The sequence below is a fragment of the Nomascus leucogenys genome, chromosome 4, assembly GCF_006542625.1.
Source record: "Nomascus leucogenys isolate Asia chromosome 4, Asia_NLE_v1, whole genome shotgun sequence".
NCBI classification, from domain to species: Eukaryota; Metazoa; Chordata; class Mammalia; order Primates; family Hylobatidae; genus Nomascus; species Nomascus leucogenys.
In genome coordinates, this window is record NC_044384.1 from 42,122,989 (window position 1) to 42,612,870 (window position 489,882).

Sequence of the window (489,882 nt, forward strand, 5' to 3'; positions counted from 1 at the left end):
CCTAGACAGCACTGCCTGGGAGTCTAAGCAACACTGCCACCCTATTAAAGTCCTTGGTATTTGGGCTGTTTCCCCTGCACAGAGGACGGGTCCCCCAGTGCAGGTGTGCAGTCTCTACTCCCTCAGCTGACCCCCAGGAAAGAGGGTGTCCTGGGCTCACCATGAACTCTGAAACTTCTGGTTGACCTGACTTGAATCACAGCTGCAATTCACTTCCCACAGGCTTCTTCAAGGGGCCATTTCCAAAACCTGAGAGCTATGGCCCTTGGCCCTCAGTGACCACAGACCCTCCCTCAACAAGGAACCAAAAGCGACTGAAGAAGTCATTCCTGTGCAGCTGAACTCCTCTTTATGCCAGAATTCTGTTTGGATTTCTGTCTATAAAAGGGAGCGCCCTTCTGAAGGCAGTATAAGTTGGTTTGATTTAGAAAACCCTTCACTTGCTGGGCTCCTCTATAGACAGCCACAAGCCCCGAGAGAGCCGCACACAAAGCTACCCGGTGTAGATGTTCGATCCATGTCAATTGCTTATTGCCTTCACTCACCCATCTTCTTCTCAAGGAGTTCTTCTTCCTGGAAGAATGCAATCCAGCTTCATCACTCCAGCCTCCTAAGTGGGTTTTCTAAATCAAACCAACCTATACTGCCTTCAGAAGGGTGCTCCCTATTATAGACAGAAATCCAAATTCCTGGTCACACTCAAGGTTTTGTGTGTCACTAAAGCCTGATGGCCCTTCACTCCCCCCGCCCCCACCTCCCATCTGTTCCCAGATGTCCCCACCCTTTCACTGGCTCAGCTCTCTTCTGGGGACAAAACATGCCCTCAAAGGTCATGTGCTCTTTCTGTTCTGGCCTCGGCAAGTTCTGACTCACTCTCAAACCTCCCAAACCCCTGAAATCTCCCTCCATTCCCCCAGCAGAGTTTGTCTCTATCTGCCCTGTTGTAAAACTACACGCTATGCCACATTTTCCCATACAATCATTCATGCAGGTGTGGAAAATAAATGGACTCTAACTGCAGCAATGAAGACCTCTGCCTAAAGCAATCCTGCAGGGAATTGACAAGGAAACCACCTCTCCCTCTGACATAAACCCACATCGCTCAGGGTAGGCAATGCTGAAGACTGCCCACAAGAGACAGGGAGAAGTTGGCTCTTGGCCACCTGCACCTGCCACTGAGCCAGGCTGTCCTGGGGAGACTCTCGCTCACTACCACATTCACAGCCAGGCTGGGCACACACACATCTTACCTGCATTCTGCCCAAACTGGAACATAACCAGACTCAGGTAAAATAAGCAAAATAAGCTAAGAGGTTGGGCACCATCGGGATAGCCTGACAAAATAGGATGTTGGTGTGAGGCAACAGAGCCCACCACATGGGGCCTAATTCAAGTTCACTGGGACCCTTACAAGCTCCACGGCCAAGGGAGCAAGGCAAGAGAGGCCCAGCCCACTCGAGGTTCCCCTTTCCCGCAGAGAATCCACTTCTCTGCAGTCAACACTGGAAATTACGGCACCCTACAAAGGGCATCCACGTGTGTTCTTGCCTAATGACCTCAAGAAACCAACATGTATAATCCAATAATCAATAAGCCTGACATTTATCTAAGGGGAAGACACCTTCACTGAAGGCAGGTGGAGGAAGGGAAATTATGTTTTAATCTTTTTAAATGCAGTAGTTTTTAGTAAAGGAATTGTTGCTTGTCTCCCACTAATCCACCAATAGAGATGTCTGCTAATCCAAATTGCATGGGGACAAGCTCTATCATGTGAATTTGGGTTCGAGAAAGGAAAGCTGGGGGCTCTGGGTAGGAAACTGCCCACCACGAGGTGACAGAGCCAACAGAATACACGAGTTAGTCTGATTAACTGATATAGGCTGATATGCTGACAGCCTGGGCCCAGTGAGCCTCCTCATCCCTTCCAAGCAGCATCTGTGCTTGAGTAGGGGCGTCTGGAGGGCGTCACCCACCTGATGATGATGATATTGGGTATGAAGAGCAGAGGGCAGGACTGGCTGGTCTGGAGCACAAGCCTGCTGAGCTGCCATGCACAGCCTCTTCATGGCTGGGACACACAAGGTCAGCTCTAGGGCCAAGGGGGAGACTCGGGAAGCCCCACAGAAAGGGCCACTTCTTCTTTTTCCTCCCATTATGTAGAATACGACATGCAGTTAAAATGAACATATCAAGGGCAGCTTGAGCAACACAACTGAGAGTCTAAACATCAGCTCAGACAGAGAAGAAAGGGGATAATGGCCTGAATAAAGGCTTAGATAGGGGAATGACTGCATTCTGTTCTGAGCAGAGAGAAGAAAGCAGCTGATTTGGAGAAAAAGTCTATTAGGAAAAAGAAGATTGAATTTTTTCCTTGTACCTTTTTAAAAAGAAATTAAATAGAATTTACTGATCTCCCACAAAGAAGGCCAGTCCTTCCCTTAAGGAGCTTAATGTCTATTAGTGGGAAGAAGATAATAAACACGTATAATCAGAGCAGAACATAAAAAAACCACAGGACATGAGGGCGGGCATGGAGTGCACGGCTTCAGGGGAAAATAGTTCTAAGGGAGGTCAGAAAATGCCAGCATTTAAGAGGGTCTTGATGTCAGGATCATACCAAAAACACTTTTCCAGGACTAGAGAACGCTGCCCCAGGGAATAGCTTCTCTGTGTTTGGCCCCCAAACCCCAGTGGGCTGTGGAGGAAGCAGGAAAACCATTTTCAGGTAACATATGCCCAGAGTAGCTGCTTCAGTGATTCTGCAGGTGGGGACTCATATCTCTCCTGTCTCCGTGATTTATAGTAAATGCTGAGGGTGCCTGGAGCCACTGCTCTGCATTGCTAAGTGTGTGTTTCATGGCCCTTTGGGGAAAGATGGAACAATTGGGCCAGGCTTCTAGCCCATACAGGTGAGTGGGGAGGGGGGCGCTGTGCGATGGGCAGGGTAATAGCAGAAAGAGATTTTCCCCTCAGCTGGCTGGCTTTTCCCTTCATCCTCCTCCTTCTGTTGACGCTTGGAACACCCCCACCCCATACTTAGCCTCCCCAGTCAGGGGCCCAGCAGAAATGGGTAATGAAGGAGAGCTTGTTCTCACAGCCTCCTGGCCCCCTGCTGCTGTAAAGAGAGAAGAGCCAAGCCTGGACCGGTGTTCTACTCAGTGAGGTGCAGGACCTGTCTGGGTTGGATGCCCCCAAAGAAGCTTTCATAGCCTAGAGTTGCAGTGCCCAAAGCTGATACATGTGAATCGTGGTGCTGAGACTGTGGGATTCTTTGTCCTTTTCAGAGGTCAGCTGCCTGCTTTAGAGCTTGTCTCCCTGGTCTTCAGAGATGCTCAGTAATTTCCGCTCCTACATGAGAGAGGATCTTCCCTACTTAGTCCAAATTCCTCCTCTTGTTGTGATCAGTCCATGTTCAACCTGCAGGGAACTCCAGAAGAGGCATTTGGGCACACACAGACCTGGGTCATCTCAGCCGTGGATGTCATTTCAGATGACCGCTCTATGTTGACCTTTGGGACCTTGAGGCAAATGACTGCATCTCTCTCAGTTTGTTTCCTCATCCGGAAGATGGATGTGAGTGTGCCAAACTTTTCGGATAGTGTAAGTGACTGAGATCACGCACATAAAGCTCTTAGCTCAATGACTAGTGCATAAAATTAGATCTTACTTTACATCATTTACTAAAATAAGGCCCAGATGGATGAAAGACTTAATACTTTTTAAAAATAGAAGAGAATATTGAAAAATGTGTTTATGATGTTGAAGATAAGGAGAGTTTTCTTATAAATAGGATATAAAAGCAAAAGTCATCAAGGAACAGGGTAATATAAATGGGCTAAATCAAAATTAAGCACATGTATAGGACAAAAAACAAACAATGGATGGAAGAAATTAATGCCACCAAATATAACACAGATTACTGTCCAAATTATATATTTTTAAAACTCCAAAAAATAAGTGAGAAAAAGAAAGTTAACTCAATAAAACAACAGGCAGCAAACCAAACAGGTCATTCACAAAGGAAAAAATACCAGTAGGCAATAAATATACACAGGCTTAACTTTATTAGGATTAAGGAATAAGGAAAATTCAAATTAAAACATCAATAAAATTGCATATTCTTTGACACTGCTTAGATTGGCAAAATTAAATTTGGTAGTATAAATGGATGGGGAAGCTGTGTTGTACAACCACTTTAAAAAATGAGCAAAATGAAAATCCTTGAGAAACCTTTAAGATATAGTCATATATTAAGACATCTACAAGGATATTTATGGCAGCATTGGTGAAATTTTAAACAATGGCTAAATTAAATGTGGTATCCTTATAATATGGAATAGCATAAAGCTGTTAAAATGAATATAGCATATCTCTATGTTCTAAAATAAAATAATCTCTAAGACACAATGTTGAGTAAAAATGCATACATGTGTGATATCATTTATAATAGACATTTATATATTGTATGATTTTGGTTTTTTTTTTTTTTTGAGACGGAGTCTCGCTCTGTCGCCCTGGCTGGAGTGCAGTGGCGCCATCTCCACTCACTGCAAGCTCCGCCTCCCGGGTTCACGCCATTCTCCTGCCTCAGCCTCCCGTGTAGCTGGGACTACAGGCGCCCGCCACCACGCCCGGCTAATTTTTTTGTCTTTTTAGTAAAGACGGGGTTTCACCGTGTTAGCCAGAATGGTCTCGATCTCCTGACCTCGTGATCCACCTGCCTCGGCCTCCCAAAGTGCTGGGATTACAGGCATGAGCCACCGCGCCCAGCCATATTGTATGATTTTTACAAGTACGTAGCTCAGAGAAGAATGTATGTATATATATGTATATCATATATGTATATCATATATATGTCTTTTTAAAAATTGTAGAAAGCTGCATACCAAACTGAAAATGGATAACTGCTAGGGAGCTTGGCAATGGGGGTAGTCAAATGATATTTAGTTTCCACTGTAATGTTTTAATTTTTTACAAGGAGAATGTATTCATGAATTCCTTATGTAATTAAAATTAATTTTTAATTGAACAAATAAAATACAATAAAACCTATACCTCATTATAAACTTCAAATTCTGATCTAAGGGATGCATAATAATAACCATTAATGTTAATTGAGAGATTATCAAATGTCAGACAGACCCTGTTCTAAGTGGTTTCTATTTATGTTTTCAATGTTGCTATGTTTCTGTATTTCCTGTGTTTTCACCTTTATCCTCAGGACAGCACTATGAGAAGAGCTTGTTCTCAATCCTCCTATATGGATCAGGATGCTGAAGCAATAGAGAAATGAAGTTATTGGCTAAGGTCACCACCTGCAAGGAGTTGTAGAGCCAGAATTTGAGCACAGGTAGGCAGACTGGCCAGAGGAGCCTGCTCTGCATTGTCCCTTAGCTCCTTCTGGGCCCACAGCAGAACATATGTGGCAGCAGTCTCCTCACCCAGGGCAGCCCTCCCAGCTCCAGACCCTGCACTTCCCAAAGAAGATCCAGTCTGCCTTCCCATGGCCTAGGCTCCCTATCTCTGCAGGTGTGGGAGGATGGCTTGCTAAGGGTTCTGTAGAAGGCGGCAGGAGTGGGTCTTAAAGAGTAAGAAAAATTGGAGAGCCAGTACAGGCAAGTGAGACAACAGGGAAAAATAGGCCAGCAGGCCTTGAGTCGAACAGTTCTCAGCAATGAAGAGAGGCTGAATCCGGGAGGGTTCCCAGCAGCCTGGCCTCTGCAGTCTGAGAAACCAGATTTTCACCTCCAGCTCTTGCTGGAGTGGGAGAACACACCATATTTAATCCTTCTAAATTGGACATGAATTATTCAAAGACATTTAAAAAGAAGAAGGAGAAAACCTCTCTCCTGGTAAATGTGACTCTTATGGATGCTAATATCTGATGATTAACAAGGGACAAAATGAGGCATTTGGCACAGGGCAAGAGCAATAAGTGAAACGTTTCCACTGAGACAGATCCTGCCTGACTCAGCCTCAGGGCACCAAGAACCAGGCACCTCTCTGGATTGCTGCCCATCTGACAGCCAGAGATGGCTCCCAAATGAAGTTTGCTCATGGAGGTCTTCTACCAGGGACAAACCTTTGCATGGGTGAGCAGAAGCCTGCAGCATACATATGATTTAAAAGTCACCTTGATGTACTGCTGGTCTCAACTATGCCTCCACAATCAAAGCTTCCATGATTGGAATTCCCCTGTAGGCACCACAAGGGTTGAGGCCATTGTCTCAAGAAGCCCCATAAAAGGGTACTCACTTAGGACACCAGAGAAAAGGGTTGTCCTGGGCCATTCCTTAAGGAAGTTCCCAGACTCACGGTTTTTAGAAATCCTGCATCAGAATACTAATGGGTAGCACTTACTAAGTGTCTGCTAAGTGCATGTCTTTTGGCCATATTACCTAACTTAATCTTCACTGTAATATAAGACAACCGGTAATGTTACCCCCATCTCACAGATGAAGAAACCGAGGCACAGGGAGGTTAGATAACTTCCCCAAGATCGTGTAATTCATTTGTAGGTGTCAGAGGAGGGATTTGAACCCAGGGAGCCTTGTGCCAAAGCCCACTCTGCTCTACTTCCTCTAATCATACAGGATAGTATTAAAGTGGAAACTCTAGGGTGGGACCAAGGAGTCTGCATTTGAATAAGCTACACAAGTGACTCTTATGCATTCAAAGTTTAGAAAATCAGAATATTGTGTGCCTTAAAAAAAACAGCTGCTTCTTTGGAACTAACTCTGTTATTTAGCTTATCTCACTATGTAGACTTTGCACTCCTTGGAGAAGAAATGTTTTCATTCTTAACACTTGCCCCCCCGACCCTCCAGCTTCCTTAGCACAGTTCCAGGTGTGGAACTCAGGCAATACTTATTAGTCCAGGGAGAAAGCTCTGGACACAAAGTCTGAAAATCAAAACTTGTATTCCGGCTCTGTTATTTAATTTGCCTAGGCAGGTCCCCGCAACAGATTTAGGCTCAGCATTCCCATATGTTCAATGGAAACATTGTCAAAAAGAGATTTTAAAATACTAATTTTTGGCCGGGTGCGGTGGCTCACGCTAGTAATCCCAGCACTTTGGGAGGCTGAGGCGGGTGAATCACTGGAGGTCAAGAGTTAGAGACCAGCCTGGCCAACATGGTGAAACCCCGTTTCTACTAAAAATACAAAAGTTACAAAAATTAGTCAGGCGTGATGGCACACGCCTGTAGTCCCAGCTACTCAGGAGGCTGAGGCCAGGAAATTGCTTGAACCTACGAGGCAGAGGATGCAGTGAGCCGAGATGGCGCCACTGCACTCCAGCCTGAGTGACAGAGTGATAATTAAAATAAAACAAAAATAATAAATAAAATGCTAATTTTTAAAAAAACAACTATCTCGTATTAGTTGCTTATTCTGTGATGGGTTCTACACCAGGACCTTTGGCACACATTGACTCTGATCCACAGGGATCTTCAAGGTAAGTTTTATTATTCTCATGTTACAGATAAAGAAACAGGATTTCAGAGAGATTGGGTTGTTTGGATAAGCCTGCACAGCCAGCAATGATGGGAAAAGCCTTCTTACCCAGGTCCCTTTGATTCCACATCACACGCCCTTTCCCCAACACCACCCAGTGTGATCAGTCTTTTCTCTATCCCATGGACATAATGAGAGTCAAATGAGATCACAGACATATCAGTCAGGATGGGTTGGGCTATGCTGTGATTTAAAAACAGCTCCAAATCTCAGTGGCTTAAAACAGCAAACATTTATTTCTTGCTCTCACTACATATCTATCAGGAGTCAGCAGGGTGTTTCTGTGCAGCGTAATCACTCAGGGACCTAGATGGAGCAGCCTCCATTCTGAGTGTTGCTCAAGAGAAGTAGGGCCAAATACTGCAGGCACATTGAAAGCTTCTGTGTAGTACAATGAGCTGTACATCACATATACTCATATTCCATTGACCAAAAGAAGTCTTGGCCAAGCCCAGAGTCAATGGGATGGGAAAGCATGGCAAAGGCAGAAAGGAAATAATAATTGTGAGCAAATATTTAATCTACATAGAAGACCATGGATGTACAGAAGGCTTTGGAAGGTACTCAAGTGAAACAGCCTGAAGTATGCTTTCTCCCATGGAGGCATGGTGGTGGGCCCCATGGCTCCAAGCTGAGCCTCCACATGCTGCAAATCTATGGATATCTCCCCTGTTATCAGGAATCTAATTATTACTCTGCTTTCTGCTCAATTATTAAAGACAAGGCAGTGAAGAGCCATGGAAGAGGAGAAAAGTCTGTTTTGCAGCAATGACAAACCATATTTCATATGCATAAAGGGGAGAAATAAAAGAGCATTGCTTTTACTCTTATAATTGCAATTTCCTGCTCGTTTCCTTTTCAAATTAGTGGATGTAATTGTTTGGTAATAAAATATCAGCATAATATATTAGAGGCAGAGAACAGACGGGCTTAAGGGACAGTTGCCAAGAACAGGAGGGAGAGAAAAGATTGAACAGAATCAGAGTGTTCAAAGCTTGTGGGTTTTTCGTAAAATGTATACCAGGTTATTCCTGCCACTCTCCCTGCCTGACTCTTAATGGAAGCAAATGAATGGTCCAGACAAATCAGTAATCTTGGCCTAGCTTAAAATTCAGGTCGGTACCAGGTTCAGAACAGAAAAGGAGACAGAAAGTGCAAGAGAGAGAGTGCACAAGAGAGAGAGTTCAGTAGGAAAAAATGGCTGTGGTGGAGAACAACAATTTTGAGATCATGCTTGGATTTAATACCAGCTCCACCACCCATTGGCTGTGCCACCTTGAGAAGATCATTAACCTGCCTGAGCCTCCATTCATTCATTTGTGAAGTAGGAATAAAAAGATACTCCATCTCAAGAGGTGGTGCTCCATAAAGAGTAGCTATTCATATTATTAGAAAATTTTAGACTAGGTGGTTGAAGCCCTGCAGAGGGGATGTGATGGACTGCAGGGGTCACCTTTGGCAAAATATCAAAACTGGGGAAAATGTTCTTTGTTGCCTTCAGTTCAACCATTACCTGCCCTTTCCTCCATCTTGGTGCCCTGCTCCCCTACCTGCCCCATTTTTTCAAGGCCTAGCCCACTGTCCTCAGGTCAATGTTGTCTGATGTTTACCATGCTATTAATGACTACCAAGGTGCTACCTGATAAAGAAATCCTGAAGGCAGCCATTGTGGAGGAATGAACGGCTCCTGGACTGGGGATGTGCTGCCACCTCCTGCAACACACTGTAGAAGCAGCCACTGTCATTAATGTCTGCCCTAATTGAGTGGTTGGACCCCATAGGTGAGCCCTAAATTGGGAGCCATGGGAGGTTAGAAATTAAACAGTAGATTCAGTCTGTAACCTCAGAAGCCTCTCAGACTGGTGGCAGGAGAGGCAGCTAAGTCTAGCGTGGAGGTTCTGAGCTCCCTGGGAAGTCACCCTACTTGGCAGTGTGAGTTCAGGGACTTGGGGATCCTCCACTCCAAGGGAGAGCCCCTCCAGCTGCTCACAGGGGCTCCCAACCTTGATATAAGAAGTGATTTCCTTATTCAGAGAATGGTGAATCAGATGCCCCATGGAAAGTATCCTCCATGCACCCTGGAATTTCACTGGCTGATTCTAAGGGGAGGGAGACCACCAGCACCATTGTAAGGAAGGTCACAGTGAGGGGAAGCAGAAGTCAGAATGCTGGGGAAGAACTTCTGGGTTCATCCCTGAATGCACCCCAGGGAAGGTGAGCCATACCAGAAAAGAGGTCGTGGGAAGTTGTTCCACAAAACCAGGAATGGAGAAATTGACCCTCAGTTCCAACAAGAGAAACTTAGGATGCATATAAAGAAGAACCTTCTGTCAAGGTACTTCTCAGTCACTATCCCCAAAGCCACCTGAATGCAAAATGCCCCTTGTGGAGGATTGGTGAGAGTTTTAAAACAGAAATAGCAATTTGCCTCCAGAGGGAGAGAGGCTGTAAAACAAATTCCCCAAGTGAGACATCAAGCCAATATGTGCAAAATGGATAGGAAGGTGGGAAGAAAAGCCCAGAAAACAAAAGTCCTCAAGGGGCATCTCTGTCTTGTTAGGACCACCCTCACAGGCTTGGCCTTGTCTTCCCCAACAAAGCCTCCTGGACCCCATCTTTGTCAGAGTCAAAGCCAGAGGTACCTTGCATCAGCATGACCCCAGAAGTTCCTTCTCAAGCTCCCACTCAATCAACCCACAAATCCCTAGGGAAGACTTACTATGTGCCAGGAAGTGTGCTAGATAATTACCAAGCATACCATAAAAATTCTCAGAGTGCTGGACTCCTCCAATGTAGGGGATGATGACTCAGAGGCCCTGTCAGACTTGCCAGCACTCAATACAATCAGTACCTGCGCACTGTGAGAGCCCAGAGGCCATGACTGAGCCTAGAAGAGAAACCAGCACTTGGAGAGGTGGTGAAGTCCAGGTGAGACACAGTTGGTTGCAATCCTCTTGGAAAATTTTCCTGGATAATGACAGGAAGAAGGCATCTCTTCTTTTGCTGAGTTGAACCAGGTACTCTCTGTTCTCACATTCAGATATACCGTCTTCAGCAGCGAGTATAGCTATTTGCTGTGTGTCTCTCATCTCTTGAGCTACCTGGGAGACTTTAACTGTCTCTCACAATGCCTGGAATAGTCTTGAGCAAAGTGGTGCATGATGTGTGTGTGAGGGAGGGGACGGGGGAGAGAGAATATATGTATATATTCAATGAACAATGATCAATGGGACGTCTAAGTGCTTCTGCAAAATGAGTATTGTTGATCTAAGTTTGCCTCTCCTCCCATGTACTGAGTATCTAAGGAGGCTTCTGGAATTGGCCAAAAATGCACGTAGGCCGATAAGACAAGGTTCACATGCACATGGTGCTTAATATAAGTGCTGTATTTCATCATCTTCAGCTCCTCACTCTAGGAGTTGCCTGGACCCTGGATGCATTTTCTCAGCCAGTCATTTCCAGCCAGAAGAATCCTTGAAGCTTGGCTCATCATCTCAGAGTGTTTGAATCTTGAATTTCAAGTAGGAAAGCAGTAGACTGCAACAAGACTAAAACTGAAAGCTTTGAACACACACTTCTGACTCCATCTCATTTCCCCCTTTCTACCACCCGCCCAAACCCTAACCTGAACCACAGAACTCATTGTCTGTATAACTGGGACTTAGGGCTACTTGACTTGTAACATCTTCTTTATAGCTTTTAAATCTTTTCCTGTTTTTTTAAGCCCCTCCTGTAGACTGTAAGGCCCTTGTAAGAGAGAAACATGTGCAGCAAGACAGAATGAGACACATCCTGCTTCATTTCAACATCACTCCTTTATGCAGAATTTACAAAGGAAAACAAATGAACATAGTTTCTTAATTTTTGAACCTCCTCAGCTCAGTCAGGTATTTAGGGAGAGTCGAAATACAGCATATAGATTTCCCCAGGCCTAAGGAGGAATTTTCCAATGGGACCACTTGCAGAAATTGGAAATGTATTTCTATACTTCAAAGACACAGAGGAATGCCCCCTGACACATCTGTGAAGGTCAAGGAGACTGGAACCCGATCTGACCCCTTCCTGAAAATCTACAGGGTGAAGGTGGAATTGACCAACTGCCCCACTAGTGACAGCTGCTTCACCAGGATTGGCTTTCACTTCTAGAATAGAGGAAGGGATGCATGAGTGTTTCTCATGAACTGGATTTGGGTCAGATTGGGAGAAGCTGCCTGGGGCCTTCTTGGGTCCTAACTAATTGAGCTGCCTGGAGGAAGGCAGGACATCAGCAGAAAGAAGCTGGAGTTATACCATTAGATGCCCATGGCAAAGGAAGATGTCACAAGTGTCTACCTGAATTAGATGGATTAGGGAATCACACACTGGTCACAAAAACTTTAGGTCACAAGATCCAGCAGGAAACCTCTTAAGATCCCATGAAAGTGCTTTCAAGAGAATGAAATCAACTCTATCCCTTGGCCACTACCAGAGTCCATGATGCCCTTAGCAAAGCAGATACTATCTCATCTGCTCACTTCTCCTCCCTCCCATGCCTCCACCCTTGTGAGATTCACTACAGCAGCTGATGACCAAGTCAAGGAGAAGGTGAGCCAAGAATCAGGGAACAGGAGAGAGCCAAAGAACCATCCCCCATCTCCCACCCCAGGCTTCCAGCCTGAAGCAGTCCAAGCCAGGGCAGGAAAGAAAATGTAATGTTAATTCCAATTCAGAGTTTTGATCATCACATGAGACTAGATATACTATGTATTAGTTCTAGCCTGTGTTTGTGGGCTATGATAATGGCCATAGGTCTCTCTAGTGTCTATAAATGAGCTGAAAAGCCCGGAGACCTGCCAAGTTTCTTGTTGAGCATAGGGAAAATTATTCCCACTAAACAAGTTTAAACAAATGTCAGGAAACAAAAATAAAGTTGCATTTTGATGTTGTCTAAATCACTCACATTCAAAATTCCATGGAACAATGCCATGTTTCAAAGTTCTGGACAAAAGTCCAGCTTTTTAAAATAAAATAAAAAATCATAGTCCTAATAGTAGGAAAAATTAGGCACCAAAGAACAAATTTAACAGGGAAAACTCAGGAAATGGTCACCAAGGCCCATTCCAAACCTCCAATCCACCCAAGAGACCACAACACCCATCTCATGCACAGTCAGAGAGGAGTGGCATGGACAGAGACCAAAATTTGCTGTATCATTTAAAGAGATGAACAAACAATCCAAGATGTGTGTTGACTAGGAAAGTTTACAAAAGGCAAACAAACAAATACACAAACAAAAAAATCCTCTACTTTAAATACATAAAAAATGTAAAATCTCTCCATGTTCCTTAATCCAACTGAATCCTTTTGGTGCCAGCAACTCATTGGAGGCTTCAAAAGGCTGCTTAAGAGTTACAAACATGGTATTTCTAAGTACCAGAGTCTCCTTGGAAGGTTATCTGAATGCAAGGCTCCACTGAATGACATGGTCCTTCTGAAAAGTCAGGAAAGACTATGCCAAACTAATAAGAATTATAAAGTGTCCAGGAAGAATATGGTATTCAGATATTTGTACCTGCTGATCACCATTCAAATCACTCCAAAGTTCCTCTGCCCCAGCAATGGGGTTCATAATTTTCAAACCCTGAGGCTGGATGGCAACAGAAAAGAATGCTCATGGTCTGTGGTGGGAAACTTCTTATCCAGCAGGCTCTGGAAAAGTGGGAAAGTGAATTACAATGAGAAGTATGTTGATGGAAGCAGGAAGTTAGAGCCTGGGAGTTGCCTGAATGCTGGCTCCCCAAGCCTGCAGCTGTGAGTGCCACAGAGCTGCTCCCTCACGCTAGACTGTTCTTGGAGACACTGCCCCTCCGTCAGCCACAGGGTCTCTCCAGGACCACTGCTTTCAAAGCCCCAGGCAGTCCTCTCAGCTTTCCTATTTGCATCTTAGTTTACCATTCCAAGGATCTCAGCTTGCTTAAGTTTATCTAAAAGGCTTGTATATTTGTTTGAGTTCATTGTAGATTGTGGATATTAGACCTTTGTCAGATGAGTAGGTTACAAAAATTTTCTCCCATTCTGTAGGCTGCCTGTTCACTCTGATGGTAGTTTCTTTTGCTGTGCAGAAGCTCTTTAGTTTAATTAGATCCCATTTGTCAATTTTGGCTTTTGTTGCCATTGCTTTTGGTGTTTTAGACATGAAGTCCTTGCCCATGCCTATGTCCTGAATGGTATTGCCTAGGTTTTCTTCTAGGGTTTTTATGGTTTTAGGTCTAACATGTAAGTCTTTAATCCATCTTGAATTAATTTTTGTATAAGGGGTAAGGAAGGGATCCAGTTTCAGCTTTCTACATATGGCTAGCCAGTTTTCCCAGCACCATTTATTAAATAGGGAATCCTTTCCCCATTGCTTGTTTTCATCAGGTTTGTCAAAGATCAGATAGTTGTAGATATGCGGCATTATTTCTGACAAGAATAAAAAAAAAGACAACCCCATCAAAAAGTGGGCAAAGGATAGGAACACACACTTCTCAAAAGAAGACATTTATGCAGCCAAAAAACACATGAAAAAATGCTCATCATCACTGGCCATCAGAGAAATGCAAATCAAAACCACAATGAGATACCATCTCACACCAGTTAGAATGGCGATCATTTAAAAGTCAGGAAACAACAGGTGCTGGAGAGGATGTGGAGAAATAGGAACACTTTTACACTGTTGGTGGGACTGTAAACTAGTTAACCATTGTGGAAGTCAGTGTGGTGATTCCTCAGGGATCTAGAACTAGAAATACCATTTGACCCAGCCATCCCATTACTGGGTACATACCCAAAGGACTATAAATCATGCTGCTATAAAGACACATGCACACATATGTTTATTGTGGCACTATTCACAATAGCAAAGACTTGGAACCAACCCAAATGTCCAACAACGATAGACTGGATTAAGAAAATGTGGCACATATACACCATGGAATACTATGCAGCCATAAAAAATGATGAGTTCATGTCCTTTGTAGGGACATGGATGAAACCGGAAACCATCATTCTCAGCAAACTATCGCAAGGACAAAAAACCAAACACCACATGTTCTCACTCATAGGTGGGAATTGAACAATGAGAACACATGGACACAGGAAGGGGAACATCACACTCCGGGGACTGTTTTGGGGGGAGGGATAGCATTAGGAGATATACCTAATGCTAAATGATGAGTTAATGGGTGCAGGACACCAACATGGCACATGTATACATATGTAACAAACCTGCACATTGTGCACATGTACCCTAAAACTTAAAGTATAATAATAATAAAATTTTAAAAAGGCTTGTATAAAGAATATTTTCTGGGCCAGGTGAGGTGGCTCACGCCTGTAATCCCAGCATGTCGGGAGGATGAAGCAGGCAGATCACCTGAGGTCAGGAGTTTGAGACCAGCCTGGCCAACATGGTGAAACTACATCTCTACTAAAAATACAAAAATTAGCCAGGCGTGGTGGCAGGTGCCTATAATCCCAGCTACTAGGGAGGCTAAGGCAGAAGAATTGCTTGAATTGGGGAGGCGGAGGTTGCAGTGAGCCGAGATCATGCGTGCATAATCATACACTTCAGTCGGGGCCACAAGAGCAAAACTCCTTCTCAAAAACAAAACAAAACGAAACAAAACAAAAAATACATACACACACACACATACACATATATATATGAAAGAAAGAAAATACATATTTTATATATTTTTTCTTTCTCTCTCTCTCTCTCTCTCTCTCTCTATATATATATATATACATATTTTTTTTCCCTGATAAAAACCATTCTGCCTCAGTTTGCAAAAGGGGAAGGAAATCTTCAAAGACCAAACCAAGAAACCAACCTAAGAAGGAGGCTGGCTTGCCAGCATTGTCTGTCAATCTGTCTGCTTTAATACCACCACCAATAGCAAAGCAGGCCATCATTAAATAATTATTTTTAAGTTTTCTTTTTACCCTTTTTGACATGAAGTCAGTTAATACAGTAGTCTCTCCTTATTCTTAGCATTAATTTCAAATAATCCTTCCTCAGATGCCAAATCCTCCTCACCACCCCACACAACATTTCCTTTACACACAAGAAAATGTCATTCACACACACAAGGGATTTGTGGAGTAAGTCACTATAACTCAATTTCCTTGATAATCATGTGGGAGAAAAAGGGGGAAAAAAGAAAAGGAAAATGAACAGGAGAAAAAATGAAAGTCTAGCTAACCTGGCAACTTGAAAGAGAAATGCAATCAATTGGCTCAGAATTTGAGGGAATCAGGGGCTCTATAACTAAAGGCAAATAGACCCTGAGTAGAAAAATCGTGTGGGAGGCGATAGAGAAGCGGAGAGAGGAAGGAAGAGATTTCTTTGGTACTTACCTGTATGGCATCGACTTCAAGTCGTCTTTAAGTGGAACTGACGGTATTACAAACACAATAAGCACTTCTAGACAAACTGGAATAGCAATCACTTCGGGAGCTGGGAAGCATTCACAATTTTGCTGTTGTCAACGCTTTCGGTGACTTTAATTTTCAATGGTAAGCACAACTTCTATATAGTGTTGTCAAACCCGCAATGAAGTTATGTCATTGAATATTAAAGGCCCAGCCCGCGGAATGCCAACACACAGATTTGAATTTCATGCTCGCTCCTAAACATCAAGACAAATATGTCTAATTTCATAAAAACCTGGCCAGCCCCAGGGAGGCTGACAATCATATCTATTGTTACCCAAGTTTACTAGAATAAAACCTGGCCCTGCTCAGTGTGTGAGGCCAAAAGGAAGCAGGGAGAAGAGGAGAGAGAGAACCAAGGACTATCATCATAGTGAAAACTGGCTGACTTTGTACAGCACTTGTCAGACATGCAGGTTCCTGGGGCACTCAGTGCCAGTGAGTCTCATCCAGCAGGAATGGATCCATGTTTAATGATCAGCTTTAGAAAATTGTATGGCTAGGTCATGGAATGGATGTTGGGAAGCTTGCAGGAGATGGGAAGTATGACTGGAAGGGAGAAGGAAGCATATGGGCCCTCCATTACATTCCAAGGCATTTGGACTCCATCCTGAAGGCAGTAGCAATCTCAGTAGGATTTTAAACATGGGTGAGGTCATACTTGTTTCTCAGAAAGATTACTTCAGCTTCAAAGTAAAAATTGGATCAAGGCAAGGAAAGCTGAAAACAAATAGAACAGTTAAGACTCAAACCCCACATGAGGCTCTGAGATAGGCAGATCTGAAGAAAACCAAAACTAGGCAGCTCTGAGAGGCAATCAGAAGATCGGGATCCTTGATGCTGGATTAGAGGTGGGATGAGGAGGAAGGAGCAGTCTGGGGTGACATCTAGGTTTCTTGCTTGGACAATTGAATGGATAACAGTTGATGTTTATCAAGTGCTAGCTGTGTGCTAGGTTCTGTCCCAATGTGGAGGCACAGCAAGGTATGATAAGTTGCCCAATTAAGAAGTGGCAAATGGAAGATTCAAAAGCTCAAACCCAGGTCAACAGATCTAGAGCTCACACTTCTACCACTGCATCATGTTAATGGCAGAGCTTGCTCCATGATGGGGAATGACAGCCAGACTGAGATTAGGAGTTGAGATAGGAAAGGAGAAGAACAGAGAGAGAAAGAAGGATGTGGTGAGTGGGCAGAGAGAAAGAAGGAGACTACAGAGAAAGTGGTGTCTTGGAGATCACAAGAGGAAAGATGTTTACTAAGATCCTATGGGAGGAGTTTTATGCCCATTTATTGCAGAAAGCAAGACAAGAACTGAAAAAGTCCTATGAGTTCAACCTGGAAGCCATGGAGCATTCACCTGTATTTCCAAGAATTGGTAAGGAAGGCTGCAAGGACTTAGGTGAATAGAAAGTGATGAGAGGGGTGATAATTCTCAGCATTAAAGGCAATGTAAAGAAAGACAGGGTGAGTCACAAGGCCTGGGAAGCCACTTCCTCAGTTCCTTAAGTCAGAGAGTCATTACTTCTGGACAGAACACTGGCATTTGTGCCCTCATCGCTCTTCTCTTTCTCCACATGTCCTCATTTCTTTCCTTCAAGGTGCAGATCAAATCTTGCTGTCTAATGAAATCTCCCATGTCCCACATTGCTCTTCCTGGGTATGACCTTCTATTGCACACACAGTTTGAGCTGCAACCCACTGGCACCCTGCTTCACATACATTAACCTGTATATTTTCTATGTCATGAGTAGATATGATATAGCTGCAAGAATAATCATGGTTTAGAGGCCAAAAAGCTTGGTTTTAAATCCAGCTCCAGTAGTATCTGGTAAGTCACTTGGTGCCCTCGGTATCAGGCTTCTTTGTAAAATAGAGATCATAATAGTAACATTGCAAGGTATTGTGAGAATTAGGAACAATTTACATACAGTCTACTACATGCCGCTGTGCCTAACACATATTATATGCTCAATAAATATGTTTTTTAAAATAAATAAATTTTTTCATGATCATTAGTTATATTTTTTGATGGTATGTAATGTCTTATATCCCCAGCCAGTCTGTGGGTTCCCCAAGGCACTGTTCACACATTCTCATTTCAGCCCCCCACTCCCATTGCCTCAAGCCCACACCAGTGTGCCCTCATTGGCAGATGACCTTCATTCCCATCCCTGGAAGTGATGTGGTAAAGTCCCCTAATCAAACTGTACACCAGAAAAGGGTAAGGATAGAAACCTTGGGTGACATAATAGGAAGAGTCCCCCATACCTATGGCCAAATCTCACCCCTACCTTCAGAGAGAACTTCTCATTGATGAGTCTCCAGCAGGAAATGAAAGGCAACCAAGCTGGGGTTTTGAAAAGAATTTAATGATGGGATTAAATGCAGATTTAAGGAATCCAACAAGAGATGTCAAGGCACCCAAATATTTGTATAGCAGGGGCTGTTGCCACCCTTAGCCTGAAAGGGCAAGGGTGGGAGGAAAGATTTTACCAGAACCCAGTGAGAGCCAGAACCCTAGAAGAGGGCCCAGCTGTTAGGAGCTGCAGGTATAGAGAAATGGTCACACCAGAACTGCTGTCCAAAGCAGGAGAGCCGGGAAGAAACACCTTGACCTCACTCTCCTTCCTGCAGCTCCAGCATCCTGCTGGTGTCTCGCTATGGTTGAAGCCAACAGGGAGTTAGACAGAGGACTGTAAGGGAGCCTGGGGGGATGTAGGATGCAAGGGTCAGCAACCCAGGGCAGACAGCAGGATAGTAAAGAGCAGAATAGGACAGTGGTGGAGCAGCAGATGTAGTGTCATCAGCACAATTAGCAAAGACAAACTGCCAACTGCAGGGGTGTTTGCAACATGCTCGTCAAAGAGAGAATATGCTCAGAAAGGGCTGGACACCTAATTGGCAGGAGGTAATTGGTATCATTAAGTATTTGCTCAGTAGTTGTTGGGGACACACTAGGAAAACCAAACACAGCCCACTCAGGCAGATTCAGATCAGTGCCAGCAAGATGTGGGGATGTCTTGACCCAGCATCTAACAACAAATTAAGGGAAGATTGTGAAACGCTCTTAGCCAGTCTTGGTCTCATATCCAGCAATCACCATCACATGGCAATAAAACAGAAGTAAACTGAGGCCTGGTGCAGAGAAGGGAAGCAGCCCTCACTGTGGCAGGCCTGAGACATGAAACATGAGCAAGCAGGTATTAGTTAAAAGGAATGCTGGTGAAGGTGGTCCACCCTGGGGTCACTGGAAGCACGACACAGGCAGCAGTCAGAGGCTCTATGGCATTTGGAGAGACTTTCTGATGTAGCTCACAGACCAGCGGTTATTTTCTTTTTGGAAGAGAAAGTAGTCTGGGAAATAAGCTATGATGCTCAGGGGATTAACGGTGCAGCCCCTGCCAGGAGCAGGTGGTAGCTCAGCGGGCTGAAGAGGCTGTAGCCCCATATCCCTTCCCCACAACAACTGTGAGTTTTATTAAGAGATGCTCAGATTCAATGAGACTGGGGATTATGTGGAACTCATCTTACCACCCATTCGACTCTGTTGATTAAGTTTCTTTCTCTAAGACCTTGTGATGTGAGTGCTTGGGAAGCCAGGCCCTAAAAACCCCATCCCTGTGGTGGCAGGGCCACAAGGACTCTAAGCACAATTTCCACTTAGGCCCTGTCCCCATAAAGTTCTCCATAAAGTTGACACATAGGAGGAGGATGATAATGGTACCAGCCCCTTCTCTCTTTTTAGCTGTTTTGCGTCATAATACATGAAAAAGTTCTCTGAAAAGGCAAAAATAAGGGCCAAGAAATATATCTATGTATGCAAATGAGATATAAACCTAAAGCTTTCTCTTTAGATTATATGTATTCATAACACATATAGGTATGTATTACACACATATGTCACCACAAAAGTATACATATACATGTATGTAGCTAAAAACACCTCCCCTATTGATACCCTGTTCTAAGCACTATTATCTCTCTCATGAACTATTATTCTCACTCCTGATTTTCCAGCTTACACCTTTGCTTCCTATAATCAATTTCAAACAGAGGTCATGTCTTACACATGTCCATAACCCTTAAATGGCTTCCCATTTTACTCACAGGAACAACCAAAGTCCTCCAATGGCCTACAAGCCCTCCTGATGTGGCCCCCATCACCCCTCCGAACTCATCATCCCTGGCTCACTCTATCTCACTCCAGCCATAATGGACTCCTTGTTAGTCTTCAAACATGCCACGCCTTAGGATTTAGCAGAAGTTATTCCCACTTCCTGGATACTCTTCCTACAAATACCTGCATGGTTAACTGTCTCCTCTACTTCTTTTTCAATGTCATTTCAATGAAGCCTGCCTTGACCACCCACTTTAAAATTCTTGCACCCCAATCCTCACAGTCACTATGTACTTTACCCTGCTCTATTTTTATGTTCACAATGCACAACATTCTATCACACTATTTAGTTTCTTTGTTATATTTGTTGTTTGCTATCTTCTCCTTCTCTAGAATGTAAGCTCCACAAGGAAAATGACCCACGCATCATTCACAAGTGCTCAGCACAGTGCCTAGAATAATAAGGCACTCGATAGGTATTTGTTGAATGAATAAACAAATGAATGAATGAATGATCCAGTGCATACCAGGCTTTTCATTGCAGATCTTTATTCCTGCAATATGCCTAGCATAGATCTTGTCACAAATTAACGCTTCTTAAGGGCTAATGATGTTATTTATTCAACAGACACTACTGAGAGCCTGTTTTACCCAAAATATCATGGGAGACACTAAGAAATATAAGAAACCCAAGCTGCTTTCATAACATTATTATCTAATTAGGGATGTGTTCCCCAATATCTGGTTCTTTTCTCCTTCCAGATACCTGGAAATTTTTCAACTGCTGGTAAGTGGGTAGGGTTGTGTGATTAATTGGCCAATGAAAGGTGAGCAGGAATGGTAAGTGTCACATCCAGGATGGGTGAGTGAAACACACAATCTATCCAGTGATGGTGATCAAAGAGGCCCTGTGCTCCAAGGTACAGTTCCTTGACGGAGGAGACTATTTGGCTTAGATCCTTGAGTCACCACATGGAAGTCAATTGCTTGGAAAATTATCTAGACCTGCAACTGACTTCGTGTGTACAGAGTACAAAGCTTTGTGGTGTTGGGCCACTGACATTTGGGAATCTTTTGTTCCTTCATAAAGCAGCCTATCCTGGTGAGCACAGAGGCCAGGGGTGGCAGGGAATGGGGAGAGGTGGCAGCAGGGAGCAGGGGCACTATGAAACTGATAAGAATGTTGAGAACTGAATGAACAGCTTTCATGAAGCTGGATGTAAAAGGTGGCTAGTAAGAGATATAATCATTGAGGTATTCATTAAAAGGCAGGAATGTTAAAGAACTGTTGGGTAGACTGGATATAAAAACCGAGGGTGTTATAAGAATGAGCAGGATTTAGATATGCAGAAAAAAAGGGAACACTGTAGTTTAAACAAATGGCTTCAAGGAAAGCATAATGATGATGATCATGAGGAGGTGGAGGAGGAGGAGCTATTGAAGGGAATGCTCAGTCATAATTGAAGCCACCTGAGATTGTAGGGACAGGCTGATCAATTCACCCATCAGGGAGGCCTGACTTACAGAAGCATCAGCATTGGGACAGGCCCCAAACAAGGAGAAGGACATTTTGCAGGAGCAAATGTTACTTAAAATTCGATTTACTCTTTTTTGTTGATTTAGGGTGGCTATTTAATTAGTTTTTAGCATTGCACATTGTTTATGGTCATTGTTTCAATAGAAGTTAAAAGTAAGAAACTTTACCATGTCCTTGATTTGTGGACAAAATAACTGTTCCAGATTTCTCTCTTGTCCCCTTGCCACATTTCTGATTTAACAGTGTCTCTGACCTGGTGAATTGCTTCTAAATCATATCACCAGGTTTCCTGAGCTTCTGCTGTGTGGAACTTCTCCCATAAGACAACTTCACTAGAGCTGAGAAAACACATCTTCTCTCGTGTCTCAAGTGATAGGTTGTCTGATAACAAATGCGACAGGCCAAACGAACATTTGTGTTCTGGAAATGGCATTCCTCAAGGTGGAAAATTCCACAAAATTTGTAGCTTAAGCTGAGAAGTTCACTTTGAAGTCCACCAAGACTGACCCCGGAGCAAGCCTAGGACTTGCCCATGAACCAAACCAGGCTTGGAAAAGGCTCCAGAAAAGGCCACTTCTTCTCAGTTGTGGATCTCTAATTAACAAATACAAGGTAATCAAATTTGAACCAGGTACAAAACTCTATGCTAAGAGCTATGGGGGTATAAGAGCAGACCAGGTTCTTGCCCATACCCCTCCCAGCTCTATTTGAGTACACATAATTAGTTCTCGAGGAAAGGAGGCTAACAGCGTGTAACAGCAGCCATGGCGTTCAGGCTCCCTTCCTGTCTGCCACCAGCCTCACAGCCTGCTTGCCCAAGCATGTTTTGTGAGCCAAAAAGAGGAACAACCTCAGGAAGAACTTCCTGAGAGAATTCAAAGCACAGACAACTGACAGAAAGTCAAGATTACCTAAAGTTCTAAAAATGAGACAAGGATGAGCTTGATACAAACTTAGCATATGAAGGAATGGTCTATTTCAGGAATATTCCTATTTGTGGGAATTGCTATAAGTTGTTAGAGGATGTGCTCTTTGAAAAAGAGGCTTTCCTCAAAGCCCACCAGGATTTCTCCCTTTCAGAGCTCCTATCCTTCCAATCATTCCTAACTTCTTCTCCTATACTAATGTGGACTCTCTGCCCTTCCAGGTCAGTCTCTCATTACGTCAAATCTGTATACACACACATATACACACGAAGAGAGAGAGTGTGTGTGTGTGTGTGTGGAAACATGATGCAGTGGTTAAGAGCTTGGATAGGGATGGGTGTGGTATTCATGCCTGTAATCCCAGTGCTGGGAGACCAAGACAGGAGGATCACTTGAGCCTAGGAGTTTGAGGTTACGGTGAGCTGTGATCACACCACTGCACTCCATCCAGAGTGCAAGACCCTGTCTCTGAAAAGAGAGAGAGAGCTTGGATGGTGAAGCCAGACTGCCTGGCTCAAACCTCAGCTTTATCACTCTTCAGATATGTGACCCTAACACCAACTTACTCAATCTCCCTTTACCTTGGTGTTCTCATCTATAAAATGGGGTTAATGATGGTACTTACCTCCTAGGGCTCTTCTGGGAATTACATGGAGTGATACGTGTGACATACTTGCAACAGTGCCTGACCTGTGCCTATGTCATCTGTTGTTATTGTTGTTGTTGTTCTGTGTGCATTTCAATTTAATAGGCAGATGGGAGAGCCTTTGCCACATGCTAGGATATGGACTATAAGATAACTATTGTGCATTTCCCTCTCCCACTCTTTTGACTCAAAGACTGAGGCTTCCCACTGTGACCTGTGGTTCCTGCAATGTAGAAAACAGGGGTTGACAGGTGCTCTCCTTTGTTCTCTGAGATACTATTTCTTAAACAGTCAAGAAACACCTCTCAAAATGGCTCAACTTGTTACAGCAGCTTTGGGCTTCCAATTTGCCACCGCTCATGTCTAGAGGAAGGGCAACAAGCAGCACAATGGGTCCTCAGCTGTGCTCAGGGTAGAAGGGGGAAGTGCCACCTGCCATTCTGTCTGGCATCCTTTATGAGAAACCCATGCACTGCCCTCTTCATCTTAGCCCACCATGAAACCTTTAGTCTCTGTCCTCTTTCCCTACACACTTTCCTACCCCAGGACACTGTGGGGCATTGTATAAAAATACAATAGTTCTTAAATGGTTCAATAACACCATCCCATCTGTGTTTACATTTAAAACAATTTGCAATTCCAGCCCATAGCTAGACTCTAGCAGCAGGTAGGGCTGGGGAGGGAGACTTCCTGAGTCATTCTCCCCCATCACAGGGCTCACAATTCAAAGAACAGCAGTATTAGTGGTAGCTGGGCAGTCAAGAAATGCTTCTCAAAGGCCAAAGGACTTTAGCAGATGCTGGAGCAATGGTTCATAACAATACGTAAGGCTTGGTCAGAAACAGTCAAAGTGTGCCAGATGTGGAAATTGGCAAAGACAAAGGTGCAACAGAAATTGATGTGCACCTGCACAGGATAGTGCTACAATTATGACAACATGCAAATGAGTGTGCAGGGGCATAAATATACACAGATGTATTTATTTATATTAGAGGACATTTCACACTACACAATACATCAGCTTATGTTACCTCATTGGATTTTCACAATTGATCTGTTGGATTGGCAAGGTATAATATGATTCTTCATGTCACAGGGAGGAAATTCAAGCTCAGAGAGAGGAGCAACTTGTCTAGTTCTTAAAATCAGCAAGTACGGAACTTGGATGTCAACCCACAAGTTCTAATTCTAGGTTCAGTGCTTTTTTCCAGATGCCCTCTCTCCTTTCCCTCTCCCCTCTCCCCTCCACCCCTCTCCTCTTTTGTCCTTCTGTCCCTCCCATTTGTTTCTCTCTTTCTCCTCCCTGCCTCTTAGCAGTCCTGTGCTTGGACAAAGGTTTTGCAGGTAAGTCAGGCTCCTAGAATAAGGCTCCTTTGTGCCAGATGAGCTCATATCTCCTTGCAAGTCTCTCTTATAAGGAATGAGTCCCAATGGTTAGAGTGCTAGCCTGTCCATGTGTGCCATCTCCAGCCTGCTGCAGGGCTGGATCTCCCATTGGTATGTTCTCTTACCACTGGGGAGTCGAGTGTACCTGAGGCAGAGGGGAGTCCTTCTCAAGAGACTCATCTGCTCAATCATGCCACACCAGGGACATAATATCCAAGTGTGAGAATAAGAAAAAGGACAAGAGAAAAGGGGCCTGGGGAAATAACCGGCCTTAAGAGAAAAAAAATGCCAGTATGGCTGGCTGGATTGCTTATATTGATGGAGCTAAATGCTATAACAATAAACAAAAATAAATAGAAAAAGAATTGAATCGCCAAGGAGGAAAATGTCATGCTGCATATGTAAATTCACTATCAGATAGTCATTCCTTGCCATCCAATTGGACCAGCAATTGATCACATCTTAGCCCAAGAGACTTGAGAATATGAAGAAAGATACAACCTGGTCTCTGAGATTGCCCTTCTTCAAGTGATTTCTAGAATCTTCTTTGGTTTGGGGACCCCATAGGAATCCTGGATGCAGGTGCAGGTGTCCCACCCCACCACACATACACACACACACACACACACATATATCACAGATCCCATCTAGACTTGCACTCACCAAGATCCTGTGCCAAAAACTTCTCTTCACATCAGACCCTAGTCTCCTCCAAGATGCTCCACCTGGAAAGACTTTGATCATCTCATCCCAACACAAGTGGCTTCCAAGAAAGGAGCTTCCAATGCTTTGTCCTGGGTAACATATGTATGCCCATGCCTTAAGCCAAGGAATGAGACTGCAGGCAAAGCAGTCTTGCAGAGCACACCCCTCATTTTCCCCCAGTGTCCCAGCACAGGGAAGTAGAGAAGTATTAGAAGCTCTATCCTTGGCTCAACCTTCAACTGCAGTGCTAGGGACAGGGACAGAGGGGTCCTGGACTCCCCAGTTCCCACTCCAATTTGCACTTCAGGAAGCTTAGGGCCAGATGTGATCTCCAGAGTTAGCAGGCAGTAGGGCCATCTGCTAGCAAATAAGAGTCCCAGGAGGCCTTGCTCACCCACACCTCCTTCTACTCCTGGACTCCTGACCCTGGCTCCTGAGAGGCCCCACATCTGGAGAGAGCTAGGCTTGCCCTTTCTGACTCACGTGTTCTCTTTCACCCTTGCCAGTTCTTACAGGTGAGATCCTTCAGAGTCCCTCTGGGAGTCATCAAAACCCTTTGAATTGGTTTTTACTTCTCACCTTAGGAAAACAGTACCATGCAGTCATTCCTCTGTGATGCAAATTGATTTGTGGTTTCACCCTGAACCTCTCTCAGCATCCAGAAATACCCCAGTCTAGGTGTTTAAACGACATTCTTCCTCTCACACTCCTGCCCCATTCTCAACTCAAGCTTTTCCACATTTTCTTCTTACCCCTAAACTTCCCCTCCAAGCTTTCTGGACTTTTTCCCTCTGTACTCTGGGGGAGCTGGTACACAGCAGCAGAAAACATATTTAGAACAGTGGCACTGGGGCCTCTCTGGAAAATGGAATGAGGTTTACCCTGGTGGAAAGAGGAAAAAGGCCTTCTCTCCAAAGGGAACAAGGAACCAAGGTAAGTAAAGCCATTAATGGCAGAAATGACTTTATTGTGAGAAGGACCTAGGGCCACTGGCCTTGCTTAAACCAAAGGGTTTGGGTGGGAAGGTGGAAACATGAGATCAGAGAATAAGAATTTTCTAAACACACTGATCCTCAATGATATGGACATTATCTGGTCCTATGTGCTTCGTCTTGGAGCCCTCACCCCATCATGCAATATTCCATAGGGACAAACATAATGGCTGGAGGCACTTATAGTCAGAAGAACCCCAACACCTAACCAAACACTGCTTTCAAGAGCGCCATTCCAGGACACACTCTGCCTTAAGAGTTGTGTGCAAAGAAACTATTAGCTTTTCTAGGACAAAGACCAGATCTCCTTCAGCATTGCTTTTCCTCCTCGCCACCATTCTCAACCCCAGTGCAAGGTTGGATGCACGGTAAGGAAGTTGCATGGGAACCATGGGAAAAGCTGCACTTCTGTACATGAGATCCAGGCTTTAGCCTTGGACCTGTCTAATTATCTTGTGACTTTGGGAAATTCACTAAAATCCTCTGAGCCTTTGCTTGCTCACCTGTAAAACAGGGCTAACTAGACATTTGGGCCACCTTACTTCTTTAATGGAAAACCAGCTTAAAAATACCTTAAACTAATATGTGCTACTCAAATTGTATATACTGAAGACCCTGGCATTCACAGATTCTCTTACGCCATCTTTGACTGTTTTCATGAAACCACAAATCATATGACTTAACAGTAGGTTACCCTTTTGCTGGAGTCTGATTTCCATTTAGGGGCTGATATAGTAGGCTGAGGCAGGAGCCTGGAGAGCAAGCCTGGCTGACTGCCCCACACTCATCGACCCCCCAGTGTAGCAGTTCTCCCCTTTGGGCAGACACTGCACCTCTCACTAGAGATCTGAAGGTGCCGTGTCAGTTCTTACTTGTGCCTCTGTACCTTCATAACATATCTAGAATACCTCCAGTTGCCACTTATGCCCACCCTGGACTATCTCATTTTCCTTGGGCTGTTACAGCATCCTTATAACTCAGCAGCTTATGTCTGCTTTGTCCCTGATGGACTGCTTTGAACACAGCAGCTAATATGATCCTTGAAAATCATAAGACACATCCTGTTGTTCCTTCATTCAAACTCTCCCATGTCTTCCCAGCCTCCCCATCACACCCAGGACCCTCTGAGGGCAGAGACTACTGTGTTGAGTACACGGAGGGCATTGAGTAAATATTTGTAGAATGAGTGAGTGATCATTGTTCTGCATTTATAGAGAGAGGGAACTACACATGACTGTATTTTTCATGCGTTTGAGATTCACAGAGTCCTCAGGATATAATCTCACAGATGTCAAGACTCTCCCACATTACAATAGTAAATAATCCATACATATTTAATTGTATATGGAAGTGAATTGAACGACACCTAAATCCACATTTCCAGACAATGCCCAGAATCGGTGTACAAATAAATCCATGATTGGGCACTGAAGCATGAGGTTGGCCCAAGTGCAACCTAAGAGAGGGTGGGGTCAGATGACAGGGTGAAAGGGAGAAGGACACCGACAGGTACAGAGAGGCCCCTGAAGCTGCCCAGGGCAGGGCAGTTATCGCTACCCGTAGGGGAGGGGTGCAGCACCTGGGTGACTTGCTGAGAAAATTCTGTGGAGTATGTTAATTTCTTTGGGACTTCAGAGGCCTCATAACTCTTGGAGATTAATAAGAATCTGGGAAGTATCTGTCTTTGCCGGCTGCTTTCATTTGCGCAGTAATAAAGCTCGCCTTTCTTGTTTAATAAAAACAATGTGGAAACAAATGGTTCTGTGCACAGTGGAACTTTAGAGAAATGAATTCGGTGGCACGGAGGGAAGTGTTTCATCACACTGCCGGCTCCCCAAGTCTAAAACGTAAGCCATGTTTTCTTTCCCCTCCGCCCCCACTGCACTCATGCACCTCTCCCTATGTTGCGGTGGTGCCTCTGGACTCAGTCCTGGTGCACCAGCCACATGGGCAGAATGGAAAGGGACAGGAAGTCCGCTGCGTCTGAAGGCCCACACTTGTTCTGTAAACAGGAAGCCGGGGTTTAGGTCCTGAGACTCCAGTAGCTAGAAGTACATGAGTTGAGGCCCAGTCCTAGACTGGAAATAAATATAATGAGGAGGAACTAGCTTTCGTGTAAAGAACTCTGTCTGAGAAAAGAGACTGTGGAACAATTTAGTAGTCTCACTGAGACATGAATCGTTAATGTGTCCCAAGAAGAAACCGGGATTCCATTGCTCGCTGGTTCATTTATTATGCTTAGGTGGATGGACAAGGGCAGGCAGACAGTTGCCACCTGACTGCCTCAGCCACTGAGTCCAATGACCAGCTAACCAAGCCAACATTCTGGCTCAAACAGTGTTCCTGATGCCACCCTCCTTCTTTTCTCAATTGGGAACCGTTGAATTTCTAACATAGATAGGGCATAAAAGCAACAGCCTTTGCTGGAAAGTTGTATTTCCTCTTTGGGGTCCTGTATGACTACCTGGGAAATGGCATTAGGGCTGGTGAAGATCTAAACGACGTTTATGATGGGGAGAAGGACTAGTGGAGCACCTCCCCACTGCCGGAAAACTCAGAAAACACAGGATTTATTAACTGCCTACTATGTGCCCTGCCCTGCTGGCCATCATCCCCAGGGGGACACATGAATCACAGTAATGAATTAGAACCTCATTAAATTAGACAAGTAGGGGGTCTGGCCTATCTGCATTAATGAAGATCTGATTTATTAACTATCTTTAAAGAAATGCAGTTTTATTACTTTCAAGTGTACGCATTGATTCATATCAAGTGCCAGCAAGCATTGCCAAGTGGAGGTCCTGATGGCCTTGCCTTAACGAAAAGATAAGATTAATTTGTAATTAACGGCATCCATTTGCATGGAAACAATTAATGGGCTAAAGCCCTCATAAAAACAGTGCAATCTATTAACTAGATTAATAATGCCCACCATACAATCTAGGATAACTTATTAGTTTTTTCCAGAAAAGGCAAAGGTCAGATCTACAGGAGTTTGGGTGCCATGCTGAGCCCAAAGAAAATTATAAAGGTGTCCAGCCTTGTTTGCATGGTCCCCAGCTCTCTCATCTCTTTTTCCTTCTGTTTCTTTCAGCAGGCATTTCTTTTGGACAACTGAAATAAATTTAAAGAGAGAAGTATAGGATAATTATTGACCTCAAAGAGCTTTCAGCATGGCAGGGAAGATAAGATATGTACACATTAAATACTAGGAGAAATCCAAGTGTGGGATGAAGGTAATGTATAACTAACAAGTGCCAACTGTGGTTGAACCCTGACATAGTTTGGCTATGTTCTCACCCAAAATCTCATCTTAAATTGTAATCCAAATTGTAATCCCCACATGTTGGGAGAGGGACCTCATGGGGGGTGATTAGTTCATGAGGGCGGTTCCACTATCCTGTTTTCATGGTAGTGAGTAACGTCTCACAAGAGCTGATGGTTTTATAAGGGGCTTTTCCCCCCTTCACTCTGCACTTCTCTCTCCTTCTGCCATGTGAAGAATGACGTGTTTACTTCCCCTTCAACGATGATTGTACGTTTCCTGAGGCCTCCCCAGCCATGCAGAACTGTGAGTCAATTAAACCTCTTTTCTTTATAAATTACCCAGTATTGAGTACTTCTCCATAGCAGCATGAGAATGGACTAATACAGACCCCTAGCTGTGCTAGTCCTTGTGGGAAATCCTTGACATGTATATGTTAATAAGTAAACTACACTCAGAAACAGCCCTTGTAACTTCCTTTCCCATTCTGCACATGAAGAAATGGAGGCACTGAGTGCTCTAGGCCTTGTCTACATTCACACAGCTGACACAATGTGAGGTAGCCTCACAATGAACCATACATACCTCCTAGTATTTACACCACTATGTGGACATTGCCTCTTAAATCGCCTCTTAAATCTCCTCTTAAATCTCCTCTTAAATGTGGGCTGATCCTATGGCTTGCTTTTAACCAATAGGAGTACTGCAGAAGTGGGCCAGGCATGGTGGCTCACACCTGTAATCCCAGCAGTTTGGGAAGCCGAGGCGGGTGGATCACTTGAGGTCAGGAGTTTGAGACCAGCCTGGACAACATGGTGAAACCCTGTCTCTACTAAAAATACAAAAATTGGCTGGGCATAGTGGTACGTGCCTGTAGTCCCAGCTACTTAGGAGGCTGAGGCCAGAGAATCGCTTGAACCCAGGAAGCAGAGGTTGCAGTGAGCTAAGATTGTGCCACTGCATTCCAGCCTGCTGGGCGACAGAGTAAGACTTTGTCTCAAAAAAAAAAAAAAAAAGAGAGAGAGAGAGAGAGTACTGCAGAAGGGGTGCTGTGTGACTTTTGTGGCTAGATCCTAAGAAGCCTTACAGCTCTGCCTATACGTCTTAGAATACTTGTTCTGAGGGCAGGCAACCTACAGGATGGGAGAAAATTTTTGCAATCTACCCATATGACAAAGGGCTAATATCCAGAATCTACAAAGAACTTAAAAAAATTTACAAGAAAAAAACAACCCCATCAAAAAGTGGGCAAAGGACATGAACAGACACTTCTCAAAAGAAGACATTTATGCAGCCAACAGACACATGAAAAAATGCTCATCATCACTGGTCATCAGAGAAATGCAAATCAAAACCACAATGAGATACCATCTCACACCAGTTAGAATGGCAATCATTAAAAAATCAGGAAACAACAGATGCTGGAGAGGTTGTGGAGAAATAGGAACGCTTTTACACTGTTGGTGGGACTGTAAACTAGTTCAACCATTGTGGAAGACAGTGTGGCGATTCCTCAAGGATCTAGAACTAGAAATACCATTTGACCCAGTGATCCCATTACTGGGCATATACCCAAAGGATTATAAATCATGCTACTATAAAGACACATGCACCCGTATGTTTATTGCGGCACTATTCACAATAGCAAAGACTTGGAACCAACCCAAATGTCCATCAATGATAGACTGAATTAAGAAAATGTGGCACATATACACCATAGAATACTATGCAGCCATAAAAAAAGATGAGTTCATGTCCTTTGCAGGGACATGAATGAAGCTGGAAACCATCATTCTGAGCAAATTATCACAAGGACAGAAAACCAAACACCACATGTTCTCCCTCATAGGTGGGAATTGAACAATGAGACACTTGGACACAGAGTGGGGAACATCACACACCAGGGCCTGTCACAGGGTGGGGGGCAGGGGGAGGGACAGCATTAGGAGAAATACCTAATATAAATGATGAGTTAATGGGTGCAGCAAACCAACATGGCACATGTATACCTATGTAACAAACCTGCACATTGTGCACATGTACCCTAGAACTTAAAGCATAATAAAAAGATAGATATATAGATATAGATATAGATATAGAGATATAGATATGTGAATATTTGTTCTCAGGGAATCCAGCTACTATATAAGCCAAGCTATGGTGAGACTGACATTCTGTGAGGAAGCCCAAGCTAGCCCCATGCAGAGGCTGTGTGGGAAAAGATGCCTGAACAGTCCTAGCTATTCTAGCCATCCTCACTGAGATGCCAGACATGTGAATAAAAGACTCCATACTGGACACAAGCCCAGTAGAGCTTTCAGTTGACTCCAACATCAGTCAATTACAGTCACCATAACGGAAGGAAAGACCCCACTCAGGAACCATCCGGCTAAGCCTAGCTGATCTACAGAACCATCATTTCTCATGGTTCTGTGCAACAGACAACCAGAACTAACTGGTAAGATTTTAATGTGAGTGTTCTAATGACAGAATTAAAAGCTTGGTCACTGTGCCACACCAGCAGTTGGATAGTGTGGACCACTGTGTGATGTTCATGAGTTTGCCCACCTTATCCTTTCTTCTTCCTTCTTGGAGAATCCCAAATAGGTTTGCTCCTTCATTCTGATTTTCTGGCCTGTGAGAACGGGGTTCAGTTTGTGAGCATGTCTCAGAGTAGCTGTGACCCTGCCCAGCTCCTGTGTGTCAGCATCCATGAGACAGGTCTAAAACACTGGGGAGAGGGCAGGGCAGTGTAGATGGTGCCTGTCCTGAAGACAGTTTGCCATACTGTTGTGAGACTCTGTCCTGAGTACCCTATTTAGACTTCCATCTCTCTAGTGTGAGTCTTGGACCCTGGTCTCCACTTTTAAGCTCATACTTACCTCTCCCTGCTTCCCCTCTGAATCCATGGAGGTTGGCAATTGAGCTCTGCTGGTACCTGATTTTGCTTGGGACCTAGGAAGGTGTCACTCTGAGCTCAGATAAATTTGTCCAGAGTCTGACCAATCCCTGGACCTTTGATCTACAACGGCCAACTTACCAACAACAAATTCTTGCCTAAATAAAGTTTTGCCTTGTGGTCTATTCTGGCTTTGGGATTTCCTGGCCTCAATAGTGCCAACCAAAGATGCTGGGACCCATGACCATTAAGGTGAACAAATGATGACAATAGCTCAAAACATTAGGCTGTTGTAGCCTGCCCCCAACAAATGCATTTTGTCAGAGTCAAAATCTGTTACTAATAAATGAAACTCTTGTTATAAAATTTCTGACATCCTCACCATGTGGGCTAAGTGCTTTGATGAGCCTCTTTTCAAAATCCCTAACCTTCTACCAAGTTGGATGGTCACTTCCACATGTATGTATATCACTGGCTTGATCTTCCCCTCGCTGTCTCCACCACCAAGATTTTACTGAAGTTTTTTTGCATGGCTTGAAACAACACCAAAATTTCAGTTGGAGGAATGAGGCTGTAACAAAGGAAAAAAATATTTCTCCCTCTTCCTCTCAGCTGTTCACACCTCTTAGCCCTGAGAGCTCTGAAAGAAATTCCCAGTTGGGAAACCTCTCTCCCAGAGATAACACAGGATAAGCAAGTATGCATAACCCAGGGGAGGTGTCTTCCTAGAGACATCCTGGCTCTGACTGTGCCCCACTGAGGAAATCACATGGCCAGGGGCAGGAGCACCAATCTAGAGCCCACACCCTGAGTGTCACTTCTGGACTCTGTGAATTCCAGCAATTTCCTTAACCTTTAAGACTAATTTCTTCCTCTGTAAAAGAGGGTTATTGGTGTCTATTGTAAAATTAAATGAGAAAACACTTTCAAAACTTTTATACATAATACTCAGTAAATGACATCTATTAGCACTAGTAGGATATACAGTAGTGTGTCAATGACAGGAATATGTTCTGAGAAATGTCTCCTTAGATGATTTTGTCATTGTGCAAGCACCATAGGGTATATTTACACAAACCTAGATGGTACAGTTTACTACACTCCTAGGCTATATGGGGTAGCCCATTGCTCCTAGGCTACAGACCTATGCAGCATGTTACTATACTGAATACTGTAGGCAACTGTAGCACAATGTTAAGTATTTGTGCATCTAAACATGGGAACTGTGCAGTAAAAATATAGTATAAAAGATTTTTTAAAGGTACATATGTATAGGGCACTTAGCATGAATGAAGCTTGGAGGACTGGAAGTTACCCTGGGTGAGTCAGTGAGTGAGTGGTGAATTAATGTGAGGGCCTAGGCCATTACTGGACTCTACTAGTAGATTTTATATATTCAGTACACTTAGGCTACACTAAATTTTTTTTTAATTTTCTTCAGTAATATATTAACCATAGCTTACTGTGACTTTTTTCTTGATAAACTTTTAACTTTTTACTCTTATAATAACACTTAGCTCAAAACACAAGCACATTATACACCTGTAAAAAAATTTTCTTTCTTTATATCCCTATTTCATAGACTCTTTTCTATTATAAAATTTTTTTCTTTTACTTTTTAAACTTTTTTGTTAAAAACTAAGACACAAACACATACATTTGCCTAGGCCTACACAGGGTCAGGATCACTGTCTTCCCCTCCACATCTTGTCCTACTGGGAGGTCTTCAGGGGCAGTAACACACACATAGAGCTATCATCTCCTATGACAACAATGCCTTCTTCTCAAATACCTCCTGAAGGACCTGCCTGAGACTGTTTTCCAGTTAACTTTTTTTAATAAGTAGAAGGAGCACACTCTAAGACAACAATAAAAAGCATAGTGTAGTGAATATATGAACCGGTAATATAGTCATTTATTGTTATCAAGTATTACGTTCTGTACAAAACTGCATGTGCTAGACTTTTATACAATTGGCAGCACAGTGGGTTTCTTTACACCAGCATCACCACAAATACCTGAGTAATGCATGACCCTCTGACAAGATAAAAAAAAAAAATCATCCAAACCTTTTCAAGAGGTCATGACCTAGCAGGAGAAGCAAGAGAAATATAAGTATTAAAATTATTTTTATATGAAATTTTCAGCTCCATTATACTCTTATAGGACCACCATCACATATGCGGTCCGTCATTGACTGAAACGTCTTATAAGGCACAAAACTGTACTCATTTTTAGATTTTTAATTGACTTATAAATTTTCAATATTGGACCTCAAATTGTATCTTCAGATTCAATATATATAAAATAGAGTAAGCTTTCTTAAATCAGATTTTATTAAGGCCTCACAAAACCACTATCACAACCACACTTTTTACAAAATTAAAATGAAATATGGAGCCATGCAGTAGCTTATATTATGCAAATTTTGAGAGAAAGAATTTGAGATTTAGAAAGAGCAATGATTTTGTTAAGGTGGCACAGTCCCCTGAAAAAGAAGGCCACGTTTGAACCCTATCATTTGAACTTGAACTCCAGGCCCATGCCCCTCCGCCCTGACCTTGCTAATGTAACGGTTCATCTGTCCATAAACAGGTACTTGTTTGAGCACCTACTTTCTATCAAGTTCTAGAAGAGATACAAGATAGGAAAAAATTATCCAGGCCTTCTGCTGAAGAGGTCATAATCTAGCAGGAGAGGCAGGGGATATATAAGCATTAAAATTATTTTTTAAATTAATTCAGAAAACATTACTAGATTGTGTGCCAAAGTTAACATTTACATAAGTTCCAAAACAAAATGGGGGATAGATATGGGGAGCCATATGTCAGGGACTCTCCAGGAAAGAATAAAACATTCAAATTAGGAGAGCTTCTTTACAGAGAGTTTATTACCATGGGGCAGGCAGGGTGAAGAGGAAGCAGAAGAGCTAGTGCAGGAACACAGGGACAGTAGCAGTGGAGTTGTGGCCAGCCTCAGGCTGAAGGGAGAAGGAGAGGGAGAAGCTACTGACTCAGAAAGGGAGAGGGCCTCATGTAGGGCAGACCACAGAGGAGGCAGGGACCTTACAGTGGCAGATGGAGTGAAGAGCAGGGAATGAAGAGGGGAAATACTTTATCCCCACTCAAGTCCCTCCTTATTGGCCCAAGCAGCCAGAAGCCAAGGGGCTCACATGCCCATTGACATAATTCATACAGGACATCCTGCAGGTTAGAGGGCAGAGGGCAGATGGGGAGTGGATCTGGAGAGCCATGGGAGATATGAGGCATGGGGGACTCTGAATTGTAGATGGGATCTGAGTAGACAGGGATGGAAAGCATCACGTCAGGAGCCAGTGTTTGAAGGCAGGATAAAGGTGTGAGTGAGACCAGTGGAAGATGATGGTTGGTGAGAAACCTGGCTGTGGTAGACTGGGCTTGGTAGAAGAAGAGTGGGATTTGAAGTTGGGCCAAACATTCATTTCTTGAATTACAGGTTAAATTTTCAGCACTTAGTAGAATCTCAGTGAATCATTTTTAAAGAAATACATCAATCCCACCATTAAATACATGGGCATGAGAATCAGGGATGCCAAAAAGGAAAGCCTCTCTAGATCTACATGCAGAGAGGAGTGTTGTAGGTGAACCGGGAGAACATGTTTGGTGTCTTTCACACGTTTTCTTCTTCCTGGCCTTTAGTTTTGAAATCTGTCCCATTCTTCAGTTATAGCCCAGTGAGGTCCAGGAGGTACATATTTCCTTCAAAGAGAGTCTAATTCCAGGCTTTTCTCCCTGCCCTTACCTCAAGCACCAGTCCAAGACATTTCTATTAGATTACTTAGAGGGAGGGCCTCTGGATGTGGAGAGTGCAGCAGGGCAGAAAAGAGCAAGGGAGGAGCTAAGTAAAAAAGCAAGATCTCCAAACCCTAGCAGAGGCTGGCCAAGCTGATGGGCTGCTGCCATATCCCAGATCCAAATGCTTCCTCTTCCCAAACCCCACATTAACACTCAGGGCTGGTGCTCTCTACTAGCAATGTAACAACATGAACATGTTGGTCACCATGGGACCTTAGGCTGATACCATTAAATACTCATGGAATGAACAAAGAATGAATTGGAAAAAAAAGTAGGAAAGGAGAGGTGGAAGTGGGGAAGAAAGAATTCTCAAATGCCTACTCATCAGCGGGGATGTCCTTACTGACCACCTGTGTTTCTCCAGAACAATACAGGGTATTGCTGAAAGACACGAGAAGAGGACATATTCCAGCTGAGGGACAGGACTGTGTCAAAAGGCAGTCACCAAGGAGAACCATCAAAGAGCAGACTAAACAACACAGAACTGGTCATAAGTGGAGAATGAATGTATGGAGAGCAGAGGTCAGGGGAATGGTGAATCTGAGTGGCTCAAAGGGTAGGCTATGTGGCTATGTTTCAATAGGATGAGTGGATGGAGAAAGGTTCCCAAGTGAAGGGAACAGCATGAATGAAGACAGGATGTCAGAATAAGCAAGGCTGGTGTCCAGAACATTGAGGAGACAGCATTGCTAACTCTCCCAATTCACATCACAAATATCAACACCTCCTGCCCCAGTACTGCACAAGGCACAGGGGATCTGGAGATTAGGGAGAGTCCTTGCTCTCCAGAAGCTGTAGGGTTACTTCCAGCTCTGAAAATCTAAAAGTGATGATAAACTAGCCAGACTTCTTACCCCACACAAAGATTCCTTCCAGAGAATTCTGGAATTATGGTAGGCTGGCTTCCACTCCAACATCCCCAGATAAGGTCATCTTCATCCACTCTTGGACAATTTTAATTGATAGAATTTCTGGCCAGACGCAATGGCTCAGGCCTGTAATCCCAGCACTTTGGGAGGCCAAGGCAGGTGGATCACCTGAGGTCAGGAGTTCGAGACCAGCCTGGCCAATGTGGTCAAACTCTGTCTCTACTAAAAGTACAAAAATTAGCTGGGCTTGGTGTCACATGCTTGTAATCCCAGCTACTCGGGAGGCTGAGGCAGGAGAATCGCTTGAACCCAGGAGGTGGAAGTTGCAGTGAACCAAAGTCATGCCATTGCACTCCAGCCTAGGTGACAAGAGCGAAACTCTGTCTCAAAAAAAAAAAAATAATTTCTATTATACAACAACTGAAATTATTCCCACACACAGTTTTTTTTGTGATGAAAACCATCATGATTATGATCATGCCTGTCAATCTCTCCACACCCATTCCTCTCTGTGGATTCTCTCCTGGGTCTCCACAAGGATGCTGGGACCGCTGCCCTCCTGGGAGGATCTGTGATGACAGCCTCTACTCTTTCTCAGAACAAGACCCCACGTCTGCTCCAGCCTTAGATTCTCCCAGCACTCTGGGCCTCTGTGTTTCAGTCATGGCACAAAGTCCACCTAAGGGTCCAGTCTGGTGGTACAGCACACATTAAATGGCCAGAACCATTCTGGAATTAAATGGCCAGAAGCATAAGAAATGTCCAGGTGAATATCACAAGAACTCCCGCCCACAACTGCTCTCTTTTTCTCCCTATTGACACAAGCCTCTGAAAGCTGTGGGGAGTAGAAAATTGCTTCCTTTCTGTTAATCAAGGATACTCTTTAAGATGCTTAAGTACAATACTGTTTAAAAATGGGCAGTTTTATATAAAGGGAAGGAAAAAAAGTACAGCAGGAATGTACAGTATATCAGATTGAATTAGTTTTTCATGCCACAACATGTAAACAAATCTGTTTAATTAGAACACCTTGTTTTTATTGCATTCTGAGCAATTTTTCAATGATGAGAAAGCAAGACAATGGAGAAGAGATTCTAAAATTTCCCAGAGACACCCAGAGATCTTCTCTACTTCCTCTGATGAGCCCAGCTCCTGGGGGGTTCCCTTGTATTCTCCAGAAGTGCCCCTGGCACCCCCTCTTCCCACTTGTCCCCACCCCCACCACCTTCAAAATAACAACCTCCAATTATAGAGATTTCAACAAATTTTATGCACAGAGGGGAGATGAGACGTGGTCACTGACATGATGTAAGCTTGGAACCCCAAGAAATGAAGAGCAGGAAATCCTCAAAGCCCCCAAGGCTCCAAGAGAGAGGAGTGAGCCCTGGACTGGAGACAGATATCTGGTTCCAAATCTGGTGCCAAGGAGGGCTCCAGGTTCACTTCCCCAGCTCAGGCTTCTGTCTCCTCAAGAGGCAAGCCCACTCTATGTAGGAAAGAGCTTGACTGAGTACCCTGGCAGCCCCCACATTAGGGATTCTGTGCTTCAGACCTACACACACGCCTAATACATGGCCAGAATGTCATAAGCAACATCCAGGTGAATATCATGAGAACTCCCACCCACAGCTGCTGTGTGGGAGTTCGCATGATATTCACGTGGATGTTGCTCATGACATGGCATGTTGTGGCATGATATTCATGGGGATATTCTCCCATACTTCAGACCTACACAAACACTTGATACATAAAGGCCTAAATCAAGGGATCTGAGAAGAATTAAGGAAGCAGCTGGTTGCCCCTCACCCCACTCAAAGCCCAGAGGATGCCTTGGCCTCTCCACATTCTCTGCTGTGGTTCTCTCCTCCCCAAAGTGAACACTCTTGGGTCCTTACATACACCCACACTTCTCTCCTCACCCCCACCATTGCACTCACACCTGCAGGGGTGTATGTGTTTGTATTTTTGGTTTCTGGTTGGTTTCCTAACAAGCAGAAGATTTAAGCTTTTAATCCATCTGTTGGGTGCAAAGCATAATATATTCTGGGAGTGGATTAGGGGACTAAATTTGGGAAATGTGTTGTCAAAATGTGGATTTGCAATGCAAGCTTATTGATGAGGGTGTCATTTGGAGTCTGAAGGCCTTTTTGGAGTCTCTGTGTGACAAGGGTTGAAGAGTAGTAGAGCAACAGGTGCACAGAACTCACCCTCCACAGGATGGTAGAGATGAAAACATCTCTTTGCAGGGTACCCCAATCACTACTTTCTGGCTTCTTATTTTTCTCTTGTTTCTTCTCTCATATAGTGGGACCATACACATTTCAGGATCCCTCCCCTCCATAGTACCACCCTCACGATACTGACTTATATTTAGTCTCGCTCAGGAGGGATATCTAATAATAAAACAGAAATCTCAATTTCTTTCTTGGGTATGCACATTTTAAGGATGATCAAAGTCTTATGTTCTTATGGTGGTGGGAATGTGGGCACCAATCAGCATTTAAGGATGATGCTGGGAGAGACAGAGAGAACAGGGGACTCATCTCAGGGACCCAGAAACAAGCACCCCCTGGTGGCATCTCATTCATGTGGCACCTAGGATCATTAGAACAGATATCTTCCTCTGCATGGAAGTGGCCAAAAATAGCCTCAGTTTGTTTTGTGACTGATGCTATTCCCTGTAACCCTCAACTGTGTCACGGGCCTGAACTGAGGCAATGGGTGAACGTAGCCTGGAATTCAGGAATCAGCTGCAGACTCGGGATAGGTAAGCAGCAGTGTAACAGGCTAAGAGTGTGGGTGGGACTAAGGGATGAGGAGGTGGGGATGTGTAAGCGTAGGAAGTCGTCACTCTCTCATCCAGGCAGGGCTGCTGCACCACAGAAAACCAACATGGTCCTCAGAGAAAACTGACAGCAATGTAGGAGGCCCATCCGCAGCATCCCTGACTAGTAACTACCAGCCTCTAGTAGACTGTCTGCAGCAAGGGAGAGCTCAACACCTCCCAGGGAGGTACAGCACCCAGCTCCAGGCATGGAATGAGTAGGCAGAGAGAAGACTGGCCGAAACTCACTTTTTATAAATCTAAATGCATCAGTAGACTAGGGTGAATGGACTCCAGCCTCCATACTACATATTTGATACAGAAGGTTGGGATTAAATCTCCCCATCAGACCCACTTTGGCCTTGTCCCAGCTGACTTAAAGATGGGGCTGAAATGTCTTTCTGTTTGTAGGCTTTGCTCCTAGCTGACCCCATCATCCCCCATCTGTGTACTGCCAAGTGTTAACCCACCTGCTGCTCTGCTCTAGACAAGTGCTTAGTGCACTAAAGCATAGGAGAAGCCCAGTCCTTGGCCTCAGAAATGTCACAATCCACATGGGGGAGAGGCAGAAAATGCATTCAGCATTCAGAACATAGAGAGCAGGGGAAGGCCATAGGAAGGGATTTGGATGCCAGTTCAGTAAAGATTTTTTAAAAAGATCCTTGAGTGGGAAGCCACAGATGCTTGAGACCCCCACTCCTCCCTGCACCACTGCACCTAACGTGCTTCTGAGCAGCGTATTTCTCACCTACCCATTTCTCATTAAAATCCCTTAAGCTGTCGACCTCATTTAGCCCCTTCTCCCATGGTTGGTCCCAGTTTGTCTCAAAGTGACCTTGGTGTTTTAAAATAGAATTTGTCTTACTGCCTCAAAGACTAAGGTCAGGGAGCCCAATCCTGCTTCCTTGTGGTCCCATCTGTGCAAAAAAAAAAAAAGAAAAAAGAAAGAGAAGAGAAGAAGAGCACAGCACAGAAAATGGTTCAGGGTTCCATAGTTAGAAAACAAAACATGTCCTGGTACTCCCATCCTCTGAGTGGAGAGCTGACAGATGACAACAGAGGAAACACTAAAGCTAGTGATGGAACTGAGAATGCAGTGGGGCTTGATGCAATTGTTGGATAAGAGAGAATCATAATGTAATGGATACCCCTATCTGGGCAAGGAACACCAGGAGTAAAAGCAGGAAAATATTGGCCAGTTCCTTTGGTTGTTTCCATATCACTGTTCTTTATCCTTTTCTCTGCTGCATTATCAATTTTTCACTCTTACTGGATTATTACCATCAGCACATGAACATGCCATTATGTCTGCTATTAAAAGAAACTCACCTCACTGTACTTCTTTCTCTATATTGGCCCATTTCTTTGTTCCCCTTTGCAACAGACCTCCTCAGAGGGCCATCTACACCCTCTCAAATTCCTCTCCTCCTTTTCTCTCTTAAACCCACTCCCATCCACTTTCACCCAAACCTCTCAACCAGAGCTGTTCTTACCATAACCCCTAGTGACCTCCACATTACTGTATCCACCTGCCATTTCCCAATCCTCATGGCACTCGACCTACCAGCAGCATTTGACAACACTGGCCAACTCCCAGGGCTCCACACTCTCTAAATGTCCAGTGCTCTGGACCGTTCCTCGGTCCTATTTTCTATCAACACTTACCTCCTTGCTGATATGACTAGTATGATACACTTTGAATGCTGTTGCAGGATCATGAATGCTGAATTCATCTCTCCGGCCTGGACTTTGCCCCTGAATCAGAGATGTGTATGTCCAAGTGCCTATATGATGATCTCCACTTGAGTGTCTAAGAGCCCTCTCAAACTCCACATGTCCAAAATTGAGCCCCTCATTTTTCCCCACCCCAATCCTACTCCACTCATAACCTTTCTCATCTCAGCCACTCAGACAAAAACCCTGGAGTCATCCATGACTCCTCTTTTTCTGTCATACTCCATAGCTAATCTGCCAGTAGATTCTATTGGCTCTGTCTTCAAAACACTCAAATCTGTGACACTTACCACCTTTGCTATCACCCCTGCAAGTCTAGTCAACACTTACGTCCTTCCTGGATTACTCTTGCAATCTCCCTTCCCTCCTTGGAGGTGTTTTTAATGCAGATGCCACAGGGATGTTTTGAAATGTAAGTTTCTTGTCCTTTGATTTAAGAATCATGTCATGTGTCAGTTTAAAACCTTCCAGTGGCTCCCCTTCCACCCAGAGCAAACTGAAGCCCTCACAACAGCTTGTAAGACCCTCCCTCCCCATGACCTCTTTGACCTCAACTCCTATTACTCTCCACCTCACTCATCACCTTCAGTGACACTATCCTCCCTTCTGTGCCTCAAACACATTCTGCACCCCTAACTTAGGGCCTTTGTTCTGGAGTTCTCCTGGTTAAAATGTTCTTTCCCCCAGTGCCTTCTTGGCTCACCTCATCACCTCCTTTCATGCCTCTACTCTCACTTTCTAAGGAGGCCCACCTGACAATTCAATGTAATCCTGTGCCTGCATGCCCCATAGCCAGTATGCCCAATCCCCTTACTTTCCTCTGCATTTCTTTCCTAGCATACATCGGCATACATCGGCATACTCTATCATTTACTTATTTCCATGGTTTTTGTTTTTGTTTTGAGACAGAGTCTTGCTCTGTCGCCCAGGCTGGAGTGCAGTGGCATGATCTCGGCTCACTGTAACCTCCGCCTCCCAGGTTCAAGCAATTCTCCTGGCTCAGCCTCCCGAGTAGTTAGGACTACAGGTACGTGCCACCACACTCGGCTAATTTTTTGTACTTTTAGTAGAGACGGGGTTTCACCGTGTTAGCCAGAATGGTCTCAATCTCCTGACCTCGTGATTTGCCCACCTCGGCCTCTCAAAGTGCTGGGATTACAGGCGTGAGCCACCGTGCCCGGCCCTATGTTTTTTAATGTGTATCTTCCCTTGCCGAAATATAGGCTCCAAACAAACAAGAATCTTTGTTTTATTCTCAAATATATGCCAAATACCTAGGGTGGTGCTTGGCACATGGGTGCTCAATAAATACACACTATACCCAAACGTAGCCCATTTCACCCACTCCTCCCGGCTAACAACTCTGTGAGTCCTGCTCTTTGGGATAACAAGTGTCAACATTTCTGACAATAGTAGTTATAACAACAGCTACGGTAGCTGTAATTTATGGATTGCTTACAAGGTGTGCAATTTACCAACCAGAGAAAGTGCTCATGATATACTAGATGCCATGCTAAACTTTCAACAAGAACTATGTCTCTTATTTTTTCTAATAGTTCAGTAAGGCAATGTGGTAAAATGCATTAATCAATCCAATATTTTACCCCTATCCCACCTGCAGCATCCATACCCTTGAAGTGTGCTTATGGTGAGCAGGCTAGACTTCCTCTCCCCTTGACTTTGAGTGTGGCCATGTGACTTGTTGTGGCCGATGATAAATGAGTAGAAATGATAGCTTCCAGTTCCAAATCCAGGACTTAAGAGGCTTTGCATGTTTTCCTCCTGCCTTCTTGCACTTCTGCCACTCCCTTGAGAAGAACAAACCCTAACTGGGCTGCTGCTGTTGAAGAAAGATGAACGACCCATGAAGCAAAGCCACCCCAGCAAACCCCAGCCCAGATCAGATGCCCTCACCAATCCCCAGCCATAAAAGCAGTAAAAATAGTGGTTGTTTTAAGCCATTGAGCTTTGGTGTGGTTTGTTGCACAGCAATAGTTAAGTAATAGAGATATTCCCCTATCTCCAATTTTAAAGGAAAGGAAAATGAGGCTTCTCAAAAGGAAGTAATCTACCCAGGATATCACATCTGACAAGCAGTGAAATCAGGGTGTAGCTCGGGCCTGACCCCAGAGCCTGAGCACTAACCATTAGGTAACACCACCAACCCCCTTTCTGCCTTCTTTGCTCTTCTGTAGCACAGGTTGCTTAGACAGCTTCTGAATTCCTCTCCAGATACACTTATTTATTCATTCATACTTTCAAAAAATTAAAACTAAAAAGTTGAGTACCCCATTGTGCCTGTAACTTGATAGTTGCTGGAAATGCTGAAATAAGATCTGAACTATGTAAATAGAAATGTAGCAGAAAAGGAGAAAACACAGAGTGTAGCTGGAGAGACGTGCCTGAAGGAAGCTGAGAACAATCACAAAGAAAGTGCTGGTGACAACTGTCATCAAGGTCCCAAGAAAGTAGACCCTGATGTGGCTTGGGGCATCCAGCTTCAGGCAAGGTTCTTGGGATGATTGGACAATTTCTATACTGGGTGCTGTCAGAGTGCCACCCTCCCTTTTTTCCTTACAGATACTCTTTAACCCTCATGACCTTTTACTTCTCTCTGCTCTCAGAGTAGGACAAGAGAACCTAATATTATTAGTTACTGCCACTCAACATTAAAAATAGACAAGCCATTTTAAGGCTTCATCAAAACAGTATCATGATGAGTCACTTATTTTTCAGGATTGTGAATATCCAGAAAATATTAAAACATTCCCAAGACAGTGAGACAGTTCTCAATGTAACGTGATTCTTCATAATGCAATGCAAACGTGATTCTTCATAAGAGTTTGTAGCTTGTCTGGTGTCACACGGTTAAAAAGTGCCATAAACCAAATGAGAGTTGGAGTATTTAAGGATGAAAGGACACAATGAATGGAGAAAAAGAGCAGGGAATTCATTCACCTTGGATAAGTTGGTTAAACTTTCTAAATCTCTGTTCTATATTAATAAATTGGAAATGAGAAGACCTAATTCATCAGGTTGTGGTGATGTTTAGGTATGTTAAAAAAAGAGAGAGAGAGAGAGCCCAAGAAGGTGTTTGGCACCAATCCATGGGCAGAGTTCAATCATCATACCATCCATTCGACAAATATTCAGCCAATGTCTACCATGGCCAGGTTCTATGCTATGTCCTGGAAATGCAGTGGTACATAAAATGGACCCATTTCCTCCTCATGGAGCTCACAGTCTAGTAAGGGATACAGACAAGTAAAACTGGCAGAAACAATGCAGTGAGCCATGTGCTCTATTGGTCTACATACAGGTAAAAGGGGGAACGTTCACCAGTCTGCACAGTTTCAGACTTACAGTTCCCAAACCTGAGGCACTTTTCAAAACCTCAGAGGAGACATCAAATGATAATGCAAAGGACATATTCATCAGGATCTACTCATCCTGTAACAAGATGGGAAAGACCATTCCTAACATTCTGATGAAACAACCGTGGAATTGTGACTTCTAACCCAAAGGGAAATGGTCCTGCACTGGTAAAGCTTAATGAAATTCACTGGTCGCATCCAACCAGGGCTTATGAACCTGTCTCATTACATAGGATTCTTATCCGTCCCTTGTCCTCATTCTGCATTAATCCCACTTATATATTAAATGCTTGCTCCACAACCCCATGTAATCCTCATAGCATCCCTGGTAAGTGAGTGCTATTTTTTATCCCCTTTTCACAGATTAATGAACTGGCACTTAGAAAAATTCAGTAACTTCTCCAAAGGTCACACAGCTTGGAATTGACAAGTAGGAACTCACAGGGCTGTGACCCAAACCCAGGAGGTCCTAAGCATCCGGGGCCCTGCTATCCCTCTTAATGGGCCTGTCTGGTGGGGCAAAAGGGTCTCAAAGACATTTTGTAGGGTGCTCTTGCAGACCAACGCCTATTTATAACTGTTCAGCTACCACAAACCACAAGACCAAATTGGGGTTATAAACATGAGGGCTGTGGACGAACTGTGCAACTTGAGTTATTAGGCAAGACTGTGAAATAGAGTTAGGACTTCAGTTCGTGCCTGGGTGAAGAATAAAAGCACCATCCATTCCGTAATTCTTTTGATAAAGATGCATGTTCTGTGCACTGAGCTGCAGTTTATTTCTTATTCGTCTGCTTTTGTCCTCTTTCTTAGAACATCTTAGATGCATAAAGAAAGAAAACAACCAAGCTTGCTCTATTACTGTAATTACAGCAAGACACGGTTGTGATTGAAGAGAAAACCACCTCAGGAGCTGGGGAAAGGAGGGACAAATGCCAAGGGAGTCACCCGTGCCTGTAGGAGGGCAGGTCGCAGGGCTTGCAAACAAAGAATGAAAGTTCTCATTACACAGGATTCTTATCTGTTCCTTACAGCAAGCCCAGCACGATCCTGACTTAGAAACTAGTTATTAGTTCATGATTCCATCTGTGCCTGGCCCTCCCAACAAGAACAGTTCTCTCTTCTCTGACCTCCCCTAACCTATTAACTATGCCTCTTTGGGGGGATTTGACATTTTCCATTTTTTATAATATTTATGCATCTGCAGGTTATTTCCTTGCTCAACTTTCATCTCTGTGTGGGAAGGGCTCTGTTTCGATGTGTCTTTGGGTCCTTCATAGCCCATGGTGCAACACATATGCCCACCATACACCATACAATGTTTATTGATAAATGAAGATACAGCTCCATCCCCTGACAAAAAATTGCCTTACTCACAGTGTCTTCCTTCAAGGATCTGGATAGATGAGGGGAAAACTATTGTTCTCAATTCACACACAAGGTCTGGCTCTTGGAAAATCCTGTTTATCCAAAGATCAGCTGCTAAGATCAGCTGATGAAAACCCCAAGCAAGACCTGAGAGGGACATCAAACATTTAGAATGAGAGACAATAATGAAGGAACACTGAGCTGGGTAAGCACCCCTCACCTTCCCAGCCATTGCCTGCTCCTTGCCTCTCCCAGTCCTTTCTCCTCATCATTGTTCACTCCCGACCATCACCTTAGTTCAACCCTCACCAGCATTTAAGAAACTCCAGCATTTAAGAAACTCCCTGACCACAGGCACTCCCCTTCTTCTTCTAACCTGTACAATGTTTCTGGATTAACTTTCTCAAACTCTTGTTTGATCATATTGAGAAACGAATATGCATAGTGGTTGAATGCAGAGCTTTGAACATGGCCAGATCTGGACTCAGTTCCAGCCATACTGTGTACTAAGCCTCAATCATCTCAGCTATAAAATGAGGATAATAGCAGCTGCCTTGTAGGCACAGGTGAGAATTAAATGAAATATTATGTATATTTACAGAGTACCTGGCTCCTGGCAAGCCCTACAGAGATGTCAAGGAGAAGGAAAAATCATTTTCCTACTCTCAGTCCTAAAATGGTCCTCAGTGCCAATGAGGCACCTTGCTCTGCCTGGCAAGCCAGGCCCTCCAAAATTCGAATGTAGTTGTCCTGCAGCCCTGACACTTCCAGCCCCAACAAGTGACCCTTTACTTCAGCCAGGTTCTCCTCACGCTGAATGTGTGTGCAGGTTGCAGGATGCTCACCTCTCCCCCTACCAACCTAAATCCTATCTGGGTAGATACTTGGAAAATAGCCTTTAGGAGATCCTACTCAGAACACATTTTAAGCTACAGTCCAGATTGATTCAAGAATTGCATGGTGTATGTGTATGTGTGTGTTTGTGTGTGTGTGTGCACACATGCATGCACGTAAACACAAATGAAAAACAAAGTAAAATTATCTTATTATTATGGCTAAGACCTTTCATGAATACGAGCAAAAGAAAAATATACAAATAAAAAGGATTACTAGATTTGACTAGACAAATGCTAAAAAAAAGTCTCTACATTTGAAAACACACTATAAACAAAGCTGAAAAATAAAAGACCAAATCAAGGGGAAAAATATTTGAGCCATATATGCTAAATAAAAGATTAATATTTATAAAGCACTGTTATTAATCAATAGGAGAAAAATAACTAATAGGAAAAATAAGCATTGGACTTAAACTAGCAAATCACAGAAAAAGAAGCCTAGATGATAAAGAAACATACAGGAAAATGCTACCCTTCTAATAATTAGACAAAATCACAGTAAAGCCCAAAGTCTCACTTTGGTCTCTCAAATAGAAAAGCTTCTTTTGTGGCTAGTAAAAATTGGTATCGTCAACTCTGCAAATAAACATGGATTCACCCTGGCAGGGAGAGCAGTGAGCACAACCTGCCCCTACAAGCCGCAATGACAAGATACATACAAGGTTTTTAAAATGTATATAGCTTTTTACCAGTAATTCTAACTGTAAAAATTAATCTTAAGAGACTGTTCATCAATAAGCACCAAGATTTCTGCATAAAGACTTTCATCACAGTGTCTTTGCAATAGAATAAAAAGGAGCATCTTAAATTTCCAGTAGTAAGATATTGAAACGTAAATATTAATGGTATATTCACATGATAGAATGCTGTGCAACCATTCAATATTATATTTTAGAAGACTATTTAGGAGTTAAGGGAACTATTTGCAAAATATTATAAATAAAATGTTAGGTAGTATTCAAAATTGGCAATTTTCTATATATTTCCAGAAGGGAAAAACTGGGGTAGGATATGCATGACAATGTTAAGTAGCTGCCTCAGTATGAAAGAATTACCAAATATTATAATTTTGTTTATTACCACTTATTTTCTTAGAAGAGATGAATATAAATTACACATAACCAAATGGACTTTACACAGGCTTCAAAATCAGACTTCCTCCGTCAAGTCTGCCCTGGCTACCACAGACCTCACTGAACTACTCATCCTTCACACTCTCTTAGCCATTATTATCGATGTTATACAATCACCCATTTGCCTCTTTGTACTGCTGTCTAATTATTCTGGGTTTGAAAGTATTAATTCCTCCCACTAATATCTGGATCTACCTCACCCATGGCAGGTTGTATTTTCCAAGACAGCTGCAACAAGTTCTCCCATCCCACATACTCTTCTTACTGCTAACATGGACACTCCTCCTGTAAATAGGCAGGGCTTATGGTCCCTATCCTTGCATCTGAGTGGGCCAGTGCCTGTGGCAAAAGTGATGCTACGTAAATTCTGAGGCCAGGTTGTAAAAAAAGGATAGTGCTTCCATCCAGTTCTCTAGGAGGTGCTCTTTTTTGGAACCCAGCTGCCACATTGTGAGGAAACCCAGACCACATGGAGAGTTCACTTGTAGGTGTTCTGGCTAAGACCCCAGCTGAAGTCCCAATAAACAGCCAGCAAAAAACACCAATATGCAAGTGAGAAAGGTGTTAAGCTGACTCCAAACCCACCATCTGCCTGCACACATAATAGACCCTGCTTAAGAACTGCCTAGCTGAGCTTATTCAAGTGCCTGACTTTTGACAGATAATAACAATAAAAGAATTGCTGTACCTTAAGTCAATAAATTTTGAGGTGATTTGTTACATGACAATTAATAACTGGAACTTATTCAGTTCTTTGCTGCCTCAAAGATCCCCTCTCTGGATCACCTTCAGTCCTCAATCCCTTAGCTTTACAAAAACTAATCCATGTCTATTTATTATACAAATGAATGAATGAGAGTTCTAACCTTCGCTTCATTCCTTAGATCCAAACTTTTACATGTCAAAAAGTCTTCTTGGTAACTTCCTCACCTAAGAGAACCAGAAAAAAATTTCTTATACATCTATGAACTTTATATTTCCTTCTGTGTAATTCCTTTCAATTATACCCCTAACTACTCAGCATGCAGAAAAATTTTACTTACTAACAAAGAAGACTGCATAAAACAAAAGGACAAGTGAAGAAACTGACTTCTCTGGTTTGTCCTCTTCTCAGGAAGAAACCACTCCCTAGGAAAAGGTGGGCCTGCTTTGGTAACCAATATGGTAATAGTATACTGACACCTTCCTACCCTTGGTAAATAAGGATGCCAACTACAGAACTGCAGCCCCAAAGAGCAAATAGGCCTCTCAGTAAGCCACTATTACTATAGCCCTAATACATGGTGCCAACTATGTGGTGTGGTTTGAAGAGCAAAGGTCTTTTCTATACTAACCCACCATGCCAGATCCAGTCATGGGTTAAGCATTTTCCTCTCCAGGTTTTTTTGTTAAGAAAATACCCTGGGGAGGGAGCACACATTAATGGTGCAACAGAATCAGCAGCAGTACTCTTGTTATTTTGCCTGACAACAACATTGCATGAATGTGTTCATGGGAGTTTGTCCCTGGACTGGAGGCGGTAATTGTGCACAACCGAGGCAGGGGGTCATGGGTGAGGATGCCCACAGAAAAGAGAAAATTAAAAGAAGGGAAATGCAGAAATTCCAAAATCAAGCTTCTTATGTTTTACAAGCTTCCATGTTTTACAATTGAACCAAAATTTTACTTGATGGGAACTGATTAAATTTGGTTCATCTTTTATTTTTTATTTTTTACTGACTTTGGTAATTAGCAAAATTGAGATTACCAGGAACTAGTGTTGCTCCCCTCATTTATGAGGCCTCAGAGACCCTCAACTTATCCTGGGCCATTGGGAGGCCATCAATGTCATGCACAAGAGTCATCTAGACATCAAAGTTCCTTTGCCTTAATGCTGTCTTCTCACCAGTTGGACCCAGTGACTCAGAAAGGCAAGGATGTCATGACTCACGGGAGGAAATAGGGAAGTAGAAGGACCTATTCCAAGCACAGCCTTACATGAATGCTCTTCAAAGACAGCGGGATTGTCTCAGATCCTGAAAAAGAGTTTGATGATTGACTTTCTCATTCCTCCTCTCCAGACACTGTTCAAAGCACGGAAATGAGGAACATTGGCACCTTTTTGTATTAATCTGACATTTTAGAGGTTGCTAATTTGTTTTGTGGCCACTCATATCAGCTTGAGTTTATATCTCCATGTAACTTCTCTAGGATCACTAGATGTCCCCCTAGAAAGCCAGTGATATGGTGCTTGATATATTTTATTTGCTTTGACAGGACTGACCACAAGCAAAAGGTATTTTTGCTTTCCTCTTTTCCAAAGGTAGATATTTTTTCTACCAAGAATTTATTTTGCCAGACAAAAAAGTGAAGTTTATGTTAAGATTAGTTCCCTGGGTTTCTCAACAAATTTCTAAGATTGAGCTACCTGCTACTGCCATCACCATCACTATCCCCACCCTGACCATGTGCCCACCTACTTCATCTTTCCCAACACCTAAACAGGTGGGCCTCATTACTTTCACCATCTCCATGATTACTGCCAATTTATCATCACCATGAACATCATCAGAATGGCCTTCACAAACCCCAACTGGGAAAGGCCTGTTCCCACAGCTACAGGAATCTACATATTAAGACTTTCAAGCTCTTCAAGCTCGAGAGCTCTGGAATATACTAATGGAGAGAAACCATGTTGGAAAAGACCCCTGGGAGAGGTAGGGAGGTAAAGGGTGCCCAAGTCGCCTCTCAAAATATCCAGCAAGCAGCCATCGGGGAGCATGTGCCCGTTCTTTGAACTCCCTCAAAGTACCTTTCATCTGTTCTAAATCCAGGATCATCTTTTGTACAAGGCTTGCTGTTTCTGGATAAATCCTTGGCCCTTGTTCAAGCCCTGGACTGTGTCAGGATGTTCCACAGACCCCAGCAGGAAAGCATTGCTAAACAAGCATTTCCAGCGGGACCCCTTTCTTGTGACAGGGATTCCAAATCCCAGCCCAGAGCATCTGCATTCAGGGTATCAATGACAACACAATACCGTTGCATTCTCATTTCAACCCCAATTTTCCTGGAGGAGGCCCCCACACATCCACCAGGAGATAGTCATCGATTGGTAGTTTCTTTCCTGAGGCACTCTATTTTCAGCTTCATATCATATCACGGACTCTTTCCCTGCGGAGCAAGCTGGTAAAACATTTTTCCTTGCCTAAGCATTTGCCTCATCTCTGACTCAAATCTCCAACCTGGAAATGAGGGGGAGGGCAAGCCAACATGGCTCCAAGGGGAAGGCCTCCTGCTCTGCCAGCAGACAGCACCTCAGTCCTGAGAATTGCTGTGTGAGGCTAAGCTGATATCCTCTCCTCTCTGAGTCCCCAGCCCACCTCCCATTGTCAGAGAAAGAGTTTGGCACCATCTGCTTCCTTGGGTGTGGCAGAAGACTAATACTGTTTTCCCAAGTGCATTTCCAAAATTAGACACTTTCTCCTGATATTTTTCTTTCTTGGTTGTCAAATGATCCTTTATGGAAACATTTTCCTTTATAGGTCTAAACTAGCTGGGCATTCCACTGCATCATTGTTGACGTCATCTATGATATCATGAAGGTGGTGGCCATCAACATTACAGCCCACAAACTGTGCAGTACTCCAAAGCTATTTTATGGTTCCAGAGTTCTCTAATTAAAGACTGGTGCTACATCTGTTAGGGCAATCTTGACAATGTCATCAAAAGTGATACTGTCACTGTGCTTAATGTTTTTCTGCTTCATTCTGTCTCTGACTGGTTCCTTGGGGACTTTGATGATCAGGACAGAGGGAAAAAGTACCATCTCAATTTCGCCTGTCTGTTCTGAATGGTCAGTTCCACTGTAATACTAAGACCATTCTAGTCACTGGTTGCTTTGGATGATATTATCACCAACCGTTTTTGAAAACAGATAGATCCAGGAGGTCAAGGTCAGACGTGGCACCAACTTCCCCACTGGTGCACCTCAGGTACAGGCCTATAATCTTGTTGGGGTCAAACGTGGGCAGAATGGTGGATGTGGCCAGTGTCACATGAACCTGGATATGGGATGACTGAAAAAAGTTACACCTTGGCATCCTCCAAACCAAAAGCAGAAAGCTCCCCTCACATTTTTAAACAGTCTATCTCTTCACTGCATTTTCATTTAGTGTGTTTTCTAAGTCACAACCAAATTTGTGAGCAAAGAAAAGTGATTTCATTCCCATTTTACAGGTGAGAAAACAGATCCAGAGTAGTATATAGCATCTCTTTCAAGGTCTTAGCTATCTGCAAAATGGCCACTTTGGGGCTGGAATCCAGATGTTCTAACTGTTGGAGCTCAACTCCTCACACTTCCCACCCACTGGCCTGTGTGTAATAAATGTAAGTCACTAAACAAGCCTGAAACCAGTCAAAGGGAGCATGAACATTATGAATAGATTGTGAAATGTGAGTGGACTATAAAAAGTAGCCATTCAAATGTGCCTCACACTCTCCCATGAGGACACTTTCACCCTAAAACACACAAGGCCCACAGGTTACTCAGAGACACAGATACCCCACCCAGGACATCTGTGCTGGAAGAGGACTGAGGAGTCAGCTCATCAAACACCTCCATTTTATAAATGAGAAGAGTGAGGCCCTGCAAGATCACTGACTAGTCAAGGCCACTCCAGGACTCAGGCTTAATGGATGCCCATTTCCAAAAGCTGTCCTTTCAGAGACTTTGTCTGCCTTCTATGAGAAGGACATGACCTCTGGTAGAGGCCCAGGCATTTCACTGTGAGCCAGGAGAGTTGGCCCACAGCCATGGACACAGGCAGAGTAACTGAACACCCAGCCAACCAACTTCAGAGGGACTAGGAGGAGGAGCACCTATAAAACCATCCCTTCAGCAGCCTGCCTCAGTGCATGAACTTCTGAAACCGGAGTTCCCTTATCCCCCTCACAGGACATGAGACAGGGGTGTGGCTCACTTCACCCCTAGGGTGAGCAAGCAGAAGGCAGATCGTGGGGAGCGTTTTTGGGCTCTGACCCCATGGCAGCATCTAGGGTTGAGTGTTTACAGCTCCTGAAGCCCCAGTGGGTGTGTTACAGTGTGCTTTTTCAGTTTTGCCATCTGCAGGCGATTTGTGTTAATCAGCTCAATTAGACCCTCTGCCTTATCGTGAGGATAGAGGGCTTTCTATATCCCAGGTTCTTGCCTTAGTGTACTGGAAAAATCAGATCACACATGGGCTTGGAGAATGAATGCAAGGTTTTATAGAGTGGAGGTAGCTCTCAGAGAGGTGGATGGGGAGGCCAGAAGGGGGATGGAGTGGGAAGATGGTCTTCCCCCCGAGTCAGGCCGCCCAGAGGCCGGTCTCTCCTCCTACCGAGTTCCCCTTGCCATCCGCATCGTTCCGCAGTCCATGGCCTGCCAATGTCTCCTGGTGTGTTCTTTTGCTGGTGTGTTCCTCTCGACGTTCAGCTACTTGTGTGCGTGCCCGCTAGGGTCTCGGGGTTTTTACAGCCACAGGATAGGGGGCATGGCGGGCCAGAGTGGTCTTGGAAAATGCAACATTTGGGCGAAAAAAACCCAGGAGTTCCTATCCTCACTTAGGTCCATGGGCACAAGCTCGAGGGTGGCACCCTCGCCAGAGACCCCGCCCATCTCTACCCAGCACTTCCCTGCCCCCACCTGCATCACTTCCACTATTAGGTATCCAGTTCCATGGATTATGGCATGAAGGACTATGGTCCAAGTGTAAAAAGACCACACAGGATCACTGATACCTGGAGCAGTTCGTAGCCATCAATACCCTGATGTAACTTAATCCAGTGATTACTGGCAGAGGGGAGGGCGCTAAAGAGACAGAACACAGGACAGGTGTGTTTTAACAAAAAGAAAAGGGAAGGAGGTGGCCCCTGGCCTGAAACAGTGCTCCGACTAAGGAATGCTTAGTCTAAGCTCTGACTCCTCACTCTGGAGGCTAGCCTTGGAAACCTGGGACCCAGAGGAAGTTAAAAGTGATGAAGATATATGGATAGAGAAACATACTGCACCAAGTAGTGAAAACTCTTGCAAGCTAGCTTACTATTACATTTTTTAAATTTTTAAAGAATGTATTGGCTTGTGAAACCCAAAGGTCGGAAGGCGCTCTGGCCTCAGGCCCAGCCATCTCTCTTACCTGCCTGGCTCTGATTTGCCCTGGGCTAGCTGCATTCTCCTCAAGGACAGCAAGCACAATCCGAGCTGCCCCAGGCTCACGGGCCAGCGGCTTGGCCCCTCCCAGCCTAAGGAGAGCTCCTTCTTTCCAAAGTGCAAGGCTGGCCTCTGATTGGCCATCCTAAGATCATGTGCCCTGCTTTAACTAATCCTTGTCCTCTGATTGGCCAGGTCTAGATCACGAGCTTTCTGGAGCACCATTAGACTGACAACCACAACTTTCAATAAGGAGGCTGGTTTCGTCAGATCAGAGCCAATCACACTCCTACCTCCGAAGCTGCCGCACAGTGGGGGTTCCGGGAGGCCAGCCACTCTCTCAGGTGCTCCAGGGCCTTGGCTCTCGCGGAAGGGTGGGGACTGCTGGAGGGAACCCAGGCTCTCCAACGCTGAACAATACAGTTTCCTCTGGAAGGGAGCTGTCAAAAACGCCATCTCAACTCGCGTCATTCTCTAGTTGTCTGTTATGTGCCGACCGCCTCCTCCCGTGTGAATTTTAGCTCTGTGAAGTCAGAGACTCCGAATGTTTTCCTGCTTGCGGAATCCCCAGCACTTGGCACACGGTACAGGCTCAGTAAATGTGTACGTGTGCACGACTGAAGCCTAGAGTGCGCCTGGGGATGCCCTGTGAGTCTCACCTCTGCTCAGGGTGGCATTCCCACTGCCCTTCCGGGGCCCAGAGACAAGCTCGGGGCAACGGCGAGCAGTCACCCCTTCCCCTGGGCCACCTGCGCACAAGGGAAACGTGCCAGGGATAGCGCCTGCCTCTCTGGCTCCAGGTACTGCGGGGTCCTGCATTCCCTACCCCTGCAAAGGCCTGCTGACACTTCGCTGAGGTTAAGCCATGGAGGTGTGATGCCCCTAAACCGGAGAGCAGCTAAGGGCAGCTGCACGTGAGGGGTTAAGGGCCTGTGTGGGTGTGCGTGGGGGCAGTAGAAGGCCAGAGCAAGGATTCCGGGAGCTGCATGGAAGGAGGTTCTGCTGGTGCGAGGAGAGAGCAGAACAGGAAGGGGAAATGGCAAATGGCCTAAGCAACGCTCTGCTCCCAGATCGTTCACTCCCTCTGTCTCTGGGAGGTAACAAGGGGATGAGGAAAGGTTGCTGCCGTTGTCTTCTTTTCTGCACAGACACCTGTAATCAAGGGCTCCATCAGACTTCCTGTCCCTGCGTGGTAGCTGCTTGCCACAGTGAGAACCTCAGCTCCAGACTGGAGTTGCCTAGCAACTCGGAATCCTGAAAAGAAAGCAAGAAAATAGAGGAGCCAGACAGAAAGGGCAGAGGGAAGTGGGCCTGGCAGAGGAAGGAATTAATCAGGAACAAACAGCCTTATGCACAGGCTCAAAGCACAGGGCAGCTTCACAAGTCCTTAGGACCTCTCCACCCCAGCCTCTTGCTGGCTTCTCACCCTCTATTAGGTGCCTGCCAGTCTCCACTGGGGATACTTCTTTTCAAACTGCTTACCTCCCTTTAAATGCAAATCCTCTGGAGAGGGTTGTCCCATTTCGATGTGGGAAGAGCTTATCAGACCCTTTGGGCAGGAGAGAAGAGGAAATGGGAAATGCTTCTAATCCCATTCTAATCCATCCTGTGTGTTTTACTCTATTCTATAGCAATTTGGTCCATTTCATTCTTCTCCATTCTAAGTCTGTCCACTGGTGCAGGGCAAAGGTGTCAGACTTGGGTGTTTGGCAGCCACCTGTGTGGCACTCAGTGAGCTGCTTACTTTAGGGAGCCTCTCAGTTCTGTCCAAAATAATCCCAAGTCATGGATTGTTGTGAAACCCATTAAGCAAAATCCTGCAATTGAGAATATCTGGCACAATATTTGACAGGTAAACAGCACACAGTACATGCTAGTTTCCCCTACTGAAGAGTGGAGTCATAATGTCATAGTCATTGGGACCCCTGGGGTCTGTGTAGCCCTCCCACTTTGGTGCAAATTAACCAGACTCTAAATTTTGGAGGTGAAATTTAGTCTTGGAACCCAAAAGGGACTTCAGTCCTTGCTCTTAAGGAACACTCTGTGGGCAAGGCAGAACCCCAGCTGCCAGGAGAGTCAGAGAATAGGCAATGGCACAATGTTCTGCTCCTGAATTAATCAGTTGTTCCATTGTCTTTATTTTTCCAGCACCACTGGGACTATTCTTGCATCGGTTGCCTTTGATGGGTCCTTTTGGTGAACCTATGGTGGTGCTTCTGGTGCATCTCCCTGTCATCACGGCTGCAGGAGTCAGGGCTCGGGTTAAGAATTTGTCTGGAATTGGGTTTGCCATTTTCCAGGTTGGGGGTCAGGCCTCTGGACAAAACCAGGGCTTAAAATTTCACTCGCAAATGGAATTAATGTACAAACTAACAACGTTGTGTTTATCCATCCATCTATCCTGTACTTACTGAGTTGGGCCTAGCACTGCACTAAATGGAGAGATCACATGGAAAATCGGATACAGCCAGAAACAGCCTGAGTTTTCTGCCCAATAAGAGAACACCGGAGAATAGCACATTATTCAAATCCAAACAGAACAATTCCTTTTGTCAGGGCAGGAATAGTTCAGAGGAAATGGAGATGGCCTGGTCAAGACAGAGGTCTCCTGAGGCAGAGGGAACTTTTTGAAGCTCCTCTTCCTTACCCAAACTGATGAAAACTGTTTGGTTTGCAAAAGGTAATATGATCTTTTCTAACTTCCACATTTCTGGACCCAGCTGAACCCTGGAAAACAAGCATACCTAAGAATAGAAAGAAAAGGTACAGACAAGCAAGGACCCCCAAAGCTTGAAGGATAATTAGAGCTGATGGAGAATTAACAGGAGAGGAAAGAAGAGGGAACACGAATGCCCCAGTGTCATTTCTACAACTACCTGTGTGGGTGTTTGATGAACAGTGTCATACAGCATCTTGGCCTTGAGTCTTCATTTATTCACTGCTCTCAAGTTAGAGCAGTTCTGTCCTCTATGTTGCCAAGGCATGTGTGATTTTTGAGTGTTCATGTGTGCCTGCATGTATGATGTGTTGGGGTGGACGTCTGTGTGCTTGTTAAGGGAATGAAAGGACATCTACAGTGCAGGCAGGTAGAGTCTGAATTGTGTGGATATGTAATACTGTGTGGATTCATGATGAAAAACACCCTGATATTAAAACAAGAACTGGCTTGAAAGCCAGAAATTTCTGGGACCTTTAGAAATGTCCAACAGTTTTGTTTCTTTTGGTGCCTCTGTCCAACTGTATTCCTGAGACAAGTCTTTAAGCAGAGAGATGGTCTGAGATAAGAGCTTCTCTGAGTTGCCCAGAGTCGTCCTGGTGATTATCAGAGCTACCCACACCATGGTTGTGGTTAGATTTCATATTTACCTCAAGTGGGATGGTCTCATCTATCCATGAGTGACCTACTTTCAGGGCAAGGCAGAAAACAAGGGCATCAGAAGGTGGCTCTCTGTCTGATGGTTAATTCCTAAGGAAAGATGCTGCCAAGGGGAGGAACCCCATGGGCCATCCCTCCCTGCCCTTTATTTCTGTCCTACTCAGGAAGTTTCTTAATACCCCCAGTGTATGGCTTTTCATGTCCATTCTTGGCCTTTGTCTGTGCTATGCCCTGCACCAGGAATGTTCTCCTCTGTCCTTCTCTGTCTGTCCAAACCTCTGCATCCTGCAAGGCTCACACTGCACACTCTCTCCACTTCTGCTCCTGGACTGTCTGTGTGAACCACTCCTCCAGAATTCTATTCTGTCTCTAATTGTTTTCCATCTGAGTTTTGCCTTTCCAATTGAGGCACCTCCTCCCCCGCCACACTCCCTGACTTAGGCCGAGCTTTTAATAAAACCTGCTTCCCTTGAATTAACTCTGTAGCAGTGCTGTAGTGTTTACAAGAAGCCACTTGCCATGAATTACATAACTCAAGCTTCACAATACTCTTTTCAGGAAAGCAAGAAAGAGCTTATTATCCCCATGTTACAGATAAGAATGGTGAGGTTCAGAGAGATTAGTGATTTATTCTAAAGTCATGTAGCCAGGCTAGCAAATCCAGCCAGCCAATCCCAATGCTACTCTTCTCACTATAGCAGTAGTGAGACAGCCAGGCATTTCCTAGATACCACTTACCTCCTAATCTCAACTATTTGTTCTCCTCATAGCTCAGGGCCGTCTAGGTAATGCGTCTTTCCAGCTGCCTCCTGTCTTGAGTATCTGAAACCCCATCCACAATGCTAAATCCTTGGCTTGTATCTACCCCAGCCAGAAGGGAAAGAGGTTTGGAAATTCAATCACTGTTGCTGAAGTTTGATGAGGGATTAAAACAGAAGCACTTAAAAGTTGACTTAGAATGGGTAACAATCCCTTTATCTACTCCCTGTCCACCACAATAGCAGAACATCTGAGGAGAATGATCCTTTGGACCTGTGTTGTTTGGTATGGTGGCCACTAGCCACGTGCAACCACTGAGCATTTGAAACAAAGCTCATCCCAATTACAATATGCTTTAAGTATAAATAAACATGGTATTTCAAAGATTTAGCATGAAGAAAAAGATGTAAAATTTCTCAATAATTTTTATAACATTTTGTTAAAATTTGGAGATTTTACATATATTAAATTAAAAGTATATTAATAAAATTAATTTCACCTGCTGCTTTTTACTTTTTAATGTGGCTATTAATACATTTAAATTATGTATGTGGCTCACATTACATTTCTTTCGGAGTCTTAGTGTGGACAATAGGGCTTTTCTAGTACTTCAAATAACTCCACATGCAGGTTATTTGAAGGTATGCTCAGATTATGCTTGAGGTTCCATTATCTGCAGCAATAAGAATTCAGGACAGAATTCTTCTAGAAGATGGTGCTTGATTACTCCCAAAAGGAGCCAGCTGTCAGCTTCTTGGGCCCCCCAGGGTTGATGGTCTGCCCCACCACAGAAAGACCCAGCATCCCCAGCTGAGCCCAGACTGAATTCCCTGAGTCAGGCTCCCCACCTGGGCTGGGAGTCTCTCTAATGCTTCTGCCTTCCTGGCTCCCGAGGGAGGACCTTTAGTTAAAGTCATGCCTAAAACTCCCAAATCTGCCATGGAACACTGAGAGGCTATGCTCTCTATGGAATCTTCTGAGAGATTGCTGACTTTGACCAAAATAAAAGATATCAGAATTAAAGGCTGTTTAAATCAAGGTTAATATCATTTAATTGGAGTGGAATCTGGGGCCTGCATTGATTGAGTCCTTGCAGGGAAAAGCCACCTCCCTTAAATAGCATAATCCAAACTTCCTAAGCTGACACTGGAAAGAGAATCTATTTATAAAAGGCAACTTCTGCCTAGGGTCTTAAGTATGCCTCCAAACTTTTTCTTCACTTTAAGGATCTGACATTATTATCAGCATGCTGGCCTAAAGTGAATGCTACTTCCCCTTTGGACAGCATGCTGCTAGACTCAGGGTCAGTTCAGGGAACCAGAACCATTGAGCTGAAATCAGTGGTCAAGTCCAGGACAAGAAAAACCCAGTCACCTTTTATTCGTAGACCACCTTCAATGGGACTACTTACATCTCATGTCCTTGTCACCCCTTGATGGGATGGGGAAAGCCCCTAGAACTACAGTTTGTTTCCAAAGATTCCACATAAACCAAAAGAGGCCACTGCTGGCCTCAGCTGTGCCATGAAGCTCTGAATGAAGCAAAAACAGAAACACACAATCAGCCATTTTCCGACAGAGGAAAGCCTGAAGCCCCCTGGAACGTGAAGCCACAAAGCCAGGAGAGTCTGAAGATCTCAGGCGGCCCCTCAGTCCAAGGTGGGGATAAGGGACACATAATGATGTCATTTCATATGATTAAAAATATATTGCATAAATAAGGCCAAGGAAAATAGAATAAAATATAAACTAAAAATAAATGTTTGAGTCAACTCATCTTTAATGCTTTTCTGTGTAACATCTATTTTGTATAATGGAATATGACTTTCATACTCCGACTGCAAATTTAACCTTGGCCACAAGTTATGATGTACATTACAATACACTTTTATTATGTTACACAGTATTGTGGTGGTTTTTTTAATCTATTGCTAAGCCCCTAACAGTATGTCTGCGTCAGTGAAGCCCATCTGTCACAACCACAGTGGAGACATTATTATGTAAATAGTTCTAGGGCCTCCTTTTGGGGGAATTTAATATACTATCCTAATATCCCAGCCGGAAAAAAAATGTTTATGAAAAAAATATATATTTTTTTGGTTTGTTTCATTTGTAGAGAAAGGCAGGTTGAGTTGCTCAGGGTTTTTTTGTTTTTGTTTTTTTAATAGTCCACATCTCTTTTCTTCTCTCGCTCACAATGTCTTTAAAAGCTAATGATATGGCTCCTAATAAAATAAAATAAAATACATGAGAGACTTCTTTTAAACACACCAGCTGAAGTATAGGGCATTAATATCGCACAGCCTAGTGCATTAGCCATCTTTCCTATATTACAGTCATATTTCAATAAACTAAGTTTTCTTAGCAGGTGCCATCTTGGATTATTTCTTTATTAGACTGAGTTATAAAATATGCAGAAGGGTATGCTGAATTTTTTGTTATTTCTTGCCAGTTTTAAGCCTTTGCCAAAATCCATACATCTAAATTTTCCCTCTTAGAGGTGGAGAGCAACACTGGGAAGGGACGGACAGACATTTGTGCTTGCAGGGCTGAGGGAGCAAGGGCAGGACCGAATGAAGTGTGGCTTGCAAACAGAAGATGCCAGTGTCCCAGACTTCTTATTGCATCTTAATGAACCAAGCCAGGATTTTAGGGCAGCACAAAGAAAGGAGCTAATCATTGGTGGGAGCTGGGCCACCTGGACCTCCCAGCCCGCCATCAGCCAAATCCTGGCTTTTAATCAGGCCTCAAACATTCACTGAGCACTGGCCAAGCAGTGAGTTCTTTGAGAGAAGCAAGAGAAGTGAATTACATACTCAAGGGCATCCACTGTGGATGAAGAAAGAACAATATGAGGATAAAGCGGTCACATGATGGTAAGGGTGGTTTGGACTAAGGGCAGTAAGAGTTGAACAGAGGAAACTACAGTGCAGAACTGAATAATCAGGGGAAGCTTCCTGAGGCAGTGAGGATTCCACTAGGCCTTGAAGAAGTAGAATTTAGGTGGTTGGAGTGGAGGAAAAGTGCCCCCAGACATCACAACTCAGGCATGCATTTCCACCTGCTCCAGGCAAGAGAGAAGACACAATGAAGGCCCAGAGGCAGAAGGAACACAGAGGACTTAATAGTCCACAGTGGTATCACCCTGAATACACCTGATCTCATCAGAGGGCTTGATAAAGAGGCAATGGGATTAGAGAAGCAGGCTCTCCATCTTAGCTTGCTGGGATCGAGACAGGTCTGGCAACAAGATGGGGTAATTCCGCTGGGTGCCTATTTAAGGGAATCCTCTTACAATAAGCAGAAGTCAGGAAACCAAGCTTGATCCAGGACAGAGCAAGAGTGGTCAGTGAAGGAAGGTCATTTTGAGGGCAGCATGACACTTGTCCCTCATACATGTCTCTCATTCCAGCCATGTCTCAGGTCGAAGGGGGAAAGGGGGCTATAAGGAAAATCAAGAAAATGCCACTTCACCAAAAATGCTGCCAGACGTTCCTACTTATGACCTCACCAACAGCATGTCACACACAGGGTAGTGAAGCATTCTCTGACACCCTTCTCACTGCTTACAGGAAAGTGCCTACAAAACACCACCTGAGAAGCCAAGTGTCTTAGCAGAGGTTGTTTGTGTGCATCGGCAAGTGGTCATAGTGAATGTGACTCCATTCACCCACACACGCCATGTCCTCAGTATATATAGATCCAGGTAAAGGAAGGAACGGTTGACAAGTTCCCTGGGGCCCAGGTGGGAGACAGAGTTCTTGCGCTAAGAGCAGCAACTTGCACCTGTCTGTGGCACGTGAGGACCATGTGGGTGAACGGCCATTCCTCTGCCCTCTGTTGTCCTCAGTAAGGATCCAGCTAGACAAAGCTGGTTTATTTTGGAGCCAGGCAAATAGGAGCCCAGAAAAAGTCCCTGTGGCTTGACTACACTAGTTACTCTGTTACTCTCTCCACAAGGACCGTGGCAAGAGTGTCAGGGAGGGAGAGCAGAAAAGGCCCCATCTAGGTGAGCCAGGAGCCTCAGTCCAGGCAGAGGAAAGAGTCCCACGTGGAGAATTAACTTACTCAATTCTTCCTGCGCACGTGTAGTAACTCCAGATGACCAGTGGAGAAAAAAGGGTGCAAGAAGGAGGTATGTGTGACTTTCCTAGAAGACTGAGCCTGGCGCTAGCTTTGAAGAGTCCTAAGAACTGGACTTGGGAGGAAGTGGGGAGCCCATGAGGAGCAGAGGATGGTCAGTGCCCAGGTGCCCCCTCATCCCACTCCCCAGAGCAGTCAAGAGCCAAGCATGCCTGGTCCCCCTTAACCAGGTTCAAGTCTCAGCTCTGCTGGTTGTGCTACATGCGATCTTAGGCTAATTTCACTGTCTTTCTGAGCCCCTGTGTCATCTTTAAGGAGGAGCAATGATGCTTACCTATTATGATTGTTGTGAGGGGTAGATGAATATCAAATGGCATATAGTAGGTGTTCAACAAATGGTAATCTCATTCCTGCCTTGAAGGTCCACTTTGGTGGTTGGGATTTATAGTCCATGGACTCATAAATATATCTGTGGCATCTAGTTACATTTCAACCTGTGCTGCCTGGGGGTAGCAAATCTCACACAATGACCCCCACTCCAGGATCTCCTGCTAGAGCTTCCTCAGTGCTAGACATACCTTCCCAGGTCTCCCGTGCTCACCTGAGGACACATTAACTCCATGAGTCAGCGGGGAGCTTTTAGGAGGCCAAGTCAGGGCCTAAAAATGGTTGATTTCAAGAGGCCATATGAACTTAAGCCTGGTGCCACCACAGATGTAGGCCCAAAATTCCAGAAAGGGACCTTCGTCTCCTTAGTTTAGATCCCCAAAAACCTGCAAGGCTGCAAGGGAGGAGCACAGTGTTCCTACCCAGTCACTGGCCCCTTGGGGAGAATCTTAGCAGCGTGGGTGGGAGTGGAGAGCCTAGGTGGGAGGGGGTGCTTCTACAAGAGGACAGCTTCACTAGCACTGTGGCTAGCCCCAGAAGATGAATGACAGGAGCTGCCCTAGGCCACATCCAACAACAGGAGCTGAGGACTGTCTGCGTCCTCCCAGGCATCTCCCACTGGCCAAGCCTTCATTTCTGCCTCCTATTCTCAGCAGGGGGCCGAGTGGGTCCCCTGCAACCCTCCTTCATGCCCACAGAAGTAAGGCCATGAGAGGTGGCCCAGCCCCACCTGGCTGCCCAGGATTCTGTCCCCAAGGCTATTGTCCTCAGGCACCATGGGAGTCAGGGAAAAGAAGGTGGTAAGGGAAGGAAAGGAAGAACCAGGAGATGGGCCATCTGGGGAAAGGACAGTGACCTTCCAAGAGAGATTTGCAAAAGATTTCTTTTCTGCACAAGAACCTCTTTTCATCTAATAGCAGTTAGAACCTTCTAGGTCATGGGGCAGCTTCACAGTGATTAATTATCTGTCAGCTGAGAGGCAGTGGTGCAGTTGCCTGAGGGTGACACCCGGGGATGGGACCCCAGAAGAAACTAAGAGGACACCATAGTGGCTAGGGAAGCCTAGAGGACACGTTTTCCCTCTTGTTCAGGGCTGGAGTTAGGCTCTGACACCTGAAACCATCTGGTAGACCCTCTCCAGGATAGACATAATTTCAGGGACCCCTCCAGTCAGACCCTACCACAAATCTGAGATGCTGCAGAAAGAGGAAAGTCAGTGAGGAGGGAATAACAGCTTCCAACTTCCATCTAAACTCTCTCTATCCAAGCTCAGAAATCAGATAACCAAGAATACTACAGTAAGATTGCATGACCTACCATCTCTCCCAAAATCATTAAGAAGGGTCTTCAGTGTCTTATCCTACAGATGATGGGATTGACACTCAGAGAAGACTCACAGCTTGCCAAGACCACACAGGACTCTGTCCCCCTGACCCTGACTCCTATTTCTGTGTTCATTTAATAACCCCAGAGTTACTCAAAAAGAGGTCAGGGGAGCAATAGTACAGCTGTCCGCTCCTCCTGAGCCTGGAGTTGTGATGCCCAATAGCAACACTTCTTCTCCTGGCTGAACCCGGGATTGACCATGTCCAGAGCTGAGTTAGCTGTTTGGGCACAAGTGGCTGATTAGTAAGGGGAAAGCAAGCACTTTGGGAAAGGCCTAACTGGCCAGGCACACAGATGCGTATGGAAGAAGTCAGAGGAAGAGGCAGCTCCATTTGGAAACACCCCCACCAGGATGCAGATGTTCCAGCAGCTTTCTGGGCAGCAGGCCTGGCAGGAAGCTGCTCTGGCTCTGACCCCAAAACCCCCTTCTCACCCTTTCACTCTTTTCACTCTGCCCTCCTCCCTCCCTCCCCTACTGCCTTCCTCTCTCCAGGCTCTTTCACCCCACCCCCACCTTCTCTTCCCTTTGCGGCACTTCTCACCCCCTCTGTCCCTCATACTCTATCTTGTCCCCTTCTCTCCCTGACATTTGTGAGGACAATCTCCCTCCCTCTTTTCCTCTCTGTCTCTTCCACTTCCTCCATATCTAGCCATTCTGGTACTGAGTAGTTCATCTGGAAAGAATAGCCAGTGTGGCAATGTCTTAGTGTCTTGGGCTTTTTCTTCTGGCCAAAACGAGAGAGTGCAGACACAAGCAAAATATGCCCAAGAGGAGAGGAGGAAGAGAAGAATCTTATCTAAGGACACGTTCCATTTTTATATTCCCTCCATATGACAGATGGATTGAAAAAGAGAAAGATTGTCAGTCGGTTAAGCATCCAGAACTCACAGGGCACAGACCTGAAATGATTTGCTTTTTCTCCAATCCCTGTTTTCAAACAGGTCCTGTTCAATTCCCTTTTCCATCCTTAATGATGACCTAAGCACATCTCATTGCTGTCTAATCACTTCCAAAGATTAAAAAGTACAAATGAATGGAGGCTTACTTAGAACTCCATGGTATATCCAATATAAGTATCATTTCCTCCCCTCCCCAGCATTGGCCAGGCCATGGCTCAAAGGACAAAGAGATGAGAGAGGGAGCTCTGTTACTCTTAGGATACCTCCTACTCCCCCACTCTTTAGTACGTTATGACAAAAAAGGATAGATACCAAGATGGAAAGTGACAAATATCTTTTACAGATATGGTGCTGGGGTGGTTCTTCCTCGAATTCACTTACCATTACTCTCTGCTGGCTTCTAAACCTCAGCTTACTCACTCTCCCATGGTGGGCATTGTGGAGTCTTGGAAGACTACCCACAGGGGCTACCCCTGCACATTGCCCTAAGGTGGAAGATTCAGCTCCACTTCCACCTCTCAAAGCCTCTCATCACCCTCTCTACCTCTGCAGTGGAGGTTTCTTCTCCAGGCAGCTAACTTGTTGGTGGACCAGACAGTGGCAGGTTCTGTAGACAAAAGGGTATGCGTGCTGCAGGTACAACCCAATGTCTACATCTTGGAATATTTCCTGGCTGGGACATCCAGGACTCTGTGTTCTAGTCCCTCACTAGCTAGCTCTGTATGTCAGTTGATCTTTGAAGTATGGCAGAGCTGAATTCAAATTCTAGTTCACAACATGCTCATTGAGTGACTTTGGGCCAGCTATCACCCTCTCTTGCACCCCAGTTGCTTCATCTGCAAAATGAGGGTAATAATATCATCCATCCAGGGCTGCTAAATATGATCACACTTAGGCATAGGGCTGGCACAAAATCAATATTCAGTAAGTGATAAGCACATTATCTTACCTCTCGCAGTCTAATTTTCCCCATATTTAAAATAAAAATGAGATGATGAGTTCCCAAGTTCCTTCTCAGCTTTGGATTTTATGGAGAGTATACACACTTTTCTCCTCTATTGAGGTATTAGCTATGTCCATGCAGGAAGGGACACAAATCTCCTTCCATGCCTGCCCAAATGAGCATCCTGAGCTGAGAGGCTAGGGGACTCAGCTATGAAACACTCATTCCCTTTATGGATCAGTTAGCATCACTCAGGGCTTGGGCTACACACCCAAGCTGGACCTCTCACTAAGCCTAAAAAGTAAGGTCAGTTCAGTATTGTCCACACGCAGAGCTAGAGATGGGATACCCAGAAGACACATCACCAAAAGGATCAGGACTGCCATCTGTGTATCTGGAAAACAGTAATTTCTTACTGTGATATTTTTGTTTCTTAAAGTCACAAACCACAGATTAACCACACAAGCCATATCTAGGAGATGGATCAAGAATTGCAGTATCATTCTCCTACCACATTTTGGGGAATTGAAGAATTAAAAAAAAGAACTGCTTTTGCTCAAGGTCACACTGTCTGTAATCGAAACTCTCTTTGTCCTGAACTTAGTCTCCTGGCCAAATTGCCTCTGAAACACTTTCTCCCTCTCCTGGGCCATCCCTCAGGCTCTGCTAGGAACAAGGACAGGAGATCTAATCGAAGGTGCCTTTAACTTTGTTTTTTTTACAAGATTTTCAGACTCTGGGAGCCACTGAGACTCCTGGAGGGAAGAGCAGGGCTTTGCAAGTTTGGAATGACTTTAGTTCAAAGCATTCTCCACTCTCCCTGTGTTCCCAGTGAAGACAAAACCCAAGAACCCTGGGATACCAAAAAGACCTCAAGATTATGCTGGTATTTCCTGAAAACTCACAGAGAACAGGGCCATGCAAAGGACATGTCAACAGCTTTTTTGATGACTTCAATATAAGTGAACCAGAAAAAGATGGATTAAGTTTCCCTTCAAATACACATGTGCTGGAGAGTTGCAGCTGAGAAAATGCTTAGACCCATGCATTTCCAAGGGCTGGTCAACTCCAAACGGAGTGGGATGTTTTGCTGAGTCCCAAACACTGACTTCTCTTCCTGTCCCTAAAAATAACTGAGCTGTCCAGCTGTTGGATAGATATTTTCTCCTTTGGTTTTTGTTTCATTTGATTTTCTCACAAAGTATCAGGGTGATAAATGACTTCAAAACCTAGTAGAATGTTCTGGGGGAATTAGGCATTCAGAAAAGTAAAAAGTAAAAATAAAAATCTGCCACAATCTCACATCATTGCCCTCACCAGGCATTCTGTCCTTCGAACATTACCTGTCATTACCTACCCATCCGTCAATGTCAACCCCAAGATCTGTTTCCTCTGGGAACACTTTGGGATTATTTTGGTCCTCATGAATATAGAAATCAATCACTGAAACAAGTTTTTGAGCACCTAGCATGTACCCACAGTGACTGTCTAAGACAAGGCCCTTGACCACAGTGGGTTTATGACATAATTAAGAAGCTCCTCCAAACTCATGAAGGAATTAAGAGGTAATAACAGATGGTACAGGTAGGTAAAAAGGTATGATACAAGAATAGGGGCTTTAGGCCTTCCGAGAATAGAGAAGGCACTGTGTGTATCAAAGAAGGTTGGAAATCATAATAACCAACATCCACTAACTGTTGTGTTTTGGGGACTTTCACAGATGTTTTCTCTGGACCTCTACAAAAGCCCTTTAACACAGACAGGGTATTGGTCATACAGATGGGAAATAGAGACTTGGAAATATTAAGTGTCTTATACAAGGTCATTAGTAAGTGGTGGAGCAGGTGTAGAGACAGACTAAAGGCTTATAACCCAGGCACCTGTGCCTTAATGCCACACCAGTTTTTGAAACAGTTTGTTAAAATTTGATAGGTAGATAACTATGGCCTTATACTGCAGATGATTGGAATCTCTGTGACATTTCTGAATATATCCAAAGTTGACTTGCACACCCCCACTTCTCCATTTTGCTAATGAATTACACCCATCTGGAATTTTCTCATCCTTTCTCCCATTCCTAAAGATGCAGCACAACTTGTACCTTGGATTTCCCCAGCCTAAAATGTTTTCTCCTTCTTTGGAATAAATAGGACTTAATGACTGTATCTCTCACATGTCAACTAATTATGTACTGGGAGTCACATCACTTCTGTTTTCTTGTACTTTTACTTAAAGAATCTTAGGTTATTATTTAGCACATCTATGTCTCATCTTCTGCAGAGATTAGCTGCTCTCTGAGAAGAGTTTTTATGCCTGATACATGGTCCCAACTGTTTTGAGAGTGGTCCAATGCATGCTTAGTGAATATGTGTTGATAGGAGTGAAAATCTCCACCCTATGCTGAGTCCTGTATCGGCAGGCCCCGCTCCCATCTTGGTGTAGAACTCTCCATCTGCAAGTTCTACATAGTTCTCAAGCTCCTTGTGTTGAAAATGTTACCATCTTCCTCTAAAACTAGCTTCTCTTCCAGAGGTTTCTCTTGCTGCCAGAAGCAATGTAATTCTCCCAGTCAGGCTCCAAAGGTGATCATCAGTTTTGATCTTGATGCCCTAGGGTACTGTTGATTGTTCATTGAAGTTTCTTATAAATAAAAGGTGCCCTACCTTGTACTGGATGATCCAGCAGAGATCAAAGAAAAAGCAAATTCCTAGGAGAGCTCCCAAGCAAAGAAAGGACAAGATACACAGGGAACAAATTAGACAACAATGCAGGCTTTTGTGTGATCAGTTCACACTGCCAATGCCATACTTCAGAAGTGGGGAAGATGAGTTTGTGTTGAATTAGCCCACAGATGCTTCCTGGGAAAGTATTTGAGTAATCCCTGGAGGCAGGGAGGACTGAGTTGAGAGAAGGAGAAGGGGAAGCCTCTGGGGGCAGCCCTGTGGGGAGAAATGAGAAGATAAATGCTGGTCCCTACTCTCGGGCATCAGAAGTTGTCCAGTTGAAGACAAAGGGAAACCGGTATAGGGAAGTACTTGAAATCCAGATGGAGAATCAGTCATGTCCACTGGGGCAATTTTAGGGAGCTAAGAGAAAGATACCAGAACTAACATTCAGAACCTCAACTTGTTCTTCCTCCTCTTCCAGAACAGAGCCTGGTGTAGTCAGAATCCCCATGGCAGGATTCTGGGGTTATTCTCACCTTGCCATGGTGCATGTGCAGGCACATGTCAGAAAGAAATAGTACTCAGGGCAGGTCCCCCACACGATGCCTTTGAGAACCTCTTCTCCTTCCCCCAGAGCTTGACTCCCAGCTTGGCTTGGGGTGCCCCAAAATCAGGAACTGCAGGTCAGCCTCCTGGAGGCTGGAAGGATAGGGGCAGCTGAGATCACTGGGTTTCAACTTTAGTGATGGGTTATTATCATTGCCCCTAAATGATTTTTCAAAGGCACAGGAAGAAGTCAGTCAACATTCTAAGTTCCCACCTGGAGGAGGCATTAGGAACTGTCCTGACAATCCCACTTCTCCTTTCTTTCCTTGCTACCACAGCCATGAAAAAATACTTCCAGGCCGGGAGCAGTGTCTCAAACCTGTAATCCCAGCACTTTGGATGCCAAGGCAGGTAGATCACTTGAGGGAGTTTGAGACCAGCCTGACCAACATAGTGAAACCCTGTCTCTATAAAAATACAAAAATTAGCCAGGCGTGGTGGCAGGCGCCTGTAAACCCAGCTACTTAGGCAGGCTGAGGCATGGGAATCACTTGAATCCTGGAGGCAGAGATTCAGTGACCTGAGATCACACCACAACACTCCAGCTGGGGAGACAGTGTGAGACCCTGAAAAAAAAAAAAGAGAGAGAAAGAAAAGAAGAAAATGAAAAGAAAAGAAAGAAGGAAGGAAAGAGGAAGGAAGGAAGGAAGGAAGGAAGGAAGGAAGGAAGGAAGGAAGGAAGGAAGGAAAAACAAAAACAAAAACAAAAACAAAAAAAATAAAACCTTCCATACCAAGAAAAGAGACTCACAGGGAGCATAAATGACTGAGGGTTCCAACTCCTAACGTTTTATTTATTTATTTTATTTTATTTATTTATTTGTTTATTTTACTGAGGGGCATAAGGCAGAAAACAGAGACCAAGGCATGTTTCATAGCAGGAGTGGAAGTGTATTTCAAAAGGCTTTAAAATAGGAAAAAAAGCAAAGTACACTTGGAAGGAACCCAAGCAGGCGACTTGAACAAGTGCCCCCAACTCCTAAGACTTGAAATTCATCTCAGCATTCACACTGAGTTGACAGCTCCCCAAGGCTGCTCCTCACAGTGACTAAATGTGGCAGGGATTCTAAGGAAGACCTGCTCCTGGGAAAGAAAGGACTCTCTTGTTGATGGACTTTGGCTCATCGACACCCTGCAGCTTTGTAGAACCTTCCTTAGATTAATCCAGAACATTTCCACCTATCTTCTTCTCTCCACTAAGTCAGACATGCAACAAACCAGTTCTGACAATTCTCCACCTTCCCTGGTTTCTTCTCTTTTTCCTATCACAGAGGAAATTCCCTACTTCACCTCTCCCTGGGCTCAGAGAGGACAGGGAAGAGACTGCCAATGAATTTATCCTTGCAGAGGTGCCAGGCAACATCCACCAGATCTGTCTATGTCTACAAGCAGGTAGGTAATATTCCTTAATCCAAAAAGAATTCAAATTATTTATGTCACTGTGAATAAGGGGCACTTAAAAAATCTCAGCCAGAGTTTATGCACTGCCATCACAGCTCCAAATCCCCAGAGTATTGCTCCTCCTGCCCCCACAGTTGCAGAGGCTAATGGAATGGGTAACATAACTGCAGACAAACCCTGAGGTGACTAATGATTTCAGTCTGTTCTTTCTTTTTAACACGTCATCCAAAATGCTTTGCTTTGCAGAACAAAATAGTAAAAACAGGAAAAAAATTGGGGGGAAAATATTTATTTTGCTTTTACATAAAATAGTTCTAAAATGTGTAGACCTAGATGGTCAGGGGAAAAAAAAAAGGAAGAGGAGATGGGGACAAGAGGGAAGAAGAGAAAAAAGAGATAGAAGACAAGTGTTGTTTACCTCTCAACTCTGACCCACCTCTTTTGTATTGCAAAATTATATCACATGTACAGAAAATAACCTAAAATATAAACGTCTACTTTAATAAGTAGGTACAAAATGAGCACTCGTGTAACTACTACCCAGGTCAACGTAAAAACATGTCTAAGCATTCCCGTTTGATTTGGTTTTCTTTATAACCTTATCAACAAATTTGTATTCCTGAACACTATAGTTTAATTTTGTCTGTTCCTTATGTACAAGGAATCACACATGTATTCTTCTGTGTTTGGATTCATTGGCTTAATGTTTGGTTTGTAAAATTCATCTATGTTTTGCATGTTGCAGTAATTTGCCCATTTTCATTGTTGTATAGTATGCCTGTATCTGAAGAGACCACATTTTATATATCCATTCTATCAATAATGGATATTTGAGTTTTTACCAGCTTGAGCTATTGCAAATAATCTCTTGGCATATGTGTGTATGAATTTGTGCTGACAGTATACTTAGGAATAAAATTGGTAAGTCATAGGGCGTGTATATCTTCAGCTTTGGGAAGTGTAATTTTCCAACATTGTTGTGTCAGTTTATACTCTCACCAGTGGTGTATAAAAATTCTGATTGCTCTGCAGTCTTATGAAAACTTGTCATTAACAGGTTTTTAAAATTCCTATCCTATTGTTATGTAGTGTTATCTCGCTGTGGTTTTAATGTTCATATTTCTCATTATTTCTGATTACTAATGAAGGTCGACACATTGCCATGTGAACACATTGTTTTTGTGTGGGATCCCTGTTTAAGTCTCTTGCCCATTTTTCTATTGCACTGTCTTCTTTTATTGATCTGTAGGAGTACTTTATTCTAGAAACAATATTTTTTGTTACTTATATGTGTTATATATATGTGTCCCTCCCAGGGTTGCATCTTCACTCTCTGGAGGATTTATTTTGATGATAGAAATTCTACAGTTGAATATAGATAAATTGACAAACTTTTTCTTTATGACTGATGTTGTTTGTTTCCTGTTTAAAAATCTTCCCCTCTTCTGCAATTATGAAGATACTCTCTATCATGCCTTTCATAAGATTTACTGTTTTGCCTTTTACAATTGTATACTATTAATATTTAATATATTAATTTTATACACAATTTTTACAATTTATAAGTTGTAAATTTATAATTTACAATTATATACACAATCTATATGGTTTTTTGGAATAGTGTTAAGTAGGGGTGAAAATGTTTTTAATTATATGGAGATCTATTTTGTTCCCAAAGCACTTATTCAAAACACCATCCTTTGCCCACTGCAATAGGTGCCATATTTGTCATAAATCAAATAATACATGCATGGGTCTGCATCTATTCACGTATTATTACTATAATACTATACTATCTTAATTTTTATAGCCTTAAAATAAATCTTAATATTCAACAGAATAAATCTTCTTCAAGTGTGTCTTGTCTATTCTTAGCATAATTTATATCTTACTTTTTTTTAGATTTATTCTTAGTATTTAATGTTATATTTTGATGCTACAATAAGTACTATATTTTAAATTTTATTTTGTAATTACTTATACCTGGTATTTAAAAATCAATTGGTTTTTGAATACCGTTTATTTAAAAAAGTGCTAAACTCACTTGTAAATGCTAGTAACTTATCTGTAAATTTGTTGAGATATTTTTACATACAAAATAATATAACCAATATATAAATACAATTTTATCTCTTGCTTTCCAATTCAAATAATATTTATTTTTCAACTTTTCTTGATGCATTGCCTAGGACATGCAATATAATGTTCAATAGAAATGATAATAGTGAGTACCTTGGTCTTAGTCATAATCTCAGAAACAAAATCTGTCAACATTTCTACGAAAGAATTATTAAAGATGTGGTTCTTGTACATATTCTTTATCAGAAAGATTACCCTTTATTACAACGAAGTTTATACTTATTCCTAGTTTGCTAAAGACTTTTTATCATAAATTTTATCAGACATTTTTCCTGTACCTATAAAAATAATTTTTTTCTAGTGTATTCTACTAATGTGAAATATATTAATTTATTTTCAGATATTGAATCAATTCTGTATTCACAGAATAAATTCACATGAGAGATGACAAATTATTTTTTCTACATATTGTTGGATTTTGGTTTGCTATTATCTTATTATTATTTTTGTCCAAATGTTTAGGAGAGGCACTGACTTGTAATATTTCTTTCTTTTTTTTACACATTTTAGTGTCACATTTATGATGGCCTCATAAACAAGTTAGAAAATGTTTCTCTTATCTTGTCCCTCTAAGAAGAGTTTGGTTAAAATCACTACTATTTCTTTCTTATTATACATATTTGGGAAAATTTACTAGTGAAATAATGTTTCAGAAGTTTTCCTTTTGGGGAAATTACAAATTAAATTTATTTATTAACTAATGTATTTATTAGCAATTCAAATTTTCAATTTTTTTATATTTAGTAGATGGCTTTTTCTAAATATTTGTCATTTCAAATAAACTTTCAAATTTATAATATACTCCTTTTTTTCTTTTTTATGTTAATTGGATCCATGATAATAGTTCCTTTTTTGTTGTTTGTGATCTTTCTCTTCTTTCATGATTAATCCCATCAGGAGTTTATCAGTTATTATATCCTTTTCAAAGACTGATTTTTTTTATTTCCAATGATCCACTATTTTGTGTGATTATTTTTAGTTTTATGTTTTCTGTTTTATCTTTATTATTTTATTCCTTTTACATTCTTTGCGTTCATTTTGAAATTGTGTTTCTAACTTTTAAAATGGATGCTTATATTATTTTCAGCCTTTCTTTTTTTTTCTAATATGCACATTTACGGGCATAAGGTTTCCCCAGTAAGTACTTCTTTTGCCACACTCTACAACTGTCGATGTATTTTATATTTATTATACTCCAGTTTCAAGTATTTGCTATTGTGCTTTGTGACTTCTTCCTTGAACAGTGGGTTAACTAGAAGTACATTTCTTTCTTTCTTTTTTTAACCTTTAAGCTCAGAGACACATTTGCAGGTTTGTAACATAGGTAGACTTGTGTCATGGTGGTTTGTTGTACAGATTATTTCGTCACCCAGGTATTAAGCCTAGTACTTACTCATTAGTTATTTTTCCTGATCCTCTCCCTCCTCTAATCCCCCACCCTGCAATAGGACCCAGTGTGTGTTGTTCCCCTCTATATATCCACGTGTTCTCATCATTTAGCTCCCACTAATAAGTGAGAACACGTGGTATTTGGTTTAAAAGTACATTTCTTAATGTCCAATCAAATGAAGATTTTTCTAGTTATCATTTTATTTGTCTTGATTATTTGTGTTTTTATCAGAGAACATAGTCTATATGATTTCAATGCTTTGAAATGTTGGGATTTGTTTGATGACTCAGAATGTAGTCAAACTTTATCAATGCTCTTGTGTGCTTGAAAAGAATGTACATTCTATAGTTAGCTGCAGTGTGCCATACACATATACACAAACACACACGTTTATATATTTTTATGTAAACATTAATATTTTAAAAAATCTTTAATATCCCCACTTATTTTCTTTTCTGTTTGTTCTCTCAGTTAACGAGAGAAGTAAGCTAAAATACATATTATGAGAGTACATTTGCTCATTTCTCCTTTTAGATTTGTCCATTTTTACTCTAGTTTAAGGTCATATTTTAGCTGTATTTAAAGATAGAATTGTTATTTTTCCCAGTAAGTTGAATCTTTTATCACTAAGAAATTCTTACTGTCTCTAATAACATTTTTGCCTTTAAGCCTACTTTTTCTAATCTTAATATAATACATAGTTCCATCCTTTTAACTTTTTGATATCATTATGTTTTAGTTGCACATCTCAAAAAACAAATATAATTGAGTTTTTTAACTCTGTCTGACAATCTTTGTCTTTCATTTGGAATATTTAGTCCATTTACATTTAATGCAATTATGATATATGTGTGTTTAAATCCACCACTTTACCATGTGTTTATGCTTTGTCTCTCTTATTCCATGTTTCATTTTTCTCTCTTTCATTTCTCTCATGGTTTGACTTTTTAAACTTTCTTTTTAGGGGATGGTTATGTATTCGTTGGCTAATTAGACATTTATTTTTCTATTCTCTTAGTGGTTAAACTAAAAACTAAATTTACATCTTTAGCTTATCAAAGTCTAATGTTAATTGGAAGCTTGTTCTGGAAAAGAAAAAGACGTTAGAGAATTATAATTGTATTTCTTCCTCTCCTAATACATATACCAGTTTTTATTTATTTTGCTTCTATTTTAATTTTAAACCCCAGAAGGCAATATTATCATTGCTTTATAAAATCAATAGTCATACAAAAAACCCTTCAAAAAATCAATGAATCCAGGGGCTGGTTTTTTGAAAAGATCAACAAAGTTGATAGACCACTAGCAAGACTAATAAAGAAGAAAAGAGAGAAGAATCAAATAGATGCAATAAAAAAATGATAAAGGGGATATCACCACCAATCCCACAGAAATACAAACTACCATTAGAGAATACTATGCAAATAAACTAGAAAATCTAGAAGGAATGGATAAATTCCTGGACACATATACTCTCCCAAGACTAAACCAGGAAGAAGTTGAATCCCTGAATAGACCAATAACAGGCTCTGAAATTGAGGCAATAATTAATAGCCTATCAACCAAAAAAAGTCCAAGACCAGACAGATTCACAGCTGAATTCTACCAGAAGTACAAGGAGGAGCTGACATCATTCCTTCTGAAACTATTCCAATCAATAGAAAAACAGGGAATCTTCCCTAACTCATTTTATGAGGCCAGTATCATCCTGATACCAAAGCCTCGCAGAGACACAACAAAAAAAGTGAATTTTAGACCAATATCCCTGATGAACATCGATGCCCAAGGCTGGTTCAACATACACAAATCAATAAATGTAATCCAGCATATAAACAGAACCAAAGACAAAAAGCACATGATTATCTCAATAGATGCAAAAAAGGCCTTTGACAAAATTCAACAGCCCTTCATGCTAAAGACTCTCAATAAATTAGGTATTGATGGGACATATCTCAAAATAATAAGAGTTATTTATGACAAACCCACAGCCAATATCATACTGAATAGGCAAAAACTGGAAGCATTCCCTTTGAAAACTGGCACAAGACAGGGATGCCCTCTCTCACCACTCCTGTTCAACATAGTGTTGGAAGTTCTGGCCAGGGCAATCAGGCAGGAGAAAGAAATAAAGGGTATTCAATTAGGAAAAGAGGAAGTCAAATTGTCCCTGTTTGCAGATGACATGATTGTATATTTAGAAAACCCCATCGTCTCAGCCCAAAATCTCCTTAAGCTGATAAGCAACTTCAGCAAAGTCTCAGGACACAAAATCAATGTGCAAAAATCACAAGCATCCTTATGCACCAATAACAGACAAACAGAGAGTCAAATCATGAGTGAACTCCCATTCACAATTGCTAGGAATAAAATACCTAAAATACCTAGGAATCCAACTTACAAGGGATGTGAAGAACCTCTTCAAGGAGAACTACAAACCACTGCTCAACGAAATAAAAGAGGACACAAACAAATGGAAGAACATTCCATGCTCATGGATAGGAAGAATCAATATCATGAAAATGGTCATACTGCCCAAGGTAATTTATAGATTTAATGCCATCCCCATCAAGCTACCAATGACTTCACAGAATTGGAAAAAACTACTTTCAAGTTCATATGGAACCAAAAAAGAGCCTGCATTGCCAAGACAATCTTAAGCCAAAAGAACAAAGCTGGAGGCTTCATGCTACCTGACTTCAAACTATACTACATGGCTACAGTAACCAAAACAGCATGGTACTGGTACCAAAACAGAGATATAGACCAATGGTACAGAACAGAGCCCTCAGAAATAACACCAGACATCTACAACCATCTGATCTTTGACAAACCTGACAAAAACAAGAAATGGAGAAAGAATTCCCTATTTAATAAATGGTGCTGGGAAAACTGGCTAGCCATATGTAGAAAGCTGAAACTAGATCCCTTCCTTACCCCTTATACAAAAATTAATTCAAGATGGATTAAAGACTTAAATATTATACCTAAAACCATAAAAACCCTAGAAGAAAACCTAGGCAATACCATTCAGGACATAGGCATGGGCAAGGACTTCATGTCTAAAACACCAAAAGCAATGGCAACGAAAGCCAAAATTAACAAATGGGATCTAACTAAACTAAAGAGCTTCTGTACAGCAAAAGAAACTACCATCAGAGTGAACAGGCAACCTACAGAATGGGAGAAATTTTTTTCAATCTACTCATCTGACAAAGGGCTAATATCCAGAATCTACAAAGAACTTAAACAAATTTACAAGAAAAAAACAAACAACCCTATCACAAAGTGGGCAAAGGATATGAACAGACGCTTCTCAAAAGAAGACATTTATGCAGCCAACAGACACATGAAAAAATGCTCATCATCACTGGCCATCAGAGAAATGCAAATCAAAACCACAATGAGATACCATCTCACACCAGTTAGAATGGCCATCATTAAAAAGTCATGAAACCAGGTGCTGGAGAGGATATGGAGAAATAGGAAGACTTTTACACTGTTGGCAGGACTGTAAACTAGTTCAACCATTGTGGAAAACAGTGTAGCAATTCCTCAAGGATCTAGAACTAGAAATACCATTTGACCCAGCCATCACATTACTGGGTATATACCAAAGGATTAGAAATCATGCTGCTATAAAGACACATACACACGTATGTTTATTGCAGCTCTATTCACAATAGCAAAGACTTGGAACCAACCCAGATGTCCATCAATGATAGACTGGATTAAGAAAATGTGGCACATATACACCATGGAATACTATGCAGCCATAAAAAAGGATGAGTTCATGTCCTTTGCAGGGACATGGATGAAGCTGGAAACCATCATTCTCAGCAAACTATCGCAAGGACAATAAACCAAATGCCACGTGTTCTCACTCATAGGTGGGAATTGAACAATGAGAACACTTGGACACAGGAAGTGGAACATCACACACCAGGGCCTATTGTGGGGTGGGAGGAGTGGGGAGGGATAGCATTAGGCGATATACCTAATGTGAATGACGAGTTAATGGGTGCAGCACACCAACATGGCACATGTATACATATGTAACAAATCTGCACGTTGTGCGCATGTACCCTAGAACTTAAAGTATAATTTAAAAAAAAAAACTCGTTAGCAATGTAAAGCAAACTTTAAAGTAGCTGCATCTAGCTCCCTAAGGAGGGAATATAACAATGACTTTACTTGTGACTTTGCTGCCATCAGTGAGGATAGGTCCATTGAACACCAATTTAAAGAGTAGGGTTAATGTAGTTACAGGAAAACTCATCAAGGAAAATGCTGATCTTTAATTCTAATTGCTCAATTAAATAGAACAACTGGAAAAGACCCATCCTATTTGGTGTCCAGGTAAAAATAAATGTAGGCCATAGAAAATTAAAAAAAAAAACAATGGTCATTTAGGTTTAATTGTATATTTCTTATTTTTTTATTCTTTAATCCTTCCTACACCTCATTTTTCTCATGTGAGTTCATTTTTCTTCTGCCTGAAGAATGCCCTTAGCTTTTTATTTAGTATAAGATCACTGATGACAGATTTCCTTTTGTTTGTCCAAAAGTGTCTTTATTTTACCCTCATTTCTAAATGATACTTTTTCAGGAGATAAAATTCTAGATTGGCAGTTATTTTTTCAACACATTAAAAATATCATTGTATTGTCTTTCAGCATTTTTTTTTGCTACTGAAAAGGGTTACTTATCAGTCTAAATGTTTCACTTTAAAAGCAACCTATCTTTCATTCATGACTTCTTTTACAGGTTTCTTTTCTTTGATTTTATGCAATTTTAAAATGGTGGACTAGGTGGGGTTTTAATTTTTGCTTATGTGTCATAGCAGTTTTAAGTCTTGGCTTAATATTTTAACATTGTTAGAAATGTCTCAGATATTATTTCTTCAATAGTTCTTCCGCTCCATTCTCTCTCTTCCTTTTCTGGGACTTGAATTAAACTTATGATAGAACTTATCACTGTTTTCTCTGTTTTTTACCCTCTTTGCCATTTTTTTCCCCACCTTTCATATGATTTGGCTTCATCTGAGATATTTTCTTCTGACCTATATTCCAGTTAACTAACTCCCTTTTCAGATATGTCGAATCTTTAAATAAACCATTCCATGTTTTTATTCATATGCTTTTTATGGAACTAGTTTTTGAAATCTGATATAAAAATTTTATGGTTTCTTGATTTCTGCCAAAACTTCCATCTTGTTTTTCGTTGCTTGAAAATAGTATATATTATTTTCGAATCTATAGTATATATTGTCATTTTAAAATGGCTAACATTTCCAATACCTGGAGACTCTGTGGGTCTTTCTTTAGGCAAATTCTTGTTCATTTGGGTTTTTTTCCTTATATGTCTGGTTATCTTTGACTGTGTGCCAAACAATATATTTGGAAAAAAAAATTATAGAACTAATTTGAGACATAGAATGGAATTATCTTCTGCCAGAGGCTATTTCCACTTACTTTTGTCATACTTCTGAGGACAATAACAACCTTGGATTACCTTAATTCACTTTCAGATATTGGAAATTTCTGCCCCACCTAGTGATTCGAGCTAGGATAGAGTCTTGAGAGGGTGTGTTTACTTCTGATTCACCTGTATTACTGGGGTATAGCCTTTCAGAGTCCCAATCCAAGTTGAGGGTGATTTGCTAGTATTTACATCTCTATATTTTGATCTCCTGAGAAATGCTTTACTACTTTGTTAGATTTCCAATGCCTTCAGGCAACTTGTTTTTGTTATTGTTGTTGTTTTTATCTTTTCTAATCCTCAGCAGAAGAGTTGGTCTCAAATTATCTAGTCCACCTATTTTGGTAGTGTCCTACATCTGACACTCAGGAATCCTATACTATCCTCTGACTCCAGAGAGACCTCTGCCCACACTCACACCCACAACCACCCTTTCTCTAAAGACATATTACTAGCAAAGGGAATTGAAAGACTTATAGATTGATACCCAGAGGATCCACTTTCAAGTTGCCTCTGCCCCCATCTGGCTGTGGCTTCATGTCTCAGCACTAGTAACTGGGCTACTGTCTCATTCCTGTGACCAAATAATACCCACTTCAATTCTTAGAAACTCATCCATCCTTTTCTTTGTACCTAAAGACATGTTCTGTTTTCTAAACCCTCTAGGACTGGGGCTCCATATTGCTCCTTTTCACCTACCCTTTAACTGCAGCATCTCTGTGTGTATAAGGCAAGGACCACAGGATCTAACAATGTTCCTGGGATGCCACTTACTGGCCAGATCCAAGTTGCCAACACTTGATATCCTCCTCTTTTTGAGACACTCTGTGCCCCTTCTAGGACTTTTCTGAGGATGACCACTTGCCAGGGCACCATCAGTGAGTGCTCCTCAGCACTCACCATAAAAGTTTCTCCTACAAAGCTGAGCTTTCCCCTCCCCCTGACCTTAGGTTTGCTCATTCAGAGCTGTCCTTCCACCTAGCTGGGTTCCAGCTGTAGCCAGGCCTGTGCAGCCCACCAAATTCTATCACAGCTTCCATCTCTGCACCCAGTCCCACCAGGAGGCAACCTGGTCACAATATGAGGAGAAGAACCTGAATCACAGTGAGAATAGCGGTACAACATTCATTCAATCATTCATTCATTTATTTACTCATTCATTTTGTTCTTTACAACCTGTGATCCCAGAGTGAGGAAGTGAGTAAATAAATGAATGAATGAGTGAATAAATGCCTAATTACCAATAAATTAACTACCAAAATCAATTGTCTTTAATCTTCTTATGAAGTTGCCTTTTCAGCCTTTACTCTACAGTGGTAATACTAGGTCTGGAAGAACAATTTGTTCAGGACTTGGCTAAAATCTATAAAACCTTATTCCTAGGATAATATGTGTTTGTAATAAACATAGTAATCATTTTTATGTAAAGACTGTTTCTGTGGAAGCTTTGCTTTATTTATTCATTGGACAAATATTTATTTATGCAGGTTTTGAGCTGGGGATACAGAGAAAAGGGACTGGGGGCATCATCTTCAAGGGGTTCCCATCTGTTGTAGGATTATTTACAATGCATTGTGCTAAGGGTTATGATGGAGGGCCACATGCACAAAAGGCACCCTGGGTCTCAACAAGGATAACAAGCAGATCAGGGAGGGTTTCCTGAGCACTTGTACTGGACCTATGATTGGTGATCAATAACCAGCTGAGTCCCTCACCCCTGTTTCCCTTCTGACACTGCTCACTGACTTTACAGATACACTTTTCAAAGTGCAACAGTAAAATTCAGCTCTGTGGGTCTGAGTGATTGCTAACTCTAAATTAGTAGAGTTTGAGTTAATGAGGTTTAAGAAGATCATTCTTTTTTCCCTATGGTGAAGTGAGTCTGTGCTCTGCTCATGAAGCTCCTAGAATAATACTTTATTCAGTTTCTTATCACATATACCCAGTTTCCTCACTCCACGGCCTAATTATAAATATATACCATTAATACCAGACAAGGTGGCCCAAAGTCCTCCAAAAGTCCCCAGCTGGGATGGCTGGTAGGCCATACCCTCTAATATCTTTTTTATGCTTTTCTGTTTATTTACCAAGCAGTAAATCAGTAAGCATTTAATAACCTCCAACTGTGTGCCTGGTCCTTAAGTATTGTAGATTTTTTCACATAGGGTTCCTATGCTAAATTTGCTTATAATCTAGGTGAGTGAAAAGGAGATGTTTTCATGCTAATCTAGGCAGCATACTCTTACTTATTCCACAAATCATTATTGGATATTGAGGATGTACTGAGCATTGCTCTAGATATCAGAAGCCTCAGCCAATACGACAGATGGACAGGCCAGAAGAAGACTGCAGTGTTAGATACAGGGAACCATCTAAGTCTCCTCAGCACAGTAAGTAGATGATCACTGACTCTGACTACTACAGAAGTTGCTGTCACTTTAGCCAGCCAGGCATATGGATCAGACTGTTTGGGATGCCTCCCATGCCTACCACTCCTTCCAAGAGATCTTCCCACATAGGTCCCCCCACCCTCTGCCACAGCTGATTACATCGGATCCAAAGTAGCATTTAACTAAGGAAACCAGCCTCTATCTTAGCCACCAGACTTTGAAGAAATAGGCATTTGCATTGTGACCAAATAGAGACAATGGTGCCCAGCTGGAAACATTTTATTTTCTTTGTTGGAAATTTTTTAATGGGGAGAAAGTAAACCAGTTGGTAGTGGAACCACAGAAATCACACCAAAAGTAGCAATCTGCAAAGGCTTGTAGTCTTAGATTTGACCAAATGAGCAGAAGCTACAAGTAAACAGAAATTCTTAAGTCAGGTAAGAATAGTAGAGGAGGCAGCTTGTCATTAATGGAAAGAATAGGAGACTGTGAGCTTCTGCTTCTAAGAGGGCACCAAGATATCCTGGGCACTAGAGTTGGGCTGGATTCTGAAAGCCTCTCAGGCCCCAACTCCATCACAGCCCTGGCATGGCCCTGTCCTCCTGATTTCCTGTTCCTAGGAGGTCCTGCCTGTGCCACTCGGTATAAACCCAAACTCTTGATGTCAATTGAGCATCCACACTTTCACCTTAAAGAGTGAACAATGTACAGGAAAGGCCCATTCCTTACAGCTCTGGCCTCCTGGCAAAGGTTCAGGGAGGCCAGGCCTCTGCATGTCCCTAGGTACACGTCTCTTTGATACATCCTGTAGAGCTGAGTCATGTACACAGGCTGTGCCCAATGCAGGCTGCTGAAGGAGATGTCAGAAGCAAATTACTTAGGGTGAAAAGGAAGGTGTTACTTAGGAATACATGGCTATATGCAAGGACTGATAGAGCCTGGAAAGAAGAAGAGGAAGGCCTCTCTTAGGAAGGCAGGATGCAGACCCACCTTGGTAGCCCAGAAGACAGGGCCACTCATCCCCACCCTTCAACCTCCTTTCATGCTCCAGTCTCCCAGATCTAGGTCAGGACAAGTGGGTGGATGTGAAGGAAAAGAGGTACAAAGTGACAAACCTCAGGTGACAAACAGGGAATAGGCCACAGGACATATTGCTCCTCCAGGGGACACTGCAAACTGTGCCTACACTTTATGCAAATACAGCCCATATTTATGCAAATACCCACAAGGGCTTTATTAATTGCCAGAGGCAAAAAGACCACATAGCAGGCTGAGAAAGAAAGTGGTTGACTTCCATTCTCAATCAGGTACCATCTCATTGCTCAAGTTCTCTAAATGCAAAAGCGATTGTGACCTCACTACCTTTCTCTCTTTGACGAAAACGGTTGAGGCACAAGGCCTCAAATGCTGGGTCCTTAGGAAGCTCAGCCCAAATTACAAACAGACATGCCTTTCTTTAGCAGGACTAGTGCTCCCTTTTGGGGGTAGCCATCCTCACCTCTGCCTTTTAGACACCAAACCCAGATACCCCATGAGTTCTCTCTGTCTCTCACTGGCTCCACCCTTGTCTCTCTTCCACTTGCAGTGCCCCATGCTACGAGTTTTTCTGCCTCCCTTGCTGTCTACCTAACTGATCTTCCACCTCTGGGCCCTGAGAGGCAATTAATGCTAATGATGCCTAGTTCATGCTAAGACCACCAAACTTCATACACATTTGAAGAGGTAACCCCAATATCTTGACCTAAAATAAAAGCATATCATGATAAAACTTCAAGCAGATACTTATTCTGAATGGTGGGAGGCTGAGGTCTCCCTTGGGCTCCCAAAGTCAGTTGCACAAGCAACTCCCTGCTCTCACCCCATCACTGAGCAATTAAGACCCTACCTCATGCTGACTCTTCCCTTTCTGGGAATTCTCAAATCTGCATGTTAGTTTCTCCTTCACAAATGGCCACACCTTATAAGGCAACTCTCCTGAAGGAAAGAAAAGGGCTGAAACAAATTCCCTGGAGTCATGACCAGGGCTGGTTTCTGGAATTCATTTTCCAGCTAAGCACTTTAGAACTGTGTTTCTTGTGGTTATTAGCACGAGTGACAACAGCCTTTTCCTCCCTAAGCCACGCAGATTAAGGAAACCTAAGACTACATTTCTAAAATTGTTTCCATTTCAACCCACAGAGAATCAATACAAGAGAAGAGCATCGCCTTAAACACTATGTTATCCAAACTCAAATTCATTTTTGATGGATTGGTGGCTGTGTTTTCTTAAGGCCAGGCTAGGATAAATATACACATTTCCTGATATTTTTTCTCTCTCTCCCCACCCCCATCCCCTACATATGAAAAATGCAGTGAATGATACACTCACAGTCAGTTGTCCCTTCAGGACACCATCTGTATGGCAAAATTGTGAAACCATTTCCAGGAAAGAGATCCCAGGGCTTTGCTAAGGCCATTGGCCAGCATTGACTATATGACTCAGGAGTTCCCAGTCTGAAGGGACAGTCATGGCACAAGCTGCAGAGGGCCTGGGTGTAGGGTGCGACACAGACATCGGGACTGTCTGCAGCCACTGCTAGACCCAGTCCCATCTCTTCTCATCCCTATTGCTGGGGTCCCTGGATTCTGATTGCCACTGCCACTATGTGTTCAAGCCCAGCCCTGACCCCACAACTGGCTCAGAGCCAATTGTGGCTTGTAGCAAGAGAGGTTGACAACTCTAATCTCACATTTTTGAGCCTGACATCCAATTGTTGCTGACCTCAGGTGGCTCCCTTGCTCAACTTCTGCTCCTAGAATGCTCCTTCCTCACCATCTTATTTTTCAGGATTCAGCTCAAGCATCACTTCCTCCGGGACATTTTTTCTCTGACTTCTTTGTTGAGTCAGTCACCGTCTTCTGTCTCCATCATTACATCTTGCACACACGTTGGCTGTTGGCCACCCAGAACTGCAAATGGCTCTGTTTGTATCTCCCCCGCTATAATGTGAACTATCTGAGAGCAAGGTATGAGTCTTTCTCAGCAGCAGGTCTGAGACAATGCCTGACACATAATAGATAATTTTTAGAAGGAGGAGGAGGAGAAGGAGGAAGAGGAGGAAGGAAGGGAGGGAGGGAGGGAGGGAGGGAGGAAGGAAGGAAGGAAGGAAGGAAGGAAGGAAGGAAGGAAGGAAGGAAAGGGAAGGAAGGAAACTGAATGAACCCCCAGCTTGAAGCAAGTACCCAATTAATAAACAGAGCTTCTGTTTTCATTCCTGAGATTATATTGAAAAATGGGGCATTAATATTATTAGATGCTGCCATCAAGAGGTAGATTTTTCTGGACTTCACTTCAGGACTTGGCCATGTGACTTGCTTTGGCCAATGGAACATTAGCCAATGTAACACAAACAGGCTTGAAACACTCTTACTCAATGGAGTTTGCCTTCTCTTGCTGCTGGGAATCCTCCAACCATCATCTAAACAAGCCTGAGTTTTCTATAGAATGACAAGAGACCCCAAGAGAGGCCCAGCCATTCCCACCATGCTTACCATTTTAGCTGAGGCCCTAGACGTGTAAGTGAGATCATTATAATCATCCAGCCTTATCCAAGCAAGACCAGACCAGAAGAAACCCACAGAATCATGAGATATAATAAATCACTATTGTTTTAAGCACTAAGTTTTGGGGTTGTTTGTTTTGCAGGAAAAGCTAACTAATACAGTTCCCACAATAATCCCCTCTTCTGTAACTTGTTTCCACCTTGCCCATTCTCCAACCATACAGATGCCTTTATTTCCTTCAATAAGCCAACACTTTTCAGACTCAGGACCTTCATACATGCTGTGCTTTGCTCTCTGTTATGCGTTGCTCTCTGCTATGTTCTGAACCTGGCTGGCTCCATCTCATTCTTCGAGTCTTGGCTTTCTTGACCATTCATTCTAAACTGTGTTCTCCAACACTTCCCAGTTCTTTGTTAGCACTCTTTATTTCCTTCATAGTTATTTTAACAATTGGTGATCATTTATGTATTTGTTTATCAGTTTTAATATATTCCTTTCCAAGCTCCAAGAAAGTATCTTGTCTGTTTACCAGATTGTCCCAAGATCCAGTAGAGCTACTGAAGCATTCATTAGTTATTTGATGAAGTAAAGAGGAAGATAAAGAGAAATAAAGTCAGCTCAGTCCCTCCTAGGATGGGGTGCATCTTAGCTCTACTGCAAGACAGAAAAAGTACATTATCCCCATTTCACTCCTCACCCTCAACTGTCATGAGAAATTTGGGGGAGGTGAGGGATGAGTATGATGGGAAGGAAAGGACAGAGGACATACCATGGCCCAGCCCTGTGATCTCCTTCTGAAAAAATACAAAAGGAGCCAAATACCAGCAAAATGAGGAAATCAGAGTCACCCACAGAACAATCAGCAACTAATCTAAGCTTCCTGTGATGCTGTCCTGCATTGTGGGGGCTTCAGGGAGAATCACACAGAGGCAATGAGGCAGGGCTGCAGCAGGTGGGTGGGGCTCACTGTAAGAGAGGCAAATGGGGCAGCTGGGTGGACAGTGAATGCACAGAGCTGTGGTGGGGCCTGACCCTGGACAGGAAGCAGTCTGGTATGGTATACACAAGGGAAGAGTGGTGGTCGAGCAGAACCAGCCCTGGCCCCAAACCTTAGGTGCTAGAGAAAGCTGGAATCTAGCTCAAAAGAGAGCTACTGTACCCCAACAAATGGAACTTAAGACCAAATCTATGTTGTTCCCACATTTTATCAGCACCATAGCATGACTAGGAAAGGCTCACCTGGCAAGTTTCCATCCACGAAGATAATGTCCAACTGCCCTCTTTCCTCCAACTCTCCTGGTTTGGACTCCACACACAGTTCTAGTCCTGGAAGTTGTCTCACTCACTCTGGGCATCTTCTACTCAACACTGGTGAGATCAACACTAGTGAGACCCTGCCCTCATCCACTGGGCTGGGTCTGACTTTGTCCATTGCTTCTTCAATACCCATATGGGCCCTGCTGCCTCCAATGTTGTGGGTGTTTACTGGAATATAAAACCATCACAAAGTTCAGCACTATCTTCTTTACCCTCTTACAATCATCCAATTAGAGCAGACTGCTGGATTGCCACAGTCGTTTTCATCACCATAGTGTATTTCCTGGGCTCTCCAGGCACAGTGGAAACAGTCAGTCTAGGCCACTGGCATTTGATGGGCGGGATACAACCTGAGGAATGACATTGCACATTGGAAAGTCAGCTTCTTGGGAGTTTGACAGAAGTTTAAATATTCTGTTTTCCTGGTTGGGTGGAGACAGGAAAGATAGTGGAGAGAAGAACAGATTAGAAAAGCATCATAGTGTTGGTCCCCAGTCCCAGATTCCTCTTACATGGCTGGGAACTGAGCTGTGAAACAGGACTCCTGATCCAGGATATGGCTGGACCCCAAGGGGATCTCCAGAATGAGAAACTGACCTCTGGAGCCTATGGACCCACTGATCAGGCCTTTTATAAGCTGTGGACTGCACATTCAGTCACCTGCCAGGGCTTTGGGAGATGATAAGTTTGGGCCCATTGCATCCCTAACACAGAGATTGTGGTATCTGTGTTATAGTGATGAGCACATCCTCTGCCTGATCTTTGGCAGATAGAGGGGCCCATGGCCACAGAGAGTATTAAGAGCAGGTCAGGAATATCTAGTCCTCTTTCTCAGCTGATTCACCCCCCAGAGAATATAATCTAATGAGGAGCCCCAGCATTGACACGTATAAAGAAATCAGAGTTGAATGCCTGTTGGGTGACTAATTTTATTATAGGCTAGACCTAAATTCCTCTTTTCCTGAGGAAATTCCTCACTTTTCATAATATAAAATTAACTACTAATTTTATGTTCTTAGAGGGCAAGGGTGGCATCTTTTTGGCTTGGTTGTCTCATAGCATCTAGCTATGTAAATGGAAGAATCATTGCTGCAGCTGACTGAGTTTGAATGAGGCCATGTGAACGCTCACAAGAGATAGACAGAGAATGGGAAGATTGACCAGTGATCAAAATGTAGCATTTGCTATTAGGATATCCTTTCCTTTCCAGCTTCAGATTTGGGATAAAGCAACTTTAGTCCAGCAAAATCAAATTCAAGCTCCTTAAGTAGCTCAACCTGGCAGATGTGTTCAATACTATTTATGATTCATTTGTTAATTTATTCAATACATCTATTAAGCACCTGCTATGTGTAGGCAGAGCATTATACCTCCCCGAAAAGTTAGTGGGGAAATTGGGCAGGAGCTAGAATATTCAAATGAGCAATGGACATGGCTAATAAAGAATAAAGTCAGACAGCTAGGTAGGGGAAGAAAAGTGAGGACTTTCTCTTTGCATCACTGTCACAGAATCCACCAGTTTCCTTCTATTTCACACAAGCCTTTTGTCTTCTCCAGTTCCTGCAGTGCACCCATTTTCTCCTTTTGCAATATTTATTCTGTACTATTCATTCTGATATTTAATCATATCAGCCTCATCTGGGCAATTTCAAGAGTGAAAATCCAGGGCAGATATTGGGTCCTCCACGGAGCTAACCTTAGCCTCATCTGTACCTGCTTCATTCAACATCATTGTGCAGCTACTTCTGTAGCTATAATTTATCTCTGGCATGCTGTATTGTTTCCTATGGAGAAGGCTAGGTCCTCAAGGAACCAGGTTCTTCTTCTTCTCTTGGGCTTCCTATACAGAACAGAGTACATAGTTGTACAAAAAAAATTCCAAATGAGTAAATTAAAGGCTCAATAAGAAAACTATCTATTTGGGCCAATTAAATAGTTCTTCTGAATATGGGGAGACCTATGCACTTGGTAACTGAGTGTTCTAAAAGGTAACTTATACTAAAATATAAATGACTATAATTAAAAACAGTCGTTTCTGCCAGAAAATATTTGTGTTTATTCAGAAATCCAGAGTCTTAACCCAAAGAAATATGTTACAGTTAGTCATTAAATTAGATAGTTGTGACCCAAACTCATGGTGCTGTCACTCATTTAACCCACTGTCAATCCCTGGCTCCCCTTCACAATATCATCACTGTCCCCAATTGAGTCCATAGTGGTGGCTCTGTGTGTTTAATGAGGCTTAAAACTAGGGGTCACATAAGTAGCCCCAGCCCGTGTTAGCAAGCTCTGACCTCCCTAAGGTAAATGGTAAGCGAGAAAGCAACTGTCACCAACCTCCCTACTGCCTACACACACGTACATACAACCATCCCTGGAAGTCTCACAGTTCCCCATAGAACTGCTTCTCTCAGGAGAGAGTGGGTTTTTAAGATAAACTCCTCTAAAGGTTGTGTGCCTGCCAGCCACTGATGCAAGGAGCATAATTAAGATGGAAAACAACCAAATCCTGCAAAGAGCAGAGACAGAACAAGACTGGGCCAACTCAGTGAAAAGGCCTCTCTCCCCTGTGGCTCTGTGCTCAAGAGCTCTCCACGAGCAAAGAAATAAGGGAAAGTGGAAAGGAACACATGAATAAAACAAATGTATATTTATGGAGCACTGCTGGGCAACCCCTACAGCACCTCCTTCTGGTTGGAGCCCTGGGGTTACCTTCCAGTCCAGGGCTGGATCTCCATGTCCCACTCCATTCTTTCCCACAGGCCCCAGATGTGGCAAGTCAGCTGAACTCAGGTGGAAATCATGCTGAGTGCACAGGAGTAGGGGAGGTGGAGGAGGACAGAAGCCCAGAGGAGAGCTAGGGAAATTGTGAGAACTATAGGGCCAACCTCAAATCAGTGACCAAGGGCCCCAAAGGGTGGTGATGAAGTCAGCCCTAGCTCCAGCAAGCCCTTAGATCCCTAGAACTACAGCTTGGAGGATGAGGAGTGACAGCAGGGTGAGCCAGATGGGAAGTGTTGTCAAATTTGGTTGGGGGACAGCATCATGATGTGGGTGTTTGGTTCATTAAGAGCCAGACACAAGCCACAAGTTTGGGAGGCAAGGAACAGAATCTAGGCTCAGAGAGTCTACACAGAAACTTGCCGAAGAGTCAAGGCCAAACCCAGGGGCCTGGACTTCAAGCCAGCATTCTGTCCCTTCCAAAGAACTGGGTGGCAAGGTAGAGAAGAACAACAGAAAACCAGTTATAATGATTGCATCAATTGGACTTAAGGGATTAAGGGAATGAGTTTTGGAATCAGGTCAATATGGCTTGTACATCCAGTCTGTTCCTCATTTGAAAAATATGGGAGAGACCTTCCCATGGAACTGTTAGGAAGACTAAATGAGATAGTGAATGAAAAGCACAGAGCCTGGCACATACACTATTATGTTGGTACTGATGGCAGAGATAGGGCTGCTGGTGTTGAAGGAAAAATTATAATAGTGGCATCTAGGGTCACAACCATACTATCTATTTTAGTCTCCACTGGTTCATGGGGCTGAGGTGCCTAAAGGCTCACCTGCTGGGTCAGGGTTGATGCAGAAACTGAAGTGCTGTGGGCTGAAGGCTGCACCAGCTTCAGGTGTCCATTGCTGGAGCTGGCAGGAGCTGGACCCAGGGACATAGTCAGCTTATCCCTGCCCCAATATACACCACCATAGGCTCAGACTGTAGGGTCAAAAGATGTGTTTGCAATCAACTAGCCCACTCGCCAGATCACAAAGCAAGTGATCTGCACAAGGTCACCCAGATGGTTTGTGACAGAGCTGGAAACAGAACTGAGGTCTCCTAACTCAGACCAGAGTTCTTGCCATTCTACTGGGGCTCCTTCATCCCCATGAAACATCCTTACCTAACGCCCTCCTAGCCTCACTACCCCTACTATCAGCAGACAGATCTATCCCTCTAGAGTTGGGTAGCTATCTCCATGGGAAATAGGCATGTGCTAATGAAAATGTAAGGCATAGAGAAGCTACACACTCTGCATGAGTCTCCTCTTCCTGGATGTGGAAGCCACCTGCTCACTGTGGCATGGGGAATGGAGGCCAGATTCCATGGTGAGCCAACCATGAGGAAGGGTCAGTTTTCTTCAGGAATTCAGGTACTGGTCCTGTCCTCTTTTCCTCCGTATCTTTCCTAGTATCTTGAGACACCAGCTACTCTATTCCAAACATGAGGCATGAATCAGAACTAAAATTCTGTTTCCTAAATTCACAATTGAAAAACAACAGCATTTACATTAGTTATTTTTATCTAGAATACCAGGGTAGTCTATGAATAAAATACACACAGTTGGAGAGGAGGAGAATATTCATCCCACAGCTCTCTGCCAACCCAAAGGCCAGTTGAACCATCTTCATTACTTTTCATAATTAAGAACATAGTAACAGCCAACTAGGGTTGTTTAATCAGTGTTTGGGGTTTTGAATTCAATTCTCACCTGAGCTGACTTGAGTTGTCAGGTTGATTTAAAGTAGTTAAATAAAAATTAATTAATGTAATTCCATAAATTACTGGGTTGAAATGAGTTATTTGAAGTAAAGCAAAATGAAGTAAATCTAGGTTGGTTCATTTTTAGTCTCAGTACTCATTACTGAGTTGCTGGCCAATGGATATGGGTGTTGGCCTTAAGTAACTGAGAATTCTAGAAAACTGGCTTCAAGACATGGCCCGGAGCAAAACCACTGGTGGGTCCTGCAGAGTAGGTCCATTTGGGGCAAGGAAATCCAGATCTGACAGCAGGGAGTTCATGTATCATGCTGGAAGCCCACAGATTGAGGGGATACAGGGACCGGAGGTGCTACATTGCTCGGGCAGATCCTATAAAATGCAGGCCTTGGTCATACTCTGACCTCTTAATTTAATGCAATCTTGTCTGTTACTGTAGTATTCAACTATTTGTCTCAAAATTAAGAACTATATGCATATGAAGTGGCTTAAAGAAAGGTCCTGTGGGGTGGACCACACAAACCTAGAGAATATTTTAGGCATTCTCTCTGTGTCCTCTACTCTCCTTCCAAATAAAAATGAATGTATTCTGTACAGCAAATGTTCACATCTTCCCCCTCTTCCCCATCGAGCACATGATTCTACTTCTATCAATTCTTTCTTCCAATTCCCATTGTTACGTAAGCTGAATATCTTGGAAATAGGCATATGTCTTAAAAATAGGCCTATGTATATAATTTAGCTGTGAATGTGGTATTCAAGCAGTCTCCAACTTAAGAGCAGGCTCTGTTCCAAAAGTTTGAGTGTATGTCAGTTTTCTAGTACTCAAAATGCATTTTCCCATAGAAACCATGTTGTGCGTGGTAGTTAGGTCCCCCAGGCAGCCCACAGAAGCCTGTTGAAGCCCATGAAACTGGAGTGCAATACGGTACTAATAGAACCCTAGACCCCAATATGTTTCTGTGGGAGAGCACATATGGAGCTCTAACCCAGGACTCTTCCTCCTCTTCAAATCCTACCCTTGCTGGTTGTGGGAGTGGTCACATGGTCTCACCATGTTCTCAGAGAAATGGACCCTGCATCTCAAGTTCCAAACACGCCCTCTGTAATTCATCAGTTTTTCCCTTTTTTTCCACAGCTTTTCTGTTAACAGTCAAATTATGCTCTTCTCCAAAACACATCGGTGCAAAGCAGGGAAGCAGACAGACTCGAACCAGGTTGTCCTGCCTTCAGGGAGGGAGAGCCCTGGGGAAAGCCTTCCCTGAGAGACAAGTAAGGTCAACCTTCACGTGCTCTGCAGGCCCTTGGTGGCTGACGGAGAGGAAGAGAGAGGCCCCAGGAAGGCCACCAGGAGAGTGCTGAAGATGACTTCATTGTCTTACGGAGCACCCTTAGTGCCAAGAACTGTGTCAAACACATCCAAGAAGGAAGAAACTATATAGAGAGATTCAAATTCAAAACAGAAAACAAAAAGACCTTATATAAGTCCCCTTTAAAATGACCATTATCCCTAGGTATATTATTAGGTGAAAAACACAACAAACAAAACAAGACAGGATGAGAAAAGTGGAAGGAGAAGGTGCCCCATCTGAGTGAACTGAGTGCTCTCTCAGAGTACCCGATAGCAGCCAGCCAGCCCAGCACCCCAAGGGGTCCTGAGCCCGCTGGCAGTTCGGGCACCCTTGTACCAGAAATCGAGTCGAAATCCCCTTGAGCTCTCTAGAGAAATGATTTTGCAATTGCTCCTGACCACAGTTTTTTAATTTCAGGTTTTGTTTTTTGGTTTTAGCATTTAGCCTGAAGTCACCTATCCAATGAAGAATTGATATAAATAGTGTTTGGAAACATAGAGTCCATTTTTTCATTATTTATGAAGCATAAAGTAGATAACTCACCCTCATAGTTTCCACTAAATTATTTCTACTTCTAACTTCCACTGTAGTACTTGGAGAAGGAAAAATAATTTCATACCCAAATTTTTGGACTTCCTGTAATCGTCCAGTTTTCTCTCTTTTAGCAAGTGGTCACCACAAATCTGTGGGAGAGAAAACTTGGTGGCTCTTATCCATCAGGAGGGACGTGACAGGTGGTTGAGTCCACCTGCCATCCAATACACTAATGTTTTGAGCCTTCCACCATCAACATGGCCTTCCACCATCAACAAATGAATGGATAATATAATGTGATATTACATACAGTGGAAATTCTGACCCATACTATAACATGGATGAACCTTGAAAACATTATGCTAAGGGAAATAAGCCAGACACAAAGGACAAATAGTGGATGACTCCACTTACACGAAGTACCTGGAGTAGTCATATTCATAGACACAGAATGTAGACCAGTGATTGCCAGGAGCTGGAGGAAAGGGGGGATGAAGGGTTATTGTTAATGGGTTGAGAGTTTTGGTCTGGAATGATGAGAAAGCCCTAGAAATGGACAGTGGTGATGGTTGTACAACAATATGAATGTACTTAATGCCACTGAACTTTACACTTAAAAATGGTTAAAATGGCAAATTGTGTGTTATATATATTTTAACACAATTTGAAAAATATAGGGGCTTCCAGCCTCTGCTCAAACATTTCACCTCATTCCAAAAGCATAATGTATCCAAGGAAACTATGTGCCAAACATTGCTCATGCCATTTGTTTGGAGGAGGGTTGCAATTTTAATAGCATGACCAGAAGAGAACCTATTATGAAGATGAAGTCTGAGCAACAACTTGAAGTGAAGGAGTGAGTCAGCCATACCAATATATGGGGAGAGCATTCCTGGAGGAGGGAAGAGCCAGTGCAAAGGCCCTGAGGGACTTTCTGCCTGGAGGTCTGGGGAGCAAAATGATGCTGATGGGACTTGCGTGGGATTGCATGATTGTGAGTGCTGTAATGCTGGAATTTCCCAGTGGAGATGTCCTGCACTCAGGTAATGCTGGATCAGTGAGCATTCAGTGATGTAGATGACCGATTCAGATCTCATCCACGTGGGAGCAACATGAGCCATGAGTTTAATCACTATTTGTACTAAGACACCACCCGCCCCCAACACCCCCGTTATGGCCAATGATGCAGAATTTGAACCTCTGTAGTTCAATTTATCCAGAGACTAAACTTCCCTCTTCCTATCACAGTGTGGAGCTGGATACTGGGGGGGGTTCTGAGGAACTAACAACTCAAGCAGACTTTCAACAAATCCTCTTTTTAGCCCACTCCCTTGCTCTCAGTTTCAGAATGCCTGGGACCCACATTTCCTCGCTGTTGAATAGAGAAATGAATGGATAAATGAACACTATACTTGAAACAAAAGAGAATCTGGCACTGAAATATGTAGTTCCTCTTCCATGGCCTGTCTAGGGTCAGATGTGAGGGAGAAATTACAGGAATCTTTAGAAGCATTAGGAATCATCTGTAAGGACAGAGACTGCTGCAGATGGAGTACATTAAGGGACGAAGGCCCAGTGTCTGGAAAAGTGGGGTTTACTGGGGGGCCCCTATTAAAAGCATGTTCAAAGTGCCAAAGTGCATCTCATGCATACCTGAGATTGTACTCAAGGACTTCTTCAAGTTCTAAACCTTCTGTCCTTCTTCAACTCATTCTTGTTGAAGCTCTCACTGCGATAGGGGAAATGAGGAGTCCCTAAAAGTTTCCAGGAATTTTTGCTACTCTGGTGAGAAATTTTATTTATGTGGTTGCATTTGGTATCTGGGCTCCCAAAACATTTTGAGGACATTTCAAAACATTGAACACATTGTGTTTCACTGTTTCCAAACCATATGTGACTCTCCTCATAAAGACCATGGCCTTTTCAAAGGATTTATCTTTGTTGCTCACGTTGGTAACACAGCATCTGACCATAACTGGTGCTCAGTAAGTATTTATGAAATAAATCAATGACTGACCATTATTGATGCCACCACAATAAGGTTTCAGTATTCAAATACAGCTTAACATCCCCATGTTTCCTGCTATACTTAGGAAGACTGGTGGGAATAATTCCATTTTACAGATTGGAGCCACAAAGGGTATGTTAGTTTATTGCTACATAACAAATTGCCCCAAAAAATATCATCTTAAAGCAACACATATTTATGATTTATTATTGTTTCCAAGTTTCTGTGGGTTGGGAATCTGGACACAGCTTAGCTGGGTCTTCTCCTCCAGGGTCTCTCACTTGCCGTATCCAGGTATCCACAGGAGCCAGTCATCTCATGGTTCAAATGAGGAAGGGTCTGCTTCCAAGCTCGCACAGTAGATGTTGGCAGGATTTGGTTCTTTACTGGGCTGTTGGATTGAGGGCCTCAGTTCCCCACTGGCTATCAGCTAGAGGTTACCCTCAGTTTCTTGCCATGTAGATCTCTCCACCATGACAGCTTGATTCATTAAAGCCCCCAAGCCAAGACGGCAAGAGAAAGTGCTGCATAATGAACATCAGAGTCCTTTATAACTGTGATGGTTAATACTGAGTGTCAACTTGATTGGATTGAAGGATGCAAAGTATTGTTCCTGGATGTGTCTGTGAGGGTATTGCCAAAGGAGATTAACAGTTGAGTCAGTGAACTGGGAAACCAGACCCACCCTCAATCTGGGTGTACACAATCTAATCAGCTGTCAGCACAGCCAGAATAAAAGCAGGCAGAAGAACGTGGAAAGGCACACACCCAGGAACAATACTTTGTAGCCTTCAATCAAGTTGATAATATTAACCATCATGATAACCTAACCTCAGAAGTGACAACCCACCACCTTTGTGGTATTCCATTCACTAGAAGCATATCTCTAGGTCCAGCCCATACAGCGCATGAACACTGGGAGGCAGGGACAACTGGAAGCTGTGAGCTGTGTGCAAAGCAACCAAACACAGGGGCACTGAACATACCCAAATCCTTCAAGATCACACAGTGGATTTGGGGTCAGAGCCAAGCAGCTCTCCACTGTCCTCCCTCTTCCCTCCTCCCTCCATCTTGAGCATTGCTGTGGGGCAGGGCTGGTGGCATGGGCACCGGTAGGTTGGTAAGGAGGGAAGAGGCATAGTGAAGGAAGGAGGGCACCAATCCATTTACCCAAATTTATTCTGGAACAGAATTTGTTTTTCAAGTTATCAAACGGGCAAAAATAAGAAGTGACTGCTGGTATGGATTTATTACCACTAATGCAAAAGCTGTTCCTAATAATGTTTTAAAGTATTTCCATATAATACATCTGTTCAGTTCAAATTTATAAATGGGGTCTAGAAAGAAGCACAGCACCCATCAGGGAGCGCTGAAGAGCCGTGTTTGTCTGGCACTTTGTGTGTAGGTTTTTCCAGTAGGGAAGGATGTTGTTTGGGCTGATTCTGGTCCAGAAATCATTGCTGGTAGATTCAGCAGCTGACCAATACCCCCACTCCACTCCCCACTCTGTGGTGCTGCTCACCTGCTCAGCATTCTTATGGTAGAAGAGGAAGAGCTTAGGACACAGCACAGCAGTACTGGGCCAGGGTAATGGAATGGGGCTCTCAAATCAGAAAGTTGTGTGGGTGGTTAATTCAAATGATCCCAAATACTTCCCCTCCTACAGCCATAATGCTCAAGCCTTCCTGCTGTGTGCTCAGTTCCTTCTTCTTGTGGGTTTAGCTCCTCTCCATGCACAAACCAGGCTTGACTCAGGGAGGACAAGGCATCGCCACACCATCTCCACATCTCTATCCAGTGTGTGTGCATGTGTGTTTGTGTGTATGTGTATATGTATATGTATATGTGTCAGGATGGGGGAAAGGGGTGCTGAAAATAGCAACATGTTATTTCTAGGCTCTTTGGAAAGAAATGAAGCAGAATGAGAACAATGAGAGAGAAGTGTGGAAAACTGAGTTAGAAGGGAGGGGAGAGGCAAGTGGTGCAGGGAGGAGTAGGGAGCTACACACCTGTTATCTTTTCCTCACTTTTCAAATTAGCCTTTCCCATTTGGGGAACAACAAAACTGAAGCTCAAGGAGCTGCCGTAGCTTGGTCAAGGTGGCAGAGGGGTGGATCACAGGGGTGGATCCAGAATGCAGCCCTATAGGAGCCTGCTGTGCAGAGCATGGGATTGGTGACATGGCACTCAGAGCAGTGCCCATCACCTTGTGATAGGTGGTTGGCAAACTTCTCCTTCTTCCATCTTACAAATTACACACACACACACACACACACACACACACACACACACGGATTCTTGTTTCCATTGTTCAAACTATTTTAGATGGCCATTCCCAAGAGTGGAATCCTAGAGAGTGTCATAAAATCCCTGTGGGGTGGGTGCAGAGTGCACCCAGCAGCAGGATTCTTTGTGGTGTCTAGGCATATCAGCCTCTTGGCCGCAGCACTGTGCCATGAACAGAGGCTCCCTCAGACCAGAAATATGATCTAAGAGTGAGGTCTTCAAAGGACAGAGGGTCCTTGAAGAGGCTTCTGGTTACTGGGGGAGGGAGCTTCCTGGAAAGCTGGCATCTGCTGGTTCTTTATGAGAAACTTAGGCCAGTGTCTGTCCATGTAGGAACTGCAGGTGACAGGGGAGAAGGCCAGCTTTACCTGGAGTTGGAAGCTGTCTTTCCAGCTGATATTTCTTATATTAGGAGGAAGGGACAAATTTCAAGGAGCAGAAGTCAATTGTAACCAGTTATGATAGAAAGAAAACTGCCTCCCCTAAAAGATGTCCATGTCCTAATCCCCCAAAGCTGTGAATATGTTCCCTACATAGTAAGGGGGGATTAAGTTTGTTGATGGAAATAATGTTGCTAATCGACTGACCTTAAAATAGAGTGTCCTGGATTATTCAGGTGGGCCCAGCATACTCACACGGGTCTTTAGAAGATAGATGAGTGTGTGTGTAAAGGACATGTGATCTGGGAAAGACTCCACGAGCCTTGGATGGCTTTAAAGACAAAGGGGGCTATGATCCAAGAAATGTGGGCTGCCTCCAGGAGCTGAGGAAGGCAAAAGAGAAGAATTTACCCCAAGACTCTCTGGAGAGAAGGCCACCCTGCCAACACCTCGATTGTAGCCCAGTGAGACCTAGGTCACATTTCTGACCTCCAGAATTGTAAGATAAAAAAATTTTGTTGTCTTATGCCGCTGGGCTTGCAGACATTTGTGACAGCAGCCATAAGAAACTAACAGGAGGCCGGGCACAGTGGCTCACGCCTGTAATCTCAGCACTTTGGGAGACTGAAGCAGGTAGATCATTTGAGGTCAGGAATTCAAGACCAGCCTGGCCAACGTGGTGAAACCCCATCTTAAAATACAAAAATTAGCCAGGCTTGGTGGTGGGTGCCCATGATCCCAGCTACTCAGGAGGCTGAGGCAGCAGAATCGCATGAACCAGGGAGGCGGAGGTTGCAGTGAGCTGAGATCGCACCACTGCACTCCAGCCTGGGCAACTCCATTTCAATAAAAGGAAAGAAACTAGAAACTAACAGGAAACAGTGTAGGGTTGTCTAAGTCCAGGGGGATAATCTGTGGGGCCCAGAGAAGCGGCCTAATTCCTCACCTGATACGGGCTGGGGGGAGTTGAGAATACATCCAGCCCCTGCAGGACTTGGCAGCCAGGGTCACAGGTGAGAGTCTGAGCAGACTCGTTTCACTTCTAAGTGGTCAAGGGCTGTCAGTGAGACCCCAGACATGGCTAGAGAAGCTCTCAGTCCCCTTCTTGGGAACCTTTGAAGTCATCATTTGAAAAAGAATACAGGAACCACCAGCCAGTGACAGCCACGAAGAGAGCTCTGTTTCTTTGACCTCTTCACAGTCTTTGCTGTCTTGTTTATTTTCCCCATAGTGATTGACAGCTGAACCCTTTAAGGAAAAGGCCTTGTAAATTGTTTCATGAACAGAAAAGGAAATAAAAAACAGAACAAAATAAAAAAGCACACTTCCCATTTCCCAGTCAGCCAGGACTGCCAGAAACCTAGGTTGGAGAAACAGGTGTTGGCAACAGAGAGAAGCAAAATCCTCATGGATCCCTGAGGCAGACAGGGAGACAGAAAGGCTTCAGAGGCCGTGAGAAGGTCGTCCACACAGAGCCAGGACCCACATGAGGAAGCAGTGGCTGTGCTCCCAGGGAGGAATACTTGGCTTAGCATGGAGTTGGCACTCAGCAAACATAAGCTGCTCCTATTATTATCACATAATAAGAAGGAATGTCAGATTACCCATTCGTTAAAAAGAATGCATTACATTGCATTCCTTCATACTCATTAGTTACCTAACTTTTCCATAACCACGTTGACATGGTAAAACCGTTGGCATTTTCCCCCACGACTTTATAAATGTAAAAATGTCAAAGTGAGACACATTCTCATTTTGAATAAACAGGATGAGGAACTCAATGGTCAACAAGAGACTCCAGGCCAGAGGAGACTCAGCAGGGTATGAAGGCAATGGGCTCAGAGCTTCTGGGAGACACCCTCTGTGACCTCCAGGACTAGCTGGGGAAACCAAGAGGCCAGAAAGACTGATCCACTGTCTCCAGACCTCAGAGCTGGCCACTGACTTGAATCCAGCTCCCAACTCTCTGCTTAGGCTCAGAACCACCCTGCTCTGAGACTTCCTAACTGCCTTGTCTCCAACTGATTGGGAACAGAGCGGAAAAGGGGATGAACCGCTTGGCAGAGCTGTCACCCTCCCAAGGCTCATAGCTGCATCCTGGCAAGTCTTCCAACCACTTCTGCCTTCTAGTTACCAAAGAAAAAAATACTGATTGTAAACATCACTTTAAAAGCATGCCATCCGACAGCCGGCTCAGCTGCAATACATCAGCCTGAATTGTACTCATTTATGGTGAAGCATTTTATATTAATGTTTTCATTGCTTATCACAGACACTGGCTTTAAAGTGCTTAAGCCAGCTGTACTGAGTTATTTATTAGGCTTTTCTTTTTTCCAAGTTGCCTTTTCCTTAAATAAAGTGTTTGTTTTACTTTCATACATTTAAGAATCCCTCTTGTCTCCTGCCCATCAGTTCTGATGGCTTGTGTGCACACACTCTTTGTTTCTCTAGAATTTACTCAGTGCCTCTGAAACTCAGGTGAACTGGAGCCAGCAATGCCCACGGAAGGAAAAGGTATAGTGAGGCAGAGAGTTCAGTCTCTGCAGGACCGTCTAGCTTCCCTTCCTCTGTCTTCCTTCATCCTACAAGTTAGATTCCACCTCCACTATAATATTGAAGATCTTCAATGATTGCCCAAAGTCAACTGATTTGACAATTGGGATATAGTCAATGCTGCTAATCATCTCCCCTTCCATGGCTCTCCTCTTGCCATTATGACTACTCCTGCGTTCCCATCATTAACTCTACCTTCTTCTTCATTCCTAAGTGTGGGTGGCCTAAGGGTCAGGCCTCAGGCCTGTCTCCTTCAGAACTAGCACCCTACATAAAGTGAAGTCCTCTAAATAGCGAGATACCCCCTTTCCTTTACCCACAGGGCTCCCAGAAAGCTGACAGCAAGACAGAAACCTGGACGGTTGGTTTCTAGAGAGTCAAACTTTCTAATCTTGTGACTTTAGAGTTGGCTAACAAAATTCCAGGACCCAATCACTCCACACTGAAGCCCATCAGTCAGCAAAGTCTAACAGTAACCATAGAATTCCAGTCAGCAACGTGGTTCTTCATTCTGAAATACAAACAGATAGCCAAGCACCAGCCAACACTTAAGAAGAACTCTAACAAAAAAAAACAAAAAAAAACAAAAATTGGAAATAGGACCTTGTAAGAAACAAAAGTAAAGCAAGAAGAAAAGAAATTCTTAAAAAAAAAAAAAAACTGTAAATATCTTCAGAAAAAAAAAAGATAGGTATCCATGCAACAAGAACAGAAAGTTATTATAAAATAATAATTAGAAAAATTTAAAAAAGAATATGTGGGAATTAAATATGGAATACCCATAATACAAAAATAAATAGATTCTAGATGATAAATATAAGCAATCTCTAGAAGATAATATAATCAATAAATATTATTGGAAGTAGACAAAGGATAACATGATGGAATGCAGGAAAGAAAAATTACAGCATCTATCAAACAGGTTCAATAGTGTCTTAAAAGAAATTTTAATGAGGGATCTGAGAGAAAACAAGGGAGGCAATTACAAAGAAAAAATTCCAAAAAGATTTCCAGAACTGAAGGGCATGAAGTTCCAGATTTAAAGAGTCCATCAAAAGATCAAATATAATGAATGAATAAAAGAGGCAAACCTAGATATATCACTGTGAAATTTCAACACACCAGGGATAAAGAGTAGAAATAAATACTTTCAGAGAAAGGTGAAAAAGAGATCATGTAATAAGAGTAGAAGTCAAGGAGGCATGAGACTTCTGAGTAGGAACGCTGGAAGCTAGAACACAATGGAGCAATGCCTTTAGAATCCTGTGGAGAAATCACCTTCATCTTCAAGTTCTATATCTAGCCAAATGGTAAATTAAAAGTGAAGAGCACATATTCAGATACGCAGGGGTTTTAAAATTTTACCCTCATGCATGTTTTTATGAGAACTGGAAAAGGCTCTTTACCAAAGCAAGAGAGCAAAGCAAAGAGGATATGACATCCAGGAATGAGGTGATCCGAGGAGCTCGGGGAGACCAAGGCAGCAGGCCCAGAGACAGACAGTCCAAATCAAACAGACAGGAGGTTGGGGCCCAAGGAAAAGTGGTTCCAAGAAAAAAACAAACAAACAAACAAACAAAAAAACACTGTTCAGTCACCCAGTGGGTTTGACTCTGTTAGGAGATCTTGGTACCTCTGACACAGATTTTGGGAAAGAATCAGTGATAGGTACACGGAAAACTAGGCAAATTATTAAATTGGACAATTATTAGCTCATGGAAAAACCAACAATTGTTTAAAAAGGAAAATCATATTTGTATTCCTTTGTGAATATTTTTATAGATATAAATATGAAAATCCTAAAAATTCGCTAAGCAGAAAATAGCAATATAACTGTGTTAGGAGGATGAAGGAAAGAAAAGGAATGGTATGTTAGCTAAAAAAGAGAAAGCCTAAATTCCTGTGGATAGAAGGTAAAAAATATAGCCTATAGATATAATAATATCATATTATTTAGAAGTATGAAGTTAAATGCCAGCAAGAATTGTTCAAAATTTGAAAATGGTGTTTCTAAGGAGTAAGACCCAGGAGTAAGGAAGGATGAGCCAGAAAACTGCTAGGTTTTTTTTTTCCTAAGTCTTGTCAAAAATTTCAATTTTGTAATTATGTACATATGCTAGTTTGACAAGTAAAAGTTTAAATCAGGTACACAAACTATAAAATATATGTATAGCTATATATTACAGAAAGGGCAAGGGTCCACGATGAGCAGATGTTTAATGAGGAGCAAGAGATGCAGCCCCTGCCCTCTGGGAACTTCTCTCTAAACATGGCATGCCATCTCTTACCTCCGCATCCTGCACATACCTTTAGCTGACTACTTGTCTGCCTGGAATATGCTAACTCATCTATTAAGTCTCCTTTCCCACCCTCCTTACTCTCCCAGGCAATCAGGCCTTTCCTGGGTCCTACTGCCCTTTGTGCAAACAACCAATGCAGCAATTGCATCATTGTATTTGCAGGACATGTTTATTTGCAGGACTCTCAGCTAGCTCATAAGTTCCTAAAATTCAAGGACTTCATTTTACCCTGAGTGTGTCCCTAGTAATGAACACAGTGTCTGATTCTATGTCAATACCCAGTAAGTGTTTGTCAAATGAATACATGCATGGATACACGCATGGGTGAATATCTGGATGGATGAAAGGATGGATACATGGACGGAGAATGGAAGATCAGGCTGTTACCACCCAAAAAAGAAAAATACTGGTTGATTAAATGAACAAAGAACACTGAGAGAGCTGGAAATATCCAGGAAATTGATTGTACCATCCTCCCTAGGCCAGGCATACATAGGCCTATATAGTGCTTTTGGTTCACTGCCTCATTGAAGCTTCAGTGAACCACTAGTTCACTGAATTGAACGGTTTGCTGCCTCACTGAAGCCTCAGTGAACCACTGGCACCTCACTATTGCTACCAACTACATTATTGCTTCCAACATACTTGGGCCCCAAGGTGGCCCAAAACAATGTGCATGACACAAAAAGAAGGCAGGAAGGAAGGAAGTGTCACGGAAACGGGAGGCAGGGGGTCCTAATGACACGCCTTGATGGCAATGCCACCTGTCTCTACTTGTGACTTTCAGCAGAAAGATCAAATGCCTCTTGGGTGCTGCCAGATATTGCTCTCAGCTAAAATTGCCCATGAAGGAAGAAGCCAGGGCACCTCCAGTAATGACAGCCACGTCTAGTACTAGGGGCTCTCTGAGCTGGTGGAGCTCTTCTCAGGCCCATCCTGTGGGTGCTATCAACATTGCTTATGCTAATAATTTGAATATTTCCACAAAGACCCCCAAGCAAGTGGATGACAAGATGTAGAGGATCATGTGTGCAATGCCCCTTCCAGCCCCTGCCCCATCCAGCACACCCATTTCCTAAATTGGAGGGTAGGGGGAGGAGAAGACTTGATCATCTGAGTCTGAAGAGGAAAGGTCATTACCAAAGACTCAGAGAGAGCTTCTAATGCCTGACTGATGCCACTTCATCCCCACCAAAAAAAATCTTCAGCAATTGAAAGTTAAAGCGAATTTCTCACCCATCCATCCAATCTAGAATGGTAGCTGGTCAGTGCTGTAGCATGATTTAAGGGCTCTGAAAAAAAACCACACTGCCCCCAAAATATCTCCCTGTCCTGAAATTCATTTCACTTCATAACCATGCCTGAAACTCCACCAATTAGAAATTCATTTACAAGCCCCTCTTGTAAAATGTGCAACAGTGATTAGCTTTATTTGATTCTGCTCCAGAATCTAAAATTAGGACCAATGGCTGGGCCTAATAAAGAAAAATTGATGGGCTTTAATTTGACTGAAAAAGCCTCTTTTGTCAGTTCTTGCTCTTCAGCAATGGGATGGACAACTCCCATGAATGACACATAAACAATTACTTAAGACAAAATCTTCTCCTTCTGGACAGGTCAAAAGGCTTAGAAAAGTTCTTTGAAGTAGATTAAAATGGGCTTCCTGACGCTCTCAGCAGTTTGCCCTAGTTCCGCCCTTAGCAACACAAAGACAGTCTAATCACTTGCCTCTTGTCAAATATTCTAAGCCAGGCTTCCTCTCCCTTGGAGTTTCTGTGGCCCTTTCTCCGTTTCTAACAGCTGGGCAATATGTGTGCATTGATTTGATTAAATAAGACATGGCTTCAAGGCTCTGCTCCCCAACCAGCAAATGGCCTTTCATAGGGTAGAAGTTTTACGGTGTGTGTGATATGCAATAATAACCTTGTTTTCTCTGCTTCTCACTGACTAAGCACTCTGGAACCTACAAGAGCATGTACGGCTGGAAGCATCACGTGGGTGTTTTAGGCATCAAGCTTTGGGCAAGGAAGTCAAATCAGAGAGAAAGGCTCAAGAAGATACCAACACCTGGGCTGGTTGGCTTTGATAAGACTTTCACCAGAGTTCAGGAGACCCTGAGGGTGCACCCTGATGTGATGCCAGAGGCTGTTTGTTCTGTATTTCTCCATGAAATTTCCGCTCCTGCAGGCTCACGAACTGGCCTTCTGTCCTAAATCAATCCATCATTAATTGACACTTTGAGCAAGTTTCTTAATTCCCATGATTCTGTTTCTTTATCCACTACATGAAGACTTTTCTATCTAGTTGTCTGGTGGAGTTTTATGAGAATTCCATGAGATGATGAATGTGAGAATGCTTTAAGGTCTATATATAGCAAAGTGCTGGCAATGGCCAATGGTAGAGATCATGGTTGACTTCTGGCTTGTGGGGATGGCCCAGGTCCACAGCTGGGAATTATGGCCAGAAGGAGCACCAGCATGCTGCAATGAAGCACATTTCTAGTTCAGGCAGAATCCAAAGGCCAAGTATTTAGAAGCATTACCATCAAATTTATGGCCTTTTATACATTTCTGCAGCCACACAACATCCGATAAAATTTTCTGCATGGTTGTATCTTTTTTCTAGATTTGCTGAGGTATAATTGACATATAAAGTTGTATATATATATATTAATATATCTATGTGTATTATATATAGTATATGTATATATATAAATTACATATATATACACTGTATATATACAAATTACATATAAATACACTGTATATAAATTACATATATATACAGTGTATATATATACAAATTACATATATACACTGTATATATACAATTTTGTCTCTCTATATATAATTTTTTTTCATCTCTCTAGATATACAATTTTTATCTGTCTATATATATTTCAGGTGTACAATGTATTGATTTGATACATTGTGAGATGATTGCCACCATCAAGCGAGTTAACATATCCATCACCTCACAGAGTTACCACATATAAGTGAGATCATATAGTGTTTGTCTTTGTGTATTTGGTTTATTTCACTTGGTGTAATGTCCTTCAGGTTATTTTTTCTGACATGTTGCATGTAGCATGGATGATGTGGGTTGGTCAACCTACAGCATGTCTGGTTGCATAGAGGTACCTCATTGGCCAAAGGAGTATACAGGAACACATTGAGCTACGAGTGGAGACATCTGTTTGGGTTATTCACCAGTTCAATCCTAGAACAAATCTTCACTTGTACAGATATATAGAAGTCGAGGATGGAAGGGAATGTGGAGCTTCTCATAAGGGAGGTAGAATCAGAAAACTCAAGATAAAACATGATTAGATCTGTGAGTAGACTTTCCAAGGTAGCCTTAACTTAGACGTATCTATTTGATCACCTAATTCCTGGTGCAAACCAAGACCAGATGGTCAGAAGGCCTAGGTTCCTGCTCTTCTGTTAAATGCCGGTACAATTGGGAGGGTCTCCAGGCTTCACTGTAATTAAGGGAGCAGTACTGGGTGATCTTTTTCTATACCTTCCATTTTATCCTTGCACTCATTCCCCTCAACTCCCAAACATGGGTAACTTCTGCACGTCCTTCAAGACTTAACCTTAACTTTGCTTTCTCAGGGAGGTCTTCCTATTTTCTTTAAAGCCCCTTCCAGACAGACACAGCACTTCTACCCTCTTTTCCATATTCTCCCTGAATACTCTGTGACCACCATATCTTTTTGTGTGCCTGGCACAGAGTGGGTATGTAATAAATTAATTTTTTTTAAAAGAGAGAGAACTCTTAGTAAAGGAGAAATCACCAGCCCTCTAAGAATGCAAATGGAAACTAAGAAAGTGCCCAGTGCCATAAGGAAAAGTTTTAACTGCAGTATAAATTGCAAATAACCACAAAATCTTAGCAGCAAAGCATCTTCCATCAGGCAGTGCATATGATCAATAGAATGCACAAGTTCCAAGCCTAGACCTCAAAGACCTTGTAACTTCCTGTTTTGGCACCTTTACAACCCTGAGACAACCATGTGAATAAGCCCAAGCTGGCCTGCTAGAAATTGAGAGCCCCTGTGGAGAAGAAACAAGGCACCCCAGCTGACAGTCAGCCAATTCCTGCCCAAAAGCCTGTCAACTTCCAGACACATTAGCGAGGCCACACTAGATCATCAAACCACCAGCCAACTCACCAGCTTCCCAGACACACTTTCAAAAGCCCTGCAAGTGACCTCCTGAACCAGTCCAGAAGAGATAAGCTGCCCATTGAAACCACCGAACTAGATAAATAGTTGTTGTTTTAAGCCACAACATTTTGTGGCCATTTGTTATACAGCAAACGCTAACTGACACAACCTTCCCTCCTCCCCTTTTTGTTTAACTTAGAAGATCCAACTCTTGCTAAGTGGCACTGGAAGCAAAGGGCAGAAGGCTCCTGGAGCCCTAATGTAATGTAATGAATACAGCTGCCTTTGGAGTGGGGGATAACCCATGTCCTAATCCCCATAGTAAAAGCATCCATTTGAACCACAGGGACCACGATCAGTCATTCAGTCAGAGTAGAGAACAGCTAATAGCACCTTTAGTGCTTAATCTGTGCCAGACACTCTTCTAAGAGGAATCTTTATATCTATTATCTCGTGTAATTTTACAACACCCCATGAGATGAGACCATTTTTATTTCCACTTTCCAGATGAGAAAGCTGAGGCACAGAGATCCTAAGTAATTCTCTCTAGGAAGTGGTGAAGCTGGAATTTGAACGGAGACAGGCCAACTCTAGAGTCATTTCTCCTACTCAGAATGCTAATCGGCCGAGTAAGGATAACTGGGGCCCCAAAGGGGACCTCCAAAGAGTGAAAAGGGGATGTGAACTTGTGACTAGGCCTGGGGCCCATGAGATTTTATAGGGACAAAGTGATTCTGACACAGGACATGGTGGAAATGGGAAATGCTTCAGGACCCAGTCACTCTGGTGAAGCTTTAGGGAAACAGTGGCCTAGCACATGAGTGTGTGAGTGAGGACCCAAGCGTAGGAAACACAGCAATAGCTGCTGGTACAGGGACTTGCACCCACAAGGGCATGATCAGGTGCCAGGCAGGAGCCCACAGACAACACAGGCCCTGTGGACCAGAATGCAGCAAAGACACCCCTCCCCCACCACCAAGTAGTAGTGTCATAAACAGAGGGGGCTTTCAGTTTCTTCTCCCTCTGCTTTTGGGGGAATGCAAATGGGGGAAACAAAATGAGAAACTGGACTTCCTGACAATAAAAGCAGTTGAGGTCTTAAGTGATTGATCAGGAAAATAAAGTCGAAATGGTCATATTTACACCCAAAGCAGGTGAAGTGGTCTTAGTGGCTTCATAAGTATTTCTTGAATAGAATTGCACAGTTTATAAAGTGCTTTCAAATACTTTATTTCCTTCTCACAACAACCCTGGAAGGTGAGTGGAACATGTGTCATTGTCTCTGCTTCTCAGTTGGTGGAACTGCAGCTTGGGAGAAGTGCCTTGCCCAGGGTGACAGAACCAGTGGGAGCAGAGCCAGGATGCCAATGCGGGGCTTCAGCCTCCAGATCTGCAATTCCCATCCTTGGGCCATGGCTTCTCTCCATGCACATGGTAATTCATCTAACAATCAAAGAGAAATCATAACTCAGGACAGGAATCCAAGGGAATGGACATTGGCGACTCATTATCAAAAGAGGGGTCCCAGACTCTTAGAGGAGCTCAGAGAAAGTCACTGTATCCCAAGGTAATGGACAATGGCTTCAAGGAAGAAGTGGGGGCTTGGGCTTGATTTAATTCATTCAAGCAACTCTTTGTTCCCCAAACTGTTCTTTGAAAAGTTGCTGATGAATTCAATCCAGTCATTTTTTAGCAACAAGTTGCTTGCGGCTGATCTGCAAAATAGTTGGCTACCTGATGTAATCAATTTTTACCGAAACTGTTTTATGTGTTAAACAAATCATGGTGATTATTCTTGTGTTTGCTTTTTTGTTAGCTTAAAAGCAGAGGCTGTTTCTCAGGCAGCAGCCCTAGCTCTCAACCCTCAACACCTGCCCACTCTGGGCCAAGTCCCAGCTGCTCCTGCAGCAGCATTGACGGCAAATGCAACTTTTCGTTGCTTCCTTTTGAGCAACTGGAAAAAGAAGCAAGAAGAGGACCCTGGCATCAGATGTCAGCACTCTGGAAATGGGTTTTTACTGGGGACGGAAAGAGAGAAATTACTGAAATGGAAGGAATTATCATTTCTAGAGTCATCTCTGGATAACAAATTGCAGAGGCCTAAATATCCACAGATTATTCTGAGTGTATCTTGTTGCGACAGATCTGCATGCTGTAATCAGTCACACTGCGTATCCATAAAACAGCTTGATAGTACACATGTATTCTCCTCAAAATAAAGTTGTAACATTTACACATAATAACTTATTGGGCTGCAGGCTTTGCCTGACGTATGCTCAATATCATCTGATGTTTTATTGGATCCCACACAAACTTTTGCCTAATACAGTCATTTCTACACAGAAAAGTTCATTGAAAGTCTTGATTATAATAAAGAAAAATTTTTTAAAAGACAAGAAATTGCGACAACTACTCTGGGGGCTGCAGAGAGGCCAAGGTGGGTGGAACATTGTGGGAGAAGGACAAGGGTGGATTCAAAGACCCCCACTTGCTGGCTGTTGGCTCTGGAACAGGATAGTTCAGCTGTCCAGATCTCAGCTGCCTCACCTGTGAAATATTTGGCATTACCAAATGCTAAGGTGTAAATCATACAGAGAAAGTGAGACAGGTGGAAGAGGATGGAGCGATCACGGGAAGGGGTTCCTGGGCGGGAAATAGGCATAATTAGCCAGTGTGACACACACACACAGAAGACCACTTTGTCTGATTCAATGTGGGTTTGGGTAGTGGTAAAAGAGTTCGAAGAGGAGCTTAGAGCTATTTCTGAGGACTGTCATTATCGGTCACAGCTGTACTCTGTTCATTTCTCTCACCACACTAAAATCTGTATAAAAGTTATTTATTTGTTGACTTATTTATTATCTGTATCTCCCCATCTCAGACTCTCAGATCCATGAGGCAGAGACGTGGCTATCTTGTGCACTGTGGTGTCTGCAGTCCTTAGCATGTACTAGGTACTCACCAAATAATTGACAAAGGAATGAAAAATAAACGAGTGAATGACAAAATCAGGCCAGGAATGCACCAGCTCCAATTCTTGCAGAGAGCTGCCACAGAGGTGTACACTGACAGCCCCTCTGGCTAACGTCCTGTGCTCTCCCTTTCCGACACCTCCATCTAAACTCCCCATCCGGAGCCATGCTCCCAGCAATATAACCAACCTAAAAGCAAGGACCAGTGGGCATGCTGCCCTTTGTGGACAACAAAGGGTCCCTCTGCTCTCTACCCCAATCTGAGGACACATGAGATGTGGAAGCTGATTTGGGGACACCCTTTAAGAAACCACAGAAACTAGCAAGTGCTATATAAATAAGTAACTCTCTTTTTTTTTTTTTTTTTTTTTTTTTGAGAAGGAGTCTCGCTCTTTCACCCAGGCTGGAGTGCAGTGGCGCGATCTCGGCTCACTGCAGACTCCGCCCCCCGGGGTTCACGCCATTCTCCTGCCTCAGCCTCCCGCGTAGCTGGGACTACAGGTGCCCGCCACCTCGCCCGGCTATTTTTTTGTATTTTTAGTAGAGACAGGGTTTCACCGTGTTAGCCAGGATGGTCTCGATCTCCTGACCTCGTGATCTGCCCGCCTCGGCCTCCCAAAGTGCTGGGATTACAGGCGTGAGCCACTGCGCCTGGCCTAAGTAACTGTCTTTATGTTGTACAAGTTCCAGTGGATCGGGTGACATGCAGGACTATGCATCAGGATCATTCTCAGAACATGAATATCACCTACGGAGCTTTGTCACCTTTCCACCCTGGCTCTGCTCTTGGAAGTCCTGGTTGAGTAGGCTTGCGCTGGGGCCTGGACACCTATCATTCCTAAATTTTCTAAAGTTTCACAGACGATTTTGATATGCTGTAAAGATTGACAACAGCAGGACCGGACAATGGCTTAGGTCCTTTCTTTCCTGCTTCCAATGTAAGTGTAGTTTTATCCAAGACTGATTGAGTCTTCTTTGAGGGAAAGAAAAAGGATGAATGAATATTCATTGAAATCAATGAACATCTGAGGGAGGAGAAAGAGGAGGAGTGAATATTCATACGATTTTCTTAAAACTCAATCCAGTCACAGATAAAACAAGTGATGCAATTAGAGAAAGTTTAATATCTGGCCTTCTAGTTTAATAAAAATTAAGGTAGAGTTTTCATTGTCCAGTGACCATGCCATGATCATTTCACACTCCTGTCTTTGGTTTGTAGAATTCTTCAATGACCACCATTGTCCTTTCCTTCCTCCACAACCTATCCAAATCACACCCACTTATTTGGGGAAATGATGAGCTATGGCTAATCATGTGAAAATCAGCTAACAATTGGGCAAAGAACTTACCTCCACCTTGTCTTGCTGAGAGCTTTGAAACTTGCGTTGGGATAGCTCACTCCTATTCACTCATTGAACGGACATGTTGACTCAGCTCTATCAGTTCTGTCATGTTTGACACAGCTCTATCAGGAGATGTGCTAGGTGCTGGGCTCAGAGCAGGGAAAGCACTGATATGGGAACATGATTCTTGCTTCATGCTTCAGCATCATTGCTTAAGAGCAATCTGCTGTTTGCAGCTTGGTGCTTTGGGAAATCTGTAGTGTTGACAGCTTCCAAGGGTTTAAGAAGACATAACTCTCATGAAGAATCACAGATGTTATCCTGAGGATAATCCGTTCAATCATCAAAGGTTTTATTCTTATACTCTGTGACAAGTAAAAGGCTAAGATTTCATGTGACTCCCTTTAGGTGGGGCTACTCTGCCCCAGCAAAATCCACAAATAAGCAAGTTGAGTTTAACTATAAACTTGGGGACTTGTGCCTTGAAAATGGATCTGGTACCTTGGCTCTTCTGTCCAGGCTAGCTAGACCTTGCTGAAGTTGGGCTGCTGGTCTTCACAAGCCCGTGCGTTTGGTTGCCATGGCTGTGAGGTGGGGAAGGAGACCCAGGAACATGCTGGATGCAGGAAGAAGCAGCAAATCAGGCTGGTGAATCCATGCTGCTGAGATAATCAGGAATATTAGGGGCAGAATTCTTCCCTTCTTCTCAAGCCAGTCCTTATTCCTTACACAAAGCAGCTGGAAATGGTTTGCATTGTGCTGAGACAGGCTGGGTGACTGAGTTACAAACGCAGACTCAGGGATGAGGACTTTTCCCATGACAGCCTGCACTTATTCTCAGCCACGAGGACCCTGGGTTTGCTCCCAACCCTTCTCAGCTCAGGCCATCCTGTCTCTCTAGAATGGTTTGAGCAGCTCCAGGATGGCCCCTAGAGCTGGAAAACATCCCAGATCGGAAAGGATTAATCACCGTGTGACGTTCAGCATCTTCACTCCCCAATTCCTGTTGCCAGCAAGTCTCTGCTCTCCCTGCCAGGACCTCTGCTATACTCAGGGTACATAAAACCCCCAATCTACCACACTGCACACACCCTTTCCTTTTAGTTAACCCAAAGTCAGGCTAGGACTTTCAAAAAGAGCTCTTATTAGGAAACCCTGGTAGCACAAAGAAGAGAAATAGATGAGTGCAATAATGCTTCACATTTGTATAGCACTTTGCAGTTTGCAAAGCACTTGCACATTCATTACCTCATTTACCCAGCATGGATTCCTTCCCATAACTTAAGTGAAGCCTAGCTAGAGACTGGCAAGGGCTCTTCTAGGAGTTTCCTCCATCCCTGCCTGACTACCATTTCCCCAATCCAACCTTGACATCTGGCAACACCAACAGCCTGAGTAAAGAGTCCTGGTGACCCCTAAAAGTCTGATTCCTGATCCCAGGTCTGACTCAGACATTCTCCTGGCCTACCCAGCCCACCCCTCTCCCAGACATTGTGTTCTGGAAGCATTTTCACTAACTAGTTGCTAATGGTGATGCTAACAACAGAGGAAAGCACTTTCACTTACTTGTTTCCAGAACGGTACTGGGATGGGCCACTATCAACTGATTTGTGCAGAATAATAGCTAACATTCATTGAGCACTCTTGGAGTGCCAGGCACTGCTTTTTATGTGTATTAGCTCATTTCCCCTCACAAGGAGCATCAGGTGGACTATATGATCTCCACTTTACAAGTGAGAGAAGCTTGGTAAATGCAAGTCGTATTTTATGTTGTAGAGGTAATCAATGGATTGGGTGGGCTGCGGGACAATGAAACTGACCCCATTTCCTTCACTGAGTCATCACGTTATGAATGCATGAGTTCAAGATGCGTTTACCAACCTCCTCCCATGTGTCTGGCCTCATGGATGCTACAGTGAATCAGGCATGGCTCTGCCCTGAGGAGCCCATGGGCTGGCTGGTCATACCAGCCTCTCCTGCTATTAATGCATAACATAATAAGTGTTATCACAGAGGCTCAAACCCAGTCTAGGGCCTGGGAAACTGCCCAGAGGATATGACTTGGGATGAGGAGGGGCAGAGGGGGCCCCAAGTGGAGGTAAGAGAGCAAGAGAGCATAACATATCTGGAAAATGCAAAAATCTCAGTACTACTGGTCAAGTAGGGTGTGATGAGTTATATACTAAGTTATGAGATTTGAGCTTTATCCTGAAATTGCTAAGACACCATTGATGGGTTTTAAGCAGAGAAGTGACAGGAAGGCGACTTTCCCCCAAAGTTATTTTTTAAATTAAGTCTCTGCTTCTCATCTTGTTTTCTTGTGGTTGCCTCTTTCCAATAAAAGTGAATTCAGATGGGGGAACTCATTAAGTAATACTATCTGGCAACTGGTTGCTAATTAGCTAAAGTTTTACTACCCTCTATTTGATGAGAGGTGAGATGATTCTTCCTCTGCCTCCCGTGCTCACTCTCTCCCCAACCATGGTGGGCTTAGGGGTGCTGAGGCCGATTTGGTCCAACAGGCTCACAGGGCAAGTCCAGGTGTGAGGCTCTTGTAGCTTCTGTTTCTACTCGATGTCTCTTTACATTTTGATGTCCATCTAAAAGAGTCACCTGCTGTCCACATGATGCTGTCAGAATTCACACATTGCCACCAATGACCAATACCCCATTTGTCAGGCATTGAAGAGTTTGTATCACACTGACCTGCTGACTGGCTGTGCTGATGTCCCCCCACCTGCCGCCCCAGTGGGGAACTACTGGGGCTAGGACCAGGGCCAGGCTTGAAAAAACCCAGACACTGGCACCCCCTTGCCTTCAGGGAGCATTCTTTATTCAGTTCAGGATGCAATTTCAGCAGGCATCAACATACAGAAGAGAGGGAGGAAGAGGCCATGGCTTGCTGGCCAGTCCCACCATGTCAATTCTGATGATTGACAGGGCTGCAGGTGGCACAGCCAGCACCTTCTCACAGCTGGGAATGTGTCTTATATAGGTTCAAAATGTCCAAAACCCCCAGGTCACAGCACATATGTGAACTGGCCTTTGGCTGATTTCCTCTTCGGAACCAAAGTTCTGTTTTATTTCCACAGATGGGAGAGACCTCAGAAATTGGGCTCTGACCAATCTGTGCTATGATCTGACCATGGGACACCAAGACAATGGGTAGGGACCTTTACCTGTGGATCATGAGAGGGTAAAAGACTCAGAGAGTCTGCTGAGATTCATAAGCAATTGTACAGGGCGGCTGTGCACACTGCTTTCATCAAACCCCCATAGGGGTCTGCAGTCCCCCGAAAGGTTAATAAGCCCAGAATTGGAAGGTGCTTGCTGATCTGTACACATCAACCATATCGCACACCTCCAAGCCCAAGACCAGCCTTCCCCACGGCAAGTCTGCCCAATCACATCCAGTTGACCCAACTAATGCAAACACGGCAATAATTTATTTCAGTTCAAAGAAATGCAAATTGGGTTAATATTCCTTTCTCTGAACCACCACATATTCAATGTAAACTAATTCATTTCCATAGCAGTGAATTTTTCTAGAAACAAATGATACTCTGTTCTGCACAATTCAAACTAGCACATTTTTTAATGCAACAAACATTTATAAACCACTCATCCCTCCCCCCTTCCCTCCTTCCTAAAAATACCCATTGCAGCACCATCTTCGAGCCTACAGCCTGTCATCCCAAACTGCTGTATTGTATTTATATAATGGGACTGTTTCCATCCCAGTCATCAAATAACCCTGTTTATTATTATCCCCATTTTACAGATAAAGGAACTAGGACATAGGGAGGTCAGCTGACCCTACCAGCCCCAAGCCCCACAGCAGGGCTATAGTGGGGAAGTGTTTCCAGGCCACGGCAGCCTTGGGAGAGCAGAGGCCAGCAGTCTGGCTGGGCTATGCTTCTAGAGAAAGCAGGCACTTCAGGGAGGATGATGCCAGTTGTCCCTCACCACAGGCCCAATGCAGAGATGACCATGCCCAGAAATGTGGTGAGAGGCCCCCTCAGCCACTCCTGCCTGCACCCCAGTCATGCTGGACAAATTTGTGTGACTACCTGTAAAAGCAGGAGTTCCAAGACAGGTGAGAGGGAAGCTTCTTGGAGATGCCACTCAGGATCTGGAGCCTGAAGGCCATTCAGGCATGTCAAAGGAGACCTCTCCCTAGCCAGTGACTTCACACTTGGGCTTCTCCCATCAGGAAGTGCCCCAGGCCTCCAGCTGCAGCCTGTGAGGCCTGCGACAGGGCAGCAGGCTCAGCTGGTCATCACTAGAGGCAGATCACAGGTTGGCATCAACCTTTCTATAGACACAAGACTTCATAAACACATATATATAATTTATCCTGAGGATACAGCTCTTAATTTAAAGAACTAACCCCCCAGGGTTAGGATTACTTCTAGTCCCCTTCCAGTACCATCAGGGAGGAATGTGGGGACTTCATCCCGGTGACCATCAAAGTACCAGGTCCATATTCCCTACCCAAGAGCTGTCTGTGAACCAGCCAGCTATAGGGACCAAGGGCAAAAGTAACTATTCCATTTGCCTTGGACCCCACACTTGCACCCAAGCGTACCCCTGCGCAGGCCCAGCCTGAGGTCCCCAACACTCCAGGCCTCGGTAGGGTCGGGGCAGAGGCGGTAGGACCCACAGCATCAGCACTCTCCTGCAGCAGGACTCGTTATTAATAAACACGCTGCTTCGAGCATTTGCTCACGATTGTTTGATATTTCAGTTTTCAGTAATTTTCTCAGTTAATAATTTATTAAATGGATTATTTGTCATTTCAATTTATTAAAAATTGATAAAGGGCTCATTTCTTTTTTCCCAAGCTAGGACACACGGAGAGATACACAGGCCAGAGTACAAATTAAAGACTCCCTACTCCTTTCCCTTCCCCTGTCCCTGTGAAGTCACCTGCAACCAGTGAGCACCCTCAGGTCCCTTTCCTGGTGTCTTTGCACACAGAGCCCTGCTCCCTGGTCAAATGATGAAGCAAGAGAGGCTCGCCCTTACCTCCGCCCAGCCACCTTCACCACCCCGCCCTGAATCACGGCTTTTTATCACAGCCAGACCTCCAACCATGCCAAAAGCAGTGCACATCCCTTGCACTGCCCTGCTCAGCAAAGAGAATACCCTCCCAGCTCCCTCAGGAGATGAAGACTGCACAGTCCCCATCTGAGGTGGAGCTGTATTTTAAAGAACGAGCTTGGAATCGTGGTGGGATTTCAGGCACTGTGATAAAAGTAGGAGGGAGGTGTTTACAGCAGCAAAAGAACTTGCAGGGGCGCTCGTAATGGCTACCTGCTCTCTCTATGGGCAACACCAGCCCTGTCAGCCAGCTCTCTTGTCTCTGGTGCTCTCAACGATTTCACTGTTTCTATATTCTGATCCTGGCTCTGCCTGTGTTTACAGAACAAGCATATGAAGACACTTGAGGAAAAAAAAAAAAAAAAAAAACGTATAAGCAGGCTGTCTCCTGATCCTTCTCCTGTTCTTCTTCCTCCCCACCCTCCTCCCTGTCCCTCCACCATCCTCCAGCTCTGATTTGCTCCTTCTCTCTCACTCTGGACTCTCTTACCATCTTCACCACCCTTCCTGCTTCTCTCCCCTCTCCCTCTTTCCTTGGTACTTGCTCTATCCTCTTTCTGCCTGACTTTCTTCCCTTTGGGCCCTTCCTCTCCCAAAGACTTGAGGTCCACAGGCTGGTAAATACCTAGATTCTCCTAGCCGTGGGTGTGGCCTGTGAGGGCCTCCTTAGAACCACGATGGAGCTTCATCCCCAGGGCCCTGGAGCCACAGCTGTTCTGTGGTTGTTTCTAGGCTGAGAGTGAAATCCCAAGACCATCCCATGTGCCCAGGTTCCAACCTCAGGTCTCAGAGTGCCCACCCAATTGCAACAAAAATAAAAAAAGACAGTGCTTTCTGGATCCAAGATGGTGCCAGGGAAAGTCACCCCCTCCAACTCCAAGCACTGCTAAGGGTAGGGAAAAGAGAATAAACCAGATGGACAGGTGGGAGCCTGGAGAAGCAGCAGCCCCTCAGAGTCACTTTAGCCAAGAGCATCGGTCACCACTTTGCCGTTTGTGTCTGCCTTCGCAGGCTCCTTGAGACCTCATGTATCACTGTTTTCCAGAGCACTTTTCCCCAAGATGAGTTTAATGGCCTTATAAAAGTCACATTGTGCACAAATTGGGAAGTTTCTGAAGCACCGCGCCGGCTCTCATGCATATACGCTTGCGAAGTTCCCGCAGCTGGGCTGGAAAGGCAATTCAAGGCACAAAAACATCCTTGGGTAAATTACTTCCTATTAGTATGTCACATATTTCTTAGATACGACTGTAGTTCCAGGAGGTGACAGCAGCAGTTGACAATAAAACTTTGCACTCTTTTTTATTTATATTTCCTCTGCCTTTCTATTTGTTTTATTTTTTCTTTCCCCTCAAAGTTACATAACATCGCAAGGAGCTCGTCATCTCATTGCTCCTAAGGAAACAATGCCCCCTGAGGCTTTTCTTGACACTCTCTATGTGGAGTTGTCCAAGAAGACATCTAACTTCAAGTACCACAGAGGAACCTCAAAATAGGCATCACAGCATTGTTTAGACAGGAGGCCTGTGAGTGGGGCTCCCTTAGTCCCCAGTAGTATTCTTCCCCAATTTCTCCCCTGACCACAGCATTCTGCCTAGTGAGGAATAATACAGAATTCTCCACTGAAGGCTGGGCATGGTAGCTCATGCCTGTAATCCCAGCACTTTGGGAGGCTGAAGTGGGTGGATCACTTGAGGTCAGGAGTTTGAGACCAGCCTGGCCAACATGGCAAAACCCAGCCTCTACTAAAAAAAAAAATACAAAAAAATTAGCCACGCATGGTGGTGCACACCTGTAATCCCAGCTACTTGGGAGGCTGAGGCAGGAGAATAGCTTGAACCCAAGAGGCGGAGGTTGCAGTCAGCAGAGATCATGCCACTGCATGTCAGCCTGAGTGACGGAGTAAGACTCCGTCTCAAAGAGAAAAAAAAAAAAAAAAAGAAATATCCACTGAACAGCCACTATATGCCTAGGCCAGAGCTAGATGATCTGGAAGAGGCAGGAGAAGATGGGAGTTCATGGTCTAGTTCCTAAGTCCGACACAGTGAGACAGCCTACTCAACAGAAAAGAAAATATATGACAAGTGACAAAATGAGCAGACTAACCTGAACATGCTAAAGGAGCTGGGCTGGAAGGGACCAAGGTCAGGCTAAAGAAGGCTGTGACCCACAGCTAGGCTTCCACGGACAGGTAGAGGACAGAGCCATTGGGACCTTTATTCCATCTTTGGAAAAATGAGGTTTCCCTTAGGCTGTTCTTTGTAAACACAATGGCACCTTGGCATTTAAAGGCACATGTGGATGAGAAGGGAGTTGCATTAATTCGTTTTCATGCTGCTGATAAAGACATACCTGAAACTGGGCAATTTACAAAAGAAAGAGGTTTAATTGGACTCACAGTTCCATGTGGCTGGGGAGGCCCACAATCGCGGTGGAAGGCAAGGAGGAGCAAGTCACATCTTACGTGGATGGTGGTAGACAAAAAGAGCTTGTACAGGAGAACTCCCCCTTATAGCAGCATCAGATCTCATGAGACTTATTCACTATCACGAGAACAGCATGGGAAAGACTTGCCCCCAGGAATCAGTTATGTCCCACCTGGTCCCTCCCATAACACATGGGAATTCAAGATGAGATTTGAGTGGGGACACAGCCAAACCATATCAGGAATGCTCTAGTGAGTCTCCAGCATGGAATTGATACTCCTCATCAAGAAACTTCTCTTCATTGTCCCAAGACCTTAAAAATTCCTATAAATGGCTGGGTGGGGTGGCTCACGCCTGTAATCCCAGCACTTCGGGAGGCCGAGGTGGGCACATCACGAGGTCAGGAGATCAAGACCATCCTGGCTAACACGGTGAAACCCCGTCTCTAGTAAAAATACAAAAAATTTAGCCGGACGTGGTGGTGGGCGCCTGTAGTCCCAGCTACAGGTGCTGAGGCAGGAGAATGGCGTCAACCCAGGAGGCGGAGCTTGCAGTGAGCCGAGATCACACCACTGCACTCCAGTCTGGGGGACAGAGTGAGACTCCATCACAAAAAAAAAAAAAAGAATTCCTTCAACCACAAAGAGGACCCAATCTGCCAGCCTTTGGCCTGAGGGTGGATGAAGCTCACCTCAGCTTCAGCTTTCTGGCTTCTTAATCCCTTTCCTTCTGTCTCCAACACTCCCTCAGGAGCCTGATTCCTGTGGTCCACTGCCAAGCTCAGAACCATGGAGAAATAAATGTCAGTCCCTTTACTTGCTCCCTCCTAAAAGCACCCAGCTCATTTTTATTCTCAGAATATCAGGTCTAGAAAGTCACCCAGCTTAAGTTTACAGCTGAAGAAAGGGTTCGGTTGTTCTGTCTGGAGTGTTTTAATCCTGTCTCTGTAGAAAGATGAGATTCCAGACCTTTAAAAAAACATGGGGACCACAAAATTTGAGCAGTGCCCACCCCAGGATGTTATTTAGTGTAAATCCCATAACATGGTGAATTTAATTTAATTATTTTTAACTTTTCAGCTAAAAGTTTTGATACTGCCTTCAGTGTCATTGAAACAATGGGAAAACTATCACTAAAAAATAAAAGATCAATCCCTTAATTGCAAATTGTCCTGTGCCTTTTTTTTTTCTTTTTTTTTTTTTTTGGTCAGTGCAGATACATCCTGAATATTTTAGGACTCTTTGGACCTCAATCATCTACCACTTATAATTCAAAATTGTGTCTCCCCCTGCCTTTTCCCAGGACTCTTAATTTCTCTTCTCTCTCCACCATTATTTATTTAAGCCTCCTAACTGTATTATTTATTTTAACACCATATCTGTATTATTTATTTTACTGTAGCTCCATAATGATATTATTTAAGTCTATAAAATAAAGCCTTTTCCCTTGAACTCTCTGTGCAAAGTAAAATTGTATTGTACTGAAACATTCTTTGAAATGCCCTTCTTTTCTACCACTGGATAATAATAATAATACTTTGCATATATATAGTACCTTTCATCCTGGGATTATTTAAGTCTGCAAAAGCAGTCTGTCTGAATTCTCTATGCAAAAATCATGTTATATGATAATATTCTTTGAAATGTCCTTTATTTTTCACCACTTGCTGGTATAGAAATACTCTGTCTTTATGCACAACTTTTCACCTAGAAATTCCCAAGTGGTTCTCTCATTAATGCTCATCTACTTAGAAGTGGCTGGGTTAATATTGCTCCCACTTCCTGATGGTGAAAAGGAAGCAGCAAGAAGACCTCCGTAGATAGGAAATGTGTGTGACTCAGAGGACATCAGGAGGAAGGGTGTTCACCATCCCACGAGGTTCCTCTCTGCCATGGAAACAGCTTCTCACAGCCTATCTCCTCCTGCCCATCATCTGCATTTATCAAAGAAACACAGACCGAGCCTGGAGCCAGATTTCCTGGGTTTAGATGCACTTACTCCCAAGTGGCACATCCTGGGCAAGTCCCGTGGCCTCTTGAAGCCTCAGCTGGCTCACCTCTACTCAGCATCCTCCCACACTCACACCCTGTGCTTTGCTCAGGCCTCTCTCACATCCAAAATTATCCTTTCTACTCTTAGCCGCCTATCCATCCGTTAATGTCCAACTCCAGGTCCATCTCTAGGAAGAGTGTCTTAGTCCATTCATGCTGCTATAACCAAGTACTATAGACTGTGTAGCTTATAAACAACAAAAATTTATTTCTCACTGTTCTGGAAGCTCGGAAGTCCAAGATCAAGGTGCCAGTAGATTTGGTGTCTGGTGAGGGCCCATTTCCCGGTTCATAGATGGTACCTTGCTGTGTCCTCACATAGTGGAAGAGGCAAACTCCCTCAAGCCTATTTTATGAGGCCACTAATCCCATTCATGAGGGCTCCACCCTCAAGACCTAATGACCTCACAAAAGGTCCTACCTTTTAATGCCTTTACTTTGAGAGTTAGGATTTTGATAAATAAATTTTCAGGCCACACAAGCATGCAGACCACAGCAAAAAGCAAATGGAAGCCCATTATATTCTCCAATAATAGCATCCAGTACCTGTCATTTTCTTTCTGAATGGCCCTTGGATCTTAAGTTCTAGGCAAAATATCCTGGAGCTACATTTTGTTATTTTGCACAAGTTTAACTGTCTCTTGTGATTAAACTTACATTTATTAGTGGACTCATTCGACAAATATTTACTGAGTATTTCCTATGTAGTGGGCACTCTTTTTGGCTCTAGGAATACAGTTGTGAGCAAAACAGTCAAAAACCCCAGCAATCTCAGAGTTTAAAATCTTGTGGAAAAATATATCTACTACCAGATCTGTAGAGCTAAGCCACAGCAAAACCCACACCTTCTCTCATGGCTTTCTAAGGGCTGAACAGAGTATGGTGTACACTGCTGGGGAGCAGAAGGTACTTTTTATCTGATTTTTAAATTTTTAATAAGAAAATACAAGACTTTGAAATAATTGTAATCATTTTCTCTAGTTTCAAAAAAAAATTTTAGAAAGTTGTCTTCAGCCTCAAACTGGTTACTAAGTTCATGACTATCTTTATAAAGTTTTACATAGTCAATATAACTCTTCCCAGAGTTACCCATCACTGTGAAGAGGATCAAGTCCAAAACCTCTAACCCTTAAGTTATTCATCTGTTGAGTGGGCTGGTGACTTCCGGTCTTAGTGAGAGGAAGAAATCAAACAGTCATCCAAAGGGCCGGTACCATGCCCGGCCAGTAAGAGCAGCTAAATAAACCACAGTACCACATCGTCTCCCCTCCTAAGACTCCAGTACTAACTCCATGTGGTGTCTGAAGGGGTGAAATACTTGAGCTGATGAAAAGGGCTGTCTGATCTCACCAGCAAGTTCCCTCCTTAAGAAGACATGGCAGCACAGAATCGGTCTCCTATCTCTTGCAAATTATATATCTGATAAGAAGTTAATAACCAGAATATATAAAGAATTCCTACAACTAAAAAACACAACAAACAAACAAACAAATACTTAATTAGAATGGACAAAGGACTTGAATAGAGATTTTTTCAAAGACGACATATAGTCAACAAGCACATGAAAAGATGCTCACATTACTAAACATTAAGGAAATGCAAATCAAAACCACAAATGAGATATTACCTCATACCTATTAGGATAATCACATTCAAAAACAACAGAAAATAACAAGCATTAGCAAGGATGCGGAGAAATTGGAGCCCTTATGCATTGTTGCTGGGAATGCAAAATGGTGCAGCTGCTATGGAAAAGAATTTTGTAGTTCCTCAAAAAATTAAAATAGAATATTGTCCATATGATCCAGCAATTTCACTTAGGGGTACATACCCATAAGATTTAAAACAGGGTCTCAAAGAAATATTCATACACTCATGTTCATAGCAGCATTATTCATTATGAACTGATGTTCATAGCAGGGGTATTCATGTTCACAGCAGCACTATAATAGCAAAAAGGTGGAAGCAACACAAGTATCTACTGATGGATAAATGAATAAACAGGTGGATTTAAAATGAAATATTATTCAGCCTTAAAAATTCTGAAATGTTTAAGAATGGAAGTGTGACACATGCTATAACATGGCTGAACCTTAAGGACATTATGCCAAATGAAATAAGCCAGTCATAAAAAGACAGATATTATATGATTCCACTTATATGAGGGACCTAGAGTAGTCAAATATATAGAGACACAAGGTAGAATGGGGTTACCAGAGCTTAAGGGTGGAGGGAATAGACAGCTGTTGTTTAATGGGTATAGAATTTCATTATTGCTGCTGCTATAAAGACACATGCACACGTATGTTTATTGCAGCACTGTTCACAATAGCAAAGACTTGGAACCAACCCAAATGTCCATCAGTGATACACTGGATAAAGAAAATATGGCACATATACACCATGGAATACTATGCAGCCATAAAAAAGGATGAGTTCATGTCCTTTGTAGGGACATGGATGAAACTGGAAACCATCATTCTGAGCAAACTATCACAAGGACAGAAAACCAAACACCACATGTGCTCACTCATAGGTGAGAATTGAACGAGAACACTTGGACACAGGGTGGGGAACATTGGGGCCTGTTGTGGGGTGGGGGGAGGGGAGAGGGATATCATTAGGAGAAATACCTAATGTAAATGATGAGTTAATGGGTGCAGCACAGCAATATGGCACATGTATACATATGTAACAAACCTGCACATCATGCACATGTACCCTAGAACTTCAAGTATAATTTTAAAAAATTAAAAGAAAAGAAGAATTTCATTCTTGCAAGATTAAAAGAGTTCTGAAGATGAGTTGCAAAGCAATGGAAATGTACTTAATACTACCAAACCGTATACTTAAAAATGATTAAGATGGTAAATTTTATGTTATGTGTATTTTACCACAATTTAAAAAGAATTAATGCAATTGAGAAGAAAAACTTTCTAAAAGAATTATCCTGCTGTTCAGCTTTGCTCCCAAATTTCAATTTTGGATCATTTTCTTCTCTAGTACAATGTTAGGCATGTCAGCAACAGGCCTTCCCCTCTAGTCCTCTCAAAGACAGTTGAGAGATAGACATGAGAATCCAATAAAAGAACAAAATATCAGCTCCAAGGCAGCTAAGAACTGATTGGAAAGCAGAGCTTCAGCCCTGTGGCCAAGTGGACTAGCCAGTCCTTCCCCCTAAATTCAAGGCCCTGAAGCTTCCCTTCTCCTGCTCTGTATGCCATGGTGGAGTCCAGACAGGGGTCAGAACCCTGCAGACAGATTCTGATCAGAGGGAGAGCAAGAGGCTAAGCTCAGCATCTTCTGTCCCCGCCCCCCAGAGCCTCATCTCCATCCCCTAACCTGGGAAAGAGAGACTGGGGAGAAACCAGGGATACAGACATCCCTCCACTTGGAGAGAGAGGAGCATGTGTTCTCCCCAACTAACTACTAGGCAAATTAGGGATTGGTCTAACCTGATGTTTTGAAAGTTTTATGTTGAATTGCCTAAAGAGTAAGAGAAAGTAAAGGGACTTCCTCATTACTCCCCCAATATTCTCACCTTTCTCCATAGGATCTGGGAATGAGCCCAAAACCTTGGCACATGGCAAGCAGCACATTTCCTAGAAGTCTTATTTGAAAAAAAATTTCTCCTCCAAAGTATTAATCCTCATGCTGACATCACTGTTGATGGGGTATGGGGTTTGCTGGTGGTGAGGATTTCTTAATCCTAATGGGATATCTGTTAAGAAAGGACTTAAGTTGAAGGACTCCAATAAGCTGAAGGACTTGTGCATGACGGAAGTCTCAGTGCTTTGCTCTGGGTGGGTGGGGGGAAGTGTGTGAAGGAATCTTTTGCCTGAATGGTGGCCCTCTTCGGCAGTGAGCCCGCTAGAGCTGGGTCTCCTTACCACCCCCGCCCTGCCACCGCAATTCCCCTCTCTTTTGTATTTGGAGCTGGAGGGTGAGGATGAGGGTCTGAGTACATTTGTATCAGCACATCAGGGCCTTGGGAGGAAAGAGATGGAAAACCCCAACTCCTCTTTGAAGCCTGAAGTTACTGAAACACCCTAGAACACACTAGATGGACTAGAGCAGGCCATACCTAGGCCAAATGGCAGAAAAGGAGAACAAAGTCCTTGGAAAAAAAAAAACAAAAAAAAAAACAAAGGGCTCCATCAGGAGAGAGCCTGGGTTCCAGAGTGGTTGCGGAGGGTCTCTTCCTGATGATAGGCCCTCCTGCCAACTCATTCTCCCTGATGCAGGCCTGTGGGATGAAAGCTTCTCCGCAGTGAGATGGACAGGCTGTGATGGCCGGAGCTGGGGTTTCTGTGAGGCGCCGGGGTCTTCCTGATGAAGAGGCACCCTCTCTCACACATCATCTGGGCAGCTCACAGCTTGGGCAAGCTCAAGAGGCACACTGCAGTGGACTTAGGGAAACACCTAACACCTTACTCCTCCCAGCCAGGGCTCCAAGGAAAGGCTGCACACTTTAACAATAAGCATAACTGAACATTGCTATCGAAGTCAGTCGGGCTTTTCCTACAACCCTTCAGATACTTCAGAGAGACGTGCCGTCTTCTCACGAGGCCTGGCATCCCTCACGCCTCAGGGCCTCCGCTGGTAACAGGTGGGCCTTGGTTGCAGCAGGGAGGTCTAGCACGTGGGTCTTGAGATCAGCATATCAGTGGACTTCTCCCTGTGGTGCAGCCTCCACCCAGCCCCAGGCCACAGAAGCAGTTTGTGGACTTTTTACCAATGGGAAATCTTTTCAGCGAAAATCTTTTCAGCGCAGGGCAACACGCTTCAACATATTCCCAACTTCCACTCCAGAAATCTAGTCGAATTCCTCTTACAGCAAATAAAGTATTCCCCCTCTGGAGCTGTAGGAGTGGAAGAGGGAAACATAAGACACGTGCCAAAGAGCAAAGATACTGAGATCCTTGGTGTGATCGCAGGGCTTTAGGACCAGGAAGGCTCATGTGTGCAGAGCTAGTTTCTGAAACTGAAACAGCAGACACTGGGCTGGCTGCCAGCATGGGTCACAGGCCGAGGAGTGGCTTTCTGAAGAGCTGGGTTCAGAATCGATTAAGCAGCAGGGCTATTTATTGACCACTTTAGATTCCATAGGAAAGGAGAAAAAAATAATCCACCACGAAAATGAAATCCTGCCAGTAACCCCAATAGGCTTGCCCACCAACTAACGAGAACAAGGTAAATCTGAGCTCAATTTACTCAGATGGATAATAAAACTTTCAATTATAGTTGCATTATTTGTTGCTATATGGTTGAAAGATTAGGTGACAATATGCAAAAAATAGTTTCTTCATATTATAATATTTAGTAATGTCATTTTATTTTTTATATGTTTCATTAAATTGTTTTGTGGCTTTATTATCTACCCAGATGCACAGCCCAGAAATACAATTATTCAGATTTAGAAGCAATAAAATTTGGCATGCATTTTCTCGTATTCAGAATTCCTGCATGTTAAAAAGAAATTATAGCATTCTTCCCACATTGCACTGCTCTGAGGCCCTCATAGACCCATTCATTAACTGAAGACATTACAGAAAGCACACCATTTAGGTTAAAGGGCCCTTCGGATAACAGATATGCATGCACGAAGCAAATATTTCACTGTAGCCCCGCCTTTTGATTATGACAATAATAGCGGCAAACTGATATGCGTTTGCTATAATGTGCTGCTCAATGATGGATCTATTGAGTGGTGAAAACTCTGATTGCAAAGCAGCACACAGAGAAAGCATTATGACAACAAAACCTATCTTTGTAACTATCTGGAAGTGGGAGTTTTACTACTTGGAGAAAAATGAAAGCTTCCTGGGGAATTGTATTTTAGAAGAGTTCTCTAGGATGTGAATCCTGAACATGTTTCATGGCCCATGGAGTGGTGAGTGTAGACAAGTATGAGTTGAGGGATGGCGGCTCCTCTGCCCAGAAATATTCTTCTACTGACAAGTCACAGCCCAAGGCCTCAGAACCTCCCGATCAAAGTGCAAATAAATACTGTGGGTATATGTATCCACCTCTGGGACCCTAACATGCCTTTAATAGATAACTACTTGAAATCATGGAAACCAAAATGCAGATTCATTAAGGAATTTAACACAAGACTATCAAGAGTCAGTTTTGTTTCGGGAACAGCTGATGGTGTTAAGTGGAAGGGGTGCCAAAAGACGGGTAAGAGGTGTCAAATGTGATCTTAGACCACTCAATATAGGAAAGGATAACTTAAAAATTGGAAAAATATATTTGCAGCACATACCACCAAAAACAGATGACTATTGAAAATATACAAAGAACTACTGTAAGTCCATAAAAAAGGAGCAAACAAAATGATAGAAAAAAAGGAGTAGAAGACATGAACAACAATCTCACAGAATAGAAAACACATATGGCCAATAAACATTTGAGGAAATAACAGAGAAATGCACAATGCTGTCTTTGATAACAACTTGATTGACAAAATTAAGAAAGAATACATCATAAAATATCAGAGATGATATGGAGACAGAGGATCTCCAGGGGAAGAGGAAACTGGTGAAACCTCATTGGAAAAGAATTTGGCATGATCTTATAAATAGTCCTAAACTCTACAATCCCCAGATTCTAGTTCTGGGTATATACTCAGAAAAACTCCTACATGTGTGCATCAGGAAGGATGTACAAAAGTATTCATAGCAGCACTATTCTTGGGAGCAAAAATCTGGAAATATCCCAAATGAATAAGTAAATTCTGGTGTACTCCACAATGAAAAGATTGTGAGGTACTCAACACTAACGAACTGCAGCTACACACAACAATATGGCTGACTTTTGGCGATACAATATTGTTGAAAATAGTTGGCTCCAGGAGACTATAGGCAACATGATTTCTTTTTCTAAAAAATTAAAAATAACCAACCAAGCAATAAAATCTTAGGAACGAACATATATAGTAAAACTGTTATAAAGCAGATGATGAGTGCAAGATTCAGGAAAGTGACCAGCTGTCATCAGGGAAGCCAGAGATGGGCTAGAAAAGCTGATGGAGGAGTAGGCAAATTGTGCCAGTGTCTAGTTTCCTGTGGCAGATGTGAGCTCTTGAGTGCTTATGACATCATAAGTACACTCACAAGGTAAAAGGGGGATATGCACAGACAGTGAGGGGAGTATGGCAGGGACCAAAGAGTAACCCAATTCTAAGCACTGAAAATCCTAGGTGATTATCTGGTGTTCAGGCACCTTTGGTGTATATGCATGTATGTATGTGTGTATGTACATACATTTCATCCACGCACTCACTGAGAAAAACGTTGTTTTTAAATCGGAAATTAAAAGTAATCTATTTTTCCTAAAATGATCAAGAAGCAATAAAACAGGGTGCAGTGAGTCACATCTGTAATCCCACCACTTTGAGGCAGAGGTGGAAGGATCACTTGAGCCCAGGAGTTTGAGACCAGCCTGGGCAACATAGCAAGACCCCATCTCTACAAAAAAAAATTAATAGAAAATTTTTAAAAGAAGCAATAAAACACATTATGTGCTGAAAATGCTAATCATGCAAAAGATGAGGGGTGGAGATTAGAGGAATAGGACAAGAACAGAGAAAGTGATAAAGACCCAACTCAGGGAATTTACTTGTGGGGTAAGGTTCCCCTTGGGAAAAAAAGCCACAGAGAGTAAAGGGAGGCTTGAGCAAGACAGGGGACATCATCCAGTGTGGTGGTCCTCAATTCCTATCGGGCCTCAGAAAATACCTGAGCTTTGAAAAAATACAGACAACTGGACTCCACCATCTGAAATTCTAAATTCATTCATCTGATTCAGGCCTGAGTATCAGTAAGTTTCAAACAACTCCAGGTGTTACCAAAGCTGAGAACCACTATCTTCTGGGAAAAGGATTAGATTTGAAATCATACCTAGGTGTTCTGAACCTATGCCCACCATTAGCTCGAGAAATTTTGGTCCAAAAATTTTATCTCCCTGAACCTCCATTTCCTTGTCTCTAAAGTGGGCAGTCAGGGACAAGGAGGGGGCACTAAAGACCCTCACAGACTGATTTCAGAACCTCCTGTTTTATTCATGTTGTAGGCAGGAAGGAGGGGAATCGCAGCAAAAGAGACTACATTGTCTTCAACCCAGGGAGAAGAGAACAGGCCATCAGTCCCCTGGCTAGATGATTAGATAGTGCCTCAAGGCATGATTAATTGAAGAGGTAGTGTAGTCTGGTGGTTAAAAGCAGGGTGCTGGGGAATTTCCAAGCATGATGACTCAATGAATTCTTTGTCTAACAACCCAAGAATTGTTAGCAATTGTTAGTAGTTGGGTCTAACAACCCAAGAGTTTTTAGCAGTTCTAATAACTGCTACAAGCACTTAAAATTTTTAAGGAGAAAAAACAAACAAACAAACAAACAAAAAACCATATATAAGCTCAAAAACAAGGTAGTGATTGCTGTAGACCAGAAAAAGAGCAGAATACCAAGGGATTAAGTGGATTCATGGGTCTCCTGGGCTCCAGAGCTGGAAGCATGAGTTGTAGTCCTGGAGTTTGGCTTCTGCACATCAACAGAGACCATGGGAACCCCAAGTTAGCAGAAGACCAGGTAGGATCACCGAGTGAAGCCAGGGCTGGAGTGCGGCTCCCGTTTGGGAAAGGGAGGCCTGGGAAAACAGTGGCCTGCTGCAAGGCTACTGTGATAGACTTTGGATAGTGAAATTGGAGAGAGGGGAAAAAAGGCATAGACTAGCAGCTAAGAAGTGAAACCAGGCAATCACAGGTTCTCTGAACAGATATGAGATACCCCACTATCACCCCAAAACAAGAGCCCCGAAACACACATCCAGCTAGAGACAACCATAAAATTTATATAAAATGTAAAGTTTTCTAGAAAACTATGAATTACCAAAGTTGACTCAGAAAAATAGAAAGCCTGCCTAAGCTGGTAACGGCTGAAAAAATGGAATCGGTTATCAAAATCTTCTCCCCAAAAAGCACCAGATGCTGGCAGTTTTAAAGATAACTTAGTGAATCTATGAGAAATTGATAATTCCTACTTTATAAAATATTTGAGAGAAAAGAAAATAATGGAAAGTTACCCATCTCATTTTATTGATACCAAAATACGACAAGGACAGTACAAGTAATAAAATTATAAACCATTCTTGTGAATACAGATATAAAAATCCTAAATAAAATACAAGCAAATAAACTTCAGGAATATATTTTTTGAAGTGTGACCAGGTAGTTTTATCCAACGAATATAAAGAAAGATGCTCAAATATAAAAATAAGAGAGAAATATCACATGACTTTTTCAATAGGTACACAAAAAGCACCTGTACTAGATGTTCTAGCCAAGTAATATTATCTAGATTAAAAGAACTGGAAATGAAGACTCGAAATAGCCTTATTTGCAGTAATATATTTGTATATGTAGAAAATCTAAAAGCATCTATCAACTATTAGAATAAATTAAAAAGTTAAGCAAGCCTTATGTACAGAAGATAATCTTTTAAAAACCAATAATGTGCCTATATGCCAATTTGAAGAAATAATATTAAAAAAGGATTCTATTTACAATAGCAAGAAAAACTATGAGGTTTCTAAGAGTACAACTTTAAAAATCTAGATTAAATTTTACAGAGAAAATTTTCAAAATGTTACCAAGAATTATAAAATAAATAAATAAAAGATATACCATTTTCATGGTTGGGAAGACTCGACTACATAAAAGTGTAATTCCACTCCCAAATTAATATATAAATGCATCGCAATTACAATCAAAATTTTGACAGGGTTTTTTATGGAGTTACACAAGATGATCCTAAAAATGCGTGTGAAAGAAGAGTAAGAGGCCAAAATTACCTAAGGACAAAATTGAAGAACAACATGAAGAGATGTGACCTGCCTGTATCAAATGTTATACTAAAGCGACAATGTGGTACTGGCACGACAATCAACAACAGAACAACGGGACAGAACACAGAGCTCAGGAAGAGCAGATTTCACATGGCACAAGAATGGATTCTAAACAAGGGTGGAGATTGGACTAATGAGTGAAGTGTGCTGGGATAAGTCATTTTCCATTTGGGAAAAATGAAAATAGATCTCTACCTTTTTCCATACACAAACATTAAAATCCAGACATATGTGAAAGCTAACTGGGAGGAAACTCTCTAGAAATTGAAATTAAAAGAGAATATCTTGAAGATAACAAAGGAAAATATCTCAAAAATAGGACAAATTAGTATAGACATTAGGAAAAACAGTATGCAGTTTCCCCAAAAAATTATAAATATGATCTAGCAAGCCCGCTATCAGGTATATATACAAAGGAAATGAAGTTAGTACAACAAAGAGGTATCTGGATTCCCATGTTCACAACAGGATTATTCACAATAGCCAAACTATGGATCAACCTAGTGTCCATCAATGAATGCATAAAGAAAATGTGGTATATACTGATGCTTCTCAACTTCTGACGGGGTTAGGTCCTGATGAACCAATCATAAATCAAAAATGCATTTAATACTGGCAACACAGCATATGGTCCCTAACTTAAAATCATCCAACTTATGATTTTTCAACTTTATGATAGTGTGAAAGTGATATTCATTCAGTAGAAACTATTAACTCCATCACAAGTTGTAAGGAGCTCCTTGACATACAAAGGGGATGCCTCCCAATAAACCTATCAAAAAGTCCAAAATCGTAAGTCAAACTATTTTAAGTTGGAGACTGTATGTATATATGACAGAATACCATTCAGCCTTTACACAGAAGGAAATCCTGTCATTTTTGACAACATGGATGACTCTGGAAGACATTATCCCAAATGAAATAAGCCAGCTACAGAAAGACAAATACTGTATGATCTCACTCATACGTGGAATCTAAAATAATTGAACTCATAAAAGTAGACAGCATGGTGGTTACCAGGGTGAAGTATGGCAGGGAGGGGATTGGGGAAATGTTGGTCAAAGGAAACAAAATGTTAATTAAACAGGAGGAATAAATTCAACAGATTGATTGTACAATATGGTGATTGTAGTTAACAACAATGTATTGTATACTTGAAAATTGCCTTAAGTAGATTATAAGTGTTATAACCACAGGCAAAAAAAAGATAACTAAGTGAGGTAATGCACATGTTGATTAGCTTAATTTAGCCATTCCACAATGTATATGTATTTCAAAACATGTTGTATACCATAAATGTATATTTTTTAAAATTTTAAAACAATTTGCATGTAATAAATATTTGTCGAATAAGAGAATGATTCAAATGACTAAATGCAATAATGAATTAAAAACGAAAAAACACCCAAATAGCTCACTACAAAAAATTTCCTAAAAAGCTCCACAACAAACATTTGTTTGTAAATTGTTAAATTTAAATAAATGAAAATTTCTGCTTGTTAAATACCACCATAAGTAAAGTGAAGACAATGCAATCCACAGAATTTATATTCAGACTCCACCCAAGAAATTCTATACATATATTTTTAGAAGACAGATATCCCAACTTAAAAAAAGGGGGAGACCATGGAATGTAAAGCAGGTGTAGCAGAATATTAAGATCTAGTAAAATTGGAAGATGGGTACATGGATGCTAGCTGTTGTTCTCTGAAGTTTTCTGTGTAGTTGAAATGTTTCATAACAAACTTAAATAAAAATAAAAGCTGTGTTTTCACATCACCCAGGCCTGCTGTGCTCACGTTTTAGTTCTGATGCTTACCAGCAGCCATGGGCAACACACCTGAACTTTGCAATTAAGAATCTCAGTTTCCTTATCTGGAATATCGGAGGAGTAATAATACATATCTGTGGGTGGCAGCTTGCTAGAGGGCTTGACAATAGCTAGTACTTAATAAAAGCTTGTTTCTTTTGTATTAATAATAATAATATTAATCCCATTCACTCCTATCTTTTTCCTTTCTCACACATAATGTCCTTAAGTCTACCCAAAAAACCTAAGTCATATTAAGCCTTTGACCTAATTGATGTAGCACATTCTTTTGAGCAGTGTGTGAGATGCATTCATTTCTAAGAAGACTGGGCAGGTCCAGACCTGGATAAACTCGAAAGTATGAAATGTAATAAGTACTTGGTACCCACATATCCATTAGAATCCCCTAACAGCTCTAAAGCATTTACCCTCTGCCTTAACTCTGTTATTTCTATTTAGATGTTAACCGATAACAAAGGTGTTCACTAGTATTCCCGTGTTTTAAGAAGGACTCAGAAATCAAATATCTTTCAGATCCAAAGTACATATTAACGGCAGATTAATTCTGTTCTAAACCCCCTCAATCACACCAAGTAGGAATTTCTTGTAAAGTAGGACAGGAGCTGGAGCTGCAAAAGTCATATACCCTCACTTCTGAGCCAATATTCTTGCATTTACACATACACAGACAGAGAGAATTTCTTCACACACCCTCTGCTTCTGTATACTAATAAGTGGAGCAATCTAGAATAGGCTAATCATTACATCCTAATATCCTGCTGTGGTCTATAGGGTAAAGGTCTTGGCCCTGGAAGTACTTGCAGTCTCCCTTGAGAGGGACAATCATCCCTAGAGTCAATTATCCAAAGAGGTGGCAGTTTCCCGAAAGGCAGTCCTCAGGCAGCAAAGAGAATCTTATTTCTCTCAGAGTCTCATTTTATAGGAGCTGTTCTTCAAGGAGTCAAGATGCCTGAGGTGAGCTCCTAGGCAATAGAGGCTAAAGAGATGCCCACCCCATGGAGACAGGCTAGGAGCTGGGATGAAATGAATACTATCACTTTCAGAGGCCAAGCCACAGCTTCTACAGCAGATTATGTAGTATAACATCCTCCCTGGGTTTGCTGCTTTATGACTTTTCTCCCAGGTCCTCAGTATTGTTGGAGCATGCCAGCACTCTCATCCTGGGTTCTTACTTACCTTGCTAATTAGCATTTCTGTGTGAGAATTAATGATAGGTCCTCCAATAAACACTATTTTTTATGTCTTTAAACTTATAAGGTGAGTCCAGGATTATAAAGCATGTTTAAACATGGAATTACATGTCTTCTTACAATTTATGCCCACCACACACCACTTTCTCCAATAAAGAGATTTTTCCTTGTATTACCACCTAGAGTAGTTAATTAGCTCTGTTTGTATGACAAACCACTCCAAAATTTAGTGATTTGGAACAACAATTAATTATTATTAACTCATGATTATATAGGTTAGCAAGCTGGGTTAAGCTCAGCAGAGTGGTTCTTCTGCTGGGCTCCCTGGGGCTCACACCTGTGGTTGCACAGAACTCACAGGTGAGATGGAGGCTGCTAGGTCTAGAATGACCTCATTCACATGTCTGGCAGTTTGTCATGGCAGTTAGCTGGAGCAACAGGTGTGACTGGGCCATATATTCCCAGCAGGTTAGCCCAGGATCATCAACATTGTAGTGGTTGAGGGTTCCTAAGAACAGCAGAGGAAGATGACTTTAATGTGCAGTTCTTTTTCAGATGTCTCACATTACCTCAAGTCATCACCTCCCAATTGGTAATGTGTCACTAACTAAAGAAAAGCCCAGAGTTGGCCAGGCGTGGTAGTTCAAGCCTGTGATCCCAGCACTTTGGGAGACTGAGGTGGGCAGATCACGAGGTCAAGGTTCTCACTTTTAAATGTTGGCAACTATCACCTGGCCAACGTGGTGAAACCCCATCTCTACTAAAAATACAGAAATTATTAGCTGGGTGTGGTGGTGCACGCCTGTAGTCCCAGCTACTCTGGAGACTGAGGCAGGAGAATCACTTGAACCTGGGAGGTTGCAGTGAGCCGAGATTGCACCACTGCACTCCAGCCTGGTGACAGAGCGAGACTCCGTGTCAAAAAAAAAAAAAGCAAAGCCAAGAGTCTGTTTAGGAGGGCATTAATACAAGAGTATAAATACAAGGAAGGGGATTATTGCAGCCTTTTTTTTTTTTTTTCAAACAATCTATGCTAGGCTTGAATAACCTGGATCTTATTTTATGATACAGGAAGAATTTTCCTAAGACATACAACATAGACCCACAAACATTCACACACTCACATCCATATATGCACATACTTACTACATATTCTCACACAAAAGCACATGTACACACACATCAGTCACACTTGTACTCACACACACACACATACCCACAAGGACAGAGTTACATAAAACCAGTTGCATGTATAGGCACAAAAGTCAATTTACAAGGCAAGGTTTTTGCTATACACACTGTTTCATTTTAACTCCCAGCTTTTCCTTGACAAATCCTGCCATAGCAAATTCTAAAGAAGTAATCTGCTGCTACAACCTATCCTTTGATATGAAGGGTTAAGCGATTAAGGATGACCCAGCCCTGTGGTCTGATTTCTCAAGATGATACAGCTTACTTCCCAGTGGTGATTGCAAGATTTAAATCTAAGTCAGGAGTGAGAAAAATGCATTTCTTAGTACAATGTTAGTTAGAGCACAGATAGAGACAGCATAACCGATGAACAGACGGAGTTTTACAGAATTGTTTCACCATTTGACTAGATGGAAAATAAGGAGACGCATTTCCATACGGCCTCCGAGCTCCAGGGCCTTAGGAGGTCCCCTAGTCTAGTTCCCTGAGTATCTAAAATGAATGTGTTATGTTCTAAAACAGATCTGGCTTTTAAAATAAAGATTTCTTCATTTACCACTGAAAGCATATGACTTTGTTCTATATTTTCACATCTCTATGCATTATCAACATATATATTATCAAAAATTTATAATTAATAAGTATTTACATTCATAAATTTTTAAGTGACAATATATTAAAATGTGTTAAAAATAGATTGCATATATTTCCACTTCTCCCAAGTTTCTTATGCCTTTGGGAAAAAAAAATTTTCTTTCCTACAGGGGCAAAATTTCTGGAGAAGCTATATCAGAACAGCAAAGTCATCTGCATGACTCTGACCACCATCAACTCTACCCTCTGAAACACCTTTTAAAGCTGACTACTCCCACCCCTGCTTAAAGCTTCTCTGATCCCAGCCAAGTACAGCCCCACCCAAGTTCATCGGCTTCAGATCACATCCATACTTGGAAATACAGAGGAGAAGCTGTGGAGCTCAAAACAGGTGAGAAATGACTGCTTTGGTTTCAGAAAACTGGTTGTGATTGGCAAGGACAATAGTCTGAGGTACATGAGGTGCTCTATCCTATCAATGTAAGAGTACTCACAGAGACCCACCAGTGCAGCTGACCACTCCAGGGCTGCAAACTCAAGTGCTTCAAGACCCAAACAGGTGACCTGAGCTGCAAAGGCAGCTAGACAGCTTGTGTCTTGAGAGAGTGCAGGGCGCCCTCTCTGCTCAGCCCCAGGAATCGGGGCCCAACTTGTCCAGACCTTCTGAAGGTTCTCACTTTTAAATGTTGGCAACTAATTCAAATTACATCAGTCTACAGGCCAGAGCACTCAATTAATCAATCAATCAATCAATCAAACCAGGAAAACAAAAAGTCTAGATTCCAAAGTGTATACTCTGATCTTTAGAATTCCAGTGAAACAAGAAAGAGTAAGAATGAGCCTCAGATCCCATTATCCTAAGACATTTTTGTTCTGATTCCAAAGGGACTCAATTCCAAAAGCGCACCCATTAGTAAGGTCCCTTCCTCCCCTCCAGCTCCAGGCTGAAGCCTGCAGACAGCCTTTTGTTCTACAGCTGGGGAAAGAGGCCAGACCTGAGCACAACGAGTGTCTAAGAAAACACACCTACTTCCCCGATTAAACCTTGTCCTGGGTTAAATTTCCAAGTCCTCTAGAGCACCTCCCTTTAAGTTCTGCCTTAAATTGCTTTTAAAAGTGATCGGATAGGGAGAAACAAACCTACTGATTGATGAGATTGATGAACCTCAACCATTTCCAGGTTTCTTTTTCAGCTAGAAGTCTCCATGGTGCAATTCTCCAACACACACACACACACACACACACACACACACTCTCTCTCTCACTCTCTCTCTCAAGGAAGGGGTCCTGCTATGATAAATTGGCACTGCTGCATGTTATAACAATACATTAACCATACCATTACGCCATGGTAAAAAAAAAAAAAAAAAACTTTAAAGAATACAACCCACCCCGCCCCCCAAATGAGCTATGAAAAGAGATGGTGAAGTTTACATTCACTGAGGCAGTCCTGGCATCACCCCTCATTCAGACACTGCCCTCATCCTCAGAAAGGCATTTCCCCATTTCCCCTCATGCTACCCCAAGTCATTGTCCCGCAACCCTGTGAGCCAGCAAGCAGTTGATTATACCCATTTGACAGAGGAGAAAATAGAGGTTCAGAGAGGAGAGGTCACAGAGGAGTTGTACCAGAGGCAAGACCCAAAACAGGCCTGACTTACCCAGGGTACCTCTCCCCCACCTAGAAGGGCTTTCCCAGGCCTCCCTGTCTGTCCAAACCTCCCCAGCCCCTGAGACCCAGCACTGCCCTTGAGACAGTATCCCAAGCTTCCAAAGGCAGAGACTTCTGCTTCTCCCATCCACCCATAGAACCTAGGACGGAGCAGGCTGCACACTAGGCCCTCAGGGATAAAACCTAAGACAGTTTCTCCAGTTCTGCCAAATACAGTCCAGAGAGGGGCAGCCCACAGAGGAAGGGGTGGGTGACGGTCTGCCCAGAGGGCTGGACACACCCCTGCCTGCAGGTTGGAATGTAGCAAATGCCTATCTAGGGCCCCTTAAACTCAAATGCTGGCATTTCACACTTGATCCTCTACCAAAGAGAATGTTATTGTGAAGAAAATAAAGTCAGCAGAACAAAAAGACACTCTACTGATAAGCTGTTCTAGCTGGCAACCATTCCTGTGGACTGTCCTGTGCGGGGCATCTCAGGGAAGACAGGAAGTGAGAAGTCCCCACCTTTTGGAAGCTGATAGGGCAGTGAGGGAAGTCACTGTGCTCGTGGACATGAATTAACAGTGACGTACCCATCTGTGTTCTCAGACCCTTAGATGCTCTTGGGGCTCCCAGTTCTGATCTCTGCAATATGTGAGGCCACAGATAGAAAGAAAGGCCGTCACCAGGGGATTGATCCTGGGCCTGGGCCTCTAAGAATGAGCAAGCCAGGCTGGGGTGCAGGGTGGGGTGTGTGGGAGCAGTGGGGCATCACAGGCAGAGGCAACCAAGAACTGCAGGCACAAAGGAGTCCTGTTGGAAATGAGACAGAAGAGATGGCCTGACCAGGGCAAAGGGTTTGAAATAGGAAAGAGAGAACTGCCACTGGAGGGTCACATCACGTGGGCCCTTGAGTGCCATGAGGAAGAAGCTGGCCTGTTCAGTCCTCAGCAGTAAACATAATGTCAGTGATTTCCCCCATAGTCCTTTGGTATTAAGTGCAAATGAAAAGGAACAGAAGCCAGATGGGGAATGAAACAAAAAAGTGAAAAACAAAGACCTACCCCTAGTCCCAGATGACAGCTAAAGTCGTGTGTTGGACCAAGGGCCCTTGCAAATGGTCCCAGGGCAGGTGCAGTCTGCCCTACAGTTGCTATGCAGTTCTGGAAGCTGGCAGCGCTCTGATGCCTGAAAGGTGCCTCCACATTCATTTCTTCAAGCCCTTCTCAGATGGCCACGCTGAAGCCAGCTCCTACCGTCACACTGGAGTAGCGCCAGTGCTGGGGGCACCTGTCAGAAGCACTGGCCTCTAAAGAGCCTCAGGTGGGTGGAGGATGTGGGAATGGACTGTTCAGGTCACCTCGGGCAGCTGTTTAACAGCTGTCCTGCTGCCCTCTGCCAAGGGTAGGAGATGGGGCACAGGTGATACCCTGAGCTGATGAAGCCAGATACTCTTTGACACTGAATACCCCTCTCCAAAAAAGAAAAAAAAAAAGATACAAGAAGATTAAGATATTGATTAGAAATCTAGTAAAATAAGTTATTCATTTTTCATCTTAGTGTCACACCAGGAAATACAATGCAGAGCTTGTGTGTAAAGACCAATCACAGAAGAAAGTGGTGATGATCTGGGAGTGATTTGAGGAACACAGGGATGGCCCATTAAAACATGTCCCCAGTCCACCTGCTCCAGTGCCTTTTTCCCACTTTTTCCACCATTAGACTCCTTGCTGATACACAAATGCCCCATTAGAAACTCCACAGTCTGGTTTTACTGAGCCACTTGCAGTTTCCCCAACACACTGTATGCCAGTCGCCCCTTTGGTCAGAACACCTCCTTCCCTCATGTGCCAGGTGCTCTTGCTCCTTCCCAACTCATCTCAAACCTTGCCCGCTTAAAGCTGGTCTGCTCCCACAGCAGGGCACCCAGCCCTCTGATGGCCTGTCTCATTGTTCTGTGATTATCTATGTAAATGCCTGTACCTCCCCTCCCTTCATAGGAATTCTCCGAGGACAGATGCCATGTTTTATTTTGCCTCCTAGGTCTTTATAGAGTGCATCTAATGAATTAGTCCTAATAGAAATGTGAGCACCTTCATCTACGGGTATTCCCTCCGTGGCAGTTGTTAAAATGGGCAGGATTTGATGCAAGAGAACATCAGGAACAGGACAGGAATGCATGCTTTGGGAGAATATATGTGCTTCTTTATCACATTAGCGAGGCAGGTGGCCAGGCACAGGATGCAGTAGCAAGGGCTTAGGAAAGGTAAGGTAGGATACCCACATTAAGAAACCCTCCCACCCTGCCCTTGCACACCTGAAGAAGTAACAAGAATGATAAGAGTTAAAGAGTCTATCTGATATTGACTGTCCACCTGGGTGCTTCCTGTGCCTCAGGTGCTACACTAAACATGTGGCATGTATGATCTCAGTTAATTCATAAACAAAGCCAGGAGGTCGATTATACTCACCCCAGCTCCACAAGTATGAACCCGGAGGCTCAGAGCAGACAGATAACTTGCTGAAGTTCATGTAGCTGGCAGGTGGAAGAGCTGGGATTCAAACCCCTTCCTCTCAACTCTGGTGCTGTGGAATAAGAAATCGGGCTGAAAGTGTGGGCCCCATTTGGTGGAAAAACACATTTATATACATTCACACTATCTCCCTCAAATCCTTTTAGACCACAGGAAGGCATTCAATAACAACCGATAAATAAATAAGGATCTTAATAAATTCATATCCACGCACACCTGCCTAAAGTAAATCCTCCCCCTGAGCTAGAGTCTCCCTGTGGGGTAGGAGATGCAGGAGCCAGACTCCCCAAGTTGTTGACATTATGTAAGAGAAGGTGATGGGAGAGGGAGAAGGGAAGGAGAGGCTCTCAAGACAAACCACCTGTGAAGGCATCTCCCAGTCTTGCATGATCTGAGACTCTCTCTTCACATAGCCCCTCTGCCACCCGCCATTACTGTTGAGGTTCATGACCCTGCTACCCACCCCCCACCCACCCACCCAATTACCTGTGATTCCATCCCAAAGATTGCCTCTACCCCAGCCCTTCCATCCCAATATGGCCTTCTTACCAATGTCAGCCTGACCTTCCTGAAGCACAGCTCAGAGCATGTCCCGTCCCTGTTCCCATGTGTTCAGGGAGTTCCTTTGCCTTCTGATTGAAATCTAAAATCCTCAGCTTAATTCAAGGACTTTCACATTCAGCCTCCAACCAACCAACCAGATTTGTCCCCAACTACTGGCTCAGATACCTCAGGCTTCAGCTTCAGGTTGACAACACGACTCACTGCATCCTAAATGAGCCTTGCCCTCCCTGCTCTCCTGTTTCTTGCTCTTTCCCTCTGCCCAGAATGCCACTGTCCTCTTTCAGACTGCCAGCAAACATTTGTGGAGCACCTCCTAGGTATTAGGCACAGTCCTGGCTTGTAAGATCAACTTCTCCTTCAACACTTTATCCAGATGCTGACTCCTGCAGGAGGTCTTCATCAGTCTCCTAATGAGAAGCAACTTCATCCTTCTCTATGTGCCCAAATATGTATTTCCATGTTTGGCCTTAAATCACACTGGCAGCTCCTTGGGGCAGGGAGGATGGCACAGAGGCTGGTAGCCCATCACGGACCATAGTGAGCTCCAATCAAGTCTGTACTAGACTGATGGACAGTTATGAAGTTCCTGGATTATCATTTCCTGCTGACATGTAAACCACAACAAAGAATGTGTGTTATCAAAACAATTATCAAAATACCAAGGAATGAATTCTCTGAAGCATCTAATTATTGCAAAGACTAAATCACCCAGTCTCCTAAATAATTTTGATTTACCTAATATTTTCATACTGCATACCTACACAATTAGATAAACTATATAAATCCATAACACTTTGTGCTGTCAGACAAGGATGATATAAGTCATGAGAAAGAGGATTCATTCCCTCCTGAGTTTAAATTCTAACCTATAATGTTAAAAATAAAAGTTGATGTCAGGCTTAAGACCCATTCACTCAGTCAGCAAGTTGGAAGTGTTTCTTAAATTCCAGCTGCATGAAGTCTTGTAGTTGGGCTATAAAGTAAATGGACTCAGTTTCTCCCTCCCAGTATTTCTACTCTCGTTGGGAATACAAGACTTACTCACATGAAAGAGCAAAGCTAAGCAATACCTAAGCAGCAGACAGGTAATGTAAATTATTGACATGAATGTTGAAAAAACATAAAAGTAAAAGAAAAATCCAAACAAGTTGCGGATCATCAGAAAAGATGCATTTGAACAACCTTTCTTTCTCCATAGAGTATACTTTTCAAGCTTCAGAACAGTCCTGCATTAGCCGTCTTAGAGTGTCAAGTCCAGGTGGTTCTCAGGGAGGGAGGAGATTGAGCATTAGGGCACCCAATCCTTTAGGTCTTTCATTTCCTCGTGTATTCCCCAATTCATCAAATATTTATTGAGTGCTTACCAGATGCCAGGCCCCTGTGCAAGTGCCCAGACACAGTGGTAAGTGAGAGTGACATGGTCCTTATGAACTAGCAGGGTCTAGAATCTACTATATGAAAGGGTCTCTTTTACATTCAAGGAAGGTTGATATTCAAGTGACTTGAATGACTAGACACAGAATGGATGATGATGGGGATGGAGGGAACGTGGTGCAGAGGCAGGATGAAAGACAGGAGGAAACCTTACTGAGAAAAAATACCAGTCATCATTTACAGCATTCCAAGGTTGAAAAGTCTAAGATGAGGGTGGTGTAGTGGGGACCGCGTATGACAGTCATGGGCAAGAAGAAAGGAAGGAGCTCTTGTCCAAGAAAGGGAGGCACACAGGGTTCTGCATCAGGGTCAGCCCTCTCCCCCACCCTCAAGCTGAGACTTGGTATTGCTGCCATGGAAAGCAGAGCCAAGAAGTGAAAAAACAATGAAATGGGCCTGCCATCAATGAGGAAGCATCGTGCAATGCCAGCACTTGATTTGGAAAGTATTCATAAGGCTTTCTTGGCTAGGATATTTAAGACAAAAATAGAAATATTCTCATCAATGATTTATAAGATTGCTTTAGAAAGATGGGGCAGAACCCAGTATAACAAAGAGCAAAAAAACACACTCCCACTTGTCACTGTGCTGGAGAGCATGGGTCAGGGGAGACAGAGCCATAAGAGGGTGCTTTTTGTTCCTGTCACAGAAATTAGAGCTGGGAAAAGCTACCAATTTTGCCAGTCTGAGCCTCAGAACCACAGCCACTTTTTGGACTCTTCCAACTGCAATTTTATTCTTCCCTGGGGTGGAAGCCTCCAGATAAGATATCTGAAAGTTGCATCTGTATTGTAGAAACTAGCAATAATACTAACAAATTAGCAGACAATTAGATAGGAACATTAGAAAGCATCCTGTTCTGGGTATAGCCCTTGAAGGAGAAGAAGATGAGGACCAAGAAATGAAATAAGAACAGATTTAGAAAAAACAGAAAATGGGGAGAAAAAAAAACCCTTCTCACAATAAGGTAAGGTCATATCACAGCTATGGGCTGAGTTTATTATAAGCCCATTCCTGGACTCGGTTCATTTTCATTTATGCACACATTGACTGCATCACCTAGACTCTCCACTGGAAGCAGATGGGATAGGAATGGAAAAGGTATCTCACACCTGTACTGTTGCCAGCACCCCAGTTCCCAATACCACCTGCCTCCATCCAAACCTACATGAAGCTCCCTAGCCAATCTTCCTAAACCCCAAATTTGATCAAGTCATCATCATACTGGGGACAACCTTCAGCACTCTATTGCTCACAGGATCAAGATCCTACTCAGGCTGACATTTGAGGCTCTCCAGCCACCCAGACAGACAATGAGTATTTCTTGTACACACAGGGAGCCAAGCCTGAAGATACAGAACTGAACAAGAAAGCCATAGTTGTGCCCTCATGGGCCTTACAATCTACTGGGGTGGGAAGAGGTCAGCAAGTAATTAATTAAACAATTGCTATTAGGCAGATGACTATAAAAAGTACCACATACCTTAAGAGTGCACAATGCGTTATCTGTCTTAGTCTGGGCAGTCAGGCAAGTAAGGCCTCCCGAAGCAGTGATGTTCAAGCAGAGAAGTGAAAACTGACAGGGATTAGTGAGCAAAAGAAAGAGGAAGAGGGTTCCAGGAAGAGAAACAGGGTGAGAAATATTGTGGATGGCTGTCAAACTGGATGGAAGCACAGGGGGTGAGGATGAGAGCAGTAGGAGCCAGGTCCAGGAACCCAGGATAAGGGGAGGAAAGAGGTCACAGGAGAAGGGTCCACAAGGGGTGGCAGATGGGACAGGGTGAGCGGTGAGGATCCGGGAAGACCACGTCAATGAGCTGGGCTCTATCCTGCAGGTAATGGGGAGACACAGAAGGCTTTTAAGGAGGAAACTGGCAAGACCAGATCTGTGTTTTAGAAAGGTCATTCTGTGCACAGACTGAAGTGTATTTGGGTCAGAAAAGGCAGGGTCAATACAAAGAAACCAGTTGGCTGACTTTGGCAACAGTGTAAGAGAGAATGAGAAAGGTGAAAATGTAGGATAACCAATGGGATTTGCTGACCAAGGGCATCTCCAGGATGAGGGAGAGGATATGGTCAAAGGTGATGCATGTCCAGGCTGAGATGACTGGGTAAAGGATGGGGTCACTAGCCAAGGCAGGGACTTCAAGTGGGGGAGATTCTTTTTCTCATGAGAAGAGAGTCACCCCGAATCTAGCATTCTTCTCTTGGAGCCCTCTAGAGGCTGGGAATGAGGAGCTGAAGCTCAGTAAGAAAGATTAGACTAGACATCTTGCCATGTATGGATAACTGCTACCCTGTGCAAGCAGGTCGTGGCCCTAAGAGATTGTGAAACCTTCAAAGAAGAAAAGTTCAAGGATGGGACAAAGGTAACCCAGCATTTAAGGACTGCACAGAGAAAGAGGACCCAGTCGAGGGGACCGACGGAAAGCAGTAAGTGAACAAAGAAAGAATAATGTGTGTCCTGAGAGAAAAGAAAGAGATTTCCAAGATAAAGTGACTAACAGCACTAAGATGAAGACTTTAAAAATAGCTTCTGGATTTGGCCAATAGGAAGCTACTGAGGATTTTTGTAAAAATAATTCTGGTAAAGTGTGGGGAGCAAAGGCCAGCTCTGAGTGTTACAGAACAACGAGAAACAAAGAGGAAAAAGCAAGGGTAGCTATCGATTTCAAGAACGGGTGTTTTGGGAGAAACACATGAGAGCTGGAGTTTGTAAAAGTATTGGCTGTCATGTGAAGGAGTGAGCTCTCCTTTGATGGCAGTGCTTAAGCAGACCAGAGAAACAGGAATGCTGGAAGATGGGTTCCTCCAATGACCATAGGAGTAACAGAGAGGCCTTCGAAGGGCCATTCCAAATCTGAGAATGGAAAACAAGATCTGTCCAAAACGTCATTTCCACAGAGCTGGTTTAGGATACCAGGATTAGAGGGGGTTAGAGCAGGCAGCATTTCCCTGGGCTTTTAGACATGAAGCAAATAGCACTGCATCTTCCCTAAAGGGGTAGTTGAACTGGAAGCTATGTGGCTTGGGCTAGAGAAAAGGATTCAGGTAGGAGCAGTGTCAAGGAGGAAACCCTATTTCCTCCCCTAGGAGAAAGTCAGCTCCACTTGGAGAGAGCCAGGGAAGGGGGATCCGGCTGCAAACAGACAGCATAACAATGGAGGCATCCGTCCTTCCTCTTTACTCTTCCCCAGGACCGAGGTAGTGCTCCCTTAGGTTCCTGACTAATAGGGAAGCTAATAGGGAAGTGCCTCCGTTTAGTGCCTGACTAATAGGGAAGTGCCTCCGTTTCCCAACTCAGGGAGGAGGGGGGAGTTGGGGCACAGCCAGCTGCTGGGGCAGCCTTCCTGGGAGCTAGCCTCTGCACAGCCTGTGTCATCCTCAGCTGCTAGCCAGGACCACAGAGCAGAAGGAGAGGAGGAAAGAGAGACAGACTGATGGAGGAAAGGAGGCACAAGGAGAGGGGGAGAAAAAGAGAGGAAACAGCCATCCATTACCATTACCAGACAGTGAGTGTGGATGTGCGTGTGTGCGCATGAGAAAGACAGAGAGAGATCTACGTTCTCTATCTAACCCTGAACAAGTCACCTCATCTCTCTGGACATTGCCAAAGGCGTAAAATGAGAAAAGTAGATTAGAAAATACCTACGGTTCCCTTCAGGTTGAAAATCCTGTGTTTCACAAATTCCGTATCTGTATATATATAGCACCCCCAGAGGCCAAAAGCATTAGCAGCACAAAGAAAATAAACCCCAATGAAGAAGACGTGCTCTCACACGTGTGTCCCTGACAAACACGTGCACGCTGCACGCACATACACACATACACACACACACACATACAGGAAGGAGGGTGCTGTGTTGAAGGATGTGCCTATACGTGATGACAGTGGTTAGAACATCTGCACATAAAACTTGTCTGATCAGTTTACAATCACCTCTCTTCTACGCACTAGTAAATGCTTAATCTTGACCAACCTAAATATTTGACAAATGAATCCTTTTGGATTGTCAAGCTCTCTAGGTAGCTAAGAATTTACTCTTCACATGATCAAAACTAGTTTAAAAAGCCACCCTAGAAGGAAATATTTAATTTGGGTTTTGGTTTGGGGGTTTGGAGTTTTGGGGTTTTTTGTATTACAAATGTCTTAAGCAAATTCAGCACTCGGTGGCACTGGTTGTTTTCTGCTCTTTTAGCCACGGTGCCAAGCACGGTGCTGGGCTGGCTCACAGAGTGAATGAGCTATAAGACTGTCCTCCAGTGTCCATGTGCCCGCAGGAAGGGACATAACGGGGAACAGAGTCCAGAGGCTGCCTCGATCAGGGGAGGATGAGGGCAGAGCAAGACTCCCGCGGCACCCCAGCCAGCCAATCCACCCATCTCAGAGCTGAACCTTAAGTAGTGAAGGGGGAGGGAGGAGAAAACAGGCCCATTTCAAACAAAGCTGAAAGCTGTGAAGACTGGGCTCCACCTCCTGTTTGGGTGGCTCTGGACCACCTGGGGCCACTACCTAGAGGAGTAAAAGGAGAGTGGGTCTAGGCAGAAAGATAAGTTTAAATAGATTCATCCCCCTCCTCTCTCTGTCCATCCTAGCTGCCTGTGGTGCAGGAGAGTTCCAGAAGTGATCTACATGGGATGCACAGGAAGAAAGCTGGAAGCCAGGGTGTGCCCCAGGCCCCCTCCCTGAAGGGGTTGTAGGAAGGTATAGGGGGACCCAGAGGATACCTGCAAGCACAGTGGCCACCTGGGGCCTGGTGGGCTGGGCTCTGGGGCTCCCACGACCCAGACAGTGGCAGCCACACCCCATAAGGCCCACCAAGGCCCCAGAGGACACAGTTTGAGGACAATCCAAGGCCCCCTCTCCCACACAGGATGTGTATGTTTCCCCTACCTCAAATGCCATCTCAGCTAGTGGGGAGAGGAGGAAAACCTCTAAAGATGGGAGATTTGCCCATACAAAACTAGTTTACCCTGAAAAGAGGGTGAGTTACCTTTAACTAGCAGGTCTGAAGTCTTCCTCTACCCTTGGCGTGGGTGTGACAGGGGCCAGGGGAGTAAATGGCAGTTAGAGAAAGTGAAGACCACTGCGTAGTTTGGCTCTTCACGGTGTAAAGCCCTGGAACTGGATGCTGCTGCAGGGGGCAGCTGGCGTGGTGGGTTCTGGCCCCTTTCCTCGTCTGCACTGCCCCCAGCTGAGGACCCCTGCCCAGGCTCTTCCTGAGAGGCCCCACCCCAGGGCTAAAGGCCAGGGTTCTGACCGACAGGGGCATTTCCAGTCCAAGAAACAGCGTAGAGCAGGCAGAGCTGCTAAAGCATTCCCACCCACTGGGGGAGCAGCGAGGGTGTGGAGCAGAAGACATAGGCCCTCTGCCTTCCTCAGCTCCAGTCAGGGAGGGCTCCCAAACCTCCCCGATGGCACAGAAGAAGGAAGGAGGCCCCAGACAGCCCCATGGCAGTTTACCTTCAGGCCAGCCTCAGACTTCACCTGTAAGACCTGAAGGGCCAGAGAAGGCCCCAGGCTGCCCCAACACTGATTCCCAACAAAGGTTCCTTGCTGAGAATCTGTTTGCAAGACAAAGGAAGAAAAATGCAAGCAGCAGTGAGGAACATTCAAGCAGAGTGAGCCCAGAAGGGAAAGGGTGTGTCCTGTGAGCAGAGCTGGGGAAGGACTGGCCTGGGGCCCAGACAAGAGGGTGGACCCACCAGACTCTGGATCTTGGCTCCACTCCCTCTCTGCTGATAGCCCAGAGCCCAGTGTGATGGCCAATGGAGGACCTTCCAGATACAGTGTCCTTCAGAGCCTCCCTCAGCCCACAGCCCCATGGTTGTTCAGGCCTGTCAGTCCAGCAGACTCGGGGCTCCATTTATCACAGGCCCTGGCAGTCCCCAGGCCCCAGGGTCCATCCTAGCCACTGCACTCTGGACCATGTGCACACACACACTCACTGACCAAGACAACCAGCCTCAGGGTCTGGACACCCTCTTTTGTCCCTGATCATTTAATTATTAGATTCAGAGTGACATGAAAATACTCCCACCCTCAGATTTCGCCATCTCCCAATGACAGCACAGAACCTGCATGTGTTTTCACAGCCTAGAAATCTACTTTTATCATCACCATCATCATCACCCTCATCACCATCAGGGCCAGGTGGTACCACAGAGATAATTTAAATGTTTACCAAACAGATGGGCGAGGTCCCTTGTCAGGAGCAGTGAGGATCAGGCTCTAGGAGAGATGTTCATGAGAATGCGAGTTGAAGCTAAGAAGGGGAGAACGTGGACAACTGCAAAGGCTCAGCTTTATCCAATTTGCATAGTGATAGTTTAGGAACTAAATGACAGGGGAGAGCTAAGCAGGGGAACTCATCCACTGCCCACACAGGACCAAGGGAATCTCAGGCATGCTCAAGGGCTGTATACCCTCAGAGCCAGAGAGGCCAGGGTTGCTGCAGTGCTGAAGCTGGCTTTCCAAGAAAGGTGGCACCCAACAGAGCCACCAAGGTGGGTAGGACTTGATAGAAGACAGGAAACAGCATAGCATAAGCATTAAATATGTGAGCCATGGAAACAGCCAATTGGATTTTGAATTTTCACTGTCACTTCCTGGCTATGTGACCCTAAGAAAGAAAACTAACCTCTCTGATCTTTAGTAGCCTGGTATGTAAAAAGCCAATGCCTCCCTTATAAGGATGCAGAGAAGAACAACTTAGCCGGGAAAGGGACTGGCCTGTAGCAATCAGTAAAGTGGACACACAAGGTAAAGGGTAAATAAAGGCAGAGGCTGAAATGAGAGTAGTATATAGAGGCAGGGCATACAGGAACAGCCCAGAGGGCCAGGCCCCAGCAAGGCAGGCTCCCAGGCTGCATGTGGCTGTGGCTGGAGGAGGCTGCCTCTGAGGCCCCGTCTCCTAGGAAGTCGCAGCCTGGGAGGTGGTGGCCCTGCCAAAGCATTGTCAGTCTAGCCCTGTCAAGGGCTTTCTTCCCATTGGCCATGACTCTGACAGGGAAATCAGCAGGCCGGCGGTGTGGGCCTGGGCAGCGCAACAGACAAGGCTCTGGGGACAGCTTAAGTGGACAATAATTGCAGGTTATTATATACCGGGCTGCAGCCAAAAGCCAGGCAGCTATTAAGTGTGATTGGGAGAAATAATCCGGAGGAAGAGGATGGATGGGAGAGCCAGGCCACTTTCTCTGTCCCAGGGCTGCTCTGAGGCTGGGGGCTGTGCAGAGACAGGGACAGGGTGGGTGAGGAGAGGAGCTTATTCACAGCATAAGCACCTTGCACTCTGAGTAGCAAGTCCATCCTCATTCCTCCCCACAAGGTATGCAGAGCAAGGATATGGTCCCCATCTCACGAATCAGGGAATGAGGTCCAGAAAGGGGAAGCAGTGACCCAGGATACAGGGCAAGTCTTGGCTGAGTCCCTCCAGAACCCAGATGGAGCTCCTTTTGTTGTTTGACGACCAAATACAGAATCCACTCTCCCGAGGCAGGAAATGCCTCAGTGGGGCAGCCTTGATGTGGAGCAGGGACTGGAAACGGAGATCAAGACCCAAAGCGGGCACAGATCCCATCACATTGCTGCCTGCCCAGCAGACAAGATGATGGGAGAAGACTAAAAATCAGAGGAGAGGCAGGGTTATGATAATAGGGTTACTTGTCAGAGCTTTATCTATTCATTAGATGCTTCTCTAAGGAGAATTTTCTGCCCATTTTATAGATGAGGATACGGAAACCAAGAGCAATGGCATGGCTTGTCCATGGCAGGGCGGTGATGTTGTAGCTCTTGCTGGTCTAGGAACCTGCACATCCCACCCCAGATCTGCCTATTAAGAGAAGCCCTTAGCAGAGGTGACCTTTACCCTGCCCTTTGCCACCAGCCTGGGAGGATTTGTGGTTTTATCCTTGTTAGCCAGGGTTTCCCATTTCTTCAGGAAGAGAGCTGGTTCTTTTTTGGGAGTAAGGATGGCCTGGATTGACGCCCAGGGGGTAACGCTGCCCTTTAATGATGTGTGGATCACACATGCCTAACTTCCTACTCTCACACCCTCAGATCTTTTAAGCCCACAACTCATTTTGGAAACAAGGATGAGGCACCCTAGTCCTAAACACACAAAGACCATGGGCGTCTTCAAGGAGATTCCCAAAGACCAAACCATCCCCTTCATTATTTAACCAAGGCAGCTTCTGTGGAGATAGCCCCACAGTGATGGGAACATCAGTGGAGGGGATATGTATCATGGGTGGGTGGTGGACAACCCTGACTCCTCCAAACACAACACCTCAGCAGACATCCAGGAGTGTCATGTAAAAGGCTCAGAGCCATCGCACGTTCTGACAGCCTGTCCCTCCCTCCTGGGATCAACTCTCCCACCCAGCAGTCTCAGAGCCCCAGCCTAGATTCAGCCTGGCCCAATGACCCTGCTTTGGGTCACATGAGAGTAGAAACCTGGCGCAGGGAGGGATCAATTACACTGTGACTCAGCGAGAGGGCACAGGGCCAGGGAGTGAGTCACAGCAGCGTGCCCACCCTCCCTGGCGGGGAGGTGGGGGGATGCAGGCCTGCGTGGGAGCCTCCCTGTGTCGGGGTGTGCAGGTGTGTGGGTGCAGGCTCCCCTGACAATGGAGGCAGGGGGTACTGGGTGTTTACCACAGGGCGAGCACCTCTCTGAGCCTGAAGGCAGGTGTGCATCAGGAAGCTGCGGCACTGAAAGAAACTCGTGGGGGCTCCTACCTGACATGGGCTTCTCTCCCTCACACCCTCACACAACTTTGCACCCAACTGGAGATGTCATCCACTTGCTGTAATGTGGAAGGGGCCAAACTAGTTTCCCATTATGGATCTTTCATTTCCCTAACACCACTGGGAGGGCCACTCAGGAGAAACCCCAAACATCATCTTTCTTAGAACATCTCCGTGTGCTATTACACATATTCCAAAGTTATTTTCTGCAATGGCTTATACCTGGAAATGAGTTTGTTCGTTTAACAAATACACTCATAATCATAGCTACCATTTATTGGGCACTCACGATGTAGCAGGCTCTATGTACGTATTACCTCTTTTAGTCATCATGACAATCATATGCACTGTTATACCCATGTTTCTGATGAGGAAATTGAGGCTCTGAGAGCATGGCTTACATGGCTGGTAAGTTAAAGATCTGTCTGGTTTCAAAGTCCAAACTCTTTCTTAAAACAATGCATGCACCTAGGCACATACCTATATAAAAAGTACAGTAACAAGTCTGATATATACATTTTTTAAGCAATAAATGTCCAACTGTATTTACAGAATATTTCTTTAAACTGTACTTTTAACAAAATTTATATTAATGTATCTGTTTAATAAGACGCCAAAATGTACACATACAACTTTCCATGTACACTTTGGAAGACTTTAAACTTACTAAAAGAAGAATGCCATCTAGAAATTATTGTGGGGGATGTGGCAAGTTTCTTGAAAACCTCTGACATCTCTTAAACATTCCTAATGGCAGCAAATTCTCATCCTTTGAGAGCAGAAATGATTTATGGAAAATGGGCCCAATATAGTGACCCTCCCCCTCAGCATATGTGTGTTGGGGGTCAGAGGAGTGATTTCTCCCTTTGTATCCTTCCTAAATACCCAGGCATCTTCTTTGTCCTGGTCTTGTACTGTTGATTACCCTCTTCTCTGTTATTATCAGCCAGTCAGCATATGGTCATTGAGTCCCCACCTTGAGCCTTTCCTAAGAGCTGGCCCTTCTGCAAACCCCCCACCCATGGCCACCTTCCACCCTTGGAACACAAGCCTATATCCTTCCATAGCCGCAGCCCCCTACTTGACTGTGCCTGTGTCCCCTCCATCCTCAGCCTCTCCCTCCCTCTCCCCAGTCCATGAAGTCAAGCACCCAGCTCCTGGGTGAGTGACCAGGAGGGTCCACACAGCTGGGGGAGTCCGAGGTCTCTAGACAACCACCCTTTAAAGGTGTAGCATCGTGCAAAGGTCCTACAGTCTCACCTTCCTGAGACTGTGTCCAATTGGTGTCCCCCTGGCCCCACCCAGCCAGCTCACTCATTCATGTCACCTGCACAGCCTGGAGGCATTGCATTATCTGAAGGATTGTGTAGGAGCCTGGAGGCAGTGGGGAATGTTAGGATTAGAGAGCCCAGGTAGAAACTGTGGATCTAATGGCATTATCGGAGAAGTCGTGGCCCTGCTGAAGTGACATTTACCCATAGCATTGTGTGTGTAATAAATACAACTTCCTATTCCAGTTTCCAAAGTGAGTCCAGTGCCTGAAAACCTCAGGGCTCATGTACAATAAATTAACATAATTAAAAACTAATTAGTAAAACATCACAATTAAAAGGACTTGCTGAGGCAACACCTCTCAGGTAAGAAGAAGGGACCACCAGAGTGCTGGCGGCTAGTACACAGAGCAGGTCCTGAGAAGAGGCTGTGATGCAGGACTTACTCTCCCGGAAGGCCTCCTTCCCCAAGGAGCACCTTGAGAACAGTTGAGCAGCTTGTAAGGACACCCACAGCATGTCCATCTCAAGCCTGGACACCAAGCCCAGCCCCACCCAGAGGGGGAGGCCCCTACTCCTCTGTAGGAGGTGGGAGGGGGCTTCAGCAGGACCCCAGCCCCCAGTGGCCTGTTAGTGACACTCTGATAATATTGGCTGGCCAGACATTGATCTAAGCACTTTACCTGCATTTACTCATTTAATCTTCACAACACCTCTATGAGGTAGGTTTTATTTCTCTTTTTATTTTACAAATGAGGAAACTGAGCCACAAACAACTTAAACAACCTGCCCAAGGTCATAGAGCTAAAAAGTGGGAGAGGCAGGACTTGAAGCCAAGGAGTCTGGCTCCAGAGCACAGGCTCTGCCAGCTTCACCTAAAAGCAGCTAAAACCACATGCTTGTGCTGGATGGAGCACTGCCCTTTAAAAAAAAAAAAAAAAAAAAGTCAATTCTTTGGGGAAGATAAGGAGTAAACTCCTAACCCCTCCGTGCAATTAAGTTCATCAAATTTATCTACATTCTTTTATAGCCCATTTAGACCCTCAATCCCCACCGTCACCTTAATAATTTTTACATGAAAACTGATTAGTCAACCTCACAGACGTGCCACTGTCTCATCTTTTTTGGATGTGATATGAGGAAGGAAAGGAAGGTGGAAGAAAGGGAACCCAGTCTCCACTTGACAGAAGAGAAAGCTGAGGCCCAGGAGAGTGATGAGTCAGGTCCCCACTGCCGAGTTCTGGCTCTCCTGGCCTCATCACACAGGATGCCCCTGTCTGAGACTCTGGGGTCCCTTCATTCCGCCTCTCACGCTGCCTCTACATTTCCTACCTGTCCTCAGCACAAGTGAGGTGAACCCCCGGGGTTAGCATGGAAGCCTGGAACAGGAGCTGACAACGGACTCCCAAAACCATTCCCTGCCAGAGCCAGGGCTCCCCTCACAAGACCAAGGCAGTATGGCCTGAGGCTCAGCCAGCAAGAAAAACAGCTCTGAGACCCCTCTTCTGCCAGCCCTGGCACCCGTCTGAGACCTGGAGACAGCTCAGTCCTTCTAGGGAGCCCCTGGGTTTCCCAAACACACAGCATTCTCCCTCCAATGGGTTTCCTTCATGCCCAGACCTGCTGTGGGCTCAGAACAGGATAGGAGGTCCTTCAATTGTCTACTTGGGTAGCAGGAGGCTGCCAATTTTAGCTAAAAGGCATTAGGGATTGTTTTTCCCTTCCTTTCTTGCCCCAATTATTGTTCTTTATATCACTGAACTTTCCTGAAGTATTCCAGGTCAGAGACGCACTGGGTTTGTGGAGAAGACCATACTGCTGCAAAGCCTGCAAAGCCCCATCTTGTCTACCAAACTGATAACCACACGGGAGCCTCCTTCTGTCTGTCATGCAAGAATTCAGAGCCCATTGCTCACTCCAGGCCTGGCAACTCCAAACACCACTTCAACCTGAAAGGCCACCTCTCTCTCTTCCTGAGCCGAAATACCCCTTCCTACAGGGCCAGCAGGGCCTGCTCCTCCAGAAGGCCTTCCCTGAGTGCCACTGCCCAAACAAGCTCCACCTTCTCCGGGGATCCGTAGCACACAGAGCCTGCTCCTTTCACTCTGTCCTTCAGTTGGATCATACCTTTTGGGCCACTTGGCTCTTTGAGTCCGTTTCTTTGCCTGAACAGCACATGAGCCCTATACAGAGTATAGGGGAGTCTCCGTTCCTCCAGCCTGCCCTCACTGCCCTCTGCAGGTCTGGGCAAAGCAGTCGCTCCATAGAGATATTTAATTGGAGGTCTGGTCTGTTAGGGAGCCCAGTGTAGATCTCAGCTCTGTTTTCAGCGTGGTCTCAACATAAACTTGGAGTAATTCCTATTTTTTTCCTTCTAGTTTTAAATCCCCAGCATCACCCAGCTTACTATCAATCTGGCCCCCTCTGCATCCTGCCTTCTGCACTGCCTCTTTCCTTAAGGCTACTACCCCCATCACGGATCATCACAGGCAACTTGGATTGTTTTCTATTTTCTCCCATGTGGAACTCCTCAGGCCTGGAAGACATTTAACCATCTGTTGCCATTTGCTGTTCTGGGGCTTTTCACTGGGTATGACTTTGGTCTAACTAGACAGTGAGATCTTTGCAGCCTTGTCTTTTCTTGGCTGCTTCCAGAGGGAGGTCAGAAAGACTGGATGAATGCAAGAATGACTGAGTGGTGATGCCTCCAAGTAAAGCAGTGCAGACCCGGGATGCTGAACTGCTGGGGGTCTTCTAAATTACCTGTTCAAAAGTGTCCGCCTGGGGCCCTGCAGCTCCCCTTCCTTAGAGCCCATATGAATATAGTGTTGACACCACTCCCCAAGTCAGATTAGCCATTGGTATCTATAAACTACATCTTAAGCACCTACTGTGCAACCAGAAGGGGTTGCAGAGGAGGAGGAGAGACCAGATTACTGGGTCCTTGCCCTCCATGAGTTCACAATTGAGGTGGAAAGAGAAGATTCACAGGCAGGAGAGCCAAAGCAGGCCTGAGGTTGTGCGGCCATGGCCAGGGCTGCCAGTTCAGTGGGTGTCAGAGAGAAGAGAGTGACCAGTGACTAGTGGCTCAGCTGGAGGGAAGCTGAGCCCAAAGAGGGCTCCCTCCCCTCCTTAAGGAACGAGAGAAGCAAAGGGAAGCGAAGGAACGGGAGGTATTGGCAAGGGCTGAGTAGCTAGCCCACCTGAACCTAATCCCCCACAGGACTTTCTAACACCCCTAAAGATGAATCAGCAACAAAATATAAACACCAAGCCCAGAGAGAAAATGAGAAGCAATTGTTCCCAGCCCTACTTCCATTTGCCAGCCTTCTCCCTCTCTCTCAGTGGATGAAATAATTGTGGCCATGAAGTGGCACTTGGAGGGAAAGTTTTAAATCTACTTAAATGTCACAGTGAGTAATACTTTGCCCCATTTTTCTCTAATTACATTTCTCTTTGATGATCTAAGGTTAAAAAATTTTAACTCAAGTCTTCCTAGAATATCAAGGGTGAGGATACCAAAGAGCCAACCTAATCATGTTTCATACTATTTTCTCAGGGGTCCTGCTCTTTTATTGCATTAGTCTGAGACACCTGTCTGTGTTATTTTATCCCCAACACTCTGCTATGGAGGAGAGGTAGGAGCCTAAGAGATCCAGATCTGCACCTTTAAGAGATCGATGCCTAAACAGAAGCTGCTTCTGCTGCTGTTTACGCTGGGTAGCTCAGTTAGACAGGACTTAGTGTCCTGGGGCAGGAGCTGGGAGGGAGGACATTTCGCCATATATCTGCCAGAAAGATGAGAGGTAAGGGTTGTGCCACCTGCTAAGGGGAGATAACCCAAATTCAAAATAAGCCACCATCAGGTGGGAGAAAGGGGAGGGTGGGGATCTCTAAGGAAGAAGGAGCTCTCCACAGCTTTGAGTCCACGGATGAAGAGACACCAGGAGGGGCCATGGTGCACAGGGCAGGGGAGCAGTCCTGGAGGGAACTGGCACTGCACAGAATGCAGGAGTCTTCATAGCATCTGAAATAGCCAGTGCCCCCTTTCATTAACAAGCCCACTCCCCGGCTCACTCCTGCCCAATGATTGCTTTTATTTATGTATTGGTTATTATTAATAATAACATGAATAATTAACCCCCTGTGACTAATTTACTTGGACCTAGGGGTGCCTTGGGTGGTGGCAGGAAAAGGAGGGTGAACTTCAGTGACTCTCCCCTGAGCAGTTCCCTTCTTTTCCAGCTGCCCTTATCTGGCCCCTTTCCCTTTCCGATGTCCAGGCTTTGCTTTCAGGGGTTGAGGGGCAAGGAGAGAAAAACAGACCTCGAGCAGGAATTTACTCTCCTAAACTCCCCTGTGATAGCAGAAAATACATGCCACTCAGCTGTAGGACCCTGGGTGCCATGCACCAGCACCACAGGATGATGTTGGAAGAGATATCTTGGACAGAGTTAATAGCCTCTGCTGATGTGTCCCAGGGGACCGAAGGAGGAGGTCTCAACCTGGTAGGGACACACACATATATGCAGTGTGGATACACGCAGGGTCCGTGCACAGACCCACGCTGCATCCACACAAGCAGGCACACACGGCCAAACCACACACACAAACTCTCCAAGTGCTTAGCAGGGACTTGCCCCCCTTATGAGGGCACTTCAAAGGCACACCAAATACACAACCACCACATGGCAAAGGCTCTATATGTGAGTTTCTGTTGAGTCCATCTACTTGGTCGATTCTTAGACCAGCATATAACACTGGATAACGTAAGCCCGGGAAACCAAGTGACGAATTAACTATACTTACACCCGATTCCAGCAAGCAAAGGCAGGAGAAGCTAAAATGAAAGGATGAAGTTCCACAGTTCTAAAAATCATACTTGCTCTTTGGTTTGGGCCCGGGATCCTCAGAGAGAGGCGTCCCGAGCGGACTCGGGGCCTGGGGCTGCGAACCTCGGGCCTCCGGGCCTCCTCCGGCGCTGGAGAGCTCCGTATTGTGCTTGTACCAAATGGGGTTGGCCTGGGTTTTCAGGCAGCTGGGGTCTCATTTCTTTAATTAAAATTGCAGACATATCCTCTAGTAACGTAATGTAATCCGAGGGCAAGAAAAGAGAAACCCTGAAACCCGAAAGTGGCCAGCCGAGGTTCCAGCGGGGGTTAGGCCAGCCGCTCCGCCCCGCCGCCCCAGCGCCCCAGCTCCCCAGCCCCGCAGCCCCGCAGCCCCGCAGCCCGCGGCGGAGCAGGCGCGTTATTTTAATTTGCCAGGCTTCTGAAGCGAAGAGGCTGTCCTGAAAAAGCAAACATGAGAGAGGACGGGGTGCAGGTAAATATCATTAACGTGAAAATCTGCTACCCCAGCCAAGTTCGCCACCAGTATTCACCCCCACAGGCGGGGCTGCTCGGACCTTGCTCCTGGCTCCGCGCCTGCCACTCCCTTTCCCGCGCAGCCGAGGTGCCAGCCCCAGTGGGCCTGGCGGGGAGTCCGGCGGGGTCCGGACCGGGCGGCTGGAACCCCGGTCCCCACGGCAGGAGCGACTCAGCCTCGCACCTCGGGAGCTGCAGGTGCCGAAAACGAAACCCGCGGGGGCAGCGCACGCCGCGCAAGTCTCGGTACGGCGGCAACCCAGATAGCGATTCAGGGGCTTTATTCTTTTGATGGTGATTTAAAAAAATTATTCTATTTGAACCCGCAAAGCAGACGAGGGCAACATTCAAGCCATCCCCCGCGCTGGCTCACCGGCCACCGCGCCCAGCGCCTTCCCCCCGCTCCGGCGGGCGAGCGGACAGGGGCGCCCGACTCCTACCTTCCTCCCGCCAGCCACCGGCGGACCAGCCGCGCTCTCCGGGGCGGGGGAGGCCGCCCGGGACGGGGACTCCCACCTTCCGCCTTCGGAGGCGGGCTGGGGCGGGGGTTGGACCCCGAGTCTCTACTCCCCGTCCCTCTGCCCCCCGCGCGGCCCGACAGCTCCCAGCCCCATCCTGGCAGGTGGCTTGGGTGGCGGTAGATGCCGGGCGGGAGGAAGATGTGGGGCTGCTCTGGCAGGTTGGGGGTGCGAGGAGGAAAAAAAACAGAGAAAGAGACACACAGAGAGACAGGGAGAGAGCGCGCGCGAGAGAGCTCTTGTCTATAGATTTATCCACATAATATATATTTATGTAGCTTTTTTTCTCTCGACACTGATGAATGCGCGCTCGGATTCCCAGGCGGACTCCCTCCAAGCCGGCTCGCTTTTCTAGTCTAAATAAATAAATAAATGAAGCCAGATGGAAGAAAAAAGCGCCCATTCCACCTCCGCCGCCGCCCCGCCCGCCATCCCTGCCTTTGCCTCGCCCGCCTGGCGCCCTAATAGAGCATAGCTTGGTGGATAAAGCCCCCCTACATACCCACACGAAAATAAAAATCACTATTTTTAAAATACAAAAAGTTGCACCTGCTGCTATTACAAAAAGAACCCCCAAAAGGCAAAGAGAGGAAGCCGGCTGCCCGGCTCCTCACGGACACCCGCTACCAGCGGCCGCCGGGCCCGGAATCTCAGCGCCTCCCGAAGAGCCATGCGCCTGGCGCTATTTATAGCCGGGGGCCGTCTCGGACTGTACCACCGCCACGGCGCGGGGCCGCCGACGGGGGAGGTGCAGTGGGGCCGGCGCCGCCCCCCGCCGCCCTGCCCCCGGCCGCCGCCCGCCGTGGCGCGGGCCCCCACAGCGCGCCCATTCCCGGACCCCCGCGCCCTCCTCCGCGCGCGCACACTCGCCGCCCCCACCCCTGGTCTGGCTGGGAACTTGAACCGGTCCAGCCTGTTTAAACGGAAAGGACAGAGATCCTGTCTGTTCAATGTAAAAAAAAAAAAAAAAAAAAAAAAGAAAAGAAAAAGAAAAAAGAAAAAAAATTCAGATCAGACCAGAGAGAGAGAGAGGAGAGAGAGAGGGAGAGAGAGAGGGAGAGAGAGGGGAGAGAGAGAGGAGAGGGAGGGAGGGAGAGAGAGAGGGGGGAGAGCAGAGAGAGAGCGCGAGCGCGAGAGAGCGAGAGGAGAAAGAGAGAGAGCAGAGAGCGAGCGGAGAGCGAGGTGTAGAGAAACCGAGGGGGAGAGAACCCGAGTGTGTGTATGCGTGTGCGTGTGTGAGCGCGAGCGAGCGAGCGAGAGAGAGGAGCGAGAGAGTGCGAGCGAGAAAGAATAAAAGGAAAGAAGATTTTCTCTATGTATATAAAGATGGCCACGTTAGCAAACGGACAGGCTGACAACGCGAGCCTCAGTACCAACGGGCTCGGCAGCAGCCCGGGCAGTGCCGGGCACATGAACGGATTAAGCCACAGCCCGGGGAACCCGTCGACCATTCCTATGAAGGACCACGATGCCATCAAGCTATTCATTGGGCAGATCCCCCGCAACCTGGATGAGAAGGACCTCAAGCCCCTCTTCGAGGAGTTTGGCAAAATCTACGAGCTTACGGTTCTGAAGGACAGGTTCACAGGCATGCACAAAGGTGAGTACACCTTTCCCTCCCAACTTTGCTGGGGAGCAGGAGCGGGCGGGCGGGCCGACCGGCCGGCCGGCGACTGACGAGCGGCGGACTAAGCGAGAGGAAGCCTCGGGCGGGCGCCGTGGAGGGAGGCGCTCGGGCAGCGGAGACCAGAGCTGGGGTGCGTGGGGAGCTGTTCGCTGGGGCAAGACTGGGTTTTGGGCGAGGTGCTGATAGGAACGATGCCATGGAGAGAGCAGCGGGCGCCGATGAAGAGAAACAGAGAGGGGATCGAGGAGACGGGGCTTGGATTTTTGGGTACAGCGACCTGAAAGATTGGGATGGGGAAGGCTGCACCGGTCGAGCCCAGGACGCTGAGCGGACGGACTCGCGGGCGCCTGGCCGGCCGGGGACCGCGGGTGCTGTCCATCGCCGTGGTGCTGAAAATACTAAAGGAGATGGTCTCCTCATCCTTTGCTCCGGGCTAGAGTAGCAGGAGCGCAGCCGTCTAAAAGGGAGAGAGGTGACAAATTCAAAGAGATATTTTTATTTAAATGTAACAGCAAACTCTCCCTGTCGAGCTGTGTGCCTCAATAATCTGATTGTGGTGTGAGTGGTGGTGTGTTTTGGGGGTGGGGGATGGATGTTTGAAGGAACCAGTGATAAAACCTAAGGCAAGAATTAGCAAGGAACCAGCCATCCCCTGGGTGGAGTGGGGGGTCTGGCAAACCTGGATAGTCCCCTTCCCAGGAAAGCGGGGCTTTGGGAAAAAAATATGTGTGTGCGAGATTTGCATTTTGAAAGGTGTACCCTAATTTATCCCAAACTCACCATGCAGAGAGCTTTATAGTACATTATTTCTCCCTTGAAGCGATCATTGCCAGTGAGTGCTTGGGGGAGGGGGACACAGAATAATCAAAGAATTAAAACCCAGCAACTTTTTAGGAAAGTGGTCATGGGAATTGTCTGCAGCCTGCCTGTTTTCTCCTTGTTTTATTATCTTTAAAGCAGAGCCCCAAACGTGTTCAGTTGTAGAATGTGTGTGGGTGGCTGGTGGGTGACGAAATTAGCCCAGTGCTCCGCTTCCTAACAGTAATATATAGGATGTGCAGCGGGGATGAATCGGTGCTGGAGCTATGTGGGCAAGTTAAACGCTGAGAGAGATTGATCGCCAGGCAGGGAACGAGCACGGGGCTAAGGAAGTTGTAGGGGATGTGTATGGATGTTCCGTTTTTAATAAACAGTAGTGTGGAGAGCCGCCGAAGATGCTGTTACAGCTGGTGGTTTTAAAGATGAAAACACACGCACACCCACCCCCACATAGAGAGCAGCCTCATCCTTGGCCACAAATGGGCTATGGACACAGCTGATCCTCCAGCACATTAGGTGCAGAGCGCGGAGCTGTCTGGCTCTCTAAGCAGCAGCGATTTTCACTATCACAACCACCCTCTTTCTCCAGCCCTCCCTTCGTTCGAATACTAAACAGAGCTCCAAACTCTTCATAGTTGGAGTCCCAGAGAGCAGTTTTTATTGGCTTTAGCGTCTTCCAGCTTGCCTGCTGAGGAGTAAATCTTAAAGTTAATGGCATGTTGAGTAACACAAAAACACAGCAGAATGGAAATATACTGGGTTTGTTGGGGTGGGGTGAGGGTGGGGGCTGTAATGGAGAGAGAAACCAACCTTTATCCAATATGGAGAAAATGTCTGTCTGTTCAAAAGAGAGATTGGAAAGGTGGAACGGGGAGGCAGGCTTCAAAATAATATTCGAAGAAAAAAAGAAAACACTTTCTTTTCCCCCCCTCCCTCTCAAGTCAACCATATCTTTGTAGTTTTTCCCCTTCCAATCAAGCTTCCTAGAAGCTAATCAAGGTTTGTATCAAACCTTTGTTATTCTGAATGTCCTTATTTTAAAAAATAGTAATAATAAAAATTTTGAAAGCATAGGTAGGGAAGTCTTCTGCCCATCTTAACGATCAGTTTTGTGGTGATTTAAGATTTTAAAGTTAAAAAATCAGAACCCACTAGAGGCAAAAGACAGTTGTGAGGAGCTGGGCTTCATATGGCATCTGGATTAAAGCACTTTACTTGCTTCTTCATTTCAAACGAAGATAAACTTTAACAATATTCCTTGGTTTCTTTTCTACAATCCCTGATATCATCACTTTGTTTCTGATGTAATTTGGACTCTCTCATATAATAGCAAAGATGTAGAATTTTCATCATTTGCATTAGGGAGGTAGAGAAGGTTATGATTATATATATAATATATACATAATACATATATTACATATATAATCTATATATATGTGTGTGTGTATATATATATATATATCTGACCAGAATTCCTAGGACAAACAAAACTTCATTTTCTAAATAATTTCTCCCCTAAACTGTCTCAGTCAATGGCAAGCAGGCCCACTGGCTCCGGCATACTGGGTTCCTCACTGTCGCAGCTCACCCTTCAAAGCCTGAGCATATATTTTTCCCAGTGAAACTTCCTACCTCTCCATCCTTCTGATTTTTATAACTGAGGTTGAGCCACAATGTCCCTAACAGTGCTTGCAAGCTCTCAGAGAGCTGAATAAATGAGACCATTTCCGAGGTCTGGTTTATTCAGTCCTAGAAGAGTTTAAACTCCTTCTTCAGTGATGCAGCCTGATTTATTAGCTAATCCTGATAAAATAAGCCTCCGGCCACCTTAAAAAATTACTGGCTTGCCATTGGTGATTAATTACCATTAAGTGAGAAAGCATGATGAGGCTTGAGGAATGAGGGTTGCATTTGGTTTCTAGATTTCCCCATCTTTAAATTGACAACATAAGGTTAGGGATAGAATCATGCCTTTGTTAAGCCTGGTTTCAGGGCATATTTGTGCCTCTTGCTCTCCCCTTCTTTAATTTCTAACTTCTAATGAATCATACAGGATCAAATTGAGAGACACAGGACACTGGCCTCCAGTTTGGATGTCATGTTTATGTTATTGGCAAAAAAAAAAAAAAAGAAGGAAAAGGAAAAGAAGTAAAAACTAAATTAAACACACGAGGTTTCAGGTGGGTCTCCATTTGTTGGCCACCTGCCATTTCAGATATCTAAAGAAGGAAGGAGTTCTAAGGGTTAATGGAATACCTGCCATGCGTAGAGTGCACCTTAAAAGGCAATTACTCCAGTCAAATTGGGAGTCTGTGGAGGAGGGAGTGGGTGGGTGTTGTGGAGCAAACCCAGCCATATCAGAGAAAGGCTGTTGGGCTGGGGAGGCAGCAAAGAGCAGCTGTGGACTGGGGTGATTACCGTAAAGGTAAATTTACCCCCCAGAGGCCAGAAAGCAATTGGGGAGAGGGGTATCTGGGTGCTAGGCAGAGAGAGAAAGGAAGAAAAAAGCCCAGACTTAAAATTCAAAGAAACAACACCCAAGGAAGAAAACCGAGTTTAATGCAAACTCTCCCGACCAACTCAGAGTCTTCTTTTCTCCCCCATTAGAGCACTTTGGGAAAGATTGTTTTTCCAGGCTCCAAAGAGAAAGACATTGTACTATTGATTAAAGAGAAAAGAGATGAATTCCTCGGGTAGCAGCAGAAGTGAGCTGAGGGCCAATTTTACCCCTTTTTGTAGAATTTTTCTATCCTGGAGAAGGGAACAGGTCACCCAGTAGTCCAATTCTTCTTTTCTCTCATTTTTAATTTATTTCTCTTTTCTTCTTTTCGTTCCCTGTAGAACAAAAAGAGGCAGTGGCTGAAGACACATATATGCACACATACCCATGCTTGTTAACACTCACATACACAGTGGATCACACGTGAAGAAATCAGCAATCCATTCATAACTTTGGTCCTGTCTAGCTAGATGGAAGGCAGCAAAGACTGAGTTACTGGGAGATATAAAGACTAGTGCTCTTTGGATAGCCATATTATAATGCGTTATCTTTGAAGTCATTTAAGTCCAATTTAAGTGGTATTTAGTATAATATTTATGAATTAATGTAATCTAAACATAGGGCTGTCCCCAAAGGTTTAAACAGCCTTTACTACTGATGTATGCTTGTTCCCAGAGCCCACGATGCATTTTAATCTAAACAGCCAAGTCCACATCATAGTCCCTCTTGTTATCCAGTCAGAACAGATCTGTGCCTGGGTAACCACTCTGCTTTGAGATTTTCTCCGCTGCATGCAGGAAAACCTACTCTACTGGCAGCCTGGGGGGCTCTCAGCCCAGGAGCCACAGCTGCAGGGATTTCAGCCCCTCATACTTCCACACTACATCCAGAAGAAGGGTGGGGACAGAGCAATAGAATCTTCTATGGATTTAGCTCCAGAGAGTGTATCATTTTAAAATATACTCACCACCACATGCACAATCTTCTATTTCAACTATACCTGAATAGGAAATGCCTAAAGCCCCTTGATTTGGGGTTTAGCTGTGAGAAAGAGGAAGGACGGGGATATGAACATGTTTTGGTGTTCATCTTCATAAAATTATGTCCTGTATTTGTGTTTAAGATATAATAATTCTCAGAACACTGAATTTCCACCGCTTGCCTTTACCCAAGATGGTTCGTTATTTTGTGGGGTTTTGGGTGTTTTTTTCCTGCTGTAGACAGGTGATTTAAACTGTGAGGCTTTATGTGATTTCCATTTTCAAATGAGTCTAAGAGACAGTGCAGCTGAAGTATTAGCATAGGCATGAGCTCAATTAAGATGAACTTTTTTAAAATTACTTTGAAAAATAAAAATTCAGTTCTGTCCAGGGGAAAAGACTGGCAGAATGGCTGGGTACACACCTATAGCTTTTAAAAGAAAGATTTGCCTTGTCAGAGACAGGGAAAACTGAATAGCCATAATCAGAAGACAAGAAGAGCATTTTTTAAAAAACAAGTTTCACCAAAGAAAATGATCAATAGCAATCATTACAAACCTAAAGCATATCAAAGCAACAATCACCATTAAAACAAACTCCAAATTCCAGATGTTGATAAGTGTCCTACTTAAGAGCAAAGAAAAAATATTGGGAAATGATTAGCTTATTTAAGAGAGTGATGGTTATTTGCTGCTTATGCATAATTTCATTTGTCTTTTAAACAGACTTCCTTGGAATCAGCAAACACAGAGACAAATTAACATGCACATATGCACGTATATGTTTCCATGTACAAGCATGACTAAGCACATCCCACACATATGGAAACCAGGGCTGGCCTAGATTTCAGTGCAATTCAACAGGGAGATGTTAACAACCTCCCTCCCATCCCCAAGCACACACAGTTTTAATGGGAATTCTAGATTGGGTTGAAACAACCCCCTTGGTATACTTTCACTCCCTTCATCACCTGCTCCAATTGGCTGGATGTTTGTGGCCTCTCAAACACAACAAAATGAAATCTTTTCTTGAATGAAATCACAGCCATAAAACAACGCAAAGGAAAACAATGACAAAACTGTCTGCCATTACTACGCCCCCTACACACTCATGTAGTAAAGTTCTGAGCTCTACCAGGGAGCTCGTGTCCCAGGGCATTCCCACTGCCCAGTGATCTTGCCACACTCCAGCAACTTGATCATGGCCATTATCATCACTAATAATAGCATCTTCCTCCTCATTATTACAGCAGCTATATCAGGAGGGAAGAGGGGCTTCTGAGCGAGGCCTTGGAAGATATCCAAGACACCACCTTTTTGCTTGAGAAAAGAGCTGGTCTCAACTTTGCCTCTGTCCAGGGCTCACACCTTCCATGTCATCAGGAGAGAGTCAGTTTCCAAATTGACCCAGGAGGGATCTCACCTAAAGAGAATCTGGGATAAGTAGGCTCTAGAGGACAGAAATGCAACAGAGAATAAGGCCCAAGGTTGCAGGTAGAGAATAAAAAAAGTGAAAGTTGTAGGGTCAAAATGCCAGCTAGAAGCTGGGAGTGCCCGTTTACAGTGGCTGAAACCGCAGCAGCTCTTGAACTTGGAAGGGAAATCCCATGTGACATGCAGAGAGAAGAGCTAAAGGGTGTGAAAACCTATGTGTCTGTGGGTGGGAGGAGGGAAGATGCTGCAGCCTGTGTGGGTGTTGGAGTGAGCATGTGTGTGTGCATACACACACACAGGGAAGAGATGACAGATGCAAGTGGCGTGGAGATGATGTTAGGGACAGTTTAATCTTGCAAGGCTATATGCAGGATCAGGGAGAAGGGTGATGGAGAAAGGGAGAAAATCTGGAAAGAATGATGCTGTCCTCATCATTACATACATGATCCACCTCAGAACTCCTGGCTTGGATTTGTCAATGATCCAAGTCCCGGTGTGGAGGTGTGCTTTTTGTTTTATCTGCCTGATATCCCCATCCAGAAGTCCTGGTTTGGAGGAGGGTTCCATCCTCATTCCCCACCCATCACCCTTTTAAGGCTGGCCTGCTTCTGCTCACCCACTGACTCATTTTAGCAATGACCTTCCATCTGGAATCTGAGTGGCCAGCTGCAGCTAATTCCCTTCACCCATTGCATTTCCCACCTTACTCACCGCCCCTTGGTATTCCAGGCTACTTTCCTTTTATAGTGTTCACACACACACACACACACAGACACATACACACACACATGACCTGACAGCTCAGTCAAGTCAGGCCCTCCAAGCAGAATACTGCATTTTACCTAAATCCAAGCAGGGCGTGGCAGGGAGCCGGTTGCCCTCCTTTTGGGCTCTCTGTAACAAGAGCAGAAAATCCACTCCTTTCACCTCTTCTTTTCCTGCAGGCCTTTAGATACACAGCCTCTCCAAGAATCGCAGAAAGCATCCAGTCCTACCCAAACAGCCTAGGGGAGTAGAACAGAGCCCCCCCACCGCCTCCCCGCCCCCCGCAATTTCACTGAAGCCCTTTCATCATCCTTCCTCTCCTTTTCTGTCTTCTCTGACATTTAAGATATCCACCCAAACCCCAAAGTGGGGCCTGAAGAAGGAGATAAGTGTTCCATTCGGCAACATAAGAGAAGTTAAAGGTACCCGGACAGAAAAAAAACAAAACTGTTACAAGGGTAGTAAAAGCTGCAGAGGAATTTCCAGTGTTGATGTGCTTGCCCTAACAGCTTCCTCCATCACCCATCAAGTTCCCCATAGCCCTAGGTGGATATAAAGCCCAAGCCACAGCCCTACCCACAAGAACCAAGAAGGAAGCCAGGTAGGAAGCCCAAGGTGATTGCCTTGATTTTTGAGTCCTCAAAAGTAGAAGGGGAATTAGTGGGGCATGGCGGTGCAAGCCTGTAGTCCCAGCTACTCGGGAGGCTGAGGCAGTAGGATCGCTTGAGCCTGGGTGGTGGAGGTTGCAGTGAGTGGAGATTGCACCACTGCACTCCAGCCTGAGCAACAGAGTGAGACCCGGTCTCAAAAAAAAAAAAGAGTAAAAGGGGATGTTTTCAGGACCATCCATTTACAGGGTTTCTCCCCTTCTACTTGTTCCACATTTGGTTTCTCTTATCCTTCCTTGTATCTCTTCTCTAGCATGAGCTGATTGAGGATTTCAAACAGAGTGATTCCCCACAGCTCAGCTCAGGAACAAATCCTATGTGGCCATCTGCAAGATGGAAATAAATGGGTGCCCTCATGGAGACAGACATAGTCCTGCTTCTGTGGGGACAGAGCAGCCAAAAATATTGATCAAACTCAGGAAAAAAATTGATAATGAATTGGCCTCCTACAAGAGCTTAATTGACAGAGACTTCCGAAGGCTGGCTCTGGACAACGCATAAACTGACCGCGATGTTACTTTATTGCAATGCACTCTGCTTTAATTAATTATCACCTTTGTTAAGAGTGGCTACAGATCAAAGGTTTCTAGATAGTTAACACATCTTTTGAACAAAGCACTGATGTATTAGGCTATTCCACAGCTGGCCAGCAAGGCAAGCTAGCTTCCCATTTTCTTCCCTCTTAGCTGTTGGCTTCTTCCTCTTTGTTAAAGACAAACAATCCTTTCTGCACAGCCACTGTGTCCAAGGACCGGGATTGTGAGAACTGTTGTCCACCAAGGGCAGGGTGCTGCAGTTCAGCAGCTGTTCCTAAAATTACACAACTTGGTTCACCCTTGAATCGATCTGACTGAAATGGGGAGTATCAGCAGAAGAAAAAGGAGTTCATAGAAACACAAAAGGGGGGTGTGTGTGCATGCACATATGCACGTGCACAAGCCACTATGTGCACAGCCACATAAATATTATGGGATCAATACATTTCACATCCGCTGCCCACACCTCTTAACTTCTCCCTCCCATCTCTTGAGCACCTGTGCTACTATCGTATTTCACACTGAGAAATGCTCGCAGCTGAAGCATGCATAGAAAATGCTGTATTGAACCAAGTCATTGTTTGGATTCAGTTGTGGAGTCTTGGTGTCCACTGAAGGATGGTCCTCGCCTGGGGTACATAGTGCCTAAAGAAGCCACTAAGATGTGACAGGAACCTCACTCTCTAGAGTCCTCAAAACCTACAAACTGACAGGTGACTTACTTGAAAGCAACCCTTGGAGTCATTCTAGGCAGATTTGAATGCCATACATGGCTGTTTGTTCATTATTCTAATTTAATGATGTAGTCACACCTAATTAATCCATGTCTGGTTTATTCATACACTATGTCTGAGGATCCAAAAGATCTCTCCAGCTAGCCAGTTTCCCTTTACAGGGACAAGCAAGGGGGCATCCCTGACAAGTGAGACTGTCTGAGTTCAAACAGGATGGGATCACTGTAGACCGAGCTGATAGAGGCTACTGACCCTGACACCACCTTCCATGCAGGTAGGCATGACAGCAGCCACAGAGATGCACAGCAATGAGGTCTGTGTGACCATGCATGAACACACACAAGCACAAAAAGCATGCCTTCTACTATAAACCTACACAAACCCATTCCCCTCTAAAAGTTAAAGGGCTACATCTCACCATGTAATCAATCAGGCCTGCTGGCATGCCAGGCTTTCACATGATTGGAAGTTTTGGGGCAGAAGATTGAGAGCCCGAGCTCAGTAAACTTCCCCTCTCTGGTCTTTAGAAAGCAGAGCTGAATTAACTGTTGCCACTGCACAGATAAAGAGACTGAGGCTGAGAGTAGCGTATGCCCAAAGTCAAGCCTGCAGCATGGTCTTCAGCGCACCTCCCAGTGGCTGGTTCTGGCCAGACTGCTCCCAGTGAGTGGTGTCTCTTGCCTGGCAGGTAAATTGAGAGAATGAGGCATCAACCTAATAATATCCTTATAAAGCCAAGCCTCCCTGCGCAAGTCCTCAGAGACAAGAGGCATCTAAAGATCAAACGCTACATCACAGTGTATTTGTAGGAACTCTGATTCTGCTACCTCCCTATAATGCTGTAATTGACTATTTGATCAGCTCTAAAAGGGACGGTGTTCAAAACAGACTCACATACACACACTCATACACACACTCACATGCACACTTACATACACGTGAACACGCTCACACACACACACACACATACATTCACCACACAAGCATATGCGCACACATTCTTTTGCATACCACATGCCACAGTACCCACACCAGTTCATGCAACAAAGGTCAGTTTTCACAGGAGATGCTTGAAGGTGAGTGAAAAGCATACACCTAAGATTGTATGTGCCCTTCCAGTAATGGGCTTATCAATACCTCTTAAAGCAATGTGACAGCCAGCCCAGAGTGATTCAGTTGTGTGGACAAAGGTCAGCATATAGATATCCATTATTAATAATATCAATATCTTGGTTGACCAATATAACCAGAAACTGTATCATGTCGCTGTTGATGGGTGAGGCTGGGAGGACTCCACAGCAATGGCTGGAAATTATGCCCATGTAAAATTAATCATATTGACTGGTTCTAAGAATAGACAGCGAGGCGAAGATCTTGGGAGAGCTTGTCATGGTGGGAGAGGGGGTCCTTGTTCCCAGAGGCTTTATGGTTTTGAACTCCTGCAAGGAGACCAGGGAAACAGAGGCGTCCCTGAGTGACCGGTGAGAACACTCTCCCTCATCCGGCCTTTGCTTTTCAACAGGGTGGGTTGGAGGAGAGGTGTACTCTGAACAGGAAAAGAAGGAAATAGGATCCCCTAACCATTATGCATCCAGCATATCCATATCTTTCTGTCAAATCAATACTTGGCTTGGCTTGGTCTCACCGGATGAGGCACGGAAAGCATGCTTGCCCCCGCTGTGTGAAGAGGTCTCTCTCCAAAGGGGTGGCATAAGCCTGAAGCCACATCCCATTCCAGGGGTGGGATATACTGGCTCCAGGAGATGCCAGTGTGCACTCTGCAGCCTGGGTATCCCGGGAGGAAAGGAAAGGCCCCCAGTCATATCAATCACTGTGATTAAATTCTTGGGATCAGCAAAGCCAGGGACTCAGGGTGCTGCCCTGTCAGCATTGCTGGTAGGGTGGGAATATCTTGGACTTCAGAAAGCCATTTCTCACTGAGGCTTACTTTCAGCCCCAGTGAGTGAGAAGGAAAGCCTTTGCATCCTTCCAAGGGAAGGCTTAGAATTCTCTTGAGGCAGTCCTGGACCCCTCACTCTCTTCCTTATAAGAACCCTGTCTCAGGACGTCTCTGGCCCTTCTTGGCAGCCATAGATAACACCTGGAAGGATGTCCTGGGGAAGAAGTGAAAAGGAGCGAACTCCCGTGTCTGGGCGCTCCTCAGAATGGAAAGAGGACAGTCAGGAAGTGTCTCTGGTGACAGCCAAAGGCCCAACTGGCTTTTTGATCATTCTCTGCTTCCAGAGTCGTCAAGGCAACTGAAAGGGAGCCTGACTTAGAGTCCAGGCCCCATGGTGGGCGTGATGATGAATAAGAAAGGGGCTGCTAAGATAGGGGGCGGCGGATGCCTTCGATTGTAAAGGAGGGCAAGTAAATGGGGCCTGTCGCTGGGATGGGCGATGGGGCTGCTTGAGGTACAGTGCTCCCCTTCTCATAAGAAACAGCTCAGGCCCCAGTTGACCAGCCACATCCCACCCTCCTTTGATTTGCTTTCCCACTCACCCAGGGTCATCAAGAGGCAAGAAGGTCCCCTGGCCTCTGCACAGTCAAGGTCCCACCCAGGTGCTCACACCCAGCCTGCGGGACAAAGAGCCCTGCAGGTCACTGCCGCTCCCTCCCCAGTGCACACAACCCAGCCTTCCTTGCAGAGCCCCAGCCCCCGAGGCTGCCCCAGACGGTTCCCAGGCCCCCTGACTGGCTCCCATCCCTGCCCAGGCTGGGCACAGCCTCAGAGGGTATATGAGGAGTGTGGGTTCTGGCACCAGCATTCAGTCCTCTGCCCAAAGTGCCCTCTCCCCTCCTCGGCCACAAGGCCTGGCTCCAGGTAGCTGTAGGGAGAACAGCAGAGAGCCCAGAAGCTAGACCACTTCTTTACACCTTTTTCATACCTGGGGAGGAAGCCCCTAAATTGTGTGTGAGGGGAGGGTTCCTCTTTCCTCCAGCTGTCGCCTGCCCTCTGACGGTGAGACGAAGAACTTCTTACACACACACTGCGGGCCCCAGTCTGAATTGCCCAGCTCCTGTAGCAGCCCAGGCCCCGCCTCACCCCAGGAGCTCCAACCCAAACCTCTCCTGCACCCTACCCCTTACCCCGGCCAGTGTTGGCTGCTCCTTCTGCACAGCAGCTCCCTGCGCGGGTGGGGGACTCTCCAGGTCATTTCCCTCACTTGACAAGCCAGGCCTGACCCTGGGACACCAGCAAAACAGGGACCACAAAGCCAGAGAGGAGGATCAGAAAACCCAAAAAGTATTGTCATTTCTGTATCCATGTGAGTTTTGTTTCATTTCAAAAATTAATAACTACAATCTATGATTTAGTATGATTTTTATTCTTAATTCCATATGTTGGGGACTTGTTAGCAAAGCAACAGAATATTTTGCATACTTAGGGCCTGACATGGGTCCAGCTCCAAACTGCTGTGTCCCAGAACTTCTGCAAAGGAATCTCCAAATGCCCCCCACAAGACGCACACGTGGCACACTCACATGCTACGTGTGATGAAATGGATGGGCCTGGGTGGAGAACCCAAGATTAGTGATCAATTGGTACACTCACCACCCAGGTCCAGCTGAGGCCCCAGAAGAGCACCTTAAGCCCAGTTTATCATCAGAGTGACAAAGACACAGAGTAGGACTGGCTTATTTTCAGGCTCATTTTCTTATCCAATTTTAAAAAAAATCTTTTTATTGAAAAACAGGACCTTCATCTGTACTGTCATCTTGACTATTTCAATAAGCAAATGATTACATTTGTTTTAGAGTAAATTCGTTGCCATTCTCTTGGGCAAGTTCAGAAATCTGGAATGAGGAAGAAACGGTGAAGCCTGGGACCCGGCAGCTGAGTTGGGTCCCCAGGGAAAAGAGAGGAACAGCAAGTTAAAGGGTGACATCTCAGTGCGGGAAAAGCACGTTGTTGAGCTATGGTGTATGACTACTGGGCATATCAGGTGGCAACAGCAGCTCAGGCCTTAGAGCAAGAGATCACACTCCTGAAGGGCTGACCAGCCACACACCAGCTACAGAGGACACGCTTCCTCCAGCAGACCCCAGCTGAGATACGTGGGAAGCCAGGCAGGAAGGGCCAAACATGCAGGCTGAACCATCCAGGTGGAGCCAGCAGAAAGCCAGGCTCCTGTACCCTTTGTGTTCAAGTTCAAGACCCCCATCTGCCCCTTATGCCATCACCAGGGCTTTGGTTTATTTCTCCCTTAGTTTCTCAAGTTTCTCAGCAAAACATTAACTTGGAATGTTCTGACCTTGTCTTGGCTGAGCCAGTGATTAAGAGGGCTAGTCCGCAGCAGAGGCCACACAGCCAGGAGGAGAGCATCCCTGCAGACCAGCCAAGGCTGGAGGAGGGGCCTGCTGGGGCGGGAGTTGGGGAGTCACTGAACCAACTGCCGTTGACTTCTGGGATGCCCCCCACCCCTCTCGACACTCACCCTCATCATGCAGAGGCAGGTTTCTGCAGAGCAGGGAGTGGGTAGGAAATTATAGGCTGTGGCAGGACATACCACGGCCCCCTTCAGGAAAGCCCCTGGGTCTGACAGGGGAGACATAGGCCTCCGTCATGCAGGTGCAGATTCATGTCCAATTCAGGTGCCCTGAGTGTCAGGCTCTGTTCCGACAAGGTGGGGGACCCGCTTTCACTGCCACAAGATAACTTGAGATGTGATAGAAGACAGCAACCCCATAAACCTAAAACTATCCCGTGTAAATGCCCTATTGGGGGGAGATGTGGGAACCCCTGAAAGATGAGTAATCAGGTAGGGGCACTGGCTCTGAGCCAGATTCCCACATAGAGAAGGACGGCATAAGCCCAGCCTGGCAGATGGGAACAGGACAGAGCAGGAGGGCTGGAGAGCTGACAAGTCGGGGAGTTGTGTTTTGTTTCTTTCCATTGTGTTTGTTTTTGTCCCTCTGCAATGAAGTCTCATTCTCAGAATGGTGGACAAAGGAATTTCTCATTTTGAATAAATCTGGACCTGCCGCCAGCCTGGCTGAGGGAGAATCAGTCAGGGGTGGGTGGGTGTGTTGCTGTTACTCCGAAGAAGTCAGTGACACACGCTGAACCTGCCAGGGCTGTCCTCACCTGCTTTGGGTCTGCAGTGTCCTTCAGCTGTCCCAATTGCAGCCCACTTGGGCTGAGAAATTACTCATGGAATATTTAAACCCATGGTCATGTTTGCTGTCACCAAGGCAGGCGTCCAGATTGTCCCCACAGACTCACTCAGCTGAACGTCCCAAGCAATACACTATAGGGTTCCAGGGGCTGAAATCTTCCCACAGCCTCGCCCTTCCTCTGTTCCTGCCCCCAGCACAGGAGTGGCTGGATGGCAGCCAGGCCATGGGGATGAAGCTGAGGACAGTTTCCTGGGGTGACACTGGTCTTGCAGCTGGAAAAATATTGCCAGGTCCCAGGAAGAACTGCCCCCATTGTAGACAGCACACCTGGGCAACGTCCTGAGCAGACATTTTTTACTGCAGGATAACAGTGGAATGGGCATACTTCTCCCATCTCTGGAAGAGAAACTCAGCCCAGGGGGGCAGTCATGGCTGAGGTGGCCTTTGGAGCTGGCTCCTTAGGGGAGGGAGATTCCCCTCTTATAGGCCTTCCACAGACCACAATCCTGGCATCCTCCTGACCCCAGGGATTTCTCAGGGGAGAACAGAACTGGGCTCAGTCATAGAGCTGGAGTGACTAAAAAACTCAGTTCCCTGAAGGGATATGGACGTCACTAGTGTTGGTCTTCCAGTACCCTCCGAGTTCCCAGTCATCCAGCCTCTACACTCCCCACCCCAAGTCCCGAACCCCAACCCCCAGGCCACCAAACCAGGACTGAGGGCTCTCAAGCAATGGTACCCAACCAAAAGTGACCTCCTTTTCCTATCATTTCAATGCCTTGCCCCTTGCTGGTCTGACAAATCAAACTGGGCAGATGTGTCCCTGGTGGCTAATGGACATTAATGTGTTACCATCTCTGTTGCCACGTGCCTTTTAACAGGGACCTTTTAGAGCCCAGTCCTTAACCCAAAGAAACGTCTCTAATCGGGGGGAATTTTCTGGCACAGACCAGGGGGAGCCAGCATGAGGCAGGGATGCCTCTGTCTACTGGGAGGCAGCAGAGGTCTGCCCGGCCTCGAGCTCTGTTGCCCAGGCAGAACTCCACCTCCCCTGCTGCAGCAGAGAGGGACCCAGGCAGCCAGCGGAAGGGCTGATCTCTTTGCTGGGCTCCCAGTGGGGCCTGCGGATCACAGAGGCTGCCATGCCAAAGGTTTAATCAAATATTAAACATGGTCCGTAAACTTAAACCAACGTCATATCTGGAACACCACGTCCCTCCTTAAGAGCGCCTAGCTCTGGGGAAGTTTCAGCTTAGCTTGGCCTGGGTGCAGGGCAGGGGCTTCTTGGTTCATGCTCCCTTGGGGGCAGGAAAAAGGAGAGGCAGGCAGGGACCATGGCAGGGGTGGGACGTGTGGCTTTCCTCCTCCATTCTATTATTCATTTCCCCTGATTTTTATCTAATCTCTCCCTGATTGTCCTGGTGAAACTTAATAGACAAAGTGAATTTTTATTACATCATCAATATAATCTCCAGCTAATCAGCAGACACAGGGGCCACTGCAAGCCCTATAGCTCCTCATCTGGCTTCATAAATAGTAGGAACAATCACTGCCAAGCCCAACTCTTCCAGCTCCTCCTGAGACGCCCCTCTCCCTGCTGAGCCCCTTCCCCAGACCTATTCTTGGGGTTTCTTTCTTCCCACGGATCCCCAACCCCCACCCATTGGACCACATTGCCAGTTGATGGAGATATCTTCCCCATTAGTATTTTTAGTTTTCTTCCTCCCAGCTTCAGCTGTTAAAATCACAAATCTGGGGCTTGTGTTTCGAATGCCAAAATAGCCTAATGTCGACTGATTTTGATTCTACTTTTCTCTGAGCTGGGAATATGATATGTCATAAGATATTATATAATTGTATGGATCACAGGACATACTATCAACCACATTATATACCAGATTAAGTGATATGTTATACTGCATATATATAACCTATATATAAAAGTGATTTGGTCATTTAAAGTTGAACCATGCATCTTGTGCACTGTATCATAGAAGTTAAATTATGTATTTTATTTATATTATAGTGTATCTTCTATTTATATAGCATTTTAATCTGTGAAATACTTTCTTATATAGTACCTCTTTTTATCCCTATTGCAACCAGGTACAGTTGATACCTTTTTTATAAAGAAAAATGAAAAAGGGATCATGAAGGAAAATTACAACCTGGTCAAATCCTGCCAGGATACGGCAGAATGGCTCTGCTCAGGATGTGTGCCAGCAAGGCAGGGAAGGGGTCACCAGTGAATCAGGGATCAGGGGCAAAGGTGTACCTGCTGACCAGGCAGGCAAATTGGTGGGGCCTGGCCTGCGAGGCAGCCCCTGGCCAAAGGGCGACCTTCGTTCAAGGAGTAGGATTTTTTTTCCCTGTCTCAAACCTGCCCAAAGTTAAATATAAAAATGAGTGCACCCCTTCCAAGACCTCTTGCTGTGAGACTAGGCCCATACAGTAACAGGAGGCTGCCTTCTCCTCTGTTCTCCAGGGTCCTTGTCATACTGCTCTAGGATGGTTTGGATTTCAGAAAAATAGCAACTGCCACTTACAGTCAAATCCTTTAAATAAAGTGAGTAATGAGGCTAATAAATCTGGCTTTGGGCACCCACAACAGCATAGACTGTTTGGGAGAAGGGTAGTCTGCTTCTTGCAGACAATCAGGACCAGCTCTGGGAGTGACTGGCCCCGCTTCACCAGTCACCCCTCTGATTCCTGAGGGGAGGGCTGTTTCCACGCATCTGTTCAGCAGATGGTCCGCATGTGTCTGGGGCTCATGCACAGGCCCCTCCAGCTTGGCCCTGATCATTCAGGGGAGGCCTGGGTGTTGCAGGGCTCCTGGGGGTGGGCAGTGTTTAGTGCCTTGGACACTACCTGCTACAGAGGTAGCTGGCACACCAAGGATGTACTCCACATAGGAGCCACATGCCTGGGTCCTTGCCCCACCCTGGCTCTGGCTCCCCCACGGACCAGTGTCCTCACCTCCTTGCTCAGAGCCTGGGCCTTCTGCTCTCACATCACTGCAGCAACACCTGCTCAACCCATTGCTTAGGGTCCTTGTGAGGATCACATGAGAAGGGAAAACACGGTGTAAAAGTTAAAATGTCCAGGGTCACTGTCATGCATTAAGGGCCAGCACCCCTATCAGCACCCTCATCAGCTCTGAGGGTCCGGCTCACTCTCGGAAACAGCACATAAGGGGCGGCACAAAGGCCCAAGCATGGGTGGGAACGGATATTGGCAATGCACCTACTATGTGACAGTGACACACAGCCTCTCACTTGTTTTATCTCATCACATCCTCGTGACAAAGCTTCGACAGAGATGTCACTGTGCCCCTTTGAATGCCAAAGAAATGGAAACTCGGAGATAAGTAACTCGACTGAGGTTAGATACACCCAGATTGGTCATAGGCTCAAGCCGGCCACACTTCCTTGACTGCATGCTCCCTTTATGGAAGTAAATAAAAAGATCATCTCTTACATCTCCCTTAATTTGCAGATGGGAAAACTGAAGCCCTGGGACATTACTGGCTAATGTTTTCTTAAATTATCACACACTGTCTTGTATGGAGGATCTGAAAACACACACACACACACACAGAGATGTGTACACATTTACGGAAACAAAGAGATAACTCACACAGACACACCCTCATACAGATACACACATACATAGAGATTCAAAAATCAGTACACACAGACACACATAGGAACACACTCAGAAATAGGAATTCATATAGATACTCATATATGCAAGCACACACACACACTCAGAAATGCAGATACATTCCCAAGCACATTCATAGACATACACATATAGAAACATTCTGGCACCCATAAAGAAGTGCACATAGAGATACACACACGGACCCAGATACACACCCTCACACAGACACACATACTCACATACCACTCCTTAAAGACAAAGCTTAATTAACCACAAGGCCAGAAACACAATTTATCCACCTAACTTTTTAGCAAGAAGAAGTAAAAGCAGCTGGTTTGGAGACAGAGACGACAGGGGCCCAGCTTGGAAGGGAGGTGGGAACACAGGGACCCCATAAAGGCTGTGGCCAAATCCTCATTAGAAGTCAACAAATAAACAGAAGGCATTTGCTGAGAGCACTCCCCCTGCAATCTCCCTTCTGCGTCAACCCGCAGGATCTTGGCCAAATTTCTGGTCATCTAACTAAGACTAAAGGCAGGACCTGGAGAAATTTTGGGCAGGCCTTCCAAGAGCCACCCAGCCCCAGGCACTGGCTATAGACAGCCTCATGTAGGTAAGGGGAAGCCTGTGAGCAGAAGAGGCAGCATCCAGGGGGTGGCAACTGGGAAGGAAGGAGAGGAGCAGGGTAGGTCTACAGCCACAGCCTCTCCTGGAGACCAGCATTCAGGCTACCTCCGGCTGTGGCTGAGTGAGAAAGGTTTTTGTACACCCAGCCCTCAGCCGTCCACCCAAGCCTGCTCCAGCCTGGGGGGGCTCCTGTTGGCTCATGGGAACATGTTTGGAAGAGAAGGTGGCCGTGCTCAGCTGTATTAAGAGAATACACACCCACCCACCACACACACACACACAACACACACACACACACACACACACACACTAAGCAAAGGGTTAAGTAGTGGTAAGGAGTTCGCCAGGGAACAGGAAACCTATGGTTTTCTTTTCTTTAAAATAAAATCCTGAGGATCCAGGAATGACTTCTCTGTTTCCTCCATCTGCTGGATAAGCTGACCATTTGGAAACTGAGTGTGTCCCGGGATGATGGGGCAGTCTGCTTTTGCAGTACTGACTTGAGCTACATGTGCTGGACAGGAGAGATGAGGGGTTGTCACTGGAGGTACTACTGCATGTGTTGCCCTGTCCTGTGTAGACAAACTGTGCCAGCCGGCTGCAAAGGGTGAGGCTTGGTGGACACCTCTGGGGACTATGGCACAGAGCAGGCTGTGGTGTGTCTGCTAGAGGTGCGCCATGTAGATTCACGTTGTAGACATGGGTTTTGTATTTACACTGCATCCTGTGGTTCTGCTGGAGCGTGCATGTGTGTGTTGGTGCTGTGTGGGTCAGTGTGTGTCACGTGTGGGAGAGCTGTGTTTTCTACGCTGTTCTGGAAAGAGAGGGAAGGATGCCCAGAGGGCTGTCTTCATTCCTCCCAGGCTGCAAAGCTCTCTTATCCTGGGACTTGCTATCTGGCAGAGCCCCACCCTTTCCCTCCCAGCTCAGGGTCCAGGGGTATCTCACACCAGGACCACGTCTGTCCACAGCCTGAAAGAAGTGCTGAGTCTGATCAGGATTCTGGAATCAGGAGCCTTTTACTGCAGCTGCAGTGAGAAGTGCATATTTCTCACTGTGTGTGTGTATGTGTGTGCATACATGTGCGTGGGTGCAAGTATGTAGTGTGTGTGTGTGCACCTGCCCACACACCACTTCCAAGTGAGTACACTCCAATCCCGGCCTGTGAGACCTGGGCGAGGAGATGAGGAGATGTGCGGACGTGTATGCTCATACGTGCTGAGTGTATGCAAGTGTGTGTGGGCTGTGACGGGCTTGGGTGGGCCAATTTTTAGTGACAGATTGTGTGTACGTCTATGACTACAGTTTCTACCAAGTGCATGTAAAAAACAGAAGAGATGAGTCCAACTCCCTGGGTGGGCACGCCTGCAGTTCTCCGCAAATGTGTGTGAGCGTGGGTGTCTTTTTGAGGGGCCTCTGGCCAGTTGTAGGGGAGGAGTGTGGGAAAAGTATGTGGGGAGAAAGGGCTCCGCACACGTGTGGTTGTGGGCAACCTAGTTGGGTGGGACGCTAAGTCAGACAGTGTCCTCCAGAGACCTCGCCACTTTCTTGGATGCACGGCTGGGCCATCTGTGGCATCTTCTCACATTCTGCCCACAGATTCCCTGGGAGACCGGAAGAAGAGGGGGTCAGCTCCCCAGAAGGTAGCCCTGAGGTCTCTTCTTGGAGACAGCCGCAAGTGCAGGGCCGTGTGTGTGTGTGTGTGTGTGTGTGTATGCACACACACATGCATATGAGAGTGAGAGAGAGAGAGAGATGGGGCAGCCACAGGAAAAGAGAGGCCCCTGCCCCACTGCCTCCATCCAGGCTTGAGCAGATAGTGCTCAGACCCAACCAGCGAGGCCAGAGGCAGCACTTGGAAGCAACGTGTCCTGAGGGAAGGGCCAGAGTGGGGCCCGGGGAGATGCTGTCTGGCTAAATGCATCTCTGCTCTCCTGGGCCTGTCCTTCTGTCCAGAAACACAGAGCTCCTGAGCCTAGCCCACGTGTCCAGCTACAGATATTTTTTTTTCTCTTTGCCTCATCTCTGGGCCCCCTGGAGGCTGAATTCAGCTACTTGGGGTACAGGCACAAAAGCCAGGCCATCCCCAAGCCTGGCCCCAGCCCACCTCTGGCTCCAGCATGAGTCCTTTTGCTACTAGGCAGCAGGAGGAAGGCCAGTCCTACCTGCCCAGGAGTCCTGGGATCTCAGGGACAGATCTGGTGGTTACCCATTCGCTCATCTGGAGGCCCCGCCACTCTTGCCCCTGAGGACACTACCCCCTCCTCACACCCAGGGTTTGGCTGTGTGCTTTGCCCAGTGCATCTGCAGCAAGCTGCTGTTGGGCACTGGTGCCCTTATTATGCCCGGTCTTCCTGCAGCTGAGGCCAGACCCTGACCCTTCCCAGCCTCTCCCAGAACACATGTATCAGAATCTTCTGGGATTCCAGTGGGAAACGAAGCTCCTGACCTCATCCCCACACTTTTGAATTCCCTGACGATGAGGCAAAGGAATCTGCAAGTTGGAAAGCAGCTTTAGGGGTCTCCATGCATGTCACGTTGCCTGTCCCCGGAGCCCTAGGATCAGCTCCCTGTCCAAGTTGTCAACAATGCTGCGGCTTCCTCAGGCCTCAACCAGACACCCTCCTGAGTATCCCCTAACTTTCTGTGGCTTGCCTCATGGCCCCTGGGGCTCAGCTTTCTTCCTCGGGGGAATGACAGCCTACATTTTTGGAACCATCTGCTTATGCCATAAAACCGATTCCTTAGGCTGGTGTTATAATTGTCATAACAGACATGTCTTCCCCACTTGTAGGAAGTGGATCCCAATCTCACTCTTAAATTCTCATCCTCACGTAGTTACACATGCACAGATACACTTACACACATACACACGTACAAGCACACACGTACCCATATATAGGCCAGCCAACTCCTCTGGTGACACATTACATGCAAGTTCTTTGTTTTCAGTGGTGAAGCTATTCTGTGCCCAGCTGTGAAGTCGTTCCCCTGCTCAGCACCTCACACAGCTTCCCAGCCCCTCCCAGAGTCCATTCAGTGGGGAGTGGAGGCTTTGAAAGCAGCACAAGGGCCATGCAATGCGCAGCACTGAGGTCCAGCCCCGCAGCTCTGCTGACAAGCTGTGTGAGTTGGACAAATCCCTTTACCTACTGGTCGGCCTCAGTCTCCCTGTCTAGCAAACGGGAATTTACACCCTGCCTGGATGAGCTGCTTGTGAACATGACACACAGTGATTTCGGTGGAGCATCTGACAGTTCCTGGAACATGGTGAGCCCGAGATAATTGTAGCTGTTGAACAAATGAAAAAAAAAAAAGAAGTAAAAGAGTTCACGACCTAGGACATCCCTGGCCTTGCTGCCCTTGCCCTTACCTCAGCCCTCCCTTCCTGGGAGGTGAGTTGCATCTCTGCACTTCTGCTCAGGCTGTTCCCCCACCTGGGGTACCCTCTTCACTCCTGCTTCCCCCAAGCCAAGGCCTGCTTCTCTGCACAGACCGTGCCGAGCCTCCTCCAGGAAGCCTCTAACTGCTGCAGCCCCATCAGTCTCTCAGAGTCCCCCAAGCTTCAGCCTCCCTGGAGCTTCAGCCTCCCTGCCCAGCGGCAGAGACCATGTAGTAGCCTCTCTCATTCATCTAGAGGGAATGGAGGGGCCATCAACTGGTCCCCAGAAAAGACCAGTTGCTTTTTCAATACTAAGTGTATTGTAAATGTTTTCATTGTCAACAGTATTTGTCACAGAAAAAATAAACAAGATGAAAATGTAGCAAGAAGAGGACACCCATATTCCCACTCCCCAAAGATAATGACTGTGAAGGTTTTGGTCATTGTCCTTAGGTCTGGCTGGTGGTTCCAGCCAGGAGCCTTATGCAACCTAGGCTGGGCTTTTGCTCACCCACACCGTGCCCAGTGCTGGGCTGCACATCATGTGAGGAACAGGAGGCAGAGCCACAGCCACTGCCCAGGAGGCTCACAGACCCATGGGGAGGTAACACACAAAAAAAGCCATGCCCATTCATAAGTAAATTCAGCCCCTGCCACCCACCACCAACAGCCCAACTTGAGATGCCCTGTGTCCCTCACCTGCTTCTCTAGTGACTGGGGAGATGGCCGGGAAGATGCCCAGCTTAGGGGAGGTAGGTCAGGGTACGGCCTGGGTTTGGAGGAGGGAGGAAGCCTTTCATTCTAGTCCAGGAACTCCTTTGAGTATGTCACTGGGCACCTGTGGAGCTCCATTTCTTCCTCTGGGGATGGGAATGAAATGGGTCACCTCGAAGAACGCTTCCTGTTTCACAGCCTCTAACCCTATGATGTAAACTTCATATTGGATTTAGAGTTCAGATTCCAGGGTGGTGCAACCCTTGGGGAGCTCTTAGAGTCTTGGAATGAGAAGACATGGGAAGATTTGAGGGGTTGCTCAGAGACCACAGTCAGAGGTGCTGAGTCCATGCAGGGATTGAAGAGTTAAAATGGAGATGGGTGTGATGGGGAGTCCCCATCAGTATTGGGCTCTAACCAAGTTCAAGGGAGGCAGTAGTGATGCCATAGGAAGAGCACTGGATCTAGAGTCCAGAGACTTGGGTTTTCATGTCTGAGAGCCAGGCAATGACCAGGGGCAAGGCATTTCATATCTGGAGCTCAGAGCATCTCCTAACCTGTAAGTCAAGAATAACAATACCGGCTTCATGAGTTATTATGGCAATTAAGTGCAAAAATGTAGAAACATCTAGAATAGTCTTGTATAATGATAATAATCATAATCATAATAATAAGAGAGGAATTGTTAACATGTATTTATCATTCACCGTATCCCCAGCATGATGCCAAGTGCTCTAATGTGCTATCTCATTTAATGTTCCCAGGTTTTCCTAGGAGAACATTTCAATTTCTATTTTACAGACAAAGAAACAGAGGCACAGAGTTTAATTGCCCTAACTTCCCAGGGCACAGAGCAAATAAGTGGCACAGCCAAGGTGTCCAGCCATGCTCCCAAGAGTCATACGCTTGGGGAAGAGTGCCTGTGACTATTGTGGTTAAGTACCCACATCCAGGGAGTAGAGGTCTTCATGACTGGGCCTCAGCCTTCCTAAGTGTAGTTGCCACCATGGAAGATCAGAGCAGCCAGCTTGTGAAGTTCAGTGGGTGCACAGCGAGCACTCAATAACGAGTGTTTATTTATTGCTTCTGTTTACAGCTCTATTCCCAAAGTGAATTGTTTGTTTAAGTAAGGAGCATTTACCTTTATTACAGTCATTGGTAAATAGAATTATATTTGCATTTCCACAAATATGTATGAGTTTAATTAGTCTTGCAATTCGTACACAAGAGCCAGTCCAGGAAACACATTTATGAGCTCCCACTTCTACCCACAAACACCATCAGGATTGAATAATTCACTCATTCACAAATAATTCACTCATTCACAAACAGTTACTGATCACCCACTCTGTGCCACTGCTGGAGTCACAACGATGACCAGGGCACAGAAACCTCTGGATCTCCTGGAGCTCACATTTTCATGAGGAGAGTCAGACGATAAATTAAAAATTAAAATTAAAAACCTGATCATAAGTGTTGTGCTGGGAATTAAAACATATGGATGAGGGATGACTGGGGCCACTGTATACGTGTGAGTGGGGAGGGCTCCTCTGAGGAACTGACAGTGAAGCCAAGATCCAAACAACAAGCAGACATGGCGGGAGAAAGCACCTCCAGCAGCGAGAATAGCAGGTGCAAAGGCCCGGAGGCAGGAATGGGCTTTGTGTGTTCAAGGGACAGGAGGAAGAGCAGTGTGACAGGCACGTCCTGGGGTAATGGGGAGAATTAGGTGGGAGGGGCTGGTGGGGGCAGGTTGTGTCAGGCCTGGCAGGGGTGTCTGAATTGTTTTGTAAGGTTAGCAAGAAATGTTGGAAGAGCCATGTTCTGATGTATGTTTCACAGAGATCTTTCGGCTACTGTGTGGAGCCAGCTGCTACAGGAGAGCAGACATGGAGGGGGGCAGCTAGAGGAGCAATGAAGGGGCATGGATTAAGAAGGGCACTGAAGGTGGTGCGAGACACAGATGGGGTCAGGATGTGTTTGGGAGATAGGGGTCGCAGGACTTGTTGATGGATTGGGTGTGATGTGGGGAGAGAGAGAGGAGCCCAGGACGATTTGAGGCACTCAGTGCTGAGTGGGGCCATTTACTGGGAAGGAACATGTTTTAGGGATGGATGATCAAAATTCTGATTTGGCCTTGCTAAGAGCGGGAGACCTGTTAGATGTCCAAGGAGAGGCATTAGGAAGGCAGGTGGAATATGATCCTGGAGCTCAGAGTGATGATCTGGGCTGGAGGTATAAATTTGAGAGGTATCAGTATGTCATGGTATTTAAAGTCATTTATAATAGAACAAATTAAAGAAGACTTCCTAGATGTGATTATTGTTCCTCCTCAGTGTGGACTGAGCATCAATTAGGTCACAGACTGTGTGATGCACACTATGAGGTCATGCATGCGTGAAGCCTGGAACAGAGGATGCTGGGAGTCCTCCTTCCCCATGCCCCCACCCCACCTCTAGGCAGGTGCTCACCCACACTGACACTGCCAGCCCTCACTTTGTCATTAATGAATGAGATAAAGGAAACCGTTCCTCCTGCCTCAAATTGTCCTGCACCATCTCACAGAACTTAGCCCAGGTCTGTCCCTCCCATGCTCCCACCTAAATCCCTCATGCTGTAGCTTCATTCCCTCCAGCCCTTGCCAGGGCCACTGCTGCTGCCCTTTCTTGGAGCATCTTTCCCAGGATGCCAAGGTTGCATTCCACGCAGCAGGGAGAGCGGGAACTGCTGTCCAGGGGTGAGTCAGCCAGATTCACAGTGGTGATGTAGGTCGCAGAGCTCCCTCCTCCCTGCCCCGCTGCTGCGGCTGGAGCCTTCCCACCCAGCCTGCCCCACGATCCATGTCCTTGTGGCCCACATATCCCGACCCAGCCACCCCTGCCAGCCTGACGGTGCTGGCTTGTTTCTCTGAACACCTAGAAGGGAAGAGCCCCTTGGGAACTTCTCTTTGGCCCCCAGAGCCACGACCAAATGCCTGAGGCAGACCGCTGGCCCGTTTTCCCTGTTTTAAAGTAAAAAAAAAAAAAAAAAAAAAACAATAAAAGCGACACACAAAGAGAGACCCTGTTTTACTTACAAATGAGAGATGTAATCATTCACCCAGGTACCTGGGTGGCTCTGGGCTGGGGCCAGGGAGCCAGTGGGCGGGAGGACCCTAGCGCCACAGGCACCCTCTCCACATCCTGCTGGGTGCCAGCAAGTGAGAGAGGCACTTGGGTCCCCACCCCAAACTTCTCTCACAGGCACCGCAGAGCCAAGCCCTCTTTCCTTGTCACCTTGAGAAATACTCTGGAGTCTGAGCCCACCGTCAGGAGGGTGGTATTCAACTGCCCTGGTAAAGAATGATGGGGTGTCTGGCTGCAAGGCTAGGTGGAGACAGGGAGAGCTGCACACATCAATGCATATGCACGGTTATAATTGGGTAGTTATTAATAAAGCTATGTCTACTGTCCAGCTCTCTAACATGCCAGGCCTGTGCTGCCCATGAGACCTGATCATCACCTCTCTCCATCCTCACAGCAAGCCCATGACAGCATTACCAATTCGGTAGCTAACAGCAGCGTGTGACTATTTACATTTACATTTAAATTAACTTTATTCCAATGTAATTTAAAAATCCGTTCTTCAGTTTTACTAGCCACATGCCCAGGGTTCAACAGCCACAAGTAAAGATGGGGCTATAGTGGTAGACAGTCTGTGCTGTCTACATAGCACATTTTCTGCATGCCAGAAAGTTCTATCAAACAGTGCGGAGAGCATTGTGCATGCACGGACTAACAAGAGTGCATGAGTGAAGACACACATGGGTGTGTGTGACTGCCACTGGAATGTTCACACATGCACAGCACAAGGGACACAGCTGTGCATGTGTTTAGGCTGTGTGTCTGTGTGTGCACGTGCACGCGTGTGTGCGTGTGTGTGTGTGTGTGTGTGTGTCTTAGAGGTGCCCAGCCATTGTCCACCACCCCAGGCATCCTGCTGCCTGAAGGAATGTCAGGAACATGAGCTCTGGAATCAAACTGTCTGGGTTGGAATGTGGGCTCTCCCACTCTCTAACTGTGTGACCTTAGGCAAGTGGCTTAACTTCTCTGTGCTTCAGCTTTCTCTTTATAAAATAAAGATAATAACAGAGCCATTGTTGAGGGTTATTAGAAGCATTACATGAGATAATATGTGCAAAGCTCTCGGAGAGTCTCCCAGCACACTGTGAGCTATTAATAAACATTAGCTGTTACTGTCGTTTCCAAGAGGCAGTGTGTTTGCTGCGCAGGAGCAGCCTTGGAGAAGTGTCTGTCATGTCGGGGAGGGAGTTGAGAACCCTGATGAGACCGAGGATTGCTTCATTCTAAAGCCTGCCACCGCTTCCTGAGAGCAGCAGGGTGGGGCCGGGAGGGAGCTGCTGGGAGCAGCAGGCGTCCCCACTGGCCAGGGAAGGAAACTCTGCAGAGAGGGGTGCTGGGGTGAGGAGGTGCCAGGAGGGGAGGCACACCGGAGGCGGCGGGAGGGACGGAGCAGGAGTCCCGCCTTAGCATGTTGTTTACAGCCTGGATCTTCCAGTCGGGCTCTGGGAAATGTGCTGCTGAGTGAGGGGGAGAGAACCCCGTGCGTAACTGCTTCACAATGTCAGAATTGCTTTCTATATTCGCTAAAGCACCAGGCCAGCTATTCCCTCACACTGCCCTCTAGGATCTAAAGTCTCACCTGGGAATGAGACCAACCCACAAGCGACAATTGGAATGAAAAAGAATCAGAGCAGAGGAGGCACCTGAGGGAATCACTAGTCCCAGGCAGCCATTTTAACACAAATCAATTCAACAGGTATTTGCTGAGTGAGTGCCTGCTCTGGGTAAAGACAGCGTTGTGGGTGCTTGAGGGATTTAGAAAAGCAAAAAGGCAGGAAGGAGCCTCTGCCCTGAAGGAGTCGAGAGCCAGAGAGAGAGGCTCCAGGCCTCAGCAGCCAAAGGTGAGACGGCTCGGGAGAGGATTACACACAGGAACTGGCATTTGTAATGGACTTTGAAGATGGGTGATACCTTTCAGAGAGCAAAACAAGGTCCAGAGAGGTTGGACAGCTTGCCCAGGGCTACACAGCCAGTGAAGAATCGAGCCAGGTGTGAGGTCTTTCTACCATGGAGAGACAAGGAAAAAGGAATGCATCCCTAGGCACAGTACAGAGAGCAGGGCCTCAGAGGTGCACACAGGACAGACCAGGGCCATCCCCTGGGATGAGGAGGCCGCCCTCCCACCTCGCCATCCCTCTGGCCTCCCGGAAGGTCCGCCCGATGCGGCGAGAGGCCGCCTGTGTTTTCAGACGTGGCCAGCAGAGGGCACCAGGACTACTGCACAACCCGGACCAAGGAGTTGGCCGCCTCCAGCGCTGGATTCAGCGCCTGGGACTCTCCGGGGCACAGGGCACAAATGTCTGCCCAATCACACAGCCCCGTGGGGTGAGCCCATGATGGGACACCAGGTCGGGGAGTCACGTCCGCGGCTTCCCTGTGGAGGGTAGGGCTCCAAGGAGGCAGGCCTGGTTGGAGGAGAGAAATCCCAAGACCCTCCCAGATCAGGTGGCACCTCAGGTTGAATAAAAAAGTTTTCTCCCAGGAGGAGCTTGTGTCTGGTGGACATAAGATGAGTGTATTTTCCTTAGCTTCTTCTCAGAGAAAGCAAAGGGAGGGGTCTCTCCATCTGTCACCACCTCCGGGGCTCATCCCTGAACCCCTACTGCCAAGCAAGGAAATAATATAAACAGCCCCTGTCAGGCTCACGTGTGGAGTTGGGGTGGAGACAGCAGCCTGAAACGGTCCCCAAAGACCTGTAATTTTCACGTCCTTTTGCAGAGGCATGACAGAGGAACCATGTCCTTTTACAGAGACCCGACCGGGAACTGGCCTCCCTGCCTTAATCATAAAGGCTATTTGAAGTTAGCACTCAGGTTGCCCTTTTGCAGAAAGACACCCCCAAGGACTTGCTGGGAACTCTTTCTCTTGGATAGAGAGCACCATTCTCCTCCGAGAATGCCAGGCCCTCAGTGTGTACACAGGGCCCCTTCAGTCCAGCCTGGGTGCGATTTCCCAAACTCCAAAGGAATTGGGTCCAAATTCGGTTTTTCTTCTTCCTGCTCTGAGAACCAGCCTATGTTTGGTTTGGGCAGTGACAGTTTGGAGATTCAAATGAAAGTCATGATTAAGGTGGTGATAACTGAGTGCAAAGCAGAAAATGTAAGGGGAGAAGACAAATACAAGAAGGGGAGGCAAATGCCAGGGACAAAGAGGCGAGAGCACAGAAGAAAGCCCAGGCAAGGGCTGAGTGGCCAGAAGGGTCGGGAAAGCCAGGCTGAGGATGGGTGACCTATGACACCCGCCAGTCCTGCTGTGGGACAGTCGCAGGGGATGTGCTACATCATATCACATCTGTCCTTGGCTTTATGTGTAGGAATCTTGTGAAGTGAGTCAGCCAGCACCCCCTGGCAAGGTGGGGCATCTCGTCTCTCCCTTCGCAGAGCACAGCTCACACCATTGGGAGGTGTTGTCCAAGCCTCCCTGCAGGCCTGGGAGCTTTGTGTGAGCATGTGAAAGCCTGGGCCGCCTGCACACGAGCCTGTGGCTTTGGGAGGTGGGGGTGATGGTGATGGCAGAGGGTGGGAGGGAGCAAGTGCAAGAGGTGCGGGGACTTGCTGCCTGGGGACCGGGGCCCAAGGCTCCTCCTGTCTCACAGTGCCATCTCAGGTGGGCCACCACCTCCCCTACTCCCTATCTGCATCTGTAAAATGCAAATAGCAATCTCTGCCTCACCCATCCCACACAAATGTTGTGATGCTCAGATTAGGCAAAAACGTGGAGAAAAGGCGCTAGCGAGCAGCACACAGGTGCCCTGCATAGACGTGTAGCTGGGGACCCCTTGCCCAGGGCTGAGAAGATGGCTGTTGCTCAGGAAGTTCCCTTTTAGGAGTGAGTAGGGGAGACAGGGAAGTACATAGAAGAAAGTCAGACCCTAGAGAAGAAAGAGCTTCCAGTCCTTCAGGTTCCAATGCACCATTTGCCCTAACACCTGTCCCTTGGGACTCTGAAGACCATAAGCCTTACCCCACAAACATTCTGGCCTGTGCAGTGCTCAGCTTTGCCTGGGGAAGCCTGTTTGCCACCCCACCCCTCCCATCACCCCTCCAGGGAGTATCCTCCCACCTCCCCCCATTGCTCCAAACAGCTGTGATTCAGAGACAGTCATTTCCAAGGAAACCAACAACAACAAAAAAATGTCCAGGCGTCAGGGGAAATTTCAACCACAATGCAAGTGGTTCCAGAGGAGCATTGATGGCACCCAGGATGCAGCTTGGGCTCCCAGCACTGTCAGCACCATTCTCAGAGGAAGAGACGTAAACAGGACATATGTGCAGGGGCGTGGGGAGGGAGATGGATGTTCCCCAAAAGCAGGAATTAAAGTTTTCAATAACATTTATTGTTCAGCCACAAGGCCCTCGAGACTAGAGGAATCCAAAAAGAGGCCAGGAAAGGTTAGCAAGGTCCTTTCTACCAGGAAGTGAATCATGTTCTCTCTCGCTGCGTAGCCAATGTGGATCCAAGTAGGGATCGCCACACTCTGTGATGGCAGGGCTCACCTGAGCAGACTCCTCTGTGGCCTGGTCTGGTGGCCGCCCCTCTCCCTAGCGGTGCTCAGGGCTGGCTCGAATCCCACATTCCGAACATGGCTGCTTACTATCCCTTCGGAGCTCACAGTACATATAAACACTCTTAAGTAATACACTTGTATAAATTACCTAACGGCCCACGTGTGCACACAGGGGAGCATGCACCATGTCAAGTGATGGGTTGCGTGAACTCTTCCTGCTACTCTCATGATCACTGTATGCTAATATGATAAAGGTGGCTCCTGAATTTTGCCATATAGATCTCAGAGTTGTGTGAGGACTGGGAGCTGCTTGGAAAGTCTGCAACCTTGGATCCCTGGGCCACTGCTCTTTGGAACAGGAGCAATTGTCTTCCGAATTTGTTCCGTAGGATGAATTCAGTCTTATTTTAACATTTTGAAAAGACTGACTAGGAAAAACAACAAAAAGACAATAAATAACGCCAATAAGGTATGTACTGTCATGTTGATTTTAATCTAAAGAGTCAGATTCCACCTGGTCCAAATCATATGCGACATTATTTTTAATTCCAGAATCACCAATTAGCTAATCCTCCATAGTCAGGGAGGATTTCCAGCATGGTGTTCTATTGTTGGAGAAGACCTGGGTGTAGGGAGGCCCACCTCCCATCCGAGGCCACACGGCAGCCAGGTGCCTAGGACTAGCCATGCCTTCAGACAGCTTCAAGGGTGAGGAAATGAGTGCAGAGGACAGCTTTCCATCAGCCTGCCATGTAGACATCGCAAGCCTTCGGGACATGGCACCTCAGTTTCTCTTGCTTCTACTGGCAGCATCAGGGTTCCATGACCTGGAACAGTGCTATGCAGCCCCAGCCCCTGCTCGCTTTCAGAAGGGGTTCTGTAAACACCCGGCTCTGTGAGGCATGTCACCTATTTTCTAAGGCTGAAACCGAGCAGACAATAGGCCAGAGCAGGAAGTGTCTGCATTCATACCCAGTCCTCTGCCTTCCCTCCCTTCTCTTCCCCTCCCTCTCTTCCCCTCTGGCCCTGGGGATGTATTTTGCATCCTTTAAATGATCTTGTTTATTCTATGTGTCGGAATATAGTTATCTGAATATTAATTATGGCTTTAGTGAAGTTCGTCGGTTGAATGCAGGAATTGAGAATTCCTCCTTCACTTTTAGCCACCTGCTTTGATTTCTCTGTTTATCTGCTTGACTGAGCTGAAATCAGTTTCTGTAAGTGAAAGTCGGCTGCTTGGAGCAGATGTTAATGCTCAGAAATAGTGTACGGTCTGCTATTAGCATAAGTAGCATGATGCTAATAAATAGAGGTGTGCAGGGCTAGTGGCAGTGGTGCTGGTGGGGACCGAGGGACAGCGGCCTGCCCAGTGACAGAGCCCATGCCCTACCCAGAGGAAGAGGGAGAGCCCCAGCCTGGGTGCTGGACACCTTCTGCCCAAGCCAGCCCTGCCCTTCCCCCTCCCCAGCACCCCAGTATGCAGCCAGCTAGGGGCCGATGATTAATGACGGCGAGGACTGTAACCAAATTGTAGTGCCATTAGCACCAAGTCACAACTGACAACTAGATACATCATCTCTGAGGTTTCTATCCAGCTAACTAATTTAACTATGTGAATACGGGAAACGCCGCTCTGATGCCATAAGGCAAATATTGCCAATACCCAGGAGCCTGTCAGTAAGGAATGAGAGACGGGGAATCCATCGGGGCCCAGTGGCCAGGTCCACAGTCCTGGTTGGGTCAGCAGATCTGTCTTCGTGGCATTTGCGCTTCAAGGCCCTGGAACAACTCCGCCATGCACCCCACGGAGCCAGGATCCAGTAATCCTCCAAACCAAGCCCCCGACTCCAGGACCACCCCACTGCTTTCCCCTGACGTGGAGATGACAAGGTTTCCTTCCAAGTCAGAGAAGGACAGATTTGGTCACGGCAATGCCTTTCTCCCCATCCCCCGAATTTCTCCCCATCTCTGCAGCTCCCCACTTTCTCCAGGAGAGGGACGTGCAGGAGCTCTGATGAGATACAGGTGGGCCTCCGTTCTCACAGGAGCTGCTCCCGAAATAGTGAATGCAAATTGTTATTATCTTCTTTTTTGTCATTTTACGATGAATCTTATTTGAAATGTGCTGTGTTTGCTCATCAGAAGAGCCTTATAAGGAATCCTTTTAGAAATAAAAGAATCCTTCTGCCATGTGAATAGTTGCCCTTTAATTCATCTGCTTTATGAGCTTGGGGGCTCCACATAGCCATGTTCTTAAGCCAGCCCCTGAATTACCAGGTGATTTATTCTCTGAATCAGAAGGGCCCCCACTCAAATCACCCCCCTGCTGTATGGGCCGATGGCTGGGGAGGTTGGGGGGCCAAGACATTGACTCCGTGTTAGAAACTCCGGATTCCCAAATTTCTCACCTGCCGTAGTGGAGGCAAAAGAGAGTCTAATAGGTTCTGTGTGGCTCAGCAAATCCAGTCTCCTCTCTGGGGTTCCCTACTCACACTCAGGGAAATGAGGACAAGCTCGTGGGATAAATGTCTGTGAACCAAGAGAGGAAAACTCAAAGCTCTCCAGCAATGGAAGGAGACATTCGTGCGTAAGCAGCCGTGTACCCGCAGCCGCGTGCCTGGCTGAAGCTCAAGGGCATGGTATCTGGAGTGGCTGGGCCAGCTTGCTGGAAGGCTGCGTTCTGGAAGTGGCCGCCCACGCCAGTAAGCTCAGAAGACAGTAATGGCAACAACCCAGATAATTCTGGGAAATTTAGCTTCCATGAGCAATATCCAGATAATGAAGATGGGAAGAAAGACTTTGGTGCCTGAATAATTGTCCAGCACCCCTCTTTCCAGGGCAGCCACTTAGACAAGAACTTTAGGTCACTGACAGTTACCTAAATAGATAATCCATACCTCATGTAAAGAGCACTTTCTCCTTGGAGAGGTTCTCTCTTCTCTTTTGTGTAAAATTTGCAACTGCCTTATGAGTGCAGGAATTATTATCCCATTTGGCGGATGAGAAAACTGAGTTTGCATATATGTTGAATACGGGACTGTTACTTCTATAGACAACATGCTAGGTTTATTTTTGTCAGGAAATTAACACCATGTCGCCTGACCTTTTTTTAATTTTCTACTTTATCTTCCAGAGGATAAAAAGTCAAATCCCTGGCCCAAGTGTTCTAATCTGTTTCTCTCAGGTGCCTGAAAGCGTATATTTCCTGTTTCCTTCAAAGAGGCTATCATCATTTCTCTTAAATGTCTGGTCTTTCATCTGAATGCTGTTGCAGATGTTAATGGGGTACAGTCTCCCCAAAAGATAACATCCATCCCTCCATCTGTTATTCCACAAACCCTGGGTGAGGGTTACAAAGGTGACTGAGATGCAGTCCCTGCCCTCCAAATGCCTACAAAGAAATAAAGTACAAAGCCGCATTTCCCCAAACTGCCACAGGAACACACATTCAAAGTGCCGGGAAGTTCAGAAGAAGAAAGGCTGTCTCCTGAGGGGCTGACTTGGGGAGCTGCTGCACGGGGTGTCTTCGATCTTGGCCTTGATGAATGGATATGATTGTGAAATGCAAAGATCAGCAGAAGTGCCCTCTGCAAGGAGAAAGCGATTTGAGTAACAGCAGAGAGGTGCTAGGGAAACAGTGCAGGGCCAGGTAGGCCAGCGGCGGACCCCCAGTGGACATGGTGGAAGGGGAGCTAGCATAAATCATCAAGGGTCTGGACCCAAGGCCAAGTAATGTGCGCCATAGGCGATGGCCAGGGACACACACTCGTGCCCTTCCTTGAGAAGATTTCTCAGCGTTAACAGACCAGAGATTGAGACCAGAGTTAACAGGAAGATCCTGTTGGAGGGGCAGGGAAGGGCCACAATGACCAAAGCAGACCAGTGCCCTGCCCTCTCACTGTCCTGCACCCAAGGACCCTAACTGCACCCAGATCTCAGGGTGCTAGAGGTCTGGTCCCCTCACGCTCAGCTACATCCTACATCCTGAAAACCACGATGGAACGGCCCCTCTATCCTAGCACAGGAGAGTGCCACTTCCATGATGGAAATCCTCCATTCCCAAACTTCTCACCTCCAAAGACACTATTGGTTCCACCCACCCCACCCCACTCTCAAGTCCTTTACTTTCTTAAAGGTTTTGCCTTTAAAACAAACTGCTGTTATTAAATAAATAATTGATTTCCTTCCCCATTTTTTATTAATCAAAGGCTAATCAGAGCTGCAGATCGGCATGCGGCAACCAGTGTTAGCCACACGGAGTGGATATAATTCTTGCTAAAAGCAGCGAGGTGCTATTTTTGTTTTCCCCGTGCAGCCTCATCAAGGGGACATGTGCAATTTCCATTAGGCTTTGTGAAGCATCGAGAAAGAGCTGGGACTCTGGGACTCCAGGGCGGCAAACTCAGCTAAACTGTCCACACCCTCAAGGGACCTTGGAGGGCTGCAAAGAGGCAGTATGAGGACCAGTTTCCTGCTCAGTGAGGAGTAGCTAGAGGGGGACCCCAGCTGAGGCTGGAACCTGGGATAGAAGGGTCTCCCAGTACCTGCAGAGGTTGTCAGGACAGGCAGCCCTGGCCTCAGAGGGCTGCTCTGGGCAACGATTCAAGCTGAACCTTGTCCTGGCCTGAGGCTGAGGATCTCCAGAGTCACCGACAAGCCTGTGACCTCACCCCATCTTGCTCTCCCACGGGTGACCCCCACCCCAGCTCCTGCCTCAGCAGATAAGACACCTGCTTACCCCACCCCTCCCTCACCTGTGCCATCCCCTAGCTTAAAGATACTACTGGCAGCATCAGGGTTCCACGACCTGGACCAGATTCTTATCAGTCCTTTTTTTTTTTTTTAATCCTGCTGACTTTTTTCCTTCCTTTCTCTCTCCGTCTTTCTCTCTCTCTCTGTACTTATTGATCCCAAACGAGGAAAAAGTCTATTAATCCTAAACCCAGAGAAGATTAGAGATAGGGCCGAAAGGGCTTGTCAGGACAGAGCCGCGCGGGCATTATCTCCTAGGAAGGTGACCACGTCACCACCAGGAGGAGGAAGGGGAACAAAGGAAAGGAACAGAAAGTGAAACAGAGTGGCCACCCCAGGAAGCAAATGTGACCCCTACTCCACTGGACTGAGGGGAGCTATCCAATCCCAGCTTTGTACACACCTCCTGATTTGGGAGATGGAAGCTGGGGTGGCAGGGGGTAGGGGGAGTGGGGAAATACAACGATGATTATAACCGACCCCCCACTCTCAAAGTGTCTTGCTGGGCAGGCAGGAGCTGGTGGATTTTCTTCTCCCCTAGGGCCACAGATACTTTGGCTCTTGCTTGGAGTCACTCACAGTCAAGAATAGCATGGGGTGATGGCATGGCCCTATACAATGTGGAGCAGCCTACTCTGACTGCTGAAGCCAGATGACCCACCAGAGACCTTAGGCAAGTTCCTTAGCCTCTCTCTGCCTCAGTTTCCTCCCCCGTAAAATGGACACAATCATTGCAAAAGCCTGATAGGGTTGTGGTGAGAATTAAATGAAATCACCTGTATGAAGAACCTGTGTACATGTCAGTCTTATTATGAATAAATACTTTTTATTATACTTTCACCCGAAGTGCAGGAAGGCTGGACTGTGGCTGGAAGAGAGTCTGACCGGCTCTCATCTCCGCAGGATGGCGTGGGTAGTGCGGTCTCTAAGGACAATACAAAAGTTCAGCAGTGCTCCAACGCTGATGTAACCAAAGTGTTTGGTTCTGTGCAGTGGCCATTGTCCATTCTGTGAGTGGATGTGGTTTTGTGTGCAAAACACCCCAAGGACCATTCACAGTAGCCCCTCGGGACCAAGCTTGCAGGTCTCAGCCCTTCTGGGTCTTGCTCTGCATAGAATCAGAATCTCTGTGGGTGAAGTCCAGGCACCTACATTTTTCAAGGAGAGATACCGAGGCCAAGGAAAGTCAGATCCCAGTCCGAGCTCCAGTGGCTGTTGAGTGGTAGCTGGTTGCTGATACCCCTTGGGAATAGAACCCAGGTTCCTGCCCCCCTACCAGCACCACATCACACTTTCCCTCAAAAAATTCCTCCCTGGCTTGTCCAGAAGTCTGCCAGTTGCTTGCAAAGCAAATCCAAAACTGTTGGCTCCCCTTGGCTGTAGGAAGGCCAGGCAGCCGACTCTCTCCCCTATTGGAGCTTCCTTTCCTACTGCCAGTCCCCAGCCTCTGTTCCACTCACCAGTTTCCTCCATTTGGGAGCTGGTGCTGAGCTACTGGATGTGCCCTGGTTTGCCTGCTCCTCCGTGAGCTCCCTCATGCAGTGGGTGTGGTATGCTACATCCCGCCAGACCTGAGCTCCTTGAGGTCAGAGACAGTATCATAAGCAGCTGTGCCCATGCAGTCTGGGTCAGAGCACTGGACAGATAGTGTGCCTCTGTGTCCTGCTCACCAGGCTCACCTCTCACCTCTCAGGCCCTGAGCAGAGGCCCATTGGATCAGAGGAAGAAGTCCAGGTTACCCATCCAAGCACTTCCTGAGGACCAGATACATGTATGAGCTCATCATTCTCCCACAGATGTAATGAGGCTGGTACTATCATCATCCTCATTTTACAGATGAGGACACCGAGGCACAGAGCACCTGAGCAGCTTGCCCAGTAAATCCCCAATTTGAGACCCTGTTCTTAATCCTTTAGTACCCACCTCCACCTGGGTCATCCTACCCTAGAGTCTCCATCCTCTGGGAAAGTAGCAATTTGGGGTAAAAAAAAAATAATAAAGGAATGAGCTAAGAGTAGATGGTTTGTTTGCTGCTTATTACCTACTCGAAAGTATGACAATTAGCCTCCAAGTTACCAATTTACAGAAGAATAACAGCAAAAAAGGATACTGCTGGTACCTCCACCTGGTATAGTGGAGGAAAATGCTGCTGAACTAGGAGACTGTGGTGTTGAGGTTTTTCAATTATTAGTATTGTTATTACAAAAATAATACATGCAGTCAGTAACACGTGCAAAGGGGTATACAATGAAGTGTGATTCTCCCTCCCACTCGAGACCCCATCCCAGTCTCCAGAAGGTGCAGTTTCCTGTGTATTCTTCTAGAAATATCTCACATACAGACACACACAAACACACCCACACACACTTTCTGTTGTGGAAACTGGAATGTGCTCCCCACACTGCCATGCACCTTGATTCCTGGCTTTGCAACATATCTTGGATCTTTCCAAATTAGCATGTATATAAATCTACTCCATTCCATTTAGTAGCTGCATAGTATTGCATTGTCCAGAAATTCACTAATTGCCATAGCCAGACCCCCCACTGATAAGACATTTAGGTTGCTCCTGGTTTTGTGTCTTCTTTTATTACAAACCACACACAGTCAATATCTCCGTGAGCACCCACTGCATACATATCTAATTCTACCTATAGAATACACTCTTGTGAGGAAAATTACTTCAATAGACATAAGCATTCTACATTTTGATTGATATTTGGCTCCAGAGAGACTGCACCAATTTAAGCTCCCATTAAATTTTCTTTGTTGGATTTTCTGTTTCCTCAAACTCCTTACTCACATTATGTGTTATCAGAAAATGCTTAATATTTGCCAGGACATGAGTTTCCAGTTTTCCCCTGATATTAGCTAGCTGTAAGGCCTTGAACAAGTCACTTTGATCTCAGGGCCTCAGTTTCTTCGCCTGCAAACTGAAGGTCAGGAACCTTTTTAGCTCTACTGTCTGTGATTTTAAGTATCTACCAAGTGTCTGCAGGTGTTAAAACTCTGCTAGGAACCATGAGTTCTCCTAGCCTAAAAGAACTTAAAATCTGGTTGGAGAGCAAGAACATACCCAGAGAAAATTTAAGGAGCAACTTGGGACAGCCTGAAATCAAATGCAGTGCAGCTTAGTCTGTGGGCCTATAGAAGCTCAGGGGAAAGTGATCAAAGGCCCAGTGGCCAGGGCTGCCATTGGAGGAGGTAAAGCATGTGTGGAAAAAGGAGGAAAATGCACAGAGGGGGTTGACTGTAAATGAAAAGAGGAAACATCTTATCCCACCCCGCAGCCAGAGCCTGGAAAGCCAGCCTGCATTCTCTCCCCAAATCACCCCACACTCTGCTTGTTTTCTCACCACTGACTGAAACCAAGTGAAACATCAGGTTTGTCTCAGAGCATGGTTTGATGTTCTGGTTCAATGAGGATCAGCTCTTGTCCCAGCAGCTTCACTAAGTACAGAGTTCTTTGTGGAAACATCAGTTCAGTTTACTATTCTGGAGGGGGTGGGGAGTTTACTATACATAAACCTTGATTACCCCAACTTCTTGGAAAATGGAGGGTTCTAATTAGTTTTCTGAGTAATGGAGGGTAAAAAGGGTTTGGGGGTTCAGCTTATTCCAAGAATAACTTTAGAGGCTCGAGCTCCTCTCCTGCTTGGGTCCGTCTGGGCTGGTGACCCTTCTCCAGTGCTGGATCCAAACTCACGGCCAGCACTTCTCAGGTCAGTTCTATGGTGGCTAAGTTGATATCAGGGAGTGCAGCTGGCGTTTTTGGCTTCTGGTGGGCTCTACAAAGCACAGGACTTGCTGTTTTCTTCTTGATCATTGTGCTCATTTGCAGGCGATTTAGCTTATATTCTTGCAAAGGGGATGGGGGCAATGGGAAAACCACTGCATAGGTTGAGGGTTCTGCTAAATTGATGTTATGTTATTTGGGGCTTACATAAATAAATGGCATTAGCCATGGTTTGTTACAGCTGCAGAGGCTCCTGGTCTACTGCCCATTTTATAGATAAGGCAACTGAGGCCCGGACATATGGGGTGGCTTGTTTCAGAGCTCTCAGAGAATCGGTGTGGTGACCACACCTTGCAAATCCAGGCTTTCATAATGGACAGGTTACGTGAGTTACCCAAGGTCCCACAGCCCACGAAGGGCAGAGTTGGGATTCAAACTAGGCCCAGTTGACACCAAAGCTTCTCCCAAGAAGTTCCCAGAAGTTCCCAGAAAGTGCAGGGACCCCTTTCTCCCTGCCCTTTGGAATCCCTTTGTCAAGAAGGATGCCCAGAGTTTGCATTTTAAACCTAACATGATCCTGAGGCAGGTTGTGGTATGACAGGAGCTTCTCTGCAACAAGCTGCCTTCAACTGTTCCATTAAAACATCATTCTTATAGCATTATCCTACTTTCATGCAGGTGGCTCTACCCCAGGTCACCCACCTCCCAAGCGCTGAGTAGTACTCACTAGGGGAAACTTGAAAATCTAATACCTTTCTGGCCCCTATGGGACAGAAATAGGAAGTCACTAGGAAAGAAGGGGAAGAAGAGGAAGTCACTAGGGAAATCGGAAAATACCTTGAGACAAATGAAAATGAAAACACAACATACCAAACCTTATGGGATGCAGCAAAAGAAGTACTGAATAATTTCATAGCAGTTAGCATTGACATGCTCACTCACAGCCACGCAAATGCAGGTCACCTCTCCAAACACAATTTTTGTCTCCTTTAAGGGTTGCTTGTGGGTTGAAAGAAAATGCATCCTCTAACACCCTTATGGGATGCCTCACACTGAGACCAGGAAATCATCCCAGCCTTGGCCCTGCTACCTATCTGGCCATGTGACATTTCTTTGCTGCTGTTCCTCCAGAGGTAAAAAGATACAATAATTTCCACCCCACCTACCTTCCTGAACTGCAGGGATAATTGAGGTCAGTGGTGCTCAAACTTCAGTGCGCCTCAGAATGCCCTGAAGTTCTCGTTAAACACAGTTGGCTGAACCCCACCCCAGAGTTTCTGATTCCAAAGGGAGGTAAGGAATGTTTAAGAATGTGCATTTCTAATAGATGCCTAGGTGATGCCCACAGGGTCCTCCTACAGGTCGCGGCCACACTTTTGAGAATCATTCCTCTATAAGACTGTGAACAAGAGATCTTGTGAAAGGGGTTTTTAATAATTATTTTCGATTTTGTAAAATGCAGGATCCTTCTTTAAAGGGAGAAAGTACCATTTCCTCCCTTCAGCATAATGTCTGATCAATGTAAATGTTCATGAATCCCGTTCTCTTGTCATGGAAGTTTGAGGAAATACTGTAGACCCATCAGCCAGTCACCAAGGAACCCTAACAGTCTTTTCCTTCCCGCCCCTCCCCTCCCCTCCCTCCCCTAAGAAAGGTCAGCTCTAGAAACCAGAAGATTCTCCGCAACAAATGTGAAAGCACTTGCTCAAGTTCACAACGTGCTTGCCCTACAGCCTACACCTGCGCAAACCTAGCCACAGACACAGAACCCAAACCTATGCAGACATGCCGGGCAGCTTCCACTCCCCTCCCCACAACCCAGAAGACCACCCCCAAGGGCGCCAGGAGCACCGCTGGCTCCCAGTCTAGGAGTGGCCATGCCTCCTCTAACACGGGGCTATTGTCTGGAGTTAGAAGGCAACACATTAAAGATGGAAAGGATTCCCAGAAGTCATTAACCCCAAATAAGAAGGGCCTGTTGTTGGTTCCTGCTGGTGAAGACAGATGTGAAAGGGCAGGGCCTCTGAAGAGAGCGACAGGCCACCGTCCCTCCAGCCGGGCCAGCGCAGTGCCATCCTCAGAGGGCATCCAGGGGATAGGGAACCGGAGCCACTCTGTGGCCAGCTTAAGAGGAAGGGAAGAAAGGGGGAGGCAGAAAAAGGGATGCCAGAAGGGTGGTCGGCCGGCCAAGCAAGAGGCCCCTAGGAAAGAGAGAGGTGGTTAACAAAGGAGAAAGGAGGAGGGCAGGCGGAGAGAGGAGAAAGGGAGGGCCGAGGGCGAGACGCTTCAGGGAGAGGAAGCGGGGCTCAAAGAGCGAAGCGGGAAACCAAGCTCGGGACTGGCGCAGCCGCCGCGATCCCCCACCCCCGCCCCGGCCCAGCCCGACAGCGCCCCATTCTCCAGCTGGGCGTTGCCGTCGCTGCCGGGGAGCCGCGGCCGGGGCGCGGAGGGCGTAGAGCGCAGCTGCGCACCCCAGCGGCCTGCGGCTCGGGGGATGCTCGGCGGGGGAGCAGGGGCTGTGGCCGCTCCCTCCGCGTCCCCGCCCTTAATGGCTCGGTAATTGATTGGCCCCGCGTCCTATTTTCACCGCGGGCGGCCGGCGCCAGAGGTCGGCTAATATCAATATTTCCTACGGCTGCTCCGCGGTGTGGATCCTCCCGCTCCGGGGCTGCCCCGCCGGCCGAAAATTTACCTTTGGTTTAACAAGAAGTGGGAGCTGAGTCAGGGTTTAGGGCGCGTCAAGTCAACACAAATAAAAAAAAGCGGGGAGGTGGGAACAGGGGAGAATATTCGTCACTGTGGGGCCATCAAGATAGCCTGGAGTTAATTGTGGGAAAGAGAAGGAGAGAGGAGGAGGCAAACAGAGACAGGGATTTTAAAAGACTCTGGACTCCTTAGTCCTCGGGTTGGCATTCGAAGCAATCTGAAGTCGGCCTTTTCCTTCTTCCACCTTGTCACCCTCATCCTACCACCCACCCGCCAGCACCAAGACCACAGGCCCCTTACAGCCTGACTGGCTTCTCTGCCTGCCCTCCCCGAGATGGGTATCTGGTCCTATTTTATTTAAGTGGCCTTTTCTCTCCAACCAGATATGACTCATTCAAGGCAGGGAGAAGAACTAACATTTATGGAGGTATCGCTGTATGCCAGGCACTGTGCCTGGTGACAGTCAAATATTATCTCATCTAACCTCCTCGGAGGCTCCATGGGTGCGGGGCACAGTGTCTCTCTGGGATATCCACGGCACCCAGGCACCCCATGAGGCTCATACACAGAGCCATCTGCTGGGAGGCAGAAAGCATGGACAAATGAGTGGTAGCGACATGCAAAGGGCAGGCGTTTTGGGGGCTCAGTGAGCCTGAGTTGCAAGAAGCCACACGCTCGTTTCTCCACCACCCTCCTCCCACCTTCACCTCTGTTGACTGATTAACTGTAAATTGATAGATCAGCAGCTGTTTATTAAAGACAATGTAGAGACTCAAGTTTCACAGAAAGGAAGGACCAGAAGGGACTGGTGGCATGAGAATTTGTGAGATAAAGGGCTGGGAAGCCTAGAAAGCTCCATAAGTGGGGCTCCTCTTAGCAGGTCATGAGGTCTCAAGCCCTCCCCAAGACCCATTCCACTGGCAGCCTGAGCTGCAGGATTTGCTGATGGGCATCCTACGATGGGCCTGAATTTCCCAGAGCCAAGTATGGGCCCGAGTTTTGCCGCCTGTTCTCCCAGCAGTGATACTCCCCCAGCAAGCCTGTCTCCCCAGCCGGGGTCACCAAACTTCTTACCCTTGGTCAGGATTACAGGCATGTGGCTCAGGGTCCCAGGGTTAGGGACACATGGCAGGTACCAGGTGCTGAAAGATGGAACTTCTTCCTTGGACCTGTCTACCCCTGGAGGGGTGGTAAGGGATGTGAAGGAATTTCCTGATATCCCAAAAGAACATCTGGGGCCCGTCCAAGCCCCTCTCCTGGCCCCAAGAGAGACCTGGGAGAGCATGAGAACGGATCCATGTCAACTGTCACTTTGCAAGAAATGCCCAACAACCAAGCCTCTGAAGACTTCTGGATCCATGTGGTCCCACTGTCTGTTCCTCATCAGATATAGACTATTGGATGGTCCCAACCAAGCCCACGTGAATGTGTGCCCAGCCAGGTGCCCAGCCAGGTGGTGAGCCCCTCAGGGAAACAGAAAGGGGGAGCATAGCCATGCCTACCCCATCCTTCTGAATCTGGTTGTGGGCAACAAACTTCTCCACTGCCAAATGATCACAGAACAATGCAAGGAGGCATGACAAAGAATATGGCCCTGTGGCTCTCCACACTGGAAATGCGCAGAGTTCAGAGACAGAAGCACTCCGAGTCAGGGGACTAATGAGGGATGGTTTCATGGGGGAGGGTGGATGGGTGGGGAAGGGGACAATGCAATGCCCAACTCTCTTGAGGCAGGCCAAACAGATGCGGAAGCCTGGGAGATTGAGTGCCACCCCACAGGGTGGGCTCAGAGAAGAGAGAAGGAAGCCAGGGAGAAGAGCCGTGGCCCAGGGCCTCCAGTGGGCTCTGCTGCCCTGTTAGGAGGTGTGAAGGGGTGATGGGACCACTGGAGCTCATCTCAAACAAACAACCCTGCACCCATGGAAAATTCCCCTCATTGTCTCCTCAGCTCCCCCTCAACATGTCTATTAATGTGACGAGGATATTGCATTTCACAGGCTCAGTTCATTGCCCCCATCTGACATGCACACGTGTGTGTGTGTGTGTGTGTGCGCTCACACACACAGAGCTATCCAGTCAGACCTGGCAGGGTCTCAATGGAGAGTTGACAACATTTTCCCCTTAGGGACAGTTCCTTAGTCCTAATTTCAATCCCTCTTCCATCTCAGCTCCAGCTGGGTCCTGGGCTGGGGCCGGGCTGCAGGGAGATGCATGGTCCCTGTCATCTGGAGCTCACGTCTGGCACTGGTCAGAGGCAGAGAAGAATTCACCATGGTCACTATGCCAACTCTTAGATTCTGTATAACAAGATAGGGAGAGAGAGGGACAGGAAGGAGCATTGCGTATTGCACCAGTCAGGAGGAGGTGGGACTCATTTAGAAAATAATTTAAGAGCTGTCCTTTACTGAGGCATTACTGTGTGTGCTGGGCATCTGGCTTCTGTTATCTCATTCAACCTTCACATGTCCACCAGAAGAAAGGCACCATTTCTCCTCTCCTCTTAGACAGATGCAGAAACTGAGGCTATGGAAGGTTATGAGCAGAGGTTAGCAGGCGTTCCCCACTCTTAAACTCACCAGGTGCTGAGTGACGGTAACCTGCTATAACCAGGCGCGGTGGAGGTGGAGGAGACAGCAAAAGTTCCTTTGAGACTTAAGAGAAATGAAGAGGGAAGCTGGATTTTTCTGTGCCTACTCAGAAGATGCATGAGATGGTGTCCCCTGCTCTCTGTGACTGTCACTCCTCAAGCCCTCCTGCCTGCATGGCAGGATGAAGGACAGGCTTTCACAGGCAGACAGGAGAGGCCAGGGTCACCGCTGCCAAAGGCTCACCTAGTGCTGCTCCTGCAGCCCAGACGGCTGCTCTGATCCTCCGCTGAAAATGTCACGCGGGAGACAGGCACGCTCTGATCTTCAGAGGGCCGTGGTGCATCTGTGATGACATGTGGGCATCAAGATTTGCATATTTATTATAGATAAGCTGTCAAAATGTATGTTGTCAATTTCACCTTATACTCCAGATTTAATGGTGCGCGTAGAGGACAGAAAATCTTTAATATTAATATTAATATGATTTTAGATTATAAGACCGCATTGTAGATATCAATCAGCCAACCCTTAAGGACATGTCACTCAAGTTGATATAGTTTATAGAAAATTAATGTAATCCATCCTGTATGATCTATTGCAGGGGGCATGAGGAGAGAATAGAGATTGTGGGGGCTTGGGGCGGAGGGCTGGGGGACCATTATTACTTGCCACAGTTCTCCATACGTGCTAATTTGTGTTCGTGCCTGAAACATCAGAGAAGGGAATCTGCCGATCTTAGACTTGCCACAGACCTCAGAGATCAGCAGCACCAACTCTTCCACTTTGCTGTGAGGAAACGAAGGCCCAGAGAGAGAGTGATAGGGCCACAGTCACTTGGCTAGTTGGTGGCAGGTGTGGTTGAAGGAGGCTCCAGGCCCCCCTGATACATGTCTGTCCCCCAACCCCCGATACCTTCCCCTCTCCCACATCCCATCCCCTAGGCTGCCTGGGCAGATTGCTTCTTCATCTGTTTGAAAGGATCCTGAGGGACCCCTCCCCATGCCAAGGGGTCTGGAGGGCCTTGGCAATGTGCACCGGGGCTTTCCTGATGATTGCAGAAGTGCCAGGAAAACCCCAAAGTCCCCACTGTCCATCAATCTGCATTCCAAAGCCTGAGGCCCTGGCATTGACACTACTGAAATCACGGACTGAACACCTACTGTGAGCATAGCAGTGTGCTAGGAACAGAGGGACAGCCCAGAAATATATGACATCATAAGACTGTCCCCTCTGGATAAGAAGGGATAATCCCCTAAATGTCTTGGGATCTGAGTGCTCTGCCCTAGTCTTCATAGGCCTCAGGGGCTTTCAAAATGGGCTTTTTGGTTACGGGAACCAGCCAGCTAGACAGACAGCACCAGTGGCTTCCAGGCTCCCGGCTCTGCTCTCAGGCCCTGTTATCCCCCTACCCACCCACCCACAATCAGGAAAAACACCTTTTTTCCAGAGAGCAACCCAAAGCCTGTTACCCTCTGCCAGCTGAGTCAAGCAGTAACCCAGAGACACAGCTCCAAAACCTGCTCTTTGAATGGAGCAGCTATAGTGCAAAGCTTGGTCAAACAGTGCCTCTCTGGGCCTTCATTTCTACATTAATGAAATGGGAAGGAGAAGACATGCCCTATTTAACTCACGCCTTCCTGGGACCGTGCTCTGGGAAGTGCCAAGTGCACACAGCACTCTGGCCTGGTTTCTATGCCTCTGGCCTGGACCCCTGCTCTCCTGGCCAGGCCCAGGGCCCAGCACATGAGCAGAGAGGAGACACTGTTCCCTAGAGCTGGGGCCAGGGGAAGGAGCAGCCTATTCTTCAGGAGTCAGGCTCAGCCAATTTAGAAGCCCCGAGCTTGGGGTGAGAGAATGCAGCCCTGGCAGCATGGGATGGCCTCCCTCATCTCTAGGCCTCCCCACCTTGCTTGGGTAATGCAAGCTCTCAGGAAGCCCCAGTCTCCCCCAAGGAGAGGGTGGTGATGTCTTGGTGCCTGAGTGACAACAGCTACCTTCTCCCTCCAGTTTTCCCAGGTCTTAACAAGGAACCCCTTGTCTCCCACCAGTCTGCCAGTTAGGAATCTGCCTCTGTCATTCCGGTCCCTTTTCCCGGCTCAGGCCCCCTGCCTCACTGCCTCCCAGAGGACAGGAATCAGGAAAGTGCTGGCTGGAGCAGTTCATGACCACTGGAGTTTATGCACATCCACACTGCTTATCTGAAGTAAGACAGTGCCCAGCAAGCTCCATAAATCACAGAGCTGCAGAGCATATGCGAGCCAAGGCCCAGGCCACTAGTGGGGGATTCTTGCGGCAGGGGCCCCTCAGCGACTCCTAATGGGCCCAGCCAGCCAGATGTACTCCTTACTGCCCACAGATCTCGGCATCTTATTTACATACTGCTGCAGACTGACGAACACCTGAAGCATTTTTCATCCTGTTCAAACTACAAAAGCCTCCTCGGGTACTTCTGTGTTAGTGCTTCCAAACAACAGCAAAATGCTGATAGGAGGAATTTTTTTTTTCTTTTTTAATCTTCCACTGAAGCCTTTAAGAAAGATGACCTGCAGAAGGGGGAGGAAGGCACAAACAAAGCCAGACAGAGTGAGGAGGGCATGCCATCCTTGAGCTCACTTCTTTCTCCTGGGAGATGCAGCAAGTCGGGCAAGGGTTTCAGTCCGGGAAAGCATGACCACCACCCACCTGGCTGGCTCAGGACCCCCCAGCTCACCCCCACACCTCTCTAGGGACAGCTTCTTCCCAGCTGCTGTTCTGGGTCATGGCTGTTAGAAATTTAAAGCTGATGAACGCAAACCAGAGTGTCCAGGAAGAAATGAAAAGCAGGTGGGGTTGGAGGGGCATTCCAAGCTGTGGCCAGGACCTTGGAGGCTGCCCATCTGTCTGTGGGCTCTCAAGACCTCCAGGTGGAAGCTCCTGGGAGACGGATCTTGCTCGGTTCAATTCAAACTCAAGAATTCTTAATCTTATGCTTTCAGTCCCCTGGAGGAGGGGGCAGAATGCATGATCAGTTTTCAGAGCTTGGACAACCCCCTGTACCTATAGGCAAAATTACTTGTGCGTGCCTGTGTACATAATGCATGTGCATGTATGGGGACATTTTTCTAGAATCAATGCATGTTAATGTCCATCAGATTCTTAAAGGGCAAAGAAGACATCTAAAACTGTAACGAACCACACTGGGCCACCCCTGGAGCTGCTGAGTTATAGAGCTGAGGGCCCCAGGAGGTAGCAGACTGCCCAGTGTGGGGCACGCTGGACTCTGCACTTAGTAAATCACACTCCAACCCCAGCCAGATTGCCTGAGTTAGGGCGTGGGGATGGGAGGGTGCTCTTCAGGCCCCAGCAGGCTTCAGGAGTCTAGGGGGCTTTGTGCCCTGGGAGGGAGGCCAGAAGGACATCCAAGCTCACGGTGGCTCTGAGCACATGGATTCTTAGAATCTCTGATTCTCTGTTCCCCCTTGCCTGTCCAGAGATTGTTTTCTTTCCCTGACTCCTGTCTGTTTATCTCTGTGTCACCAATATCTGTTTTTATGTATTTTCAAGTCCCTTTCCTTTGTTTCCTCCATTAATACTTCTCATTCGGAGGAGGATAAACAGGGTCATAATCACGCTATAAAGCAAGCCACGGGCTGTGTGTCACTTATTGCCCAGGGGTCTGCTAATTGGAATTTATAAAGTTCAATAAAAACTATAATCCAATAAGGGCTGAAACGCTTCTTCATTTATCTTAGGGGTAATATTGCTCTTGCCCACCCACTAGCCTGCCTGCAAGCCATGTCAGAAGCCAGGGAGCAGCCACCCAAGGGGTGTCCCCTGGGGCCACAGCATTCCCTAGAGTGACCAGCACTGTATCTCAGGCTGGGTGGCCTGGACAGAGGAAAGAGGGAGCCTTGCTGGTCAGGTCTCCCCACGGCCCAGTGCCACCCACCAGCTCTGGTGGTTGTGCTTTTGAGGCCTGAGAGGGAGGGGGACCCCCACTGTTCTAATATCATCTGTTGCACCATTACAGACTCACCCCAGTTATAGGTGCCCCCCAACCATGCAACTGCCTCACACACACACTGAACTACACAGCCCCTGGAACACAGGTGATCTGCCACGGGGAATCCTGTGTAAGTGCAATGAATCCTAAACCTAGGATGGAAGGTGCCTCCTTCCCTGACCTTCGGAGGTCCCACAGAGGGAGGTGTCACCATGAGGTGCACGCCCCAACCAGAGCTAGAGCCATCTTTGTCACCCAGCTGTGCCTCATCGGACACCCACCGGGAGCCCTTTCCTAGACTTGACAGTGAGGGAGACAAAAGAAGGCAGGGAGAGGGTGCCACAGCCACGGTGACGAGCCATGCCCTGGAGATAGTTAGACAGGTGTGTTAGACACGGGGCAACCAACTGTTCTGGTTGGCCTGGGACTGTGAGGCTTCCCACACATATGACTTTCAGTGCTAAAACCTGGACAGTGTAAGATGAGAGTGACAGAGGGAACCATCCAAGCAGTGGGCTGAGTGGTAGGGAAGCGGATGGAGCTCAGCACCAACAGACAGCTCCTGGAGGACCCCACCCTGCCCCTGCCCAAAAGCCACCCTGGGAACCACATCACCATGTGCCAAACACCTGCTTGCAAGACACCTTGCAGTTTCCCATTACCTTCCAAGAAGCCCGCACTTGAAAGGTAAAATAAATGCTCTCCAACGGGACTCTGCCCATACCCCAGCCCCAAATGCAAAAGCTGGCCCTTTGCTCAGACTTAGCTCTGGACATTCTCTGAGTGGGGAGAGGGGATGGGACACTCAGCCAGCCCTGTCTTCCAAGCAGGGCATGGGGAGGGAGTGACTGACCCCACAGCATTCCTGGCTTTCTCAGTGCTAAGTAGAAGGCAGAAGCCTGCAGAGCCCGTTGCCTCACCCATCCCTCTGCTGGGATGGGACATGCATGTGCACGTGCACATATGTGAGGGCTGTGTGATACCCAGAGTTGAAGGCACGGTCCCGCAGCCTCTCAGGGCTTCCCAGTCTGCAGAGAGAGAGAACACAGGCCGTGTTATTGTGCTAATGTAGCTTTCTGGGGAAGGAAGTTGTGTCAAGTATTAAAATGGGGAGGAGATCCCAGCCATGTGCCCCCAGAGCTGAGCTACACAGCTAAGGAGCCCAGCTGTTGGGAGCCAGCGCCCAATGCCAGCTGTGGGGGTGAGCCACCCTCTCTGAGCCCAAGGCCCTCAGAGCCAGCAACACAAGGGAAATAGCTAAAGCCTCGGAGCCAGACCTGCCTGGGTTCTGAATTGGCTTTCTGCCACACATATGTGTTCAGCCTTGAGTAAGTCATTCATGGTCTCCACATCTCAGCTTGAGGAATAATGCCATAAATTATATAAAATGCTGACCACAGTGCCTGGTCCACAGTAGTTAATTCCTGATCCTGGTAGTTAATTCTAGCTACTGTTAGGAGTAATTTATATTTTGTGTGAAAGACCCAAATGGAGATAAGGGTCAGTCTGTGGCCGGGGTGAGGGCTCTGTCTTCTCCAAGCTCCCTTTGCTGGCCAGGAGCCAGGCTAGTGTTGGCATGGGGACAGAAGAGTTAGTGAGGACTAGAGCTAGCAGGGACCCTGACTTGAATTTTGGAGTCAAGAAGGAATTCCAGGAGGAAGAGATGCTTAACAGTGGTGGGATGGGTGGTCCAGGTGGACGGGAAGAGGAGCCTCCCAGCAGAGGAAACGGTGTGTGCACATGCCTACCCCAGGGCCAAGAAGGGAGCAGGGAGGAGGCCTGGTCTACCAGGGGGCAGGAAGGGATGTTGGGCTCTATGATTAGGATGATGGGAAGCCAGTAAATAATACTTTTTTGCCAGAAAAAAGCAGTTTGCTATCTGAGACTGAAAAGGTCTAATACCCTAAACTCTCTGAATCCATCTATAGCCTCTCCACACCCTCATCAGACCCTCATCATCCACATTCATTCATTCATTCATTCACTCACTCACTCACTCCACCAAAGTGCATCAAGTGCCTCCATGCACCCAGCCCAGTCTAAATGCTGGGATGCCACAATGAAGAAGGCAAGTCCTGCTTTCACTGGGATGAATTACTGTCATCCAACTTGGTCTCCTGCCTTTGCCCTCCACCCACTCCAGCTTTTCAGGATCTGGCCAATGTCCCCCAGCCCCTCTGCGAAGCCCCATCTGTCCTTCCCTGTCAGCACTTACTGGCTCTTCTTGGTGGAGAAATAAAAGAAGCAGGACACCATGCCCACACCCCCAGAGCTCCCCATGCCCCGGCTAGAGGGCAGCACCCTTCAGTTCACTTCTGAGGCACTGGATCCACCGCCACCCTTGATACCATCCCTTGGGTGGGTCTATTCAGTGTCGCAGTCAGGCTGTGAGCTTCGCGAGTAGGGAGGCCTGTCTCCCTCCAGCGTTATGGTCTTGATGCAACCTCCACTAGTTAAGAAAGCAGAGTGTGACCATTGCTTTAGGCCTCTACTGGAGGATGGGCCAAGAAATGCCAGTTCCTACCACTTGTGTTCAGGAAGCCTAGGCCTGCCAAAGATAGAAGGGAGAAAGACCCTTGATAGGATGGGATCCTCAAGGAAAGCACTGGCAGAGGGTAGCCAGGCTGGGGAGAAGCTCAGGGGCAGTCACTGCAGAGCAGCAAAGAGGGGAAAACTTGTTGCACCAGGGAGGGATGAAAAGCAAAAACAGAAAAGGGAATAAGGAAAGGCATTTGGGGAGGCAAGATGCAGCGTAATCTGAACTGCAAATCCCCCTCCTCCAGGCTTCTTAAGGCTTTTACTGTACTATAAAAACCACTGCCGAACAGCAAGCCTGCTTGATGACAAAGAGAGATAATTGGCTCTCATGCAGATTTAAGCCCAGAGTTATCAAATAATAATAGCACTCAGAAAGAGACACAGGCAAATGGGCCTGGAGAGCCCGCTTCTTCCAAAGGATGAGGATTTGTTAAAAGTATCTAAATTATGTCCCTGCAATGGAACAGGGAAATGGGGCATTTTTTTAAAAAAAGATTTTCTTTTAATGCTTGGATACATTTTTAAAAGTTCCTTTATAATTAGGGCTGTAATTTATATAATTTATTTTTAAAATATCCTTTTTTTAATTTCCACCCGGTCCAGTTAAAGTTGAACTGAAAAGCCCACAGTAAATGATTTTTTTAATAAACCCATTTAAAGGAGCCCCAACCTGAAGCAGAATAGATATGTGGATTTTTCAAAAGAGAGGGGGAAAAATCATATATTGAAAAAATAAATTTCCTAAACCATTTTATACCCCAGATTTTATTATCACCGGAGGTTTTTAAAATTCTAATTCCCTTTGCTTTTCTGAAGTTGTTTGTTTGCCACCCAGGGCTCCTTGGGCTTGGGACCGGGAGCTCAATTGGTTGGTTTCACTCTCCTCCAATTCCTCGTGTGATTGTCTGTTCGTGTGTCTGCTTTGCTCTTCAAGGGGACTCTGAGCTCCCTGAGGTCAGATACCAGGCTTTTGGAAGAAACTTTTCCTTCTCATCAGCATCCAGCACAAAGCCATGCATGCAATAAGTGTTCAATAAGTGTTTGCTGGTGATGTGCCATACTGTGAAGAAGTCCTAACCCATGAACTCCATGAAAGCCCTGGGCCAGAAAACAGTGCTCCTTTTGCAGGAAGCTTTGGTTCCTGTTGTAATGCCCTCGTCCTAGGAGAGAGAGGGGAAGAGAGCCATACTTTCAGCTGTTAGTCAAGGACCCCTCAGATGATGGGAGAAGTGGAGCAGATTACCTTGAACACCAGAGCCAGAGAGCATCAGAGCCTCTGGTTGTTTGAGATGGGTCAGGGTAGGGGAAATGCAGAAAGAGGTACCAGGGACCCAGTGCTCTGCTGACCAGTAGACCAGAGAGATCTGTGTCTCCACATTTCTAGGGACTTGCCCTGAGCATCTGTGTTTGCTGGACTTGGTAGGGCCATCACCTCAGAAGTTGCCATCCCACACCTCTGTCAGAAGGTATACACACACACACACACACACACACACACACACACACATGCTACCACACAGAAGGGAAGAGGGACAAAATTAGGGCCTCATGGACCAATCAGAGGACAACACAAGAGAGGTAGTTAGGACTGTAACTGCTGGAGCAAGACAAGGGATGCAGAAGTTCATGAACACTTCAGGGAGTCTCCATAGAGGAGGGAGCATTGGGGATTGGCCTGAAAGTACAGGTTGGATAAAGATAAGCAGAAAGTGCTAGGGAGGGTATTCCAGGAGCTGGAACCAGTATGAGCATGGAAAATCTGGTAGGAATGAGCAGGCATGTCTCAGGAAGAGTAAGAAGATGTTCTTGACAGAAGCTTAGTAGGTAGAGCTGGAAAGAGAAGATTGGTGCAGACTAAAGAGGCCCTGGAGTGAGTGAAAGAATGGAGACATCAAATCCATTCCATAAGAATGGTCCACGCCCCTGCCCAGTGGCTCTCCATGCCTTTCTCTTTGGAAAGCAAAGCTCAGACCACAGGAAATCCATATTGCTTCCCATCCATGGACACACATTTGCTGAACACCTGCTGGACACAGAAAAGCCTATAAGAATGAGGCTTTCTCCAACTTTCAGTTTGCTCACACCGTGCCTGGGAGTCCATCCCACCTCTCAGAGGAGAGACATGGATTGAAAGAGAAGGTCCTGCATGTGGCAGAGTAGGGATGGACCATTAGAGTTGGCAGAACTGGGAGACGCTTTCTAGAATGGGGGATAGCACAGAGTTTTCCTTGGAAGACAAAGCAATCCATATTGAGGCAGGGAACAAAGGGCTGTTGTTCCATTCTCAGTTCCCGCAGCAACACCACACATGACTGGACCAGGTGGTTGGTGGATGCTAGGGAAGGTCATGGGTTTCAACTCTTCTCCCAAATCTCTAGAGAAGGCACTTTTCTCACTTTCGCCTGGGTCTCCTGTGCCCCTGAGATCCACCATGCATCTCCCAGCCTCTGAGACCCCACACTCCTCAAAATTCCCATTCTCCAGCTCTCTGCTCTCATCCGTGGGCCTTGAAGGCCAACGACACCTGCAGAACTCCCAGGAGAAGGGTGTTTGTACAAAGACAAGGGCAGAGAGGAGAAGGAGGAGGAGGAGAGAGAAGAAAGAAGAGGAACAGGAAGAGGAGGAAGAAGAACAAGAGGAGAAAGGATAGAAGGACTAAAGGGAAGGAGAGAAAGAGAAAGCAGGAGGGGAGGAGGAGGAAGAAAGAGAGGAGTCAAAGATAAAGAATAGAAGAAAGAAGAGGAGGAGAAGAAAGAGATGGAGAAGGAGGAGGAAGAAGAGGACAAAGAGAAAGAGGAGAAGGAGGAGAAAGACGAGAAGGAGGAAGACGAGAAAGGTGTCAAGATAAAGGATGGAAAAAGGAAGGACAGGAGATGGAGGAGGAAGAAAAGGAAGAGAAGAAAGAGAAAGAGGAAGAAGAGGAGGAAAATGAAGCATGAGGAGAAAGGGAAGAGAAAGGAAAAGAAGGAAAAAGGGGGAGGAGGGAGAAAGGAAAGAGAAAAGAAGGGAACAGGAGGAAGAGAAAGAGGAGGAGGAAAGAAGACAATGCCTTAAATGGTGCCTGGGCTTTCAGAGAGGCCACAGCTCCATGGAACTCATCTGGAGGGTGGGTGGCTGACAGGGCCCCATCACACTCAGCACATGGATATTGGCCTGGATATTATGAACTGCAGCCAAGAGACCAACAGAAAACAAGAAAGGTGGCTGAAGAGTGACTTGACGACAGATTCTCTTCCAAGGGCCACAGGAGGAGGGAAACACTCTCACCCCCCGCCCCCCAACTGTCCCTGGCCCTCCCAGCCCAGCGAAGGACAGCAGAGCACTGGGCCCCAGACTGCTGCTTTGTTGCCAAGGAAACAGCAATTACTGTGTGAGTTGTGTAGGGTTTTTTCTGTCTTTCTTTCTTTCTTTTTTTAAATTCTGGGCCTGATGAACTGCAGTCGTGGCTGCCCCCTCCTCTACCCCCACCCCCAGCCCCAGCCGCTGACTCTGCATTAAAGGTCGGGGGGGCTATAACAGTTGCTTTCGGAAATGACAGATGCCCCTGCTTGGGGTAAGCATGGCAGGAGAGAAACCATTTGTCAAAGTATTTATAAAGTGGGTGGAGATGCTGAAGTTGTATTCCCTCCAGCTTTATAAAAAAGAAGAAAGAATGAAAGAAAAAGAGCAGAGAGCGTGAGGGAAAGGATAACCAGCAACTTATCCCACCTACCTCCTGCCTTACCACCTGGAGATGTTGACTGAGCGCTAAGTGCTGCCATGGATGCACAGATGAAAAAGCCCATGCTCCCACTGTTTGGCGCTCACAGCAGGAGGAGATTCACACCTGGGTAGTCAATGGCAGTGTGAGGAGTATGTCAAATGGATATGTTAGACCAACAGTGTCAAAGGCTGAGTTTGGGGAAAGGAGAGTGAAACGTGGGTAAGCGAGATTAGGATTCAAGTCCTGAGGGAGGCCCAGGCTGAGCTGGGCCTAAGAGGAGAGCCTAGGGAATGCCAAGGCCTTTGGGGCTGACCTTGATGGGCTAGAGCCTTGTGCAGGGGACCTGGACGCGGGGAGACCCAACCGTGCCCCAGGAAGCTTGGTTTGCCGGAAGCATCAAGGTTCACGTGCTCATGAGGGCAGCACACAGTGGGCACCTGGCCGAACAAAGAGCCTGCCTGTGGAGGGCAGCTGATGCATACGTGTGGCAGGATGGGTGAGTGAGTAACTAAGGACATGCGAGGTTGCGGCTTCCAACACGCGAGGATTTTAAGGAAGGGAGAGGTTGGTGAAAGGTCCTGAGAGAGACCATCCTCCCCTTTATTTGTTCATCATTCAATCTTTTAACAAATCATTACAGAGCACCGCTGGGGGATGGGGGACACAGGAAGGCACCTTCTGGTGGGGATGGTGATGACCAGGAGGTGGGGTGATGGGTGACAAACAGTGCCCCTGAGTAATGGCCTAGAGGCTGCACAAGTTACTCTATGGAACAGAAAACAGACCATCCAGGAAGGCAGAGCTGCCTCCAGAAGGCCACCTCCAATGTCATTCTCAGGCAAAGCCCCTGGGTCAGCACTGACTGTTGATACAGCTTCCTGGATGTTTCTGTTATGTGGTGGAAGGGGGAGCATGTGCACGGCCAAGTGGGAGCACCTGGAGAAGGAAGGGAAGATGTTTCCAAAGGAAGCCCTAAAAGCCAAGGAGAAAACAGAAGCCCAGGGCAGAGAAGTTACCGCTGGACCATTCTACAGGGAGAAACTTTGGCACCATGAAGTCCACCCCCTCAGACCACCAGGCATGTAGAAAGCCAGGGCAAGGGCCAAGGGCAAGTCGAGTTTCATTCTGTAAGTGGGGAGGTCACAGTGGGGCTTCAGACCATCCTGGTGGGGTAGAGAGCAGAGATGGATTGCACAGGGCTGCCTCTAGAAGTGAGGAAAACCTCTGTGGCTGATGGAAGCCTGCTGGGGTCACTAAGGAAGCCTAGAGGAGCAGGAGAGCTGAGGCACCCAAGTGCCAAGGAGACAAATCTCCACAGTGGATCAATGCCAGCTTCTGGGGAAAAAGACAAGGGTCCCTGCAGCAGATTGGCCAAGTGGGTCCAAGTAACATTCGGCCAGGTTGAGCAAGGAAAGCCTGGCATGCACTGAGGAACTGTGCACTGAGGATCCTGGGCTGGAATATTGCAACTCATAGGGCAAGAGGAGGGTAAAGTTTTTGTGCTTTAGTGTATTCATTTCCCCCATGCTTTCTTTTCTTTACTCTTCTTTTCTCTTAAACATTAACCACGTTACAGTGTACAATTCAGTGGTATTTAGTACCATCTCTGCGTTGCAGAACTATCATGCTCAAGTTCTGAGACATATTCATCACCCTAGAAAGAAACCTCCATATGCATTAGGCAGTTATACCCCATTCCTACCTCCTCCCAATCCCTGGTAACCACTAATCTTCTTTCTATCTCCATGGATTTACTTATTCTGGATGTTTCCTATAAATGGAATCAATAATATGTGACCTCTTGTGTCTGGCTTCTTTCACTGAGCATATTTTCAAGGTTCATCCACATTGTAGTGTATGTCAGAATTATCTTCCTTTTGATGGCTGAATAATATTTCATTGAATGGATATACCATATTTTGTTTATCCATTCATAAGTTGATGAAAATGTAGGCTATTCCTACTTTAGGCTTTTGTGAATACTGTTGCTGAGAACATGCATGTACAAGTATTTGTTTGAATACCCATCTTTAATTCCTTGGGGGCATATACCTAGGAGTAGAATTGCTAGATCACATGGCTTATGCCTTCTTATTGTTTGTCAATGTCCAAACTGACTTGTCTGTCTCAAGGTCCCCATCTTGATTCAGATGAACTCAATACTCATTGAGTGTCTGCTGTGTCATGCAATGCCTGCTCTCACTAATCCTAGGAGCAACCCTGTCTGATCAGTTTTATTCTCATTACTGATGACAACGCTGAGGTTCAGACAGATCAAGTCTTGGGTCAACCAAATGAAAGATGCCAGAAACTCAGATGCCAATTCATGGATTTTTTCACCACACACACATGGCTTTCCCACATGGGTAGGATACCCAGTGCCTGGATGTCCTAGCTTCGTGGTGCTTTTCTGCAGAACTCAAAATACCTACATATTCTAAATTTAGATTAATTCCATGTGAAAATGGTATTCTCTAGATTCTACTATAGATAAGTGGTTGCAGGTGCTAATCTTTGTTTTCTTTTCATTAGAGGAGGGGGATATAAAGTTGATAACATTCTTCCATTAAATTAATTTTTGTACAAGTGAGTTGGAGAAAGAAAAGCTGAAGTCCATTTTGATGGCTGAACCCTTGAGCCCTGCCTGTGGGAGGGAGACTGATGACATCCCAGAACAATCGAGATGGGGCTTTGAGGTGGGAAGACCACATTAGGGCAGGAGTGGTGTATGCAGACGTCCCAGGAGGCAGAAGAACAGGTTGAGGCAGAAGAGAGGTGACGCTAGTGACAGCTGAGCTGCCACAGCAGAGATCACCCTTCTCTCTCTAAGCATACAGATGCTAGATCTCAGGGTTTGTGTCAGCACGTGCACAGTTAAACTGGCTTGGCTCAGAGGGAAGAGGCCTCCCTCCTGCTTCCACCACCCCTCCTGCTTCCCCAGCTAGAAAGGGATGGTTAGCTAAGGAGACCAACCAATGGCCACAAGGGGGGCTTCAGGCCCCCAGTCCACCAGACCACTTGAGCTCACAGCATGACCTTGAGCAGCACACACAGAGATGTGATGGGAGCAGCTGGCTCATGTCCCCTGCAGCTGCACCTGTGGCATTTGTCAGCCTGGAGAACAGGCATGCCCTACCTATGCATGCTTAGTGCCATCCATCAACCCAGCAGGAGGTGAGGGGGGTGCCTCTCCACGCTTATCTCAGTAGCTCTCCACCCAACCCCCACTCTGCAAAAGACCTCAGCTGCTGAGTGTGTGATGAGACCACAGCCCAAGACCTGGATACCTGCCCTGTAATTCTGTCAGGCAATTAGCACAGCAAATGGGTCCAGAGGGGCCTGCCTCTGGAGAGTCACCCTCCTGCCTCCACACACTCTCCCCTGGCTCATCCCATGTCCTGATTCCAGACTGATGATGACACAGACATGCCACTGCCTTGCTGGCACTTACCAACCCCAATCTCCACTGGCACCCACAGCTTCCAATGTCTTAGTCTGGCCTTAGAGATGCGGCGATCAAGCCCAGCCTGTCTCATATGCCATAGCAACTCAGCACCAGACTTCAGCCAAGCCAGGGAAAAGAAGTGGGAGAAAGGAGAGGCCCAGAGGAGCCTGGCAGGGAAAAGTGGAGAGGAGGTAACAGCTCCCAGGAACTGCAGGAAACACAAACTTGGCGAGTGATGGTGAGGTCTGGACCTGGGCAGGGGCAGGGGCTGGTGGAGAGGAGGAATCCACTTTGGAGATGGCTGTGGGGTAGGTGAGGATGAAGGGGGAGGAATGTAGAACTGTTGGGTTTCTGGCTCAGGGGTGCTGATCACCAGTGTGGCAGAACCCAGGAGGATGGGCAGGTGTGGGCACATAACAGAGGCCTCTTTGCACAAGTTAAATGTGCGGGGCCCTGAGCCCTCAGGCATGGTGTTCAGCAGGTAGCTATTTGTCTGAGAGATGAGAACCAGCCATGCCACGGTGGGAGCCGCTGTGATTCCTGTGAAAATAGTGAAGTAGGGGACAAGCAGCCCAGTATAAACCCAGGTCTGCTCTCTCACAGCTGCCTTCTCTAGGAGGAGACAGATTTAAAGTGATCCCTTGAACACTGGGACTTGACTAAGGAGGATGGCAGAGAGTGATATCACACAGCAGGCAATCCTGAGAAGTGTGCACTGATTTTAGAGGAAATGGAAAGTCATGGAGGATTTCAAAGCAAGGAAGTGACAGATCAGAACCTGGCCTTAGGACAATCACTGTGCTGGCCTGAAACAGAGATGCTGGAGGCCAGGGGATGAATTAGGAGGTTATCAGACCAGAGAAGATGAGTGAGGAGATAGCAGAGAAGAGCTTGCACTGAGAGAGGTGAGATTTCTGTCCCGAATAACAACCTAGTAAATCAGTTCTAGACAAATACAAATGCACCCATCTAAGGTGAGGGGCAGCAGGGAAGGGGAGTGGCCTCCTCCCCACCCTGTGCCTAGCACTCACTCAGATGACCGTCGGGGTCTCTGGGCCTTGAGCAGTGACTGAGGGGAGCATATGAGACCATGGTGCTCAGCTGGGATCATGGTGAACGCCTTGAATGGGCAAGACAGTTCTCCAGCAGGGTAGGGAAGGCAAGAAGCAGCAGGGGACAGAGAGAGAGCCCTGGGTCACACCCTGAGCCACCCTCCTGGCAACTGTGACTTTAGGCCAACAATTCCATCTCTCTGGCCCTAGTTTCCCTTACCTGAAACCATCCATTCAAGAACGTGCAGTCTTCCTCACTCCTTTCATCTGGTCCAAGGAAACGAGGGTGCCTGACCCCCTCCCAGCTCCCGGAAAGCGAGGAGCAGATGAGGTGGAGGATGGAAGGGAGCTTAGGAGGCGGAAAAGTGCCCAAGGAGGAAACAAACTTTTCAAAGTTAGAAGAGCCATAAAATGCAAGGCGCGATGTTTCCCCCCATTTCCCAGGGAAGCGCCACATTGCGTTTAATGGCACTGCTGCCGTTGGGCTGATGTGCAGTGGGTGTCTGTTGGGGCTGGAGAGTTGAATGGCAAAGGCAGGCAGGCAGGAACATTCCAGGCCTGCTGGATGTGGGGGCCATGTGGGCGACTGCAGCTCAAGTTCAGAGAGGATGCCAGGCCCATGTGACCGCAGGAGACCCTTCCAGGTTGCCCAACCTCCCTCTCCATCTGCCTTCCTGGGATGGCATAGATGGGGTGTAAATGTGTCTTGAGAAGTCATCTCTGTGCCCATGAGGGCACTTGTCCTGGCAACAGCACAAGCCAGCCCCCTCTTGGAGGGGCAGCTGTAGAGTTAGCAAGTCCTGTGGTAGCCCATGGGCTTGACCTACAGGGAGCTGGCTGGTCTGTCCACATCTCCCTACACTGTGGGATTTTTTGGTCGGCTGTGTTTTCCCCAAACAAGCCTATACAATTAGTTTCTTCTTGTTTCCTAAATTATTTTTGCCACTGCTAATTATTTCACACTCCATATACAAGAGTTATTGGGGTGGGTAATGGGACGCAAGGGATGGCTTTGCAGGAGCATCTCGGGCTTCAAGACACGAAGGCAACTTTGATTTGTTTTTCTGCTCAGCCGCCCGCCTGAGAGAAGGAGCAGAGAATGCCGAAAGAACAGGGGGGCGGTGTTGGGGGCGGGAGGGGAGCGGGGAGAAACAAACCAGGGCTGAGGCTTTGAATGGCAGCTCCTACCCACTACTCTCCCTGGGCCTGGGAGGGGCACCTGCCCGCAGATCAAGGCCACCACCCTCCTGTCCCATGGAAAAGACGTGCCCCATGGAAAAGACGTGCCCCAGTATGGTTCTGGGAGGACTAGGCAATCCAGAGGACACTTCTGCTTAATGGCATCACAACAGGGACACATGTGGGGCCTGGCAGTGTACTGGGAGCTTCACATGTGTCACAACAGGCCTGGGGCACAGTTCACACTATCGATCCCCCTGTAGGGTCTGGGCAGTGGGGCTAGAGAGGTTAAGGAACTCCCCCAACATCACATAGCCAGGAAGTGGTAGAGCCCAGATGGGATTCCAGGTCTGTCTGATGCCAAAGTCCATGTCTCTAACCACCCTGCTCCCCTGCCAGCCACTGAGGTCCTCTGTTCACAAAAAGGCTGGGGAAGATTCCCCTGGGAGAAGGGCACTCACCTTAGGCAGGAAGGACTTGGCCCCCACAATCACCCCACCTGGCCCTGGACCCACCGAGGTTTCGGCTCCCAAAAGCCCACTGTGCCTGAACTCCAGTCAGGATAGTTATGCCCATTCCCATGTTCCCCTCTAGGCAGACCCCATGGTGGATGTGACCCTTTCAGCTTAGCTCTGCTGAAGTGTTTGGAGCTTTTCCAAAGGAGATTAACCAGGAATCTAAGCAGAGAAGCAAAACTAGAAAGTAGAAAAGTTGCTGAAAGAAAGGGAGTGTGGAGCCGAGACTGCTTCTTGGAAGCCACAGGTCGGCCTGGCTGGCCCCAGTCACCAGGCCCATGGGTCACGCAGATGTAAGTTGGTCATCAATTTGACCTCAGCCATGAGAGGCACCAGTTATATAAGGACTTCACTTCCCTCTGGGACAGTTGCCCTCTGCCCCTGCTTCTCCTAATAGGACACTTGCCCCCTGCCCCTGCTTCTCCTAACCAGAGAACCCCAAGGCACTTCTGCCTTTCTCAGGCTCAGCCTTGGTGTCCTGCAGTGGCTGGGGGAGGATGGGCTCTGGCCAGCCCTAGGACTCCTCTTGGCCTTCCCATGCTCTGGCCCAGGCCTGGGGGTCACCATCCTCACTGGCCCTCAAATTGTCCGTGGCTCAGGCCCTTTTCTTTTGTAAAAAAGCCTCTTGCCCCAGCCAGATGCTGAGACTTACTCTGTAGATGCCAAATTAGATCCATAATTCCAGGTAGCGCTCTGACCTCACCCCTCAGGGATCTCCATATTTCTCACAGACACACCAAAAAATGAAAACAGAGCCAGTGGACTAAGTGTGAAAATGTGTGCTTAGTGCTAAGCACCGCCCCTGGCCCGAGGCAGTGCTTCATTGTGCTGGTGGTGACTGGTACTCTCTGATTACTGAGAGCTAGCCCTGCCTGTATACCAGGCATGTGTGTTCTCACTTAACCCTCAGCAAGCCAGGGAGGTAAGTAAGTGCTGCTAGACTCCTATTTTACAGACCAGGAAAGCAGCTAAGAAACCTGCCCCAAATCATATGCTAAAAGGAAATTGAGCCAAGCAATGTGCAAGCCCCATCCTTTTTTTTTTTTTTTTTTTTTTTTTTTTTGAGACGGAGTCTCGCTCTGTCACCCATGCTGGAGTCAAGTGGAGTGATCTCGGCTCACTGCAACCTCTCTCGAGTAGCTCGGATTACAGGCACATACCACCATGCCTGGATAATTTTGTATTTTTAGTAGAGACAGGGTTTCACCATGTTGGCCAGGCTGATCTTGAACTCCTGACCTCAGAAGATCCACCTGCCTTGGCCTCCCAAGGTGCTGGGATTACAGGCGTGAGCCACTGCGCCCGGCCGCAAGCCCCATTCTTAACCATACCATCTGAATGGAAGGGGCCAGGCTGCACAGATCAGCTCATCCAACTCCATTCCTCCCTATACATAAGGCCACAGGCATCCAAAGAAGAAAAGTTGCTTAGCTGTGAGCATACAACCCATGTTCATGATTTCCAGCCCAGGTCTCTTCTAAGAGAAAGCTCTTCCAGGAACTCCCATCCTCTCCTGGCCCCAGGAGGGGCTCTCTGGAAGCCACTCTCTTGGCCCTGAATCTGGTTGCTTCTTACTGGAGAGGACAACTGAGCCCCGGCCTTACTTGCCCACTCCAGATGGGGTCAGGGAAGGAAAAGGAGAGTCTTGGGAGAGCATGAAGCAGAGTAAATGGAACAGGGACCTTGAAGGAGACTGCCTGACATTCAAGCGGCTCTCAGTACTCCCTGCTGCCATCTCATTTGAAGCCAGCACCATCCACCCACGTAAGGCAACTAGGGCAGGACTCAGCATGCCCATTTGATGGAAGGGAAAACTGAGACCCAGAGAAGTGAAGAGATTCATCAAGCCTTGGTGGCAGAAGTGGTGCTAGCACCCCTTTTAGTGACTTTTCTGAGAATGTCTTGTCCTCCACACATGAGTCTCAGAAAACAGATGCTAAGCGTTCTGGGGAGGTGACTTGTGAGCTGGGGCCTTGGCTGGGAGTGTCCCTGGGCACACAGCTAAGCACAGGATGTGGAAGAGGCTCTTCCAAGGGAGGGAGTAGCTCTTCTGCTGACTGGACAAGGTTGGGACAGCACTCGTGACTCGATAGCAGGCTCTGGGCGCCACTGGGCTTTGTTGGCTGGAGTGCCAGCCACGGGCCAGGGATCATAAGAGCTCGCCGAGCCTGCCCTCAACCTTGATAAACCTCATGGGAAAATATATTCTCCTATCCTCTGGCTGCAAGTGCTCCTGGAACAGGGGCTGAGCGCAGAGCCCTGGGCTGAGAGGTGGGAAAGAAGCAGGCACTGCCCCAGAACCATCCCAGGGGAGGCCAGGGGAGAGAAAGGGCAGTATCTGGCCTTTAGACACAGACACATGCATTAAGTCCAAGCCCTGCCTCCCCCTAGATAGTGAGTGACCATGAGCATCCCATCCGACCCCTCTGTGCCTCATGGGTATCCTCTGCACCATGGAGGAAATGTCATCTGCTCACAGATGTGTGATGATGCACCCACCTGACCTGGTACTGTGAGGCTCCATCCCTCTAGTGACCACCCTTCTTTGGGCAGCTAATGCAAAGGCTCAATTAGGAAGCAAGAAAGCAGATCCGACCCCAGCACTGGGTGCCTGGGACAGGCCTCTAGAGTTGAGAATGGAGGGAATCAGTGCTACCTAGAGGGCTTGGGAGGGCTGCCTGGATGAGGTGAGATGTTACTGAGGCCTTGGCTGATTGGTGGGAATTCACCAGGCAGAGAGAGGGATGGGGCCCATCCTTAGTGAGGTGAGACAGGGAGCTGGGCACGGGCCAGGCGTGCAGAGGCTTGAGGGAGATCAGGGAGGGAAAGGAGGGAAGAAACCCTGCAGCTGGCAGGGGGCTGCCTTTGCTCCCCAATGGTGCCCAGCAGTGCAGTGGGGCCCGGGCCACACTCAGGCCACCAAAAGCAGATACTAGCCTTGCTGGAGGCCTGAGCCTTTCTCCTGGGCCACTGTCCTGTCTCATGAGACACCCTGTACCACCTTCCCGGTGAGAGATGATTACATCCTTTCTGAAAAATAAAGAACAGGAGGAAGAAAAGAAGCAGAGCCCTCCCTCTCCTTTCTCCCTCCCACTCTCCCTGCCCCCCCCCCTTCCTCCCTCCCGCTCTTGCTCTCTGTTGCTAAGTAGATGGTAGGTTTATTTGCGGCTGTCGGTTCCCAGTAGAAAAATTTCGTCTTGGAGAGCCGCCCGGATGGAAATGGCTTCAGCACCGATTTCATGGAGAAGGTCTGTGCGGTAATTAGTGTTCATGAGGGAGGAATTGGACTGGCAGGCTCCCAAGAAAACTACTCCCCAAAAGTTAGCTCGAGTCCAGAGGGCCACATCAAATCCAATTCCAGAGTGCACATCTCAACCTCTATATTTAGACCCACAGACGAAGTGGGCAGCTCAGTGGCTGGAGGTTCACGGGGGGCCTGGTCGTGGGAGGCAGAGGCAGCCCATGCTGCTGAGACCACGAGTGATGCACAAACATGATTCAGCTGAGGGCTACTGGTTCTCACTTAGCCCGAAGCATGTCTTCCCCCTTCATGCCCCAGCTTCCCCAGAAGAGAACCTTGGTGAGAGAGGGGGGAAAATGGAGAGAGAAAAAGAGGAATGGAAGGAGAGAGGAAAGCAGGAGGCAGCCCGTGCTGGTCAACGCTGGAGTGCATTTCTACAGAGCACACCGGCTGACTGCAAATGCCCACTGCCCCTCTGAGTCCGACACATAACTTGTTCACTCCAACCACTGCAAGGCCCTCCCCTCCTCCTTCTTCCTACCTACCTCCACTGAGGCCCAGGCAGCCTGCCCGGCCTCCAGGAAGGTTCCCCAGATGACCTGTTTCTGTCCATGGCTTCCTCAGGCCTCTACAGTCTGAAGCTTGGTTACTGGGCCACACACCACCTTACCTGGCTTCCTCCATATCCCTCTGTCCCAGGCCCATCCCCAAGGTGGATGCCCCTGAGGTCAGGTGGTCTTTCTTCTTCTCTTTCCCTGCCTTCTCTCCCCAGGCCAGGACTGAGCAATTAACAGATACCTCAGACACTTAATGATGGAATGGAGACCCTCAGGCCCCAGAGGGCTGCCAGGGGCTGGAGCTCCACCTTGTCCCACCTGAGCCCTCAGCTGAAGGAAGAACAAGTAGAAGCAAGATTAAAAGCCATAGCTCTGACTCATCCTTCCCACTTTCATTCTCTGGAACTTTCCCACATCAACCTGCACTTAAGCAGAGATTTTATAGATAAGGTGGCTAGGGTCCCTGGAAGTCCAGGGACTTGACAGAAGGACCCTCTCCTGGCATCTGAGCTAACCTGCAGCTTCCAACCCAGTGTCTTGTCACAATGCCATGCTGTGGGGGCCTTTGTGCCCAGGGTCTCCCTATGGTTCTGCATCCCAGCCACCCCCAACTTCTCTCACTCCAGTCCCAGACCTCTGCTCTCAGCTGGCCTGACTCCTTGGCCATGGCCCACATTTCTGGCACAACTAAGGCCTCTGCAATCAGCCCCACACCTCACAGGAAGGGTAGAGCTGGGGGTGAGCCTCTGCTCAGCCTCAGATTCCAGGCAGGAGAGGCCTCAGCTGGACCTTCTATCCACCCCACCCTTCTTGCCTCAGCCTCCCCAGTGGGGCTGGAGTACATTCAGCTTAGCTGAGACACAGAAAGGCTCTAAAGAAAATGGCCGGGTGCAGTGGCTCACGCCTGTAATCCCAGCACTTTGGGAGCCCAAGGCAGGCAGATCACAAGGTCAGGAGATCGAGACCTTCCTGGCTAACACGGTGAAACCCCATCTCTACTAAAAATACAAAAAATTAGCCGGGCGTGGTGGCGGGCGCCTGTAGTCCCAGCTACTCGGGAGGCTGAGGCAGGAGAATGGCGTGAACCCAGGAGGCAGAGCTTGCAGTGAGCTCAGATTGCACCACTGCACTCCAGCATGGGCGACAGAGCGAGACTCTGCCTCAAAAAAAAAAAAAAAAAAAAAAAAGAAAAAGAAAAGAAAATGAGCTAGAAGGCAAAGAGAAGGGGTAAACTGAGGGCACAAAGACAAGATGTACTCAGCTGCAGGAGTCGGAAGAGGTGCTAAGGTCAGGCTGCAGGCTGGCTCTGCCTGGCACAGCTCACTAAGCCTGGACCTGGGTCTCCACAACACCCCTCGTTGGCCTTACTCCTTCCCATCCCTGGATCCTCTCAAGGTGAAGTGAAGACAGAGAATAGAGCCCTACGCAGCTGTCGAACTTGTAAGCATCGCACCTGTGCCTCCCTCTCTCCCCAGCCCTGGCTGCCGCCTGCCGTCCACCCAGGCAGGGGCAGGGGCACTGGCTGCACTCGGCCCACACCTCCTCGCATGAATCTGTTCTCCCGATTCCCTTCCGTTTGGTGCACAGCCTTGGAGACACACCTCCATCTGTTGACTCACAGTCAGCTTCCTACACAGTTTGTCTGGCTTGCTCTCCCCTTGCCAGGGTGGCACCGGGCTCCCCAGCCTTACTCAACCCAGGGGGCGGGTGGTGCACCTGAGTTCTAGCTACCTTACTGACCAGATGTGTGGTCTCGTGATGATTGACTTGTGCTCCTTTCCCTGGTGTGTAAAAGAGGGACATGTACTTCCCATGCCCCACTCTTCCACTCATTCATTCATTGATGAGTCTGTGCCAAGGACCCACTTGGTGCCAGGACTGTGCTGGATGCTGAGGACACAGACTCATGGCTAGGGATCATCAAACCTACTTTACAAAAAAGGAAACTGAAGCCCAGAGAGACCTATTGACCTGCTGGAGCCCTCCAGTCAGAACTGTCATGCAAACCATTGACCATCCCTCACCCCATGCTTCCAGTCCCCATGCCAGGCCCTGTGCCAGGAGTAGGGCAGACGAGAGGCATGCAGAGGGGGCCGGCCCTGCCATTGCAGAGCTCACAGGGTCTGCTTGAGAAGTCAACAGATAACACAGTTGAGAGTGCTCAATCCACATTCCTTCCCTTCCCACGAGGGACCTGCCACCCTCTTGGGGCTCCCCGTCCCTCCCAGGCTGTCCCATCTCAGTGCTGTCAGGACCCTGTTCTGCTCCTGTGTGGAGATCTGCCTCTTGTAAACCTTGTCTGCAACGCCCCAGCTTTCCTCTTTCCAGCCCTCCCCAGCCCACATTCCCAGGTCTTGACAATTCCTCTCACAAAAGAAACAATTGGCACTGAGGTGCCTCTTTGGGGATGCATGAAGCCAGCTCTTTGTCACCTAGGCCCCTGCCAGCTCATTACCACTTCCTGTCATTAGCATCTTAGACACACACACACAAGGGAAACAAAACACACCAGCATCCTAGACTCTCCAAGCAAACCATCCGTTGCTCTGAGCCCCCACACGCGCTGGCCTGTGCTGTACAGGAAGTGCAATGAGGTCCCTGTCCCCTATGAGTGTGTATGTGTGTAGTTATAACCAAGGAACACACACGGGTCCTACAAAAGGAAGCAGACAATAGACAGTACGAAGGCCAAAGCCATTTTTCACACCATAGGGAATTTAAGCATCACATCACAACTATTACTACGGACAACAACAAGAAGAGTAATACCCCCCATTAATTATAGCCCAGGTGCTCTGCTGGGCACTCAGGACCCCAGCGGGTGAGTGTTATTATCCCCATTTTGCAGATTCTGGAAGAGACTCTGTAAACTACCTCAGGGCTCCCAGAAGAAAGCAGAGGCTACTGTCACAGCCAGACCCTCCTCCCTCCCAGGCCAGGTGCAACCCTCTCCCGGAACTCCAGACACCCTGCGGATGGCAGCAATCAGGCCATAGGGGTTGGATGGCTTTCTCAGAGTCACCAGCTGGCTGGTGACAGGAACCTCAAGGTCCCATGTTACCACTATGTAGGGATGGGAAAAATGCTGCAGCCTGGGATGGTCAGGGGGAAAATTAAATAGGTGGACAGGAGATAATATAGGTGCTAGTCATGAGACAAAACAGAATGACAGGAAGGGAGGGAGGGAGAAGGGAAAGGAAGAGGGGAGGAGTCAGGCAATGGAAAGGACATAAAGAGGAAAGAGAAAAGGAAGGGAAGAGGAGGGGAGGGGAAGAAAGGGCAAGGAATGGGAGGGGAGAAGAGGGAAGAGGAGGGAAGAGAAGGGAAGAGGATGGAAAGGAGGGAAAGGAAAGGGAGGGGAGGGAAGGGAAGGGAAGAAGAGGGAAGGAGAGGGGAGGGGGAAGGAGGGAAGGGAAGGGGAAGAGAGGAGAAGAAGAACAGAAAGTGAGAAAGCCAAAGAAAGATGTTTAGGAAGGCACCTGGGGGAGCTTTGAGGAGATGATGCTTTTAGAGGCTCCAGCCCTTCTAAACCACTCCGGGACCCCCAAACCCACTCTGTTCAGTCTTTGCACATGCAAAGCTTTGCCCTAGCACACCCTTCGCTTAAGGCCACTCTGGGTTGGAGATTCACTCAGGTGTCCCTGCACTGAGTTCTCCCCCAGGCAGAGTTGAGTAACCTCCTTCTCAAGGCTGCAGAGTCCAGGGTTCAGGACATGGGTTCTGCAGGCAGCCTACCCATCTCACACACTGGCTCTATCAGGGACCTGGTCACAAGATCTCGGGCAAGTCTTTAATCTTTGAGTGACTCCATTTCCTCACCTGTGAAATGGGGATGATAAGTCTATTTTATAGACTTACATTAAATGAGTCGAAATCTATAAAGCCCTTAGAACAATGCCCAAAATACAACCAAAAATCAGTGAGTGTTTGCTGCTATCATTTGTGCCACCAATAGGCCCTGCACAAACTTTGGCTTGATAGGTGTGTTGGTTGCACACTCACCATCTGCCCTTCCAAGCATGCTTACCGATTGTCTTTCTTTCTTTTTTTTTTTTTGAGACAGAGTCTCGTTCTGTCGTCCAGGCTGGAGCGCAGTGGTGTGATCTCAGCTCACTGCAACCTCTGCCTCCTGAGTTCAAGCAATTCTCCTGTCTCAGCCTCCTGAATAGCTAGGACTACAGGCACATGCCACCACGCCCAACTAGTTTTTGTATTTTTAGTAGAGATGGGGTTTCACCATATTGGTCAGGCTGGTCTTGAACTCCTGACCTCGTGATCTGCCTGCCTCGGCCTCCCAAAGTGCTGGGATTACAGGCATGAGCCACTGCACCCAGCACCGATTGTCTCTTTTAAAGCAGGGGGTATGTCTTTCATGGCAAATTGTGGACCATCGATAAATTGTTGTGAAATGAATGAATGAATGAAGCATCCTTTCACTCCATCCACAGATGACAGCACCTCCAACCCCAGTCACATGGTTTGTTGGGTCTTGTGTACCAGTCAGCTGATAAGTTGGCTTCATCTCTCTCTTGATGGGCTCTGTGGGCATGTGGGTGGTTCTCTGGGAAAAGGAACTCTAGAGCCAAATGCTGGTCTCTGTCTTACCCCATAGGCCAGTCTCCCCATTTACCAACTCCTCTCACCCACCTTGGGCACTCCTCGAGAGTCAGCAATGATTGCAGGATGACTTGGAATAGCTCTAGCCCTTCCCAGGACCGGGGCCGGCTGGCCCTAGAGCAAAACCCAGAGCCCCTACCCCTCTGAAAAATGAGAATGCTGCTTCCTTAGGGCCCCCCTGGATTTAAGGGATTGACTCATTGAGGCTGGCGTCCCGGTCACAGTTGCTGACTCCTTCTTCGCCGCAGCCCTCAGGTTAAATATTGCTAAATGCCTGTGATTGAACTTACCATATTGATGTTGGGTGCAGCCAAAAGCCGGGCCAGAACAGTGGCTTAAATGGCCAAGATCACGAGAGAAAGACACCCTCTATCGAGAGCTGGACTGTGGCCTGCCAGGACAGTGTGAGATTGTTTTTCTTCTTTTAAAAAGAAAATCGTATTTTCCAAACATTGATCCTGTCATATGGGACTCCTGGCTATTGGTCTTTTCAAAATAGCCCGTCTTGGATGCTGAGGTTGGAATTTCTTGGTTGGTGTGCTTCTTTTTTTAAAAAATTTGTTGTTGCTGTTGTTGTTGTTGTGTTGTTGTTCTTTAAGTGAATTAGAGCCTGTTAGGAAGAAGCCAGAGGAGAGAGGCGAGATTATTTCACCTTATCAGGCAGGTCCTGAGTGCCACCATGTGACCAGACCTTGCAATCAAAGAGGGGTGGACACACCCTCCCCTCCTGAATTTTGTTCAGCTCAACCCAACTACTCTTATGAAACCCCATCCTGGGGCTTGGTAAGGGGGCTCCAGAGAAGAGGTCCAGCCCTGGGAGCTGTGGTCTAGTTGAGGGACAGGATTCTCACAGATGAGAACAGCAGAAAGCTGCTCAACCAAGCACTCGTTTGAGGGCATCAGACATGTTCGAAGGAGACCCAGCAAGGGCTGAGAAGCTGGGAGGGTTACACTGAGGAGCTGCAGCTTGAACACGGTTCAAAGGGTTGAAGGATCTGATGGAGGGCCCAAGAGTGGAGAAGGCACTCCAGACATGAGGAGAGAACAAGCAAAAGCCCACAGTGATATGGTCACACACTGCTGAGGGAGGGAGGCATGGCTTAGCTGTGTGACCCAAAGGGAGGGTCTGTCCTAAGAAGCCACAAAGGGACTCAAAGGTCCACTGCCTTGCTGGTATGATCTATTTTCCTTTCATGGGAGATAAGAGTCAGAGAAGCCCATCGCACCCCCCAAACACACACACACACACACACACAAGCACACACACACACAAATCATGAGGGCAGAGAGCTGTCCCTGTGGATATATCAGGGAGCGCTTCAGCCCTGGGGATAGGGATGGGGACTTCAGAGGCAGCCCAAGGACAGAGTCCTCTGAGCTTCCCTCTGCATGGGGAAGGCGCTCCCCCTGTGAAAAATGACCCCCACCTCCACTTTACCAGTCCCATGGCCACGGAGAGCTCCAGCAAGGGGAATTCTCTGCCACTCACTCGGCAGGTATTTGCTGAGCTCGCTGTGCAGGTATAAGACACACACACAACCCAGCAAATGACACTAGCCACTGGAGCGTCAGATGGGGCATGGTGTGATTCTTATGCGCTGAGGAGGTCAGGGTGTCAGGCCAGGGCAGAGCCATGTGGCTGAGGTCAGCTAGTGAGGCTCTGAAGTTCTGAACAAACAGGCCAAGAGGGAGAGGGAATCCGGGCAGGGGTGGAAGTAGTGAGGCAGAGGCTCAGAAGCTGTTGGAGAGGAGGGAGGTGGTTTCCTTCTCAAACCAGTGAAGATGCCTAGCTTCATCAGGGACCCTGTCTGTCGCCCATATCATGCAATTTAGCGATGGTTTTGATCTTGCCAAGGAGGCCTCTGAGAGCCCCTTCCACTGTTGGCCATCCCCACTGAATTGAGCCTGGCTTCTCACCCTGGTCTAAGAGAATTCAAACAGGAAGATCTAAACTCCCCTACTAGGTTCATTAGAAAGGAACATAGTTCAGTTTCTAGGTTCTAGCAAAGAATTTATCCTGGCACTCATGTGAGTAGCAAATGCGCCAAATGCATTTGAAATCCACCCTTGATGCTCAGCTAGAGACCTCTGCAGAGGAGCCCATGGCGTGCCTGCCTTTGACATTTGAGAGGGCACCTGTGATAGAGGAAGGCCAGGCACCACCTCAGCTGACTCTACTTGGGTGTCTGCAGGAAGAAGATGAGGTCACCCTTGAGCCCCTTATCCCAAGAGAAGGCCACAGGATGGGGGGTGGGGAGGGAGGACCTCTCCCCTCCAAGGACCCTCATGTCTCCCTGAGCATGGCCCATCCTCACACTGTCCTCAGACACTATCTAGGGCTCCTGGAGGGGGAAACAGGAGCTGAGCCCAAAAATAGCCATCAGGAGACCAGGGTCTCTGCTCGCCCACTGTGGCCACATCTCAGGGCCTCTCCCAGTCTCAAGCTTCTGAGCTGTCAGACGCTGATGATACCCACCCCATGCCGAGTCTATGCTGAGGTGTAAGAATGGTGAGATCATGCACATGACAGCACTCTGGCAAATCAAGGCCCTCTGCCAAAAAAACACACACAAGGGAGCACCCTCATGCTCTCCTGGGGACCAGTAGGAGCTGCTGGCCAGAGAAGAGGTACAGAAGCAGGCCCCTGGCTGCAGGAACAAAGCCCAACAAATGTGGTCAGCTGAGCAGACTTCACTTCTGCAAGCCCATGTTGGAAAGGCTGACACCCACCCTGGGCCAGTCCCTACTTTCCTGAACCTCATGGGCCAATCAGCCCTGGCCACAGATGGAGGAGCTCTTTGCTGAAAAGGGGGACGGCCATCAATATGTCACGTCCACTTTGTCTTTTTTCACAGTGCTATAAAGATGGAGCAATCGACACCAGACATGTAATTCTCAAGCTTTTAGGGCATAAACAAGGGCAACTGGCAGGGAGGGACACTTGGCAAAGGACCCACTGGCTGGTTCTTTAACCCTCTGAGGTCTGCACCTCCTTGTCCAGAGCCAGTTAGGTCCCTCGGTCTGAACATGCTGCCCTGAGCTGAGCAAGAAGAGAAAGAGAAGGTTGGTCCCTCTCCTGGGAGATTCAAATCTAGCTTGAGGAAAATCTGGACCACCCCAGGTCTGTGCACATCTCTGTCTTGTGGGTATAAAGGGCAGAAAGAGTCACAGTGAGCCATTTATTTTCCCATACCACACAGAGGAGTTTAACTCAGCAAAACTCATTCGCACTCTAGAATGGGCCATGTTCTTCTCTGGAGTTTCTGATTTAAAGAGAGGAGACTCTGGAGGGCAGTACGGAGCCTGAAAGACGAATGCATGGCCAAGGGGGAGATTTCAGCACTTGGAGAGCCCCTAAAGAGGAGAGCAGGCTGCAGCCTCTGATGCACTGGCTTAGGGGACCATTCATCTTCCCCCTCCCCTACCTCTGCAGTCCCCATCACCCCCACCCCCCAGGCTGCCTCCTCTGAGGAAGATGGATGGCTCCCGCCACCAGGGGCCTGAGCAATGTGTTGACTTCCCCAGACCTCATGGCCCACCTCCCATACACCCGCATCCCTGCAGCAGCCCCTTCCTGCTGCCACTCCGCTCGCTCTCACCCAGCCAGAGGCAGAATGGAGCTCAGCAATCTCTGCATTCTACGCTGTCTGCCACTGGGGGAAAGGGGACCCTGGGGTGAGCTACTCCTGTAATAGAGTATTTATATTCTGGGTGAACACACACAAAGGCAAGGCAGACAAAGACGTGTATGATTCGAACTGAAAAATGAGAAAGACCATTGCCAAGGGCTATGAGAGAGGTTGGAGTTGAAGTAGTCAGGGAAGGCTTCCCGGAGGAAGGAAAACTTAGACACTCCTAGAAAGTTATGTGGGCTCTAAAGGAGTGAGGCATGGGGGAAGGCAGCAGAGGAAAGGATGATGTTCTTAGGCTTGGGTTTACCCCATGGGGGTGGAGAAGCAAGAGGAAGTCAGAAATCTATTATGTGGGTGGGGAATCACTGTGTCACATGGAGAGAAGACAACTGCAGGAATTGTTGGAATACCAGCAGGGAGTACTTGGAGGAGTGGGAAGAGAGAAGGAAGAAGATCCAGGTGGAAAGAATTAGGGAAATAAGAATGGCCAGGAAAGGTCCTGGGAAGATGGCAGGAGGGTCAACCTTGGCTGGACACACAGAGAAGAGCCCAGAGAGAGGCACAGACCCATGGGGTCTTTTTCCCGCCTGTTACTCAGTCCTGCTGAGCCCCAAGGACCCAGCCTCAAGTTGTTCACGGTTGAGGTAAGAAAATGAGGCTCATCCCTGAGGCAGGCCATGGGCAGAGGCCACATGCGAATCCATAGAAGGTGAGAACACAGTGGCCGACGTAGATGCTCAAGGCTTCAGCTTGGAGTAGGACCTAAGAAGTGGGTCTTAAAGGCTGTGTAGACTCCAGCCGGGCATTCGAAGTGGGAGGATGTTTGCAGAGGAAGAACATGTACATAATGAGCTGCTCTGTAGCTGCCTCTCTCTCACGTGGCGGCAGAACACCTGCTTCAAAAGGTACCAGGAAGACTGCCTTTGCCCACCCAGAGCACGAAAGACAGAGCCTGGATGGGGGAACAGATGTGACCTCAGAACACCAGTAACCCTCTTCCCAGGGAAGCTGGTGGACTTTCCCTCCCTCCCTCTTGCGATCCACTCCCAGAGATGCTACTATAACTTCTCTGCAGTGGCCTGCATGTTTTTTAAATCTTCCAGGTGATTCTCAGGTGCAGCCGGGGGTGAGGCCCACTAAGGAGTGATGCTCCCAGGCTGTGATTTCAGGCACCATGGCAGGTGGATTAGTGGAGATTTGGGGCAGAGGGGGGGAGCCCCTTCCTTGGCCCCTAGGTCTGGCTAGTGGGCCTCCTGCTCCCTTCCCATTCCCCACTGCCCAGCTTTCTCCCACTTCCTCCAGGCCAGCCAAGTCCAAGGCCTAAAGGATCTGATGTTTTATTAAAATCCAGACCTTCCTATTCTAGGGCCACCTTCCTCTGGCTAATTCTGTAATTCAATTAGTAGGAAGGCAAGGCCCAGCTGGGGTGGGAGGAGGGAGAGCATCACATCGGGAACCTTCCCTTCTGCGATGATTACACCCCAGGCTTCGGCCCTGTTCAGAGTTGGGCAGGAAATTGTACTTCCTTCACTTCACAATGACAAGGGCCTTTTATCCCGGCACATGGGGGCTTTGTAAATTACTGCAGTCTCCGTGCAATTAATTCTGCTGCACTGTGTTTTCCCCCCACCTGGGAGAGGGCACCGCCCACCTTCTTGGCCACAGCAGTACCCCTTGCACCATGGTCTGCTCGCTGCCTATGTCGGAGAGGGGCATCTGCCACCCCTGCGTGCACCCTAGCCCTACAGCACCCTCCCGCTGCCCACGCTGCCTGCCTTTCCCTGGCCCAGTGCTCACCTCTCCTGCCACACACTCCTTCTCCCTTCCCTCTTCACTCTGCCAACTTTTCCCAATCTCCCTTCAGTGCCCCAATCTTGGATCTCTTTCCCCCACCCCCATAGTCCCTCTTGGTCACCAGCTTGCAGAACCCTGAACAAGGAGCTGGGCCCTCCACTTAGCCATATAGACATAGAAGAGCCTGTCTCCACCCTCACCGAATTGAAAGTCTATTCAGAGACAAGGCATCAAGCTGGTAAATGGAAGGGATAAGTAAATAAGAATGGTAAGTGGGAGAAGGTGACATGGCTGAATAAGGAAACATGCGTGCTGGCCAAAGCGTTCAGTGTATGTGATAGAATCTCAAGTATTAGAGGACAGGCAGGTCTGTGCTGGCCAGAGGAGGTGGGCACGGGGTCCCTCTCAGGTGAGGAGAGGAGGTAGCCACAGGGTCTCTCTTGGGTGAGGAGAGGAGGTGGGCACGGCGTCCCTCTCGGGTGAGGAGAGGAGGTGGGCACGGGGTCCCTCTCGGGTGAGGAGAGGAAGTGGGCATGGGGTCCCTCTTGGATGAGGAGAGGGTGCCATAGGGAGCCTAGGTGTCAGCTGCTGAGGGCAGCACTGTGGTGTGACTTCTCACCCCACAGTTCTGTCACCTCTCTGTCCCCACCCCACCTTGGATGATTTCCAAAGCTGTCTCTGCTCCAGAACAGGCTGCGCTTCTATCCTACTTGATCCCGTGACTCAGGAAGAGGTGGGACAGAAAGTGCTGACCCCTAAACGGTGGTAGACTCCATAATGAGCTGGTGCTGGGAGAACCATCCCAGACACTGGGACAGGATGAGGTCCTAACCCGCCCAGAGAGCCCCTGGATCACTTGGGTGGCTCTACCTCAGGTCCCATCAGAGTCGCACAGCTGGGAGGGCCCTCCAAAAATGGGAGGGTGAAGATGGGGAGGTGTTTGCACCATCATGGTTTCCATCTCCCAAACACCAACCCCCAGAACTCAGGGCCAAAGAACCAGAACCATTTACATTTCCAGCTTGCTGAGTCGAGAGCACCTGTGTCAACTCCCAGCACCGCAGCAGCCAGCCCCGGCTCAGATGAAGCTTTCAGGCAGGGCCACGGCCACCCCACCAAGGATAATTTCCCTCATGAAGTATATTTGCCAGGCGGCAGATGTGCAATGATCTTTGTCTCCTCAATAGAGGCCATGGGCCCTGCATCCTGTTGGGATCACCTATTCTCACCCACCTCCTTTTCATTTCATCCTACTCTTTTAGCAAATATTTTTTTTTCCCTTTCAAGTTAATTATGCAAGTGATACATGAATACATTCTGGGTCTAAATGTGTCAAACAAAACAAAAAAAGTGAAAGTCATAGGAAACATACCCCCCTACTCCCCACCCCGTACTCCCTGTTTTCAGTTTGGTGTGACTTCCAGACTTTGTCTTTCACGTGTAAATACAGGTCTGAGTATATAATGGGCGAGTTGACTGTGTCTCCACTGTACATACATGGCGTCTATTATTTCACAACTTGCTTTTCCCGTCTGACAATGTGGCTTTCCATGCTGGTACATTGAGGGTCTTTTCATCTTTTTAACTGCTGTCGAGTATTCACAGTTTAAAAATGAAAGCATTCCTGTCCTAAGGGACATTTAGGTGGTTTTTAATATTTTTTGCTATTCCAAGCAGCCACACTGGATCTTTGCCGACTCCTCTGTGAGCACGAGTGTATGTGGATCATAGGATCAGGACTTGGGAGGGATTTCTGGGTCTGAAGATGGGGAGAGATTTCTGTGGCACTGGCCACATCCCCAGGAAGGATGAGGCATCCTCCGCAGACCTTCTCAAGCCAAGCCTCAGCGTTCAGAGACCAGTGCTAGCCTCTCTCCCACACTGTCTTGTGTTGTTAGACAGCTGCTCCCTGAGAGAATCCTGTTTCCCACCTCAACTATGAGTTCCCAAAGGGCCCCGCCAGGGATGTCTCTGGGGACACCTCAGTACAACATAGGAGAGTGAGTTTGGCAGATTAGTGGCTGCTGGGCTGAGGCTGATGCTCCCCACCTTCCCCCCTTTCAGCTGGACACCCTCACAGCCCACAGCCCCCTCCTCAACCCATGTGAGATGTGGAAATGAGCCACAGGAAGTCAAGGCCAGCTGTTCTAGCTGGGGGTTCTATGTGTCCCACCCCCATTCCCTCCCCAGGAGAGAGCAGTGAGTGTCCAGTGGCTGAGGCTTGGGCACCCTTTCTTCCCCGGCCCCCCAGCTTCCACCCCAGGCCTCTCACCATCCACAGCACCCTGTGATGGCAAATTCTCCTCCTGCAGCCCCCTCCCCACAGTCACCATGCCCCCAGGGCTCTGCCCTCAGCCAGGGAGCAGACTGGTCCCTTCTTTTGAACCCCGGAGTCAGCGTTAATAACTGCTTATCTGCATTTGCCTTTCTCAAAGAGCCTTAAGATAGCCAACTAATCTGCCATGCTGGTGTGTCAGCGGCTGCATCGGACGGGCTGGAGATGGACTGGGAAGGGCCCGGGGTGGGACTGCCCCAGTTAGCCTCTGTGTCCAGCTGCTCCTGCCTCACAGAGGTGCAGAGGGAGAGAAGGAAGGGGCTTCAGCACCTCTCTAGCCCCTGCTTCACAACAGTGAACTGATATTGACACTGCAGCCTGCACTTAGTGAAGTCTGTAGAGGCTGTTCATACCCACCGGCAAGTAGGTCTCCCCACAAGCTTCTGAGGGCCATTACTCTTCCCATTTTACAGATGAGGAAGCTGGGCTGGGCCATGCCTGGGGAAGGGCTCTCCTGGGCTTCTCTCACTGCTTCCTTCTTTCATCTCCGTTCCTTTCACAAATACATTCCCTTTCCACCTCCTCTCTGAACCCGAAAAAGGAAGGGAGGCAGGAGGAATTTCTACATTGGAAGGGGAGGAAAGGGGTTTTCATTGGGTGCAGGCTGGATGGTGGAGGAGTCAGGAGCTGCAGTTGTTTATCAGTCTTTTCTGGGATCAACTTGGGGGTGAAGGGAGAAGCATGGTGAGAGTGCACTGTCAGGTTCAACAGGCTCCTAGGAGCTCTTGGGGCAAAACCCCCCCCATCAGGAACCTGCCTATCAACTCTGGGGCAACCTCTGGCCCTGCCACCACTATGGAAGTCCAGTGTGCCTCAGTGCCCACAGATCTTGGACAGCTCTCAATAGCCTCTGAGCACCACTTCTGTGCCTATTGGCCCCACCAAATGAGCTGAGGTGTTCTGGCATTCAGTACTTTCAAGGAATACATATTAGCCTCCACTCATATGCTGGACACTGAGAACCAAGCAGACACAGAACAAAACCAGGCTCCTAACCTCATCTGAGCATGGGGAGCCTGCCCTTCAATGAGCAAATATATGTGACTCTGTCAGGGAGTGATGGGTGCCAAACAGAAAGGGAAATGGGAAAAGGGGTCAGGGTCTGTGTGGGTGCAGGGCTATGTCAAATGGGGTGGTCAAGGGAAGTGTCTCTGAGGAGGTCTCATTTGAGCAGAAACCAGAGTGAAGGGAAGGAGCACACCATGCTGATAGCAGGGGTGGGGTGGGGGGGCTGTTCTGGGAAGAGGAAAGACCGGTGCAAAGACCCTAAGACAGAGTGCGCCTGGCTGGCTAAGATGTAGTGACGGGACCGGTAAGTGGGGCCAGGGGAAGACTGGAAGGAGATAAATTCAGGGGGTGGAGACGGCAGGGGGAGGTCACCCAAGGTCTGGAGGATCCTGAAAGATTTTGGTTCACAATAAAGTTGTGAGCTCTCTCAAAAACTGTGGCAGAAATTCCTGGAAGCTAGACAAAAGCAACAGATTCTTTTTCCTCTGGAATCCTTTTCTTGTTATCTTGGGCCATGGAAACAATATGGTCATTTCCTCCTCCTACTCCTCCTCCTCTTCCTACTCCTCCTCCTCTTCCTCCCTCCCCTCATCCTCCTCCCTCCAAACCTGCCCCTGACCTTGTCCCAAGCTGGCTTGCCTGCATGCAGCAGAGGCAGTGGCCACCTCCTGGTTGCAGGCAGAGGACAAGGCCAACAAGGGGACGGGAGGAAAGACACCCCCGGGAGAAGCAGGCGGCAGCACGAGGGACGACGTCACGGGGGCCTCTGACCGCTATTCATTTCAGTCCCCGGGTGTCTCCATCAATAACCGTCTGCCAGTGACCAGGAGGGAGGAGGACGGGAGAGGGAGGAGGGGTGATCTGGGGTCTGGAGGAAGGGAGAGATGAGAAGGAGTGGGAGAGAGGCTTCTCTGAAGCTCCTCCAAGCCTGGGGCAGGAGTTGGAGGCGGGGAAGGCAGAGGGGGCACTGGGAGCTGAGAGTTTCTGTCTCCCAGGCTTTTCTCCCTGTTTCCTTCTTTCATCTCCGCTCCTTTCACAAATACATTCCCTTTCCACCTCCTCTCTGAAGCCAGAAAGGGAAGGGAGGCAGGAGGAATTTCTACATTGGAAGGGGAGGAAAGGGGTTTTCACTGGGTGCAGGCTGGATGGTGGAGGACTCAGGAGCTGCAGAGGACACCGGGAGCATTCTGTGCCCGGCAACCAGAGTCTAAAGCAAGCCTGGTGACAAGGGCTGACATAGGTACCAGACTGGCACCAGCGGCCTGTGGGCCTCATGAGAGGAGGGCCTGGGCCACGAGGTCTGGCACAGAGCCTGGCACAGAGCGAGCACTCAGGAAATAAATGGCCATGGCAATGACCAAATGGCTGGCTGTGGAGATTGGCTGGGGATGGACTAGACCAGCCAAGGAGGGCTGCCTGGAGTAGGTAGAACTTGATCAGATTCTTGAAAGATCAATGGGTTTCGGAGAAGTGAACATGGGGAAAAAGGGCATACCAGGTGAGGAGGTGGTGAGAGCAGAGGAATCGGGGGCAGAAGGGAATACAGGTTGTTGGGGATGTGGCCTTGGATAAGATCACGTGAGAGAGAGAGAGGAACAAGAGAGGCAGCCATTCCACACGGTGCCTTCTCTGGGGCCATGGGTGGCTTGAAAAGGTCTGAGGTGACTGTTCACCAGAACATTCAAGCCTGCTTTCGCCATAGTGAGCTTTTGGGCTTTCCCCATGGTTTTGAGCCTTGCAGGCCTCCCAAGCCACCTTCAGCCACATCAACAGGCAGAGAAACAAGGCACGCTGGGCAGCTTATGGGAACTCCCAGAAAGACTCCCCCATCCCCACTATCTTGGCCTTGTCACCACACCTAAAGAACAGCACTGAAAAGTCACCCCTTGAGTATATTCCTCTGTCAAATCCAGATTCCCTGGCGAGGGGGTGGGGTGTGGCCCAGTTAGAATTAATCAGTGGCAGAGCTAGACTGAGCCTTCTCAGTTCGCAGGTGGGGAGACTGAGGCCAGAAAGAGGATGTGATTTGTTAAGGTCACCCAGGGAAGTAAAGGCAGAGCAAGGGTGGTCTAGTGCTGTAAGTCGGTGGCCTGGATATGCCCTAGAAGCCCTCTGACTTGGAGGGGTGTGGAGACCATCTGTCACTGCAAATCAAACAACAGGGGTTGGGAAAGGGGACACAGGGTACATTTATTTTATTAGGAGGGACTGGCTTGGGGTCCTCCTTACAGACTGAGCCTTTATTTGGAAGGCTTAGAGGAGCCCGCCACCATCCCTGAGGGAGCAGCGCCCAGCACTCCTACCGGCCAGAAACAGAGCCCATGGTCAAGTGTGGCTAGAGGTGCTGGGGGTGAGGGGTGGAAGCTGCCCCTTCTAGGAGGCGTAGGGGCTGGCGCTGAAACAGGCAGAAAGGTCTGAGGCACCAGGGTACGGGGTAACGAGAGAACCGTAGGGAGAGGGGGGTGTGGTGGGGGGAAGATGCAGGGTGGGGAGACTCCGCGGAGGGAGCAAAATAGAAAAGCAAAGGGAGGTACGAGAGGCAGACAGCCGGGAACACCGAGAGGCAGAGAAGCTCCGAGAAGAGTGCACGGGAGAGAAAGAGAGGTGGGGACAGGGACTGAGCGGCAGGGAGGGGCGGGAGCCTGGAGGGCGGGCGGCAGGGCGCGTCGGCGGGCCCGGGGGTGCCCCACTGACCCTTCTTGGCGCTTGCTTTCTTCCCCAGGCTGCGCCTTCCTCACCTACTGCGAGCGTGAGTCAGCGCTGAAGGCCCAGAGCGCGCTGCACGAGCAGAAGACTCTGCCCGGGGTAAGTGGCGCCCGCCGCGGCGCAAGCGGCCGACGCGCCGACAGGGGGCGACTTCGGGAGGCCGGGCGGCGGCGCGGCGCGCTGGGAGAGGGCGGCAGGGCGCCCGCTGCCCGCTGCCCGCTGCCCGCCTGCGCTCGGGAGCCCGCGCGCCCCCCAAATCCCCGGGGTCCCGGCCGTCCGGGCCCGACGGGATCCGGGGCGGGGGCCCCACTTGGCCGTGGCCGTGAAGGTGGAGCCCGGACGCAGTTCCTGCGCGGGCAGCCTGGGGCGGGGGAGCGGCGCGTCCCGGGTCCCCGGAGCGGGAGCTGCCTCCGCCGGGCCCGCGGGCCGCGTGCGCGATCGAGTCCGCCCATCGAGTCGACGCGGGCCGCTCTAGTGGGGGAGGAGGGGGCCGGCGTGGGAGGGGGCGCCGCGAGTGAGATCACCGCGGTTTATTTAAGGAGCCAGCCCTCGTCTTTGATAAACTATCGCGCCTCGGCCCTGGTTTATAGCTTCTGTGCGGGGGAGAAGAGAATTATTTATGGCCCCCCTAACTGGGTGTGATATCAGCCATGGCTATTATCGAGGCTAGTTCATCACCATAAAATAAGAAGTGTTCTTCGGGTCAAGGGTCTGCGCGGTCTCTCCTGTGGGTTCAGATGGGGCGGTGGTGAGGGGGGAGAGATATACGGCTGCTGAGTATCTAAAGATAAATGGAAAGATGTGTGTTTGTGGGCATAATTTAAAGATTTTCTAAATAGAGTGTTGACGCTTATACAATGGACACTGCAGGGAAGCACGTGTGTTCTATAAGTATGCACACCCATGCTTACACATGCATGTTTACATTCTTACCAAGCCAACCGTATGTAAACACACGTTTCCATTTCTACCCCACAGCGGGAAAGGTTAACCAGGTAGACGGAGAGAAAATGCAACCCCGGGCGGGGGCAGCCTTCCTTTGCATCAGAGATCTTTCTTTACTCGTTTAGGGGTGGGGAGAGCTGAATTACACAGGGCCTTCCTTCCATTAAGACTGCCTTTGTATTGTATTTTGGTATTTGTGATTGCAAAGCACGGGGCTGAGTCATCTTAATAACATACCCACAGATGCAAATATATGGAAATCGAGCACCGCACAGATTTTGTGTGAAGCCCAGCTCTGGCAGGGTGGCCATTCCCCAGTTGTTTTTTCAGTTGCGCGGCTACATGCACATATATTATAGTAATTACTTTCTGGGTGCCCTCTGTAAGATGGCAGAAATATGCTCCACATCGCCCCATGTTATGTGTGAAGCATAAAGCCATATTGTAGGATAATCAAAGGCTTCTGAGAAAGGTTTGTGCTGATTAATAAAGTGTTTATGGTACTTTGTTTTGGGGGAGATTGTGACAGATATTTTAGAGCCACCCAAATGGAATAGAAAATACCACACTGTTATGGGAGGCCCTTCATCAGCTTGAGAGAGATTGCTGGGGAGTTTCATGGTGGCTAAAAGCCAGAATCAGATGGGGAAACAGAAAGAGAGAAGGTGGGAGGGGGAGGTTTAGGATTTTGAAAGGGGAGAGGCTGGGAACTGGGAGTATTTCAGTAGCAAGTGTGGATTGTTGAGGATCTAACATTAACTTGTGGTTGTTTATTTTACATATAATAGAATAACTAAATGATGGAGTGTATTAGTTCTTTAATAATTTATAGAAATACTTTGATGTTGCAGTAATTACATTAAAGGTCACATATCAAAGGTAATTTGGTTGAGCAGCTGTGATGGTTTCTCAGAAGCAATCAATATCACTGTCCGTGGTGCTGATTTCACCAAGGAGCCTGCCAGATTAAAGAAGGCTTATTACCAGGCAGAAAGGCCCAAGGGAAATCAGGAGCATATTGGAGCGATGCGCCAGCCCCCCTTCCACCGATAATTAACACTGTTCCCCATAATCTGTGCTAATCCTTCATACTGGGAGATCCAGTGGCATTTTTCTGAAATCACAAAGACAAGTTGAGTAAGTTTGAGGGAAAGGGCAAAAAGAAATGTGAATGTATGTTGGGACGGGGAGGGGGGAAGACAGATAGAGGCCAACAGCAGAGCTGAAACATAGCCTAGAGTCCCCTCGAACCCGTCCCTTCTTCAAAGGCTTCACAGGGAGACTCATGGCCTCAAAAACCTCATCAAACAATTCTCGGGGCAGGCACGGCCCACTGGAGGGAGGGGCAGGAATGAAAGACCGGATTGCAGCTCGAAGTTCCGAGGGCACATTGTCTCCACACAAACCTGCATGCAGACGAATGAAACATAAAATGACCAAGTAAAATTATTCTTTAAAGTGGAGTTGTTTTGATTCCAGAAAGCAGACCTGGTGTTATTGCTGTTGGTTGGTTCTCTCCTTTGAGATCAGAGAAAGTGTGCCACTAGCAAATGCAGGGACGGGATCAAGCCAAATGCTCTCACCCAACCAAATAATAAGCACTCCTGGCAGCTGAGGCTGTGTTCATGGCTACCTGTTTCGGTGAGAGGCAGAGGGGGACTTCTTCTTGTCTGGGGTGACCACGCTAGGTGCTCCAGCAAGCACACTCTATGTCTGACTAAAGAGAATGAAATTGAAAAAAAAAGAACCTGGAAAACTGGTAACCTCAGCAATTTAGGCACTTTTCCAGACTTCAAAATCCATTAAAATCAATCCATTAAAATCAGCCCTCCACTTTCTCGCTGAGGAGAGAAAGAGGAGAAAAGATAGTACAGGCAGCCTATGCTGTTTCTAGCGAGTTACGGAGCTCGCATCCTGTTGCCAGCAAGAAAAATAATCCCATTGCTGTCATACACACACACCACCACCATCACCATGAGCAACAATAACAAAATGACAGAGACAGAACTAGAGGCACCCCTAGCACATGTCTTCACAGGGGGCCTGAAAAGGGAAGCTGACATTTCTCTTGGGATCAGTGGAAGCTCAGAAACCAGACCACAGTGGCTGTTCTTACAAATCAGTGATATGTGATTCCCAGTATCCCTGGAAACTAGCCTGAGCAGGGCCCTCTGATGGCTGATGGAGTCATCCCTGGACCAGTGGCACAAATGGATTATTATTTTTGAGTTTGGCATGTTTTTGGTAGAATTAGATTATTAAACTATGAAGCTTCTTCTGGGTCTTTTTGAGCACTGCCTTCTGCCAGAATCCAGGCAGAGTGACTCCCTTTCTCTAATCTCTCTGCCTCTCTCGCCCTCATACTCTTGATCTCACTCTTTCCTGGCTTCCTGTTCTTTTCCTGCCCATGCTCCTCTATTCACAAAATTTGTTTCACTACTCACAGGGGACAGTCAACATGGGGTAGTTTCCCAATCCATCAACAAGTATTTCCTGTGTGCCAGACGTTCTGTAAAATACAGAGATAAGAAAAACACATCCACCTCCCCGCTTGGAGTTGCCCACCAAGTTGGGAATGGAAACCACACACACACACAAATATCTACATAGTCAACAATACAAGACAGCACATGTTATTATAAAATGGGTAGTGTGGACAATTGTTCAATAATCACAATATTTTTAAGCACTTACTATATGACAGGCATGATGCCAAGCACTTTACCTACATTGCCTCATTTTATCTTCACAACTACCCTATGAAGAAGATGTCATGATTGTCCCTCACAGAGGAGGAGACCGAGGTTTGCCCAAGGTCACAAAATTGATAGGTGGCCAAGCCAGGACCAGCACAGAGTATGCTACCAAAGCTCAGGATACCTGCCTCTGCCAGTGCCACCGGTTGCTTTAGGAATTTAGAGAGAACCAGGATGACCATGGAGTGCAGGAGTGACTCAAGTTTTCATTCAGGATATGGGTGGGGTGGGAGTAAAATGAGTCAGATGGGAGCACCGGTCCAAGAAACGGCCCAGAGTCGAGGCACACACAACAGGCCAGAAGCCAGGTGACTCACACAGGGTAGGAGAGGCCCACTCTGAGAACCACCTGGGGCCTGAGTGTGCAAAGGAAGCCTCTTGAAAGAAGTCTGTTCCTTAAAATCTACCCCTGAAGCTTTGTTGCAGCTCCTCCAGCCATTGGGACTTTGTGGGGAATTGTCTTCCAGGAAGAGCCCTTCTGTTTCCAAGGTTGGGAATACAGGGTCTCAAGGGAGATGCTCAGATGAGAGAAAACCAGGTGCTATGACAAGCTGTGGCCAGCACTTTGCTCCTTTGGTGGCAGAAAGGGCTTCTCACCAGGGCTGGCAGGGGAAAAACTGGGTCCAGCCAGTAGGAGGCCAGGAAGCAGTGGGAATTAGAGCTGGCCGGGGATGGAGGTGGGGGAAGTGGGAGCTGTATCTCCTTGGTAAACATTGAAGTTCCAACTCACTAGTTAAAGATTGGCTTTTGTGTCGTCATTCCAACAATCCTTGAATACAAAGCAAACTAACACACTCCTCCCTGCTGTCTCCCCCTTCCCCTCCCCTCGCGTCAGCCTGGCAGACATGCAGAGTCCCGCCATCGCACCTCCTGACTCAGGTCACCGCGACTCAGGATGGGTCACTTCCATGGAAATTCAATGTGACCTTCTTTGAGTTTACCAGGAAAGATGTTAAAGTGGGAAAATTCTTTTCAGAGAGCTCAACTGGATTTCTAGCACCTCTATCTCAGACTGTCTCTCCTTTCTATCCCTTCCTCTCACTTTTCTCTTTCTTAATCCCATTTTCTCCTCCTTTCTTTCTTTTTCTTTCTTCTCTTTGTGCCCCCATTTTCTCCTCCTTTCTTTTTCTTTTTCTTTCTTCTCTTTGTGCCCCCACTTTCTCCTCTCTTCTCTCCCTCTGCACATTTTCCTCTATCTCTCTCACCAACACTTTCTTCTTTTATCCTTCAGACTTGTCTCTCCTTTCTCTCTCCTCCCTCCCTCTTCCGACTTTGGCCCACCCCACCTCAACCCTGACATCCACAGGAGGCTCTGGTGGGGCCCCCATCACCATATGGGGGCTTCCCTGGCAAGGCCCATCTCCCTCCCTGGCAGTCCTGCCATTGAGGGATCCATCTAATTTTATGTACAACTATAAAGATGAATGATAAGTAGAAAGGACGCAGGCAAGAACAAGATGAATAAATTATAAAGGGCAAATGATGACAAGACAGGGGTCCCCAGAGACAGTGATATGATAACAGAAACTAAAGACGAATGTATGATGGATGTAGTTAGCATGTATGGAGGCTGTTAATTCTTCAGGGTAGTTTTACAACTTCTAGTGATTGGTGCAATCAAAGCTTTTCATTTTAGAAATGAGATGTATTTCCACTTGTTTGTCCTGTAGGCACAGTGTTGGTTTTTGTCTCTGGACAGTGAGTCTAGGTCCCATCAGCACCTGCGTCTTCCCTCCCAGCCCCTGCCACCTTCTGTTTCTCTGCAAAGATCATCTCAGCCAGATCCACACACTCTTCCAGTTCCCCGGTCCTGTTGTCCTTCCTCTTGCTGAGTGTATTAGCATGGGACTGCTGCAACAAAGCACCACAAATTGGGTGGCTTAAACAACAGAAATGTATTGTCTCACAGTTCTGGAGGCTGGCAGTCCCAAATCAAGGTGTTGGCAGAGTTGGTTCTTTCTGAGGGCTGTGAGGGAGAATCAGTTCCAGGCCTCTCTCCTGGCTTCTGGGAGCTTCAGGCATTCCTCGGTTGCAGATGGTGTTCCCTCTGTGTCTTTGCATCATCTTCCCAGTGTACATTGTCTGTGTCCAGACTTCTCCTTTTTATTAAGACAGCAGTCATATCGCGTTAGGGCCTGCCCTAATGACCTCGTCTTAACTTGATCATCTGCAAAGACCTTATTTCAAAGAAGGTCACTTTCATAGGTCCTGGGGTTAGGACTTCAGCATCTTGTGAAGGGAACACAATTCAACTCATAACACTGAGAAAGGCACTGCCCTGTGGCTCTTCCACACTAGGGAGGATAAAGGCCTACAATAGTGTCTGATTCAGGGGGTCGCCCAGCCTTTCCTCTGTATCTCACCTGGATTCATGCTTTTTTCTTTCTCTTTGGGAGAATGGATGATACATCTTTCTTCTTTCTCATATTCCCCGAAAAGAAGTATTTGTCCTTTTAGGGCAGTGGTTCTCAATTTTGCCCTGCAGGGGACATTTGACATTGTCTGGAGATGCTGCTGGCATCTAGTGGGTAGAGGCCAGGGCTGCTGCTGAATATCCTACAATGTACAGGACAGTCCCACAGCAAAACATGATCTGGCCCCAAGTGTCAACAATGCCAAGGTAAAGAAACCCCATCCCAGGCCTAGGGTGGGTAGAAGGTGGGACAGTGAGGCCCTGGGGCAGAGCGTTCCTCCCTTACTTGCTGGTTCTCATTCATTCAGGGAACAAGCCCGAAGGTCCTTAGAGTATTACAAGAGGGAGGACTTGTGAAGAGGCAAAAGCTCCAGTGGTGTAAGCACAGGGTAGCGGGGGGAGTACGGGCAGGAGCAGAGGGCAGAGCCCACCTCCAGGCATTAAGGATCATTTGTCGCCTGCCATTCACATGCACTCATGTCTGCAGGGCAGACTTGACCCAAGGGCTTAGCAGTTTCAGCACCGACTCCAGCTCAACTCTCTCCTGGGTTAGGTGAATGGAGACTTTGCTATAACAGAGCTGGAACCAGAACCCAGGCCTTGAGACCCACTCATGTGGGGCATTTCTCCAGCCCATACCTTCAGAAGAGCCCCCATCCCAACAGCAAACAGGCTTGGCAGGCATGTGCCCTAGCCAGGCTTTCCAGCCAAACAGGACCTTCACCACAGGACACCAGCCTGGGCTCATTATACAGAAGGGAACACCAAGGTTCCAAGAGAGAAGTCCAAAGTGCTTTAAATCCAGGTACTGAGGGACAGATGGGCATAGGGGCTACATCTGTGATGCCTTCGAAACTTACCTCTTCTCTTCCACATTAGCCCTTAGCCCAGCCCCATGTCCCACTGTGTTTATGCAAAATCTTTTCAGTCTCCTCCCCACAGAGACATCTTAAAGTCCTCCTTCTCCCTGGGGCTGTGCCCACAGTCTTCCCTGCTGGACTGCCCACTTTCTCCTTCCCTGCCCAAACCACTGTCCTAAGGGTTCCCCATTTTTCAAGCAAGTGACTCTTGACTCTCATAGGGGCCTCATCTTCTCAGTGGCCCCCATGACATAGTCCAGGCCTGCCATGGGCTGTGCCCGGAAAGGCTCCCTAACAAGTTTATCTGAAAGAACCAGAGAACCACTGTCCCTGCAGTCATACATGACTTGAAGGAAATAAACAAACAAGAGGGCACATGAGACAATGAACAGAGGGAACCTGGGCCAGGTCCAGCCTGCCACCAACAAGCCATGTGGCCTGGGCAGAGCAATGAGCTCGGACCCTCCCTGGACACACCATCTAGACTGTGAAGGAGATGATGGGCCAGATCACCACTCAAGCCCCTTCCAGCTCTGACATTCTTTATATTTCTAAGAATAATGAGTTCAGCATTACTCACATTACTTAAGACAACAGGGAGAGGAGAGGAGAGGGGGAGAGCGAGGACGACAGTGTCTCCTGCTCTCCACTACCCGACGCCATTGGTGACATGTGTAATAAAGCGTGGGTCAGATATGTCTCTCCCTGACGCAGAGCAGCCAGACTGCCTGCCCCCCAGGGCTGGGGCTGGATTCCTGATGGTACCCCTACCCCTGCCCTCTGCTCAGGTCTCATTCTAAGGACACCAGACAGGCATTTTGCAATTTTCGCACTGCCCCAGTGTGGCTTGGATCACGGTTGCCATCACCCAAGTCAGCGGCAGCAGCGTTTACAGATAGCCTGCCCCCTGTGAAGTTTGGTTGTGGGAGGGAGGGTGTCTGGCATCGGACAAAAATAAGTAAGACACGGCCTGTTGCAGAAGGAGTTTATAATCTGGTTTGGGAGGCAAGTGTGAAGACAGCTCATGATCCAGAAAATATCTTTAGGGGCCCCAAAAATGGTAGTGATGGGAAGTGCCCAGGAGTTCAGATGAGAGAGATGGCAGGATAAGCCAACATGCCCTGGAGGAGCCCTCACCACCACGGTGGCCTTCTGCTTCCAGGCCCTCACCCCTCTGATGCATTCTTCAGAGGCTGGCCAAGGGTGTCATTGTAAAATAAAGGTCCTACCACCTGCAAACCACCCAGGCTTCTGTCACCCACAAGATTCAGCCAGGGCAGACACCATCCTGGCCACAAACCCTCCAGACGCACATTGCCTTCCTGCAATCTCCTCTTTTTCCATGTCATTCCCTCTGCCTGGCGAGTTTCCATTCATCCTTGGAGGCCCAAATCCAACATCACTTCCTCTGAACAAACTCTCTGCTCCGCTCTGGGAGCTTTCCAATCCATCCCCATCCAAGCACCCAGCACTGCCCTTGGGGCCCAGGCTGCGCCGTTAACTCCAGAGTTCCCATCTTGGATTCCCAGCCTGTACCTGCTTTTCTTTTTCTGCGCCTGTGCCTGGAACTGGCCCAGAGCAAGGATGGGCGGGAGGGAAGCAGCTCCCCCTCTGCTGAGCGACCTTGCTGGCCTTGGCATTTCTAGAGGCACCAACAGATCATTCTGGCAGCTCCTATTCCAGCCATATCACCTCTATGCCCCTCCAGAAAGTCTTCAGCCTAGCTCACCCTGCGGGGGTAAATTTAAAGAGGAGAAAGACTCGCTGTCTGGTCATGGATGTAGAAAGGAAGTGCTGTGTGGAAGGTGCTTTGGCCCAGGCATTCGCCGCCAGCGCAGGTGTGAGTGTGGGCGTGTGTGGAGCGAGGTGTGTGTCCACCGGAGCGGGAATGTGAGGCTGCCACGAGGGCTGTGCCTGCATGAATCCGTGTGAAGCTGCAAAGGGTTTGTTGACCTTTCACCAGAAAATAAGGCTGAGAAACAGAATGTCTGTGTGAGCTCCTGCTCCGGGATGGATGTGTTTTAGGATTGGAGGGTTTCTGCTGGGCGCATGTGTGTGGGCGACCAGAAGGACACATGTCTTTGTTGTTGACCTGCAGGGATCCGGAACTGCGGGCTGCCACGTGCCATCAAAAATGGGCAAGCCTAGGTGATAATAGAAAAAAACGGTATTGTTCTTTATTCTTTAATTCCTCATGAACACAGCTGTTGTAAAGACGAAAGGGCTGGAATGCAGAGGAGATAAGGTCTCTCTAGGGCCCCGAAGTTTACTATGGTTCAAGCACCCTTTTTTTAAATCAAAGGCATTTGTGGTATGTTCCCACGAGCCCACCAGGGGGCGCCATGTGGGTGGCATCCCCTTCCGGTGGCTGAAGGAGCACAGTGTGTTTAATGGTGAGCCTGGTGTGCCCAACCCTGTGCCCATCACAGAAGAGGCACAATGATGCCGAACACTCTGCTCCACCCTTCAGAACACTGTCAGCCTGTGCAGAGGACACCAACCGACTTGGGGCATCCACCCAACATTTCCAGGTCTGAGTTCCCTAATTTCTATCATGAAAATCACATGTGTGAGCCCTTTATATGCTGTGGATTGCTAGAAATCATCCAACTTGTATTATTAATGACAAAACAATGATGTGAGTGGGGATGACCTTCGGAGTCCTTTGCCACAATAAAGCCTTGTGACTCCTAATTCACAGATGAAATAATTAAGAGGGTAATAAAAATACAGAATGGCTCAAGTATGCAGTTTGGACTATATGTCCCATTATATTTCAGAAAAGAGCTGGGATGACCCAAAAAGACTCCATGGAGTGGGGAGGACAGAAGTTGGTTGTGTATGTAAAGGGAAAGGAACTCGGGAAATGAGTAAGAAGAGGAAGGCTTGGGGAGCCAGGCCAGTATGAATTTTCCTCCTGGAATTGGGGATGAGAACAGGGCAAATGTGTCTGGAGATGGAGGAGGCTTTTCTCACACTGCTGTGCTTGAGAGCCTCTAGCCCCTTACAGGCTGTGGGCTCCATCTACTCCATGCAGATCCGTTGCTCTGAAATCCTGCACGTGCTGGGCATGGCTTCAGGCCCCAGCAAGTCTCCAGCTTCCCCGCTCCCTAGAAAGGACCTGCCTCCTCCCAGCCTACCCACCAGAATCCTCCCAGGGCATCAGGACCTAGCCCCAAGCTCCCTTCCTCTGTGTTGCTCCTCTAGGTTGCTCTAACCAACACTGATCTCGCCCTTGCCTGAGCCTCTGCAGGTCAACAGCACCGGAAGTCTAAACCCTGGCTAAAGTGTGGACATCAGATCAGCATCACTGGGGTCTGTTAGAAAGGCAGAGTCTTGAGCTTACTCTAGATCGTCTGAGCCACTTCACTCAGACAGCACCCCCCACCCTTTAACAAGATCCCTAGGAGATTCGTGGGCACAAGAAGTTCAACCACCACTGGCCTAAAGTTAGGCTTTAAAGGATATTGTCTTAGTTGGAGCGCCCCCAGAAGCAGACTCTAGACAAGCATTTGAGTGCAAATAGCTTCTTTGTGGGGTTGACCCCAGGAACTTGGGTCAATAGTGGAGACAAGGAAGAGAGGAAATCAATAAGGGGTGTCTTATCAGGCAGAACAGCTTCCACTGCGGGTGTTGCTGAACCCCACTGGGACTCTAGAGCCAATGTCAATCATACTCCTTGGAGTCATCCCACCCAAGGGGCCAGAGAACTGGGGTATTCATGCACCAATTTCCACCAGGCTGTGGCCAAGGTTTTGCCCAGGCGTCTTCTGCTCTCTAGCTTTTCTGGCTTGCTGCATGGGTGGGCAAAGTGGGCTCCACAGTCAAAGGAAGCCCTCGAGCTGGAAGTGCCGGTGCTGGCAGTTGGAAGTCATCCCACTGTCACTGAGGTGGGAAGAGAAGGGGTCATGGGCAGGACACCACCTACATCTACTGCAGATTGAGCCTTGCAGCATCGTCCCAAATAAGAGAGCAGATCAAAGAATCTTGTCTCTCTAACCCTGATGACAGCTACCAATCACTGTGTACTCGCTAGAGCCAGACACTTCACAAATATTATCTCATTTATTTAAGACAGCATCACCTAGGTCTTAACCAGGCCTTATTAGTGCTATTGTATGGAAGAGGAAACTGAGGCAAAGGGGCTTGCTCAGACCAGAAAACTATGGAGAGATCCGGCTCCAGAGCCCATGCTCCTTCCTCCTCATCCTAGGGCACTAACCCTGTAGAAAGCCAGAGCTGCATGAGGGCAGGAACCGTCCCCGTCACCCCAAGGCCACACACCAGGCTCTTCTGGCAGGAGACTCTGGCATGATTGCTAGACACCCGGGGGGCCCTGCGGGGCAGGGCAGTGGCCCTCGAGGTGTCACCACACACCTGGCCTACCACTGCATTGCAGAAGTCCTGTTCTGAATGGAAGGCAGAGTCTGATTCCATCCCCAGCTCTGCCTGGAGCCTTACTGTGTCCCCTTGGGAAGCCACTTAACCTCTCTGAATTGTAATTTCTAAGTGGCCACCCTTCCACTTAGAAATTCATTTGGCTTCAGTGGCGTCAACAAATAACGCTTTGGGTTTTTTGCACGTCACAGAGTCTGGGGCCTCGTGTTGCTTCAGCAACATAACCATGCAACAGCAACAACGTAACAGAGTCCTTCTCCTCACCGCTGTCAGAGGGCATTGCATCTGTCATCAAGCAGAGCAGGTCCAGCTGCCTCTGTCCCTTCTATCAGGAATGCAAAAGGTTTCCGAGAGGTCCGCTCTCCAGGAGACATCTAAATATGTCTCATTGGACAGAGTTATGTCACAGGGCCACCCTAGCTGCAAGGAAGTCTGGGAAAGAGGATATCTTGCCAAAGACTATGCACATGTCTTCCATGAACAAATCTGTGCTTCTTCAGTGAAGGAGAAGGCCGGATAATATTGGTGGGACCTGGAAGAGTCTGCCCTCACACAGCCTGGTAGAGATGGTCAGGGGTTACAGAAGAGCAAGCTGGCTGGAGCAGCAGCCACGCCCCACACACGTGCCGCATTTGCCTTCAGCTTAGATCACACCCTGATGCTTCCATGAGGATGCTGAGTCAAGAAAGCAGTCTTAGGGTGTGGACCAGAGGAGCTTCTTCATGCAGCGCTGCTAACTCTGCATGTTTATTCCAGCTACTGACATGGTTTCCAATTCTGTGAGATTCATAAGGGAGAAGGGAATAAAATTTCAGCTACCCTTAGGTAGCATGTTTGTGTCCTCTGTGTCTTTCTCAAGTTTGTGCCCTTCTGTGCCTTTGTGTGTGGCTTAAATATTGAAGAATCAAAGGCCGCCATGCCGGCAGACAGCTGTGCCACATCACAGGCATTCCACAGGCAATTCCTCACTCCCACTTTTTTGACAGTTGCACCAGTGGTCTCACACCCTCTGAAAGTGGGTCGGCCAGCTTTCAGGGCCAGAAGCAATGGCACCAACTTTATTTTCAGAGACTGAAGCAGGACCTCTTTTGTAAAGGGGTGTGGGGTGAGGTAGGGGTGCTCTGTGCAAAGCCTGCCTTGGATTGACCTTCCTGGTAAGCTTCAGCATGGCTGAGAGCCAGGAAGGAGGGGACCAGGGACAGCACAGGCTGTCCTGTGCTGCCCTCTACTCCTGAGGCCCTCCCTCATAGCCTCTGCCAGTGACCTGGGCTGTCCCACAAGGTAGTGAGCCTCTGGTCACAGACATGTTCAAGCAGTCTGAGTCGTGGGGTTTGGGGGTTGATGCAGGTAATTCCAACATTGGACCAAATCAGTTCTGGGGGGCGAGTTAAGATCTCATTATTTTATCTAAGTTTTACTAGCTTAACCATCATAAATGCCCACATAGAACCAGTCCCAGTCCTCAGCCCCAGCCAGTTTGGCTAGGTCCCAAATTCCCTAGCCTCTAGCCTGGAGTAATCCTCATTTCTGCTTCAGGCCTCCCAATTTCTCCCTTCTCTGAAGATCTTCAGGCCTTAGAGGCCAAACCCTCCATGCCAGTGGGCAGGCTCAGGCCTTAAATTTAACAACCTAGCCTCCATTCCCAGCTCCACCACTCTGAGCTGTGTGACCTTGGGCTAATCACCTAACTTCTCTGTGCCTCAGTTTTCTCATCTCAGCCCTGGGGTGCCAATAGTTCTTTTATCCAGGAGCAGTTTATGGATAGCATGAAGCATGCAAAGCTCCAAACACCCTGCTGCTCTTGCACACAGGAAATGTGCACAGTGACAGTCTCTCTACAGCTGGCACTCTTGCTGCAGTGATTCTGTCTCCAAGAAAGGAGTGGATCTTCCTACCTGGCCTCTTCTGATCCATCCCCGGCCCCTGGCTGCCCAGGTCTGGAAGGCAGCCAACACAGGATGCATAGCAGCAAACCTCCCAGCTTTATAGCCTAGTGCAGGGCTGGCTGCAGGGAGGGGCCAACAAACCCTACCACGCTGAATGGAAATCACTGTGAGAGTGGCAGGCAGGTCCATAAGGATGCTGGAGCTGGCCTTGCCAAGGCCTGGCTGTGCCGGAAGAGGAGGGCTCAAGATCACCACCTTCATGCCCCCACAAGAGGTGTTTGTTAAGTTTGTCCTCATGGTTTCCACAATCCCCCACATGAGACCTACATCATACCTCCCTCTCCACTCCCTGTTCACCATTCTTTGCCCCAAAACATGGCAGCACCCCTGGAATCTGAGTGAGCACAGCCCAGAAGATTGAAAACCCTAACCAGGGAGAGCAGGAGCAGAGTCATGCCCTGGACACCCTCATGGATTAAGATGGTCCAGGAGGCCCTTCAAGACTGAGAGACAGAGGGTCTGAAATGAATATGCATTCAGCCTCTCCCAGCAGCCCTGACAGCTGGCATCCAGCAGCTGGAATGGCTCAGAGCCTGGGAGAAGGTTTGTAATTCAATTCGGTAAGTGTTTCCTGAGCACCCACCAGGAGCATAGCCCCACGCTAGGTGCTGCTTGGCAGGTGGAAGTGAGTAGAGGGCAAGAACCCTGCTGCCCCTGGGGCTTCCCTCCTGCGGAGGAGAGAAGATGTACACGCCAAGCAATTAGAGGACAATGGATCGAGACTCCAGACTGCAATTTAGAGCTGGGAGTGGTTTGGGAGCGCTTCCAGGCAGGACTGCTCACTGAGTGTCACACTGCCTGGGCAGGATCGGCAGGATCTAGGTGGATGGAGGGGGCTCCAGATGTCACTCCAGTGAGGTGACAGCAGGGGCAAAGGCGAGGAGGGAGAGGGCAGGGGGCGCTGGCTGGAGTTCAGGAAGGGCTTGGGGGCGGGACTTAGCACGAGTTGGGAAGGCCTTACACATCCCACTGAGGAGCTTGTTCCCTTTCCTTTGGGTCCTTGGGAGCTCATGAAGCTTCCTGAGTAGGAGAGTGTCCACCTCCACATAGTACATGGCATGGTCTGGACGAGGAAGGCCTGTGCCAGTCCTGATGAGAGGACTGAGATGGGGAAGTGACATCAGGAACAGGAGCTGAGGCCAGTGGAGAGCCTGCCTCAGTATCCCTTTCCAGGAGCAGCCTCAATGGCTACAGGCTGGCAGGAGCTACTCACTTGGTTCGGGGCAAGTCCTGCTGGTGGAGGGCTGAAGGGAAACTTGGCTCCCTCTCTGCCCTGAGGCTGGTGAGGGAAGTGGGCATTGCCCTGACCACTTGAACACTTGTTGCACCTAAAGGAGAAAGTCTCCATTCAGGGCAGGCTACGCAGTGCTGGAGAGGTTTCCAAATCACCTCATCTCACTACCGCACGTAGGGATTTCTTTGATGTTCAGATTTATAATAAATGTAAAGAAAGAGGCTCCACCTCTCTCTCTCTCTCTCTCTCTCACACACACACACACACACACACACACACACACACACACACACACAGAGTCATGAAGAGTCAGGATCTGCCTGGGATCCATGTGTTGCAAATGCTCCCTGGGTGATTTCGCTGCTCCTCCAGCTTCAGAAACCCTGTGTGCTCCTCTATTCTTTGTCCAGCATTGTCAGAAAATACTGATTCCTCCTCTTGGGCTAAAAGAGTTTGATCCATGAGGAGGGCCCCACTCTGCCATTATGTTTCCCTCCTGAGGATCAGAGAACCTCAGAAAAGTGGAGAGGGAAGGGACATAAGCATCACTCGCCTAGACAGTTGGACACAGCGCTGCTGGGATGCCACATTTGGGTCTGTTCTCATTTGCAACATGGCCTTTATCTTGAAAAGGCTCCATGATTGATGACAAGTAAACCCACCCTAATTCAGAAGAGCTGGGGAGGACACCCATTTCCATTAGCATCCATATTATGGGGTGTGCTCAGTGAAGTTTTATTACTTTTGAGTATACAACCCAACAGTGCTTCCAAGTTAATGTCCAACACTGCTTTAATGAACAGATGCAAAGCCTGTGTAACTAGCACAGTGATGAAGTGACACAGAGGATTCGTAAGCCACTTGCAAACACTGGTCTTAGGTTGACAACATATTCCTGCACATAGAACTTTGTCTACACTACTTATTTGCTGATCAAAATTTTTGATAGATTTTTCAAAGGCCAACTTTACACCTAAAGTCCAAATTACCCTCTATTCTGACTCGGTAGTGTTGAAATCTACAAAGACTTCAGCCAACTCCTTAAGTATTCAGCATCTAACAGATGCAATGAACTTGTAGTGGCCAAGGCACAGAGGGTCATAGTTCTTGCAGAAAGCCTTTCCTAATGGGCTTGAACCCTTATTCTCTAGCCGTCCCCCAGGGATTCACTGGGGGCTGTCCTGCGTTATGAAGTGGTGGGGTGGGCTACCTCCCACTGATGCCCCTTAATACTCTCTGACCCCATGGAGCTTTGCTATTGATTTGTGTGCTCCAGCCTGCACCATGCCTGGATGTGCCTCAAACTCTTCTAACTCCTGTTAAGTCAGTGGGCAAGAACCTGATCCATCACTGATAGATAAATTAATGGAAGCAAACCAGCTATCTGCCCACGTTTGAGCCCTTCCTCACTCCTGCCCAGAGGTTCTGGGAAGACAGTATGTGCCATCTTCTTCTATTCTTATTAAACGATTTATCTGGGGGAACTTAATATTTTCTTTTAGGATAAACTGAGCTAATGCGATGTGCTTGTTTTAATTTGCAAGGTTAACTGATCTAATTATCTGCGGCATTTAGTTAAATCCTTGTGCCTGGGCCGGCTGCAGGTGTGGGCTTTGAATCCTGCCAACAGGAAATCCCTTAAAACGAGCTGATCTAACTCAGCGGGTCTGCTGGTATGAGGGATTTTCTAATAATGCATGAATTTATTAACAGCCAAAGATAAATAGAGGATGTATTTACATTAAACAAATTCACGAGGAACTGTCTGCTGCTTCCCCAGCCCCCTCCCAACAGATGCATCCCCCAACTCCACATCACTGTCTGTGTCATACAGAGGGAGCAGAAAATGACTCTGAGGAGCCCCATGCAGCTACAAGTAGATGCCCCTGCCGTCATGACACGAAGGGGTAAGCAGGTCAGGCAAGGGTTGAAGATTAGATTTTAGTTGGCCCCAGACTCCAAAGGAGCCAATGGTGTTGCCCTGCTCCCTAAAAGTTGACACAGTCTTGCAGTTAACAGGTACCTCCCTCTAAAGAAGGAAAGTGATGATCCCACTTTCCCTAGGCTGGGAAGATGGCCCCAGGAAATCTGAGTCTGGAACTGAGTGCTACACTTTTAGGGAAGTATGTCCAGAGAAGATGGCCAGGACAGGTGATATGGTTTGGCTCTGTGTCCCCACCCAAATCTCACCTCAAATTATAATACCCATAATCCCCACGTGTCAAGAGTGGGACCTAGTAGGAGATGATTGTATCATGGATGTGGTTTCCCCCATGCTGTTCTCGTGATAGTGAGTGAGTTCTCACGAGATCTGATGGTTTTATAAGGGGCTCTTCCTCCTTTGCTCATTTGCTGTCTCTCGCCTGCTGCCATGTAAGATGTACCTTTGCCTCTGCTTGCCTGCCACCATGATTGTAAGTTTCCTGAGGCCTCCCCAGCCAAGCAGAACTGTAAGTCAATTAAGCCTCTTTTCTTGATAAATTACCCAGTCTCGGGTATGTCTTTATAGCAGTGTGAGAATGGACTAATACAACAGGAGAAGGAAATCCTTCCTCCTGAAGCTAGTTGAATGGCCGATGCCATCCATCTTCCAGAAAACAGCCTTGGCAGATATAGGTGTGGCCAGATTGGGGTGGCAGGAGGAGAATCTTGGGAGGCAGGTAGAGGGAACTCACCCCACACAGATGTCCTGAGAGCCTCCTGGCTTCCCAACCCCTGCCCTACCACGGCCCTGACCCACTAGTAGCTGCCCCAACACTCTTCTGGGTCTCCAGAAACCCTCACAGAGGCTAGGCCTCTGAGGCCAGCACTGTTCAATGGGAGTGGAATTATTACTCCAGAAATGCACTTTGCTTGAAATATCACTCAGCTGCATTGTTTGGAACACAGCTTCAGGATCAAGCCAAGCAACCAAAGACACATTTGAAATACATTTCCCATTTTCTAAGGCCCAGGCGCCCTGACAGCCCGAGTCACTCAGTACTGACCTGTTTTCAACTAGCATGGAGCTCTCCCTCTTCCACGTGAACGATCCTGTACTTGCAAAGGCCCATGTAGAATATGCACACACGTGCAAGATGTACTTGTGCACATACAGATGCAGCTGCACACTCATCACTCAAACACACACACATGCACACACATACACACACCAGAGTGCATGCCATATAGGTGCACACAAAAGTATGTGTACATAACAGGTGATGTGAACATATAACACACATGGGAGAGGCACGTGACATCCTACACATGTCCACATGTGGGCACAGGAACACACAGGTGCACACACTTTCTCAGACTCCTTTGGAATTGAAAGAGAATGTAGCTCGTTAGGGACAGCTGAAGATAAACTCTTGATTTCTGATTTCCAGAGCAGTTTGGACAAGGTCCTCTGAAATGCATTAAAATGCTAATCACAGCATCTGTCTGAACTCTGGCAGCTGTGTGACTTGGGGGGAAATGGAAACAGAATGGATTCTGAAGCCTGGGACTCCTCTTTGACTCTCCTTCCCTTGCTCTCTCCTTTTTCTATCCACTGCCCTCCTCTGCCTGCTCCCCTGTGGGCTCCACCCAATACCAGCCTCTGTGCGACCTCATCCTCAGCCTGGTCCACAGTGGCCATTGACTCTGCCCGACTTTCCCAAGTGCATGGCTCCCACTGCTAACAAGTAAAGCCACCACCCTTCTTCTGGCTGTGCCCAAAACTCCCTGCTGTGGAGTCGCCCCAGCCCATGTGCAGGATGGTCAGGGCCAAGTTCCAGACATGGCCTGCATCCCAGAAATGGCCTCTTGCCCTCTGGGATCTCTCCTCTCCCCAGGTGAGAGCAGAGAAAGTACCTGCTAACAAGTTACCTGTCCTGTAACAAGGACAGATGGTAGAAGTACTCTATTTAACCTAAAAGGAGGGCACTCTGATGTGGAATGTCAGGCAGTGTACCAGGCAGGGCAGGGAGAATGTTTTAACCAGAGTAGCTTTCTGACACCCCATAATGACCCATATATTGACAAGGGATGGGATCAGGTGGGGGTCTGAGACTCACACTCCTGAATACCCTTCACTGACTCAGTCACTCATCTTGTGACCATTAGCTCCTCCCCAATCCCCACCGCCTCCCATTCTGACCTCAGGATCCGGGACAACACTGGCTTCTGACTCCCTGACCCGTGAGCATGTGGCTCCACACCCGCTGAGTGGCTCCACTAGTTTTCTTTGCCTGGCATCCTCCTATGTCCACCCCAAGCTCCTTCCACCAGGTCAGTCCTTGGCCGGCATTCCAAACTCAGCTCACATGCCACCTTCTCCAGGGAGCCTTCCCCAATCTGGATAAGATGCCCTCTCCTGCATGCCTAGAATTTCCTATGCCTACCTCAGTTTACCAGAGTTTAACACGACTGCTCCACCCTAGACTGTGCTCTCTTTGAGGGCAGGGACTGGGTCCTACTTATTCATGTGGACCCAGCACTGGCACAAGGCTGGCCTCCTAAGTTCTCAGTAGCTGTGAAGCTATTGAAATGCAGTGGGTGGCTGCATGGGTACATGAACCCTTGGGACCAGACCCACTTTGTGGGAGTCCCTAAGCAGACATCCTGGAAGTTGTCTGCCCTTTCTGCTGGGACCTAGAATGGGCTCTGGTCAGGCTTGTATAAGTACAGATCTCACACCAGGCTTCATGTGCCCACATCCCCACCCCCACCCCATGAAGATCGAAGCTCCCAGCATACGACAGTTCCATTTTTCCTCTTAGGCATCAAACTGTCATTTCACTAAACACCATCTGGAGACTCCTGGCCTCAGCCCCTCACTTCTCCCAAACTCTTATTAATGTGATGGGTGTTTATTCCTTCTTCCTCCTCTTCCACTTCCTTCAGAACATCTCAGCTCTGTGGCCTGCAGACATTCATCTTATCTTCAGGGAGCTCAGCTCCACTGGGGAGGGTGGCTGTCTCGCGCTTGGCTTTAGGCAGCTGACAGTGATCAAGAGCAGGCGCGACTTAGCCGGCCCCTTGTGGAGCCTCATCCCAGCTGGCCTAGAAAGGGGGATGGCAGAGGCGAGCTGAAGAAGGAACCAGGTTAAATGTGGTCCACAGTGGCCTTTGACTCTGCCAGCACTCCAGGACCCTCCATGGCTCCCTGGTGCTATCAAACAAAGCCCAGATTCCTAACCCCAGCTCCTGGGCTCCCATGATTCTGCTGCCAGCATACTGAGCTCTCTTTTCCTTCCTGTGCCCATGTTGTGGCTCTCATCTGAACACATCCCCTGCCCCAATTCTTGCTTGTCCTTGAAGGAGGAGTTCATGTCTTCCTCTTCCATGCAGCCTTTCCTGACTACCCCATGCATACCAATTCCCTTCCATGACACTTACTGCATAACCACATTATTTTTGCTTAGTGCTCCAATCCACATTGCACTCTGTTTTATATCACGAATTTTATCTCCCTGAACCTACACAGACTCCTCTGATGGTACCCACAGAGCCATCCCAGCTCTGAGCACACAGTGGGCCCACAGTCAACCCCCACTGTCTTCAAGCAAAGCGGACCTACAGCAGTGACCCCACTGAGACAAACCTCAGCTCTCTGAGGGTTGCCAGTGGCCCTTGAGGTGCTGGTACACAGAGCCCTCCCGCAGTGTCCACATGGAGGCTGCCCATTCCCATCTTCCACCATAACCCGGCTGGCACTCAGGGCCGGCTTTCTTCCCCTGGTAGAGCATTAAGCTAATGCATGTTGTGTCTCATTAGTGGCATTCTGTTTGTGCCAGGGCCAGGCAATTTGATGGGTGGTTGATTGGATATTCTGTTTATTTATGGCAGGAAAAGCATTCTTTATTGAGGACTGGGCAGCACATTTCTGTCCCCATGGCACTAAGATCCTCTGGAAATCAAGCAATTGTAAATTAAGACTAAATAAATAATATATAATAAGCAATAAAGATTGCAGGCCTCCATGCAAAGAGCTTTCCTCAGGCATCTCCCCAACCTGAGAGACACTGGCCATCCCAGAGCCTGGAGGAAGATTGACAGGAATTGCCCTCTTTAATTGATAGGTGAAGAAACTAAGTAAGGCCTGTGGAGGTTAAGAGACTTTCCCAGAAGCAGGATAATGGTGATCCAGCACATGGCAGTATCTTGAGGAGTCGGGAGACCCAAGGAGACTCCTCACGGACCTGTCCATTTGCTGAGATTGCACACAAGGAAGTAGTTATCCTGGGAGAATATCTGAGAACATCAGCGTGGACTTTCTTCCTCTGTCCCCCTTCAGGCAGCATTGCCAGTGTGGGTGGGCCAAACTGGCTGAGTTTAGAAGTCTGAAGATAGCACTGTGGCCCTTGCTCCCTGTGAACCAGCCAGGGCAGGCTAAAATTCGGGCTTCTCCACTCCCCATCTGTGAGATGCCTCCCCTGGCAGGGCTGCTCTGTGACCCACACAGTGCCAGGGGCTCTGAGATTCAAAGGCTGTGATTCTCAGCCGGCCTGTCTGAGAAACACACCTCCACACCCAAAACAGCAGGCCAGCCAGGGCACCCAAGCCCATCCCAGGCAGAGCCCTGAGTCATGGGACAGATATGGACAAAGCTCTGATGTCTCCCCTGAGGGCTCACATATGGCCCAAGTGTCCCACCATGCAGCCCCAGACAGGGGCCTAGAAAGGGCTGCGTGAGTCATTCTGCAGCCAGAACAGTGGGAGGGGAGAGGCTGGGCATCGATGGGAGTCTTTAGGAGCCCTGAGTTGGAGGCATCAGAAAGGCCTCCCAGACAGAAAGGCAGTGTGTGGAGCTTGGCTGTACAGATGCAATCTACATCTCACTCAGCCCAGACCCCTCTCCAGCCAACCTTCCTGCCTTCCTTCACTCCTTTTCTGCTCTTCTTCTTCATCCTCGCAAAAACTAATTGTCTCTCTCACCAGCCCGAGCCCCGTGCTTTCCAGAGGTTTATGCATGAAACTAATTATGCACCGCTAATTTAGAAGCTAGCAGCTTTCCCGTTACCGTTCATTTGATTTGGGTTGTTCTGCTGAGTGGCATTTCTGTAAATATGCCACAAGGCTGGGGGCCTGTCAGGGAGGGCAGCCTGAGTTCGGGGTCAGGAGGAGGGGCCTGGGAGTCTGGGGGTGGCAGGTGTGGTACACTTCATGAGGGAGAGGGGACAGGAGGGCACCATTACCATAAACCAAGGAAGGCCTCATTAGCAGCCCTGGATGGCCCTGCCAGGAGGTAGGAATATGACTGTAAAATGTCACACTCAGTTGGGTGGGGACAGATTAGAAAACACCCACAAAGGTAAGAAAAAAAAGCTCCAGGTTGGCAGGAGTGTTTAGAGGGCCTAGATGCCGCAGGCCAGGAGCTGGGACCCACTGAGCAAGGTTGGGGCTGGAGAGGAGCAGTGACATTAAGAGTGATCATTGCCCTGGGAAACTCCCTCCAAAGAAAGATCTCAGGCCCAACTGGGTGATGGCACTGCAGTCCTGGAGGGCTGGCGTCCTAGGGTGCAGGAGGGAACAGGGGCAGGCAGGACCCTTTGGCCCAGGTCCAAAGACTTCTGTTTCCACTTCCAATTATAGCTTCCTTTGTGACCCTAGGAAGACAGTTTAATCTCTCTAGGACTTGAGATACACTTCTGGAAACTGGGAAGAATCATTTCAAAGTTGATCACGGGGTTTGGTAGAGACCCCATGAAATGAGAGATCTTAAAGAGCTTTTTGTGAATTACCTGACATAATCCACAAACATGTCGGGTGCCTCTGAGGGCCCAGCAAGGGCTCTGGGGAGTTGCTTGGGCTCTTGGTTCTCTGACCTGCTGCAGCCAGGCCCGGTGCAGCCATGCCCACTGCCATGGACATGTGAGGCTGAGTCACACAAAGCTCTGAACTCTCAGGAGGGCCCCTCACTTGGCTTCATGCTCTGCAGTCATCATGTTGAAATTCTTAATCATTTTCGAACTAGGGGCTCCACATTTCCAATTTGCCTCTGCAAATCACATCAGACCCTGTCCTCATGGAGGAGGTTCTCTAGGGACTTCTGTGCATTCATTGTGTCTTCTGGAAAAGGAGCTCCCTGAGGACAAGGGCTGTGTCTTCTCCTGTGGTCCTCCAGAGTGCAGGTCCACAGAGTGCTCAATGTAGAACTCAGGCATTTCAAATGGCTCTTACACATGGTACACCTTGCATTGTCTAAAAAAAGGGTGCCCAATCTTTTGGCTTCCCTGGGCCACATTGGAAGAAGAATAATTGTCTTGGGCCATGCCTAAAATACACTAACACTAATGATAGCTGATGAGCCAAAAGAAAAAAATCGCAAAAAAAAAAAAAAACTCATAATGTTTTAAGAAAGTTTGCAAATTTGTGCTGGGCCAAGGGTTGGACAAGTTTGAATAAGTCAAATCTTGTCTATCTATCATGCACACTGCCCTTTTACTTCCCTTCATGGCCCTAGCAAGCATCTTCCAACAACCCTACTCCCCTCTCCCAGTAAACCTGGGGGCCCCAGCTCTCACTTCAACATAGAAGAGTAGATGTCCGCACCTGCTGCAACAGCAGCTTGTGGATACTGACAACCCCACTGTTGACTCCAATCTCTGGTGGCTAGGAGCCTGCCTAGCTGGCAGCTCAGAGATCTCAGGGTGCGTCCACCAGGGAAGGATTAGGAGAAAAATCGGACAATGCCTGCAGGGCTTGTGGACAGACAGCCAGACAGGAAGGCCTCCAGAGGAGCAAACACAAGGGTGAGGAGAGGAGATGTGGCACCAGGAGGCAGCAATGGGAAGCCCAGCTTGCCGCCTAAAGGGAAGCTGGACAAACTGCTCTCTGGAGGCTACTGAATACCCCCAGGAGACCAGTGATGCTTGCTTCTCCTTTTCCCTGCTCGAGACCTCCAGGCAATGCCAGAGAGGCCTTTCTGGGTCAGGGGTGGGCAAATGGATACAGGGGCAACCCCCAGATCATCCTCCTACCTCTGCTGAGCTCTCAGGGTGCTCCAGGGAGTCAGCAGAGCTCACGGTGGGGTGAAGCTTATCACCTACTCTCCTCTGCTCTGCCACCCATTTGCTGTAGACCAAGTATCAATTACTGTCTCTGTGCCATATTTCCCTCATGGGTAAGATGAACTTGGTCCTCCCAGGAGCCCTTTCAACAGTACCACTCTGACCCTCCCATTTTCTCCCAATCATGCCTTGTCCTTCTCAGCATCCTCACCAACAGTCAGACGTACGCAGCTTCTAATTCTAATCCAACCAGAGCACCCAAGTGGCCTTGTAGCTAGTCTCCTACCTGCACTGGCCTTTACCTCCATATCTGCAAAACAAGCATGACAATACCGTCCTTTGCAGGGCTGCCAAGAGGAGGGGGTAATGGCAGCCACTCACTGAGCAGAAGCTACTGCTGGGACTCGGTGACCACTGACCATTCTGGCGTACAGCCACATTGCTTAGCAGGACAGCTCTGGCTGCCTGAGATGCCTTGCCTCCTTTCACCAGCACTAAAATCCACCCCATCTGATATGGTTAGGCTTTGTGTCCCCACCCAAATCTCATCCTGAATTGTAGTTCCCATTATCCCCACCTGTTGTGGGAGGGACCTGGTGGGAGGTAATTTAATCATGGGGGCGGTTCCCCTCATGCTGTTCTTGTGATAGTGAATGAGTTCTCACAAGATCTGATTGTTTTATAAGGGGCTTTTCCCCCTTCTGCTCAGCACTTCTTGCTGCTGCCGTTTGAAGAAGAACGAGTTTGCTTCCCCTTCCACCATGATTATAAGTTTCCTGAGGCCTCCCCAGCCATGCTGAACTGCCAGTCAATTAAACCTCTTTCCTTTATAAATCACCCAGTCTTAGGTATGTCTTTATTAGCAGCGTGAGCACAGACTAATACGGCACTCTTGACAGCAAATCTCAAGCCCTGCTCCACCCTGGGGCTTGATAACTCCCATAGGACTCAATGGGGAATCAGCCTCTATACCTGTGGTGAACTAGTTGCTTCTGTGGGGTGGCTCCTGTCTTAGATACCTTCTCCCAAGCCTCTCATACCGCAGGCATGCAATAGACAGCAGGGAAGAGCTGTTGAGTGAAATGGACACACTGTGTGAATAACACTCTTGGCCATCCACACTAGCATGTGATGTATTGTATGGCATTCCTTGTCTTTGATGTTGGTTTTTCCTTCCCTTGATGGAATCTGTGTCATTTTCCAGCAGGTTTTTTCCTTTCCCATAGCAAATCTTAAGAGACCCACCTCCCACATCCAATCAACCCACAGCTGTTACTTGGTGTTGATTCCAAGTTTCCAAGACTGCCAGAGAGGCAGGCCTCATGCTGAGCCATAGTGACCAGACTTCTGTGGGAACCAGTGCTGAGTAATGGTTCAAATGGTAACCAGCATTAGCAAATAGTGCCTGTGATAATTGCAGCCTAATTTGTGTGTGTGCACATGAATTAGCATGCATCTGTATGCCATTAGCACTCTGAATTATCTCCTGAGCAGCAGTGCTTGCCTTGGGGCCCTGTGGACAAAGCCAACAGTGAGACATATCTAGAGCTCAGTTTCTTCTAAGAACAAAGGACAGAAAAACAAGATTTCAAGGAGAGGAAAGAGTTTGCTTCCAGACCATTCTGTGTTCCACAAGCTGAACTTCTGGCCGTTCCAGGCACAGAAGCAGAGAAAGTCAGCAAAATCCAGACCTTGTCACTGCTAGTAGTTGGGCTGCATGATGTCCTCAGCTGCAACCTCCTGGAAAAGAAACAAGGGTAATTCAGGAACCCCTCGCTCAGCATAAGAGCTGTGTTCCTAGTTGGACTACAGAGAGGACCATGTTCCATTTTAAGTGTGTCCAGGGAGTTATCTGAAGAACTCCTTATACAAAGTGGGTGATCATCTCTGGACTTGAGTTTTCATATCACAGACTTCTTAAGTACCGAAACTTTTAGGGTTAAGATCTCTACACAGACCCACTCATGTTCAGACATGGCGAGCCCTGGGGCCATGGTGATTCTTAGGAAACTTCCTGAAGAAGCACCAGTGATATTGGGTCTATTCCTTCGACTTCCTCCCCCTTGGCCAACACTGCCCATCCATTCAGAATTTGAACTGCTAGGTTTTTGTAAAAAGTACCTGGGAATTGCTATTTGATTTTCCTTTTGGTTTTCTGAAAAGTCTTTCAATATGATAAACTGCACATCATGCCATTCAAACTCTGCCTTCCAAGGACATATGTATTTAGAACAATGCGTCTTCACACACACACACACACACACAAAAACAAGTTGGTGTAGTGTTAGGGGCTGAGCGTCCAAAGTCGATGAGGATAGATTGGGGTGTTCTGGTAATGGCCAATGACAACCTTGCACAACAAGTGCCAAGACCTCCACCCGCTCCCCACTGGGTGTGAGCACAGCCAACCCAAGGCAAAAGCTGCAAGACAGAGCTGCTGAAGATCGGCATGCATCCCTCCAGGCTCTGAGGTCAAGGTCACATGGCCCACAGGCTCATGTGTGACAGGAGTTTGGGTCACACATGAGCTTCATGGAGTTGAGCTCATGTGTGACCCAAACTCCTGTCCAGTCCTCATTCCTCCCACTTCCAGCACATCACATCCATGAATCCTGTGGATGACTGTGGTTATGAAAACGTGAGGTCTCCATGCTAAGAAGAGAGTGAGTAGATGGAAGGACATAAGATCCTACTGAGGCAGAGGTGAAGAGAATTCAGGTAACTGACTGGAAGTTCAAGAGCTCTGAGCAAAAGAGATGAGAGAGTTACCTACATAGACCACTAGCTCTGGGAGAGAGAGAACACAGAGGATTTTGACTTTAGAGAGGTGACTGAGTCTAAGCATGGAGCCAGCGTCATGGGGACAAATTGGGACCAAAGAGAATGATGTGGAGCATGAACTCAGCAGCTCAATCCAAAAACCTATGAGTGCAAGAAAACACAAGGATGGCCCTACATCCTTGAAAATTCACCACAAGCCAGGTAGTCCAGGCATAGGAGGTAGAATCAGAAAGTGTCCCAGGGCTCTGTCATCAGTGATGAGCCCTGAAAGCAATGTCAGACTCACAAATAGCAGCAAGTTCTCTGACCAAGGCAAGCTTTGCAAGAAATGAAGGCTCTGCAAGCAGAGCCAAGCTCTCCAGATAGCAACAAGCTTTGTGGATACTGATGAGCTCAGCCTACAAGCTTAGCATCTACAAAAGACAATAGATTCTACAAAGAGTAACTGGTTCTAAAACCAGCGAAGAACTCTGCAAGCAAGGAGTAACTCTGCAAACAACAGGCTCCACAAACTGCTATGGGTTCTGCAAACCTTAATGAGCTTTGTAAGCAGTATCAGGCTCTGCAAACCCCGAGAAACTTTATAAGTGGCAGCAAGCTTTGCAGATAGTGATGAGCTCTGCATGTGATGCCCGGTTCTGCAAACAGCAGACTCTACAAACAGCACAGGCTTTAAAGCCAGTGACGAGCCCTTCAAGAAACAGCTGGCTCTGCAAACAGCAATAGGCTCTACAAATGTCAGCCGGCAGGGATGAGCTCTACAAGTTATAACAGAGATACCGCAAACTGTAACAAGGTCTCCTATGTGTTGGTCCCCAAAAATAGCAGGTTGAAGAACCTCATTCCATGCCAGGAGGTGAAATACCTGGCCATGAGTACTCCTTCCACGTAAGCCCAAAGGTGATAATGGAGCCCTCTCTTCAGCAACATTTGAATGGAAGGCCAGTCCCCACTATGGGGAAATCTCCGCTAGTGGTACATCCTTACTAGGGCAAACAAAACTCCCAGAGGGAAGAGTTCTAGTGTGCACCTGGAAAACCCAGGGGTGGTGCCAGGGATGGCAGTGGAAGTGGCCAAAGCAGATACTCACATCTGCAGAGAAAAAGCAGAGCCCTAATGGGAAAAAGAGCTCCAGAGACAGGACAGCCTCAGCCACCAGCACAGAATGCTGCCACCCCCACTTCATGACCTTAGCCGTCCCGGGAAAAGGCTCCTTGCTCAAAATATCCTGCTGTCTGGCCTGTCTTTGATGCTCGAAGTCCCATCATTAAAACTTATACTGCTAGAGTTCACGCATGACCCTTATTGGAATGAAATCACCACCCACCCACCCACTCTGCCAACACCCTCAGCCTGACACCTCGGTGTGAATCAGCTCGTCACATCCTCTCCCTGGTGATAGACATCCAGGAGCAGCATTTGAAGGTGTGTGGGAGCCAGATTGTGCTGGATCCTTGGAGCATCGGATATTATGCTAGAAAGGACTGGAGGAGGAGTGGGCAGGGATGGAGGACAGGGAAACAACCTGGGATCAGGCTTAAAAATGGAAGGGTCACATTTCACAGTCCTGCCAGGCCAGAGCCTCCTGGGAAAGCTGGGCTCAGAGGATGGAACAGGCCAGTGGGCGCCAGTGAGTGGGAGAAAGGAAAGGAGGAGGAACTGGAAATGGTCTTCGGGCTGCGGGATGTGAGGTCTTCTCCCAGGCTGAGCTCCCAGACCCTGTCAATAGCAGGAAGCCTTGCTCGGTTAATTAATGAGGTATTCAGGCTGACCCTTGATCTCTGGAGCAACTCAAGGGCTTTGTGTGGCTCCTATTAAGTCCCTGGATTTGTTCAGCAGCTGCCTTGGAAGTGGGTTGGTGGAAGACTCCTTTCCCCTCCCCTCTCCAAGTTCTGCACACTCCCAGATGCCCAGCAGCACTCTCAGCCCTGGATCTTGGGGTGTGAGGGTCCCAGAAAGAGCTGATTCTGTGTCTGGAGGATTGGGATATTTTCAGGGAGACCACTCTGAGGAGGAGGAAGGCCTGGTAGATTCAGCCATGGCCTAGCTGACAGCAAGGGGCCATGATCAGCCGCTGGTGTCTCCTGAAGACAGCTCCAGTCAGGCTCTGGAGGCAACAAAGGCCACAGGGAGCCAGCGCCTCATCCCAAGAGGAGAACCAGAGACACTCAGAGGCCCTCCTGCTCTTTAGGAGGCACCCCAGCTTCTGCAAGCACCCAGTGATAGAAGCAGCCATCTCCTACTTCCACTGAACCTTCCAGATGGGCAGATCTCAGAAGCCTTCTCAGGAGAGACGTCATCAGGGAGGGAGCTTCTGGGAGGCCCAGTGACAGAAAGCCTGGGAGAGGAAGATCAGGCTGTCCCATCCAAAGATGAGGAAGGGAGTGGAGAAGTGGAATGAAGGCTGAATCTCTAAACATGCAGGCCTGGGGCTGGAGGAGTTCCCGAAGTGTGGTCTCAGGCCATGCCTCTGGCCTGGTAAAGATGATCACTAGACTGGCAGCCCAGAGAATGGCATGTGGATCTCTGCCTCTCACCTGGGCATGGCCACAGTGCATCAGGATTAGGCCCCAGATTGAGCATCCGCAGGAGGGTACAGGCCTGGCTCTGTTATTCATGGCTGTGTATCACCTGATCACCTGGGCCTCAGTTTCCCCAGCTATAAATGGGGAAGACCCATCCTAATTTTGACCCAAAAGAATTCAGTCAGAAGATGGCAGCAGAAGCATTTTGGGAAAGATGTGGCCCCGCAGATAAGGCAGTCATGTTCATCATGGATCTGGGTGGCCCTGAGCCCTTTGACAGAGTCCCCTTTGGGACTACATGCTGTCAGACATGCAGGACTGGACGGAGCAGGACAAGGCAGGTTGTTAACCCAGGTCCTGCACACAGAGAAGCAAAGCCTCACTCCTCAATCCATACAGGGCAGGCAGAGCCCTGGGCCTGCAGAAGCAGGCTTGTCCTTTCAGGGGCTCAACAAGCCAGCACTACGGGCCACCCCACCGAGGCCACTTCCAGAGTCCTTACCAAGCCCCACAATGGAGGGTTCTTTCAAGGCACAGAGATGGAAACAAGGCCTCAGAAGCAAAAGGCCAGACCAGGGTGTCTGCCCTGGAGAAGGGGGAAAAGGCCCAGGGACAACTTGATGGGGAGAAACCAGGGGCAGCTGTGCAGCCGAAGAGGAAGGCGCCGGCACTGAAGCAGGACCGAGGCTCTGGGGTTCCCTCTGCCACAGGTGACCAAGGGTGGGTATGACACTCCAGAGGCCTCAGGAGAACAGAAGCCACGGGGCCCAGATTCAGCAACAAGAAGTCACTCAGCGCATTTCATGCTGCTGGAGATGGGAGAGTGAATGAAGAGTAAGCCCAGCCCTCAGGGAGCTTCCCGTCTGGGGGTGCAGACAGGCTCCAAAGGAAGGAGGCTGCAAGATTCTGGGGTGGAGGCTCCTCTGGCCCTCAGTGGCATCAGGGTGAGGGGACCTCTCTGCAGATCCCTGGGAGAGTGAGGTAAATTCTGAGGCCCAAACCTCGGCCTGTCCCAGCTGTGGGTGTATGATCAGTCATTCTCTGTGGCATGATTTCCTGCAGTGACCCAGCCCATAGACCTTGTCTATGACCTAAAAGCGTGTGTCCTGCAGATCTGCTGCAGGGATCTGCCATCCACCTCCATCATCCTTCCCTGACGGCCCATGCTCACATTCTGTGTCCACAGCGCTGATGTCACAGGGCCGGGGCAGAGGCGCTCTGGGCTCAGCCTTGTCAGCCCTGGCTCCCCAATTATGGGCCTGGAAAGAGAGGGGCTTCTCACTGGGAAGCCCCAAAGCACATTCCTTCCTGCCCCCACAGGTCTTGGCTGTGCTATCCCACAAGGGTACAGTGACACCCTTGGTGGGAAGTGGACATGAGTTGGAAGAAGAGGAGAGAAGGGAGAAGAGGTAGAATAATAAAAAGCAGAGGAGGTGTCACTCACAAGAACCCTCTGAGCAAATTAAGCCTGAAGACAAAGGAAGAGAGAATTAACTTTGGCCCAAATATTGGATGCTCTGCACTTGGTATGGTTCATCCTTTAGAAGGTGTAAGCAGATAGGCCTGAGAAATTCTCCACTTCCCATCCGTTCCTCCCACCTCTCAATGCATTAAATCCTTAAAACAAAATGAAGGTGCTGCTGTTTTAAGGAAATAAAAGGCTCTCGTATCCAAAAGCCCAGAGGTTTTGAGTGGAGAGGGAGAGAAATATATTTGAATGTTGATTTTTTTTTTCCCCTAAAGTGCCACTTAGCAATGCACAGCCTGGGCATCCCTGAGGGAGAAGGCTCTCACTAAGGAGATGGGATGGGACTTTGGCCATGGCAGAGCTGACTCTAGGGATAGGGACCCATGTCCTCACGGTGCAGACACGTCACAGAGAGGAAAGGGCTGTAAGTTAACTGAAGGCTGCTCTCCTCATTAGGGGCCGTAGCACATCCAGGGCTGGTTCCTGTGCCTGGTACAGTGAAACCAATGTGTTTAGTTGACTCTTTAATTCCCAAGGTTAACCATGTTATTTTTAAAAAATATATTTTATTGTGTTAACAACCCCCAGTGGAGACAGTTAATTAAACAAAGCGTGATGTTGGGAGTAAAATATGCTTTGCAGGCGGACTCTTTTTCCTGATGCCGGATGGACATTTCCGTATTGTTGGGTGGTCATAATACAGCCGTCATATATCAGCATGATTGTCCTGAATACCTTGCTTATCGCGGGGGTGTGAATAAAGCTGTGGGTGAACACAGGGAAAATTAAGCTACATTCCTGCCTTCAAGGCGCTCACAACAGATAAGGTCACAAGATGCATGACTAAGAATCATGTGGGGGCTACCTGTAAAGGGGGTCAGCAAAGGGTTGGCTGTCCCCCATCCAAGCAAGAGAGGGTCACTGGAGGAGCCTAAGGGTCTGACTTGGGTCATTTGAATGGGGCAAACTTCACTGGGCTCCCAGGCCTCCTTCATAGAACAGAGCCCACCTGCCTTCTGGCATGGAACAGAGGAGATGCTTAGAGTTGAAATGCGTCCTCTTGTACCTCCCAGCCCCTTTCAGGCAACGAGAAACTACTTCCCACCTGTTGGGATGCAAAGGGACATGATTTGCTTTTCTGCTTCCCAGCGCACAAATCTTTGCAAAGCTGTTTTTAGTTATTTTTTAACCTGAATTATAACTTCCTTTTTCCAAACATGATAGGTCTGTCTGAAGGCAAGGCAATAGGGTTTTTTTGCTAGAAAGACAGATGAGTGGAGAGGAATGCTGGCTCATTGGAGAAGGCAGCTCAGTCCAAATCCAGGCAAAACCCAAGGTCAGCCTGAGGAACAAGACTTGGGTTAGATCAAACAGGATGGGGGTGGAGGGAGCAGGGGGAGGGAAGAAGAAAACCAGCTGCTGCCTGTGGGGAGTTCATGAGTCCTGCTGGAAAAATAAGCTTCTTTATTTTATCTTATGTATTATTAGGTGCCAGGGTGGTACAGAGACTCATCGGCATTTTCTTTTCAGACTACCCCGTTCCCAGGCATCCAGTGACTGCAGTCTGCATTTGAGGCCCTGGTGGGTCATCTGCACCCTGCCCTCAGCCTGAATTCCACCCCAGGCAGGCCAGCCTCCTCACCATTGACCCCCGATGCTCTGTGCTGAGTCCCGCCTCCTTGCCATTGCTCCTGAGGTTCCCTCCACCTGAAATGACCTCTCCATCGAAATCTTTCCCAGTTCAAGGGTCGGATTTTTCTGCAACCCCCTTCTCTTAAATCCCATAGCCCTTAGTCAGGACAGCAGCCTCCAGCCCCAGTGAAGTTTTGCGGCAGGGACCAGTTCCCCCAAGAGTGTCACATGGTCAGTACTCATAATCCCCTCCTTGGGAGCTTTGAAGAAATGTGACCCTGAGAATTGCTGGGGCTGGTTAGAGAATGTTCAAGAAAATTAGCATTGGGCTAAAGGTTAGGGAGTATCCCACAAACACAAGCTGTTTTTCCTGAACTGCCTTATCATATTCATTCATCCATTCAGCAAATGGCAAGAACGCACACATAATGTGGTCAGTTTTGTAAAAAGAGCGCCGTGCCTTTGCAGGCCGGGAAGAGGTTTCCCAGAAGTCTGAGCAAATATGTTGGACCGTAAAAGGAATGGTATTGCTACAGGCAGAGAAAAGGAGGAAGCCATTCCAGGTAGAGGGAACCCAGAAGCAAGGCAGAGGCCAGATGTAGAAGCATATTCAGGAAGTTGAGGCAGGTGTGTGAGGGGCAGCTGGGGGTGGTACCTCATCTGGAGGGCCTGGAATGGCTGGCAAGGCCAGGCAACATTTTTCTGCAGGCTGGAGGAGACTTTTGCATGGAGCAGTGTGGTACCAGCCCTGAGTTTCAACTCCTTTGGGGTGTGAGGGTTAAGAAGGGGTGGGGGCAGTGGGTACTTGGCTCAAGCTATGCTGGGATCTCAGCCAGAGACGTGGCTATGCAGAGGCGAAGGAGATGAATTCTGGAACCACTGGGGGTTGAGAAAAGGGAGAAGTCAGAGTGATGGATTAAGATATGAAGCACTCGTATTTCACACCTTTACTTATTTACAAATATGTATGGAAAGCCTACTAACCAGGGTCTATAAAAGAAAGAGGATGATTCCTTGAGCAGTGTCCAGCGGACCTGGGGAAATGGTGGGGTGGTGCTCTGATGCAGAGACACCGTGACACAGACTCTTAAGCAGAAATTCTTTCCCAGAGAGTTCTGCTTCCAAAACCATGCATGAGGTGACACTTTAGCCCCTCAAGCCTATGTCCCTACCCGAGGCAGGAGGTGCTGGCATCTGACAACCCAGGGAAAGAGAAACTGCCTGCCAGGGCCTGGGCTAGGACAGCCACAGGCCTCTGGGTCCACCTTGGGGTTCCTTGAGCTTGGCCACCAAGAGCTGAGTTGCCTGGCTGGGCAGGCACCGCCTGTTTCCTCATCTGTGCAGAAATGACAGTCCTGGCCTCAAGGGTTGTGAGAAGACACCACGGTGTGTTAGAGTTCTGCAGTTCTACCCACAGCACCTGGCATGTGGCAGCCACTTAATAAGCAGTAACTGTTATTACTCCTGCTGCTATTATTGCCATTATTACATTACCAAGCGTGGCTCAGGGTGGCGTGCATTCAGCCGACACCATTGCTGGCAGAGATGGGTATCAGAGATGCTCCATTCTGGAAAATCTTGCCCCACATCCCACTGTCCCTGCCTCCTGGCTGATGGGCAGGCAGCACATGCCAGCCCAGAGAAGGGGCCCATGGAGGCAGGGAACCTTGCCCAGGTGCTGGGCAGAGGAGGGCTCAGATCCCAAGAATGGAGGGGTGGGCAGAAAGTGCTGGGATCCCCTGCCCTGGGCTCATCTCTAGGTTTGCTGGTGGAGGAGGGAATTAAGCAGGCCCATCGGATCTAGGATATGAGAAGCCCACTCCATTCCAGGCCCCACTGGATGGACGGCTGGGGTTGGGCTGCTCAGAGGATGGAGTGGGTGATATGAGGGAACAGCACCAGCAGCGGGGCTTCGTGGGCTGCTCAGCGCGGTCCCACATCATGTCTGATGGCTCTTCAGGGTGTGCTGACTGGGTGCTAAGTACGACTGCCCTCCTGGAGACCCCTGTCAAGAGCTACTGAGCTGTGAACACACCCTAGCTACTGTGTGGCCCAGCTAGGATGCCAGCAGAGGGTCCTGTGGAGAGAAGTGCAAGGCAGGGATGTGCACCAAACCACAGACACACACACATACATACACACATGTGCATGTGCACACACACATGCACAAACATGCACTGACACATGCACACAGGTACATACCTGCATACACATACATGCTACACATGCACATGCACACACACAAAAGACACAGGCATACACAACCACATACACAGGGACACATGCACACACACAGCATGCACACACGTACAGATACACACGGATACACAGAAGCACACATGTATACACAGACACACTATGTTCATACTCACAGACACACACAGCCCACATCACACAGTCCACCTCCCTTATCAGGCTCACATTCCTGGCCCACGATGGGCCTGTCCCCATTGGGATTTCCTCAGTGTCCCCTTCCTCCTCCCAAGGTGCCCAGGAGCCACCACTCTGCCCCCTGCTCTGCCCATGTCCTCTGCAGTGGGACGGGGGCCAGCTGATCCTGCTGGTTGTCCCATTGCAGAGCCTGGTCTCTGCAGCCCTTCCCTCTACCAGGGCCGCCACCATCTCCATGTCCCTGGGGCTCCTTCAGGTAGAAACTGCAACATGTGGGCTGCTTTGCATTGACAAAGGCGCCCACAGCCACACTCAGGGCAGTGGGTGGGGCTTTGGCAGGTCCACAAGTGAAGTGATGAGGCCCAGAGCACAGCCTTCTGAGCCAGGTCCCCTCCTTCCCACTCCTGAAAAACCGGGCCAAGGCTAGTGACAGAGGAATGTGTTGTCCCTTGCTAGGAGCCTGTGCGTTGTTACGCTGGACCCAGGAATGTCCCAAGGAGTGACAGGTACCATCGAGGCCCTGCAGGCACAGAGATGGGCTGTGCACCATGGGGGAGGGGAAGGCATCTGGGAAGCCCATGAGGTGAGGCGGGTGCCCAGTAGGGTCAGCGAGGCTGTGCTGCCCGGAGGCCCCAGCGGGAAGATCGGGAGGGCAACATTCCAGCCATGGAGATCATCAGGGATCGCCATGGCAACGGGGGTGCAATTAAGGCCCGTTTCAGCTGGGAGCAGCTGTGCGCACTTTATCTGCCTTGAATAAGGAGCAAGAGAAAAAACCTGGGGAGGGAAAGGGGGCGGGGAGACAGAGGGAAATGGCAGTCCTTTGCAGGCCTCTTCCTGTTCTGAGAGAAAGAAGGGGGTGCGGGGGAGAGGGAGGGAGGAGAGGGATGCTGAGAGAGACCTGGACAGGGAGACAGAGACATAGGTGCAGAGAAGATCGACAGAGAGAAACGTATAACACAAAGAGAGGGCGAGAGAGAACGCGTTTTTTTCCAGCCACAATGGGACCGCTCAGCCTGCTTCTTCCTCCCAACACTCACATGCACACACACATACATAACACACATACACAACACATACACGCAAATATGAATACCCACATGTACTTCCATACAAACTCGTACCCTCCCACACGTATGTATAAATACACACACACCCTCTAGCCTCTGAGCCTTCCCTGCTCCCTTCCCCTTCCCCCACCTGGAATTTTCTTCCCCCACCCTGGCCCCTCCATAGGCTTGCACTTCTGGGCTCTGGGAAAACCCTGTGTCCCTCAACTCCCGAAGTTGGGTTTTCTCCTTGTTAGCGCAGGGACTTCAGCACCCACTGCTCTCACTGCCTGTCCCGGGCTCATGGCATCCTGGGTGTGGAAGAGTGAAAGGTGGGCAGGGGGTGGTAGCCAGAGGCAAGGGCCTCCAGCTAAATGAGGGACACACCTTGAGGTTACAAATCCTTGTCTGGTCCCCACATGCCCCAGGGCCTTTGCATGTGCTCTGCCTATGCCTGGAAAGCTCTGCTCTCAGATGCTCACTTGGCTCACTCTCTCACTTCCTTCCAGTTTCTTTTCAAATGTCACCTTATCAGAGAGGCCTTCCCTGGCCATTCTATCTAAAATAGCTGTTCCCTCACCCTTACTCCGCTTTACTGTTTCTGTGAGCATCCAACCAGTTATGCCCTGACTTGCATGTTCATTGTTGGTCTCCCTCCACTAGACCATGTGCTTCAGGAGCAGGGACTTTGTTCACTGATGTATCCCTGGATCTGGAACAGGGCCTGTCACTCAGTGGCATAGGGCTTCTCAAAGAACCCTGCAAGCTGAAATGAGTGGGTGGTAGAACTTCTCCCACCTCCCTAGAATCCCACAGCCAGCCTGGTAGCAGAGTTGAGATCAAGCTCCCAGCACTGTCATGCCCCTTTCCCTGGGCTGCACGCCTCTTCCTTTCCCTGTCCCCCATGATCCCGCTGTCCCAGTCACACTGGCCCAGTCACTCTCAGTCAAAGGCAACCCATGCTTCCCCATCCCTTGGGATGACATCTTTCCTCTTCTTTCAGGACCCAAATTGTTCTAAAGCATTCAGATGCCTCCTTCTCCTTGGGGGCCTCCCTGATCTCCAATCCCAAAGCCATCTCTTTCCCATGAAACACTACTGAGCTGGGGCAACCAGCTGTGGGCTGGTGGTCCGGTTTTGCTACTGGCAAGCTGTGACTCAGCAGGTCATTTCATCTCCCTGACATTGTTTCTTGGCCAAAAAAGCAAAGGAGCGTGATGCTGTCACTAAGGGTTTCCTGCTTGGACAAACCCATTGGGGGAGCTCATGAAGCTTTGGCCATGCTGGCATCAAGCAGTCAGCTGACTCTGTGTCTGCTTGCATGGCCAGTGGCTGTGGCGTGTGGGCCCAGACGGTGGGCAGGATGGCATCTGCTGGGCTGTGCCATGGGAGGGTGAGTAGACACATTCTGAAGAGCAAGGTCCCAGTACCAAACAGAACTTTCATCTCCAAGGAACCAGGCAGCGGGCTGAGCACTTCTTGGGAAGCACAGAGTCTGGAGATGGGGCACTCGAGGCTGCCAGACCCATGCAGGCAGTGGGGTGGCCACATCTATTCCTGGCAGTGCCCTTGAAGGCGGTCAGAGCAGCTCACAGCAATTCCCGCCAGCCTCCCAGATGCCAGGACGCTGTCAGGGGCCAGCACCTGCGCAAGACAGAAAGGGTGGGGATGGCTGCCACTCCCCATCCCCAGCCAGTCAGCAAATGCGTCAGAGCTGGACATGCCCTGCCGTGGCACTGAGGTCACAGCCGGGAGGGGACAGCATAGGGCCATACCGTGTGAAGGCAAGGCCTTGCCAGGGGGCTCAGCTGTCAGTGGGGCTGCAGTCAGGGAGGCTTCTGGGCAGCCGTGGGCTGGAGGCACACCTCAGAGGACTGGTGACTGGTAGGGAAGGGAAGGACTTCCTCTGTCCTCTGCCAGTACCCAGGGCCCTAGCCCCATCCTCCTCAGAGAACTCACTCCTGGAGAGTTGCCCGGGCTTCAGGCTCCAGTCATCACGCACAAGCCTCAAGGCCTCAGTGACAAGAGACCCACTCCCTCCAGTTTGAACCGGGAAGCAAATTCCTGCTGATGTCAGCACCACTGAGCATCCAAAAGTTACCTGTAATGACTATGCGATGCTCTGCACAACTGGCCATTCGACTGCCTCATGGCTCTAGATCATTTTAATTTGGGAATCACTGAATGCCACCATGTACTCAGACCTAGGCTTATACCAATGTGGCTCTGAGGAGAGATACATCCCGTTTGTGTCAGCAGGATGGAAGCAAGGGAGCTGCAGGGAGCCCTGGATGGCCCCGGAGGAGAGGTGAAGGTGCTTGGGGGATGGTCACCCAGTGGTGCTGGCCATCTGGCTGTTAGGGTTCTCCACTGGCTCATGTGGAATGAATGAACAAAGATGGGAAGAGGGACTGAATAAGTGAATGAATCTCCCCCAAAAAGACAGGCAGTCAATAAAAACTCAGGAACATTGGCCCAAACCCGAACACCAGGGCAGGTAGGAATCAGAAAATAAAGTCAAGCCCCAGAGGGGTAGAGGGTGCAGACACCCACCTCTCAACCCAGGGCCCATGTGGCATCACAGCTGACCTGCAAAGAGGGCTCTGAGTCCTCCAGCAGCCAAGGATGTGCTGGGTGGGCCAGGACCCCTCGGGAGCTCCTGGAGGCTGGGGAGTGAGCCTGCACAGAGAAAGAAAAACGGGTCGCTCCCTCCAGCTGCAGGAGAGGAAAGCCCAGTTCCGGTCAATGGGGATTGGAAGGGGTGGTAAAGGAGCACGGGGTGCGAGTGAGGCCCCAACTCTGACAGTGAGTGCTGGGGCACTGTGGGAAGTCACCATCCTTCCCTGTGCAGTGTCTGTAGTGACACCTGAAGCCCTTCCCAGGGCTATGGGGAGGATGCAACAAGATAATGCACTCGAGCCCCTTCACAAACCAGCATGTGAGGGTGAGGCTTGTAATTAAGAGGGAGCCTCTCCGTGACGCGCTCTGGATCACATGAATTTGGATGCCAAGTGTTTGGTGATTGGCTTCTGGGCTCCAGAGCCCTTGGCACGTTGGCTGCACAGGCACCCACTGTGGCATTTCATTGGCCTCACAGTAATGAGATCCTGCCCTTCATCGGATTAATATTTTTTTCTTTTCTTACTCCACTTTTAGCAACTATGGCAGGATTTTATTGCATCTCCTCATTTCTGCAACTGATCACACACTGCTGGATAGTCAAGGAAGGATATTTTAATGGTGAATGAATGAGTGAGTGAATGAGTGAAGTCACTCCTATACTTGCCAAGGATCTCCTATTTGGCAGAAGCTCCTTGAGGGAAAAAGAAAGGCCAGTGTGTCTTGTGCAAATTACAGGGCTTTGCACACAGAAAATGACCAGTAGTGTGGCACTGACTTAATTGTGCTGCCCAGCAACACCATGGTCTTCTCGGGAGTGGCTCCTGACACCTGATAGACTCTCTGAAAACGGGCTTGACAGTGAGGGATGAGGGGAGAGGAGAGAGGGAGCTCAGGAGAAGGGAGAGGTAGAGAGAGGAGGAAGGGTGAGAACCAAAGAAGAATAAATGATGATTTGAATGATTAAAGAAATATTAGCTAATATTTACTGCATGCTTGCTGTGTACCAGGAACTGTGTCCAGTGCACTACATGGACTCTCATTTAACCCTGCACACTGGGGGCTGGGACCATCTTCCAGGTGGTGAAGCTGTCACAAAGAGACCAGGGACCTTAATCAAGGGTATACAGCTCATGAGTGGTAGAGCCAGGACTCAAATATGAACCTGTGGAATCTACAGTCCAAGCCTTTCCTGCCCTCCCTCACACAGGGAGCCCAACAGCACCCGCAGTTGAGGACCCTGGGGGGCTGCATTGGTCACCCAGGCCTGGCTGTACCCCTCCAGGCTGGGGCTATGTAAGGGAAAGGTGGGTTTAGCCCACCTTACCTGTCACTGGCCTGGGGAGCCCCTGGCCTACAATACAAGGTCCTTGATCTCCAAATCCATCCGTCTCTTGCACGTGGGTAATGAGGGTTCAAAAGTGTGGCATGGCTGTAGCATTTATGCAGTCTGCAGACCCTCCTCATCACACGCACAGCCCACCTGGACAGAGCCCCACCACCCACGTTAGTCCCCTCCTGCTGAGGCAAAGCATCCATGTCTGTGACCTTCTCTGGAGCAGCAACTGCAAGCATGAGGGGAGGATGGCGCTAACAAAGCCTGGGTCACAGTTCGGGCTCTCACCACTCCGAGACTCCCCTCTCACTCTCTGTAAGGTGGAGATATTAATACCTGCCTTGAAGGGTTGTGAAGAGGATAAAAAGCTGGGTCCACCTGGGGCCTGGCATAGCGTAGACACTCAAAGGGTAGATGATAAGGAGGAAGAGGATGGTGGCGGTGGGAGACAGAGAAAGGGACCTGCGGGCACACAGGCGACGTGAGGCTTCCAGGCCTCCCGTGGCCATTTCCTTGTCTGCCTTCTCTGTCTCTTCTCCTCTTCAGCTTCTCAGGGGAAGCTCTATGGGAGACACGGAATGCATCCGACTCATGCCTCCCTTTCTCTTTTGGAAAGAGTTGCCTTCTTTCCAACTGCCCCGTCCCTCTGCCCCTCTCTGGGCCTCTGCCTCCCTGCATCTGCCACCCCATCCTTGCGGGCATTGTCTTCGTGCCTGCCTCTCTCTCCCTGCTCCCCCCTCCTCTGCTTAATCATCTTAATCATTGTGTCCTTGTAAGTCAGCCCCAGGCTGTCTGGCAGCAGCACTACCCCACGAGGTGACAACTCTGAGTCACACACACATTTGGATGCCAGCACCGTGACTACCGACCCCAGACCCCAGCTTTAGGCCCCAGACCCCCCTCAGGGACTCAGCAGCAGACCCCAAACCCAACTCAGGGACTCAGCCTACCGAAACGCCAAGAAACCCTTCCAGACTCCATTTCTGCTCCCCTGGGGGAGAATAGAGAAACAAGCCCCTGGCCACGCTCTCTGGGGCAGGATGTCCAGCACAGGGCTCAGACCGGCCCCTCTGCTCCTGCTCCTGCAGCCCAGGGTCTCTGCAGTGTGGTGGGGAGGGGAAGATGTAGGATCCTAGTCTCTCGCCAGCCTTTCTCAGCCTGTCCTCAGCATCAGGCCACCTAAATCAGCCAGCACTAGAGGTGCTGGTTAAAAGGTAGGTTCCTGGGTCCTGCCCTCAGGCTATGTCTTTAACAAGTGCACCAAAGTTACAGTTACGTGCCCGCTCCTCCTTTCCGAGCAGCCCCACCCAGCCTCTGTCTGCACCTGAAGCTGGCAGGCTGTGTGTGCCCTTCTGCAGGCCGCAAGCCCAGGAGCCCGCGTCACACACACAGGATGTTCCAACAGCACCCTCTCCTGGAAACTCACTTTATTTTCTGAGAGTCAACTCAAGTTGCTTTTGGTGACCATACCTAGTGTCTCTCAGAATCTTACTCCAGGAGGGAAGTACGGGGAGGCAGAAGGGAATGGGGAGCCTCGTCTGGAGGGCCCCTCCTGAGCCTGTGAGGGCCATGGACAGTGCAGAGAAACACCACATACCCAGGAACTAGCCCACCCCTGCACCTCCCCACCTCTCTCCTTCCTCCTCTGAAACTGCATCGTTCATGTGTGTGTGTGTGTGTGTGTGTGTGTGTGTGTGTACGCATGCCAGAGAGAGAGAGAGAGAGAGGGAGCATGTTTCTCTTGGAGAAGGGCAGCTTTGTTTATTACGGCTATAACCTTGGCTTTTGGGTAGAGCAGGGCAGTGGGAATCTTTGGAGCCTGGAGCAAAGAATTTAATATTCATAAGTGACCTCACCAAAAATGGAGTCCAGCATCCCCGAAGGACTCGCAGATGATGCCTGCTGCCTCCTCCCACGGTTGCCTCTCTCAGGGAGTTCGTCAAAGCCTCCAGCCACAGCTCCTGCCTGGCTGCCCACAGTGTCACCGGACCTATCCCGGGCTCTGGACTCCTGAGCTGCAGTCCAGGAGGGGGATGCTAGGGGGGATCCACCCCTACCCACACGGGGGGTCTATACAGGTGCCTGGATAACAAATGCAGGGTAAGCACCCTGGGGTCAAGAGAGTGGACTCAGGGTCAGGGTCTCACGCATAGTAGGAACTTGGGACATAACAGTATAGTAGGTTCTGATCCAGCATTTTGCATATGTTAACTCATTTAATCAGCACAGGAACCCAAATTACAGATGAGAACATTGAGGCAGGGAGAAGTTAGTAACTGGCCCCAGGTCACACAGCCAGTACGTAGCAGTGCTGAGATTCAAGGCCAAGGATTACAGAGCGTGAGGAGAATCTCACAGATACACATCAGGCCCATATTCAGTTACAGAAACCTCTAAATTTTTAGCATCTATTTTAGGGCTCAACACTCAGAATATGCACACTGAATATTTGTTGAATTGACATCTCGCTGGGCAGAGTGAGCGGTAAATATCTGGCGAATGAAAGGCGGATGAATTGTGCCCAAAAGGGATTGAGCTTGGGAACACAGAAGGAGGCTCAGGATTCCATGTCAGTGACCACCCCCAGCCCCGACACAGAGAGGGAGAGGGAGAGGGAGAGGGAGCCGAGGAATCGGGGTCTGCTCCCCACCCTTTCATACCAATGAAGATGTGGGCCGGGAAGCCTGGACCCTCTTCCTGAGGCCTTCCAGGGGGAGCCTTGGAGCCACTCTCCAGCCATTCAGGGATGAAAGCCTCCACCCACACCGATGATGTCATTGGCCTGCTTTGAGAAACGCTGGCTGAAGCCCCTCTGCCAAAACACTTCGGCACATGCACACACTTCGGTGGTGGGGAGCTCTCTCAAACCTTGCAGCAGGCCATGGGCCTCCTCTCCTGCCAGCCCAGGGCCTTTATGCAGGGGGAGTGTGCTAGAATCAGGATGGGGTAGCACAGGGCAGATGGTGCAGTTGGGAGACCCTCCCCCAACTCCCCTGTTTATCTAACCCAGAGCCTGCCCCTTGTGTTTATTTTTAACGAACAGAATGATGGTCCAGGTCTTTTCTACTTTTCCACTTTTATAAGCAAAGCAAGGAGAAGAAATAAGTCTCAGGAGGCGGAGGGACAGAGACAGGCTAGGGCTTTGCCCCCTGTGAGGCCCTAGGGTTTAGCTCTAATCCGCGGAAGACACGCCCCCCTCCCAATCCCATCCCCACTCCCATCAGGTTCTCACCCTCCAGGAGCTCCCATTTGGGAAGACAAAAGCTACGCACTGGAAACAAGTCGCCCCTTGTTTGGCCACACGTGCAGAAGTCAAGGGAGACTTAGGGATGGGTAGAATTTTGAAAGCAGAGGGTAGTGGGAAGTAAGGGCGCAGACAAGACTAGGAAGATAGGTGCAAACTAACCCAGAAGGCAGTGTGGTTGGTAGCAGGTACTGTGTAAGAAAAGGAGGGAGAGCTTAACAGGACGGAGAGGGAGAGATTATGGAGCCCTGCCCAGATGTTCCTTAGAGAATTCTACGATTCCAAGGCGCCTCCGTAAGACATCTTGTTCATTCCCATACAGGTGGCTCAGGGTTCCACAGCCCTTCTTGCAGACTGTGCTACCAGCAGCCGAGCCTCTTCTTAGCAACTGTCCAGAGACGAGGCACAGCACAATCTGTTTCCTTGTATTGGAAATGTGCCCGGTGGACTGAAAGCAACCTTCCCGGGAGCCACCATGTGGACTTCCCATGGGCTCACTGTGCTGTTTGGGCCAAGCCCCCTTCAGCAGTAGCATGCACTGTGATGACCATCACCCCAGCCACCCTCCCTTCCTGAGGTATTGACAGCCATCCCTTCTCCCTTTCTAGAGGGTATCTTGGCCCACCCAGCCATTAATTTGCAAATGGACCATTTCTGCTTCAAAGGGAAAATTTTTTTTTCTGAGATCTAGTTTTTAAGTATTCTCAAATGACTAGTGAGAATCAATCTGAGATCTAAGAGTTTGGTGTATGTTTAGTGTGGATTCTCAACTTCCATCTTTATTTCTTTATGGCACGACTTGGCAAGCAGGTGGATGAATGTGGGCCTGGAGGCATGGGTCCCTACAGAAGCCATGTTCGTCATTTTTTTAATTTGTTCCTTCCACTGAGCTGCTGCTGATGATTTTTATCCCTTTCTTCTCCTCCTCCATTCACCCTCCCAAAGCCCCTGGGTAATTCATCCTTTGTCCACAAGTCTGGCCAGGCCCAGCTTTGTGCCAGCAGGAGCCAGTGGGGCACCCAACAAAGGAAATGTCCCAGGTAAAGGGTGACGCACCATGTCATCTAGGGTCTTTGCAGTTTGGGTGACACACCATGTCATCTAGGGTCTTTGCGGTTCAGGTGTGGAGATTCAGGGGAGTTCTGAGGAGGGGGAATGGGTATGAGTTGCACTCATCAGGAGGACTTCCTGAGGGAGGAGGGCTGCACTGGGCCTTCAAGAATAGAATGCTCCCCAGGGCCACAAGCCTAGTGGTGGGTGGGGAGGCAAGCTGGCTGCCACTCCTGAAACCCTGGGTGGATAGATGTCCCCTTCTGTTTAATGTGCACCTTCCCCAAAAGAGGGTGATCTTGCGAGATAGAGGGTGACCACAAAGCAGATGGTCTGACTCAAGATAATAGTCCCTGGCTGCCACCTCGTCCCCACGGGGGCAGGACTAGGCTGCCGCAGCCAAACCACCCTGACTCTTTCTACCCCTCCTACCTAATTGCCCCATTACTGTAAATAATATCTTCCCATCCGAACAATTAGCCTCCTCATTTTGAAACTCCTGGTTTGTTTTTTCTGGTTCTGAGGCCTTAACATTGGAAAATACAAACATATCCGGCATCTGTCTGCGGTCTCCCTGCAACCATCCCAGCCACTAATGCACTTACAGCCCCCACAGGCCCGATCCCCAGTCCCCATATCCCCCGTGTGTATACACACACACACACACACACATACACACACACACACACACACACACACAGAGCATTGTTGAGTTCTGGGAGGTAGGGAGGAGCCAGCTCCCTGGCATCTGGAAAGCAGACAGAGGGCTGGTTGGCTGGAGCTTCCTTCAGGATCTGCCCCACCCTCCGTGGCTGGGAGATCTTTAAAAACAAATCCCAAGCCTTCCTTCAGTGGATGTCCAGAGTCACTGGTCCAGCGGGGAGAGACAGTCTGAAAATGATCTCAAGACAAGAACAGTATAGGTATCAGCAGCGGCAGATACGGTTGTGGTGGAAGTAATGTTGACAACAAAAATAATGCATCCACTATCTAATATTCATATTCCTTGCACCACTTTACAGATCATCTTTAAGTCCATCCAATCCTTTAAACAAGCTCAGGAGATCAGGGGAGAATTGTTATCTCCATTTGCAACAGGGAAACCAAGGCCCAGAGGGTCTGTAGTTTGTCCAAAGTCCTTGGAGGATAAGCAGGGGAATGGCTAGTTGGGCAGATGGGTAGTTCAGTAGGTAGATACGTGGATGAGTAGGTGATTGCAAGGGGTAAATAGGTTGACAGAAAGACTAGATGACTGCAGCCAATATCCTCGCTCTCCCCTCCAGGCCACTCATTGCAATAATCACCTGCCCCACAAGATACAGTTAGTTGTATTTTAAATTGAACCGGTGCCATTTATTAATTATTCCTTGTGGGCCCCACCTCCTCCAAGGAAGGAGACACCACTTCTCCTCTGTGCCTCCCTTCCCTCCTGTGGCTGTATTTTTGGAGCTGAAGCTGAGGACATCTGGTCTGACATGGAGGAAATGTTCCTCAGATGGTAGAAGAGTGAAATCAGGGCTGTCCTGGGATGGCGGGCTGAGCCTGGATGCTCCACACTGGGCCTGAGACAAACTGGGCACCCAGCCATGGCCAGCAAGGCCTGGTGGGGCTGAATGGTAGCAAGGACGTGCCTGCCCTTCCTCCTCAGTTCTCTAGGATGTCCTCGGAGCTCCAGGGGGAGAGCGCAGCCCAGCCTCCCCTCCTCCCCACCTGGTTGTTAGTTCCAGCACGTTCCCCCTCACCGAGGCCCCCCAGCCAATGCTGCCTGAAAAACTCCACCGGGAGCGTGTACAGGACACCTTGGGTCTAATGTAACATTTAATGGCCAAATCTCCCCAGGTCCCTGCATTAATACAAAACTGCTTTACTCGTTCTAACCAGACAGAGTCACATGGCTAATGGCTCCAAGGCTCAGCCTGGGCAAGAGGGAGGTGATGAAGGAAGCAGCAGCCATCAGCACCTTGCTGTGGCCCTGAGTGGCAGGGATGGGCCATCCTCAGGACCAGAAGTCATTGTGTGACCTCTAAGGACAGGACCCTGTAGTGTTCACGTCTACCTCCTAGGAGCCTAAGGCAGGGCTGTACTACACATCAGTCATCATTTAATACACAAATAAATGTCTTGGGGCCAAATATTTCCCCAAAGACATGCAAGACAGGCATACACTAGCCCCTGCCCACCCTAAGCCAGAGATGACATGATGCTGTCCAGCCATACAAACTGAGCCCTGCCTCCCACACCAGCCTGAGGGGCCTCCATTGGTTCCTACCTGAGAGCTCCAGGGATATGGGGGACAAGAGAGCTGGTGGGGGAGAGCTTCCCAGAGAAGAGCAACTAGGCCGAGTTGTGGAGGTCCCCAAGGGCTCCAACATGGTCCTAGCCCCCAGGGTCCTTGGAGTGGTCAGGAAGACAAGATTTCTTAGGAGAAGAAGGCACACATTGTCGGAGGAAATAAGGTCATTTGGACACTGATAGCAGGGCTGTGGATTTCCAGGGGTGTGGCACAACCCTCATGAGCTCCTAGGTATTTCAAACACACACATGCACACACACACATGCATGCATGCATACATGCACACACATGATCAGAAAAAAGCCCTCCAGAAATTGACCTAATTTGGTTCTACTTTCAATTTATGTAAATCCCACTTTCATGGACACTGAGGGACGAGAGGAACTGTCCCGTGGCCATCCAAGTACTTCCAGATTGTATCCATGCCCCCCAACCCCACCACCTGCCCCTCTCAGGGTAAAGCAGAGCTACCCTGTCTCCAGTACTAACTGCAGCCAGGCCTGCCTCTGGCCAGCTGCAAAACCTAGTGAGAGTCCCTTTGCTTCTCTGGGCCTCAGTTTTCTCATCTGTAAAATGAAGGGGCGGGCCTGGAGGGTCCCTGGGGCTCTCTGCAGTTCCAGCATCAGGACTGCGGAGGCTGCTGGGCTCTCAGGTGGAGGCAATTTCCCAGATCACTGAGCCCCACCTGGCCACCATTGTGTGAGGCCTCCCCTGGGCATTAGCCATCTGGAAATATTGCCATCCATCTTTCTGAATATCTGGTTAAAACACTTACCTAATCCTAACCTAATCCTTTCAATTTGGGGAGAGAATTGAAGGAAAAAAACGCAAGCAGCCTGAAGCCTGAATGCTAACAGATGGGTAAAAAGTATGTATAAATTACACCCGCGGCTGTCAATTCAAGCTCTCTAGATAAAGTGATATGAAAGGTGTTTCATTTATAGGGGAAATTAATTGCCAGCTGTATGACTAGATGGTGTGAAGAAACCACAGCCACACGACATGTCCCGTATATTTTTTCTGGCTGGATTCAGTACCTTCTGTGCCAATGGCCCCTGCACCACTCCAGACCTGGAAGGCACCAGGGTAAACATGACCCTGAACCACTATTCCAAAGTTAGGATGCAGCCAGGGAAGCTTCAAACATGGTAGGGTGCACGACATTGAGAGGTAGGGTGTCAGCCCCTCCTGCTACCAACCCTGGGTCTCAGTGTCTTCATCTGTCAGGACAGCTGCTTAAACTGCATCTACTCTTATCTACTCTGTCAGCATCCTGGGCACAGGATCACATCCCAGTCTTCTATATACCTTCATCCTGCCTTACAAAGCCCCTTGCCCCACCACGGATACTCGGTCCATTTCAAGGGGTAACACTGATATCTGGAACACCAGTCACATCATTTAGTCTGGAACCAACCCACTCTTCACTGACAGTCAATCACTTGACCTTTCAGGCTTCAGTCTCCACAACAGCATAGTGAGGTTGTCTTAGGCAACTCGGGCTGCCATACCAAAAACCACAGACTGAGGGGCATACTAACACGACAATTATTTCTCACAGTTCTGGGGGCTGGGAAGTCCAAAATCAAGGTGCTAGCAGGTTCAGTGTCTGGTGACGGCTCTTTTCTGGGCTTGCAGACAGCTGCCTTCTTGCTATGTCCTTTCATGGTGGAGGGAGACTGAGCTCTGGTCTCTTTCTCTTCTGATAAGGACACTAACTAATCCCATCATGAGGGCCTCACCTTCCTGACCTCATCTACACCTAATTAATCTCCCAAAGGCCCCACCTCCCAATACAGGTTTCAACATATGAATTTGGGTGGCAGGGGGATGCAAACGTCAAGTCTTTAACAGAGGCACTTAGCTGGTAGGTCCACAGCTCCCAGTGCTGATGTGTATTCTGACTATTAAAGTTCTCATTATCTCTGTCTCTGGCTGTGGAGATCAGGAGGATGAGAAGACAACTCTACTGGGAAATAGAGGCAGCCAGGACAACTCCTCTGCCTACCTGCCTGGATGTATCCTCACCAGAGATCCTTTATGGGGAAGAAGTGTGCATCACAGGAAGAGATGGCAGCCACTCTAATGCCTTACCTTGGTCCTCCAGGACACGAGATGTGTGGGAGTGGGGAAGCAGAGTGCTGGCCAAGCCAAAACCGTTTATGCCCCCATTCCCCCAGTTTCCATACTATCTCCCCCACAACCAACCCCACCAAAAATGCTCTCTGGATCATTTGGTAAAGATATCCGTATCCCTAGAACCATTTCTGAGAAAGAAAGACTGCAATGCTGAAAGACTTCCCAGCTCTCAGACTGCAGGGCCCCTGACACTCGGACGTTGGCACCAGTGTGCTTGCCCATCCTCACCCAGTCCGCATCAGCCAGGAGGAGGGGTCTCCCAGCAGCCTCCAGCTTGGGAAATTGCTTCTGGTTCCTGCTTCTCCTGCCTTTTCATTCTTCTTTCTTTCTTGGGCACGGGGTGGGGCAGGCAGAGCTCAAGGTGGGGCCTGCACTGAGAGTCAATTTGGAGGTACACACTTGTAGCCACCTGCCACTGCTGGGGAGCCTGGCCCCCAGCTATGCTGCATGTAGCCACTCTGCCAGCTGCCTGACAAGCCCCTGGGGTCTTTCCATTCTGGCTGGGGAGTGGGTGAGTGAGATGATTTCTATCCTGTGCTCCCCCCATTATCAGCACTATTAAGACAATGAGCTAATATTCAACTCAGATTTAAATAATAAATTAATCTGCATTATATTGAGGAGGCCTGAGAGAGACTTAATTATCTGGTGTACTTTTGGGTGGAAATGAAGGTTGGGAATCGTGCTGGGAATAGACAAGCTCCCTGTGATCACACTGATGTGGGAGTTTAGATGCTGGGGCTCCTGGGCAGAGGTACAGAAGTGCCCCGGCTTCCCTCTAGCCCCAGCCACTCCCTCCAACATGGGGAGAAGGCGCCTCTATTTCTGACCATCCCTTCAAAGGGCTCCAGGAACAGTTTCTGAATTGTGTGTTCTCCTGAGCAGGCAGCCTAGGAAGTGAAAAACCAGAGCCTCTGTATAGCCTGAGCTGTTTGCCAGGGAAGTGCTGGGGCCACCTGTCCCCCTAAGCAAACAGGAATAACAGAAACTTCCCCAGAGGGCAGAGGTCAGCCCTGGCTCTGGACCCCACCTCTGCAGCTTCTTGCTGTGTGACCCTAGGCAGCCTGCTTGATTTACCCCAGCCTCAGTTTCCACATCCGTGTAATGAATGTGATACCAGCTCTGTCCAGGGTCTCTAGGGGATTAGACACTGCAAGGCCAGGAGCTTTTAGCACAGCACCCCGGGCAGGAAGCCCTCAGGAAATGGTAACCGGCACGCCTGCAGATGCTGTCTGAATGAGGGAGCATTTGAGGGCATCTCGAACTGCTCCCGAGTTCGTGGTTACCGTCTTAAACAAACGTATCGGTATACAGTGCTGGAGAGTTGAGCCGCACTCTTCTCTTAAGCGAGCCAGCGCCAGGCCTATGGTTAATTTTTCTCCCTGGCTGGTTCCTGCCGCTCCCTGGGAACGGAGCTTTTCACACCCTGAGCCAGCCTGCCCGAGAAAGGACTATTTTCAGCCCAGCAGCTACAGCAACAAAAATGTGAAGTCATTCCTGCTGCCTCCAGCTCACCCCTCCCAAGTGAGGTGAGCAGAGAGGTGCGGGCCCTGCAGCAGGGGTCCTGGAGTGCCCACAACCTGCTCCAATCTGTGACCCTAGAAAGACACCACTCTGTCCTGGGTTTATTCCTTATACACACTAGTTCACCTCTTCTCCTCCCTGTAGGCCCTCTCAAGGTCTGGGGTCTTGCCAGGCTCTGCCTGGGGATGTGGCATCCTACTGGGCTCTGACCCTCTGGAAGACACACTAGGGTGGGCTACAGTGCTGAGGACTGGGGTGTCAACTGAGGCTGAACCGACAGGGTGCAGCCTCCCCTGCTGAGAGTCGCCTGGGAGCCAGTGCCTTGTTGGGATGTGATGAGGTGGGGGCAGGAAGAAGGCACCTGAGTGATGAATCATTGCAGAGAATCCAGGGAAGTGGGTGTTGCTGAGATCCTGAGCTGAGAAGAGCTTGATCATTTGTTAAGTTCAAAACCTGGCAGTTGTCTCAGTCTGCTCTGCAAAGAAAACTGGGGATCAGAGACCCTAAGCAAGAGAGAGAAACTCAGTGGTCAAGAGAGCTGAAGCCTGAAGAGAGGTGCTAGGAGCCAAAAGGGGCAGCCCCACCCCAGACCCAGACTAGAACCATCGATAGCAGGGCAGCAACATGTCAGACACACCCAAGACACACGCGGGCACACACACATGTGCACATGCACACCAGACAGGCTGGGGAATGGCCTGCGGGCTGGTCACAGGTCAGCCAAACAAGCCCTGGGCCTCCTGCAAGATATGTAATCCTTGTGGCTTCTAGACACTCACAGAGAAAGTAGAACTGGAAAAATTCCACCTGTCTCAGCTGAGCTAAAAAAGGGGGTTTGTTCACAGTCAGGCCAGAGTAGTGAGTCCTAGGAAGTGGGATGGGGCAAGGATCACCTTTCCCTGGGTTCTCTACCCCCAAAGGGGAACCCAGGGAAGCCCAGACAGGGGCTGGAAGAGAACAGTTACTAGAGTGGGCAGGTGACCTCCCTACATCCCCTGGAGCCCCCCGTCCTGTGGACTTGCCATTTTCCTCCCCCAAGAGTTTTGGAGGGGGTAGTCAAAAGATCTGAATCTCTCCCTGCAATAGGGAAGACAAGATGCCCATTTTCCCTGCTCGGGTCTTCAACTAGGAAAAGGAGGGGGTACAGGAGGAAGGTGTTTGAGGGTGCACTTAGGGGCAACATCGCAAATCAAACACTGGGAGGACTTGGGGAGCTGGCGAGGAGACCAGAGTCTCCTCCTTACTCCCTATGCTGAAAGGGCAGTGGGACAGGCAGGCTGCCCTGGGTATTTACCGATCGCATCTGTGGCCTCCTGACATCAACAGAGTGGCTGCTGTAAGGCCAATCCCCATGCAGCCCGAAAGGCCCTGGTTCCTGGTGCCGCTGCTCATTCACCCCACCAGGGAGGGGTGGCACAGCAAACCCCCGGCTCTCTTCCATCTCCTCGCTGCTCTTCGCTGGTGTAATAAGGTGGCTGCACCTCACTCCCAGAGGAGGTCGGGCAGGGGAAATGATGGCACAGCCCCCTGTTTTAGACAGGGGCCACTGAAGCTCTTTTGCCCCATGAAGGTGACTGGTACCACCCCCCGACCAACAAGCCGCAGAATTAGCTCTGGGCTTCCGGTCCTTGGAAGTCAAATTTCAGTGGTCACAACAGCAGTTAATAGACCAAAAATGCCAGAAACCAGCCTCCGGGGCTTTCCATGAGCTCAGCAGCCTGAGGTGGGTGCTTTCTCCTCAGAGTAACCCAAACCCTCATTGTCTGTACTCCTCATTGGGCAGCTAATCGTGTATGGCCTTGAAACATCGCTTCTCTTTTTATTCTGAACTATTAGTTAACTCTTGGAGTATTAATTTACTTTTTATGGTTTCTGTTTCAGAGTTTATGTGCAGCTTCCCTTCTCCCCAACAAAGCTATCAGCTCACCAGCGTCAGATACCAAGCCCTGTTAGTCCAGCCCTTGGCACCCAGGTGCCTGTAGGGCCTTAGGTGTAGGGAGCACTCAACTAAGATTTCTCTGTTTAAAAACTTCTGCCACACAGGCCTGGGTGTGGGAAGAATAACTAAATAAATAAAAATAAACACTTCCAAACTCTGCCTCTTGTAGGGATTTCGAGGTCTGGGGAGCCAGCCAGTCTCAAAGACTGGTTGCCACAAGGCAAGCCATCTTCCCAGGCTCCAGACACTGCCACCCAGTCTACCTCCCCACGTCTTCTTTCATTCTCCAAGTGACAGAATCATGAAGGCTTAGAGACCACCTAAGAGGTGGTCCGTCCTCAGACCCGCTCTCAGAACCCTCTCCCTGTCTGTCTGCTTACACACTCCTCCCCACAGGGAGCTCCCCATTTGCCAGGTGACCCCATTCCATGCTTGGCCAGTGACAAGATGCTCCAAGACAAGGACAATCGTGGCCCCGACCTGGCACTTTGAGATAACTTTCAGAAACAAAAGCTCAAACGAAAATGGTTCTCATGTTAATAGTGCCATCATTTGCCTACCGTGTGCTCTGTGCTGTGCTGAACACCATAGGGGCACAGACAGGCAGAGATAAAATCCTTGTCCTCAAGCAACATTCAGTGTAGTTGGGGGCCAGAAAAATGTACAGTAAAAGGATGATGACCCCACAGAGAAGACATCAACTGCTGCATTGTATTGGCAAGAGAGCAGGGCATGGGACATCAGGCTGCAGTGTCCCCAGGCCACCTTTAACCATGGGGAGGTCTGAAACAGCTCCTTCCCTAGGCAGGCCCGTAGTCACTTTATCTGTGCAAAAAAAGGGGTGGGCCCAAATGATCCTATAAGTGCTTTCTGGCTCTCACGTTCCTAGGGACACAGTCACTTCTTGGGGAAGAGGAGGCCAGGGTGGGAGGCACTGAACTTAGAGAGGTGAACAGGGCAGCACCCCACTCACGGGCACATCCTAGCCACACTTTCCTCCACTGCTCACCTCCCACAGGCGTTCAATCTACTCACTGGTTTTGTATCATGTTGGAGATAGGTGTGTGTGGCAATAAGATTCCTGTGTTGCGCATACCGTGGATTGGGACAGGAGACAGGCATTAGAAGCCTGGTGGTACTGCAAGCTCACTTCTGACCAGGAGCAAATCAAAAGAGCATGAAATAGAAAGAGGATGAAGGAGCTGAGAGAGCATAGTAAGAAAGTTATTCAAGGCAGGGGCTCAATCCAAGAAGGCTTCCTGAAAGAGGAGAACGTTGAGGAGGATAGAAAACAGTAAATGTGAAGCACTGGCCAGGTCTCCGGGGCAGCAGTGCTGGTCTCTCCAGGTCTCTGCCTTGAATAATGCCACTAGCCCTGAAACAGGAAGCAGCTTCTCTGTTCTCAGCTATGAGATGGTCACATGATGAGGTCCTTGCACAGACGTTTTTGCCAAACCGCATGAGTGAGAATATGTTGTATTCTCCTGGGCATCTTTCATTTCAAACATCTTTGCTTGGCATCTTACAGCTCTCCCCAATCTCTCTGCCACCAGGATTTGCTTTGCTTGGTCTGGGTGCAGCGTTCATTGTCTTTGTTGTTTATAAAGTTGAAGGATAGTGTGCCTACCATGATTTCTCCTATCTGTTGTTCTCTTATTTCTCTAATTTGGTCTTTTCAAATAAATTGGTAGAACAAATGTCCTCTTTCCCATCCCACCTCCAAGCTCCCCTCTGGGCCCAGGTGGGATGTGCTGGGAGTTGGGGGCCTCCTCAGATGGAAACCAGTCTCTGGGCCTCTGGAGCCTGTGCCCCCGCATTGGCGGGTGGCCCTCACAACAGCACCCCTTCTGCTGCACAGATGGGAAGGTGGGATCCACCCGAGGGGCAGAGGCCATCAGTGCTGGCTGCTTCTCAGCCAGTGTGTTTGATCTGGAGGCTAAGGACCCAGCAGGAGTGAATCCAAAGAGAGGACCAGGTGGGACCCAAAGCTAAGCTGCCTGGGCTCCCAGCCTCACAGCCTCCCAGCTCAGGCCCAGAGACAGCAATAGACAGGCATCTTTCATGCCTCACACTCCTTGCAATCAGTGGAAAATTAAGTGTTCAAGGTGGGGGGACCTATTTCACGCTTTTACAGCTTTTCCACAGAACGAAAGCCAAGGACTCAGGAGGCTTAATTGTGTGGGCATAGACAAGCTGCCTCCTGGGACCTCAGTTTCCTTATCTGTAGATTGGGCATGCTGGTACCTGCCCAGACGGCCTTGCAGATGCATTTGGAGGATGAGATGAGAGATTAATACAATGGCATTTTGAAAAACCTAAAGTCCTGTGCTCAACTGCCAGGGAAGTTTAACAATTTAATCTTCATATGGTGACTGTGGCTTATTGAGTTTTCACATAACTTAGAAAGAGAGAAAGGGCCAGGTGTGGTGGGCTCACGCCTGTAATCCCAGCACTTTGGGAGGCTGAGGCAGGCGGATCACGAGGTCAGGAGATGAAGACCATCCCGGCTAACATGGTGAAACCCTGTCTCTACTAAAAATATAAAAAAAATTAGCTGGGCGTGGTGGCAGGCGCCTGTAGTCCCAGCTACTCAGGAGGCTGAGGCAGGAGAATGGCGTGAACCAGGGAGGCGGAGCTTGCAGTGAGCCGAGATTGCGCCACTGCACTCCAGCCTGGGTAACAGAGCGAGACTCCGTCTCAAAAAAAAAAAAAAAAAAAAAAAAAGGAGAGAAAGGCGAAAGTGGCTGTGTAATAGAAAAAGAACACAAAAATAAGGAGATGATAAGCCTACCAGGAAAAGAAGACGAGATGATAAGACCTCCGGGAAAAGAAGCAATTGTTTTTGGCATAATGACTTTTTAATCAGTCAGTTGGTCAGTTTTAATTAGGCACCTACTGTACGCCAGGGAGTGAACTAGATGGCACCGTCAAGGAACAGAGCTGTCCCCAGACAGAGGAGAGCAGGGAGGGCTCAGTGGCCCATCCTCACCTCTGGCTCACCCACAACACCCAACCACAGCAGCACCTAGAGTCCCTTCCTCCCTATACTTGCCCCAGGACCCAAGCCTAACCCAGCAGCCAGGCCTAAGGCCAAGTTCCCCAGACCAGGGTTGTGGGAGGGAAGAAGCAGGCAATGGATGGGAGTGTGGGGGAGGCGGCCTTACCCAGAGACACCTACAGCTATAAAAAGCTCCAGCCCCATCTCCTGACCAAGTGAGACCTGCTAATGTGCCAGATCCCCATGGGGTGAGGAGAAGGAGCAAGCACTTCCCCTGGGGTGGGAGTGCACTTTTGCTCAGCCCTGGGAGACACAACTGGAGGGGGCCTGACGGGCCACTTCCTTAGCTACCAGGGGGCCCGAGCCAGAAGGAGGCATCTCACAGCAACTTAGGGGTGCCCTGCTCAGTGCTCCCCCCATTCTGCTCAGAGGAAGCTAGATGCACACACTGCTTCTGCAGCCTGTCATTTGCAAAAACCAGGCCCTAAACCACAGTTATCTGGTCGTTTCTGTGCTGGGTTGGGCTTGTGCCTGGCTTTAGGTTTTGTTTAAAGCCCCAGCAGGTTCTAGCCTGTTACTGCGCTACACAGCATCCTTGCTGGCTTCACCCTCCCTGCCCCGAGGTTTGTGTGGAGTGGGGGTGGAGGGCCCACTGCAATGCTATTACAGTATTTGCATTTATATGAGGCACAGACCCCAAGTCTCCAGTCTCTGGGTGCTTTTACAACTCTGTGTATACATAATTTATTTTTGTTGCTATTTAATCAGTCTTCGTGTTGAGATGAAAAGTTTCCAAGGGGCCCCAGGTTATTATGCAACTTGCAATTCCACCAGCATTGACTGAGTGGATGGGGTCCCCAGTCTGTGCTCAGCTGCAAAGGTGGGAGGCATGGGACTGGGCAGGAGGCTGTGTGGTTCCTGCCCACAAAGCCAGCTCAGGCTGAGGTGGGGTGGCGGATGGCAGGGTACAGAGCCAAGGTCTACCTCCCCCAAGAGGGGTGGCCAGGAGAGAAGTGGGCAGTGAGAGCCACACTGTTCCTAGGGAAAGATGCTGAAGGAGGAGGTGCCTGAGACAAAGGGCGTGGCCAGTAGGAGGAACCAGCTGGCCTGGACTTCCTGCTTCAGAGTCAGGAGACAGATTGGAGCTGAGCAGGGATTGGAGCAGCTAAGTGGGAGGCAGGAAGTGCAGATGTGTGCCTGACACAGGAGTCAGGCAGGGCAGGATGAGGCCCAAGTGTGCGGTCTTCCGTAGGGATCAGTCCTAAGAAGAGATGAGGTTGTTCTGTGTTCCTCAATAGGCTATAGAGGAGAGCCCCTGCACAAGGCCAAAGGGAAACCCCAGCCTCATCAAGATCTCCACTCAATTCATTTTTTAAATGGAGTGGGTTATAAATAAATAACCAAACAAAGAGGCAGTGGTATGTGCTGAAGTTCTTGCCTGTGTCTGCTAGAGCTGAGGCCCAGGGAAGAAGCAGTCCCTGCATGGGGTAGCACTGCCCACTTGGAAACTGCAGGACCTCTGACATAGACATTCAGCATCTGCTGCATGAAACAGACACACCCAAACATACACAGAATGCATGCAAATACACAGGTATGCAAAGATGCTGGCACACATAGGCACACATACACACTCACAGACATGCACACACAATGAGACTATAGACACACACAGACACAGACACACCAGCAAACACAAAGAAGCAGACAAAATGCACACAGACATACAGAGCACACACAGAGGCACATACGCATGCTCCCCAACACACACACACACACACACACACAGACACACACACACACAGACTTACACATGCACCTTCCCAGCCTTCAGGCTCTCCTCTCCTGGCCACACCCATAGGGGATCCTTGTAACCAGAGAAGGTAGGTTGTCAGGAGTCAAGGGAGAGAACTACATTTGAGAACAAGCACTCAGAGGAACACCTCCCACGTAGCCAGCGATGGCCCCAGCCCCTATTATAAAGTGAGCAAGCACCCAGTGTTCTGATATTCCTTACCATGGCAGGAAGGAGGGCTCCCTCACCATGATACAGCAGCAGAGACAAGAGGCATCCATGCCTCCCCTATGATGCAATTGCTCAGGCCCCTGCAAACATTTATTGGGAGCCACCACTCTAGATCCTGGGTGCCCAGGTGAATAAGACAGTCCATGCCCTCGACGGGTCACTGGGTTCAGCAAGCACTTGCTGTGTGCCCCCTGGATGTCAAAATGATGTTTGTGGAAGAGATACAGAAATAAAGAAGGCCTGTTCTCAGCCACCAGGGAGCGCGGGGTGTGGGCTGGAGGGATCAGGCACACTTCCTCCTGCAGGGCGGCCGCTGCTCAGAACACATGGGGGCCCTACTTTAGGAGTCTTCTTCAGGTCTTCCTGCCTCATACAGCCCTACTGACAGCAAATCTTCCTCTGAGTGCTGATTTAAAGTTGGTACATAACTGAGATTCCCTAAAAGGGAATTCGATGATCCTGTTTGGGAAAACTGAAATCATAAGTCCTTTCAAAGGCTTTTGTGTCCCATTAGCTGTACTGGAGTAGGTGCAGCCCCTTTGGATGTGTGACTTCTGATGCAGCTACTGTGGAGTGACTCCTTGTAGACGCCCTTGGAAACACAGCCATACCCCAAAGGATGCGCTCCCATAGAAAAACCTCTCTGCTTAGCACCTCCTTCCTTACAGAGACCCAGAGCAGGAATGTGACTTCACCTTCCTTCCTCATCCCCTGCCTGCCCTGGATCATGATCCAAATGTCGCCGGTCAGGTTCAAGCTCCAGTTCCACACCGCCCCCTCCTTCCCCTCTCCATGCATTCCTGAGGACTCAGCCACTGGCCAAATCTTTTCACTTTCCTCTCATCACCCTGATTATTCCCTGTTTAATTAAAATTTGCTTCAGCTAATAGGCCTTAAATTAGTATTTTCAAATATTGACATCTACAGGACCCTCATTCATTATTTTTGAAAGCTCTAGGGCTAATTGCTTTATCACCCACCAATTAATTACTCATTCAGTGGACAGGTAGCCGCTGCCCCCAGAACATGGACGGACATACTTGCAGGTAGGTGAAGCTGCACATAGAACAGGTGCACACAAGCATGCATGCCTGGGTGTGCACATGCATGCACACATACACACACCCTAGACACTTTCCCCAGTAGAAGTCTGGCCTAGTAAAATCCAGTTGTGCATACATTTGGGAACCAGAAGGACAGCAAAACATTGCATGGGAGACCCAGGTCTTCAGTGCCAGGCCATCCCCTTTCTATCTGTCAACCATGTGGAGAACTCTGCAGGACTGGAGGCCTCTTTGTTCTTCCTTCAGTGCAGAGAACAGCAGCACCGAGAGGAGGTGATTAAGGCCGAGGAAGGTCCCAAAGATGGCAGCTGGAGCTAGTAACCCAGGGCCTTGAGCAGGAAGGGAAGACCTTGAAAGCCGAACAAAGAGAGTGATGTCTCCACATGTAGCTGGGGAACCTGCAGGGAACCATGCAAGAGGAGATGAGGTCAGGTTGGGGGTCAGGGCTGGGGAGCCTGCAGAGAGGGACAGGCCAGGGCTGTAAGGGTCCCCAGAGGCCACGGAAAGGACACTTGAATCAGACCCAAGTTGGCTTCCCCCACAGTTCCCCGAAAGGACCCAGCTGTGGACATCAACAGATCCAGGAAAGGTCTAGAACAGTCCACAGAGCAAATCCCCCACGCAGCCCTGGGGAGAGCTAGGTTTGGCGAGTTGGGTGTTTTTGCCTATGGGAGTCCATTGGGAGGGGGCCCCTGCTGTTCACAACCATAGCCACCTGTGCTATTTCCTGCCTGGGCTATTGAGAACTTTACAGAAGAACAAGAATGTGTTCAGGAGGCCACTCCAGAACCCCTCCACCTCCTACCCAGGCCAGTGATCCTGCACTTCTGTTTTGGGTTGGAGGAGGCAAGTCCTGCTTCCAGCTGATGAGAGGAGAAGCCTTCATTTGAACAAGGGCCTTCTTCCTCAGGCTCCCGCCAGACCGCGCTCTATACTGCTGCCACGGTGGGCTTCACCCAGGGTGCCCAGCTTCCCCTCCGTGTCCCTGCTGCTGCCAGCACCCGCCAAGTCTGAGCCTCAGCCCCCTTGACCGTCTTTTTTTTTTTTTTTTTTTTACTCCTTGTAAACAGTCTGGAGTGATTGGGATTAAAGTCTCTGCAAGTCGTTGGTATCGCTTTTCGGGAGAGCCAAGTAATCCATGGGGATTAAAGAAGCAGCCGTGCTCATCTCTCACAAATGCATATCTGTCAGAGGCATTGACCTGTTAAAATAATGAATTTAATGTGCAGCAAACCGCACACGGCAGCGGCAACGCAACATGGCCTGGCAAATTGTTTTCCACGTGTTCTGAGACTTTTAAGGGAACGGGGCCGCCTGGGCAGGCTGCCCTGCCCCCAGCCCTCCCGCACCACACCCTCTGCAGTCCCACTCCTGGAAGGAAGAAGGAGGCTGGTGCAGAAGCGATCAACCCCGCCCACGCCCACCCCACTTAGGAAATGCAATCATCCCACTCAATTTCTGCAGGTTTATTATTGGCTTTGTGGGCCATTTGTGGCTTCCTCCAATGGCTCTCCCACAGCTCAGCCCCTGGGTGGCCATTGACAAGGTCCTGTGTGACCCTGGGCCTCTCTGTAAGGCTCTGTCACAGGACAGTCTGTGTCCCCTCCCCAGCCACTGGAAGAGTGGCCTAGCCACCAACTCCTAGGACCAAAGCTGGGGTCTGGCAAGGCAGGCACCCAGGCCAATGCTCTCTTTTTACATAAGGGGAAACTGAGGCTGATAGAGGAGACATGACTTACCCTCAGTCACCTAGAGTGTCCGTGGCAGACAGAGGACCAGTGTCCCGATATTCTTCCCCCTGCCCAGTTCTTTGTCCACTTTCCCCTTCCCCCGTATTATTGTCCCCATGGCCAGGACCTGTGCTTGGGGGCAGGTCCAGCTGGAACTTGTGGAACCTGTCCAGTGCTACTGGAGGGAAAGGCCCATAGCCAGAGTTGGTACTAGATTGATTCCAGGGCAAGGGCTGGGGCTGGGGCTATGTCCTGGTCTGATCCCAGTGGCCACTCTCCCTCACCACCAATGAGCCTGTTTCCCCTCCAGGCACTGTCCCTGGCAGACTTGGCGGAGAAGCCTCTCCCTCCCTGGCTGATGTCCTCTCTGGGGAATGGAGGTGCTACCCCCAGCACCTAACAGAGAACCAACTCTGTTGGGGACCAAAGGTCCCCTCATCAGGCAGGCCTTGATGGTAACATGTCCATCTTCCAAGGTGTCTTCAGATGGCAAGGACCATGGCCCAGGGGCTTTCGCCAAGCAGCTGTAGTTTCTGCAGATGTCAAAGGTCAAGTCTGTGCCGGGGAGCTGGCTCCTGGCCCTAGAAGTCTCCAAAGGAACCTGCTTTTTTCTTTCTTGAATCTCTATGAGCTTTCTCCCTGGTGGACGAGTGCACAGTGTCTGCTCTAATGAGGTAATTACGAATGACTTGATAGAAAGGCAGTGCACTCTCCTTTTCCTTCGTTCTTTTATGTTTTTTAAAGAAATCATTTGATTATGAATTCTTTGGGTCTCAGGTATTCTGGCATGCATTAATAAACCCACAGTTAGGAGGCAATCTGGGAGCCAGGAGGGCTTCCTGCAGCAGCTGCCTCTCAGAGACCCCTCAGGCACCCTCCCTGCAGCTGGCTTCCTGTCTGTGGCTGACTGAGCAGGGAAGGGTTAGAGCCCTGGAGGGGCCTTGTCCTCTTTGTTCCAAAGCAGATACATTAATGGACACATACACAGCATCCCTATTTCAACCTGCAGGCCTACGATCCTGTCATCAGCCCATACACGAGGCCAGTAGCATCATGATCAGATGATCCGTTTGTCCAGTCATGGCCGAGCACCTTCAGGTGTCCCAGTCCTGGGCCTGGCAGAACAGGAAACCCAGAGAGTTGGAACAGTTTATTTCTATCCCCCAGAATCCCAAAGTCCTGCTGGGAGTCACACATTCACAAATGACAATTGGGTCCCACAGCAAGATAGGATGTGACCAAATGCCCAGAGAGGGGCAGAGAGCTAAGAACCTGCCTTAGGGACCACAGTGGCCAGAGAGCACTCTGGGGGTGGGGCGGGAGTGGAACAGGTGCAGGTTGAGGGTCAGATTCAGGAGAGAGGACGTGCTTAGGACTAAAAGAGCACAGCAAGGAATAGCAGGCAGATAGCAAGAGTGTGGCAGGGTCAGGAGTGTGTGGAGCCCAATCCCCTGGACTTGGGAGCTTAGATGGGGAGGTTGGACTACTCATCTAGCGAGAACGCAGGACGAGTGAGAGGGTAGGGGGAGGAGGCAGCCAAAGCTGGTCCGGGCTTAACACTGGTAACCACGTAGCTGGGGAACCTGCAGGGAAGGGCAGTGGTGCTCCCTCGGCCTCTGATCCTGTGTGACCACAGGCATTGCTGCTAGCGACTGGGAAATCTTATCCCAGGCCACAGCATAACTGCACAAACCCAGTAACAGCATGCAAAATATTGCTTGTAAATGCTATCGGGTGCTCAGAGTGCCTGAGGCAAGGGGTGCTTGGTCCTGGAGCTAGGCCACGACCCTCCAAGGCAGGCTGTAAGGCCACACGGGGTGGAAGGCCGGAGCTCCTTCCCCTCCTTCTGCTCTCTGGGTATTGCCACCAAGCCCTGTACCTCTTGTGAATCTCTTAGCACCCCTTTCTCCTTGGCAAACCACTACCATTTCATTCCCTTCTAGACTGCCCTCTGCCCCATGCCCCCTCCCATGATAGCCCACCTCTCCTTGGCTCCATATGCCTCCACAGAGATCTTGTCATTCAGGGTAAAGTCTACCACCATGTTAGATAAGCCCTCTTGGGATAAAGTCGAGAGCCTCTCGTTCCTAGGCCAAGGGAGCTAACAGCAAATCAGGCCCTTGCAGGAACCACATATTAGAGAAGGGAGCTATTAGGTTCGTGCAAAAGTAATTGCCATGATTTTCAATGGCAAAAACCACAATTTCTTTTACACCAACCTAATAGATCATTCCAAGTGCGTGGAGCAGGAAGTTGTCTCAAAAGGCCACACAGCATGAGTCCTAGAAGGCTTCTCAGTGGCGGAGACCTCTCCCCAGGACTTAGAAGGGTGGAGGAGGAAGAAACTCAGAGACGAGGAAGAGATGGCATGGCGTACAGCCAGTCTGGCCAAAAATCTGTTCCTTATGGAGTGAGAAGGTGAGAAAAGCATGATGAACCCCCAGTCAAAGATCTGTGAGCCTCTCAGCTATGGTGCATCGCCCTGAAGCCTCCCAAAGCCATTCTCCTGAAGGTTTCAAGTGGAGGCAAGGAGGAGAAGGAGCATAGGGAGCCTTCCTCTCCTTTCTTAGAGGGCTTAGGGATGAGTGAGGTGATGGCCTTAGGAGACCAAGGCCATGGCTGTCGCCAGGACTTTGGTAACTCCACTGTTTTGGTTTCTCACTAGAATAGCTTCACCCACCTGCCATTGCTGGGTTGCCCTGGGGCCCGGAAGAAGAACACCAGGCCAGGGACCTAGGAGGAGTGGGAGGACAGTCACCCCTGCTCTCCACTGAGAATGACTTCAAGGGTGCCTCACTCAGGCCCCTCCTTCCACCAACAATGTCTCTGAGCTCCTCCTAAGCCCACCTTTGACCCCACCTCCTCCAGGCAGTCTTCCCTTCCCACTCTGGCCCCATAAGGACTCCTTTCCCTGTGAAAGCCAGTCCCCCGAGGAGTCAGCACCACATAAGACCTGAGGAGCCTGGTCAAGCTCCCAGTGCTGTTTATTTCATGAGAAAGATCCTGGCAGCCTACCTGGACCTGGATGAGCCAAGGACAGGGCACACCTGCATCTGTGCCCCTTGTCGTTAACCCACCTTCCTGGAACACTCAGCACTGCATTAGGCATTTCATTGACTTGTCTGGAGCTAATGAGCCAGTCTCTCTGTCTCTCTGACTCTCTCTCTCTCTCTCTCTCTGTCTCTGTGTGTGTGTGTGTGTGTGTGTGTGTGTGTGTCTGTGTGTAGAACCAGCACAATGTTTAGGCACCACTGGCTGCTCCCATATCCTACCCAGCCCCATGAAGAAGCAGAGAAAGTGGCTTTGGAAATGAGGTGGAGGGATGGGCACTGTACTGAAGAAAACGGAGAAATTTAGGGGTGTGTTGTGCTCATGGCAGAAGCGAGAAGCATTCATGGGTCATTTCTGCTGGGGAAATAGGACGAGGGATGACCTCAGAGCCTTTTCATTGAGAAATCAGGAGTGGGGGTGGTCTCTGGCCAGCTTCCCTGGCAGAAAGTAACAAGGCATGGCTTCCCTATGGCCAAGAATGTAACAGAGCAACTGTATAAAGGCAGCTTGCCCTAAACCCAGGGATCTCTCTCACTTTCATGCATGTGCTGGCACATGCATGCCTGCACACATGTGCACACACTCTGGCCTGCTCTTTCTCGGGCACACACTCACTCCCACAGGCTTAACACACACATCCATCTCTCAGTTCTTCTTCAAGTATAGCTGCTCCCTCCTCCAGGCTCCCAGGCTCCTCTCCTGGTTCCCCCACTTATTCCTGACACTTGCAGGGCTGACTTTGCCTTTTGAGTTTTGCATTAAGAAGTGCAGGGGCTTGGGGTCAAAGCTACAAGGAGTGTGCCGGGAGAGGGGAGCTGGGAGCCAACCAGCTCCTCCTTCCTCCCTGATAAATGTCTTGTTTGTGTCATTGACCACATGGCCGAAACAGGGAAATGCAGCTGTGTTTCTTATTCGGCCACAAGGGTGGCCCCTGGCTGGCCATCATAGTTGGGAGGCAGCTGCCATTCTGCCTGCTCCCATCTCAGGGGGAGGAGAGGAGGCCGCAAGAGCTGCCTGGGGCCTGGAATCTGGTCCTCACACAGGCCCCACTCAGGCCCTGGCCTCTTCTGTGATCTCCTGGGAGAAGTCGCCTCCCCACCGTATTCAGTTTCCTCATTTGTCTAGCCAGTGTTATAATTTGTTGCCCCAGCACACAACTGAGCGCCATGTCTTCCAGCAAGAGGGATTTCAGTTAGACAGGAAGGACCAGCTTTTGAAAATGAGAGTTCTTAAGGGCAAGGCTCCAGGAATATCTTTTCTCCGTGTTTGCTCACATTCTGCTGCTTTCTAAAAAGACACCGCGTGGGTGACCAGAGGGAGGTGTGAGGATTGCCTTCCGAGGAGAGAATCAGGCCATGCTAATCCATGCTGACTGAGGAAGGCTTGAATTCACATCCGGTGTTTTACAGCTCACATTTCGCAGGCTGCGCGTGACTGTCCTGGAATTGGCTTGGCCATTCCTTTGCTCCACAAGCCCACTCTCAAAAGAGAGAGCAAAGATCGAACTCAGTCACCCTCATGCCTGAGCCTCCGATCTGTTTATCACTTGGTGGACTCCCATGAGCCCCCACTGTGTGCTCAGGCCGCAGGGACCCCAAAGAAGAGGGGCACGTGCCCATGACAGCAGGCAGCGGGTCACTGTCTGGCTGGGAGACATGACTCACATGCATGACACAATCGAGGACAGGGGTGGCCGTTAATCAGGGCAGGAGGCTGGGGTTGGACTCGTAGGCTGCCTTTTTCACTGTAGGCAGAGATGCATTCAGCTGGCCTACCGCAGCTAAAGAAGAAAGCTGTGTGGAGCCCAGGGTGTTAGTGAGAAAACTGCCCTGTGTTTAAGGAGGCTGCACAGCCCCACAGCCCCTGTGGCCAGGCCAGCCAGTGCGCAAGGAGGGAGAGAAGGCAGCTGAGTAGGAAATGCTTTGGCCAGGGAGCTGGGAGCCCTGTGTTCTAATCCCAGCCCTACTCATAACATGCTTCGTGTTCAATCTCTCTGAGCCTTAGTTTCAATCTCTACAGACTGAGAGTGTGGGGTTAGCCCTGCCCCATGACACAGGCAGGGGACTGTGAGACACTTGGCAGGATGTGGATGGGCCTATGCCTGGAGAGAGATGTTGGGGAGGGGATGAGGAAGAGGCAGAAAGATCAGGACCAAAGACCCAGCAGCTCCTACACTTGAGTCAAGTAGTTGGAAAGGAAAGAAGAGGAGGAGGGAAGAACCTTGGCTACAGAGACTTGGAATGTCCTAGGTTCAAGCCAAGTTCTTACCTGAATTGGATGGGAACAGGACTACAAAACATGGCATGAGGCTCTTAATGGGAAAAGCAAGGTCATTTGGTCCCTCAAGGCTGCCAGGTAGACCATGAGGCAGGGCTTCCGAGAAGCTGGGAATCTCTGATCCACAGGAAGGCAGGGCACCAGAGAGGTTGGTGGCTTGTGCCTGGCTTGCAGTTTGTGCTCAGAAAGCTCTCTTTGTGGGATGCAGGAAGCCTGTGGCTCCACCTGTGTGGTGAAGCAATGATTCCACTAGCCAGGTTCCAGGCCCCATGCTTGGAGAACCAGTCACCTGTTCTCTGGCAGAGGCTGGGCTATCCTGCAAGCACCTGCACCCTCTCCCTGCCACAGCCTGCCAGGCAGACATCCCCACAGCCGGGAGGTAGACAGAGTGCCCCTCCACCCAGTGCTCCCAGCACGGGTCCCACCCCCACACGTTGGCTCACACAGTTCCATGCATTTCCCTCTCTCGCCACCCAGTTCAAGTCCCACCTCCTACACAAAGCCTTTCCTGAGGATTCCCGTTCACAGCCATTCTCAGCACGCCACACTATTTCATTCACTCCTCATCGGAACTGTGAGCTAAGTGCTGTCATCCTCTTACCAGATAAGGAAACCAAGGTGCTGAGACATTCAGTAGCTGCCCAGTGTTCCATGGCTAGTGAGCGGTAGAGCCGGGTTTTGCAACCCCCAGGTTCTGGCTGCAGGGTCTGCACCCTAACCATGAGGCCACACTGCCTCTCCCAGCTGCTGCCTACTATCAGACACTGGACCTGAATTAGCCCCTGCAGCTCCTTCTATTTCGAGGGTCAAGGTCCCCCCACCACATAGCAGGCCACTTTTAGGCCAGGGCTTGGATGGCCTCGGTCCACCGTTCCCACCCCCAAGCCTCTCAGCAGGGTGTCAAAAGCATGTGGATCAATGTGTTGCTGGATACCAAGAGCAGATGGCTCACATGATGACTAGATGTAGCTGCCAGAACCCCGGAGTGGCCGTTTTGTGAGTCCTTCGCGGAGGACGCCCTTCTCACCGACCTCAGGCCACCACAGGGCTAGATTCTTCCCCAAGATCCTCGCTGTCAGCCAGGCTGGCCTGAAGCTGAGGGTCTCCTGAGGAGCAGATGGGCTGTTAACCCAGACAGGGCTGGTTCTCTCTTTGTCCTTAAAAAAATCCGGTAGGAACCCTCCAAGGGTGGAGCAAACCCTCATCATCCCCTGGATCCTCTACTTTGGGTACCAGAGGGCATCCCTGAGGGTTTTACGGTCTTCCCTAAGCTCTCTCCACCCTCGCAGGAGAGGAAGGCCAGGCTGACCACCTGACCAGCATAGGAGAACGTATGTCCACATGGCCGCTTCCCCCTGACCACACCCTGAGGCAGCTCCTCTCCCCATCCATCTTCCAGGAATGCCACCATCCTTCCTGACCCAACGCCAGTTCCCAGGCCTGACCACATTCCATCTCCCAACATTCCTAAAGCAGGTGCTCAGGGGTGAGGTTTCCCTGCAGTCACATACCTCAACTCTGGCCCCATCTCTCCTGCCTCTTTTCCTGACTCACAGAGTGCCAGTGGTTCTCCAAGTAGAACATTCCAGAAGGACTAACCTCCTCCTCAGTGCATCTTTCTTGAGTTGTGACCCTGAAGATACTTCTGGAATTATTTTAAAGAAATGCAGTTTCACCACTCAAAAGTCCAATTCATTTGTAAAATCCATGTAATCAAACAAAAGAGTAAAACCGATATTGAATAACAATCAGTCTATAACATTGACTTAGCCCCTCCTGGGTGCTTGGCTCTGCACTAGGTGCTGAGGAAATAGAGAGGAACAGAGCAGTTCCCCACTCTTGAGGAAGATGGGGTCCTGTATCTATGAGTTCACTTTTGGACACCCCAGCTCCAGCCATACCAGAGGACACCAGCAGGTCCCCCACTCTTCATCCCCAGAAGTACACCTACCATGTGCACTTATGCTAGACTAGACACAGGCACAGCATGAAATATCAGCTGAGTATTCCAGAAGAATTATCAAGCACACCTAACCTTTGCTCAGACAGAGAGCCTGGCTCTCAGAGAATGCACACATCCAGTACAGCAGGCACCCATTCAGTGATTTGAGAAGCTATGAGCCTTTGGCAAGTTCCTGAATCTCTCTGAGCATTAGTTTCTCCTCTTAGAAAACTGATCAATGATCTTCCTCCTGTCTGACATGTGCTTTACAGCATTTTTTGATTAGCCTCAGCAATTCTATGAGACAGGCAGAGTATATGTTATTATTTTGGAAATGAGGAAAAGGTAAGCAAGGCCAAGTGACTTGACCTAGGTCACACTGTGGGAGGAACACAGCCAGAACGCAAACATTCTGGGTCCTTCTTCACTGCTTTTTCCAGGGTTGGGCTAGGTGATTTCCAAAGTGTCATTCACTGTGAAAATGCTATGACATTGAAAGGTTGAGGCAGCAGGGTGCGTATGAAGCCAAGTCTAGGAAGGCCCCAAAACTACAGGCGGAGGCTCAGTGGGGGCCAGGTGGTCCTGAGAAGAGACAGCAGAGCCACTGGGGAGGCAAACACCAAGAGTGAGCAATGGGGATATGCTGACTGCTTGTGGTTTACAAGGGTGTGGAAATCAGACCTGCCTGTGCTTGACCAAGTTTGAAACCTCCATGCTACAGTCATTAGATTTTTTTACCAATGTCCCCACTGCCCACCTCTGGTATATGTATTCAAAAGCAATTGCCACCAGCAAAGCTCAGTAGTGGGACTGCTCACCTTCTCCAACCATGTGGATTTCCAGCTTGGTGGGGAGAGGACAGAAAGAGAACTGGGGAGGAAAGACAATTGGGGCCTTTGATCAGATCACTTTTGCCTTGAAAGATAGGTGGATTTTCATGATGCCCCTCACTGGTAGTGCTTCCAGGAAAGCAAGCATACCAGGAAAGTAAGCAGGTTCCAGTCTTTAAACTGAGGGTTAAAAGCAAGTATTCAGGAACTTGAAGCTCAGTTGACCCCAAACATCCTTCAGACCCATAAGCTATCAATCACATGACTCGTTACGAGCAGTTGATGTTTCTTACCACACCCCTCTGTGGGTCTTGGCTCTGAATGGTCTTTTCAGGGAGTCTAGGATATCCAGAGGGTCTAACAGCAGCTACAGGACATCTGGATGGGGTTGACATGGTCATGATCTGGCCAAGATTAGAATCAGACTGGCCTTTGTAGTCCTGGTGAGGATGGCATCGGCAGGATACTGTCCTACTGACCCCATCTCTCTCCTATTTGACCTGATGGGTCCTGGAGCAGCACTTTTCCTGGGAGAGCTGGTGGTTCCAGCTACTGGCCAGTGCTGCAAGAAGAACCTCCCTGGATCACTGCAGGACCTGCCCTACGGGCTTCCAAAGGAAGATAGCACCACTTGGCTAACAGAGGAACTTCATTGAGTCTGCTGTATTCTGCTGGGCAGAATCCTGAGAAGATGTGGGGAAGGATCCTGAACATAGGGAAAGGGAGACTTTCCCACAGGTTAAGTCAGAGAAATTGGCAGGCAGGAGAAGTGGAAAGGCAGGGGAAGCCCAGTGCTCTGTCTCTGGGCCATTGGCTGGAAAGGAGCTGTGGCTGGCAGAAGGAAGGGGTTAGAGGCAGCTACCTGCTCGCCAATGACTGCTCATTGCTGAACCATCCCTATGGATGGGCATGTTTACCCCCAGACCCAGCTCCCAAGCAGCCCTATCTCCTGCACTTGGAGCCCAGTCAGCAAGTTCTCCCTGTCCATAGACTACACAGAGGTGCAATTGTTCAGGCCTGTCAGGATGCCTGGGCAGTTTCCCATCACAGGAAGGCTTCATTCTTTATTTTCTTTTCCCTTTTTTTCTGTTTTCTTTTCTTCCTTCCTCTCTTTAATGATTTCCTTTCATTCCTTCTTCCTTCCTGCTTTCTCCTTTCCTTTCCTCTCTCTTCTATTCTCCCTTTTGCATTTCTTCTTGTCCTCCTTCCTTTCCTCCTCCTGTGTCTACTTCCCTTTCCCTCCCTTCCTCTTCCCTTCTCTGTTCCCCAGAAAGATGCTACCACCTCTAGCATTTCCACCTGTCTTGCTTCTGAACCTACCTGATTGCAGAAGTGCATTCCTGCCTCCTCAACACAGGACAGATGCAACAGGGAGCGTGCAGCCCAAAGAGGGAGAGGAAGACCACAGCCTGTTCACAGGGCCTGGACACACTGGAGTCCCCCATCCCCCAGCTTCCTGAAGACCCAACCCTGGGCTTGATGCATGAGAAGACAGAGAGGCCCCTCAGGCTGGCTGAGCAGTGTGCCCAAGGATCCCCTGGGTCCTCTTTTTAAAGGCTGATTCCAAGGCCATGGTCCCAGGATGCTGATTCTATATGTCTGTGTTGGGGCTCCAGCATCTTCCTTGTTAAAGAGCAGACCAGATGATATGAAGCAGGTACCAAGATACTTTGGGGAATCTTGGGCTAAAAAGACAAGACACTCATGTGAAAACCATATGCAGTCAAGCTAAGGACTAGAGATTTCCAGGATGGAAGCTAGAGGCTTAGAAAAGCTGGGGGCTCCTGGAGGTGAAACCCAGGAGCTGGGCTCTGGCAGGGGGAGGATCTGCATGGGTTGTCAAAGAAGGGAGTATTACAGACAAGAGCAAATTATTTGAGTCAGATACTTCAAATGGCAGGCAATGTATTAGATGGATGGATGGATGGATGGATGGATGACTTCAAATGGCCCCAAGGGACCACTGGGCTCTGCCTTGCCCTGTGTATTGAGTGTCTATGGTTTCAGGCCAGGGCTCTAAGTGGCACGAGATGCTCCCCAACCAAACCTCTCGCTCTTCCACTTTTCACCACCCTTTGCTGTTTTGCCACCTTCTGAAAGATACCAAACAAGAGAATGAAGGTTAAATCTGACCCTTCCCCCTCCCTGTCCCACCCTGGGCCCAACATTCAGAGAAGAGTTAAGTGACAGAGCCTCGTTCTCCTGTATGAATTAATAATTGATTCAGTAACAAATCACTAATATTGCAGTAGTCGTGGTGAATAAGATAATGAATGTGTTCTGTCCAGGGAGTGTCATGTTGTGAGGATTCAGCTGAAATTATTCATAAATGTGCTACTTTTCCTCATCTCCAACTGCTGCTGGTTTAGCTCCTCTTTTTAATCTTCCCAACCTGTCACATTCAATGGTAGAAATCGTCAGGCTCCATATACAGCAGAATATTAAGGGGGAACTGCCAAGGCATTATGTCAAATTTCAATAGGTAATAAAAACAAAGTGCTTGAAGACCCTTTCCCACTTCTCTTAAAGTTAAAAAATGAAGACTTCCAAAAAACTTTCTAGATGGGCACTTTCTCCTATCATTGGGGGGAAAAAACCTGAGTTCAAGGTATTCAGAAACTTGGGTATGATCCCTACTTTATCACAAACTTGCTGCGTGACTTTGAGCCAGTACTCAACCATCCTGGGCTAAGTCTCCAATCTCTAAACAAGGGGTGCCTCCCTGCTTTTCTCCTGGGTGTCATGAGATAATTGTGAGGTGATGGGAAAGAAAGTGCTCTAGGCCACTAATAGATAGCTAGGCTGGATTTTCTCCACTATCACGCCCTACACCAGCCAAGTCAGCTGGTTCACTATTCTCTAAACATGCCTTCCACGTGGCCACCACAGAGAGGGCCCCTGCCCTCCTGTTCACCCTCCATGTCTCTTCCCTTCTCCGTCTGACCCAAGCAGCACTCTGGGCTCAGTTCAGCCACCACTTGCTTCATGAAACCTTTCCTGATCCTGCCTGTCAAACATCTTTTCTCCCCTCCACATCTCCCCAGAGCACCCGGGCCCACTCTTACACATACCTCTTACACTGCTTTCCACATACCATCTTCCCTAGTAGACTGCAAGCATCTCAAGAATGGAAGTTGTCTTCTACATCGAGTACAATAAGAAAGGAGAAATATTTGTAGAATGAGTCCACTGGTGGATGAGTGGGGAGATGGATAGATAGATGAGTGGGTGGGTGGATGGGTGGTGGATGAGTGGATGGGTAGATGGATGAGTGGATGAATGCTGGATGGATGGATGAATTAGGGCCAGGCTTGGTGGCTCAAGCCTGTAATCCCAGCACTTTGGGAGGCAGAGGTGGGCGGATCACGAGGTCAGGAGATCGAGACCATCCTGGCTAACACGGTGAAACCCCGTCTCTACTAAAAATACAAAAAATTAGCCAGGCACGTGATGGGTGCCTGTAGTCCCAGCTACTCGGGAAGCTGAGGCAGGAGAATGGCATGAACCTGGGAGGCAGAGCTTGCAGTGAGCCGAGATCACACCACTGCACTCCAGCCTGGGTGACAGAGCGAGACTCCGTCTCAAAAAAAAAAAAAAGAAAAGAAAAAAAAGGAATTAGTAGATGGGTAGATGGATAGATAGAAGAATGGGTGGGTAGATAGTTGGATAGGTGGATGAATGGATGGGTAAGTGGGTGTGAGTGAATGGGTGGGTGAAAGAGTATACATGGGTAGATGGATAGGTGGATGGGTAGATGGATGGATGAAAGAATGAATGGGTAGGTAGGTAGATGGGTGAGTAGAAGAGTAAATGGGTAGATGGAGGCATGTATGCAAGTATGAATGGATGGATAGATAGATAGATAGATAGATAGATAGATAGATAGATAGATGAATGAATGGAAAAATAAGAAACTTGAAACTGGCATTATACTGTTTTCAGTCAATGAGCAAGTGTTTGCCGCATCCCTGCCCTGCCTTGGTGGTTATCTCTGCTATGTCAGGTTGGAAAGCAGAGAGGAAGTGTCAATGACTTGGCACTGAGAGTGCTTAGAACAGGATGATGGTGATCAGACTGGGTTGGAGAGTGGAGATCATGACATCACAGTTGACAGACCCTTAAGATGGGCCTTTTGGAGGCCTTAATATGGCCCCTCACCCTACAAAAGAGACTTATGGTACAGAGGGTATAGACATTTTGCTCAACCATACAGCAGGTTGGAAGGGTCTGATCCTGGGTCTCCAGACCACCATATTGCAGTTCTTCCTTCACACCAGAGGGCACTGCACATAAGGGAGGATGATAGGCTCCTTGGAGAGGAGGAATGGGGCTCTGGAAGGATGTGGGACTTGACCAAGAAAAAAGCACTGTCCCAAGTGGTTAATTCTGATTCTTCCAAGAAATGAAAGAGGATGAGGTGCTCTCTCAGGACTCAACCAGCTTCAGTTGACAGAGATTTTTTCCATAACTGGTCCATGGGGTCATCTGGATTAGGAGACCAGACTAAAGAGGAACTGTAGAACAGGCGATGCCCAAAATAGATGTCACAGGAGTGGAGGGCATGGAGGAGTGGGAACAAAAATTGTCTCATTTCCTGTGTGGCCTGTTTTCAGGCCCTCTGTACAAACACACCCCAATCAAATCAAAACCTTTCCAACATGCCCCACAACATACCCTTACACCGCCTTAACCACCGAGCTCCAGAGCAAATGCTGACATTCCACCACCCCCTACACACACAGATGCTCACTGACACAGGTGAACACACCTACAGGAACCTACATGAACAAACACAGAAATGCACCCCTTAAAACACACATGTCCACCCACACATGAACACACGCAGACACACAGACATGAAGAAACAGGCATACTCATCCAAGCCTTCATTCTGAGTAAGTTATTAAAAATGTAGACATTGCTGGCTCCCAGGGTCAATATGTTGTTTTTAAATTTAAACATGAATTTCCATTTCATTGAGCCTCCAGGGCTAACAAGATGTGCTGTGACAGGAGCAGCTAGCTGGAAAGGCATGATTGAAGAGCGAGCCAATAATGTGTGTGCACAGCCTGGGCGGGGAGGGGAGCCCCCCTGCCCAGCCCCCACAGCCTGCTATGAGCCATGAGCAGGCAGTGAGTATCATTACTACTACTCAGATCTGAGTTCTGACCCAATTCACCAACCAACCTCACACCGAGAACCTCACACACATCGGCGCGGGGAGTGGCAGCCGCTCAGTCCAGTCAACACCTGAAAGTGGCCCTGAGGCCATCTCTGCCTCCATCATTCTCATTGGCCTTTCTCATCCCAATATTAGCAGCCAACCACAATTTCCAAAGCTAAGAGAGCAGGGTGTGATGCAGAAGTAACATCCATTCATTCATCCATCCATACACACATGCACCCGTCCATCTATCCATCCATCCACCCACCCGTCCATACACACATGCACTCATCTATCCATCCATTCACCCATTCATACACACATGCACCCATTCATCCATCCATCCACCCACCCACCCATCTATACACACGTACCCATCCACTCAGCCATTCACCTATTCATACACACATGCACCCATGCACCCACCCATCCATACACACATGCATGCATGCATCCATCCATCCATCTATCCACCCATGCATGCATCCATCTGTTCACCCATCCACCCATGCATGCATGCATCCATCCATCCATCCATATTCTGTGAAAACTCAGGCCTGGACTAAGGACTGCGGAGGTGAGGGCAAGAAGAAACATGCTGTCCCTGCCCCCTGGAATCTCCACTCTGATTGGGATGAGATGTGTTTCTCATTGAACCCCAGCTGTACCCTCTGTATCCTCAGACAACACCAGACACTCTGGTTTATAACATGCCATAAGCAGTCTCCCTCTCTGGGCTGGAAGTTCTGTAACAGAAGGTATCACATCTGTCTTTCCAGCAGTGGACTCTTGGCACCTAAGCCACAGTAAGTACTCTGAATGTTTGGCGAACTTGAATGAGTTTAGATTCAAATCTGGTAGGCTAACTCAGAGGTCTTATGTGGTTGTATTCTTCCTCATCCCCCAGCATGAAGGAGGAAAGAAAATAAAGAAAACACCACAGCAAAGAAAAGGGTGCTGAGTGGTCAGGATCTGCTCCATGGAAGAGGTGGATAGGGAGGTGACCTTGCTTTTGGTATGCCAGGCGGCTGGAGGGCACAGTTACCCCCCTGCAGGAGAAACAGTGGCTAGGAGCCCCTGGACATGGGTCCTGGCTGGGAGGGAGGCACAGTCGGCACAGCTGAACTGGGCCTTGAGAGGGCCTATCTAGGCTAGCAGGGAGTTGCACCACTTCCCCATGCAGTCCGCTTCATCTCCTGCCTGCCACCGCCCTTCTTGATAAGCTGCTGAGCTGCCCATCTCTGAAGCCTGGGGAGAGCCCTGCCTGGTGCTGGCTGCTCTCTGGGATTCAGGGAACTTTGATTAGGCTGGATTTGGTGGATTCTGTAGGATTTTAGGTATCTTGTGTGTTTTAAATGCCAGTTAATACCTAAAGTTTTTCACCCATCAGAAAGTGAGAAGGAAGTAGCAGCAGTGCCCCTCATGAATAAGTCACCCCATGGCCTCACCTCTTGGAGATGGTTTGGCCAAAGCCAGACCCTATTTTTCTTGCCATGCACACACACATACACAGATACCCATGGGACCAGGGACCACTGGCTAATGTGGGACCATGTTCCCTCACCCTCACACAGCCTCAACAATGCAGCCACATGCCCACATAAACACACAAGTCTCCCACACATTGGGATGGGCTTTCCCTCTCTTCAAGACTTCTGAACTCCAAATAAATTTCAAAACTCTTCCCTTAAAAATCAGGCTATTTGGGCTGGGCATAGTGGCTTATATCTGTAATCCCAACACTTTGGGAGGCCAAGGTGGGAGGATCACTTGAGCTCAGGAGTTTGAGGCCAGCTTGGGCACATAGTGAGACCCGTCTCTACAAAAAAATACAAAAATTACCCTGGCATGGTGGCACACACCTGTAGTCCCAGCTACGCAGGAGGCTGAGGTGGGAGGATCTCGTGAGCCCAGGAGTTTGAGGCTACGTGAGCTATGATAGTGCCACTTCACTCCAGCCTGGGTGACAGAGTGAGACCTTGTCTCAAAAAAAATCTTGGTTTCTGCCTTTGGGAAGCAGTGCCTCTCCCCATCTCTGGATCTCATGGATGCAGAACTCCAGGATCAAGAGAGCAGTGCCCCTGCAGGGCAGCCAGACCATTCATTTCCACTTCAGGCCTTAAGGCCAACAGCAGCCCAGCCCTGGCACATGTCCACCTCAGGCTGCTTGCGTGCCCTCCTTGCATCTGCAGTGATGGGGGTGTGCAGGCTGACTCACGCGCCCTAAGTCACTTGGTCGTACCTGCACACAGGCATACAATATGCGATTGCTGGGCACACCCTTGCCTTCACACACCACATCCGTCTACCCCAACACACACGCCAAAAGCATAGATGGCCTATGTGCAGACAACTCTCACCAGCATGCACACTGAAGGTGGCTGGCACAGCGTGTGCAGGGATGCGTACAAGCACACACGAGCACACAGGCATGATGTCAAGCCCTATCGTCGGGTTTGCCAGCCTGAGGTTCTGGCAGCCCAGGTGTGGAGTGGGTGGGCCGGGGGACAGCGTGCCCACACTGGCCTGCAGCCCTGGACCTTCATGTGCCCAGGAGTGGAGGCCCAGGCCTCTGGCCCTTTAAACATCCATTTAAAGTCTCATCTCTCAAATAATTCAGCAGAGGCATCAGCCAAAAGGGCACACTCTCCTTTCCTTGTCTTCAGGAGCAGAGAAGGAAGGAGACAGGGGAGAGAGTAGATTAATTGGGCCTGGAACAGGAGCCAGGGATTGTGTAAGCCTAGGCTGCCAGGGAGGCAGGGGTGGGGTAGGGAGAGTCCAGCTTCGCTCTTCTCTTTCTGTCCTTTTCCTGTCATGCTCTCCCGAGAACCTCACACACATCGGCGCGGGGAGTGGCAGCCACTTAGTCCAGTCAACACCTGAAAGTGGCCCTGAGGCCATCTCTGCCTCCATCATTCTCATTGGCCTTTCTCATCCCAATATTAGCAGCCAACCAAAATTCCTGAGAGAAGGGCTTTCAGGCTGGGCCCAGTGGGTGTGCGTGGCCCTGAGGCGCTGCGTGTGAAGGGTCACTTTGTAAAGCAAACTCTGTCTGCGGTGCCCCAGGGAGCCCAGAATGGCGGAATGGCAAGTGGTTGGGCCTGGGCAGGTAAAGCAAGAAACCCAACTGTAAACAGAGCCCTGTCCCCTTGCTAGGTCTCAAGTATAGACCCAGAGTCCTGACACTTCTGTCCCCTCCCTACCATGTCCCTCAGCTCCCCCTCCTGTCTTTGTCACCTGCCAGATTCTGTCACCCATTCTCTCCACCCCCCGCCAGGGTCTCCCTCACTCTGGACACTCCCTTCCCTGATGCAGCCCCCCATACTTGGCTTTCTGGACCTCGACAACAGGGTGCAGGCTAGGGTCTGCCTAGCCCACTTTTCAGAATAGCTTAGAGTAAACCAGATACACAAGGGATGAGCAGACAGATTTCAGCTCAGTGAAGAGCGTGCTCACAGCAAGGGGTGTCCCAAAACACAGCAACCTCCTCTGCAGTAACTGTCTGCCCAACCCTCCCCCACAATGAGGCATCCTTGGGGGACTACAATACCCCCAAGATTCCTCCTAGCTCGAACACACTGAGTTCGCCCCTCAGTAGGAATCAGTGCATCACATCCTGATGGGGCCTTCCCCATTGGCTGCCCCCTGGCTCCTAGTTCTCAGGTCAGTCATCAAAAGGGCAAGAGGCGCCAAACCCATTCCAGGTTTTGGTCAGTCCTCCCAGAAAGCCGGTGGGAAAGTGTTTATTCATGTGGGAAATCAAATCGCCGGGGAGAGCCACATTTCCCAGCACATGGGTATGTAGGTCAGGCTCAGGGTTTCTTCCGCATGGCCACCCTTTGGGTATCTGAGGACAGTCAGCAGTCCTGGGCCCCTGCCCCCACCCCCTGGGCCTTCACTTGGAGTCATTCAGTCAACCCATACGTTCTGAGCACCCAGTGCAGGGGATCCCACGATGAATTGACAGACCTCTCTGCCTGCTATCTAGAAAGGGACCCATGCAGGACTAGGACATGGCATCTGTGCTTCCTAAGACCAGAGCTAGGAGAGAGGTGGGCAGGTGGAGAGGGAGACAAAGACCCCCACACACCACGGAGCACGCGGTGACACCTGTACCCTGAAGAGCTGGGCGGTGGGACAGGACCAAAAAGAGAAGCCCGTGTTCGGGGGAGGGTGCGCCGGGTGTCCCCGGCCTGAATCCAGACTTTCAGACTTAGGAGCTGTGGCTGGGACTCAACAAAGGGCAGCTGTGAAATTCTGAGAAGAGCCAAGGGGAAAGGAGCCGAGAACTGGGTCTTCCCAACTCTGCCTCCCATTCTAGGAAATAGGAAGAATCATAAAGTGAAGTGTGATGAGGCCTTCAGATTTGCCAAACTTGTATGGAATCTCCAGGCTTCCTCCTCTCACATCCTCCTGCCCACCCCCCACCACCGACACCCCCCGCACCAACTAAAAAAAAAAAGAACCTTCTTGATTTTTCCATGTGTGTAGTCAGGGTAGCTGAGAAACAGCAGATTCTTAACGTTCCTGGAAAGTTGGGTGCTTGGTCCCTTGCAGTCCTTTGAAAGATATGGTTCAGCGTCTTCCTAAGAGAAAGGCAGTAGCCTCAACTCAAAGAAGGAGGCTTCCTGAAGGATGGGTACCTTGCTCATAATTCCTATCATGGATATAGAATTTTAATAAATAATCCTGCTTACTAATAAGAACAGGCTGTCTTCCCCAGCCCATCAGTCTAAGAGCAGCAGACCCTGGAATGGGAGAGAGGAGGGCGGTGAGGTGGGAAAGAGGAAAGGTGGACAGAGCTAGCATCCCAGTGATTCAGAGCTATTCCAAATTCCACTTTCTGCCTTCCAGCTGCATCCCAGCCGCTTCTCCTCACCAGTATTCTGTGCCAGCCAAATTTTGGTACACACAGTGTTGCGATTTAACCAGTCCTTTTAAAAATCCTTTTTTTTTTTTTTCAAAATCAATGTAAAAATATTCTGTGGTACAGAGCAGATTTGATTAAAAAGGGAAAAAGTTGCCTGAAATATACCCCCCAAAAATTGAGCTAATGGAAATCTCATTCATTATTTAATCTTCTGCTTATCTGAATAGGACCAAAATGGAATCCAATACGGCATGTGCATAGTGTTGTCCTGGAGAGCAGACAGAAGGCAAGGAGCAGGGGAGGGAAGGACAGATGCAGACCTGCCATTTCACTTCGTATATTAAACCGGGCTGCAGGCTGTGAACCAGGTTAATAACAATATTTATTGTTGTTAATGCCTGAACATCCTAATGTGTGCATTTGTATGTATGTGTGTGGGTATGTATACATATAACTACACACACATACATATACACATATACATATATACACACACATACACACCTGTACACATGCACACACATATATTTATCTGGCATCCATTCTCTTGTGTTACACTGTGATTCATCAGCTGCCACACTACTGGAATTTATTAAACACAGATAAAATTTCTCTCATCCAGCAACAGCCCATGAAGTGATGGGACCCAGGAACGGCCAGGCATGTGTCATGTCTGCTCACTCATGCTGGGCTGGCAAAACCTGCCTTGTTCTAAAAAGAGCCTGGCAGGAACTGGAGTAAATATCCAGCAGCCCTCCCCCTGGAGTGATGTTGTGGGGTAGGGACAATGTTTTTGGAGAGTTTCCCATGTGCCCAACTTTTTGTATACTGGTGCCTTTAACCCCCATAGCAGTTCTGCAGATAATATCATCCTCTCTGTCTTGCAAGGGAGGAAAGTGAGGCACAAAGATGTAAGGAAACTGGCCCAGGTCCAGAGAAGAGTAAGCAGTAGGTCTATTAGATCCTAAGGTTTGTTTTCTTTTTTCCATAAACCATGCTGTCTTTCCTGAGGTCTAACAAAGTGAGGTCTGACATTCCACCTTTGCATGGATGGATGATAGACACATCAGCAGCTCTCCCAGACGTTCCATTTTGTTCAGACTGGTCTCCTTCACCCCCTCCTAGACAGGCCCACCTTGAATTCCTCGCTTTTCCCATTCCCCCACTTCCCCACAATCCCATAATACCTTTCCTGGCTTTCTTCCAAAGGTCCAATTCCTCTACCTGCCCTACCCAACTTCTATTCCCTGAGGTCCAGCTGCTGAGCACCTGATGAATACAAGGCCCTGCACTCAAAGGCTGCATATAACAGGCAACATTAGGGGTCTTCCTTTTCTTCAACCCTGGCCCACAATGGAGCAACCAGGAAAATATTTTCTTCTTTCAATGTGCTTTGTGCCTGGGTAACAAATGGGTCAGGTATATTGGGACAACAATTGCTCAGCAAAAGGCCACCTTCCAAGTTGTCTATCTGTAGATGATTTATCATGCAGGTCCTCACTGGCCCCACTGCCCAGGTTCCCCCAAGGTCCAGCAGCCCATTCACCCTCTTTTCCATTCCAGCAAGCCCATAGCGCAGGACTGTCAGCCTAGACCAGATGGATAGGGATGTATGTGGGAGGCAGAGAGACCTTTCCAGTAGAAGGCATGTTTTTAGTGAGCTATCTTGTGGGCTTATGCTGGGGAATCTCTCCTCCCTCTTCTGCAGTCCCACTGACCGAACTGAACTGGGGTGCATGTGTGGGGCTCCGAGGATAGAGATGGGATGGGCGTGTCATCCCATCTCTGCTGACTGCTTTCCCTCCTTTAAAGCCAACCAGGGACAGCTTTCCTTTACTCCTCATATTCTTTGAAATTCAGTTTGGGCTGCAGGGGAGTTTAAAAAAAAATAAAAATGGAGCAGGGCACCAAACACCCTATGAAACAACTCAGTGAGGCAGTTTCTCCAGCGAACCTGCATCTTCTATCTTCTGTGACAAAAAGATTTATAGCAATTTTTTATTAAAAAAGAGAGAGAGAAAGAGAGCTGCAGATAATCAGATCTGAGGCTCAGAAATGGGAGCGTGGGGGTGTTATGCATGTAAGTTATTTTAAAATATATGTTAGGTTCGTGATGGATTTTTCCACTCCCGGCTGGAGGGGGGCCAGCCCAGCCCCCCACCACCACCCTATGCCTGGCCTAAAGTGATGGAAATGATGTGTGAAGGGGACAGACGGGGACAATGGGACCTCCCCCACTAATATCTCACAGGCACTCTCCTCCACAGCCACAGCCCACCACCCTCTTCCCTCAACAGGTAGACAGGGGACTCCTGCTTTTAGCGGGAAGAACATAGCGACAGGTTCTTAAAACTGGAAGCAATCTTAGGGACCCTCCAGTGTTGAGCTAAAGGCCTATTTTATAAATGAATTAAATGATGGTTATAGAGAGAAGGCTTCCCCTGCATTTTGGAGCACAAAGATGGGCCTTGCTGGCCTTGTTGGTAAGGTGTACACATCTGTCTGCTAGTTCTCTAAACCTTCTTGGTCTCCTGCATCCCGGGGCAGAGCCCCCCTTCGAAGGAAGGGTAGAGGCAGGAGGTGGCATGTACACCACAGAGAAAGAACTGGGCAGAGGCGGCGGTGGGATGGTTACCCAGTCCTGAGACTGAGCAGAGCACGCCTTGGGTGCAGAGATCTGAACTAGCAGAGGAAGGGGCAAGGGCAGGAGGGTGGGGGGAGATGTGATCATCCCTGTGGATCATGCCCCTGCCTGAGGAAATTCCTCCCACGCAGGGAGGCCCAATTCCACGGGACCTGTGGACAACACTGTCAAATGACTAGACATTCAGCTGTTAGTGAAAATGACAGGATGACAATGCGGAAGAAGTGTCTGGAAAACATGTCCTAGGAGGAATAGCTGGAGGAACCAGGAATCTGAAGGAAAAGACACGGGGGAGGTTGGGGCCTGCCTTCAGACCCAAGCCCAGCCAGCTCAGAGCAGAGTGGCCCCATGGGTGAACAGCTGGGTGCAGGGGTATGATGGACTTTTTTCTTTTTTTTTTTTTTTTTTACAAGGAATGTTTGTTTGGTGGGACAAATAGCAAAGACATTTTAGAGGGTGGGACAGAACTAATAAGAATGCTGAGGCAAGGAAAAGCATGCGACAAGGAATGGGCAGTGCTTAACCCCAAAATGAGTGCTAATGGTGGCATGCCAGCCTCCAGAGCAGATTAACAAGGAAGATGCTAGAAGGAGGGGCTTTCTGAGTGCCTTGGACCTCACTGTTAGGGCAGCCACACCTCCACACTGGTCTTGGTCACAAGGTGTACACTCTCCATCCTGGCTGTCTGTGCTTTCTTGGGGTGCCTCTGAGTCCTCTGTGAGCCGAGCTCCCCAAGAACTAAAGTGTATGGGGTGAGAGTGCTGGAGCAGGTCGAGCCAGGTGGGCCTGGCTGGAGTGATGTCCAGGCCCAGGCACAGCCCCCATGTGAGATTCCCATGGCTTCAGGAGGGACCTGGGCATCCAGCTGTGCACGTGCCCCATCAGGCAGGGCCTGGACTCCTGTTTTCCAAGTTCTCTGCCCTGTGTCTATGCCCCAGATCCTACTCCACCTCTTTGCCAGTGAGTTAATAAGCTGAAAACAAGCACTTAACTCCAGAGGCGCCCTGCATGAAGGCACTCCAGGATTTGGAAATGGGGGGCCTCCTCTTCTGTGGGGTGTAGTCTGGAGAGCAGAGAACCCCTCCACTATGTGACTGAGACCCTCGGCTTCCCTTTGGGCTCAAGAACCGGGCATGAGCTGAGCAGGAGCTTCAGGGGCTGGGGGATGTGCTCGAGGTCACGTGCCTCAACATCTCCAAGTTGTAGCTGTCTTGTCTATGATGTAGGGTTAATGAACTTGCTGGCTCAGACCTGCCCATGGGCTGTTTGAGGAGTAACCGTGACAAGGCATGTGAAGGCCTGGCTGGGCCCCAGGGGGGAATCCGGGAATGGTGGTCAAAGATCCCACTTTGGGTGGAAGATGCTGCCTGTAAAGCACCCTGAGTGCCTCCTGGACAGATGGCCTCACAGCGGGGGGCAAGGCCATGCCAAGGCCAGCCATGGGCACCAAGAGCCTTGAGGTAAGGAAGTGGACCTCTGAGAATAGGAATGAGAATTGGGGCTAAATCCAGGGGAGTCTGTAGCTGAGACCATCTCAGAAGAGGGCAGGAGCAGCACTAGCCCAGAAGGCCCAGTGGCTCTGTCCCAGCCACAGCATCTGCATGACCCTGCACACATCATTTCATGTGCGCTATGCAAACTCCGACACGTATCACTCACGCTTCTGCCTAGGGCCGCCCTTCTGTGAAGGGGAACACACACCTGCGCTGTCCCGCCTGTCCCACGCCCTCTCAGCCCCACCTCTAGAGGACTGCACACAGTGAGGCACAGCTGGGCCAAGCCGCACAGCAACCCGGGCCCCTGCCAGCACACACACCCACCACCCCCTCGCCACACGCTGTCACACGGAGTCACATGCAAACATGGAGTCACATGGCCCTGTCCCTCCACTCCAGCCATTTGTCCCCAGCCCTCCCTGTGGGCCTTGTGTGACTGGAGGAGGAGCACAGAGAGCCATAGGGGAGGGGTGGCCTCGCCTCCATGGAGGGTGACTCCTTGCGTTATTTTTAAACATTCCCCTCATTTGCTAAATGAGGCTTTCGCTCCCAGGCTCCCTTTGAAGCGGCTGCTCCTCTTATGGAGGGGGGCAGGGAGACAGTGGCCTGACAGATGCTTAAGAAATTACAGGCGAAACTTGCTGACTCAGGCCCGAATTATGTGCTGTCCTGGGACTGTGTTTAGTCCGGTGAGGACTGCTGGCTGGCCCGCCCTCCCCCAACCCCAACCCTCTTCCTTCTCTCTCTGCCTCTCTCCCCTCCTCGCCCCATCTCTCCCCTCACTCTCACTGTCTCAGATTAGGCATCTTTGCCACCTCCTCCTTCCCTTCCTCCCAGCCCTCCTTCCTGGGGCTGGAGAGCCTGCCCAGTGAGTGAAAAGATGCCCACCCCCACGGAGCCATGAGAAGCCGCATGGGGCCCTGTGCATGCCAGGACTGGGGCCTGTTCAGGCCATGCATGGAGGGTGGGGAGGGCAGAGGAAGGCTGGGGGCGAAGGGCCCAGGGAAGGCTCCTCAGAAGAGGGGTCCTTGAGCTAGGCCTGCAGGGACCTTGAACTTGCTAGGCTGTAGAAGGGCACAGCGCTGCCCAGAAGAGAAGGAACAGCCCTGGCCAGTCCCCAGGGCAGAGTAAGCTAGGTGTGGGCAAGGTGGGGAGCTCTGTTATGGGGGGAGAAAGATCATTTTGAATTTCAGAAGTTCCTTTTGTCTTGAACTTTTACTTACTCTTTGACTTACTTATTGTCTTTCTCTTTCACCTTTTCCACATTCAGACTCTGGCTCTTTCCTGGAATAAAGAATGACAAGGAGCTTCTACCCCCACCCTACCCCACACCCACTTTCCACCTGCCACCTCCAAGCTAGAAGGATTGAGAAGGGGCTCCCACTCAGAACACAAGGACAAGAAGTGGGGGGGTCCACCCAGGCTCAAAGGGGTTAGAGAAGGGGCAGCTCCCTGGGGTCCCCCCGATCCTGGAACCCTGGAAACAGATAGGTCCATGGAGGTAGGCAGCGGTATATGTTCCAGGCAGGTGCAATAGGAGAGTTTAGGAGCAGGAGCGAGCATCCTTGGGGCCCCACTGCCTCTTCTCCCATGTGGGCAACCTGAAAGATGGGTGGTAATTAAACTGGAATGCAAATTAAAGTGGTTCAGACCAAACGCTTATGGATTCACCTCAGCAGCCTCCCTGCTTATCCCCACCGGATCATGTGTTCGCCGCCTCAGCATGAGAAGGCGCACGTCCCCTCCAGGTGGCCTCGGAAATAAAAAAGGAAGGAAGCCCAGAGGCAGAGTCCAGATGCCTGGGTTTCAGGTGAGGGAGTTGGAGGCCCAGAGAGCTGCAGCGATTTGTCCCAACTCCCCAGCAAACTGATGGTGTACTCAACGTTAGGTTTTAAAGGCAGACAGCCCCAAGGAGACAGTGGGCTATAGCCAGAGACTGATGCACCTGAATAGGCAGGAAGACCTGGGGTGTGGCCCAGGCCTCCTTATGGATCATGCCAGGCCCCAGGTCAAGCCAACTCAGGGCTTGAAATGCAATATCCCTTTCTTGAGCTGAGTAACCTTGCAGCCCCCAGGGAAGTGAGAGGCCAGCCCTGTGTAAGTATGCTTTGGTGGGAAGAACGCTGGATGGTGTCCTTTTCTATCTCCCCATTCAACTATTAGCTAAAGGCTGAAGGATTTCTGGCTCATGGCTGGTGTCAGGGAAGTCTCAGATCCATGTCATAGAGGGGTAGAACATTGCCTGAGCTGGGCTCTGTGGCTCACAGGCTGGGAAGTCTTAGGCAAGCTCCTGGATGTTTCTGTGTCTTGGTTGCACTCTCAACAGAACTGGCTAATAAGGCTGTTCTGAGGACCAAATGATTTAATGCATGGACAGCCCTTGACCTGTGCTCAGTGAACTTCAGTTAGTATTGGTCTGTAAGATGGCCGGATCACACTCTGAAAGGCACTTTCCTGAGTCCTTGCCCCACAAATGCAGAGCTCACTGCCTCTTCCATGAAGCAGTGTTGCTCATCAGGAGCCCAGGACAGGGCCTCCACACAGTAGGTGCTTGCTGAGCTGCCAGACACAGCCAACCACATGAAAGGTTTCATCAGCTGGCCTTGCAGTTCAATTTTAAAGGAGAGTATGACCTGGTGGGAAAAGGGAAGTTGCAATGAACGTCTCCATGTCCGTTGCTTTCTTTTCTGAGTGAAGAAGACCTACCTACAACCATCTGGGGGTCCAGCAGAGGAGTCGCTGGAGCCTGAGCATTCATCCCAGCTGCCAGTCCAGGCCCCCATCTAGGCCCTGCCTCACAGCTCTCTGGGAACCAGCGGAGCCCAGCAGAAGCAGCTAAAGAAGGACCCCCACACCTACCCCCACACCTACTCTATTCTCAGAGCCACCCACGGGGCCCCTGCCAGGCCCAACACCGCATCAGAAGGGCCTAGGCCCCGCTGGGATCAAGCTGTTCCCATAGTGACACACAAATCAGCCGCCCTCAGCCCTGTCATTTGCCAGAACCCAATTCATGAGCCTCTGATCAATAATTCAGGCGTCTCCATCTGTGGAAAACTCGGATTTGGCCTAATTTCTCTCATAAACAAAGAACATCATCTGCTTATAACAGTAAAATAGACACCAGTCAAATTTCTCAAAAACTAGAGATTCCCATGAACAGCATTCATTCTGGGTCTGGGATGACGGAATCCAGCTTGCCTTTGTGAATACCGTGGGCAGGCTGGGTTGAGAACACAAAGCCCGGTGTGGGAAGCTGGACTGGGCAGTTGGTTCAATGAAGAAGAAGAGAATGTATTTTAAGTGCTCCAATATATGGTTTGAAGACCAACGGATGGACCTAACTTCAAATGGTTCTTCTCCGTTTACTGGAATTGGCCATCTGATCTATTTCTAAGTAGTATTTGCTGAAAGAACATGAATGCAACAAACACATTTCTTTGGAGATATTCTTGAGCCCAGGTGTGTCAGTCAGGCTTCTCCAGAGAAATAGAAGCTATATATAGGTGTGTGTGCGCGCATGTGTATGTATATGTGTGTGTGTACATGCATACATATATATACATACACACACACATATACATATATACACACATATATAAAGGTTTATTAGAAGGAATTGGCACATGTGATTGTTGGGGCACTGGCAAGTCTGAAATCTATAGGGCAGAGCAGCAAGCTAGAAACTCTCAGGCATGAGTTGAATCTGCAGTCTTGAGGCAGAATTTCTTCTTCCTCAAAGAAACCTCAGTTTTGCTTTTAAGGCCTTTCAACTGATTGGATGAGGCCCACCCATATACCCTCCTTTTACTTCAAGGCAAATACTGGTAGATGTAGACTGTACACCTAGATTTGTGTTTGATTAAATAAGATGCATGCTGCAGCCTAGCCAAGGTAATACCTAAAACCATCTCATCAGTTTGCCTCTGGGATTTGCCTTTCCTCAGCATCTCCTCTCCCAGTGGACCTAAATCAGTGAGGCTCATCTGCATGGGTGAGAAGCGAAACATCAAGGAATGATTGAGCCACAGCAGACCCTGGAAAGGATGTGCTTAGGGAAATTGGAGCCAAAATAACTGAATTGATTTGCCCAAGGTCACATAGCTAGTTAGATGGGCAAGCGTCTTCCTGAATCAGGACCACAGTAGGCTCACCTGCCACATGAACCAACCATTTTTGCCTGCCTGCCTCCAAGTCTAGGCAAGGTCCTGTACTACAGGTGTGCAGCTGTTACAAACCAACCCTGGTTAGTGGACAACTGGTGGGTGTATCTCAGGCACTTTGTGTTTCTCTTATTTGGACCCTTCTAGAGCAACTGTTGTTCAGCCTGTTAGTAAAAGCCCCCACAGGATACCAGGCATTGTGTTGGTGATTGTCGTAGTCCATTTTTTGCTGCTATAACAGAATACCTGAGAGTGGGTAATTTATAAATAATAGAGTCTTATTTGGCTTACAGACGGGAGGCTGAGAAGTCCAAGGGCATGGAGCCAGCATCTGTTGAGGGCTTTCTTACTGCATCATCCCAAGGAGGAAAAACAGAAGGGGACACAAGTGCATGAGGCAGAAAGAAAAAAGGGGGCAAACTCATTCTTTTTATAAGGAACCCACTCTCACAGGAACATTCTAATGATAACGGCATCAATCCATTCACCAAGGCAGACCCCTTATGACCTAATCACCCCTTAAATGTCCCATCCCTTAATATCATCACAATGGCAATTAAATTTCCAATGTGACTTTTGAAGGGGACAAACATTCAAACCATAGCAATGATCAACAAGTATTTCTTGTGAGCATCTCCTGTGTGTTATTCACCTTGGGCGCCCTATCATTTGGCACAGTGCCTACTACAATAGAAATGCTGACCTGAAAGGGGTTTCCTAGAGTGAGAAGCAGTGGGCAGGCCTCACCCACAGGTGGGAAGGTAATTGGCAGGACAAAGCAGTCACGTGTGAAGTATGGGCAGTTTGAAATCTATATGCACCCCCAGGATCTCTGTAAATCCTCTCAGCCACTCAAGGGGATGTAGCCACCTCCATCTTACAGTTGAAGAACCTAGGACTTGGCAGGAGAAGGGATTTGTCCAAGGTGGCTGGGTCCATGGTGTGATCTTGAGTGATCGCAACACAGTGCCCTGCTTACTAAGCTCCACCACTCTCCAGAACCCCCACGCCTTGGAGAGAAACAAAGGCCAGAGGCTTCAAGCAGTGTCAGTGGCTGGTACGTGTCCCTGGCCCTCTCACCAACGGGCCTCCTTGGGAGGACCTCTGTGGGCCAGGGAGGAGGGTGAGATGGAGGGATGGGCTGCAGCCTTATGTCTCAGCAGAAGGCCCCTTTGACAGGCCAGTGGCCTCACTCCTGGGCCACAGCAGGAAGCCTCCTCCCACTGTCCCGAGGCTAGGATCTTCCTCAAGTTCAGCAGGATATCTGCTCCTCAAGGTCCCTCACGTGCCAGAACCACACCATGGAGCAGCCATGTCTGTGAGGCACAGGCCATGAAGGGAAATTCCTTCTCTCTAAAGGTCATTGTCCACAATAGAACAGTTCTCCTCCCGAAACCCACCCTCCCAGGACAGGACTTTCACTGTCATCCTGGCCCTCTTTTGCCCACTTTTCCAGCCCCCTCTCCCTTCTGACTCCAAACTCCAGAACTTTAGAGGAGGAAGTAATTTAGCCTGGACTATTATTGAAAGGGAATGGGAGAAGGGCTCACAGGCTGTAAAAGCTCTTCTGCCTCCTTCCCTCCCTCCCAACAGTGAGGGCCGGCAGCTCACTCGACACACCTGTCCTCCCTGAAGGACCTGCCCTTCACATTCCAGATGGGCTCAGGGCCCCTTTACAGCCCCACTGCCACGGCTGTTGCCACTGACCCAGGCCTGAGTGGGGAGAGACCAGAGGGAGGAGGCAGCCCTGTCATCAGGATAGGGGGTGGGAGGAGCCCCTGCTGGAAAGAGCAGAGATGACCTTGTGTTAGAACAAAGCACAACCAAGGATCCACACCCCCCGCCCCCTGCCCACTCCACCCGGGGTCTGGGGATGGAATTCCTGGGAGGTACAGAGCTCAGAGACAGAGATTTGGGTTCGAGCCCCAGCTCCACTCTACCCCAGCTGAGACTAGACTTCTTCTCTGATAAAAACCCAACATACCCACCTCACAAGGTTCATGTACAGCCAGTGCTACTTACAAATATAGAGTGTGCCGTAAGCCAGGAGCTGGTCATCCGTCAGGCATGGTTTGCCCACCCAGGGCCTGGTTTCTGGGCAGCATAACTTGTGCAGCTGTAGAGGAAGTGGCCAGGAGTAGCTCAGAGCCCAGCCTGCCCAGCCTCTATCCCTCCCCACCCATGGACTCCCCAGGACTCCTCCGTGCAGTTTAGGGATCCCAACCAATCCCTTCAATCTGCAGATGAGAAAACCAAAGCCTGGAACTACCCAGATGGTCCCGGGTACCCAGGGCAACCCAGCTGGTCCTGCCCTTGCCCAGCCCAGCTGCAGTTTAGAATGGAAACTCCTGGGGGGCAGGGATCATGGCTTTGTCCAGCCTGGCCCCAAGCCCCAGGCCTACCACAGGGCCTGGCAAATCTCCCTGAATAAATGAGGTGTCTGCCAAGATGCCCTGTGCATGAAAGCACCCAGGCTCTTTAAATGGAGGATGAGGGGCTGGGTGTGCAAGCACTGCAAGGAGTTCAGAGAGTTGAGAGGCAGAACCAAGCTCTGAACAGCTGCTTTGTGTCTGCGGAGAGGACAGCAGCAGTCCTTATAATGTCTGGGAGGCATGAGGGTTTGTGGGGAGCTGGGGGTGACAAAGGCAGTGGGGAGGCATGTGGGCTGAGCCGCAATCCGCTCACCTCCCCCCTGGGCTCTGGAGGCCCAGCGTCCAGCTGCCACACAGGCAGGCACACCAATAGCTTGGCCAAAATGAAGACATCCAGACACAAGCCTGCACCCTCAGAGACGGAATCCTGGCTCTTGCTCCTTCAATTAAGAAAAACAAAAGATATGAGCAGGGTGAGTTTGCCTCAAAGATGCTGGGGAGGTAGAAAGGATAGGTTCTTGGCTTCCTCTAGGAGGGCTGTCTGGGAGGAACTCACGTGGTAGCTTGGCTGTGCCGTCACTGAGACTGAGGTCATGGGTTCACACCCTACAAGGTGTGGGGGAAAGAATCCAAATTTCCCATCCCAGACTGACCCCAATCATAGACTCAGAGTGATCCTAGTTTTGTCCAGTCACCTGCCTCATCCATGCTGTCTCTTATAAGGACACTGGCAAGACAGTGCAGCTGCATTCACTCAACCAGGGCTTACTGAGCACCTACTATGTACCAAGCTTAGTGCAGAGGACACAGCTGTGAGCAATGGAAATACCTTGCTCTCACAGCAGCTCACCTCATCAGCCTTTATCCCTGACTCACTCACCCTGCTCTTTTATTTGTTTCTGTTTGTCCATTTTTAATCCTTCTGAAAACCTATTCCCATCTACCATCTTGAGACATGTTTTCAATAGCCAAAAATTTACAGATGGAAAAAGGGCAGCACAGCTAGGACAAGAATTTGGATCTCCCATCTTGCAGCAACACATTGTTCAAGCCCTGTAGCTTGAACAAGCCTGTACTGTGTGGTCACAGGCTGCACAAGAGCACTGAGGCCAGGGGCCACAGTGTCGTGTGGCTATTGGCAAGGCAGGCAGAGGTACTAGCAACCTCACATCCACAAGCACATCCAAATGCATCTTTGCTGAGTCCTGAGAGAAATGTGAGAAGTCAGAGTCTTCTTGCAGTCTTGTACTCATGGACAGAGAGAAAGAACCCACAGACTAGACAGAATCCTTATCCTGGTCTGGGACCATGGGTTGGATTTACCTAGACAGGCAATAATGGGGTGAGTATCAGAAGGGGGGACCTATGAAGACCAAAGATGCCAAGGAGGAATGAGTGAGACAAAATTGCCAGGGTCCATGAAGGGAGCCGGGCAAGAAGAGAGCAAGTGTGGCTTGGAGCACGGGAGTTAGATGGATCAGGCTGGCTGGATGGGGCTGGGAGGGCCTTGGATCCCAGGCTGGGGAGTTCACACCTTGGGGAGCTGAGTGCCCCAAAGCCAGCCTCCTTTCTCCTCTGGCTGCAGTGTGGGGGCCTCAGGACTGGGTCTGGTACTTGTGTGTGCTATTTGGAGTTCTCAGCACCTGGCAAGCTGGGCTGTTCCCCAACAACCAAGAGGTCAATTGGATTGGACTTCAGCACCTCTACCACTTGACAGAGTCATGCCCCCAGGCAAGAAACAAGATGACAGATTCACTCTGTGAGATGGGGAGCCTAGCATTCACCCCTCACTCACCTGACCCCTCAGGGGCTTAGTGTTTTACAAGAGGATCCCAGAGAAGAACTACTGATCTCAAAATGACAAACTGCTGTAGTGGACACCAAGATACTGCGGTTCCCTTCCCCTAAATCTCCAGTGAGCACCTGCTATGCATGAAGTGTGCGGCACAGGAACGGGGAGGATACAGAGGGGTCAGCTCAGACTGCAGCTTGCAAGAGCCTGGAAGGATGAGGAGGGAACGTGTCTGGCCTTTAACACACAGCCCAGCCCGCTGTGGGAGCAGTCATCACCCACCGAATGAAGTAGTGCAGGAGGAAATGGTGGGGGAAGCACACAAAAAAAGCATTCTCACCAGGACCGTGGGTTGTAAGTGCCACAGGAGAAGTGCAACAGGACTGCAGGAGAAAGTGAGCCTCTGCCTCCCTGTCCACTAAGGCTCTGCCAGGGAGACAGTGAACATGGCATAGAGGAGGTGACATGGTGAGGGGATATATAGACAGAAATAGTGGTCGAAGCCCAGGAAGATATGGGAAACCCATGGCCATGGGCCTTGGACAGAGTTTGAAGGTTGGCAGTGGACAGGCAAGACTTGGATCTGTAGGGATGGGTGGCAAACTTACTCTGGGGACAGTGAGTGGAGGCCAAGGCGGGGGGTCGTGGGCATGGTAGGATGGCTGTGGAGTGATGGCCACCAGACAGGCCTGCCAGGGAGGGAGTGATGCTGGAGCACCCACACAGCCTAGGGCATAGGAGGTGGCCCCAGCGGCCACTGCAAGAGCAGGTCAGGAGCTGCCGTGGTCTGGGGGGAGTGGGCGGCTGACACTTGCATCCTGGAGACAGCAGACTGCTGGGTGTGGCAGGCCTCCTTCTGGACACTTCAGTCCTCCCACCCTCTCCCCCGTGTGACACCCCCCATGTCTGCATGGAGTGGAGGGGTGCTGGGGCTGTCGTGGGAGGGCCCTGGCATCGCCTTATGAAGACATCTGTGTCTCTAATGAAAAGTTACCCGTTGCCGGGCAGGGGAGAGACACAAATCATTAGGAATCAATTTAGTTCTGGCCAGCCATCTGCCTGGGCCTCACGTGGTGGGGAGCCGGCCGCTGCCTCATCACGCGTTCCCCCTCCCAGCCCAGCCTGGACGCACGCGCGGCCGGGAGGAGGCCCGTCTGCTGGACTGAGGGCAGCTCAAGGCCTGCCTGGTGCCCGCATGGTATGTCCGTGGGCGCCGGCCAGGTCTAAGGTCAGGGCGGCTGCACGCGAGCAGGAGGGGAGAAGCCGCCCAATTCCGTCCCCCAGCTTCCTGCCTCCCGCCCCGCGTCCCTCTCCCTGCTCTGCGCGGCCCGCGCCCTCCGCCCCGCCCCTCGCGCCTGTCCTGAGTGGGAGGTGGCGGTTGCCGAGCCATCTCTCTGGCCATGGTCACAGCTCGGTTGCTATGGAGGCCGGAACCCCGCTGCCCCGCCCCCGCCGGGCCGGTCCCTGAGCATCTGCCGCGGGCCCCTCCCGCGGGTCTCGGAGCCCAGCGCCGCCCAGAGGAACGCGCCAGTTGTCGCGCGCGCCCTGCGGGCCCCCAACAAGCTGGCAATTTGTTGTTGTTTGTAGAGTGCTTTTGTCATGCAAATCCCAGAGCCGGCCGCTGGCGCTCCGCTCGGAGGAGGTGGGGTGTTTTTGCCTTTTTTTTTCCCTTGGCCTTTGCAGTTGGAATTGTTGGTGTTGCTTAAAATTTAAAAAAAAAAAAGCCACGTAAAGGAATATCACTTAATTTCATTTGAGTGTAGCATTTGTCGCTGCCAAGTGTGCTCCACACCTTGGAGGTTGCTCAGATTGGGGATGGGTTGTGAGTTAAAAGGTGAAGGAATCTGCCTAGATGGGCACCTGTCACCAAGAGAGACTCAGGTACCGGGGCTGGAGCACCAAGTCCCAACTCCAAAAGCCAGCCCCACCCAGTGTAGCCCACACCTCCTCTCCCCACCACATGCCTCTGTGGGACTTGGTCCCCTTCGGGGATGTGGGGCTCCAGGCTGCTGGCAGAGCCCTCCCTCTGTGAGCAATGAGTTCCCTGCAGGACTCCAGGCAGCCCAAACCCAGCTTTGCCGACCCAGACCTGGGCCCAAGTGTCCAAAGGTCTGCTTCTTGAAAACCTGAGCCACTGCGTCCACAAGTCCCTGAGCAGCCCCTCCTGAGGGTGAAAGTTGGGCCCCAGCCAGTGCCCTGGAGAACAACGAATGAATGACCCCTTTGTGTAAATTTACACCATGCCCTGTTTCCATGGCTCTGAGTGGCTTTGAGCAAGTGCCAGGTACATCCCATCAGGAGGTCTGTGTCTGGGGTGGGTCTTCCCCACTGGGTGCCAGGCCAAGCTGGGCACCTCTTGACCAGGAGGTAGCAGGAGGGCATCAGGGTATCCCCGAGAGGAACCAAGCCATCTCAAGCCTGTACCGTGTCCCTGCAATCCATGTGTCTGTCCAACACACCACAGTCCCTGTGTCTGTCCAACACACCACAGTCCCTGTGTCTCTCCAACACACCGCAGTCCGTGTGTCTGTCCAACTCACCGCAGTCCATGTGTCTGTCCAACTCACTGCAGCCCACGTGTCTGTGCAACACACTATGCCTAGATATATGCTGGTGTCAGGCCCCGTGCTGGGCATGGGGCACCACAGGGAACAGACAAAAAAAAATCTGCTCCCGTGGAATGGAATGACATGGGAGAAGGGAGATAATCCACCGATAAACAATATCAATGTAGGTGCTGATAAGAGCTTTGAAGAGGATGAAGCAGGTGACAGGGGGAAAGGGAAGGGGCTGTTTGAGATGTGGTGGCAGGGAAGCCTCTACTGAGGTGACTTTGAGCTGAGACCTGAGGGACCACTGAAGCATGCTCAGTAGCACAACAGGCTAGTTCCTTTCTACAACAAACAAAATCCATCTGAGTTTGTGAATTGCAGAATGCTTTTTTAAGAATTTGGGTCCAGTGCTTTGGGGACCAGGAATTAAATGGCCTGCTAGGGAGTGCTGCCCTACTGCACTAGGTAGCATCTCTACTTTGCTTGTGGGCACAAAGGAACTTCGGAGGTGAAGGAAACAGGCTGTTGTTGGAAGGAAGGCAGAGCATGGCCTTGCAGTGAGCGCTGCCTCTTCCCCGCTCATCTCAGCTCTGGGTTCCTAGTTCATCTGAGTGGTCAGCGGTCAGATCCAGCGTGAGGAGCACTAAGCAAGAGGCTGCACCACATCTTCTTTCCCAAGCTGTGCACCTAAACACGAAGGGTTCAACAGTGCTTTCAGGGGTTGCCCCTTATGCAAAACAGATGGCCCAGTGCAAGCACAGAGCAACGCAAGCTAAAAATGAGGATGGCTGTGGGTGGCTTTCATGGAGGTACCCTGGGGTGCAACTAGATCTTGTCTCCGTGACGGAGCCCGTCCTAGCCCCAGATCACCAGCTCACAGCTCTTCCCCAGAACTAGCTTGTTCTTGGGGGAAAACCTTTCTTTCTCCCACTTCCCCCACCACAGTGATGAACAGATATGGGTGTATGAAGCTGAGTCATTGTCACAGAAGTGTCCACTGGAGGGGAACAGAGGCTCTCAGCCCCCAGGGTCTCCCCGAATTTGGTTCTGGTGACCCAGTTGCAGGCAGCATGGTTTACCCCGCTGGTTCTCAGCCTTACACACTAAAAGCCACCCTGGGACCAATTGTGCCTTGGATCCAGTCTCTCAGGGTGGGGTAAGACAGGCGAAACTCCGCAGCTGAAAACGCCTGGTGCCGACTGCCTGCTCCTGTCTGCGCAGAGCACACTCACTGCAGCCTCTGAGCTGCTCAGAGCCTTATCCTAGCTGTGCCTCTCTTGTGTCCTGAATCTCCCCCCAGACCCTCAGTGTCCTGCCATCTGCCCTTGGTGGCATCCTCTCTGACAATCAGAAAACAAGCTCTATGCAAGGCCCTGAGGGGATTCAGGCGAGAACTCACTACTTGGACCAGCCAGCATTTATTGAGCATGGACCCTGACCTGGTCGCCATGCCATGGGTCAGGACATCAAGACAACCAAGGGAAGACATGGTCTGATGGGGGAGATAGACACATGAACAGATCATGGCAACGACAGAGACATGGGGTGGAGGGTGCCCAGCCTGGAAGACAGGACCACTCCAGCACAAAGACTGTTCGACCACATGGGACCTTGGCAAGTGCTACCTGGAGCCAGGAGGGCCCAGCCTGCATTCAGACCCAGCAGAGCAGGCTGCCGCTGGTGCAGAGCTTCAGAGAGCAGACAGCTGCTTAGGCAAGGGATGCCAGGGTCCATTCCTGCAGGCATGGGCAAGGATGCTGCTCCTTAGAGAGGGGCAGCTTTGCCGGGGCATGTGTCCATGTGTCCTAGATGATTAAGAAAAGTTTTGGGGTCCCTGATCCTCTGCCCCCTCAGGAGACAAATATGAACTAAAGGCAGGGGCCTTTCGCCAAGAGGCTTCTCTCCCTGCCTGCTTCTTATGCTTGCCACCTGCAGGCTGTGATTTAGGGGCACCTCCCCAGGGGGTCCATCCCTGTCCTTTCCGCCCTACGCCTCCTGTCTGGTGGTAGCTCAGGCCGGCCAAACGAGACCAGACACGACTGAGGCGGGCAGCCTCCACATTCAGGGCTGCTGTGACAGCTGACAAAGTTACAAGGATGGGGACATGAGGGAGGACGGGTGGCCCGCTCCCTGCAGCGGCTGCCCCTCTGCTCCTTTCCATTAGGATTGATCAGGCTGGGTCAGGGGTCTGCTGGGCCTGCACTGGGCACCTGGAACTTTCACGATGACTAATGGCAGTGCTGCCACTGCTGTGCCAGCCAGCAGCACCCACCCCCAACCCCATCACCACCACCAGCCCTCCCGTCCACCCAGCTCTTCAGCAGGTAGTCCACCTTCAGGTATTGCCCATGCTTGGCTCTTGTTCTGGCTGCTGCTTTACTCATCCACCCATTCACTCAGTCAGCCAGTCAGTAAGTATTTACTGATTACTCCCCAGAGATTTCTACCCAGCCCCCCCCCCTGCCCCCAGCTTAATTCTGCTCACCAGCACCGTTGCCAAGCCCCTCCACCCTAGCACATGACAGGTGCTCTCACCATCACCTGGACAGTAGGATTGCCCCAGTCAACAAGCCATGCCTTAGCCAGCCCTGCATGCCCAGCAGAGGGAAAAAGAGGAGAAAATCCAGTAACTGCCCTGAAAGAGCTACCCTCCAGCCGGAGTGAGGAGACCCACATGCACAAAACTACTAGGAAATCCCAGCCAGGGCATGGCCAAGAGATGGCCAAAGTGACAGGCTGGGGGCTGCCACACATGGCTCCCAGTTCTCTCATCCCCAGGGCTCTGGGAGCTGTCGGGGGCGTCCTGGAACTGAGAGGAAGAATCAAGTGGAGAAACTGACACGACACACAGCCACACTCCTTCAGGCGCCTCCATAACCCACGCTGCAGGCTCCCATGTGGCGCACGCTCATGGACATATGCCACCTACAGCATGTGGTGGGGAGGGGGCGTGGACGAGGTGTCCTAGAAGCCATCCTGGAGCTAGCAGGGGCAGAGGGGCCATCCCAACAGGGCTGATTGGCAGAGAGCTGCTGTGCCTTCACTCCTGGGTGGGACAGAACAGGCTGAGGCCCCAAACCCTGCACAGAAGCAAGCCTGAAGCCCCAGAATGTTCCATGGGCCCATCCCTGAAGGATCTGTGCAGCGTGAGTGAGCGTGAGGAATCCAGACTGCTTCCTGACAGTGTCCCTGAGTGAGACAGCCGTGCGTGACTCTGTGCCTGTGTGTGTTTGTGACCAGGGTGGATTCGCTGTGCATGGGTTTATGTGCCAGATTCCGTGTGGGTGGGGGCAGCATTTTGCAGTATACTGGAGGCTATGTCTATAAATTTCTGACTGTGTGCATGCTCACACTCCTGTACATGTGACACTTAGTGTGACAGTGAGGCTGCAGGGAGGGCAGGATGCGGTGACCATCCTCAGGGGTGTGTGTGTGTGCATGGGGGAGTGGACATCTGTCCTGCTTTCCATGCTTCCCACCTCCCCCAAGCATACCCAGAGGTCCAGCCATGGTGAGCAGACCACAGCCCAGCACCCCTCCCACACACACTTTTAATCAATTTGGTGCTTTCTTGTCAAGAAGACAAGCTATTTGCTTCCTGAAGATCAGATGGTGATGGATGAAATATAGGGAATAATTAAATTAGCAGTGTAATGGTGGTGCAAGGCTCAATTAAAAAAATATTTCCATTGTCATAAAGTCTAGCCATAAATTTTAGGAGCCCTACATTCCGGTGGCCTGCAGTGCTTGGCAGCCCGACTGGCCGCCCTGTGGGTGTGGACTCTGATCCGATCTGGGGAGGCCCAGGGAAGGGCTGGGCTGCTTGAAGGAGATTGGTATCAGCAATTTGAAGATCTCACCGTGCCCCACCTGGTCCCCGTCTCGTCACATCTGAGCAAGACAGCGACAGCCTGAGAGCAGCCTCTGGTGCCTGCTCCGCATTTCAGGTGCATCTCCAACTCTCAGCCATAGTGACCCCTCATTCCCTCTGTGTTTTTTCTCACTTTAAGCCAACCATCAGGAACTTGGGGTGGGGCTAACTCCCACCCTGTTTCACCAGGGCAGGACCCCAGTCTGTTCATGAGGTGCTGGGTGGTGTCTCCGAGACCCTTCACTGGAAGCCTCAGGAAGAGCCATCAGGAGGTGCACAGGAGCACCCAGGAAGTCCCTGGTAACTAACCGATGGATGACATGGCCCAGGTCACCCTTCAGGACACTGCAAAAGGTCTCCTGGACAAGAGGGTCCAGAGTGACAAGGGCTGAGATGCTCCAGGCAGAAGTAGAGGGTGTGGGGGCTTAGACTGGAAGGGCATGCTCGGGAGGCATCCTTAGTGTGTTCTGTGGAGGCTCTGGGAGGCCCCCTACTCCCGTGTAAGTTGCACTTGTTGGCTTCTCCCTCCCCACCGCACTTATTGCAATAACCACTCCTCGTATGGCCCATTAGGCTAATGAATGACAGCAGCAGACCTAGAAGGGTGTTTGCTGCTGTCTTGAGCTCATTAGTAACCGAGAGGAACCCCATGCAACAGGAAAGCTAGAGAGGGCATGATGCCAGGTTTAACCAGGGCTGGGGCACCACTGGCCTTGGGGAGGGAGAGGAGGAAGAGAAGGAGGATGGGAGAGACTGGAGGAGGAAGGCAGAGAAGAAGGAGAGAGAAGGAGGGGGGAAAGGAGGAGAAGGAGGAGGGAAGGGAGGGAAGAAGAGAAGCAAAGGGCAGAGGGAGACAGAGGAGGAGCTGGGAAAGGAGGAAGCGTCAGAGTGCAGTCAGAGGCCACAGGTGGCCTGTTTGGGGAGAAGGGACAGCATTCCCTACCCTATCTCTTCATGCAATGGTGCATGACTTCTGGCACCATTAGGACCAAGCCTGACTAGGACCAAGCCTGACAGATGTGCTGAGCTTGGCATTGAACCCTCAGCCTCACCTTTCTTTTTCCCTTTAGAGAAGCCCCTCTCACACCTCAGGTGATCCCTCTTCTCTCCCCTCAATGAAACCTGCCCCAAAGGACTTACCCAAATCACACTGCGCTGTACAATACCCTCGCCCCTCCCCCCACTCCTGCCTTCCACCGAGTGTGGCATTAAAGAAGGGACAATGACAATAAAGGCCACAGAGGGCCACAGAACCTCATCAGCTGGTGGGAAGGAGAAGGGTCTGGATGAATACTAGGGAGAAAGCTGGCTTCCCCCAGCCCCAGGCCAGGTAAGATGAGGCCCTACTCTGTTTGGCTCTGATGAGAGAGTGCAGGGGGCTCCCTGCCCTTGGCTTCTTTGCCAGGATTGGGGATGCTGTGGGCCAGCACCAAGATCTACTGAGATTACAGCTGGAAGGAGCAAAGGGTCAGACTGGAAAGCAGGACACGAAGATCTGCTCAGGATGCTGCAAAACAGAGTCCCACCTGCAGGGGAGCTGCTAGGGTACAAGGAAAAACCTGCAGCTTCAGCCAGCCCTGGACTCTTCTACCAGCCTCCTGAGGCCAGAAAAAGCCCCAGACCACAGTCCTCAACTTTACACAGACTCTGGGTTTGTCCAAAGGAGTTGGAAGAAGCAACTGAATTCAGTCCTCTCAGGGTGGAGACTGGCAAGCCGGACTCAGTTGGGCCCGGCACGAGGTGGGCCCTGGATCCTGAATCTCCAGGATTGAACAAGAGCCTCCCGTGAGAAGAGGGGCTCTGGAGGTCAAGGAAGCAGTTGGCTGCCTGTGGTTCCGGGTATCCAGGCCTCATTCCACCAAGGCAGAAGCCAGCCAGGGTCCCGGGGCAGATTGTGAGGGCCCCTTGCCACTCTGCTGGTTTGGGGAGGGAGCAAGGCCTGGCCCAGAGGTATGGGTTCAGCTTCACTATGGGGTTCAGTTGGCCCAGCCCCCCACTCGGGATGGCCTTGGTTGCTGGGAGAAGGCAGGGAGGAAGGGGCAGCACAAAGTAATGCCCAGGACAAGGAACCAGGGGAACTTGGGGGCCATCTGTCTCTTCTTACTGCTAGAATCTGTACCATGGGCAAGGATCAAAGCAAAAGCCCCACATCCTCCACTGAGGCCAGCCATGGCTGGGGAGCCACCTCCACAGCGAAGCAGGCTCAGCCCCGTGCGTGCCGTCTCTCTATCGCCAAGAGAGCCCCAGGACCAGTGAGAGGCACAGTCCATCATTTCTGCCTGCCAGTGGCTTCTTCTTCTTCAGGTCACTGAGAGAGAGTACAAACTTGTCCTACAGAAGGCAATAAAACCTTTTTAATGCAAAGAGAATTCACAGAGCCCCACTCTGTACACACCCTGAGGTATGAGAACAAAGTGAAGAGGTGAACATGCAGTCAAGGGCTTCTTTGAAACCCTAGAGAGGAAACTATTTAGGAAAAGAGAGACTATTTAGGACCATAACAGTTAAAGATTATTGAGAAAGGGACTGAATTGTACCTAGGTGTTTTTTCTTTATAGGCTTGTTTTATAAGACTTTCCAATCTCATTTAATGGCACCATGTTCAAGTTAATTTAATTCAATCAAAAGTTCTATTTTGACTTTTTCTAAGGATAATTAGTAGGGAAGCGTGTGTTCTCACTCTCAGTTAATGGCACCATCATCTAGACAGTCTTCGAATCAGGACGGCTCTCTGCCTCACTCTCCTCATTCTCATCAGCTGGTTCTCCCTCAAGCTGGCCTCTCCACACAGTACTGCCTTCCTGTCTCTCCCCACGACTGCAAGGTATCCTCGCTCAGCCTCCTACCACTGTAGGCCACTACTCTCGCCTTATTTCCTCCTTACTTACTTCATTCTGATGTTGCCACCTCTGTAAAGGCTTCGTCTTCATTGAGTTAATTATTCCTTTCCCTAAGCTTCCAGAACACTGTTTATTTCAACACATCACCTAATAATTGTCATCGTCTTTGTACATCTGCAGGTCCACAGAGCAGCCATTCTTTAGGAGGACAGAGGGGTATGTGCCTGGAATATAAGAGTAGGCAAATTAAGATGGCAGAAGAGTGAGAAAAATCAATACATTCATTCATCATATCCAGGTAATATGCCCAAAGCAAAAAGAATATACCAAGGTAGATATCACCACCTGGTGGCCATATTTAGAATTGCAAGTTTAGTTTATTTGGATTAAATTAATTCTTAAATCTAAACTTTTGAAGTTTCAATAAATATCACGCTTAAACACTATGAGTGTAGTATCTGAAAATAACAGCCTTGTCATTTCACAGGCTTATATGAAGGTAAAATATGTTAACTGATGAAAATACTTTGGAAAATCAGTAAATACGTATTGAAAATAGTCCACATGTGGGGTCCCTGCCAGGTACTGTGGAGCAGAGAGCTCCCATTAGATGGGAAAACAGGATTCGCACTTGAAACCACTAGAGAAACAAAACTGTAGGTGTGTGGCACAATATCATAGAAAAAGCATTCTGGACAGGATGTCAGGGAGGGCTCCATGCCCAAGGCAGGGTTTGCAGAATGAATCAGGTTAGAATAAAGCCAGTAGGCAAGAGGGTGTTGTGGGCTGGGGGAGGTGGAGGGGAGGGGAGACATTGGCTCAGTTAACTACTGGCCTAATTGACTACTGACTAATTGATTAACCAGGTGGCATGGACAAGCTAAGATGGGGAGAAACTACAGCCGGTAGCAACCCCCACTTCCCTTGACATCCTTATCATTGCCACCACCACGGCATTAATCTCATTAGAGGTGATCACATTTTCTTTCTTTTCTTTTTTTTTTTTTTTAAGATGGAGTCTTGCACTGTTGCCCAGGCTATAGTGCAGCAGTTTGATCTCCACTCACTGCAACCTTCACCTCCTGAGTTCAAGTGATTCTCCTGCTTCAGCCTCCCGAGTAGTTGGGATTACAGGCACATGCCACCATGCCCGGCTAATTTTCTATATTTTTGGTAGAGATGGGGTTTCACCATGTTGGCCAGGCTGGTCTCAAACTCCTGACCTCAAGTGATCTGCCCACCTCAGCCTCCCAAAGTGCTGAGATTACAGGCATGAGCCACCACACCCAGCCTAGTGATCACATTTTCTTAACAAAAAAATCAGACACACAGCCTGACAAATATAAGTGTGTATTTATGAGGACAAAGGGAGAAAAGGCTTGGAATGAGGACTGACCCAACAAATCTGAGACGTATGGTTCCGTACTGATTAGTAAGTTTAATGAGGGATATGAATCCACTCAGGAGGGCAGGTGGCTCTGGGACAGGCAGGACTGGCCACCTCACTGGGTGACCTGTGTGAAGAATGGGCCCTGGTCCAAGAAGGAGCAGGTAAAGCGGGGGGGGCTCCTTAGCCATCCTGCTCATGAGTAAAGGGGCTCATGATGTCGAGCGGGATGACAGTAGCCACTCTGGCCAGCTGAAGTGACCTGTGATGTTCCCCATTTATTTCTCCTACCACCTTCACTTTGCTCTGCTGCCTGACACCACCATCCTCCGTAGGCTAAGGCTTCTGCAGAGTCCCTTTCCTGGCAAGGCTCCCAACATGGCCCAGGGGACCTCCAGGCCAGTGTCCCAGGCCTGTGTCTACATCACATTCTGAACTTGCTGAGTCTCGGTGCTTTCCAGTTCCTCCGCTGCAGGCTGGCTTCAGTCCCTGCCCGCCCCTGTCTGGACAAGCCACAGGCCCCCAACAGGGCCCCTCTACACCCTGCCCCACCCATGTGTCCTCCCTCCCCCGTCCTCATCCCCAGTCCCTCCGCCTCCCTCCCCAGAGCGGAGGCCGGCCTGAAGACAGATATTAATGTGCAAATTAGCACAACCCGACTGGGTCCAGATTGCCACTTAGAATTTGCATATTAATAAATGTTTTTGTGACAGCATTTAGCAGCTCAGGAAGGACAGAGTGTCTCCCCTCCCCCAGCCCCATAAATGAGATAACAAGCCTGGGGAAGCCAAATTTGTCCCCCTCCCACTAGCCAACCTGTACGACTTCCTCTCATCAATCAATCAATCAATGTATCTATCTCTCTGTCAACCCTGCATTGAGCATCTCTGCCCAGTCTCCCAGTTAGCCATGCAGGAAGCAGGACAAGCTCAGCACCATGGGGAGCAGTGGAGGAGCAGTCAGTGAAGCAGGGTGTCTGGAAGGAGGAGGAAGAACCAGCCTCCGCCCCCCTTCACTCCCCCACCCCACCCCCCACCGCCACAACCCACAGGGCAGACATGGTGGATTTAGGGAGAATTCCTGCTTTTCCAATCCCTGAGGGTCTGCCACCTTCCTAGCCAGCAAGGAGAGGAGCTCAGGAGTCGGCAGGGTCCCTGGACTAGCCCACCAGAGCCCTGGCCCTGTGGCTGGTCCCAGTTGCAACTTGTACAAGACACAGCACCCCTTTGGGTCTCTAGTTCCTCTTCTGTAAAATAGGGTTAATACCCGACTTCCCTGCCTCACAAGACTATCATGGGAATCAAACGAGATGTGGACGTGCTTGGAAAAGAAAGGAGTGGTTTACAGATGCCACATGGCATTTGGCATGGGAGGAAAAATTCCTGGGGCTGCATATTACAGACTTCTGTATTATACATGAACCATCTGGAAATTAAGTATTATGTATAATAGAGTTTTCAGCTGGCTGAGGATTGCCTCCTTTAAGCATCAAAACTTTTAAACTTTCATTTTAACTACTTGGAGGAAACATCTTTCTAAAATGCACTCCAAGCTCTCGGTTTCCTTATTCAGTATAAAACCAAGTTTTCCTCCTGCCCCCAGTTTGTCTCCATGCAGGATGGTGCTGTCAGGATGCCCAGGACAGGGCCAGGGCCATTTCCTGCTGCAGCACCACCCACGTCTCCCTGCTACCTTCCTGAGCCTCCTGCTTCCCTCAGTGGCCGCTGCTCTGCCTGGTCTGCCAGGCCTCAGCCTTTCTCAGTGCCTCCTGGCCTGTATTATTAAATCAGTGGCTGGCTGCAGTGGCTCATGCCTATAAGTAATTCCAGCACTTTGCAAGGCCAGAGGATGGCTTGAGCCCAGGAGTTGAAGACTAGCCTGGACAACATAGTGAGATCCTATCTCTACAAAAAATAATACATACATACATACATACATACATGTATGTACTATTACATATATAATATTGTTATGTATATAATAAAATTGTTAGAGCTGGCAAGTCAGCTCTAACGATGGGAACTGGAATGATCAGGCCACACAGGAGTAGGAGTGGGCCACACTCCATCCAGGGTCAGGGTCAGGGCGCTTACGTTTCTGTGGAGGGGGGCAGGTGAGCAGCTTGTCAACATTGTTTGTAAACTGGCAGTTAATAGCCCTAGAGTGGGCTTTCTATGAGCAAAGTGCACAAGAGTTTTAATACATGGACCGTAAATATTTTACGTTTGTTGAATCAATGAAGGGATTAATAAACCCTAAGGGCCTTCATGACCTACTTCTCAGTTCTGTGTTCATTTGTGTTCTAGAGGAAAAGGCAGCCTGCTTGCTAGTTTTGTTCTATATAGAAGAGGCATGACTCAGGCATGTGTGTTTGCATGCACCCATGTGTGAATTCACCGCCTTTGCCCGGTGAAAGGGGTAAACGGGGGCTCTGGAAGCAGTGGGCCAGCAGGTCTGCATTCTCCTGTGCCCAGGATACATGGTGAAGAGGGAGGAGCCCCTAGTCTGGGAACATCATACCTAAGACAGAGCCTGGTTTGGTTATGGACCTGCTCTGTGTGTGTCAGGAGGGCAGGTCTGAACCTCTCTGGACCTGTGTTTCCCGTTCTCTAAAAGAGCTCCTGCTAAGAGAGGCAGAGAAGGAGAGTGGTTAGAACGTGCTCAAGAGCCAAACTGCACATGCTGACTGCTGATGCCAGCTCTGTGGGCCTGGGCTAGCTGCCTATCCTCTCTGTGCCTCAGCTTTTCCATCTCTAAAATGGGATGGTAACATTCCCTGCCTCATAGTGAAGTGGACTTCTGTCAACAGAAGTCAAGCACTTAGAACAGTCAGTGCCAGCACATGATAAGCTCTAAGTAAATGTTTGTTGTTTTTACTTTTGCTTTAGCTTCCCTACCAGATCAATTTAAGAACCACCAGGTTTAACATAAAGAGTGAGCCTTTAACTCTAGTTACTACTTTCAGGCCACCTTCCCAGTCCAAGGCTCCTCCTCCCAGGCCTAGAGCACGTGAAGGCCCCCTTTACAATCCCTGGGTTGCGTCTTCTTCCCTGCTTGGCCCCACTGGGCCCATCAGTAAGTATTCAGTAAGACTTGCCAGTGGTAAAGCACTCAGGGTGAGACTGGGACCGCACAGGAACTTGCTAGGAATTCTAGTAGATGCAGGTAGTGGGCCAAGCCGGAGGGAGAGCTGGGGCCGACAGGAATCTGAGCCTTGACCCAGAGGGTAGCAGTGAGGCATGGAGGTCTCCTTAATCAGCAAAGCAGCTAAAGACATCCTTCAATCTCAGTCAAAAAATTCCAGCATCCGAGTCCTGGCCTGGGTAGTGGGAAAGATGAGGACAAACAGAGAAAACCATCCCTGCCATCAGAGAGACCCCATTCAAATGGTTGATAGAAGAGGCAAAACTCTCCTCTATCTCCCATTCTAAAGGAATGTTCATGTGAAGGAGTGTCCAGTCCCTACCCTAGGGTGCCTTCAAGGCTCCCACCTCAAGGAGCTTCCTGCCTTCCAGAGCCCCCATATAATGTGATACAAGCATCAGCATTCTGGGAGTTCAGAGCTCAGAGCCAGGGGGCCTGAGTCAAGCACAAACAGAACATGAGGGCCTCCTCCATTGCCCTTTAGAGCCCAACTTAGAGAGTACCTCCTCCAGGAAGCCTTCTCTGATTTTGTTACATAATTGCCTAATAGATTGCTTACATTCTTTACTCCTACCTGGCCCCCTGCAGTCTAGGACTAGACCTTATTCCAGTACTAGTGTATGGCCTGGCATCAAGTATGCCCCTGATACTTATTGTTGAGTGGACGAATGGTAGGTGGATGGATGGATGGATGGATGGATGGTGGATGGCTGATGGTAGATGGAGGGATGATGGATGTATGCATAGAGGAATGGATGGATGGATGATAGATGATGGATGATAGAGGAATGGATAGACGGATGGATGGTGGATGGTTGATGAATGGATACATAAGGATGTATGGTGGGTAGATGATGGATGCATGGATAGAGGAATTCATGGATGAATGGAGGAATTGATGGATGGATGGATGGATGCATGATGGATAGTGGATTGATTGATGGATGGATGGATGGATAAATGGTTGGAGGAATGGACAGAAGGATGGATGGTGGATGGTGGATGGAGAAATGGATAGAAGGATAGATGTTGAATGGATGGATGGATGGATAAATTGATGGATGGATGACTGGATGGATAAATGGATACAGGAATGGATAGAAGGATGGATGATGGATGGATGGATGGATGGATGGATGGATGGATGGATGGATGACTGGATGGATAAATGGATAGAGGAATGGATAGAAGTATAGATGATGGGTGGATGGATGGATGGATGGATAAATGGATAAAGGAATGAATAGATGGATGAATGGTGGATGAATGGATGGATGGATGGATAGATGGATAAACAAATGGATGGAAGAATGGATAGATGGATGGAGAATGGATGGATGATGAATGGTGGATGGATGCTGGATTAATCATGGATGCTAGGTGGAAGAATGGCTGATGGATTACTTGTAGGTGGGTGGCAGGAGTACCAGAGGCCAGAGTACAGAGAAGGACATGAATGGGCAATTGGGCAAAGACATGAGAATGGGTTTGGAAGGAGTAGTTGGGAGAGAGAGCTTGAACATAGACCTTCAACCTGAGGCATAGGAGAGAAGACTCAGCACAACATAAGCACTGGGGAAGTTTCCCCAGAGGGACAGTGATAAACAAAGTGGGGAGTTGGGAGAGTGGTGCTTGTCAGGATGTGGGAGGGATGGCAGCTGGTCCAAGAGGGAGGTGAGGGCAGGTGAACTTCTCTCTGCATCTGAAAAATCACAACAGCATTGGGAGTGCCAGCCTGGCACCAGTAATTCAACCTTGGGTTCAAATCAAATACAGGACAACTGGACGGGAGGGTGGAGGCACCAGCCACAAGCTGAAAGGGTCTGGCTCTGGTTCAGTGAAGAACATGGACAGAAGATCTGGTCCTGAACACATGAGTCCCTGAAACCCATCCACCCTCTGAGTGGAAGGGTGGGTCTAAGGGTGAGGGACCCCAGAGCAGGAAAGCATCTTGGCCTCCCTCACTGAGGTTCCCTGAATACCAGATGTTTAATCCACCCCTCTGCCTCTCTCCAACACCATGCTCCATGCACACAAAATGGGGAGCTGGAGGGAGAGCAGGAGTGGGTCACCAGATCTCTCAAGCACTCTCAGGAGAACCTCTCCAGCTCTGCTCATGTTCCAGCACAAGCAGGAAGTCCTGCCCTGAGTCTGACCTTTATTCCTCTTGGTGTGTTTGTGAGCAAGGAAGCAGAGGGAGCCCAGTTTGAGGTCCCAAAAGACAGTTCTCAGAATTTCTTAGAATTTCTCTAGGCTAGGGAGATATCAAAGGATTTCTCTGGCTTCCGTGGGACCCCAGATCTTGCTGGCATATACAGGGGCAAAGGATAGTACTTTTTTTTTTTTTTTTTCTCATGGCCTCTTATTTGTGATGCCAGAGCTGGCCATTGTGAAGGTGATTAAATTTAAAGACACTGCAGTAAACTCCAGCTTACAAAAGGCAGCCAGCATCATTAACACGTAATTGGAAGCTAAGCTTAATGAGGTAAGAGAGAAAAAAATAATACTCCCAGTCCCTTTTAGGATGGCAGCCCACCTGAGCTTCCACACTAGCACCTCAATAGCATCCCCACGCCAGGGCCAAAGGGGAAAAACAGAGTGAAGACAGCCTCTGCCTTAGGGAGTTCACTGTTTATCCCTGCTGTCATCCAATCCTCCATTCAACTAAGTGTTTCACAGCACCCACTAGGTGCCCGCCTAGGCCAGACCCCGGGGAAGGCAGGTGAATAACTGGATGAGGCCCCAGACACCTTGCTAAGGTCTGCAGGGAGGCTGGTCTCCTAGCCTAAGCAGGACAAGCAGTGCAAGCCCCCAGGTGAGGAAGAGCCAGCAGCATGGTCAGACACAGACAGGAAGACCAGGGAGGGTGGGAACTCCGGGGAGACCTTCTGGAGAAGGGGACGTATCAGCCTTGCAGAGAACAAAAGGCTGGTTGATACCATGAAATTAGATGCTCAGGGATGCTGGCTGGCTGGAAACCCAGCCCGGCCTTCCTGCCCCCTCCCATGCTGCCCCGTCCATGCTGTCCCCAGGGCCTGCTTTTGACTCGTGGGGCAGTGCACCCCCACAGCTACTCCTTCCTCTGTGAGCCTGGGCAAGCCCCACTGTGGTTGCACATGAGCCAATCAGCTCAGACCGGCTTTCCCAGCATTTGTGGGTTTTAATAAGACCCTAAAAAATAAAAGCATGGCTTACCCCCAAATGCTCTTTCCCTTTAATTTGGGGTTTATAATATGTATGTGTTTATTTCATGGCAGTGAATGCCTCCACGGGACTTGCCCGTCGCTACTGTTGTCTGATTTATTTCCTCTCGACGCTCTAAGAAGGATGCGGTTGTTAATAACAATAATGCCGCCCATCTTACAGCACTCTCTGCTTTTCGGGGCATTTTAAAATCCATTATCCTATTTAGTAGAATTGTAGACTCACAGGGAAATTGTAAAGTCGGGGGAATTTGTCCTTGGCCACCCCTATGGCCCTCTCCGTGCCTGCCGCCTCCCTGGGCTCCCTGGCCTCCGTTCTGTGGGGGTGGCCCAGCCCTGTGGAGCCACTATCGGGCCACACCCCACCTCCTGCGACCCAAGCAACAAGCAAGGGGTGGCAGAGAAAGCACCTTCCGCTCCTGGGGTGGGCGTGGGGCGAGCAGTCCTCTCTCGTAGCCTCTGTCCAGGGAGTGCTGCTCTCCAGAGGAGGGGGTCCACCACGGGAAAAGAACTGGGGAGAGGGTCAACCTGTGGGCAAGGTGAGTGGGAGCTGCTCTCTTTCGTGTCTTAACAGTGAGGACCAGGGCTGTGACTATCTTCCCCCACCCAGCACGAGGCTCCTGGAAGCCCAGCCAGCTCCAATGTAGGGGTGCAGGGAGGAGGAGAAGGGCCCCACTGGACTCAGGACCTCTGCTCTCCACTGCCTTAGAGGCTCTCTCCTGTTGCCTCCTCTATGGCTCTTCTGTTCCCCTTAGTCCTCCATCTCCTTCTGAGAGCACTGCCTATCCTCCCTTTCCGCCCTTGCCCTTCCGTATGCCAGAAACCCACTTTCCTCCAGTGGCATCAGCCCCGCCCCAGGACGAATGCATCCTTCCCAGCAGGGTCCAAGGGGAACCAAGCGCACTCTAGAGAAGGGTCCTGCCTCTGACCGCAACCCCAAAGGCAGAGTTCGACTTGAGTAACTCAAGACATGTCCCCAGGAACACAACTGTCTTCCTGAAAGCCCAGTCGCAAGCTTCTGGTCAGAAGCCAGATCTGTGCGCATTCACTTCATGTTCTCCATGTTCTCTCATCACCGTGTTCCCAGCTTCCCTCTCATTTCTAAGCCTCAGGAACGACCCCTCAGCTGGCACCAGCCCAGCCTGCCCTGCATCTGGGGCCAGAGCATTACAGTCACCCAGGGAGCTCGTGAGAAGCATCCCATGCCTGGGTCCCACAGACTGGTCTGATTGGATTTGTCTGGGAAGGGGGATTTTCTTCCTTCTTTTTCTTTTTTCTTGTTTTTCCTTGAAGCTCCCAGGAGGTTCTAAAATGCAGCCAGGGTTGGACTCCACTGAGGCAGTTTTTTGGGACATGTAGACCTCAGGGTCCTGCAGAAGCAGGAGGCCATCCTCAGGCAGTCTTACCAGGCAGTGGACAGCCCCTGCACCTGCCAGCCCTGCTCTACCAGCCCAACCACTGCCTTCCTGCATCTCAGGATGCCTTTGTTTCCCTGGCCGCTCCCTTCTCCCCTTTTTCTCCTCACATGTCCTTTTTCTCTCTCTCCTTCTCCATTTCTTTCCACTTTTGTCTTGCCTCTTCTCTTCCTTTTTTATTTCTCCTCCTTGCTTTAGTTATCTTCCTCTGTCCTCCCTCCTCCACCTCACCTTCCCCTCTCCCCTCCACCCTCACCTGTGCCCACTCCCCCATCCCTGGATGCTCCCTGCTGTGCCACCTGCTGAAAGCAGACTCTTTATTAACCCAGGTGTACCCAGAGGTAGGGAAGGGCTCTCCTCTGCTCTGCTTTCAAATTGAGCAGAGCTTCTCTAATGGAGCACATTGCAGAATTCATCCACTAGCATGAACTGAACTCCAGTTTATGATCCCAACCCTTTCCAGGCCAGAGGAAAGCAGGACCTACCCTCCCCTTGCACCCTGAAAGGTGAGCCTGGCAAGCACTGCAGGCTGCTTTGTGGGGGCCCCAGGGCCTTGCCTATTTTCCATCAAGGTGAGGCCAGACCCCAAGATTCCTGCATTCACCCAGAGCCCCACACTCCTGAGGATGATGGATTATGGCAGAACAGAAATGGAGGAGGGCCTTCCTGGGGTTCTCAAGCCCTCAGCACTGCAGACATTGAAGCCTTGAAGGCCAGAGGAGGACTGAGCTAGGACCAGAAGAGTGGGAGGAGTGGGGAGCACACCCAGGAGAGAGCAGAATTGCAGAAGAAAGCAAGAGGTGGGAATGGATGCAGGGTTTGCAGGGGCAGAAAAGTGGCCTGGCTGGGCTGCAGTGTCCCATCCCAGCTAGGGAGAGAAGAACACCAAGCCAGGCAGGGGCTCGGAGTGGATTACAGAAGCCTTGTGTGCCAGGAGGGAGGACTAAGCTTGATCTCCTGGGGGATAGGGAGCCAGAGGAAGGTAGGTGGCCTCTTGAAAGGTAGATGGCCCAAAAGGGACATGGCCTGAAGAGGTGGGAGGCTGCCATTTGGGAAAGGGCTGGCCAGGCACTGCCCTTAATGAGAAAGGGTGAGGGCTGGTCAGGAAGAGAGAAGGTAAAGGCAGCCTGGGACGGATGCTTCCAGTGCCCTCCTCATTAAGAAGCCTGGCTCTGCTCCTGACAAACCTGCCCAGGAGCCTGTGCTCAGTAAAAGAAATTGATTACTTTCCATTGCAATTAACATCTGGTCCCAGGTCACATCGTTAGGATAATTTGTTACAGGAAAACAAAGGAACTAGTTACCCAGTAATAAAGCTCTTGTGGACCCAATTAAAAAGGCCTCCTCCAGCCCATGGGGAGGGGCTGGAATGGGGAAGGCTCCCCAGGCCACAGTCTGGGACTGGGGAGCATGGAGAGGGCAGTCATTAGAAGTAGATGCTTGGGGGTGGAAGAGTAGAGGAGCCCTAGAGGAGTTGGCTCTAGCCCGGCTGCATCCCACACACTCAGGCCTCGAGCTCCCAGAGGCCAGGTGGGCAGTGGTACAGGATACTGGTAGGAGCCAGGGCTCTAGCTCAGACTCAGTTTCACGTCCTGCCTCTGCCATCTAGGGAAGCCTCTTCCTTCTCTGGGCCTCAGTTTCCCTCTCTGCGGTCTGTGAATATTAAGTTTCCATCTCACAGGGGTGGGGAGGGTTAAATAAGCTATAGGGACCAAGCTCTTTGGACAGCATCAGCATCGGAGGTCAGGAAAAGCTGACTCTGGTTGGGTGATTCAGGCATTTATCCCATGCCAGTGGGGGGCTCCCTAGGATGTGTCCCTGCCCCCTTGCTGAAGGAACCAGCCCTGAAGGCCCTGTGGTGACCTAGCTGCTGCCCTGGTACTGGCCCCGAGAGCCGTCCAGCCGGCGCCATCGCTGACTTCTTTTGGTGTTCTTCAACCCCATCACTGAGCGCTTTTGTAAACGCCCCCTCCCAACACACAAAGTTACCTTTGCAATTCATTTGTTTGCCAGGCAGGCAGATTTATGGCAGGTATCTGTATAAATATTTATACTCTGCGGCAAGGAGGTTTTGGAGGACGCATGAGCACACACATACGCACCCACGGGCTCTCATGCCGCCACCCCACCCTAGACACAGCTTCCCCTGCCCAGGCCAGCTGCAGCCAATGGAAAAGTGACTCTCACCCCATACAGACACTCAACCTAAGGACACACATCACAGGCCAGACAGGCCGACACCACAGGCAGGCCGCACGACACAGACAGAAACACACTCATGCACACACCATGCTCCAACTGCAAGAGTGCCTGCTCACCTGGGCCCTGTCCCAGGATTGGCCCTGAACTACATGACCTCATAACCACCCACTGGCTCACTCCTCCTACCATTAGAGGATTGGAGGATGAGGCTGCAGCTCAAAGAGGCAGGGCCACTGGCTGCGAGTAGGAAGCTGGTAAGAAGCAGAGGCGAGATTTGAACTCAGTTCTGGGTAAGGACAATGCTTATCAGCTCTGTGCCTCCCTTCCACGGGTGAAGGAACCAGGCAAGAAGGGACATGATGGTCTTCCTAAGGCTTTTCCATCAGAGACTGACTCAGAACAATGCCCCCACGTCTTCTGGAGTGCCTAGGAGTGCTCACCCTCTGTACACATGGTGGCCAGACCAGGGGAGCCCCTGCTTCTGCACACTGGCATGTCATTGTCAGTCTGCATATTGACAATGACAATATGCAGATCTGGCCACCCACAACAGGCAGTGAGCCCCTCAGTTGCCAGTGGAGTTACAGATCAGAGAGGAGTGGGCTCCTCAGAAGGCTTCCAGAAGGGTAGGGAATGTGGCTATCCCAGCCCCAGCTGTGGAAGTTCAGAGCCGGATGTCAGAGTGGAGATGAGCTGCCTGAGCCCCTGCACCAGGCAGTGAGGACTGCCCTGTGCATTGGCAAAGGACAGCGCCGACCCCAAACTCGCTGGGTGCAGGGCTCAAAGCCTCACCTCCTGCCTCTACAGATTAGTCGCATTGAGGCTTCAAAGGGCTGAACTAAATGTGCATGGTGAGGTGGAGAGTGAGGAGGTGGGGACCTGCGGGGAACTTCTCTGCCCAAACTGGGTCTGGGACACAGTAGCCACCTGTGATCTCAGTGGCTGGGCAGTGGAGTAGCCACCTTTCTGGCATGTGAATTGCTGTGGATTTCGGTAAAATGCCCACTCCAGTGCATCTCGCACCTCCTACATTATCCTTCAGATTTTTCATTTGGTGAGAGCTGATGTATGGTGGCTCCTCACTCCCCAATATTATTATTCGATTAAAGCACATCTTTGAGCCAGCAACTGTAGATCATCTGGCTGCTAGGAGTCCGCAGGCAGCTTGACAGAGACAGTGGCATTGGGAATGGGTCCTGTACCTGCCCACCTGGGCCTCTCATGTGCCTAGCGGGAGCACTCCCATGAGGGACCCCCATCCTCTGCACGTCGCTGGCACAATGCCCTGCCTGGACAGCCTCCCCGGACCCTCCCCAGGCTGCTTTCCAGCCCCTCCCACTGTTAGAGTCTGAAACCTGGCAGGGAGGTTTTGGGACACAGCCCACTCTAGAGCTGGCTCGCTCTGGGCACATTACTGACCCTCCCTGTGCCAGTTTCTTAATCTGTAAAATGCAGGTCCTAAGTGCTCCTCTCAGAGGACTGGGGTGAAGATCAAGTGGGGAAATACACACACCTGCTGGTCATCAGTGATGCTAACCATCACCATTGCCATTAGCATGTTCTTTGTTCCAACAAAGTTCCCCAGGGAGCAGAGGCTCTGTCTTGAGTATGCCCAGTGCCCCACCATTCAGGGTCTCAGGTAGGGATGGGCCAGGATGGGCTGTCTGTAGTCAAGCCAGGTAGGGTGTGTGAGAGCCTGGTCGTCCCCTCCACATCTGAAATCAGAAGGGCAGGGTTCTGGGCACATGGCTGCGCCTACGAGGCACCCTCAGTCGAGACCAGCTTGCTGATGCCCTGATTGATGGGAACCAGCAGTGAGAAGGGGCCCGTCTTCGCCTGGCTCACGTCGGAGCTGGCAGTGGCATGGGACAGAGAGTAGAGTCAGTGGCCCCAGCTCTGCCACCACTCACCAGGGCAGCATCCACTCCAGCCTCAGTCTCTCTTGGCTTGCCTTGGCGTCTCATCTGTAAAATGGGAATCACCTTTTCCCTGCATATCTTCCTGGCTTGTTGTGAGATGTAAGCAGAGTTACCAGGTAAAGGGAGTGTAAGGTGTCGGTTGTCGAATGGAGTCTTCTTGGCTGAAATTTTAATGATTGGAGCTCTTGTCCCTCCCCTGGCATATTCCTCACCCCAGCCCTCAACAGGTCACACTAATTCACATGCTCAGGCAGGACCCTGCCCCACCCAGAGAACATCCTTCTCTTTTTTTTTTCAGGTTAATAAGTAAAAATTATTTTATTTCATTAAAAATAATCAGTATCTTATCTGGAAACTGGGTAATTATTAAACATTTACCCAGTTGAGACTCATAAATAATAGCAAGTCATTTAAATCTATGCTGTGTTTGTTTGTAAATGGTTGTTTCCATTGAAAATATATGGTTATATTTTTTCATTGTGATTTCTTGTTTTTTTTATTATTATACTTTAAGTTCTAGGGTATATGTGCACAACATGCAGGTTTGTTACGTATGTATACATGTGCCATTTTGGTGTGCTGTACCCATTAACTCGTCGTTTACATTAGGTATTTCTCTTAACGCTATCTCTCCCCCCTATCCCTACTCCACGACAGGCCCCGGTGTGTGATGTTCCCTGCCCTGTGTCCAAGTGTTCTCATTGTTCAATTCCCACCTATGAGTGAGAACATGTGGTGTTTGGTTTTCTGTCCTTGTGATAGTTTGCTCAGAATGATGGTTTCCAGTTTCATCCATGTCCCTACAAAGGACATGAACTCATCCTTTGTTATGGCTGCATAGTATTCCATGGTGTATATGTGCCGCATTTTCTTAATCCAGTCTATCATTGATGGACATTTGGGTTGGTTCCAAGTCTTTGCTATTGTGAATAGTGCCGCAATAAACATATGTGTGCATGTGTCTTTATAGCAGCATGATTTATAATGCTTTGGGTATATACCCAGGAGTGGGATGGCTGGGTCAAATGGTATTTCTAGTTCTAGATCCTTGAGGAATCTCCACACTGTCTTCCACAATGGTTGAACTAGTTTACACTCCCACCAATAGTATAAAAGTAGAACATCATTCTCTTTCTAAGGCTCGGTTGTCTATGTTGTTGTTCTTACAAGCTCCAACTGCACGTTGAAAAGAAACCATGCACACATTAAGAAGAGTGTACTCAGAGCTGCTGAACTGCATGCATTCCCAGGCTTGTCATGTGGCCTTTCTGGCCCGAGAAACTTGTTCTTCCTGGGCCCCTGAGTCAGGCATAAGCCTCAGTCACCCTTGTTACCATCCCCAGGGCCTGGGCACTGCTTGATGACTGCCCCAAGCCCTCTCTGGCTGTTTTTATTCCATTCTGGGCCAGCCCTGTGGTCACACTCACAGGGGTAGCCAAGGGCCTTGACTGCCCCCTCCCAGCTCCTGGTGGCAAGACCATGCCTCTTCTCTCCCTTTCTCAACAACGAATCAAGAAAGCCTACACTAGGAGCCTGGCATTGCTCAAAGGGCTTCTCTAGAAGCAGATCATGAGAAGCCCCACTCTTCAGTCTGAGGACGTCTCTGGAAAGGAGGGATCTTTCCATTAGGAGAGGTGCTGCTACATTCCTGCAGAGAAGGCGCTGGGCAAGATGGCCACAAAGGGCTCATTTCTCCTTGAGGGTCTTTGCACCTCCCCTGAGGCCAGGATCCCTGGGCTTCTGGCCAGTCGTTAGGCCCTAAGGACCCACAGAGCACCCTGGGGCCTTGGCCACCTGTGAACTGCTCCAGGGCTGGCACTATGAATTTTTCAGCTTGGTCCTGCCATAATCCACATTATCAATGACTTGGCTAAAGATAATGTTGGTTAGATTGACTGAATCTTCAGATGACTTAAAGCTGAGAAAAATGGTGCATCCTTAGATGGCAGAAAAAGAATGCAACGAGATCTCAGCAGATGGACGTGATGGGTAGAATCCAACAAGACACAGTTCAATAGGGAGAAATATGGGGCCATTTCACTCGGGGCTGAGGATCTAAGTACAGAGGCAGGGACAGGTGAAGAACACAGCTGCTGTGCCCGCGGGCAAGTGCTTCTCCTGACAGCTCAATAGGAGGCTCCAGCAGCATTTGGCTGCCCCGGATGGAATTGCACTTGAGACTGCTTGTAGACACGTGTGACATCTAGGAGGAGGTGTCAGTCACAGTCTGCTCTTTGCTGTTTCAACCAGTTCTGGGAAAAATTGAAGAACTGGGTAAAAATTACACAAAAACTAAGTTCAGAGGAGAGTGGTTAGCACGCTGAAGGATTTTACTGCTTGACACGTGACATGTGGTCACAGAGCCAGCATTGTGAAGCTGAGCGGGGACCAACTGGGAAAAGGGTCCCTCCAGGGTGGTCCTAAGGAAAAGGCTTGTTTCTTGTGGCTCCAAAAGATGACAGGAGGGCCACCTGCAGAAAGAATCAGCAGTCAGATTTTAGGCAAACATTAAAAGCGTGCTACTTTTCATTGCTGTGCAAGGAGTATGTGGCCACTGTCGTGGGGTTAGATCATCATAGGCAGATAAACTGGATGCCTCAAAGCAGGGGTCACTAAGTGGGACTGTGGTCAGGATGTAGGGAGGCTGGATGGCCTCAAAGTTCCCTTGTAGAGACATCTGGGTTCTGTGCTTCCTGCTGGGTCTGGAGAAATGCAGGGCACCTCCAGCCTGCCATACCCCTTCTAAGTGTAATGATTCCAGTAACACCCAAGACCAAGGTGGGAAGAGTGGAGCCCTCCATTTCTGAGCAGTAGAATGGATCTATGAGTAATGTAAGCCTGGGGAAATGGCCCCCAACCAGGCAGCCATCCTCTCCTCCTTCCCCTCAGGCTTGGGAAAGCAGGACAACTAGTCCCTCGGGAGGAATAAAAGGACACTAAGGCCAGAGAACCTTTCTGGGATAGGACCTATTGGATTGGAAGCTGGGAACAATCTGAGGGTCTCTTGCTTGCTGGATTTCTCTGTCCCTGTCCCTGTGGTTTCAGGCTGTAGGTGCCTCTGCTTTAGAGGAACACTAGGCTGGGCTCTGAGGAGAGGGAGCAAAGGCTTTTGCAGTGTCAGCTCAGCAGAGGTGAAGAGGGGAGCTTCGGCTTTCTGCAGTTTGCACAGCCCAAAGCCCCAGAGCCAGGAGGAGACAGGCACGGCTCTCATGCAGAGGACACAGTGCATGGGCACATTTCCTGGGCAGTATCTCTTGGGATCTGTTGTGCTGGCTGGGCACAGAGAGTATGAACACAGAGATGAGCACATGGCCTGGCCGGGCTGGAACAGAAAGTGAACGGTGTTAGAGACAGCAGGGATTCTACGAGAGTCACTGGGATCAACTATGAATTCCAGTCCATAGGATTTAAAGTTAATCCTTTGGCACTGGGGAGCCATAGCATGTCTTTGAGCTGTTGAGTGGTGGAATCAAGTGTAGGTGTAGCACTACAAGCAACGAGGGCAAAGATGGTGAAACTAGAGGGGAAGGAGCAATCCAAGAGTGTCTAAAGAACTGTAAATTATTTCATTGTGCCTGGCCCTTAAGTATACAAGGAGAGGGTGTGGACAGGATGCTGTTGAGGTTTCGGAAAACCCAGGAGCAATCCTTACATCCCTCACCCACCTGGGCAAAGGTGACATTTGGTCCCCAGAGCCACTCATAGTTTCCTCCAAAGACCCAGTGAGCCAATCCTCTAGAAGATACTGTAGCCACAGTAAACTGGGGGCAAGGAGGCACCTGGAGGCAATGACTGGGAGAGGGTTTGGGTCCCAGTAGATCATGAGAGAGAGTCCAGCCTCCTGCTGCACCCCCATACACTGCAGTGTTCTGGGAGAGACAGTTACACATTTACATGTTCGGGTGTTGGGAGCCCCATGGTGGAGGCTGCAGATGAGGAAAGGAAAAAAGTTTTGGCCTTTTGGCTAATGGGAGGGCCTGGGGGCAGGAGGTTTCCATCTCCCTGGGGAAGCATCTCAAAATGAACCTTATTCAGGCTTGCTCCTTCCTCCCCTCCCCATTCTGGAATCCACCTTAGAGCTGCCCAAGCAAGCACTCAGCCCCCAGGTGGCAGATCCCCCGGAGGTCTGCAGTGCCCATATGGTCATGTGTGCAGGCTTGTATGCACCAGTACCACATATCTCCCCCAAACAGGGATGCCCAGGTGTTCGCCCAGGTCCTCATGCTTGCACACAAATGGTGCATGCTCATCTGCACAGCCACAGGCACAGACTGTACAGGTGTGCATGGGCAGCTCACTGGTGTGCACACGAGGCTGTTCCATAGGGACACAGGCTAGACAGACCTGGGCTCATTCGCTCATGTGGAAGGGGAGGAGAATGCTGTAGCTGCCTGCTCCTTGCACGCTGAGGTGACCCCAAACCCTGGGGTCAGGCTGGAAAAATGACTTTGCTGGCTGAAAGTGACAGAGGCTCACTGCCAACACAGAGAAGGAGGAAGTTTATGGCAGAAAATTGGATTTGAAATCAGACCAGGCCCCTGGGAAGAGGTTCAGTCAGAGACAGCAGCAGCCAAGATGGGACGGGACCTTGGCATGGGCAGTGGGAGGGGAGGCCAGCCAGGAACCAATCGAGAGGGAGACAGTACCCTCCCTACCCCTCCCTGGGGAGCCATCAGGCCCCTGCTGTGTGCATCACTGTGGGGGAGGATCAAGGCGGAGGGCTGACAGGCAACAGGAGCTGAAGAGAATTCCCCCTGAGGTGTGGTCTAGAGTAGGGAGACCGGCAGGGAGGAGGGAAGGATGGGGCTGAAAAGGGAGTTGGGGTCAGATGGCGGATTCCTCCGCATTGTGCTCGGAGGAAACCAAAGCCTCACAAAGTTGGGCTGGGGGCAGGGGAAGGCTGAGTTCTTGCCTGAAGGATTGATGAATACTTGAATGAATGCCTGTATCCTGGGACATATATAGTGTCACCATACCCAGGTCAACATGTAGTGTCACCATGCCCAGGTCTCCTCCACAGATGGAGTCACTGAGACCCAAATGACCCACAGGCTGTGTTCAGGTTGGTGCTGGAACCTGGCTCTTTATACCCAGGGCTGGTTCCCCTCCTGCCTCCCTAGGCTGCACTGCACTGTGCCGCCTCCTCTCAGCAAGCCCACCCTCCCCCTGACTCTGCTGGAAGACAGGATGGGTGTGGGGGGTGTTAACACAGCCAAACAATTAACTGGAGTCACACAAAGGAAGGGTGGGGAGAGGGACACTCTTGGCAACGCAGCAGCGTTCGGAGAGATGGATGAACTTTCCCACTTCACCGGCGCCACGGAGCTGACAGTAAATATCAGAGGTAATGATATTGACTTTAAGGTATTATGGCTCCAAATGTCACTTGTGCTTTCGTTCTCTTTCTCTCTTTTAAGAAAAAAAAGAAAAGAAAAAAACACAGTCTCCCCGACCTGATTTGCATTTTTCCTTCCTCCATTCCTCTGTTCCTACAGCTGGGAAGGTAGAGACCATCCTGCACATTGCACCTTCCGGGGACCCAACACCAGACCTCATTAGGAAAAGTCAGCTGTGGCCTTCCTGTCCTTTTTGTCCCAAGCATCTTATGCAGGACAAGAAAGGCCTCCCCAGAGCATCCTTTCCCTCTGTCCTCCCACTCCCGCCCCTGCCCCAGCTCGGGAACCCACTGCAGCCTCCCAGGGCTGGGAGAACCAAGCAGAGACTCAGGAGCCCACAGCTCCTGGCCCCAAACGAACTGTTTCCAGTGACATCTCCCCACTCCCCCGTGTCTGCCTCCAGTCTTGCTGTTCCTTCCTTCCCACCCCCTCTCTTTGACTAACACTGCTTCCTTTCTGTCCACCTGCCCCATGCTCTCCATCTCTCTCGTCACACCTCCTCCAGGTAGCCACCACCATCACCACCACAACCTGAGCCCTAGCTCCTCCTCTTCCTCCTGCAAACACCCTAGCACATGAACCCTGCAATGCCCCCTCCTCAGGTGGGTGCTGGCCCCATGCCTTGCCAAGTTTCTTCTCCCAGATCTCACCTCTGAAGCCAGGTTAAGGCTTCTGGGATGCCAGCCTCCCCAGTCTCCCACTCCTTTTCAAGATGATCTCACAGAGCTTGGCTTTTTCAATGGTGTTTTCTGTAAATACCTCTTAAATGAGAAACCAAGAAGGGGCCACCCAGAGGAGGAGCTCCATGGGGCACGGGTAGACGGGTGGAAGCAGAGAGAAGTGAAGAAGGTGGGATGGGAGTGGAGGGCTCCACCCAGACAGGGAGGCTCTGGATGTAGTGGGAAAAATAGAAGCATGGAAGTTAGACAGGTCTGGGATTCAAATCCAGGTGTTCTGTGACCCCAAGATACTACTTACCCTCTCCAAGCCCAGTCTTCTTGTCTTCCAACAATAGTGGCGATGCCTCCCTCCCTGACCCTCCTTGCCTAATGGAGATTAGGGGCTTCGTATACAGGTGAGAAACTCCACCTTCTCCCAGGCTCCATCTCCATGGGAACCAAGCCTCAGGTCCTGCTGAGCAGGGAGAGGACCAGACAAGGACCCCAAACTGGAGTGTGGGGAAGAATGGGGTCTGAGTCAGGCACACTGCAGCCCCTGCACCTCCCCTGACCAGTGGAGCCACCCACCTCTCAGCCTCAGTGCTTTGTTTGCAAAAATGGAATAGGAGCCATCTTGTGGGACTTGTGTAAGGTTTGGAGCTGGCAAGTGGAGATGAGAAGTGAGGGCCTGGACACAGGAGAGCTGACATCTGGGTGTGACTTGAGTGTCTTTGTGGATGTTACACATAACTACGGTGACAGTGAAGACCTGGCCGCACTGCTGCTCTGTGCTATAGCAACTTTCTGGGTCTGCGCTATAGCTTTTCTAGCCCCAGCCCTACCCTGTTGAGTGCCTCAAGACCTTGTTTGGGGAAGCAGAGACCATCCTCCTTAGCACAGTGTACACAGGGAAGAACATGGTGATAGATACCGCCTCTCCTTTGTGAACATCTCCAGTGACAGAGATCATGGCCTTTTCAAGATGCTCTATTCTATGGTCAGTCTTAAGAGCTAGAAAGTTCTTCCTTAGGCTGAGCTAAAGCCTGCCTCCCTCTAAATTCCTACTGAAACTTCCAGGTCATGTTCACACAAATCACTGTCATTAGGGGGCCCTCGTTCCTGATCACTCAATTGATTATTTGGGCCCAGAGGCAGGATTTTACTATTGTAAAGTATGAACACTATGTCCATATTGTACTATGTCCCTCATCTTTCAAGAGTTGATCTGGTGTCCGGCTGTTGACTTAGTTTTAAATTTGCCCCATCCCAGGCTGGGTGCAGTGATTCACACCTGTACTGCCAGCACTTTGGGAGGCCAAGGTGGGCGGATCACCTGAGGTTGGAGTTTGAGACCAGTCTGACCAACATGGTGAAACCTGGTCTCTACTAAAAATACAAAAATTAGCCAGGCATGGTGGTGTGTACTCAGGAGGTTGAGGCAGGAGAATCGCTTGAACCCAGGAGGCGGAAGTTGCCATGAGCCGAGATCGCACCATTGCACTCCAGCCTGGGCAACAGAGCGAGACTCCGTCTCAAAAAAAAAAAAAAAAAAAAAAAAAGTGCCCCATCTGCCTTCAGGGATCTGTGAAGAAATTCTCTCTCCTCTGCCTCATCTAGATCCCTCCCCAGCCCTTGGCTCCTAGCCTCAATTCACAGGGGGTGGGCGACATGCTTCTCCCTTCTAATGAGGTTTCATTACATTCACTCCATCCGGCTTGGTAGGTGTTCAGAAAGGGCTCAATCAACTCTCCATTGCCCAACTTTGAGGGTGCTTGAGACCCACACTGCTATCTTCTGTGGGCTACTCTCCTGCTCAAGAATCTGCAGCTGCTGCCTATTGTCTTTGTGTTGAGCCTTCAAGGCCTTTGGTATTCTAGCCTTACTCTTCCTCTCCCTTTAAAGTCCCTTTTTCTCAGCACCCACCCTTTACTTCAGTAAAATCATTCTCTGCTGTCTCCCATCCTATCCTATAAATCATTCTCCCAGCAACCTCTCCCATCATTGCTATCTTCCCAAATCTTCCTCCTCCTTTAAGACCCAGCCAGATTCCTACCACCCCAGGAGACTTCTTGTAACTGCCCTGGTCCCTGCTGACCTTCCTTCTCTCCTACCTCCTCTAGCACCCGTTGTCTGCCCGTCTTGGGCTCCATAGTCACTGCTACAGCCTTCCCTGCCCCTCCTTCCAGTCTACAGAGGGCAGAGATTCTGTCTTCTGTTCTTTCTATTTTCCCATACCCCATCACTGAACTGCATAGAAATCATTCATATTTAGCTTTGGAATACCTTATGATGGAGCATTTGAGTTTGGTTCTACTTATAAGCAGTCCGTTTCTCTTCCTAATTCTAAGTTCTTTAGGCCTAACCAGAAAAGACTGGGCAAATCTGCTCCATGGACTGAGCAGACACCTGGGCTTGGTGGATAGTGTGCGCTGCTGAGTTCGGGGTCCCCAGGGAGATGGAGCCCCAAGAGAAACCCCATCCAGGCTCATGGTTGCAGACCACAGCCACACCTCTAGACCACAGCCTGGAGCCTGGAGCCCCAGTGCTGGATCCTCAAATTACTGTCTTGGGATCCTTGTGTTCCATGCTGTCTTCCTCAGCCCTGGCCTGAGTGCCTGACATTCCAGCATGTGTTCTAGAGCCCAGGCTGGGAATGGGGCCAATTCCTGAAGTGGCTGCCAGGGAGAAGTGAAAGGACACTTGTCATTTCTCCTGCCCCGGGGAAAGGACCTTGGGTTGAGAAACAGAGCAAAAACCAAGAACATTATGTCTGTAAAGAAGCTGGTGGTAAGGGGAGAGGAGAGACAGGGGTGCAGGAAGGAGGGAAGGAGGCCAGCAAGGGACAGGGCACGTGCACCCACTGACTGCTCCGCAAGCCTAAGTGGGAACAGAAGCTCCCATTGTGCCTCATTGGAAATCCCCTGGAAACATTCCCATTTAAAAGAATCCAAGGACAAAGTATTGCATAGAACAAAGACCCCCACCAGGCAAAGAGGCTGTGCCCCTATCCCTTTTTTCAGGCCTCTCCTCAGAGGGCCCCTGGGTCTTAGAAGCAATAGGTTCCTGGAGACACAGTGACAGATGTGGTCCCCACCTGTCAGTCCACACCACTAGCCGCCTTACTGCGGACAGATGGGTGCATCAAGGACCAGGCAGAGGAGGCCAGAGAGTGCCCAGGGTCCTGAGCATAAGACAGGGGCTGGAGTGGGGCAGAGAAAGGCACAGATGTGGGAGGGAGGGGCACGTGCATAAAGGGGACCAGGCGCTGTCCAGGGGGCATGCTCAAAGATTCAGCCCACTGCAGGACAGCAAGCTCAGAGTTGCCTCCCAGTTATGAAGAAGCCATGCTAAATAACATGCTTTGATTAACCAAGGATCATTCAGGTCACTGAAAACCTGTACCCTATGACACAAAATCTTACCGTTCTTTCTGTCATCCTCCTGTAAGTAAGGTGGCTGGCAGCCAACAAGTTCTACTTCTACTAGCATAACTCTCTAGTGACATCTGCCACCTGCCACCCCTCATTGTGTCCCAATTTTGTGTACTAGGACCACACAGCATCAATAGGGTTAGAATTCTGCCTAAAGTAAGAGTTGGAAGGCTCTAAGAGAAGGCCTGAGAAGTCTCTCACATGAAGAATGTTTGTACTTATTTTCATCGTGCTCATTTTGGATACCTGGAAAAATGTTTCCTCCTTTCCTATTTCTTGTCTGTGTCCTGGTAGGTGATAAATTTCTGTACATGGAAATATTGCCTTGATGGGAAGTTCCCTTCCTTTGTCGGGAGGCTACTAATGGGATTTTTTTGAGCATGAAAGCCTACTCAGCACCTCCTAACCTCCCCTGCCCTCGTCCCCTCCCCACACAGCCCCCAAGACCCTCCCAGCAGACTCTGTAGTGCACCAGGAGGGTCTTTGCTCTGGTGGCTGCTCAGCCAGGCACCTGGGGTGAATTCTCTGCAGGGGTGTGCCCAAGACAGAGAGGGAGAAGAGAGAGTGGGAGAAATGAGTTTCAGGGAGAATCAGAGAAGAAAAGCAAGGAAGAAACCAGAAGAATCTAGAGAGACCCTACTGTGTGCCAGGGTCCTTCCTGTTATCTCCTGAGGGGCCTGAGAGGGAATAGCATCTCTCTGGTCCAGACCAAGAAGCTGCCCGAACCAACGCCTGACCACCTGACCCCTGAACTGAGGTGTGCAAACGTGTAGAGCAGATTTGTCAGAATGAGATGGGAGGGAGGCCCTGGGAGGCAGCAGATCGGCAGGGAGAGCTGAGGTGAGAGCAGGTGACTGGCAAGAGATGGAGAGAAAGGCCACAGTTAACATAGGATGGGGAGGAAGGTTCAGAGTTCAGCGCGGGCAGGGCAGCCAGTGGGCACCCCAGTGGCCTGTTCGAGCTAGGGGACCCATGGAGAAGTCCAGAGCAAGCCTGCTCCCCAGGCTGCAGCAGCCCCATGGCCCTCCCAGTGTCCTGGCAGAAGGGTGCGCAGCCCGGCAGAGTCTGCACCGTGCTCTCTGACCACACCCAGCCCGTGCCCCAGCCCCCCAACCCTATCCTCATCCCGCTTTGTCCTAGGAGCCCCACAGCCGGCCAGCCCCAGGCCCGGAGCTAACAGGGCTGCAGAATCAACAATCCCAGAAGAGATGGGGCTGCCTCCCAGGCTTGGCCTTGACCTTCGGTTGCCGCCAGGGAGTGGTGCGTCCGCAACCCTGACTTGATTAACATTTAAATGCCATTTGGTGAGAGGAGGAGGAGGAGCAGGGCTGGAACAAACAAACCTCGGAGCTGGAGCTCGAGCTGGAGCTAAAGCTGGTTAGAGCGTCTGGGCTGAGGAGCCTGCACCTCAGACACCAAGTTGAAGATCTGTACTTGTCCCTGGGGGTCAGGGTGATGGCAGGGCTGGGGATGTGGCCAGGCTGCCTGCCCCTCCTCACAGCCCTCCTCCCCTGATCTGTCCCGGGCCCTTTGCTCATTTCACCAAGACTGAGGGACAGCCTCCATCAGCACAGGCCGGACCCCAGGACCCAGGTGAAGGTCAGACCACAGGGCTCCTCTGACCATCCGCTTCCCGCTCCGGCAGGTTCTTGGCCTGGCCTCAGTGCCCCGGGTACCCTCTGAAGCTTCTTTTGGTCTTCCCTCCTGCCTTTCTCTTCCCGGTGCTCTCAAGCACTGGGAAGGAATCCCCCGCCCCCCTCCCTAACGCCTCCCCAGCAGGGGCTGCCACTAGAATGGCTCTAATGCGCCAGGTTGCTCCCCTGGCTGGGCATCTCCAAGGGTAGTCTTCCCATTGAGGCTGGAGCACAGTCTTTAAAAGCCACTTAAAATATCCTTGATGAGCAGGAGTGACCCTTAGGAGGGAAAGAGGCCGGAATAAAGCTGAAAGGAGCTGCAGGGCTAGTCCGCCTCCCCACCTCCACATTTGGGTGGGGCCCAGGCACTGCTCCAGGCCACACCCTGGAGCTGAGTAGGGGTGCAACTGTAAACGAGGCGGCTAATTTTGTTAACAGCCAAGACTCTTGATTTGCATATTCAGGAGGAGTGCTGCCTTCGGAAGTCGTTAACACAAAAGTCTAAATAACTTCGCTAATGGGGCGGCTGCATGCGGTTACCCCAGGCGTGCCAGCCTGGCCAGCCTGCCAAACCCCACCCCAGCTTCCCTGGAAGAACAGGAACCCATCAGGCAGCTGGATGCATTGGAGAAGAGCTACGGTGAGCCCGTGAGCCACAGGCACAACCAAAAACCCCAGTTGGCGACTTTAATCCTGGTGCGTCTTTAACTCTCCATACCCAAGGTTAGCTCTTGGTTTAACTCTGCCCTTTGGGTTGATATGTTTGCTGAGCCAGATCCAAGGCAGAAAATGCAACACTTGCAAAGATCAACACCCTTGTGGAAACTCAAAAGTACCTGTACAAATGACAACTGGCTTTCCTGTATGAATGGCCTTCACAAGCAGAATTGTCAAGGCTTAATGTATGTCCAGCATTGCTTTGGGCCCCAACATGAGTGGGGAGGGGCAGGGCTGCTAAAAGTAACTAGAGTTTAATGAACAGGTACTATGGGCCATGCCTGTGCTAGGTCTTGTTTTATAACATGTGCCTTCCTTGATCCTGACAACCCCACAAAGACAAAGATAACAGGCTCATATGTAAATAAACCCCACTTTGGAGACTCAGCAAGGGTGAGGGATTTTGTCACAATCACATAGCTCCATGCGTTAGAACTGAGATTCAGTAATGGGCGTCTCTGGCTACAAATCCCAAGCAGTTCCCCCTCTGTCCCACTGGTGGTCCTCCTGAACTCACCCACACATCTGCAGATGCCTGTACAGAACCCAAATGTCAAGCCAGCAGAGGAGTCTTCCCTGCCCAGAAGAAGCCTGCAGGCATAAAGAGCATAGCCCTGCAACAAGACTGCCTGCCTCCAGACAGGCTCTGAGCAGACCAGTGCATAACTTCGGACAAGTGATTTCACCTATCTGGGCCTCAGTTTCCTCATCTGTCCTCATTTTGGGAATGATTTCAGTAGTACTGCCCTGCTTGTCATGTGAAGGGCGAGAAGGGGGCTTGGCACACAGTAAGTGCTCACTCGTGTTATTAACTGGGGATCCCCTCTACTCAGGTCCACTTGAAGGGCTCCGCAGAAGGCCTTGCTCACAGGTTGTGCTCAGCAGGCTGGTTCCTGTGCAGCTGGTGGGTGCCAGTGTCAGGGGAGGTCCCTGGCCCAGCAGTGATAAAGTTGTGCTTGCCCAGAGCCCTCAGGTCTCTGGGGCCCTCTGAGACTCCATCCCTGGATCAGATGTTTAGTGTCCATGGTGGTGGTGGCCAGAGATTGCAAAGGGGCCTTCAGCAGGCAAAGCTGAGCAACCAGAAACAGGCAGCTGCAGGTTAAAAGGCAACAACTGCGGGCACGGTGGCTCATGCCTGCAATCCCAGCACTTTGGCAGGCTGAGGAGGGTGGATTGCCTGAGGTCAGGAGTTCGAGACCAGTCTGGCCAACATGGTGAAACCCTGTCTCTACTAAAAATACAAAAAAAAATTTAGCTGGGCATGGTGGTGTGTGCCTGTAATCCCAGCTACTTGGGAGGCTGAAGCAGGGGAATTGCTTGAACCAGGGAAGTGGAGGTTGCAGTGAGCCGAGATTGCTCCACTGCACTCCAGCCTGGGCAACAGAGCGAGATTCCATCTCTAGAAAAAAAAAAAAAGGCCAGGCATGGTGGCTCATGCCTGTAATTCCAGCACTTTAGGAGGCCGAGGTGGGCGGATCACGAGGTCAGAAGATTGAGACCATCCTGGCTAACACGGTGAAACCCCGTCTCTACTAAAAATACAAAAATTAGCTGGGCATATTGGCACGTGCCTGTAGTCCCAGCTACTTGGGAGGCTGAGACAGGAGAATGGCAACAACTTCCCGAGCACAGAGGGCTCATGCTTATAATTCCAGCACTCTGGGAGGCCAAGGCACGAGGATCATTTGAGGCCAGGAGTCTAGGAGTGTAAGACCAGCCTAGGCAACACAGCGAGACCCTGTCTCTACAAAATATTAAAAATTAGCCAGGCCTGGTAGTGCACAGCCCAGCTATTTGGGAGGCTGTGGAGGGAGGATCATTTGAGCCTAGGAGTTTGAGACTACAGTGCGCTATAATCCCGCCACTGCACTCCAGCCTGGGTGACAGAGTGAGACCCTTAAAAAATAAATAACTAAAAAGGCAACAAATGATGGCTCATGATGGCTTTGCTGGAATCCAGATGGCCCAGCACTGCTCAGCTCCACACCCAGAGGTGACCACTGACCAGCCCTTCTTTGGCACCTCTGAGATCCTCTCACATGGGCTGAGTCTTCAGGGTGCCTGACCTGCCTTTTGCTTATTCCTTTGCCAGGCCCCCTTCTTGCCCTTCACATGACATCACCTTTTCACTTACTTGACAGGTTTGTGGTTTTTTTTTTTTTTTTTTTTTTTTTTTTTGGAGATGGGGAGACAGTCTTGCTGTGTCGCCCAGGCTGGAGTACAGTGGGGCGATCTTGGCTCACTGCAACCTCCACCTCCTGAGTTCAATCAATTCTGCCTCAGCCTCCCAAGTAGCTGGGATTACAGGTGCACACCACCATGCCCAGCTAATTTTTGTATTTTTAGTAGAGATGGGGTTTCACCATGTTGGCCAGGCTGGTCTCGAACTCCTGACCTCATGATCCACCCACCTCGGCCTCCCAAAGTGCTAGGATTACATGGATGAATCACCGTGCCCAGCCTCTTGATAGGTCTTTGCTGAACTCCTACTCTGTGTCAGGCCACAGGGAACAAGTTCGGCACACTGTGTGCCCTCTTGGAGCCTGCAGTCCTGCAACCTGAGGGAGGGACTACAGCCTACGTGCCTTCATGCATGCACCTGCATCCTGCTCCTGTGCCAACCTTGAGCAGAGATTCACAGTGAGGTGTAAAGCACCTGGACTAATTCAGGAGAACACAAACAGGGCAGGGTGGCCTTGTCTTGGGGGTACCTGCCTCCCTGCCAGCCTTACCCCAGCCCCCTACCCGTCCATGTCCTGCTGTGGCCACATTGCACACAGTGTCTTATCCTCTGTATTAGTCCATTTTCACACTGCTGATAAAGAGACATCCAAGCCTGGACAATTTACAAAGGAAAGTGTAATGGAGAACTCACAGTTCCACGTGGCTGGGGAAGCCTCACAATCATGGCGGAAGGCAAGGTGAAGCAAGTCACATCTTTTGCGGATGGCAGCAGGCAAAGAGAGAGCTGTGCAGAAAAACTCCCGTTTTTAAAACTGCCAGATCTTGTGAGACTTACTCACTATCATGAGAACAGCACAGGAATGACTTGCCCCCATGATTCAATTACCTCCCACCGGGTCCCTCCCACAGCATGTGGGAATTCAAGGTGAGATTTGGGTGGGGACACAGCCAAACCATATCATTCCACCCCTGGCCCCTCCCAAATCTTATGTCCCCACATTTCAAAACTGATCATGTCTTCCCAACAGTCCCCCAAAGTCTTAACTCATTTCAGCATTAACTCAAAAGCCCACAGTCCAAAGTCTCACCTGAGACAAGGCAAGTCCCTTTCGCCTGTGAGCCTGTAAAATCAAAGGCAAGTTAGCTATTTCCTAAATACAGTGGGGGTACAGGCGTTGGGTAAATACATCCATTCCAAATGGGAGAAATTGGCCAAAACAAAGGTGCTACAGGCCCCACACAAGTCCGAAATCCAATGGGACAGTCAAATCTTAGAGCTCCAAAATGATCTGCTTTGACTCCATGTCTCACATCCAGGTCATGCTGATGCAAGAGGTAGGCTTCCATGGTCTTGGGCAGCTCCGCCCCTGTGGCTTTGCAGGATACAGCCTCCCTTCCAGCTGCTTTCACAGGCTAGTGTTGAGTGTCTGCGGCTTTTCCAGGCACACTGTGCAAGCTGTCGGTGGATCTACCTTTCTGGGGTCTGGAAGACAGTGGCCTTCTTCTCACAGCTTCACTAGGCAGTGCCCCAATAGGGACTCTGTGTGGAGGCTCTGACCCCACATTTCCCTTCTGCACTGCCCTAGCAGAGGTTCTCTGTGAGGACCCCATCCCTACAGCAAACTTCTGCCTTGGCATCCATGCATTTCCATACATCTTCTGAAATCTAGGCAGAGGTTCCCAAACCTCAATTCTTGACTTCTGTGTACTCACAGGCTCAGCACCACGTGGAAGCTCCAAGGCTTGAGGTTTGCACCTCTGAAGCCACAGCCCGAGCTCTACGCTGGCCCCTTTCAGCCCCAGCTGGAGCAGCTAGGATGCAGGGTGGGGACACAGCCAAACCATATCACCCTCCTTGCCTTTTTGCTCGCTGTTCCCTCCACCTGGAATGTTCTCAGACCTTCACAGGCCTGCGGGCTCCAAGCTCAAACCTCAGCTCCTCTGGGAACTTTTGCTGACGCTGCTAGACCCTCTTCCAAGTCTCCCACTGGACTTTGTACAAACCTATGTAGTCCCCATGGGCATTTCAGGCTAAAAGTCATGGGTGTGACCCAGTGAAGCGAGTGGTAGAACCTGGGGCAGGTGGATGAATGGGTAGGAGAGGGGCTGGAGGCAGCGTGGGCCTGGGATCCTGCAAAAGGGGCAGAGTACAGACCTCTGGGAGAGGAAGAGTGTAGGAAGAAGTCCCAGGGGAGGCTGAAGAGAAGTGTGGGGCATGGACACCTGAGGCTAAGCAAGGTGCCGAGTGCCTGGCATAAACCGGGGCTGCCGGTAGAGAGATCTGTCTGGGTCAGGGTCAGAGAGACCAAGGTCAGAAGGCAGCCTAGCTGAGGACTCAGGCAAGTTACTGAAGCTCGCTGCATGCCATGTACCTTTCCTTTAATAGCTTTTGGGATTATTGAGAGGACGTGGCCAAAAACAGATGTCAAGCATAGCCACTGCCAGCCCGGGGGGCCCCTTCGTTGATGTTGGTCCCTGCAAATACTGGGGTCCTCCTAGTGCCCAGGGACCTGAATCCACTTCTCCCTCTTTACTCTCTACACCTCTGACTTTCCCAGCACTTCTGACCTCCCCAGCACCTCTGGCCTTCCCAGCACTTCTGACCTCCCCAGCACCTCTGGCCTTCCCAGCACCAATGGCCTTCCCAGCACCTCTGACCTTCCCAGCACCTTTGACCTTCCCAGCACCTTTGGCCTTCCCAGCACCTCTGGCCTTCCCAGCACCTCTTTCATGTCCTTGTCTCTTTCTGGGCTGCCATTCCACACCCAACCGTTCTCTCTCTCGTTGCTGCCCCCCCACCCCACCCTTTTGTCACTCTTCCTTCAATTACTGTAACACAGAATAGAAGAATATTTTATTTGGTGTCTTTATTAAATCAAGTTTTATGTTCACTGTTTTTCATTTTAAAAGTGGATGAGTGCCACATACTATTTTTTCTTATTAAAAAGCAAAAACTCAACAGAGTGGCTTTGATGGCCCCATGGTGGTTCTGTCCACTGGTCAGTGGTTCCTAATAGAAAATGGAAAGGTGTGGGTATTTTCCTTGGCCACTGGACTGTCACCTGAATCAGAAAATAAATGGCTTTGGCACACCCATACTACCATTTCCAGAGAGACCCTGGGGCCAGGCCAGGGCTGGGCTGTGCTGGGCTGAGTGCCTGTGGCTGATGAAGACAGACTGCAGTGATGGCTCAGAACAGACGCCTCCAGGGCATTCCGAGGCCCCATCTCATGTAGGTATCCCCACTGCAGCTCCCCAGCAGAGGCCTGCTGAGTCTTGGCTCCTGGCTGGTTTGACTCCAAAGGGCAGTAGCACAGAGCCCAGGGAACCCAGTTTTGGAGGTATGGCTGAGTAAATGTCTCAGAAACTACCTCCTCCAGGGAGAATGCCTGGACTGGCCACCCACTCTTCATCATGGCACTCTGTCTCTTCAGGTCTGTGTTTTCTTTCTTTTCTTTCGTTTTTTGGGGAGGTGGGGTGATGGGGACGGAGTCTCACTCTGTTGCCGAGGCTGGAGTACAGTGGTGTGATCTCGGCTCACTGCAACCTCTGCTTCCCGGGTTCAAGCGATTCTCCTGCCTCAGCCTCCCATGTAGCTGGGATTACAGGCATGCACCCCTGCGCCCAGCTAATTTTTGTGTTTTTAATAGAGACAGGGCTTCTCCATGTTGGCCAGGCTGGTCTCAAACTCCTGACCTCAAGTGATCCACCTGCCTCGGTCTCCCAGAGTTCTGGGATTACAGGCATTAGCCACTGCACCGGGCCAGGTCTGTGTTTTCAGTTTAAAGTTTGTAGCTTTCCATGTGACACCACATGTACCTGCACACACAGAAATACACACTCAATACCACATGCATTCCTGGACATAATCAGGCAATCTCATCTTCTCAAACATATTCACATGTGCACACACTCACAGATGTGCAGACATCAGTAACAAGGCGCACATTCACAGACACAACTCTATGTCCTGTATGCGCACACCTTACATCCCCAAGCAGGCTCACATTGTCTCTCTCCCAGAGTCACATACAGATCCCATCGTGTCCAGACACAAAATCAAGCATTTCCAGGCACAGGAACACAAATGCACATGCGTGTACACATATACACAGTAGGCACACACGTGATCAACTTCATACCCTCAGAGCCCTGCTCTCAATGTCTGGAGAAAGAGCTGCTGAAAACCAAAAGCTTCTTCCTTATGGAAATATCTCTCTCCATAGGCAGAGGCCTCACTGAGGCCTAAGTGCTACTTCCCTGGCTCCCACCACAAACCAGAATTACCAAAATGATCTGAACAGCAGGGTGAGCATTTAGAACTTTTGCAAACAGGTTCATCAACGGCTGCTTGTGGGGCAGGAGGGCTGGAGAGAAGGCATGGTGGGAAGGCCTAGAGGGCCCTTTTCCTCCTGAAGTCCCCCACCCTGGGCCTCTGCTCACCCCAGAGTGCACCCACCTCTCCTGCAAGCCACAGGGTAAGGAGTCAGGGGAGCAGAAGCCAACATGGCGCCACCCCAACCCCAAAGGGCTCCAATTTTAGAGCCTCGTCCCAAATTCAAAAGCGTTTGCTGAGAGAATACATTTCTACCTTCCTACAGGAACCAGAATGTTTTCAAGTTCACATTTGTATGCAGCCGAGCATGGGTCTGTGGAAGAAATTCCTTGGCCTTGTACTCACAGAGGTGGCTCTCAGTTCTCCCAGGCACCCCAGATTGGGACAGAAAAGCCCAGGCCCTCTGCGCCCCCCACCAGGCCCCACAATCAGAAGCATGGGCTTCATTTCCCCCCGCAATGAACTTGGAGGTCTGACAGCACTGGGGCAAGGCTGAGCTTGTTTTCCCTTACTCTGCATGGCCCTGGAAGGTCACTCACCTAGACTCAGTTTGGCCATCTGTAAAATGGGGATAATGGTGCTTCCTTGTGCAGCTGTTGGGAAGGGAAGTGAGCTTCTGGCACACTCCCTAGAACACAGCAGGTGCTCAGCATAGTTCACTTCCTCCCCTAAGGGCCCAAGTCCTAAGGGAAAAAAGTAAAAACTCACATCTCCGGCTCTGACCTTTGTCCTAAGAACTGGTCCCCCCACAGGCCGGGCACAGTGGCTCATGCCTGTAATCCCAGCACTTAGGGAGGCCGAGGTGGGTGGATCACGAGGTCAGGAGATCGAGACCATCCTGGCTAACACAATGAAACACCATCTCTACTAAAAATACAAAAAATTAGCTGGGCGTGGTGGCACGTGCCTGCAGTCCCAGCTACTTGGGAGGCTGACGCAGGATGATGGTGTGAACCCAGGAGGTGGAGCTGGCAGTGAGCCGAGATCGCACCACTGCACTCTAGCCTGGGTGACTCCGTCTCAAAAAAAAAAAAAGAAAGAACTGGCCCCCGCCACCAGCCCACTGGTCTGTTTGGCATTTCTACCTGAAGTCTGGGCAGAGTTAAAAGTAAACTCATCGCTCCCCCTCATCCCCAGTCCCCTACCTTTCCCCCAGCCCCACCTAACATCCTTATTACTGTCAACAGCATCGCTGTCATGGAATCTTCAAGTCCCCTTGAACGGCTCCTGGTCTCTCCTGCTTGCTGACCCACGTCCCCACAGTTCTTCCCCCATGCCCTATTGCTGCCAGCCGCCTCCAGACCCTTTGCAGGATGTTCCAATTGGTTCTCCCAGCTCCACACCAACCTCCCCTTCCCCCACATCCACTGCTCTCCTCAGTACCCACGCCATCACCTCAGACCCTTCCACAGGGGCCAGCCCCGTCACTCCATTGCTGACCCCTGGGATTGCTGAATCTGACCTCATCGGAAAGTTTAACTATAAAACCATATGCCCAGTTGAGCTTACCCCTGGTTCCTAAGCCCCTCAAGAAAGGGTCTTTTATATATATATATATATATATATATATATATATATATATATATACACATATATATACGTATATATATATACGTATATATATATATACACACACATATATATATATATATATATTTTTTTTTTTTTTTTTGAGATGGAGTCTCAGTCTGTCGCCCAGGCTGGAGTGCAGTGGCGCAATCTCGGCTCACTGCAACCTCCGCCTCCCAGGTTCAAGCGATTCTCCTGCCTCAGCCTCCCAAGTAGCTGGGACTGCAGGCACGTGCCATCACGCCCAGCTAATTTTTTGTATTTTTAGTAGAGACAGGGTTTCACCGTGTTAGCCAGGATGGTCTCGATCTCCTGACCTCCTGATCTGCCCACCTTGGCCTCCCAAAGTGCTGGGATTACAGGCATGAGCCACCGCGCCCAGCCAAGAAAGGGTTCTTGGTCCCCCAGCCTCTGGTGCATTCAGGCACCAATGGCAAGGCGCTTTTCCACCCTGTCCCACTCTGCACCTTGGTGTCTGTCTTTCCCCAGATTCCCAGCTGCCTCCTCTCAGCTGAGTCCTGGCATCTCCACCTGGGAGCCTTTCCTACCTAAATTCCCCCATCCACCTCCAAGTGGCAGCTTTCATCCCCTGCTTCCAAAGCTGACCTCCAGATTCTGACCTAATTGGTGGCTGAGAATAGTGATGAAGGGAACACCAGCTCTAGGGCCAGGCTGCCTGGACTCCAAGGCAGATACTTAAAATTTTTTTTTTTAATTTTTTTTTTAGAGGCAGGGTCTCACTCTGTGGCTCAGGTTGGAGTGCCGTGGTGCAATCATAGCTCACTGCAGTCTCGAACTCCTGGCCTCAAGGGATCCTCCAGCCTGGCTAATTATTTTTTATAGAGACTGGGTCTCACTATGTTGCCCAGGCTGGTCTTGAATTCCCCGGGCTCAAGTGATCCTCCCGCCTCACCCTCCCAAAGTGTCGAGATTACAGGCATGAGCCACAACATGCAGTGATACATTTCTCTTCTGCAGGATGGGGAGGAGGTAACATTGAGGACAAATATGGTAGTGTGTGTAAGCTCTCATGGCTGTGCCAGCATGAACTGACAGCCATCATGGTCCCCTTGCTTGGTGGCTTGCACTGATGTTCTTCTCCTAGCCTTGCCCAGAAGGAGGGACACCTGCAAAGGTGTGGTCTGGGCTTCTGCCCTTGCACACCCAGGATAAAAATTCCCAGTTTTCAGAATAACAAGATGTTTAAGATGGAAGGGAGGAGGATGTTGGCAGCACCACATTACATGCATCCCTCGTTTAAACTGTGATTGTGGACCAAACATTTAGAGACCCATGTACCCAGACAGACTTCACTATGCTAACTTCATCTGCTGGCCACTCCCTTGGCTGCCTAGAGCTGCGTCCCCTGAGAAGTGAAAAATATTCTTGAAAGCTGTGTTTCTGGGCCAGGTTCCATGGTGGCTCACGCCTGTGATCCCAGCACTTTGGGAGACTGAGGCGGGCAGATCACTTGAGGCCCCAGGAGTTTGAGACCATCCTCGCTAACATGGCAAAATCCTGTCTCTACTAAAAATACAAAAAACATTAGCAGGGCGTGGTGGCATGCAACTGTGGTCCCAGCTACTCGGGAGGCTGAGGCAGGAGAATTGCTTGAACCTGGGAGGTGGAGGCTGCAGTGAGCCTAGATTGCAACACTGCACTCCAGGCTGGGCAATAGAGTGAGACCCTGTCTCAAAAAAAAAAAAGAGAAAAAGAAAAGAAAAACGAAAGCTGAAAATTGTGTTTCTGGACACTGGCTCAAGACTGAATATAATATCAGCGTAAAACCAGCCCCTTCATATCAAAGGCAACCTGGCAATTAGAGTTGAGGACTCAGATGACCAATGGGAAACCTGGGCAGGAGGTTCAGGGCAGGTAGAGTCATTCTGGTATATGTTGGGCCCGTGGGCCTGAGCAGGCAGGCAGGAGGAGAGGGGAGAGGCATCCTTTCTTGGAGAGGAGGCCACATGTACATAATGTGTATAAATGTATATAATAATCATTAGCAGCGATTCAGCTGTCTGCTGCTGGTATGCAAGATAAATTGCATTAATCAACACGATGCCTTCAGAACTTTTGGCGAGTCGTTTCTTATGCTAATTGGGCCACTTAAACTAGACTGTCATTGCACCAGGATCTCTGGCTGTCAAGACAATTACTAGCATGTGCAAGCCCCTCCCTTCCAGCCCCCTCTCTCCCCCACCAGCACCTTTGCGTTTTTAAATATAATATTAATGAGAAGAGCTATACTAATTACCTGGCCAAAAATAAAACCCTGAAAGAAGGGGGGAGGTAGGTAGGGATGTGACCGACAGGGAGACTTGGGTCACCTTGAAGGCAGTATGAGAAGCTCTCTGAGTAGGGGCTCCCCGGAGACCCAAGACTGGCCCAGGCCAGAGCTCCAGGCCTGCTCCCCTGCTGATGTGGAATCCTGACCATGCCCTCTCCTCTTGGTGACCCTCAGGACTTCAGGCCAGATGCACCATGAGCCCTGCAACTGGGGATCCGAGAATCCTGGGGTCTTAGGCGAGAGAAGCCTACAGTCCCAGAATCAGACATTTGGAGCTTGCTAGACTCGGAGAGATAAAGGAACCCTTGTGACGTCATCTGATTTTAGCCTCATTTCCCAAAGAGACCAGCAGAATAATCCACTGATCAGCAAAGCCAAGTTCAGATTGCCTAGTTTAGTAAGAGAGAGCACCCCCCACCTTGGTGGCCTCGGGAAGTTTCAGAAAGGGGAGGTTAGGGGTCTGCTTGAAGGTGGGTCCTGCAATGTGCAGTATTGATTGGGATCGGACAGGCTCCATGACATAATCCTTTAGAAACTGGTAGACAGAGCAAGGCCAGGGTTTCAGCAGGTGAGGATGAGTAAACAGCCATTCACAGGCCAGCAGATTTGTCCAGGTGAGTGAGCTGTTGTCCTAAGAAGAGGAGCGTGCGTGGTCTATTGCTCAGAAACTTGGATTTTCAGGATGTTCTTGGAACAAAGTTATTTGCATCTTTTGCTTCCTGGACTAGAATGTTCTAGATAGTCAAGTCACGTTCACGTAGAAAGTCTCGGTCGTGATACGTTAAGCTGTGTGCTGCAGGCAGTTTGCTGAAGTGTCTGCATTTGTCAGGGGAGAATGGGGCTCTATTCCCATCCTGTGCCTGTCCCTGGTTGCTGAAGGCCCCTCATCCACCTCACTGGACATACAATTCTATGGATTCTTGCTCCTCTAGATGTCCCAGGCATGTCCCTCTCCCAAATTCCACTGCCACAGCCTGCTTCAGGTCCTCCTTGCCTGCTTATCTCTCCTCCTCCTGGAGGCTGCCAGAGTGTTTACTAAAAAGCAAACCCAGTCACGTCACACATGATCAAGGGGCCACCGCTTGCCTCTCCCCTCACCCATCCCTTGCCCTGTGAACTCTGGCTGGTTCCCCTTTTCAGTGGAGCCCCTCACCCTCCACTCCACTTACCACAGGTCTTCTGTCTCTGAGCCTTTGCACCTGCTGTCCTGCTGCCCGAATGCCCTTCTCAGCCTCGTGCTGCTGGAAAACTCCTGTTTGTCCTTCAGGAATCAACTGCACCAGCCACCCTAGAGCACATCCTCGGCCACTCACAGCTCTGTGGTTCCGATGGGCTAGCCCACGCTGCTGTCTGGGTCTTAGCTCACCTGCATTATTGGTTTACAGGTAGAGCCTGCGTCTTATTCAAATACACTCTAGCGCTTGGCACAGGGGCTGCCTGTCCTTCATGCACAATAAGTACTTTGGAGTAAATGAGTGTGTCTTTTCCATTGCTTTCTGAATAAAAAAAAAGAAATGATTCTTTAGGCCTGCCATAATCTGTCCTGCTTTAATTTAAGCCTATTGTGTCATCTCCTGGTTCCCTCCTTCCTCCCTAAACCCATTACAGAAAGAACCCAGCCACGGTAGAGAAGGCATCGCATCTCCAGGCTGATAGGCCCCTCCAGGGCCTCTGACTTGGACAAGGAAGTTTCCAGTTTCTCCCACCAACTTGTCCCCCTTCTTTGAGAGCCTAAACAGATACCCTCAGATAGGAGGGACGTCCTGGTGGCTATCCTTGATGCGAGTTCAGGTTGGGAGGGCAGGGCCCACCTCAGAAAACTGGGAACTGCCAAAACTACTGTGCTATCTGAGTTTCTGAACACTGTTTCCATGAAGTGTGAGTTACCCTCAAACCGTGTTCAGCACCTCCCCGTGCTTCATCCCTGACTTTTCCCAGGGCTCTCTCCAGGCCCCATGGATGCGCCTTTGCACCCTGCGGTCTCCAGCTCATTCCACCTTTGGAGAGTTGCATTCATCAGCAAAGCAGGCAAGGTCAGGGGCCAGTTTGATCAGCCTGCAGCCTCTCCCAAACCCCCTGGAGGCATGAGAGAGGGGACAGAGACTCCCCCAGTGCAGCTCCCCTGGGGGAGTCTCTAAGCACCCCCAGGTGGCCTTGAGTGACTGCTTCTTCCTCTCCCCTCTCCCAGAATCAGAGGATGGGCTGGGCCTTGCCTTGGGGAGTGTGTGATAATAAAAGCTCCTGGAAGAAAAGGAGGAAAGGAGGGGTGAGAAAGTAATGGAGGAGTGAGGAGACCAGGAATGACCCCTGATGGGTTTTGTTGTGGTTGTTGTTGTTTTGGAGGATAGAAACCGCAAAAGCCAAGACCAGGAGGAGGGAATTTTGCTCCCATCCCCCCACTGTCCCACCCACCTCACTCCTCCAAGACTTTCAAGGCCGTGGTCCTGTCCCTTGCTCTCCAAATCCAGGCAGATAGAAAATGGGAGATCCCACTTGAGCCCCTGGCCCCAGAGGCTGTGTCATAGAGAAGCAGGGTTGTGGAGCAGATGGTCCGTGCCTGGAAGTGCCTGATGTGATGTGGGATGGACAGGACCCGGGGTGCATTCACATCCCTGGCTGGAGGGAGGAAGGCTTCAGTGGGCAAAAAAGGAAGGGACCAAAGAAGCCCTTCTTTCTGGGTGAGCTGGGAGTGCTCTGTCCCAGGAGGCTCTTCAGGGGCCTAGCGTGTGCGTGTAGCTCCTGAGCCTCACCTCACCAGGTGAAGGGCATTTGACCCTGCTTAGCAGGTGGGGAAATTGTGGCTAAGAGGGGTCAAATAGTAACTGATCTCTGTGCTTTTTCCAAAAGGCTGTTTAGAGAGAAGAGCAAAATGCAGAGGTAGACAGAGGCAGAGACGGAACTGGGGATGCAGGGCACAGGGCCAGGTGGGCAGGAGACCAGAGGCCAGGCCTGGAGGAGGGTCAGCTGCTGACCTCAGGCACCAGGCCCACTCATAACCACCTGCTTGTGTTTCTCAGGGTGGGAACTGAGCCACCTGGTTGGCCCCTTCTGAGCTGGGAACATGGGAGGTATCTCTCGAAGAAGAAGAAAATAAAGGGGAGCCCTCTGGGAGGGCCATCTTGGATTGAGCCTTAATCCAAGGACACAGGCCACAGCAGCCAGGCCAGCAGGGCCAAGCCAAGCCCGTCCTCCTCCTCCCTGCAGCGGGCTTCTGGCCTCTCACCTGCTGCAACCCCCTGTGTAGTGTGGGACTTGCCCCTTGTGTACCCAAGTCCTTGGGTACCCTGGACTTGGCACCCCTCTGCTTGGCTCCTCCTGCCAGGGTGCCCAGGTACAGGTGTGGGGCTGGCTTGATGCCCCCAGACATGTTCTCAGGAGAGAGAGAAGTGAGGGGCAGAGCTTTGGAGGAACCTCCAGCAGAGGGTGTGCAGCCGCCCTTGGTCCTTCATGCAGGTGACGACCTGCCCTGAACTAGAGAGGCAGGCAGGGACCTGAGTGGCTGTGAGGCAGGGCCTCTCTGGGACACTTTCCAGAATAAAAGCAGACTCAGGCACAGAGAGCCAAGTGTAGGGGTAGGGGATGGGCCTGCAAACCCCTTAGTAATAAGTGAATAATTGGCCCAGCGTTCCCCTGATGGAGGGGCACGGCTGCATGTCAGCATCTCCCACACAAGGGCCTCGGATGAATCTTCCCTTCGTGGCCGCTGTCACCAACCCACTTGGGCGTGGGGTGGGGGGTGGCAGGGAGACCTTGGAGACTCCCTGTGCAACCCTCCTCCACGCTCTGGGGCTCCCTATTCTCTTCCTGGTCAAGCCTACAGACAGACTTCCCACCATCAGGGTCCTCTGAGGTATTGGCCATTGTCTGTTCAGACTTCGCTCCTGTGAGCTTGGACCTTTTGCCTCCAACACCCTCCATCAGCAGGTCCAGGAGTCCCCCTCTCCAAGGCACCTCCCAGACCCACCCACTGTCCCACTCCCTTCAGCCTTGGCATATGAGCCCTCACTCTTCCACTCCCCTTCTTCCCCTCCTCCCTGTTCTCAGAGGCTCAGGTCAGCCAGTCCCTCCTCTGGATCCACCAAAGAGACCTCATCCACCACTTCCCAATGCTGCTAGAAGACAGACACCCTGGAATGGGATCATGGGGCCGCTGACTTCCTCAGCCCAGCGGTAGCATGAGACATGCTGCCCTCACGGCTGCCCCAGGCTTCCTTCCTCCTGCCAGGCTCTGCCAATCCCCCAGGGCTTCTGCACAAGCAGCTCCCATTGCCCAAAACCCTTCCACCTACTCCTCCCCAACACTGGCTCCAATCCCAATCCTCGCCCTCAGTAACCCCTCCTCTGCGATGCTTCCTCCAACTGCCCATTTAACTGGGCACCCCCTTCTTCTCTGTCCTGGTTCCGGCAGCACTTTACTAACTGACCATGGCTCATGCACCAGCCCCCCACCTCCCGGCGTGTCTTCATCCACACAAAGAACCCGACTAGGTGGTCCATCCATACCTGGTATGTACTAGGTGCTTGCTGAACCCTAGTCGCAGAATGACTAAAACAAGTCAATTCTAGGATACCAGCTCTGCAACTGGCAAACCTGCCCTGCCTCTGTCACACTCTGCATTCATTCCTCACCTCTCCCCTGGGGCCTAGAGCTCTTTTTTCCCCCTGGGCTCCCTACAGAGGCTCCTTCCCTGTGACCTATAGCGTTCTGGGTGTGTTCCCTCCCAAGGGATATGCACGTTGGCGGGGACCAGTGACTCATCCACTAAAGTGATGCTGGAATGCGGCTGCACTAGACATTGGGGCAGGCCAGTTGGAGGGGATGGGGGCAGGCACTGTTCTTGACATAGGGAGCCCTCATCCGCCAGCAGACGTAGAAAGAGGCTGCAGGCTGGTCCCTGCTCCACACTCCAGAAATGGCCTCTGTGGCGGACCAGCGGGACAGGCACAGCACGGTTCTCCCCAGGAGGGCGCCATTTGGAGTAATCAGTTTTTTAATTACTAGTAATTAAGTGTATGTAACCTACCCAGCTGCCACTCCAGGAACTGGGACAGAACTCCTGGGGGCTCCGGGGGCCAAGCATGTACTGGGAGCCTCAGAGCCCATTCAGCCATCTCAGCACTGAGGAGGGTGGGTAGGTGGGTGGTTTTGGGAGTGCCAAGGGGTGCAGGAGAGGCCCAGGAGACTGGAGGGACCTCAGTCTCAGGGTGGGCTGTGCCTTTCTGTATCAGGGGTCCCCAGCCTCCCTGGGGCCTGTTTCCATTCTCCCTTCAGCCTAAAGCAGCAGGACACCTGCTCAAAAGGTTCTGGAGGTGGGGTTCCCAACCTGCAGCTTCCTCCCCCAAAGCCTCCCAGGCCTTCAGCCACTCCAAAGGAGTCCTCCACTGAATTCCCCAGGCTGCCACTCCACCCATAAGAAAGTCTGCCCCACCCCACCCCAAAGCACTCAGTTCATTTTGATGTCTACTGAGCATCTACCATGTGCTGGTTGCTGCAACTGAGGTCTCTAAGGCCATGCAGCCATCTCTTAGGGGAGCCTGTGTCCCCCACCCCACCCCCAACACCCAAGGCTCACAGAGAGGCTGGCTGAGGCCAGGGCCCAGCTCTTGGCTGCTGGTCTTGCCCTCTGTTCTGCCCTCTCCCTGCTCGTCTCTCCACTTCATCTCTCTCCCACTCCTCCACCTTATGATGCTGTCTTGCATTTAGGGTCTTTTGTGGAACAATTAAAATGAGTGAAGGGAAACTTCTTGCTTTCTTGCAGTTCTTCTTTGGGGAATGGGCTGGTGCGGGTAGCCCCTGGTGAGATGATGCCTGGCCTAACCTAAGGATCCTTTAATTAAACCCATCCTTATAGGAGCTCTGCACACCAGTCCTGGGGACTCCAGCCCCTCCAGAGACAGAGCCTCCCAAGGCACCCAAACTTTACTGCCCGCCTCCACAGCCATTCTCCAATTCTCCCCGCCAGCACATTCTACATCCTGCAAACATGGACTTGGTCATCTCTGGACAAAGAGGAAGCGGGTTCCAGCAGGTGGAGCAGAACTGGGGGCTACAGGCATTGATGGGATCAGGGAGGGCACACTTCCCTCTTAGAGTCTGCAAAAAGGGCAAGGATTTTCATGTGCATCCCTAGGGGGATGAAATCCAGGATGCTGCAAGGCCACCAGCAAGCTGGGCTGCCAGGGCGTGTCCCCTCCCCTTGCAGCCATTCCCGTCATCTGTCAAACTGGAATGGTGACAGCTCCTGTCTTCAGGTTCACGAGTGTCTGCATGTCTCTGAAAACCCTCTGCCAACATGTAACATGGGGTTAGTGCATGGATAGCAAGACATGATGAAAAATACAGAAAGCTGCGCACATATGCGTGGTGACTCTGGCTCCTTTTAACTCCAAGGGAACAAGCTTTCATGGCTCACACCAGAGCCTTTCCTCACCTTGGCAAAGACCAGTTCTTCCAGAGTCTACCTGTAGTTTTTCTTGCTATAGCCAAGGTATAATGCTACCTTTCAATACTTCCTAGAAAGCAAATGGCTTACCTTTGGATTTTAAAACCCAGGGAGCCACTATACTCAATGTTACTTCTTTCTCCCCTGACCCCCTGCCTCTGCCCCGTGGCACCCCAGTGCTGTGGCAATGCCTGCCAAATTTCCAGGGAGTCACTTGTTCTCTGTTTCATGGGTTGCTTGCCATGTGTAAGCCACGTCTGTCCTCAGCACTTGCTCTCTGGACCCCATGGGGCAGGCCAGTGGGGAAATGTGCTCCTCAATGATCTGGTTTTTACCTGGTGTTACTGTGGATGCCCAGCCCCATCCTACCCTGCAGAACTCAACCTCTCGAGGAAGGCTCATGAATGAGCCACATCAGGCCAGCAGTGGATGAACAGTGTGGAGCTGACAGTCCTAGGCAATGGGTGATCAGAAAAGGAGCAAAATGGGGGTAAAAGGTTGATGCTGAGAGATCTAATGGGCTTCCTGGAGAAGGGGGTTCTTAGATAGAAGTCTTTGAAAAATGGGGAAGAGTTTGGTTGCAGAGAGACCATTCCTGGCAAAGGGAACAGCCAGGGTGAAGGAGGGAGGGAAGAACCAGCGGTGGTGAGGGGTACCAGAGAGTTGGGAGTGGACAGCCTGATAGGAGTGAAAGGTGAGGGTTTGGGAGTGGGGAGTCTGGATAGGGTCTGCTGCAGCACATGTGCACACTTGTCTGCACACATGTTCTTAGAAAGCCAGGGTTCGCAGGGCACGGAACACGAGCAGCATCCAGCTGTCATGGCAAGGAAGAGGATGCGGCATGCCCAGACCGGCCACTCTGAATACACGCACAGGTGCCCAGCCTACAGTCAGGCAGTCCCTTCCTGCACTCCCACATATACACACGCACCCCCACATATACACACATATGCACCACATATACCAGGGGTGGGGTGGGAGGTGGGGAGGCTGAACACAAAGCCGAGCCTGGCCCGCAACCCTTAGACTGCACCCGGATGCCATCTGGTGGTTGTATGCAGCTCTGCGCCCTCTAAGATTTCAGGATTTTGGAGCCTTTGGGATGTCACACCCAGAAGTGGCATCCCCCACCCCACCCCGTGTCTACACACACACACACACACACACACAGAATCAACACGCATTCTCAACACAATGGCCTACACCCAAATGCACACAGGGCCTCACAACAAAACTACTGCAAACACAGGGACACAGACGCAGTCATTCCCATGCACACTTCTTTTCTACCTCTTCTCACCAACTAAAATTCAGGAAGTAAGGGTAGAAGACACTGCTGCTAGCCCAGCACAGGCACAAGCACAGCGACCTTCCCTGTGTTTCCAGAGGCCTTGGTCTGTTCTCAGCACACCAGCGATTCTCACCTGTGGTCACACGGTGCACACCCTTCCAGCTCCTACATCTACCTGGTGCCCACATGTTTCATTTCCAGGATCTCCACCTTCAGTGTAAGGGTGGGAATGGCTCAGCAGGCAACTCCCATCGGGGTCATGTTCCCATAGACACCCACACGTCATGGGGACTGCCAGGGACGTGACATAGGGATTGGGGGGGCACCACCCACAGAATCCTTCACCTTGCAATCCAGGGGGCTTCCTTGCACTAATGGGAGTGGTGAGATTCAACTTTTTTTGCATTGGTTTTTGTCCCATGTAGCTCACAACACATCTTTATCTACGTTAGCTCAGTATGCATTATTATTTCCCCCATTCTTTCCCAGATGGAGGCACGGAGGTTCAGGGAGGTTAACTGGCCCAGGGTCACACAGCTAAGAGATGCCTGCAGGAACCCCGGCTCCCCCACTCTGCCTGGACCCTGGCCTGCACTCCCTGGGGAGACCTGAGGCCCAGTGGAGCTGTTTCCAGTCTGGGATGAGGAAGGGGCACAGCTGCAGAGCACAGGGGAGGGTGGTGCCCACTCCTCACTCCTGCCCTCCACTGCCTCTCACAGGCCTCCCACCCTCCGAGGCAGGCCCCCTTCCCCACCAGGCTGCAGCATCAGGAAACAGAACATGGGGTCACTTTTTTCTGAGCCCTGCTCTCAGACTCTTCCACCCTTGCACTCTGCAGGCTTAACCTGCTCAGAGAAGGTTGCTATCTTTATGGGGCCCTAGGGACTGCTGGCAGGAACAGAAAACTGGGGAGGAGGTGGAGAGGCTGCTGTGTGCCTAGCGTGTGTGTGTGTGTGTGTATGTGTGTGCACGTGCTGTTATCTTTCCCCAGTCTAAATTCCTATGTGGATACAAAATGGCCACAGCCCTACCAGGACACAATTGCCAGGGATGGCTCTAAGAGACCAAGTTTTAGGGCTGGCAGAGAAGAAAAGGTTGTGTGTGGCACCAAGGATGAGCTCCACTGTCCTCCTGTCCTCCACCTGAGAGGAGATTGGGACACACACACACACACACACACGACACCAAGCACCACAGACATGCAGCCTGCAGATCCATTTACAGATAGATCACAAACAAGGAGAGTATGCGAGTCTTAGCAAGGAGACCCAGATGAGTCAGAGAGTTGTGGGATGAATCAGGAGAGACTTTCTGGAGGAGGAAGATCTTGAGCCTAATGGCATCAGGGATCCATTAGAACGATAAGTGCCTGCTGTGAGGCAAGCATTGTTGGATTGAAACCTTCACCATCCTAGCTCCTAGGAGCACTTCCTTTCGTCATCATACAGTCCTAGAGTCAAAAGGAACCTAAGTGGTCACTGGCCCAACTCCACCCCATGCAGGGTCCCCTCTGGAGCATGCTGGACAGCAGCCCACAGGTTCTGCTGGATAGAGCACGGTCATGGGGCAGAGGACACTCTGAGCTTCCAGGCAGCCTGTGCCCTTGTTGGACCAGGAGTTCCTGCGTGAACCGTCTGCAATGTCCTGACCCCAGAGCCAGGTGGAAAGCCCTTATGCCCTACACTCGCTGCCCTCCAGTGGGATGCCCCTGCACCTGCTCAGGCTGAGTGGCCCCCGTCTCCTTTAACCCTCCTCGTGTAAGGTGGACATACTTCTCCTGTGTCTGAACACGCTGCATATTTTACCTAAATGCCACGTCCCCATGTGGGCTGTGGCCCAGACCACCCGCACTGTCAGCAGCACGTCGCTTGCTGAGCTAGCTGCCCAGTGTGGGCACTTTCCTCCCAGTCTGCCCCTCTGGGACCCCAGGGTTGCTGATTGCACAGACCAGAGCCCAGCCTGCTGTCCCCTCCAAGACCCCCTGGGAGGACACACAGCCACACCCATGAAGCCTGGTTATTCAAACCATGATGGATCCATTTCCTGCACATGGGAGCCAAATCCTGCCCTGAAATCTCACTTCCTATCCAAGTGCCCTACTGAACCCACACGGGCGAGTCTGAGTGGCTGGTGCCCTTCCCTGCTCACCAAGGTGGTTCTCATCACCATCCCTACTTTAAGCAATTATTCTAAAGAAGAGAAATTAGGCATTTCCTGTATGAATGGCTGGGGACTGAACAGTGGAAGCTGCAAGTGTGGCTCAGACGTTAGCTGGGTATCACTGAAAGAATGTCGAATAGATGAAAACAGCTGACCCATGCGTGTAGTGAGCCTCCGGTCAGCAGAGGCATTCAAACCAGGGTTGCCTGTGAGATGCTGCCAGTAGCTTGTGCCTGGTAGGACTAGAGCCCTTGCATCTTCTCTGAGTCTGTGATTCACTGTCATTGTCATCTACATCAGCGTGGACATGTTCTTCAAAAATAAGACTTCTTTAGTTGTGACCATCTGAGAAAACCCGACACACCTCTGCTCAGGGATCTCAGGCTGGCTGCCCCTGGTGTAGAAGACAGAAAGCCCACTGACCACTGGGGTCCACCCTCAGGCCTGTGGGACTGGGAGACAAGAGAGGGAACTCAGCCCAGGAATAGCTGTTGAGTGAATGAATGACAAAGAGAATTAATGAATGACCAAGAGAATTAATGAATGATCAGCCACAAGACCATGTCCCCACTGAAGCTTCTTCTTGTCCCAGGCTCATCCCCAATTCAGAGAACCTACAGGCTCCCCTTGGACTCCCCCACTGTATGAAGACCCAGCCCAAGACCTTGTGAGGAGCACTGTCATGTTGGTCCTGGTACGCCAGTGACGTTATCACTTGCTGGAGGAGCCCCCACTCAGTCAGGGCTGAGCTCAGCCCAGCTGGCAAAGGCACAAGCCTGAGAGCTCAGAGAGCCACTAACCAGCTTCTCACTCTCACTTCACGTGGCATTTCTGAGGTCAGGATGGGTGCCCCACCCTGGGTGTTAGCTGCACTTCGGCAAGATTTCCTGAAGCTGGGGTTGGTAGGAAAATGTGTGCGGACATTTTCCTATCAGTGCCCCCCAGGCTGGGCATTGTGGTGGGAGTCAGGAAAGGGGGAGACCCCATTTTAATCCCATGACAATGGAAGCTGCTGAGGCTATTAAGGAGGAAAGGGCCTAATGCAGCCGTGCTAATAAGGATTAACGTGCTGACAGCAGGTGGGGTGCACTCTATGGGGGAAACAGCGGGACACACAGAATCCCAAGTCACTGGCAATCCCAAGGCTGGGAGAGGCTGCACCTTGGGAAGTTCAGTGCCTACCCTCTCCCCTTGCCTTTGCCCCCTGCCCCCCTCTGCTAGGTGTTCATTCATTGGCAGGGGCATGACCATGCGTCCACACACAATAAACCCAGCAAGATGCCTCCCAGGCTTTTTTTTTTTTTTGAGACAGAGTCTCACTCTGTCACCCAGGCTGGAGTGCAGTGCACTCACTGCAACCTCCGCCTCCCAGGTTCAAGCAATTCGCTTGCCTCAGCCTCCCATGTAGCTGGGATTACAGATGTGTGCCATCACACCTGGTTACGTTTTGTATTTTTAGTAGAGAAGGGGTTTCACTATGTTGGCTAGGCTGGTCTCAAACTCCTGACCACAAATTATCCACCTGCCTCAGCCTCCCAAAGTGCTGGGATTACAGGCATGAGCCACTGTGCCTGGCCACCTCTCAGGCCTTTGCACACACATGACTACATGCATGAGCACACTCATGCTCACACAAATGCATCCACTTATCCATCTGCATGGACCCACATAGCCGAGCTCTGGTGAGCATCCTCCTTCCTCCAGGCACAAGCCAAGCCCCCACTTTCTGGTCAAGGGATCCATTTGGGGGACAAACACTCCCCCTCCCCCATACAGAAGCAGTGGCTTGGCAGCAGGATAAAATTTATCATCATTATCCTAATATCATCTCCAGGCTTGGCAGTGGCAGCAGCTAAAGAAAATACCAAGGCTTAGCTTGGGGTGTGCAGGAGAGAGAGGCAGGAGATAGGAAATATGATTTATGATGGAAATCAATGCAATCATAATACTTTGTGCTTATAAAATTGGGCTGCGCCTCCTGTGCCCACACAGCCCACATCAGCTCTGCCTGTCAAAGGAGGCTAGGAACCCTGGGCTCTGGGACCAGGATGGATGCAGAGACCCAAACGATGGCCACTGCCCATCCTCTTGCTTGGTCTTCCTTGGGGCAGTGGGGGTTCAGGGCATTGTCCAGAGAGAAAGGTGGAGGGAAGCAAAAGGACGTCAAGCTGGCCCTGGGGCACGGCGCTGGGCATGGTTGCCCATATGGCTTGTTCTGCTCTCAAAGCCACCCTGTGAAGGTAGATTACACACACACACACACACACACACACACACACACACACACACGGCTCCTGCATTTTCAAGTCTATGAAATGAAGCAAGAGCACAGAGAGCTTAAAATCTTTTTATTTTGAGTTCAGGTCACCGATAGTCATGGCCGAGCTAGTCATGCTGTTCCCATGACATCAAGTGGCCTGGTGCCCAGTGGAGCCCAAAGATTATAGGGGCCTGCCATGACATGGGGTGTGAGGGGCCCCTAGAAGGCTCTACTCCACCCAGAACAACCCCTCCGCCACCCCAGCACCCAGAGTCCCATCATTAGCAGTATCTCTTTGAGCTAAGCAATATTTCATACAGGTTATATGATGGTGGTGGTGACAGTGGTGACAGTGACAGAGGTGCTGATAATGGTGACGATAGTGGTGACAATGGTGTCAGTGACAGTCATAGTGACAAGGTTAAGGTAACAGATGGTGGCAGCAACAGTGGTGGTGGTGGCAGTGACAGTAGTGACGATGGTGACAGTGACATGGTGGTGGTGACAGTGGTGATTTTCCAGATGTTTGTTGCAAACATGGGGCAGAGGTCAGGTTAAACACAGACAGGCATTTCAGGGAGAACTGAAGATAAACTTGTTTCTGCTTCACAACTTTTCTAGAAGAACTGAACCAAGAATCCTGTCCCTGGCATGGTGGCCTGGGAGAGCATAGAGGTGGAAGTAGATAGAGTGACCTTTCCTTCTGGTAAACTTGAACATGAGCATGCTTCTGTCACTGAGTGGCAAATCTCGCACCATGTGACAAACCATTTGTGCTGAAGATAAAGGGGCCCGGGTGATGGCAACATGACTTCCAAGGCAGAGGACGCTGCCATCTGGAGAGGAAGCCTCAGTCACTGAGGGACCTCCTTGCAGGGGCATTTCCTCCGCAGACCCTCCGGAACATGCCAGGGCTGCAGTCAGATGGGTGAGTGAACAAATGAGGGAGGGAATGAATGAATGCCATCAGGAGCAGCTGCCTCCTGGTGGCACCCGCTGAACTCAGCAGCCGGGGAAGAAATTAGACCCTGGGAAGGAGGGGCCTAGCTGGAGAGCCGGGTCTCTGGGGACACAGGACCTGTGCTGAAGGTGGGCAGTATTGAGGCCAGGCGATCTCAGGAAAGGCCCTCAGGTGGCTCTGAAGATGGGGAGAATCTCAAGGGGAGGGTGTGAGGCTCACCATGGGAGGGAGTGGGTCTCACCAGTCTCCCCACCACATCCTCCTCTCCCTCCGCTTGTGGGACACTGGAGCCCAGGCCAGTTGGGCCCACACCATTAGCTTCCTGTCCTGCTCACCAGACCCCAGGGCCACCGCAGGCCTGTTTCTGACCAGTGTCTCTGAGCCACTGAGGAGGAAGCAGAGACAGGAGTTGCTGCCCGAGCAGAAAGGATGTAGCATGGAAGGGTCGACAGACAGACCACCAGGCCTATGAGCGCCAGGCGTGGTGAGCGGGGCACAGCCGGAGGCGGCCAGGGCCCAGGAGGGACAATAAAATGGAAAGAAATGAAGTGAGACACAGCCGAAGCCTCGGGTCCGGGTCATGGGGCCAGCCTGGCAGCCCCGCTGGGGGTTGGGGTGACAGCGCTGGCATTTCTAAGGGCACCACAGGGCCAGCGCCTGCCTTGACGAGACCTCAGGAGCTCGGTAGACTTTCCAAACCTAATTAGTGTTTAATGGCCTGGAGAGACGCCGCATCCACCGTCATCGGCCACGCACGCTGGCCAGCTTCAGGTTCTTAATTAACCTTTAAGAAAATGATCTGCTGGTGGCCACCTCAGGAGGCCACATCCATCCCTGCTGGCATGTACGTGTGCCAGGGCCTGTGGGCTCTCTGGGCACACTGTTACACGTATGAGTCTGAGGGTGACCCCAGCCACTCCCTCATAGCAGGCTTTCAGAAATGGCGGGTGGACAAATTCCCACTGAGGTGTCCTGGGGGCCTGGGCTTGTGGAGGGGAGGCCATGCTAAGAACTACACAGGATAGGCCACATGGGGTGGCTCATGCCTGTGATCACAGCTTTGGGAGGACAAGGCGGGAGGATTGCTTGAGCCCAGGAGTTCAAAACCAGCCTGGGCAACAGAGACCCCTTCTCTACAAAAAAATTATTTTAAAAATTAGCTGGGCGTGGAGGCACATGCCTATAGCCCCAGCTACTTGGGAGGCTGAGGCAGGAGCCTCAGCCCACTGCACTCCAGCCTGGGTGACAGAGTGAGGCCCTACACAGGATAGAGAAAAGGACAGAGGAGGAGACTGGCACTCACCACAGCCATGAGGGGCGCATTCTGGCTGTGAGCCCTACCTGAGGGAGGCTTCTGGGGCCAGCTGTGGGGCGTGTGGCCAGCAGACTGAGGAGATGGGCTAGGATCTGGGGAGGTGGGGGCTGCTCCTCAGGGCTCAGAAGTGCGCTGCGAAGAATGTCAGAGGAGGCTGAATGCAGGACCGTCAAGACTGAGAGTATGAATGGCTGGAATAGAGTTGGAGTCCAAGCTAGGGGAGCAGAAGGTATTGGAGGGAGGGAGTCAGGCCCCTGGGCAGTGGCAGTGATGTTCCTGCCCCAGCAGGCTGCGGGTGTCAGGCCTTGGGCTGGAGGCCATGCCAGGGAGAATGACCAGTCATTCAGCATGTGTTAAGGAAAGGGGAGAGGATGGCGGTGGAGATTTTGGAATTACCTCCAAGGGAGTGAAGGTTGAAGAGAGAGCCACAGGCAGAGTCTCTAAGGGGAGAGGAGAGTGGGGCAGGTTTAGGGGCAGCGCACCTGTGAAAACCCTGATGTTCAGGGGTCGAGAAGGACCTGAGCCACCTGACCAGACACAGGCCAGGGAGGACAGGGAATTCAGAGGAGAGCTAGAGAGGGCACAGTGGAGGCCAGCAGGGGACCATGCCTGACCACACTCCCACACTTACACAGCACACACATCACACACCATACCTACACCCAGTCACCCCCACACCTCCACACACACACTGCACGCACTCACATGCATACTCATACGTGGACATGCATACACATGCATTTGCACATGCAACACACACCCTCACACACTCCTAGTCACCCATTTACATGGCCCACCCGCATCCTTGCACACATACTCACATGCAGACCCCTCACCATACACTCCAGCCCTCACGCACACATGCTCACACCCACACCTGAGCCTGACACCCTTGCAGGCAGTGCCCGTGACCCAGAGACCCTGGCGTGTTCCAGGAGGAGGGCCGTGATCGATGCTTATTAATGAAGCTGCCCCGGAGATGGCTAATTGATGGCGGTGCGCGGCTGTTGTCTGGAATTTAACCCGATTCATCATTAGCCTGTTGGAAGCTGGAGAGCTGTGTTAATTAAGGCCAGGAAAAGAGACTTGGACGAGCTGGCGGTGCAGGCCCATGTTAGGAAACGGGAGAGCAAGGGGCAGAGGGAGAGAGGGGGGAGCAGAGGGAGGGAGGGAGGGAGGGAGAGAGGGAGTGATTAAATCTAAAGCGCAGAGACAAAACAAATTCTAAAAAGCAAATGTCGGTGCCATTTCTAGGATGACTCAGGTTTGCGCTTGGCCGGCATCATCAGGCTGTGGCGTAGGGATTAAGAGCAATTTCCTCTCGATTTGTCATTTACTTGGTGTGGGCCTTGTTTTTTCTTTTAACATGCCTGGGGACTCTCTCCTGCTCTTGCCAGGCCTAAGACTGAGGCCCGGGAGCCACAGGAGAGAGAAAGGAGCTGTCCCCCCCTGGGTCAGGACAGGGTGGGGGTGGAACCAGGACACCTCTCCTGGCCGTGGAGAGGCTCAGCTTAGAAACAGAGTCCACAGTCCCGGGGGAGTGGAGGGAACAGTTACACAGGGGAGGGCTTGGAGGGGGAAGGGAGACTGGGCCCTGGATAACACAGACAAGGGTCTCCGTCCAGCCGCCAGTGGCCACAATGCCACCCCCTTCTCACTCCCACCCAGCCAGTGTGCTCTAAATCTCCGAAGGCAGTGGTCCCACTGTGGGCTGGGAAGGGCCAGTCACAGCTGGAGAGATCCCCTCGCCAGGCCCAGCACCCCACATCTGAGGGCTCCTAGATGGTTGTGAGCTGTCAGGGTGACAGGCCTAGAAACCCAGAAGGGAGGCCTGGGAGTTTAGAAGAAAGACACTGAAACCTCAGAGCTACATAGTGGCCCAGCACTGGGGGCAGCTTCTGGAAGACGGGCTTGAGTTGCCCAGTGGGGAGCTGGTACCAGGCAGGGTGGACGAGGGAAAATGCATGGGAGATGAGTTGGGGCTAGAAATGCCTCCTTTCTAATCACTAGAGCTGGCCATCCTGGATTAGGACGCCCCATGCAGGAGGGAGCCTAACTCCAACACTATACGTGTGTGAGTAAATACCCAAGAGCCACACATCAGAGGTAAAGAAGGGACTTTCAGGAGAGTGGGAGGCCAAGTGCAGGAGTGCATGGCTGGGCATTCAGGGAATCAGGCAACAGTGCACAGCCAGCGCTCAGGAAGGTTGGACCCGGTGCCCTCCCAGCAAGGCCTTTCTGGAGACTGGGTGGTGGCTCCCTCAGGGAAGAGCCACTCATGTTTGCTGTGCCATCCAATTCTATAGAACAGGGCCTGGCACACAGAGGTGCTCAGTAAGCACTGGATGGATGGATGGATGGATGGATGGATGGATGGATGGATGCAGTTTGTGTCCCATCACAACAACAGCTTCAGTGCTGGTAGACCAAGCAGAGAGGGCAGAGCTGGGGCAGGGTGGAGGAGAGGCAGTGCGGGCAGAATGGGGCCATGAGAACCTCAGTTCAGGGTGCATCTTGCCTCTCCATGAGGCGTGGCCTCCCCACCCCATTCTCAGCTCTTCCCCACAGAGTCCAACATCTTCAGTTCGGCAGAGTCCAAAAGAGCCTGAGTGTTCCAGAGTGGAAAGGAAAAAATCAAATGTTAGGTATTCCTCAAAAGTGACGGAAAATACTAAGAAAGGCAGGGAAGATGTGAGAGGAGGAGGAGAAATAAAAAGAGGGGAAAGAGGGGGAGGAGGGAGAGGAGGGGGAAGAGGGAGAGGAGGGAGTGGAGGGGGAGGACGGAGAGGGTAGCTGTCGCTTATTTCCTGGGCTCTTACTAGGTGCCAGGCACAATGTTCAGAGCTTGGCCTGAGGGATCATATTTAATCCCCTCCACACCCCATGAGGGGATACGTGGATACGACTCTCAGAGGTTAAGTAACAGCCCCGCCTTGTATGAGCAAGTATATGGCAGAGCTAAGACCGAAATCCAGGCCTCACAACTAAATCAGGGCCTGTTTCATCAGAATTATCTATCCACTACTGTTATATAAAAAATTGCACACCCTCGCTCCCCCACCCTGAAGAGGGTTAGCGACCCAGCCCGGCCATGCCGGCTAATTAGCTTGGTTGCCACGGCAGCAGATCTTAATTAAGACCACAAGGATCCTCCCACCCTTGCCAGTGCAGCCCTGGCGTGTTCGCGGGAGCAGCAAGACGGACATGGGGCTTGGAGACAAAGAGCCCTCTGCCCTTGGCGGTGAGGGCCTCAGGGAGCTCTGGCTGAGAGGTGGGGGCACGTCAGCCCAGCAGCAGCATGGTCACGGGTCCACCAGTTCCATCTTGGTGATTTTCATCGTGTCCTTCCACCTCACCTGCCACGCGCGGGAAGCTTCTACCCATAAACATGGCTCCAAACCCCTAGCAGGGAGGGGCTCCCTCCCTCCGTCTGGGAAACCGGCAGTGCGTTTGGGGCTGGGCCTCTTGAGGGAATTTTGACCACTGTGAGGGGCACCTTTTTTGTTTGTGCCAACCCAGCCCTGCCCCTTAGGTGAGGGGAAAGCATTTTGTAGAGAGATAGGAGAGGGTGGAGGCTCGGAGAGGGATGGGAGAGAGTGGGGAGAGCAGAGAGAAGGAGGAGCAGGCAGCCCCAGCCGGCCCAACAGCAGGCTGTGTCAGGGCCGTTCACCGCTTCTTTCTGGACACTGCTGAGCAGAGCTGCCTGTAGCATAGCAACTGCCCGGGCCTATTTGTGGGGGGCTGGACCAATGAGGCTACCTGGGCTGCAAAGGATGCTGCCTGGACGGAGGCCACTGCGTCCCACCCCACATCCTCCAGACCCTTTGCAAGTGGACGGTGGACAAGGCCAGGCTTGGACTGGAGTGAGGGGTCATTCTACAACTAAGAATAAAAGGCAGCCTGGGGAAATTTGGGCCCATTCATCAAGCACCTCCTATGCACAAGCTTTAGGCTCCTGTCTTCCCACAGGTGGGGAAGGCACCTGGTGCCAAAGTTCTGCTGGTCATTCTTGAACTGAACAAACGTTTGCTTGGTGTCTCGGGCACCTCCGTCCAGTCACCTCTGACCTCCTGCACCTCCTGCACGCACAGCTGCCTCCTTGCTCTTTCCAAACGCAGTCCTAGTGCACAATGCTGTCTGCAAACTAACAGGGGCTCCCGCCGCCTACTCTACAAGCTCAGGCCCTCCATGGCCACACCAGATCCTCCCCGCCTCCACCTGCCTGCCTGTCCTCCCACCCTCGGCGACTTGCCACACACACTTTCACACCCCACTGGCCCTTCCCTCCACTCTCCTCCAGGTCTTTGGTGGCTATTTCTGCCCCCACCCCATCCACACCCTGCCCACCCCATGAGTTTGCTCACCTGATTCATCAGGTTTCAGGAAGGACTGAAGGACTTGAGGCCTGTCATGAGGTCAACAGAAGGTCTGGAGCATGGGAAGGACTTGAAAACCCTCTCCCACTGCAGTTCGCTCATGCCTCCGAGACCCGAGTGCACACGCCCAGCCAGGCACACAGCACCAATCCACACACCTGGCTCCTTCCACCCTGACTCAAAGCCGGTAGGTCCAAGTCCAGACTGAATCCCCGCCATATCATTATCATACTCGGGAGCCTGTGCAGCTTCTCAGCGACCTTCCCATCGTCCCCTTGAGGGCTACTTTTGACAGAAAGTGAGTCCAGAGGTGATGACTGGAAAGGCGGTAAGTGTAACTGGGTGGACCCAATCACAGAAGGCTTGCTGGAGGAGGAGGCAAAGGCTTGTGACTTCACTTTGCCGACACAGCTATGAGAGGAGAGGTGAAAAATGGAATGCAGCCAGTATGGGGAGATGGTGAGACATGTCTGCAGATTACCCTGACACGACCTCAAGTGCTTTGTTCAAGGGACAGGGCGTTGGGGGAAGAAGGGACAGCCAGCCTTGCCCAGGCAGCGCAGCGCTGGAAGTCTGAATGAGGAGAGGGGTGAAGAGCTGACAGGGCCTACATGCCAGTATGTGTCCTGACCCGACAAGCATCAGATGGCCTCCTCAGAGTGGGGAGTGGGAGCAGAGACCAAATTTATTAAAAAATCTTATCTGGAGGGTTTGCATTTTAATAGGCTCTGGATTTGCATATTTTAACAATAACCTCCGGTTCTTCTGTCTGGTCGGTGCTCACTGGCTGTCTCTCTAAAAGATGATCGCCACCGCTTCAATAAACCCTTCCTAATCCAAAGGTGCAACACACCACTTTGCTGGAGGAGGGAGGATTAAAGGGCCTTTCTCTCTGGGCTGGAAACAAGGCTGTCCGGTGGTGACCCACTTCTGGCCTCTGGGCACTCTTGCTGCAAGGGCACAGATGAGGCAGGAGGGAACGAGGGTCGTGACAGGGTGTGATGGAGGATTCAGTCATCATTTGATCAGTACTTCCTGACCACCTACTGTGCATCGGGGCCATGCTGGGCCCTGCGTGGGCATCGGGAACTCCTCAGGGTGGAGGCAAACAGACAGACAGATCCATAATCTGTCAGGTGTCTCTGAAATCACTGCTGAGGGTGTCCTGGAGTCAGAATTTTATGCTGACAACAGATGAGATTTCTTGAATCTCTAACCCCTCTCTATGGAATGCACCATATGCGATTTATTAAGGAGGTAATTAAAGCATTAATATATTTACAACAAGCTAGAAATAATGTGTGCCGCTTCTGCGGTTCCCCTGGGATCCAGTCTCACTAGGGGACTGCAGAAGCCCTCAGGCAAGGGTTCATTCTTTCCTCCCACAGCGACTCCAAGCCGACTAAGCACAGCCCCTGGAATTCAATAGAGCCTGTGATTCAGACCCTGCCCTCCTGGGTCTTTAAACAAATAACTTCATCATTAATTAATTTGCTAATTACAATTTGCTAAGCGCCGGGAAGACAAATTTCTGGTGGAGGGCAGGGTCTCTGGAGAGCAAACCCACCTTTGATCCCCACAAGCTCACTGGTGAGTTCTCTGTCCTTATCGAGTTGGTTGCATCACCAGGCTTTTATCCCTATGGCTAAAAATTCTTGGTCTATCCCCTCAAAATTGCACAAAGCTTATCTTTAAAAGATGGACTGATGATCTTTCTGGAGATAGCACTAATGCACAGACCTGGGCAATACTTAAAACACCTGATGATCCACAAAACGCCTGATGTCTGGTATGGGCAGATGAAGATGGGGACCCAGAAAGGCACCCCCAGGTCAGTGTCACGGGCAGGCAACCAAGTGTGGCCACACAGGGCCCCACACTTAGAAGAGTCCCACGCTTGGGTTTCGTGCTCTGCAGTCTCCATCTTGAAATTCTTAACACTTTATCTTTGAACCTGTGCTTTGCAAATGAAGTCCATGGGGCTTGGAGTCTCTGCCCATGCGTAGTTCAGCCTCTCTCCACCTGCCCAGGAGAGCATGTCCAGAGTCCCACCTGTCCAGAGTCCCACCTGCAATCCACATGTCCAGAGTCCCACCTGCAATCACTGCTGTACCAGCCAGCAGTGGCCTAGGCACAGGTTAAGGGGGTCAGGGTTGGTCACATTCACTCTGTGGTAGCCCAGGCTGCCGTGCTGTGCCACATCTGGCCAGCCAAAAGAGGCCATGACTCAGCAAAGATGAGCCTATTGCACAGATAGCTAGCATGTCCCAGGCACAGAGTTTACAATACCCTTGAAAGTTTTCTGTCCACCATGGGTCAGGACCGAGGGCCCATGGGAAGAGGTGATGTCTGGCTCGACTTCTCAGAGCCCACCCTCAGCTGGGGCTTGACACATCAGTCCATGGCCAATGAGAAGGGAGCCCCGTAGTCCTCAGGCCCAAGCTGCATCCCAGGTTGCAGGTGGGACTCCAGGGGCCTGCGAGGGTCCCCATGTCTGAGGCAGAAATCCCTTGGGAACTCCTTCTGCCTAGGGGACCTCTCTTGCAGCCTTCCTGAGTTTGGCTTGCGTTTCCAGCTGAAGGCACCCTCCAGGCATAAGCCACAAAATACAAACTGAAATTTTGGTGACTCTGCATAGGAGGTAAATGCTCTGATACTTGCATTTAAAACTGGCATTGCACAAAATAAAGATGAACTGTAAAGTCTGTGCTAATAATTTAAAATTTATACTTTTCTTTACTTGAAATGACATCAAATAGCAAATAAAAAAAGTACCATGATAAGTTGAGAGAGTGAGCAAGACCAAGAAGGAAAGGAAAAGCTTTATATTTTAGTACTTTCGTGACACTTTTTATTTTGGCGCTTGGAACAAGGGGACCTACAATTTATGTCTGTTTTCTTAGAGCAGTGATGCTGGTGGGATTAGGGCACAGACCCTCCCAGTAAGCTCTAGCATGCAGGTCTGCTGATTCACTGTTTCCATGACCATCGTGTGTGCTGGGGTGGGGTTGGGGGGCAGAGCATAAAACCTGAGTTCTCTGGGTGGATACAAATTGGTGTTGTCCTAAAACACCAGGGTAGATGACGAGCAGGGCCAAGTCCACACAAGCACGTTCACAAGTAGGTGGTCAAGGACTGCCCCTCCTCAGAGACCACACAGGAATAGGGAGGTAAGGGCTGCCTTCCTGGTGAAGGCTGCAAATTATGTCTGTTTGGGGAAGATACGAATCTCTGTCTCCAGGGTATTCCTCCGAAGCTTGGCGAGGTGAGCCCTTCTGCTGAGCAGGGAGCCAGGTATCTTCAGGCTCCAACATGTCCCAAAAGGAACCAGAAGGACCCTCAGCTCTGAGGTTTGAATAGTCACTCTGGAGAGCATTCTGGCCATCCCATGGCCCAGTCACCTCAGCTGCCAGCACCTATCCTCCCTCTCCCCAGCTCCCTGCGGGGCATCGGTCCCCACCCTCCAGCGCAGGCTGAGCTTCGTTGAGAACCTGCTCTTGCACATTTCTTCCATGATCTCATTCAATCCGAATCCCCCTGCTCCTGCCACAGTGAATTCTTTTAGGATGTCTGTGATGTCACATAGCACTAATCAGTTGCACACACGTACTCCAGGGAAGAAGCACAGTCCTGAGGTTGCCTCTGGGGATCCATGAGTAGGGCCCCTGATCTCCGCTCTTGTTTGTGGAGTAAGTCTCTCTCCATCTCTGTCTTCCTTTCTCTCTCTCCCTCCCTCTCTCTTTCTCTCTGTCACACACATGCACACATGCACGAGAGAGAGAGAAAGGAGTAGTGCAGGTTCGTGTGTGAAAATCAGGAAGCCTCCCTGTAGGAGGCAAGCTTCAAACCTAGACTTTGGGGGAATAGGAGGGTTTGGGTGCAATGAGGAGTGACAGGGAAGCTTTCCAGGTGGGGAGAAAGTCAACTCCATTATTTCAGAGACAGCACTGGGTGAGGGGGCCCTGCTGGGGCCCAGCGTGAAGCAGAGGGCACAGAGGTGGACGAGGGGCCAGCTCCAAGGAGGGCCCATGATCCCGTGGGCGGTGACAGCTGTCCCTAGGGAGAGTGAGACAGGATGAGTGCAGGAGTGGACCCCCCCTTGCCTTCCCTCTCCCCCCACCGGCTTTTTCAGCTTTGGCTTTAAGCAGGCATCAGGCAGTGAAGGACAAGGGAGGCTCAGCCCCATCCCAAACCTCCAGGCCAACCCTCAGGACAGTGGTTGCTGCTGAAGGGGAAGCCAGGTGAAGACATTCCCCTCCTTTGGTGGCAGAATGCAGTTGGGCTCCACACCCCACACATAGGCTGGCTCTGCTCTGGCAGGGTGCTCATTCCAGCCTCGGGGAGCCCCGGTAAGGTAGGAGAGAAGAGACTTGTATAGTCAGGAAAATGTCGCTCTCCAGCCCAGTGAGCTAGCCCAGGTCATACCAGGACCAGGAAAGGAGTAGTAGGAACTGATGGGGTGAATCAGGGCCACCTTCTCAGACAGGGAGGGGCCCCTTGCACCCTGCTGCTTGGGGAAGGAGGCAGCAGAGACCTGCAGAGGCCGGTGGGAGTAGACTTGGCAGCACAGAACCAGAACCAGATGCAAGAGGAGGCAGGGGAAGCGGCAAGGTTGGGAGGGAGTCAGGAAAGAGCAGCTTGGCCTGTCTGTCTGTCTGCCCACGAGCCACAGGCCTCCCCTTCCAGAGGGAGCCACACTGGACAGGTGAAGCCTTTCGACCAGCTCAATCATTGTATTTATTCTAATTGTATCATAATCGTCCCCAAGGAGGCTGGTTCAAATGAGCTTGACATTATTAAAATTTTAATGCCCAGTTTTCATAGCTGAATGAATATTTAAAGGGTATGTCCCAGCTTAAGTTATGATGATGAAGAAATTAATGGAATGTCTTGTTTAATGCATGGATATGTGTTGATGCAAAAAGTGGCAGAGGGATGGGAAGGGGGAAGGGAGGCAGAGCCTGAGCGGAAGAGGAAAGGGGCCATCCACCTGCCCACCCCCTGCCGCAGGCAGGAGCAGAGACAGCTCCAGATCTGGGCCAGGCCCACTCTCTCCCCCAGAGGGGTGCCCGGCTGGAAGTAGAAACACGGTCACAAGGGTTTGTGATGTCTCCAGAGCACCGACCCCAGGAGCCTCCAGGGAAGCTGCAGGTAGCTGTTCCTGACCCAGGGAAGGCAGGCCCGGCTCACCAAACCCCCTTCAGGCACCTGGAGGAAGACACCGACTGAAGGCCACGGGGCCTCCATGGGGACACTGAGGACATCTCTGAAAGAGAATCAGCAAGGACGGCTCCTGCCTCCCAGCCCAGATTCCCAGCAGCCACAAGCCCCAGGGCCCTCTGGGGAGGACAGCGCGCTGGTGGAGAGGAGTAGCTGACAGAGGAGCAGAGATGGGGGCAGGAAAAGCACCAAAAGGGTCCTGAGGCCATGGCCAGGGTCCCAGGGGGCAAAGTTACAAGAAGGGCAAGGAAATGGCAACTGGCCTTCTGGTCTTCCTCCGGGTCTCACTCCTGGCTCTTCCCTCCTCTCCTGGCCCTTCCCCTGACCCCTCTGGTCTCCCTTGCCCTCGCCCTCTCCGGTATTCTCTTCACCTCTCCCCTCGTTCTGTCGTCCTGCTCTGCCTTGTTCTCTCCCGATCTCCACAGCCTGGTCCGGCCTCCTCTCCCAGGACAGATGTGCTCCATCCCCCTCCCTCTTCAGGGCAGAGTCAGGGCTGGGTGAGGCTGGCTGAGGACTAGGGGAGGGAGGAAGGTTTCTCTTCAGGCCAGGGCCACCTGTACAGAGCCTGCTCCAGCTGAGAAATCTTCCTGACCAAGCCTGACACTTTATTTCTGCTGAGAATTAAGAAAGCACAGGGCCGTATATTATCTCACCATCTAGCCCGGCACCTCTCTGACAAGACCCTCAAAGGCTGTCTGGATGCTGACCACCATCAGATTGTAAGGGGACATGATAAATGACCCCAGGAGCCATGGCTGCATGGGAACCAATTCAGTTCTCCTTTACCAATCTGTTTAGAGCACCCCGAAGGTGCCTAGCCCCTGGCTGAAGGCAGCTGGGAGGCTGGATGAGACTCCATGTCCCTGCTGTCAGAAAGCCCACAGTAAAACTGGAGAGAAGCAGTGTGTGAGGGGTGAGCCCAACAGCACACCATGGAGGAGGTCTGCCTGCACCATCCAGGGCCCGTCTGGTTGGGAAGGCTCCTGGGGCAGGGATGTTAGGCCAAAGCATCACAGGTGCCCAGGTGCCAAGGACAGTGGGCTGGCTGCCTGCGACTGGGGTGGCCTCTAGGGTGGAAGTCTCCAGACACAGGGAGATTTCATTTGCCCAGTTTAATTTACCATGGAAAATGGGACTTGTCATTTCAGAAATAGCTCTATCCTGGCCACACCAATCTGCAGGACTCACCCCAGCTGCTCTCAGGCCCGACTAGAGAAGACTGGCCGTAAAACACAGAAACGAGGTGCCAGGAAAGGAGCCTACTCCAGTGGTCCCAGCCTTCCTCCCACACAGGATGAGGCCCCTAGGGATGTGGGGTCTGCCTAGCATGCTCTGGCCCTAGGAATGGAGTCTCCTGCCCAGGAATGGCCTCACTCCCCAGTTGGGACAGAGCGGCAAAGCCCAACAGATTCTGGTTCACACCCCTGTGCCTGCCCCTTCTCAGCCAGGCCTTCCCCATCCTTGCAGGGGAAGCCTGAATTCCCCATCTGGCTCCCTGCTCTCCTCTCTTTCCCCCACACTCCTGGCCTCTGCTTGGAACTTTCCTGGACCATCCCAAGCCCATTCCACCTGTTCCCAGCATCTCCTAAATGAGTAGGCAGATGTCAGGAGTCCTGGGTTCATCTTGATATCACCATTTACAACCTTTGTGACCTCAGGCTAACTTCTTAACCTATCTGAAACTCCATTTCCTTGACTGAAGTTAGAGATAATCTATTTGCATACATCACAGGAGAAGTTGTGATGATCTAGCAATGTGATACGTATAGCAGCTGTTCCTGTTCTCAGGGGTGTTATGGATCCTTGGGGAGGCCTGGGCCACCTAAGCACCATCCCCACTTGCAAGTCAATTTCCAGCCTTGAGTGTACCTTTTTAATGGAAAACAGGGAGCTCCTTGTAGTACCCTTCCCAATGGGGTACCAACCAGGCTTCATGAACTAGGGGGCTTATTCGTTGGCTAGAGCTGTCACAGCAAAGTACCACAGACCAGATGGCTTAAACAATGGAAATGTATTTCTCACAGCTCTGGAGGCTGGAAGTCCAAGATCAAGGTGTGGGCAGGATTGGTTTCTGGTGAGGGTTCTCTTCCTGGCTTGAAGACGGCGGCCTTCTCGCTGTGTCCTCCTATGGTCTTCTCTCTGTGTGCACGTCCCTGGTGTCTCTTCCTCTTCTTGTGAGGACACCAATCATATGGGATGAGGGCCCTACTCATAACTCCATTCAACCTTAAGTACCTCCTTAAAGGCACTATTTCCAAATACAGTCACATTGGGGGTTAGGGTTTCACCATATGAATTTTGGGGGGACACACTTCAGTCCATAACAGAAGCCAAGTGGACTAGGCTCAAAGAATGAATAGACTGTCAAGAGGAGGAGGCTGGGAGGGACAGCAGGGAGCTTGAAGGCCCAGGGAATGGACTTGGGGGAGGAAGGTGCCGGGATGTGTGGTGGGAGTGGTGCAAGACATGGTGGGGCCAGATTTTGTGGGGTGGGAGTCAGGCAGAAAAGATACTTGATTTGCTGGCCCAAAGAACCTGGCCTCAATCTCCCTTTATGGGATGGGTATTTTTCCCACTTGCTTCCTCCTTGGTCCCCTCCTCCTGGAGCAGCTGAGGTCAACTGAGATAAAATATGACAAAGGCAAAGGCCTTGTATTGGTAGCACTCATGTGCCTACTCATCCTGGCTGACTCCCAGCTCTGCCGCTCCTCAGAGCTTTGTTCTTCTCATTGAAAAGATGGATATAATAATCCCTACCTCAGAGAATTGTAAAATTACATAAGCAGAAAAGCTGTAGAAATCTGTCCAAGAGAACATCAGGGCCGGAACTGGGTCCAGGTTAGTCCTTAAGACCTGTTTGGGGGAGAAGAATGCCACAGGTTTCAGGGAAGGGAAGGCTAGGAGGGCGGGGCATTCCAGGAGGACACGGCAGCCTAGGAAAGGGTGAGATGCTGAGTCCCAAACAGTACTGGACAGGGAACCAGGAGCGACCTGGCTCCCTCCTGGAGCCCCTCTCCCATAGCCAAATGCCTGGGTGGCCTTCTGGATCCTTCCTTCAAAGACTGGAAAGCAGTTGGTTCATGGGGAACCCAGAAACTTCATTACGTTCCTCCTCCTTCTCCCTGTGATTGGAATTTGCTGTAACATGGCAGTGTTCTCTGCTGCCAGGGCTTGGGAACAAAGCACCTTGCTTCCCCCCAACTCCATAAGGGATGTCAAGTGGGGACCTGGTGGTGAACAACAATGACACCCTGGCCCCTCTCGGTGGGCTGGCGCTGGCATCCTCCCCTGCTGCCTCTGGCTACCCGTGCCTCCTTCCTTGTCGGCTGCATCCTGCCTCCCATCTCTGTCCTTCCCGGCCGCGGCTCTGCCCTTCCACTGGCCTTGTGCTCACCTTGCTGAGTCACAGGCACCCATACTCCCCCACCCAGTTGTCTTGACGCAGCCAAAACTCACTTCAAGTCCTAGACCAGAAGGTAGGAGGAAGCCTGTGACTGGCTGGTCCAGCCGCTGTATGGGAGGGAATTGGCAACGGAAGGTCTCAAAGCGCAGGACAGACATGCAGAAATCACCCCGCAGGCCCCACTTCCCAGCCTTGTCCTGCCACGTGGTGGCCTTGGGAAGCACCTGAATGCCTCTTGGCCTCAGCCTCTCCATCTCTAAAATGGGGGTGTTTGTACCTGCCCCACTGCCTCTCTGAGCTTGTGAGAGAAATGCAGATGCAAGAAGGGCTCAGGGAGGTGCGTAAGAGCAGAAGCACTGATGAAGACATCAGGTCAAAATCCGCTTGCGTGATCCTCCTCATGTTTATTGCTTAAAACACTCTGAGACCTCCGGGCTGTAGAACCCACCCTGGGTGCCTCCCGGTGAGCCTTGAAGCCAGGCAGCCAAGCCCAGGATGCTTGGAGTCCAGAGACCCCTAGTGGCCTGAATGGGCCATTGACACAGATCCCCGAGAGGGAAGAGAGAGGCCAGCAGCTAGGGGAGTCAGGCGTTGCTGTCCTGTCCTCCTGGCACGCAGACACCACAGGGGACAAGTAGCCGTGCCCACCCCATGCACTCCCTGAGAGAACGGCCCTGGCCGCAATCGGGAGCCCCAGCCCTGAGCTCTGCTTTAACCACGGAGCTGGACGGCCCAGAGCCTTGGCCACGCCTGACCCACAGGCCACTTCTGCGAGCTGGTACAGGCTGGGATGAAGCTGGATGCCCTGGCCTGGGTGGGGTCCATCTGCAGCCAGCGACCAGCTCATTTCCATAAAGGCAGATGTTTGAGTGAACCAGGGCTGAGCCAAGGGTGTGCTTTGGGGACACGAAGGCCTGTGCGACACAGAGGGACAGGCCAGCATTTCTGTCAACCTCAGATTCTGATATCAAAGGCTAGCAGGAGCTGCTCAGAGTAGGAGGAGGAGGCACCTCAAGGTCTCCCGTCCAGAGACAACCCCCTGAAAGAATGGGGCCATGGGGCCGTGCCGTCGAGGGGAGACGGGCAGCGCTTTGGTGAAAGTGTGTGTGCTTGCAGCAGCGTGCGGGAGCGCATGTCTGTGGGTGCAGTCTGTGTACTCACATCCACCTGTGCACCTGAGTGCTGGGTGTCTGTCCCCTCACCTGCAGGCCTGCTATAATGCTGTCCCCCTGTGCTCTGTTGCAGATGAACCGGCCGATCCAGGTGAAGCCTGCGGACAGCGAGAGCCGAGGAGGTAGTAGCTGCCTGCGCCAGCCCCCTTCACGTGAGGGCCCACTTGTCTCTGCCCCTCCCCCTCCCCCTCTCACTCCTCCCTCCTTTTCCCGATGCAGCAATGTGATGCAGCGACTCCCTGCCTCCTCCTCTTGCCCCTCTGGGGATCTCGTGGCTGAGGGCTGGGGACAGAGCTTTGGAGCTCTGGGTGACTGGTGTGGAGAGAGACAGGAGGGAAGGGGGGTGTTTGGGGTCTTCCAGACGGTGGGGTTTGTGCCTCTCTGAGTAAACAAGTGCCATGTCCCAGGATATTCTTCTCCTCTCCGTTAAAACACCCAAAAGGGTGTGCCCACCTCGGTGTCGCCAAGGAAAACCCCACCGTGATGGGGCTTGTGCAGTCAGAACGGAGATAGGAAGTGGTCGCAGCTGTGCTGTAGGAGGATTCAGGCCGCAGGAGGCAAATCTGAGTGGTCCATGGGAGTGTGGGCACTCAAGGCCAGCACTGAGGCAGAGATCCTGGAGACAGAGGCAGGCAGTCAGACAGGTGTCTGGAAAGGGACAGAAGGGAAGGACACAGCCTCACTCCACAGATGCTTGTCCCAGAATGTGGAGCCCACTGGAGACTGGCTGTGGAGAGCCTGGGTAAGGGAATGCAGCACCTTGAGGCTCACCGCTGGAAGGGTCAGGCAGATGGCCAGCCAGGGGCAGCTCCGTCACCAAGTGACAGCATCCTCTTGGCACAGTGCCTGTGTGTCTGTACTCTCCCCCCGATCCCAGCCACAGGGGTAACCAAGGCCCACCCTAGGCACAGCCCTGGCCCTAGGCTCCCCTAGATGAGATTCAAACATACTCTGACATTAAAAGAAAATGAAAGGGAAGGACATGGCAAAGAAAATACATCCAGCATCCAAGATCAGGCCTCCCCTACCCAGGCACCAGCTCCTCTCGCAACAAACTGCCCCAGTGATACAGAGCCCATCACACCTCACCTGTGGCAGAGAAAGAGACTCACCAGCCCCACAGGGTAGAAGAATGTGCAGGCCCCTGCCACATGCCCCCTTCCTGGCCCACCTCCTTGGGAGGGGGGCATTGTCCTTCCTGATCACTAGCCCCCGGCACTCACACTGAGCCTCATCCCCACTGGGCCCTGCCCAGACATTGCTCTGAACTGAGCTCTCAGCCACTTCCCCGGGGAAGGGGGCCAAACGGAGGCTCCAAGCAGGTGAATGACCCCCAAGTAGAGACTCTGTCCTCTCCACCAGCTAGGGGCCCCAGCCCAAGTTCCCACAGAGGCACAGCCGGGCAGTGAGCCAAACAGCCATTCAGAAGTGAGACACTCCCAGAGGACAGACCGGCGGTGGCTCCCTACCTCCAGCCTCCTGCCACAATGGGAGAGACCTTGGCAGCTCTTCCGCCAGAGACAGGAACAGCCCGGAAAGGGTTTAGAAAAATTGAGAACACCCATGAGGCCACTAAGGGGAGGGTAAGGAGTTGGGGCCTTTTTTTTTTTTTTTTTTTTGAGACAAAGTCTCACTCTGTCGCCCAGGCTGGAGTGCAGTGGTGCCATCTGGGCTCACTGCAAGCTCTGCCTCCCGGGTTCACGCCATTCTCCTGCCTCAGCCTCCCCAGCAGCTGCGACTACAGGCGCATGCTGCCACACCCAGCTAATTTTTGTATTTTTAGTAGAGACGGGGTTTCACTGTGTTAGCCAGGATGGTCTCGATCTCCGGACCTTGTGATCTGCCCGCCTCGGCCTCCCAAAGTGCTGGGATTACAGGCGTGAGCCACCGCGCCCAGCCGGAGTTGGGGCCTTTTGTTGCCCTGAGAAGGCGACATTAGGTACAGCCTCCAAGGTGGCCCCAGCCTACCCTTCCCCCCGCCAGGGCTGGGATGTCCAGCATGAGGGCCCAGGTAGTAAGATAGGACAGCCAGTCACAGCTGCCCTGCACCTCCCAGTCAGGGGCTCTTGGCTTCTGCCAACCCTGCCACGTCCTGGGGCTCTGGCCCAAGTGTCCGTGTTCACCACCCTCCCCTGGCCCAGGCCCAGGCCCAGGCCCAGTGCTCTGGGTTTCTCCCTGCTCATTGGATCAGCCAGGAACCGAGGAATTTCTCTCCCCCTCATTTCCTCAGAAAGTTTACCGGGAAATCAAGGGCAAAATGTCGAGTAGGCGATAGCTACTTGTAAATTTGGAGAGCCAGTGGTCCTGGAGGGTGCTGTGGTGTGGCCGCTGGTGATCTGTTCATCCTTGGGGCCTGGGCCTGCTCAGAACACTCCTTCATCCCCTCAGTCAGGCCTCTGCCCTCCGGCCCCAGCAGGGCACTGACCCAGGCACAAGGCCTCTAGGACTCAGGCCCCCTCCCAACCTGGACCTCAGATCCTACCCACTAGGGCTTGGGCTGGTGTCTTGGTGCTGCCTGAAGGGATCCCATGCCCCAGGGCACAGACACACCTCCTCACACCCATGGAGTGCTCTAGTCCTAAGGACCCGGGTAGTCGAGGTCCAGTTGGTTGAGGGGTAAAGATGCTTCAGGTGTGAGGGGCCCACGTGAGCGAAGCCCATGTGGTTTGTGCTGCCTGCTCCTGTCCCTTCCTTGGCGGTGAGAGGAGTGCCATCCTCACTCAGCCTCGTCCAGGGCACATGAGGCCCACAGCAGTGCGAGGGGTGTCTCCTGGAGACCATCACCCAGGCACACAGTGACTCACCTGCAGCCCCCAGTTCACACGGCCCGGCCAGGAGGCAGTGGCACAGGGAAGCTCTCACGGATGGGCAGGAAAGCTGGGATAGTAGGTGCCAGCAGCAGTTCCGGAGAGGAGATGCCCCAGGCGGGGGCAGCCAGAGGCCTCAGGGGAGGTGGCACGTCTGGTCTTGAAGGTGGGCGATCCCAGAGCTTGAGAAGGGGGGATGGCATGAACAAGGGCCACCGACCCAGGCCTCTGAGGGCCACAAGGAGGCGCCATCTGGTGCGGAGCAGGCAGGTCACAGTCCAAGCCGTTTTCTCCAGCACTGGAGAGGGATGTCTGGAATCCGCTCTGCCCAGCAAGGCCGTGCTGGGCTCCAACTCAAACCTTTCTCTCCCTGAACTTGCCTCAGAGGCAATAGCTCTCTGACTCCAGGATGCTAACCTCCTTGGCTTTCCCCCATATATCTCCTGCGGCTGACACTTGCCGCGAACCAGATTAATCAGCTCTTTTATTCTTCTTGAAGTAGAAAGTGGGGGGTGGGGGTAGGTGGGGGGAAAGCCAAACCTGAACATCTATCTATTAATTGCATATTCAATATTAAACAGTGAGATGGCCCTGAGTCAGCACTATCACCAAGCTGTGTGGTTTTTTTTGAAGAAAGTTAGTTTAAAATAATTTAATAGCCATTAAATACTTCTGGGGAGAAGGAGAAGGGAGAGAGAAGTGAACATTTTAAAAGATTAAAGAAATAGGCAACAGGAGAGGGGGATGGAGAGAAGGAATGGGAGAGGGATGGAGGAGGTGGCATGATGGCAGCGGGCAGGAGGAGAGGAGAGAAGGGAAGGAGGTGAGAAAAGTAGAGAGGTGAGGGGAGAAGCAGCAGGAGGAGGACGGGGAGCGAGGCCTTGAAGACAGTGGGTGAGGGAAGACTGGGACACAGTGGTGCGAGGGAGCAGAAGCCGGCAGTGGCCGCAGAAGGAGGGGGAGGGTCAGCCCCAGCCCTGGCTCAGCAGTGAGCCAGGTTACGAGTCCCCAAAACCCAGAGGACACAGGACACCCATCCCCAGCTGCCCTCCAGGTGTACTTGAATGCTCATAAGCAGCACAGAAAGATGTCTTATCTGCTTAGGATTTGGGGAACATGCTGGGACCTTTGGCTAGGGGGCAGGAGGAAGGCTTCTCTCCACCTCGCCCGGCACAGAGCGGGCTGCAGCCCACTGCATGCCCATATCGTGGTCCACCTTCTCATCCCCCATCTCAGGCCTCTAGACACATTCCTGGTCACATCCACCCACACGCGTGAGGCATGGGGGTATCTAGGGATGGGCATGGGCATGGGCGGACTGTTGGCAGGTCTGTGTGCACAGGAGCAGCTTTGTAACTTTCAGGGCTCCTGTCTCTGACACGCATGGATTGCTGGCTGAGGCTGACAGGCTGAGGCTGATTGTCCTATCAGGAGCAGTTCAGGGAGCTCTTTTGTCTTTGGTGTGAGGGCAGTGCCAGCCTTGCCTCTGGAGGGGTTGGAGTGGAGATACAGGTACAGAAGGAAGTGGAGCTGGCTGAGTGCTTGACTGGAGCAAGCACCAGGAAGAGTCCAGGAAGAGTCCAGGATGCAGTTCTTGTTCTTGTGGAACGTTCTTATCCGGAATGAGCTCCAGCTCAGGCACACCACCTTCTCGGGCCTCCGTCTCCTTACCTGGGGGTCTCAGGAGTCATCATCCACAAAGCTGCTATTTACAGAACACTGACTGTTAGGGATTTTATGGAAATATGGTTTTGTTTTGTTTTTGAGATGAAACTTTGCTTTTGTTGTCCAGGCTGGAGTGCAATAGCACGATCTCGGCTCAATGCAACCTCCGCCTCTCAGGTTCAAGTGATTCTCCTGCCTCAGCCTCCAGAGTAGCTGGGATTACAAGCGTGCGCCACCACGCCTAGCTAATTTTTGTATTATTAGTAGAGATGGGGTATTACCATGTTGGCCAGGCTGGTCTCGAACTCCTGACTTCAGGTGATCCATCTGCCTTGGCCTCCCAAAGGGCTGGAATTACAGGCATAAGCCACCGTGCCCGGCCGGAAATATGTTTAATTTATACAGCAACCTCAAGGTATGGATGTTCTTGGCCCCACTTAAAGGTACAAACGAAGGCACAGAGAGGCTAGATAACTCGTTCCAGGGCACACAGACAGAAAGTGGCAGAACCAAAATTCCAACTCCTACCTGTCAGCCACCAGAACCCAGGTTACCTATATTCCTCTCACTCCCAGGAGGGCTTCTCGGACTCTGGGTGGCCTAGGAGCAGTGGGAAGGCACCACAGACATTTGTCTCACCTTTAGGCCCATTCTCAAGGCGGCTGAAGTGAGAGGAGCAGGGTTCCAGGTGAGGCAGGCAGGGCTAGGCTGGACAAGGAGCTCCCAGACCTACCCATGAGACATGAAAGACCAGAGTAGGAGTGGGTCAGAGAAGAGAGAATTCACTGTGGCCTGGAGCAAGCAGGAAGGGCTTCCTGAAGGAAGTGGGAATTAGGAATTAGATCAAGAGGTGGAGAGCTGGGATACAGTGAGGACACAAAGTTAAAATGGGGCCTTGAACACAAGGCCAAGGGATTGGGCTTATCACTATTGGAAGCAGGAGCACTGATCCTGGGTAAGAGATCACAGAGAGAGGGCTGGAATGTCCCTGGGCAGGAAGAGAAGAGAGGGCCCCTGCTACCACCACCAGGAGCTGGGGTTCCAATTAAGTAGGGAAGGAACGCCAAAGAAGAGCCTCCCCAGGAGCCACCTGTCTGCCTGGGGGATCCAGTTATCCCCAAGAGCACACTGGAGCAAGTTGTATTTAAACTCAGATTTATCCCCAATATAAGCAAACCAATTCATTAACCAGTGATGCTGGACAGGGACAGAGCCAGGTGGAGAGCATGGCAGCTGGCCCCCTCAGAGGTGATGATACCTCCCTAGGGCATGCACTGCAGTGTCCTGTGCCTCCTGGCAGGCAGACACACCCCACCCCAAGACCCCAAAGCTGGCTCATGCTCAGCTGTGTCCCTAGAAAGCTGCCCTGCAGCCCTGACCACTTCCTCTCCTCCCAGGTCTCAGTCCAGGTGACAGGACAGTCCCCCCACCAAGGTACCTCCTGCAGCCAGGTTGTAGGGCCTCCTTTCAGGGAGTCAGAGATGAGGAGGTAGAGGCTCTGACTACCATGGCCTCAGGCAGCCAGCTTGTTTGGGAAGCTGCTGGGCTGAACGGAGGTGTGTGCCCACCCCACTCAGTGGGCCGAAGAAGATCAGCAGCCAGACAGGGGCCCTGAAGGAGGGGACGAGTGGCTGATACCCGGGTCAGGTATAGCAGACTGCAGATGCGTGCTATCTCCCCTGTGTCCCTGGGGAGGATGTTTCTTCCTCACCTCCCTGGGTGTGTGTGTGGAACTGGGCGTGTGTCTGCAGTGCCTCTTTCAGTGACCATGAGTGCATGGCACACTGGGGGGTGCTTCATGGGAAAACTGTGTGACAGCACTCTGGGCTCCTCCAGACACAGAGCAGACAAGGCCCAGTTTGGCTAAACCCCAGTGTGATGGTTACTGCTAGGAGGTGGGGACGGTCTTTGATGATGCTGGCTGGGGTGGGGCACAGACTGGTTTTATCTCATCAACACGAAATGACAGAAAAGCCAGCAAGGTGGCTGGCTGGGGAGAAGTTAGAAACCATGAAGAGTTGGGAGGAGAGTCCTGGGAAAGAGGGGACTTGAGGACTCCCTAGGGGCTGCCACCTGCCCGTGCTCATCTTGTCCGTGTTTCTGGGCCTGTGTCTGCCTCTGTCTCTGTCTGTCCTGTGGGCTCTCTGTCTCTTTCTACCCAATGGCCATATGAGAACCAAGTGGAAGCTCGGTTCAGCAGGGCCTTGGGGATAATGGGCCCAACTCTTGTCTCCCAAGGCACAGGCTTGGGAGGGGGCGGGTCTAGCACCGGGGAGTCCATCCAGAGGGAACACAGCAAGAAAGAAAACCACTTTCCAGGGTCTGCCACCCTCTCCAGGAACCCAGAACTGAAAAGCACACGACACACAGACACACACAGGTGGCCACCTGCACAGCAGAATCAGGCCCAATTGCATAGAGAAGCTGCCAGATGAAACCACCAGCCGACGACACACTTCTGGCTGTGGCAAGTGAGGCCCGGGCTGGAGGTTCCACCACTGAGGGGCTCCCGAGTCTCTCCCTGGTCAACGGAAGCCTATTTTCCTTCAGGGGCTTCTATCAGGCCCAGGGCAGATCAGCAAAGCAGGCAGCTGAGAACTGAACCCAGGAGAAGCAAGGTGGGCAGGTGAAGGCAGGCAGGGCTGAGCAGGCCCTGAGAATGTCCTGTTGTCCCCCCCACAAGCTGCAGGGGAGGCTGGAGGACGGAAAGGGGAGCAGCCTGGGGCACCAGCCAGGAAGGGGGCCCTGGCAGGGTGGTGGCAGTAAGCTATCTGCAGACCCCCTGGGAAGTTTCAGAGGGTGAATGAACCTCTTTTATGTTCCCCTACCCTCCCCAAGTCCTGCAGAATTGCTCATCTTCCTCCCTTGGCCTCCCTATCTAGACCTGGGAGCCCATGCCCGTGTTTCTTTCTTTCCTTTTCTTTCTTTTTTCTTTCTTTCTTTCTTTCTTTTTTTTTGAGACAGTGTCACTCTGTCACCCAGGCTGGAGTGCAGTGGTGTGATCTAGGCTCACTGCAACCTCCACCTCCCAGGTTTAAGCGATCCTCCTGCCTCAGCCCCCAGAGTAGCTGGGATTACAGGTGCCCGCCACCTTGCCCAGCAAATTTTTTTTTTTTTGTATTTTTAGTAGATACAGGGTTTTGCCATGTTGGCCAGGCTGGTCTTGAACTCCTAACCTCAAATGATCCACCTGCCTCGGATTCCCAAAGTGCTGGGATTATAGGTGTGAGCCACAACGTGACTGGAAGCCACTGTTTCTTTCCTCCCTGCACTCCCGCATCTTGTGTCTCTGTGTCCCTGTCTCTCAGCCTGTCTCTGGTGGGACCTTGGCAGGGCGAGGAAGGCATGAGAGGGTTGGGGTCAGGTGTGACAGCCTGGGAGGCATCCCTGAGACAGCTGTTGGCCAAGTGTCCACCGTTCCTGCAGCCTTTAGGTGCTCCCAGCACACTTCACAGGGTCTTCAGGGCGTCCCCCCTCACCGCGCCAGCACTGATGTGGTAGCGGAGTCCCGCTGGGACAGCTAATGAGGTTGGACACAATGTCAGTGACTGGGCCCCCAGGCCCTCCCTGAGGCCACATTCCCCACCATAAACTCGTGGCCGATTGCATCCTCCCGGCCCCTCCACCATCTGTAGCCCTATCGGTTCCTGCGGCTTTTAAAATCCTATTAAATTCCTCATTACTCCTCCGAGCATTATTTTATTTCTAAACAGACACAGACAACGTGTTGTCTGCAAGGGCTTCAAGGGCCTGAAGGCCACCAGCTGTGGAGTGCGGGCCTGGGTGGGGGCAGTGTCCAGTGGCTGCGGTGGGACAGGCTCTGGGGCATGGCTGGGGAGACCCCTAGCCACAACTGCTGACTTTCGGTACTGGGTTTCTCCCTTCCAGACTCTTCTAGCTATTCTCTCCCACACTAGGAAGGCAGTTTAGCGAGTGTGCAGATGAACTGGATGTGCAAGCTGGCCCTGCTTTACAAAAATTCAATATACAGAAGTGTCAGTTTTCCAATCTTAGGAGTCAGCGAGTGACCCACCGGACAAAAGCTTCTGGGCGCACAGAAACTTCTCAGAGCTCTGCTGAGGAAGCCCTCGGCCCAGGCAGGAGAGGCTGCAGAGGAACATCCAGAGGGCTGGGACCACAGCACATTGAAAATTAATCTGAAATTACACTGAGTCCATAAGAAACTAAGAGCCTCCTCCCAGGTCCAGCATGTCCTTACCCACTGATTTGGTGTTGGTTTGGACTCTGCCTGGGAGACCCTGGGATGAGCAGAGCTAACCCCACCCCAGCATGGAGGGTGCAGTCTGGGAGAGAAGGCGTCCAGTGACTGAAGGAGAAGGAGTCTGCCCCTCAGAGCTGGAGACCCCCACCCTCACCTACCCACCTGCCTCCACACTTCCTGTCCCACAGAGGCCTCTGAAAGGTGGGCTGTGTGTGGGCTCCTCTTGTGGCCCCTGTATATGTGTTTTGGGGGCTACATATCCTTGTTCAAGCCCTGCTCCAGACCTGGACGCCCACAGCTCATCACCATAGCCCTTCCATAGCCATGTCCTTGGCCAAGGGTCCTGGGGAGGCATCACAGGAAACCAAGGGGAGTTTGGATTGAGGGATAGTTACCTGCCCATTTGGCCAGGACACAGCACCTCCTAGGCCTGGGAGGTGGGCAGAAGCCCTTGTGTCTACCCTACCCCCACCCTATGAGTCTGCCTCTCACCCAGCTTCCATTTTAAAACATTTTTAAGAAGTAAAACAACTCCACAGCCTCTTTCGGTCTCCTCTCCATGCCTTGGGCTCCTGCTTTGCCTGCCTGTCCTGTCCTATCCCCTACCTGAATTTCTCAAGCTATAGGTGGGCATGTTTTCCCATGAACACCAACCAGCGCCAAGCGTATGTCCTGACAGATCTTTTGTATACTTGAATCCTAGGTTTATTGGGGGCTGATGTTTAAGAAATGACATTACAACACAAGACGTTTGTATGAGACATAAGACAGCATGGCCAGACAGTCTGTGGTGCTCAGACAGGCGCTGTGCAGGCGGTTTGAAAGATTAGGAAGGGCTGAAGGATTAGACACCTCCTGGCCAGGCCCAGTTGCTCGCCTAGGGTATGGCTTCCTTGATGGTCAGGAAGTTCTGTCACCTATCTGACCACATTCCCTGCCATTTTTGCTTTAGCATTTCCAGCCATTAGGTTCCCTAGATCACAGTGCAGCATTCCTTTGCCCTGAGGTTTTATTCTCAATGATCCCTGTTCCTTCTATTTTTTTTTTTTTTTTTTTTTTTTTTTTTTGAGACGGAGTCTTGCTCTGTAGCCCAGGCTGGAGTGCAGTGGCATGATCTGGGCTCACTGCAAGTTCCGCCTCCCGGGTTCATGCAATTCTCCTGCCTCAGCCTCCCGAGTAGCTGGGACTACAGGCACCCGCCACCACCATGCCCAGCTAATTTTTTGTATTTTTAGTAGAGACGGGGTTTCACCATGTTAGCCAGGATGGTTTCGATCTCCTGACCTCATGATCCTCCCGCCTTGGCCTCCCAAAGCGCTGGAAATACAGGGGTAAGCCACCACGCCCAGCCGATCCCTGTTCCTTCTGACTTAATTTTTTTTTTTTTTTTTTTTTTTTTTTTTCTGAGATGGAGTCTCGCTCTGTCGCCCAGGCTGGAGTGCAGTGGCACAATCTTGGCTCACTGCAACCTCCGCCCCCCGGGTTCAAGCAATTCTCCTGCCTCAGCCTTCTGAGTAGCTGGGATTACAGGCACGTGCCACCATGCCCGGCTAATTTTTTTGTATTTTTAGTAGAGACAGGGTTTCACCATCTTGGCCAGGCTGATCTTGAACTAGTGACCTCGTGATCCACCCACTTCAGCCTCCCAAAGTGCTGGGATTACAGGGGTGAGCCACCAGGCCAGCTCTTCTGACGTAAAATTTAAGAGAATCTTTATCTCCTTTCTTTCTCAAGCCCCTTTGTAAAAATAAGTTTTAAAAAGCCAGGAAGCCTCTTCTATTTACACAACTGGACCCAAACAGCAGCTGTGTGAAGAATTGGTCTTCGTGGTTGGGGAAGGAAGTGGCTGGTGGGGAAGAGTCCCCAGGGAGGGCCCTGCAGAGGTGCCAGCAAAGCAGGCACACATTATAAATACGTCTGTAACTCCTGCCATAGGTGCAAAAATATAATTAACTGCAAACCTGCTGAATTTAAATGGACTTTAGATTTTCAGCTGTGGGAGGGGGTGTTGATTGATCTGCATTTTGTTTTTGAAGTTTTTTTTAATCCACTTGGAAAGTTAAGTTGAGACTCGCCGCTCCTCGACAAATTCCCTCTGGCCCCGGCTAATTTAGCAAAGGATTGTTTCAGGGGAAATGGGATATTAATCATAGCAAATGGGCTTCTGGATGATATTTAAAAGCTGCCTCATGCCTGTGTGCCCAGCAATAGGAATGACAGAGAGAAGGCACCACGGCCTTCTCGTGTCCCATCCCATCGCCACTCCCATGTCAGTACCGTTTGGCCTGGCCACTATGTGAATGTGGAGGAGGGAGACCCCCACTTCCTTGGGAGATGGGTGAGAGGAGAGAAAGTTCCCAGGCAATCCTCCCAGGGCTAGGCGGTGTCCTCCACACAGCACCAAGTGAGCCCTGGTGTACCGAGTGAGCACTGAGTGAGCCCTGAACATGATGTATCCAGCGCCCTTCTGGCCCCGGCACACCGCATTGGGAACAGCCTGATAAAACACGGAAATGGCGGGGTGTGCAGGGACAGGTGATCATGGGGGAGGGACAGGAAGAGGGATGAGACGGCATGAACCAGAGAGATCAGAAGTGGTAGCACCTGCCTGGCCTTCAGAGGGGAGGAGGATCTGAGCACGGATGAGCTCAAAGAGCAGAGCTTCCCGAGTGGGAAAATAATCCAAACTAAGGCAGGCTTGGAAGACCCCAAGAGGCCAGAATGGGGGGCCTACTTTGGGGGGCAGCAATTATTTCCAGAAGCTGCTTTAAATGGATACATTTAGGTAAAGGGAAGCCATGTAAAGCTTTTGGGCAGGGGAGTTTTGTGATAGAAATGGAGTTTTGGAAGCAGTCGTCTACGCCTACTGAACTGGATAGAGGGAGAGAGCGAGAGCAGGTGGGGAGCAGGGACCCGGCTGGGCTTCACTGCCCACCAAGCCCTCTGATCCCAATTCCATCCCCTTCTCACAGTGCTGTCTTGCCCCGAGAGCTGCATCGTCCTATTGCAAAGTGGATGGTGACACCCCCTCGGAGCTGCCACAGGAGAAACATAGTTGGTGAACTGTGGAATCTTCCTTGATGACAGCTGTTGAAGTTGTCATTTTATTTTTATAGTCCAGTCCATGGGAAAAGAGAGGAGGTGGCAGGGGTGATGACCTCTGGCAAGGTTTGATTGACAAGTGCAAATAGAAATCATACTGCCTGGGGCCACAGCTATATTGAGCATGTGAATTGCCAGAATGGAATGGGATAAGGAAGGCTTCCTGGGGGTGGTGATTATGGGAATGACAAGTCTACTGAGAGGACAAATCTGGACTGTGTCACATGCAAAGGCATGAAAACAGAGACAAGCAAGGCAAATATGTGGCATCCTAGATATTTCAAAGTAATGAAGAATTGGTTTGGCTGAAGAGCAGGGTCCACTTTCTGGAATAGAAAGACCCAGATTTGGTAAACCATGAATCTCATTGCTACTGACATCCCAGGGCGCACACACCTCTGCTCATGCACACGTGCACAGTATCTGCTTTTGGGGGACGTCTTCTCTTCTCATCCTCCAGCCCAAGCTTACCAGGCCCATCCTGGAGTCTTGTTTCTCTAGTTCATTCTCCCATCCAGTCTTCCTGGTCATGCCCTGCCTCTGTAGCAGGGTCTGCTTTTTCCCTACCCAGCCCAGGACAAGGCACATGGGGACCAATTACTGCCTGTAGCAGCAGCTGCTAGGGCTCTGGAAGGAAGGTAAATAGAGCCAGTGGGGCCTCAATCCTCTCATTAAGTCACCCCAGAGCCTCCAATAAGAGTGCCTTGAGCCTTACAGCAGCCCTGCACAATTGGCTGAGGAGCACTCCCATTTTATGGAGGGGAAAATGAGAGCTTGGAGAAGAGAGGTGACTTCCTCAACAACACCACATGGCTAGTAATCAGCCTTTGCGCCTCCGTCTTTCTGGGCAGTCTTCCAAGCCTTGCTGTCCTCCCTCGGATCTGTGCTGGGGTGCTGACACCTAGAGGAAGTTCTCCCAGCATCAATACCAACCATCATATCCATTAAGGATGAGGATGGGTCCTGCTTCAGTCTTCAGGCTGGGCTCTTTAGCTTCTCGTGCCCCCACCCCACATGCCCTTTGGCATGGGTGGGTAGTAGGGGTCCCCAGAGAGGGTCTGAGGCTGGACCCGCCCAGGTCAAAGCCCAGCCAGGGGTCCTCAAAGAGGGTCTGAAGCTGAACCTGCCCAGGTGCAAGCCCAGCCAGCCGCAGGATGAGTCTGTCTGTGCTATTTGAGTGTGGAGGGTCAGCTGGGAGGAGCAGGTAGAGAAACTCCATGTATGCCCAGGTTGAGAACCAACCTGACCAGTCATGGCCTTGTCTGTCTAGGGCCTGGCAATGACAAAGGCTTTGCAGAAATCTAGAGGTCAGCCGGGACCCTTATCGGGGAAAATCCATGATCCCAACATCCTAGACACCAAATCCTGGCACTGGGTGACTGGCCTAGATGTCTTAGGAGGCTTGAGGCCTGCACATAAATGGCCAGTTGCAAATAACTTTAAACTTCGAGGGACAGTCCTTGCTCCTGGAGAGCTGATGGGTGATGACAGACAGGTACATGGAGGAGATGTCTTCAAGCCTCTTCTGTGCTCTGGGCCCTAGAGAAGCTTACAGTCTGGGGGCAGGGAGATCAGCCGGCAGCATGCTGAGCATCCGATGAGTAGGGGAGACAGCACATCGTGCATGGCAGAGAGGTGGCCTATCCCCGCTGGAGCAGTCAGGGAAGGCTCTCTGGAGGACAGTGTCTGCTGGAGGGGGTTCCAGGCTGAAAAGCTGCTGAGACCAGGAATGCAGACACCGTGGCTTAGAGCCTGCCCAGGGCAAAATGAGGAAACCAGTTGGCCAGAGAAGAGGTTTCAGGGAACGCCAGGCAGAGGAGTTTGGGGTGGGGAGGCAGTTCCAGAAGACGATGGGGAGTCTTCGAGACCAGAGAGGGAGTTGGTGGTTGACAGAAGCTGGACTTAGGAAGACAGGTCGCCTGCAGGGAGCACTGGAAAGGGAACTAGAGGGACCAACCAGAGACCAATGCAGCCTCCAGCCATGAGGGGTTGGGCAGGGGGCAGGAGAATTAGACTATAGGTTCAGGAGCCCGTCATTGCTATGAAATGTATGCCCCAAAGCCATCCCTGCCCTGCCCAGGACCTGCTGCCTCCAGACCTCCGGGAACACGCATACTTTCAGGCACATGTCTATCCTCAGACAGTCATCTCTGACCCTTCCCGCCTGCCCAGCTCCACGCTGTTGGTCAGAGCCTTCGTCACGGCACACCCCACTGCAATGCTTTGTCCAGCGGGTCCCCACTGGCCTTCCCAGCTCCTAACCCCTTCCCTGCCCTCTGTCTGAGCCTTTATGTCAGTTAACTCCTGTCTCTCACAGAGACTGCCCTCCTTGAGGGCAGCCAGGTCTGGCCCTCCACAGAACCTGGCTGGCCACCAGGCCCCACAGCCTCCTTGTGCTTGCACCATGAGGCCCATCTCTACGCAGACGTCCTCCCCACCTTCAGGCTCTCTCCCGGTCTAAAAGTAGCCCCGTCTGTCTTCTCCCCACCCCCCGGCCCACAGGCATGGGGTGGGCAGTGGGGCCGATGCCATTGACATTGGCATTCTCCTTGCAGCACATCTTAATAATTTAATGGCTATTAGCAGGGCCGCTGTGGTGGGGGGGAGTGGGGGACGGGGGGAAGATTTATAGAGAGAATTCACTCCAGGTTGGGGTTTTGTCTTCCTCTGTTTTCCTGGCATTTATCATGCATGTTTTAATTTGGATCAGAGAGTTGCTACCATCTGGCCATTATCACAAAGAAATATTCATTTTCGCTGAGTGACACAGGCTCCATTCATCACAGAGCACGCTGATTGCCCCGCGAGTGTGGGGCTGCGATTTCTCCTTCATTTGAAATGAACCTTGAGCTACGAGCAGGTCCAATTTGCCCAGAGCAGAGGCACAGGGCAGGCGGCTGCCACTGACCCTCACAGCCAGGTGGGCCGGGAGCACCCTGGGGGACAGCCAGGCTGGGAGTGGAGGACAAGCCCCCTTCTGCCGTCACAGCCACCTACCTTCCCTCACCACTCCTGGGGAGGTCTTGGTGGCCCCCTCTGTCTCACCCAAGGCTTCTGACAAGCAGCTCTCCCACCTGCCCCCATGCCTAGAGTGGCCAGACCACAGAGGTGGCAAAGGTGGCTCCTCTGCCCTCTCCCTGGACCCCAGCATTTGAGAAATGCAGCGACGCTGTCCTGTCAAGTGCAGAATTTGCTTCAGCAATCTTGCCCTGATGGAGTATCACTGTAGCGGTGTCATTTCAGGTCAGAGCTGTGTTGGGGACGGAGGGCCCTCCCCATTCTCCTCTCCTTACGTTTTGGTGGCACCATCAGCACTGGGCCCCATGGGAAGAGACGTGTCGGCCTCCAACTGGGACATTTCCTTTTATCCACTCACCGCTCACCATGGCATGCCATCGGGGCCACTGAAGGGCTCTTGTCAGTGATTGGCCGGAGTCCAAGCACAAGGCTGGGACCCCCAGGCGGGGGCAGCACAGAGCACCTCTTGACTGGGCTGGGCCACACCCAAAGCCACTCAGTGAGCAGCCACCCAGCTCTGCCAAGCAGACAGAGGAGAAAATCTCCTTTTACACATTTGAAGTTGGGAGTCAAAGCACTCTGAATGTGTTGGGCCCATTCTGTGTCCCCTGTCCTGGGGCAGAGGTAAGAAGTAAAAATCAACACATCCACAGGAAGTCACCCACGAGCCAGGTGGAGCCACTTACAGGCATGAAGACATCAGCAGAGCAGTGTCCCCGGCCCCAGCATTAGACACGCGAGGAGGGGAGTGACACAGAGTCCAAGACGACTTCACAGGGCGCCTCTGCTTTGCCTGAAGGCAGATCTGGCAGGAGGGCTTCCATCTACAGAAGTCCCTCTGCCCCAGGGCTTGACAGTCAGTCCTCAGGGACTGCCTGACAATCTCTGTCCTAGAAACTGTGGCCACATCCCTACCCTGAGGCCCTGGCCCCCCACCAGGACCCAGGTTTGCTCAAAACCCAGGGGGCTGCGCTGAGTCTAAGGGAAGGCCTGTGCGAGCTTTGATGCCTCTTCCCCATCAGGGCAGAAACCCACTGGGTCCTGTCCTTCTGTCCAGTGCACCAACTCAGCTGTAAGCAGAGTGGGTGCCCCATACCCCCACCGATTCCCAGGCCAACGTGATTCTCGGCCTCAGGGTGTTTACAATTGGTTGGAGCCAAGGGTAAAACCAAGGAAATAATTAGAAGAGAGGGACAGACTTAGAATCAAAGCAGTAAGTTGACCATCAGTGAGGGCCATCAGGTTCAATACCAGACACCAACCTACCTTAGTAGTCCCCTGGCATGGGCCAAGGCCTTCCTGTGGGTCAATGTGTTTCTTTTTCCCCCAGACCATGACTTGGGTATCATTGCTCCATTGTATAGATGAGGCCACTGAGGCCCATAAGCTCACTTGCTGGGGTCACCAGCTGGTGGGTGGTGCACTTAGGAAGGAGCCCAGGCCCAACTGATTCTCAGGCCATCTGACTGCCGGCACCACCCCACTGTGGGTCTGGGAAAACCATGGGTGACTTTGTGTAGGGGTCGCATTTCAACTGGAGGGGATAGCAGGGTACAGAGGCCAGCAGAGGCCGGGATGGGAGCTGTTACACTCTAGACAGAGGAACCTGCCTGCCTGTCCTACACCCTAGTTTTCTATCCCAGCACTTGCTGACATAAATTAGCTGTCCACAGTCCGATCTTTCCTCCTCCCTTCCAGCAGACTGGGTGAGTCTCCACTGTGTTGTGGAATGTGGAGCGGAGACATTCGCTAAGAGGGACAAAGGAGGGTGCACGGTGCCCCAAGCCCCCGCGAATGCTGGTGCCACCCCTCCTCCTCTGAAACTCATTCAGTGACACCAGCAGCTCTGAAACATCTGCTCCTCCATCCTGGACCCGCAATTTGAATAAATTACCCCAACGTGGCTGCAGCCTGTTATTAATGGCTCGAGTTTTATAAGATGCTTTAGTTTAATAACACTGTAGCCCAGCGCTGCGCTTCTCCCGGATATTTTTATATTTCACCCCTTTCTCTCCTCCTGCTCCCCTCCACGCTGTGGCCACCTCCAAGGCTCTGGGCCACATCCCCACCAGTCCCTTTGCCACCACCATCCCTGAGCCATGCTCCCATCTGGGAACCCTATTCCTGTGGAGGCCAATTGGGACAGCTGCTGGCTCCTGTTTGGGACTTCCAGCCCCCACCTTCTTCCCCTCCCTTCTGGACCCTCAATTTTCTTTGTGGACAGCCTCCCTTTTGCGGAGAGCCACCTCAGGGCTGGTGGAAGGGGGAGCACTACCTAGTTGGGTGCTCTGCCTCTACATTCCCCGAAAGGAAGCCCATAGCGGCAGGGTGGCTGAGACACCACACACTGCTGTCCCCAGGCCTGGTTCTGTGCTCCTCACCCCACCTCTAGGGCTCTGCTGAGCTGAGGGACCCAGCAGAAGCCTAAAAATGAACTGCCTCTCCCCAGGTGGACTGGCAGTGGCCAAGGCTTGAAAGAAGCTGAAGCTGAAGCACATTTCTTTATTCTTGGCTCTTTGTTCTTCATTCTTTGGTCGGTTTGTCCTTGAATTTATGCCCCACACACCTCCTGCATGAAGCCCTCCCAGATTACCTCCACCCATTGCCCCACCATGGGCCCTTTTGGCTGTTCCTACAATCCCAGCTATATTCCTTCCTCACCGCCCTCTGCAGTGTCTTCTCCCCATAGTCTGGAAGCCTGCTGTCTCATGGAACCCCCTGGGGCCTGGTCAGTGTCTCATCCACAGCCAGCCCTTCTAGAATATTTTGAGTCTGATTAATAGCAGGTGCTCATGCATGTGTTTTCGGTGCATTGCTTCCACAAGCCTGTGTGAAGCGTCTGTGTGGGCGATGCTTCCGGCAAAGAATGGATGCCCTCACTGAGGGAGAATGTGAGCCCAGGGTGCGTGGGTTTGTAAGTTGGGGATATAGGGTAGAAAATGGTGACGTTCAGACAAGTAGCCAGTGTATTCATGTCCCAATTTGTTCAAAAAAATTCAGAGCACAACTGATGGGCAAGAAATGCCACATGAAAGCTCCTTGCAATGTTGGCCCTGGGTCAGGCAGCAGTGGGTATAGGCCTAGGCAGGTGTCTGGCAGTTACCATGGGGTTGGGGCCCAGGGCAGCCTTCTCCTGTGATGCTAGCCCCAGGGACTTGTCTCCAGGAGGGGTTGGGATGCCTGCAGCCAGGAGGGCCACAGAATGACAGTGTCTGGAAACAGAAGGAAAGGACATGGGGTGGGGTGGGGAGCAGGTAGAATGTCCCGTCAGACAGGAGGCCAGACCCGCCTCATCAGAGGGTCCTGTGAATCCCCCAAAGCCCACAAGGCTAGCCTGGGAGGGATCTTGGAGGATGCTTCCATGCCAGGGCCAAATTCAACTATGTAGTTCCCTGTTCCTGGGGACCTGGAGAGCCAGCAGTGACCAAGATGTGGCTCTAAAAAGGAGGGTGTGCTGCCTCCCTTTTCTTCTCCCCATCCACCTCACCTCTGCCCAGCCTAGTTCTGAGGGCTGCAGGAGATCCAAGCTCTCCCCGATTCCCGTTTGGTCTGATATTACTGTGGGGACCGCCTTTTGCTAAGAGCCCCGCCATTATAACATAATTACTGCTGAAAATGACCTTTAAAGTATACTTTAAATTCAAAATGTCTTTAAACCCTTCACTGAGCACCATTTTTCAATTTCAACGACTGTTTTCCTTTTTGTGGGGAAGTGAAGGGTGGGGAGTGGAGGAAGGAGCCCTCCACCAGGATTTCAAATGTTAATCTCTCCCTGTTGCAGAGCAAGCTTTGCATGGGGCCTGGGTAGGTGGGAGGAGGGAACAGAGCCAAATCCCCTTAGCCCTCAATGCCTGTGGGCTCTGGGCCTCCCGGGGGGCCACGGCTCTGCTGCACTTCTGTCATGCCTCTAGCCAGAGCAAGCCTTCACCCAGGGGGTTCAAAAGAGCCAAAGGAAGTGCTGAGAACAATGGTATTTTCATGCCTGTTCCTTCTCCTCTCTTCCACCATCTTTGCTTCGTTCTTTCTCCCCTCCTACAATGTTCAGTTCCCTGCTTGCTAAGCACCATCCAGGGGTCCTCAATTTCTGCAGGAGGTGGAGCCCCCTTCCCACTCTCCTCTCCCACCCCTCCTCTGTGTCTGGCCTGGCTAGTGCACCCTGTCCCTCAGACAGCCTGTGCTCCTGGCTGCTCCTGGCCACTCTGAAGGAAAAAGTGGGCCAGGAAGCAATGCTGTTGGAGGGAGCTGTTGCGACCAGCCACCCTGCCCCCCGCCTCACCCTCTGCCTCCTGAAGGCTCACCCTGCCGGTCTGGGAGAAAGTCTGACTTTCAGAACACACCACACACCCTAATAAAGCTTCAGGCTCACATTCTCCATCCCCTGCAGCACCCAGGAAACTCTGCTGTGCCTCCCACCTGGAAGCCTGGGGAGGCGTCCATCCTCACCCATCCATTTCCCTCCCTCCACCTCCCCACCTCCAGGAAAGCTGTGTTTCCCAGTGTCACCCCAGCATCTTCAGATGTGGTCACTGATGTGCATCCTCCCTTGTAGGTGTCCTCAGGTCTGTCTTCCCTTTGTGTAGCTTGTGTCCTCATCAGAAGGGGCTCCCAGGGGCCATGTTGCTGGTTCATGTTGGGGGCGATAATTCCCATCCATTAAGAGGAGTGCCTGCACCAGTGATCAGGGGACAGAGGCAGTGTGAGGCCTTCTGGCCGCTTAAAGGAAGCATTTTGGGGGCTCAAGTTGTGTGGATACAGACAGGAATCCTATTCTCCCCACACACTGGGGCTTAGCCAACTCCAGCAGCAGGAGAGGACGGGAGAAGGGGAGGGGAGGAGCTCTGATGAGGTGGGGCATTGGACAGGTAACTCCATCCACCTGTGCCAGGAAAGGGTGGCCAGTGGGCATTCTGGACAGTTCTTCCAGTGTATTTTTGGGAGTTTTATTAATATGGCTCAAATTCCTATAAGCATCCAACTTGTTCGCTATGAAAGTCAACATATACTCCAAAGCCAACTAAAGTGGTTTGCATGCTGTTCAACCCTTCAGATGGCCTGAGTTTTTCGATGTTCCCCAGTTTTGAATGACCCCTGCCCAGAGCAGGCGGGAGGTCTGGACAGTGGTGGTGAGGCCAGCAGAGCAGGGGGAAGGGGAAAGGTGGGTGGCATGGCATGCCATGCCAGAGACCTACCTGCTCTGTGGACAGGAACTTTCCCACACTGTGTCATATGTATTGTGTGGATAACATCAATTAAGGGCTAGTGACTGAAATCACTTACGATAGCGAAACAGCCACTCAGTGAGCCATTAGCAGAGTGAGGCCTTCTGGCTCTTTAAAGGAGGTACCTTCAGAGCCTTCACACTCTCAGCAGGGTCCAACAGAGAGCGGTGGTTCAGCCTGGGCTCCAGCTCTGAGCACCTCTGCACCTCCAGGCTCATGGAACCTGAGGAAGGGCAGCCCAGAGCAGGAGAACCCCAAACCTGGAGCAGGGTTGAGCTGGGAGAAACACATGGTCCAGCCCCATGCCTGGCACGAGGCAGCCCCCAGTGCAATCAGATGGAGGGAGACACCTGTGCCCGGGACTTTGTGGTAGCTGTTCTGCTGGGGGAGGGCTACTCCTGGGGCTGCGGGGAGGCAGCCCTCTTTGCCGGGTATGCTGGGCTGGACACTGAGCCATCACAGGGACTCATGCCCCCATCTCTGCCTTTTTTTAGTGTCCAGTCTGGTGGAGGATAGAAACAAGGAATCAGGCAGGGACAGGGGGCTGTGGCAGCACCTGCAGTGGCCTCTCACTCTAGCTGGGGCAATAGGACCCACCGGGACCCCAGGCAGTCGCACTGACATCCTCTCCAGCCCTCACCTCCCACATACACTCCACCAAGCTTGGCTGCTTTGGTGCCACAGTTTTGCTCATCTGAGCTCTCCTCCATCCCTGCCCACTTGGAGTATCCTCTGTCTCCTGGACAACTGCCCCCCTCCTTTCTATCTGCCTGCCTCCTGCTGTGTCTCCTACCCCACCACTGCATTCTCTATGCAGTGGCCCAATCAGAGGCTTTGGTCATCCTCACTTACATGAAAGTCCAAGCCTTTTACCGCTCCCAGCCCTGCTGCCTTAGTGCCTGCCTGAATCTCTTGCTCCAGGCCCCTGGCCTCATGGCTGTTGCTCAAACTTACCTGCTCTGGACCTTTGCACTAGCTGTTCCCTCTGCCAGGCACCCCCAGATGCCACTGCTGCTCACCCTGTCTCAGCTTCTGTGTCCCTCTACCCACGACCTGTCCTGACTTCCAACCTAATGCAGCCCCAGCTCCTCCATCTGCTTCCTTGTTTTATTTTATTCATGGCATATATCACTACCCTGATTGTTTCTTATTCATTATCCACCCCTTGCCACTTAGAGATGAGCTCCATGCAGACAGAGACTCTTTGTTCTTCTCTGTATCTTGGCAATTTGCACAGTGCCCTGCCCAGAGCAGGAGCTCAGGAAATGAATGGCTGAATGCGCAGGACAGGGACCCACAGGGCAGTGCCATAAGAAAGTGCTGGAGGCCGGGCGCAGTGGCTCACACCTGTAATCCCAGCACTTTGGGAGGCCGAGGCGGGAGGATCACCTGAGGTCAGGAGTTCGAGACCAGCCTGGCCAACATGGTGAAACCCCGTCTCTAATAAAAATACAAAAATTAGCCAGGTGCGGTGACAGGTGCCTGTAATCCCAGCTACTCAGGAGGCTGAGGCAGGAGAATTGCTTGGGCCTGGGAGGTGGAGGTTGCAGTGAGCCGAGACCATGCCACTGCACTCCAGCCTGGCCAACAGAGCGAGACTCCGTATCAAAAAAAAAAAAAAAAGTGCTGGAGCGTGGGATCACATGCAACAAGCAGGCACAAGGGAGCGTGGTGTGTTCAGTGAACACCTACAATAGCAGGGATTATGTGAATGCGGCCCCCAGGCCAGGTGTCCAGGGTCAGAAGTGAAGGCAGAAGGCCCCACCTTTAAGGAACCTCAAGAAGCATGGGGTGGGGGCAGTTTCAGGTCTGCCTCATGGGCCAGGGAAGCTGGAGGATACCTGGAAGGGGAAGCTTGCAATGATCCAGAGAGCTGGAGGGTCTAGATGGTGGGGGTTGTGGCTCTGCACTCCAGGCCCTGGGACAACCTGACCAAGCTGGGGAGGATGGGCCCGGGAGCTCTGTTCAGCGCGGGAGAGATGGGGGTGGGGAGCATGCTGGCTGGCTGGACCCTGGAGGGGGAAGGGAGAAGGCATGGGAGCACAGGGCAGGGAATGTGACTCACTCAGCCTGGCCGGTTTCCAGAAAACCCTGTGCAATCAGCCAGAGAAACACATTTGAGAAAACAGAATTGTGAGAGTAACTTTGAGGCCTTGGTTGCCATGGGAACATATCTGTAAATACTTAACTGCAAACATTAAGTGACACACAGGGAAGAGAGAGGCAGCAGTGCTCACGCCGCAGGAGACAGCCGAGCCCACAGTGCCAGCCTCTCCTGGTTCTCACACCCTCCTCCTGGGGCCTCTGGCCTGGATCCCTTGTCCCTGTGAGCCCAACATTCTGAGTGGGAGGGTTCCACATGGCCCAAGGCTCCCATCCTGTCCCAGTTCTGCCTGGTCCCCATACCAGACCCCTAGGACCCTCACTCCCAGGAGCATCCCTGCCCAGAGGTGACTGGGCCCAGGCCATCCCATTTTCCTCCCCTCGCTTCTAAGGGATGGGCACAGTGAAACAACATATAAACAACATATAAATCAAGAAAATATTTGCAACAAGTAGGCTTAAGAGACACAAATGTCTTGCCTTCTGGAGCCCCCAGCCTAGCTCATGGTCTGAGCCCTGCCCCTGCTGCAGTGCCTCTCCTGGTCTGCCTCTGTTTAGGGCCCTCCCCAATGGCGCGGTGACTGAGTGGGGGCTTGGGAGGGATTTCACCCCAGGAGCCCTCTCTGCCTGGCCCAGCATTGCCTGCTTGGATCCTGCCTACTTGCTCTTAGCCTTTCTGGGCCACAGATCCCTTTGGGGGACTGAAGAAGCATTTCATTCTTCCATTGAATTGTTCCACAGAAGGTTAGCAAGCACAGCCACCTGCCAGGTCCTATGCTAAGTGCTCGGTGACCTCTGCCCTCCTGGGACTTACAAGCTAGGGAAGAGATCAGAAAGTATGCTACAATCCCAAAGGAAAGTGATGACTACAGCATGTTAGCCAGTGTTCCTGGTCAGGACTGGGCCCCGCTTGGCTGGAGCAGAACTGGGAGTGAGGGGAGAGTAGCAGGAGAGAAGGGGAGGAACCTATCGGATCTTGCAGACTGTTGTTAAGACTGGATTTTTATTTATTTTTTTTGAGATGGAGTCTCACTCTGTCGCCCAGGCTGGAGTGCAATGGTGCAATCTCGGTTCACGGCAACCTCTGTCTCCCAGGTTTAAGCGATTCTCCTGCCTCAGCCTCCCGAGTAGCTGGGAGGTGTGTGCCACCACACTCAGCTAATTTTTGTATTTTTAGTAGAGACAGGGTTTCGCCATGTTGCCCAGCTGGTCTCAAACTCCTGACCCCAAGTGATCCACACACCTCGGCCTCCCAAAGTGCTGGGATTACAGGTGTGAGCCACCGCACCCAGCCAAAACTGGATTTTATTCAGAGTGGAACAGGGAACCACCAGGGGCCTTGAGCAGAGCAGTGACATGCACTGTCTCATTCTGATTGCTGTGTGGACACAGAGGACAGTCAGGAGGTCACTGCAGTCACACCGGAGAGGTGGACATGGCTGGGACCAGAGTGGTGGCTGTCACGGTGAGAAAAGCTATGATCCTTCTTGGAAGAACCAGCATCTGTAGATCCTTGGGCCATTTTATACACACTCCCGAGATATTCCTGGGCCCCAAGGCTCAGCCATCACTCCTTCCTGCAGCCCTGGGTTGAGACCCCAGCCTCCTGGGCCTCTCACCCTAACTCTAGCAGACACCTTTAATCCTTAGCCCATTCGTGGAGCTGTGGCCAGCAGATCCCTTGAGCCCAGTGCAGACCACAGAAGGAGGACAGTTAATAGTAGAACCATGCACCATTGGTGGCTGCGCTTCTGGCCAAGGGACTCCTGCTTCCCAAACACCCAACAGCCTCTGCTGAATGCCTGGAGAAGGCAGCCTGCTACTTGATGGCCAGAGGGCACGGGGTCTGGCATCTGGGCCTTTACATGGCCCAGGCCCCACCGATGAATCTCACAGAGATTACAATGAGCGAAAGAGGCCAGGCACAGACAACTAGATTAATGTATGAAGTTTTAGAACAGGCAGAACCAAAAAATGGTGAAAGACGTTCAGAGCACTGGGCGCCTTTAAGGAACCTGTCTTTGGGGACCCTGCCTGGAAAGGGTCATGAGGGAACTTCTGGGGAAACGGAAATGCTCTATATCTTCACAGGGGTGTGTGTCCACATTTGTCAAAACTTATTACATTATATCCTTAGGATGTATGCATGTCACTGTTTGTAAATTTTATCTTAAAAAAAAATAGACCTAAAAAGGATGACATATCCCAGATAACGCTAGGAGAGTTTGCTGCCTAGGAGGACCTTTCCTTCTGGGGACAGTGGCCCTGCACCTTGTCAAGGGCTCTGAGCCAGCTGCTGCGGGAGGACCGTGCTCCGATGAGGAATGCATGTGGAAGCGTGAGAGTCTGACTGCTTGGATAAAGTGATCTTGCATTTTAAAAGAGAATTCTGAAGACAGCAATGCTTACCCCAAAGAGATGAAGCTCTAATGGTGGGATTCAAGGCCCCTTGGCAGATGGTGGGTAGTGGCCTCTCGGTGCCCTCGCCACCTGCTACATTTCACTGATAGCAGGTGATCTGCTCATAATTGTGAAGGGCCAGGGAGAGGAGAGGGAGGGAAAGAGACCTTATACCCATTCCACCCCTTCCAGTGGCCTTTCCACTGGCCTCCCAGTTCACTGCACCCCCTGATGCCTAGCCTGGCCTTCAATCTCCCCTGCTCCCCTCTTCTCTCCCTGCTCACTGTCAACATCTCCCTAGTTGATTTCTGGTTGTAGGCCTGAGCTGCTTGCAGAGTCTGGCCTCATTCTGGTGTGTTCCTCACCTGGCCCAGTTAAGGCCTTTGGGTGGGAAAAGGCTGGAAGGGAGATTCTGCTCCCTGGTTTGGCCCTTGGGGGTGAAGGGGTGTCCTCCTGTTCACTGCTAACTTGCCAGCCCCAGAACTGCCACCTAGCCAAGACTGACAGTTCAACAGCTTCCCTTAGGAAACAGGAGGACATGGAATGATGCTGGACCATCGATGGGGCCCACAGGTGGGGCACTGATGTGGGCTGGAGCAACAGGCAGGGCTGTTAGCGTTTCAAGATTGGGGAGGACTGCCATCAGCAGGGGAAGGGTGACAGAGCCAAACTAGGATGCCCACAAGTCCCAAGGTGCCAGAACAAGGCCAGAGTTGCCTGTTGTCCTGGACTAATTGTTAATAGTGTTCCCTTTCAAACCAGTGAGGGTCCCAAGGGTCCCAATTTGGGCAATAAATTATATGGTCACCCAACACATTAAAAACAAACAGGCCAGGCACAGTGGCTCACACCTGTAATCCCAGTGCTTTGGTAGGCCAAGCCAGGTGGATTGCTTGAGCCCAAGAGTTCAAGGGTCAGCCAGGGCAACAGGGCAAAACCCTGTTTCTACAACAAGTACAAAAATTAGGCAGGCATGGTGGCATGCACCTGTAATGCCAGCTGTGGTCTCAGGAGGCTATAGTCTCTCTGTAACACCTATAGTCTTAGGAGGCTGAGGTGGGAGGATGGCTTGAGCCTGGAAGGCAGAGGCTGCAGTAAGCCGTGAACGTGCCACTGCACTCCAGCCTGGGTGACAGGGCCAGACCCTATCTCAAAATAAAATATGAAACAAACAAACAAAAAAGATAGTTGAATGGCCATGCCAAGAGGCAGGGATGCACATGGGTGTGCCAAGTCACTGGAATGAGGATTTTTGTGGGGGACAAGGAGAAAGGAAAGAGATAGCAGAGAGGAAAGGGACAGGGCCGAGGGTGTCTGCACATGCGGAGGGCTTCAGAGCTCCTCACAGAGCTCCTCTCCAGCTCAGTGGGACACACCAATCTCACACTACCACATCTGCAAGAGAAAGCAAAGACCCACACAAGTGACACCATTGGGCACAGGTCACACAGCCTGCTGATGAACCAGGACAGAACCCAGGCCCTGACCCCCAGTGCAGTTCCTCTTCCTCTCGCCGCCAATGCTGGAAAGATCAACTCTAGTTTTCATCTGGGTGCCTGCCTTCGGATGCTGTATGTTGGAGACTCCCCATGCCCACACCAGGATTTCGAATGGGGATGTGAAGTACAGATCATATTCTACCCATTACTAAGTGTTTGATTGTAGGTGAACTTCTTAACCTCTTTATGTGCCTCCATTTCCTCCTCTGTAAAGTAGCAATAACAATAATATTATTTCTGATGACTGGTGCATTGCAAGAGTTCCAAAAATAGAAGTCGTCTTCTCCCCAGATGCCTCCCTGCTTCCAGCATGCTCTGAGCCCTCTTGGCATGGAGTGGTCTCTGACCTGGGCCAGTATGTTTAGACTTATCACCACTTGACACAGATCTACTGCTGCTGAATTCCAGGATAATTTATGTCTCATTTCAAAAACTAACCCCTTATCTACCTGCAACCCATAATCCTTTCAGCTTGTTAGCCACACCATCCCAATCTGGATTCAAGATCTGCCAAACCTGGGCTTCTCAGGCATCAGCCAGGCCTTCGGCACCAGTGACCACTGGATGACATCTTTGAGGAAAACAATAAGAGGAAAAGGGGACGTTTGCAGCCCTCCTCATTCATTCGGGCAGAGGCAGGGATCTGGGACGAGTCAAGCCAGCATCCAGGAGAGGCCCAGGGACTGGTGCTTTCAGGGCGCCCCCTCCTGGAGGGAGGTGAGGCACAGCTTGGGGAAATGCCACCTCCCTGCTTTCAAGTCAGAGCCCCAGAGACAGAAAGAGAATTGCAGTTCACCTACGTGGTCCAGAAAGACAAACAACGCATTGCATGTCTTCCTGCCTGAGACCCATCAATTCTATCTGCTTGAAAAGCAGACTATAAACTAGCAGAAAACAGAGAAGTTTACCTTCTGCATTTCTTCCATCTTCTCTAGCAAAGAGGCTGGTCTTCAGGATGGGAAATGTAGATAAATGTCATAAAAAGAGAATTAATATCCAAACAAGTCAAGGAGATCAAATCTGGCCCCATAAATTAGGTTGTATTTCTAGGACAGAGCAAATTGAGCCATGGCCTCAGGTGGACAAATGAAACAGGTATTCCACTGACAGAGCTGCTGCAGGTCACTTGAGACACTGTAGAGACAAGAAATGGACAAAGGTCCAAGTTTTTAAAAGGTGAAGAGGCTGGATTCTAAAAATTAGCAGGCTGGCGATCTTTAAGACAACCTTTGGCCAAGTTCTAGAATAAATTTGTCAAACTGATGGCTTGAGAGCATTTGGGGGAAAATGATGGTGACTTAGGAACCACAATGGTTCACCAGGGTGAGCCACAGCAGGGAAGCTGGGTGTCTGTGTTGGTAAGTGGGTGCCCCATGCATAGGAGCAGGGCCTAAGCTGGCATCATGTCACCAACTAGGGGCAGATGGCAAAGTTGACCAGGGTAACTCAGAGCTGGCTGGACAGAAAGGGAGGTTCCTGGTGACATCTATGGCCATGGCCCTTGTCTCTGGTACCCTCCTGTTGAACATTTTGATCAAGAATTTCTCAAAGGTGGGAGACTTAGAAGCTGATTTTAAAATGTGCTGATGACCTGAAACTGGTCCGGAGGATGAGATGAAGGACAATACATTCAAAATCCAAAGACATCCCCCCAGCAAAGTTCTCATTCTAGACACAGAACCATGGGAGTCCCCCGGCCTGCCCCAACCCTCACCCGTGCCACAGCGGAAGTACAGATATTCAACAGCTTCCCTTCTAAAGCCCCAGAATCTGCACTCCTTTTGGGATGGGGGGGTATTGGAAGTTGTAAAATTGTTTATCTGGAAGTTGTCAGGTGGTTGGTGGGTCAGCTGGTTAGCTAGTTGGTTTGTTAGTTGGTTGGTTTTGGTGATCCCTTCCTCCCTGACCCCCATATGTTTGATGTGGTAAAGAGATAAGCACACTTTGGGGTGCCAGGCTCTTTTGAGAATCTGATGGAAGCTCTGAATCTATTCTCCAGGAGAAATAGCCATAGACACGAAATGGTGCTGACCGTTTCAAAGACTTCACAGTCCCCTCTAGCCCATCAGATAACCTCTTAGGATACCATAGATTTCTAATAGCCAGTCCCTGCTAGGCAACTCACCTGGAAGTCGTCGCACCTCAGCATGACTTGGTCTGTCCCTTCCTTCCTGCAGGAATAAGGACAGTGATCTCACAGCCTACAGTGTCTGGAGTGGGTTAAGTTGTCTTCTCCCCAAATTTGCATCCACCCAGAACCTGTGAACATGGCCTTATTTGGAAATAGGGTATTTGCAGATGTAATCAAGTTAAAATGAGGTCATACTGGATTCATACTGGCCCTAAATCCAATATGATTGGCATCCTTAGAAGAGGAAAGAAATTTAGACACAGACACAGAACATACAGAGAGAGCACCACGTAGGGATAGAAACGGAGACTGGAGTGACGCAGCTACAACTAAAGAAAGCCAAGAATTGCTGGGAAACAGCAGAAGCTAGGAAGGGGCAAGGAAAGAACCCCCACTGGAGACGTTAGAGATCATGTGGCCCTGTCAAAACCTTGATTTCTGACTTTCAGCCTCCAGAACCGTGAGAAAATAGATCCATGTTGCTCTAAGCCACCCAGTTTGTGGCATTTTGGTATGGCAGCCCTGGGAAACTAAGACTGTGCCCGAAGGAGCCTGGGCTGAGGATGCAGGTCCCCAAGGGGTTTCCACGAGCCCAGTGGGCCCACGTCTAGGCTTCCACCCCTCTCTCACCCCAGCCCCCTTTTGTGGGGTCCTGCTGGTCCTTCTATCCACCTGAACCACTGTCATCAGACAGCCCTGAGTTTTGCCTATGAGAGGGTTACAGGCCACTTGAAGAGAAGTTAAAAATCCCAGCACATCCATCATAATAAGTTTTATTACAGCCTGCCAGTTTAGACTAATGACTAATTTACTGTATAAAATAACAGCAGTGTATTTTTTATTTTGTTAATTAATTATCTCAAACAAAGGTGAAATTTATAAAAGTGTCCAGAAACGCTGCACGTTGCAAAATCGCCTTGCAGCAGGAGATGAAATTATTACTAACACAGGATCAAGTTATTACTGTATTGACTTAGTTACTTTATGACTTTGTAATGGATTTCTTCATTATTTTCTCGGGATTGTGGCATTCTGATTGCATTAAAGTCTGTTAATCTATGCAAATATCATTAGGCACCACTAATAACTGCAGCAAGTTTCCTCCATTCCAGGGACTGTGCTAAGTACCTGGCCTGCCCAGGTCACTTCCGGTGGCAGGGAGAAAAGCCAGGCAGGAGGAAGTTCTCCTGGGACACCCCCTCCACCCACAGTCTTCCCAATGCTGAATGAGTGGGCACTTCTGTGGGGTGGTTTGAGGGCCCCAGGAAGGTCTCCTTGCCCTGAGCCATCTCACATCTGCCCCCACTTGCCCCCAAATGTCACCACAATCCTCCACTTCTTTGGATTAAGGCTTTGGACGGTCTTGTTAAAATGCACCTGTACTGGAATGAAAAACTCATTGACGCAGTATCCACCATTGTGCCTGGAACTGACAAGGTGTTCAGTGGGAGTGTCGTAGTCCATTTAGGCTGCTATAACAAAAATACCATAAACCAGGTAGCTTATCAACAATCGATTTCTCACAGTTCTGGAGGCCAGAATGTCCAAGATTAAGATGCCAGCAGATTCCATATCTGGTAAGAACATCTCGCTGTAATTGCACGTGGTGGAAAAGAGGTGAACAAACTCCCTCAGGCCTCTTTTTTTTTTGTATAAGGGTGCTAATCTCATTCACCAGGGCTCTGTCCTGATGATCCAATCACCCCCCAAAACTTCCTCCTCTTAGTACCATCACCTTGGGGGTTAGAATTTCAGCACGTGAATTTGGGGAGGGCACACACATCCAGACCACAGCAGGGAACATAGGCATTGCTGTGTTGGGACAAGGAACTGGTCAGTTCCACGAGGGTTAGAAAGAGGCTGAATCTGATTATGAGTATAGTAGAGTTGGCCAAACTCAGATGTTCTAAGGGACAGCTGTGGACCCTGGAGACTTAAGAGGGATGTCCCCAGTGTGGTGGGACAGAGGAGGTTGATGAGTAGAGGGAACCACCCTGTGAGCAGCCACTGAAAGGATTCTACAAATCAAAAGGATTCTAAAAACCCGTGGCCTCATGCCCAGGCCCTCAGGTCAGCCCTGTGGCAGGCCTGATCATCCCATTCTCTAGCTGAGGAGATAGACTAGGCTGAACCCCTGCCCCAATCACAGGGCTGGTGGGAAACCAAATCCAAGCCTCCAGCCGCTAAATCCAAGGTGATTTTCACATTTTATCTTCGTTGAAGGCAGACCCTGACCACACCAGATTGTGGGGTAGAAAGAGATGCATCTGCACGTCCAGGCTCCCTGCCCAACCTTGAACTTTCTGACATGAACCCTCCTCTTGAGTACATGGGTTACAGTCACTATTCATTCTCACAGTGCTTCCCGAGCTTGTGTTGTGAGGCAGGGATCACACTAGGGCCTCCCGGCAGTGGGAAGACGCACAACTCCCAGCCTCACATCACCAGAAATGCCGACTCATGTCCATAACTGAAAATTGCCAGCCGCGGTGGCTCACACCTGTAATCCCAGCACTTTGGGAGGCCGAGGCGGGCAGATCACCTGAGATCGGGAGTTCGAAACCAGCCTGACCAACATGGAGAAATCCCATCTCTACTAAACATACAAAATTAGCCAGGCATTGTGGCACATGCCTGTAATCCCAGCTACTCAGGAGGCTGAGGCAGGAGAATTGCTTGAACCCAGGAGGCAGAGGTTGCGGTGAGCCAAGATCATGCCATTGTACTCAGCCTGGACAACAAGAGCAAGCAAAACTCCATCTCGAAAAAAACAAAACTGAAAATTGTTGTGGATCATGTTGTAGAGGAGGCTGAAAAGGCTGATGGAGAAAGACAGACAGGAGAAGGAGAAGAGGGGAAGACATAGCTCTCAGTCTCGGTCCCCAGGTGATTATTTTCACTCTCTTGGTTATTACTATCTTGGTCGAATCAAAGGATAAATTTGAGGATTAGCCCCAGAGGAGGGCAGAAACTAGGCCCAGGTTGTAGTTTGAGGTGAGTTTACTAACTGTAAGTCTGGGATGGTCCCTGCTTCCCTCCCACCACGATCCTTCCCTCTAGATAGTTAATGTGTGCTCTTGTGGGTGAGATGCGGTAGGCCTGAATTCAGCTGCGGCACTTTCTCCTGCTCAAGCTCCCGCTGCCCTTCTTGGATCAGCATTTCCAGACTTCTCAAGGTTAAGGAGCCATTTTTAACATCAAAAATTCATCAGTGCCCCCCTTGACAGATGTTTTACTTTGAGTATCCATTGTTTGAGAGAATGCAAAATGACAAAATTCCACCTTGAATTCAGCAATGCTTTTAAATGGATTTGTATTTTTAAAATCACAACAGCATCTAGATGCATTTGAAAAATAGTCACATATACCTGTGGATGAAGCTTTCTGATGCAGTCAGCAGACAAAGCTTGAGCTGCCTGGGACCCATGTTCAGGGGGCTCCACTGCCCTGGGCCATCCAGCTGCTGTGCATGGACAGGGAAGGAGAGTTGGGGCTGGCAGGGAATATTCCCTTCAGCCCAGCCACCTTCTTTGGCCTCCCCAGCTCAGCACCGTCACCACCCACCTCCTAGACACCAGGCTGCCCTCAATTCCCTAGCATCGAGCCCTCTCCCAGCCATGCCCCTCCATATTGCCTCCTCCACTTCTCTTCCATTCTCAGGCACTCAAGGCGTAAAAGCTTATCAGGTCCTTTTGATCACAAAGGACATTTTCTGGCAAAATCAGTCATGTGGAGGTGACCAAGCCATCACATTTCAAAAACTTCCCTGAAGAGGGCAATGCCCAGTCTGCAGGCTTAGAACCCAAAAGATGAAACTCCAGGGCTGTGTAATACTCCATGTCACACAATAGAGAAGGCAGTGCAGCCACCACAGATACCCGGTCCAGCCCCACCTGTGCCACTTACTGCCTGGGGGAGGTTCTGCCAGTTTCTTAGCTTGTCTGAGCCTCAGTTAACTCATCTATCAAACAGGACTCTCATCATATTCTACTGGAGCATGGTAGTGAGAAGTGGACAGGATGTGTGGAGATGGCCAGCTGGCACAGAGCCCACCATCAGGACATCCAAAGGGCAGCTGACAGTGTCCCTGATAGCAGAGTCTGGCTGTAGGGGAAGGGAGGTGGGGGGACAAACTGGGGCATACCAGCTAGCAAGCGGGGGCCTTCCCCTGCTTCCTTCACTCTCAGACCACCTGCTCCCGGCAGAGCAGCCCCACAGTGCTTGTCATCCCCAGAACTCCCTGGAGACTTGTGGGTGGGAGGACCATGTCTTGATTTTCAAAATACAATTCTCCTTGAGCACTTGAGCTGAGTAATGAAGCTCTTTGCATTCTGTCCTCTGAGCTCCCATCCCCAAGTTTCCATCCTTCTCCCCACCCTTCCCTAGAGAGGCAGCGCAGCCTGACCTCAGTGCCCTGTGGCCTCAGCCATGAGGACACTGCAGCATGGCAAACTCTTCCTGCTGCTCCACCGTGTACTGGCCCCTCTGCCAGCCCCCATCCCCTCTCACCCCAGGATCCCCCATCATGGTCTGCCCTCCACAGCTGGGCCACTCAGGCCCTAATTTGGAAGCACTTTTCCTGAAGGATCAAGTCTACTTCCTGCATCTCCTGACACAGTCCCTTGTGCATAGTTTGTTGAATACTGACTGCCAGACTGAGTGGTGAAAAGCAGGAGAGGTCCAGGGCAGCCCCAGAGCTGGCATGCAGGTTTCTGAGACAGAAAATTCTCTTGTGCCACTCTGTTAAAGGAATTTCACGGTAACCAAATATTGCCACCCTTAAGAGGCAATATTTCTGTTCTCTGTTCTCTAACAACAGAGAGCAGGCTCCTCTGTTGTTAGCAATGCCAGTCACATACCAACAGATAATATGTAGCCACCCTTCAAAATAGTTTGTTCTCTCAAGAAAGCGAACTCTCCCCTTCACAATCTCATTAGTCATTAGAAAGAATCAAGGCTTGCAGATGGTGCAGCCCTTCCAGGTGCCCAGAGCCGCCTGCCTTCCTGAGCTCAGCAGGGCCTCATGACCATCCTCTGGTAAGCAGGGCAGCGGGATGCCTTCTGCGTGTTAGATGAGAGCTGGAGAGCTGGGCCACCTGGTTCAAAGCCTGGCTCTGCTGTGAGTTAGCTTGGGGATCCCCAGCAAGTTGGTTGCCAAGCATCTCTGTGCCTTCGTTTCCTCATCTGTAGAATGGGGAACAGTGGTGCCCACTTCATAAGGTTAAAGTGCTCTGAGCTGTGCTTGGCCCATGGTGTGTGCTGCCGTCATCCTCTCTGAGGGCATGGTCTTTGACCAAGAGAATAATGCATGGAGCTCTGCATAAACCATGTGGGCCAACACCTGCCATCTCACCGCAGGGCTTAGGAGCAGTGCTCCCTTAGGAGCAGGCACCTATAAGGGAGACATCCCTCCATGCAGGAAGAGAGGACCTCATTGGGTGCAGTGGAGGCTTGAGAGGTCATTTCAGCCTGCCAGTAGGTTCAGGAAAATGTCAAAGAGAATCTTCGGGTGTCCACAGTAAACCAGCCCAATTGCAACCTATATTAACTGCAAACCCACTGGCAAATGTAGAGATGCAGGGACCTGTGTTGAAAGAGAAGCTGGTTCAAGATAGGTCTTGAACAGAGCAGCGTTCCTTGTTATTTTGAGAGTCAGCACCCCAGCAGGTGTGGTTGGTTGTGACTGATTTTCTGACCTTTGCATTTAGACCTCATTACCTGAAGTCCTCAGAAGCATCCTGGCCACCCATCCATCCACATTTACCCATTGCTATTTATGTGTCATCCATCATAAATCTATCTGCTTTCTGCAATCATTTTTCTCTCATCTGTGTATCTATCTATCATCTAACATTTAATCTGGATATCTAGCATCTATTAATCATGTCTACCATCCATCCACCTCTATGTCTATCTGCAGTCCATTATCAGTCATGAGTTAATATACCATGTACTTAAGCATGGGCCCTCTGCGTTCCTTGGGGGTGGGCAGCAGGGAATCCAGGAGGGCCATGGTGGCTGTAACAAAGTGGGATAGAAAGGAACCCGGAGGCCTGAGAAACAGGGGCCTGGGATTCCCCACTCAGAGCAGGGCTGGCTGGTGGATGAAGGGGGAAGGGGCACAGGAGAGGAGAGAGGAGGAAGAAGAGGGGGCTTGCAAAGCCCTCAGGGGCTAAGCCGCATGCTGACCTAGAGAAGTCCCCTCACCCCGCCTCCCGAAATTAGTTCAATTGCTTTACAGGGTGACTCCTGAGCAATGGGAAGGATGGCCAGGCTCAGGCAGGTGTCAGGGCATAGAAGGTGGGTGCTGCCGTCCCTGCACCAATGGGGCCCAGAATTTTGCAGTCGAAGGGCTCTATCCCAGCAGGCCAGTGGAGGGCCAGGGATGCAGTGCCTGAGGAAAGACGAGCAGCCTGGAGAAGACCAATCCCATTGCATCCCTTCCCTCCCTGGCTGCATGTTGGTATCACCTGAGAAGCTTTAAATAACCAAAACCAGAAATACTGACATCTGGGCTCCCAACCAATCCCTCAAATCTGTATCTCGGGGGCCAACCCGAGTCACCTGGCTTGTCGAAGGCCTCCAGGTGATTTCTATGGTGGCCAGGGCTAAGGACCTCTGTCCCATGAGATCTAAGACACCTGTTGTTCATCCCTGAAGGGCTGTCCTGAGGGCGCAGGGGCAGCTGCTGGTGCTACAGGGCAGGACTTGGGCTCTGGAGGCACATAAGACAACGTTCTTCTGGGCTCCCTCCTGGGTCTCGTAGGGAGGCCAGCAGGCCTTCCGCAAGTGATCAGGAAGCATCATTCCTGCAACTGGGTGGTAATGGAGGAGGCTGGGCCAGGTGGCCTCTGAAGACCCACTCCCAACCCAGGGTCGCTAGAGGTTCTCGGCACAGTGTTCAGGTGTGGGGAAGGCACGTGGTGGCTGCAGCCACTGGGTCAGTCTCTTTTGATTCCAGTGTGACTCCTCCCAGGTTAGACAAGTAAGGAAGATGCTGAGGCCTTGCACCTCCCCGGGAAGATGGCCAGTGGGCTGGTAGGCAGCTTCTCTATCGCTGTCCATCCACAGAAAGCCAAGCCCCACTGTCGATATTAAAAATGGGCTGTGGGTCACAGGGGCAGGGGGTTTGCATGGCTGCCCCCGGCGCCGAGTTTTTCACTGTGTCTCTGGTGATGGCGGGAGGCACCGAGGAGACCCATGCCCACTCACCCTCTCTGTGCGACTGTGGAAAGTTGGATCACAACTGGGAGGATTTGAGGCCCCATGAGGGTCAGCCTGTGGCTAATGTTGGAAGGCCTGTGGCCAGGTGGTCTGCAGACGGCGACCACCGCCCCGCACACAGCCTTATCACTGTGCAGCTCTGCGCCCAGCTAACGAGCCCCCGCTCCGCGGTTAATAGAGACAAACAGCTTTAAGTGAGTCTTTTATTTCTTCCCCAGCATTTGTGGCCACCTGGAGTAGATTCTTTGCCCTGTCAATGAGATGCTTTTAACACCATTCCTTGGTCTCTCCTCTTCTTGCCCCTCCTGCCCTGTAGACCACCCTGTCCTCCTCCTCCCCTGCAGAAACCTCCCCCAGCCCATGCTGGAATAGCCCTGCTTTGTCTGTCTCCTTGAAAGCCGAGGACAAACTGGCCATAATTTATGCTCCCGCGTGATATAAAGGAAAAAAAAGGCCCCATTATGTTATAAATTATCCTGCGATGGGTGAAATGCAGGAGAGTGTGCCAGACGCCAGCGGAAACCCCATTAGACAACAGAGTTCGGCTGCGAAAAGTCCCCACAGAACTCCAGGGCCGTCTGTCGTGTGCCGTGTGCCTGGTAAGGATAATGTAGCAGATCAAATGTATAATCAGTTACCTGGAGAGACGGCTGCGCGCCACCACCCCAGCAAAAGGTGACTTCTACATAGAGCCACTGTGGTGTCCCAGGCTCCTGCTGAAAGGCCTGACTCAAACTCATAGGGCAAGGGTCCGAAGGCCAGAGAGGGAGGCAGTAAGGGGGCAGGTGGGGACAGTTCCCAGACCCCTCACCTGTACTGAATCCCAAGGCTCAGCTTCTCCTGACTCAGGGTCCCTAGGCCAGCTCATCTCCTCTCAGAGCGCAAGAGATGAGAGTGAAGGAGCCATTCCTGGCCCCCCAGAGGGTAGCAACAGACCCCAAGTTCTGGCTCTGGTTCTGCAAACATACTGCAAGCCCCTCAAAGGCACCCCTACAAACCCCTTTCTCAGGTGCCACACCCCTACCCAGAACAGGCCCCAGGGGCCAGGGAGGGGCTTCGGGCATAGAGGGGATAGTGCAGTTAGAGGAGATTCTGCCAGCAGGGCAGACTTCCTGTGTGATGACGAGAGAGGACATTTTCAGCCCACATTCAAGGGAGGGGAAGGCCAGAGGACTCAAAAGGAAAAACTACCTCCTCGAGCACCTAGGGGACTTCAAGACAGGCACGCTGTGATCAGAGGGAAGGGCAGGACTGGGGAGGGATTGTGAGGCCTAACTGGGACCCTGGGCAATGGGGAATCCCATGAGCCCACTCCCTTGCAGCTAGCAGCAGGCTATGGGTGCCCCACCCACTCACCCCTTGGGGCTCTCAACCAAAGCCCTAGCCCTCAAAAAGCAATGTGGTTATTGGGCATTTTGCCAGCGGTCTGTGCAGAGATGGAGGGGTGGAGAGGGAAGAGAGGGAGTGAGAACTCCAGGCGGTACCCTCTTCTGCCCGGGGGGAAAAGGAAGACCCCCAAAGCTCAGCTCGGTCCAGACCGCCTGGGGCTGAGTCCTGCCTTCACCAGTGACTGGGTGTGAGTTCTTGGGAAAGATATTTAACTTCTCTGTGCCTCAGTTTCTTCATCTGAACAGTGGAAATAATCAAATACCTGCCATACCTGTAAAGTGCTGCTCTCAGTGTCTGGATCATAGTAACTGGGGGCAAAATGAGAACCATTGTGATTCTTCTTGTTGCTCTTACAGCCACCACCTGGAGGACTGAGTCAGAGCCACAGCCAGGGGCAGGGCATCTCAAGCCTGGGGGAGGGAGGTGGAGTTGACTGGGCTGAGCAGCGCTGGCTAGGGCGGTAGGGGTTCTGTGATGTGGGAGTTGGGTCCTGCAGGCTCTTGTCATGTAGGGCCTGGGTGACATTGTGTTGGGCCACAGGAGCAGCCATGGGTGCCGTGGATGAGGAACCAGATGGAGCCAAGGGAGGGCATGGTGCGCTGTGAGGCCAGGCGCAGGCAAGAAGAATGGGCCCAGGGTTGGAGGCCCAGTCCAGGCTTCCAGAGGTCAGAGGAGAGGGGCCAGGCCTTTCACCTTGGGGAGGTGCTTAGATCAGGGTGGGTGGGAGAGGAGGAAGGGGTGTGTGTGTGTGTATGTGCATTGGGGTGTGTGTCTGTGTGTGTTATGTGTGTATGTTGAGGTGTGTGTTGGTGTATCTGTGTGTATGTGTATGTGCATCTGTGTGTGTATGTTGGTGTGTATCTGCACATATGTGTTTGTGTATGTGTTGGAGTGTATGGGCATGTGTGTGTGTATATGTGTATCTACGTGTTGAGGGGTGGGCGCTGGTGTGCATATTGGTGTGTGTATGTTAGTGTGTGTGTCTATGTATGTGTTGGGGTGTGTGTCTTTGTGTGTTGGTGTGTGTGTGTTGGGTGTGTGTGCATGTTGGGTGGTTGGGTTTGTGTGTTGGGATGTGAGTTGGGTGTGTGTCTATGTATGTTGGGGGTATGTATGTGTATATGTGTGTATGTTGGGTGTGTGTGTGTGTGTGTTGGAGTGTGTAGCTATGTATTGATGTGTGTGTACGTGTATGTGTGTGTGTTGGGTGTGTGGGGGTGTTGGTTGTGTGTGTTGGGGTGTGTGTCTATTTGGTGTGTGTATGTGTATGTATGTGTGTTAGGGTGTATGTTGCTGTATGTGTGTATGTTGGGGTATATGCATTGGTGTGTATTGGTGTGTGTATTTGTGTGTGTCTGTGTGTGTGTGTTGGGGTAATGCATTGCTGTGTGTGTGTGTGTGTTGGCATATATGCTTTGGTGTATGTTGGGGTGTGTGTGTATGTTGGGGTATATGTGTTGGTGCACGTATTGGTGTGTGTGTGTGTTTTGGGGTATATGGGTGGTGTGTGTATTGGGGGTGTGTGTATGTTGGGGTATATGTGTGGTGTGTATGTTGGGGGGTGTGTGTTGGGGTATACGTGTGGTGCATGTATTGGGGGTGTGTGTATGTTGGGGTATACGTGTGGTGCATGTATTGGGGGTGTGTGTATGTTGGGGTATATGTGTGGTGCATGTATTGGGGGTGTGTATGTTGGTATGTGTGTGTGTTGTGGTATATGTGTGGTGCATATATTGGGGTGTGTGTGTGTTGGGGTATATGCGTGGTGAGTGTATTGGTGTGTGTGAGAGTGTGTGTGTTGGGGTATATGTGTGGTGCATGTATTGGTGTGTGTGTGTTGGTGTATGTGTGGTGTGTGTATTGGGGTGTGTGTGTGTATGTTGGGGTATATGTGTGGTGCGTGTATTGGGGTGTGTATGTTGGGGTGTGTGTGTGCGTGTTGTGGTATATGTGTGGTGCGTGTATTGGTGTGTATGTGTGTGTTGGGGTATATGTGTGGTCCATGTATTGGTGTGTGTGTATGTGTTGGGGTATATGCCTGTTGAGTGTATTGGTGTGTGAGAGTGTGTGTATTGGGGTATATGTGTGGTGCATGTATTGGTGTGTGTGTGTGTGTGTTGGGGGTATATGTGTGGTGCGTGTATTGTGTGTGTGTGTTGGGGTATATGTGTGGTGAGTGTATTGAGGGTGTGTGTGTGTGTTGGGGTATATGCATGGTGCGTGTATTGGTGTGTGTGTGAGTTGGGGTATATGTGTGGTGCGTATATTGCGGGGTCTGTGTGTGTGTATGTTGGGGTATATGCGTAGTGCATGTATTGATGTGTGTATATGTATGTGTGTGTTGGGGTATATGTGTGGTGCATGTACTGGGCTGTGTGTGTGTGTTGGGGTATATGTGTGGGGCGTGTATTGGTGTGTGTGTGTTGGGGTATATGTGTGGTGCATGTTTGGGGTGTGTGCGCATTGGGGTGTATGTGTGGTGCATGTATTGGTGTATGTGTGTATGTTGGGGTATATGTATGGTGCGTGTATTGTGGTGTATGTGTGTGTGTATGTTGGGGTATATGCATGGTGCATGTACTGGTGTGTGTGTGTGTGTGTGTGTGTGCTGCTGCTCCCTCCTACCACACACCCTTTCACACTCCCTGCTTTTGCACGTGCTGTTCCCTGGCCCGCAATGCCCGCCCCTTGCCTCTCCCACAATGCAAACCCTGCCCATGGATCATTCAGGGTCCAGCGCAGGCCTTTTAGGTCTTTCTCAGCCCCTCATACCTACAGGGCTCATCACTCCATGCTCTGTGCCTGCAGTATGTCCAGTGCCCACTCATCTCCAGGGAACACTCATTTCCTACCTTCTGAGGATTCCTGAAGGTCAGCTCCTTGTCCCTTGCACCCATCACCATGCCAGGTTTATAGCAGCCCCATCCCCAACGCTCATTGAGCAAATAGATTCATTTATTCATGGCAATGTGTATTTATTGAGCGTCTACTACATGCCCGGCCATTTAAGAATTGGACCTTGCTGCATGAATGAACGAACAGGGACATCTCATTCATGGAGGAGAGAGGTCAGGGGGCATGGAGTGTGGGTGCCTGTGTAGCCCTTTACATGATATTACCAGACTTGGCTTGGTTTCAGAGTGAGGGGGAGCCACCACAGGGTTTCAGCAGGGGAGAGACAGGGTCTGCCCTGGATTTTAACGCCCCCCTCTGCTGTTTTGTGGAGAGCAGACAGCAGGGGCTTGCTGGGTGTCAGCACTGAGGAGGTGACCGTTGTGCCTGGGTGGCTCCAACCTCAGGGGAGAAGGAGGAGGGATGGCGGACCCTGAAATATCTGGAAGGCAGCGCTGGCGAAGGAGTGCAAGTGACGGTGACTCCCGTCTCCTGCCTCTTCCACTCCAACATCAAACAGCACCAGGCCTGGAGGGAGCCAAGCAGATCAAGGCCAGCACTGCCCCCTTGGGGGCGGGGCAGAGCGAGTGAGGGTCTTCATTTGCATCCCATTGCAGGCCCCCAAACACGTCCTGATCCCAGCAGCCTTTGATCTGGTTTGATGTCTCCTTCAGCCTTCTTCCCAAGCAGGAAGGCTTTCATCCTCAGAGGCGGCTCCCAGCCCAGCTGGCTCTAGCACAGTGTGGTGGAGGGAAGGGGAGTGCATAGCTCTCCACTGGCTCAGGCTCAGAGCCCTCCTGAGACCTGGCCCGTGGTGACCCTGTGTCCCAGGTGAAGGAACTGGCTCTTGGGAGGATGGCCAGCCTGGTCACATAGCTGCAGGTTCTTGACTCCAGTGTGGACAGTGGTGCTGGAAACTGTCTGCGCTGACCTGATCAGGGGTAATTGCTGGGTTCTCAGCCTTCAAGGATGGGAGTGCAGATCCCTGTCCCTATCCACTGCATCCCTACTTAGAAGGCAGTTCTGCTGCTGTATGCTGCCCCCTGGGGCAGTGAGGTGGCTCTACAAGGGCTGGCAAAGGGGAAGAAAAGGAAGCCTCTGGGTTTTCGGGTAGAGTGCTCAGGCAACCGTGAAAACTGCACAGATGTAGATTCAGATGAGTCGCTCATCCCTTAGGAACCATGGGTGCTTGACAGATCTGGTTTGGGAGACTTCATGGAAATGGCATGTAGGGATGCTCAGTACCGTTAGGGGAAATGTCTGTTTTTGCACAACCCATGTAGACCTCCTGGTGGAGGCTGGAGAGCATCTCAGTGGTTCTCAAAATGCTGCTGGCTTCTCTGACTGACCTGGGCTGGCACGACTTTGCTCAGTTTGATGTCCCTGGTGGTCCTCTCTACACTCCCAGTGGTGGGAGTGGGCATCACCCTCCTGCCAGCTGGGGTCCCCATGGGTGAGCAGTACTAATGGTTACAACATTCACAATAGCTGGCACTTATTGAGCCTTTTCTCTGTGCCACACATGTGCTAAAAACCTCATTTAATTCCAGACCTGCCTGGGGGGTTATATGCCTAGCCTGAGCCTGCACAGCCAAAGTGTGATGGAACCAGGATTTGACAAACAGCCTCAGTTAGTATCTGGAGGACACCATTGGCCTGGCCCTCCTGTTGAGTCAAGTGTGTCTCCCCGTCCCTTGCTACTGAAGGTCCTCCCTGATCCACAGGTAAAGTTAGAGATGGGGGCATGTCCTTCACCCTCAGAGTCACTGCCTGCGGGCCCAAAGAGAGTAGAAGACCCTGGGATCCAGGAGGCACCCTGGGGGGCCACTGCATGGGATGAGCCTGGGCTCCAGCCTCTGCCTGGCAGCTGAGGAGCAGATTCATGGGGTGCTCTGGTCTCCGGGCTCTTGCCCAGTCCTTGTCACTCCCCAAGACCAAAGACTCCAAAGCAGGAAAGAGGCCTCCAGCTCAGTCATCGTGAATATCTGGCATTTTCTCTGCACCCCCAAACTGCTGCCTTTGAGCCTCCAGGTCTCCTAGCAGCCTCTCTGCCCAACCCACCAGCCACTAGACCTCAAAGCCATGTACTCCCCACCCTGGTCCCTGACCCCAGCGTTCTCCCCAGCTCAGTACCCCCTAACCTTCCCTCAGCAGCTGGAGGGAAGAGAATAGTAAAAATCTACTGTGGTAGTAAAAGGCATTAACCATCTGAACACTCGCCCACAGTGCCCCTGCAACCGTCTATCCTTAAGCAAGAAATATTGTTTAATGCTGATGGTAATGAGTGAATCAAATTGTGAAAATTAAACTGGAATTTGAGCATTAGTGCCAGGATGCTGGCATTTGGCGAGTCAAGTGGTACTGCTGTTACCTCCCTCCTCACCACTCAGGGGCCCACTCACCCTGCCCGGCCAGCAAGATGCTTCCCACATGGCTAGCGTGGGGCAGCAGAGAAGGCACAGCCCTGAAACATCCCCCGTAGGGGGTTGGGCTAATCTTGAGGTTCCACTGAGGGTGCCCTGGGCTCTCCTTCTAAAATACAAATCCTTTCAGCCCGAGCCCCATCCTTCCCTGACACCCTGAATAGAGTGAGCTTAGGATTTTTTGTCTCCCTCATGGAGGGACCCATGGGAGGATGCAAGAGATTCTGGCAGCCAGATTCCATTGTCTTTTCGTTAGCACCTATCACTTCCCCGGGTGTCACCCAGTGCTTTTTACAGGTTGTGAACCAGAGCTCACGGTTAGACTGGGGTTTAAGGAAAATTAAAAAGAGTCCTGAAGTCAGAGGAATGGGTGATGTATGCGTTGGTGGAAAGGAGAGCAGGCAGGAGGCAGGTGAAGAAGCAAAGTCAAGCTTCCTCAGGGTCCCCTTCTTGCAAAGCTGCCACAGGCAGGGACCACTTGGAACAGGTGAAAAGGGCAGCCAAAGGTGTCCCTCCACCTCTCCGCCTTTGCTCAAATTCTTGTGTGGGCCTGTAGTCCCTGCATATGTCCCATGCACTTCATAATCCAGCCCACCTCCTCCTGGAAGCCATCAGGGCGTAGCTAGTTCCTCCTCCCCCTTCTAGCTTCTTCTGGCCTTTATCCCAGAGTTACTGGATGTATCTATCAGGCCTTTGTTCTCTCATGAGGGGCTCCAATGCAGAGGCTCTGGGCCTATAGACCAAAGACTCTGGACTCTCCAGGAATCTCAGAGCCATGCACAACTCTTTCACCCCAACCCCTTAAAAGAGAAAACCCAGAAGCGCTCCCAAAACTCATCTCAGATCCTCTGTTCTAACAATTCCCAGGCACACAGTGAGTGCTCAATCAATGCTTGCTGAAGGGGCAGCCAGAGGGGAGACGCAAAGTATGTCAGGGGTTTTGTCCAGCCCCTCCTGAGGTGGCTGTAAGCACCTTCACCTGACACAGAACTGGGAGCTTCTCCTGTCCACAATTTTATCGTCTTCCCCCAGCCCCAGCTCCTGCACAGGTGGGGTGGTGAGTACAGACTCTGCCTACTCCCCTATGGTGGTTAGACATCTGGGAACAAAGAGCCAAGCTGCCCTCTCTGGGCCCAAGCAGGGCTGGGATGAGCACCCACCTCCTGTTGCCCAGCCCTCTGGGGAGTCACACTCCTGTTCCACAGAACCCCAGATGCTCCCTCACACCTGCAGGCACAGACACGATTTAGAAGAACAGATGGCAGCAGCAAGGGCTTTGTGATCATGAAGTCAGGGGACCCCATGAGGCTGGATTGAGTCTAGGCTCCAGCTATGGGCAACCTCCTGTGCATCCTGGGCTCCTTCTCTGCCCCAGGCTCCTCATCTGAAAAAGCATGAAACCCTTGGTGTTATCCGGGGCCCTGCCCACCTCTGCCACTCTATGGCCTTGTTCTTCCAGGTGCAGGGACAGCAGTTCTTGAGGCCACAGTGTGCCAGCACTGCTGGCCTTTGTCTTGTTTGGGGACTTGTGTATTGTGGATGGCCTGTCTCTCCACCCAGATGCCAGCTCCAATGAGCAGCTTCATCTCTCTTGTTTACCACTGTAGAAACAATGCTTGGAACAGTGTCCGGCACAGAGAAGGTGCCCAGTGAACAGCTGTTGAGAGACTGTAGAACATGCTTGCTCCCCTTGCTCTGCCCCTTGACCAGGTGGAACCCATGAGGCCTCAGTCTCCTCAGCTCAGGTCAGCGGATTTTGTTGTGCTCAGTTTCCAACTCCCAGGGCTGAGCCCCTGACCTGAGCTGGGCTCTGTCAAGAGAATTCTGGGCTCCTAATGCCAGCCTCCAGTTGCTCACCACATCTCTGGGCCCCCAGGGGGTCTCAGCGACCTCTCACTCATTCTTCAGCCCATCCCCTCACTAACTCTGAGGCCACTCCTTGCCTCAACACCTTGGCCCAGCCCAGCAGCACCCGCCTGAATGTGTCTTCAGAGGGGCAGCCCCCCAATAACCCGACTATGGGAAGCAACAGGCTCAGGGCTGAGGGCTCACCAGAACATGGGTACCACCAGAGCCTCTCCATTACCAAGGGTCCCAGCTTAGGCAGCTGGGCAGCGGCCAGGGCCTGCTCTGCCTGTACCAGTAGTCAGGGGCTGTGTGGATGGAGGAGGATGGGCACGGGCTGGGGAAACAGTCATTCTCCAAGACTCTTGCGAAATTGGCATCAGACCCAAGATGCCAGCGAAATGGTACCGTTGGTTATCTGATGCAGCTTGAGACAGTGCCTCAGGAAAGTAGATACAAAGGAGGTGGGCAGAGTGGGTAGGAGACAGGGAGATGTTGTCAATCTCAGCTGGTCAGCCACAGCCTCAGGATCTAGTCCAACCTGTTGCTTCAAGTGTGTTCCCCATCATGAGATGTGGGTCCTCTGACTTCTCCTCTCTCCCTCTTTGACCTCTGCCCTCTCACATTACGGGTGACCTTCCAGGCAAAACCAAGGCAGGGCAAACGAAGGGAAAACAGCACTGCATTTCCTCTTCCTCTTGCATGGAGAAACCTAAGTAGGGGCCATCACCATGGTAATTACCTCTTGGCAGGCGCTGGGACCCTAGCCACCGCCATGATAGGAGCATCTAATCATATCCATTTCATAGATCCCAAAACTCAGGTGTGGAGCAGGAGAACGGGAGTGGGAGTCAGTGGGCCTGGCCCAGAAGGAAGTCCACTCATGAACTCAAAGTCCCTCCAGCCCCTGGTCTGAGAGACAAGCCTTAGAATCACTTGCAAAAGTCACAATACCCAGCTGGAGGACGGTGCAAACTGAACACATTTGAGGATCCTGGAAGTAGACATTTGAGTTGGGTGCGGTCAATCCATGACTACCTGGAGGAAGTGAGTCTGAAGCTGGGTTTCTTTGGTATCTTGCAGCCCTCCAGAAAGGTAAGGGTGGCTGTAGTTTCCCTGGGGAAATCCAGATGGGGAGGAAGAGGGGGAGCCTGGCAGCTTATATGTTTAGAAAGGCCTCGAGAAGGAGGCGCTTAACTGAGAACTGCACAGTAAAGGGAAATTTCAGGGGAGGGGAACGAGGAATTAGGAAAAACAAAAACAAAAAAACCCCAAAACCGGCAAAAAAGGAAGTGGCTGGATAGAAAGGCACATGTGGATGAATTTTAATGCAATCAGAAAGCTGTTATAGCAATAATAAAGGAATGCATTCAGACGTCAGGAGAGGCGAAGGCGAGGAGCTGCAGTCTCCGCATGTAAATCAAGCTTGGGCAGAGGAGGTGCCTTCTCTTTCTTTCCTTTTTCTGTCCAAGTGAGGAAGTGGAATTTTTAGCAAGAGGGCCAGGGATTAGCAGGGGCGGGGTTTCATTTCTAAGTCTTTCTGGAAACCCTATTCGATTGAGCCTTTAAAAGGCACTAAAGGTTGAGGGGGAGGTAGGGGGAACACTGGGGGCTGTGCCTGGAGAGAAGAGTTTTAATTACTCCACAAAAGAAGGAAAAGCTCCCATTTCACTTCCAGTAAATTGCTGTTGCTGCTTCCAGGAGTGAAACATAAGGGCTCCCCAGTCTTTCCTCTGTCTCTGTCATCTTTCCCCCCTGCCCTCTTCTCCCAGCTCTTTGCCTCTAATTCTCTTGTCTATGTTTCCTGCCATTTTCTCTCCCCCGCTCCCTTTCTGCGCTGAACTCTATCTCCTCCCATCCCACTTCAGCTTTTCTCTTCCACTCTCCCTCTCTCTCTTCCTTCTCCTTGTTCCCCAGAGCCTGGAGTAAGTAGGGGAGGGCTGCACACAGAACCCTGGAGATGGGGTGGGGGTGTGCCCCAAAGTATTGCCAAGCCAAAGGAGCCAGAAGAGCAGCTTGAGGCAGATAGTGGGGCCGGGGCTCTGGGGTCCAGAGCTTTAGCTGAGGCCCACCCTGTTGGAGGGCCAGCTAGTGTTTTTTGACCCACAGGTGGTAACAGGGACCAGCAACTGTGCCCTATAGGTTATGGGAGGAGCTGGGACCCGGCATCACATCATCATTGAGAACTGGCCCAGTGCTGAGTGCATCTGGACTGAGGAGTACCAGCAGGGCAGAAGGCAGGAGGACTCTGCAGGTGGCTTGTGGAGTACAGGGGCCTGGAAGCTTCCTCTGCTTTGCTTCAGAACCCGGGACAGACCCTCAGCTCTAAGTGAACTCTCCTGACAATTTGGGCAAGATGGGGGTTCTCTGGGAGAGAAGGTACCAACCACCTTGAATACAGAAGGACACAGGGTCCCTGAGTGCCCATGTGTTCAGAGGAAACCATGAACACATGGCCATTTGCAGTTTTGGGGTCTGCATTTCTGCAGCTTTGGCTGTGTGTCAATCATGTAATCATCCACAAACATCTAGCGAATGCCTGCTGAGTGCAGCCACCCCTGGGACTCTGTTCCAGTTCCTATGGCTGCATACCAATTTAGCCCGAAACTGAGTGGTGTAAAACAACCGTTTATTTTGCTCATGGATTCCGTGGGTCAGGAATTCACAGGGCACAGCATGGAAGGCCTGTCTCTGCTCCAGGATGTCTGGGCCTCAGCTGGAAAATTCAAAGGCTGGGAGCTGGAATTATCTGAGGTCTCATTCATTCACATGTCTGGTGGTTGATGTTGGCTGTCAGCTGGGGCCTCAGTTCCTTTCCATGGGGACTCTTCTGCATGGGCTAATTGGGGGTTCACAGCATGGTGGCTGGCTTCCACAGAGCCAACACTCCCCCCCAAAAGAGAGGCAAGTGGAAGCTGATCTCTTTTATGACCCAACCTCAGAAGTCACCTGGCATCACTTCTGCCATTCTTTATTTGTTAGAGCAGTCAAGGGGAAGGAATACGCCCCCCAACTCTCAGTAAAAGGAGTGGCAGTCACACTGAAGTAGCAGCTTGTGGGCTGGGGGTGCCTTCTGCTGTCATTCACCAGCTGCTGCAGGTGGATACAGCCCCGTGTGTGCATGCCTTGTCTCCCCGGGCACACAGCGTGGGGTCAACAAAGCACTTGATACTCATCCCAGGTGTGTGGGGGCTGCTGAGGCATCTTCAGGAACAGGCACCCCCAAAGTGCCCAGGGTCGAATTTTGCAGCGTGAAGAAATAGGAAGAGCCAGACCGAGGAGGGCGCATCCAGATGGAAGAAAAAATATGTGAGATACCAAGGAGATGTGCCCTGGGATGGCACAGGGCGGGCAGTCATTCATTCTTTATTCACCTCATCACTGAATGGAGGGCCTCCTGTCCTCCAGGCACTGCTGCTTCAGCAGAGAGGCCTGGTCTCTTTCCCCAGTGAGCATCCCAGGGAATGGGTGGGAAAGGAGAGCTATACGGAAACCCACAAAGTAGTCATTGTCCTTTGACATTCCGGCCACAGGGATGGGGGCCTGAGACAGAGTAAGGGAGGGGTAAGAAGAGGCATGGGTGAGGAGGCAATACTCAAACTGAGACCTAGAAGAAGAGGACTGGACCTTGTGATAAGTGCGCTCCAGGCAGGGGCACAGCATCTGCAAAGGCCCGACGTCAGAGCCGCCAGTTGTGATTCATTTTGGAGCCTGTAGAGGATAGCGCGTGAGACGAGGAAGGAGAGGAACGCAGGCTGCCCGTGTGCTCTAGTGAGGGGCCAGCCCAGGGGCTCTGCTCCTCAGGGTGCAGCCTGCCCTGCAGGCGGGAGGAGGCCGAGTCGCTGCGATCCAGCTCCCGCCTGCCACAGCTCTCTCCGCACCTGTCCTGCGGCTGTGCGCTCCTACCCCACCCACTTCTCTCCCTCGCCCTTCCCGCTCCGACTAAGCCCCGCCCCCATCCCCCTCCCCCGCCCCTCTCCCCCGCCGGCCCCGAGCCCCAGCCCCGCCTCCCCGGCTCCTCCCTTTCCCTGCCGCCCTCCCCCTCCGGCCGTGCCCTGCTCCCGCGCAACCCGGTCCCTGGCCCGGGTAAGCATCTCCTAATTTTGTTCTAGAAGATAGAAAACTCTTCGTGGGCATGCTCAACAAGCAACAGTCCGAGGACGACGTGCGCCGCCTTTTCGAGGCCTTTGGGAACATCGAGGAGTGCACCATCCTGCGCGGGCCCGACGGCAACAGCAAGGGTGCGCGGGGCGGGGCCGGGAGGGATGCCCCGGAGGGAGGGGCGAGGCGGAGGGAGACCTGAGGGCTCCTCTGAGTCTCCGGGTCCGTCGCCGTCTGTCTCTGGGCTTCTTGGTGTCTTTTTCTCAATCTCTGCCTCACCCGTCTGCGTTCACCTGGGATGCGCCCTCTCCTCCCGGCCCCTCCCTGGCCCTGCTTCTGGGTCCCAGCTCGGCCTCTCGCGTCCCCGCAGGGTGCGCCTTTGTGAAGTACTCCTCCCACGCCGAGGCACAGGCCGCCATCAACGCGCTACACGGCAGCCAGACCATGCCGGTGAGTGCTGGCCCCTTGGGGCGGGGGCGAGGGCAGCGGTGGGCCAAGACCCCAGCACCCGCCACGCCCCGCCGGCTGTCCAGTCTCCCCAAGAGACAGGAAAGCATGACCCTTATCCCCGGGCCTCAGACAAGGACGCGGAAGCCCAGAGATGTTAAGGAACTGGCCTGAGATTACCCAGGTAGAAAATGCCCGCGGTGGGGTTCACACCTCATTCCCCTGGGCGAGCGCCGATGCCGCCCCCTCCAAAGCGCCCCGAGGAGCGGGCGGGGTGGGCGCAGGCCAGAGGCACCGACAGCTGCGGGCGGAGGCTCTGGAGCAGGTGGGTCTCACGCGCCGCCCCGGCCACAGGGAGCCTCGTCCAGTCTGGTGGTCAAGTTCGCCGACACCGACAAGGAGCGCACGATGCGGCGAATGCAGCAGATGGCTGGCCAGATGGGCATGTTCAACCCCATGGCCATCCCGTTCGGGGCCTACGGCGCCTACGCTCAGGCAGTAAGTGGCAGCGTGCAGGGGCAGCGGTTCTCAAGCTCACTCCCCTGGGAGCCTCAGAGAGCGGGACATGAAACCGAAAATACTACTCTATCCCTTGCCCTCTCCCTCCAGAGTGAGGAAGGGCCAGGAATGAACCCATGAACCTGGGGGGTGTAACTTCAGAAGGGTTTGAAAGAAGGCTGGCCCAGTTGGGGTGGCTGCCAGGAGGAGGTGGGCTGCTGTCTTGGTTCTAAGGGGCAGAGCTGAGAGAGGCCCCACAGAAAGGTGGGTTACCCTGAGCCTTTTCCCCTCAGCCAGATCAACGTTGAACCCCAGGAAGCACAGATGAGAGGGGGAGGTTAAGGTCATTGGTTGCAAACCACCCCTACCCCATGGAACGGTGACTTCAGGCCTTCTGGTCTCTCCTGGCAGGGCTCCTGTGAGGCGCCCTAAAGCCCTACACACCCACACTTCTGATATCCCCTCAGACTTCTGGCCCACCTACTTCTTTCTTCCACATGGGGGCCCACTCTGTCAGCCTCTCCCGGAGCTGCCTCCAGACTGGTAACCACAGCCCCTATGTGGGTGGCACTGAGGCAGTCCACGGTTCTGGGTCTGAAAATGCAGGCTTACCTCACTTCTGCAGCACTGTCCGCCTTGGCCACATTCCGCAGCCTCCCCTGTCCGCACTCACCTTTGTGATAACACTAGGGGTGCCTGGGGTTCTATTCATAATTCTCCTGTCACTTCTACCAACAGACTCCAAATTAAAACCATTCTGGACAGAAACCTGTGCTAAGTAAGTTCTGCAGAGGCTCATCCAGCATGTCTCTAGTGCTTTGGATGTCACTTCCCCATGAATGATAGGCTGTACACAGGGCTGACTAGCACCCACAGAGCCAGTCTCCTCCCCTGCCCCTAGCAACAACTTTTGAGTTCCAAAGACCCTAGCATTACTTTTAAATACAGTCATCTCTCAGGGCGGTGGACTCTAATAGCGTTGAGATACAGGGCAAGAATGGGAGAGGCATCAGGGCTTTCTGGAGTGGCAGCTGGCAGCTTCTGGGGCTCAAAGCCTGGGAGGTTGGTCTCCAGGAGCTGAGGCCCCTGTCGGGGAGGGATGCCCCCTAGAAGCACGTGATATTTTTTCCACTCCCTCTGCCCCAGCTGATGCAGCAGCAAGCGGCCCTGATGGCATCAGTCGCGCAGGGCGGCTACCTGAACCCCATGGCTGCCTTCGCTGCCGCCCAGATGCAGCAGATGGCGGCCCTCAACATGAATGGCCTGGCAGCCGCACCTATGACCCCAACCTCAGGTGAGCTGGCAGGTGCCAACACAGGGTCTGGCCTGGTGGGAGAACAGCTGGCCCCAGGCTGGGACCTAATTTCGGCTACCAGCAGACCATTCTGTGGCAAAAGCACATAGTGTCTGGGCCCAAGAGGCCTTGTCTTCTGGCAGTTTGTTTCAAAAATGTTCTAATCCATGGGGATCCAAGGGAAGATGAGATATGGGACCCATGCAGTCTACCGTGTGATTTCAGGGTGGGGCGGATTTCTCTCAAGCTGTTTAACCTTATCAGGAAACAATATATCTTGATCTCTACTAACGAGAGACCTGGAAAGAAATTGACATGAAGACATCTCCCTGTGGTGTCTATGACGAAAAGAGCCTTGGCCATTCTGTGGCCTTGTTCAGCCCCTGGCCCAAGCACAGAAGGAACTCATTTGGGTGTCGTCTTTTTTATTTTTATTTTTTTTCATTTCCCTTTAACCCAACCTAGACTCACTGGCTTTTTCTAAGACCACTATGCAACAAGCTAGAGAGAACCACAAGAGTTATCAAGGGACAGGAGTTTGGAAAGAACCCAGCTCACATATCATGTTTTTGATTGAATCTTGGCTATTGTCCAGTCCAGTGAGTCTCAGCTGTTGCAGTTATGCCCCCAAATCCCCAGGACATCTGGCAATGTCTGGAGACATTTTTGATTGTCACAACTGGGAGTGGGGATTGCTATGAAATCTAGTGGGTAGAGGCCAGGGATATTGCTGTACATCCTACAGTGCACAGGACAGCCACCACAAGGAACTATCTGGCCCCAGATGGTAATAGTGTCAAAGTTGGGAAACACTAGTCTAGTCCTAAGGGCTGGTCCTGCACCCCAGGCTCTCATTCACTGAGCTTCATTGGCTCTCTGTGCCCAAGCCACAGCAGCAACTTTCCTAACATCCAAGAGCTGTTCCTTTCCCAGATGAAAGCCAAAAAGACTGTGCCATCTCTGGGCTCAACTTGAACACTACCCTTCACCTCTGATCCCCAACTTCAAGGGATACACATGAGCCCAGGCAGTGGCCAGCCTCAGGTCCACATTCTCAGAGGCACCCTGCTTCCTGCATGAGAGGAAGGCCCTTTCCACCCTCTGGGCTTTCAGTACAATCACCATAATATCCACATCTCAGGTTCCACCTTCCTGGCATAGAGAGGACACAGGGTATTGTCATTTGACCCCAACTTTATTCTCACCATCATGACCACTACTATTGCTTCAACTGGAGGAGGCCAAGGTGTCTACTTTGTGTATGAGCTAGAGCTGAGTCTGGGCTCTATAATAACCTCTCTGCCTCAGTACAAGAGAATGCCAGAAATAAGACCTACTCCATCTGAGCAGAAAAACTTCCTGGAGAGGCATATCAGCCCTCCAATGACCAAGTAAAGACCATCTCATCCAGCCTTAGCTGAAGAGAGTAAGAGCACTGAAAAAGACTTAAGGAGGGCCAGGTACGGTGGCTTATGCCTGTAATCCCAGCATTTTGGGAGGCCGAGGAGGGTGGACCACTTGAGGTCAGGAGTTCAAGACCAGCTTGGCCTACATGGTGAAACCCCAACCCTACTAAAAAATGCAAAAATTAGCCGGGCCTGGTGGTGCATGCTGGTAGTCCCAGCTACTTGGGAGGCTGAGGCAGGAGAATTGTTTGAACCCAGGAGGCGGAGGTTGCAGTGAGCTGAGATTGCACCACTGTACTCCCGCAACCTGGGCAACAGAGCAAGAAAAAAAAAAGAAAAAAAAAAGGACTGAAGGAAGACCAAGTGTGGTTACAGTCAAGGGCATTGAGAGTAGTCTATGTGCTGTCTAAGGACAAGCCATCAGGGTCAGAGAAATCATATTTGGGCAGGTGGAATTTGGACTCTGCCTTGAAGGATAGATACAATTGGGATAGGTGAAGTCACTTCATATAGGGAAATAAGCCAAGGCATGGGTCATAGATAAGATTGAGCTGGTATGTGAGGTCCAAGTCTATCCACAGGTCCTTGGAAACAGTTGAGTGAAGCTTTATGGGTGGGCCTTCCTCACCTTTGTTCTGCTTGCCTCCCCTCCTCCTCCACCCTTCCATATGCCTGGAACCAGGTGGCAGCACCCCTCCGGGCATCACTGCACCAGCCGTGCCTAGCATCCCATCCCCCATTGGGGTGAATGGCTTCACTGGCCTCCCCCCACAGGCCAATGGGCAACCTGCTGCGGAAGCTGTGTTCGCCAATGGCATCCACCCCTACCCAGGTAAGCACATCTGTTAGCACTTATTTCCCTATGCAGCACATTCTTTATCCATGCTGTCCCTGCCCTTGCTGTTATAACAAGATGTGGCTCCTGCCCTCTGTCCATTCCTTGATGAAAACCCAACTGTGATCAGAGAGGGCCAGCCTCCCGTCTTCCTTCAGGGAACCCGTGATGGAAAAAATGAGACCAAAATCCTGCCCTTGGGGATGTGTCATTCTGATCTGGGAGACAGATCCCCATTCCAGGTGCTCCCTTAGGGAAGAAAGGAGACTGGGTGCAGTTGTACAACCATGTAGAGAGGCCAGTAAGTGCAAAATAATTGAATGTGAATTTAACCTACAAGAAGTAAGGGGATAGAAACTAGAACAATCAGGTTAGTGTTAAGTAGGAAAAGACTCTTTGGGAAGGAGTGGAGAGAGGTATAACGATTGGCAGTCTGTCTAGTAGAGACCAGTCCGTCCCTTGGTGCACACAAAAGCGCGATCATGGTGCACGCAAAAGCGTGATCAGCACCCTGGACAGCTCAGCACCACAGACAGCCTAGCACCTTGGACAGCTCTTAGACTATGTTCAAAAAGTCTGGCACGCAGAAAGATCCAGGAGGCCTGCTCCTGATTAACTTTGTTCCTCAAACTTAGTCGTCCTCACAGGATGAGAGTGTCCAGTTGGCCTGAAGCAGCTCTTCTCTCTGGTCTGGAGAACGGGCTGCTATCAGGGCAGGCAAGCTGGGCCCAAAGCCCTCTAGTAAACTACAAGGGCAATGTGCTCCAGATGTGGAGTGCTGCCCCACTTCCTGGAGGGCAGAGGATGAGGTTAGAGTCCCCATAAGTATCAGTAAGTACTCAGTTTGTGCTGGGAAAGGGGGGCCCAAGAAGGAGAGCAGGACATGGACCTATCACCTGGGAGGTCAGAGTCCACTGGGAACACAATCTAAGTCTGCAGAATGATGAGACAATACAGCAGAATTAAGTTTGATCATGAGTGAGTGTTCTCAGACTTGAAATGCTAAAGATCCCAATGAATGGAGAGTTCTGCAGGCTAAAGAAGCCCAAAAGAGCATTCCCAAGGAGGAAACTACCATCGAGCATTAACAGATGGGCAGGAATTGGAGAGGTGAAGATGAACAGGGAACACCCTCCTTTGGAGGGACCTGCCTGGCAAGAGTGGAGGTGATAAGGAGATAGGTACACAGGGCAGGCAGGCCAGCCCAAGTTGGATTGGCAGCAGGGGCTGGGTCCTGTTCCCCACTCTGGGTGCCCATCAGAATCCACTGTGGGGCTTTATACAACCACATAAGCCCAGACATTCTCATTTCCCTGTCTAGAGTGCAGACCAGGCATTTGTAGTATATAAAAGTCCCACTAGCAGCAGAGTGCAAGGTCACTGTACTAGAGGGAAATAGAGGAGAATTTCCTGACTTTGAACTTGGAGTTGTCCTTGATCCCATTCCCCATTCCAGAGCGTGCCCCGTAATGTATCCCTCAGTCCACCAAAAAGAGGCCAGAGGAGTCTAGAGAGTGAAGTGATGAGGCTCTAATGATCTGGAGTGTTGTTTAAGGATGATGACCCCAAGCTGGTAGGGTGGCAGGCTGGGGCTATGCAAGCTAAGGGTGGAAGAGATCCCACCAGTCTAAGGCTCATGGGCTGGGAGATGGCATCCCCAGCACATCTGGGTGGCTTCATTTCCCACCCCTTCCTGCCCACAAGCCCATCTGGATCTCTGGATCCTGATAAACCTGCTCCTTCCCAACCCCCCTGGCATCTGTGAGCTATTTCCCTCATGGAATTTGGAAATGTTTCTTCCCCTATTTGTAACAATCTGCCACATCTCATAAACAATTCCCTGCCAGAGCAAGAGGGAGGGAGGGATGGAGGGAAGGAAAGGAAAAAAGTAGTACATTAAAAAAATTAATTTACCATCTTTAAATGCAGAGTTTGGACCCGCCGTAATGAGCGAGATCCTTCAAAATGTTCACTCTTTGGCAGTTACTAATGAGGTCGTTAGGCAGAGAAGTAGAGAAAGGCCTCATAAATGCTTTTCTCTGCTTCCCAGCCCCAGGTAGCTTTTCTGATCTCCCCTCTTGGGTTCTTGCTGGATACACACAGTGTGGCCTTTACTGTCACATAAACACCCTTGAAAGGGTGGCTCTTGCAAACATTAAAGATTGTTCATTCATTCTTTTCATCATACTCTTTGCCAGATGCTTATGACGTTCCCGGCACTGTGCTGGCAGCTGCCATGCAAATCGTGCAGGTTATATTTTGCATGAGGGTGCCAAACTGTATGCCGAAAGGAAGGGGCACTCTTTTCTAATTTGCATAAAGACACTGCATGGCTGAATAGCTGGAAAGACCAAGAGCACAATCTGGATGTGGTTCTCCTTCCATAGAGCTTAGAGGCTGGCAGAGGACAGGGGCAGAGGGAAGGCAGAGAGGAGACCACCCTCCCAAGCACATCACACTGAAGAGCCCTCAGCGCCAGTCTCTACCACGGGGGAAATAGAGGGACAGGGTGTGGGACTGGGACAGCCCCAGGCAGGAAGGAGCCTGCATTGTGGCTCATCTTCAGCTCCCCCCATCTGAGCAGAGCCCCTGCCGCATCCTGCTCCTGGGGGCTATGGAACCTACTGTCCCACTGTCTCTAGGGACCTCTGCCCCAGGCTTTTCCCTGGGCACCCCTCAGGCCCAGGTGCTCTTTTGCTTTCTTTCTTTTCTTTTGAGACAGAGTTTCGCTCTTGTTGCCCAGGCTGGAGTGCAATGGCATGATCTCAGTTCACTGCAACCTCCGCCTCCCAGGTTCAAGTGATTCTTCTGCCTCAGCCTCCTGAGTAGCTGGGATTACAGGTGCCCACCACCATGCCCGCTAATTTTTTTGTATTTTTAGTAGAGACAGGTTTTCACCATGTTGGCCAGGCTGGTCTCAAACTCCTGACCTCAGGTGATCCACCCACCTCGGTCTCCCAAAGTGTTGGGATTCCAGGCATGAGCCACCGTGCCCAGCCCAGGTGCTCTTTTTCTATTGGAGGTTTACTGAGATACTCAGGGAAATGTGCTCAGGAGGGAATTTGGGGCACTCTCCCTAGACTAAAGGTCCCAAAGCCTGGCATAGCCAGTTAGCTTAGCTGGCCTGAGTTGACAGGCGGATAAGCCCAGATGGTTTCTTCCTGCCACCTCGTGTTATCCAGTTTTCCCTCAAGCATCCTAGGGCTCCATCCTCCCTCTGGGCAGTCCCTGCCTCTACCACCTCTCTGGGCTTCCAAGGCCAGCCCACTCCCACATTAGTCACCACCAGCCTTGGTCGCCAAAACCAGTGCCTACCGCTGGCCCATGCTTCAGGCTTTTGCCTACAGCTTCTGCAGAGACAGCAAAGGCAACAGAAGGGAACCAAGCCTTTCTCTCGGCCCAGCTTCCCTGAGTTTCTTGCCAAAGTATCTGTACAGGGGACCTCTCTTCCCACTGGGCAGGAGACATCCCAGGGTCACAGTGTCGGAAGACAGGAGGAAGGTCCTTGGTCTTCCCGTTCCTCGGTTCTGCGGGCAGCACCCCTCTCCCAGTTTGCTGGGAAGACCCTATTTGTGTAGCTGGTCCCTGCTGAGAGGAGCTTAGCCATGGGCTGGGGGTGGAAGACCTCCATGCCTCGTGCAGCTTCCCTGACAGTGAGGGCGTGTCCCTCTGTGTGAGCAGGCACAGTGGCCCAGGAGGACAAAGTGGTAGTGTGAGGCCTTCTTGCCCTTTCTTTCACCCACTGGGGGCTGCGAGCCCCCTCCCCTTTCCCCACAGCCCTTCTGCAGGCCTGGGCCCCTTGTGTGTGCCCCCCACCAGCATCTCAGTGTTGAGGCTTCCTTGGCATCTCCTCCCCAACCCTCCACAGTGCTCTGCATGAGCCCCCATCTTACCCCAACCCTAGGCCAACTGCAGCCTGCATCCCCCAGCCAGGATGGGCAACTGTCTACCTGCCAAGAGCCCTGGGCTAGGGAAGGTGACCCCCAGAGAGTCCAGGCACTCAGGGTTTCTGTCTCAGATGCCCTGCCCCAGGGCAGAGCCTGCAGTAGCCAGAAAAGGCAGTGCAGCTACATCATTGTCCCCATGGGCATGAGGGGAAGGGCCAGTATGGTGGGCATTGCTGACCTCTGTCCCCTTGGCTCCCTACAGCGCAGAGCCCCACCGCCGCGGACCCCCTGCAGCAGGCCTACGCCGGAGTGCAGCAGTATGCAGGTCGTTAGTATCCACGCGTCCCCACGGCTCCTTCCCCAACTCCGTTTATCTCTCCACGCCTGTGACACCAGTGCCCCCTCAGACCTGGGGCCAGCACTGCATGGGGTGGGGAGAGAGAGTGGAAAGAGGGAGGGCTGTGCTGGCAGAGACCCTCCAGGCTGCCTTCTTGTCAGCGGGCCACAGAAAGTGCCCCTGCAGTGGGGTTGGGCAGAACTTCAGGCAAGTGGGCAGGCCAGGTGGAAGTTTCGCCATTGCAGGGCAGTTACCTGTCTTTGAGGCCAGATTTCCCTTCCCCATGGAGCTTCCAGGGCCACTTTGCCGCACCGCAGGCAAGGCACCGCAGGCAAGGCTGGACCTGGGTGCTGACACCAGCACCGCAGACAAGGCTGGACCTGGGTGCTGCCCACCGTGGGCCACAGTCACTGGCCCAGGAAGCACAGATGCCTGGTTTGAGAGAAGGAGGGCCTCTAGAAGAGATGCCATTTCCCCATTCCCTTCCTCACACACTGGCAGCAGGATGGGGCCCCAGCAGGTGTGACAGGGAGCAGAGGAGGAGAGGTGGGAAGGGACAGCCCTGAGTGAGCAGAGGGCCTGGGGTCACTGAGCCCAAGCCGAGCTGTCAGCCAGGCTTTTCTCTTTCTGTCACCCCTGGACTACACAGCACCCCATCATTATCCCTGCCTAGCCTGTGTCCTACTGCCTGACCTGATCAGGGTCTCTCTTCCCTGTGCTTAGAAGAGCCAGTGCTGTCTCCCATGAGTGCAGTGGGGCTACCTGGCAAGGGGTGAGGGGACTGAGGTGAAGCGGCCTGGCACATCTGGAGCCCAGAGGAGGTGCTGTCACCTCTTGGGTCCCCTGAGCTCTGACTTCAGGCTCTGCTGCTGTGGGAGCCAGGCCAGGCAGAGGAGGGAGCCGGCCACTCCTGTCCTACCTCGGGCCCTTTCCAGTTGGACAATCAGGTTTATCCAACTCAGTCCTCTGCCCCTGGGGACTACCCCCTGGCAGCCTTCCCAGAAGCCAAGTCCACACCTCAGGTGGCCCCCGACCTCCCACACAGGTGCCATTTGAGTGGGAGTGAGGGCCTTCCAGCTGGAGTCAGATGTGGCTCAGAGAAGTGGGAAATCCTTCCTGTGGATTCCAGGTGGTCTGGGGTAATCCTGTCCAGGCCATTTTGGTGTTTTTAATTATCCATGATTGTGTGTTATGCACACATGTGGTTTATCCACTATTTCAAATTCAACTTGCCTCCCCCAAAACATACACACACACGTGCATGTGTGCATGTAATGTATGCACACATGCACTAACATCATGTACACAAGTGTGTGCACACACACGTACACACATGTACACACACCCACACACGTGCATGCACACATGTAATGTACACACACACGTACACACACCACACACATGCATGTATGCATGTAATGTACACACACATGCACCCACACACATGCATATACGCATGTAATGTACACACACGTACACCCACACTTGCATGTGCACATGTAATGTACACACACACACATCCCCACATGTACATGCATGTATGTATGTAATGTACACACACGCACACACACACGTACACACACCCACACACGCATTTCCACTCTTCACCTCGCAACTCCTCTGTTAGTCTGGGAACTGAAAGCTGGCTTTGTCCTAAGTGGCTGAGTGGCAGGGCGCTTTTTGGCTGATCTGCTTTTACTGCCTGCACTGAAATCTCTCTCTTTCTTCCTGCTTCCACTCTCTGCCTTGTCGCCGGCTCTTGCTTCTTGTCTTGGGCCTCCAGCAGCCGCCTACCCTGCTGCCTATGGTCAGATAAGCCAGGCCTTTCCTCAGCCGCCTCCAATGATCCCCCAGCAGCAGAGAGAAGGTGAGTCTGCAGGCCAGCTCCTGGGCCCCTCCCTCCCCCTGTTGTCCCCAAAGAGGCTGCTCACCTGGGCCTTGGGCTGGGGTGTGCATTGGAAAAGTGACCACATTTGTGTGCTGTGTTGAGGTGGGCAAGGGAAGACAGCAGTGCTGTGAGGAGTGGTGCTCTCCAACTTAAGGTTAGAGGTCCGCTTCTTGTGGGCAGCTCTGTACACCAGAGTGGTGTCTGGCCCAGGGGCAGGGGCCTGGACAGAATGCCCTGAGGGCTGGCAGGTCCCACACGAGGCGCTTTTCCTACTCCCCTCAATCATTGCTGCTGGCCTGACACAGAGCTCACATATCAAAACCTTGGTCTATGAGAACCCCTTCTGAATGGTTGGGTTTGTGTTTCTTCCATGGCAAGCCCTTGAACCATCCCTTAAACAGAACCTAGCAGAGGTTAAGCCTGTGTGTACCAGTGGAGGCCTTGTCCTTGACCCAGGGAGCTTCTGGTCTTCCAGAGGAGATAGAGGCCCATCCTTGGGGTCTTCACTGGAGGGCCCACCACTGTGCTCCCAGAGAGAATAGCTGGGAGATGAGACTCCAACAACATGGTGGTTTGCAGAACCAGCTCTGATAGCTGTGCACATTGAGGAAAAGATGGTAATCAGGCTGAGAGGGTCAGGAAGGGAAGCCCCAGAGGAGGTGGGGTCTAAGAATCCCCCTCCTCTGGTGGGCAGGATTTGGCCAGTGGGGAGGGTGGGGAGAAGTAGGAGTGCTCATGGCTGAGGGGAATGAGAGAGGGAGATGAGTTTATCACCCACAGAAGCTGTGCCCTCTGGGTGACCAGGAGAGGCAGGTGGAGCTCCCAGGGCAGGACTGCGTGGGCAGGATGAGAAGAGATGAGAATGCCCCAGTGCAGGCCTAGTGGAAGAAGGGGGTGATCCTGGAAGGCTGTGTCCCAAGGCCCTGGTGTGAACAGGGCAGGACAGCAAGATCTTTGGGTCAGATGCCAGGGACCTCAGAATGCCAGTCAGTGTCTTCCCATCCCAGTGCCTAGGTACCCACATAAGCAGGAAGACAGGAGGCTGGATGAACAGGCCCACCCTCTGGGACTCTGTGGGCCTGCCACAGAGAGCTCAGCTTGAGTGGGCAGGACACTAACAAGGTCCCGTCCTCTCTACCCCTATGGAAACAGTCACTGGGTAGTGAGGCACCAAATCTGCCCCTGCAGCCCGTGTGGTCAGAGCCTTCTGGTGGCCTCCAAAAGCCTGACTCATAGCCCCTGCAGCACAGTGTCCTGGAGCCCTCCGATGTAGGTTAGTCCTGGAAAGAGCCTCAAGAGTCTGCTGGTCCAACATCATTTGACAGGCCCCAGTGCCAGACGAGTCCCTCAGACCCCAAACAGGTGCCACAGCCTGCCTGGCTGAGAGCCTGGCCTTCAGAGAAAACCCTTTTGGGTGGGACTCTGGCACCTCCTTCCCCTGTGAATCTGAACAAATCACTCCATCCCCTCAGCCTCAGTGTCCTCACAGCAAAGTAAGGAGAGTGGGGAGCGTTCTCTGGAGGGGTGTGAGGACCAAGCCGGCTGAGTCTGCCCCCGAACTCCATTCTGCAAGTGTCTGTGCACACTGCCCTTCCTTTACCAAGCTACCACCCCTTCCAAGGCTGTGCATGAGGCATACCGCCCCAGCTTACACCCAGCAGGCAACTTCTGGGATCAGGGGCATCAGGGCTTCCCATGCCCAGGAAAGCCAAGTTACAGGAACCCAGAGGGGTGCACAGGAAGTCCCAGCCCATACCCTGCCTCACGCTGCTGCAGCTGAGGGACACTGGGCTACCACTGGTGAAGTGGGGGTGGGGGTGGTCCCCTCATCAGGCTGCAGCCCTGGGCCTGCCCTGCCCTTGCCTTCCCCACAGTCCAAGCCTTCATCAGTCAGACCAGGGCCACAAGGGGTGGGGTCCAGGACTCCCCATGTTGCCTGCTCCAGGTCCAGAACAGAGAGCTGTGCCTGCAGGCCCTGATATCTTTTCTCCCACTGATGCCATTGTCAGCTCCCCCAGTCACTCTGGCCTATTGGCTCAGGGGTCTCTAAATCCTGCCCCACCCCTCACACAGCTATAGGTCAATGGCACCCTGCCCAACACACATGACAGCCCCTACTGCAGGCCTTAAACTGAGGCCCCCATGGGCCCTCCTGCCCCTCTCCCACCCTACACTCTGCACCATCCCATGTGCGTAGCTCTGTACTCCTCCTCATTCCTTCTCTCCATCTCTGAGCAGCTGCAGTTCCTGCCCCCCTACACACACCCTGTTCCCTAGTCTAGGCCCTCTGTGGCCAATCCTGGCTCCAGCCTCTCCTTGGGGTGGCAGGATCTGCTGCTATTGTCCCCATTCTCCCAAGCCATGGTGCATGGGTTGAGCCACCCCAGGGATGCAGGGCATGGGGAAGAGTAATGCACGATACCAACAGAGCCGCACAGCATGGGTGGGTGAGAGCGTGGCACTGGGAGTGGTTTGTCAGGAAGGCTTCTATGGGTCTGGAAGGATGAGCAGAGGTTGGCAGCACATAGAGCTGGGGAGGCAGGAGGTCTAGGCAGGGGGAACAGCAGGAGCAAAAGTGCAGCTGCTGCAGAGTCCAAGGTGAGCATGGGGCCAGGGAGAGACAGGCGCAAGGTGGGCTGGAGCCTGGCCAAAGCTGTGTCCCACAGAGTTGTCCAAGTCATGCACAAGAAAGAAGGCTGTGTTCTTCCAGCCCTGCCAAGAGTTGGCTTCTTTCCGTCATAGTCCCCTCCCCATGTGGAATGTCATGGAAATACCAGGATATTCTGGTCGCAGGGGAGGACCCTTCTGCCACCTCCTCATCTTTGAGCTGAGCCTGAAAACAGACAGATGCCTGAATTCCCCAAGGGCCATCTGCCCCACAGATGGGATGAGGTTGCCCTCAGGGATGGCTGCCGCAGAGGCTCTGCCAAGGCTGCAAGGTGGTCAGGGGTAGCCGCTTTCTGTCTCTGCAGCTCCGCTTCACCATTTCTCAGAAGGCTGGGCTGGACCACATTGGTCTCTAAAGTCCTGCCAGCTCTGCCATCTGCATATTCTGTAATCTGTGAATGAGGGAGTGCAGAAGGGCTTGGCGGTAGCTGGAGTTAGACAGCGTGTGGGCTCACTGTCCAGGGGAAGGGACTAGAGCTGCTGCCCTGGCTTCTTCGTCAGGCCTGGGCTAGAGAGTCATTCCTGGGGCTCCGCCACACACCACGCATGTGGGATTGAGCCTGTGGGCCCTATCTGTGAAGGCTCCTTATCTCTAAGGAGAACAGATGTAGCTTCCACATAAAGCAGCTTGCAGAACTTGAACTCGGAGCCAGGGCCCCAAGTCAAGGCAGGTGTCAGCATGGGCTGGAGCAGTCAGGGCCTGGAAGAGTGAGGATGGAAGGAGGAAGGAAGGTGTCTGTGGGGCTGGAGGGGGCCGGGCAGGAGGACACAAGAAGGAGCATGCCCCTGGGAGCAGCCAGTCTGGTTGGAGAGAAAAACCTCCAGACATAAAAGAGAAAGAGCCCCACCCTAGAGGATGAAGTGTGGATTCGGGCACGAGCAGGGAGAGGCTGGAGGTTCTTTCAGAGAGGGAGGGTATGGGGAGCTGGGGGCCATCCAGGGCACATTCACAGGGCATGAACCAGTGGGAAGACAGCATGGTTGGAGGGGACAGGGTGAGGGGAGGGCCATCAGAGCTCGGGGGTATCCAGCACCAGGAACCCCTGCAAGGGGGTGAGGGAGCACGTTTGTACCCGGTTCTGAATGCGCCGTCCCCCAGCAGGATGCCTGGGAGCCAGCAGTCCAGGGAGGGGAGGCCGAAGGGCTGGGGTGGGCAGAGGGCACAGGGTGAGCACCAAGGAGGGAGGAGGCCAGTGGCTCCTTGGGTAGCTTTAGGGGTTGGGGAAATTTTTGTTCTAGGCTGTGGACCTCGAGGGAGTAGAGATAGATGGAGAAAAGGAGGAGAGTGGAAGGTAGAGGAGCAGAAGAGAAGGTGCAGAGTCTCTAAATCGAACCTTTACTCCAGAACTGGGTTCTCTGGCAGCCTCACGGCTCCCAGAGAACAAGGACAGTTGGCTCTTGCTGTGAAAGCCATGCAGCGGCCCATGTTGGTGCCTTACTGTTCAGCTCATGCCTAGGTTTCCAGCAGCCTCTGGTCAGAACCTTGCTTCTTACACAACACTAGGTGCAGCTGGTTCCCTCCCATTCCCACCACAGCTTGGACACCATCATTGAAATGACCACAAGTCACTTTAAAAGATGAAATTATATGTGGCATATGCTATCTAAGACGCATCGTGGAATGATTTCAGTTTCAAAGAGTTAAAATTGAGCGTTTTGACTATTTCAAAAGGAACAGGTAAATAGTTAGTTATTGAGAATTTTAGAAAGCTAAAGCCCTGCATAGTGTTCAGGGGGTCTGGGATATTGAGATTTTTGGTAGCAAGAGGGAGAGAACTCACACTATGGAGACAGGCAGGCTGGGCTCATGTCCTGGTTCCAGGCCCCTTCCAGCTGTGCGTGTTTTGGCAGGTGCCTTAACCTCTCTGGGCCTCACTTCCTCATCTGTGAAGTGGCAATGATGATAATAACGTCACAGGGTTGCTGTAAGGATTAAGTGAGTTAGAGACATGTGAAGTCCTCAGAACAGCCTGACACATAGTTTGTGCTGCTGAAGTCGCAGGGTTGTTACTGTGGTAACGAAATGAAGAACCTTCATGTCATGAGGCTGGAGGGTTCCCTGGCTAATCATAGAGCCTCGGTTGCAGCCCTTCCTACGCACCTACCCAGGAGGAGGCAGGATAAATCTTGGTTTCCTGGGTGTGTGGAACTGGGCAGGACAGTTGGGCCATCAGGAGCAGATGAGAAAGAGAGGCTGCAGGCCAGGGGGAGGATGGGCACCCCAATCCCAGGGTCTGAGCCTGGCCTGTGAGAGGGGAAAGTGGGGTGTCTCCCCAGCACAGGACACGGCTGCCCCAGGTGATGCCCTGGTCCCCCCAGAGCAGGAGCTGGGCAGGAGGGAGGCCTCCCGGATCTCCCGGGCCTTCCCTATCTTCAGCACCTGGTTTCCAGAGACACAGCAGTAGGTTGATTCTGCCTCTGGAGCCCTAGGGTTTCCAAGCCTCTGCTATGGATCCATTTTATAGAAAAGGCGGCTGAGGCACCGCGAGGTTCAGTGACTTGCCCAAGAGCAGAGCAGAGACTGGAGCTCAGACCCGGGGCTCAGCATCCCTGCCTCTTCCAGGGCGCACTTGGATCTGGAATGAGACCCCCCCTCCTAACCTTGCCCCCACCCCTCCCTGCTGCGCTGCCTAACTCGCTCACCTCTCCTCTGTCTCTCTCTTCCCCCACCCCGCCATCCCTCCTCCCCCGCCCACCCCCTCCCCTCACCGCAGGGCCCGAGGGCTGTAACCTGTTCATCTACCATCTGCCCCAGGAGTTTGGGGACGCTGAGCTGATGCAGATGTTCCTCCCTTTCGGTAATGTCATCTCCTCGAAAGTGTTTGTGGATCGGGCGACTAACCAAAGTAAATGCTTTGGTGGGTAAAGATAACAAACCAATTAGCTTCACCTAGGACAGGGCGGTGCTCGCACCAACCTACCGGTGTCCGACTGCTTTTAACCTGCTCCTTCACATTGCCCCCGCCCCAGCTGCTCCATGGCCCTCGCCAGCCTCATCTCACCCTTCTCTCTCCCACTACTCCTTTTGCTTCTTGGCTTTCCCTACCCACCCAACCTGGCTCCCCATCTCCCACTCCCAGTCCAAGAAATGGGTTTCCTCTTCCAGCCAAATTCCAACCGACTGAGAAGGGAAAGGGGCCACCTTGACAGGGGTAGGAGGGGCAGCAGGCAGAGCCCAGCCACACCCATTGCCCCAGTAGCCCCTCTCCTCTCATGGTGAGAGTGGCCTGGCCTGAGCCCGAGGCCAAATCAGAGCGTGACACCTGGGCAGGGCAGTCACCTAGCCAGGCCCCTCTCCTGCCCACCCCTTCGCCTCCTGTCTCCAGCTCTCTGTCCTGCCCCAACTCCTTCTCTGTCTACCCTGCTTTTTGCTCCCCTCCTGCCCTCCCCACTCACCTGCCTCAGGCCACCAGAGCTGGGCATTGTTGAGGAGTCAGGAAGAGGAGACTGGTCCCTGCCCTCAGGAAGCCTAAGCGCTGAGCTTAGATGAAAATTATGTTTATAGCAGTGAAAACTGCGAGGCACCTAATAATGAAGTGACAAGAAAGGTAGATGGCTGTAAATACACAAAAAGGAAGGGAGGGAACTCCAGGTGGGGAGAATTGGATGAGGAAGGCATGGGGCTGGGGTGAGACGAGCCAGAGGACAGTGAGAGCGAGACCAGGCGCGGGGGTGTGATGTCTGTGCTGGGGTGTTTCCACTATGCAGAGGGGGATGTTTCACGGGGTGTGGTAGGCAGTGGAAACGGTGGGAGGTCCTTGAGCTGAGAGTAATAAAAATACAGTTTGCAGGAAATGTTCCCAGGGCATGGTGTTAGATGGGAGAGGGAAAACTCGAAAGCATCCAGAAGTATGGCTGTCAGATAAAATATAGGATGGCCAGTTAAATTTGAATTTCAGATAGACAAAGGATACATTTTTAGTATAAGTATGTACTTACAGTAAAAAGTATTTATTGTTGATGTGAAGCTTAAATGTAACTGGCATCCCATGTTTTTATTTGCTAAGTCTGGCAACCCTATCCAGGAAGCGTCAGATCTCTTCCTGGAATTTCACATCACCCTCTCTTCTCCCCTCCTCCTTGTTGCCCTCCGACCTCCTCATCCTTCTCCATCAGCCCTTCCTTCTCGGCCAGACCCTTTCATAAGTCATGAGGACTGAAGAGACCAGTCCCCAGAGAGCCACATATGGAACCAGAGCTGAGTCTGCCAGAAACTCAGTATCTCCAGGCTGACCCCCAGATTCTGGGGCTGGGAGGAGAGAGTAGGAGGCTGAGTTGTGGGGAACCCAGGTTACAGCTTGGGGGTGGTGGAGGGGAAAGGAGACAGGAGTGCAGCATCAGGAAGCACATGTTAAGGAGTTTCCAGTCTGGAGTCCAACCTTCTGGAATCATGAAGGGCTTGAGGATTTGGAGCATGTTCCCCAAAGTAGTCAAGATCTTTGCACCATTGTCCCTTCCCCTCTGGAGCTGCCACAGGAAACTTGTGGTCTTTCAATGGCATGGAGTTGCCCCAGCAGCTCATTTCTCTCTGGGTGTGGAAAAACAAAGCAAAAGCAAAAGACAGAGTTGCAGCCCTCCACTCTTTGGTATTTCTCCTTATGAATTACAGTTATGTATATAAAAACAACAAGCTGGAAATCAGTTGCATCTGCTCTTTAAGTAAGTCCCAAATGTTATGTAAATGAGAAGAGCGCTGCTGACAGCCCAGGAAGCTCTGGGCGCCTCTGCTGGAACAGGTTTAGTCTCCAGCCATAGCTGGGCTTGGCACATTTGCACCGTCCCAGGTGTGGGTGCAGTCCGGCTTTCCAAAGGCATTTCCTTGCAGTCTCCTCTAAGCACTACCCTCTTTATGGTGTTAGCCCACTTAAATTAGCCAGGACTACATTTTTTTTTCTTCCTGCTTTTTAAAGGAACATTCTCTGTATACCTCTAATCTAGCTCTCCTCTCTTGAACAAATTTCTGATGTCAAGCATACCAGCCCTGAAAAAAGGACAGACTCCTGAGATGCTGGTCCAGCCCAGCTGTTCCTGGTTAAGCCACTTGGGTTCTCTCTCTCACCAGGCAGCTGAGCTTTCTGCCAATATCCCAGAGGCCTTTAAAGTGAAACCTAGGCTGGGCGCAGTGGCTCATGCCTATAATCTCAGCACTTTGGGAGGCTAAGGCGGGCAGATCACTTGAGGTCAGGAATTTGAGACCAGCCTGGCTAACATGGTGAAACTCCATCTCTACTAAAAATACAAAAATTAGCCGGGTGTGGTGGCGTGAGCCTGTAGTCCCACCTACTCAGGAGGTGGAGGCAGGAGAACTGCTTGAACCCAGGAAGGGAGGTTGCTGTTAGCCGAGATCACACCACTGCACTCCAGCCTGGCGACATAGCAATACTCCGTCTCAAAAATAAATAACAAAATAAATAAATAAAAATAAAATAAAGTGATACCTAACTTCAGCATTCCCTCATGGGCAAGTCATTTAGCCCTGTAAGCCTCACTCTCTTCCTTTGTGAAAAGGGGATTTTAATCATCGCCCCAGGGATGCTGTGAGGGAGCTTACCCAGGGCAGACCCTCAGGAAGTGCTAGGTCCCCTTTGTTCTTAAAGTGCTATTTTTGCTGTAAAAGTGGCCCTGTGTTAAAGTGAACTCCTCAAAGGCCACACTCACTCTTTATAAGCACACATGTAAATTTATGAGCAGAGTCTTCCAGATACCTTCATGAGGGCATGTCTAGCACAAATGTTCCTATGTTGGAAGGAGGGCTGGGGGAATACCATAGGGGGATTCTACCTGCGGGCCTTCCCACAGGGCCTGGGAGCAGAAACCTTCTGAGGGTAGGAGGAAGGCAGGAGAGGTAGCTCTGGAAGAAGGAAGACAGTCCTGGAACCATGAACTTGGGAGACAGTGCCCAGAGCCCTGCCACAGGGGCCTCCAGTCTACAGGGGAGGGACCCTGCTCAGACTGCTAGCCAGTTAATAACAGTTCAAGGGAAGAAAAATTCCCTTGACCCTGGACTCCTTCTCAACTCTCGGGCTTCCGGGGACCTCTAAACTCTTCCAGGAAGGCTGGGCTTCTGCCCTCCTCCAGAACTTCCTCTCTGCCCTCCCCACACAGTGGTTCTGCCTGCCGCTACACCTGTGCCCTAGACAGCTCCTCCAGCCCTTTTTACCTTCTTTCTCCTCCCATCTTTGAGCTCAGGTGGATGATGAGAAGAATGAGGGGCAGCATGTCCCCCATAGTCAGGCTACCTTGTCCTGGCAGGAACAGGCTTTTGTCCAGCCACCTTCCTTATTCTGGGGAAAGCAGTATCAACACACAATTCACATATTTGAAAACTGCTCTGGTTTACTAAGGACTTGACTTTTACTTGACGTGACTTGACTTTAGTGATTAGACATACAGGTCAGGGGAGGTGGGGACGGGCCAGGAGGGGCTGAGGGGAGCTGGTGGAAATATGGCTGGAGGCGAATCTTGTATGGATCAGCTGAAATTCTCCCTATTTATTCTGGTATCTATATTTATACAGAGGTTAGTTTTGTTGCTCTGGGCCCAGCTCTGACCAATTGTTGCACTTGTTCGGCTGCAGGAGCAAACTTGAGCAAGGCAGGAAGGAGAGGAGAGAAAGAAAGACGATGGAGGCAGCATCTGGGCAGAGAGAAAGAGGGAAAAACAGCCGGCAGGTAGGGAGAGTGAGGAAGGGCTCTCTTTCTTGGAGAGAAGTCCCAAGGCAGGCCCGAGGTACCACAGACAATTAACTGAGAAGACGGCTTCTACTTCACTCCTGGGTGGCTGTGCATCTCTGTCTTACACCAATGGCCATTTGGGGACCAGTGCGCCGCGGGCACGTTCATGGGAACGCCTCGGTGTCTCGCCAAGCTTTCATATATTTTGCAGGATCTAAGTCCTTTTTACAGGAGAAAAGGCCTCTAAAGTCGAATAAATTCAAGGAAATACTAGATTAAACAAAGCTATAAAGGTTCATTTACTACAACTTGGTGACGGAGGGGACGTTATTTGTTGATATGCTGGACTGGCCCAGTGGGCCTGGCCCTAAACCTCCTGACCACACAAGCCCTTTCTCGAGGAGCACCTATTAGGGCCAGTTTGGGAAATGCTGATGTAAAATGTTGTCTGTATAAGGAGATGCATTCAGAGTTCCCCAAAGGTGACTTCTGACCTCATTTTGGGAACATGACCTGTGCCCATCTGGGACCTGCGCGGTTGGGCCTGGGAGCTGCAAGGTTCTGCATCCCATCTGGGCACAGGAGTGAACGCGTGGGAAGCGCTTCTGCACGGAGGGCTGTGGCCTGATTTGCACTGATGGTCTTGTGACTTGTTATGGACATATCAGCTGGTGCGTGCTTAGTCCACGGCGCAGGGCGTGGAGAAGAGAGGTGCCGGGGCGAGGTGACGCCCAGGGCCCACCCGGAGCCTGGCGGGGCGGGCAGGGCCGGGAGTGGGGGCGGAGGGGCCGCGAGGGCTCAGCCTCTGGGCCTCCCCCGACGGCCGGGCACCTGCGCTGGCGAGGGGGGCGGCCGGGCCGGCGGTGGAGAAGTTTCTCGGCGGCGCCTCCCTCCCGGCCCCTCGCACTCGTCTCTCTCCCCAGGCCGGCACCCTGTGCCCGCGCGCTGCCAGGCCCCCTCCTGTCAGGGAGGACAGTGTCCAATAAACTCCACCCGCAGGTGTGTCCGCCCTCTCCCGCCGAGGCGAGGGCTGAGGTGCGGGGGCCGGCGGGGGTGGGGGGCGGGCGCCTTTCCGAGCGCCGCCCGGCCGCGGACCTCACTTGGGGAGTGGGCGCCGGGCGAGTGACGCGGCCAGAGACGAGGCGCAGGTCAGCGAGCCGGGTCCCCGCCAGCGCCCGCCCCGGGAGAGGCCTAGCACGCGCGCGCGGGCTGGAGGGGGGCGGGCACCGGGGCGGGGCCGGGGGCGGGGCCCGATGGGGAAGAGCCTCAGGCCCGCCCCGCCCCCCTGTCCCCCGACCCCTCCCCGCCGGCAGCGCCCCGGGCGGCCCCGTGGAAACCCAGGCCCTCGTCCCTCGTGTCTCGCCAGGCTTCGTGAGCTTCGACAACCCGGCCAGCGCGCAGACCGCCATCCAGGCCATGAACGGCTTCCAGATCGGCATGAAGAGGCTCAAGGTGCAGCTGAAGCGGCCCAAAGACGCCAATCGCCCGTACTGAGCGCCGGCGGGAGCGTCCCCCGGGGGAGACCAGGACTCGCACAGGTAACGAGGGGCGGCCGGGGCGCGGGGACGGGGGTTGGGAGGGAACCAGACGGACCCGCCGCCTCCTCCGGCCTTCGTGGGCCGGACCCTCACTGGTGCCTTGGACCCGCTGCGCCCGGCTCAACCTGCTCCTCGCCCTGCGCCTCGGGCCAGGCGCAGAGCTGCAGTCACCCCGGCAGAAATGGGCCTGGCCATTTCCCTATGGCAGGGCCACCAGGGGCAGGAGTGAGGGAGCCACTCCGGGCGGGTGAGGCGAGCCCTGGGCCTGCGCCTCCGGGTCTACATTGGCAGTCCTGTTGGCCAGGGAACCCTGGGGTGAACAGGTGGCAAGCTCAGGCTGAGAGAGGTTGGGGGCAGAACAGGCTCTACCCAGGAGAGCTGCAGCCGCCCGCGGGGCCTGCTCCCAGACCCCGGGCTCTCTCCTTCCCAGTTCTCCCAGGAGGGCTGGTAGCCTTTAGACACTTGACCCCTGCAGCCGTGTCTTTCCCCATAGCTCAGTGAAGAGAGGAAGGACAGGATCTTTCAAAGGGAACTTTACTAAGAAACAAAGCAGGATGGGAGGAAAGCTGAGGAGGGTGATGGTATAGCACTGAGATCCCGGGCCCTGCCTGCCCCACATGGGTCATGATGAGCGGTAGTTGTTACCTTTTCTGCTGGGCTGGGTCCTGCCTAGGAGCTGAAGACACAATCAGCCACGCCTCTTCCAGCCCACGTGTTCCCCTGAGCAAAGTGCTTCCTGCAGAAAGAATGGGGGGAGATACCCCAGGACATCAAAAGTCAACCTTCAGAATGGTTTCCCCCAGTGCTGTGGCTCTTGCAGCCTCGGCTTCTTCACAGAGCAGAGGTGAAGGCTCCCTTCAGGCCTTTCCAGCTCAGCACCCTGCTGCCCTATGGCCGCCCGTCCCCGCACATGTTCCTCCATTTATTCAGCAGTATTGTGTGTCAGCTACTGTGTTAGGCACTTGGGGTTCAGCAGTGAGCAAGACAGAAGGTGGAGACAGACAATAAACAATGACATGTGATCAAAGAATATGATCTAGTATGTCGAGATTGTTGGCCTACAGTTAAACCACATGGTCAGTGTAGATCTCATTGAGGAAGTGAATTGGAGCACAGAAGGTGAGGGGAGCAGCCATGCCCCTGCCTCTGAGGGAACAGTCAGTATGGAGGCTGCAAGGTGGGGCTGCAGAGTGGAGTAGGAACAGCAGGAGACTGGGTTGCTGGGAGAGTGAGGAAGGCCACCTGGTGTGGGGCCTTGAAGGCCACTGCGTGGACTTTGGTCTCTTCTCTGAAATAGGAGATGGAGAGAGCATTGGAGAGTTCTGAATAGAAGAGTGATGGGTAACTTGCATTTCAGTGGGGTCACCCTGGCTTCTGTGTTGATAATAGCTTGTAGGGGGCCAAAGCATAGGTCTACTGCACTGACCACTCAGTCCAGTGTCACAGCAGTTGATGAGATGTGAAGGAATTAATTTCTAGATGTATTTTGTAAGAGGAGCCAAGGATGAGTCCTAGGCTTTTGGCCCAAGTCACTGGAAGAACAGAGGGATTGGGAGAAAGATTAGGCATGTGAGAATTACACATTTAAGTTGAGTTTCAGAGACCAGAGTTTGGGAGGGAGGTCTCCAGCTTCCAAGTCTCCCCTCAAATCTTCCACCCAGTGCTGGGGTACAGACACCAGCAGAACACCCTTCCTCTACCCAGAAGTAGCAACTCTCACCCTCAGAGAGCAGGGGCCTTCTCTCTGTGGGGAGTACTTGTGCTTCCGCTCTCTGCAATCCTGGAAAAGCAAAACCAGTCTTTCCCGCCTCCTGGTTTCCCATCCTTGCCCATTTCTGGCTTGTTTCCCATCCTTGCCCATTTCTGGCTTGTGTCCAGATGCAAACACACATGTTATTCAGAGTTTGGGCACCTTCTTGTGCCAGGCACTGGGCTCAGTGCGGGGGATGCAAGGATGAATGAGTCACCATCCCTGCCCTCAAGGAGCTTCTGGCTCTGTGCACACACAGACACCAGGAGGCAGCTTGCAGATGGGGGCATCTCCATAGGAATGGAGGGATGGTTTCGTGAAAGCAGCTTTTTCTGTATATAGGACACTTTTTCTTAAATCAGCATAGCTCTGCCATTAAGGTGTGACCTGGGTTAGGGTGCTTGTCCTCTTTGGGCTTCTTTTTTCTCATTAATGAGACTAAGGTGTTAGAGTCAACTAGAGGATTTGGGGGTATGGGGATATGAATCAGGCAGGGTCATGCCCCGAGATTCCAAGGGGCACCCCTGAAAGTAGCTTGTCTTAGCCTCCTTGGCTCAAGCCAGGATAAAACCTCTAGGTTAGAAGAATTCCCAGATGAAGGAGTGAGAAGGCAGGTTTATTGTTTGGGATATAAGGTCAGAAGTGCCCACAGGGTTGAACCAGCTGGCATTCAGAGTTGGGGTGGGGGCTTGGGAGGAGTGGTTTAAAACACAGAGTGGGTTCTTCCACCAGGCATGCAAAGGGCAGAAAGATTAGAACCCTAGACCTTCACACAGTGCTTACCACGCACCAGGCACTGCTCTGAGAAGTAACAACTAGGAGATGTAACTACATAGCTACAACTACCTATAAGGTAGGTAGTGTTAGTATTTCCATTTCGCAGATGGGGCACAGAGAGATTAAGTAGCTTGCCCATCAGCTAGTGAGTCGCAGAGCCAAGCTTTGAAGCCAGGGAGCCTACTCCTCTTCAAGTGAGGAGAATGAGAAACTCCACCCTACCCTCACCCCAACCTATCACCCCAGAGTATCCTGAATGTCTTGAGGGAGCACATATGACACCTCACTTTTCTGGGGTCAGCCATCTAACCACCTCCTTTCTACTAAGCAGTCCTTTAAAAAACTACTATGTGACATAACTCCTACAGTAAAGTTGACATTTAATTTTCATTTAGACAGTATTTTAACAAATGGTGCTGTCAGGCTTCCCAGCCCAAGACTGTTGGAAGCTCTAATAGAAGGAGGTTGCTAAGAAGAGATAGGGAGCTTCTCAAGGCAGCCTTGGGGACTGCAATGAGAAGTGGCTGCCCTTGGACTGCCAGCGAGGGAGGAAAAGGCACAAAAAAGCAGCTAAAATACTGCCTGGTATCACAGGCTAGTAAAGGGTATTCATTCGTGCTGAGGCCTAAGCTGCAGCCCCAGGTACTCAGAAGGGCAGGAAGCCTGAGCAGGGGCCGAGGGACCAGCCATAGCTGGGAGCAAAGTGGGAGGTGGAAGGGCGGACCTCAGGGCTAGGGCAGCTGCCCCATGGTGGTACAGGCTTTCTAAGGCCAAGTCAGAAGAGAGTGGGGGCAGACCAGGGGGAGGGAGAGGGGCCCAGGCAGGGCAGCTGTGGGGAGTACAGTTGGGCTTTGGTTCCATGAAGGAAGGTCCTGAGTGGGGTGGGATCAGGGTTGGAGTCAGTGACTCTCCTTCCTGGCTGGTTTTCTGCTTCCCCGCTGCCGTACCCCTCTGGCGGCTTGGGTTTGTTGTCTTGTGCTAAGACTGGAGTTTCTCTAAGCAATCTTTGCCAGGAAACTAAATAAGGAAGGAAGGAAAGGCAGGAGGAGTACGCAAAAACATGCATGTGGCCAGGTCCACAGCCAGCTGGCAGAACACACCCAGCCTGGCCCCACCCAGCTCAGAGATTGGCCTCTGAGCCCCTTGTTCTGCCACCGCTTACCAGACACACTGGGCCCCAGCAGCAGGCCAGGTTCTCAGACTCCTAGCACTCCAGTTCTATGGCTGGAGAGTGCACCAAGCATCTTGTCCTGACCCCAGTGAGTCCTGTGACTCTGGCTCCGAGTATGCTTTTGGAGAGTGTCGGGTCCAGGCTTTGCAGGCACAGGTGCTTTGGGTCTGACCTATACAGGGCCAGGCTGTGGCTTTTGGCCTGGCCCTCCTTTGCTTGAGTCCAGCTGATTTTAGGACGTGAGATCTGAATTGGTTCAGCCTGGCCATAATTTCCTACCCAGCTCGGTGAGTTGGACTTCACCATGCTGGTCAGTGATCCCACAGCCATACCTAGGGCTGTGCTCTGTGAGCCTCCACCCCGAGAGTGGTCGGGAAGGGGTCACCCTGCAGGAAGAAGAGGAGCTGCTTCCTAATGAAGACAGTAGCCAGCTGAGCCCGTGGAGTCTTGGGGGCTCCTCAGGGACTGAGTGTGAGGGTGTGTGATGTGTCCAGGGCCACGCATGTGTGAGAGATGAGGGTGTGTGTGAGGAAGTTCCCTAGATTGAGCTTTAGGGACAGGGGCTGTGTGCTGTTCAGGTTTATGCTGCAGTACACAGGACAGTGCCTGGCCCTGACAAGCAGTTGCACTCTAAAGCTGGGAGAGGAGCAGGCAGAGTGGGAAGGAGTGAACGCCCATGAGGGGCTCAGGGCTGGAATGGAGGGAGAAAGAGGAGAGTCCCAGGGAGTCCCTGAGTTGCAGTTGCCACAGCCCCCATCTGATGGCAATACCCTCAGTTCCTTAGGCCTCTTCTCCCGTGCCAATGGGACTTGCCCATTGGCCATCCTGGGTGCGTCTAAGGGCTTCTGGGAGGAGTTGGAAGTGGCATTTCAGGACTTGGTGGGCATGGGACGGTCCCTGATCTGGGGGAAGGAGATGCAATGTTGGAAGAACAAAGAACCCAGCCCTGGTGGGCAGGCAGGCTGGGGTCTGCAGAGGAGTCGTCTGGGGTGCTTCTGTGAAGGCTGAGCTGGAGGCCGGGCTTGGGCTCAGCTTCTTTGCCCCTCATCCACAGTGATATTTTAAGATCCCAGGCCTCCCTTCCTCCCTCCCTGAAGGAAAGCATAAAGCTGAGAGTGAAAGTCCGCTGTATGTAGAAGCCTGTAGACTGGAAAGCCTGCAGATCAACCTGGCACATAGGCCTTGGCCCAGGCCTGAGTGCCACAGGAGAGGAGGGCCTCCAGTGCAAGCTCAAGAGAACTATGGGGAGGGGTGGAGCTAGGGACCCCAAATCCCAGGTGCAGCAGAGGACTATGAAGTGGTGAGGGGTGGAGAAGTCAACCGAAAGTTGAATCATCTGATGACTCCTGGTAGGGAAGAGAACTCATTCTCAACCACTTAGGGCTCCACCAGGAAAGACAGCCGAAGGTTGGGGCCTTGTGGTGGGTCAGGCTGGAAAGCTGTTCATGGAGGGGTGTGGGGTGAGGGGGTGGGAAAAGAGGATGGGGTAGGGAGCAGGGGAAGTCAGCAGAGCAAGAGTGGGAGCAGCAGAGGCTGGAGGTGCTCACCTCTGTGCCCCCTGCAGGGGACCCTCCAGCCTTGCACGTGGCCCCCTGCAGGGCACTCTCCAGCCTTCCATGTGACGATTTTATGGGTCAGGGCTGCAGAACCTTCGAAGGGCTTCATGTGCCTAGATGCAGCCTCAGTTTGGTTACACAGGCCACTTGGGAGCAAGGCAAAGAGTGTGAGCAAAGAAAGAGGGTAAGGCAAATGCAAGATGAACTCAGTAGTGCCAAGGCATGTTTCTAGAATTCCAAGAACATTGATGAATTTTACCCTAAATCTCAAAATGAACCCTGCCCAGGTTCTGAGGAAAGTAATTTGAGGTGGAGCTGAAGCCAGGGAGGGCCATAACCTCCACAGTGGGTGCCCTTGCAGCCTTCTCTAGGATGGTGGCCAGGGTGGGTCCACAGGGTGGGAGGGCCGAGCTGCTGCCAGCCTGGGTGGTACTATGGCAGCAAAGCGTTTTGTAGATGGACCCCGTGGACACAGCAGTTACCATAGCAAGCCTCTGACCTACCCAGCTGACCAGGGCCACTCGACAGACATCCCCTGCTGGCCCACAGGCTGCAGTCACAGAAAGCTGAGGAGGGGGGGAGCGCCACCCCTGGGGGAGAGAAAGAATCAAGGGTGATGAAAACCAGAGCGCCTGCTCCCTGAGATTGCTTGCTGGCCAAGGTGGTTTGAGGGGCTGTTTTATTTTTTTCTGGCCCCCTTGCCAAACCGCCCATGCCCCCTTCCCCAACGCATGATGGATGCCCTTAGTGGCCCTGTGTGAGGTTCTGCTTCTGTTCACAGTGTATCATGTGTCTGCATAAACAACCGTGTGTGTGTATGTGTGTATGTGTGTGCGTGTGTGTGTGTGCGTGTGTGTGTGTGTTGATGTGCCCATGTTTGTCTGCTGGCTTCCTCCATCCTTTGAGTTCTTTTCAGTTCTCTTATGATTTGACTGCTGTTCTCTCATCAGAGCTTCTAGATTGATGCTGTGGTCTGGTGCTGTATAAATATATTTTCTTTTAAATTTTGTTTTAACTTCTTCCTTGCCCTCCTTCACCCGAATCCCAGCCCTCCTTGCCCTCCCACACTCCCCAACCCCACCTGCCCTGCCCCACCTCTTCCTTCCCCCACCCACACTCTCTTGTCCTCTCTCTCTCTCTCTACATATATAAATATATATATAAATCTTTTCTTCTTTTGTCATTCAATCAAATTCCAACAACCCAACCAGGGCCAGTCAAATCCACCACAGTCTCGCGCTGAGCTAGGAATAAAGTTCACGTAATCACATGAGAGTGGAGAAAAGTCCCCCATCCGTAAGTTCAAATCAACTCAAAGTTCACAGTGTGACATGATGGCGTCATGTAACAAGGCTAAGAATCGGTTGCATGACAATTGCCGTCAAGTTTCGTGGAGGTGCTGTGATTGGAGCGTTTTTCTTGGATGTTGTATCAGTTGATGATTGGCCAGTCATGATCACACGTGCATTTTCTTGACTTTTGTGCTGCCACAATCTTTTTTGCTGTGCTCATTTTCGTTTCGTTCTTGGTGCTTGCAGTGGTTTTACTTTCTGTTGTTTGGTTTTTCTTGTTCAGCGTTTTTTTATGCTTCTCTAGATGTCACATAGAGAAAAAAACAAAACAAAAGAACAAAAAATAGTCAAAATAAAGATGAATTCCTGAATTATCAAACATGGGATCATTTACCTGTGCAAACCATTATTTTTTTCTTAAAAATAAGGAAAACATCTTAAAAATATCTATGCGTGGTTGATTTACTTGCACTTGAAAATATTGTGATTTTATTTTTTTCTAGAAATTTGGGGGCCTTTTTCAATTGACACTTTCCTAGGTCTGGTCTTTTTCCAGTTAGGCTATTTTCAATCTCACTTCAAAGGGAAAAAAAAAAAAAAACAAAAACAAAAAACAAAAACAAAATATCTACAGTAACAGAATGATAAAAAAAAATTCTAAACCAAAAAACTAGAGTACAAAGCCAGAGGCCTCTGCAAGAGAGCCCAGTAACAATTGTAAGGTTTGTATTGTAACCACTTCTGCTAAATTAAATGTGGGGAGGGGAGGCTGGGGACTGGGGGCTCGGGAGGGTTTTTTTGGTTGGTTTGGAAGAAACAGTACTAACAAAAGCAAAATGCACCTTTTTGTTTACAACTGAAAAAGGGTCCTTGACAAGTGTTTTTTAATTTTATTATTATTTTATTTGGTGTTGTAATTGTTTAGACTGCTGTGTACGGTTTGCTGTTTGTTGAATCAACAGTGTGAAAAACCTGCCAGCATGGATTGATATACGCATGACGTTGTCCCCTCAAGTGGGGGCTTTGCAGTTCTAACTTTCTTGATGTAACCAGTCACCCCCATGTATAAGTGGAAGCTGCTTGCTAGAATGGAGATGAGTCTCATTTGTTAAGTCACAATGATTAAGCATTCGCCTTCTGATTCTAGTCAGATCATGATTTTTTTAAAGCAAAACAAAACACCAAAAAGCCACCATTCAAAACAAAATCAAGCACTGTCTGAGTTAATTTATTTAAGTTTGATAATTAAATCTCTTCTGACCTTTTTTTAGGTTTTCCCGTCCACTCCCTTGAAGTTCTGAATTCCTCTAAATTCCCTGGCATGTATGGGAAAAGTATTATGTGTGTGTATGTGTGTATATATGCATATACATACACACATATCCATGTATATCCACATATGTGCAGGTGAATATATTCTACACATATATCCAGATATACATATATATACACAGCCTCGCAAATAGTTACTGACCCCGGGAAAGAAGTGGTTGGCTGGAAGCTGGGCAAGGATTCTACAAAATTTGAGTCACGGATGTGTCTTCCTTCTTTCCCTTGAGCTGGGAGGAGTGGGCTGGGCTGCTAGATTTTTCCTATCTTGTTTGCTAGGCTTCTGTATACATATTGTATCTGGGCTAGATCCCTCAGAGACAAGTTTAATTATGAATTCATATCCCGCAGTCCCAAATTCTCCCCTTAGATGTAGCTACCCCCAATCCAGAATGCTAAAGTAACCCAAATCAAGAACCTTCTCCCAACAACGAAACCTCAGCTACAACCATCACCACTAGACCTCCCAGTGGTTTCTACTCTGAATAGAAGAGTATATTTCTTTTTAATGTATCATGATCATGACTAATTCTCATACTGGTCTCTCTTCCTTCCCTCCCACCATCCCCTAGAGCTCCCATCCTAGCCCCTGAGGCAGGTTCCTATTGGTGTTTGGATGCTGTTTGTGTTTTCCCTCTTGGCTTAATCAGCCCTGATTTTCTTCATTTTAGGGCAGGATGCTGAACGGGCTACATTAAAAAACAAACCTCTCTCTATATATATTTATAAATGAGAACTGTTGGATGACACCTTTGACATATCAGCCTATATCAATCAAGCTGAAGACTCCAGACACTGTCTGTGTGACTGTAACATTTCTTCAACGAAAGTATAGCGTCTATGGAGTTCAGAGGGCACGTGTTTGGGGGAAAAATATATATGACATAAAGAAGAAGAAGATGAAGAAAAATGAGAAAAAAAAACACACAAAAGGCAACTTTAAAACAATCACGAGACCAGATGGGGAGGCTGAAGGGCTGGGAACTGGGAGGAGACGCTGCTTACCGATCCCGGGGCTTTTCCAGCCCACGGGCGCCTGAGGCAGGCTGGGGCAAGTGGTGCGTGGGGCCTGGTCCCCAAGGGGCGGCTGAGAGGCCGCCACTGAGCATCTCTATCTGTCATTCCTTTAGCTATTTAGGGACCAAAGGACCAAACTTTTTATTGCAGATGTGTAGCTCTATGTCAAATAGAGGGGGAATGGAGGACCCCCTCCTTCCTGCCTCATGGCTGTTCTTGAAACAGCTTAGAGCGATTCTATGAAAAAATGTAACAAAAAATTAAAAAAAACAAAAAACAACAAAAAAACAACAAAAAAAGGAAAAATAACGCTTCAATGCTTTTAAAACAGCAAGATAATAGTTCTTTGATACTTTGAGAGGCGCTTTGATGACCCTCATCCAAGTCTATGACACTTTCCTATGGTTTTCTGTATTCTATGTCTGGATGGAGCTGTTAAAAGATGAACAAATTGGTGGATATTTGGGGAAAGCAACACAAATCTTAAAACTCACCCGTGAAGTGTGAGAAAACAAGGAGGGGAACAAATGGGACTTACCAAGCAAGGTCATTGTTGTGAAAAGTCTGTAAATGCTTCTAACTCTTCCCCCTCTTAAAATCATAATAGTTGTACAGAATTTTAAAAAGGAAAAGTTTAAAATACCTATATAATAGAAGAAAAATTAGAGGAAAGCAAAAAATAAAAAAAAAAAAGGAAAAAAAAAACCTATAGAAGTTAGCATTACTGCTAAAATCCCAGATGTTGTAGGACTGTACTTTTGTAGAGTTTAGACAGAGCATCAATCCCTTCTCCCGGCGAGTGCTGTCGGATGCCGTTGTCTCTGAGGGCCAGGCCGAACTCGCCCCACACCTGCGGGCGCCTGGCTGCCCGACGCCGGTGGAGGCCATGCCATCGGCCGGAAGGGTCGCGTCGCGTCGCCCAGGTCGCCGCCGCCGCCGTCGTCCTCGCCTCTCGCTTCCCTCTGGGAGCTGCGCGCGCTTCACTCACCTTCCGCTTCACTCGCCTTCCACGCTTGCTCCAGAGACTTTCCGGGCAAGGGAGAACTGGGAACTTTCATCTTAAAACAACTAGACAACACACACACACACACAAAACCTTAAAAAAGAGAGAGAAAAATAAACAATCTTTGAAGAATTTCTGAAACTGTTTACAAGGAATTTTGAAAAACAGGGATGTTTAAATGATGCCGGCTCTGTTTTTCTGTAAATAAATTTGCATATTTTGTAGGACTTTTAATTGTAATGATAGAGAAAAAAACAAGGAAAACTATTTAATGAAAGCACGATATTTATCTTTGGTAAATGACTTTAGAGCAGTTAAAGACATTGCTTAAAAAACTCAGAATCAGAAAAAACACTGAATTATTTAAGAACACATATATTTTAAAGTATAACATATTTATTATAATTTATTTGCACCCTTGGGAAGATTGCTTTGGCATTCTGCCTTGATTCCTTCTCACTGATGTCCAGGTCATCTGGAGGCCGGGGGTTCTCAGACCTACCATTGTTTCCCTTTAGAAGAACAAATTTCCAGTTCCTCTAGGGCCTCCTGCCTTTCCTTTCTTTCTGTCAATTTTGTTGTTGTTGTTGTTTTTCATTTTCCTTTTTTCTCTTGACTCCTCCTTTTAGGATGTCCAGATGTAAAAAAAAAAAAAAAAAAAAAAAAAAAAAAAAAAAGAAAAAAAAAAGAAAACAGCTGCAGTTCAGTACAACTGCTCTTTTCACACTCAACTCCCTAAAACTCCTTGTAACCTTCTGTAACTATTGGATGACGCTTTCTCCAGCTTAGCCCTAAATAAAGCACAGTTTAAAAAAAGATTTCTTCATTGGTCTGTGCCTCTCGGACTCTGGCCAGCTGTGCCTCACAGCCCCAAGGCTTGCCCACTGGAAGTAGCTTTGGTCCTCTTTATGGAATCTGTGACACAGGCCCTCATTCTGAGCCTCAGCATGTGAGGCTTTTTCTGGGAGGTGATGGGAACAATAAAAGGAGGTCCTTTTCCACTCTAGGAAGAATCTCTCTGGACTGGTGTGTGTCTCTGAAAGTCCCCATTGCAAATTCATTCTTCTGGGTTCCTGGCAGAGGTGGCCACAGTGTCCAAGCAGAACAGAAAGGAGGCCACCGAGGCCACCAGACCGGAAGGCCGAGCAAGTGTTGGGTTGGGGGGAAGTTATGTGACATCTTAGGGAAGGAGGCAGTGGAGGGAAGAGGCCACAATAAAGGAAGAAGGATGAGGATGCAACTCCAAATTTACCAGCAAGCATCTTGCTCTTGGCCCCATACCTCCCGCTGCTTTGGCTGTTTGCAGGGATGGAGAAAACAGGATTCTGGGCCCTCAGTCAGGGTCCTGGGTGGGGCAGGGGTGTAGAAGGAAGAGTAGGGGCCCTCCCCTGGGGGGTTTCCTGGCATGCTGCCTGTCCTACACTTAGATACGAGCTGGAGAGAGGTGTCCAGACCCTGAATGCCAGGGTGGGAGGGAAGAGCATTCTGAAGGAGGAAGGACACCACACAGGACTTGGAGAGGGGCAACAGGCCTCTGGAGAGGAGAGTCCAGACAGCTGCACACCAGCCGCATGCCTTCACCCAGTCCTGGCCTGGGACAGACCTTCTTCTCAATCTTCACTCTCCCACCTCCTTCCCTTCCTCTGCCCTTAGCCCTGCAGTCTGGTCTAGGAATGGGTGACTCTTTCCCAGGGCCCCCACCTCTCTCCACTGCTGAGACAGGAGGGCTGCCAAATGAGGGGCAGGGAACCTGCAAGCCTTCAGATGCCTGGAGGAGAGAAGACAAGCCCCTGGAAACAAGGGTCATTGACTGTCTGTCAGTCTGTGCCCCCCTGTGGGAGATGGGGAAATGGCTTTGGTCCCCACCTGTCTCCTCTGAAGGAGGGTATGGAGAGTAGAGCTCAGAGCCCCAGCTACAGAGCAGTGCCTGGACCCCATGCTCCAGCCTCTCCTCCCATCTCTCTTCTCAGGGCCAGGGGCCAAGTCTGTGCTTCTGAGGCTGGCCTGTGATGCATTAGGCTGGAAAGAAAGATCTGCATGTATCAGCAAATAAGGGAAGGCCTTCAAGCCTTGACCTAAATCTGGACATGGTTCCAAGAGAGAGGGACTGAGGAGACCCCGAATGTCCCCTAAACCCCCCTTTGCTGCTCAACAGGGCTGCAAGTCCAAGTGACAGCCTGCTGTGTCCATTCTAGGGAGCTGCACTTCTTGGAAGAATTAGCTTCAAGGGGCTGGATGTCAGACTGGGTATTATTCTGCCCTGAGAAGAATGGAAGGTGTTTTCTAAGAAATTCTCTGGGGAGTGGGGAGGTGTCTTTAGATTTTGAGCCTCAGACTAGTCAACATGGTGATTTCTATTGCATAACTGCAGCTGAAAGAGGACAACCTCAACCCCCAGCACCCCCTCTTACTCTTTCAGACCCCAGGAAGCCTCCCGGAGATCCCCAAGTGACCCACCCAGACCCCTCCTGTTTGTGTCCACCTCCCCACTGTGTACCCTTGTCTCTGGGACATAGCCCTCCCCTCCCTCCACTTAAGGTGTTGTGGCTAAGGGCTGTAGGCACCCTGGGAGCTGTCACCAGAGAGATGGGCTGTGAAGCCAGCCAGGCAATTTAATCCTCTTCCGGGTATGGCTGACTGAGAGGGGAGCTGAAAACACTGGAGCCAGATATGAACATTCCAGTTCTATAAAAGAAACCTTCAATGTAAAAACCACACACCAGGTGACTGATACATGCATAGCACACTTAAGAGAGAATACAATTTATTAACCTCTGGGGAAAAGAGATTCCTTCAAAACTTGCTGGAAACTATTAGCTCACTTTGCACATGATTACGGAGAGCTCAGGGATCCCTGCAACTCATCCATCACTCCCTGGTTAAGAACTCCTGATTTGCAATGTTAGTTAAGAGAACCCAAGACAAAATTCTTGTTAATTTCTGCTTCTATTCTATGGCTTTTATTCCTTTGCTCTTATCCTATCTGCAGTGTGTGGCTTCTTCATAGCACCCCTATTTGTAAAAGACCTTTTGCTTATTATTAGAAACTTTTTATTTCAACCACAATAAACAAGAGTAGAGACACTTGCATAAGGAATCCCCATGTACTCACTACCTAGCTTCAGCATACCTCAACTCACAGTTTGACAAAAATCCCAGGTATCAAGTCATTTCATTGCTAAATGCCTCCATTTCCCCTTAATGTTTTCCATGCTGCATTGATGTCTGCCAGCTGGCTCTGGCCTGTTGGGCATCTGTAACCTTGCTGTGGCAGCCCCTGGGGAACTTGGCCTTCATAGCCTCACCACTGCCTTATCCTGGGGTGGAACTGGCTCCTGGTGGGAGCCCCAGTCCCCTCTCCAGCACCTCCCCAGGGCAACTGCACCTGTTCCCAGCAGCACTTTCAAAGGCCTTCCAGCTCTTCCTCCAAAGCTTTGTAGTCACAGCTTCTCTCTCTTTTCTCTTTCTTCTCCTCCTTCTATCCTCCTATTTCTGTGATGCTAGTATGAAAAAGTTATGTTTATTGAGACTTTTCATTTAATGCTGCCATCTCCCTCTGTGTTTTTCTAAAGATCTGACCTTTTTCCTGTTCTGAGCAGGATTATATCCCCGTCCCTCACACTAAGCACTGGTAGAGAGAAACACAAGACATACTAGAGCGTCCCCACTCATGCAAGCACTGCCAGGGCCTCCATCCTCCAGGACTGCTGCTGGTCATCTGGGCAAAGCTGCAGATCCCCATAGCACAGGGTCTGCAGGGCTAGTGTTTGAATTACAGTGGGCAAAACACAGATAAACATTCCCCACCTTGCTTGACCACTTGTTAAAGTGGAAAAGGGACATGTGGCAGTGAGCTTAGGAAGCCCAGCCCAAAGTGACAGCATCAGACTTGGCTGTGAATGCCATTTGACTATTTACCCAAATGGAACCCACCCCCAAATAAAAATTATTAGCTACCATTGATGTACTACCTTCAGCAGACTAGTGAGTTCTGGAAGTTGGATATTCAGTCAGTATTGATTCATTCCTGCATTAATGAGTGAATAAGGAAGGAAGGAATGGACAAATTACGGACAACTGAAGGCATGTCCCAACAAGGCAGGTGTTCTGGAAATGCCCTTTAAGTAGTGGTAGCAAGTGGAATAAGTGTATAGTCAACACACCCTCCCATCCCAAGATAAATGCTTGCAAGTATAAGATTTTTATTTTAACTTCCTAGTTTCCTCCCCCTACTGACCCTCCCTCTATTTCTCTCCTCAAGTCCTCCCCTTGGTTACCCCCCAGTCTCTGGTCCCCAACACTACCAGGTGCCCCGGGACTTGCTAGTGACAGAGTGGAAGCCTGGAGAGCCAGCATCAGCTCCCCAGGGCCCTCTATATCACCCTTTCTCCCTCTTCCTGCCAGCCTGTTTGCCTCTTCAGGAAACTCTGAGCATCTCCATCTCTGTTTCTGCCCTTTGTGGAGCTCTAACCAGGACTTTCCCAGACTAGCAGAGGAGATGGAAAGATTAGGGTATCAGAGTGAAAAAGGCATGGACTTTGACTTCAGACCAGGATTCAAATCACAGTTCTCTCTAATACCTTCTGTGTCACTTTGGAAACATTACTTAACCTCTCTGAGCCTCAATTTCCTTATCTCTAAAATGGGGATAATACTACCCCCAAGAGTGTTGAGAAGTGAACAAGAGACAGCCACATTCAGCTACATTCCACCCCAAGGATTATCAGAGTGGCAAATTTCTTACAGCATAGATACTCAGAATGAATGGCTCAGGCTGCAATCCCATCCTCCTTCCCTTTTCTTAATTCCATTCTATTGACAATCCACCTCCCAACACAAGCAAACTTGAACTTGACACAAGACCATTTGAGGTCATTTTTTTGTGAAGTCCAGTCAGCATATGCCACTCCCACAGAATTCCTGTCATGCTGAGGTGCACACACCTCTGCCTCTCACTGCTTTTTTCCAGGGACCCCAATTAGCTGACACTCCTGTGCCTCTGCTGCTCTCTTTGCCCTTTCCTTTCCCAAGAGCATTCCCAATACAACTGTGACTGCTGCTGTCTGCAGCCTTCCTCCTCTGGGCTCACATGGCCTCAGGCTGCATACTAATTTGGTCTTTGCATTTTAAAAAATTTTATCTATTTCTTTGAATAATGTATTCATATATTTCAAAATTCAAAACACAGGAAAAAGGAAACAATGAAGTTCTTCCCACCCCTGAATCCAGTCATCCATTTCTCTCCCTAGCAGCAGCCTGTGTTGTCAGTTCTTGTTTACCCTGCTCTTTAAGTGTGTGTGCATGGAGTGTACAGGTGGAAGGAACTCAGCTGTCATCCTCATTTTCAGTGAGGAGACCCAGAGCCAGGCAGTGATGTGCCCAGGCTCCTGTAGCTGCCCCATGTGACTCCCAGGAGGTGAGCCTAGGCCTTGGGATGCTCGGGACCCACTGACTGAGCAGAGGCATCGGGGCCATCCAGTTCCACTCATCATTTGGGCATCATTCATTGAGGCACGGGTGTAGCTGTCACTTATGGGGTGCTGCTCTGTACTAGCCACTGCATTAAGAACTGCTTAGTTATAATCTCATCGAATTCTCACAATAATTCTATGATGCAGATGATATTACTCTAATTTACAGATGCAAAAACTGAGGCTCAGAGAGGTTAAGTCCCTCACCTAAATTACCCAGAATCAGCATTCAAGTCCAGGTCTATCTGCATGGCTGTGCCCTTGATCTCTACATCACATCTCTCTCAGTTGTAAACTCTCTGCACAGTTACTCCCCTCCAGCCCTTCTCTCATGTCTCCTACTCCCTTCTTTCTTCTGATTTTTTTTCTCAACAACCCCAATTTCACATTTAAGAAATGACAGCATCTATATTGATCTAGGTACCAATTCTTTTCTTCCCTTCTCTCCTTGATTATCTTCTCTCCTTGATAGAGCTGGAGTTCTTAAAGGTGAGTGAGTAACAAATGAGTAAACATATTGCTAATGGGTACATAAGTCCCCCTCCTTGGTAGCACTTGCTGGTTGTAGGGACAGACAGGAACTTTTATTATTAACAAGGAGAGAAAATTAAATTGAAATAAATATAATATTTAACAACATTTTATGGAGCTACCTGAAGTTCAAAAGCCTTTTGAGCTGTGTCAGCCATTTCCCCCAGTACACTTAACACCGGAGAAAATGATAAGCAAATTCTTAAGATCAGTGCAAACTGGGGGTGCTCAACTGGGTTTGCATTGATCTTAAGAATTTGCTTATAAAAAAATTAAGCTTATTGCTGGGCGTGGTGGCTCATGCCTGTAATCCTAGCATTTTGGGAGGCCGAGGCGGGAGGATCACGAGGTCAGGAGATCGAGACCATCCTGGCCAACACGGTGAAACCCCATCTCTACTAAAATACAAAATATTAGCCGGGCCTGGTGGCGCATGCCAGTAGTCCCAGCTACTCAGGAGGCTGAGGCAGGAGAATCGCTTGAACCTGGGAGGCGGAGCTTGCAGTGAGCCGAGATTGCGCCACTGCACTCCAGCCTGGCAACAGAGTGAGACTCCGTCTCAAAAAAAAAAAAAAAAAAAAAAAAAAAATTAAACTTTTTTAAAATAAAAGGGAAAATTCAGCCATTTGTGAAGGCCCCATACTTCACTAATTGAGGCACGAAGATGCCTCTTGTCTTCAGGGTCTCCAACATGATTCACTGTTGCTGTTGCCACTCTGTCCTTACCTATTCCTGGGGCCCAGCTCAGGGAGCCATGGGCATTGGGATGGCAGGAAGTCCAGAGGGCTCAGGAGCTGTCAACCTTGTTTCCCTTCCATTTCCTGCTCTCTTCATGGGAACCAAGGAGGGGCTTCAGGAGCAGGACAACTGTGGGTCATTTTCGCCCTGCGTGGGCAGGATGTGGGCTTCTACTAAGGAGATCCAACACACATGCCCCAAGCTTCTCACTGCACTCCAGTCCTACACAGGGTCTCAGATCCCATTGTTAGGCCTTTTTCTTTGGGTTAGACCTGGGCCTCCTTAGTTCTGCTTTTAAAATGAAAACTACCTGGGCATGGGGAGTAATTTGTTCCCTAACCTGCTGAACCAATATTTATAGTGTACCGACTGAGCACAGCACTGCACTAAGGATTAGAGGTGAAGAGATGAAGATAGCACACACTGGGCACCTTCCAGGCCCAATGTGAGGTATGTTATGGGTATTATCTCTAATCCTGTAATTCTGCAAGGTCCTATCACCCTACCTTACAGATGAACAAACAGGCTTGGATAAGGTAGGTAACTTGCCCCAAACCACACTGTAAGAAAGTAATGGAGCCAGGATTCAAAATCAGCTGCACTAATTCCCCCATGAGGTTCCTTGACAAGCAAAAGACAACTGCACACTAGCGTGTGGGAACTATGTTGGGGGCCCAGGACAGCCCAGAGGAGGGAAGGCAAGTGGCCCTGTCTGGGAAAGTGGAGACACCTGGGCCAGGTTTTGTAGGGTGAGCAGGTGTTACATGGACTCCATGGGAGGGGTCATGAAGGAACAAAGGACCCCAGACCATCTGAAGAACTGCAAGATGTCTTAGGTAGGCTGGGAATATGCTGGGGGAAGACACAGGCCTTGTTTCAAAACAATCTACTTACTTATCATCTAGACACTGTCCTGGCTACTTCAGGGACACCATTCCAGTTAATCTTCACAGCAATCCTGGGCCCTATTTTACAGATGAGCTTATATGC

The 489,882-nt window shown here is 49.6% G+C and overlaps 1 protein-coding gene across 50 annotated transcripts; it reads left to right on the forward strand.

The window, feature by feature from the left end:
• The first annotated feature begins 159,016 nt into the window (after positions 1-159,016).
• On the forward strand, positions 159,017-482,970 carry CELF4 (CUGBP Elav-like family member 4). Of its 50 annotated transcripts, none has more exons than XR_004029638.1 (14): positions 159,017-159,772; positions 239,473-239,555; positions 402,820-402,868; positions 450,798-450,926; positions 451,157-451,236; positions 451,588-451,731; positions 452,878-453,025; positions 455,114-455,263; positions 459,416-459,481; positions 461,274-461,357; positions 466,760-466,843; positions 472,086-472,257; positions 478,723-478,807; positions 480,804-482,970. XR_004029638.1 is itself a non-coding variant. In XM_030810546.1 (14 exons), the coding sequence occupies exons 1-14, from the start codon at positions 159,487-159,489 to the stop codon at positions 478,774-478,776; spliced, it is 1,635 nt and encodes a 544-aa protein (XP_030666406.1). In that variant the 5' UTR covers positions 159,017-159,486; the 3' UTR covers positions 478,777-482,970. The 50 variants fall into 50 exon arrangements, 45 of the variants coding, with proteins under 45 accessions (XP_030666406.1, XP_030666408.1, XP_030666409.1 ...); XM_030810546.1 differs by adding an exon at positions 471,643-471,718 and having other exon boundaries at positions 402,820-402,898; positions 478,723-482,970; XM_030810548.1 differs by lacking the exon at positions 478,723-478,807 and adding an exon at positions 471,643-471,718 and having other exon boundaries at positions 402,820-402,898.
• The last annotated feature ends 6,912 nt before the right edge of the window (positions 482,971-489,882 follow it).

Excerpts from the sequence above, each read along its gene's own strand:
- CELF4 (XM_030810546.1), top strand. The coding sequence starts at position 159,487 with ATGTATATAAAGATGGCCACGTTAGCAAACGGACAGGCTGACAACGCG. Across the intron at positions 239,556-402,819 it reads AGCAGAAGACTCTGCCCGGG|ATGAACCGGCCGATCCAGGT; the intron begins GTAAGTGGCGCC and ends GCTCTGTTGCAG. Across the intron at positions 451,237-451,587 it reads ACGGCAGCCAGACCATGCCG|GGAGCCTCGTCCAGTCTGGT; the intron begins GTGAGTGCTGGC and ends CCCCGGCCACAG.